A 484364-nucleotide genomic window follows, 5' to 3' on the forward strand; every position below is an offset into this window, starting at 1 on the left:
AAGTCATAAGAGAAAGTCACCACTGTCCCTCTGGTAGAAATGGTAAGAAACAATAGAGCTGTGGTGCCTAGAATTTACACAGAGGTGGTGATTTAGGAATCATCAGCAGAGAAACAAAACTGGAATTTTAGAGTAGGTAAGTTCTCCAAGGGTGAGAGCAGAGAAAAAAGTGTGTCCTGATTGTTAGTTTATGTTCTTGCCCCTGTGCCACTGCAAGCCCCTTGCTATGGAGGACTTTGCTGCTTGAGGTCCCAGCTGATGGAGATGAGAACCAAGGCTACTTGGCTGAAATGAAGGGGGTTAGAAATGAATTTGGGTTATGGAGAAATGCAAATAGGGCCTGAAGGGGCAAAGTGCTATGTTGGCAGAGAATAGGTAGATTCTTCAGATACTTGAGGGCAAAGAGGATATGGCAGTGAGACTTGAGAAGGATATGTGGTTTGTATCCCGCTTAACTATTCATAGAAGACTAAATTTGGTGCATTTGAAGATAGTCTGGGAAAAAGAGTGTGAGAGAGAACTAGTGAGGAACTGGAGTTATTAGGTTTATTTAGCTTGGAGAAAAGGAGAGTTTGAAGGCCTGGTTCATAATGAGAGATCCTAGAAGATTTGGTGGGCTTAAAATAAAGCAGTGCTGATTCAGGTTAGACCTGCAGCAACTGATAAGCAGTTTATCACAGGAAAGGAAGGACTGGCTTCCTTCCCCCTTGATGGTCTTTCAAGAGTGTACAGTATGCTCCTCCTTAGGTGTTTGATTAGGAACTCTTCTGTTAAGAAGCACATGGCTGAATCAAGTGATCTCGTATAGACTGCAAAAAGCTCCTGGTGAAGAAATGATAAGGGACCTCAATACCTCTGAGTCCCAACATAGGTTTGCACAGTTAACTGTGAATCAGAGAGGAATGTGGGAATGAATTTGGGTTCCTGGTGCACCACCAGGCCTTTTCCCTTACCTACGTCCTCTGTTCCCCTATCTGGTCTCCCTACTCCTTTACTGGCCTAATGTGGTCTGAGGCTTCCTGGAGCCTTGGCCTAATTTTCCCATTGCTTCCACTGGTCACCAAACATCCCTTTTCTGATGAAAAGGGCATTCTGTCAGGGTAGGCAGAGCACCAACTGTGGAGAATGTTCAGGGCCTTGGAGTCTCGTGTTACCTCTTTACTTATCTCATTTGGTGACCCTGGGCAGGTTACTTTCTTCCTCTGAACCCAACATTCCCCTGTTTGTTAGGGAATGCAGCAGGATTAGCTAGTTTAGAGCTATAGTCCTACTCAAAGGTCTTTAACTTCTCCTGAAGCCTTTGCTCTGGTCTGTGCTTTCATTTCATTTCCCCTCAATCCAAACATCTGTATCTGGGCCCAGTCTCTCTCTGTCTTTTGTGATTAATTATTGTAAGTAGTTTGTGATCTGGGGCTAGAAATTTGTCTTTCTCTGGATCCTGTTTTTCCTTCCTCGACCCTCTAAAATAAACACTCCTCCTTTGACATTCCTTTGAAACTTTGACCTCTAATATAGACCATAACTGTTAGCATTTTTCTTTGAGTACCCCCTAGCAAGCCAGGATTCTGCCCTCCCAAGTCAGCAGGAGTCAGGCTATCTTGCTTTATCATTCTAAGGAAGGCCTTTGCAAGTCAAAAGTTAGGTTTCTACATTCTGGAGAAGGGCTGAGAAATTTAATTCTCCTACTTGCAGAAGAGGGAAGAAGAGGACACCTTTCACTGCATATGAATGGTAGTCATTCTACAAAGCTGTCAAAACAGTTAAGAATGTCACCAGAGATCCCTGGGCTTCCAGAGCCTAAGTGGTGTAAAGAAAGTGTATGGGTTTGGTTTGTGTGATAGTGGCGTGAATTCAAAATCACCCCCCTGTGTTTAATTTTAGGTTAGGTGCTTAACCTCTCTGAACCAGTTTCCTCAGTAATAAGAAGGGAATAATTGTAACTCTCTAATTGGATTGTTCCCAGGATTGAAGGATATAATAGATACTAAGTACTTGACACTTAGTGGGTCAGGTACTTTCTTTTTACCATACTGTTACAAGGAAGCCCTAGCAAGCCCTGAGGAGATTGGCAGGGGACCCTAGGAGACTCTAGGAACAAGCCTCATGGTTTTCTTAGAAGCCCCTGATTCTACCCATGGCAAAGGTCAGATAGGAAGGAGAACTAGGACAAGGATGAGGACCAGGAGGAGGAGAGGAGAAAGGAGGTGAGAGGGAGAGGAGCAGAGATGAGGTGAGAGGGGCTTGGCAAACATAAGCATATTTTCCTTTAATCCAGACTGAGAAAATACAGGCTTCTATTCTCCAGGCCATGTGAAGCAGTGCCTGGATCTGAAATATGCAAATAGGCTCATGGACAGGATTCCCTTATTGAGTTGATTCCTTTTTCAATAGGTTTTCAAGACCTACCATAGACTGTGGCCAATCTCCCTGTCTTGAGCCCTGAACCTATTGAACATAGGAATTTTACTGTTTTGTCACCTTAATGATAGCCAGTTTGTTAAGGACAAGCCAAAAGGGAAGGAGTGTAGGGTTGTAACTAGTGAATCTGAATAACACTGTAATGCCTTGGAATGAATCCCTGACAGGAAGGTGATGGATGTAGAGAACCTAAATTCCTTTAGTTCCTGGCTCAGGGTCTATGTGGGAAGATTGGTTGATGTGATTGATTGCCATGAAAGTAAGATGAATGAGGATGGAAGAGACTTGGAAGGAGCGAGACTATGAGCTTTTTGGGGAAGTAGGAATTCTCAGTTGTTCTGTGAAAACCTCAGATATAAAGCCACAGAAAACACAAGGCATGCTCCTCTTGAATGATCATGTTTGTACAGGGCAGCGGGAATTGTTTTGTTTTTGAATCCACCCCCCCCCCCCCACTTCAGGATTATTTGGGAACCTCGGGGAGGTCTTGGGGGGAAAATGTCAAAGCATCAGGTAGGTACCTGGGTCCTTTGGATGGAGATTCAGTTAGGAATGAAGGGAGAATATCTAGTTTGTTCATTTCCCTAGCACAGTGTCACAACTCAGGTTTCATAATGGACACTTTGGCATCTATGTGTATTAAAGGATTGACATCAAGGCCAGATCGTTTTATAATTTTTTTTTCCCCTGAGCCCCAGGGTAATATTGTTTTGGTTACCTATTTCTTCACCATAATTTTTGTGCTTAGTGTCTTGCTCCCCTTTCCACTACCAACACACACACATTTCCTGTGTCACTAACTGTACTGTCTTTCTGTAAACTTCCTTAAGACAGAGGTAAAGGAAATCTTCCCTTTCCTTGACATAGGCTGCACTTTATGGATTTCTCCTTGTCTCTGGCATCTATGGTAGTTGTAAACGCACCAAAAGGAATATTTCACCTTCCTTTTTTACTGAAAGAAAGAAAGAAAGAAACAAAGAAACAAAGAAACAAAGAAAGAAAGAAAAAGAAAGAAAAGGTGGGTTATTTCTTGTTGGCATTTAAAAAAATTAGTAATTTAAAATTTTTTTCTAATGTTTATTTTTGAGAGAGAGAGAGAGAGACAGAGTGTGAGCAGGTGGGGATGGGGGGCAGAAAGAGAAGGAGACACCATATCTGAAGCAGGCTCCAGCCTCCTAGCTGTCAGCGCGGAGCCCAATGTGGGGCTCGAACTCACAAACTGTGAGATCATGACCAGAACCAAAGTCAGACGCTTAACCAACTAAGCCATCCAGACACCTCTCATTCTTTTTTGTTTTGTTTTTAAAGTTTATTTATTTTTGAGACAGAGAGAGACAGAGCATGAACGGGGGAGGGGCAGAGAGAGAGGGAGACACAGAATCGGAAGCAGGCTCCAGGCTCTGAGCCATCAGCCCAGAGCCTGATGCGGGGCTCGAACTCATGAACCGCGAGATCGTGACCTGAGCTGAGGTCGGACGCTTAACCGACTGAGCCACCCAGGCGCCCCTCATTCTTTTTTTAAAAAAGTATTTTATGGCAAGTATTTTTTAAGTACTTATTTTTTTAAGGGAGCACTAACTCATAATCCTGACATCAAGAGTTGCATGTTCTACCAACTGAGCCAGCCAGGTGCCCCAATAACTCATTATTTTTTGATAAGAAAAATATTTGGTTTTTTGTAGACAAGTGTAAAAATACAGAAAAACCCAAAAAGGAAAACAAATCACTCTATGTTGGTATTATATGATAGCAAATATTTTCACATTTTTAAACATAAGTTCTATGCCCAGTGTGGGGCTTGAACTCCCAACCCCAAGATCAGGAGTCATGTGCTCTGCCACCTGAGCCAGCCAGGTGCCCGAGTATTTTCATATTTTTGAAAACAAAATTGGGTTGTCCTCAACATGCTGTTTTATGATTAATTTTATTCATTTAATATATCATGTGTGTTTCTCATGTTACTAAGTATTTCTCGAGAATATTATTTTAATGGTTGATAATTTCATTGTGGGGCCATGATTTAACTAGTTTGCCCTACTGTTGAACATTTAAATTGTTTTCTAATTTATTTTTTTGATGTTTATTTATTTTTGAGAGAGAAAGAACAGAGGAGGGGCAGAGAGAGGGGAGGAGACAGGATCTGAAGCAGGCTCTGTGCTGATAGCAGAGAGCCTGACGCAGGACTTGAACTCAGGATCCTAGCCATGAGATCATGACCTGACTTTGGTGAAGCTTAACTGATTGAGCCACCCAGGCGCCCCAATTGTTTTCTGATTTAAAACATTAAGCCGAGAATGTTTTTCCATTCTTGGTGATCGTTCATTTTACTTGTTTATTCAACATATCTGAAATACCTCCTCCCTGCAGGGTGGTTGGCCTTTGCACAGAGGGGAGACTCCTAAAGCTGAGATGCTCAGGTTTAGGAGATCAGTTGTTGAGCCTTCAGGAGCTCCTTCTCCAAAGTTTGCCACTGGAAGATGTAGAAGTGCAAATGAAGAAGATAGAATCCATAACTTTCCTAGTCTCTTGCCCACGTTCTCCCTGAGGCATACAGATACCCCAGGAAGCCCAAGTTTAAAAGCACAAACACACTTTGAGTATGGTTCAAGTTGAAAGGGCTTCCTTGTTCCTCAAGTTTCTTAGATTGTATTAAGGGTAATACTTTCTAAATCTAGGAGTCTGGATTATTTTCTTATTGGCCAGTTCCTGGTCCTCAATTTTATTCTCTCTCAAACACTTATATCAAGGGGGTTGGATATTTCCATTTTCCCCTTAGCCTTGTGTATAATTGGAATATAGAAGCAGGGTTTCCCATTCCCTTTCTTATCCTAAGGTTTCCAAAGAGAGAAATAAAAGGTCTCAGATTGATATATATTCTAGCATTTATTGCAAAATGAAGTTGAATTCCCAATCTGGGAAAATAACAAAACAGTCATTTTACAGCTCTTTGGGGGGAAAAAATCCCTCTTTGGGTGCATGATTGGGGCAGGAGGAGACTTGTCTAGGTAACTTTGGAGTCACCTGTCCACTTACTGTGACCATCCTTTTTCTATGGCTAGAGAGATGGTTTCTGAGCTGGAAAAGTCCTCAGCTTATGTTGGGGTCCTGGTTTCCCCAGGGTTTTATGAGAAGAATTTTTTTTTTTTTTAAGTAAGCTCTACATGCAATGTGGGGCTTGAACTCAAAACTCCAAGATCAACAGTCACATGCTCTATTGACTGAGCCAGTCAAGCCCCCTGAGAACTTTATAAAAGTGCATACTCAGATGAAAAACTCAACACCCTAAAAACCTCCCACTGGGCAGATATAAGGTCTCTGCCCCACTTATCTGTCTTTATGAACATATAGTTGGTCTTCCTGGAGCCAGAAAGCACAGGGGAAGGTTGCTCCTTCAGGAGTCTTGTCAGAACTCTTTGATTCCCTCTGATTCTCAGCAGCACAGCTGGGTTGGATGTGATTTGAAACTTACAGCAACAAGTACTTTGAGGGTCCTTCTGGATATGACCCCCAAACCAAACTCCCCTTTAACAAGCTGCAAAAGTACAGGCACAAAGGCCAGGAAATAACTTACAAGAAAGATGAAATGGGGTCTGCCCAAGTTAGAATCCCCAGGTTCCAATTTCAACTCTGTGGAGAATATGCTGTATAACCTTGGGCCTCCATTCCCCCCATGAATAGTAGATATGAAGACGACTACAGGCCAACCCTGTGATGTTCCAGTTGTTTTCGAATTCACTTTCTCTGTGAAAGAAGCTGTGTCCGCTTCCATTGTCATGCAACTGAGCAAGTGAATTTGAGTGGGGTGCTATCAAGCACTGCCTGGGGAAGTTGTGCAGTAGTACTTGTTTACCACATGCCTACACTGGTCACACCTGACTGTGCAACACCACTGGAATTTGCAGTTGCAGCTGCTGATAGCCTCAGTTCTTCTCTCCTCCACCTGCAGGCCACACTCGGTGCACAAGCGCCCACAGCTGCGTTGCTCCCACCTGGATGTGTTGTGGCTATTCTGCAGACACTCCCGACCTTCTGTGCCATAGATGCCCAGGCTGGAATTGCGGGTACAGTAATCTGGTGATTCCTCCAAAAAGATCAGCTCAGCCTCTGCACTAGGAAGGAATCCCTCAGTGGGTGCCCAGTGGCCCTCAGCACTGTTCCCAGCCCTTAACTGCCGCTTATCCATCTCGATTTTCAGGGCCCGTTCGTACTTGGCCTTCAGGTAGTCTCCCATCTCCCGGAAGTCAGCCAGCTGCAGCCAGCATGTCTGGATACTGCAGCTTCCAGAGATGCCATGACATTTGCAGGTCCTTTTCATAATGGCTCTCACTGCCTTCAGAGAGAGAAAGAGAACGAAAAAGAATGACTCTGGGTAGGGAAGACCAAAGGCTAGTAATTAAATGGAATATTTTAGAGTTGAGCTTCTTAACTTTGGAGGGCATCAGAATTACTGGAGAGGCCTGTGAAAAACACTTATTCTTGGGCCCCACCTCAGATCTTCTCAATTGGAATGTTCAGGGGTATAAAGGCCTCAGTGTGGGTAATTTTATTTTATTTATTTATTTTTTTAAAAGTAGTTGATTTAAAAAATTTTTTTAAAAACGTTTTATTTATTTTTGAGACAGGGAGAGATAGAGCATGAACAGGGGAGGGTCAGAGAGAGGGAGACACAGGATCTGAAACAGGCTCCAGGCTCTGAGCTGTCAGCACAGAGCCCGAACCGGAGCTTGAACTCACGGACCGTGAGATCACGACCTGACCCGAAGTCGGCCGCTTAACCGACTGAGCCACCCAGGTGCCCCCAGTGTGGGTAATTTTAAAGCTCCCTTGGGTATTCTTCGGGAAAGTCAGGCAAGTGTTGAGGTTACTGGAATCAGAAACCTTGGGCTCTAGGCCCAACTCCATCACTTGTTGAGCCTGTTTCTCTCCTCATTGGAATAAGAGTGATCAAGAAAGTACTGTGTAAAGGGGAAAATATGATCATTGGCACTGTTATTGTCTTGAAAGTGGGACCTGGAGTATTTGTAAGGGTTTTGATTTGTCCTCTCCCAGAGGGAGGGAAGCTCCTGCAGTCTGAATACTTACCCTTGAGGCAATTACCCATGAGTGTAATTAATTGCCTTGAAAACCTCTTACCCTTGCCCTGGGCAACTAGGTCATCCAGATGTAGGTTCAAAGGGAAATTTTTCTGCTTTTAGCACTAAATCCAACTTGTTTCCAGATTTGAGTTCAGAATAATCGAAGTTTTGGGGTAGAATAGACCCTCCACAGAAGCCCAGATCAGTCCCAATCCCTCGAAGCCCAGACATATTTTAGGACACAGGTTGGATGAAAACCCCCATCAATTTCCTAGAACATGCAGTTGAAATGGGTAAAATTTTAAGTCATAGAAGCAAGGCTTTGGTACTATATTGTTCTGTGTTCTCAGAAACCTGCCTGTGGAAGGGGCTAGACCGTAATGTTTAGGGATAAGACTAAAGTAGAAGATCTGAGTTTATTGCCTGGTTCTGACGCTTATTAGTTAGTTGTATTGCCTTGGCCAAGCCACTTGGCTCAGCCTGAACTGGTGTTGTCATTCAGAGACTGGGGGTAGCCCTCCCAGTCCTGATAACTGCTGTATGGATGACATATGGGTATGAGACAGCTCTTGGTAAGCTGTACAGATGTGAGGCTATTGCCAGTACTGAAACTGAGAGTTCACTGGTGGACTCCTATACCTACCAGCCTGCCTGCCCTATTGTTGTGAAGATTCATCAGGGCTCTGGCATCCTTTCCCTTTTCCAGGCTGTCCACAAAGAGTTTGGAGATCCTTTCCCCAAATTCCACATTGTCGCTGCAGCCACCCCAGATCCAGCCATGACCTCCTATACATAAGGAAAGAGTAAGTTCTGCACACATATTCCTGGTCAATTTCAGAAGAGTCAAGGTAACTTTGGCTAACCATCCCCCAAGAGCCCTAGAAGAGTGTAAAGCTATAGCTGCAGGTGAAACAGGGATGGGGAGGTGCTCAGGGTGGGTGGGTGAGGTCCTGTTCCCAAAGCCAAGTGCTCACCCTCAGGTACTTTCTATCTCTAGGCAGTTAGTTTCTATACCCACAGTAAAGGAGGCATACTGAGCCTGACCTAGATGATCTCAGAGGTTCATTGCAGCTCAAACATTCTGGAATTCTGTACCATTATCTTACAGTAGTCTTGTTAGAGCCATCTCCTCCCTCATTAATGACAAATCTGATTCTCTTAGATGGTGTACAAGTAACTGAGTAGCTCTGGATTATGGCCAAACTGTTCTCAGACTGAAATATGAGGGTTGGCTTTAAACTCTCTTTGGCCTTCTAATTCCTAAATGCCTTGTTAGTTCTAGAGTTCAATGCTACTTGGTGATCCTGTAATCAGGGACCCAGGCTCAACTCTTGGGAGACTATAGGTTCAGGACCTCCCACCAAGAAGTTGCTGCTAGTATCTAGGGATTTGAGGGAAATGTGTCCACCTTTTCCTGGAAGACCTTAGCCTGAATGTAGCTCTGCATCCCTCATTTCTATCCACCCACATCAGAGAGCACAACTTACCTGTTTTTCCTTTTTTTGACTCATCACAGCCACAGTTTTCAAAGTCACCCATGCTACAGTTCTTGGTAATGGTGTACATGACTCCAGCAGAGCTGATTGCATGAATGAAGGAAGTCTCCCTGGTGGCTTTGGAGAGAGAGAGGGGACTGGAAACTTGGGCTCTGATGACCCAAAAAAGCAGAGGCTTTGGAAAAGCAATGCTCTTTCTCTCCCCTGTCCCCTGCCCCCTTTGGGTTGAAGAGGATACTCTTTCTTCTACTTGAGAGAACAGTGCGTGTCTTTCCAGCATCCTTACTGTCATTCACACAGACATGAGCATCCCCATGTACAGATGGGGAAAGTAAAGCCCAGAGAGACAGTGATGAGATCAAAGCCACTCTCCTTACCCCTTGTACTGGGACCAAGACCCTGCTCTCTTGAAAACCAGCCTGGGCTTCTGTTCATTAGCCACTGCTTCTAGTCCTCAGGCAGTGAGGATTCAGTGAGGTGAATACAAAAATATCTCTTTTTGTTTTGTTGTTAAGTTTGTTTGTTTGTTTATTTATGTATTTTGAGAGGGGGGGGAGAGAGAGAGAGAGAGAGAGAGAGAGACAGAGACAGAGAGAGAGACAGAATCCCACGCAGGATCTGCATCATTAGCACCGAGCCCGATAAAGGGCTTGAACTCACAAACCATGAGATCATGACCTGAGCCGAGATCAAGAGTCAGATGCTTGGGGTGCCTGAGTGACTCAGCTGGTGTCTGACTCTTGGTTTCGTCTCAGGTCATGATCTCATGGTTCTTGGGTTTGAGGCCCATATCAGGCTCCATGCTAGCAGTGTGAAGCCTGCCTGGGATTCTCTATCACTCCTTCTCTCTCTGCCCCTCCCTGGCTCACTCGCTCTCTCAAAATGAATAAACTTAAAAAAAATTATAGGGGTGCCTGGGTGGCTCAGTCAGGTAAGCATCTGACTTTGGCTTAGGTCATGATCTGGTGGTTCATGGGTTTTCATGGGTTTGAGCCCTGTGTTAGGCTCTGTGCTGACAGCTCAGAGCCTGGAGCCTGCTTCAGATTCTGTGTCTCCCTCTCTCTCTGCCCCACCCCCATTAGTGCTCTGTCTCTCTCTCAAAAATAAACAGTGAAAAAGAATTTTTTTAATTTTAAAATTACCCTTAAAAAAAATAAGTCGGATGTTTAACTGACTGAGCCACCAGGTGCCCCCAAAAGTATTTCTATAAAATGTAATAATCTCTATGTTTAAAATGCATGCCCATATTTGTGTGTTTGTATACACTTACCTTGCACTGAGTTACATGAATTAAAAATAGGGAAAGGACTCTGTGTTTGCAGCCTTGGAGGAGTTTCCCATCTGCCCAGCTGTCATAAAATCCCAACAACAGAGATGCTGAAAGATCACACTGAGCTGTGTTTCATGTGGAGGTGTGTGTGTGTGTGTATGCACCAGTGCAGCTGTTTTTAACTGTGTGTAGTAGTTTGCATAAAAGTTGTTTATATAGAAACAATAAAGAGGTGCCTGAGAAGAGGTGGGGAGTAGTAAAGAAGATGATAGTGATGAAGAGAAATATCTTCCCATGGAGTAGACACTCAGAATGGGGAGTGTGTGGAAATGAAATGGGACAATGATTTTTTAAAGAGTTTAATAAGATACCAGCTCAATAAATTGTAGCCACGATCATTATGATTATTACATGGCTCCCACTTCATGTCAGAAGGAAGTAAAAGTCCTTTTCTCTTTCCTAAGCCAGCTTTGTAGCCCTCATTACTCCTGGTGACCTAAATAGAGCTGGCCTTATTGACCAAATGACAAAACTGGGGTAAGAGAGGGGAAGTAACTCATTTCAAGCTTTCACAGCAAGGAAATGGCAGATCAGCCTTTCACTGATAACTTTTTCATTTCACTGTGCATATATATGTTATACATACAACGTATACACATACTGCAAACCCACCTCCATGCACATATACCCCCTTGTGCAGGTGCACAAACTTACCACTTCTCAACCTGTTGTGAGTGGACAGCTGGAGAGCATTTTCCGGGCAGTTCCAGCGTTCCCAAGCAAATTGGAACTTACACTCCTCAATGCCACTCTGGGCACCCAGGGCCACACTAGTAGTGTAGGTCAGATAGGCCTGGCAAAGGGAAAAGGGCTATGAAGTTCAGCTCTGGCTCAGGTCAGGTTGTCTGGGGGGAGCAGGGAAGCAGGCAGGACTCAAATGGGTTAGCTCTCCATTAAGGAAAACTTATGGGTTCCCCCATCTGTCTCCCCTCCCCTCTTTTCTTTCCCCAAAAGAGTTCCCTTAGGAACCCAGATGGGTAAAAACAGAAGCCAGAGACCATCCTACCTTAGGGCCTGTTATCAGGAAATTATTCACTGACCTATCAAAAAGAGAAAAAGTGAGGCAAATGGTGAATGGGGATGATATAATGGGGGTTTCCTTGGTGGGGAGTGGTGGTGGGGGGGCAAGGACTTACCAGGCAGAGGCACTGAAGGTGGCATAACATATGCCAACAGCCACCCTGAGCATAAACAGGTCTCCCATGGCCCTGCTCACCCCCAGGGGACCAGGTCCAGCCCAGGGCCAACTCCAGAGAAGTGAGGAGAGGGCAGGGTCTTTCTCAGTATTTACGTGGGGAAATTCTGAATGGCCAAGGGGGAAAAATCAACAGCTCTTCTCATTTGTCCCTCACTGGCAGGACTGCAGGAGCCACTGACCCAATGGGGGACCAGGAAGGAAGGACTCAGCCCAAAACCTCCAAGGAAAGCCCCGCCCCACCCCGCCCTGCCAGCCCTTCTTCCCTCTCAGGCTGACAGAAGGGCTGAAGCCTTTCCTTACCCTTGAGGTTTCTTTCCTCTATAAATCAGATTTGTCTCTTCCTACTGGATGGCTCGTTTCTCAGAGTCTTGTAGGCTGGAGCAGATGAGGTTCCTAACCCTCAAGGTAGGTCACCAGTTCCTCAGAGCTACAGTGTCCTCATCTGTCAGTGAGACCTCATTCTTTGTCCTGCCTTCTTCCCCAGTATTAATAATTATAGAGGAACCCTACTGAGGACCCTCTACTACTCATTTTCCCAAAGTAAGTGAATGCACCTTTCCTACCTCCTTCCTTGGTGACTGTACATGGGACCATGAAACAGATCACTTCAGAGGGTATCTCTGTAATAGGCCCTTCTATTACATTCCACCAAAGTAAGTTCTGGTAAATTTCCTTCATTCCTAGAAGGTCTTTCATTTTATATGTGAGAATCAATCTTCGGGCCACCCAGGGCTGTTATTTGAAAAGATTGATGACTTTCTTTCTTTGTTTTTGAGATAGAGAGCGAGAGAGACAGAAAGAGACCACGAGTTGGCAGGGGACAGAGAGAGAGAGGGAGAGACAGAATCTGAAGCAGACTCGGAGCTGTCAGCACAGAGCCTGACGCAGGGCTTGAACTCACAAACCACAAGATCATAACCTGAGCCAAAGTCAGACGCTTAACTGACTGGGCCATCCAGGCACCCCAGGACTGATGCCCTTCTGACACCAGTCTGTTGCTAGGACATCAGCTCCTTAGGCAAGAATATTTTATTTTATTTTTTAATTTAATTTAATTTAATTTAATTTAATTTTGTTTTATTTTATTTTTTGTTATTTTGTTTTTTAAGTAATCTCTATGTCCAACATGGGGCTTGAACCCATGACCCTGAGATCAAGAGTTACATGTTCTACTGACTGAGCCAGCCAGGCACCCCAGGAATCTCTCTTCTAGATTGACTTTAGTGCTTGAGATGATGCCTGGATGAGTGAACAGATGAATGAATGAACAAATGAATGAAAGAAATTGTGGCCCCTAGTAGGGACCTGAGGCACCATTTAGGTAGGTTTGGGTACATAGTGAAGGGGTGGAGCTCCTACTTGGTTGGTGAAACTCTTTTCTAGGGCTGAGGAGGCACCATCCTGACTCAGCACCCTGTGACCCTGAATATCTAGATCACATCCCAGCCCTCTGGTGCCTGATTTGGGTGAGAAAGGGAGCTCAAGCACTCCCCCCCACCAAAGGAGCTCCAGGGGCCAAGGAGTGATCAGGCTTTTTTGTTAGGGCAGTGCACTCAAAGTATGGGCTAGGATTGGTGTTAGTGTGTGAACTGTTACCTGTTACCTAAGTACAGAAATGAAAGTGTTTAGAAATTTTTACAGCATTTTGATGTAATAATTCTAGATATGCTGAATCTAATGATAAAAAATTTGGGCTCCTAATTTGTATATATATTTTTTTCTGTTTCATTTTTCTAAGAGGATAGGTGCGAATGTCACAAATGCAAAGTGTCCTTAATGAACTAAAGCTCTGTCTCTTGGCCCAGCAACTAACTGTCTTCCTCTGCTTGCTTGTGGGCTTCTCTCCTTGGGGAAAAGAGGTATCTGAGACTTGAGTCACTTGGAAAAAGCCCACTGAGTTTGCCTCCTACTTTCCCCAGTCAAGAATCTAATGCCTGGGGTGCCTGGGTGGCTTAGTCGGTTAAGCGTCCAGCTTCAGCTCAGGTCATGATCTCATGGTTCATGAGTTCAAGCCCCACATTGGCTCTGTGCCAACAGCTCAGAGCCTGGAACCTGCTTCGGGTTCTGTGTCTTCCTCTCTCTCTGCCACTGTCCTGCTTGCTCTCTGTTTCTCTCCCTCTCAAAAATAAATAAGCATTTTAAAAAATTAAAAAAAAAAGAATCTAATGTTTAACTTTACCTTCTTAAGACAGCAGCGTTGATTTCCGTGCCACTCACTGTTGGGTAAGAGCACCGTTAGCCCTGAGGTAGTCCCCGCCATGCTCCTTGAAAGAGTTTTAGGAACGACTCCACATTTACTTCCTGTGTGTGAGCACCTGGGTCTTATTTTTCTGTATCCCCTATAGGAAACAGGAGAAGGTAGTGAGCTTTTTGTGTGCAAACATTGTGTATATTTCCGCTCAGATTCTCCAAAGCTCACATAATTTCTCCAATGGGAATTTAGGATGTTAAGAAAGGACTTTACTCCCAGGTCTTAGGAGCCTTCTGCTTTGGCCACTAATTTGTGGTATAACCTTGGGTAAACTATTTATTACCACGTGGACTCAGTTTTTTCATCGTAAAATGAGGGAATGCAGAAAATGTTGAACAATGAATGACTTCTATAGACTTCCCCAGCTTTCTACATGTTGTAATCCTACTTTTAAGGTTTACAAAATTTATTAGTCCCCAAGGTAATTATAGGCCAGAAATGGGGAAGTCTTGTCTTCCCTAGCTCTTCATATGGATTCATCTTATTTATCTTTGAATCCTTTAGTTGGCCATCAGGACAGATCTGTAAGACAGATACCTAGAGAACAACCAATGCTTTCTTCAGAGTGCTTTGGGTCTATGTCTACATAAGATCCCTGTGCTGGACTGATGGAAGTCCTTCATGTGGACACAGAGATGAACCAGAGATAGACACTCCACACTGGAGTCTACCAATCATTTATAGTCATTGTGAATCCATTTCCTTAACCCCAACTCTATTGTCTCATTAATTGTTTGCTTGACTGTTTAAGTAGTCTCCCATCAAAGGTTGAGAGGGGCGCCTGGGTGGCGCAGTCGGTTAAGCGTCCGACTTCAGCCAGGTCACGATCTCGCGGTCCGTGAGTTCGAGCCCCGCGTCAGGCTCTGGGCTGATGGCTCGGAGCCTGGAGCCTGTTTCCGATTCTGTGTCTCCCTCTCTCTCTGCCCCTCCCCCGTTCATGCTCTGTCTCTCTCTGTCCCAAAAATAAATAAAAAACGTTGAAAAAAAAAATTTTTAAAAAAGGTTGAGAGTCCCATGCTCTACCAACTAAGCCAGCCATCCTATCTCATTAGTTGTTTTGTTTGTTTGTTTAAAGTTTATTTTGAGAGAGACAAACTGTGAGAGAGCTGGGGAGGAACAGAGAGAGAGGGAGAGAGAGAATCCCAAGCAGGCTCTGCCACTGTCAGCACAGAGCCTGATGTGGGGTTCAGACTCACGAACCCTGAGATCGTGATCTGAGCTGAAACCAAGAGCTGGCTGTTTAACCGACTGAGCTGCCCAGGTGCCCCTTTATCTCATTAGTTTTCTTTCTTTTTTTCTTTTTTAATGTTTATTTATTTTTGAGAGAGAGAGAGAACAGGGGAGGGACAGATAGAGAGGGAGACACAGAATCTGAAGCAGGCTCCAGGCTCTGAGCTGTCAGCACAGAGACTGACACAGGGCTTGAACTCACGGACTACAAGATCATGACCTGAGTCCAAGTTGGATACTTAACTGACTAAGCCACTCAGGTGTCCCTCTCTCATTAGTTTTTAAGTGATGACCCAACTCTTGGTTTTTCTTTTCCAGGAAGGGAAATCTGGATCTGAAGACCACAGGAGATGATGACAGGGAGGTAGAGTGGGCCTGTCACAAGACAAGAGTGTCTCTGAACCAATGGCATGCTGGTAAGTAGTGCTTAACAACCAGCTGTGGTGTGACAGGAGCCATGATTGGTAGTGTTTGTTGATTTCCATGGTGTAAATACTCCCACCATGGCCTATTTCAAACTACCATCATGGACTTAGGAAGAAATGAACAGTATCACATCATTATATAGTATTCTATCATATAGGTGTAATAGACATATAAATAACCTTAAGAGTATAGATAATAGTAAAATGTCGAAAATAATTCGGAAAAGATTAATTTTGAGTACTTGTCATCTTTGTTTTCAATATAATTTGTTCATGTAATTTAATTTTTTAAAGATTTTATTTTATTAAAAAAACTTATTTTAATGTTTATTTATTGAGAGAGAGAGAGAGAGAGAGAGAGAGAGAGAGACAGAGGGTGAGTGGGGAAGGGACAGAGAGAGAGAGAGGAAGACACAGAATGTGGAGCAGGTTCCAGGCTCTGAGCTGTCAGCACAGAGCCCGACGTGGGGCTCGAACTCATAAACTGCAAGATCATGACCTGAGCCAAAGTTGGATACTTAACCAAATGAGCCACTCAGGCACCCTTTAAGATTTTATTTTGAAGTAATCTCTACACCCATCCTGGGACTTGAACTCACAACCCCTAGATCAAGAGTTGCATGCTCTACTCTCGATAAAATCTACTCAATTTTTAATAATCACTGTGTTTAGCAACCAGTTTGCAAAATTTCTGAGGATTTACCAGTCAGCTTTCTGAGCTGGGACAAACTGTGCTCCCAGCACACTAATGGAGACTGTGTTCTCCCTCTACATTATTTGGGGATACAGTGCAAAATATTTTTTTTTTATGTTTTATTTATTTTTGAGATAGAGAGAGAGCGAGAGAGCAGGGAAGAGGCAGAGACAAGGGAGGACAGAAGATTTGAAGTGAGCAGTGAGTCCAATGTGGGGCTTGAACTCACAAACCATTGAGATCATGACCTGAGCTGAAGTTGAACACTCAGCTGATTGATCCACCAGGTGTCCCAGTGCAAAAGATTTCTATGTGGAATTTAACACCAAATATTTGTCTATTCCATTTATGCACAAGGTTTTAACTCTTGCTGAGCTATAAGTCTTGCTACCTGCCCTCAAAGAGCTTAGTGTCTTGTAAACAGAGGCTAAAGTGAATAACTATAATGTAGGGCAGAGAGTAGAATCCAATGAATAAATGCATGCACCTCTGGAAATATGTTCATAGAACTAGAAAGGAGGCCAGATCAGATAATTCTGAAGGCCTCTTCTGCCTCTAATTTTATAGGATGTTGAGGTTCCAAGAATCCTATGGGAGGTGCTGAAGGCTATAATAAATGAGGAATAGGCCAGAGTCACCCTTGTTGTACCCAGCTTCAAAAAATCTAGAAGACTCGGGGTACCTGGGTGGCTCAGTCGGTTAAGCTAAGTGTCTGACTCTTGATCTCAGTTCAGGTCTTGATCTCAGGGTTGTGAATTCAAGCCCCTCACTGGGCTATAGACTGGGCATGGAGCCTACTTAAAAAAAAAAAAAAAAAAATTCTAGAGACAATTCATAGAACAGTGTCTGATATAGAGGGTCCCATTTTATGAGGTAACTGAGGCCCAGAGAGAGGGGAATTACTCAGGGTCACACATTGAGTTGAGGCCAAGAAAACCTGGATCCTATCCAGGTTTGCCCAGGATTGAGGGATTTCCCATGGAGTGGGACTTCCAGTGCTTAAACCTGGACGGTGTTGGGCACACCAGGTGGTTGGTTACCCTACCATGATGATGGTGTGAATTCTAGTCCTTCTTTCCATTGTGTACTCCCACTAAACTCCCAAATCCCTGTTCCCCCACATTTCTTTTCCAGGCTCCCTCCAGGGCTCTGACCTATAAGCACTGCTTAGATTGTGGAGCAAATTGGGTTGGGGGCAGTGGAGTGAGAGGGTGGAGAGAGGGTGGAGGTGGCTGAAGAATGCCAGAGTAGAGAAAGAGGTAGGATTTCTGACTTTTTACACTCTTCTGCTAATTAGATAAGCAGGGGGAGAAGGGCGAAGCAGGGGGGAGAATGAACCTCTATGCATATTCTTCTAAACTGTGACACTGAGCAGAGCTCAAGGATTTTCAATCTCTGGTCTCCACCCCTTCTCCTTGGAAACTTGTCTCTTCCCACCCCCTGGGGATCCTTGACTTCCAGTCCAAATGCCACAGCTGCTTGAGCTCCTGACCCTCCCTTTGCCCCCCAAATTTACCCTCAGTGACTAGCTTCAATGAATAAGTTCCTCAACAGTATGTCCAAGGAAGGAAGAGGAGAATGCTTGAAGTTCTCTATCCCTTTCAGATCCAGAGTTCCTGGTGTAGGGAGGAAAATAAGAGGACCTCCTGTGTGGAAAGTGGGAGCAGTTGGTGGTCTGTTGAATACATGGGCCTGTGAGGGCTGAGGTACATTAGAAGGAATGAATCTGCAAGCCATGACTAGATCTATTTCAAGTTTGAAGATGTTGCTCTCTTCATTCTGGAAGCTCCTTAGGGCTAGGCCTTGTCAATCCCAACCACAGGGGGATCTTTTCTAGGATAGCAGCATATTTCTCCCACTGGATTGAGGTGCCCAGATGACAGAAGCTTCATCTTCACTATTAGCCACAGGAGGTTTGCAGTTGGACGGGTTCCTGTAAGGAGAGATTCAGGTGGCTAACCCCCTTTATTCTGTTTTTTACTCTCTCACCATTCTGAACTCCCATCTTTGGGCACTGGATAGGACACAGAAATCCCTAATTAATGTTTCTTGATTGATTTTTGAGGAAGAAAGTATGGAGATGATTGTGGGATTCTATTAGTTTTCAGAGAAATATCTGTCCATCTATCCATCCATTTATTCATTCTGAAAAATATTTATCTACTGAGTTCAGACCAGTACTCAACACCTATGGGTCTAATTTGAATTATCCTTAGTCGATGTTTTTATCCTGGGAAAGCTTTCAGTCTGCTCTGAAAAAGAAGTTTAAACAATTTATAATAATACAGTGAGGTAAATAAAGTACTCTGTTGGAGCCAGGAATGAATAAAGAGGAAATTCCAGACAATGGGACTTCTGATAGAGACCTGCCACCTGGTGGCAATGAGTGGTACAACAGGTTCCTTGTTGCTCAGTTGGAAGCTTCTCTACTGCAGTGTTAGCCTTTATAAGCCACCTGCCTAGTGGGTAGCCAGGCCAGTGTGTGACACTGGTGAGTATACAGTAAAGCTGCTAAAATGATCTCTTTGTGAAAAACTTGCAATATGCATGTGACTATAAGGCATAATTAAAGAAGTTATAATCCAAACAAATATTTGATGTGTGTGTATGAATAAATGAGCTCTAAAAAAGTATATGTGATTCATGCTCGTTACAAAAAATAAAAATAAAATGGAAATACATAATGTAAAATTTGATTCTCTCCCATCTACTCCTTGTAGGCAACCATTATGAACAGTTTAGTGTGGATTCTTTTTTCTGCATATACAAATGTTCATATATACATAATGTAATTTTATTTATTTTTATTTTTTAATTTTTTAAATATTTATTTTTGAGAGAGAGAGAGAGAGAGAGAGAGACAGAGTGAAAGCTGGGGAGAAGCAGAGAGAGGGGGAGACACAGAATCCAAAGCAGTCTCCAGGCTCTGAGCTGTCAGCACAGAGCCTGACATGAGGCTTGAATCCACAAACCGTGAGATCATGACCTGAGCCAAAATTGGTTGCTTATCCGACTGAGCCACCCAGGTGCCCCAATATATACGTAATATGACTTTAAAAACAGAACTGTGTTATTATTCCTTAACATAGTTTTTAAATTTTTATCTCAGGGACCTCTTCCTATAACACTACATAGCAATCTACCTTGTTTTTTTTTAATTTTTATATTCAATCAAAAACATTCTCCTAAAAGTTAATAGTTCTACAGGATCTGTTAAGAAAAGCCACAGCCTTCTTCAACTATACCCCCTTTTTCCTCTCAAGAAACAACAACTTTCACTTTTTTTATTTGATGCTGTTAGTATTACTTCCATATTTCTTATTTATTTTATTTTATTTTATTTTATTTTATTTTGATTTAGTTATTTTATTTTAGAGAGAGAGCACAAGCAGGGGAGAGGGGCAAAGGAAGAGGAGGGGAGAGAATCTTAAGCAGGCTCCATGCTCAGCTCAAAGCCCAACTTGGGGCTCAGTACCATGATCCTGGTATCATGGCCTGAGCCAAAATCAAGAGTCAGACACTCAACAGACTGAGCCACCCAGGTGCCCCCAAAATTTATTTTTAAGTAATCTCTACTTCCATTGTGGGGCTTGAACTCACAACTCTGAGATCACGAATCACATGCTCTGCCAACTGAGCCAGCCAGGCACCTCCTACTTCCATATTTGTAAAAAGACCTATTTGAATCCTATTTATTGACTTTTCAATTTTAGATATTATCTGTTGACTTCTGACCATGGAGGACGAGGATTTGCCTTTTTTTCTCTCCCTACCTGCCAAATACAAATCCATCTTTCTCATCTTCCCACCTCCTATTTAGAGGAGTCTAAACTAGGCTTACTTTTATTTCCAAACAAGTCTTTTTGTTTTCCCTAGAATGAATAATTTTTTATTCTTTTATTGTTTGCTTGTTTTCTGCATAGCTATCACCATTCCAAGCCCAGAATAGGCCACTTATCTAAAACACCTCTCAAGACATTTAGCTCTCAGACCTGCTGTAGTCATTTTAGTATCTTCTTTCACTCTCAGGATAGGGGTTCACTTTGCTTCTGCACTTTGTTGTACATCTGTTTCTTTTTTTTTTTTTTTTTTTAACGTTTATTTATTTTTGAGACAGAGAGAGACAGAGCATGAACGGGGGAGGGTCAGAGAGAGAGGGAGACACAGAATCTGAAACAGGCTCCAGGCTCTGAGCAGTCAACACAGAGCCCGACGCGGGGCTCGAACTCACGGACCGCGAGATCGTGACCTGAGCCGAAGTCGGATGCTTAACCGACTGAGCCACCCAGGCGCCCCTCTGTTTCTTCAGTATTGTGGTTTCTTTTTTTTTAATCCCTGTTTACTTCCTTATTTTGGTGGGTAACATATTTTAGTAGTGTCCTGAGAATGTCCTGACAGAGGTCAAGAGGATAACCATGTTTTCCAAATGAGACTGCTCCTGTGCCTGCCTCAAAGCTTTCTCCTGCTGAGGTCAGCAGAGAGCCCCTGTGCTTGGGAAATGACTATTCCTCCACACGACTGTCTGCCTCCATCAGTAGGAGTCAAGTGATAGCCCTAGAACTTCTAGCAGGACCTCACATCACTCTCTTCCACTGATACAACCTCATTGCAAAGATTTGCCTTGGTACTACCAAGAATAATTTCATTTTGCTCTTTATCCTTGCCTTGTCAATTGCTACAGGAAGAACAAGAAGGCCCTTATCCTCAGACTGTGCTCCCCCCTCTGCTCTGTATATCTTCCCTTCTGGCTCCAACTCCTTCCCCTTCTTATCTCCTAAAACCACTTCACTGAATCCTCTAGATTTTGCAGTCAGTCACCAGCATCTTTCCCCTTATCCTCAGCTTCTTCTAATGTTCCTTTCTCTTTCTTGCTTTAACTGAATCCTCGCTCGACGAAGGACATTGTTCTTTCCAGCCCTCCCAAGGAATGACTCTTTTTCTCGTACACTTGTGCCACTCAAGTCTTCCTCACTACTCATTGACACTCCTGGACTATTCTTCCTCTCTTCTCCATAAAGACACCCAGCTTGGTATCACGTGTTGCTCATCCTTCCTACTCATTTCTCTTCTTTGTCGTGGCTAATACTTTGTGCTCTTCCATCTCTAGTCTCTTCAAGATTTTAGGTCCTGGATCACTGTCAGTCTGTATTAGTTATCTGTTTTGGTGTCACAAATTACCCTCAAAACTACTGGCTTAAAACAACAAATACTTATCATCTCATAGTATATGTGGGTCAAGATTCTGGTTGCTGCTTAGCTGGGTGCTTCCTGTGTAAGCCCTCTTAGAACTGCTTGATAATGTGGCAGCTGGCTTCCCCCTGGGTGAAGGACCAAATGAAGGTGAGAGCAAGAGCAATTGTGACAAAGACCACAGTCTTATTGTAACTAATCCCTGAAGTAACATCCCATCATTTTTCCTGTGTTTTATATGTTGGAAGTGAGCCCACAAGTCCAGCTCACATTCAGTGAAAGGGATTATACAAGAGTGTGAATACCAGGAGGCAGGGATCATTGGGGACCATTTGCGGGCCTGCCTACTTACTATATTTGACTTTCTGGCTCGCTGATGATTCACATCCCTGCAACATGCAAAATACACTTTCCTCCCAACAGATCTGTGAGGCACACCCTTAATCTGATTAAAGAGCCTATGGATGATTTAGTAGTTAGTATTCTGAGGCCTCTCCCTTAACCTTTCTGAGGTTTTAACAAAAGGGTTTTCAGTCCTCAGCTTCATCTTTAAACCATATTTTTCTCAGTGTCCTGGATTTAATCTCTGCTCAAAAGCCAATTTTTAATTTTTTTTCCATTTAAAATAAATTTTAAGTAAGCTCTAGTCCCAAAATAGGGCTTGAACTCACAACCCCAGATCAAGAGTCACATGCTTGGGGTGCCTGGGTAGCTCATTCAGTTGAGCATCCGACTTGGGCTCAGGTCATGATCTCATGGTTCATGGGTTTGGGCCCTGTGTTGGGCTCTGTGCTGACAGCTCAGAGCCTGGAGCCTGCTTCAGATTCTGTGCCTCCCTCTCTCTTCCCCTCCCCTGCTTGCACTCTATCTCTGTCTCTCAAAAGTGAACATTAAAAAAAAAGAAAAAAGTTGCATGCCCCACCAACTGAGGCAGCCAGGGCCCCCACCAGTTCTTCGTTTTAGCATCATTGGTGTCTAGAGAAGGTAGAGATCTTAGAAACTATCAAGCCCTTGCTCCTTTTTGTTTAACAATCCTTTCTTCAATTTATCTATCTGCTCTCACATTTACTCTGATCAGTAACAATAAACCAGCTGGCATCTTCAACAATTTGCTTTGGTAATCTCCTTAGCTAAATCACTCTGTTCATTAGGCCATATTTTCTATCTACCTCATAAATGAAAATGAAAGTGTTACTAAAATTTCTGTCTTTACATAACAATTACTCCTTTTCCTCCACTTTCCAAAATGATTTTTCTTACTTTCCTGTAAGCCCTCACCAGTGGCCTCCTCCGAGTTCAAAATTCCACAAAAAGTGCCTTCAAGTCTCTTTAAACTTTCACCAAAACTCTCCTCAAAGCCACTGACCTCTTCTAAAGCCCAACATTTTTAGTGTTTTTTTTTCTTTTTTAACTGTACCCTACTTCCAGGTTCCAAAATCTGTATTGGTTTTCTATTGCCTCATGGCAAATTACCCAGATACTTAGTGGCTTAAAACAACAAATATTTGTCATGTCACTGTTTCTGTGAGTAAGTAATCTGGGCATGGCTTAGTTATGTACTTCTGTCTCAGGGTCTCTTAGGAGGTTGTAGCCAGGCTTTGGCTGAGGCTGGGGTTTTATCTGTAGATTTGACTGGGGTGAGAATGAGGGAATCCACTTCCCAGCTTACTCACCTGGTTGTTGGCAGTCTCAGTTCTCACCAAATGGGGTCTCCACAGGGTTGCCTCATGACATGGCAGCTGGCTTTCCCCAGGGTAAGTGACCCAAGAGAGAATGAGAGGGAATGTCTATGAGAGAAACTATAGTCTTCTTATAACTTTATATGAAAATGATATCCCATCACTTCTGCCATATTCACCCAGCTTGATATCACGTGTTGCTCGTGATACCAACGAGCAACATGTTTATAAATGAGTTATAAATTTGTTATAAATGAGTCAGTGGTTCAGCCCCTCCCTACTCAGGAAGAAGGGATTACACAGGGCATGAATACTGGGAAGTGAGAACCACCTGGGTCATTTTAGAGACTGTCAACAGCACACTTTCCTTCCATTTTCTTGGTTATTTCAGTATTTATATAGAGGATCCTTTCAAGTCCCTGGCCTCTCAGTTCCTTGTTCTCATCTCTTTGGGTGACCTTTTCTACCATTCTTTCTTAGCTACTCCCTTCCCAAGATGATACCTTATGAAATGATTTCAATTTTATATATTTTACTCTCCATCTATCTCCTCACTTTCTAACTTGCTTCCTTTGATATCCCAACTCCATCTATCCTTCTGTGCCATGGGACCTACAGTTAATCAATCTCCTGTCCTTTACCCCCCTCATGTCCTCATGTCCCTCCTTACTCAGCTGGAATCCCATTGTCAATCCTATTGACTACTTGTATCCATCCTCAACTTCCTTGCCTGGATTCAGTTCATCCTTGTCTCGACTTAATTCTCTGTAGTGGTGTGGCCAAGTAAAACCCAATCAAATTGTCATCAAATCCATTTCTTTGCTTAATCACTCCTGTACTTGCATAACTGAATGCAGCTAGAGAAACACATAAGCATGCTGCCTGGTTTCACTTAGTCCTGACCACTTACACAAAGAGGTCTCTTAACACTTCCCAGCAATCCTACTTGATTTTCTTGTCCATTTACCCTTCCATTTTCTAGATGACTATTTCATAGTTTCTCTCTCCTCAGTTCTCTATTTTTTCTCTCTTCTTCACACTGTCAATTGACTCACTTCCTGTTTTACTGGGAAAACAGAAATAATCAGAAGAGAGCTTGTGTCAGCTTCCATTGCCACCTATATCCACTTGCCTGCATCTGTGCTCTCGACCTTCTCTCCTGAGGCACTGAATGAAGGGTTGTGCTTCTGTCTAAGTTAGTCAATCCCATGTATGTCAGCTCTCATCCCTGAATTCTCTTGTCTCTATGGGATTTTCCATCAGCATATAAAAAAAATTTCCCCATTAAAAAAATCATATTTTGGGGTGCCTCTGTGACTCAGTTTGTTGAGCCTCCAACTCTTGATGTTGGCTCAGGTCATGATCTCAGGGTCGTGGGATCTAGCCCCACATTTGGCTCCACGCTGAGTGTGGAGCCTACTTGGGATTCTCTCTCTCCTTCTGCCCCTCCCCTTCTCTTTCTCTCTCTCTCAAATAATTTTTTATTTTTTATTATTTTTTTAAAATTAAAAAAATTTTTTTGATTTTTAAAAATTTATTTTTGAGACAGAGAGAGAGACACCATGAGCAGAAGAGGGGCAGAGAGAGAGGGAGACACATAATCTGAAGCAGGCTCCAGGCTCTGAGCTGTCAGCACAGAGCCCAACACAGGGCTCAAACTCACAGACTGTGAGATCATGACCTGAGCTGAAGTCAGATGCTTAACCGACTGAGCCACCCAGGCGCCCCTCAAATAATTTTTTAAAAATTATCTCTTGACCCTACTACTCTCCATCATTCCATTTTGCTTGTTCTTTTTATGGCAAAGCTCTTTGAAGCAGTTCTCCCTACTCACAGTCTCTAATTTCTGTTTCCATTGTCTCTTAAATCTAGTTCAGTTAGTCCTTCATGCTCACCATTCCATTCAAACTATTCCAGATTACCATCAGTCTCCACATCACTGAATCTGGGGTTCATTGTCAGTCTTCATTTTATGTGATCCTGTGTCAGCACTTGACATAGATGATCCATGCTCCAACTAGTAACCGTTGCTTCTTTTAGCTTCTAGGACTCCAGGGAGTCCTGGTTTTACTTCTGTGTCTTTGGTCACCCTCTCTCAGTCTGCTGGTTCCCTTTCATTTCTCTGAGCTATTAATAATGAGGTGCCCTGAGGCTTATTCCTCAGACATTTTCTATTTTCTATCTATATTTGCTCCCATTTGGTTACTACACTGGAATTATATTTTTCATTAGACTTCACCTGAAGTCCAGACTTGTATATCCAACTGCCTACTTGACATTCTCAAGTGGGGCCTAATTGGTTATCCAGCAGACATTTCAAATGTAGCATGTCCAAAACAGAGCTTCCCATTCTCTTCCTCCTCAGCTCCCAGTTTGATCCTCTAGTCTTCCCATCTCAGTAAACGGTAACTCTATCCTTCAGCTGCTCGGAGCAAAAATCATGAAGGAAGTCTAGACTCCTCTTCCTCAACCCCACATCTACTCTGATAGCAAATCTTATCAACACTAACACTTTAGATATTTTACATACTAGTTTTATTTGTCTGTTTCCTTCACAAGAATGTAAACTCCATGAGAATGGAGTTGTGTCTGTTTTTTAATTAATTAATTAGCTAATTAATTATTTTACATTTATTTGTTTTTGAGAGACAGAGACAGAGCACAAATTGGGGAGGGGCAGAGAGAGAGGAGACACAGAATCCAAAGCAGGCTCCAGGCTCTGAGCTGTCAGCACAGAGCTCGACGTGGGGCTCGAACTCACCGACCATGAGATCATGACCTGAGCCGAAGTTGGACACTTAACTGACTGAGCCAGCCAGGTGCCCTGGGAGAACGTACGTTTTTAACTCCTTTGGGTAAATATGAAGGACAATTGCTAGGTTGCATGGTAAGAGGATGATTTGTTTTGTAAGACGCTGCTAAACTATCTTCCAAAATGGCTGTACTATTTTGCATCCCCACCAGCAGTGTATTAGCATTCCTGCTGTTCCACATCTTTGCCAGCACGTGGTGGTGTTAGTGCTCTGAATTTGGAGGATTCTAGTAGGTGTGTAATGGTATCTCTTTATTGTTTTAATTTGCACTTCTTTGATGACATATGCTGTGGGGCATCTTTTCATGCACTTGTCATTGTATATCTTCTTTTTAAAAAATTTTTTTTTTTACATTTTATTTATTTTTGAGAGAGAAAGACAGAACACAAGTGGGGGAGAAGCAGAGAGAGAGAGGGAGACACAGAATGTGAAGCAGGCTCCAGGCTCTAGGCTGTCATCACAGAGCCCGTTGCAAGACTTGAACTAGGCGACAGCGAGATCATGACCTCAGCCGAAGTCGGATGCTTAACTGTCAAAGCCACCCAGGCGCCCCTCAAAAACAATTATTTATTTGTTTGTTTGTTTGTTTGTTTGTTTATTTTAAACAGTTTTTTAAATTAAGCTCTACACCCATTGTGGACCCCAATGTAGGGCTTGAACTCATGACCCTGAAATCAAGACCTGAGCTAAGATTAAGAGTCAGATGCTTAACCCAACTGAGCCACCCGGGTGCCCCATCAAAAACAATTGATTATACCATAAGTAAAATCAAAAGACAAATAAGTCTGGGGAAAAGATTTACAATTCATACTGCGGACTAAATTTAATCTACCTAATTTAATCTAGTGTGAGCCTAGAAACTGAGAAAAGATAGCAGCTTACTAGAAAAATTGACAAAGAACATGGATAGTCCATAGTCAAAGAAAAAAAAACTTCATCATATGAAGAGATGCTCAAACTCAGTCAAAATGAGAGCAATAGAATCAGCAACTACACTGAGGTACCATTGCTCTCCTTGTAGATGAGAAAGCACAAGTCCAAGAGTTCGTTAGCACAGCTATAGAGAAATAGTCACTCATTCCCATTGCTGAAGGGAATGCAAAATCCCATAGCCCTGAGAACCGGAATCTGGAGCTATCTATGAAAATTATAGATGCATTTACCTTTTAATCTGGAATCCACTGTTTGGAATCTATCTGCAGGTACAACCTCACAAATGTGAAATGATATGTACAGGATTATTCATTAGAGCATTGTTTATAATAGCAAAGATAGAAACAGCCCATCATCAGGGAATAGGTAAAATAAACTAACCACACAGTGGTATTCCCTGTAGCCTGGAAAAAGTGATCGGGAATATCTCCTCTCTATGTACTGTTATAAAGAGATCTCCAAGATATGCTGCTAAGTGCAAAGAGAAAGGTACAGAACAGCGTGAAGAATGTGCCCCTTTTGTATACATAGGGGGAGTAAGAAAAATACATATTAACATTTATTCACATTAGCATAAGGAAACATAGGAATAATCGGGGTGTCTGGGTGGCTCAGTTGGTTAAGCATCCAGTTTCAGCTCCGGTCATGATCTCGTGGTTCGTGAGTTTGAGCCCTGCATTGGGCTCTGTGCTGACAGTGCAGAGCCTGGAGCCTGCCTTGGATTCTGTGTCTCCTTCTCTCTCTGCCCCTAACCCACTCGCATTCTGTCTCTGTCTCTCTCATAAATAAATAAACATTAAAAAAAATTTTAAAGAAAGAAACATAGGAATAATATATAAGAAACTAATAAAAGTGGTTTCTTGTAGGCTCAGAGATGAGGTAGATAGGATATGGATAGATGTGGACAAGATGGGAACAAGGCTTTTCCATTGTTTTATATTGCTTTGATTTTCAAATGTGAATTAATTTTAAGAGAAGTTTAAGTGAAGTTATTATTTTAAGAGATATACCCGTTAGCTATTTAAAATGTCTTTTAAAGGACTGTACAGGGGCACCTGGGTGGCTCAGTTGGTTAAGCGCCTGACTTCGGCTCAGATCATGATGTCACCATTCGTGAGCTGGAGCCCTGCTCCAGGCTCTTCACTCTCTCTCCCTTTCTCTCTCCTTCTCCCTCTGCATCTCCTGGGATTCTCTCTCTTTCTCAGTAGAGAGAGAATCCCTCTCTCTGCCCCTCTCTCACATGTGTTCTCTCTCTCTCAAAAATAAGTTAATTAAAAAAAAGAATTTCCACTTTAAAAAGGAAATAAAGGGCTGTACAGATGTTAAGCTAGGTGTAGTGGACTTGATACAATTCAGAATATAAAGACTGTCCTTGCTCTCAGAAGAAATTTTATATCTGAAAAATAAAACAATATACATACATACTTAAAAACTGACAACACTGAAACAAGGAGAGGGTCTAATAAGTACTGAATGATAGTTCTGATCCTAAGTTCTATGAGATTCATGGCGGGGGATGATTTCAGCTGTGTCAGTCTCAAGGAGGAGACAATATTGGCTGGACTTTACTTATTTGTTTAGTTTTGAATATTTTAATGTTTATTTATTTATTTTTGAGAGAGAGGAAGAGAGAGGGGTGAGGGGAAGAGAGAAAGGGAGACAGAGCATCCCAAGCAGGCTTTGCACTGTCAGGCAGAGTCCGACGTGGGCTCAAACCCACGAACTGTGAGATCATGACCTGAGTCAAAGTGTTAACCAAGTGAGCCACCCAGGTGCCCCTTGGCTGGACTATCAAGGAGAAACAGGAATTGTGTTATTAGAGAGGAGGACATAGGTCACTTCAGGTACAAACTCAAGTATAACCAAAATATGGGAGATCATAAGTAACCCTTCTGATATTTCTCAAAATACTTAGGGTTGGGTTCAAGGTGAAGATGGTTTTTAAAAATGCTAGCCATGCAAACAGTCAGGGACAAGGTTCCCTAACAGGGGAACCCCAAAGGTAAATGCTCAGAGATCTTGTTGGAGTCCAGGAGAGAGAAAGCTGAGAAAGATAAAGGGAGCAACACGTGCCAGACCATGTGGGTCCTTCATTCTATGTGCAATAGGAAGTCATTGCACAATTTTACTTTTATGTATGGGGAGTGAAGGGAATCTGACTCACATTTTGCTTTTAATTTCTTTATTTGTTTTTAAGTAAACTCCATACCCAAAGTGAGACTTGAGCTCATGACCCCGAGATCAAGAGTCACATGCTCTACTGACTGAGTCACCCCAGTACCCTGACTAATTCACACTTTCGTTTAAATTTTTTAAAGTTTATTTATTTTGAGAGACAGAGAGAGAACAGTCACGCACACAAGCGTGCGTGCATGAGGAGGGGAGGAGCAGAGAGAGAGGGAGAGAGAGAATCCCAAGCAGACTCTGTGCTGACAGCACGATGCAGGGCTCAGTCTCATAAACCATGAGATCGTGACCTGAGCTGAAACCCAGCTTCAGACGTTTAAAGCTACTGAGCCATGCAGGCATCATGACCAACTCACATTTAAAAAAAAAAAAATTTTTTTTAACGTTTAGTTATTTTTGAGACAGAGAGAGACAGAGCATGAATGGGGGAGGGTCAGAGAGAGGGAGACACAGAATCCGAAACAGGCTCCAGGCTCTGAGCTGTCAGCACAGAGCTCGACGTGGGGCTCGAACTCACCGACCGTGAGATCATGACCTGAGCCGAAGTCGGCCGCTTACCCGACTGAGCCACCCAGGCACCCCAACCAACTCATATTTTTAAAAGATCACTCTGACTGCCATGTGAGCTATGAACTGGTGGTGGTGGTGGTGCTGATGAAATATTGACATATCTCTCTCAAGAAGAACTGTTATGTCTTGGTACTTAATTTGCCTGTCTCCCTCATCCCTGATCCCTACCTCAGTCTTAGTATTTTCCAGCCTGTGTGACTGGAGGGAAGGAAGGTAATGGTATCACCTGACAAGTCAGGGCTTCATTTGGTGAGGAAGGTAATGGCAGCAAAGTCCAATCGAAATGTTTGGTTGGTAGTTGGAAATTTGGCTCAGGCACTGGGAAGAAAGGATAGAATTTTGAAGGTCTAGATTATGAATCCACAATGGAGAGGGAATAGTTGAAGCTGTGAGACTGTGTCAGGCATCTGAGAGAGGGAGCTGGAAAAAAGACAGATCTTCAGGGAGGCAACACAGGCAAAGGAACCCAGGGGATGAATAGTGTAAGGTTGCAGCCCCAGGGCAGTGCAGAAACCCAGGACAATTTAAGCTGGAGAGCCAGCTAGCACAGCAGTTATATGGCAAAGGAGGAGTCATGGCAGGTTGGAGTGCTCAGGAAGCCTTGTGGCAAAAGCAGGACTTGAATGGACCTTGAAGGGTGGGTAGACTAGGTTGGTGGAAATGAAAAGCAGGGAGTTCCAGAGTAAAAAGCTCAAGAATCTAGGTACAGCCGATAAATTCTGACCGTTGAGTGCATGTGCAAGGTCAGGGTGTTATTGGGAGTTTGTGAGAGGAGGCTTTAGTCAGGAAGTCTTGGGTGATAAATGTGTGCAGAAAGAGCTGAATCAGTGGATCAACATGCATATTTTTAGATTTTTTTTTCAATGTTTATTTTTGAGAGAGACAGTGTGAGTGGGGAAGGGCAGAGAGAGGGAGACACAGGATCCAAAGCAGGCTCCAAGCTCTGAGCTATCAGCACAGAGCCCATTGCAGGGTTCAAACCCACCAATGGTGAGATCATGACCTCAGCTGAAGTTGGATGCTTAAGTGACAGCCACCCAGGGGTCCCGACATGTATATTTTTTGAGCAGTTCTGCATACTGTGCACCAGGTTAGGTTCTGGAAGTATATGGCAAATGTATTCTATAGAATATATAGAGAGACCAAGGCCTTATACTTGAAAGCTTACCTGTTAGCAAATCAAACAGGTCTTCACAAGCAAGGAGAGGAGTTTAGACTTTATTCTATGAGACACTTGTCTCATGTGACCCTATAATGGGATCTGGATGGAGGGATATCCCCAGCGAGTGAAGGGGCATGGAAAGGAGCATAGGCAGAGGAAATGCAGACTGGCAAAGAGCCTGCATGAGCGTGTGAGCCTGAATCTTGTACACACAGACAAGGACCGGTGCACTGGAAAGGCCAGGAAGTAGTTGGAGCTTCTGAGCTCTGAGTCTTTTATTTGGAGAGACTGATGGCTGATTCATAACCTTTGCAAAGGGAATTTGCATTAATAAGAATAAAGCCTTTGTGGGGCTTCTGGGTGGCTCACTTGGATAAGCTTCTGACTCTTGATTTTGGCTCAGGTCATTATCTCAGGGTCCTGGGACAGAGCCCTGTGTTGGGCTCCATGCTGAGCATGGAGCCTGCTTAAGTTTCTGTCTGTCTGTCTGTCTGTCTCTCTCTGTCCCTCTGCCTCCCTCTCCCACTTGCATGCACACACACACACTCTCTCTAAATTAAAATAAAAGAAAATAAGTTAGAAAAAGGAGTAAAGCTTTTTTTTGGCTTAAGCTGCAGTAATTAAACTCTGATGATGGAATTACTGACTTGAGTCAGGAGGAAGAAGAGGTATTTGTTGGATAGAGGGCAGTCAGAACCATACCTCAACCATCCGTTAAGCATCTGACTTCGGTTCAGGTCATGATCTTGAAGTCTGCTGTCCATGGGTTCCACTCCATGTTGGGCTCTGTGCTGACAGCTCAGAGCCTGGAACCTGCTTTATATTCTGTGTGTCCCTCTCTCTGCCCCTCTCCCCCTCACGCTTTCTCTCTCTCTCTCTCTCAAAATAATTACTAAACTTAAAATTTTTTTTTTTTAACCTGTGATTCTTTAAAAAGTAATAATAAAAGTAAAAAGCACTGGACTACTAGAACCAAGAGGCAGAGTGACCAACTCATTCTGTTGTTCCCTGGACTTCCCTAAGTTTAAGGCCAGAAGTTCCACATGGGAAAACAGGGACAGTTGATCATGCCATTGATCATGCCAGATAGAGCCTGGGCTCTATCTCTGCATCTGCCATTGCCTTCTTTCCCCTTGAACCCGAGTTTACTCTTCACTCGGTAAGTTGAGGTACCTGGACAAGATGACATCAAAGAGCCCTTCCAGCACTAATGGAACAATCTGGAAATTTGCCCATGCTTCTCAGACAACCACTTTCTTTTGGAGCTTGCCCTGAGCTTGGGCACGACCATTGTCACCACCAGAGGGTGCACCCAAGAGCTCAAGAACCAGCAAGTTCTTCAACAGACCCTCCTTTGTTATAGAGAGCCTTCTGTGAGTGACATTAGTCAATAGCCACAAACAGTGTATTATAATTATTAGTTGTCACCTACAAAATGAAGTGAAGATGATTATTTCTAGTTGTCAGATTATTTCAAGGAATATATAAACCAGAAAGAAATTTAGTAAGAAAAATAAATTTCTCAAAGCTCCCAGCTGGCACTATATTCATTTAAATTATAGCTATACAACTGTATTGGAGTGACGTGTGGTTATCATTCCTATTTGGAATTTTACTTGGCTAGTAAAAGAATGACTTCTGTCTCTCAATTTCTATTAACATCAAATATACATTTTTTCTTTCAGTTGTAAAACTTTTAAGTATGGACTGTATCAAAAGTGGCCTTCTATGCCAGGTTTACAAGGCCATTATCTTTTGGCAAGAATTTGAAAAACAATATATTTTTAAAGTAGTGCCATTGGACTTTCCCAGAGTTAGTAGTGACATAAAAGCCTACACTCTGAAGCCAGCCTGCCTGGCTCCTGCTTCACCTCTCAGCTCCATAACTGATTAGTGTAACTTGATGTTTCTGTACTTTCATTTTTATCTATAAAATGGGGATGATGTTAATAGTACCTACTTCATAGAGACGTCATGATGATTAAACAAGTTGTCACGTCTAAAGTGCTCAGACCTCTGCTTGGCACAGGGTGAGCACTATGTGAGTGTTCCAGTGCAATGGGAGCAACTGCAGCACAGGGTTTTCCAATGTTTTGTTGACTTACACATCTCCAGTGCCTAGAACTTTCCCTAGCTCCTACGGGGATTCAGTAAGTATTTGCTGAATGAAGGTCTAAGATTTGGTAATAGGTGTTCAATGCAGTATGTGGTTATTCATGAAATTTTTTAAACCCACGGGATTTATTCATTTTAACCTTTTGATTTTATTTATTTATTTATTTTAAATGTTTTTAAATGTTTATTTATCTATTTTGAGAGAGAGAAAGACACAGAGTGCAAGTGGGAGAGGGAGGCATAGAATCCGAAGCGGGCTCCAGGCTCTGAGCTGTCATCACAGAGCCTGACACGAGGCTCGAACTCACAAACGGTGAGATCAGACCTGAGCCCAAGTCAGACGCTTAACCAACTGAGCTACCCAGGTGCCCCAATTTTATTTATTTTTTTAAGTAAGCTGCATGCCCAACGCGGGGCTTGAACTCATGACTCCAAGATCAAGAGTCACATGCTCTACCAACTGAGCCAGTCAGTTTTACCCCAACCATTTAATTTTTACAAAAGAGCAACTGAGGTGAAGAAAGAAAGAATCTCTCCGATATCACATGAGCTTTGCCGGAAATAAAATTAAATATCAAATCTTTGTCCGAAGAGAAAAGCACTAGATGGAATCTCTGTTTCCCCAACTTTATTTTGTTTCTTTTCACCAGTCCACTGTTTATCAGAACCTCTCACCTAGAAACATTCAGCTTTTATCTGAGTGGTTGCCATGGTATCTGACAGCACATCAGCCATTGCAGCAGGCACAGTCAGTTTTCTCCCACAGGAACAAAACGCCTTGCACTGAGAAAAGATGGGTAACTGTGCTCATGCTGTGTCCTGGACTCCTGTGTTTCCACTCATGCAGATGCCTGCTCCTCTTTCCTTCCTCAGAAAGCCGGAGACCCTGTGTGTGTATCAAAAACTCCCATAGCCGCTCCAGAAATGAACACTGCACTGATTTTGCACTGAGGCAGACCTAGTTTCAGATCCCATTTCTGCTGCTTACTACCTGTGTGGCCTTGTTGTTCTGTTTTTTGTTTTTCATTTTTTGTTTTGTTTTGTTGCTTCCACAGCCAGAGTTTGTGCATCTATAAAATGGGCATAATGCCATCGTATTCACAATACAGGTAGACATTAGCAATAATATGGGGCCAACAGATTGTTGGACATGTTGAATGCAAAGCATGTTGTAGTTTCAAGGTGGCTTCTCTGGGAAGCCAATTCAGAGATGGAAAGTAGCAGGCAGGGCACTTATGAGAGGGTGTACTTGGGGTCAATAGTTGTGGAAGGAAGGAGAAGGAAACAAGACTGGGCAGAGGAAGAAATGGGTTGTGGTGCAGGCCCAGGGAAGATCTCAGCTGAGCTCCACAGGGAGCTCTAGAGCTGGGATGAGTCTTCACAGCTGTTGCCAACTGAGGTGAGGGAGCTGAGCTGTTCACACTCCCATGTTCTCAGCTATGCAGTACAGGCCACGCTGGAGGTTTTCTTCAGCCAAAGCATTCTGCGGAGAGGGCTGACAGCTGCGGGTCATGGCAGCATTCCCAGAAGCTGGGGGAGTAAGTCCTGCATTCCTTAAGGGGAATCTGGGTTGTGCAGCACAGCAGCCATCACTCCCAAACCCTGGAACCTGCGTAAAGAAAAGATCCCAGGGGCGCCTGGCTAGCTTAGTTGGAAGAGCATGCGACTCTTGATCTCAGGGTCGGGAGTTTGAGCCCCATGTTGGATGTGGAGATTACCAAAAATAAATAAATAAATAAATAAATAAATAAATAAATAAATAAATAAAAAGAGAAGATCCCAGAAGCTTCCAGAGGGGAAACACAGGGTGTCCACAAAGGGACAGAAATAAGAATGATCATATTTCTCAAAAATGCCATTAGAAGCTAAAAGGCAATGGAGAAATGCCTTTAAATGTCCCATGGAAATTGATTTCTAGCTTAAAATCCAATTCTGAGTCAAACTATCAATCAAATTTGAAGATACAATTAAGACATTTTAGATATGCAGTGTGTTTTGTTTTGTTTTGCTTTGAGACAGAGAGTGCAAGTGAGCAAGGGGCAGAGAGAGGGAGAAAGAGAGAATCCCATGAGGTGCAGAGAGAGAAGGAGAGAGAGTGAGGAGCCCCCAGTGGGGCTTGAGCTCACACAATGCAGGGCTCAAACTCACAAACCTTGAGATCATGACCTGAGCTGAAGTCAGATGCTTAACCAACTGAGCCACCCAGGCATCCCTAGATATGCAGTTTTTAAAAAAATGTTTATTTATTTATTTTGAGTGAGAGAGAGTGTGCACGGGTATGTGGGCACACATGAGTGGGGGAGGAGAAGAGAGAGAGGGAGAGAGAGAATCCCAAGCAGGCTCAGTGCTATCACCGAAGAGCCTGTTGTGGGGTTGAATCCCATGAACCCTGAGATCATGACCTGAGGCAAAATTAAGAGTCAGACACCCAACCAGCTAAGCCATCCAGGTCCCCCTAGATAGGTAATTTTAACTTTTTTCTTTTTACTTCCCATGCACGGTTTCTCAAGAAGCCACTGGATGAAGAATCCACATAGTAGCCTGGGCTTCACCTCTGTCTTTAAAGCAGGTGCGTGCCTTGGTCAAATCATTGCACTTCTCAGTCATTAGTTTTCTGAGTGCTGGGACTATGTTACCCCTGATATCCCTTCCAGATCTGAGAGTCTTTGATTCTAATATCCTGCAGAGCCGATGAGACGTATCATGGTTAACAGGAAGAGCATGTGGATGTTGAGTCTGGTAGACCTAGCTTTAGTTCCCAGAGCCACCACTTACTAGCTACGTGAGCTTTGTAAATTACTTAACTGTCCTCAGCCTCATTTCCCAGATCTGTACATTTGTAGTTGTACCTACAACGCAGGTCTGTTTTGAGGCTGAAGTGGAAGAGTGCACGTCCATGGTTCCCAAACTGTGTTGGGGCACCCTAAGGCTCTGCAGTGAACTCACATGGGACCACCGTGGGATTTGCAAACTTCTGAGGGAACACAATGACTTATGTTGGGTACCAGAGGCAGTTGGTAATTTCAACATTAGATTGTGCTACGTTCCTTGAGGCCTGTGTTGTGGTATCTTCACAGAGTGGGGGTTTCAGTGAGATAAAAGGCAAATACCATATGAAAATCAACGTGGAACACAGAATGAGGGTGGTGGTATCTGATCCGATTAAGAAGTTGAGCAGTGTGCAGTAGGTGCCTGAATCCCATTAATAAATAATTGTGGTTATTTAAGAATAAAATAAGGGGGCACTGGATGGCTCAGTTGGTTAGGCCTCCAGCTTTTGATCTCAGCTCTGGTGATCATCTCATGGTTCATGAGATTGACCCCCATGTTGGCCTCTGTGCTGACAGCGTGGAGTCTGCTTGGGATTCTTCCTCTCTTCTCTCTCTGCCCCACCCCTGCTCATGGTCTCTCTGTCTTTCCAAATAAATAAATAAACTTTAAAAAGGACTTTAAAAAAGAATAAAATAAAAATATTTTTCTTTCAATTTACATGCATTATTTTTTCCAAATAACTACTAGGTTGTGAATATGTAAATGCTTTTTAATTTGTTTGGATCTAATTATTTAGTATTTTAATTAAATTAAATTAATTAATTATTTTTTTTAGAGAGAGAGGGCATGAGTGGGGGAGAGGGGCAGAGGGAGAGAGAGAGAGAGAAAACCTTAAGCAGGCTTCATGTTTAGCATGTAGCCCAATGCAGGCCTTGATCCAGTGACCTCGGGATCATGACCCAAAATGAAAATCAAGAGTTGGACGCTCATCCAACTGACCCCCCAGGCTTCGCGAAGATCTAATTGTTTAATAAATGGAGCTGTTAGATATTTCTTTTGGCCCAAGGGAATGGTGGACAACTTACTGAGAGAAAGTTTGGAAACCTCTGATGGAAAGTACTTGGCACATAGTAGGTGCTCAACAAATAGTAAAATTTATTAAGGAAGCTTACAAAAGGGAATAGACTTATCACTTATAGGTTATTTCTGGTAGTGGTGGGAGCTAAGCATAAATCAAGAGGAGTTTGACACATCTTTAGAATAATACTACCAGGCACATAGAAGTGCTGCATAAAGGTCACCTGAATGAGTGAAGGTGTCACAGATAAAAGGTTTTACAAGGCACCTGGGACATGACCACTAGGTGAATAATGTCTCTTCCTCACAGCCTGTACCTTGCACGATATGTTTCCCAAGGACATCCCCAAATAAGAATCCATTCTCTCCAGAGGATTTTGGTCTTTAGTCTTGTTTCACTGTGGTAAAATTTATCTTTTGTAGAATTCCAGTTTGAAGAGTTTGCCACAGGTTCCGACATGTTTCGAACTCTTAATAGGCCTGGCTACAAAGTAGGAGTCTGGTGTGGGAGTTACACTGTATCGAAAGTGAACCAGTCATTGGTTTAGCCTACTTCTCTAGAGAATAGCTGTATTTAAGCCCTTAGGAAAACAACAACATGCAACAATCCAGCATATTACATTCTGTCAATTTTAAGTTTAAAACAATTTAGAAGAAAATATATAATTATGTTCCCAAGCAGCCTCTGCCTATAGTATGGAAACAGGGTTCCCTGCTCAAATATTCAGTCCTCACATGCCTTGTTTGCAAATCAGCTCTTAAGTGAGAACAACTTCTACTTGATGGAATCAAGGCTGTTTTAGTAGTTGTACCTTCCTTTCCCTTGACTTTAGTCACTAAATGCAGAAGTTTTTGATGCATACGTGAAAGAATCTTTTGTTCTTGGTTATGTCAAATAATGGGGTGTTGATAGCAGGAAGGCAGGTTTACTGAGAACTTTATTCCTTACAGGATTTAAGTCCAAGAGAACGTGAGTCTGCTGATATTTACTTAAAAAAAAAAAAGAACACAAAACAAAACAGGACACCTTTTGGCAGTTTTCACTAAAAATGGAGATTGTAGCTATGGAGATAACTTTAAAAAATAACTTTCAGGGAGCCTGTCTGGCTCAGTTGGTAGAACATGCAACATCTGATGTTGGGGTTGTGAGTTCCAGCCCCACATTGGCAGATTTTACTTAAAAAAAAAAAAAAAAAAAAAAGTTGCAGAAACAAGATCAGTTTCTTATCAGTCTGCCCCAAGGCATTTTGATTTTTATTATTCTTTTTGGTCTTTGTCCCTCTAACCATTCCACTGCAGGTTTAGAACGATACTGATCATTCACTCTGTCTCCTCCTCTCCAACTTTCCATTATCAATCTGTTGCAGGTGACTCCTTTTTTATCCAAAACACACTGAAAAATACATTCTAGGGAGAGGATATCTAAATCTTCTCATAACCACTGTTTATGTATGCTTTAAGAAAAGTGTTAGGGACAGGTCTATTTTTTCCCCATAATCCCCTTTTCTTAATTTGAAAATAAGGAGCAATAGGGGAGGAGAGGGGTCCCTCATGGGGTCTGTGTTCCTGACAAGGGTTAATATACTATGTGAAAGTCTTGCCCAGAGTAATTTCAGCCAATGGGAGCTCACCCTGATGAGGTCATACTTTCAGCCCACGCTTCATTGGTTGCCCTTCTCCTTACTTGGTGTTCTTGCAGATGCTGGGAAGTTTTAGGGATAATAGGAGCTTTTTTCCTCTGGCCACTCATGCATGCAGTCTCTACTGAATCTCTGTAGCATGGCTTGTGCAGGAGTTGCTGAAAATAGGTGGTGCTTAGAGCCACTGGAGAAAATCTGGTTCCCATTCTTGAGCAATTTGATGTCCTCAACTTGAGCCAGCTCTTGTACCTGGGGCTGTAGGGGTGTCTTCTAGTCTGGCCCTTTATCTTTATCTTTGTGTCAGTAACAAGGATTCTCAGCAATGAGAACACGAATGAGATGAGGCTGATGCTAAACTCTGAGGAGGCAAGAAAGGAACAGCTAGTCCTGGGACGAATATATCCCATAATGCTTGTCATCCAGCAACCTTGGGGCCCAGCACTGTTTCACTTCTTAACTCTCTGTGATCTGGGAGCAGTAGCGCTGGCTGTGAGTCAGGCTGATTGTCCTTATGGTCTCCCAACACAGCTGGAGGGGTGATGATTAGGGGAACTGGGGCTTTTTATCAGCCATCTCACCTCTGTCCATCATCTTTTACCTTGTCTACTTCTGTTGTGGGAAATTGTGTTGTCTGCACCATAGTGGTTGGTGTAGATCTTTCGATAAGGAAACAATTGTTGAGCTGTGACTTGGAAAGAACTTGGAGAGCTCTTGGCCCTGCTTTTACATCAAAATCTATCTAAACTTCTAGGAAGGAGTGGGGAAGCACCCAATTCTAGGTTGCAAATAGGGAAACGTGAGACAGGAAGAATGAAGTAATTGTGGATGAGATGGGAACAATAAGGGAGTGCTTATCTCTGACAATCAGGCTAGTCTATGTGCATAAACTCATGCTCTTCTTCACACACTTAAGAACTAGAGAACCAAGGAGCAAGATGGCACAAGCCACTATGGCTGAGCTCTCTGAAGAAAATTTTCATGACTAACTGGTTTAGAAGTGAACATTTTTACACAGTAAAGGATCCTATAAACACATGGGAGAAAATTGGTAGGCAGAAAATTCTAAAAGAAATTGCAGCACGAAACATATTCTTATGGTCTCTGAAAGCTGAGAGGGTGACAACATTCTCAAGGTGAATGGGTTACTTGGGCAGCTCTGTGGAGTAGGTGATCAAGCTGATGAGAAACATAATTTACTTGTAAAGCATAAATTCTCTGCCCTTCATGGTTGGGCTTCATCAAGAGAGACTCTGTGAGACTAAGTTAAGGAAATTTTACTCCATTTTGCTATCTAATCTTGGGAAAGTGGCTCTTTTTTTGTGACCTGGTTTAACTGTCTTGAAACAGGAGAACCACCTTGAATTCAAAGAAAGATTTTGTGAGTGAAAGACTCACTCTTAAGTATTTAAAAGGGTGGAGATGCCATTTAAGATTCTGATAATTCTGTCTGAAGCATCCTGAAACGAACTCCTCCCAGGGCCCCACTCATAGAATAAAGAAAAATCTCCCCATCCTGGTTCAGCCCACCCCTCCAACCTGAAACCACAATCCAGTTGGTTAGAGATCTGTCCCTCCCTAGACTGGATTTATCACAGAAAATGAAGAAAGACCAGGAAAAAAGGAAAGAAAAGATACTAGGTGGCTTCCAAGTTGAATTTGCAATTGTAATATGTGCTTATGGGATGAATCAGATAATAAATTTGAAAGTGTTTTGTAATGTGTAACATGTTAACGTGATAACAGGAGAGATTATTGCTTCAAAAGAACAGGAACTATGTTCTGTCACTGAACCTTCAGTGTCCAATCTGTTGTCTGCACATAGGCCTTTTTTTTTTTTTTTTTTTTTTTTTTTTTTTTTACCTTTTTATCATTGGAAAGTTTTAATCATACAAAGGTAGAAAAAATAGTTTATTGAACTTCCATGAACCCAGCTTCAAACTGTTATCAACTCATTTTACAGGCATTTAATTGGTGCTTTTGGAAGGAAAGGAGTTTAGGTGTCTTAGAAATAATTTACCTCCATCCCCATTTTCTTTAGGAGATTATGATCAATATGAACAATAATATCAGAAAATCACATTTCCTATATTTCTCATTGGGTTAATCACATTTGAGAAAAAAGAAATGGAATTCTTGGAATTCTGGGTTATTAAATAAAAGAACTGTAAAATAAACATCCTGATTTTATAAAGAGCAGAACTCAAACTATTTGCTACTTATGCTTGTGATTAATAGTTCATTCAGCTTCAGAGTTTTAAAAAACTTTTGTAGTTTGGCAGGTGGGTGTTGGGAAGTGACAAAGCCATTTTCACTAGGGCTTACTTGTAGGGCTATAAGCCCTCTTCTTTGACTGTTATATGGATGGAATGGGGCCAAGGTCTCCATGTTTCTTGGTGTTTCTATTTTATCTTTGACCCTTGTACCTTGGGTTGGTTCTTTATTTCTAAGGACACAGATAATAGGCAGGCAAATCTGAAATGTTTGCCTGAACAGCCTTTTGGCATTTTTCAACATTGTTTTCTGGGAAGACCAGGGTGGTGAAAAGCCTACGAGTGGTCTACACTGAGATGGGCAACTAGCTATGGAGCTGTGAGTGCTTGAGTGAGTCACTTCCCTTTGGGGTTTCCATATTTGGGTAAAATGAGGCTTTTTTTTTTTAAGTGGGCTCCACACCCAATGTAGGGCTTGAACATCCAATTCCAAGATCAAGAGTCACATGCATTACCAACTGAGCTAGCCATGTGCCCCTAACATGAGGCTTTTTGATAAAGTGACATAGCGGAGAAAGTGCAGCCTCAAGAGTAAAAAGGGGGTTTTACGAGGGTTTGAATTTCATCTCTATATATTTTCCATATTTCTCATCTGCAAAATGGGTTGTTTCAGGAAAAACTTTATTTTTTTTTTTTTTAAATTTTTTTTCAACGTTTTTTATTTATTTTTGGACAGAGAGAGACAGAGCATGAACGGGAGAGGGGCAGAGAGAGAGGGAGACACAGAATCGGAAACAGGCTCCAGGCTCCGAGCCACCAGCCCAGAGCCTGACACCGGGCTCGAACTCACGGACCGCGAGATCGTGACCTGGCTGAAGTCGGACGCTTAACCGACTGCGCCACCCAGGCGCCCCAGGAAAAACTTTATTTTTGGGGCACCTGGGTGGCTCAGTTGGTTGAGTGTCTGACTCTTGATTTCGGCTCAGGTCATGATCTCACGGTTCCTGAGATTGAGCTCAGAGCCTTCTTGAGATTCTCTCTTTCCCTCTCTCTGACCCTCCCTTGCTCTTGCTTGCATGTGCTCTCTCCCTCTCTCTCAAAAAGAAATAAATAAACTTTAAAATAAACAACTTTATTTTCAAGCATCTATAGGATATGGAGTTGGATGGGTAATTCACCTAAGTAATACAACCAGCCAAGAAGCTGGTTATGGGATGAATCTCCCTCCCTCCCTCCCTCCCTCCCTCTCTCTCTCTTTCTCTCTCTATTACTCTACTTGTAATTAGGAAGATGCAAGTGAAATAATGGGTACCATTGTTTTTTTCATCATATTGACAAAAAATAAAAATATACAGAATATCCATTGTTGGTGAAATTTTAAGCAAAAAGCCATTCTCCTATAAAGCCTCTTCTGAGGTAGGTTTGGTAGTTAGCTACCAAATGTATTTTTTTATTATTATTCTTTTTAAAGTTATTTTTTTTTTATTTTTTTTTAACGTTTATTTACTTTTGAGACAGAGAGAGACAGAGCATGAACAGGGGAGGGGCAGAGAGAGAGGGAGACACAGAATCTGAAACAGGCTCCGGGCTCTGAGCTGTCAGCACACAGCCCGACGCGGGGCTCGAACCCACGGACCGTGAGATCATGACCTGAGCCGAAGTCGGACGCTTAACCGACCGAGCCACCCAGGCGCCCCTTTAATGTTATTTTTGAGAGAGAGAGTATGAACAGGGGAGGGGCAGAGAGAGAGGGAGACAGAGAATCTGAAGGAGGCTCTGAGCTGACTAGTGCAGAGCCCTACATGGGGCTAGAAACCATGAATGGTGAGATCGTGACCTGAGCTGAAGTTGAATGCTCAACCAACTGAGCCACCTAGGGGCCCTAGTATCTACCAAACTTAAATGTGTTACTCTTCAACTCGGCAATTTGGTTTCTAGAAATCTGTTATACACCAATATATACATGAGTATACAAACATTTATTTCATTATATATAGATATATGTATTAGTAAAAAAGAATGTTATTGTGTGGTTTATGTGGGTTTTTACATTATACTTTTTTTTTTTTTTTTTTTTTTTTTTTTTGTAAAAGAAGTTTTCCACTACTCTTTTTAATAAAGAAAACTGGAAACAACCTAAGATTTACTTACGGACAAATTTCTATGGAACATTATGTGTAAAAAACATGCTATAGAACATTATAGTATGTTCCTACTTATGTCAAGAAAAGGAATTGTGTGACTGTGTGCATTATATAAATGTAGGGAAAGGGGTGCCTTGGTGGCTCAGTCAGTTAAGCATCTGAATTTGGCTCAGGTCATGTTCTTATGGTTTGTGGGTTTGAGCCCCTCATTAGGCTCTGTGCTGATAGCTCAGAGCCTGGAGCCTGCTTCGGATTCTGTGTCTTCCTCTCTCTGCCCCTCTCCCACTCACATTCTGTCTCTCAAATATAAATAAACATTGAAAAAAAATCTAAATGTAGGAAAAGAGATCTGGGAAGATATACTTCATAAGATTTACTTTTAGAGGGGGATTAAGATTAGAGGGTAAAGAGAGAATTTTACTTTTTATTCTTTTTTTTTTTTAAACTTTTATTCATTTTTGAGAGACAGAGAAAGAGCATGAGTGAGGGAGGGGCAGAGAGAGAGGGAGACACAGAATCTGAAGCAGGCTCCAGGCTCTGAGCTGTCAGCACAGAGTCCTATGAGGGGCTCAAACTTACTGACCAGGCTGCGAGGTCATGACCTGAGCTGAAGTCAGATGCTTAACTGACTGAGCCACCCAGGCGCCCCTATTCTTTATTCTGCTAAATGTTACGAATATTCCCAATATTACATATTATTTTTACATTTGAAAACAATTAAAAAAAAAGGGTGCTGGTGTGAATCTCTCAGCCACTCTGTGAGTTGGTTACTTGTCTAGATCCAATATCAGAGTTAAGAAGAGCCAAGCATGTCTTAGGTCTAGATGGGCAGGAGAAACTTGCATTTAAGTAGCAAAACTTCTTCATGGTTTGAGGCTTGAACTGATAGACCAGTGGATCCAAGTAACCCCTTCTGAAGATAGCACGACTACATGGGAATGAGGGAGGGGTGTTTCCATAGTCTTCTCTGCTTTCCAAGGTGCTCTGTTAAGAAAGGAAAAGAAAATAAAAGGAGAAAGAAAGAGAAGAAAAGGTCCTAGACTTCTTTGGAAGAGTCAAGGCGATCTCATAGTTGCAGTATCTAGAATCCAAGACTCCTAGGCTGGCACAGAACCTTCCAAGTTCATCTGTCTGTTTGCTTTCTCTGATGTCAGCATGTCAGATTTTATCAGACATACTAGATACCTAGTAATGAAATTTCTCTTTGGGTCTCAGGGAGCTTTCTTTCTTTTTTTTTATTTTTTTAATTTTTTGAATGTTTATTTTGAGAGAGAATGTGCGTGCACGTGCACACAGAAGGGGCAGAAAGAGATTCCCAAGCAGAGCCCGATGAGGTGCTCCAACAACAGGATCATGACCTGAGTCAAAGTCAACAGTGGGATGCTTAACCAATGGAGGTGCCCCTGAGGGAGCTTTCTTGGATTATAGGTGCCCCCTAACTTCTCTGTGGTTTGCACATTTAGCTCCTACCACTGTGTACAATAACTGGGTGAGAACACAGACAAAACCTCATTTAAGATAGGGCTAAGAAAGAAAGGGGGAATCCTGAAAGAAGGGGAATCCTATTTTCTTGCTTGAGGATAACTTGCCCCAACTCTGAAAAGAGCTAGCATGGAGTTAAGAAAAGCATCACTCCAGGGGTGCTTGGCTGCCTTAGCCAGTAGAGCACATGGCTCTTGATCTTAGGGTTGTGAGTTCAAGCCCCATGTTGGATGTAGAGATAACTTAAAAAAAAAAAAAAAAACGCCTGGAAAATTCAAAAAAATATATTAAAAACAAAGCATCATTCTTTTTTAAAAATTTTAATGTTTATTTTGAGAGAGAGAGAGAGACAGATAGAGTACAAGTGGAGGAGGGGCAGAGAGAGGGAGACACAGACTCTGAAGCAGGCTCCAGGATCCAAGCTGTCAGCACAGAGCCTATGTGGGACTCGAACACAAACTATGAGATCATGACCTAGGCCGAAGTCAGACACTCAACCATCTGAGCCACCCACGTGCCCCCAAAACAAAGCATCATTCTAATATCCTTCAGAACTCCCTGATTTTTAGATTGTACACAGGGTGAGAATGGTGCTCAAGTACTGGCAAAGCTCTGCACAGAGTGGAAGGGTACTACACTTCATCATATAGCTGAATATTTTACCATTTAAAAAACTGTGAATAATACTTATAGAAGAGTATATAATGTATATGTGTATATATGGTTTGAAAGATAATTATAAAAAATAAGCCCCATGTACTGTCCAACCAGCTTGAAAAGTAGAATATTGCAGAACCTCTGAAGTCCCTTGGTGGGGTTGCTAGCACTGTGGTACAAGATGGGCACTCACAAAGGTCCTACCAAGGGGAAGGAAATCTGCTCCAGGAGGATGGGGCCTTTTCCTCAGGTACAAAGGCTCCACCTGCAGCTAGGCTGTGGATCTCTGGGCTGTTGTTGGCCACATAGAGGCTAGTGCAGCCCTGTTCTTGGGTGGTTGCATATATATGCTCCATACCCTCCACTAGAGGTAACAATTATACTGAATTTTCGGTTAAATATTCTCTCATTTTTCTTGAGCATTGTTAAAAAGAAACAACAGGCCTGTGGAGTCACCTGTGCTTAGTCCTGCCAAGACTTAATACCTAACCTAACTGCAATTTCAGCCTCTCCCAGGAGTCACATTTTAAAACAGCCGGTCTGGAATTTCCTGGTCCATGCTAGTGAGGTAATCTGCTTGATAAAACCCCAGCTATTCTCAAAGGGATGGTAACTTGGCCTGAAATAATCCACTCTTTGAACTTCCTTGTCCCATCCTGCTTCTGCATATAACAATCTTCCATTTTGAACTCAGAGCTCCCTTCTAATTGGTAGATGGGATGCTGCCCAATTCATGAATTATTTAATAAAGCCAATTTTATTTACCATATATATATATATATGTATATATATGTATTATATGTATGTATATATGTATTATATGGTACATCATCTTTTTTTCCTCCTCAGAACATCATTTGCCTTTGTATTTGTTTTTTACTGTTGTTTTAACGAACTACCACAAACTTAGTGGCTTAAAAAATACAAATTCCCATATTGGGGGCAGAGATTATCTGTGAAGTCTCTACCTTCTCAATTTTGCTGTGAACCTAAAGCTGCTCTAACGTCTTTTTTTTTTTTTTTTTTTGGCATTAGGTACTAGGTTTAAGCTAGCTGGGAACTCTCTGTGTTATCTTTGCAACTTTTCTATAAACCTAAAATTATTCCAAGATATAAGGTCGTTTTTCTTAAAAAAAAAAAAAAAACCAAAACACAAATTTATTATCTTACAGTTCTATATGTCAAAAGTCTCAATTGTGTCTCACTAGTCTAAAATCAAGGCTCTGGGGGGCCTCTGGAGAGAATCTGTTTCCTTGTCTTTTTTAGCTTTTAGTAGCTGTCCACATTACCATGGCTCCTGCACCTCCCTCTACGCCCACCCCCTTGCTTTTCCAGGACAGCAATGTGGTCTGAGTCAATCTCACATCTAATCACTCCAAAACAAACACAAGATTGTCCGGCCCCCACCCCCAACCTTCAGATACCAATTGCAGGTAGTGGGTCCCTGGGTTACCCCCACTCCTGTCTGACTTGGCTATAAATCAGGGGTGTTCCCATGATCCTCTCCTCAAGTTCAGTAATTTGCTATAATGCTATAATGGCTTACAGAACCCAGGGAAACACTTCACTTTCTATTACTCGTTTATTATAAAGGATATTATAATGGTTACAAATGAATAACCAGATGAAGAGGTATGTAGGGCCAGGTGCAGCAGGTTCCTAAGCTTAAGAGCTTCTGTCCCTGAGGAATTTGGGATATACTACTGTCAGAGCCCATGGATGCATTCACCAACCCAGAAGCTCATTAAATCTTATTGTTCAAGTTTTTATAGATCTTAATCTCCAGCTTCCTTCCCTTCCCAGGAGGTCAGAGGTGGGGCTGCAAGTTCTAACCCCTCTAATCTTTTGGTCTTTCTGGCATTAGCCCCATCCTGAGGTTATCTAGGGGCCCTCTTTAAGTCAACTGATTAGCATGAACTCAGGTGTGATGGAAAAAGGGGCTTGTTATGAATAAGAAAATATACTCCTTTTACCCCTATAACTCAGAAAATTACAAGGGTTTTAGGAGCTCTGTGCCAAGAACCAGGAAAGAGACCAAACATGTATTTCTTATTATATCACAATGTCACACATATACATTATTTATATTCCATATTTGATAACTAGAATACTTGCAGTCATTGCTGATATTATTCTGAAGTTCATTATTTCCTTGTGTTTTTTTTGTGATATTTTATTATGAGGTCATATTTCTTGGAACCTTACCGATAGGATTTCCAGAGGATTCACTTTTGCTTATGCAAGGTACAGGATGGAGGGGGGCGGGCACTAACATGATCACCTTTATAGTTTTCAGCTCAGGATTTTCTGGTTCACACCAGTAGTGTGAAATTCTGGGTCCCTCAATATGCTAGTAAACTTGTTTAGAGATTCTTAGAGATGAGTTTTCTTTTTATCTACTCCATCCTCAATTAAGTTGGAGACAGTCAGATTTCCTTACCCTTTCCTTTGGTAGGTCAAGTTCTTTTTTCTTGTTCTCCAGTTGAAGATGTGGCCCTTCAGGGATCTTAGTTTGGGGAATTCTCCAATGTGAATTATGGACAAGATACCAGAGGCCCAGAGAATATGGATGCCTTATCCAACTAGATGAGATCATAGAGGCTGCCCAGATAAGGTGATACTTAGGACACTTGAACTGGAGTTAGGCTTATTGACATAATTACACTGTGTTCCCCAAAAGGCAGGAATCATGTCTAGTGTGTTCACTGCTGTGTCTCCAGAATGTGGCACAGTACCTGGCACATACTAGGTGCTCAATAAATATTTTCAAGTGTGTGAATGAGTATGTACTATCCAGGTATTACAGGTGGAGGGAAACAATACACATAAGACAAACAAGAAGAAACAAATAGCAAAATTTGTTGTTAAAAGGCAACAAATTTGGTTACACTAAGGGCCATTTCATTTTTCCACAAGTGTTTTTGTGGTACTTGTTTTTGGTAAGACACTCATTTAGGATGCAGGTAGTATCCTACTCTAAAAGGGAAGTAACACACTTGCATAATAACTATAATACTTCTCCCTCATGTACAGTTTGGTTTCTCTCTTACTATGAAAGACTGAAATAAGAATGTGAGCCCTCATACTTCAGAGTTTCTCTTCTGATGAGCTGGGAGACTGGAAAAACACTGGATGCTTCTGTAAATCATTATACCTTTGTCTTTAGTGGAAAAGAGCAGTCAGGTGTAAATATTTGGCAAAAATATGGTTGTATATAGAGTGTAATCTGCAAGTATTTGGGCTGTTAGTTTGCCAGAGAAGGCGTGGCCCTAATGAAAGGAATTTGAGGAGGCTGGCTGGTCAAATGGTAGGAGGACCCAAAAACCTCAGGCCTATAAGGGAGAGGAAAGGTATGCAGAATGGCAAGATCCTCTTACCTGGATTTCTGGCCAAAGGGGTAGCAGAAGGCCCATGCTTTTGTGAAGGTCAAAATCTCTTTGAACCTCTGAGCACTTTTTATTTTTTATTTTATTATTATTTTTTAATGTTTATTTATTTTTGAGAGCAGGGGCGGGGGAGGGGCAGAGAGAGAGGGAGACACAAATCTGAAAGCAGGCTCCAGGCTCCAAGCTGTCAGCACAAAGCCCAATGGGGGGCTCAAACCCATGAACTGTGAGATCATGACCTGAACTGAAGTTGGATGCTTAACTGAGTCACCCAGGCACTCCTCTGAGGACTTTTTAAGTTTCCTTTACATGGAGGGGTGCCTGGCTGGCTCAGTCGGTGGAGTGTACGACTCTCAATCTTGGGGTCATGAGTTCAAGCCCCATGTTGGGCACAGAGTCTACATAAAATAAAATAGAATCGGGGCACTTGGGTGGCTCAGTTGGTTAAGCATCTGACTTCATCTCAGGTCATGATCTCACAGTTCGTGGGTTCCAGCCCAGCATTGGGTGAGCCCCACTTCTCTCTTCCTTTCTCTCCCTCCCTCTTTCTGCCACTCGCTCAATTGCAACCTCCCTCTCAAAACAAACAAAATACTAGAATAAAATAAAAACCTTATTCCCTACCCTTAGCTAAGCTATTTTCTTCTTACAAAAATTTTTTTTCCCTCTTACACAGGTATAGGAAGAGGGGAGAAGAAAAACAAATATCTTTTTTTTCTTTTTAAGTAAGCTCTACCCGCAACACGAGGCTGTAATGCATGACCCCAAGATCAAGAATCACATGCTCTACTGAAAGAGCCAGTCAGGTGCCATCCCCCTTTTTTAAACAATAAAAGTTCTGATTGTGGAAAAAATACCTAGTTGACTATAGGAATTTAATCAAGAAGCCAAAAGAAGTTAGCCTTATAGCTGATGATTTCATTGGCTTATATTATTGACATACACTGAATTCCAAGTGATCAGGCCAAAAATGTGTACTTGGCAGAGATGAGAGTTACTGTCAATTGTTCTAGCTTCCCAAACTGGATGGCACCAGTAGCTGTGTGAGTGAATATGGAAGCTGAAATAAACATTATGTTAACTTTGGTTCTATTCCAAAAACATTCTATTCCAGAGATATGTAAGATGAAGCTTTTTTAGGGCAGAGATCATGATTATATCCCTTAATACAGTACCAGGGCCATAATAGTTGCTCAAGAAATATGTGTTGAATAAATAAATGGCTCAAAGGTTACTTTGGGTTGCTAAGATCAGAACAGTATTTGCCATTATTTTGGATGTTGGCGTGGGATTTGTACACCCTGGAACACTTTCTTCTCTTTGCAGCTAGTAATTTTTTTTGTTTGTTTGTTTATGAAGAACATGCATTCTTGTACACTGGCACAATGGTCCTGGGGAAAGTGGCCCAGATAGGTTCCACTGCATTCCTTAGAAGAGCCAACAATACCACTCTCTAATGGTGAGTTGCTTCTTTATGAGAAAATTTTAATTTTGTTGAGTTTTTAGTCCTTTCTTTTCCCCCAATATACAGGAATACTTCCAGAAAAAGAAAACTAGCTGAGTTTGATTGAATTCGGTAGCATTTTGCTACTTTGTGGGAATCCAGGTAGTTACAACATCATCTTCTAGGCAGTCGATTTTCCTGCACATAAAACTGCATCTATATCCCATCCTTATCGATACATATGTCTTATTCTATAAGTGGGAAGTGTAAATATACTTCCTTATTAGAGAGGAGGTATGCTTATATGTGTTACAATTCACAAGGTTCAGATATCTTAAAAACAACGGTGCCTGGGTGGCTCAGTCAGTTGAACATCTGACTTTTGATTTTGGTTTGGGTCATGATCCCAGAGTCATGGGATTGAGCCCTGAGTTGGGCTCTGTGCTGAGCATGGAGCCTGCTTGGGATTTTCTATCTCTCTCTGTCTCTCTCTCTCTCCCTCTCCCCATCTGCCCCTCTCTCCCGCTTGTATACTCTTTCTCAAAAAACAAAAACAAAAACAAAAACAAAAAACTTAAATAGCCCCAAGAGTTTGGAGGCTCTAAGTGGTTGTTGGTTTTCATTTAAAAATAGATTTATGGGGCGCCTGGGTGGCGCAGTCGGTTAAGCGGCCGACTTCAGCCAGGTCACGATCTCGCGGTCCGGGAGTTCGAGCCCCGCGTCGGGCTTTGTGCTGACAGCTTGGAGCCTGGAGCCTGTTTCCGATTCTGTGTCTCCCTCTCTCTCTGCCCCTCCCCCGTTCATGCTCTGTCTCTCTCTGTCCCAAAAATAAATTAAAAACGTTGAAAAAAAAATTTTTTTTTTAAAAATAAAATAAAAATAGATTTACAAGTATTTAGCAACTTCTGCCAAAAAAGACTTCCACATGGGGCTCATCACTAGTAATAAAAACCCAGATGGTGGCAAAACATCTCCAGAGACTTCTTTAGGTCTCTGAAAGCAGCATAGGAGAGAAGAGTGAAAAATTGGAGTACAGAGCTTATAAAATACTTTTATGTATACCAATTCATTCAGTATTACTTTTCCTATTTTACTAATGGGGACTCTAATGTGCATTTAGGTTAGGTACCTTGCCCAGAGTCACATGGCTACTAAGTGAAAGGGCTAGAACTCAAATACAGGTTTTCTTATTGTAAGTTCAATGTTCTCTAAAAAAATTTTTTTAATGTTTATTTTTGAGAGAGATAAAGAGACACAGTGTGAGCAAGGGAGGGGCAGAGAGAGGGAGACACAGAATCTGAAGCAAACTCCAGGCTCTGAGCTGTCAGCACAGAGCCTGATGAGGGGCTTGAACTCACCAATGGTGAGATCATGACCTGAGTCGAAGTCGGACGCTTAACCGACTGAGCCACCCAGGTGCCCCATAGGTTCTATGTTCTTATTCCAAGTCTGACATTCATAAGTATTCAATGTTTGTTGTGTTTATTTTACTTTTTAAGTGATAAAGTTAGTGGGGATGGGATATGTCTTTTTGGCTTTGGCTGACTACTATGGCTCCAGTTTCTTATGAGCATGCTATTAAAAAAGATAATAGCAGCCTTGATTGAACAAAAGTTCATCTATATGCTATTCCTCAAATAGCCTTGGTCTGATATGAGATCAGTAAGGGTGAAGAGGATACTTAAATAATGAAAGTTTCCTTATTGAAGGCACAAGAGAAGGGCTCAACATCCTGCTACAACTAGAAGAGGGAATTCAGACTATTCCATAGTGGGGTTGCACAGAAATTCATTTGCTTTCTCTTTGAATAATAAGGGTGTCGGTTGTGAAGTGACTACGGAGATCTATTCCTTCACTTCAGTATCATCCCAGTGACACTGGTCACCCTGGGGAGTCAGACATGCTGAAGTCCTCCCTGGCATCTAGAATGTGTTCTGGGGTTGCAGGAAGTGTGTATTTCTTCCATAGTGATTTGACATATGACTTGACTTCTGAGGGAGATAAAGTCTCTGCTCAGAGCAGGTGGGTAAGGTGTTTGTTTTCCTGGGCTATAAAAGTCATCTCACAAAGAAATAACTACAAAGTTTCACCTGAAGTGATAACTTTCCTGGCAGGGTTTACCTCCAGCGCAAGTCTTAGCAACACACCAATCACTTCTCATCGGGTCCAAAGAGCTATCTGAAATGCTGTTTTGACACTAATTATATATTCAAATGTAACCTCTACATCTATAGGTAAAGCATTTGGAGGGAAAAGGAAGAAAATAAGTGATGTAATTTTGAGGTGTTTTCTTACTTATAGTGACTACCAAATGAAGACATTCTATTTATTGCAAGATGTTACATTTCAGTCAGATAATTCTTTGTTGTGGGGAGGGCTATCCTATGCATTGTAGGATGTTTAGCAGTGTCCTTGACCTCTACCTGCTAGATGCCAATAGCACCGAGAGCTCATAGAAATGCCTCTAGACATGGCCATAAAAATTATCCCTGGTTGAGAAATATTGTTTTAACTAAAGCATCAGGATATTATGAAAAAAATCCAACAACTCCCCCTACCCTCCAAAAAGCTCACTGAAGTGAGTTCTGAAATGGACTCCCCCTAGAAATAAGGGTTTAGACAGAATCAGGTAGATAACTCTAAATACAACAAATTATAAAAAGTCAAGTGAGAAAATTTTTTGGAGACGGTTGCTGGTATGCTGTGATTCTTACCAGATGCCTACCTTCCTTTTACCTCAAGCTGAGGGAGAGGAACCTTCAGTGGAACTACTCAGACTACATGAGATGTGCCTTTGTAGTTAGAGAGGCACAGTGGACCTGTGTCTGATTCCTGCCTGGAAAATAGAGAGGAGCTGAGAGGGGCTGGCAGCTGTTTTGGTGGAAGAGCAGAGGAACGCCCAAACTGTACTGGGTTTGGACTGTCCTCCCCAGTTTGTTTGGGCAAGGAGTACGTGAGAGATTCATGCAGACCAAGTGTGGACCATACAGAGCCACTGCTAGCCTAAATGGCACCGTGAGAAGGAAGTTTTCTTTCATCCAGACACTTCATACCTTCTACTGAAAAATAGTCCCACTAATTTAGTTTGGACAAAACACTTTATTGCCACCTGCTGGAAAACTGTCAAAATCAATAGACAAATCTCTGCAAGGATGGTGGGAATGGTACTCCCTAGGGTATGCAGTGCACCACCACGCATAACTATATGGGGTGGCCCTGGGGCCACTTGCAAATGGGCCAGTGTGAGAGCCATCTTAGATCCTAACAGACAGAGTTCTTACAGAGCATAACAAGTTTCAACAGACAAGAAATTGGAAGTGGGCCTCCAGAATGCTAGGGCCTGAAAGAGGAAGTAAAAGAACTGTCAGAACAGAGTGCTTTTCCTGGGTGGATAACCACCAGAGGATGGGGATGCGGGTGGTTTCTAAAGTAACTGTACAAGTATCCATCAGGAAAAAAAAGGTGGCTTTAAACATCCACTATGCCCAAGTGTTAAACCATCACATGGAAGTAAAAGTTAAGAACTTTCCCACTCCCCTTACTTTTCCTCTCTCCGCCTCCCTTTGCCTCTGGTTGGTAAGCTGAGGTAATACAAAAAAGACCAGGCATGACGCCTCTCTCGGGCAAACATTGAGAGAGAAATCCCCAGCTGGAAAAAAGGAAAAAGTGTCATTTTTTGTGACTCAAACACCTTAGGACTTTTTTTTTTTTTTAAAGTAAGCTCTATTCCCACATGGCACTTAAAATCACGACCCCAAGATCAAGAGTCATATAGTCTGTAGATTGAGCTAGGCAGGAACCCCTCAAACACCCTAGGAATTTTCTATTCCTAAGAGGGACCATGGAACCCAAGGAACCCGCCTGAACCAAGTGTATAATAAATGGACTTCGACTGCCCAGGTTTAAAGGGATGGTGAAAGATGGAAATAAAGGTGTTTTGTTTCATTTCTTAAATTTTTGTTTTAAAAAAATTTTAATGTGTATTTTTGAGAAAGACACTGTGAGCGGGGAAGGGGCAGAGAGAGAAGGAGACACAGAATCTGAAGCAGGCTCCGGGCTCCAAGCTGTCAGCACAGAGCCTAACCCGGGGCTTGAACCCACAAACCACGAGATCATGACCTGAGCCCAAGTCAGATGCTTAACTGACTGAGCCAGTCAGGTGCCACTTGTTTGTTTTTGTGTGTGTGTGTGTGTGGGTGTGTGTTTTATGTTTATTTATTTTTGACAGAGAGAGACAGAGTGTGAGCAGGGGAGGGGCAGAGAGAAAGGGAGACACAGAATCCGAAGCAGGCTCCAGGCTCTGAGCTGTCAGCACAGAGCCCGACTTGGGGCTCGAACTCACAAACTGTGAGATCAGGACCTTTGCCAAAGTTGATGCTTAACCAACTGAGTCACCCAGGCACCCCTTGTTTTGTTTTGTTTTTTAAATGATACTCCTGATCTTGCATAGATTCATACTGGTCACATATAACACTGGTTACATGTTATAAAGTAGGATCTGGAAAAGATATCTTCCAAAGACATGTTTTTGAGTTTTACAGGGGAAAATGGTCATCAAATTAATTTGTGTTTTTGGGAGCCCATACTTTGGGAGTGGATTCAAGGCAATCTCTGTCCTCTGGGAGCCTACAGTCTTGGGTTTCATACTGAAGAGCAATGTCCCTATTACAGTCAGTTATGTCAACAAGAGCCTGTGTTGCATAGGCAGGACAGGTACAAGAAGGTTTTTACTCTAATGATTTACTCTATTTTACTTGCTTACGATTAAGCTTTAGAAGCAATCATGTTGCCCCTGTTCTTCAAGGATGTAACCACAGGTAAAGCTTCCATTTAAGATGTTCAAAGAAAGATGCAAGGCTGAATGCATAGGCTGCATCTTTTTTTTTTTTTTTTTTAAATGTTTATTTATTTTTGAGAGAGATGGAGGGCGGACAGAGAACCTGAAGCAGGCTCCAGCTCTGAGCTGTCAGCACAGAGCCTGATGCAGGGCTCAAATCCGAGGACTGTAAGATCATGACCTGAGCCCATGCTGGCCGCTTAACTGACTGAGCTACCCAGTCACCCCATGAATGTATAGGCTGCATCTTGATTGGGCTGCTGTGGAACTGGGGCCTATCTGGTCCTCAGTTTGGCAAGATTCAGAAACTTACATTTCACTTCATTTAAGCCTAATTAGGCTCTGCGAAATTAATTCAGATAAAACAACTTTATAACTCAACCCAGTGAACAGAAGCTGATTTACAACCCTCAGGTGAATTTACTAATTGAGAAAGAGTATATACAACTAGTTTAACTAGTACCAGTCATGTCCATTGTCTTGGACAATTGTTTCTCAGCGGGTTTATTTACTTAAGACCCCTTAAGTGATGGGAAGACTAATTCAGAGTATGGGTCTTTGCATGTTCTTAAGGGATATCCAGAATTTAACTTTGCTAGTATATAAACTCTAATAAAGGCAGAGATCTTATTTGCTATAAGTAAAGACTAGAACACAGTAAGCATTCAGTGGGTATTTACTGAGTGAGGGATTGAATTTGAATTAAATTTTTACCTGTCCTGATAATAGGTATTGATCCTGGTCATTAGAATCAGTAGCCTCTCTCCTGGACAGAGTGGAAGCCCACAATACATTCTTATTCAGATTCTGCTGGTTCTAGATTCTTTATGGACCCCACCCTTCCTTTATGACAGCATCAACTAGGCATGTGACACTGAAGGTACAGATGACTTATTTCACTGATGAAATCTGGGAGCTACTCTGGCCTCTGTAACACATTTACAGATCATCTCACACGGTGACTTTTTTTTCTTTTTTAAAAAAAAATTTGTTGCAAGTTCTATGAGGCTTCTTGTTTTACATTTTCTGGGTTACTAACTTGCACCTCAGGCAAGCAGGAGACAACCTAATTGTGGTCATTTGTATTTTTACAGACAACCAGACTTCTTTTTGCAGGTGTGGCTTTACCCGCCATCCAGGGGTACAAAAGCAGAACATTGCGTTTTACTCAATGGAAGATGCCAAAGCCTTTATTTAACACACTAAAGCAAAGAAGAGATTGGCTGAATATTCACACCTTTGTGAGCTCGGGGGAGCTGCAGGGTCGGTCTGGGTGGCTATGCAAGAAGTACCGACTCCCTAGACTCAGAGGGCGCCTCATTCTTTATGCCTCCTTGCAGCTCTGCCTTTGAAACTGGTTTAGTGTAGCAAGCTCTCTGTGAACATGTAGCCTATTAACTTTCATATTCCCTGATGGTTTAGCACCAGAGGCATATATGTTCTCTCTGGAGTCTAGGGCATGTCCTTAAGTGAAGAGGAAGGGTGGAGGGCGGGCAGGGTTCCGGATCTGACCCCCAAAGCTGGGAATGGGAACGTTGAGTCACTGCTTCGGCCTGCTTGGCGGTTTTCTGTTAAGGTCTCCGTGCTCCTCACCTGGATAAGGGCACCTGGGTTTTTCTAGTCTTCTGCAGGAAGGCACGGCCCCCTCAGCAGAGGCCAGGAGAAACGTCGGTCTTCCAGTTTTTTCTATCTTCTTTCCAACCTCCCCAAACTGAGGACCCCAAATACCTCCCTCAGGCCCGCGCCCGGCTTCTCGTACCCTAACTCAGGGGCCCAAGTTTGGGGCGGGAGAAGGTTAACTCCAGAGCACGCAGACTCCCGGGCTGAGGCCAGGAGCTTTGGGGAACCCCCAATCGAGGCGCGCTCGCCCGGCCTCTGTAAGCGGGCCCGCCCCGCCCCCTCCCACGCACGTCACGTCCGGTCCGTCCCCCGCCCGCCCTCCGCCCTCCGCTCTCCTCCCGCTCGCCGTTAGGGAGGGTCTGCGCCTCAGCCACTGCTTCAGTCACCGCTCCTGCCCCCTCTTCCACGTCTTCGCCGCCGCCACCGCCGGGGGCATCCGGGGGTCGCTTACCGGGCTGGCCCCGCGCCACAGCCGTCGCTTCAGCGTCCCGCCAGCGGCCGCCACAGGAGGAGGCTCGCCGGCCGCGGAGCCACCCGGGGACTCAGTTCTCGCTCTATTGCCGTCGCCGCAGGTCCTGGAGAAGCGGCCGCGGCCGGGGAACGGGGCGTCGCGGTTCCAACGGTAGGTGAACGGACGGGTACCATTATCTGCGCATGCGCGGGTCGCCCAGGGCCGCGGCCCTCCCCCCCCTCTGCGCCCCCCAGCGCATAGTACCACCCGCGCAGTGCTCAAGGGCGTTGCTTGTTGGGGTGCCCAGGCTGGGAGAGGTGCCCTGAAGATGGGCTAGTACGTAGAGCGGGCCCCCTTTCTGCTCGAGCTTGAAGAGATGAAGCCTTGCCCGGGCTGCTTGCGGGGGGGGGGGGGGGTGTGTGTGGCAGTCTTCGATTTTTCAGTCGCTGCAATGCGCGTGAGCGGGTGTGCCTTCCTACCTCCTAGCTCCCCCAAACTCCAAGGCACAGCAACCTACGCGTTTGCTAGCCTCCCCTGTGCACCAGACTGCGCCACTTCCCTGCCACTTCCTTGATGCTGTTCTGTGAAGTCAGTGCAAAGAAAAAAAAAAAGTGTGGTTTAATCTGGGCTAAACTACCCCCCCCCCCACCTTTTTTTAAGATCACGTGAGATGAGTGGTTGCTGACTTCCTTAAATCGCTCAGAGAATATAGCCAAAATTGGGCTGTTGGTACACTGGGGACTTGTCTAGAATGCACTCTGAATGTGCAGACCAGAGGGGGTACAGCGTTAAGTTTCATATGGGGCGACTGGTTTCCGAGATAAGGTTATATGGGAAATTGAATCTATTGGCACACTTGAGAAATTTGTAAACTTTTATTTGTAATCAATTAAAAATCAAACTGACTTTTAGAACGGCCGTTGCAGAATTTCATTAGGTTCCGCATTGTGCCTTCTAATCATTGAGAGTAGTACCTCAAGTTGGGCGTTTACCTTCCTTTCAAGGAGCTGATAATCTAAAAATGATAACCCGATCCACAATAATGTACACTGTGGACATTAAATGACTGAAATGCACTTACCTTTAAAGGCAGACATTAAATGGTAGTTTGAATTAATGACTTTCTGGGTTAATGTAAGGCTAGGTCTTCAATTTTGCTTTTTGCAAGTATAGTAGCGGTACTTGTTGGCCTGGGTTTCTCACAGGTACTGTGCATTTATTAATTACTTGTTGATGAAATTGAATGGTCACTATTTGTATGTCCATTACGAGCCCCTTCTTTATTAATCTGTGCTGCCTTTAAAATTAGGGCAGTGTTTTCTCCAGTTGTGTCACCAGGTAGGGATTTTTGACACAGTGTGCTTAAATCCTTAGGTGTAGAAAGGCATATCACAGTGTCACAAAATTCTTCACTAAGTAAATTTTATAGTGTGTTTTTTATTAGAATGTGATTGTTTTTAGGACAGAAAATGACTGAAATGAATGCATTATGACTTGTCAATTTTCCCTCACCAGTACAATGACAGCTTCTTTTATTATCACTTATGGATAACCTCCATCTGCATGGCTTCCTCTTCATTTTACACTAACTTTAATATTGGGGAATATAATAGTATAAATTACTGTAGCTATACTTGGGGGAAAAATTGTAAATATACATAACAATTTATGATTTTAATGATTTTTTAAGTGTACAACTTATGGCATTAAGTATATTTACAATGTTGTGCCACCATTACCGCTATGTATTTTGAGAACTTTTTTTTATTATCCCCAATAGCAACTCTGTAGACAGTAATTCCCCATTTTCTCCCCTGCCCAGCCCTTGGTAACCTTTATTCTATATTCTGTTTCTGTAAGTTTGCCTGTTCTAGGTAGCTCATGTAGGTGAAATCACATAGCATTTGTCCTTTTGTGTTTGGCTTATTTTATGTAGCATGTTTTCAAGTTTCATCTGTGTTATAGCTTGTATCAGAATTTACTTCCTTTTTAAGGCTGAATTCCATTGTATGTGTATAGAACATTTTATTTATTTGTCGATGGACATTTGGATTGTTTCTACCTGTTAAAAAAAAAAACAAAATTCAATTGAGTAAATTTTAACAGTCTTATGGGTTTTATTCAACTATTCATGAATCAGGCAGCATCCCATCTAGCAGACTGAAAGGAGCTCTGAGGAGCTGTGCAAAATGGAAGGCTTTTAAAGCCAAAGGAGGCAGGACAAGGAAGTTCTAGCAGAGTGGGTTGTTTCAGGCAGTTCACCATACTTTGGTAGGCAGCCTGAGTCTATCAGGCACATTACCTCACTAACGCTGACCAGGAAATTCCAGACCGACTAGTTAAGATTACATTCTTGGGGAAGCAGGTAGGTAGGTAGGTAGATACTATCTCTTGGTTTGGTGATGTAGGCTTAGCCCAGGTGACTCAATTTTGGACCTGTTATCTTTTTTTTTTTTTTTTTTTTTTTTTACGTAGGCTCCATGCCCAATGTGAGGCTTGAACTCATGATCTCAAGATCAAGAGTCCTATGTTCTACTGACTGAGCTAGCCAGGCACCCCCTGTTGTCTCTTTTTTAATACTTGTATTAACTTTTGTGAATAATGCTACTGTGAATATTGGTGTACAAGTGTTTGTTTGAGTCCTTGCTTTTGATTCTTTTGGGTAGGTACCTAGCAGTGGACTTGCTGGGTTATGTGGTAATTCTATGTTTAACTTTTTGGAGAAGCATACAAACTGTTTTCCAGGGCTGCTGCACCATTTTTCATTCCTATTAGCCATGTACAATGGTTAAGTTTTCTCCACATCCTCTCCAGTAGTTGTTACTTTCCTGTTTGTTTGTTTGTTTGATAATTGCCCTCTTAATAGGAGTGAGCTGATATTTCACTGTGTTTTTGAGCTGTGTTTTTGTGTTTTGTGTTGTGAGCTGTGTTTTTGATTTTTATTTTCTTAGGAGATAAAGATGTTAAGCATCTTTTCATTTATATATCTTCTTTAGATAAATGTCTTCACATCCTGTGGTCATTTTTGGATTTTTTTGTTTTATTTGTTTTTACTTTTATTTTTTATTTATTTTTCTTTTGGGACAGCGTGAGCAGGGGAGGGGAAGAGGGAGAGAGAGAATCCCAAGCAGGCTCCACACTGTTAACACAGAGCCTGACACTGAACGGTGAGGTCATGACCTGAGCCAAAATCCAGATGCTTAACTGACTGATCCACTCAGGTGCCCTGAAAAAAAAAAAAAATATATGTATATATTTTAATTTGAGAGAGAGAGAGAGTGTGCCATCTCCAGGAAGAGGCAGAAGGAGAGAGAAAATCTTAAGCAGGCTCCATGCTCAGTGTGGAACCCGACACGGTTCGGTCCCACAACCCTGGGATCATGACCTGAGCTGAAATCAAGAGTCGGACATTCGACTGACTGAGCCACCTAGGCACCCCGGAAATTTCTGTTTTATACATGGATAAACAGCAGAGGGACTGATTATATCTGAAAAATATTTTCATTTATATGTTAGATCACTATATTTTTTATTTTCAAATTTTTATTTAAATATTAGGTAGTTAATGTATAGTGTGATTTTGGTTTCTGGAGTAGAATTTAGTGATTCATCACTTACATAAAGCAACCAGTGCTCATCATAAGAAGTGCTCTCCATAGTAGCCATCCTCCATTTAGCCCATCCCCCAACCCCTCCATCAATCCTGTTTGTTCTCTCTCTTTTTTCCCCTTCCCATAAGTTTATTTGTTTTGTTTCTTTAAATTCCATATATGAGTGAAATCATGGTATTTGTCGTTCTTTGATTTATTTTGCTTAGCATAATACACTCTAGCTCCATCAACGTCATTGCAAATGGCAAGATTTCATTTTTTTTTTTTTTTTTAACGTTTATTTATTTTTGAGACAGAGAGAGACAAAGCACGAACGGGGGAGGGTCAGAGAGAGGGAGACACAGAATCGGAAACAGGCTCCAGGCTCCGAGCCGTCAGCACAGGCCTGACGCGGGGCTCGAACTCACGGACCGCAAGATCATGACCCGAGCCGAAGTCGGCCGCCCAACCGACTGAGCCACCCAGGCGCCCCAAGATTTCATTCTTTTTGATGACTGAGTAGTATTCCATCGTATGTGTATGCCACATCTTCTTTACCATTCATCAGTTGATGGACATTAGGGTTCTTGCCATAGTTGAGCTATTGTTGGTAATGCTGCTGTAAACATTGAGGTGCATGTACCCCTTTGATCTATTTTATTTTTGATGTTTATTTTAGAGAGCACATGTAAGCAAGTAGGGGAGGGGCAGAGAGAGGAGACCAAGGATCCAAAGCAGGCTGTGCACTGACAGTAGAGAGCCTGATGTGGGGCTCCAGCTCATGAACTGTGACATCATGACCTGAGGTGAAGTCAGATGCTTAACCTACTGAGCCACCCAGGCTCCCCTTGAATCTGTCTTTTTGTATTCTTTGTAGGGTAATTGCTGGATCATAGGGTAGTTCTATTTTTAATTTTTGGGGAACCTCCATACCATTTATCAAGGTGGCTGCACCTGTTTGCATTTCCATTAACAGTGTAAGAGGGTTCCCCTTTCTCCCCATCCTTGCCAAGATCTCTTGTTTCCTATGTTACTTTTTGCCATTCTGACAAGTTTGAGGTGGTATCTCATTGTAGTTTTGTTATCTATTTCCCTGATGGTGAGTGATGTTGAGCATTTTTTCATGTGTCCATCAGCCATCTGAATCTGAATGTCTTCTTTGGAAAAATGTCTGTTCTTGTCTGTTCATGTTTCTTAACTGCGTTATTTGTTTTTTGGGTGTTGAGTTTTGATAAGTTCTTATAGATTTTGGGTATTAACCCTTTATCAGCTATGTCATTTGCAAATATCTTTTTCCGGTCCATAGGCTGCCCTTTAGTTTTGTTGATTGTTTTCTTCCCTGTGCAGAAGCTTTTTATCTTGAAGTCCCAATAGTTCAGTTTTGCTTTTGTTTCCCTTGCCTCTGGCTACATGTCTAGTAAGATATATTTAGAACTCAACCAGTTGTATGTCAGTACCAAGAACTTTTTCCCATCACTTTGATATTACAAAAGTATATCCATTAAATAAATGCTGTCTTCCCCACTGAGTAAGATTACTTCTCCTAAACTTCCCTTTATTTTGTTAAGTGTTTTATTAAAATGGCTAGGGGCAGAGGAGGGTATTAGTTGACAGGGAAAAGGAATTGTAGTATGTACACATAAACTTGACCTGTATAAGTCACTGTTCCCCAAGTCAGACAGTAGGCTAATAGGTGAGTAGGTTCAGTTTGAGAGCCTTATAGAAGACATGACTAAAGGATATTTGAAATGAAATGTAAAAAGGTAAATTTAGCACCAAATCATGTGGTACTGTTGAATACATACTAGTAGTAATGGGATTACAAGAGTAACTCATTATCAGATTGATTTATTCTTTCACAGATATTTATCTTCTTCTAAATGCCAGAGTTAATGAGCAATCACTTGGTGATGGTTGCATAACTTGGTAAATTTATTAGATAGACATCATTGTATACTTGAAAAGAGTGAATTCTATGGTATGTAAATTATACCTTAATAAAGCTGTTTTTTATTTTTTATTTTTATTTTTATTTTTTTTTCAACATTTTTTTATTTATTTTTGGGACAGAGAGAGACAGAGCATGAACGGGGGAGGGGCAGAGAGAGAGGGAGACACAGAATCGGAAACAGGCTCCAGGCTCCGAGCCATCAGCCCAGAGCCTGACGCAGGGCTCGAACTCACGGACCGCGAGATCGTGACCTGGCTGAAGTCGGACGCTTAACCGACGGCGCCACCCAGGCGCCCCATAAAGCTGTTTTTAAAAAAAAAAAAAAAAAAAAAACAACCTACCAGCAGGCTTGAAGGAGCTTATACTCTCCTTGAAGGAGCTTATACTCTCTTGGGAGAAATAGACATTAAACACAGAAAGGAGTGTATAATAAAACTTGTGATGAATGCTTTGGAGCCAAGGAATGATATGTCTTGAGACAATTTCACAGGGAGAGATCATTAGATGAGTGGGTTGGAGAAAGCCCCTCCAAGAATGGGAGTTGAGTGAGAGCTGAAGATGAGTAGGATGAAGGGGGGGAGAATATTTTAAGTGGATGAACCAGAATGTGTAAAAAGTCTTAGCTTGAGGAAAATGCACTGCGTTGATTAGATAACTTAATGAAATTTACTGGATTATGCTAGAGGGAAATACTTCAGTCTTTTCTGTCAGGTTATTAGCTAGCTCTAGTATGTTTTCTTTTCCTAATGTATATGATGTATGATAATTCTTATGTCTTTGATTTTTAAACAATTTTCAGAGAGATGTCTGTTGAGTTTATTATTGCCCTTTTTAGGAATAGAAAAACAGAAAATGTTGAGCTTTTTACTTGTTCTTAAAGTATTTATTTTTGCTTTTGTTTATCAAGCTGCTGTTCCATACATTTGGAGAAAAAAGTAAAAACTGAAAACAACTAAAAAAAATTGTTTTTAGTGTTGTAGTTGATATTTAATATTATGTTAATTTCAGGTGTATATCACAGTGACTCAGCAATTCTATACATTATTCAGTGCTCACCACCTTGTGTGGTCACCATTTGTCACAGTGTTATTACAATATCATTGATATATTTTCTGTGCTTTATTTTTCATCTCTGTGACTTATTTTATAATTAGAAGTTTATACCTCTTAATCCCCTTCACCTATATTGCCCATCCCTGGCAGAGTTGCCCCTTACAGCCGCCAGTTCTCTGTAATTATGAGTCTGTTATTGTTTATTTTAGAACTATATGAATGTAAGTTAAGTCATATGGTATTTGTCTTTCTCTGACTTATTTTTTTTTAGCATAATATCCTGTGGGTCCATCCATGTTGTGGCAAATGGCAAGATCATGTTCTTTTTTTTTTATGGCTGAGTAAATTTTTTTTTTTAAATGTCTAAGCAATACTCCATTGTGTGTGTATGTGTGTGTTTATACCACATCTTTATCCATTCCTGGGATACTTGAGTTGTTTTCATATCTGTTCAGATATGTTCAGGATCCTGTTCAGATCCTGTTTCATATCTGTCCTGTTTCAGGTCTGTCCTGTTGTAAATAATGTGGCACTAAACATAGGGGTGCACATATATTTTTGAATTAGTGTTTTCATTTTCTTTGGTTCAGTGTCCAGTAGTGTGAAAACCACTCATTGTTTTACATAGTAGCTGCTTAATTGTTGGGGGAGGAAGTGGGGGATGGAGGTTGGTGGGACAGGAACTTTGTGGTCCGCATTTGGAAAAAAACCACTAGTCACAGTGAATTTAAAATTTGGAAAGGCAGGGGCTTGTGGCTGACTCAGTAGAGCATGTGACTCTTCATCTTGGGACTGTAAGTTTGAACCCCATGTTGGGTGTAGAGATGACTTTAAAAAAATAATTTATTATTTTATTTTTTTAAAGCTTATTTATTTTTGAGAGAGAGAGAGAGAGCAAGCGAGTAGGGGAGGGGCAGAGAGAGGGAGGAGAGAGATAATCTCAAGCGGGCTCTGTGCCCTTAGCTTGGAGCCTTGTCACAGGGCTTGAACTCACTAATTGTGAGATCACGACCTGAGCAGAAACTAGAAGTCAGACGCTCAATTGACTGAGCCACCCAGTCACCCCAAAAGTAAAATCTTAAAAAAAAAAAAAACTTGGAAAGGGAAAGAAACTAAAATTTATTATTTATTTACTTTTTTTAAATTTTTAAATTTATTTTAGAGAGAGAGAGAGAGAGAGCACATGCGCACATGTTCGAGTGGGGAAGGGGCAGAGGGAGAGAGAGGGAATTCCAAGGAAGCTCCGTGTTCAGCATGGAGCCCACTCGGGGCTCTATCCCATGACTCTGGGATCATGATGTGAGCTGTAATCAAGAGTCAGACACTCAACTGACAAAGCCACTAGGGACGCTGCAAGAAACTCAAAATTTCAAATCAGATAAGATGAGAGAATTTTTGTATGAAAAGCAGGTACAAAGTACTCAAGTTTTTTGTAAATTACTTTCTGTATGTCTTCATACATTTCGGTGAAATTTTAAACAAAATTTTCAGTGATGATTGTGGTCATTGTTTCCTGAAAGCATCCACTTAAAAGGTAGCAGTCTTAAGGGGCACCTGGGTTAACTCAGTCGTTTATTAAGTGTCCGACCTGGGCTCAGGTCATGATGTCACAGCTCGTGGGTTTGAGCCTGATGTCAGGCTCTGTGCTGACAACTCAGAGCCTGGAGCCTGCTTTGGATTCTGTGTGTGTGTCTGTCTCTCCCTCTCTCTTCTCTCTCTGCCCCTCCCCTGCTTGTGCTCTCTCAAAAATAAACACACAAAAAAAAGCAGTCTTAGGTTTCTAGTCATTAGTTCAGTGACTTTGAACCAGTTTCTTCAGCTTTCTGAGATTTTTTGTTTGTTTCTTCTGAGAGAGGGAATGATGATCTGTCTGCTTTTCTCAAGATTTTGAATTTGAGGATTCATTTGGATAGTGAACTGGAAAGTACACCAGAAATGATAGCATCAGTTCAGATATTGGAGTTCTGCTTTTGTTCGGTGTTTACAACTGGGAAAACAAAGGTGAAGTCATATCTTTTGCTCTCAAATTTTACAATCTAGTGAGGAAGACACATAAAAAATAAGTTTATTAAGTGTTTTTTTTTGTTCATGTGGTAGTTTTATTCCCCCCCCCCCACCCCCCAGAGCAGTTTTTACACAAGTTTGTGCAAAAAAAGAAATGTTCTGATTTCAAGGGACCCATTTTGTTAAAACACGTTGTGGAATTGCCTATAATACCCCATACATGAAAAAAAATGAAGCGTTATAGTTTTGTGTTAATGTGCAATAAGAAACGATAAGCTAGTCTTCTTTAAACCCTGCTCATTAGTTTGGTAGGTGCTACGTGTGCATGTTTTCAGTAGAAAAGAGGTTAAAGGTTACTAGAAGGGAGGAGTCTTGAGTCAAAAGTTATCAAAATTGAGATTATGTGCACATATTTAACTGGCTAGAATATGTGGTTGCTGTTATGCGTGTATGCTTTCTCAGATATTTTGTGTCACCTTTTATTTTTTAATATGTATTTTTGAGGGGGGGAGGGGCAGAGAGAGAGGGAGACACAATGTGAAGCAGGCTCCTGGCTCTGAGCTGTCAGCACAGAACCCGACTTGGGGCTTAAACTTGTGAACTGTGAGATCTTGCCCTGAGCCAGCATTGGACGCTTATCCAACTGAGCCACCCAGGCGCCCGATCACCTTTTAAATTGTAGTGCTGTTTTAAAAAAAGGGCCACTCTTTGTGCTGATACTTAGTGTGAAGAGTTAATTTAACTGTTAGGCACTTTGATTTAGTGGAAAATCATGCTACATTAGTGGACCAGGGAAACTGGAATGCATGTAGGAAAAGGGAACCCATTGGGAGCCATCTTCTAGTACATTACAGGCTTACCTTTTAATCAGACAAGCATTTCAAGTGCCACCTTTCCTCATACTTTCATAAGCAGGATTAGGCATCCCTGTACCACACTTTGCTGTTTCTCATGCATTGATGTTGAACAATGTAGAACTCTAGTTCTCACTTACAGATAGCTCAAGAGGTTATCCTTTGGGGAAGTTTTTTCACCTAATCTTTGAGACTAACTCCAGGTACCTTGTGGTCTCCTTGGCTTTTTGAATCAGAATTGTGGTGGCTTTCCAAGTAAATGTGAAAGTAGTCTTTTGCCTTTTTAATAGTGCGTGTTTTATTTTTATTTAAAATAAATTATTTATGAGACTGTGTTCATGCACAAGCAGGGAAGGGACAGAAGGAGACAGAAAATCCCAAGTAGCCTTTGTGCTGTCACTGCAGAGCCTGACCCTGGGCTTGAACTGACAAACTGTGAGATCATGACCTGAGTGGAAATCAAGAGTTGGACGCTTGGGGCGCCTGGGTGGCGCAGTCGGTTAAGCGTCCGACTTCAGCCAGGTCACGATCTCGCGGTCCGTGAGTTCGAGCCCCGCGTCAGGCTCTGGGCCGATGGCTCGGAGCCTGGAGCCTGTTTCCAATTCTGTGTCTCCCTCTCTCTCTGCCCCTCCCCCGTTCATGCTCTGTCTCTCTCTGTCCCAAAAATAAATAAAAAACGTTGAAAAAAAAATTAAAAAAAAAAAAAAAAAGAGTTGGACGCTTAACTGACTGAGCCACCCAGGTGCCCCTATTTTTTAATCTTATTTTATTTTTAAAGTAATCTCTGCTCCCAGTGTGGGGCTCGAACTTGCAACCCCGAGATCAGGAGTCACATGCTCTACTGACTGAGCCAGCCAGGCACCCCCATTAGTGCTCATTTTAATGTTCTGGTTTGTTAAGACTTAAGTAACTTTCATTAGAAAGTGCAGTTAGATCCAGCAGCGTATTTTAGCATTATGATTTACAAATTTTGAAGTTAGTAGCTGAGTGACTTGAGGCTCACAGTGCTTTCAACTTTTATATATGTAAAAGGGTAATAGTGTCTGCTTCATAGCATTATTCTAGGTATGAGAAATAACTTGTAAAGTGCTTTAGATACTCCATAAGTAATAGTTGGTTTCCCTTCTTGATTTGGTTATCTTTGGTTGTTGTTATTGTGGAAAATAGATATGACAGCATTTTTGATGTTTTCTTAGTTTTTAATCACTTAAGGAGATGTTCCTTCTTGTTAATTTTGAATAGACAGTATTGTTTATGTCTTTATGCAACATATATTTGAAAAACTACATTCTGTGTCAGTCTTTGGGTGAGGCCTTTAGTGTTACAAAGATGAAATGACAGGCTTCCTACCTTCATTCATCCTCTCTATTGAAGAGATATACTTTTAAATTCTATGGGACAGTTGCTAAAAAGGGTGCACTAGGAGCAAAGGAGAACTATCTGCTTCAGAAAATCAGGCAGGGTTTGAGAGGAAATGGGAGTTGGATTCAAAGAACAGAAGTTTGGTGAACAAGGTGGTAGTTGGTTATGGTATTGTTAGGACTCTAAGCACAGAAAATGATATGTGCAACACCTGAGAGGTATGGACTATGAACTTCAAGTAAATTTAAGTATTGCTGGATAGTAGAGTGAGGTGGAAGAGTGGCAGGAAGGGAGATTTTACTGGTAGTTGAAGTACTTGTATGTAGGTTATGCAGTGGAGTTTAGGGTTTAACTTGTATGCTAGAAGTTCTTAAATCTTTCCATGCGTTATAATCACCGGAAGAGTTTATTAAACATACAGAGGCCCAGACCATGCTCTCAAGGATGCTGGATTGGGGTTGTGGCTTTGCGCTATGTATATTGAGCGAGCCACTCCCTCTCTGAGATGATGTTAGAGAAACAGTGCTATAGGTCACTTGGTCTCAGAAGTGAGGTACTGGCGCTTTTTTTTTTTTTTTTTTTAATGTAAGTATGGCTGACATATAATCCTGTATTAGTTCCAGGTGTTCAATATAGTGATTTGACATTTATATACATTATGAACTGCTCGCAGCAGTAAGTATAGTTACCCTCTGTCACCAAAAAGTTATTACATTATTATTGATTGTATTCCCTGTTGTGTACTTGTCATCTCTGACTTTATAACTGGAATTTTGTGCCTCTTAATTCCATTAAACGATTTTGCTCATCTCCCCACCTTACTACCCTCTGGCAACTACTAGTTTATTCTATGTATTTATGAGCCTGTTTCTGGCTTTTGTTTGTTTGCTTGTTTTTAGATTCCACATGCAAGTGAAATTGTGTGGTACTTAAAAAAAAATTTTTTTGTAATGTTTATTTTTGAGAGGAAGAAAGACAGAGTGTGAATGGGGGAGGGGCAGAGAGAGAGAGGGAGACACAGAATCTGAAGCAGGCTCCAGGTTCTGAGCTGTCAGCACAGAGCCCAACGCGGCAGGGCCTGAACTCACAAACGGGAGATCATGGCCTGAGCTGAAGTCAGACGCTCAACTGACTGAGCCACCCAGGTGCCGCGAATTGTGTGGTACTTGTCTTTTTCTCTGACTTAAATCACTTAGTTTAATATCTTCTAGGTTCATCCGTGTTGTTGCAAATGGCAATATCATCTTTTTCATGGCTGAGTAATATTTCATTATATATACCGCATATTTTTATCCATCCATTCATAAATGTGCAGTTAGGTTGCTTCCATATCTTGGTACTGTGTATAGTGCTGCAGTAAGCATTGGAGTACATGCATTTTTTGGGAATAATGTTTTCATTTTCTCATAAGTGAGATTACTGGATTGTATGGTATTTCTGTTTTTAATTTTTTGAGGAACCTCCGTGCTGTTTTCCATATTGATTGTGCCACTTTACTTTCCTACCCGCAGTGCAAGAGGGTTCCCTTTTCTCTAAACACTTGACAACACTTGTTACTTCTTTTTGATAACTTACCATTTTGACAAGTGTGAGATGATATCTCATTGTGGTTTTTATTTACATTTCACTGATTAGAGCGATGCTACCTGACATCTTTTCATGTCTGTTGGCCATCAATATGCCTTCTTTAGAAAAATGGCTATTCAGGTCTTCTGCCCATTTTTTAATCGGTTTGATTTTTGGTTGAGTTATGAGATCCTTGCACTTTGGATGGGCAAGATGACCTATTAAAGTTGTGTGTGTGTGTGTGTGTGTGGCAGTAGTAGTAAAATTTATGTTTTTGTATATTTTTTAATCTTAAAAGTTATTTTTCTATATGAGGATTATGCATATAACATACTTGTATATTTTTTACTACTCTAGTAATATGCATACAATATAAAAATGAGGAGTGGATCCATAATTTTTTTCCTGATCAAAAAATTTGGAGTCCAGGGGCACCTGGATGGTTCATTCGGTTAAGTGTCTGACTCTTGATGTTGGCTCAGGTCACAGTCTCACTTTTTTGTCGGTTCAAGCCCCGAATTGGGCTCTGTGTTGACAGTGTGGAGCCTGCTTAGGATACTCTCTCTCCCTCTCTTTCTCTCAAAAATAAGTAAACATTTAAAAAATTTGGAGGCCAGGATTTCAGGTAGTTGAAGACAATTGAGGAATTTTGTGCAGGGTGTGGGGGATTTGGGTTAGATTTTAGTTTTGAGGAGATTAGTGAGGGCAGTAGGTGAGGGGACTTAGTCACAGGGGATTTCATCTCCCTCTTGCTTTATTACTTTGATTTGAATAGCTTGAAATCATGGTTGGAGGTGATAAAATAATTGACTTTGGCCATGAAACCCTTTTGAGAGTTTCTCACAATGATCCAGGATATTTACCAATAGCTTATCTCTAAAGCAGTTTTTGCCTAAATGAGAGAGGAATAATGAGCTGTTTCAAGGAAAAATAGTTTACATTTAGTGGGTCTTAGTCTTTGAAATACATGCGCTATATCTAGTATCACAATTTGGCAACTGTAGTCTTACAAAATGACTTGATTCCATTGTTCATTGTAGTTTTGTAGAATCACCAGGGAGGATTGTACCCTCAAGTAGTATGTTAAAGTGCACTCAGATGAGCAAGTCCTCAGGCATAGGAATAAAAATTGTCACAAGAAGTACTTCATGCTCTTTTTTTCTTTTTTTTTTTTTTTTTAAGTTTATTTATTTATTTTGAGAGACAGCACAAGATTGGGGAGGAACAGAGAGAGAGGGAGAAAGAGAATCCCAAGTAGGCTGTGCATTGTTAGTGCAGAGCCTGAGGTGCAGAAAACTGTGACCCGAGCTGAAATCAAGAGTTGGATGCTTAACTGACTGAGCCACCCAGGCGCCCCTTTTTCTGTTTTCTAGGGTAAAGAAGTTGCTAAACTTTTGGGTATTACAGCTCTCTTTCTCTCTTTTTTTTTGTTTATTTATTTATTTTGAGAGAGAAAACTGAGAAGGGGCAGAGAGAGAGAGAGAGAGAGAGAGAGAGAATCAGAAGCAGGCTCCTTACTACCAGTGCAGGGCCCTTGTGGGACTTGAACTCATGAACTGTGACATCATTACCTGAGCCGAAATCCAGAGTCAGACGCTTAACCAGCTGAGCCACCCAGGCACCCAGTATAATAGCTCTCTAATTAAAAAAAAATTTCTAGTCTTGAATTCTGTTTTATTTTATTTTATTTTTTATTTTTTTTTCTTTTTAATCTTTGATATAACAATTTTATTTCCAGGAATTTGGTTTGAGGAAATAAGGATAAGTACAAAGATTTGGCTAGAATTATGTTCATCATAGTGTTGTTTAATTTAAAATAGTAAAAGATGATAACCTATATATAATAGTGATTGGGTTACATAAACCACTGTTCATACATAAGATCAATTGCTACATGGTCACTAAAATGTTCCATGAAACCAATACCACCAGGTACTGACAAGGATGTAAAACCAGAGGAACACTTACGTGCAGATGGTGAGACTACAAATTGGCAAAACCACTTTGGAAAAAAAATATGGAACGCTTCCCGAATTTGCGTGTCATCCTTGCACAGGGGCCATGCTAATAATCTTCTCTGTATCATTCCAATTTTAGTATATGTGCTGCCGAAGTGAGCACTTGAATTCTGTTTTATACTATAATATATTACTTATGGCATGGTCAGTGAATTTAGTAACAGATTTAATTGAGTTGATGTTTTTCCTCATCAAAATAGCATCTATGAACATATGACTGATAGCTTTATGTGCTTTTGAGACATGAGGCTTTTCGGCCTTTCTGTTTGTTCGGTGTACTGTTAAGGATTTTAGGCATATTAATACCTTGCTAGTTTTCAGACCAGGAAGGAACCACTGATTTAGCATATTGGGAACCTGCATAGTACCATCTTTGTTCAGTTTGAATGAAAGAGGTGCCTTTTCCTTTGCTTCGTGAACTGTTTAGAGCTTGCTAATGTGAAAAGCTGAATGTATGGAGCAGGGGTACATTTATTTGGTTCATTGACTTGGACTCTGTAATTGTCTACAGACTCAAATCTCTGTTCCCCAAGTTTACTATCTTTATTGAGGTCCAGTTCCCTGTTGGCTTTTTTCTCTTTGTAAACTAGTGATAGGGATTTTTTTTTCTTTTTGGCATTAGCAATTATTGAGGTAGCTCTTTCAAATTTTTCTGTGTGAATTGTATCCGGTTTTGTCAAAACCATTTGGGGCAAAAGTGGGGTTTTTAGTTCCTTTCTATTCATTTTTTTTCCTTTCTATTCATTTTGAAGGTAGAAGTTTTTCCACATGAAAATGACAGTTTATCTTGGCGGATGCCACTTTTGACCACAGGTTGCTTATTTGCAAAATGATAAAACTTTATTATTAGTATTACAGTGTTTTTTAAAATTGTTTGCTTTGACAAGACTTAATCTTCAGTCGAGGTTTAATTTTTTTTATGCTATACAGAAAAATTAGTAATTTCTGAATGTGCTGGATAGCATACCTGGGGCTAAGTAGGGTAGGTTCTTGAAATGTGGCTAAAAGAGATATTTTCTTTTTCTTTTTTTTTGTATGGAGAAGTATATTTTAAAAATGTCACACTCTATAATGAAAATAGTTTGGTATTAGTTAACTTATTAAAGTGCTTTTATGTCTTTGTATGGTTTCTTTTTTAATTTTTTTGTTTTCATTGAAGTATAATTTTATGTGATAACATTTTATATACAATAGCATTCACTCAATTTAAATGTCCAGTTCAGTAAGTTTGACATGTGTATTAAGCATGTAACTACCACTACCACAGTCATGACTTAGAACATTTACATTACCCCAGAAAGTTCTCAGTGTATTTTGGTTTTCTCATCACTGAAATGGATATAATGAAAGTATCTGCATCCATAGGATTGTTGTAAGGATAAATGAATTAATACATTTAAAGCCCTTAAAATAGTTCCTGAGTTATTATAAGAGCTCAGTTAATACTCTCTGTTGTTATTTGTCCATAGTATTTTTTTTTCAGGAGTAGAATGTAGTGATTCATCACTTACATATAACACCCACTGCTCATTCCAGTAAGTGCCATTCTTAATGCCCATGACCCATTTAGCCTATCCCCCCACCCAACACCCCTCCAGCAACCCTCAGTTTGTTCTCTGTATTTTAGAGTCTCTTAAGGTTTGCCTCCTTCTGTTTTTATCTTATTTTTCCTTCCCTTCCCCTATGTTCATCTGTTTTGTTTCCTTTTTTTAAATTTTTTTTAATGTTTATTATTTTTGAGAGAGAGAGAGAGAGACAGACAGTGCGAGTGGGGCAGGGCAGAGAGAGAGGGAGACACAGAATCTGAAGTAGGCTCCAGGCTCTGAGCTGTCAGCACAGAACAGAGCCTGATGAGGGTCCCAAACTTGGGAACTACGAGATCAGAACCTGATCCCAAGTTGGACTCTTAACCAACTGAGCCACCCAGGCACACCCCATCATCTGTTTTGTTTCTTAAATTCCGCATATGGGTGAAATCATTTATTTATTTTTCTCTGACTGACTTAATTTCACTTAGCAGAATACATTGTAGTTCCATCCACGTTGTTGCAATATCTGTAGTGTTGATGTTGGTATCCTACCTTTTTTATTTTATTTTATTTTTTAATGTTTATTTATTTTTGAGAGAGAGAGAGACAGAGACAGAGTGTGAGTGGGGGAGCGGCAGAGAGAGAGGGAGACACAGAATCCGAAGCAGGCTTCAGGCTCTGGGCTGTCAGCACAGAGCTTGATGTGGGGCTTGAACCGACAAACTGTGAGATCATGACTTGAGCCGAAATTGGACGCTTAAGTGACTGAGCCACTCAGGAGCTCTGGTGTTCTTTTTTAATTTTTTTTTTTTAAACACTTATTTATTTTTGAGACAGAGAGAGAGCATGAACAGGGGAGGAGCAGAGAGAGAGGGAGACACAGAATCCAAAACAGGCTCCAGGATCTGAGCTGTCAGCACAGAGCCCGATGCGGGGCTCGAACTCACGGACCGTGAGATCATGACCTGAGCTGAAGTCGGACGCTTAACCGACCAAGCCACCCAGGTGCCCCTCTGGTGTTCTTTTTAAAAAGCCCCTCCTTACTAATTTTATTAGGTATTTAAAACTTAAGAGATTCTTTGCTGTCTGTTCCTATTATGTATATGTATATGTAAATGGACCTGAATGGAATGCAGAAATAGCTTGAGTAGCAGAACTCAAGTTGATAGCTGCTCTATGAAGGTACATGTTCCTGAATGTACCTATCACCCACTTTTATTGAAAATTGGTATTGTGTTATTTTTATAACTGTGTCTCATGATACAGAATTCAAAATGATTTCTTATTTGTTGTCAGTATCACTATTCTAGGCAACTGTCATTTGTATTTAAAATGATTTTGCTGTTTTAGGTATGCTGGCTGGCTAAGTCCATAGAGCATGTGACTCTTGATTGAGTTCCAGTCCCACATTCAGGAGTATATTGTACTTAAAAAAAAAATCTTAAAATGAAAAAGATTCTTAAAATGTTTTTGCTGATTTGATTTATAATAAAATTATACTTCTGGAAATCTTTGGTTATTTTGAAAGTCTACACATTGTATTCCCTTGTGTCAAGCCTTTTATTGATTAAATGCTTTTGTATTTTATGGATTCTGTCTGCTAAGACATTTCATCAGATCTCTTTGGGACATTTTTCTATGGTGTCTGATGCTATTTTCTTTGAGAATTGGAATTTGTAGTTTAAATTTAAAAATTTAATGTTTATTTATTTTAGAGAGAGTAAGAGACTGAGTGCAGGGTGCAGGCTGGGGAGGGGCAGAGTGAGAGGGAGACACAGAATCTGAAGCAGGCTCCAGGCTCCAAGCTATCAGCACAGAGCCCAACATGTGGGGCTCGAACTCTTGAACTGCGAGACCATGACCTGAGCCAAAGTCAGACCCACAACTGACTGAGCCACCCAGGCTCCCCTGGAATTTGTAGTTTAGATATCGCATCAATTTTCTGGAGGTTCTGTGACAAATTACTATAAACAGGATAACTCTAAAACAACAAATTTTTTTTTTCTCCCAGATCTGGAGGCCAAAAGGCTAAAATGAGGGTGTAGGTAGGCCCTCTGAAGGTTCTAGGGAGGAATCATCCATTGTCTCTTCTAGCTTTTGATGACTCCTGGTGTTTCTTGTCTTGTGACAGCAGAACTCCCAATTTCTTCCTGTTTCTTCACACAGCCTTCTTCCCCTCACTGTGTGTCTATCTGTCCTGTCTTCTGCTTATAAAGACACCAATCATTGGATTTAGGACTCACCCTAAATCCAGGGTAATTTCATTTTGAGATCCTCAACTAATTACATACACGAAGACCCTATTTCCAAATAAGTTCACATTCTGAGGTTCTGGGTAGACATGAGATTTTTGGGGAACGCTGTTGAACCCACTACAGATAGGAAGGGAATATTCACATGATTTAAACTCTGAGAAGTGGTGGGGAACAGGATTAAATAATGTCAAAAACTACTTCACAGTTTGCAGAAATGTTATTTTGGGCTACTCTCCACTCTAAATGCTTTTGCAGTGTGTTGGTTCCTGGTTTCATTAAGAAGACACAGAAACACTGAGTACCCACCTTAGTGATAACATAGAACTTGCTTCTGACAAGACTCTTCTAATGAGTGTTTTATTGTACCTCAGGCAAATCCTGTTTTTCTTTATGACTTGAAGGTATTAACCTGAAACCTGACTTTTAATGTGAGTTTATTAAACATTTTATTCCTGAAGTTAACCTCTCTAAAAGGTCTTCTGTAACTTAACTTTGAAGTTGTTTTTCAGATGAATACGCTACATGTTTTAGCAGGCATTGCAGGATGTTTGGGAAGTAATCATCTACTAAAGATTTGTTGTGGGAATGTGGTTTTCCTTCCCCTCCATTTTTAATGTTCCTCTTGGAGGTATATGTTACTAATAAGACATTTTTGAAAATCACAGTGAATGATAATACTGTTCTGCTGACCTGAGTGCTCTCTCTTTTTTTAAAATTTTATTTATTTATTAAGTAGGGTCTATGCCCACCCAATGTGGGGATCAAACTCACGACCCTGAAAGTAAGAGTTGCATGCTCCACGGACTGAGCCAGCCAGGTGGCCCTGACTTGGACTCTTTTGAGCAGAGTGCTGCAGTGTAGTTTGCTGCTGAACTTACTAATTTTTAAATAGATTGTTAGAATTCCCAGAGGGTGATGAAACAATTGATAAATGAGACCAAATATTAAATGCATTGCCAAACAGATTTCCTCTCTCCAGCGTGTTTGCTGGTTTTTTTAACATTTAATGTGAAGAAGAGAGAAAACTGGTTATCTCTCTGCTACCTGCATGTATTATCTCAGTTAAACTTAACAGCTATGTAGGTATTACTTTTACATAAGGAAATCTAAGATTAGAGACATGGAGACATGGAAGTTTTTCAGGGTCATGGTGGAGTTAATATTTTGAATGTCAGCCTTTCTGGTTCTGTTAACTGCTCTTTTCCAACATATGCTGTTATCTCTCCAAACCAGAAAGGTCAGACAACTACATTCTTGCTAACAAAATATTTGCTGTGTACAAAAAAAAAAAAAAAAAAGAATAAAGTACATGAGTGCTGTTCTGAGCTTAGAATCTTGTCTTCAGTTCTTTGAGCTAAAAATGCTTCTGTGTTTTATTCTGAGTATAAGGGGACACAATGGACGTGGGTGGGGTGTGTGTATATGTGCTCAAATGCAAGATCCATTGAGGAAAATGGATTATTTGAATGGTGTAATCTCTGAAGATCTGTACTGTTAAAGATTCTCCTTTGCAGTTTTCTTTTGTTTTTAGCAAAAAGATTCTTGTCCAGGTTAGCCATCATAATTTGAAACCTTGTGCAAGATTTTTGCCTCTAACTAGGTCACAGGCAAATTTTCAGGCAGAAGAATGGTTTTAAGTGTAGGAATCCTCCTAAAAGGACTTCAGTGTTTATTCTAGTCACTTCTCACAGTTAAAGTTGGTTTGGGAAATAAAAAGAATTTTTTTTTTCTTCTAGATTAACTGCTGAAGTACTGATCGAGTTCTGCGTTTCTTCAATGAGGAACTACAGGCTGATCTTCTGCCATAATCTCAAACAGCCATAAATGACAAAAGAATGCTTGCTCAGTGAGGGTAGCTGGTACAGAAGCCATTTTTTAAACTTAGGTGTTTAAGTACTCAAAGGTAAGTTTTCAAAATGGTATTCCCATGCTGTATAAATACAAAGAAATTTGGGGGTTTATCTCCTGTTGCTGCTATTTGGTTATTAACTTGAGGTTTGGTAGTTATTAGCTGGCACCAGATATGTTGAAGAATGGATCTTCTTTGTCTAAAGTTGTATACATTTATGGCATTTTGTGGCGCCTAAGTTAACCTCTATTGTTTCTGTAAGTTGAATGGATTGTGTCCCAGTCACATTGTGATACTCTCTTGATCTACTGGGTACAGCTATTATGTAATGTGTATAGAAGTTGTTTTTGCAGACTTTAGAATATTGAGTAGTTTTATTTATTTTTTTGCTCTCTTGTGTGAGAAAGGAATTGTTTCTTTGGGGTTATGAAAAAAACACACAGTTGGTGTCATTTTGTTCATTATCAACTTTTGAAAAAAGTTTTTCTTTCTTTTGAAAATACTTACTGCCCACATAAAGTAATGAATGTTTTAGTTTAGAAAACAATTTTTCTTGGGATTACTTGTTCTCTGATGCTTCATCTATTAGAAACATTGTTTTCTCTCACTGCTTTACTGATCACAGTTACTGCAAAGTTAAGACAAATAACTTATTTCTTCTGAACTAGACTGGCTGTGGAAATTTTTCTTTGAAATAATTAATGAAACAGCAAGTTTGATGAAAGAACATTCTCGTTTGAAAGTTGATGTCTAGAACTGAAAATTTTTCTTCATTTATAAAAAAAACATTATGGCTGCTCTGTCATGTAGAAATAAAAACTGGTTAATCTTGTTCTTACTAGCCTATCATTTATAAAAAGTTATTTTTAAACCATCAATTTATAAAAAGTCATTCTCTCCTGTTTTGGATGCTAACAAATTAAGGGATTAGACGGGGTTCATGTAGCACAATCCAGAAATGATTGGGTTTGGTTTTTCACCTGTGTCAATAAGCCTGCTCAGTAAAGGCCCTGTTGGAGCCATGTTTGCTCCTTAATTTGTCTTTGGAACATTAATGTCCTTTGCTAAGTTTAATGACAAATTTGCCATTATTTGATAAATACACGAACACTAAAGGCAGTATTCAAAACTAACTATATTTAATGGAGAAAATGTTGGGATGATTATATTGAACTTTATTTGTAGAATGTTCTGTGGGCCTGAAAGCTGGAACATATGTAATGATGAAAACACATTCTGGTATAAAGCATTTTTCTGTAATTATTTTAGTCATATTGTCACCTGTTGATTGTTAGTCTTTTTATTTATTTATTTATTTATTTATTTATTTATTTATTTATTTTTAATCTTTCATTTGGCAGAAAAGACAGCTTTGATTTCTGGCTGCAAAAAAGATATGAGGAAGAGCTCCTCCCCTTCCTTGAGTAACTGCAACTCTGTTCTTGCTAACAAAATATTTGGAATTCCACTTGATGAGCTGCAGCAGGGAGGACATCCAGACAATGAGGTTCCGTTCATAGTCCGCCACGTTGTGGACTATATCGAGGAACATGGTATACATTTCCTTACCTTTAGGGCTAGCCTTTGTTTTAATAAACTCAACTTACACCTTTTGACCTTGGATGGATTGATTTCTTTCTCCTTCCTTCCTTCCTTCCTTCCTTCCTTCCTTCCTTCCTTCCTTCCTTCCTTCCTTCCCCAGTATGAAAAGTCCAAAATTTAGTAAGGAAAAATGTTAATTTCTTATTTAAAGCCATACACTTAGAAATGCCCAGCATAGAGCATTTTTTAGTGGGGTGGTGATAGTAATATTTTTAATGGGCCGGGGGTGGATAAAATAGATTATCCCTTAGGACAGAGATAGTATGTTTCTAGATGTGTTATTTGAAGGTGTTCAGCCCAACCGGAGAGCCAAGAAGGGCTTTGAGAAGTATGAATATTTTAAATTGATTGGAAAATGAATATATATGGCCAAGTACTTGAAGTTGAATCTTATTTAATTTTTGCCTTGAACTAATGTAGGAGGTCTGGAGCAGCAAGGACTTTTTCAAGTCAATGGAAATGCTGAGACAGTGGAGTGGCTTCGACAGAGATACGACAGCGGAGAAGAGGTGGATTTGGTTAAGGAAGCAGATGTTCCCTCAGCTATTAGTCTTCTTAGATTTTTCCTTCAAGAACTTCCTGAACCTGTTATTCCTGGCAGTTTGCATATTCACTTGATGCAGCTTTCTCAAGGTAGTATAATTTGATTCTTACCAATCAATCATTTGCCATTAATTTCAGGATATTTTTACCTTATAGAAATCTTGACATGTAGACAGTAATTATAGTAGTTATGAGATTAATTTCTTATGTTCCCATTTGGGAACATACATTCTTTGGATCTATATGGTCTAGTCAAGGGAATGGCAACTTTTTAGATTACGTGTAGTACTATTTACTTTTTATGATTAGTCTTAGGAAGCTTAAGATACAGGGTGAGAAGGAGGAGGAGGAAGGGCAGGAGAAAAGAACAAGGAATAAGAGGGTTGGGAAAGAAGAAGAATATATATGAAGTGATATTGTGTGGCATAACATCCACTAATAGTGCCATTCCTTAGTGGTGATGTTAATATTGGATGTTTGTCCCTGGTTTGATAGAACTTGCTAGCAAAAACCAGAAGACAACTTTGATTCCAGGTTTGGAATATACTTAAAGCTTGTTCTTGGACTTCTGCCTGGAGGAAATAAAATACCAAATTGAATATCAGGATTCCAAGCCAAATAAAAAAGCGTTGATTTATATTTGTTGGGTTAGGTTTTTATGGTGACTAATAGTAGGGCTTAGCTGGAATGGAATAAGAAGGAAAAATAGACATAGAGGTAGGCAGAAAGGTAAGAAGAACCAAGCAGTGAGGAAATAATTCTGTTCCTAGAGCCAAATGGTATTCAGTGTACGTAATGGAGTGACGTGTTTCACTATATGGGAAAGTTTATAAAGTTGGTGTATAATATTATACATTTCTTGAAATTTAAAATTATGTTTTGGCTTTTCTTTGTATTGTGGAATCTCTTAAATTTTTTGAATTGGGTCTTCTAGAGAAATTCATTGGTGTTAAGACATAACTGTTTAATGCCTATCGCTGTCATAGCTGGATATTTTATAATGTGTTTGTATTCTTAAGCCATATGTAGTCAGAGAAGGAAGATTTTCTTTTGAGTGTTTTTATCCATCTTTCAAAAATTGTTTAAACACCTTTGAGCCTAAATTAGTGAGTACCTCTGATTTATGTCTGAAGGTCACTACTTTAATTCTGTTATTTTAATGTGCCACCTGGATCAAAAAACAGATTTCAAAATACATTGTCCTTAATGTCCCATTTTTTCAAAGGGTAACTTTATTCCCCCCCAAATACTACTGTTTTGTTTTGAATTTCTGAATCCATTTCTTTGATTTTTTTTTTTGTAGGAATATTTTCAAATATTTATATTGAGTCACCTAATCGGCATTTTGCATCCATTAAATACGTAATGAAACTGATGTGTTAAAAGAGTTTTGTTTTGAGTCCTTTTTATGACTCTAGAGCCATTTTTTTTGTTTTTAAAGTAACAGGGTTCTCTGTTTAGTGTATTAGTTGAATTGCAGACAAGTCTTTATTTTTTAATAAGTTTATTTATTTTGAGAGCGAGAGAGAGAGCATGAGTAGGGGAGGGGCAGAGAGAGAGGAGGAGAGAGAATCCCAAGCAGGCTCCACACTGCTAGCCTAGAACTTGATGTGGGCCTTCAACCCATGAACTGTGAAATCATGAGCTGAGCTGAAGCCAAGAGTTGGAGGCTTAACCGACTGAGCCATGCAGGCACCTCGCAGACACATCTCTTAAAGATGGAACCTTAAGTTCCAGCTATCAGATAATCTTTCACTCTTAGAATGAAAATTTATAAATGAGTAACTGGAATAAGATTTAATGGTAATAAAGTCATTGACTTTCACTGAGACTGTCAGAAGCTATTTTATCACTAGGATTATCATTTTGATTAAGAGTCGTTTAAAATGATGACAGCATTGTGCACTATGTTATTCACAGGTTTACAGTATGCATCTTACTAATTACTGCATTGACATTTGCTTGTGAATGAATTTAAAGTATACAAATTTGCTGTGGCCCATATGTTTTTAATTGTTCTAAAATGAGAAATCCATCATGCTCCATTCTCCACTTATGTAACCATTAGCATGTGTATTTATGCATACACATACCCACATATATACCCCTTTTCTTAAGAGCTATGCAGAAAAGGTGTGGCAGTACTTAACTTGAGGTGCTGTTTCTGTTTGTTTTGTAATATAATCTGTTTAATTTTGTTTATTCTCCTTTAGTAATTTTTTGAGAAAGATGTCTAGTAGGTCACTGGATAAAGATTGCTTTCTCCACTTCTTGTAGAAGAGTATTGTGTTGGTATTTTAATTGACATTCAAAATACCTGAGAAAATTATTACTTTTTTTTTAATGTTTATTTATTTTTGAGAGAGAGCATGTGTGTGTGCAAGAGTGGGGGAGGGGAAGAGAGAGAAGGGGACAGAGGATCAGAAGCAGGCTCTGTGCTGACAGCAGAGAGCCCGAGGTGGGGGGATTGAATCCACTATCCGTGAGATATGACCTGAGCTGCAGTCGGATGCCTAACCAACTGAGCCACCCAGGTGCCCTGAGGAGATTGTTGCTTTTAGGAACATGGAAGGAGCATTGTTGCAATTACATTTGTGTTTTTAAAAAAGTCATTTTCGTTTTCTGTGGTAGCAAGAAAGACACTGCAGTGTGGCATTTCTGGTGTGGTTAGACTTTTTGTTTAGACCAGAGTTTCAAAACCTTGGTACTGTTGATATTTTAGGCTGGATAATTCTTTATGATAAGGGACCGTCTTGTGAATTTTAGGATGTTTAACAAGATCCCTCGCCTCACCCACTGTCATCCCTTTCCCCCAGGTCATGACTACCATTCCATTCATTGTCAAATGTTGACAGTCATTGTTTTAGACCATGATTTGTCCAGCTACTTATATGTTACGTTTTGTTAGAAAACAAGGCTTTTAGTTTTGTAAATTTGTTGTAACATTTTCAAGAAATGCTTAGGTGCTTGAAAGAATTGCTAGTTAGGATAAACTTCTTTGATACATCTATTTTTTCTGTATATAATTTAATTCCGAAGTAGGTTCAAGAGGAAAGAAATTCAAGCAGGTGTGTATTTTACAGCTGTATATATTTTGAAATGCTTCTCTGCCTTATTTGAAGACTTTAGAAGAAGCAGCCTGGGGGCACTTGGGTGGCTCAGTCGGTTAAGCATCCGACTTCGGCTCAGGTCATGATCTCACAGTTTGGTTTGTGAGTTTGAGCCCCAAGTGGGGCTCTGCACTAACAATGAGGAGCCTGCTTGGAATTCTCTCTCCCTCTCACTCTCTCCCTCTGGCAGTTGCCCCCTCTCTCTCAAGATAGATAAATAATCATTTAAAAAAATAGAAGAAGCAGCCTGGCAGTTATAAATATTTTTGTATAGTGGAAATGTGTACAATCAAAAGTAGAGCAACATGGACAGTATTTCAAGTAAAAAACAGCATTACCACTCCATCAAAGCCAATGTTTTATCAGTTCAGCTTTTTGCCCCATTATTGTGTATTCATTTAGTTTATCCAACTAATATTTGTTTAATACCTGCTATATGCTAGGCAGTCTTCCTGACTCTGGGAGTGCATCAGTGAACAAAACTGGATAAAAACCTCTGCCATCACAGAGCTAAACTTCTAAAGGACTTAGCAGAGACAGAGGAAAAATAGATGATAAATAAACTAAATATATGCGTGTGTCAGGTGATAAGTGCCGCAAAGCTAGGGAGGGTGTTATGTAGAATTTGTTAGTGTTATTGTTGCAGTCAGTATATTGATAATATTAATTGTTTGCATATATTTTTTGAGTTGATGACCATGATTTTTAAAAATAACCCTTTGCTGCTAAATGCTTAGGTTGTTAACATTTCCATCAACTGTAGCCATGGTGGTTTAAAAAAACATTCTAGGGACTCTTTCATTCAGTTAAGAAATCAAAGTATTGTACTTGAATGGACCGTTGGTAATATTATCAATATAGAAGAATTGGTATTGGTTGTATTTTAAATTTTAAATAAAACTCATGTGACTATAACCTTTCCTGATAAGCTTAGGCTTAAGTGTATTTTGCAGAGTTGGCCAATATCTTGACCATAACCTTTTTACCTATAATTTTTCTGTAAATTAATTTTAAAAATCTGAAGAAAAATATGTAGTGAAACATAATTGGGTTAATTTTCACTATTGAAGCATTAAATTACTTCATTTAGAGGGTATATGTGAGAAATTCTCTCTCCTAAGTGAGACCCTCACCAATCACGGGATCCTATAGGCCTAAGTTTCTATTAGTGAAAATTCAGTGACATGATTAACACAGGGCCTAGCTTCTGTCACTCGAAAATTAACTTCATAAACAGAAAGCAACATCAATTTAGAGAAAAACAGTTAAGAAGTGAAATTCTTCTTTATTTAGTCCTACTGATATTGCTGAAGTTAATTGTTCTTTTCAGGATGTTAGGGGAGGAAGAAAGTTACTTACACCCTGTTCCTTCCTCTTTGCCCATTCATCCAAAGTGGAAAAGTGTTACTGATTCTATTTGTTGGTTAAATCTTTGTTCATTCATAGTTGGTGTTGACTAGCATTAGCCAGTGCATTTTGACTTCTTAGAGTTGGCACTGATTTGGAAACACAGGTACTGTCATGCAAAAAACAGTATGATGAGAATTGAAAAAAAATAAATTAGAGAATTTGTGCTGATGAGTAATAGATGAGGAAAACATCCTTCAGCAATTGAAGGGTTGAGTTCCTTCTCTCTAACTCTTCTCTTCCCCTTAATAAGTGAAATGCAAAGCCCTAAGGCATTTGGCTCCTGGTAGAGGAAGTGAAGAGGTTTTGAATTGTTATAGTAAAAAAGGTGATGTGGGTGGAGTAATGTGAACCTGGCAAAATATCTGAGCTTTGCTTTTACTTCATTAAAAAAACCTGTCATTATGTTTTATAGATTATAATAATGAAGATGAATTTGGAAGAAAGTTGAGGTTCCTTTTACAACAGCTTCCACCTGTTAATTACAGTTTGTTAAAGTTTCTGTGTAGATTTTTAGCCAATGTAGCATCACATCATGAAGAAATTTGGTCTGCAAACTCTCTGGCTGCTGTCTTTGGTCCAGATGTCTTCCAGTAAGTTTTTCCCCCAATTTTTGTGTAATCAAAAAATACTGAATTTGTGAAATAGAGTCATTATACTATCCCCCAAGGATCATAGGTTGCTGGGTGAACCATTATTTTTTATAGTAGATCTGATTAATCCTCCCAGCATTTCTGTGAAGAGGGTACAAATTAGGTAGGCTTTACAGATGGGAAAACTGAGGCACAGAATGATGACATAAATTGCTCAGGTTTATAAAGTGACTCATTGGTTGTCTTCTAATTTTACCTGTATTTGATTTAAGGACTCTCAGTTCAATTTGGACTTTTATTCTTAGCATTTACACAGATGTGGAAGATCTGAAAGAGCAAGAAATAGTGAGCAGGATAATGGCTGGACTTCTGGAAAATTACTATGAGTTTTTTGAGAATGAAGAGGAAGATTTCTCATCTAATGATTTGAGTTCAATTACTGAACAGGTGAGAATATTTTAGATACTTGAAGAATTTTTAAAGAATATACTCTTTAGGGCTTGGCACAAACTCAGGTGGAATTTTTAAGTACTAAACAAAGCAGTTGTCTTGGTTATTATATGTAATCATAGGTAACACATCCATGTAATATATGAATGTGATTATTTTTCTTAAGTTCTTGTTTTCAATTTGAGTAATATGGAAAAGGCATTGAAACCAGACTGTGACTATATATTAGGTATTTTTGAGGTTTGTATGTTTTTATTCTAACTTAAGCATTGTTTATTTTGTAAGAATAGGGTGGTTTTTTGCTTTTGCAAAGAAACTTAGCATAGAGGAATGCAGACAAAAGGTGAGAAATAGAAGGTAGAGGGAGAGATTCAATACAAAGTTCACACATACTTTCAAAAATAGAAAGTTTTTCTTAATGGAAGTAGCATCAATAGAACAGTGCAATCATTGTCATTAATGGGAAGCATCAAGAGTAAAAGTTGAGGTTGCAGGTAGTTTTTTAACTCTTGTGACTCTGGAAAATTAACATCCATGTTTCCAACTACATTATATTTTGTTGTTGGTTGAGATTGTACAGGACCTAGTTACTGTCTCCTTCCTGAAATGAGAATATTGATGCAGAGTGACTAATTTATTGTAAAACCACATTAATCCAGACTTTTCACGCTTAGAATTTGTGATTTAGGTCTATGTGGAGGTTTTTATTTTGTTCGTAAGTGAAATGATTTGTCAAACTTTTATTAGGTTAAAACCCATGAAGTTACTTATATTGTGGTCATGGGGTGGGGCTGCTACTTTTTTATTTTTTATTTATTTATTTATTTATTTATTAAAAAAATTTTTTTTTTTCAACGTTTTTTATTTATTTTTGGGACAGAGAGAGACAGAGCATGAATGGGGGAGGGGCAGAGAGAGAGAGGGAGACACAGAATCGGAAACAGGCTCCAGGCTCTGAGCCATCAGCCCAGAGCCTGACGCGGGGCTCGAACTCCCGGACCGCGAGATCGTGACCTGGCTGAAGTCGGACGCTTAACCGACTGCGCCACCCAGGCGCCCCGGGCTGCTACTTTTTTTAATGAGTAATTCACCTGGTTAAAAAAAAATATTTAGTAAAATTTCTTGGCTTTTACTCATACCCACTCCCCCCTCACTCACGTTGGTTTTTTATGTGTTTTTCCAGAGTTTCTTTATGCAAATGTAAGCAAATATTGCCTCACAGTTTTTTGTTTTTGTTTTTGTTTTTTTAATGTTTACTTATTTTTGAGAGAGACAGAATGCAGTCTGGAGAAGGGCAGAGATAGAGGGAGGCACAGAATCCAAAGTAGGTTCTAGGCCCTGAGCTGTCAGCACAGAGCGTGACACAGGACTTGAACTCCCAGACTGTGAGATGATGATCTGAGCTGAAGTCCGAAGCTTAATAGACTGAGCCACCCAGATGTCCCTCCTCACAGTTTTTTAAGAGGAAGGTAGCATATCACACACAGTTCTGCACCATCATTTTGTGGTTGTTGTTTTTATTTAAAGTTTTTTTTTTTAATGTTTATTTTTGAGAGGGGGGAGAGAGAGAGGGGGGGGGGAGGGAGGGGGGGGGAGGGAGAGTGAGGGAGGGAAAGGGAGTGTGAGAGTGTGAGAGTGGGGAAGGAGAGAGAGGGAGACTCAGAATCCGAAGCAGGCTCCAGACTCTGAGCCTTCAGCACAGAGCCCTACATGGGGCTCAAACCCATGGACCATGAGATCATGACTTGAGCCGAAGTCAGACGCTTAACTGACTGAGCCACCTGGGCACCCCCTGCTTTTTTTTAATCTGTTAACAGTTTATCTTGGAACTCTTTTCTTATTGGAATATAGAGACAGTACTCTTGTGTTTTTATGTCTGCAAAGTTCCCTATTGTATGGATGCACCATTATAATTTATTTGATGTATAGTACTGATCTCCGCTTGAAAAGGTGATAGTACACCCCATTTTCTTAGAAGAGTCCTGGTTTATTTTTTTTTAATTTTTTTTTTTTCAACGTTTTTTATTTATTTTTGGGACAGAGAGAGACAGAGCATGAACGGGGGAGGGGCAGAGAGAGAGGGAGACACAGAATCGGAAACAGGCTCCAGGCTCCGAGCCATCAGCCCAGAGCCTGACGTGGGGCTCGAACTCACGGACCGCGAGATCGTGACCTGGCTGAAGTCGGACGCTTAACCGACTGCGCCACCCAGGCGCCCCAGAAGAGTCCTGGTTTATATCTGCTTCTCGTGTAATTATTAGTAGCTCGCCTTTTCACTCTTACATATATCCAGGTTCTGATGATTAATTATATGGTCACTATTGATGCACATTGGGTGGCTTCTTTTAATTTGCTATTAGATTATGAAATAGCATCTTTTGAAAGGTAGTTTATCATACAGATTTTTATGAATTCTTACTGACTTTGGTTCTGATAATGTGAATTAGGAGTTTTCCCACATAGCCTATCTTTTTTTTTTTTTTTTTTATAAAGAGTTTCATTACTGTTGTGTACTTTTATGAACAAGATTTTTTAATATTTGGAGTTGAGATATTCCTTATTTTTTAATGTTTTCTTCACATAAGCATTTATACCTTTGATTTTCCTTCCCTCTTTCTATATCCCTTTTCCTTCCTTCCTCTCTCACTCTCTCCTGTTTCTTTTCAAGTATCATGTACTTTAAGGAAACAGTAACAAGCCAAATTACAGTTTGTAATGTGTAAACTGGGGATGAAAACTGCATATGTATACCATTGTGAAGTAAGTCAAGTGGGTAGAATTTGTAGCCAGAATAGTGATCCTTGGAACTTTTGGCATATTTTTGAACTTCCCAACTATTATATGCTGTTGCTAATTTAAAATTTTGGTTAGAATAAAGAACTGACACATCTCTTCAGAATTATTCTTGGCTTTAAAGAAAATGACAAGAGAAGAGGACGAGAGAGCTATGCCTTAAAACTTTAATGTCTTATTTCATTATTTTTTGATTTTTTAATGTCTATTTATTTTTGAGAGAGAGAGAGTGAGAGAGGGAGGGGCAGAAAGAGAGGGAGACACAGAATCTGAAGCAGGCTCCAGGCTCTGAGCTGTCGGCACAGAGCCTGATGTGGGGCTCGAACTCGTGAACCGTAAGACCATGACCTTAGCTGAAGTTGGACACTTAAATGACTGAGCCACTCAGGTGCCCCAGTTTTGTTTGTTTGTTTGTTTTTAATTTTAGAGAGAGAGTGCAAGCAGGGGAGAGGAACAGAGAGGGGGAGAGAGAGAGAATCCCACAACCCTGGGATCATGACCTGAGCCAAAATCTAGAGTCAGACACTCAACCGACTTAGCCACCCAGGTGCACCAAATCTGTAATGTCTTTGATGCCTGTAAGAAATCCCATTTTTGGGAATTCTGTGTGCCACTTTTCTTTTCCTTAAATTGTTTTAGTTTAGTGGTGCCTGGCTGGCTCAGTAGGTAGAGTGTATGACTGTTGATTTCAAGGTTGTAAGTTTGAGCCCTATGTTGGGTGTAGAGATTACTTAAAAAAGATAAAATCTTGATTTAATTTTAGTTTTTTTGTTTTTTAGAGTTTATTTTGAGAGAGAGTGCATGTACACATATGCATGCACATGAGAGAGTGGGGAAGAGGCAGAGAAAGAGGGAGAGAGACTCTCCCAAGTAGGCTCCATGCTGTCAGCGCAGAGCCCAATGTGGGGCTCGATTCCATGAACCCGGAGATCATGACCTGAGCTGAGATTGAGAGTTGTATGCTTAACTGACCGAGTCGCCTAGGCACCCCAAAAATGATAAAATCTTTAAAGAAATTTGGGGTACCTGGGTGGTTCAGTGGGTTAAGCATCCAAGTTCAGCTCAGGTCATGATTTCATAGTTCGTGGGTTCAAGCCCCATGTCAGGCTCTGTGCCGACAGTACAGAGCTTGGAGCCTGCCTCGGATTCTGTGTCTCTCTCTGCTCTTCGCCTGCTGGCGTTCTGTCTCTCTCTCTCAAAAATAAACATTAAAAAAAATTTAAAAAATTAATAATGTTTTAGTAATTTATTTAGATAAAACTAATGGCTGCTCAAAGTGAAATAATATGAATATGTTTGTGTTACTCATCTTTTACATTTCTTGAGAAGATTTGAATTCTAAGAAACTGATGATGCCAGTTTGTCCTAATATTTATATCTAGACAGCTCTAAAGTCTTCAGGGTATATCTTGGCTGTTTTATGTCGTGGTGTAATTCTCTGATATTTCTGGTATCCTCTGTCTTCTTTATGTACACTGAAATAACTCTCCATGTAATTCACTTGTATTTAAAAAATTTTTTTTAATGTGTATTAATTTTTGAGAAAGACAGAGTGTGAGCAGGGGAGGGGCAGAGGGAGAGGGAGACACAGAATCTGAAGTAGGCTCCAGGCTTTGAGCTGTGTCAGCAGAGTCTGATGTGGCGCTTGAACCCATGAACTGTGAGATCATGACCTGCGCTGTAGTTGGATGCTCAACCAGCTGAGCCACCTAGGCACCCAAATGCATATATTTCTTTAAGCACTAGCAGAATTGACTTAAAATATGTTGTGCTTGACATTAGATAGAATGGTAGTTAGTTAACACCAGCACATAATGGTGAATTCTGTAGGTTTGCCCATGGATAGAAAAGAAGATGTTAGCATATTGAATAGAATATGATCAATAATGGATTAGTGCTGTGAGTCCTAAGAGAGAGTGATGTATATTTAATTATTTTGTTTCATATTACTGATTACCAGAATTTGTTTTCTTAACTATTTCTATGATATTTCTATATTATAAACAGGTTACAATAGTAGGACAGATACCTGAAAATTTATTTTCTTTAAAGCAGATTTGGTAACTTCAGTTTGACTTGTGAGGCTGAATTGATAATGTATTGAGTGAAAGTAAAATTTCTTCCAACTTAGCACAATTTGGTTGTATGTATATTTTTTAAGTTTATTTTTGAGAGAAAGAGACAACGTGAAGTGGGGAGGGGTAGAGAGAGAGGGAGACACAGAATCTGAAGCAGGCTCTAGGCTCGGAGCTATCAGCACAGAACCCAACATGGGGCTCGAACCTGTGAGCTGTGAGATCGTGACCTGAACTGAAGTTGGACGCCTGAGTGAGCCACCCAGGCACCCCTATTTTGGTTATATTTTTAAGTTGACCTAACTTAAATGTGCTAATTTCTTATCCCCATATTTAAAGATGTGGGCATACTTGGCCTATCCTTGCAGTGCTTTGATTATTTTTCTTCTGATTTTGATATTTGAAAGAAGCAAAGTTAACTAGTGCTCTTTTCCTTTGGAGTTTCATCCCATTTAATGCAAGTATTTGGCTGTCAGAACCTTTTCAAGATGGTAGATATTTCTATTAATAGTATGAGAGAGATGACTGACATGATGACTAGGGAGTGTTTGAGAAATGACCCAGAGTCGGTGGACAGGTTCTTTGTATGGGATCCTTACGTGAATGCAAATTCAGTAGAGTGGTTTGAAGATGTAGGTGATAATTATGTTTCTTTATACATTTGAGAAGGCAGGTAGCAGCGTTCTCCACAAGCTGGAGTCTGGAGAGCAGGCATTTCACGAGGCCCTAGAGAAGGGAATTACAGCAGTCAAAGAAAGAAGAGATGTAAGTATGGATGAGGGGTTTCCATTAAGTGGAGTAAGTCGTTTTCCATTAAGTGGAGTTGAGGCAGCTGCGTATATAGGACAGGTTCTTAATAACTTAGGAATAGATAGACACATTAATAAGCAGAATGTTGAGGTGACAAGGAGAGGATCAAGAACTTTTGAAGTGTGGGATGACAGGGGACATTTTTAAGTTTTTAATGCTTATTACCCAAACCAAGTTAGTCAGTTATTACTGTAGGAAGTTACATTGGGAGGCCTGGGAGATGGGAGGGGGCAAAAGAAAATCCCATTAGGTTACTGTTCGTGTCATATCTTATTGGATGATTATTGTTGAAACTACTGAACAGTGTCACTTAGTTTACACAAAGCTTATTGAATTGAATATAATATATTCAATATAAATGAGTGGTAAGGTATTTGTAGTTCCCAAGAGCTATTGACTGTAGGCACAAACTTATTTTTAAAAACATATACTGTAACATATTAAAATAGCAATACCTCTGTACCAAAAATTGTGGACTGAATAAATGTTTTCAGTTTAAATAGTCATCTTAAATTTTTTTTTTCCATACTCTACTGTGGTGGCCAAGCCTATATTGATCAACCACAGTAATTCCCATTTAATACTTCTGAAAACAGTATTTTCTTGCTGTTTAATATTTTTTTCTTCAGTTACCAGGAAGATATTAAGTATGCTCTTCAATTTCATTAATGTATTAAATACATACGTGGAAAATGAGGATACTTCTCCATTTGATTCAGTTTAAAAACTCCTCTATCGTGAAATTTTCACCTTTGTGTATAAATCTTACCTCAGTTCATAATCAGTTACTTACTGATTTTTAGTTTTTTTCACCACTCTTCTACTTGATTGGAAATAGATGAGGGCTGGCATTTACAGGCACAGCAATTTCAGCAGAATCTGCTGTATATGCTTTATTTATAAAGTCAGTAGTTCACAAATTGCAGTCATTAAGTATTGTTAATAATGAATTTTTAGAGACCTAGCTGACCAGTGACCTTAATACACTAATGTTTGAGAGCTCCTGCTTTAGGTGGTTTGGATGGCATATACGGTTTTTCTTTCTAATAAAAAGCGATATTACATGTAGAAATAAGGCTCTGTGCTCTATAGAAATAACACTTCCGGTTATAATGATAGCTATTATTTTTTTTTTTTTTTTTTTTAATTTATTTTTGGGACAGAGAGAGACAGAGCATGAACGGGGGAGGGGCAGAGACAGAGGGAGACACAGAAGCGGAAACAGGCTCCAGGCTCTGAGCCATCAGCCCAGAGCCTGACGCGGGGCTCGAACTCACAGACCGCGAGATCGTGACCTGGCTGAAGTCGGACGCTTAACCGACTGCGCCACCCAGGCGCCCCATGATAGCTATTATTTACTGCTTTTTATGTATAGACACTGTAGGAGAGTTTAGCGTATAGTATTTAATCCTTTCAACTAGCCTTATGAGGGAGGTAGTATATATAGCATCTTCATTTTGTTCCTAGGCCTAGAGAATTTAGTAAGTTGAGAGATAGTTAAGGGCACAGTAGGGATGTGAACATATATTTTTCTGCCTTCAAAGCTGGCTTTTGAGTACTTACTGTATTATGCTTGAAAGCGGGCAGTCTGCACTGGTTGATTAGGAGTGTTGTAGAATATCACAGGAAAATTGCCTTTCTTCTGGTTAAAGTCTGCTTTCTGAAGATATTTTATCAACTATGTTTGCCTGGGAAGAACACCACTGTTACACGTAGTGGTAAATTTATCCCAGGTGTTTCCAGTGTATTTGGCTGGAATGGATAAAGGTATGCTTTTACTGCTCAAGTGTTTTTAATGACTAGTATTAAATTATAAAAGGTGTTAAAGCAGTTTATGGCTAATGTCTTCTTTGAGATAGCTTTAAAATTTATTTCTTATATGGGAAAAAAAATACTTCTTGAAGTTTGTTTACTTATTTTGGGAGAGAGAGTGGGCGAGGGCGCACGTGAGCTGGGAAGGAGCAGAAAGAGGGAGAGGGAGAATCCCAAGCAGGTGTCCCTCATTTGAAAATATTTTGTTGTGGGGGAGCCTGCATGGCTCAGTTGGTTAAAGCTTCTGACTCTTGATTTCGGCTCAGGTCATGATTTCACGATTCGTGGGATCAAGCTCCACATGGGACTCCTTGATCACAGTGCAGAGCCTGCTTGGGATTCCCTCCTTTTCTCTGTGCACCTCCCCTGCTCTTGCATGCATGCATTCTCTCTCTCTCTCTCTCTCTCCCTCTCTCTCCCTCTCTCCCTCCCTCCCTCCCTCTCCCTCTCTCTGTCTCTGTCTCTCTCTCAAAATAAATAACTAATTAAATAAATAAATGAACATTTAAAGAAAAGAATATTTTGTTGGTTTTCCTTCTCTAATATTATTCACGGTCTTTTATTAGCGTGATTGTTTACTTATGTAGCCAGTTTGATAATGGAAGACATTTTATAGCCCCTGCCAGAAACAGAATTATAACCTTTGAGTTGTGCTTAATGACCAAATTAGTGAGTTCCCTTTTGTAAGGTCCAATCTCCTCTTGAAAAATTCTATCTGAATCGTTGAGAAGTTAGTTGACAGTTTCTAAAACATATTTAACACCTTAAGGCAAAATTACTCTGCCCTTTTCCAACATTTACTCTGTGTTAACATCACTTGTTAAATGTATCTGGAAATTGGAGAGGTCAGTTAGAAATCTTTGTAACTATTCAGTTTATACAACTGATTGGTTAGGAAATGAAGCTTTCTTAATGTTAACTAACTACAGTGTGCAGGCTTTCCATGGTGTGTGGTCTTACTCATCTTCCTAGTGATATGCTAACGCAATCATTACTTCGTGTTTTAAAATGTTACATTTGGCTTGAAGTTTTCTTCAAATATGGAAAAGTTGGCAATTACTTATTCCTTTGGAAAAATTGGTCCTAGGAAATGAAGTAAAAAATGAGTTGTCTGTGTCTTAAATTTTCTTAGAATAGTATATCTTATATAATGTCAGTTAAAAGTTTCATTAAATTTTAATTGTCAATTTTGTCTTGTTTATGTAGGTTAATGAGCTTTCTGAGGAAGAAGAGGAAGATGAAAAGCTGGAACATATAGAAGAACTTCCAGAAGAGGGTGCAGAAAAATCAAGTGATATGGCAGAGGTGGTACAGTTAAGGATGACTGAAAACATCCTGGAACCAAATAGTGTTACAGCATCAACAAGGTATTATTTCAGTTGAAAGAACCTTAGCTTTTAAGAGTTTTATTTTAGGTGTAGATTCACTGAAGCAGTAAATCACACAAATTGTAACAATATGTAAAAGATTGGTTTACGTATGGAAAAGAGCAACAAGAAAATTTTAAGCAAACTTGATAAGGAAATTTCAAGTATTAGCATTTACACTTTTCTTTCGAAATAGAACTTTTAGATTTCTTCTTAAAGTTTGTTTTTGTATTAGTGTGTTAGTTGGGTTGGGTAAATTTTCAGAACCTTTGGAAGTGGTTGAATTGACTTGTATTTCCAAGTTCTAGGCTACAAGTAGGCTGTAAAGAGAGAACTCTGTGATGCATTACGATAGTGCTTTCCAGTCTTATTTCAGGTATGAAGTGATACTGTTTACATGGCATACTATGTAAACTTGGTAGATGTGGTAGGATACAGTCACTGTCTTAATGCATAGCTTGGGCCACTGGTCACACTGTTTAGAAAGCTTTAGAGAATTCAAGAACTCTGCAGCTTTAGGTATTGCTCAATTCTGTGCTGTTCTCTGTAAAGTTCCATGGTTTACTAACCCTTACTAACCCCCTTTTCTAATTAGGGGAACAGCAATATATTGAGATCACTAGAATTTGTTGTTGTCTTTTTTTTTTTTTTTTTTTTTTTGATGACTAGATATTTTTCATTAAATCTGTGTTCAATAAAATGATAGTTAAAAAGCAGAGGAAATGATTTAAAAGCATTAGAAGGCAAAATGTCATTTAAACTACCTAATACCAAAGGGATAAACTATCCAGTGTCATTTAGAAAAATTATAAAGTGATTTAAGATACATACTGTCAAATACAACTCTTAAATTTCTTAGTGAGCTTCTAGATCCTTGTATATTATGTATAATTTCTTCAAACATGATTGCAATTATGGTATATTAACTTGTTCACTCTTTTGCCCTTGATTTAACATTGTTTGTGCTATTCTATGTTTATAAGCCCTTTTAATTTATTTGGGGTTAGGGCTCTTAACTCTAATTATATTAAGATATTTATAAACAGTATGCCAAACTATTTACCTATATCTCAATTATATATTTACTGTCCTTTTTTCTGGAAATTTTGAATTATTTTAGCTAGATTGTCTGTATTAAATTGCTACTGATCAACTTTTTAGGTTCTTAGGCCCCTTCTTCCTTCTTCTGAACTATTTGCATACATTTATTTGGCTCAACTAGTGAACTTTTCTTTGGCTTTTATAAGTATTTCCAGAGTGCTTAAAATATACAGCCTGATTTATATTGCCATTAGCAGTATTTTCTCCAGGACCTAAAGACAGGAGACAGATGGGAGTTCTTGGGGCACCTGGGTGGCTCAGTCGCTTAAGTGTCCGACTTCAGGTCCTGTCATGATCTTGTGGTTTGTGAGGTCAAGCTCCACATCGGGCTTTCCGCTCTCACTGTAGAGACTGCTTCAGATCCTCTGTTCCCCCCCGCCCTCCCCCCCCCCCAAAATAAATAAACATTAAAAAAAATAAAATAAATGGATGTTCTTTATTTTAAGTTAGAGTTATGCTTTCCAGTACAGTGGCCACTAGCTACATGTGGCTATTTAAATTTTAAACTTGAACCAGTAAAAATTAAATAAAGTTAAAAAATCACTTTCACAGTTGTATTAGCCAGAGTTCAAGTGCTCGATGGCCATGTGAGTGGCCACTGTATTGGACGGTACGGTTACAGAACATGTCTGTCGTTGCAGAAATTTCTTGGGGATAGCACTGATTTAGTGATGTAAATTTGTTAAGTCTATTTATTTATTTAATTATTAGCAAAGTTAATATTCAAATACATAGCACTACTAGTTTCTTCTTTTTGATCATCTTTCCAGTTTTGTAGACAGTCCTCCTTTCTTCCACCCAGGTAATTTTCAGATAGACTGGTAGGTAGGTGGTCAGGATTCCTTAAAGGCAAGTCACAGAAGTGGACCTTGTTAAAGGAAAGAAAAAAGACAGTTTATTAGCAGAATGCCAGATAGGTCTCAGAGTCAGAAGGAAAAGCAGAGATAACATTTGGAAACTGTGGAGAATTTAGTGGCAGGGTTATGGAAGAATCTCTAGCATGTGGCTATTTGAGAATTTCAGTTGTCTTTCTATCTGTCATTATACTCAAGGTCAAATTCCTCTGGAGTAGCAGGGGAGAGGGTGTGGCCTAAATTGCATCCACTGTTCAATCACCTGGCCAGGGTAGAACTGGTCATTGTAATTTATGTATCTACCAATACCATTGGATAGGAAGAGGAACTAGTTTGCCACAGAAGAATGCGGCTATTTACCAAAAGAAAGGGATAGGGCTGTCAGACAGCAAGATAGGTGTCCCTACCAGAGTCATCTTTGAGATTTAGTGATGATCAAAATTTCAGCTAATATTTGCATATTAGCCTTTTTTTGTAGTTTTGGGTGAATGATTGCATGAAGATAAAAAATATATTCTTTGGTTATCCACCATGGATGAAAGAAAAAGAGGGGAGAGATATCCCTAGAGTACACAGCCCTAGAATATAGGGAGCATTAATAAATTTGTTTTAGGGAATTAGTGGATACTGTACTTCATGAAACTGGAGATTGAACTTTTGGTAACTTAACGTGCCATCTTGTTGAATTTTTCTGTGAGGTAGTTCATAAACATTTACTGCAGTGTTAGGTAGCTACTCTTTTTCTCTTCAGAAGTAGCTGTGGGAAAATATGTTAGAAACCTAAGGGAAATAAACATTTAAAAAAATTATTTAATGTTTATTTAAATAAAAAAAAGTGTATTTATTTTTGAGGGAGAGGCAGAGACGAAGACAGAGCATGAGTAAGGGAGGGACAGAAAGAGGGAGACACAGAATCTGAAGTAGGTTCCAGGCTCTGAGCTCTCAGCACAGAGTCCGACGTGGGGCTTGAACTCACAAACCGTGAGATTTATGACCTGAGCTGAAGTTGGCCGCTTAACCAACTGAGCCACCTAGTCGCCCCAATGTTTATTTATTTATTTTTGAGAGGGAGACAGAGCGCAAGCAGGGGAGGGCAGAGAGAGAGGGAGGCACAGAGTCTGAAGCAGGTTTTAGGCTCTCAGCTGTCAGCACAGAGCCCCCCATGGGGTTCAAATTCACAGGCTATAAGCTCATGACCTGAGCCCAAGTCGGTTGGTTAACCAGGTGAGCCACCCAGGTAAATAAACATTTAATGATGGTTTAAAAAAGCAGTTACCAAATTTTTTGTTTTCACATGTTAAATTCTTAAAAATTATTGATGACTACAAGACCTTTGTTAATGTGGACTATACCTGTAGGCATTTACCATGTTACAAATTAAAACAGCAAATTTAAGCCACTGGAAGTGTGGCTTTGTTGGGTTGCAGTTTGGAAGATGCTTGTATTTGCAGCTGTACTACAGCTGTTTTTATGTAACACAGCTGTTATGTTTTTCTATTGATAAATTCCACCTCCTTTATTAGTTTTCAGTCAGCAGTTTTCAGTTTTTTTTACACTTTAGATTTATTTAGAACCCAAAGAACTTTTGTTTCTGGGGTTATGGCTATTGGTATTTACATTATTGGGAATTAAAATTGAGAATTTTTTTTTTATTGTTTATGTATTTATTCTGAGAGAGAGACAGAACAGAGGAGGGGCAGAGAAAGATGGAGAAAGAGAATCCCAAGCAGGCTCTGCACTTTTAGTGCAGAACCCGACACAGGGCTCGATCTCATGAACCGTGAAATCATGATCTGAACTGAAATTTAGTCAGACCCTTAACTGATTAGGCCACCCAGGTGCCTCAAAACTGAAATTTATATATTTTTTAAAGTAGCAATAAACCCATTAAATGTTAATGTAATGAATTTTTTTAATTCTTAGAGCAAGAGCATGCACACGAGTAGGGGAAAAGGACAGAGGGAGAAAGAATTTTTTTTTTTTAATGTATATTTTTAAGAGAGTCAGCATAACTGGGGGAGGGGCAGATAGGGGAGGACAGAGGATCTGAAGCAAGCTCTTTGTTGTCAGTGAACCTGATGCTGGGCTCAGATTCACAAACCGTGAGATCGTGACCTGAGCCAGAGTCTGATGCTCAACTGACTGAGCCACCCAGGCACCCCAAGAGAGAATCTTAAGCAGGCTCCATGCTCAGAGTGGGGCCCCAATGCAGGGCTTGATCCCACGACTCTGGGATCGTGACCTGAGCTGAATTCAAGAGTCGGATGCCCAACTGATTGAACCACTCAGGCACCCCGAATTCACACTCTTTAATATCACCACTGATTGTATCAAAAACATCTTTAAGTACTGGGACATTATTGAATTTATGAAGATAGGGGTTTTCCAAAATTCAAATGTTTGCTTGAAAACTCAGATTTTAACAGTATTGTCACTCGTTTTTCTTAAAGTTGCAGTCTTGCTCATTTTTGAGAAAATGTCTGCCAGATATTCAGGTTGGAATAACCATAATTTGTCAGCTGATCTTTCCAATGAAAATGGTGTTCCATGATAAAAGTTCAGCTGTCAAGTCAAACAAGACAAACATTGTACTACGCTATGCCTCAGAAGTGTTTTATGTGTACTTCCCATTTTTGTCATACCACGTACTAAAATGAAGTATACTCAGAGCTGAGATAAAATTAATAATTTTTCTGCTGCTTCATCAAGGATTGGTCTCCTTTTTAAAAAATCACAAGTGAGGGGTGGTGAAGAATGCAATGGCCATGGTATGGTTTGGTACCACTTGCCTGGATTTGTGCTAAGACCCCAAGCATTTTTTTCTACCATTGATTTTGCTTCCTTATGCAAATGTCACCACAGTGGAAAAAGGCAAATGTTATGAAAATAGTTTTGGTCTTTTTGTTCACAGACCACCCTTTGAGAACCAGTGGTTTAAATATTTGTGTAGGAGTTGTACTGATCAGTCTGTTTATGCATCCATTATTTCTGTATATTTCTGTATATCATTTGCAATTTTGTGATGATTTGAACTGACTTCAGAGTGGAAAAAATGCTGGGGGTTAGGTATAGGTAGCTTAGGATATGTAAAAACCAGGTTGCTTCTGAAGCTTCATCTTATCCATGAGGTCCATGAAAATCTCAAGATCCTTTCCAAAGTGACTGTATCTGTAGATAAAGAATTAATGCTCTCTCTGCACATACTTATCTGTTATTTACCTTTGTTGTTTAAATGTACAAATTTTAGGGGAATCTACCTTGAAAAAATTTACAGAGGTAGGAGAGTTCTGAACAAGTTTTTAACTTTTTTTTTTTTTTTTAAATTTGTGCCTCATATATTTTACCTAGGCTTCAGGTTTAGGTAAATTTTATTTTTTTATTAAAAAAATTTTTTTTAATGCTTATTTATTTTTGAGAGAGAGAACATGAGCAAGGAAGGGGCACAGAGAGACAGGGAGACACAGAATCTGAAGGCGGCTCTAGGCTCTGAGCTGTCAGCACAGAGGGGGGGAGACAAAGAATCTGAAGCAGGCTCAAGCCTCCCAGCTGTCAATGTGGAGCCCTACACTGGGCTTGAACCCACAAACCGTAAGATCATGACCTGAGCTGAAGTTGGATGCTTAACTGATTAAGCCACCCTGGTGCCCCTAGGTAAATTTTAATGTATACTCATGTTTGCAGAACTATACATCAAAAGGTTAATTGGCAGGGGCATCTGGGTGGCTCAATTGGTTTAGTCTCCGACTATTGTTTTAGGCTCAGGTCATAATCTCACAGTTGTGAGATGTATCCCACATCAAACTGTGCTCTGGGTGTGGAGCTTACTTGAAATTCTCTCTCTCCTCCCCTCTACCCCTCCCCGACTTGCACTTGCTCTTTCTCACTCTCTTTCTCTCTCTCTCAAAAAAAAGTTAATTGGCATTCTTACATTCTTAAAAAGTTCATTGATAATTGTGCTTTCCCTTCGTAAACCTTGGAATTCAGAAATGAAAATTTCAGTATCTTTTTATGGGCTGTTGATGCTACGGCTTTATTTTTGTGAGTTCATTGGTTTCTCATGGTTTGTTCTTTTTGGGTGTAGTGCAGGATAAAAGGTGTAGTGTTTGAGGAAGAGCTCTGAGTTTAGGGTTTTGAGATTAGTCTCTACAACTTCATTCTGTGGATGCCTTATTGTTGAGGAAATGGGCCCTCAGCTGACTGACTACAGGTGGTTCAGAAAGGTACTCATAACATTTCCCTTCTTTCATCCATTGAATCCAGTAATTTGCAAAATATTTGTTTGGCAGTCCATTACGTTTTCACTAGCTAGGTTCCACTAAAGAGGAAGAAAATGTGGGGTGCCAGAGTGGCTCAGTTGGTTAACTGTCTGACACTTGATTTCAGCTCAGGAAAAATGTACGTTGTGGAAGTGTCAGAATTGTTGGGCAGGGAAAAGTAGAATTTATGCTTTGGGTCATAAGAAAGTTCTATTAAAGTAAAAATTGTTTTAAAGTACCAGAGCACAATAGATATTGACAAGTTCTCTTTCTTTTCCCTCCCCTTGCCCTATAAATGATGCATTTAATGTTTTAAAGACTTGTAGTTATTATTACTTACTGACTTTCTAGTTGTAAAGAATCTTTCACTTTATTCTTATCATAGTTATAGGGTATTCCCAAGTTAATAGGAAGAGTGAAGAAAGGCTTTTGCTTTTGGCTTGAAAGGGATGTATGATTTTTCTTCTTTTTTAATATATATTTACTTTTTGAGATGATTGTTTTTAAAATTATAGTTTTGGAATATAGAAATTATCATAATTTTAGATTTGAAAAATTAACCACTAATGGTTTTATGAATATGGGTAATAAATGAACAGTAGTAGTATTGTACTTTTTGTGTACTGTTTTATCAATTTCATATTAGTCATAACATATCTCCAGATAGGGTAGTATGACTAATGCAAACAGATTGGTTTTTCTGCTTTATGTTGGAGTAGGCTTAAATATTTCTACAGGAGTGCTACCTGGATTCAAAATTTTGTCCCCTTTTCCCTCTGTCCTGCAAAATTGCACAGACTTGGGAAGAAATTTGTGGACTCTTGATTAGGTCTCTCCTTGTCAGTCGTGACCTCATGTTGCAGCCTGCTTCCGTTTAGACTGCAGGTCTGATAATTGCTCAGCAGTTTTTATAAGCCCATCACCATCCTTTATGGTGTTTGAAGTCTCTTTACCTGATGTTTTTGTTGGGAGATGCCATGGGTTCAGAATGGCTTGCAGAACTCTGTTGCACAGGTAAAGTGATCCTTATCAGATTTAATTGAAGCAGAGCTGCAGTACTTTTATGAAGTGTTATTTATAACATTAAATATTTGTAATTGAGAAATTAAAATAATAGTAGTTCCCTATGATCACTGTATTTGAATTACAAAATACTTATAATTGGAATAAATGGCTGCAAGATTGATTTTATGTAATACTCTCAAGAAGATTACATGCTTGTGGGCAGATTTAAAAATAGAGTTAACAGAAGGGAGAAAAAGGTCAGAGAATGACTGTATTCTTTTTTTTTTTTTTTTGTAATCTTTTAATATTATACTTGACTAAGGACTTTAAAATATGTATGACCCTTGTAATTTATTGTTGCTTCTGTTAGTCTGGTCTTCTTTGGGGGTTTAGTGAAAATCCCCATCAGGTGGGTTTTGTGGCATCTGTCCATATAGTACCTAAATAATTGACTTTAAATCTGTAAGCAGTTATTTTTCTTTTGTCTTTATCAGAACTCACATCCTCTTGATTCCTATGCTATTTTGTTGCTGTTACAGATGGCATAATTGTATTGATAAATCGTTTTTACAACCATAGATGTGTGTTAGCCATGGTTTGTGCATAAGTGCTTTCTACCCAAAGAAATTGGCTAAGTCTGAAAATAATAAATTCTTTGAAGTCTGAAAACTAAATCATTCCTTTGTCCTTTACAAGGTCAGAGAACGAATTTGTACAGTCAACTTCTGTAGCATCGTGAGTGACAATCTGACTTATAAAGTATAAAATCTATTTGATTTATTTACTAAGGCTTTTTGGGGTAGGGAGAGGGTCTGTTGAAAGCAGTTGTTTGATTGTCCCTCCATATCTTTAGGGCTAAAGAACCTTTACTCTTACACTAATAATCTAGCTCATTGATTACTACATATAGATATATACAAATACATATATACATATATTTGTAATTTATTTATTTATTTATTTATTTATTTATTTATTTTTTAATGTTTATTTATTTTTGAGACAGAGAGAGACAGAGCATGAGCAGAGGAGGGGCAGAGAGAGAGGGAGACACAGAATCTGAAACAGGCTCCAGGCTCTGAGCTGTCAGCACAGAGCCCAACGCGGAGCTCGAACTCACGAACTGTGAGATCATGACCTGAGCCGAAGTCAGACGCTTAACCGACTGAGCCACCCAGGCGCCCCCATGTATTTGTAATTTAATCCCAGTATCATTTAAAAGGGATAGGAAACAAAAGATCAACTCTGTCGATCTATCCAATATAAGACCATTAGAATTCTTGCTTTTTTTTTTTTGCTCTTTTGGATAACTGGAAGATTATATTAAAGTTCAGTCATTTCGGAAGCTAGAAATAAATCTAGCAACTTTAACTTCTAGCATGGATAAGAATTGTCAGTGGTATTTATAAAAAAAATGTAGACTTTTGGGGAGTGCTTGGGTGGCTCAGTCGGTTAAATGTCCGACTTCATCTCAGGTCATGATCTCATGGTTTGTGGGTTCGAGCCCCATATCAGGCTCTGTGCTGACAGCCCAGACAGAGCATGGAGCCTGTTTCGGATTCTGTGTCTCCTTTTGTTTCTGCCCCTCTCCTGCTTGTGCTGTCTCTCTCTCTCTCAAAAATAAATATTAAAAAAAAGTAGACTTTTGGACCCTACCTCCTCTGGGAGGGCCTCAGAAATCTGTTTTTTAAAAGCTTTAAAAAAAATTGGGAAATAAATCATGCACACAGAAATAGGCATCAACGTATATAGCAAAGCAAGTTAGTCAAAGCACATATCTTTGTAACCACCATCCGCATCTAGAATAAACCCTGATAGCACCCCAGTAGGTCTCACAGTCCTGATCTCTTCTCTCCCCTCTAATGGTAACCACTATGCTAACTTTTTGACACTAGTTTTTAGCTTTATGAAAATTAAATGTCACTGTGTATATATTTTTGATCCAGCTGCTTTCACTAAACATTGTATGTGAGATTTGTCCATGTCTTAGGTCTTTGTGGTTCATTTTATTGCTGTAAAGTATTCCATCCTAAGATTACACATCAGTGATCCAATTTAATATTGGCAGACCTTTGGATTATTTTTACTTGTTGATTATTTATTTTTGTTGTGTACATTTTTTTTTTTAAGTTTATTTTCTGAGAGAGAGAAAAAGCGCAAGTGAGGGAGGGGCAGAAAGGGGGACAGAAGATCCAGAGCGGGCTCTGCGATGACAGCTCATGGACCATGAGATCACGAACCGAGCCAAAGTCGACGCTTAACCAACTGAGCCACCCACGTGCCCCTGTCGTGTACATCCTTATATACATCTTCTGGTGCACGTATGCATGTACATGAAGACATAAATTTGACTTTTAACTTTTGTAAATATTACCAAATTGTTTCCCAAAGTGCTTGCCCCAATTTACACTAACAGTGCATGAGCATTCCCAGTGCTTCGCATCTTTGCCAACACTTGGTATTAACAGTTTTGGAGGATATATAATATTATTTCCTTGTCATTTTAATAGGTTCATCCCCTTTTCATGTGTGTATTATCAGTTAATTCTTTTGTGAAATAGCTGTTCTGTTTCTTGATTTTCTACTGTTTTTTTTTCCTTGTTGAATTGTAGGAGCCCTTTAAAAGTATGCATTGGAAATATCTTTTCATTTTATGTTGTGCCTTTTCCTTCTCATATTGTGTCTTCTGAAGAATGATTCTTAATTTCATTCAGGTTTACTGTTCTTTTCCCTTTGTGGTTAATGCTTTTGGGGTTCTGTTTAAGAAATCTTTTTCTAGGGGCGCCTGGGTGGCGCAGTCGGTTAAGCGTCCGACTTCAGCCAGGTCACAATCTCACGGTCCGTGAGTTCGAGCCCCGCATCAGGCTCTGGGCTGATGGCTCGGAGCCTGGAGCCTGTTTCTGATTCTGTGTCTCCCTCTCTCTCTGCCCCTCCCCCGTTCATGCTCTGTCTCTCTCTGTCCCAAAAATAAATAAAAAACGTTGAAAAAAAAAATTAAAAAAAAAGAAATCTTTTTCTAAATGTATTTCTTTATTATCTTTTTTTTTACCATAAAAATAAATTTTATTTGTTTTATTTTTTTATTACGTTTAAAATTTCAATTTCAGTTTAGTTAACATTCCTATATTACCTTCTAAGAACTGTATCATTTCACATTTCTTGTTTAGGTGTATAATCTACATTATATTATATTGTCCTTGTGTGTGAGATGGTGCCAACTTATTTTTTTCAATATGAGTTAACAGATTGTCCGAGTACTCATTTTTGGAAAGACTGCCCTTTTCCCTGCTTTCTGTAGTACCAGCTTTGTTCCTTATCAAGTGTGTATTCATGGGTACATTTCTGTTCTGTTTTTCTTTTTTTTTTTTTTTTTAAACAATTTTTTTTAACGTTTATTTGTTTTTGAGACAGAGAGAGACAGAGCATGAACACGGGAGGGTCAGAGAGAGGGAGACACAGAATCTGAAACAGGCTCCAGGCTCTGAGCTGTCAGCACAGAGCCTGACGCGGGGCTCGAACTCACAGACCGCGAGATCATGACCTGAGCTGAAGTCGGCCGCTTAACCGACTGAGCCACCCAGGCGCCCCATGTTTGTTTTTTCTTGTGCCAGTGCTGTGTTATTTATTTTTGCTTTATTGTTTTTGGGGTCTGGGGTGGGGTATAGATCTCCAATAAAATAGCACTGTCACCCCAGGACAGTGTGATATAGGTGGTCCATGGATCAAATCCTTGTTTTAGGGGTTGTAAGAAAGCCTCCACATTCTGGCTTGATCTTTACTAGCCTGTATGTGTATAGCCTGTGTGTGTATAATTATAAAAACATGCTATTTTAAAAATTATTTATATATAATTATTTATATATATTTTATCTTAATCTTTAGATTTGCATTTCTAGTAAGTTTTCTTATATCCATGTATCTATTAGCATTTTAATAATCTAATCTGATGGGAAAAGGTGAGAAAATTCTTCTGAGAAGTTAAATAAGTAGTTGCCTAACAATGGCAGATTTGAAAAATAACAGAGGATATATACTCCCACAAAAGTTAAAACATGATATTAGGCTTTAGTAACAGACTGATGGACTAAGTAGTTGAGAATTAGAACTTGTTGAGATTTTGGTGTACAGTACAGGAAAAGCTCACCAGAAGCCACAAATTAAATGGGGAAGGGAAGGATGTTGGATTTATACGTTTTCTTCACACCATTTGATATACTACACTGTCAGGTATTAAAAACAAAATACTTCTAATCATGTAAGTATGTAATGTATGTAAGCTTAGAAATTGCAAGTATTACTGAGGAAAATATAACTAATCAGACCATGTAAAGATATATCTTCAATAATTAAATAGGCAACCCGTAAAGGAAATGAAAAATATAAACAACAAATCATTGTAGCAAAATATCAGAAAAGGACTTAATCTTAGTTGACATTTAAGCACTCTGGAGGAAGACCTTCATTTATCTTTTCTTGTTTTGTTTCGTTTTGTTTGCGGAAGTCACTAAGTGTTAACTTTCAGCTCATTTGAAACTACTAGAAATGGACCCATGGCTAAACTCTTTTTGTGCACGTATATGTGATTTTTCTCCCCAGTGTTTCCTTCAGAAATGAACTTCCCAAAAACATCATTAAAATTTGAAAAATATTTAAGTATTTCCCTTGAGGGTATCAGCATGAAAGCATTTAGAACTAAGAATAATCTGTTCATGAAAACTAGCATAATACTGGCTGTTAAAATTTTTTTTTATAAAGCTGAGAGACGTTATGTGTGCCAAACCAGAGTGGCTTACTGTTGTCTGATAAAGCAATTGTGCAATTTGCTACTCATATGTTTACTGTAAGGGAGACCTGAAGATTACTGCATGAATGGTAAATGATGTTACTTGGTTTCCTGCAGAGAATCCTGAGAATATTAATCTGATAGACTTTGTTTCTTATGTTGGTTAGAGTTTGTGTTGGCACATTTACAGGGGATCTTTCATAAAACTGATTTAAATTTACTTTTTAAAAGTGACTCTTCATTGAGTCACAGACATACAGAAAAGTTCACAAATCATAAGGTTATTGAATTCTCAAAAACTCAACTAGTATAACCATCACCTGGGTTACTTGTTCCTTCTCAAATTCTTCCATCTCCCTTTTTGCCAAAAGTAGCTGCTCTGTGGCTTTTGTTGCTATAGATTACTTTTTTCTGTTAACTGTTTTTTTCTTTAAAAATCAACTTTGAGCAGCATCTGGGTGGCTCAGTCAGTTAAACATCCTAACTCTTGATTTTGACTCAGGTCATGATCTCACTCTTCGTGGGATTGAGCCCCACATTGGGCTCTGTACCGATGTTGTGGAGCCTGCTTGGGATTCTCTCTCTCCCTCTCTTTTTCTCTCTCTCTGCCCCTCCCCTGCTCTCTTTCTCTCTCAAAATAAATAAACATTTTTAAAAAATCAACTTTGAGGCTGTAATTTTCACTCAGTAAAATGCACTTTATAAACGTACACATTTGCATGTATGTGTTTACAACCACCACTGTCAAGACACAGACTGTTTACCATCACCCAACAGTCTGGCTCCATGTCACGACTGATATCCTTTCTGTCACTGTATTGATTAGTTATTAAAAAAATTTTTTTTAATGTTTATTTTTGAGAGAGAGTGAGTGCAGGAGAGTCAGAGATAGAGGGAGACACAGAATCTGAAGCAGGTTCCAGGCTCTGAGCTATCAGCACAGAACCTGATGGGGGCTGAAACCCACAAGCTGAGAGATCATGACCTGAGCTGAAGTTGGACATTTAACCGACTGAGCCACTCAGGCGCCCCGCTGTATAGATTAGTTTTGCCTGTTTTAGAATTTCATGTAAATGGAATCCCCTCTAGTAGGTACTCTTTTGTGTCTGGCATCTTTGCTTGGCATAATGTTGAGATTCATGTTCTTGGCATTTTTCAGTTGTTTCTGCCTTTTATTTAAAAAAAATGCTGAGTGTATTCCGTCGTAGGATGTCCTACAATTTGTTTCTGTATTCACCTGTTTGCGTTGATACCTTTGGCTATTACAAATAAAGCTGCTATGCTTGTGCAAGGATTCCTATGGAATTATACTTTCACTTCTCTTGATTAAGTACCCAGGAGTTACAATTGTGGGCTCATTTGGGAAGTTTTTTTTTTTTTTTTTTTTTAAGATTTTATTTTTAAATAATCTCCACATGCAACATAGGGCTCAAACTCATGTCCCCGAAATCAAGAGTTGCTGGCTCTGCCAACTAAGCCAGCCAGGTGTGCCCCCGCCTGTTTTTCCCCCATTTGGTAAGTTTTATAAGAAAGTGCCAAACTGGGTGCCTGGGTGGCCCAGTTGATTAAGCGTCTGACTTGAACATGAGTTCGAGCCCCGCGTTGGTCTCTGTGCTGACAGCTCGGAGCCTGGAACGTGCTTCGGATTCTGTGTCTCCCTCTCTGATCCCTCCCTGACACTCTCTCTCTCTCTCTCTCTCTCTCTCAAAAATAAACAAACATTTTTTTAAAAAGTGCCAAACTGGCTTCCAAAGTAGTTGGAACATTGTACATTTCCACCAGCAGTATATAAAGTTCTAGTTGCTTCACATCCTCACCAACACTTTATTTTAAACGTTTTAGTGGTGTCCACATTTCATTGTGGGTGTCAGTTGAACTTTTAACTATGGTAAAAATGGGATTATTTTGTCTATTTTTATAAGTATCAGTAGATACTGTGGTGCAGAATTGGCTGAGGAAGGTCTGCTACTGGCACAGTGAATGAAATAGTCTGATTTTAGTATCCATTTTGCCTTTTTTTGTGACTTGAATAGTAGCACATGCTGTTACTGTTGGCAGGGAGTACGGAATGAGCACTGATGCCTTCATACTATCCTAGATGAGGTGCTTTTGTTGGGCTAGTAGTCCACTTTTTTCCCCTTCAGCCTTGGAATAGGTCAGTGTTTCTTCACTTGAGCACCAAATGAAGTAGTTGCCTATACACATGGGTATGTATAGTTTTTGTATGAAAAATAAATTCTTTAGAAAATTAGCATCACATTGTGCCAGAGATGAACATGTAACTTAGTGCATGCTCTCCTGGTTGTGTCAAGGTCATGCAAATGTGGCAGTTTTCAACACTTCATGAAGTTAATATTGAAAAGTTTTAATAGCTTTTTTCTTTCTTTGATTACAGTGCCCATTTATCTCCCATCAGCATCTTACCAGCCTCTGCAGAGTAAGTAGTATACTTAGAGAAGACAAATCTGTTTTTAATATAAAAATATTACTAAACTGTGGAAATTAAAATCATGGTATATATTATGCTTACTTTAGAGGAAGGACTGTACATAAGTTAGTGAAACCTAGTTAATATTTTATATACTGCAGTAGGAACAAATACATATGTATATGTCTCTTTAAGAAGTAGACTTCATGTAAAAAATATGGACAGGGTCCTTACAGTTTTCTTTGATTTAGCTAAGTATTGACAAATTGTTTTGCGTTATAAATGTAGCTTTGCAAAGTCTATTTAAATGGTTTTCTGTATAGTTGCGAGGAATGAATACTGGGACAGCTGATCCTTCCCACCTTGGTAGTAATAGTGATAGTATGGTTGATTTGTCTATTAATTTGGGCAAATTTCTTTTAAAAATTTAACCTAGTATCATGTATTCCTTTTGTATGTTTCTTTTTGTATGCTAGCTTATACATTTCAGTACCCTGATAATTTGTTTTACTAGTCATTGGTTTTAATGTTTATGTGGCCAAATGCCCAGTTAGGGTGACTGCTTCTTACTAAAATGTGTTCTGTTTTGTAGCATTTTGGAAAGAACAATTAGAGCAGCTGTGGAACAGCATCTTTTTGATCTGCAGAGCAGTATAGATCATGATTTTAAGAATTTACAGCAGCAAAGTCTGGTGTGTAATAATGAAGCAGAAAGTATTAATTGTGATGGGGAAGGATCTAATAACCAGTAAGAAATTTTTACAACATTTTACTGTTATTTATTGTTATAAAATGTTTGATTATCTTCTAAAAACCATAGTTTACTTAAAATGGGATCTTGGGGATTTCTGAAAGTGTGTGTGGAAAGTGACTGTATAAATTTGTATGTAAATTGTATATAGTTAATACTGAAAATCTAAATTTTCCATTAAGATGGTAGACATTAAGTCCAATACTGCCAGGTTTTCCTCCCTGAGCACCAGATGAAGTAGTGAGCTTAGCTTTAGGGACTATGTTGTATGAAAAATAACTTAAAAAACCTTAAAGACCCATACTGTGTGCAACACATGGTCTCACCATGAGAGACATGAAGTGATCTAGACAGCAAGGTACGGGGACACCAGATTGACTTTGCTTGTATTGCATAGTCATTAAGTGAAATAGTGAGCAGAATCATCCTTTGCTTTTTAAATTTTATCCCCTGTCACAAGCTACTACCCTGCTGGCCTCCCTGCATACTTTTTTTTAGGTTAGTTGTTAATAGTTGAATTTTGTATAAGTTAAAAGTATGTCTGTGCTGTGTGATGTTATTCAACTTTTCATTGCACTTGTTACTTTTAAATGGATAAAAAGCCTCATCTCCTTTCCTGTTACCTCAGCCCTGCACTTGAGGGATAAATACGTGCCTTTCTCTGAGACCATAATGCAGTGATTTCATAGTTTTTATTTACCAGTTTTTATTTGGAGGACAGATGAGAAAGATGTATGCAAATTTGGAGGGTTCATAGGAGGTAAAAAAAAAAAAAAAGATTGGGTAGAGTGTTTCTTTTTTTCTTTTTTTTTTAAATTAGATTTTTAAAAGGCCAAGTGTGTATAGTGCATTAGAATAGCTATTAAATATGAATTGAAACCAAAAAAAATTAATGGATATGAAAACCAAGAGTTGCAATACGTTTGTTTATTTTAGGAATGCCATATTGTACAACTTGCAGGTGTGCTCTGTAGTCTCAAGAGATGGCATCACCAGCCTGTGGAGCTTTGTGGCCCTGATTTGTGTTGCTTTGAAGGCATGATTGGAACTGATAAAACTGGATTGCTTAAAAGCATTGCTTTTAAGAGTATTGGGCCAAATATGAAGGAAAACAGTATCTGAAAATAGCAGTAATTAAAAGTTGGAAATAGTAGGAAAGTAGTCCAAAGGTTATAATTCATATAAGTAGATTCCTTGGCGTTAGTCTTTAGTTTAGCTAGAGATCCTGAAAATCTATGCCCATGCTTACACAATAACCTTATTTTTATCTCTGAGGAAATAACTCATGTTCTATCATTGATGGTGGTATTGTCTTTGTAAATGAAAGCCTACTGCAGTATTTTGCATATTCTGAATAAATTATGTAACATGCAAAATTTGTAGTAGGAAACTACTGTTGTACTTGATAAAGTGTTGGACACTGTGGTGTTTAGTGTTTAGTGCTAGACTTGTATTTTAATTGAAACAGATGATTATAATTGAGAGTATGCATTTGTAAGGGAAATTATTTTGGCACATAAATTATTCTTTCAGCTGTTCATTTGTTTATGAAAATTTTCAAAGGGAATAACAAACAAGGTGGTTTTCTCGAAGCATTTCCTGGAGAGACAAAAATAAACTTAGTGTGTTTAATAATCTAATTGACAAAATGAATAAAGTGTGGAGTTTTATGAAAAGGACTCGTTATCTTAACAAGTGGAAGTTTCAGATCATTATTGATATTTATTTATTTTAAAAGCATTACATATTCAACATTTGGCCTGATCTGATTTTTTATCTTCATTACTAGGGTTGATATTGCTGATGATATTATTAATGCCAGTGACAGTAACAGTAACAGAGACTGTTCAGAACCTGTGGCTAGCACTAATTTAGACAGTGAAGTTATGCAGCAAGATTTTGTATTTGAGGATGAAGAAAATAACCAGGTAAGACATGGAAAGAATAAAAGATCTTTGGGTTAGGTGTGCTAGACCTGCAACTCTGATTGCTTTGTGTATTCCTTTCATACCAGAAGTCATAGTTCATTATTGTTGACACACACATTTTTTTTGATTATGAGTCCCAAGAACATACACTCTATCAGTAAAGATCAGGAACCATCATTGGGTAGAGAAGTAGATATAAAATATTTAAAAATATTTTCCTGAAAGGAAACAAATGACATTGTTAGCTGAGGTGGTTGGTGGTATTATGGTTGTATTTTGTTCTTTTTAAAAGCTTTTTTTTTGTAATTCCCAATTTTTTCCTGAAGAACGCGGGATCTTTTCATAGAGAAAACCCATGAACATCATTTTGAAAGTAGATTGTGGGGCGCCTGGGTGGCTCAGTCAGTTAAGCATCTGACTTCACCTCAGGTCCTGATATCGTGGTCTGCAGTCCATGGGTTTGAGCCCCACATGAGGTTTTGTGCTGACAGCTTGGAGCCTGGAGCCTGCTTCGGATTCTGTGTCTCCCTCTCTCTGCCCCTTACCCACTACTCACTCTCTCTCTCTCTCTCTCTCTCTCTCTCTCTCAAAATAATAAATAAACATTAAAAATTTTTTTAAAAAGTAACTAAATTGTTTTCGCTGTCATAAATTGTCCATGGTTGCATTGCTTTTAAAGTAACGTCAATAAATATACAAATTGGGGTGTCTGGTAGTTCAGTCTGTTAAGTGTCTGACACTTGATCTCAACTCAGGTCTTGATCTCAAAGAGTCGTGAGTTCAAGCCCAGCTTTGGGCTCTGTGCTGGGCATGAAAAATAAATAAAAAATAAATAAACACACTCACACACATGTATATACATATACGTACACAAAGCAGTATCTTTTTTTTTTAATTATATCTTTTATTTTTTAAAATTTGCATCCAAATTAGTTAGCATATAGTGCAACAATGATTTCAGGAGTAGATTCCTTAGTGACCCTTACCTATTTAGCCTATCCCCTCTCCCACAACCCCTCCTGTAACCCTCAGTTTGTTCTCCATATTGAAGAGTCTCCTATGTTTTGTCCCCCCTCCCTGTTTTTACATTATTTTTGTTTCCCTTCCCTTATGTTCATCTGTTTTGTCTCTTAAAGTCCTCATATGAGTGAAGTCATATGATTTTTGTCTTTCTCTGACTAATTTCACTTAGCATAATACCTCCAGCTCCATCTACATAGTTGTAAATGGCAAGATTTCATTCTTTTTGATTGCCAAGCAATCCTCCATTGTATATATATATACACCACATCTTCTTTATCCATTCATCCATGCAGTATCTTTGTACATGTTTCACAGTTTAGTTTTGATAACTTTTTAAAATAAGATTCTTAATGGATAAGGAAGTTTTTATTCAGCATGTTTTCATTCTAAGTCATGAACTAAAGTGTAGGTATAATAAAGAACTTAGGGTCTGTCGACTGAGATTTGTATTCTGGCTTTGCCTTTTAATAGCAGTGTGACTTTGGCCAAGTTACCTAACTTTCCTTATCTGCTCCTTGATTTTCTTTAGACAGGTAGGGAGTAATACTTCTGTTAGAGGATTATTGTAAGTATCCAGAGAAGTAGAAGTATAAAATTATTTTATAAACTAGGAAACGTTCACTGAAGTTAAGTTGCTCCTGTTATTTTTACTCCACTTGTATATTACTTATATATTAATGCTTTTACTTATGCTGGTATATTAGATAAATCCCTTTTCATGTAGTAGTCTCCTTGCCCTTTTCTGGATTTTCAATTTCTGCCTGTCTACTGGATCATTCCCATCAGTGTAAAATGTTATTTTCCCATGTGTAGGAAATAATTCTCTCTTGACTCTTCACCCCCCTGTATGTAGATAATCCCCTATTTTTTGCTTCCCCCTCTAATAAAATTACTTGAATTGTCTCTTTTCTTTAATTCTTCTCTTTCCACTCTCTCTTAAACCTACTTCTGGTAACCTTTTGCCCCATCATTCCTCTGAAACTGCCTTTGCAAGGTACCAATGATGTCTCTTGCACATTTTACTTGACCTAAGAGTACAGTTTGATTTAATTAATTACTCCCACTACCTTGATAAGGTTCTTTTGTTTTATTTATTTATTTATTTATTCATTCATTCATTCATTCATTCATTTTGTTTTGTTTTTTCCCCCTTGGCTTTCAGAATATCTCATTCTTCTCTGTTGTTTTCTACTTGACTGACTGCCCTGTTTCTTTGTTGATTGCTTTTCGTGTTCTGAACCTTTGAAATTTGGAACAGCCCAGTGCCCATTTCTCAGATTGTTTATTTTCATTCACTCATTTGGTAATATCATTTCGTCTAATGGTTTTGAAATACTGTCTACCTGTAAAGATTTCCAAATTTATATCTCTAGTTGAGGCCTTTCTCTTGAATTTGATTCCTATATTGAGTTGTTATACTTAACATCTCCAACTGAATATCTTGTAAGCATTTTAAGCTTTACAGGCGCCAAACTGAATTTATAATCTTGTCCACATGGCTGTTCTTCTTTTTGTCTTTAAAATCTCAGTAAAGGGCAATTTCTCCTTCCATATGCATAGACCAAAAGCCTTGGGTCATCCTTGATTTCTTTCGCTGCACATCCCATTCTTTACAGAGTCCTGTTGGCAATACCTTCAAAGTTTATCTGGCGTCTGACCACTTTTTACCATTTTCGTTGCCACCCTGTAGGTCCATATCAATATCATTTCTCCTAGATTAATAGATTAATATAGTCTTGGTAACTGATATCATCTTTGCCTTCCTGTGGTCTGTTCTTAGCACAGCAGCCAGAGTGATTGTTTTAAAAGGAAAATTAGAGAATTTTCCTTTCCTTTCTCTTCTCAGAACCTTCCATTGCCATCTAGGTATAAAAATAGAGGAATAGGTACTGCAGAAACACTGAATGATAGCTTAGTCTTTTTCTTTTTCTTTTAGTTTTTTAATGTTTGTTTATTTTTGAGAGAGAGAGAGGCAGAGTGCTAACTGGGGAGGGGCAGAGAGAGAGGGAGACACAAAATCTGAAGTAGGCTCAGCACAGAGCCTGACGTGGGGCTTGAACTCATGAACCGTGAGATCATGACCTGAGCCGAAGTTGGTTGCTTAACCACCTGAGCCACCCAGGCCCCCTGACAGCTCAGTCTTAAGGTTAGCTGTCTGGATTGCTGTTTTCCCAGGTGTCCTGTGGTTTGCTTCTTCCTCTCACCTTGTAGATGTTTGCTCAGTTTTACCTTTTCTGTAAGGCCAAATCTCCTCATCACTCTGTATTAGTATTAGCAGGTCTTCCCATTGACCCACCCCCATCTAGTCCCTGAAGTTTCGGTCCTTTTCCCCCTTGCCCTTGATAGTGTTATCGCTATTGCACATATCTTTTAAATTGGTAGTTTACTGTCTGTGTCCCACCAGGGACTATAATCCCTCAACCCTTCATGAGGATTGAGATTTTTATTTGTTCATTATTGCATCCCATTATCTAGAACACATAGGTATTCATTAAGTATTTGTGGAATATGTGACGAATAAATGAGTAACATCTGGCACATAGTAGGCAACTAAATAAAAAATATATATTTTTAAGTAGGCTCCACACCCTGTGTGGGGCTTGAATTTAAAACCCTGAGATCCAAGAGTCATGTGCTTTACTGACTGAGCTAGCCAGGTGCCCCTAAGTAAATGTGTTGAATGAAATTGGTGTATCATTTACTTTGTTAACAATGCAAGAATTATTTTTCCCCCAAACCTTTTTTTGTTGTTTTTTTAAGAGCAGTTTTAGGTTTACAACAAAATGGAGAGGGAGGTATGGTAATTTCCCCTATGCTCCCTGCCCCAACACAGGCACACTCCCACATTATCACCGTCACTCACCTGAATGGTACGTATTTTATCAAGGACGAACCTGCCTTGACACATCATAATCATTCACAGTCTAGTTTACCTTAATGTTCATTCCTAGTGTTGTGCATTTCATAGGTTTGGACAGATGTAAAATGACATGTAGTCGTTATGATATTCATACTGTGGTTTTTAAACTGTCCTAAACATCCTCTGTGCTCTGTTTATTTCTCCCACCACCCCTGCAACCACAGATCTTTATTGTCTGCATAGTTTTGCCTTTTCCAGAATCGTATAGTTGGAATTGTACAGTATGTAGCCTTTTCATAGTGGCTTCTTAGTAGTATGCATTTAAGTTACTTTCACATTTGCTTCATGGCTTGATAGCTCATTTTTTAGCGCTTAGTCATTGCCATTGCTGCAGTGTACCACAATTTACTTATCCATTCATCTACTGAAGGACATCTTGGTTGCTTGCAAGTTTTGGCAGTTATCAATAACACTGGTACTAATATCTGTGTAGACATAAGTTCTTCGCACCTTTGGGTAAATAATAAGCAGTATAATTGATAGGTCAAATGGTACACTTTTTATAAGAAACCTCCAACTGTCTTCCAAAATGGCTGTACCATTTTGCTTTCCTACCAGTAATGTTTAAGTTTTCCTCTTGCTCCACTACTTCACCAGTATTTGTTGTTGTCAGTGTTCCAGATTTTTGCAGTTCTAATATGTGTATAGTGATATTTCATTATTGTTTTTAATTTGCAGTTTTCTTAATGTCATCATGATGTTGAGTATCTTTTCATATGCTTATTTGTCATCTGTATCTTTAATGAGTTCAGGCTTTCTGCCCATTGTTTTCCTCATGAACCCGAAGCCCATTTTTTAATTGGGTTGTTTTCTGTTGAGTTTTAGGAGTTCTTCGTTTATTTTGAGTAACAGTCTTTTATCAGATCAGTCTTTAGCAAATTAATGGTTTTTTTAAATGTGCTACTAGATTTGTAGTAAATATTTAGAATTTTTGTACTGATAGGAGAGTGATCTGTAAATGGTACAATAGTTTGTACAGGAATTTGGACTATTTTTGAGGGGTTGAAAGTGATCAGTAGCCTGATTAGAGATTATATCAAAATACTTGTTCTTATCAATAACTTTATCATAAATCAATCCATTTCAAGATTAGCAAGCTTTTATTGTTGATACCTAACAAACTTACATTTATTTATATCTTCCAAACAATGAGCGATTACTGAGATGTAATCTCCTTCAAGTGGAGTCCAGATGTATTTGGGAAGCTCTTGCAGAGCTAGATGATAGAGCACAAGAGATAGATGATTGTCACTTCAGTGTGTACTATTATGAGATCTCCTCAGATTGTTTTTGTTTTTTCTTAACAGTTACGAAAATACTTAAAACCTCTGCCAGGAAACAGTCATTCAGTAACATGTTTGTTATGTTGTTTTTAAATCCCAGTCTCTCTTTATTTTTAAAAATGGCGATATAATTGGGCACCTGGGTGGCTCAGTCAGTTAAGCGTCTGACTTTGGCTCAGGTCATGATCTTACAGTTCATGAGTTCAAGCCCCGCAGTGGGGTCTCTGCTGATAGGTCAGTGCCTGGAGTATGTTTAGATTCTGTGTTTCCCTCTCTCTTTGCCCCTCCCCTGCTTGCTCATGCGTACGCTCTGTCTCTCTCCCAAAAATAAATAAACATAAAAACATTTTTAAAAATTGCGATATAATTGACATATTATATTAGTTTCAAGTATGCAACATGATACTGTATATATTATGAAGTGATCACAGCCTGTCTAGTTAACATCCATCACCACACAGTTAAAAAACTTTATTTCTTGTGATGAGACTTGTAAGATCTCCTCTTAGCAACATTCAAATATACTATACAGAATTATTAAATATAGTCACTATGCTTTACATTATATCCCTGTATCTTATTTATTTTCTAATTGGAAGTTTGTACCTTTTTACTGCTTTCACGCATTTTGCCCACCCCTGAGCCTCTACCTCTGGCAATGACAGATCTGTTCTCTGTATCTATGAAGTTGTTTTTGTTTCGTTTTTTAGATGTCACATATAAATGACATCATATGGCATATGTCTTTGTCTGACTTATTTCACTTAGCATAATGCACTCATGGTCCATCCATGTTGTGACAAATGGCAGGATTTCCTTCTTTTTTATGGAAAAATAATACTCCAAATATATAAGTATATACACCGCATTTTCTTTATTCATTCATCCCTTGATAGACACTTAGGTTGTTTCCATGTTTTGGCTATTGTAAATAATGCTACAGTGAACATGGCGCTGCAGTTATCTTTTTGAATTAGTGTTTTGTTTCCTTTGGATAAATATCCAAAAGTGGAATTGCTGATAATCATATGTTCTAATTTTAATTTTTTGAGGTACGTCCACACGGCTTTCCATAGTGGCTGGGTCACTTTACATTTTCACAACAGTGCACTATGGTTCCCTTTTCTCCACATCTTTGTGCCAATGTTTGCTCTCCCTCCCTCTTTCTCTCTTTTCCTTTCTTTCTTGAGTGCAAGGGGAAGAGGGGCAGAGGGAGAGAGAGAATCTTAAGCAGACTCCCTGCTCAGAGCGGAGCCTGAAGTGGGGCACAATCCCGTGTCCCTGGGATCATGACCTGAGCCTAAATCAATAGTCCTATGTTCAGGGTGCCTAGGTGGCTCAGTTGGTTAAGTGGCTGACTCTTGATTTCAGTTCAAGTCATGATCTCGCAGTTTGTGAGATGAAGTCTCTCATTGGGTTCTGTGTTGACATTGTAGAGCCTGCTTGGGATTCTTTCTCTCCCCTTCTCTCTGCACCCCGCTCAAAATACATAAATAAACTTAAAAGAAGAGCTAGATGTTCAGCCAACTTGAGCCACCCATGCTCCCCAACACTTGTGATTTCTAGTCTTTTTGATAGTAGCCATTCTGCTAAGTGTGAGATGCTATCTTACTGTGGTTTTGATTCGTATTTCTCTGATGATTAGTGATGTTGAATACCTTTTCATGTACCTGTTAACCATCTGTATGTCTTCTTTGACAAATGTGTATTCAGATCCTCTGCCCATTTTTAAATTGCATTGTTTGGGTCTTTTTCCTGTTGAGTTGTATGAGTTCTTTATACATTTTGGATATTGACCTATTGTCAGATATATTGCTTGCCATTATTTTCTCCCATTCACTAGATTGCCTTTTCATTCTAATGATGGTTTTCTTTGCTGTGGAGACTTACCAGTTTTGACCACATTAATCAATGGAAGAAATTGGCTTATAATGAAGTATATTTAACATACTGTTTAGTGAGAGTTTACTAAGCAGATGAAATGTGAGAGTGGAATGAGAATATTTAGCTTACTTAAAAGAAGTAACTATTAGCATGCTTGAGTACTAGGTAAGTGGAGATGGGAAGATGCGGAACTAAACAATGTGGAAGCTTCAATAATGGATGCATAAGGAATGGGTGGAGGCCAGAGAAATTACTGGAAATGCCCATCAGGCTTTAATTAGTTCCTGGCAGTAAGCTGTGACAGCCCCCAAAACATCAGCGCTGGGGCGCCTGGGTGGCGCAGTCGGTTGGGCGTCCGACTTCAGCCAGGTCACGATCTCGCGGTCTGTGAGTTCGAGCCCCGCGTCAGGCTCTGGGCCGATGGCTCGGAGCCTGGAGCCTGTTTCCGATTCTGTGTCTCCCTCTCTCTCTGCCCCTCCCCCGTTCATGCTCTGTCTCTCTCTGTCCCAAAAATAAATTAAAAACGTTGAAAAAAAATTTTTTTAAAAAAAACATCAGCGTTATGATTATGTTGCAGCTGCTCCTCCCACTAGTACTGCCGCCGCCACCACTACCACCAGAGCTCTCTGGCTTACCTTAATTGAGACCACAGTGCCTGGACCTCCTTTTGAGGACGCTGATGTTTGTGGGGAAGGGATGGGGTCGGGGGGGAGAGTATGGGCTGTTTTGCCTGCTGATAGTTTAGAATAAAAAAGCTTTTTCTACCCATGTACAAAGGAATGAATATTTTATGTGGAGTGAATTCTGAGGAAGTACAATTTGTTCACATGATAAAACATACTTTAGTTTCTCAAGAAAGAATTGTATATTTCTGTGTCTTTTAAGTTGAAGTCTGGTCATACTTTAACCTGACTCTAACAGCTTTTATTTTTTTGTCCTGGGGCATATTTTAGAGCATAACCCTATATTCTTACTCTGAATTTCACTGCTGGGCTATCAGCATTCGTCTTCTGTCACTGCATCTTTCTTTTATGTTCCCTCCACTTGCCGTGTTTTTTGTTGTTGTTGTTGTTTGTTTGTTTGTTTGTTTTACTACTTTCCAGTATTTGTTTAAGAATATGTTGGCTACATCTGGCTAGAAAATATGTAGCCCTTACACTTGTTTCAGTTATTTCATAGTATAAGGAATTATAGATTAAATTAGAGTTGATGATGTAATAGTGTACTTTTATAATAGAGCTTTATTAGTTTTTCTTGTAAGCTATTTTTTTTTATTCTCTCCAGTAACTGTAAGATAGGCAATTAAATGATCGTAACTCTCATTTGTGATGAGACTTGAATTTGGTTCTTTGAGTAAAACACCAAGTCTTATTTTTTTTAATTTTTGTAAATGTTTATTTTATTTATTTATTTTTCTTTTTTTTCTTTCAATATATGAAATTTATTGTCAAATTGGTTTCCATACAACACCCAGTGCTCATCCCAAAAGGTGCCCTCCTCATTAAATGTTTATTTTAGAGAGAGAGGGAGACAGAATCCCAAGCAGGCTCTGGAGTGCGATGTGGAACTTGAACCCATGAACTGTGAGATCATGACCTGATCTGAAATCACGTGTCGGACACTTAACTGACTGAGCCACCCAGGTGCCCCACCAAGGCTCATTTTAAATCTTGGGTCTAGGTAATGATTATTTCCCGAGCCCAGATGCCTTCATATTTAAGAATGTAAAGCTGTATTCCAGAGCAGAGAGGTTGCTGAAGTCTGATCAGTGGTTCTCACGGTTTGAGTCTCAGGATCTCTTGATATTTTTCAGAGTTATTGAACATACTAGAAGGATTTTGTTTACATAGGTATATTGATTATTATTTACCACATTAAAAATTAAAATTGAAAAATTAAAAAATGTTTATTAAACTCACTCAAGTTACTATAAATAAGGTTGCTTTTAATAAAAAGCTTAATAAAAAGCTACATAGGGGCGCCTGGGTGGCTCAGTCGGTTGAGTGTCTGACTTCAGCTCAGGTCATCTCACGGTTCGTGGGTTCAAGCCCCGTGTTGGGCTCTGTGCTGACACCTCAGAGCCTGGAGCCTGCTTCGGATTCTGTGTCTCCGTCTCTCTCTGCCCCTCCCCTGTTCATGCTGTGTCTGTCTCTGTCTCTCAACAATAAATAAATGTTAAAAAAAAAAAAAAGGCTACATAAAACATTTTTTAGAGGAATGGTATTATTTTACATATTTACAAATATCATTAATGCTTGTTTGACTTAATAAAAGTCAAGTTGGATTCTCATATCTGCTTCTGCATTCAGTCTGTTGCTATAGGTTCTTTTGTTTGAAGTGCATGAAGACAATTCAACCTCAAAGAGATATTTAGTTGGAAAATGGAAAAGTAATTTAATAGCTTTTTCCAGATAATTATGAACTGTCTTTCATACTAAAACTGGACAAATAGTTTGTTAAGAATTGAACTGTTGATTGGAAGTGATTCTCAAAAACACTGAAGAGTTTACATAATTTGTAGTAATGCACAGGATTTTTTTATTAGGCTCATTAAGTATCTGGGGAAGGAACAAGGAATAGGATGGTGTCCTTAGACTCATTAGAAAATAGGGGGAGTGTTCTCATGTGTTTCTGAGGTTTATAGTTGTTATTTCAAATGTATATGATAAGGGGATGTGGTGAACCAAATGATTTCTGTGTTACCTGCTAGGAAGTTACCAACTTAACATGTTTGTGACTGGGAAGAAAGAGAAGCAGCAGTTGGCAGGTAGGACAATAAAGCTATCCTTTTTGGAGGAAAGAGTTCTGAGGAAGGAAAAGGAATGTGATAGTAACTGTAGTACCTCTTAATAGTGTAGTGAGAATACAGGGTCTCCGTTTTACACACACATCCACACACATGCACACAGGCCTCAAGTTTTGAGAAAGATAAATTATTCTCTGCTAAAAGGGATGCCAATACTTAAAGACGATTACAAAGAATTAAAAGGGGGCATTTGACTGACTTGTAATCTAATAGAATTTAGTTTGGAAATTTCCTTTCATATATGAGTGTTGGGAGCTCCATTAATACAGCAGTGGTATTCTTTTTGTCAGTCTGTAGGTATACTGTTAGAGCCATGCAGTGACCACGGTGACAGTGAAGATGGCTGTCTTGAGGGGTAAGCATTTCCTCTCATTACTAATTAATTGGTCATTTTGAGAATTGGAGCCCTTTACACATTTGGGGGTGAAATTTTTACATGAATCTATTAACATTTTTGATAATCTAAAAAACCAACTTCTTATTTTAATGGTATGCATGAAGAATATTCATAAATATTCAGTGGGGCTACAGGTTCAGACAGACATTAGTTATAACTTGGAAGATATTCAGAGGGAAGAACAGAGCTTTCTTGGAGACACTTAAAAACTTTCAATTGGTTTGTAGAACAATTGGAAATTTATGGATATTCTGAATACACTTTTCAGTAAGTTGATTCATAGGCATAGAACTGTGGATAACTAACTGAAAGATTATAGTATATTTACTTTAACACATTTGTACAGGATGGTTTTTTCCCCTTCCAGCTCCTCCTTGGTGTGTCCCAGGGTAATGCACTCTTATGCAGTTTGTGCTTGTTTCCTCATTGGCCAGCAAAAATGGGAGGGAGATACCTGAGGCAATGAGTAGTTCAGCCATATGTGGTCTCCATAGTTACTTGATAGAGTCCTTTTGAGCAGAAGCTTTCTAGAATATTTTAAGTCACTGAGTAGGTTTTGGTCTTGTTACCCTTTTTCTGATTCCCTGAGACATTGCCAAGAAATGTATTATAACTTTCTTAGGAAAGATGATTTGGTATTTAGAAAACACATCAGTAATGAACACAGACTAGATTGTAAATACTGAGGATTCTGAAACAACATTACTGATTTGGTGATAGCGTGTTGGTAAGGGTAACCTTGTGTTAATGCCATTGTCTTTCTTAATTGCGAATAGGAAACCTGTACTCTGAGGGTAAGTAAATTCTTTGGAGCCATGTCTCTGGAGTGTCTCCATACTCTGAAGGTCCACAGATTTCCTGCTTACAGCAGTTCCTTGTGCTTCCTTTCAGGAGGCAGGAATGATCCTCTTCCAGCCCAGGGAGTATTGGAGCTATGGGCTGAAGATATAAGATTAACAGCATTAACAGGCATCCCCAGAATGATGACATCTGGATTTGGTAGAACAATAAGGATCCATTTAGTGAGGACTCAATCTTTTTGGAAAAGATCTTTCCTCTTCAACTTGTGTATAGGTTAGCAAACTTGTTTTTAGATCCAAAGAATTCCTTGGTTAGATGGATTACATTTTGCATGTTTAACACTCATGTTTCTCAAATTAAGGTGATTGGGTCTTTTGTAGTCTCAAGGTAGAAGACTTGAGTTCCGCCATTTGCTCCCACTCTAATCAAAGGAAGCTTGCCTCTGAGCTTGCCAGGGAATTTAGGTCATTTCTCATGCTCAGGAAGAATAAGGTAATTACATATATGAGGAGATGACTTGGAATAGCTAGATCAAGACCTGTCTTCTAGGTACACACTGTTGTGGCAGGATAGAAGCAGCTTCTGTGTGTATCATTGTAAATTATAACCATATCTTTGGGGAAAACTTTTAACCCGTTATGAGATTAGATGCTCTGTTGACTGGTCAGATAGTTAGAGATCATTCGTGACAGCTTGCTCTAATACTTGTTCTAAATAGGGGTTCATTTTTATGGGGGAATAAGAGGTGAGTTGAAATTTTAAATTTCCTTTTTACATGTTACCATTATGTTTTGAGGAAGGAGAGGTCTAGAAGTAGTTGTCTTGTTTTGATTGTGATAGAACACAATCAGATTTAAAATACAGGACCATAAAAAAAAAAATAGGACTATAACTATACCTTTAAAAAAATCTTCAAAAGGAAAAACAAAAAGTCTCAGAGTTGGGGATAATAAAGCTATTCAATTAAAACTAATATTTACTTTACAAAATCTTTTCCATTTGACATTCAACCCTTTTGTTTTCTATTTATTGTGGATTTAAATTTCCTTTTTAGATGTTTTTCTTTTGAGGGGTGGTTGTGTGGGAGGATGGCAGATGTTAATTTTTCTAAACCTGAAGTAATTCTGTGGATCTTTTCAGTAGTGTGTGATTTTCAGATATAGGGCTCCAAAGAATGGGCATATGTCCAGTTGTCACTTTCTCTCACATTGTAAATGCTAAGTATATGGGGAAGAGAGGAATCTAGATAAAAAAAAAATGCAATGGTAGTAATCTATTTATTCTTAAAAGACTAATAACTGTACTTGTATTTTTAGGAAAGAATATGTGTCATTTGACAGTGATACATTGTCACACCTGATTCTGGTAAGTTATTTTTTCTTATGGTTCTTAAAAATTTGACTAAGTTTAATCTACCAATTATTATATCTGGCCTTTAATTCTTAGATTGAAAGGTTTATAAGAGACTTAAATCTAGATTCTCTTTACCATATATTTTACAGTTAAGTAGCGACTTTTAGTCGTAAGAAACTTGTTTATGAAAACACTTCCTAAATTTGGGATTCAGACTTTGTCTTCCACCAGTACATATTATCAAACTGCAGGTGTGTATTTGCAAATAGTTCGGAGGGTGGAAGTGGGACAGCTGAGTATATGGGCACAGTAGACTGAAGGAGACCATCCAAGGATGTATGCTGCTTGTTTTTAAGCTGAGTGAGAAAAGCTTTGTGGTTGTGAAATGTATTTTTTATTTTAAAATACAGGATTCTAGTAGCAAGATATGTGATTTGAATGCCAACACTGAATCAGAAGTGCCAGGAGGTCAAAGTGTTGGTGTTCAAGGGGAAGCAGCATGTGGAACCCAAATTCCACATTTAGATCTGAAGAATGTTTCTGATGGTGATAAATGGGAAGGTAATTTTAGCCACACATTATTTTCCTGATATTTTTGTTTGTAACTGAAATTATTTAAAGCAATAATGAGATTACTGTTCTTTTTTGGACAACCTGATTCATTTCGACTTTCTGTTTTCTCTTTCATGTAAGAGGAGCGAGTGAGTGTTGTTACTTGACTGCACTAATGAGATTGTAGGGTGACTATCTCATAGGAACTAGAAATTCTTATCTGATCCATGAGCTTTGAAGAGGAAGTTAGAACTGATTAAAAAAGTAAAATCCCCCAGTATAGGCTTTCGTTAACTGTTAAACCAGGTTCTGCCTCCCGGTCTTTGGAAATCTTGTATGTTAGGGCTTGGGGATCTCACCATTTTGTAAACAGAAGCCTTATAGGTAGCTACCTTTTCTCTATGATCATCAGGAATACTTTTTTGCAAAATGATCTTCAAAGGCGTTCCTAAGCAAATATTGTCCCATAACCCTGCGTCTGTATATTAGGTTATGAAAGTATGAGAACAGAGTCCTATCAGTTTTTACAGAGGAGGAAAGTTTAAATTTAAAAAGCAAGCCACATGTGTATATTTATTTGTTAGAACTCAGCAAATGTACACTTAAGACGTGGATTTCACTGGATATGTTTTTTTTTTTTAATCAAAAGATGCAAAACCTAAATAAATATTGAACTCCAGTGAATGATTTGCATGCTAAAGTGTTTATGGGGAAGTATATCATTCCCTGCAGTTTACTTTGAAATTCATGAAAAAAATAAGATAGTTAATGGGATGGATAAATGTTTATAAAGCAAATATAGTAAAATGTTAATGGTAGAATCTAGGTGATTGGTGTATGGATGTTCACTGTAAAATTTTTTCAACTTTGCTGTCTGTTTATAAACTTTCAAATAAAATGTTGAGGGTGGGGGAATGGAAGCCAGCAACAAATTTGGATCTAGGGGTATGGGATCATATAACTTTCTAAGTAAAAGAGACATTGAGACAACTGAGGAATCTTCAAGTTACTTATTTGTTTGCTTGGATGAAGATCCCTTGGTTATCTCACCTTCGGCAAGTTAGCTGATGACATACAGTGGCAATAACAAGAATTGCAGTGCTGATACCACAGGTTCCTTTTGTCACCTCAAGTCTGTTCATTTGATCACAATTGGAGTTTATTTTTAAGGTATAGCTATTTTTTTTAAAAGCCCCAGCCAAGTCATTGTCTGTGCCAATCTTTACTGCTGTCTCTCCACCCCCCTCCTTTTTTTTTTTGTTTTTTTTTGTTTTATTTATTTATTTTTTTGTTCTAGATGTTTGGCATGCCCAGTGGCATATTATGTGTCTTAACTTAGACTAAATCAGGAAGTTGTCTTTCATTTGCTTTGTTCCGGGTTATTAGGATGTTTGGAATTTATGAAGATGCTCCCCAGAATTCTGGAATATGTTAACATCTAAAGGCAGTAAAGATTACACGTCCCTTTTCATTTATATATCCTGGCATAGTCACTGAAAAGAAGTGGTGTTAACAGAGGATCCCTGGAGCCATAATAGGAAAGGAGTCCCTGAAAGATGAGGCTGGGATTCTGACAGAGGCCTGATGCTTCTCCCTTTTGGAGAATGCAGATAAATAGCTCTTTATAATCTTTGGCCTGGGGGTCCTGATCTTGTTTTATAAGCATAGAAGAGCAGTTGTTTTCCAGTGTGTGAGGAGACAGAATTTTCTGTGTTCAGCGTCAGCTTTCTGGAGGCTTACCTAAAGACAACTTAATGCTGGGCTCGTAGTTTCCCTGTCAGAATCTACTCCTTACAACTTGTGGTAGGGAAAGAAAGTAACTATAGACCTCTAATTTTCAGTGCCTCAGCTGCCCTGTTATAAACCTGGCTCAACCACTGTTAAAAATCCACATAGGCCTCCTGCTGGCTTTCATAGTAATAGGGTGACTTTCAGAGAGCCAGTGGTAGTAGCCCTTTGAGTGAACCCAGCCATGAACCCTGCATGTGCTTGAAAAAGTGGCTGTTAGCAGACCTTGTTTTTGCTTCCAACTTTGCCACCAATACAAAGATTAATTTTGTATATCTAGGAATTAGGGTATTCTAAGGAAAGACTTCCTTAAGAGACCAAATTACTTTAGACTCTAGATACCTTAGAATCAGAGACCTACCTTGTTTGATACGACTCTTCATAGAGAATTGGGGTCACTCCAAATAGAAGCCCACCTCACTCTTCCTTAGTGTGTGGGTTTTGTTTTTTGTATTGTTTGAAGGATTGTCAACAGAATGCAGTTGGCAAGCAGGTAGCACATGTCTACTGCCAGTATGAATTTGTAGCAGCCGTTTAGAAGTTTTTGGCTTTCAATGAAAGTGGACAATATCTTTCCTTCAGATTCTCTCCTGCTAACTCTTGAATGAAAGACAAATAAGATCTTTTTAAAGAGCAAACTAAGGGAGGTATTTTTCTGTCAAATCAATTATACTGAAAAGCTTCAAACAGTACTTGGTTAAGAGTTTCCATTTCTTCAGTTTTATGTTTGAGTTTTAATAAAACAGCACTACTTTGATTTTTTTGCCTTGCTTGCTGAAATGGAAATGTATGTTTGTGTTTGTTTTTAAAGTTTGGTTAGTAGTAATTTCTTTGAATAAAGTTTTTGAGCAGAATGCCTAACTGGTTTTAGGGAAATGTTTTTGGTATCTTTGGCTTTGTGTTAGTTATGTGTATGGTTTGTTCTGACTGTGCTGTGTGTTCACTTTAGTATTTTTTGCCATTTTTTCCATTTTATTAGCGTCATGCCCTATCACTTTTCCCCTCATTGATTTCAAAACAATGCATCTGCAGAGAGATGGGGAGGGTAAGTATGGTTCACCATAGTTTAGTTTTTTGCCTTTTTATGGTTCACTTTGTTTGCCTTTTTATGAGCCCTTCTCCTGCTGTCCCCATATATTAGGAAAAGTGTTCTGGGTTAAAAATGATACCCAGAAAAATTTGTTTTTATTATTTCTCTCTTTTCTTAAAACAGGAGATTTCTCATAAAATGTTTATTACCAGTTACTTGCTGGGGAGCAGGTACAAGGGTTGCTTTGAAAATCACTTTATTGCTGGGTTTGTTGTGGGATTGCACGCTTTGTACCCAATTTTTAGTTATCAGATTGATCTGGGCTTTAAAAACAAACTATATTATGTTCTTATTACCCTGGAAAAAAATGTAATGCTTTAAATTGCTAACATATAAAGTTAAATTAAATTACTAAAGTAATTTTATTCACTTGTGTGAAGAAAAAGAAAAGAACAGCATTGATTTTTGACACTGTCAAGCCATCTTTGCATCCAAAAATACTTAAAAACTCATTTTTGCTATTGTTAATGGCTATACATCAGGATTTTAAATTGTAGTTCTAAATAAAATTAATGTGTAGATGGAAAAGTTTTTCTCCCTTCTGGACTTCAGTGACACTTATATTTTTGTATTTGGAGTATATTTGTGGATTGTATGTTTATCTGTACGTGTTCTGTATGTAATCAAACCTTATGTGTGCACAGACATCAAATATATCAATGTGGTTTCATTTGATGACAGACGGGATAACTCCACTAAGATAAATGTGCTTAAGGATTAATGCTGATAAATTTTGTCAGTAATACTGTTGGGTTTTAATTATTAGGATACATATTAAACATAGGAATCCTGTAATAGAAAATAACCACAATTTAATGCCAGTGGCCAGGTGCTGTCAGGTTAGTTAGCTCCTCATTTGGAAATGTTAAGAATTCTTTTGGGGTCAGAGAGCTCCGTTTGATGAGTGTTGTAAATAGTATGGGGAATGGCTTCTACTTTTAACATAGCCACTTGACAGTGAGGCATAGTTTATTCACCTGGCAGCTATTATTGAGGGCTATTGAGTGTTTACTGTTTGTAAAACAGCACTTGAAAAATAATAACTAATATAACTTTAAAGAGCTTGACAGTGTTTTTTCTTGCTTTGTGACTGGGTTCAGAAATTTAAGGTGTAATTCCTTCTATGAAAATAGAACTCTTGAGCTAAACAAGAAAAATGAAGCTTAGAAAATTATACACTATAAGAGGCTTTATGAAGATCCTGTATCCCTTGTTTTTTAAAAAAAGTATACAATAAATATTATACGAACCACTGCATAATATGATTTAAAGACAACATAGTTGATAATTGTGTGACTTTTTTCCATGTGGAGCCAAGAGACCCATGGTACTATTCTTTGTGTTTGTTTTACAGAGCCATTTCCTGCTTTTAAGTCTTGGCAGGAAGACTCTGACTCTGGAGAAGCTCAGCTCTCTCCACAAGCTGGAAGAATGAATCATCACCCCCTGGAAGAGGACTGTCCCCCAATATTATCGCACCGTAGTTTAGATTTTGGGCAAAGCCAGCGTTTCCTTCATGACCCAGAAACACTGGATTCCTCATCTAAGGCACTTTCTTTTACTAGGTGCATTATTTTTATGTACTTAAGAGAGGTCATTCCTTTTATGTCACCAGGTCCTTTGAGAGATTTGATCCTCTAGACTTAGCTGTTCACAGCCTTTCCCCCTGTATCATGAAAAACACTTTTGTAATTTTTGGGAAGGGCCCCTTCCCCTAAATTCTGAGTTCATTGAGGGTTCGCTCTCTAATAGACATCTCCTCACAGTGTACATACTCATTTATTCACTTATGACTGAAATAAAAAACTCTGGAAGGGAAGCAGCAAGTGGAGCTCATCAGTCCCTAATGTTTTTATTGTCAAAACTAAATTGATTCTGAATGTCAAAACCTTTCCTTTGCAGTTTGAACACAAAAATAACTCTGAGCTGCTAGGCACCTTTGCTTCTTTTCGGCCTTTTGAGTGATTACAAATTGTTTTCAACACTGCTTCCATTACCTGCTGTTGTGGTCTGTAACACTATTGTGAAAGGTGTTTTTTTTTTTACTACCTGTTCTTTAAAGTTACTTTAAAGATTTGCTTCTTGGAAATGGCATTATGTTATATCAGAAAAGTAAGAGATACAGTGTTGGTAACAATTTTCAACTGGGTAGCTTCTTTATTTTTGTTTTAATATTCTTTTTTTATTTTTTAAATTTAGTCATTTATTTTGACAGAGAGTGAGTGAGCGTGAGCGGGGGAGGGGCAGAGAGAGAGAGAGGAGGAAAGAGAATCCCTGTTAGTGTAGAGCCCAGTGTGTGGCTCGATCTCATGAACCATGAGATCGTGACCTGAGCCGAAATCAAGAGTCAGATGCTTAACTGACTGAGCCATCCAGGCTCCCCTCTTTATTTTTTATTGACATAAAATTGACATACAGTATTAATATTCTCTTAGTTTCAGGGGTACCTAGCTGGCTCAGTCAGTAGAGCATGCTTGATCTCAGGGTTGTAGGTTTGAGCCCCACATTGGGTATAGAAATTACTTAAAAATAAAATGAAAAAAAATCTCTTAGTTTCAGGTGTACATCTCATAGTAATTTGATATTTTTGTACATTGACATGAACCCCACGAGAACCCTAGCTACCGTCTATAATAACTTGAACTAACAGTATCTGCCTCTTGTTTTAATTCAGGATTCGAAGATCATCCTTCAGTTCAAAAGATGAAAAAAGAGAAGATAGAACACCATATCAATTGGTCAAGAAACTTCAGAAAAAAATTAGACAATTTGAGGAACAGTTTGAAAGGGAAAGAAATAACAAGGTAAATTTGTAGCATTGTTCAGGGTTTGGTAGAACTATTGGAACTGGGAGGAAGTTCTTTGGCGAGCATTAGTCCATCTCTTTCCTTAGATAGTGAAGTTGAGATGTACAGAGAAATACTGATCATGTAGAACTGAGATTATATAGATCCTTAGCCACCTCATTTCCAGGCCAGTATTCTTACCATTGTATTTTTAGATTTCCATTGGTGAAAAAGATTGTATAATTTTTTTAATGGAAAATTACTTTATTAAAAACATTTTTTTTAAGTTTTTTAAATTTATTTTGAGAGAGAGAGCACAAGCTGGGGAGGGGCAGAGAGAAGGAGAGACAGAATCCCAAGCAGACTCTGCACCATCGCGCAGAGGCTGATACAAGGCTCGAACTCACAAACTGTGAGACCATGACCTGAGCCGAGATCAAGAGTTGTACGCTTAACCAATTTTGCCACCTAGGCGCCCCAAGCTTGTATAATTTTTAAAGGAAATACTTTACATTAACAAACCACATTAATGCTATTTCTGCTTCCTCAAAACCCACAAGTAGCAAGGGGAGCAGGGGGAAAGTTCGGGAGTGAGAGGGATAGGGGAGAGATATTTAATTAGAGCGTGTGAAGTGAAAAGAATCCTATACTTGGAGTCAGAAGACATTTTCAAATGTGGCTTTTGTCAGTTGCTACACCCTGCTGTGAGAGAGCTTTACTTGATATCCCATTCTGTCTACATTAAATAAGGTAAGATGAAGCAAGGACTGGGCGAAATCTCTGCTGTAGGAACTGTAAAATATTATTTGGGCATAAGTGAACAATTATTGCTTACCACAGAGGGGTCAGTGTTCCTTAATTTTTCAGCCCTCCTACAGTGATATTGCGGCCAATCCAAAGGTATTAAAATGGATGACAGAGCTTACTAAACTGCGGAAGCAAATTAAAGGTAGAAAACACATCATTTTTACAATATATTTGCATTTAAGTAGTATGTTTTATTCTCACTATTTTAGTATTCTCATTACATGAAAATTACATGAACTAATAATTCTATGGCATGAATTAATGAGAGTTATATTCTATGAGAATTATGGTTATAATTTTTGATAATTTAAAATCTGAGACACTGGCAAAAATAAAAGCTTCATTTTGTTCTTCTCTTAGTTATGGTCAAAGTTGTAGTTCTGTATTCTTCCAGATGTCTTTCTTGTGTTTCTGTTAGTAATAGTGTTTTGAAAGGGGCTGTAGAGTATATGTTCATAGGTGATGTTATGAAATTTATCTGAAATACATTTCAAATATTAAGCAGTTTTGGATTTGGTAGGTATTTCATTAAGAATTGTTGGTGGTTATTTAATCAAAGACTATCATAATGAACTGTTTATACTACAGAGACTAAAAATTGTCTTTAATTTAAAACTAAGTCTTTGTTCGTGGGTTGGTTTGGCCCAGTACAGTAGTTGCTAAGTTGTATTTACTTTGTGGGTGCTTAGTCAGCATGCTTTTTGGTAATTGTTAATCCTTAAAAAATTATCTGTACCAAGTATGGGTTTATAATCTGGAGCATTACATTTTGGTGTATTCATTTGAATTTATTCAACAGAATTTTTATTATCTTTAAGTACCAAATCTTGTAGACATCTGAGCCTATAGTAGTGGATAAGACAGTGTCCCTGTGGTCATTGAGTTTACATCCCTGTGGTTAAAATAAGTTCTCTTACCTCTTTAGAATTTTCCCGTACAATTCTATTAAGTATTTCCTTGTTTAATGCTAGTTTCCAACCACCAGTGAAAATCATTACCTTGAGTGTGTTACTGATAAGTGTATTAAATGGACCAGCATTAGTCTCTTAACTAATTTTCCAATTTTCTTCAACTTATGTTGTCTTACGGTTCATTCTCTGCATAGCAGCCAGAATTATCTTTTAAAACTGTTACTTATCTTCAGAGGCCTCAGTGGGGCTTCCCTCTTCAATTAGAATAAACCCTTTACCATGGCTTTCAAGACCTTGCCTATTGTGCCCTTAGGCCATTTTATCATATTCTACTCTCATTTTCTGTTCCTTAAACATGCCATGCTTCAGGGCCTGTGCATTGGCTGTTGCCTCAGTTGGGGAGGAATGCTCTTCCCCCAAATCTTCTATGCTAGGTTAGCTGCTGCTTCTTCCATGTTCATTTAGGATGTCACCATCTCAGAAAGTCCTTTTTTGTCAGTCCATTCAATGTAGTAGCTCTTCCCCCAAACCACGTTCCTTTTGGCACTGTGATGTCATCCCCTGTTCTCTTCTTTTTTTTTTTTTTTTAATTTATTTTTTTAAATGTACATCTAAGTTAGTTAGCATATAGTGCAACAATGATTTCAGGAGTAGATTCCTTAATGCCCCTTACCCATTTAGCCCATCCCCTGTCCCACAACCCCTCCAGTAACACTCTGTTTGTTCTCCATATTTAAGAGTCTCTTATGCTTTGTCCCCCTCCCTGTTTTTGTATTATTTTTGCTTCCCTTCCCTTATGTTCATCTGTTTTGTATTTTAAAGTCCTCATGAATGAAGTCGTATATTTGTCTTTCTCTGACTAATTTCACTTAGCATAATACCCTTCAGTTCCATCCATGTAGTTGCAAATGGCAGTCCCCTGTTCTCTTTATAGCACTTAGCACTCTTTGAAATTATTTTATGAATCTGATTACTTGTTTTTTGTTTTTACTTCCTTGAATATATGCTCCATGAAAACAGGGACCATGTCTCTTTGTTTATTACTGTATCACCAGTGCTTATTAGAGAATCTTTCTTTATGGTAGGTTTTCTATGAATAATGGCTGAAAGAATGAATGGTATAGCTTGCTATCTGTAGAATTTAAATATTTCATTTAACCTTGAAATATCTGAGCCTGTGTGCTGTTAATGTCTACTCTCCTGTTGTATATCATGCTTATTCTTTTGCATCTTTAACAAAGTCAATATTACTAACCTGTGGTCTTGGTTCTGAAATGTAGATGCAAAACACAAAAGTTCTGATGGAGAATTTGTACCTCAGACACGCCCACGTAGTAACACTCTTCCAAAAAGCTTTGGCTCTTCTCTAGACCATGAAGATGAAGAGAATGAAGATGAATCCAGGGTTATTCAGAAGGAGAAGAAGCCATCTAAGGAAGCAACACTTGAACTTATTCTGAAAAGACTGAAAGAAAAACGTGTTGAGAGGTGTCTTCCAGAAGATATCAAAGTAATCTTGACCTATGCTTTTTGCCCAGACTAGCCTTTAGAGTCCCTGAAACAAAATAATTACCCCAGTGGCATAGAATTGTGTAGGTGGTCTTACTGGTTTGAGGATGCTCCCCAAGTTTGCAGATAAACATGTTTTTATCTCCACACCCTAAGTGTCCAGTCATTCTGGGACTGAGTCACAGTAGTAAAACTAAGGGGCACTTGGCTGGCTTGGTTGGTAAAGCATGCAACTCTGTCAGGGGCTTGGTAGTGAGTTTGAGCCCTACATTGGGTGAAGACTACTCGGGAATAAGAGCTTAAAAAAAAAAAAAAAGTAAAACTAAAGAAACGAGAATGCTGATCTGTTTATTTATATTGGAGACACTTGGCAAGATGAGTGTATAAAGAGTGTAAACATAACTGAGCTTGAGTCTTAGCCTTGTGTCTTAATAGTTACTTGTATTGAGTTCTTAGCTTTTGCAGGCCCTGACTCATTGTGTTATTTCCATTTTGCCCCTGTGTCCTTTCAACAGTCCTATGACTCACATGGATATGATTATGTCCTTTAAAGTGCTAACACAATATGGTTGTGAGGATTAAATAAAAGAGTTTTTTTGAAGAACTGTAACTCAATAAAGCCCATTCCTAGGACAGTCCTGGTCAGAGCATTTGGCAACCCAAATTATTTATCAGATGAGATTTGCTGAGAGAATACAGAGTTGGTCTCAGGTGAACTTTTGTGTAGGCAGTGATGAGCCCTGATCCTGATGCTCATCCCTAGCTTGACAACAGAGTACACCTTTCTCAAAATCGAAATATTGGAAGTGTTTGTCTCCCTTGAACAGGGCTAGATTAGAATTTTTAATCACTTCCCTCCCTCCACTTTTCGTATTTTTCAGTTTTGTGTTAGATCAACCAACCTCCTGTCCCCTCTCTCCACCCAGTTTTCTAGAGATGATTTTTTTTTTTTAATATATGAAATTTATGGTCAAATTGGTTTCCATACAACACCCAGTGCTCATCCCAAAAGATGCCCTCTTCAGTACCCATCACCTACCCTCCTCTCCCTCCAACCCCCCATCAACCCTCAGTTTGTTCTCAGTTTTTAAGAGTCTCTAGAGATGATTTTGATTGGATCATCGTAATTTGAATTGTCTTAGGTTTAAGGTGCTGGCTTGAGGTTGAAATCACAGTGTTTTATAGGCTATCCATAGCTGTCCTCTACTGGATGTATATAATCTAATGTAGTAGTTATAGGAAGATATTATCCAGTGAACTTTTTTTTTTTTTTTTTTAATTTTACCTCTCTTCCACTCTGGTGAGAAACATAGATTGTCTCACCCTGGGAGTAAGTAGAGAGTCTATTTGGTCTGGTGTTCAAAAGGCTGTTCAGTGGAACATCGGTTTGTTGGGATGTTAAAAGGTGGTCCTGTGGAACAAAGTGGGAAGGTTCTATGGGCAAATAAATTTGGGATGTCTTTCCTTCGTTACAGTTTAGAGTACTGAAAGATAGGAGATGAGTATTGCATGTAAAGAAAACGTTATATAGGAAGGGAAACTGAGCTTATATAGTAGAAGTCTAGGTCACAAATTGGCAGTGTTTCACTTTTTCAAGATTAATCTATACTGCTGCCAGATTTTCTTAATAGTTTAGTAGAAATGCTAGATTATTAGATCTGTGCTATTGTGTGTGTGTGTTTTATGTGTATATATGAAATTATAGTTATAATGCTAATAGAAGACTGCAAAATTAAACAATAGGCATTTGTGTGTGCCTGTTGTGTGGTAGGTAGGCACTATTATAAATGCCTTTGTAACATATTAACTCATTTAGTCCTCAGTAAAGCCCTATGAGGTAGGGTCTAGTATCCCTACTTTATAGATTAGAATATTGGACAAAAAGAATTTAACTTACCCAAGGTCACTAAGCCAGTATTCATAATTTATTTAGGTAAAATATAAATAAGCCACCAAAGAGGGTTGGTACCTCCTTATTAGAAGACCACATTCGAAAAATGTTTGCAAATCTGTAAGGAAAGGCTGCATTCTTTTAAAAAAAAATTTTTTTTAAGTAATCTTTATATCCATCATGGGGCTCAGACTGACAACCCCAAGATCAGGAGTTGCATACTAACAGACTGAACCAGCCAGGTGCCCCAGGAAAGACTGTATTATTCTAGGCTGGAGTGGTGATTGGCTGCCCTTTTACCCTAGTTATTTACGTTGTGGGGATGATGAAAATCATGATGATGCCAGTGAGAGTGTTTTTTTTGTTTTTTTTTTTTCTTTTAAATTGTAGAAAATGACAAAAGATCACTTGATAGAAGAGAAAACTTCTCTCCAGAAAAGTCTTCTTTACTATGAAAGTCAACATGGAAGGCCGGTAAGTGTCTCTTGCTAAAAACATTTGATTTTCCATCTTAAAAAAGATCCCGAATCTCCTTTGTGGCCCACATCTGCAGAGCTGTTTCATAGAGCACTGTTTCCTGCATTCATGAGATTGCCTATTTATTTAAAATAACTTCTTAAAAATTGGGTGAAAGTCATATTGCTTAATGCTTTGGACTTCAAATTTTCTGATGACTAGGTAATTGCCATTTTCCTTGCTTTAGGTGACCAGGGAAGAAAGACACATTGTGAAACCTCTCTATGAGAGATACAGACTTGTAAAACAGATGCTGACAAGAGCTAGCATCACTCCTGTCCTTGTGAGTAAAACACACAAAGCTTTATCTAGTTCATTTTACCAAGGCCTACCCTTTAAAAAATACTTTTATGGTGGTATATTGGAGAAATACACAGCTAAAGTAGCAAGAATTGTATATGTAAGGTGAGGTTACTGTTTTTAGAAGATAGGAAATTAACAATCAGTGTGTACCTCCCATCTCCCAGGCACTTGTAAAAGCACTCTATGTATATCATAAAAGAAGATGTTATTAAATCTTGACAAGTCAGAACAGGTAGCACATAATAGCCTCCTTTTCACACATGATGAAACTGGGGCTAAGGAGTGATACACCCAGGGTCAGCTACGTTGTGGAATTAAAAAAAAACGATTCCTTCCTTCCTTCCTTCCTTCCTTCCTTCCTTCCTTCCTTCCTTCCTTCCTTCCTTCCTCTCTCTCTCTTCCTTTCTTTCCCTCCCTCCCTCTCTTTTCTCTTCCCTTCTCTTTCTCTCTCTCTCCCTCCCTCCCTCTCTCTCCCCCTCTCTTCCTCGCTCCCTTCCCCTTCCCAGTACAAGTGGGGAGGGGCAAAGGGAGAGGAAGAAAGATTCTTAAGCAGGTCCATGCCCAGCACACAGCCTGATGCAACATGGGGCTCACATGGGACTCGATCTCACAACCATGACCTGAGGTGAAATCAAGAGTTGAATGCTTAACCAAATGAGCCAGCAGGTGTCCCCCCACAAAAAACAAATTTCAGACGCTGGCCTAGTTTCTTTCAGTTTAAATGTGCGTGTGTGCGTGTGCATGCACGTGTGTGTGTGTTTTAATATGAAATTTATTGTCAAATTGGTTTTCTTACAATACCCCTTACTCATCCCAACAGGTGCCCTCCTCAATGCCCATCACACACTTTCCCCTCCCTCCCATCCCCCATCAACCCTCAGTTTATTCTCAGTTTTTAAGAGTCTCTTGTGGTTTGCTTCCCTCACTCTCTTTTTTTCCCCTTCCCCTCCCCCTCTTCTGTTAAGTTTCTCAGGATCCACATAAAAGTGAAAACATATGGTATCTATTTTTCTCTGTATGACTTATTTCACTTAGCATAACACTCTCCAGTTCCATCCACGTTGCTACAAAAGGCCATATTTCATTCTTTCTCATTGCCAAGTAGTATTCCATTGTATGTATAAACCACAACTTCTTTATCCATTCATCAGTTGATGGACATTTAGGCTCTTTCCATAATTTGACTATTGTTGAAAGTGCTGCTATAAACATTGGGGTACAAGTGCCCCTCTGCATCAGCACTCTTGTTTCCCTTGGGTAAATTCCTAGCAGTGCTATTGCTGGGTCATAGGGTAGATGTATTTTTAATTTTTTGAGGAACCTCCACATTGTTTTCCAGAGTGGCTGCACCAATTTGCATTCCCACCAACAGTGCAAGAGGGTTCCCGTTTCTCCACATCCTCTCCAGCATCTATAGTCTCCTGATTTGCTCATTTTAGCCACTCTGACTGGCGTGAGGTGATATTTGAGTGTGGTTTTGATTTGTATTTCCCTGATGAGGGTGATGTTGAGCATCTTTTCATGTCCCTGTTGGCCATATGGATGTCTTTTTTAGAGAAGTGTCTGTTCATGTTTTCTGCCCATTTCTTCACTGGATTATTTGTTTTTCGGGTGTGGAGTTTGGTGAGCTCTTCATAGATTTTGGATACTAGCCCTTTATCCGATATGTCATTTGCAAATATCCTTTCCCATTCCATCGGTTGCCTTTTAGTTTTGTTGATTGTTTCCTTTGCTGTGCAGAAGCTTTTTATCTTCATGAGGTCCCAGTAGTTCATTTTTGCTTTTAATTCCCTTGCCTTTGGAGATGTGTCAAGTAAGAAATTGCTGTGGCTGAGGTCAGAGAGGTTTTTTCCTGCTTCTCCTCTAGGGTTTTGATGGTTTCCTGTATCACATTCAGGTCTTTCATCCACTTTGAGTTTATTTTTGTGAATGGTGTAAGAAAGTGGTCTAGTTTCATTCTTCTGCATGTTGCTGTCCAGTTCTCCCAGCACCATGTGTTAAAGAGACTGTCTTTTTTCCATTGGATATTCTTTCCTGCTTTGTCAAAGATGAGTTGGCCATACTTTTGTGGGTTCAATTCTGGAGTCTCTATTCTATTCTATTGGTGTATGTGTCTGTTTTTGTGCCAATACCATGCTGTCTTGATGCTTACAGCTTTGTAGTAGAGGGTAAAGTCTGGGATTGTGATGCCTCCCGCTTTGGTCTTCTTCAATATTACTTTGGCTATTCTGGGTCTTTTGTGGTTCCATACAAATTTTAGGATTGCTTGTTCTAGCTTCGAGAAGAATGCTGATGCAATTTTAATTGGTATTGCTTTGAATGTGTAGATTGCTTTCAGTAGTATTGACATCTTAACAATATTTACTTTTCCAATCCATGAGCATGGATTGTTTTTTCCATTTCTTGGTATCTTCTTCAATTTCCTTCATAAGCTTTTTCAGCATACAGATCTTTTACATGTTTGGTTAGGTTTATTCCTAGGTATTGTAGGATTCTTGGTACAGTTGTGAATGGGATCATTTTCTTTATTTGTCTTTCTGTTGCTTCATTATTAGTGTATAAGAATGCAATTGATTTCTGTACATTAATTTTGTATCCTGCGGCTTTGCTGATAAATTTATGTGTTTGAAACACATTAGTTTTGCAGTGTGGAGGTTCCTCAGAAAATTAAAAATAGACCTATCCTATGACCCAGCAATAGCACTGCTACGAATTTGCGCAAGGGATACAGGAGTACTGATGCATAGGGGCACTTGTACCCCAATGTTTATAGCAGCACTCTAAACAATAGCCAAATTATGGAAAGAGCCTAAATGTCCATCAACTGATGAATGGATAAAGAAATTGTGGTTTATATACACAATGGAGTACTACATGGCAATGAGAAAGAACGAAATATGGCCCTTTGTAGCAACGTGGATGGAACTGGAGAGTGTGATGCTAAGTGAAATAAGCCATACAGAGAAAGACAGATACCATATGTTTTCACTCTTAGGTGGATCCTGAGAAACTTAACAGAAACCCATGGAAGAGGGGAAGGAAAAAAAAAAAAAAAAGAGGTTAGAGTGGGAGAGAGCCAAAGCATAAGAGACTCTTAAAAACTGAGAACAAACTGAGGGTTGATGGGGTGTGGGAGGGAGGGGAGGGTGGGTGATGGGTATTGAAGAGGCATTTTTTGGGATGAGCACTGGATGTGGTATGGAAACCAATTTGACAAGAAATTTCATTAAAAAAACACAAAAGTGGGGCGCCTGGGTGGCGCAGTCGGTTAAGCGTCCGACTTCAGCCAGGTCACGATCTCGCGGTCCGTGAGTTCGAGCCCCGCGTCAGGCTCTGGGCTGATGGCTCGGAGCCTGGAGCCTGTTTCCGATTCTGTGTCTCCCTCTCTCTCTGCCCCTCCCCCGTTCATGCTCTGTCTCTCTCTGTCCCAAAAATAAATAAAAAAAAACAAAAACAAAAAACAAAAAAAAAAAAAACGTTGAAAAAAACACAAAAGTTAAGCCAAGACAATTTGATAGGAAAGAATAATTTTTTTCAGCAAATGTTCCTGAGACCATTGAGTATTCACATGCAAAAAAAAAAAAAAAGCATGAATGTAGACCCTTATCTCACACAAAATTTAACTCAGAATGGTTCACTGACCTAATTGTAAGAGCTAAAACTATAAAAGTCATAGGAAATAGAAGAATAAATCTTTGCAATCTTGAATTAGGCCGGTTTTCTTGGATATGACAGCAAAAACACTGTCAAAAAAAAAAAAAGTAAAATAAATTGGACCTCATCAAAATTAAAAAGAAAATCGTGCATGAAAGGACATTTTGAATTGAAAAGACAACCAACAGAATGGGATAAAACGTTTGTAAATCATGTATCTGATAAGGGACTGGTACCAGAATATATAAAGAACTCTTAGAGTTTAATAATAAAAAGTTAAATAACCCAATTAAAAAGTGGACAAAGGATTTGAATAAACATTTCTTCAGCGATCTATAAGTGGCCATTAAGCACTTGACAAGATGTTCAGCATCATTAGTTATTAGGAAATGCAATAAACCACATTCATATACCACTTTATACCCACTAGTATGGCTTTAATGAGAAAAGATAACCGTGTGGACAAGGATGTGGAGAAATTGGAATGCTTACACACTGCTGATAGAATGTTAAATGGTGCAGCTACTTTTATAACTAGTTTGGCAGTTCCTCAAAAGGTTAAACATAGAGTTGCCATCTGACCTAGCAATTCTCCTTCTAGGTATATGCCTCAGAGAATTGAAAATATGTCTGTACAAAAACTTGTACACAATTGTTCATACAGCATCATTCCTAATGGCTAAAATATAGGAAAAAATCCACATGTCCAGCAACTGATAGATAAACAAATTGTGCTTTACCCAAATAATGGAATATCAGTTAGCCATAAAAAAGGAAAATGAAAGCTATTGACAGCTATTGTTAAAAAGGCAGATGGTCCAAATAAAATTGCATGTAATACTTTTTTTAAAAAAAAATATTTATTGGGGCGCCTGGGTGGCGCAGTCGGTTAAGCATCCGACTTCAGCCAGGTCACGATCTCGCGGTCCGTGAGTTCGAGCCCCGCGTCAGGCTCTGGGCTGATGGCTCGGAGCCTGGAGCCTGTTTCCGATTCTGTGTCTCCCTCTCTCTCTGCCCCTCCCCCGTTCATGCTCTGTCTCTCTCTGTCCCAAAAATAAATAAAAAATGTTGAAAAAAATTTAAAAAAAAAAAAAAAAAGAAAAAAAATATTTATTGAATGAGTGCTTTTAGAGTATCCAGACATAAATGAACATTTAGCACTCTTGTGCATACGTAATAAGAAAACATAAACAAAAATAGATTTACTAAGGAATCCTAAAAATTTTATTTCATGTGGTTAAGATTTTGAAAATAAAAGTTTTATATCTGTTCATAGTGAATGAAGCTTCCTTGAATGCTTTAAATATTTAAAGTGTAAACCATTTGTATGTTACAGGGATCTCCATCTACCAAGCGAAGGGGTCAGATGTTACAACCAATCATAGAAGGAGAAACTGCCCATTTTTTTGAAGAAATCAAGGTAATCCTTAAGAGAATTCATTCTCTGATGTCTTTCTTAAGGAAAAAGTTGAGTCATGGCTTGTTTATCTGTTCAATAACTTTTTAGGAAGAAGAAGAAGATGGTGTTACTCTGTCCTCTGAGCTAACTGATATCTTGAAAACTGCTGTGCAGGCACAGTCTTCATTGGAAAACTCTGAATCTGATGTTGAAGAAAATCAGGAAAAACTGGCTCTGGATCTCCGATTGTCAAGTACTCGAGCAGCTTCTATGTATGTTTGCTGTTTGTGATTTTAACCTATTTGTATAATAAAATTCACATGCCGGTGTAAATGTTAAGTAAACAAGCACTTGGAGGGAATTAATGTAGTGCTTCAGAGATGGACCCTTTTTAGAGTGTGATTTATAAATCACTTACTGTGTTTTAAAAATTAAAGAAACTAAAATTCTGCATTTGCTTCATAACGGAGTACAGGAATCAGCTGAGTTAGGTTTGTTCTCTCTCAGCTTCTTTCCCTGATATGGTGTGTAACTGGTTTTCAGCCCTGGCTTCACTTTTTTTTTTTTTTTTTTAATTGAGGTATAACCAACATGCTCTATTAGTTTCAGGTTGGTGTACACCATATTGATTTGACAATTCTATATATTACTCAGTGCTCACCACAGCAAGTGTGGTCACCATACAATGATATTGTAGTATTATTGACTACATTCCCTGGGCTGTACTTTCCATCTTTGTGACTTACTTATTTTATAAGTGGAAGTTTGTGCCTCATTCAGATCCCGTTCACCTATTGTATCTATCTCCTCACCTGTCTACCTCCCTCACAGCCACCCAGTTTGTTCTCTGTATTAATGAGACCGCTATTATTTGTTCATTTTGTTTTTTAGATTCCACATATAAGTAAAATCATAGGGTATTTGTCTTTATCTCTCTGACTTAATTCATTTAGCATTATATACCCATTAGTTTCATCCATGTTGTTGCAAATGGCAAGATCTCCTTCTTTTTTATGGCCAAGTAATATTTGTGTGTGTGTGTGTGTGTGTGTGTGTGTGTGTGTGTGTGTGTACACCACATCTTCTTTATCCATTACTCTACTGATGGACACTTGGATTGCTTCCATATCTTGGCTATTGTAAATAATGGTGCAATAAACATAAGGGTGCCTATCTCTTTTCAAATTAGGGTTTTTGTTTTCTTTTGGTAAATACTCAGGAGTGGAATTACTGGATCATATGGTAACTTCTGTTTTTAATTTTTTGAGCAGGCTCCATACTGTTTTCCACAGTAGCGCTGGTTTCTCTTTAAGATTACCTAGGGAAAAAGTTTTTTTAAATACTGCTGTAGAGGTGCTTTAGTTTGCAGCCAGTGTTTGAACCCCTGGTAGGAGTCAAAATGTTCTTTCAATAATGTTTTCTTTCCATTTAAATTTCAGGCCTGAATTACTGGAACAACTTTGGAAAGCTAGAGCTGAAAAGAAGAAGCTACGTAAAACGTTACGGGAATTTGAAGAAGCATTTTATCAACAGAATGGAAGGTTTGTTGAACATCACAAAATTGAGTCTTCCTTCTTCCTTTTTTTTTTTTTAGTTATTTTACAATGTTTATTTATTTTTGAGAGAGAGAGAGACAGAGCACTAGCGGGGGAGGGGCAGAGAGAGAGGGAGACACAGAATCACAGAATCTGAAGCAGGCTCCAAGCTCTGAGCTCAACACAGAGACCCATGTGGGGCTCGAACTCACGAACCATGAGATCATGAGCTAAGCCAAAGTCAGACGCTTAACCGACTGAGCCACCCAGGTGCCCCGAGTCTTCCTTCTTCTTAAACTTAAGTGCTTATATGGTAAATTAAAGGAATATATAGGAATAGAAATAAATTGTGCACATAAGCATGTTATCATTGAAAAAAAAAAAGTAGAAAACATTCCTTTTTTACTTGGAAGTCCTGCTATTAATGGCAAGAAAAAGAGCTAGGGGAACAATACCTGATAAAATATTTCAGAGTTGTTCTAGAGGGGCTTGGTTGAGTGGCAGTTATGTTGTGTTTTTTTTTCTCCAACGTTTTTGTTTTTTTTTTTTTTTTTTTTTTTTTTTTTTGGGACAGAGAGAGACAGAGCATGAATGGGGGAGGGGCAGAGAGAGAGGGAGACACAGAATCGGAAACAGGCTCCAGGCTCCGAGCCATCAGCCCAGAGCCTGACGCGGGGCTCGAACTCACGGACCGTGAGATCGTGACCTGGCTGAAGTCGGACGCCCAACCGACTGCGCCACCCAGGCGCCCCTATGTTGTGTTTTTTAATTCTACATCCTCACCCTTTTGGCAGTGTTTGTGAAACAAAAGGTTTTTCCTTTTGTAAAGGGTCCTGTGACAGCTAGTGTGGATCCTTACACTAAGACTGTGGCTACTTAGGCTGCATGTTGGGCCATTCCAGGCTTCGCATTTTCAGGGTGTGCAACAGGGTGCCAGTCAGTAGTGTGGCTCCTAGAATACAGTATGGCATGTGTTTTTATATAACTGGGGCACAGTTGACTCAGTGGAACTCTTTAAGAAAAATACATTCTAGTTCAGATGATGGACAGAAATGAATGTTATCTCAGACCTCAGAAAAGTTTCTCCATGTATGTAACTGGGTGGTCTTAAGCCAGTAGCTATATTACAAATTCCAAACTGTGTTTACTTTGAGAATTTTCTATATAGTGGGCAAAAATGGTTAAAAAACACCAGTGTAAGAATGCATTTTTTCAAGTACCTTCTTATTCTTTGCCTTAATGGAAGAAAACTTTTTTGTAATTATACTTCGGATGATTTGATGCTTTACCTAGAGATTAAACTGAATTGGATTGGGTCATTAATATAAAGTGAGAAAACTGCTTTTTTCTGTGGGTAAGATCTTTTACTTCTCAATTCACTGAAGCCATAGTACAGTAAATGTATGAAATCACTGACTGTAATCCTCTAGCACTTGATATACACTTCCAGACCTGACAGAGTCTAGCAGTGTGTGTGTTACTAAAGTATTTGGCTTCTGCCTGGTTCTCTGCAATGAACATTGATAAGTATAGCATTATTGAATCTGTCAGTAGAGAAATTCATCAAAAAAAGTATTTTAGGATTGTTCCTTGGGGATGGGGTGCGGGGAATTAGTGCAGTAATCTATCTTCTTGTAGAACAGTTTTTTTTATTTGAATTTACATTTGGTAACATTGTGTCTCACATCAGGACAAGTTCTGGGACTTTATTTTTCAATGATCTCCAGAATATTACAGATTTTATTTTCTTCCCTAGGAATGCCCAGAAGGAGGATCGTGTTCCAGTGCTTGAGGAGTACAGGGAGTACAAGAAAATTAAAGCCAAACTTAGGCTTCTTGAAGTTCTTATCAGCAAACAAGATTCTTCAAAATCCATATAAAATATACTCCTTGAAAACATCATAAAAATCAGTTGTATTCCCTGAAGCAATCATCGTGTGTACTTGGCTGGTACTTGAGTTCATTTTGTCAGGCACTCAGAAAGTATCACTTTGTACTTGGTTGTGGTGCCACTAGAGAATGATGGGAGGGTAAGTAGACCCTCTCTAGGGAGCGTGGTGTTCCATATTAACCACAGACTGTCCTCTTCACCTTTAGCAAACATCAGTTTTCTTCATTGTTTTGTACTACAGATACATCCTGTTAGCAAAAGACTAGTACTTTATTCTTTCAACTTCAAGAACTTTGGCGATACAAGCTTTTTGTTGTTACCAACTTTGCTTTTATTATTATTTTTTTAATTACTGAAGAAAATTGAGAGGAACATCTTCACATTGAATTCTTCGGTTGCCTTTTTCTTACAGAATGACTGAAAATTTGAAAGAAAAGCCTATAAATGTGCACATATGCAACTATGTCTTATGTTTTCTTAGAAAACCAAACTCAAACTGAAATTTCAAGTCCTACTGTGGAACACATTTCTGTTTAATTTCCAAAGTGAAAGTTTCTCACAGGTAATATGTTAGCAAAATTTTGCAATTCAGTGGTCACACAGCTCCTGGATGAAGATAACAGAGGGCACACCAAAAAGTGACCTTGTTTATTAGTATAGTGAACAGACACACCACACATCACACACAGAACTGAATCATTTCACATGCTGCCTATGGGACATAAGTTACTGTTTGTTTCCTCAGTTATTCTTTTTCAGCTGGTGATGATGTGATTTGTCTGCATCAGATCCTGTACTTTTTCCTCCCACCCACCTCCAGATAATGTGAGAAAATAGCCATGTCTGTGTAGGAACACTGATGGTGCTCAGATTTGTGTGTTCAATCAGATGGGCCTAAGTTGGCAAAAGAGTCATTATGCGTGAATCAAATCTGTTCTTAACAAGGGCTATACCACTGCATTTTTTACATGTACCTTCCGGGGGTCACATCATTTTTTTTTTCTCTTTTAATTGGCCAAATCCATGAAGAAAACATCCTCTAACAGGACCACTTTGGCTCAGCACATGCTATTTAAAGCAGCTGTGTAGTGGTGTTCAAAGATGTCTAGTGGTATGCCCCTTGTCATATACTCTAAGCTGATTTTTTGTTCTTTGGCTTTGCATGGCTTTCCTTCAAGTACTCTTCTGGTATCATTCTGCTCATCATTTTCACAGAATGGTGACTTTATTTGGGCTAACAGTAGTAATAGCGTATTCTGGTCAGGCTTAATCTAAGTGTTAATTCTTTTCTTGGTGCTTTTTTGGATTGATGAGTGTCTCACTTTGTGCCCATGGTTTGCATGCATTGACTCATGCGTGATTTTCTTAACTAGCTAATATTAACAGTTCCATGTAAAAATGGACCTCTGCAACATTCTTTAATAAAAGTGAGGGAAGCACGAACCTCAGACTTGCAGCACTATTACATAGTAAGCACATGAAGTAGCTTGATAATAAGTAGTGTTTCTAGTGTTTCACATTTCACCTATGTGTGCACTGCCTTTTTCGGGGGGAGGGAATGTTCATTGGTGGTGAACATGTAGTTTTACTGGGGAATAAAGCACTAAATCCAGCCCTTTTTGTGTGGTTTCCTTTTGGTATGCCTAGGTTGTTCATAACGTATACCTAGAAAAATGAAATTGAAAATGCCAAAACAAGTATCATATCACTTTGATTTGAATCCAGCATGCAGTGTGCATTTATTTCTTTCAGTCTCCAGACAGGAGTGTATCCAAACATCTAATTTAATGTGCACTGTGTATTGTTTTATATGAATGTTTATATATACCACATGCAAAAATGTCCATATGCACTATTTAAATGTTTTAAATAATATATTCCTTCTTTATAATGCTAAATCTATATGAGTACCATATTTTTATAAGTCAGTGGCCTGACTGGTTTCATTTTAGAATTAACAGCTGCTTCATGGTGTTGATTATTCACTGTTAATGTTTGGCTGCGAGTAGAATAGATAAAAGTAGCATGGCAGCACTTACGCTATGTGACAGTACTTGTGTGTCATAGTTGAGCAGTAGGTGGTAGAACTAGGCAGTTTGTGATGAGTTTTACTTTGGTACAAGTAAAAACAGTATATCTATATATACAAATAATATATAGATATATATGACCACCAATATAATCGCATTGCTGTGTCTGGCACTTCATTGTATAGACTTTTGTAATAAAAGAACTTGAATGTTCTAAGTCATTGTAAATGTTTTTTGTTTTCACTAGATGTTAAAAAACAAAAAATCGAGACCTCAAGTGTTTCTTTGCCTTAATGTTCTTGGGCTTTGTTGGAATTACCTCATTCAGGGACCACGGGGGGACAACATGGTTACTAAGCCGCTTGGCTGGCTACAGCTCTGGGGAGTGGTAAGACTAGGGAAGGCCATGTTGTTAAATGTGTTGTGGAAGTCTAGAAGATGCAGAGAGAACAGTCAGCATTTCTTGTTGGAATGAATTATTCTATTAAGCATACTTGAGGTACAGTTTCTAAGAAAAGAGCGTGCATGGCTGGCTTGAGGAAGGTGGGTAGATTTAAAATCTATTGAGCACCAATGTGGAAATTGAGTATGATGGTGAGATGATGTTGTTTGGGCCAAGAGAACATATGGCTCTTCCAGGAGGACTTATGTAACACGCTAAAAATATAGAAGAGTTACCTCACACAACTTTACAACCACTCAGACGGGTTTTGCGGCACCCTCATATTTCTCATATATTAAGTTGACTTCTCATAACTCTGATACTCCTACCTTGCTCTTTGTTTTTACAGTATATTTTGCTTTTAGAGTAGTTGAGGAAATGCTTAGGAAACTTTAAATGTGTTACTTTAGAAACTTTTTGGATGAATTTCCAGTTTGAAAATATTAGTGAAAATTCTGTAGATGATTGGTAAGTTTGTTCTTGTACACTTTAGCTTTTTCTAGATGACCTCAAACTGGGAGGAATGGAGGTGAGATTACTTTATTTGGGGTCTTATATAATGGTTTTCCAGAATCATAGGTATTTATTAATTTATTTATGGCCAGGACAAGTTATAACATGGTACATGATGAAAACACCTAACGGTTCCTATACTCTAGGTAACATTGAGAAAACTGCTTATGACCTATTAGAGACCTGCCCCATGAATTATATGCAGCATTTGATACTTTAACTCCACATTCCTAGAATTTAATAATAAATCTCATTATAAAATCATTTACGTGTACCGGTGTGTATACTCTGGAAGTGTGCTGTTTGGATTGCACAGTGGGGCCCATTCAGGGGTACTTAATTTCTGGAAATCTTTTGGTGAAATCATTTTGGTAATTATACTCTGATGACAGCTTGATGATAGGTGGTACAGTGTTTTTAAAGTGTACCTGAAATGGGTACATGTTTAGGAAATAATTCAGTACAGGGATAAATCTTTGTTACAAATGCTCAATGATCGTATCACAGATTCTCACCTGCACTTGTCTTAATTTTGTAGAGCTGAAATCCTTCTCATCACTCGGTTTAGTTTTAAACTGACGTAGTGTAATTCTTTCTCCAGCTCCACGGCATACAAAAAGAGTCTGCAGGATAATTTAGAAGGAAGCAGAGAATGGGTCAGTAACATGCCTTCGTGCATAGAGAGACAGCAGGTTATTAGTGCCTTTTGTGAAGTACTTGGGGTGGGAAGATAATACTTTAAGCTTCTAAAACATGCCTAATAGGGCCAATTATGGATCTTATATTCTAAAATAGTGGAGAACAGGGTCTCCTGTGCATATTAAATATAAATGGCAGTTCCCGTTAAAAAACTTAAAAGGGGGAGCACCTGGGTGGCTCAGTCATCCAACTTCAACTCAGGTCATGATCTCAGGTTCGTGAGTTCAAGCCCCGTGTAGGGCTCTGTGCAGGCTTGGAGCCCAGAACCTGCTTCGGGTTCTTTGTCTCCCTCTCTCTCTGCCCCACCCCTGCTTGCATTCTGTCTCTATCTCTCAAAAATGAATAAACGTGAAAAAAAAGTTTTTTTAAATATAAATGGCAGTTCCTATTTGGAGATGTAAGAGTAAAAGCAGTTGGTTTCACTCTCACCTTACATTTAAACAAATGGAGTATTGTGCTTTCTGGTTAATTTCAAAGTTGAGTAAAAAGATGAAAAAAAAGGGGGTGGCATCTCAGAATAAGGTTCTGATTTCAGGAAAATAATGTAATTCATGTCCCCAGTCACCATATCATGATATCCCAGAGTGCCCTGGTTAGAACAAATACTTACTCTCGAAATTCTTGTTGAGTGACAGGCTGGTAGTCATCTTGAATTTCTGAAGAATAATACTTTTTCTCAAGCCTCTCTTTCCACTTTTTCATCTGCTCTGCACTTTGAATCTCCTGTCAAGTCAGAGGACAAGCATAGGCTGCACCTTTAAATTTTTCTCTATCTTAAGTCTTTGGTCCCCAAGCATCACAGCATTGAGAATCTTTTTATTTTTTAATCTAAATGGCTTTATTTTTTTTTTCTTGTCTTATTGCACTGGTTAAACCTCCAGTACAAGATAGAATAGAGATAGTGAGAATGGACGTCCTTGCTTTGATGCTGATCTTAGGGAGAAAGCATTCAGTCTGTCATCAGTATGTAGGCTTATAGCTGACAGGTTTTGGGGGTTTTTTTTGTTTTGTTTTTGTTTTTTTGTAGATACTCCTTATGAAGTCTTGTAAAATCTCTTTTCTACAGTTTGCTGAGAGTTTCTGTTATGGCTGAATGTTGACTTAGGTGAAATGCTTTTTTTAATGTACATAAATTATTATTTGTTCTTTTCCTTTTTATTCTATTGGTATGGTAAGTTGCCTTAATTGATTTTCAACATTCCCTTCCTGAGAGACACCCCACTGGTCACAGTGCTTTATTGTTAAATTCAATTTGTCAATGTTTTGTTGAGGATTTTTGCATCTGCATTTATGAAATATGTTGGTCTGTACATTTTTTTTCTTTTAGTGTCTTTCTCTGTTTTCTTTATAAGGGTAACTTTATTTTTTTACTTTTTTTTGAGTTGATTTTTTTTTTAATTTTAATTTTTTAAAATTTGCATCCAAATTAGTTAGCATATAGTGCAACAATGATTTCAGGAGTAGATTCCTTAGTGCCTCTTATCCATTTACCCATCTCCCCTCCCACAACCCCTCCTGTAACCCTCAGTTTGTTCTCCATATTTATGAGTCTCTTCTGTTTTGTCCCCTTCCCTGTTTTTATATTATTTTTGTTTCCCTTCCCTTATGTTCATATGTTTTGTCTTTTAAAGTCCTCATATGAGTGAAGTCATATGATTTTTGTCTTTATCTCACTAATTTCACTTAGCATAATACCCTCCATTTCCATCCACATAGTTGCAAATGGCAAGATTTCATTCTTTTTGATTGCTGAGTAATATTCCAATATATATATATATATATATATATATATATATATATATATATATGCCACATCTTTATCCATTCATCCATCACTGGACATTTGGGCTCTTTCCATACTTTGAGTATTGTGGATAGTGCTGCTATAAACATGGGGGTGCATGTGTCCCTTTGAAACAGCACACCTGTATTCCGTGGATAAATGCCTCATAGTGCAATTGCTGGGTGGTAGGGTAGTTCTATTTTTAGTTTTTTGAGGAACCTCCATATTGTTTTCCAGAGTGGCTGCACCAGTTTGCATTCCCACAGCATTGAGAATCTTAAACTGTGTAGTTTACTCTCCAGAGCTGTGATGTTGAGCCCTACTGGACTTTTGCCCTTCCTGGTTTTTTCAGTCTGTGCATCAGCAGATTCACTTGAGAGGGCTTGGTATTAGTACTGTTCACTCTTGTTTGGGTGGGTTTTTCGTGTGTGTGTGTGTGTGTTTGTGTGTGTGTGTGTGTGTGTGTGTGTGTGTGTGTGTGTGTGTGTGTGTTTTAATTAAAATCCTCAGTTTGTTCTTCACTGCCTCTTCCCCTGTGCCTCTCCAGCTGAGTTTTTCTGGTTTTCTGTTCTTCACTTGGCCAAAGCTGAGCTGTTCTTTTCTGTACTTCTGTTGTTTAATGAAGCAAATGTATTTCAGAGTACATCTGTGGGTATATGTTCTCCCAGCTGCTTCGCAGCCAGACCCCTGCAGTCTTACCCAACAGTCCCTAGTCCCTTTTTCAGGATTACTGCATCAATATATGCACTCCAGTCTGTCCACAGACCCCAAAATAAGCTCCTCATACCAGCGAATTCTTGTTGCATTTTTCTCTGCTTCTGAAGAGTCCTTCCTGTGTTTTGTTCTCACTACCACCCACTTACTTTTTAGCATCCAAATAACATTTTCCCAACTTTAGGGGAAAAAAAAGTTATGTTGTGGAAAATAGGGGCAGCACTAAAAAAAGGGAAAGAAGAGACATTGCACCCAGATATGATCCAGAGACTTCCCAGTATCTGATACCATCCTGCTCCAGCAATAATGTGAAGTAACTAAGTTGATCCCTTTATAAGCGTTCTGATTACTTTCCTCAGAGCGGATGGTGATGCCCTTGTCCATACGAGCATAAATGTATGCTATTCTGGTCAAAGAAACTATTCTATCAGACAGTGTCTATCGTTAAACAAAGGATGGCTTTCAATCTTGCTACTTTTATTTTGGCCACATTATAGCATTTATGTTTTTACACAGTCACCGATAATTTTAATGTGGTAAATCGGTAGAGGCCCTGCAACTATTTCTAAATGACCAGGCCTAATTAAAATGTAGATATGTAAGTAGTCTGGGTTAAACAGACTGCCTAGTAAACTTGACTCATCCTTCAGAAAACCCATCTCAACTATCACTATGTCTGTGAAGCCTGCCTTGACATTCACAGGAAAGTGATGCTTTTCCTCACAAGCAGAGCACCAACTCTTCAAGGGCATTTTCTCCAAGTTCCAAGGTCCTTACACCCTCACCTCTTCTGTAGATGGTAGCTGTCTCTTGCTGTTGTCTCTGGATTAATTTAGTGTTAAACACTGGCTCTTCTAGTCCTCTACTACCTCAGAAAGGAATTCCCTGTGGTAAATACCCTCTTTTTGGACTACCTAGTGTAGTCCACTGGACCCTAACTAATGAGTACTTGGTAGCAGGGGAACTCCAAAGAAACAGACCCTCAGAGATAGCGTATTTCCAGCAAGGGACATAACAGACTTTTAAGAATATGAGACGAACACCCGGCCCTTTGGGATTCCTCAGGCTACAGAACCAGCAGGGAAAGAAGCGGTTACTCAACTAACTGAGGTAACTGATCCCAATTGCCAAGGAAAAATTGACTGCTGCTACAGAATGGGTTCAGAGAGGGCTGTATTTGGAACCCAGGGAATTCTCTGGGGGATGCCTCCTGATATTCTTATGAACAAAAATAGACTGTGTAGTTGAGGGGCGCCTGGCTGTCTCAGCAGAGCATGCAGCTCTTGATTTCAGGGTTGTGAGTTTGGGCCCCTATATTCGGGTAGAGTTTACTTAATATAAATAAATCCATAAATAGTAGTTTGAACATTAAGTTCTTTTTTTTTTTTTTTCAACGTTTTTTATTTATTTTTGGGACAGAGAGAGACAGAGCATGAACGGGGGAGGGGCAGAGAGAGAGGGAGACACAGAATCGGAAACAGGCTCCAGGCTCCGAGCCATCAGCCCAGAGCCTGACGCAGGGCTCGAACTCACGGACCGCGAGATCGTGACCTGGCTGAAGTCGGACGCTTAACCGACTGCGCCACCCAGGCGCCCCGAACATTAAGTTCTTAAGGAATTGTGATATCAGTAGAATAGGTCTTAATATCACTCAGAGAGAGATACAGTTGCTGTTGGGACTGTGCTTTTCCCTTTTGGGGGAGAGGAGAAAAGTGCCTTCATTTGTTTATAAAGGATAATTCCAACTTATTCAATGGAACCTTGAAAAATAGTTATCGTTTTATAGAAGTTCACACATGTGTACTAAAAGCCGAAAGGATGAGCTGGACTATTTGATCTCTCTCAACTCAAAATTTGCCGCCTTTTTTTTTTTTTTTTAATATTTTTATTTATTTTTGAGAGCGTGCGTGCATGAGTGGGGGAGGGGCAGAAAGAGAGAGGGAGACACAGAATCTGAAACAGGCTCCGGGCTCAGAGCTGTGAGCACAGAGCCTGACGCAGGGCCCGAACTCGGAAACGGCGAGATCATGACCTGAGCCAAAGTGGAATGCTTAACCGACTGCGCCACCCAGGCACCCCTCAAAACACCTTCTTAAACTCTGATGCTGGGTCTCAGGTTTTACTAACCTCATTCCTCAGGCTTTTGCTACACTGGATTGTTAGATTCTGCCTTCGTGGAGGATGGAGGGGTGCAGGCGAGTCTGGGTTTTTATCTATCACCATTGTTTCTGCAAATAGTAGTTGTCTCCAGCAGCAGTGGTTGGCTCCAGGCTGCAGCATTCTTGATGTCTTTTGGCATAACCAGAACCAGGCCCATCACACTCCTCAGAAACAGCAGTGGCAGGGGTGGGATGGCCATTACCCTCAGAGGTCTCACTAGACAGCTCTGGAGGCTGAGTCTCTAAGATAAGGTTCAGATAACTTCACCTTTTGTAACCTCAGCCTTGGGAGTGGTAGCATCCTCCTACAGTATGAGTTGCATCAGGGTTTTTACTTTTTCTGCCTTCCATTCCCCATGTAATCATTTCCCTGTAGTTAATTTCTTGTTTGAAATATATAATGTGGTTTCCATTTTCCTAAGTCCTAACTCACAGTGTATATTCTTATTTCATCAAGTATATTTTTGTGTCTTTAAGGAATGTTTAAAATTTTTCCATTTCTTGGTTTTAAACACTTTTTATGAATTCCTGGGCATTTTCTTTGTTGCTATTATATAGTCTTCCATAATTTTTAATGAACTGGTTGGTGTTTGCATAATTGCATTGACTTAGATTATTTTTTTCCTAATGCTGTATTGAATTCTGGTACTTGCATACCTAGGAAACTTGAATACCTAGTTGGTAGACCTAGGAAACTTTAAGAGAATTGTAAGTCAAATAGAAGTAGTTTATTTATATCTCTTCCCTTTCAATTCTTAACATTTCTAATTTATTTCTCTTAATTGTTTTGGCTGATCCCTCCAGTACATCCTTTCTTGTCCCTTGTCCCTGACATGTCATTGTTTCTCTGTTAAGTAAGGTACTAGCTTAGGAGTGAGATAGATATGTTTTTTGGTGGGGGGGAGGGTGAGATAAATGTTTTTATCATATCAAGGAAGTGTTCATTGATTCCTGTTTTGTTTTGTTGTCCTAAGATTAGATATTGAATCTTCCCAAATATCTAGCATCTGTGGAAAATGATCATGTAACTTTCCTTTTGGATCTGTTAATAGAATGAGTTATGTTAATTGGTTGATTACCCAATTTTAAACCATCTTTCCATTCTTAGAGTAAGCCCTACTGAATCATGTTATATTATTGTGTTCTGTTTGATTCTGTTGCTATTATTTTATTTAGGATTTTTACTTCAAAATTTATAACTGGTATGTGTGTGTGTGTGTGTGTGTGTGTATACAGTCATTTTACATAATGACTATATAGGCATTTTATAAAAATAATTTGATAGTTGTCCATTTTCTTTTTTCTCTGGAACAGCTTGAATAGTTTGAAACTATTTGTTCCTTACAAATATGATACGATTTATTTGTGGGGCCTCATTTATTTTTCAGGTAGCTCTTTCATGACCTTGTTTCTTCTACAGAGTGGATTTGTTTAGGTTTTTAAAAATCTTTTCTGGGATCAGTTTTGATAAATTTATTTTCAGAGAAAAATTACCCACTGCTTTCAGTTTTTCAAACATTATTTGCATAAAGTTATACAAAAAAATCTCTTAGTGATTTTTTTCAGGTGTACAACATAATTTCATATATGTATATTTTGTGAAATGATCACTATAGTAAGTGTAATTATTAGTCAACCTTCATCACTACACAGTTAATAGATTTTTTTTCTTATGAGAACTTTTAAGATCTACTCTCTTAGCAACTTTCAAATATACAATACAGTATTGTTAACTGTAGTCATCATCTATACATTACATCCCCAGAACTTACTTATTTTATAATTAGAAGTTTGTACCTTTTGATCACCTTGACCCATTTTACTTGCCCCTACTCCGTTTCTTGGCAACTACCAATCTGTTCTGTTTATGAGTTCATTTTTTGTTTTTGTTGTTTTTAGATTCCACATATAAGTGAGATAATACACTATTTGTCTTTCTCTAACTTATTTCACTTAACATAATGCTATCAAGATCTATCCATATTGTTGCACATGTCAGGATTTTCTTTTTTAATAATTTTTAAAATGCTTATTTATTTTCGAGAGAGAGAGGGACAGAGCACAAGCAGGGGAGGGGCAGATAAAGAGGGAGACACAGAATCTTAAGCAGGCACCAGGCTCTGAGCTGTCAGCCCAGAGCCTGATGCAGGGCTTGAATTCATGAATCATGAGATGACCTGAGCTGAAGCTGGACGCTTAACTGACTGAGCCACTCAGGCACCTCAGGATTTCCTTTAATGGCTGAGTTTACACACACACACACACACACACACACACACACACACACTCACACACACACACACACACACACACACACACACAATTTCTTTATCCATTGATGGACACTTGGGTTATTTCCATGTCTTGGCTATTCTAAACAATGCTGCAGTGAAAATGGGGGTGTGGATATGTTTTTGAATTAAGAGTTTTTGTTCCCTTCAAAACAAAAGTGGAATTACTGGTAATCATATGTTAGTTGTAATTTACATTTTTTTGAGGTCCCTCCACACTGTTTTCCACAGTGGCTGCACCAGTTTTCATTCCCACCAACAGTACAAAAGGGTTCCCTTTTCTCCACACCCTTGCCAACCCTTGTTATTGTTTGTCTTTTTGATGACAGCCATTTTAACAGGTGTGATGTAATATCTCGTGGTTTTGACTGGCATTTCCCTGATGAGTGATGCTGAGCACCTTTTCATGTACCTGTTGACCATCTGTATGTCTTTGGACAATGTCAATTCAGATCCTCTGCTCACTTTTTATGGTATTGTTTGGTTTTTTTGTTTGTTTTGTTAATTGAGTTGTAGGAGTTCTTTATGTATTTTGGATATTAACTCCTTATCAGATATATAATTTGTAAATATTTTCTTCTATTCACTATGTTGCCTTTTCATTTTGTTGGTTGTTTACTTTGCTGTACAGAAGCTTTTTAGCTTTATGTATTCCAATTTGTTGTATTTTTGCTTTTGCGGCCTTTGGTTTTGGTGTCAGATCCAAAAAATCATTGCTGAGACTGAGGACAAGGAACATACTGCCTAAGTTTTCTTTTAAGTGTTTTATCATTTTGGGTGTTCATGTTCAAGTATTTAATCCATTTTGTGTTAATTTTGTGTAAATTATATGGAAGATACTGGTCCAGCTTTGCTCTTTTGCATGTGGCTCTCTAGTTTCCCCAGCAGCATTTATTGCAGAGACTATCCCTTTCCCACTGTATGTTCTTGGCTCTTTTGTCATAAATTAATTGGCCATATGTGGGAAGGTTTATTTCCAGGCTATTTTATTCCATTGGTTTCTGTGTCTCTTTTTATGCTAATACCATATTATTTGGATTGCTATAGTTTTGTAATATAGTTTGAAATCAGGGTGTGTTATGCCTCCAAGTTTCTTCTTTCTTCAGTTATTCTTTCCCAAGGCTGCTTTGGCCATTTGGGGTCTTTTGCGGTTCCATACATATTTTAGGACTTTTTGTTTTATTTCTGTGCAAAATGCCATTGGAGTTTTGTGAGGCATTGCATTGAATCTGTACATTGGCTCTGGGTAGTATGAACATTTTAACAATACTAATTCTGCTAATCCATGAGCCTGGAATACCTTTCCATTTGTTTGTGTCTTCTTCAATTTCTTTCAGTGATATTTTAAAAATTAATTTTAAGAGAAAGTGAGAGAGAGTGTGTGAGTGGGAGAGGGGCAGAGAGAGGGAGAGGGAGACTCCCAAGCAGGCTCCGTGCTGTCAGTGCAGAGCCCGATGTGGGGTTTGAACCCCTAAAGATCACGACCTGAGCTGAAGTCAAGAGTCAGATACTCAACCAACTGAGTCACTCAGGTGCCCCTCATTGATATTTTTTTAGATTCCTTATTTCTTCATTATTTCTCCCATTGTAACTTCTTACTTTGTATGTTTATACTTTCTCTCTTTTATTCCATTTGTTGGCTAATGGTTTCTTTCCACTGATTTATTTTTTTCCCCCTACGGATCTTTTCAAGGAACCAGCCTTTTTATTTATTTATACAGCTTTGTGTTTGCCACTCACTAATTCTGTTTTCATCTTTATTTCTTATTTGTTGTTTTCCTATTTATTGTTCTTTTCCAACTTTTTGAGTTACATGCTAAAATCAATTTCTTTTCAGTCTTGGTTTTTGTTGATAAATTTAAGGCTACTGATTTTCCTCTGGCATTTGACTTTAATCTCATAGATTCTCCTATATACTGTTTTTATTGTTTTTATAAGAATTCTACGGTTTCATTTTGTAGTTCCCATTTGATTCAAGAATTAATAGTTTAAAATCTTGGTTAAGTAATGTTTTTATTTTCTGATTTCCTTAGAACATTTTTATTATGTTGCTTTCAGATAATTTTTTCTGTATTAACCAGTTTTTGGAATTTATTGAGGCTGTTTGTGCTCCAGTATGTGATCATTTTTCATGAATGGGTTTTTAAAAAGCAGATGTATATTCTTACAGAGTTAAATATATATAACTGTAAGATCACCTTATTCATTTTGTTTGAGTTTTATCCTCTTATTTTTCCTTATTTATCCCTTTATTTAAAAAATAATTCTTTTTTTAAGAGAATTTTTAAGAAAGAGTGTGTTGAGTAGGGGGAGGGGCAGGGAGAGAGAGAATCCCATGCAGCCTCTTTGCTGCCCGTGTAGAGCCCTACATAGGTAGGCTCAGTTTCACGAATGATGAGATCATGACCTCAGCCGATACCAGGAGTCAAATGCTCAACCAACTGAGCCACCCAGATACCCCTGTTTCTCCTTTTGTAAGTTTAGTAGTCCATACCTTATGGAAGTTGATGTTATATTATTTGGTGCATGGATAACCATAACTATTAAAATTGATGTTATCATTATAAAGTGGCCTTCATCTCATTTACAGCTTTATGTCTAGGATTCTACATTGACTTATATTCAGTTGTGTCCTCTGATATCTTTTGCTTGTCTATTAAAAATTTTTTTTAATGTTTATTTTTGAGAGACATAGCATGGGCGGGGGAGGGGTAGAGAGACAGAGGGAGACACAGAATCCAAAGCAGGCTCCAGGCTCTGAGCTGTTAGTACAGAGCCCAACACAGGGCTTGAACTTACAAACTCTGAGATCATGACCTGAGCCACAGCTGGATGCTTAACTGACTGAGCCACCCAGGCGTACCCCATCTTTTGCTTGCCTATTTAGACCTTTGCCTATGGTTTTATATTGAATTTCTCTGAGTCACTTTGTTTTATGTATATATTTTAGGATATAGCATAGAACTGGGTGTTGCTTTGTGATTCAATCTGAAAATGTTTTTCTTTTTAAGTACATTAAACTTAGTTGCTTTTACTGATATGTCAGACATACCTGGTCACAGTTACATCATACCGTTTTATGTTACATTTTATTTTATTTTATTTTTTATTTATTTACTTATTTTTTTAAATTTTCATTTATTTTTGAGACAGAGACAGAGCATGAAAGGGGGGAGGGTCAGAGAGAGAGGGAGACACAGAATCCAAGCAGGCTCCAGGCTCCAGGCTCCGAGCTGTCAGCAGAGCCCGACGCGGGGCTCGAACTCACAAACTGTGAGATCATGACCTGAGCCAAAGTCAGATGCTTAACCGACTAAGCCACCCAGGTGCCCCTATGTTACATTTTAAATTTTTTACCATGTGTTATATTTTATTTTCATTTTTGTTTTGATTATTCTGCTCTTAGGAATGTACATATTTTTATTTTCATGGTTTGTTTTTATTCTTTCTTTCTTTCTTTTTTTTTTTAATACTACCCGAGTCCTCTTTTTCCTGCTTTGGTTCCCTCAACTAGAAATCAAATTCAACAAGAAAATTAGCTTGTAGTTCCAACTATATTTAAATCTTATTACCACATTTCGTTGTATCTGAGAGATGGAGTCTACTGTTAGACACACCATTATTTATGTACCACTTAGGAAAGAAAGGCTGCCAATTACAATGTGATACACTATCAACCATAAGACATATCTTGATTTTAGAGATGTTAAAATGTGAAAAGAAAATATGTTTTAAAGTCCATGAAATAGTATCTTATTGTTTATTACAGTATTTTTAAATATGCTAAAATTTATTCTTATTGGTTATTAACTCTAAATGATAATTCTCTTTTTAAAAATTTTGTTTATTTATTTTGAGATAGAGAAAGAGTGTGAGCAAGGGCAGGGCAGAGAGAGAGAGGGAGATGGAGAATCTCAAGTAGGCTCCACGCTCACTGGGGAGCCCGATGTGGGTCTCCATCTCATGACCATGAGATCATGACCTGAGCTGAAATCAAGAGTCAGACGCTTAACTGATGGAGCCACCCAGGCGTTCCTACATGAATTCTTTAACTTTGAGCTATTGTATATGAACCACTCCATCAGTGTTTTCTACTTTATACCTTCTCTCTCCCTTCTTCCTTTTTGCAAAATTTCTCCGATCATCTTTTGGTTGGCTGAAACTGATATTCTTATAGAACCCTCAGGAATACAACATTATTCTGAGTTGTTGCACGTTGAAAACTCTTTGAGCCTGTACGTTGGAAACACAGTTGTGCTCCAAATAAATATGCTTGGCTTACATTTTCTTTCCTTGCATGTATTGTGGGTACTGTTCTGTCGACGTATGGTGTTGAATGTTGTCATGCTAACCTGGTTTTCCTTTTCTTGGAAGTCCAGATTTTTTTTTTTAACGTGTATTTATTTTTGAGACAGAGAGAGACAGAGCATGAATGGGGGAGGGGCAGAGAGAGAGGGAGACACAGAATCGGAAACAGGCTCCAGGCTCTGAGCGGTCAGCCCAGAGTCCAACGCGAGGCTCAAACTCACGGATCGCGAGATCGTGACCTGAGCTGAAGTCGGACGCTTAACCGACTGAGCCACCCAGGCGCCCCTTGGAAGTCCAGGTTTTACCTGGATGAGTCTCATGTTCATTCGAGGTGATTTCCCACAGGTACACAGTATGTCTTTCAATTTACATCATCTTTTATTTCAGAAATGGTTTACTGAATTATAATTTTGTTTTTAAAAGAATCTCACAATTAGGGGAAAGTTACAAAAACTTTTTCTTTCCTTTGAAGTATTTGAAGTTGCCAACATGAATGCCCCAGTGTCCCTGATCACATCAATCTGTATTTCCTGCTTACAAGGACGTTTTCCTTTATAATCGCAGCACAACCATCAGAGTCAGAAGATTGATACTGATAGATGATTATCTTGTAGTGCTGAGTCCCCCCATTCAAATTTGCCACTTGTCCAGGATTAGGCACTGTATTTACTTGTCTGTCTTTTAATCTCATTCATTCTGGTATCGTTCCTCTGCTTTCCCATGGCTTGTCATGTTGACCATGACACTTTTAAAGAATACAGGCCAGTTATCTTGCAGAACGTCCCTCAGTTTCGTGTGATACTTTGTCATGTTCTACATTTTTGGCAGAAATGGTACAGAAGTGATGCTGTTGTCTCTTAGCATCTTATTGGCTGGTGTATGGTTTCAGTTTTTCCCCATACTGATTAAGGCAGTATCTGCCAGATTCCTTCACCCTGACATATTCTTTTTCTTTTGGTAAGTAATATGTATTTTGTGGAGAGGTATGGAAAAATTCCATTCTCCCTCTGATTTTTATCCATGTATATGTTTAGATGAGTATGAACTCATGGAATCCTTTGTTATTCAATGGGCTATACATTATTATTCATTATAGCGCTTAAATATTTCCAGATTTGGCCAGTGGGAGCCCCTCAAACCTGACTCTTGTGTTCTTTGAACAGATCTTCATTATTCTTACAGCACTTTCACTTTCTGGCTCAACAAGATATTCTAGATTCATGTTGTATCTTCCAACCCTAGAATTAACCGTATCTCCAAGGGGCCCTCATTCCTTTTAGAAGAGAATGGTATTTGGAAACCAAGATCTAGATTTACTTCTAGATTTCTCAGTGGACAGATAGAGCTATAGAACACACACACACACACAGAGACACACACAGACACACACACCTGTAATTCTAATCCAACACCACAAGGTTCATTTTAACCCTCAACCTTTCCCTTTTGTAACTCTCTTATCTCACAATGAGAAACCTCACTCCAGTGTATGTACAGCTGACAGCTGCACAATGCAGGGGTCAGGGGTGCTGACCCCAGTGCAGGTGAAAATGCATGTGTAACTTTCAACTCCCTAAAAACTTAACAACTAATAGCCTACCATTGATTGAAGTCTTAACTGATCCCATAAACAGTCGATTAAAACATATTCTGTATATATATTATATACTATGTTGTTACAGTAGAGTAAGCTAGAGAAAACAAAATGTTACTGAGAAAAATCATAAGGCAGAGAAAATACACTCACAGGAAGTACTGTACCATATTTATGGAAAAAAAACCTCACATATAACTGGACTTGTGAAGTTCAAACCTGTGTTGTTCAAAAACATGGTCCTTGAGTAACACAAGTTTGAACTGTGTGGGCCTACTTATACATGGATTTTTTTCCTGTACTGTAAACATAACCCCTGCATTGTTCAAGGTTCAACTGTATAAAACATGAATGATGATTACAAGAGAAAAATTATCATCTCAAAAGAGTATACTCACTAAACCCTGCGTGATAATCCCACAGTGACTGTACAGCTGTAGGACCAAAGTATCTGTCTGAGAGCACCAATAAAAGAAGTAGCACATAGGGGTGCCTGGGTGGCTCAGTCGGTTAAGTGGCCAACTTTGGGTCAGGCATGATCTTGTGGTTCATGAGTTCAAGCCCTGCGTTGGGCTCTGTGCTGATAACTCAGAGCCTGGAGCCTGCTTCGGATTCTGTGTCTCCTTCCCGCCCCCACCCCACCCCGCCCCTACCTCATCTCTCTCTCTCTCTCAAAAATAAATAAACATTTAAAAAAAAGAGGTAGCATGTAGAATTGAAATAATTTGTTATAAACAACAACAGCTAGATTTGGGGAGAAATTTTCGGAGTTGGCAATTAGTGCTGTAAAGAAAGCAAATAATTTCAATACTTAATCAGAACTTTTTTTTTTTGTAAGCACATTTCTAATAAAGCTATCTTTACGAGAAAGTTAAAATCTTACATTTTCATCAAAGTCTTCTCTTCTGGCTTGCTCAGCCAAATCGCCTTTCATACTAAGAATATAAAATAAAATAAAGATCAGAGACCTATGACAGTAGAAAGGGAAAATAAAGTATGATCAGCTCTATAGTAAGGATCTGAATTGCATTTCTGGTCTTTCTGATAACACTCATTATTTGGAAAGTGTCATTAATAGAAATTCTCCAGAGTGTCACATCTCTAGCTATAAAATAATGTTTGTAGTCTGTGCCACTGCCAGAGGTCTGGGTTTGGGAAGCATTTGGACACCAAAGTGATTGAATAAATAAATGTAAGTGTATCCTTAAATATTTTGTGTAAAAATGTTTTTATTTTCATAGCTAAGTGAATGCACTTAATGTAGACTAACAGTTTTTCTTCCCTTCTCAGGGGGACTTTATTCTCCTGTTCAGCTTTCTGTTAAAGTTCTTTCTGAGTGGCACAGCACGCTTTATATTAATTTTTCATTAGCTGAGCTTGGAGCCTCCTGGCGCTCTCAGAATTAGGAGGCCCTAGTGGATGATGTATTGACAACATATTTAGAATAAGCACTTGGGGTGGTGGCTGTTTTACAATCAAAACCTTACTCTCATTGCAAGTTTCTCATATAATGTACAGTTTTAAATGGCAAATTAAAATTTTAAGCCATCTTACCCTTTATCGTCTTCATCCTTTTGAGGTTTCTTTAGTCTAAGTTTTTCAAGAGCATTGTTGTAACTCTGGACATAATTAAAAATAGTTTAAAAGTTCATCAAAAATACATCCTGTATTAATTAAAAAATTTTTTTAAATGTTTATTTATTTTTGAGAGAGACAGAGACAGAATGTGAGTGGGTTAGGGGCAGAGAGAGGGGGAGAGACAGAATTCGAAGCAGGCTCTAGGCTCTGAGTTGTTAGCATAGAGCCCGACGTGGGGCTCGAACTCACGAGCTGTGAGATCATGACCTGAGCCGAAGTCGGACGCTCAACTGACTGAGCCACCCAGGCACCCCTATGTGCTACTTCCTGTCTCTTGATTTCAGCTCAGGTCATGATCTCATGGTTGGTGAGTTTGAAACCCCATGCTGGGCTCTGCGCTGACAGCACAGAGCCAGCTTGGGATTCTCTGTCCCCTCCCTCTCTGTCCCTCCCCCACTCATGCGTGCGCACTCTATCTCTCTCAAAATAAATAAACTTTAAAAGAAATACGGAGGGAATGCTATGATTTCTTTCACTTTGTCACCACTTATGTTTTCTGCCTACTGGTGAAAAAGAGAAAGGGGTTCTCTTGTGGGCATCACACTTGAACTTGAAAAAAAAATCTTTAAAAAGTTTTATTAACATGTATTGCATTTAATGATGTAAACACTTTAATGCACATAACCAACATCATAGTGAAGAGATAAAAGATGAAAAAACCTACAATTAAGCTCACTGGGGGACATATTAATGGTTTCCTTTTACAGATACGTTGTTGGACCGAGTTTTGAAACTCCACTAGCCTCATGGCCATTAGGACTTTTTCTGTGTGAAGTGATGTGGTTAGAGCCATGGATGTGCAGAGATGAGCAAGATTGTACACCTGTGACTACTAACCATGCAAGTGAGGTAGGTGTTGAGAGGACAGGGGCGATACCACTGTCAGGGAGAATAGTATGTCAGGGAGGGATTGGAGGGGGGCGGCAGGTGACCTGAGCAGAGGCCCAGAGGGGAGAGCCAGTGATGGTAAACAACACTGTGTGGGGTGCGTGGGTGGCTCAGTCAGTTAAGGGTCGGACCTCGGCTCAGGTCAGGATCTCATGGTTCGTGAGTTTGAGCCCTGCATTGGGCTCTCTGCTGACAGCTCAGAGCCTAGAGCCTGCTTTGGATTCTGTGTATCCCTCTCTCTCTGCCCCACCCCTGCTTGCACTCTGTCTCTGTCTCTCAAAAATGAATAAACGTGGGGCGCCTGGGTGGCGCAGTCGGTTAACCGTCCGACTTCAGCCAGGTCACGATCTTGCGGTCCGTGAGTTCGAGCCCCGCGTCAGGCTCTGGGCTGATGGCTCGGAGCCTGGAGCCTGTTTCCGATTCTGTGTCTCCCTCTCTCTCTGCCCCTCCCCCGTTCATGCTCTGTCTCTCTCTGTCCCAAAAATAAAAAAAATTAAAAAAAAATGAATAAACGTTAAAAAAAAATTTAAACAGCACAGTGCTCAAAACACTAGCTGGGACACAGTGCTATTGAGTAGAGGCATCCACCCAATTCTTTGGCTAAATAATTTGGACTTATTTTGACAGGCCCAGAGAGACTGAAGAATTTTGAGTAGAGAAGTGATATCAGAGCTGGATAGGCACAGGAGAGGGGCCATAAGATGTTGCTATAGAAGATGTTCCTACACAGGAGGCTCGGTGAAAAGTACTGAGGGGCCCCACTCCGGTGGTGGCAGTTAGAATTCAACATGGCCTGGATTTCACAAATGTGAACAAAAACTGCAGAGATGAACTTTACACACAGGCCGTGGCAACCAACCATATGAGGCAAAGGGAGTAAAAAAATTCAAGGCTTTTAAGCCTGGAGCGACTGTTCCTGTTGCCATTAACAGAAACAGGAAAATGAGGAAGATAAGGCACATGGAGTTCTGAGTTTAGATTGTCTATAGAAATTTACTAGCATCTAAATTGAAATTTTTGGAGGGAAGAGATAGTTTTATTATAAAACCCAACAGAGCTTTGCGTTTAGTAAACAGCTCAGTTGCTATTTGATATACTGAAATAATTTTGGCCACCTTTTTAAAGCAGAAGGAAATCTCACTTCTCTGGTAGTGACATAATACAGATATGAGCAAGACTGGACCAAAACAGAAAACAAAACAAACCCACCCCCAACCCAAAAACCCACCACTGCTTGGGGTTTAAAGTACAGGAGTAAAAAGTGAACAAGATTTGTCTTAGAATTCTAAATAGGAAAAGAAGTAGACATACCTTTTTAATCATTTCACCAAGTTCAAAATCTGGCCTTCTGCCTATTGAATAATCAGCTTTCACTTCAGAATAGGTATCGTTAATAATTGCCAAGAACATGTTCTGGGAAGAAATAGTCACAAAAATAATTATTTCCATAAAGATTTAATGTAAATGTTACTGACTCTGATGACTGCTGGGATTTGTAAAATTAGATTTAAAATTTTTAAAGTAGTTCATATGCTCAGTAATAGAGAAATGCCTATGCAGACTGTAACACAGCAGAATGGGAAATGTATAATGTGTGGATATAGGCAAATAAGTTTATGGCAAATGAGAAAAACAATGTATAATAATGCATATGAACTGGATACTAATGCATATATATATATGTAGATATATATATGTAGATAGATATATATGTAGATAAATATATTAACTGATCAACATTGAATATCAGACAAAAACAGAATAATGTAATTATATGTTCATTAGAGTGGTTTTTGTTTTTTGTTTTTACTTGCTCCCATATTTAAAGTTAGTTTTTATTAAACATAAGAGTATCACATTCGTACATATGCTGTTCTCTCTGGCACCACTGCCAGAGGAAGACAGCAGTCTTTACAACCATTGTCAGAGTCAGGAAGCAGGGTGGTAGAGACAGCTGTTAACTTAAAACCTCTCACAGCTCAGACAGATTCTACTTCCCTCTATATGGCCACAACTATCCAGTCTTTGCTGCTATAAGGGACCCACTGTAGCCCTTCTTGATTCCATCAAAAGAAAGGCTTTTACCGGAGGCAGGTGGCCTGGTGGTATGGGAAAGCTAAATCTTAGTGCTGAGGAAACAGGAACCTCTCCTCCACTTACTGGCCTTAGTGTAGGAGGAGAATGGGAAAATCCTCAGGCCGGGAAGCTTAATTTTTTTTTTTTTCAGACTATAGGGTCACTTTTGATTGAGGCAAAGGAGCCCTATAAGAGTGGTTTTTTAAAGTTCTCTAAAGCTATTTAGATGCACAGTCTTACTAAGGCTCTTAGGAATACTCTGTCCAAATAATACAAACAATTGTGGAGAGGGTATTCTTACCCCCAGCCCACCTCTCCACTTTTCACTGAGGCCCAACTCTGTCACTCTGAGGACTTTTGGCCACCACCAGGGGATAACTGCTGTGTGTGACAAAAATGTTGTCAAAGAGGGAAAGCAAATTTCCTTGATTAGGAAGGCCAAATAAATTCGTCTTGAGCAGATGTGAAAGACCCATCCTGGGGACTCTTAAAAACCACAAAGATACGTGGTTTTAGCCTTAAGGGCCAGAAGCCATTTGCAATATGGGCAGAATACATTCATCCCTTCTGGTATGCCATGTCCCAGGTTGGAGGGACCCGGGATATCCAAGTTATAGATGTAGAAGATTTAGCACATTCCTGGCACACACCTGACATCAAAATGGTAACTTTTATGATCACATTCTCCTTTGGACAACTTGGAAACATTCAGACACTGGAGTTATAGCCTAGATTACTAGGAATCCACACAGTTCCTAATAAATGTAAAAAGCTCTAACAGCTAAGCAGTTATACTATAATTTCTTCTAAATTAATCATTTCATTTTTTCTTCCAAAAAATAGAAGTGAAAAAGGGGACATACATGCTCGTACTTACCAGCAGGACAAAGAACACAAAAAAGATGAAAGTGATGAAGTAAATGGGCCCCAAGATACGATTGGCTTGCTGAATACCAGCAAAATTAAAATCTCCAAGAACAATTCGGAATTGTGCAAATCTTTGATGGGAAGAAAGAAAAACATTATATCCCTTCATAAATACATCACAATTGATGGAGGTTACCCATGTGTCCAGGAAAGTATCTAGCTGCATATTGCACAGGCTCTCTGGCTCTAGTTAACAGAGTTCTATAAAACTAAGTACGGAAATTCCCCTGAGGACAAGACAAGGTACTTCAGTAGCTGAACAGTGATTCAGGAAATGATGGGCTTCCACTTAATGAATGTTCACCTACAAGATTGGAACTGTGAGATCCTTGCTTACCAGCTGGTCTTGGCAATGGCCTTCTTAGCCTGTCCTGTGTCCTTCTAAAACTGGGACTACCTGACCTTGTCCAATAAGCGATTTTCAACTTGTACCTACACCTAAGAACCCTAAAATTTCTAATATCAACAGTATGTTTAATTTGTACACCTCTTCTGCCAAAATAAGATGCCAACAATTTGTTACTTGTTGAATCTCAAACACTCCTGGTGATGATCCTCAAACATGACACTGAGGTTTATTTTCTTCAATAACTATAAATCTTGGATTTGATGTAAGGTAACATCTAAAATATTACAGATCTTCATTTTATTAATTTTAAAGTTGGAAAATTAAGGTATTGAGCACAGTAGTAACCGAGGTAGAATTAGGATTCTTCAACCTGATGTCCTATTTTCTCATCACTAATTTGCAATAGCATTGCCAGACACATAAGGGATATACGTTAATAAGTTATGCAGATGTGTTATTTTTTTTAAGTTGAGAACTCTTTAATTTCATCTGTACTCCTACGTTAAGCAATTAATTTAAAAGTATTTGAATCTTTACAAGTTAAAATTGTTCTCTTGGGAATAATGATCTTTCTAGCTATAATACAAACACTAAGCAATCTGTAGAAGCAAGTTAGAATTTTTCATAAATGGTGATAAATGTAGTTAAGGATTGTTGCCTGAGTTCTGCATTATTCTGGTCAATTAAATTTAAGCATTACTTCTAATTAATTAACATTAATATATCCATCTGTACCAGAAATATCAGATTTAACCTAAATTCCAAAGTAGGTCAGTGGGTCAGTAGATTATTAGGTTAGAAAAAAGATTTACTGTAGTTTCCATTTCTTAAATTCAGGTTCCTGAGTTGATCATCTTAAATTAATAATTTAAAGATTATTAATAATTAGATGAAATTAAAAATTTTTCTTTGATTTATGTGAACAGTACATAGGAAAATGGTCTCTGTTACTCCTGTTTTTTAACAGTAGCATGTTATTTTATTACTCATATTTTGTTTTCTGGAATGGATAACATGTATTTTATATTCCTTATGTAAAGCCAGGGCTCTAACATTGGACAGTTAAAAAGAAAAAGGCAGTGTGCCAATTTTTCTGATTATAGTAATAATGCATGTTCATGGGAGAAATTTTAGCAAGTATTAAAGAAAAAGTTTTTAAAATTCATAAGCTGGTTAGGAATAATGGCAGTTGATACTTTGGGCTTATTTGGATTTATGGTTGATGTATTTTGATGCCACTGTTACTGCTCTTGGATGCTTAAAATGAGTTATTTATTTTAAGGGGAAGCCTGGATGGAATTTTTAATAGTATGTAGGTACTTTGCATGATTGGTTAGTCAGTCAAAAGGAAGAAGGCTTCTTGCTTCTGGTTGTTGCTGCCAAGCATGTAAAGGGAGCATACAGTTATATACAATGAAGGAAGAAAATGTATTCAAAGAAATAGGCTACTTGGAGTCCCAGGACTCAAGAGTTGCCTGGAATTTCATCCCCCGTACCTAAGACATGATTAAATCATAATTAAAGTATTTATTCAGCTTTTAATACTGGTTTATAATGCTCTTCTACACAAACTAGAAAAAGAAAAGCTGAATTGGAAGGAGGCCAAAGTTCTGTTTTAGTGTTTCAAACTTGATCTTTTATCCTTGAGTTGGATTTATAGGAGTAAAGATAAGCTAAGGGCACTGTAATGCCTGAAGTTCCAAAACCTCCCACAAAAGACCACCAGAGTCGTAAGTCAAAGCCAAGCGGCAAGGGTCGTTTATTGCAGGTTCGAACCTGGTCCTCTGCGCACTCATCACCGGTGACACAAGAGGCCACGATTAGGGTTGGTATAGCGTTTTTATAGACAGAGACAAATAGCACAGGGGAGGTTTTTACTTGTGGCGGGAGGAAGAAAGGGGGAAGGGGGTAGGTGAGGTATGTGCTAAGCAAGCAGGTTTACAGAAGCGAGAAATGCCGGTTAGTTTGTATACAATCACTCATTCCATTACATATCAGACTACATTTAGGAAGTTTTACAGCCCATTCTACAGCGGGTTACAATCAGGAAAGGTCTCACAATGCTCATAGCAAACAGCAAGCAAAACAGACTTCTCAGCAATTGTATTTCTTATCAAAGATCCATAATAAGCAGAAAAGAGAACCTAGCTTTAAACTAAGGCAGGGCTGTCATTTGGATTCAAAGCTGTTCCTTTCAGGCACCATTTCTCCTTTTCAGAAATTATCTCGTTAACTAAAGCTTCCATTCAGCCTTTCTCTGTCAGGAAAGTGACAGAGTATTCTGTAAATACAGGGTACCTGTGCTCTGTAAATAATGTGAATAACAAAACCCTAACCAATTTGCTGAATGGTTATAATCACAAAGGAACTGGAGACTTCAAATACAATGTCATTGTAATTTCCCCCTCTCAATTGGAGTTTAGTTTGTATCTTTCAGTCCCCGCAAGCTAAAAGGAACACCATGACTGCTTAGTATACAAGGTTGTATCAAATGAAAATACTGTTTTGTAGCTTCCTGATACCCCTGGTAACTTTCTAGATTTCTCTCTTATAAATTAAAATAGCTAACAGACTCTTCCATAGTAAGATAATATTGTGGTTAATATGACTTCCCAGTCTCTCACTTGGAGAGATTGCATATTTAGCTATTCCTCAGCATTTTCCAAATATTGCCTCTAGTCAACGGTCTGTCTTCTGTAACTCAGGTTAAACATATTGGGCCTTCTCATTCTAGCTTTCATATCTCATACCTTCTCCACCCACTTTTTGTATCTCTAGGCCTCATTTGCAGTAATTTTTGCTGGCCTGTTTTTCACTTTACTCCTCCTTTCTTCATCTCTTGTTTGCTGTCAAACCTGTCAACTAGGTTTTTAATCTCAGTTACTATAATTTGCAGTTGTAGAATTCTATTTTTGATACTCTTTCAAATATGTCACTTTTTATACTGTTCTGTTCTCTAAAGATATTTTCTGGCTTGTGTTTTATTTCTCTAAATATAAGAAGTATTGAGTGATTATTCCATTATCTGAAGTCTATTGTCTGTTGTATCTGTTGGTTCTGGCTTCTGACTTTTCCTGCATCTGTACCAGGTTACTTTTCACTATGGGCAGTAAGTTATGTTTGAAAAATTGCTTGTAGAAGTAATTTGAGGCTTAGAATGAATATACCTTTCTCCAGGGTGGTTTTTTGTTTGTGGGTGCCCATACACACAGGCATTCTAGCCCGGGGCCATCTTAATCCAAGTTCAACACATAAAGTTCCCAGAATATCTAGGTGATCATGACAGATTGATTCACCTTTAACGTGAGGCTCCCTGCCTGATGTGCAGAGAGGTTACCAGACAATCCCTGGCTACCCGATCCTGCCCCTGCACCCTCATACAAGCCCCAGACTTTGCCTTCTGTCTCCTTCTCCCTGAGAGGTGGCCAGAAACACAGTTCATTAACTATTTCTTCTGGATTATCAAAATGCCTTGATGATGGAGGGTTTGGAGAAGGGTTGGCGAAGATGATACAATAACTGAAAAACACTGAAGAAGAAAAAAAACCAACTACTAGGAATATGTCTCCCCACCTAGACAACAATCACATAGGCAGAATTTGTCTGATGTAACTACTTTGGAACTCTGGGTCTATTTATGGCTTACAACTTCCAGGGGAAGGCTTAGCCAACTTTGGTCAATTTCAGCTTTTGGTTTGTCAGAAGCTACCCACCTCCCACCCCCCACCCCTGACCCCCCCAGCCAACGGCAGGCAGCCATGCTTTTCTGGACCAGCTTGTATGCAACCTGTGGGAGCCAGGGTAGGCAATCAGGACCCTCAGGGATCTGTGTTTAGATTGCTGATTGCTCCTTCTGATCACACGGGTGCAGACAGAGATGCGCATGTTCCCCGTCTGTTTCAAGTCCCTCTGTCTCTTGCTGAAGCAGTATCCTTGGGATTACAGGGCTAGTGCCCTCCCTTCCCCCTTCAATTTCTCTTTTTCCCCTTTTGGGAGCCAGACATTAAAGACATTCAAAAGCAACAGCATATACAGAGGAAATTAGAAAGTCACCACGTTTGCCCATGGAAAGGTGCAGGCTCAGTAAAGACCTGAGAAGACCTTTGCACCTCAGGATAGTTCTCAGCACAGAAACAGTATACAATAAACAACAACAACAACAAAAACCCCAAACAGGAAACCCTGGTGAAGAGCAAGAATCTCATTTCCAGGGTTATCACATTATTACATTCAAATATTCATTTTTCTTTTTTTTTTTTTTTTTAATTTTTTTTTCAACGTTTTTTATTTATTTTTGGGACAGAGAGAGACAGAGCATGAACGGGGGAGGGGCAGAGAGAGAGGGAGACACAGAATCGGAAACAGGCTCCAGGCTCCGAGCCATCAGCCCAGAGCCTGACGCGGGGCTCAAACTCACGGACCGCGAGATCGTGACCTGGCTGAAGTCAGACGCTTAACTGACTGTGCCACCCAGGCGCCCCAAATATTCATTTTTCAACAAAAACAAGAAAAGACGGGACATAAAAGAAGCAGGGAAGTGTGACCCAATCAAAGGAAGAAAATTCACCAACAGAAACTATTACTGAGAAAGACCAGATGGCAGACCTACTAGACAAAGACTTTAAAACAAACCATTTTAAAGATGCTCAAAGAAGTAAAAGACATGGAGAAAGTCAAGAAAATAATTTATGAACAAAATGGAAGTACCTATAAAGATATAGAACACCTCAAAGAAACCAAGAAGAAATTATAGAGCTGAAAAATACAATAACTGAAATGAAAATTCACTGGAAGGATTAAGAGGCAGATTTGAGCATGCAGAAGAAAAAAAAAATCAGTGAACCTAAAATAAGATGATTGAAATGACCAAGTCTGAGGAACAGAAAGGAAAAAGATTGAAGAAAAGTGAACAGAGCCTGTGGAACACCATCAAGAGACCAACATAAGAACATGAAAAGATTCTCCATATCGCTAACCATTAGGGAAATGCAAATCACAACCACAATGAGATGTCATGTCACACCCATTAGGATGGCTACCATTAAAAAAAGAAGAAGAAAAGAAAGGAAAGAAAAGCAGTCCAGAAAATAACAAGTGTTGACAAGGATGTGGGGGAATACACCCTTGTGCACTGTTGGTGGGAATGTAAATGGCGCAGCCACTGTAGAAAGCAGCATGGCTGTTCCTCACAAAAATTCAGAATAGAATCACCATATGATCCAGCAATTCCACCTCTGGGTGTATACCAAAAAGAACTGAAAGCAGTCTTGGGGCACCTGAGTGGCTCAGTTTGTTAAGCGTTTGGCTTCGGCTCAGGTCATGATCTCATGGTTTGTGAGTTTGAGCCTGGCATCGGGCTCAGTGCTAACAGCTCAGAGCCTGGAGCCTGCTTCGGATTCTGTGTCTCCCTCTCTCTCTGCCCTTCCCTGCTCATGCTCTGTCTCTGTCTGTCTCTCCCTCAGAAATAAAATAAACATTCAAAAAAAATTTTTTTAAAGCAGTCTTTTTTTTTTTTAATTTTTTTTAACGTTTATTTATTTTTGAGACAGGGAGAGACAGCATGAATGGGGGAGGTCAAAGAGAGAGGGAGACACAGAATCCAAAACAGGCTCCAGGCTCTGAGCTGTCAGCACAGAGCCCGACGCGGGGCTCAAACTCACGGACCGCAAGATCATGACCTGAGCCGAAGTCGGACGCTTAACCGACTGAGCCACCCAGGCGCCCCAAAAGAAAGCAGTCTTGATGAGAGATTTATACACCCATGTTCATAGCAGGATGATTTACATTATCTAAGACTTAGAAGAAGTCCAGATGTCCATCAGGAGATTAATGGATAATCAAAATGTGGTTTAGGGGAGGCTGGGTGGCTCAGTCTGTTAAGTGTCTGACTTCACATTGGGTCATGGTGTCACAGTTTGTGAGTTTGATCCAGCATCAGGCTCTGTGCTGAAAACTCAGGGCCTGGGGCCTGCTTGGGATTCTGTGTCTCCCTCTCTTTCTGCCCTTCCGCTGCTCATGCTCTATCTCTCTGTAAAATAAACATTAAATTTTTTTTAAATGTGGTTTATACATAGAATGGAATATTATTCAGTCTTAAAAAGGGAGGAAATTCTGACATACTGCACAACATTGATGAATCTTGAAGACATGCTAAGCAAAATCTGTCACAAAAAGGTAAATACTGTGTGATACACTAAGTACCTAGAGTTATCAAAATCATAGAGACAAAAAGTAGAATGGTGGTTGCCAGGGGCCGGAGGAGGGGAGAAGTGGAGAATTCTTGATTAATGAGCATAGTTTCAGTTTTAGAAGATGAAAAGAGTTCTGGAGATGGATGGTGCTGATAGTTGCACAATATCAATGTATTTAATCTCATTGAATTGTACACTTACAAATGGTTAAGATGGGAAATTTTAGGTATGTATTACCACAATAAAAAAAAAAATTCCTTATCAGCTTAACAGAACAGGAGGGCAAAAGAAGCCTTGGATGCTGAGCTTACTTCTCTGGGTTCTTGCCTTTTGATTTTGGTCCACTTTTTACTCTCTTTTTTTGTTAGTTCTTTAGTGCTATCTATATTTCATCTATCTTTTTAAATTGTCCTGAAGAGGAGGTTGATCTCAATAACCTAGCACTTCATTACCAAAAGCAGAAGTGTCTTCATTAATGCATTCCAAAGTTGTCTACCTGTTTATGCTGTGCCTTATACTTCTTTTCTTTCCCACTCTCTAGGGTAAGAACAATTTCCAAGTTCTGTAAATTACTACATTTATAATCGATGTCCAGTACCACTAAGTTTTATTATTAGGTAACACTTGAATTAAAATCCTAGGAAAGGACCAAGAAGTTGTTGGAACTGCAAACCTAATTCACTCAAGAGAAAGCTAATTAGACTTCTCAAATTATAGGCTGTTTGACATTGGAAGGGATCATTGGGAGTAGTAACTTAATCCAGTTCCTTCATTTGCAGATAAAGAAATAAAGGTCTAGAAAAGTTGAAGAGGTAAGTGGCAGAATTCAAAAGTAGAATTATATCCTCTGGGTTCCTAGTTCATTCTTCTTTTCGCTACTGATAAATGAAATTTCATATAAATGCCACTTTAAATATTTCCATGTGTATGGTAAAAAGAGGGCAATCTAGAACATTTCTTTACACCAAAGTTTCCCCAAAATCAAATAAAAGGGCATGAACAAATAAGTTTGGAGAATTCATAACTAAAGTTAAGAAAGTTATTACAGTTTTTCTTAAAGCCATCTGTTAATATGCACTACAAATTTCCAACAGAGTGATGCAAAATTTCCCAAACTTACTTAAATATGAAGCCATTTCCCCCCATTCTTGGTCTAAATTACACAGAACATATTTTGAGAACTGATATTTTAGACTATCATAATTTTCTTACACACCCAGAACTTGTTTTACATACCCAGAAAGGAGAGTAAATTTATTTAAATTATTCAGTTAAAAAGAAAAAAAAGCCTGAAAACTTTGCTAAGGATTCTAACCGATCAGTTCTATAAGTTTGTTGTCTAATTGCTTTATTTGTCTAAAAATATTTTTAAAACACAGCTTTGCCAGATCAGCAAAGGATAATCAGATCAGTATCAATAAAAGGATTCTAAAGATGGAGCTCTTAAAGGAAAACATTTAAGCTTGCTTTTCCCCAGAGAATAAATTATTACAGAGACACAGAAGCCAATTTCTGTTATATTTAACACTCCCAATGAAAGTGAAAAATTATCTTTCTAATTTGACCTTGTAATATTTAAAAAATGGACTGCACCATCCATTTGGATCTTCTAATGCTAAACACTACTTTGAGTGTGACAGGTTTTTTGCCATCATTGAAAATATAAAACCAAGTTTAAATTTGTTAAAATGTATGTTACTACTTATCATAGGCCTTTCTTATAAACTAGTAAATATAACTATATTTGTGCTAACAGCTTACATGGCATTTTGAAAAGTGGAAAAGTCGTCAACTTGTGATCCAAAAACAAGAAATCCTAACTGAGCATAAGCAAAGAATATTATAAAAAACATGATGGCAAATCCTACTATGTCTTTGAGACAGCGGGACAAGGTTGTTGACAGCTGAGACATTGTCTTATTAAAGCTTATGAATTTGAATATCTGAAAAAGAACAAAGTTAATTGAAATAGAAGAATATTCAGTATCACAATTACTTAGAGTAAGTTAAATTAATTTCACAAAAAAATTGCTTCAAATTAAAGGAAGTGCTTAATGATAGGAGTGTTTGAGGATTAGCCCACGATCATTCCAAGACAAAACTACTTTTATAATTACTTTATAGTTAAGAAAATCCTTTTGCTTTTTCATAACTTTGCAGCTTCAGTTCCCATTTTGCTAATAAAAGATATGTCTAATCTGCTGTATTTAATATAATAAAATATAAATACCTTTATCCATGCAAAAAAGATGGTAATAGCAATTATATTGTTGTAATAAATGTACCAGTATGCAAGAAAATAGAAGTCTGAATATTTTTCAGTGTTTTTTAACAGGTCTTCAAGTAAGAGAAAAATTTGTATATTACAGTATATGTTGAAGGAAACGGCCACAAAACACAACTAAATGGAAAAATAAGAAAGGTTAAATTAGGGACGGTTTCCACCTCTAAATCTGCAGCCTATGAGCAGACAAAGGAGCAAGTTCATCAAAAGTTTAATAAAAATGGAGGGAGGGGCGCCTGGGTGGCGCAGTCGGTTAAGCGTCCGACTTCAGCCAGGTCACGATCTCGCGGTCCGTGAGTTCGAGCCCCGCGTCAGGCTCTGGGCTGATGGCTCGGAGCCTGGAGCCTGTTTCCGATTCTGTGTCTCCCTCTCTCTCTGCCCCTCCCCCGTTCATGCTCTATCTCTCTCTGTCCCAAAAATAAAAAAAATTAAAAATTAAAAAAAAAAAAAAATGGAGGGAGAAATAAGACGTAGGCTTTTACATGAATGAAAGTAAGCCTCAACTTACAGAAGTTTAAAATAGCATAATGATCACAAAAGTAGAAAAATACTTATCACCTGACCATCCTAAACTATCTGCTTGTTTCTTTGAGTTATAAAGCACAAATGTATAAAATGATTATATTATTCTGACTAGGCTGTGTTTGTGCTCCATGTAACTACGTGATACCAAGAAGTTGATATTTTATTTATTTATTTATTTATTCATTTATTTATTTATTTATTTATTTATTATTTATAATTCCAGGGTAGTTAACACACATTGTTATGTTAGTTTCAGGTGTACAGTGTAGTAGCTCAACACTTCCATACACATGATACGTAAAAGTTTAATATTTTCTACCACATAATACTAGAAGAAATATTTTGCAGTAACACAAAAATAAGCCTTTTGAGAGCCTCTGACAACTCTTCCAGAAGAGGATTTCAGAACCAGGTTACCTCAAGTATCACAGCTTTAGAACAGTCATGAAAATCTTCCTTTGAACCTTTGCCTGAAATGCTCAGATAGTTAATCATTCAATGTTGCGCTGTATGTTAAATTTTATCGGGGATAGCAGAGAAGCAGGTGGCTCATTTTCTGACTCTGAGACACTTTTAATCTGGTGTTGGGAAAAAAGGCTTATATTCTGGATTGGCTATAACTAAGGGTCAATAAGGGTGAAAGGTCACGTTGTGTAAGCTAGAAATATTTGTTCACTGTTCCTAACACCAATTGCTTACCATCTGTCCCACCCCGCCTACATATCTATGTTTATTTTAATATGTTCCAGTGGTGAGAACGGACAGTTTTTGGAATTCCTTTCAGAGATTATCTCCCCCTTCCTGGTGTTCTCTGTGCTCACAAGCTACCCTCTGGCTGCTTACTCCCTTCTTCCCCCTCTTCCAGGATCTGCCTAGGCTTGATTTTGCATACTTTTTCAAAATTGTGAGGAGGAAAGCAGATTGAGGCAACATAGGAGAGTACATGTACAAAAATAACCATGATTTTCAACATGGGGCCCTATAAGAAACATATGTTTGAGTGGGGGAGGGAGACCTCTTGTGCACTTTAAATCATAATACCTGTAGAATCACCTATTCTAAGTTTATGCTGGTCCTCTCAAGGACTAAATCAGGAAAGTAAGAGACTTCATCTTTTTGGTGGCACACCATTAGTATGCACTATGACAGTTCCTTTTATGACTGATACTTGCAGCTTTTGAAGGAAGTTCCAGATGAGTAGAAAACCTCCTTACTTGGTAGATTCAGATGTGATTCCCTTGAACGATACATATGAATATACACTTACCACCAAAAGTAGTAATTCTAGCCAGTTCCAAACACTTTTGAAATAGGCAGACTTAAATTCTCTTATTTTTTGGGCTTCTTGTGTTGTGAAGACAATAAGAAAAATACAAAATGTGATTTCACAGGAAGCAATAATATAATCATAGTGGCTAACATATCTGAGGAGCTTCACAGAGTAAAACTGCCATGAAGTAATCATTCCTCCAGTTGCAGGGAATTCTGCCACCAATCTGTAAAATTAGGTTAGCGGAAGTCACTGTGTATTTATTTCAAGCATTTGTTTTTCAGTACCTAACTCATTGTGAAGTTTCTAATTAGTGATGATGTGTACTTTAAGAATCAGTTATTTTGTACAAAATATGTTTTCTTAGACTCGTGTTCAACTTAAACTCTAGTGGATTTGCCTATTTTTTTTTAATGTTTATTTATTTTTGAGAGAGAGTGTGAGCAGGGGAGGGGCAGAGACGGGGTGACATAGGATCCAAAATGGGCTCTGTGCTGACAGCAGACAGCCTGATGTGGGGCTTGAATTCATGAACCAGGAGATGATGACCTGAGCCGAAGTCAGATGCTTAACTGACTGAGCCACCCAGGTGCCCCAGATTTACTTATTTTTTAATGGCTCCACTTTTTTGTATTCTGAATATTCACAGTGGTCAGAGACCAACACAGTAGAGAAAGTAAGATGTGATTATAGGCAGACATTCTTCCTATTTTGTGCTCAGATTGTTTGGTTATAACTGGGAATACTATTTTATCTCCACAGGACAATGAGATGATGTTCAAGAAAATAGTACATGGTTAGTTACTGTTATTAGGACTCCCACCAAAATGCATAATTCTTGATTATTTCAGAGAAGGAAAATACACTCTCCCCCTTTAGATTAGCAGAGACACTTCTTGCTTCTAAATGTTAAGCTTATATATTCTACTTAAAACAAATGTTTTCTGTTTGCTTTAGACACAGGATGTTGGATACAGGGATCTATATGCAAACAGAAGTATAAAAATTAATTCCTCCACTAAATAAAAATATTTGAGGTTGTTCACAGTATTTCTAGTGTTCTCTACAACTTTAGATAGCTAAGAATTGGCAGTAATTTAAAGAACGAGTATCTCTATCATGATGTAATTTTCCCACTTAGAAATATTAGCAAATATTATTGGGAATGGAATAAGGTGCTGCGAAAAAATATGTAAATAAATAAAACCAGTTAAATAGAAGACAGAACTGTTTAAAACTGTTTCACCTTGCACATAGTAGGTGCACAGCATCGAATAAGTGAGTGAAGTGAAACAAACCCAATATTTTGATCTGATGCGTACACTAATAAGGGAAAAAAGGAACTGTATTCTGTTTAGTTTGCCAGATATGTTTGCAAAAAGGAAAGCAAATGAATAAGGTCTTGACTTAAGTAATGTGCTCTCCTACAACTACTGATTAGATATATTACCAGTTTAAAGTTTCAAAATCTGCTGGTTTTAAAAAGTAACATTTTATTTTATTTTATTTTTAATGTTTATTTATTTTTGAGAGAGAGCACTAGCTGGAGAGGGGCAGAGAGAGAGAGAGAGACAGAGACAGAGACAGAGGATCCAAAGTAGGCTCTGTGCTGATAGCAGAGAGCCCTAGGTGGGGCTCAGACTCACAAACCACGAGATCATGACCTGAGCCGAAGTCTGATGCTTAACTAACTGGGCCAACCATTTTAAAAGGTAACACAGAATAAGCATAAAACCCACAGACAGGAAATCTGGACTTAGTCTAGGGTAACAAGGAGTTCTTTGTATGATTTTAGGCCAGTTATCCCAATGTTTCTCCTCTTATTTAAGGCATACAAATGACTTGTCCTCTTTATCCTGATCAGGACTATTGGAAAGAGTGATTAATGTTGGTAAAAGCTCTGATTTTCTGAAAAAAAGAGAAAAAAACTATAAAATAAGTGGTGTAATATCCATTGGCTACTTAAGAGAATTCATTTATTTTATTCATTTTGTATAGGGTTTATTCCATTTTACTTTCTTATTATTTTTTTAAAGTTTATTTTTATTTCTGAGAGAGATTGAGAGCAAGAGAGAGTGGGGAAGCGGCAGAGAGAGAGGGAGAGAGAGAATCCCAAGCAGGCTCTGTGTTATCAGCCTGAACCCAACACGCTATCAGTGCAGAGCCTGATGCAGGGTCCAATCTCCCGAACCGTGAGATCATGACCTGAGTCAAGATCAAGAATCAGATGCTTAACCAACTGAGCCACCCAGGAGCCCCTATTTTGTACAGATTTTAAAGTCCAAGGCTGTGTTTCACTGTCACTGTTGCACAAGGGCAAAATCCTCTAATCAGAGTAGACACCAAGTCCATATTTCATTCAGAGTAAAAATGTAAAACTCATGAGAGAGAAGTGGCTCACTGAGATTTTAGTGGACACTACTTTTTGCTTTTCGAGCAGTCATTATCCCAGTCCTCCTTTCTACAGAACCCCTACTGTATTAGGCATCCACCATTCCCAGATCACTCAGAGAAAGTGGATTCAATCCCCAGGCAGATCCAATCATGGCAATCCTATTTCCTTTGCCAGTGTTTGGTTCTAGAACACAGGCCTAAAGCCAATTAGCATGGTCCAGGTTAGGCAAATGACCTAAGGTCATCAGACTGATGGAGATAATTTTTTCTCTTTAGATAGTTTTGTCTCTTCCCACTATCTCTTCCTTCTCTTTCTCTTCCTCCTCTTCCTCCTATGGGAATGTCTCTCATCATCCTCCTGGGTCTAAGTTAGCCCAGGTATGTATGTCCGTATCGTGCAATGGACAGAAATGGAAGAGAGTAAGTTTTAATGTGCAAACTCATTTCAAACTTCTGCTTGTATCCTATCTGCTCCCATGCCACGTCACAAAGATGAGCCCAGGTTAGGAGCCAGGGAAGTGCACCCTTCCCTGAGTGGCAGGGCACCACGAGGTTATATGGCAGAGATGTGAAGAACTGGGGCCATTTTTGCAAGGTCACCACAGGTTCTAGTCATTTCTAGGATGCTGGGTACTGGTATATACTGTTTGAAATTTAAATTGTTCATTCTTGAGACAAGAATTCAAACCTTACTAAAGAAGCTCATTCTGAAAGCAAATCAACGGATCTGAATGATCTGATTTAGAGGAAGAAATCAAGACTAAATGTTAGATCTGTGCAGCTGCAGAATGACAAGAAATAAGACTATGTGTTCTTAGTATAAAACTGACATATTGTATGTAATTCTTCATGTTCTTGAATATCTTCCAAAACAATGAAACAATGAATATGATGCTGCTTTACCACATTTTTCATTATTGGCATAAGTTCATTGTATTTATTTTGATGCCTATGATTTTAATCTCAGCAAACACACAAACTGGAAACCCTAACAAGGGCTCTGGATGCTATTAATTAATTCATTTATTAATTATTTAAAATGTTTTTAATGTTTATTTATTTTTGAGAGACAGAGAAACATACAGAGTGCCAGTGGAGGAGGGACAGAGAGAGAGAGAGGGAGACACAGAATGTGAAGCAGGCTCCAGGCTCTGAGCTGTCAGCACAGAGCCTGTTGAAGGGCCTGAACTCACAAATCCTGGGATCATGACCTGAGCTGAAGTCGGATGCTTAAACTGACTGAGCCACCCAGGTACTCCTTCATTTATTTTTTAAGGAGGCTCCATGTCCTGAACTCCATGGGTCCTGAACTCAAGACCCTGAGAAAAAGAGTCTCATGCTCCACTGACTGAGCCAGCCAGGCACCCCTCTGGAGGCTTTAAAAAAAAAAAGTTACAGACGGGGAGGGAGCCAAACCATAAGAGACTCTTAAGGACTGAGAACAAACTGCGGGTTGATGGGGGGTGAGGGAGGGGGAAATTGGGTGATGGGCATGGAGGAGGGCACTTGTTGGGATGAGCACTGGGTGTTGTATGGAAACCAATTTGCCAATAAATTATATTTTAAAAAACTCAATATACTACGGTTTTGAGTCACTTACCTGATGATGCAAAACAGGTTTACGTTAGCATTGTATAACGAAAAATCAATGAAAATAACTCTGGTCCCTCTTGTGATCCAGCTGTTGAGTCGAAGGTTAATGAACTTGTTTTTTGTGTCAGATTTTGATTTTGATAAAGTGAAAATAAATCCCCCATTTCGGTAAACACCAACAAATCCCCAGTGCCAAGGGGAGCTACTATTAGGAGTAGAGTATTTCCATCTATTAGGTATAAAAAGAATAATGGAGAGATGAGAAAGCCTGACTGAAGTATATGCAAAGAATTTAAGCTAACCTTAAAAAAAAAAAAAGCAGTATTAAGTATCACAGTAATTTTGAAGCAAGACAATGAGTTAAGGATTAAGATTTAATATAGTTTTTAAACTTTATTTTTCTAGAGAGAGAGAGTGAGGGAGGGGTAGAGAGAGGCAGAGAGAGAATCTCAAGTAGGCTCTGTGCTGCCAACGTGGACCCTGACACGGGGCTCAAACCGACAAATGGTGAGATCATGACTTGACCTGAAGTTGGATGCTTAACCTACTGAACCACCCAGGTGCCCGAAGATTTAATATGTTTTCACTTTTTGGTGTGTATTGTGGGCAACACACTGGATTAGATGCTGTGAGAAAAGTTTTTTTAAAAAAATCCGTCTGTTGCCTCAGGGAACTTAAAATCAAGAGAGCAATGATTTTTTTTCTTTCATACATGTCTCTGTTGTCTTATGAGATCTTTAGGCTTTTTGTAGGACAGGAATATCAAGGGCTGTGATTTGGAAATATCTATTTCAGTATGGTAAAAGTGGGGCTTCATAGTCTGTCTTCTACAGGTCATGTACCATTTGTAAATATCAATAAAGAAGAGCTTTGTTACAATGTCTATATTGTTATAATGAAAGTTCATAAATCAGAGTAAAATGAGCATACATAAATTGTTTCCATCCTTCCTACTTTTAACTTAATTATGAGATTTCAAAACATAAAGCCTTAACTCCTCATTTCAGTCCCTGTTCAGTTTCCTCAAACAGATTTGAAGGATTATCTGAAGATGCACTGCTTCAACTCGTTTTTCTATCAATAATACTATGTTTGTTTCCAGGAGGAGGGATAAGTGGTAACACTAAGAAAAAATACTCAGATTTAATGACAATTTCATTGTTGTATTTTCCAGTGTTTTCCACATGGTTGTTAAAATGAAACAAGAACATTTATTATACCAACCTTCTCCTACTTCCAATTTTTATGATGTTTTTAATTAGTGAATGTTTCATTTTAGATGGACAAACAAGCACACATTGATTATTAATTTGGTTATTAGGGAATGATAAGTATTATGATTCCAAATCTGTAGTGTTAATTTTGGTATTTAAATTACTTGTAGTTGTTATGAGAATTTGGAATATTAGAATACCTAACAGATTAGTTTTCAGATTCCAGTTTAAAATGTGCAATTGAGTAATTGATTTATTTTGTAATTTTTCATTGAAAGAGAAGTAGTATATAGTACTGTAATATTTAAGGCGATGTGTCAGCATACTTATGCGTTTATTAGATTTATGAGAATTATACATTGCTATCCTATAGTATAGCCAAAAACTTAAACAAAGGAAAAACAAATCAACAAAAACCACAATGCAATGATTAATCTTGGGGCTATAGGAGAGGTTGTTGAACAAAAGAAATTTTAATCACTGTTCATATTTATAATATGAATCATTAATGGACTTGTTATCAACTTGTTAATTGAATTGTTAATCGACTCATGATTAACAAAAATTATGATTTAACTACAGGCTAAGAAAAGTGTGTGTTGAGGGAGAGACACATGACAGACGACTTTCATGACAGAGATGGTAGGTACATAAAACTATAAAATCAAGTAATAGCAGTATAAAGCGCATTATTTAGAAATAGGATGTACAGGGGTGCCAGGGTGGCTCAGTTGGTCAAGCATCAGGCTCTTGATTTTGGCTCAGGTTACGATCTCATGGCTCGTGAGTTCAAGTCACATATTGGGCTCGGCACTGATAGCGTGGAGCCTATTTGGGATTCTGTCTGCCTCTCTCTCTGTCCCTCCCCCACTTGTGCTCTCTCTCTCTCTCAAAAGAAATAAATAAACTTAAAAGAAATAGGAAGTATATACCAAAAGAAACAACTAAAAGAGCTAAAAGGGGCTGCTTCTGAAGAACTGTGAGTAGGAAAGGGTGGATATTTGTATTTGTAATATTTTGATAAGTATTAAATTAAAAAACTTGTTCTCTGCCCCCTATGATTTTCATAGGATCCTAAAAGCAATGATACCAGCAGTTTCTGTATTGAGGGGAGGAAATGTCAGTGGCTTTGGGTTTCATGTTTTCAGTACAGACAGAATTAGCCTCAGCCAATTTGGAGAACCCTGCTAGAATAGCTTTGGGAAGGCGTCATCAGATGCGGTGCCTCCACGGCATAACTGCTCCTTTTCAGCGTTGGCAATAACGGAAGATATTGCTGAAGTCAGCCAGAGTGAGAAAGGAGGGAAGCGGCGGAGCACACTTAAGACACTCCCTGGGGTCCCAGGAAGCATTTGGCATGGGTCTGAGGGAGTCTGGTCAGAGACTGAAAAGCTGAGTATTGTAAAAGCGTAGACAGATTCCTTACCCTGTGTCCGGAACGACTTAGCACTTCATATACCTGAGTTAGAAAAAAAGAATACCGCGGGATAGAAGGAACATACTTAAAGATCATAAAAGCCATTTATGAAAAGCCCACAGCTAACATCATCCTCAATGGGGAAAAACTGAGAGCTTTTTCCCTGAGATCAGGAACACGACAGGGATGCCCACTCTCACCGCTGTTGTTTAACATAGTGCTGGAAGTTCTAGCATCAGCAATCAGACAACAAAAGGAAATCAAAGGCATCCAAATTGGCAAAGATGAAGTCAAGCTTTCGCTTTTTGCAGATGACATGATATTATACATGGAAAATCCGATAGACTCCACCAAAAGTCTGCTAGAACTGATACATGAATTCAGCAAAGTTGCCGGATACAAAATCAATGTACAGAAATCAGTTGCATTCTTATACACTAACAATGAAGCAACAGAAAGACAAATAAAGAAACTGATCCCATTCACAATTGCACCAAGAAGCATAAAATACCTAGGAATAAATCTAACCAAAGATGTAAAAGATCTGTATGCTGAAAACTATAGAAAGCTTATGCAGGTAATTGAAGAAGATATAAAGAAATGGAAAGACATTCCCTGCTCATGGATTGGAAGAATAAATATTGTCAAAATGTCAATACTACCCAAAGCTATCTACACATTCAATGCAATCCCAATCAAAATTGCACCAGCATTCTTCTCGAAACTAGAACAAGCAATCCTAAAATTCATATGGAACCACAAAAGGCCCCGAATAGCCAAAGTAATTTTGAAGAAGAAGACCAAAGTGGGAGGCATCACAATCCCAGACTTTAGCCTCTACTACAAAGCTGTCATCATCAAGACAGCATGGTATTGGCATAAAAACAGACACATAGACCAATGGAATCGAATAGAAACCCCAGAACTAGACCCACAAACGTATGGCCAACTCATTTTTGACAAAGCAGGAAAGAACATCCAATGGAAAAAAGACAGTCTTTTTAACAAATGGTGCTGGGAGAACTGGACAGCAACATGCAGAAGGTTGAAACTAGACCACTTTCTCACACCATTCACAAAAATAAACTCAAAATGGATAAAGGACCTGAATGTGAGACAGGAAACCATCAAAACCTTAGAGGAGAAAGCAGGAAAAGACCTCTCTGACCTCAGCCGTAGCAATCTCTTACTCGGCACATCCCCAAAGGCAAGGGAATTAAAAGCAAAAGTGAATTACTGGGACCTTATGAAGATAAAAAGCTTCTGCACAGCAAAGGAAACAACCAACAAAACTAAAAGGCAACCAACGGAATGGGAAAAGGTATTTGCAAATGACACATCGGACAAAGGGCTAGTATCCAAAATCTATAAAGAGCTCATCAAACTCCACACCCGAAAAACAAATAACCCAGTGAAGAAATGGGCAGAAAACATGAATAGACACTTCTCTAAAGAAGACATCCGGATGGCCAACAGGCACATGAAAAGATGTTCAACGTCGCTCCTCATCAGGGAAATACAAATCAAAACCACACTCAGATACCACCTCACGCCAGTCAGAGTGGCCAAAATGAAGAAATCAGGAGACTATAGATGCTGGAGAGGATGTGGAGAGACGGGAACCCTCTTGCACTGTTGGTGGGAATGCAAATTGGTGCAGCCGCTCTGGAAAGCAGTGTGGAGGTTCCTCAGAAAATTAAAAATAGACCTACCCTATGACCCAGCAATAGCACTGCTAGGAATTTATCCAAGGGATACAGGAGTACTGATGCATAGGGGCACTTGTACCCCAATGTTTATAGCAGCACTCTCAACAATCGCCAAATTATGGAAAGAGCCTAAATGTCCATCAACTGATGAATGGATAAAGAAATTGTGGTTTATATACACAATGGAATACTACGTGGCAATGAGAAAGAATGAAATATGGCCTTTTGTAGCAACGTGGATGGAACTGGAGAGTGTGATGCTAAGTGAAATAAGCCATACAGAGAAAGACAGATACCATATGGTTTCACTCTTATGTGGATCCTGAGAAACGTAACAGAAACCCATGGGGGAGGGGAAGGGAAAAAAAAAAAAAAGAGGTTAGAGTGGGAGAGAGCCAAAGCATAAGAGACTGTTAAAAACTGAGAACAAACTGAGGGTTGATGGGGGGTGGGAGGGAGGGCAGGGTGGGTGATGGGTATTGAGGAGGGCACCTTTTGGGATGAGCACTGGGTGTTGTATGGAAACCAATTTGACAGTAAATTTCATATATTAAAAAATAAATAAATAAATTAAAAAATAAATAAAAAAAAAAAAAAAGAAAAAAAGAATACTCTCTTATATCCTTTGGTAAACAAAATAACAGGTTCACTCTTACGTTTCTTTTTTTATTAATTTTTTTTAAAGTTCATTTATTTATTTTAAGAGAGAGAGAGAGCAAGTAGGGGAGGGGCAGAGAGAATCCTAAGCAGGCTCCTCACTGTCAGCACAGAGCCCGATGCAGGGTTCGAACTCATTAACTATGAGATCTCGACCTGAACTGAACCCAGGAGTTGGGCGTTTAACCAATTGAGCCACTCAGGCACCCCCAATCTTATATTTCTAAACACTGCTCCTCTGAGTCTTCCTCTGGTACGATTATTGAAATAGTCTCCTTACCTGCCAGACCTTTGTTGGTTTATTTGTAAAATATACCTACTTTCTCAGTTTTTAAAAGGTACAAAGGCAAGAGGCTAGAAAAAGTTACATGTAACTACTTACTCAGTTTCCTGCTTAAGGCCAAAATCAGACGTGTCTTCATTGCTAGAAGTGTATTTGTCATAACATTCACTCATCAAAGACTGAAAGGATGAGTAGACCTTGCACGTGTTGTTGCGGACTTTTAGTTGACGGACTCTGGGCACTCCTAAAAGTATGTTCTCATAGTAGATGCGACTGCTGTTCTTTAAATTATACAAAGTCTTGTTCGTGTACCATGTGTCCCAGTACAGACCTTCCAAAAGGGGTCCTTCCATAAACTTCATATAGAAAGATAAATGTTATGGGAAAAGTATTTTCATGTCATTTGTATAACAGAATCTACATTTAACATTACCTTAAAAGCATGAGTCAGTGAGTGTATGAGTATGGAAATTATTGACCAAGCCACCATTAACATGAATGGAAATGATGATGTCGAGGAGGATAAGGAAGATGGTTAATATTTACTGAGCTCTTAGGTAGTAGGCAATGCTCTAGTTCTTTAGAAATACTAACTCCTTTAATTCCACAACATTTTACCCTTTCTTATATGAGGGGTACACCAACAATTGTCCCCTAAGAGTATCAATGCCCATAGCCATGTATTCATGGCTGTCATGGCCCTAATTCAGGACTTGCCCTCAGAGTTGTCTGTGTTCCCCTTCCCCACTAACTCCAGTGGTGGCAACTGCTACTCTTGGCTCTGCCCTTCTAAGAGATCCCAAACCCAGGGTTCAGTTTTTTTCTTTTCTGCCTTTGTTTTCTTTGCCACTGGCCATGCATACTTCAAGACAGTACAATAAAAAAGAAGCAGGGTGATCTCCACTTCTAGTCTCGGGGGAAATTCCCTCTTTCTTTCATATTTCACCTGGTCTATACTAATGACCTCTAATCATCTGCCCTCATCTCACACTTCCCCTCTCCCTCTCAGGAAGTGACCTTGTCTCTTTCATAGGTTTTAGATTCCTAGCATGACATTCATGATTTGACCTCTTGTTCAGTTTATAGTTTGCCCTTTCCACCTCATCTTCTACATGCCTATAATGCCAAACAAAGTGTCATATGTAGAATTACTTACAGCACATACTGTTTATTCTTCCTAGAATGCCCTGTTACTCATCCTTTAAAACTCAACTGAATTGTTATCACCTCTAGAAAACATTCCTGTCTCTTCTTTATGTGCCCCAATGTTTGCGACTTGGGATACCTGAAACTTCTGTTCTCTTAATGTGAGAGCATCTTGCTAAGTTAAATGTAATGTAAAAAACAAGTCTGTTCCAATGTTGATGGAATGATTCTCTCACATAGTTAAAAACACTATAAAGTTATATTTTACATATGTACTATTTATTTGATTATATACTGTACATTACTGTAATACACACAGTATAGGGCTGCATACCAAAATTATATATATCTCACTTTACAGGCCATGAAAGGATTTTTTTTAAAGTTTATTTTTTTCAGTAATCTCTACACCCAAAGTGGGGCTCGAGCCTATAACTCCAAGGTCAAGAGACACTTGCTCTTCTGACTGAGCCAGCCAGGCGCCCCCATTTAAGGATTTTTTAAGAATAATTTTCACTATACACAACTACAGTTTGATGCGGATCCTAACCCCACATAATGTTTTTCCAAATGCAAAGATAGTGTTAAAAAAAGTATAACTTTTTAAAAATTTATAAAAACTCTATTACACTGAGAGCATAGGTTCTCAATATACACTTATTAATTGGTTGATTCTAAAAGTTTAAATAAATGATATTCATTTTTACTCATTCCTTCAACAAATATGTCTCCAGTGCCTATTACTTGTGCCAAGAGTTTGTTTATGCAATACCATAAGCTACTTCATTCTCAGTCACATGATACCTTACCTTCCAAAAATCAGTTATGCTGCGAATAGACTTAAAGTTGGTTCTTTCATCACCAGGCACAGAAGTGTCCAAAAATAGAGATGACATAACTTTGTTTAAGTAATACATATGTGGGTTTACCATGCCAAAAGTCACTAAGAAGAAGAATTTTTGTTTAAAAATTTGTCTTTAAAAAGTCACTTTATCAGGATTAAAAGTTAGTTAGATTTTGTTCCCAATCTTGTTTTGAAAATCCAAATTTTTTCTTGACTAATTATAAAAGTAATTTAAAAAATGAAAATAGAAATATACAAAACAGGAAGAAGTTTTGTGTCATCTCACTGCTAGAGTTAGGTTTAGCACATATTCTTGAGATTTTTCTGTATGCCTACACATTTATAAAGAAAATAAGTTTATTTTTACAAAAATGAGATTGCATTATGCATATTCTTCTGCCAGTTAGCTTTTTCTCTATTTTTACAGTAAGCAATATAATGGTAAATAGTTAAAGCTATGGACTTTGAAATCAAACAGATGATTTGAGTCCCATCATAAGGATAATACCTGATAGTTTTGTTATGAGAAGTGAGATAATGCATGTGGAGCACTTAAACCATGTTTTGGCACAAGATAAGAATTTTTAAAACTATTAACTAATATACATTCTCTCTCTAGGAGTAGGTGGGTAGGTTTTAGAGAAGGGTATAGACTATGTCTTTTTTTTTTTTTTTTTTTTTTTGCTAGAAACCTTTTAGTTTTTACAAGTATCTATCTTCAACATTACTTCGTGGCACATGAGTTTATGCCATGCTTTAATGTTCCATATTATTTCACTGTATATACCAAAATGTTAAACAAATCCTGTTGATGAAGATTTAAGTTGCTTTCAATTCTTCCTAATTATAAAAAGGTTTTTTTTATATCTGTGAATAATGGAATTATGATCTTTTATATTTTTCTGTTCCCCAAATGTTGTAATAAGCATTTAAAAACCAGTCTAAGCTGGAGTTGTCTTTTCAATCAAGATTTGACCCAAATTCACTCCAACTATACCAAGGAGTTAACGGATATATAATTGCCAATGTGTAGGCCATGTCAACTTGTGATACGTCTGGCCATTGAGCTTACACCTACTATTTGTTGGGCACTCAAAGGATAAAATACTCCTTAATACTGATTCAGTCAATGCTCTTGACCCACAGACAGGTGAAATGCAGGTTGATATGTTTTCCTAGTCTCCTTATTAAAGATTTGCATTGTTCAATACCTTCTGTGATTGGGCACCAGCATAATTTACTATTGTGCAATTTTACTATCACACAGCTGTGCAATAGGCCAGGGAAAAGAGCAAAGCAGACAAGACTAACTTCTTTGGCTTCATTTGTAGTTTGACCTATGAAACTGAGATAATGTATCAACATGGTTCTAAAAGACATCATGTGACAATTGCCAACTCAAGGGAATAACTGTACTCAAGAAAGAACTGACAACTAAAAGTAATAACTCAATCAATGCCAACGATGAAAGCTTTTCATTATGTCTGCGACTTAAAGCTTTGCCCTTTAAGAGATGGAAATAGTGTACATCTAAAGGAATTTAAGATAGGTCTAAAATATGTCAATACTTTTTTTAGAAGTCTTAATCTGAAAGTCTATAGTTTATAAAGTACATATGTTTTACTTTTCACCTCCACATAACTTCTTAGTTCAGTGTCTTCATCTACATCTGTACTTACATATACATAGGTTTATTAAAAAAATAAAGTAGAGTGACAACTCCTGAAGTGTGGTTCTAATTTCTACTTCCTTTCTGTAATGCAGCTTAGGTTTCGGAGCCCCTGTGAGACATAAAACAAATTTTTTCTTTACATTATTATGTAATTTATAATGTATATAAATAACCATGATGGAACTGTGTTTTCCACTTTTATTCTGATACACTGTGTGAAGGCAAGCTCCAATTGCTTCTGGTTATTTTTTTTATTCTCACTTTCATGAAGGAGGAATAATTACAACATTCCCATGGGGGTGAGCGGGCAGTCACTTTATGACTGTACACTAATGAATTTTATAACATGGACGTTTTTTCAATAGTCCCGTCTGAAAGTGAAAAAGCAAAATACAAATAAATAAATAAATAATAAAGAAAGAAAGAAAAAAATAAAAAGAAAAAAATTCCTCATCTTCACAATCGTTTTCTCTACCATCTATATTGCTTCCTGGGAAGGATGGATTCCGCTGGAGGGGTAAAGGACTTGGCCTGGGGTTCTACCGAGGTCACGACTCCCCAGACCAATAAAGGACTTTGGAGAAGGGCCTAGCGACGGTATTTGTACAGCAAGTAACAGCTCCCAGCTTGAGCCTCGGGCAAAGGGCGGGTACCACCTCCCCTCAAGGTTTCAGTTTCCGTCTGTGAAATGGGACCCCTGTACACCCCGTCTCAAGGGGAGGCTGTGAGGGCTACACGTGCTGGAAGTCCTATCTCTGACATGAATAGATATGGCGCTACACAGTTACTATCAGGGTGTGTGTAATTGCCACATCGGCCCTGCTCCACTACTTCCTAGGATCACCCCTCACCGCCTCGGTGCCACCGTGACGCCTCAGCCATGGCCGACCTGGAAAACGACACCCGTTTGACCTCCCAGGTCTGCCGCGCCTGCGCGTAACTTTTCGACACGGGCCACCTAGCTCCTGCGCCTGCGCAAACCCTCCCGCTTCTCCACCTGCGCAAGCCTTTCTACGAGTGACAAGCGCGCGTGCGCACCGAGGACGCTCTGGAAAGCGGCAGGCTGAGGCGGGGTTAGGAATTGCGGCGCTTTATCTCTGGCGGAGGGGCCGACTTCTAGGGCAAATCTGGCTTCGGGCCTGGGGTTGGTGGTAAAAGTCGTAGTAATTAATTGTAACGGGCTACTGTTTCTTGAACACCTTTTACATTTATTGGCTTGTTTAGTCTTCACATCCCCCCTTCCTGAAAGGTAGGTGTTTTATCCTCATTTTAGGTCTGGAAAAGCAGAGGCGCTGAGAGGGTCAGTGACTTACCGAAGTCCACAGGTGGCGGGGTCAGGTGTGCAGGACGCCAGAGCCCGAGTGCCTGACCAGGTGCCCACGCTGCCCCTGCTGCCTGTAGACACCGGTTCTCATGAACCGAGAGCTGCAGGTAGAAGTAGCTCCCACCCTTCTTCCCACCCAATATAGCTAAAGAAAATGATAAAATAGATTTAAACAAAATCCAGCTCTGAAGTGATGAGGGAGAGTAGGCCTAACAGGAGTCCTCGGGAGCCCAGACTCACATCTGGCACTGAAGCTTTGCAAAGATGGGAAGGTTTGTAAACCAGCTATAGAAAAGACCAAAGAAATTTGGCTGTAAATTAAGGCATCCGAAAACCCGCCAGGATATGAGACAAGAGGGAGTCTCATGTTGGAAAAGAGGAAAATAGATTCAGTAGAAAGGCCCTAGGGCAGCCAGCAAAGAAAACCATCAAGCTGCTTTTGGAAATAAAAAATAAAGCTTCTTTTGTTATTTCTCTGAAAGAGATGTAGAGTGATGTTGATAAATGCTATTTTGTGTGCAGAAGAAAAGCAAAACGAGGCCACACAGCAACAAGGGTCAAAGACTACCAATAATAGACAGGAGAGGCCTAGCAAAAGGCCATGGCCAGTGGATAGGAGGCCTGAGAAGAAAGGGCTAGTGTCCTAGCTCAAGGACAGTATAATAAAAGGATTTTCCCATTCCTGTACTTTGAGATGCTCACAAAATTATGTTTTCTAATGTACTAGCTTATCTGAAGTTTAAATGTAGGAGGAACCCCCCCCCCCCCAATACAGGTATTGAAATTTACATGAAGTAAAAGAATTAAGCAGTTGAATCTGCAGACTATTCTTGTTCCATTGAACTCGGTAGACTCAGAGGTCTTGAAGATTTAACGGATTTATTTGGTTAAAGCAAAATAACAATTTCAGGAGCGAGTCTGTCAGGATTTAAGTTACTGTGGTTGTTTCCTTATGAAATGGCAAACCATGGAATGCCTAGCTGAATTTCAGGAGGAATTGGCTGAGCCTTAAATGAGCTTCATTAAGATACAGTTATAGAACATACTATTGTTGCTTTTCTGGAAATTGTTATTCTTAGGTTTTACTTGATGTTGTATAATATATAAACACCAAAAGTTACAAAGATCTAGACTTTTGTGAAGAGAAGACAAGTCTATTTTGAATATTTGAAATTTTATTCTCTTTTGACATTAAGCTTTGGAACACTCAGATAATCTATACCATGTTAGTATTCCTCTAAGAGAAAACGGGTAAAACAGTATTTAGAAAGCAGAACCAGTAAACCTTATTACAAGCATTAGATGTGCTTAAAAAGTTGATATTAATTCATAATCTGTAATTGTTAAATGTATATGACTTAAATGTTAAAATCTCACATTTTAAGATAGTCTTCTACAATTACAAACCCATATGCCCAGATTTTCCTTAGGCTTCGCAAACCAGAGAAGATAGAATGTGTAAGAGTCAAAGGATAAATATTATAAATATATATTAGTTATATTACCTAATTAAAGCCATAACCTGTTAATACAGCTATGGATTTATTTTAAATTTTAATTGAATATATTACTAATAGTGTAGTTGTTGTGTTTTCAAATGTTGGTAACCTCATTAAAGTTCTTCACTTTCATAGAGTCCAGATTGAGCTGCCAGACGCTGAAATTCTCCTTCAGGGTTAAAAGCTTGTTTCACATCCAAACCTTTACCGTTAAGTGCTAAATATTTGCTGAAAGTTGGTCGAACACGTAACTGCTTAGGAGCCGGAAGAGTTTGCCTTTGACGGACTGAAATAGATCAAAATAGAAGTTGATTCAGAAAACATGTTCTAAACAAATGGGTTGCTCTAGGTATTTAATATCAGACAGGACAAGAAAAAAAAAATCAGAACTGTTGGGGGAAAATCTCTCGTATTTTATACCATACGTTTTTATATTATGCTGAGATTGTGTTTCTTACTAAATCTTTCTGATTAACTCCTTTATAACACTTGGGTTGATAGGGTGACATACCTGTAACATCTAATCTTGTGTTACATGTGGTCACTCCAGCTTCATTAACTGCAGACACAGTATACCACCCAGCATCTTTCTTGTTTACGTCTTTTATCAGTAAAGTGACTCTACCAGAGTTATCATGATATAAACTGGAAAGAAACAATAATAAAAAATTAAAGCGTAAGAATTAATTTTCCTGTGAAAGTTTATTTATGATGTCTGTGACCTAGAGTGCCAGACTGTAAGAAAATGAAGTATTTGGAAATTCTGAGCTGTACCTAGTCAGTGCCATGTAGCATTGGTTTTATTGAATTTAACCTCCCCCCACTTAATTTTGTTTGTGTCATCATTTCCTTGAGCCATCTTTCTTTATTGTTAGTAAAAAGGTAAGTCCTGGCCTACTTTATGCCTTATGTTTTTGATTAGTGGAATCTGGTGTAATGAGGTTTATTACATTTCTCTGCATGTTTTAAAAACCAGACAAAGTGAGATTACAAATGCATGCCATTTATAATGCATTTCAAGTACAACTGGATTCATCCCAATAAACTAGAGTTATGTCTAAAAATACTTATCCTACCTTATTCGATCAGTGTTGAATTGTACCATTTCATTATTTCTTTTCCAGAAAATCTTTGGTGGAGGTACAGCTGAGATTTGGCATTCTAGCTTCACTGAGTCTCCCTCAAAAACTTTTTTGCTTTGTGGTTTGTAGATAAACATTGGTGCTCTTCTATGTTCTTTTGCTACATATTAATAAAAAATTCAGGTATTTGAAATATTATAAAAAGAAAATAAGCCAAGCCAAGGTATTATGAAATTTGTATGTTGATACAAAAGTTTTAAAAAACACAAGATTGGAAGCTTATGTTTTAGCATTATTTTAAACAACATAGAGTACTATTTTGCATTATTATACCATTTAGACTTCTAAAATAGTAATGTTGCATTGAATTTACAATCATGTTTCATCAAAGAATTTAAGTTATATTCTCATTTATGTCTCTTCTATAAGGAGGCAGCATGAATGGTGGCAAGACTAGACAGCCTACGTTCAAATTCTCTATTTGCCCCACCAGCCATGCCAAATGGAAAAGATTTGTTTAGTTTCTCTGAGGCTCAGTTTTATCTATTGTAAAATAATTACAGGTATAGTGACTGCTCTGCCTACCACACAAAATTACTGTGAGGATCAGCTGAGATAATGAATGAAGCAGCATTTTGTAAACTGTAAAATAGTATATAAATGTCAGTAATTATTACATCATTTCTTTAATTACCTGAAGGAAAAGAGGAAATGGTATCAGAATACTGTAACCCTAGCTTTTCTGAAGGAGAAATGAAATTGGACAGATGCTTGCCAAGGCCTCTTTCAACTCTAATAATATTTCTGGAGCTATTTGCACAAAAAGGATTTGCTCAAAGCTTAATCACTTGAATTGGATTTTTTTTTTTGATTCCCTGATCACTCGGTTTTCCCTTAGACTGAGGCCCATTATTATATCATAGAATAATCTTAAAGGGTTTTTCACTGATTTGAATAGAATACAAAATCAAGGATATTGTTCATCCTTTAACTTGATCAAGATTTTATGTAATCAGCAGTAAATTATGTCAAAGTATCTTTTCTGCAGTATGCCATGGCTTAAACCATTACAAATGTAATATATATTTAAACCACTTAAATTGTAATATTTTTAAGTAGTATATGAGTTTTATAAGAAACTGCCTTACTGAAGACAAATTTGAGACAGTTTAGCCATACCTATTTTCGAAAGCAAGTAGGTGTGTTTTTGTTATAAATAGAGACTAGTTTTCTATTAAACAACATCATCTGAGGCTAAAAGTTAACATTTATATCTCAGTTTTAAGTAATGTGTGGTCATGGCAATGCTGGAAAAATAACAATCAGATTAATTTAGACGATAGATCAGAGAAGTGATTAGACTGAAGTTTTTCACTATAATATCCTTTAGTTACATCTAGAAATGGTTACATCTAGAAATGCTTATATAGTTGACTCTTGAACAGTGCAGGGCATTGGGGCACCCCTCCACCCCGCCGCCATGTAGTTGAAAGTCTGCACATAACTTTTGACTCCTGAAAAACTTAACTCCTAATAGCCTACTCTTAACTGGAAGCTTTACTGATAATATGAACAGTCGATTAACACATATTTTCTGTGTTATATGTATTATATACTGTATTCTTATGATGAAGTAAATTAGAGAAAAGAAAATGTTATTTAAAAAATCATAAGCAGGTGACAATACTGTGTTATATAAAATCTGCATGTAAATGGACATGCACTGCTCAAACCTATGTTGAATTGAGAGTCAACTGTACTGCCTCATTTGGTTTGTCTAAAATTGCACCATTTCTTTATTTCCTTTTGTGAAAAGCTTTGGTTATAGGTCTCTTGTTGAAGTTTCTCTGAGTTTCTCTCAAAAATGCTGTCTGCCCCCTCTCCCACCCTGTGACTTTTAGATAAAAATTGGCATTCTCCTGGGTTGTGTAGACATTGACCTTAAATATGAAGTCCTGTGGGATTTTCCTTTTTAACACTTGCTTTTTTTTTTTTTTTTTTTAATACTGCTGGATTTTAAGGAACTCTTGAAGATCCCTCTGAAGGCTTACCCAGGACATCCAGCTGCACAGTAAAGGTGGCTTCTCCTGCTCTGTTCTTGGCAACACATGCATAGGCTCCTGCATCTGAAGCTCTGACCACTTCAAAGATGAGTGAATGAAAACCCTTTTCAGACACTATCATTTTGTGCAAGTCATCTGATTGAACTGGTCTTCCATTCAGATACCATGACACATCAGGAGCTGGCAGTCCGCTGACCTGGAAAGGAAGACACAAGAAGGAGATGACAGAATTTTAAATTATATCATCACTGGTACCTATTTGTCCATTTACAACTTTTAACAATTCTAGTATCTGAGTGGGTTTGTGATTGACGCAAAGCAAGAGCTTAAAAAGGTGTTTGCTTTCAACAATGTTTAACAAAACAGTAGAAATTAAACTCTCGAAATCAATGTAGTATTTTCAGACTACATCAAACCACATCTAGCTCTTTCGTATGCACCATGAGGCCCTGTAAGATGCCTCAGTTACTATATTTAGAACATTAACTTACGTTATATAGGTCTCCCCAAGAAATATGAAGTGATACGGGTTTTTTTTTGATAATGTGACTGCAGTTGAAGTCTCAGAGGGACATATGTGTGATGCTTGCTGATCTAATGGATGACTTTACCAAAGTAGAATGCTCTTGAACTGTAATTCTGGTGTTTAAATTCCAGTTTAAGTGTTTTCTTATAAACCTTAACAATTAAATCCATACATGGACTTTCATTCACAAGGAATCCAGAAAAACATTTTATAAGAAAAAGGTCTCCAAAATGAGAACAATAAAAATGTAGGTCTTTCTAAAGATCACTTCTAGCATGAAGATCTCTTCTACGCCAGGTGAGCAGGTTGGCTTGAATTTCTTAATGGAGAATACTGCTTTAGAAATCTTACTGGTTTGATAGCTTCACTTATGTATTTATTAGGGGGTAGGTACTATTGTGAGTACATTATGTCTATTTACTCAGTTAATTCTCATAACAGCCTTATGAGGTACATTTGTTACTCTGCCATACAGATGAGACAAAAGCACAGGAAGGTTCAGTGACTTAGGTTACGTAGCTGGAAAGTGGCAAAGCCAGGATTCAAACCCAGGTAAGCTTGGTTCCAGAATTTTTGTTCTTATCCACTATAAGTGCTGCTTGTTACAGTGTGTAACAGATTATGAAGAGGAAGAGGACACTTTTCAAAACAGTATCTTGTTGCTATTTTTCCTCCAATATTTTTGAACTCTTACTTTGAAGTCCATTCTGCAGAATCTTCCTTCTTCAATTGACATGTTCTCTGGCACTTGAATGAAACGAGGTGGGTAAAATTTCTCCTGGATTGCATCCTGATCATTCACATCTCCCCTTGAGGATGATCTGCTTCTACAAAAATATTTTAATAATCACTATACAGGAAAGTTGTCATTGTTCTTCCTTTTGCACAAATATAGTTTAGCCATCATATTGGAACCCTCAGAGTCTATGCTATTTAATGTGTCAGTGTAATAACAATAGAGAGAGGCATATTTGAAGACTGTTAGAAATGGTAGCAATTTAGGAAGATCTGGTAGAAAATATACATCTTTACTTCTTTTATACATTGCTACAAATTGATGAAGAAACTGATCTATTAAAATGGAGAGTACCCCATGGACAATTCTTATCATATGCAATGATTTGGTAATTAGAATTGGGTTTTGTTTGTCATGAGATATTTGCTTAACGTGGACATGTGGTCCTGGCTTATTTGACCAAAACATATTAAAAACTTCTTCTGAGATAGTACTGACAATTAACAGATAAAAGAAATTTTTTTACGTTTATTTTGAGAGACAGAGACTGCGTGAGTGGGGGTGGGGTAGACATGGAGAGAGAGAATCCTAAGCAGGCTCAGTGCTGCCAGTGCAGAGCCCAACGCAAGGGTCGAACTTATGAAACTGTGGGATCATGACCTTAACCGTTTGAGCCACCCAGGCACCCCAACAGATAAAAATTTTGATCATCCTCTCGGACATTAGAAAAGTCACAATTGCTTTTTATAAAAGTTATGTAGGAGGCCTGAAGTCTTTATAAATAATACAGTTTTAAGCTGAATATATTTTTGGTAGTAAAATAGATAGTTCTTCAAAAATAAAAAAAAATTTTGTACCTTACTTGTGATGTAGGAACTTGCAGTCGTGCGTGTTCTGAGTTGTGCTGTTTGAAATTAAAACAAGGTGAGAATGTTAATATGTGGTTACTACCTTGAAATGAAGCAGAATTAAGTAGTCATAGCTGAAATGAACATTTCTTTGTTGGCTGTATTTGTGCCTTCATGGTTAATTCCATGTACAGTTGATCCTTGAAATACACAGGTTTGAACTGCACAGGTTCACTTATATGTGGGTTTAAAAAAATTTTTTTTTAAGTTTATTCATTTTTGAGAGAGAGAGACAGAGCATGAGCAGGGGAGGGGCAGAGAGAAAGAGGGAGACACAGAATCCAAAGCAGGCTTCAGGCTCCAAGCTGTCAGCACAGAGCCCGAAGCAGGGCTAGAACTCCCGAACCATGAGATCATGACCCCAGCCGAAGTCAGATGCTTAACTGACTGAGCCACCCAGGAGCCCCTGTATATGGGGTTTTTTTTTAAGATAAAACATACTACAGTACTTTAAATGTATTTTGTCAGCATTTTTTTTCTAGCTTATTTTATTGTAAGAGTGTAGTATATAATACATATAGTGTACAAAATCTATGTTAATCTACTTATCAGTAAGGCTTCTGGTCAAAAGTAAGTTTTTAGTAGTTAAATTGTTGGAGAGTTAGAAGGTACAAGTGGATTTGAACTGTGTGGGGGGGTCGGCACCCCTAACTCCTGCATTTTTCAAGGGTTAACTGTATTAAGTACTTACCGTATAGTGCACTAACTTTCTAATACTCTAGCAAGTAATCCCCTGAATTAATAGGACTATTTAACAGGTATGGTACATGAAAATTAGCTAGACGTTGAACTCATGGTAGTTCATTTTTCATATGACTACTTTACAACAAAGGGAGATGTGTTCCCCTGGTGTATTTGAAATGGGAACACATGGTACAGATTGTCCTTTAGTAAAACAGGAATAGACATGAAGTCACTTGTGTTGGCAGTAGATACAAGGTATTATGCCCACTGCTCAAAAGTGCACCAACAGCAGTAAACACATATTAGACTGGAAAATGCTTCTCTTTTTAGCCATGGCACAAAATCATGATGGACACCATGGAAGCTACGTGTAGAGCTCTGAGAAGGTTTGAAAAACAACATTAATTACTTCCTGGTTAATAAAAGTTTATTTAATTTAAGCAAACATCTTTTAGGATTTATATCTGAGTACCAGAAAATTATTTCCATTTGAGAATAAAATTAGAGATTGATGGAAATCCTAATTAATTGATCAAATACTTAAAACTTATTTTGTGTATTTCACTGTGCTTGGCACAGCAGGGGAGACAAGTGAAAAATCTCTCCCTATCCAAATATCTGAAAAACACCTATAATCTGAGTATACATTACTTATTTTGTGATGAATATGTTTAATGTATTTGGTCATTTTAAAATAAAATTCTTACAACTCTAACTTTTTTTGCCTAGTCTTAAAGTTCTCTACACAGAATGTCAAAAGAACAATTCACTTCTCAGATCAACTAGTTTTTTTGGTAAAAAGTGAAAATAATTTAATTAAACCCAAAATATCCAAATTAAATTGTTTGCTTTTTCATATAGTAATGCTTTGAATATGTATATATTCATATTAAGAGGTGTAATATTTCAGTTTTATATAATTTGATAACATTTTTTATTGGAATGTTTGAAGTATACACAAAAATCTAAGATTTATCTTTTCAGATTTCATAATATGTTTTGCTGCTATCTATTTTCTTGGTACTGTTACCTTCATTTTAATGTTTTTAAAGAATGAATGAGAAAAATAATACATTCTTGCCCTTGAAATCATACACTGAATTTATAAGGTAAGCCATCAATATAACATTGTTTTGAGTAATTTCTACTAATAGAGGTAGGTTTGCATCCTATTCTTGCTGTAATCTGTACCAGTCCAGAGTAGGTGCTCCATGTAAATTAATTGAATGAATGAATGTATGAACTGTTCATTAGCCAAAAAGAGGTTTAAGTTCTATTTTCAGTTTCTAGTTACTTGCACTGTTAGATCCTGCTCCATCCTTTTTAGTAGGTCTTGTTGCATTTAACAGAAACAAAAATCCTATTTTCAGTTTCCTGTACTTAGGATAGTAAGTCCTAAGGAGTCCTTAGGAGTCTTGGGTACCCTGTTTCGTCCCTTTGGTATCTAGTTTCTTGTGAACTTTTTGGGAAGAGATGAGAGGTAACTACAGAAGGAAGACAGGAGTAACCGTTCTGTCTCTCCAACTGAATATTTCTCTTTAGGGTTACATTTACGTGTTAGAATGAAGTTGATAAGCGTATGGGATATTCACTTTATGCCCTCTATAAAGTTTATACGTTCGTGGAAAGGATCCTTTTGTTAATATCTGAGCCGTTACTCCAGGCTTTTTGTTGTTGTTGTTGTTTGTTTTGTTTTTAATAAGCATTTTTGAATACAGAAACAAAGGGAATTGGATATTTCATTAGTTCCACAATTGTATTTTAAAACATTGAAATGATTAGGAGCTTATTATGAGAAAAGGTTATAATTACTTTGGTTTAGAGTTTTAACTTCTGTTAAAGATTTATAACTCATAAATTATCCATGTGGACATTGGAAAAAGAATTCTAGGTGTAATGGACCCCTAAATGTCCACATGCAGAGTGACAGTGTTAGCCTTCTGGTGTTTTGACTTTGTGACATTTCATATGCAGATATTAGAACACCAGAAAGTGGAGTAAAATTTTAAATTTCTCTCTATACATTTTGGCCCATCGTGGCCTCTCCTTTTTATATCTAATGGAGCATGGAAGTGATTGACTTTTGCTTCAAATGATACTTATTAGCATTTGGAAAAACATTTAAAAATCACTCAAAAGAAAAATACTCCAGTTAGGTAAAGATTATTTTAATTTACCTGTGGTGAATCTTGTGCCTCACTGTCATTTTGAGCTTGAAACACAGCAGCTGCATTCTGTGGTCCTAGCAATCTGCGAGCCATCTTCTCCTCATATGTTAGCCGCTTTGAAGAAATCAGTCATTAAGGAGAAAGTAACGAGATTTAATAAAAGTTGTTTGTGCACCTTTACCTTAAAACCACCAAGAATGCTACCAAAGAAGTATAGTTCTGTCTAGTGAATTAGAGATAAATACTATGTTTTAAAAGTTTTTTTCATTCAAAACATTTCCCTTCTGTTCTAGTGTCACTTTCACATCTGTAATATTCACTTCTGTTTTCCTCTTGCTCCTAGGAAAGGCAGGCATAATCCCCCTTAAGTAAGGCTCTCCCAAGTGAAGGGAAATTCTTCATGTTTTTTGTTTTGCATGTTTCCATTGACTCCATCTTTGAATATAGCACTGTATATCCTCACATTGAGAAATAACTTTTATTAAATGAACACTGAATATTTTGTTTAATTTCTGGTTTGAAAGCAGTCCATCTGATATGTTATATGTGTTTGGATTGAAGACATACAGTACTGTTTCAAAGATAAGTGACTAATACAGTGGGTACAGTAAGAGTTCTCTCATAAATATCATGGCTATTTGTCCAGTCATATACACCAAGGTACGTGAAGAAATCAAGGTGACTGACAGTATCTCCTATTGTTTATTTGGTCATCAGACATATTTTATGTGAGAGTAATGCTTAAAGTGGAAAATCTTCAAATTTTTTTTTGCTTCATTCTTTTGTTTTTATATTGTTTTACATTCTTCTTTTGCATCCTTCTTTTACTACTGAAAACCAAGAGGTGATTTCATGCAGAATGTTTGGTATTGTATCCAAATATTCTCTTTTTAGATAATCCTATCCCTTGTGGATTATATGGACAAAGATTTGTGAGACAGAAAGGCAGAAATATTTTATAGTTTAATTGGCTTTTTATAGAAAATAGACATTTTGCTTACTTGATTTCCATTATGAAGAAGGCTGTCCTTGCATTTTAGCTTTCTCTCCAAATCTTGAATCAGAGCTTCTTTTGATCCTTGTATTTCATGGTCAGGAGTCCTTGGTGTGGGTTTATTAGCATTTGCATTTTGGGATGGTGTAGCACTTAGAGGTTGGCCAACTGAGGGTTGTTGATAGCTTTAAAAAGAGAAAAGTTTTTATTGAAGTTTTTATTTATTTAGGTAACCTCTATACCCAATGTGGGGCTCGAACTTAGGATCAAGAATTTATATACACAATGGAATACTACTTGGCAATGAGAAAGAATAAAATACGACCTTTTGTAGCAATGTGGATGGAACTGGAGAGTGTTATGCTAAGTGAAATAAGTCATACAGAGAAAGACACATACCGTATGTTTTCACTCTTATGTGGATCCTGAAAAACTTAATAGAAGACCATGGGGGAGGGGAAGGGGAAATAAAAAGTTAGAGAGGGAGGGAGGCAAACCATAAGAGACTCTTAAAAACTGAGAATAAGCTGAGGGTTGATGGGAGGGGTGGGAGGGAGGGGAAAGTGTGTGATGGGCATTGAGGAGGGCACCTATTGGTATGAGCATTGGGTGTTGTATGGAAACCAATTTGACAATAAATTTCATATTAAAAAAAAAAAAAGAGTCATACGCTCTTCTGACTCCTGACTGAGCCAGCCAGGCACCCCAGAAAAAAAGATTTTTAAAACAGATCTTCAAAGTACAATGTGGTACTAAAATAGACTTGACCTCATTTTGTTAGTCACTTTTAGATAGTTGAATCTACCACCACTTAGTACTGGTAGTATTAGAGTTATTAAAAATACCAATTTCCTAATAATAGTCAAGAAGGATTTAATAAGAATGGTCACCAGCTTTTTTTTTTTTTTTTTAAGTCTTGCCAAATTAAAATTTAGTGACAGGAGGAACAAATTAGATTAGGTGTAAGAGGGATGTTTTTCCTTAAAGATCTGCCGTAAAGAATTGAGAGTAAGTCTAGTTACTGGCAGCTTGTGAGCCCTTCCGGTCTTGTAATTGAATTTGGTAAATTTGATTTGTGGGTAGATACTGTACTCAGTTCCCTGTGATCTCATGTTGATAGTTTGAAATTGATGGTGTTCGGAGTATCTACACCAGGGAAGTAGGTAAATACCACAAATCATGGCTCCTTTCTCCAGAGCTGTTAAACATTCTCTGGTATAATCACTGGCACTTAGCAAATATTCTTTTGCTTTGAATGGAGTGTACAGTTGTCATAGTCTCTGGCTTTCCTATTAATTTCCAGTTCCTTTTAATTTCCTATTTTACAAAATTCAAGTGTGGTACTATATAACAAATAGCTTTTACAGTAGCCGTGGCTTCTTCAACATTGCTAAAGTGATTTTTAGAGAAAGAAAGGAACGATTAGAGGAGGAAGGAGAAAGAAATGTAACCTGAATGAGAAGAGGGGTTTGGGGAAAAAGAAAGCAAATTTGAGTAGCAGTTGAAGAGTTTGGTTTACATCTGTATTTGAAGTTCTAATCTAAATTATCTGGAAAGATGTTCTTCCTTCTCTCTGAGTTCTCCTGTTGATTCTGATAGAGTATAGGAGTAGTACTTAGGAACTCCTGTATTAAATTTGTAAGGTAGCTTGCACTTTCACAGTTGTTTGTTCAGATTTCACCTAGTTTATTCATTTTGTGCCCTGCAAGTGTGCGTTTATATCTGTTTAATGTGGGAAAACTGGCCACTGTTTTCAGTGAGTATTTTAGTATTATCATAATAAACGTTCTCCAGTTATCAAGATGAGGCACCCTGGGTCTGTTCTCTGACCTGTTCCTGTTCAGATGTCCTCAAGGATCATTAACAAGAGCTTATAAGCTAAGTGGAAATGTATCTCTTCCAAGAGGAGCCAGAGTTTTAATTCTTGCAGGCTTTGGGGACTTGGTTAGTAATCTCTAGATTATAAACATACTCAAGTAAAAAAAGATGACTTATTACTCACCATTGTAATGTTTATTTTCACTAACACAGAGGCTGGGTATAGGGGATTCTTTATCACTTGAATGAGTGAATGTTTTTTTTGTTTTTTTGTTTTTTTGTTTTTTAAACGTTTATTTTATTTTTGAGACAGAGAGAGACAGAGCATGAACAGGGGAGGGTCAGAGAGAGAGGGAGACACAGAATCCGAAACAGGCTCCAGGCTCTGAGCAGTCAACACAGAGCCCGACGCGGGGCTCGAACTCACATACCGCGAGATCGTGACCTGAGCCGAAGTCGGCCGCTCAACCGACAGAGCCACCCAGGCGCCCCTGAGTGAATGTTTTTAATTTGATTCTGGATGCTCTGTATTGAAAGTGGTGGTGCACATTTCTCCTCCTTACATTACAGATATTCGGGGTTGTTTATATTAATCCTAAACTAAAAGTCTGATTTGTTCAGTTAAGTAAATAGCCAAATGAAATGTTTCAATAAATAGTTGTGTTTGTGTTTTCAAATTTTATTTTATTTTAGTTTATTTTTTTTTTAAGTAGGCTTCATGTCCAGCATGGAGCCCAGCACTGGGCTTGAACTCAACAACCCTGAGATCAAGACCTGAGCTGAGGGGCGCCTGGGTGGCGCAGTCGGTTAAGTGTCCGACTTCAGCCAGGTCACGATCTCGCGGTCCGTGAGTTCGAGTCCCGCGTCAGGCTCTGGGCTGATGGCTCGGAGCCTGGAGCCTGTTTCTGATTCTGTGTCTCCCTCTCTCTCTGCCCCTCCCCCGTTCATGCTCTGTCTCTCTCTGTCCCAAAAATAAATAAAAAATGTTGAAAAAAAAAAAATTAAAATTAAAAAAAAAAAAAAAAAAAAAGACCTGAGCTGAGACCCAGAGTTGGATGCTTAACTGACAGAGCCACCCAGGCACCCTGTTTTTTTTTTCCCTTAAGATTGAATTTTCATGTCAAAGTGGTAAAATTCCTTTGTCTTAAAAATCTCCTATTTTTCCAACTATATGGAGCTATAATAGCCTATTTTTTTAATGTTAGTCTACATCTTTATAAAAGTCACATGCTTGTTAAAGTGAATTAGAATTAAATAAGTTTGTTTTTTGACTGTTATAATGCAGTATATCTGAGAAATCCTGAAGGATTATCAAAATTGAGCCTGAGAATCACTGATGTGTATTTGACCCAGTCACTTTATTCAGTGAATACCCTTATCAGTTTACATAGCCTAAATGTAAGATGAGATATCTGCTCATATTTATAAACTCATATTCTTGCATTCTGCTTTATAGGTCTTTTTTTTTTCTGTCATTACACTTGATCTTAGCCAAAAGGCCAAGAAGCGAATTTTTTTTTTTCTATCATTTATCACCGAAATCCTTAATTTTGTTGTAGGTCATAAAACTGAATCACCAGGCAGGTAAGGCACACTTGCTGAATGTCACACAGCAAGCTTTTTGAATGGACTAATTAGAATTGGAGTTCTCCTCAAAGTCCAGTCTGTGGTTTGATTGACTGAATAAAATGTTTGCTTAAGGGTTTCCTACTGATGAAAAGCTAAATAAAGCTTTCAAAGCAATCTAGGTCAGAATCCAAGGGATTATTTTCGAAGGCAGGGCAAACTTAAGCCCACCATAACAATGAGGGAGTTGTGCACAAATGTTCAAAGGGCCAGAGCTTTCCACCCCGTGCAGCTGGACTCTGAATGGGTATCAAGTGGCTGTGGGAAGATTAAAAGAGTTATCTATGGTTGCTGCAAATGGAACAGCTAAAGCTGTATCTTTGATCTCTGGTTTGGGGATCTCCTATGCTTTATTTCTTATCCTCCATTTTTGCCTTTCTCTCTTAGTTCTGTGTACAGAGCTAGGAACATGGTTGAGGGTCACTAATACTTATTTGATGGCTCTCTTTTCTTAGCAGATATTTGGAATAGGATTGAAAGACTTTACTAAGAAAAATAGTAGAGTCAGAAAACGTTATTTTAGATTTAAAAATGCTCACGTAGGAAATTCGAAAAATAATGGAAAGCTAGATGGAAAATGATCATTTGGCTAGATTGTAACCAAGAAAAATCTACATTGTGTGTTAATGAGTGTAATGGGAATTTTGGAGGGAAGAGAAAGAGAGGGCTTAAAGTCTTCTTTAAAAACATATTAGGTCAAACCTATGAGGATGCCATTTTTGTAGGTGAAAAATAGTTGACTATCAGCCATTTCAAATGGTTCGTCCTAGTATCTGTAGGATTCTAACAAATGTTCTTGACTTTCCTCATTTTTGTTTTTTAAAATGTTGAAAATAATTCTTTGCAGGTTGAATTGCTGTAGTCCATTGAACTTAATTTCCAGAGTTTTCACCAATAATAGAAATCTCTACAAAAATTAGCTTCTGGGGAATAGTGAGAGAAATTATCAAGAATCTAAGCAAATCTTTTGATAAGCCTGCAACAAAACATATTCCATCAGGCAGTTTTTCATTTGCCTCAGATTTAATTATCTGATGTTTTAGCCAGGCAAGGGACAGGAAAACTGATAGCTCTCGGTTTGCATAAGCACAAAGTATTCAGTTCATGTTTTAAAAAAAGCACAACCACTGTGTCCTTATTCATATCAGGTTCTCCTAGGATAGTTTTAGGCTTTGGAAGTAGTACATGCTTGCATAAGGCTCCAGGTATTCTTCTCTTTATTTAGACAGGACAATCAGCTCAACTCATTTGAACAGTTTTTTTTAATTACCAAAGGAAACGCTAAGGTCATTTATCTATTCAAGCCTTTCTTATCATAGCAAGGAAAATTCATATACTTCACTATTTGAGTCCCAGATTTTCATTAATTTTTTTTTTTTTTTTTTAAGCCAAGTGGATGCTCAGGATCAGAAGGGAAAATGGATAGGAAGAAAAGACTAAGACTGAGAAGAAATTTAATAGTCTCTGCTTATGTGAGAGGAAATCCTAGCTGAGGAAGAGCAGACAGGTGTTCTTCATCTCAGCTGAGCCCAGAACGCGAGCAATTAAATTTATAGCATGATGATCTTAACTTAGAACTGGGAGAATAGTTCACTGTTCTTGAGTATATTAGAAATCTTCTTTTTTTGAAGATAGAAAATTATAAGTAATGTATGGGGTAATAGGTGATTTGGGTTTAGGATAGTCTGGACACTAGAGAATGGGTCAGATGACCTCTTACTGCCAGCCCCCTGGTTCAAGGTGTTTTAGGAGAATTATGAAAGAGACCTTGAGGTTTCATTGCCTTTCAAAATACTAAATAGTGAACTAGGGCATACTCCCCCACACTCCTTAGATACAAACTCAGTGTATATGCAGTATCTATTCATATATAAAAAAATATACTTACTTGGTGTCCACATTGGAAGGAATTTTACTGCTACTATAATCAGACTGTGATGGTAATATGGAGCTGAGGAAGCTGGCTGGTGACTGGTTATAGGTGGCTGTAACCCTTTGGCCTGGGTTGGAGGCAGCATGCTGCTGGGGAGAAGCAGGGAAAGCAGAGGAAGACATGGTGATGTGAGAGCTCACTGTTGAGGAGGCAGAAAATCTTTGCTCTGTGCATTGGCGGGGCTGGATGGTAATGGAAGACTGTTTGGTCTGACTAGAGTAGCTGGAGGTTTCCGGTCCAGGAGGTTGCAGTCTGGAGCCACATGGGTTTTGGGTTTGAATGAAGTGTTTTGGACGTTCGTAGTTAAACATGCTTAGCTGGTATATGGAAGATGAAGGCAATTTATTACTACAATGATTTGTTCCTCGAAGGGTGGGGTCCTGAATTTGGGGTGGCAATTCTGGAATCACAGAAGATCTCAAGGAATCTGAAGCAACCGTGGTCTGCCCCTCCTTGTTGTGATCCTGGGAATACTGTGCTCCTGTCTTTGATGGAGTGGCCTCTTGAAGAATATTGTTCCTTCAAAAGGAGAAAATGATTCAATTACAGTATTTGCATAAAAAACAGTACTGTTTAACATCTTTAGGAGCATATGTGCTGTTTTGGGGGGAGGCTTAAATGCTTTCAAGGTCACCTCAAGGTGGACCTTTCCTGGCTTCTAGACTTCTTTTCTTTATCTCTGTCTTTGTACAAATGACTTTTCTCCTGAGAACAACAGCAACAAAAAAAGTATTCATTAATGTTGGTTTGCCTCTGGGTGATTCTTGAAGCATGCCCAGGGGCTTCAAGATACAGGAACACAAAGTTTGAGTTTGCTAAGTGACTATGAAAAGAAATACTGTGATGCTGCTCAATGTGATAATTTTATGGCCTTACGATTAGCCTTTGCCTAGGGGGTATAGTTCATTAACCACAGAGATTAATTATATTAATAATATTATATTAATAATTTAATTATTTAAATTATTAGCAGTTAAATACCTAACTTGTCTGCTCCTTTTCAGTCTGAATTCTTCCCATTGCTCATGAAAACCAATGAGCAGCTCTTCTGATACACCACTTAATGAATGTCCTGGTGATCTGTGATGAATGATGTCTCATTAGATCAAGGGGAACAATATGCTTTTTTTTATAAGGAACAGTGAATGTCCATATTTACTCCTTCACTCTTTGGCAATTTCATAAAGTAGAGGGAACATGTATAATTCACTATTGTCAACTTTGAGTGTATTTTTTGTGGCTCGCTCTCAGGGTGCTGCCTCTTTTTCTCCCTTTGATTCCAAAATGACCATAGTACCAAACTAGAAGATAATTAAGGAGTATGTGTGTCTTTCTGTGTGTATATATCTTACTGACTATTCCAGAGCCATATATAAATTTTTTTATTATTTTTAGATTATACAATCTAGTTATTGGTGTTGATACTCTTAATTATTTAGATTTTTACTTTTTACTATTTTTACCTATTTCATATGTATTTTAGACTAATTTTGAAATTATTTTAGCTTCTCTCTTTTTCTTTTGAAATGGAAGATGCTAATGTACAGAAGGAAGTAAGGCAATATGAAACTAGTGTATACCTCATCAAAAAAGAGGGATGCCATTTCTCTTACTTAGCTCTGCATTGATTCTTCTAACTTCCTGTAATGGACCCCATTTTTCCTTAGATGAATCATTTGCCCCTAAAATCAACCATGAAGGGTCATATTTGCCTCTGGTTTCTTCCATTAGTATGGTAAATCTAATAAGCAGAACTATATACAGACATTACACACAGACTAGTTCAAAATACATTTAATTTTACATAGTATAAGGCAACTCTAAGATAATGATAAATCAAACTATAACTGATACCAAGCTGTCATCATTGAAATGAAATCTTAAAATTGTTTAATTTCCTAGCTTGAAGAATGTATCATTTTTAATGAAAAATTTCAGACCAAATAACTTCATCCCAAGGCTGTACATATAGTTTAGAATTAAATTAAAACTAGCAGTTTTAGGGGTGCTTGGGTGGCTCAGTTGGTTGTGTCCAACTCTTGATTTCAGGTCAGGTCATTATCTCATGGTTTATGGGTTTGAGCCCCACTTCAGGCTCTGTACTCATAGTGCGGGGCCTGCCTGCTTGGGATTCTCTCTCTCTCCTCTCTACCCCTGTCCTGCTTGTCTGCATGCATGTGCATGTGTGCATGCATGCTCTCAGAGTAAAAAAATTTAAAAAAACCCCAAACAAACAAACAAACCTAAAGGTTTTAGGAAAGAACAAATACAACTCAACAGCCAAGAGAACGATTCTGTTGAGAAAGAACACTTAAAAAGCCATATATTCCTTAATTTCAAGTTTATGAACACAAACATGTTCAACTAGAGTGCATTTTAGTAATTAACTGTATTAGGCCTTTACACTGTTGGAAGAAAACATCTAAAAGGAAGCTTTAATTAGATCTTCTCAAGGACTCTATTTGAAGGCAAGTAATTTTGTAGTTATGGGCTTATTCATTACATTGCAGAATTGAATCCAAATTTAGTTCTAAAATTCCTTTTTAGGAAGGCAAATTATTCAGATTCATTTCAAATGGCAAGTGATAAACTGTGTAACAAATAGCCAGTAGATATTTTCCAGAAAGTTCCCTGTTTTTCCTTACATATATTTTTAAAATGTCACCAATCTTGTACATTTTGGTATCGGTCTTCATAGTTAACAATTACTGTTACTTTTCAAAGCTCAGTTAAGAATATATTCTTTCAAAAGTTCCATTTTACTCATGTCTCAACAAAATTTTATAGAGATGTTCAAATAGATAACTCTGAAAAGTTTTTCTTTATGTTTGTAGTTACTGTTCAACAGTTTAATTTTATAAGAGGTTCTCTTACTTGGCAGTATCATTTTATTCCAAGTAATGTTAAATAAATTTCAAAGATTTTATAAGTAAAATACTATGCAGCTCCTATTTAAAAAATCCTAACTTTTTTTTTCTCTCTCTGATATAGTACAGACAGACTTGCACAAACAACTGATTGAGGATATTTTAAAGCTCTAGAACATCACCACAGTTATAATCACGCCAAGTATCCCTTTTCAAGGAAAAATGATGATCTAAAAATATTAACACACAACTATCTTGCCTTGTACCCTTTCTATAATACCTTCCAGTTTCAGTGGAATGAATAGGTTACTTCCTTATTAAATATTTGTATAATAACATTATAATGTTACTTGCACACTTTTTATGTGAAGATGATTTTTGTACACATTCCTCTGATTTGGACAAAAAACCAAAACCCAAAACTGTAGCAGAAATAAAGGTGGGACTTACCCGTCGTTCCAGAGGGTGCCAGCTGGGTTTAACCCACTATTGAAGGGAAGGAAGAGGCATCCCCTTCCCTCACAGACTAATCTAGTGGCTCTGTGCTTAGTATTATAGCACCACTGACTTTTATCAGCTGCCAAACAGTGACATCTGATGTGCTTGCCTGTCCATCTACCTATGCTGGCATGTCAAAGTAAGAGTCCACAATCTAAACAATATCTCAGATGTCTTAGTGATATTTAAGGAGTGGGATTACATGAGCTTCTCTTGGAGGCATCTTTATTTTAGATGTGAATTTTGACTGTGAGCTTTAGCAAGCTCATGCAGGAGGAAGAGCAATGAATTGGGAAATGGAAAAAAGTGTAAAGCAAACTCAATTTCTTTATTGTGGTGGGGGCTTTGAATGTTCCCTGTTTGAGAAAGAAGGACTGAAAGGGAAACCATATCCTAAGACTGACATTCCATCCAGTAAAAATTCTCCAGAAGTAAGATTAGTGATGGATGGTGTCCAAACTGATTTGTATTGGATAGTTGTTCATCTGAAGCCCCCCCCCCCCTTTTTCCCCCTCTTGCCAAATAGAAGCAGGGGTGGAGCTGAGTTCAAGCAGTTTGTTTCAAGAGACAGGGTGTGGTCTGGGTAAAGGCGAGAGAGCAGGTGATGATGACGTGTTTCTGGGAAGGTGGGGAGGTGGAAAAAGATGATTTGGTTTCTTAGCAAGTTTTCTGACTCTGTACGGCATATGCCTCATTGACCTTGTTCTTTTATTCTTAAAGAGTTGGAAACACTTAAGAAATTACCAAAGAAACAGTCTGTACTTTTAGGGCTTTATGCCGTCAACTCTCATTTCTTCATCTCCCTTAACTCCTAACAGTTATGCAGTTTCCTTTGTCTTTTCACTAAGAAAACTATCTTGGTATTTAGGTTTCCATTTTTGTGCAGGGAAGTAAATAATTATAGAGGAAGAAGCCTTCAAATCAACAACAGAACTGGTAAAAAGGAGTAGGTGACATGAGGATCAGGTCCGTTGAGTGGAATTATCCCCATTTAGTTGGTTTCCATTATGGTATGTTTCTGTTGGCCTAAAGCATGTCTATTCATTACCCTCCCTCATGGATCCTCTAATCTTGATTTAATTACCATGTACATTAAGGTCCAACCAGTAGATGTTTGAATGCATATGAGCCATGTAAAATTCTTCACAGCTGATCATGTAGGTGTATGATTGCTTCCTGGGCACACAGCCATTACATAGTGGAAAAGGCATACTAAACTGGATGAGTAGGTGTTTGCCTACCAACTCTTATTTCAGGAATTTCCCAAAATATTTCTCTACATCTGCTCACTGATATTTCAGATTCCATTAATAGGGACAAAGCCTTTTAATCCCAATTAGGGAGACTTAAAATATAAATGTAAGTGACAATAAAAGTAGCAAGAATAACCAACGAGTATGGCATTTACTATGAGTAGGTGCTGTTCTAAACAGTTTAAATGTAGTATATATGACTGTTACTTGGTTTTTCTAGATAACAGGATTTAATTAGGGCAAGGGAGAGGAGATGCTAGATTTTTTTAAGGTATTAGGTATCTTAATACCTAAAAGGTTAAGATGTATCCAACAGCCAAGTAGGTAACATGCCCAGGACAAACTATAGAGTCCCTGATATTGCCTAAGGCAGATGCTGAACCATATCGAATAGGAAGAATTTTAGTCCCATTTGCTTTTTTATCCTTTAAACTTTATCTCTTTTTTTCCTCCTAGGCCTTTTTAAGATGTTATTTTGTTATAGTGTAATAGCACCATGGTATATCTGGGCTAAGTTTTTCCCTACAGTCAGGGGCTCACAGGCTGATTTATAGAAGTTAAAGGTCTGTATTTAATAATCTGTTAAGAATCTGTTTTTCTATTTTTTAATGTTTGGTTTGCCTTTTTGGAAGGGTGTTTTACTTTTCCTCACAAATAAGGTTATTTGAATGGTTTAGTTGCTTATTTGAGAAAAATTGTCCTAAAACCAGAAGAATCAGTAAGATGTCAGGTGAGTGAACTATATTCCAACCAGTCCCCAAAGACAACTTTTTCCATTTCTTTCTCTAATTTATCAGCAACGACTTTGGTGGATCATTCCAGTGCCTCACAATATGTAGGCAACTTTCCACTGTCTCACCGAACCATTAAGGGAATTCTTTATTTCCCATCATCAGTGGAAGGGTGGCTTGGCTGTTTAGCTGTCACTCATTCATCCCTTCTTTGTGTACAGCCCTTGTTTTTTGTTTTTTGTTTTTTAATGTAAAATATACTATTGTACAATGGTGCTGTGAGCTTTGTCTAAAGTCAGAGGTCAGATGTATGTGATGAAGCTAATTTATGCTATATCAACTAAGAAGGCAAATACCACATTGAGTATGAGAGGACTGAAAAGTGAAGAACGCTTCCTTTATTTTCAGGTTATGTGTAGTTCACTATGATTACTGAAGCTCCATCCCACTGTAGCACTTAAAATTTGAAATCTCTCCTTTTGAGTACTTGATTCTGTCTTGTATTCTTTTCAAGTAAGAAATAATAATAGACATTCCACTAGGTTTGGTGTCAAGCAGTAAAAATTATGACATTTATTTGGTTAATGTTCTACAACTTTGTAGACACATTAACCTTCTTATTATCTATTTTGAAGACCTGAGTGTGAGGGCCCACTCTACCAAATACTGGCTGTGTAACCTTAGACAAGTGGCTTAAACTCTCTGAGCTTTAATAATTAACTGAAAAGCAAGATAGTATCTGTTTTACTAACCTAATCAGAGGGTTGCTGAGAGACTCAGATGAAACAGGAAATCATAATGGACTATTACATGGTATAATAGATCTCCTCAACCAAGTTAAATGTTTACTGAGGGAGGGACTGTTGATAACATTTTTATCTTGCTTGGGACAATGTAGCTCATAGTTGACTTTTAGTAAAAACTTAACTTTTATGGAACTTTTGTTGAATAATTTTTCCCACAGATGGTTTTATTAATGAAAAAGGTAGAAATAGAAAAGTACTTTGTTATAAGCTCAATGTCTTTTTAAGTCGTAAAGGTTCACTGCTAAACACATGAACTCCTGGAGAAAAGTTTTAGATATCTGTATTGGCTGTCTTCTGAGGGAAGTCTCACATAGAAACTGACAAACACATAAGATGTGCTTAATAAATGTTTGTTGAATAAATTGCAGTGTTTAGTCCCACACACCCATTCTTCTTTGACCTCATGAGAAATCTTTATTTGTAAGGGTAGCTACTCTCCAGGCAACTAGAAACCCCAGAAGCTAAAGGGGTTCCAGGAGACCAACTGAAAAATCACAGTGATAGGCAATTATTGCAGTTACATTGATCCTAAGAAAAAACTATGCAGTGAAGTAATAGCTACTATTTAATGAATTCTACTATGTGCCTCACGTACATTGTTGCAGGTCTGTTAATCTCCAAGTTCAGATTCTTTCCTTCCCTGGCTTCATTTTAAGAACTACTTGGGGAGTACCTATTCCAGGTTCATAAAAGCATGAGGAAGCAGCCCTCAGCAAAATCAGCCAGTCATCTACAATTGTAGTCCTTTGTAGAATGGGGTACTTCATGTATTTGACCTCTGATTCCTTTCATCTCTGACATGATAAATTTTCCACCTAAAAACCCAAATACTACTCAAGAAATATCTTAAATACTCAAGAATATCTTAAAAGATATTCCAGTATCTTTTATTTTGTAATTAATAGATGCTATGTTTAGTTATACTGGAAAATAGTCAAGAGTGTTCATTTTTTAAGTTTTATTTAAGGTGTTTAGCCTAAATTTAATCTAAATGTAACTTTAGGTTGGTAAAATATTTAGTGGACTGTGTTAGATATTGGTAAAACAGAAAATTTTAAATGACTTAAGTATCAATTTTTAGGGTGTTTTTTTTTTGTTTTTTGTTTTTAGTCACTGTTCTGGTTTGAGGTTTGTGTTTGGGTATTGGAGATGGTAGTGGATTGTGTTTTAAACATAGCCTGGTTGGCAAATTCACCTACTGAGTTAGCTTCCCATTTATACAATTGCCTTTTATTATTTTTTTATTTTTTATTTATTTATTTTTTGAAATTGTGTCCTAAGTTTTTTTATTATTATTTTTTTTAGTATATGAAATTTATTGTCAAATTGGTTTCCATACAACACCCAGTGCTTATTCCAAAAGATGCCCTCTTCAATGCCCATCACCTACCCTCCCCTCCCTTCCACCCCCCTTCAACCCTCAGTTTGTTCTCAGTTTTTGAGTCTCTTATGCTTTGGCTCTCTCCCACTCTAACCTCTTTTTTTTTTTTTCCTTCCCCTCCCCCATGGGTTTTACAGTTGCCTTTTAAATGCAGGGACAATTTTGTCTGTATTCTAAGACAACAGGAAGAAACTTATATCACAAAGTGTTTTATGTATTTATATTTAGATAGGACCCCGAATTCTTTTGGAGAAAAGATTGTACTTTTTCAAATTCTTGTGGCATTTCAACATTAATTTTTTTTTTTTAAAGAAGTCTCTGTAATAAAACCTTAAATGTAGATCTAAGCACATGATTTGCTGTTTCAGCCCTTGTGAAGTATACGATGAAGGGCAAGGAAATGACAGTTACATGATTCACTGCAAATGCACGCTCCCTCAGGGCAGGAACTTTGCCATGTTCAATGTTATACTGTAAGACCAAGAACATTTGTTGAGTGAGTGAGTGTTAGGTCTGTCTGCCCTTACCATTGTGGTTGTAGCTCAGTAGAATTTTCATTGCAGAAATCCTCCTTTGGAACCTGGATCTCCTGTTCATTGTGACTGGCTGGTTGAGGAATAGTTGAAATAGTGTTCATTGGGGTATCATCTACATTTTTGTCCTTTGTGTAGCTATCACTGTTCCAAGGAAAGGAGGCTAGTTCTGAAGAAAGTTTCTTCATGAGTAACTTTGGAGAACTCTCTGGTTTCTCCACTTTTCTTTCTGAAAAATATAATTATTCACCAACTCAGATAGAAACAGAAACTTTGTCCTGGCTCATGGCTGAATTGGAGCAGGGCGATCCTAAAGAACAATTACCTGGAGAAACAAAGAGTCTTGCTTTAGAGACTGCAGTCCCAGCCTCATTTTGTGCAATGCACTTGAATTCTCCAGAGTCTTCAGGAAATGCTTCTGTGATAATCAAGGTGCAGACTTCCTCTGGAAAGGCAAGAGATTCAATTTGACCAGAGTTTTTGGAGACCCCAAATTAATAAACAAATAGGGAGGATGTCAGGGAGAGTAGGTATTAGGAATAAATAGAGTATTCCTGGGTTTTTAAAAAATCCATCTGATTAGACTTTTTGTCTTTGACTGGGCTCCTGATGATAAATCTTAAAAACACAACCTAGAATAATCCCAGCACCGTCTCCATCACCTGTCCTGTCTTTCTGACACATCTTTTTACTATACTGTGAGTTCCTTGAAAGCAAGCATCACACTTTATTCCCTGACTTATAGATTTCTGTAGCTTTAGTGTTTAGCATGAAGGTCCTGTAGAAAGATTTTCTGAACTGACCTAAAAATTATTGCCAGAATTGTTCAGCCTACTGTTAGTACAGTGAAGACCACTGTGTGATGGGCTCTACCCTACTTCTTGGACAGTCAACAGCTTGGGTGTTTGATGGCAGGACACCTCCTCAGTGCCCAGAATGGAACCTGGCCATCATCTGTACTATATTAAGTGAATGAATAGATGAATAAATACACTGATAAATCTCAGTTATCTTGCTGTTTTTGTTGTGTCAACTCAAAAGGTGGTATAGGCTAGCCTCAAAACTGCTCATGTAGGCAAAATTGATCTAGGAGACAAAGTCTTCTGATGGAAATTTTGATTTAATCATTTATTATCAAGATGTTGAAAAATTGTGCTTACCAGGAATAGACGATAAACAAGCTTCTGAAAGATAAAACACGAGAGTAAAGAGAATTTACATGATGGTTAATTTAGTTGGGAGAAGGGGCCATGTTATATGAGAAATAACTTGAATAAAGCAAATGGAAGGTTGACTGTAATGTGGAGTCACAGACTATAAATTCTGTAGAAACCCAGAAAAGGTACATATTGGAATGAATACTTGGCAGGGTAGTAGAAGAACTGTGTTTTTGTCCTGTTCTACCATTGAATTGCTTTGTGATTAGGTGAAAATTACTTCTCTGGGCCTTAATTCTTCGTTTCTATCCCATTCTCTGATTGGGAACCATTACTGAACCATTAATCCTCTGGTAGTCTCTTTTTCTCAAGAAAACTTCTTTCTTTTAATCTCGTTAATTAAAATGCATATTCCATTATAAACATACTGTAGTAGTATTGTAGAAAAATAACAAAGATTAATAGTTTTCTCTGGGTGATGAGAATATGGGTAATTAAAATTTTTTTCTTTATGCTAGTATCAAATTGTATAATTTGAGATTGTATAATTTGAGATTTTCCTTCCTGAATGTGATGTACAAATGTTCAGTTCTGAATTAATATTTAAATGAATATATTTTCTTCACTTGGTGCAAGAACTGTTTTGGGCTTGAACCCTGGCTTGCAGCATTGATTAGCTTTGTAACCTTGGGCAAGGCTAACAAAATGCTCAGCCTTGGTTGAGGTTTTGAGGCTCATTTAGTGTTTCTGAATTTCACTTTTCTTATAAAATGTAGGTAATGCATCCTTCAAAATCTTGATGTGAGGATTAAATGAAAGATTGCTTATAAAGTATAAACTCAGTATTTAGCATGAGATAGATCATCATACTTGTTACTCTTCCCTAAATTAATTATTTGGTAAGAAACTTAAAAAAAAACATGCTGAGGAAGCTATGCATCATTATTAATTTGTTTTACTCTTAAAAAATATGTTTATTCTCACATTTTTTTGCTATTTGTCAAGAACTAATAGTTAATTTATGAAAATAAACCAATCTTTTCACAGCCATTAAAACTATTGTGTCACACACACACATAAAACAAACAAACAACAAAAAACCCTGCTATCTTTTCTTTTTTGGTTGTTTTGTTGAAGAATCACTTGGATTTGAAATAATAATTGTTTAACAATAGAAATTTCTGAGCCTGTAACACATCAGCTATTAAACTTTACAACATGAATTAGATTTCAAGGTTAATTGAAATAAAAAGCAAATCAAAAAGCTTGTGACAATACTTCTCCTCAGAATCTGGAAGTCCTCAGAGTCTGCTATCTCCTTTTTCTCTCTGTGCCAGTGAATTTGAACTGTGGTTATTGCCTGGACGTGGCATTCAAATGTGACAGACTGACCACTGGTTGTAGAGATGTCTTGAAGATGCTGAAGAAGAAACAGAATTCACAGAATGGAAGAAACTCTTTCACCATATGCAATGATTTAGGATGCCTACCGTGGTAAGTATGCTTTTTGTCATAGTTATTGACATCTGACTGTCCTTTAAGCAAAACAAGGAGTTGCTGGGATGCTTTGTGCTTTATAGTGTGCTTGACAGTCACATAGAAGTTATTTTTACCTTAATATCATAGAGAAAGTTGTTTTTCACTTCCCCAAGATCTATTTTTCAAAATAGGGAACCAATTAGTTGGAAACTCTTACCTTTGTTGTATCATTTTGTTGAGTTCATATATAGTCATAGATTTAATCTTTATTACCGTTCGCGTAGCGTGGGCAGTATTTGTAATTTGTTAAGGATTCTGAATCATGAGTTAGAGGACTTGGACCAAAATCTCAACTCTTCCACTAGGTGGTTGATGCTGATCGTAGGAACTTGGAAACTTTTTTTTTTAAGATTTTATTTTTAAGTAATCTCTTTACTCAACATGGGGTTCAAATTAATAACTGCGAGACCAAGAGTTGCGTGCTCTGACAGAGCCAGCCAGGTACCCTTGAAAAACTTGGGAGCTATTTAAAACAAAAATTTTTTAAATGTTTGTTTATTTTTAGAGAAAGAAAAACAGAGACTGGGTGGGGGAGGGGCAGAGAGAGAGACACAGAATCCAAAGCAGGCTTCAGGCTCTGAGCTCTCAGGACAGAACCCAGCGTCGGGATTGAACCCATGAACTGTGAGATCATGACTTGAGCCTAGGTTAGACGCTTAAAATGACTGAGCCACCCAGGAGCCCCAGAAGTTGGAAACTCTTAATCTCTGTGGAATTTAGCTTCTTTATCTGTGAAATAAGGCTAGCAAAATGCTCAGCCTTGGTTGAGGTTTTGAGGCTCATTTAAGGTAAATAATCTGAAAACTTTCTTTAAAGAGTGAAGAGTTATACTGTTATATAAAAAGTATATAAAAATAGGTGGTTTGATCTCACAGTGCATACATGAATGGGTGGCATTTGTGTAAATATCCACCTTAAATCCCGATTCTCTTCCTCTCCTGTTTTCAGCTCCAGAATCCCTCTAGAATCTAGAATTACATTTCAGATTATAATTCCAGAGAGGGAGTATCTGAAGTCCTATCAGGTGAGACACACTGACCACGAGCACAGCCCTTGAGGCCTGATGACCAGGGCTGCATTATCACAGGGAAGGAATGTAGTAGGAAACTTGTAGAAATAATAAACACATATTGTGGACAGCCTCTGCTGCAAGCAAGCAGCAAGATTACTCCAGAATCTAGAGTAATGCTCCTTCTTCTTTTTTTAAAAAAATTTATTTATTTATTTTGAGAGAAAGAGAGAGAGACAGAGTCAGAGAGCACACAAATGCCTATGAGCAAGGGAGGGGCAGAGAGAGAGAGAGGGGGATAGAGATCCCAGTCTCCACCTTGCCCATCTCATGATTGTGAGATCATGACCTGAGCTGAAATTAAGAGTCAGATATTTAACTCCCTGAGCCACCCAGGCATCCCGCTCCTTATTCTTAATGACAATGTTTCCTATGGCTACCTTCCTGTATTTGGTACACGTTAAGTCTGCCCTGCTTATCGTTTCAGCCAGCAAGAAGCAGTGGTTCCATTTCTGTCAGTTTTGGAAACTGGGGCACAGTGAGCCCAGAGGTTTCAACCTTACTTTGGGTTGGCCTCGTTGATTGAATCCTGCTTTTTCCATAGATGATACAAGAGCCTTCTTAATCCTGATCTCTCACTGTTCGCCAAGCAGGAAATAGACATTACTTTGCTTATTGACTTCTTCAAAATGGCATCTTATTGCTGGTTCAGAGAATCGGATAAACCATGAGGTCAGGTAGAGAATAGTCTACTTGGAGAGTGGAATCCAAGAATTGCCCTCCAGAGCTGGAGATTGACCTAGACCAAAAGTCTAAAGAGTATGGGATAAACCCTGAGTTTATCCCTGAGTAATGCCCTGTGACATTGAACAGTAATTTCTCCCCTTCTGGTACTCACTTTTAGCATCATAAAACAATTATTTCTGAGGTTCTTCTTAGTTTTCCCTTTTCCTTCTTCTTACCGCTTTGATAACATCTACAATTTATCTATAAAATCTTAACTTCATGCAGTATGGATAGGTTACCTTGGTGAACACAGGGGCTACAACACAGGTGGATCTGGACAGGTTGCTGCAGGGACTCAGCATCTGGTTTAAGAAATAGAAGAGACACTATCATCCATACTGTCAAGGTCCTGAAACCTAGGTACATGGTGGCCATGGACTGACTGAATCAATTTTAGCTGCTACCACCACACCCCAGATTTCCTCTTTGAAAAGGGTAAAGCTTCTAATTTAAATGTTATTTGGGATATCTGTTCCTGTGCTACCTTTTTTTCCCTTTCCTGCAGCTTTCCATCAGCTGAGATGGTGAAATGTAACACTAGGCAATTACATTTGGGAAATGAGTTTTGGCAATTATGTAGAGACTGTATATAAAAGGCATAAATAACTTGTAAGTTTTACTGACTAGCTTTTTTTTCCTCCTCTATACAGTTGTTCTTGTCTTCTTTTTTAGGCCTTTGTAAAAGCATCTCCCTGCCCCCCTCCCCTCTTCTTTTAATTAAAAGGGAATTCATTCCATGGATAGTTGGAATACTCTTTTATGGGACTGAGCTCCTAGAAACCAACTGTCTCTTATGATCTGGCACATAAACAAATGGCTGACCCACAGAACTACCATGGAGTTATTTCTGAGATCTGTGGATTTCTTTCTTGTTCTTTTTTGAGGTCATGCAGCTGAAGGTTCCCCTCATGTATACTTTTTAGGAAAGTTGCATTAATTCCTTTTTCTCTGGGCCTGTGTCTCCATTACTGGGACCCCTCAGAAGGCTTTTAAAACTGAACATACCCTTTGGGGGTCAATATACAGTGGTTGAACTAAGGTAGAATAACTTGATCTGATGTTGGAGGTTTCATTAACCAGGGAACTGATGGTCAAAGAAACTCTAGTGGTTTTCTTCTTTATCCTGTTGTAGAAACAAAACCAAACACAGTCCAGTGAAAGAAATATTAGAGGCAGCTTTGATAGAAATGCTTCACTGTATTCATTTGAATGTATCACATTTTCACTTATAATCCTTTTGTTTTTGATTTGCATTATAATTTTAGCTTTTTTCTTTTTGATCCATTAGTAGATTATGGCTCTTAATAGTTCTGCTTTAAATTTCCTTTGTCTTAGTCTGATAATCAGTGAGCTGTTACTGAACACTTAAATTATGTGGAAGATATAATTTATAAAGCAAGCAATCACATTAAAGTTTGGGAAAGTTTAGGAGTTTTTTTGGTGTGTTCATTTATTTTTAAAATTTTTAAAAAATGGTTTATTTATTTTTGATAGAGAGAGAGAGACAAAGCTTAAGTGGGGGAGTGACAGAGAGAGAGAGAGGGAGACACAGAATCTGAAACAGGCTCCAGGCTCTGGGCTGTCAGCACAAAGTCTGCTTCAGGGCTCAAACCCATGAACTGGGAGCTCATGACCTGATGTGAAGTCAGATGCTTAACCAACTGAGCCACCCAGGTGACCCTGGTGTATTTTTTTAAAGTAGAATTTCCTTTATATTCTTATTGCAACAAATGCACATTCACATTCTTTACTTACTCTGACATTTCTGTAGCATATTCCATGCACAATCACAGAGAGAAACGTTTTCTTTGCTCTTCCCTTGTAAGAAAGAGAAAAAAGAAATTCTGTCTGGATCTCACTGGAATTTAATAAAATTTAATTCAACTATATTGTATTCATGCCAGAACCAGCAAATTAGTTACAGGCAGTAGGTCAATCCAGAACATCTGAATTCTTGACTAAGGATGGAACTACTTTAATATTTTCAGTTTAAAAAATCCAGACATTTACCTTTACAGAGCTATAGCAGTTGGCATCCAGAAAAGGTACTGAGTCACTTCCCAAAACAACATTTCAGAGGGCAGATGTTGGTGTCTGTGAATTTGTGTTTTGGTCGAAAGTCTTCAGCATATTTATTATAATAAGAAATCCATTGAAGCACATTGCTGTGTTGAAGGATGTTGTCAATGTTCATATTATCTCTATGAGTAAGTACTTAATAGAGAAATTTATCTCGGTTCTTAGTATTAAGAACAATCAGGCTTCTGCGCTAGTACTTTGGTTTTCCTCACAGGTACTGCAACTCTTAGTATTGATTATATTTCCTCTGTGTTAGCTATTTGAAAGTCTAGTGGTCATTTCATAGGCAGTAATTCAATAGACATTAGAGTCAGGATCTCTTAAATTTGTAACCTGATATTTTTTTCCCCTGCTATGTCTATGATGATTTATTTATCCAAACCAACATGTAGATCACATGATCCCACAAAGAACTTTTATTTTATTTTCAGATAGAAGAGATGGAAGAGATATACAGACTAGCCTGAATAACAAAATAATACGATTTTCAGAAATCCATTCGCTTATGGAAGTAGAATATTTGAAATTGTAACTATTCCAGAAAACCCAGGCTCTAAGGTCACTTTATACTTCAGTGCTTTTTTAAAAAAATTTTTAATGTTTATTTAGAGACAGAGTGTGAGCGGGGGAGGGGCAGAGAGAGAGGGAGACAGAATCTGAAGCAGGCTGTAGGCTCTGAGCTGTCAGCACAGAGCCTGACTCAGGGCTCAAACTCACGAGCTGTGAGATTATGACCTGAGCTGAAGTTGGACACTTAACTGACTGAGCCTCCCAGGCACCCGTATACTATAGAACTTTAATGAAAAAAAAAATTAGTTCACACTTAAAAAAAAATCTAGGGGTGCCTGGGTGGCCCCTGCCCCTCCCCCGTTCATGCTCTGTCTCTCTCTGTCCCAAAAATAAATAAAAAACGTTGAAAAAAAAAAATCTTCTACATATAGTGTTTGATGCCATCCATTAGAATAAGATTAATCTCCTTTTAACCTTAATACATAATCTCATAATTCTTAGTGGCTTTTTCAGTCTTTAAAAATTCCCTTATCATCTTGAAGTTTTATAACTAAAATTTTGGTGATGTAAAATATTTACTAGGGGCGCCTAGGTGACTCAGTTAAGTGACTGACTTACATTATTTTATAAAGTAAAAGATTAAAAAAAATCTTTGAACTGGAGTTGCCTTTTTTTTTTTTTTTTAGGATTGTTGGTTTTTTCTTTTATTTTTTAAATGTTTATTTATTTCTGAAAGAGAGCAGAGGAGGGGCAGAGTGGGGGGTGGGGTTGGAGAGTGGCGGGTAGGGAGGGGAGAGAGAATCCCAAGCAGGATCAGCCCTGTCAACGCAGAGTCTGATGCAGGGCTCGAACTCACTAACTGTGAATTCATGACCTGAGCCAAAATCAAGAGTCAGATGCTTAACCGACTGAGCCACCCAGGTGCCCCAGTTTTTTTTTTTTATTTTGAAAGAACAGGTAGAATTATAATTTAGTAGTTCAGAAGAAGATAGGTTCAGTTCTGTGAGAGTACATGTGCTAAAGGAATTGCAAACGTGTAGATTACCTTTATGTCCAAAATTGGTCACAGAGTCTGTACCTGAAGACTCTCTAAACAGGGTAGATTCAAACCTCGAAGTGTTGCCTGTATTTATTTGACTTGGATCATTTTTCTAATGAATGAAAACTTCACAAACACGTCAGCTTTTTGTTTTTTTGACTGGGAACCACATTGTGCTGAGTCTTTATTTTCTTTAGTAACATTGAACACTGAAGAAAGGGAACTGAGACTCCCGACCCCCTTCCTGTTAGTCATGCCAGAGTTGTGTTTGTTGACTGGCCTTCTGTCATTCTGGTGGGTGACTTGCCAGAATGCCCAGGCTTGGGCCTGCTTGCCCTTTGGCTGTGTTGAGAATTCTGTGCAGTCTGGGGCGGGGCCACTTGAAACACCTCAGCTTTTGAACTTTTGAATACTTTCTGATGTCTTCTATGCTAAGACCCCAGGAACAACACAAAGGAATTTAGAGTTAGCTGTCACAATGAAACTGTATGAAAAGATCAGTCATGCAGAAGATGTATAATAATGATATAGAAACTACCTTAACAGTGCTGTAAGACATCAAAAGTGTTAATGTCATAGACATTAAATACTGCCAGTGACTTCGCAGAATAGCACAGAACCAGTCATCCAGTAGGCTGTTAGAAATATGTACTATGACCAAGCTTGACTGTTGTGAGAAAACTTCATTCCCAGAGTCGACCTTCAACAGAACTTAGAAGGATGTTAAAATTGGAAAATATGAAGTGTGTAGGTATGTGAGTTGGGATGGGAATGTGTAGTGGTGGGGTAAATACTTGTGGGGGGTGGGTAGAAAAAGAAAACAAATAATATAGGGAACATTAAGCTGCCAGATACTGTGCTTATCTCTTTATGTCACTTGTGGAGAAAGCATTCCATAGCCATTCAATGGTGAGGAACACTATGGGATCACATTGCCTGGATTTACTATTTATCAAGTATATTAGGCTTCTCTCTAAGCCTCATGTTTCCCATTCTGTAAAATAGGCACAAAAATAGCATTTATTTCTGGGGTTGTTTTGAGGATTAAATGAGATAGCCCACAGAAGTACTTAATGCATACATGTACCACATATCAAGCACTCAATAAATGTTAGCTGCCATTATTGTTGTGATAGTGGTTGTTATGCATAGATACAGGTAAAGTTCCACCTTTCCTCAGGGGTTTCTAATTTAGCTCTCTTTGATTTCCTTCTCTTGTGAACTTAAAAACCTCTTTCATACACTTTTGTTTTGAGTTATTTACTATTGCGTACTTTCATTTGGAAGCTCCTTAACATTAAAGATATTTTCAAATGTCTCCCATCCTCAAAGTATCTATCCCAGTGTTGAACAGAGAGTAGGTGTGGCACTGATTGATTTCATAGGTTAATGAATAGGGAGATGCTATTAATTATCTTAGAAGGTGTGTAGTGTTTTGCGCTTTTGCCTTCAACCCCATCCTACAAATAAGAACGACTGAAGTAGATTCCTTCTCTTCTGATGTTGGCAGTAAATCTTCATACCATACCAGCCATCCTAGGTGGAGTTAACCCATCACCAGTCATTGAAGATCAAGAAAGACATGGGAAATCTTGCCTATCATCTTCAAAAAATAAAATTAAGGGCCAGAGAGGTTACATTATTTGCTCAAGGTCATGCAATTTGTTGGTACAGGAGTCAGGATTAGAATACAAATCTCCTGTCTTCTAGTGCAATCCATATACACCCCTAGCAAATAGATTCTGTATTACCAGATAAATGTAAAACTGTGGATATTCCTCTCAGTAGTTGAGACTGTAGTGATTGTTTTTCTTTTATCAGGATCCATTGTATTTATGGTTCTGAATTCACTGGGTAATGAAACAGCCTTTTTACTTTGTATGTAAGCTCCATGAAGTCATGGAGCTGTTCACTCTGGTGAACACTAGGCACCCTAGTGCCTAGAATAGTGCAGTTGGCTGATACTTCAGCTGAGAATGTGTGGCTTCTAGAGACTCTAACCTTTGAGTGTTAGACCCTGGAGAGAGATTGTGTATACATCAGGGACACTGTGGCTGTGGCAGGAAGATAAAAATGAAATGCTTCCCCTCATGGGAAGGGAAGGATCAAGTGAGAGAGTGTGTATGAAACTTTTGGAACTTCTTGGAAGAAACATGCCTTATAAATAAATATAAGGTCAGTTGGTTCAAGAGGCTAGAGTTTCCTCTAAGCCCCTTGGCATGTCTCATAGGAGAAGCTAGAAGACATAAACAGAATAGTCTTGGTGGTGGATGAGATTTAGGTTTTTGCCCAGCTTGAAATTGTCTGATGTCCCTAGGCAAATGAGAACAAAAAATAGAAAATCCAGTCCTTATAAAGGGAAGGTGATACTGTGCCTCCTAACATTCCAGATACTTCCTGTTCTAAGCAGGAACAATCAGACTTCCTGGGCAAGGCACCAGACAGCCCATGCTGTCACTTAATCCATGGAGTGAGGAGGCCTGGCAGGACTTTCTCTCCTGTCTCTGATCTTCCAGCCAATGAAAGGAGATGGTGATAACTAATGGAACCAAGAAGTACCCTGCATCTTACTTTGAGTTAGCATGAATTAAACAATCTGTGTCTGAAGATCGTATCGAAAAGGATGAAAATATAGAGAGACCAGGTAATTTGGGAGAGAGAGTGCTAATTCAGGATTGAGAAGATCTAGATTTTGATTCTAGATCAGTCAATTAGTTATATGACCTTGGGCAAGACCCTTTGGGGTCTCAGTTTTCTCATATCTAATGAGAAGTGAGAAGTGAGATGGTCCCTGAAATTTCTTCTAGGTCTCTTAGCTCTTTTTAAGTATTTTTAAATTCTCAGGGCCTGATTATGCTTTAAAATGTCTGATTTCTGTAATTACCTGAGCAGATGAAATTCTGTCAGAGGATAAAAGAAAGAAAGATGCACATTGGACCTAAAAGCAGAAGTGGTGGCACTTAGGCTACTCCAGAACCCAGAGGTCTGAAAGATGAGCTGAGTTTTAGAAATTACTTAAATGGTTAAAAGTGTCACTTATTTATGAAAGCAAACCTTTCAGAACTCATTTGGTTAAGTGATGAAACAAAACTGAATGTGAGAACACTACCTCTCCTCTATTTCTAGAAAAGGAAGAATTTTTAAATGAAAGCTCATTTTAAAATATTGAGTTCTGTTGCTAAAGCTACTGTAGTCTTTGAATTCAATTCTCATGTATTTTCCTCTAGGGATTAGAAAAGGAGGTTTTCAAAGGGAAAAAAAGCAACCCTTTGCTTGACTGCTCTGAAATAATGCCACACTCCAGAGTATCAAAGTGAAAATGTGGATTCTAAATATGTGTGGGCCCTACACACAACTTGTCCTGAAGAGTTCCTTCTTGATTTTAGGTAGCACTCGGGATGTCCTTGAGAGAAAAAATAACTAGGGATTTTACTTTCATGATGAGTTATGCTAGCAGGCTTCATGGCTCACGTAAATGGTAACCTTTGCTGAGTGTAACCCTACCTCTTTGTAGAGAGAACAGAATTAGACTCCACCAAATGAAGAGTCCAAGACTTGGCAGTCTTACCCTGGAAAGATGACAAGATACATAGAGATCATACAAATGAACAATGCTGATGCCCTTATAACATTGCATGAATAGCTAGGATGTCTGCAGAGTTATACTAGCTTCATGGATATAATGTAGGTGCAGTGGTCTGAAAAATAGACCATTTGAGCTATTTAAAAGTGAACAACTGAAGAATCTGATAGTAGCTACATTAGGCAAAAATTGGGGAAAGAGAAGTGATATAAGACAGATTAGCAACATATATTTCAGTGTCTTAAAATGTCACATTGTAGTGAGAAAACAGTGAAAATTCACATAGTAAGCTAAAGTTGGTGCATTCTTCTTAAGTGTTACTTATTTGACTTGATGGAGAAGTTTATTGTGCTGTTTCAATGTTTTTTGCCTATTTTATGATTTAGTGTTTCTCTTAAATGTTTATCTCTTGCTTGATAACAAGTCCCATACTAAGTAACGCATATTTACAGAAAGCTCATTAATTTGCATTGTCCACAAAGCACCCGATTCCGCGAAGACACTGTTTGTTTTCACATTATACCTAACAGAGCAAGAGGAGGAAGAAGTAGTAGTTGAGGAAAGAAGTACCTGAGTTTAGTTAGAAAAGGAGTTGTGAGTTGTGTCTATGTGTGATGATTTCTGTCACTTTTTCAGGAAGTTTATTTATTTAATTTGAGAGAGACAGAGCAGGGGAGGGGCAGAGAGAGAGGGAGAATCCCAAGCAGGCTTCTTGAGGTTGGCACAGAGCCCAATGTGGGGCTCAAACCTGTGAAATCATGATCTGAGTCAAAACCAAGAATTGGATGCTTAACTGACTGAGCCACCCAGGTGCCACTGATTTCTACCAGTTTTTGAGCAATGGCAGAGTTCCTCTTGTCTGTGGCCCATGGGTGCCCTGCAGAAATGAATAGATTTGGCCTGTGAACAGACTCAGGTTTTAAGAAAAGATGGTGTTTGACACTGAGTATTTTGATGATGGTTTTGGAAAGTTCTTAAGAAAGTTGTAGTACATAGGGAGTTGTACCAACGGACCTCATTTCTTCCCGTTTATCTAGACCATTTTCTAGCAATAGTGCGTTTTTATTTTTCCAGATGTCTTTATGCTTTACCATACTACCTTCATGCTTGGTTCTGTCTCTCCATTTTTTGTTCTTTCTGTCTTGCTTTTCAGAAAGAAAAAAAAAGAAATTACCTGTTTTTATTTTTATTTTTTTAAAATTTTTTATATTTTTTAATATTTGTTTTTGAGACAGGGAGAGACAGCATGAACGGGGGAGGGTCAGAGAGAGAGGGAGACACAGAATCTGAAACAGGCTCTAGGCTCTGAGCTGTCAGCACAGAGCCTGACACGGGGCTTGAACTCACGGACTGTGAGATCATAACCTGAGCCGAAGTCGGATGCCTAACTGACTGAGCCACCCAGGCACCCCACCTGTTTTTATTTTTAAACTAATGTGAAACATGGGCTGTTGTTTTCTAGACAACTAGAGATTTTACCTGATCATACTTAATGTTTTGCTCTTCCCTTAAGTTTGTCAAAATTCTTGGTTTTACACAGTGCCAAGTAGATCTATACTAAGGAGATTAGCAGTCATGTCTCTCCGTGTTAGTATAAAATATTCACTGTCCGAGTTCTTATGGTTTTCTGCAGTAACTAAATGGTGTTTTGATGTAAAACTACTAAGTCAATGCAGCTCTTTAATTTGATTTTTATTTTTTGTTAATTTTTTATTTGAGTATAGTTGACACAAGTTATGTTGTTTCAGGTGTACAACATAGTGATTCATCTATTTAACATCTTTTTATGTTATACTATTCTCTTCACAAGTATAGCTGCCGTCTGTCACCATATGATGCTTTTACAATATCATTGCTCTATTTCTTATGATGTGCCTTTTATTCCTATGACTTATTTAATATATTACTGAAAGCCCATATCTCCCACTCCCCTGCATCCATTTTGCGCGTGTCCTCACCCACCCCCTCCTCTCTGGCAGCTTCCAGTTATCTATATTTTTAGGTCTGATTCTGCTTTTTGTTTGTTTGTATTCATTTGTTTTGTTTTTTAGATTACACATGAGTGAAATAATATGGTATTTGTTGTTCTCAGTTTGACTTATTTCACTCAGCAAAATACCCTCTAGGTTTATCTATGTTGTTGCAAATGGCAAGATCTCATCCTTTTTTATGGCTGTGCAATATTCCAGTGTGTGTGTGTGTGTGTGTGTGTGTGTGTGTGTGTGTGTATACACTACATCTTTTTTATGCATTCGTCTTTCTACAAAGCTATTTTATTTAAAAAATTTTTATCATTATTATTTTTACTGTTTATTTATTTTTGAGAGATAGAGACAGAGTGCAAGTGGGGGAAGTGCAGAGAGAGACAGAGACACAGAATCTGAAGCAGGCTCCAGGCTCCGAGCTGTCAGCACAGAGCCTGATACGGGGCTCCAATTCATGAACCGTGAGATCATGACCTGAGCCGAAGTCGAAGGCTTAACTGACTGAGCCACTCAGGTGCCCCTCTACAAAACTGTTTTAAAAGATAACTACTAGATTCTAAGTAGCATACAGAGTTCTGTTTGGCTCTCTATGTGTCTCAACCTTTACTGTTCTGGTTTTCCTATTATCAGGGTCCACATTGTGCATGGCCTTTCTCAGAATGCTTCTCCAACATGATGCCTGGTCATGAGCAGGAATGTCACTACTTCCTCTCTCTGGTGCTGAGATCTGAGTGGGCTTGGAAAAAACTGTGACATACCTTGAAACTCTTGCTGACTAAGGGGCTCTTTTGAGGTGTATGGTCTTTGCTTTTGTGACTTGTTTTAGGTCAGGAATTGGAGAAGCATTAGCTGAGTAGTTCATTTCTGATCCACATGTTGTCAGTTGGGGCAGCTAGGCCTAAAAAATGCATTTTTCCAGGATATTTTCCTTACTAACATGTCTGGCACCTTGGTGCTGCTTAGTGTCTGTCTTTGTGTTTGTCTTTCTTTTTTTCTCTTCACATGGAATCTCTTCCTCCAGGGCTTCTTCCTGTGGCTTGGATTTTTCACATGATGGTGGCCCCAGGGTAGTTGAATTTCTCTTGAATTTCTCACCTGGCATAGGGCTCTAAGAGCAAGTGTTGCAATAATTTATTTATTTATTTTCTTTCTTTCTTTCTTTCTTTCTTTCTTTCTTTCTCTCTAGCTCTATCTTTTTTTTTTTTTTTTTTTTTTTTGAGAGAGAGGGTGGCAGACAGAGAGCATGCATGAGCATGAGCAGGGGGAGGGGCAGAGGAAGAGTGAGAGAATCTTAAGCAGGCTCCATGCCCAGTGCAAGGAGCCCAACTCGAAGCTCGATTTCAAGACTGTGAGGTCATGACCTGAGCCAAAATGAGAAGTTGGATGCTTAGTCAACTGAGCCACCCAGATGCCACTATTCTTTGTCTTTTGAAGGGAAACTTCTCTCAGTTTGTTTTGTTGTGATTTCTTGGACCCTCAGTTATGGCAGTATGGGAACTAGTTGTCAAAAACTCAATTTATAGAATTCTTGTTATAAAAAATTCTGGTCTTATGACTCAAATACTAAGACAAACAGATGTTTGGTTTGAATTATGTGGCAAGCTACTTTTTACTTAGTATTGTTAGAGTTTTTGAATTTAGCTCATGGTTGGGTTTGGTAGATTCTTTTTTATTACTTGAGCATAAAATATTGAAACGGAACCAGCCCTGGGGCAAAGGAGCCGTGGTGGCAGAGGCCTAGACTCTAGGAGAATAATCTGCATTATCTTATGGTCTCATTCTCCAGCACTGGCAGTGACTGTGCTGATGAGGGATGTCAGGAGAAGACTTGCTTAGAGTTAACTGTCTTGGAAGCAGTCAGCCACCTTCAGTCCAACTTTTGGCAGACCTACCAAATTGATGAAAGTTTATATTTTGTAAGCTCTCTCCACCTCTGTCATCACTGACTCTCCAGAACCCTTTCCCGTAGTTAGAGTTTTCTTCCTTTAGATTGGGCCCTCCAAAGCTATCACTTCCTCAAGCCCACATCAAAACGTACCTGTTTTATATATATATTAATACTCTGATAGAATGGTGCATACAAAGATACCAATTTCTCCAGCCTTTCTCTTGTTTTTAAAAAAGAAGTTAGAGTGGGAGAGAGCCAAAGCATAAGAGACTCTTATGCTGAGAACAAACTGCGGGTTGATGCGGGGTGGGAGGGAGAGGAGGGTAGGTGATGGGCATTGAAGAGGACATCTTTTGGGATGAGCACTGGGTGTTGTATGGAAACCAATTTGACAATAAATTTCATATATTAAAAAAAATAATTAAAATAAAATAAAATAAAATAAACAATAAAAAAAATAGTAAGAGCCATTATTTTAGCCCAAATATTACCCTCTCTGGTGGTTGCACTCTGAAGTAGATAAGCCAGTTGGGAAGTCATCTTGGAGGTGGGGGAGATTAGATTCCTCCTAATGTCTTTCCCATCCTGCTAAGTTCAGAAGAGACTAATATTTAACCTTAAAACTTTTATTTCCTTTTATATTTCACCTAACATAGAGGATATTTGTCCTTTTCGATGCCACTCCTTGAGTATGTAAGTTTTTATGTTATAAAATCATGCCTGAGGGGCGCCTGGGTGGCGCAGTCGGTTAAGCGTCCGACTTCAGCCAGGTCACGATCTCGCGGTCCGTGAGTTCGAGCCCCGCGTCAGGCTCTGGGCTGATGGCTCGGAGCCTGGAGCCTGTTTCCGATTCTGTGTCTCCCTCTCTCTCTGCCCCTCCCCCGTTCATGCTCTGTCTCTCTCTGTCCCAAAAATAAATAAAAAACGTTGAAAAAAAAAATTTAAATAAAATCATGCCTGACTTTTAAAAGAGGCCTTTCCATTTCTGTTTGCCCTACACACACATGGAGTTATTGCCAAGAGGAATACTGTGTGCACAGGACAGCTAAGACCACATACTGTCCTTAGATGGGAGTCAGGTTACCCACCACATGGATAGCGGCATGTGCTAGAGCTATGTGTAACTAGAAGAGTTCCAGAGAGAGGAATCTGTAGCCTTAAGCAGGCTTTGCAAATTAAAAAAAAAAAAAAGACCATGTACAATCCATTCTGAGTTATGATTTTTAACAATTATAAAATAAGATTAATACCCAGGCACTGTATTAACCACTTTATATGCTTTTCATTATTCATTCTTCACAAACCCCAAGATGTACAATTACTATTATTCTCATTTTATAAGTGAGGAAGAATCAGCTTATACAGGTTATACAGATTGCCCAAAGTCACATAGCTAGTGAGTGGTGAAGCCAGCAATAAAATCCACATAGTCCATCTCTAGTTCAGAGAGCTCTTAACCTCTATTATGAGAAATATACTTCCCTGACCTGTATATTTCTTGGGAAATCAGAGGAAGGGGTACCTAGGTTCTGAGGGAAAGCCCGAAGTTCAACTTTGTAACTAGCCTTTGAGTTCAGGAGGGACCTTATAAGGATGAGCAGAATTGTCCACGAATAATCTCATACACAGGACACTGGGTTAAAAACTTAACTCTGACAGTATTCTGTTTACTGCTTAGGTGTGTAAGAAAATATGATGTGTTGATATAAATTGAACTGGACAGTGTGCAAAAAGCTATTTGCAAAATGTGGGAGAGATGTGTGGTAACTGTAATGATTCCATTTTTGAGATGTGAAATAGCTTTGGGTCAAAGCCCCAAAGACCCATATCAGAGGCCCTTGGCAGAGATAAAATTGAAACTATGTTCATTGAATAAAAATATTTAAGAGGTCCAAAGGGCAGATTCTCCCTTTGTCCTGCCCCTTCACTACAGAGTATGATTTAATGATACCTCACCTCACTTTTCTCCAGAAAGTTCTTAAAGATTTACACACAGGAAGGAGACTCTTGCTGATTAGGACAGGTTAGGAGGACATATTTCTCTCCTAACTTTCTTCTTTTAGCACAGATTAATTTAGCTCATTGTCACCTTGGCAGTGCTGAACTGTGTGAAAGACTGAGAAGCTAAGTACAGACTAGGGGAGAGAAGTGTGACAGTGACAGCTCATGGAGGCAAAGGGAAGTTTGAAGTGCCAGGAGATGGGGGTGGGGTGGGGCATGGGTCATAATAGCAGACACATGTGCAGAGCAGGAGCTTTTCAGGGAGGGTACAGAGAAGCTGGGGTTTAGAGAGAACTAAGAGAGGAAGTCAGGCTTTGCAGCTTCAGACTTAATCTCAGGGCTCTCCCTGATTTGTCCAGTCACTTCTGGGACAGTGCAGAAGTGATGTTCCCTAGAATCATAGACTCCTTAAATATTAGAGTCCAAAATGACCTTAGAGCCCATCAAGTAAGTGTGGGTCCTCAGTTCTAGTTTAAAGGAACTTAGAGTGATTGTCTAGTTGACCCAAAAACAGTTTGGATGTTTATGTCAGGCTTTAGCATCACTTTCTTTTACAGTTTTATTTCCTGTTAAGAATTCTATCCCTAAAAGACTGTGTGTGTATTGTGAGTATGATGTCTGTGTTTATTCTGATTTGTCAGACCATAGAGTGAAGGATGGTGATTTTAGTTATCTTTTTAGCTGCATTACTGAAACCAAATTAGTCAATCTGTAGAACTTTGTTGAGTATTCACTTAGTGCATTCCTTAATTTCTGAGGGCTGAACAGCATATCTTAGGTACATAATTTGGATAGCGCTTTGCTTTCTAGGTGCTCATGTGTTCTGCAGGGAGATAATAACAATTTCAAGCACCATGGAAGAACATTTTATAGTTTTACAGTTGTTCTCAAAATTTAACATGCATTTGCATCACCTGAGAATCTTATTAAAATGCAGATTCTGATTTAGTAGGTCTGGGTTGGGGCCTGAGATCCTTCATTTCTTACAAACTCCCGGATAAAACTGATGCTGCTGGTCTACAGACTACACTTTGATCAGTAGCATGAGCAGAATCTTAACATTGGTTAAAATGGGAGGCATGCATAGGGAATAACAAGTAGGTCAGTTTAACAGGATAGAGAAGGTTGGAAAGATTGGTTAGGATCAGATCTCAAAGGGCTTTGAGTACCAGGGTAGGGATTTAGGAGATATGTCTCTTAAGGAATCATTGTGGGTTTCTGTACTAGTATAGAATAACATGACAGGGCCTGCACTTAAGGGAGATTTATTTGTCATCATGTATAGGACAGAGCGGATGGAAGTTTCATATTAACTATCAAGTATCAGAGACTCAACTTCTGGCCCTTAATGCCAGTTGAGAAAAAGTTGCAGAAAGGAGAGAGAGGAGAGGGCTGGCAACCAGGAAGCTACCTGTTTGACAGAGTGGCCCTGGGTGGGGTGCTGGGGAGTTGTTTGGTTCATAAATCTCTTTAGTCTGCCCAAATTCTGAGAGATCACCACCAATCCCTTGTTTATTTAAGGATGCAGTCATAAACTATGTACTTGGTAAATTTTTTTTGATAGATCCAATTCAACCAGAATGTATTGAGTGTCAGGTATGGTGCTTGCTTTGGTATCTCAGGTATCTGTGTATTTCCCAAAGGGTCTAATGCCCTTCATCAAAATCATTGTAATATTCATAGATGAAGGTAGGAATTCATCTTGTTTAATTCTCACATTTTACCATAAGGTAGTTAAAATAGTATACACAAAATAAAGGATTGTTGGTTACAATTGAGGGAAGGAGGGTGGGGGTTAGCTTTAGGGGAGAAGCACATAGATAATGTCGGTTATTGGTATTGTTCCCGTTCTTGGGTTGAATAAGGGGTTCACAAGATTCATTTTATTATTTCCTATAAATAAGGAAATAAAGAAGGGTCAGGCATGTTAATCTATAATTTATAATATAAATTATTATATGTGTTAGGCACCTTAGGTCCCTTTAAAAAAAACCACATGCACACATTTATGATACTGCAAAGTAACATCATGGAGAATCTATCATATCTAATGGGTCTGCCGAAAGGAAGAGAAGGAAATTAAAGTTGCCATCTCAGCCTACATCTGTGGAAGGCTTTTCTGTGCAGTATGTCAAAATGCAGATAAACTGAATAGTTTTCCTATGTCCAGCCTGAGATGTGTAAAATCAGGTAAGGTAATAGCCCCAACAAATACACTAATATACTGCTAATCTAAATTTCTCTTCTACTTAGTAATTTACAGAGTACTTTCCCACATCAGAAGAACATACTTGCTTGCCGTTTGCTCAGTGTTATGTCCTTGGATTCTTGCACCTGAGGTCAGAGGTCACTTATTTAAGTATAGTTGACATACAACGTTACACAAGTGTCAGGTGTACAACTTAATGATTTGACAAGTTTATACATTATGTTATGTTCACTGCAAGTGTAGCTACCATCTGTCCCATTATATCCATTTTACAGTATCATTGACTGTAGAGGGGCCTGGTGCCTCAGTTGGTTAAGCATCCAACTGTCACTTTTGGCTCAGGTCACGATCTCATGGTCCTGAGATCGAGTCCTGTGTGGTGCTCCACACTGGGCGTGAAGCCTGCTTAAGATTCTGTCTCTCCCACTTCCTTTGTGCCTCCCCCTCTCTTGCTCTCTCTCAAAACAAAAACAAACAAAAAACAATATCATTGACTGTATTCCTTTTACTCTGCCTTTTATTCCTGTGATTTACTCATTCCGTAACTCGAGGCCTGTATCTCCCTTCTTCCTTCACCCATTTTGCCGAGTCCCTCGCCTCCCTTACCTTTGGCAACCATAACCTCATACCTCTTAGAATGGCTCAAATCCAAAAGACAAGAAACAACAAATGTTGGCAAAGATGTGGAGAAAAAGGAAGCCTTGTGCACTCTTGGTGGGAATATAAATTAGTATAGCCACTATGGAAAACATTGTGGAGGTTCCTCAAAAAATTAAAAATGGAAATACCATATGATTCAATGATTCTGCTACTGGATATTTACCCAGAGAAAGTGAAAACACTAACTATAAGAGATATATGTACCCCAATGTTTATTACAGCATTATTTATAATAGCTAAGACATGGAAGCAAACTAAATATGTATCAGTAGATGAATAGGTAAGGAAAATGCAGTATATATGTATCACACACAGTGGAATGAATATTCCACACCTATAAAAAAGGATGAGATTGGGCAATTTGAGAAAACATGGATGGACCTAGAGGGTACTATGCTAAATGAAGGAAGTCAGGCCGAGAAAGACAAATGATTCCTCTCATGAATGAATCAAAAATAAATAAATAAATAAATAAATAAATAAATAAATAAATAAATAAAAAGTGGAATCAGACCTATAAATACAGAGAACAAACTGATGGTTGCCACAGAGGTCCTTTTTATGAATGTCTTGAAGGAATTTAATATTCTTAGAGTATTGTCAGACCTAATATTCTCCTGACATTAGATCATATAACATTAAATATTTTTAAATCATTGAAATGACAACATGATATGAAGAAATATATTCTGGAAGGTCAATTCCCTTTTAAAAATAACAGTGATGGGGGCACCTGGGTGGCTCAGTCAGTTGAGCGTCTGACTTCGGCTCAGGTCACGATCTCGCGGTCCGTGAGTTCGAGCCCCGCGTCGGGCTCTGTGCTGACAGCTCAGAGCCTGGAGCCTGTTTCGGATTCTGTGTCTCCCTCTCTCTCTGCCCCTCCCCCATTCATGCTCTGTCTCTTTCTGTCTCAAAAATAAATAAACATTAAAAAAAATAAAATAAAAAAATAAAAATAACAGTGATGTATGAAAATGGTATCCTTTTTGTTATCTGTCATAGTAAATGAGTGGAATTCTGGCCAATTCTACCAAATTTCAGGAATTTTCAGAGAACCAGAATACAATAAAATATAGGCAACACTACAAACTACTCTGAGTATAATTTAATTCTTTTGATTCATAAATAATTTTTAAGGACTTGGGATGTTTCATGCAAATGAATTTTCCAGAAAATTGAAACAGACCTATGAATGCCAAAGGATTTTTTTGCCAGAACATTTTTAAAAATAAAAGTAGCAGATGTTTAAGGCAAAAATTCTAAAAATTTAGAGCATACAGAAAGTATAAAGTGAAAAGTAGAAGTTGACCCTTTCCAGTCTCCAATTTCTATTACTAAGTTTCTTAGTATCCTTCCAGGTATATAATTATACACATATACCTTTTTGTGTATAATTTTATTATTTCATAAATGCAGTCATACTGTATATATTATACCTTGCTTTTCTACTTAATATATTTGGGTTATCATTTGATAGCAGCACATAAAAATCTATTGTTTAAATTCCTACATAGAATTTTTTATATGATTTATAATATTTATCAGTTCACTGTTGAAGAATATTGGAGTTGTTAAAACCATATTTAAGTGAACATCTTTTTTTTTTTTAATTTTTATTTTAAGTAGACTCCACACCCATTGTGGGGTTTGAACTCACGACCTTGAGATCAGGAGTCACATGCTTTTCCAAAAAAGCCAATCAGGCACCCCTTAAGTGAGCATCTTTATAAACACACCTTTGCATACTTTTCTAGGTATATCTGTAGTAGTGGAGTTACAAGGGGGAGTAAAGCACATACATTTCACATTTTAATAGTTATGCCTCATTGTCCTGTGTGAAATAGTATATCCTTAATAGTTACTTGAGAATAACTCCCTTATAATCCTCATATGTGGTATCTCATTTTTTCATAGACTTGTATTTATTTATTTTTGTTTGTTTATTTGAGAGAGAGAGAGAGAGAGAGAGCGGGGAAGGGGCAGAGAGAGAGGGAGACAGAATCCTAAGCAGGCTTTACACTGTCAGTGCAGAGCCTGATGCGGGGCCCGAACTCATGAGCTATGAGATCACGACCTGAGCTCAAGTCAGACGCTTAACCAACTGAGCAACCCAGGTGTCCCTAGACTTGTATTTCTTTAATCATAAATGAAGTGGTACATGTTTTGTGTGTTTTTTGATCACTTTTGCTTTTTCCTCTTGTAAAATGCCTGTTGAGAAATACAGTCTTCCAATCTGACCATAGAATATTAGCAATGTATTTTTACATTGCTTTTACAATTAGACTTTTACAATTAGATTTCAGTCAACTTGAATGTTTAACAGATAATTTTTTAGAATCTTGAGATTATTCTCCCTTATTTTTTTATCAAATACATTGTCATAGTACATATCTAACACTGAGATGATGACATTTGGTCTTTACTGTTTGATTTAATGTACAGTTGCACCTTATCCAGACGTAAGCCTAATTTGAGCCTCATGCAAGTTTGGAAAATTCCTATAGAGGGAAGTTCCAGAATAAAAGGATGGTAGCGTTGGAGTTGTGATAGTTGACTTCGCTTACTCCCTACTCTGTCAAAACAGTACATACTTTCCACCCATTTTGGTGAGAAATAATCTTGGAAATAAGTTTGTACCCATGGGTATAATTCTGTATGTTTAGGGTATATGCCTTTTTTTTCTTTTCTTTTTTTTGGTGATACTTGCAGTTTCTACCACACTGTGGCTGCTAAGGAATTGTTCAAGAAAAACAACAATAATGCTGGTATTTGGTTTGTCATTTGTGGCTCAGGGCATCAGTGGGACATAGAGCAGAATTCTTGCTGAGAAATATGACCCTAACTTGATGCTAATTTTATCTTTGTGGTGCAGCTTTTAAATATGAGGACAGCTGGTGTTGGATAAATCTGTCCTCACAAGCTGTATGAGATGGAAATAAAATTAAATATTTGGGGTTAAATCCAAATGCAAAAATGTGGAAATGACTGATGAATATTTTGATATTTCACTTTCTGCATATCAATAAGAAAGATACTCTCTATTCGTTGTGAATTCCTACCAACAGTCCTATTTGAAGCTTAAAATAAGCAGAATGTGAGCATTAAGGTCTACATTTCATGAAAGGAAAAGCTTAATTCTTGTTTTTTACCCTATTCTCCACCCTGCTGATAAAAATGATAGACTCTACATACCTATTTTTGTTAGCAACCTCTCTTTGTCTTTCTCCCTTGCGTAAAAGATTGCTACCAATGAAACAGGCCCCAACTTCCACTTGGGTTGGGATAGTAATTCTCTGTGGTCTCTGAAAGTTTGCAAATGATGGAACCCCAAACTCCTAGTAGATTCTCCTCCAGATGACTAAATGTCTTGCTGATTGCTAAGGGATAAATAAGGGTGGTGAGCTCAGAAAACAGTCAGGTTGCTGGCTTTTCTTCAGCTGACTGGATTACTAAGGTAGAAAAGCACTAAAAATAAATCAGGGCACAAATTCTCCTGCCAGGGGTTGAGTATTGAGATAACTGGTCTTGACTGGTGTTGACATCATCTCTTCTTCTAATGTACTGTGCAAATAAGAACCAGAGTGAGAAACAGATTTGGCCACGGACTAGTGTCGGCACAAGTTTATAGCCTTGTCCTTATACACTTTCTGTTACTTCTTGTCTGGCTCAGTTAATTAGTTCTTCCAGCTCCTCTAGGAGATAGCTAAATACATCAAGGTGAGAACTTGAAACCAAACTTGGGGCCAATCTCGGGAAGTCACTTGATCTCTTCTAGTTTCAGATATATCTATGCTAGGTCTCTTACACATCAGTTGGGTTTCAGGGTTTCCCCCAGGAGGTCAGATTCTACCAGAATTGGAAAGGTAGGATGATCTCTCAGGAACTCAGTTCTAGGACCTGCAGATTTCACAACAATACAAGTTACCTGACACGGAGTAAAGATTATTCTTACTGCTGAATTTCTGTTTCTCTTGTTGCTTCAGATGTCCTGAGCAGAGCTTTGCTAGTCAGAATTAATCTGTGAATCTCCTTTGAACTTAAACGGAGGGGAAATCCATTTAAATCCCTACCTTCTTTATATCTATCCCTACCCTTAAAATATTTTTTTTAATGTTTTATTTATTTTTGAGAGAGAGAGACAGACAGACAGACAGACACAGTATGTGTTGGGGAGGGGCAGAGAGAGAGGGAGACATAGAATCCAAAGCAGGCTCTAGACTCTGAGCTGTCAGCACAGAGCCTGACACGGGGCTAGAACTCACTAACCGTGAGATGATGACCTGAGTCAAAGTCAGATGCTTAACTGACTGAGTCACCCAGGCGCCCCAATATATCTATCCCTACTCTTTTTTAGTTTTATAGAAAGTTGCGTTATTGGTGCAGCCACTCTGGAAAACAGTGTGGAGGTTCCTCAGAAAATTAAAAATAGACCTACCCTATGACCCAGCAATAGCACTGCTAGGAATTTATCCAAGGGATACAGGAGTACTGATGCATAGGGGCACTTGTACCCCAATGTTTATAGCAGCACTCTCAACAATCGCCAAATTATGGAAAGAGCCTAAATGTCCATCAACTGATGAATGGATAAAGAAATTGTGGTTTATATACACAATGGAGTACTACATTGCAATGAGAAAGAACGAAATATGGCCCTTGGTAGCAACGTGGATGGAACTGGAGAGTGTGATGCTAAGTGAAATAAGCCATACAGAGAAAGACAGATACCATATGTTTTCACTCTTATGTGGATCCTGAGAAACTTAATAGAAACCCATGGGGGAGGGGAAGGAAAAAAAAAAAAAAAGAGGTTAGAGTGGGAGAGAGCCAAAGCATAAGAGACTCTTAAAAACTGAGAACAAACTGAGGGTTGATGGGGGTGGGAGGGAGGGGAGGGTGGATGATGGGTATTGAGGAGGGCATCTTTTGGGATGAGCACTGTGTGTTGTATGGAAACCAATTTGACAATAAATTTCATATATTGAAGAAAAAAAGAATCAAATCAGATATATTAAAAAAAAAGTTGCCTTTAATGGGAGTAATACTATCTCCCACTGATTAAGTAGTTGATACTCAAAAAACACTTCCACACTTTTATCTTGTGACCTTCAGAACAAGTCTGTAAGGTAGGCAGATGTTATTATACCCTTGTTAACTGCTGGATTCAGTAAAGCTAACAGATTCAGACCTTGGCAGAGGTTGGTATTAAGCCCTGGGAGCTCTGGGATTTCTTAGTCCACTCAGCAAGGTCTAGTCTGACCCAGGACCCTCTCTCCAAGTCTGGAGGTTTGTTCTATTTTTTAAAAAATAGTTTATTTAAATATGTCCATAAAAGGGTATTCTCATTAAAGAAGAGTTGAAAATATGGCAGAGAAGTCCGAGAGAAAAATCAACTACATACCTAGTACTCAGAAACACATTCCTTGGGTTTACTTAGGTTTTTGACTGTATCTATGGGATGGAAAGAGAGATCAAATAGATATTCAGTAATGCTTATTCTGTTTCCACCTGTTTCCCTGCATGGAGCATAATGTATGTCATAGACATTTTAGTCCAGCCTCCTCCAGGGGTACCTCACAGGTAGGTAGGTATTGACTCTAGACCTTCCAGGCTGAGCTCTAAATGCTGAATCAACATCTCACTGCCATCCTGGTAGATATCAGCTATTCACTGTTCTCCTTTTGTTACTCTTCTCTTTTTTTCTACTAAGCTTATTTCCTTTCCCTCTGGCTATATCAGTATAGTTTGTCTTGCTTGCTCCCTACAGTATATCATTTCCAGCCCTAAAATCACCAGTAGCAGTGGGGGCAGATCTTTCTTCAAATTCTGCCTGGCTTCCCCTGGGCAGAGTTAGGGGCCCAGGTAGCATTGAAGAGAATGAGAGCGTTGTTCTTTCTCTGGTCTCCCATGTACCCAGCTTGGCACTCAGAAGGTACATCTGACCAAAGAGGAGTGCTGGGACCTGTAGGCACGTTAACTCCAGATGTTTGGACCCAAGAAATAGTAAATTGCAGTGTAGCTTTCAGTCCCCTCCTGCATTTTTTTTAGTACTTTAATAATAGACACTAGTTAAGTGTTTACTGACAAGTGTGTGAGTGAGTGAGTGAGCGAGTGAATGAGTGTATTTGGTCCTGAGAGTAGAGGTGGGAAGCCCCTGAGCTTACTTCCTATAAATTGAAAGTACCAGGAATGCATTCTCTGTCCTACACCCAAAGAACTTTAGTTTTCCTCATCTGTAGCATCAGTATGATATGAGAAAACCCAGCCAACCAGCAGCCTTGGTGTCAGAGGTACTCACAGCTTCCACGTTGTCTGCTTTGCAGGTCCTGGTGTCCCCATAAAAAACACCCCTTGAGGCTGGATTTGTTTGAGGTAGATCCCTGCTCTCTGGCAAGGAGGGGCATAAACTGGAATGACAGCTGTGTGCGAAGAGGCTAGGGGATCAACTGGAAGGGATGGGGAAGGGTCTCCCTATTCTGCTCTATTTGGTGCAGCCCCGGCTTTCAACTAACCATACTTGGGGAGTGTGCATGCTTGTGTGTGTCCTCCCAACAAAGGGACCAAAAATATGTGACCCTGAGTTAACCACTAATAATTATACATTGAATCTAAATGAAAATGAGAAAAAGGCAGGGCAGAAGCCAAAGTCTCATGGTAAGTAAAGCATTTTTAGCTGGAATGTAAAGAATTTTGGTATTGGCATTTCAGGGAAATTCAAGCTGCCTTTTCCCTCAATCCAAAAGACAGGAGGTAGCTCACAGTTGCTTGAATATGGATTACAATTTTACTGATTTCAGAAATCTAATAATAATCTTAGCATTGGCTTTGATGGAAGATCTGTGCAGGATTGTAGATCTTTATGGAAAATTATTTTTTTATTGAAAAAAACCATTTTTTTCTTGGAAGCGAGACTTCTGTGTTTTTTTTTTTTTTTTTAATGTTTATTTATTTTTGAGACAGAGACAGAGCGTGAGCAGGGGAGGGGCATAGAGGGGGGAGACACAGAATTTGAAACAGGCTCCAGGCTCAGAGCTGTCATCAAAGAGTCCAACATGGGGCTTGATCCCATGGCTGATGAGATCATGACCTGAGCCGAAGTTGGACGCTTAACTGACTGAGCCACCCAGGCACCCCTGAACACTTCTGTTTTACACACTTGTGGTGGATGTGCTTTTGTTTGTGTGTTGCATTGATCAATACCCTTAAATACAATAAAAATAACTTAGGCCCAATAAGTAGAGGAACTTGATGTTATCATGAGTAAGCAGAATACTTCCTGACAAGTATAGACTTCATTGTCTGTAATAAATTATATGATTAAATATAATTTAATCAAAGCAACCTTTGATTGAGGACCTACTGTGTGCTCAGTACTGGGGAGCTAGAGAATCCTGTAGAAGAGCTAGCATGAGGAAGAAGCATGAATTTCATACTGCATTTACAGTAAACTAAGTGTATCCTGAATGCAATGCTTAGTAATTCTCAGTTACACTGAGTAAGTGACCCTTAAATAAATAATACAGGGTTGCTGCAATACAGTAAACTAAGTGCAATTGGTCACAGACCCTCTTCCCCGCCAATGATACAAGAATTTTAAAAGCCATTCAACTCAACCAGTGTTTTTTTTTTTTTTCAACGTTTTTTTATTTATTTTTGGGACAGAGAGAGACAGAGCATGAACGGGGAAGGGGCAGAGAGAGAGGGAGACACAGAATCAGAAACAGGCTCCAGGCTCTGAGCCATCAGCCCAGAGCCTGACGCGGGACTCGAACTCACGGACCGCGAGATGGTGACCTGGCTGAAGTCGGACGCTTAACCGACTACGCCACCCAGGCGCCCCTCAACCAGTGTTTTTTGAACATCTCATGGAAGGCAACTATTTTGTTTTGTTTCATAGTTGCAGACTACTTCTCCCTCTGGTTCCAGTCAGTTTAAAAATGAAATGATGCTTGTTGGTCATGACAGAACGGGAGGGGAAGTCATATTTCTGGTAATAGTGCAAAAAGGCAAATTATCCTGGAGTGGTTAATTAGAAGTACGGTCTTCTTCATCAAGAAAGGCATGTCCCAGAAGAGAAGTAATTTATGTGATGTGATCATGAGTGCTGATGGCTTGAAGGGCTCTGTTACCTGTAGGAATCTCTAACTCAGCATCTGGCCGTTGGAAACTGGTTGTTGTCAAGCTGTCAAAGATCAAGACAGGCTTGGGGCACCTGGATGGCTCAGTTGGTTAAGCATCTAACTCTGGCTCAGGTCATGATCTCACGGTTTGTGAGTTTGAACCTCACAATGGGCTTGCAGAGCCCACTTTGGATCCTTTGTCCCCTTCTCCCTCTGCCCCCTCTTCCACTTGTTCTCTCTCTCTTTCTCAAAAACAAATAAACATTAAAAAAAAAAAATCCAGACAGGCTTTAAGTCTTCTAAGCCAATTGCTCTTTAAAAAAAGTTGTTGTGGTTGTTTTTTTAAATAAACAAGGACCTGAAGTCCAAGAAAGAGAAGCCATTTGATAAGGTAGTAAATTACCTTGAATGCCAGAAGAATGTCAGGAAAAAATTTGAAATCTGGGGGAAAAAAAATCACTGAGTATTTTTTAGAATGCTAGGCATTGACTAGTGCATCCTTCCAAATTATCCAGTTTATCTTTCATTGTCTTTGAGCTGTTGAAGCTCCCTAAATTTGCAGAAAACGGAGGATAATGCCTACTGTTGTCTATATAAAAACAATCAAATTTTGTCTTGTGGGGATGCAGTTGATTACCGCCCCCTGCCACTGCTTTCCCCAAGAAGCTAGTTTTGTGTCTCTTAACAAATTCATTTCATTGTTTCTGACTACCTCTTAAACCAGTTTTTAATGTTTTACTGGTTATCTTTAATGGGTGAAATAAACCTTTGTCATGTGTTCATTTTCTGTTTGTATGACAGTCATACTTTTACCTTAAAAAATTATCCTCTAGAAGGAAGAAACTAGGATTTTAGAAAGAACATTCTGTTCTTTCCTTCACTGTGAATAGAGGCCTTGTTTGCATGGGGTATCTGAGACAGCTAGACAATTGCTTGTAATTTTTTTCTTATGCTTTTATATATGTTTATAGGACATGTGGACAATATCTTTTTTAAAAAAGTTACTGAGACCAGTTTTATGTAATCTAAAATGAATCTTTTATATTTTTAGAACATTGGTTATAAAACTATTTTAAAGGGGACAAATCAGTGACATTTAGCACATTCACAACTATATCTCTCTCTAGTTCCAAACTCCAAAGTAAAACACTTTATTAAGCAGTTTCTCCCTATTCCTGTTTCTTTATAGCCTTTGGCATCCTCTAATCCGCATTCTGTGTCTATGCATTTATCTCTTCTAGATATTTCATATAAATGTACTCTTTCAACCTTTTGTATCTGTCTTCTTAGTGTAATATACTGGATCCATGTGGTAGCAAACATCAGTAATCCACTTCTGGATTGAATAATGTTGGATTGTATGTATATACTACACTTTGTTTATCCATTCATCCGTTAATGGATATTGGGGTTGTTTCTACCTCTTGGCTGTTGTGAATAGTGTTGCTGTCAACATACATGTACATCTCACTTGTACCTGTTTTCAGTTCTTTTTGGTATATATCTAGAAGTGGAATTATGGCATCATATGGTAGGTAGTTGTTAACTTTTGCAGCATCATATAGTAGATATATTTAACTTTTGAAGAACTACCAAATTGTTTTCCACAGAGACTACTGTACCTGCCCACCAGCAATGTATGAGGGTTCCAGTTTGTCCACATCCTCTCCAGCTGTTGTTCTTTTCCATGTAAAAAGTGAATAGCCACCCTAGTAGGTGTGAAGTGAACCTCATTTTGGTTTTGATTTGCATTTCACTAAAAACTAAGGATGTTGAATATGCTTGTCAGTCATGTGGAATTAAAAAAAATTTTTTTTAAGTTTTTTTAAAATTTATTTTTGACAAAAAGAGAGACAGAGTGTGAGCAGGGGAGGGACGGAGAAAGAGAGACAGGCACACAGAATCTGAAGCAGACTCCAGGCTCTGAGCTGTCAACACAGAGCCCAACGTGGGGCTCGAACCTGTAAACCACAAGATCATGACCCGAGCTGAAGTTGGCTGTTGAACTGACTCAGCCACCCAGGCACCCCTCGTGTGGAATTTTTTTAAACAGTACATCATTATTTGTTTTTAATTAAAATGTTCTTATTTATTTTTGAGGGAGGAGGGAGGGGCAGAGAGAGAGGGAGGCAGAGGATCTGAAGTGGGCTGTATGCTGACAGCAGAGAGAATGCTGGGCTCACACTCATGAACCGCAAGATTATGACCTGAGCCAAAGTCAGATGCTTAACCACCCAGGTGCCCCAGTGCATCATTTTTTGAATATGCTAGGAAATGTGGCTATTGAAAAGAAATTTTTGATAACTCCCATTGTAATACAAGTAATTATCCCCCAGTTTATGTTTCTTAATTTAAGATTGTGTACATTAAATTTTATCAGATGATTCTACAGAGAACGTTACGTTTTTTGAACATAAATTGGAGAGGATTTTCTTCACCCCTTATATGATGCTATTTACAAGGTTTTTTCACAGATCATGCTTGAACCTTCCACAGCATCAAGCAAGTGCTATTAAGGAACTCAGAGAAATATTGCCATGGTGATAATGTCTGTCCTTGTGAAACACTACTGTGTGAGCTGTTTTATACTCTAAAATCTTGCTTGGAGCTTTTAGTTTGTAAGATTTATTTGCTGATAGGCTTTTTAAACGTGGATATACAGTGTATTTTTAATAATAATGATTACAACAAGTAACATTTATTGAACATTTCTTAGGGACCATACTCCGTACTAGGCATTTTATTTGGATATATCCTTTAATCCTAGTAGAATTTTAGCTTTGCAGGGTATGATCTTTTATTTCTTGTCCATTGCTGTATCCCAGGCATCTATCATAGTACCTGCTTAAGAGTAAGTGTTCAACAAATGTTATTGAATGAATAAACACCCTTTGAGGTAGTTTCTGTGATTATCTTCCTTTTTCAAATGAGAAAGCTGAGGCTAAGAAATGTAAAGCAGTTTTTCCTAAGATCATACAGATGGCCAGTGGCAGAGCCCAAATCAGAGCCCAAGCAGCCTACTCTAGAGTCTAGACTAAACTAACTACCTTTTAAACCACAGCATTCAGAACAGCACTTTCACCCTTTTGTTCCACATTCTATAGGGTGGCCAGGTATTTTTGTCAAACAAAGAAGCAGCAATTAAATTCATTTCATTTCAAGAAAATATTTGTTAATGGCCATCTGTGTGCCTAGACATTGTTGAATGTAATATTGAGAACTGGGAGATAAGAAAAGGAGATTCTTTTATGGGATCTGACACTAGCTGCGTGACCTTGAACAAATAACATACTCTGTCTAGACTTTCAGCTCCTTATGTGTAAAATGGAAAAGATGGACTAGATGATCTAAGCAATAAAATATAACTTTAAGAAATAGCATGGACAAGGCTACATTGAACTTGCTTGCTGGGGATGGGATCGTGGGTGGTGGGAGATGTCATTGGTTTATATATCTTAATCTTTAATCTAGAAGGAATGAAAAAGAGGAAAGGCAACAAAATGGTAAATATATGATGGCAGTGCTAGAGTGTATCATGTAGAAGAGAAAATAAAAACAATTATCCAAGTAACAAGGAAGTGTCAGCTCACCTTTAATTTTGAGAAATGAAATTTACTTCTATCCTGGCCCTTACCTTTGAGAAGTATAGTAGCCTGAAGTTATTTAATATTTTATACTTTTCGACACTTCGTGCCCTGTAAATCTGCTGAGAAGTAGTTTGGGGATATTTGGAAAAATCAAGGGCTTGGCCAAGATTATACAGTTGTTTAGTGATTCTTGATTATTTATTTATAAAAAGTTAAATTTTTAAAAATGTATTTATTGTGAGAGAGAAAGAGAGAGAATGAGAATATGTGCAAGCTGGGGAGGGGCAGAGAGAAGGAGAGAGAAGATTATAAGCAGGCTCTGTGCCATCAACATAGGGGCCAAAGCGAGGCTTAAACTCACAAACCATGAGATTTTGACCTGAGGTGAAATCAAGAGTTAGTTGCTTAACTGAGTGAGCCACCCAGGTGCCTCATCACTTTTAAATACCCTAGTCTGTCTTACCATGAAATTTGAAGGAAATGTCCAATTACTATTTTTTAATATTGTAAAATTTTCTCTTTAATTTGCTTAATTAAAAAGTCTATATGCCTCATTATAGTTTTTCCTTGGCTTTCTAGGAGTGGAGGATATTGTCTAATAAAACAGATAATAGTAGGATAGCAGAACTTGAAAAACAATGTGTTAATTTTTTAAGGAAAAAAATCTTACAGATAAAACACACTTTTAAAGGCTCACTTGTTTTATATTTTAAATTTGGTTGAATGATTATGCTTTTTATTCTGCAAAGTTTAGCCAGTAAATACACTAAACACCATTAGATGCCTGATGTGTACAAAGCACTACCCTAGATGCCAAAGAAATTTAAATATGATCCTTGTCCTCAATCTTATAAACATTATGAAACCTCTACAACCAACCACATCATGTGATAGAATATTATGAATACCTTGAGCGAAATCTAAAGTGTTAAGTCAAGAAGATGCCCCTTAAAGGGGCACCTGGATGGCTCAGTCAGTTGAGCATTCGACTCTGATTTTGACTCAGATTATGATCTCATGATTCATGAGATCAACCCCACATCACACTCTGCACTGATAGTGCTTAGCCTGCTTGGGATTCTCTCTCCCTGTCTCTCTGCCCCTCCCCCACTTGTGAGCATGTTCTCTCTCTCCCTCTCTCTCTCAAAATAAGTAAACTTAAAAAAAAAAAAAAGATACCCCATTCAGCTACAGTGGTTAAAAAAAGCTTCACGAGGGGTGCCTGGGTGGCTCAGTTGGTTAAGCGTCTCACTTCTCAGGTCATGATCTCTTGGTTTATGAGTTTGAGCCTGTGTTGGGCTCTGTGCTGACAGCTCAGAGCCTGGAGTCTGCTTCAGATTTTGTGTCTCTCTCTCTGCTTCTCCCCTGCTCACATTCTGTCTCTCTCTCTCTCAAAAGTAAAACATTAGAAAAGAAAAAAAAAGCTTCATGGAAGAGGAGATACTGAAACCAAGTGTTGAAGGATGTATATATTAAGTCTGAAGGTGAGGTAGTTGGGGGAGGGATATTAATAGGTAGAGAGAATAGTTCGAACACAGGCTCAGAAGGAAATTTAGGATGCATTTGGGGAACTGTAAGTATTTCATGGGAATAGAAGTGAATTGGAAGTTGTAAATAAGTTTGTACTCCCTGATAAAAAACTGTTAGAAAGATTCATCCAACATTGGTTTCCTGCATGTCTATCAATGTTTCTTTCCCATTCCTGCCCCACTCCAAATAAAACAAAATAATAGACAGTTAATTTCTTCATGTAACAAATATTAAGTACCTGCTCTATCCCAGATGCTTTGCTAGGAGCATAAGCTCTAAAGATAAACTAGACACAGCCCTTGTCCTCAAGTAGGCCACAGACCAGGAGGGAAGACCAACTCTTAGTTAGAAAAGGGATACATATAAAGTGCCCATTTTATCTGAAATGGGGCCACCTTGAAAAAGAATGATCTTGGCTGAGCTGGGCTGATGGCTTGAGCTCTGTTTTTAGCCCTTGGGAGCAACCTCAGGATGTGTGGCATACCAGAAGAACAGCTGCATACTATATTCTGACAATGATGAAAGTGGCACCTCCGTTTTTCCAGAGCCACAGCAATGACTGTCCCTGGAAAGGAGAGCCAAGCTCTTTCTCTCCTGGCTTATGCTGTTGGGCACATTGTTCCATAGAATTTCAGAGGGGAAGTTTCAGAAAGGATATGGAAAGGAAAGGGATAAGAAAATAAACTATAGAGTACTTTGATTTAAAATTATATACAGAATTCAACCATTAGTGTCTCTTAGATGCATCAAGATATAATAATAATAATGATAGATGATAATTACTTTGTGCTAGGCACTATGATAAGGGCTTAACATATATTACCTAATTTAACCCATATAGTAGTCCTAAAAATTTGCTATTACATTCATCACTTTTTAAACTGAGGCTTAAAAGATGAAGTAACTTCCCTACATCACATAGCTCATAAGTGGACATAATGGAAAGTATATTGGGATAAGTTTTATATTTCATATTTTATAGAGAGAGATGAAGCAGAATGATGTCAAGCCAAATTTAGAATCCATATCTCAATTTTATAACTCTTGAACAATTTTTAAGTTATTTTGTAGTAGAAACTTTCAAACATATGTATCAGTTAGCTTCTATGATTACCTATTTGTGGCCAGTCTTATTTTATCTGTACCCACTTGTTCCCTATTATATTCATATGAAGCAAATATTAAACATCATATGATTTCACTTGTAAATATGCCAGAATGTTTCTCTAAAAGATGACTTAAAAATAATCCTAATACCATTACTACACCTAAAATTAATAATGATTCCTTAATACCATCAACTAGTTTGTCTAGTTTGAATGTAAATTTCCAATTGTTTTGTAAGTGTCCTAATTTTTTCTCACCGTTTATTTGCTTGAGTAAGGATCCAGGTAGGGTCCACACATGATAATACATTGATAAATGTATGTATGTATGTATGTGTGTGTGTATGTGTGTGTGTGTATATATATATATATATATATATATATATATATATATATATATATATAAATATATATACATACATATATACATACATATGTATATACATACATATATATATAAATATATATACATACATATATTTATATATATATGTATGTATTTTTTTGGAGAGAGAGAGAGAGCACAAGTGAGCAAGGGGCAGAGAGACTCCCAGGAGGGGCAGAGGGAGGGAGGGAGAGAGAGAGAGAGAGAGAGAGAGAGAGAAGCAGGGCTCGCCCAAAGTGGGGCTCATGTTTTACCCAAAGTGGGGAACGTGCTTGCCTGAAGTAGGACATGAGCTCACCAGATGTGGGACTTGAATTCAGGAGCCATGAGATCATGAACTGAGCTGATGTCAGATGCTTAACAACTGAGCCAGCCAGGTGCCCAATACATTTTTATATCTGAAGTCTCTTTTCATCTATAGCTTGCTTTCCACCTTTTAAATTTTCTTGTAATTTAAATTGTCAAAAAAGCTAGTTGTTTGTCCTACAGAGTTTTCTGAAATTTTGATTTTATTGATTGTATCTCTGTGGTATAGTTTAAGATATTCCTCTGTTTTATGTATTTCCTAAAAATTGGTAGTTATATCTAGAGTTTTGATCAGATTCAAATTTGATGTATACTTTTTTGCAGGACTACATCGTAAATGATGATGTGTCGCCAGGAGGCACATAATTTCTGATTATGTCTTTCATTGTGATGTAAGCAATCATTGATGCTTAGTGAATTAATTTATTTAGGATTGCAAGGCCTTCCATTTCCAGCCATGATAGAGTATAAGGACCTTCAACAAGTAAAAAACCCAGCAAGATACATAGAACAGTATTTTAGGCATTGGACAGCAGGTATCACATGATTGTAATCTTTAAAGGAAGGCAAATGACATAATTGGATTCTTATGAAAAATTACAGGACATGCAAAGAAGCAGGATCATACAGTCATAACATGGATAAAATTCAATTAATAGAAACAAAATATAGAAACGAGAGCATAGAGTGAGTAGACAAAGATATTAAAACCGCTATTATAAATATGCTTTACTTGTTAAAGTGATAGAAGAAAACATGAGTATAACAAGGAGAGAAAATGGAAGATACAAAACAAAAGATCCAAATCTAGAAATTAAAAATATTTGTGATGAGAAGTACTTTGGATGGGATTAATAGATTAGACATAGTAGAAGAAAAGATTAGACACTTGAAGGCATAACAATAGAAACTATCCAAAATAAAGCACAGAGAAAAAAGACTGAAGCAAAGCAAAGAAAACAATGAATAGAGCATCAGTATGCTGTGGGACAATATCATATAATTGGAGCTGGAGAAGGGCAGTGACACCAGAAAAATATTTAAGGAAATAATGGCACATAAAAAGGATCTGGAGAACTCTTTCTCTGTTGTGATGACAGATAAGGTTGCTTCTCAGCAGGTAAAGAATGGTTTCATTATGAACAGTCAGAAAGCTCTAATCTACACACTGACCCTTTTAGAGGTCTTCTATTTTCTCTCCTTGTTATACTTATGTTTTCTTCTATCACTTTAACAAGTAAAGCATATTTATAATAGCTGTTTGAATATCTTTGTCTACTCTATGCTGTCATTTCTGTATTCTATTTCTGTAATTGAATTTTATCCATGTTATGAATGTATGATCCTGTTTATTTGCATCCCCTGTAATTTTTCATAAGTATCCAGAAATTATGTCATTTCCCTTCCTTTAGATGACCTTATACATGATAGGTACATGTACAAGGCACTGCCTTCCTCTTAGGACCTTAATGGAAAAATTGTGATGTTTGTTTTTTATCTTCCTCTTTTTCCATCCTTGAATCTCTCTTACCCACTCTTTTTTTGGTTGGGGGGGGGGATGTTCTGGGTACTTTATTGATGGTATGTGAGAAGGTAGGCCTTCCTAGGCCCCTCATCTTCTTCAGGGGGTCTGGGATGGAAACTCTAGAATTTGGGAGATTCTTAGTTTGTTGGGGGAATGAATTGGAGCAAGGACTCTCCAGCAGCTTAGGGCCTCTTTCTTCCTCTTGCTTTCTCTGGGACTGGTGGTGTAGGGAACTCTTACTCCTTGAAGGCCGTGTGGACCATAACGTTCACCATCTGGTTGCTGTAGCCAAATTCGTTGTCATACCAGGAAATGAGCTTGACAAAATGGTCACTGAGAGCAGTGCCACCCCCAGCATTAAAGTGGAAGAGTGGGTGTCACTGTTAAAGTTGCAGGAAACAACCTGGTCCTCAGTTTAACTCAGGATGCCCTTGCAGGGGACCTCCAATGCCTGCTTCATCACCTTGTTTTTGGCAGCTTTGTCCAGGTGGCAGGTCAGATCCAAGACTGACATGGTGAGGGTGGCTACACAGAAGGCCATGCCAATGAGCTTCCCATTAAGTTCAGGCAACACCAGTAGAAGCAGGAATGATGTTCTGGGCAGCCCCTTGGATATCACACCACAGCTTCCCAGAGCTGTCGTCCATGGTCTTCTGAGTAGCAGTGATAGCATGGACTATGGTCATGAGTCCCTCCATGAGGCCAAAGTTGTCATGGATGATCTTGATCAGACGGGCCAAGCAGTTGATGGTGCAGGACGCATTGCTGACAATCTTGGGGGAGTTATCATTCTTCTCATGGTTCATGCCTGTCACAGACTTGGAGGCATTAGTAGAAGGGGCAGAGATGATGACCTTCTTGGCCCCACCCTTTACCCTTCTACATGGTGGTGAAGACCCCATGGACTCCACAATATTCTCAGCACCAGCATTACCCTATTTGATGTTGACGGGATCTCTCTTCTGGAAGATGGAGATGGGCTCTCCATTGATGACAAGTTTCCTGTTCTCAGCCTTGACTTCTGTTGAATTTGCTGTAGGTGGATTCTTTCTGGAACATACAAACCATGTAGTTGAGGTCAATGAAGGGGTAATTGGTGGTGACAGTATTCAGTTTGCCTGAGTTCAAAGCAGCCCTGGTGACCTCGGGCCCAGTACAATTGAGTCTGTTTACTCTGACTTCCACCAGTGTGTCTCAGGGATGCAGCTGGCACTGTGCCAGAAGATGCAGCTGTCTAACAGGGAGGAACAGAGAGCCTACTTTAGTCATAAAGTGATTCCTTTCCCATCCTCATTGAATACCCCTACCCACGGAGGGCCTGCACCCATTTTCTGAGCCACCACCTGGGATCCAGGATCCTTCCAATCCTTCCATTTATCCATGCATCCACCTCCAACCTCCCCTAATGAAATTTTGACCCACTTTGGTGCTGTCAGTTTATATTAAAGGTTAATCCTTGGTAATCAGTTCTAGTGGGTTTCAATGATTTCATGTACAGCATTAATAAGTTAGTATTCACATTCAAAAGACCATCCAAAGATATGCTTTAATTCCTATTTATTTATTTATTTATTTATTTAAGGTTCAGCTGAGACATAATTTTTATTCAACAATAATTTTTCTAGTAGTACCATGAGTCATATACTGTGCTAGGTGCTAGGGCAGAATGGGGAAGACCTAGCTAGCTTCTGCCCTCCGGAGCCTCACATATCTGAAAGACATACAACAAATACAAATTGGTATCCCATAAATACAGTAAAGATGATGTGAACCAAGGTTCTGAGCACTCATTGGGAAACAGCTGGCAAAGCATAAGGCACTCAAGAAAAAAGACTTTTGTGATGGTTCTAAAGGAGAAATACGGATAAAACAATTTGAGAAGGTAAAGGGAATCTCAGGCAAAGGAAACATGATCAAAGGCAGAGAGATAATGAACCATATCGTTTACTATTTATTAAGTCTTTACTACATGTCAGGCACAAATCTAGGTGCTTTGCATACATGTATATCACTTGACTCTCACAAAAACCTTTGAAAATGAGTCTTACTATACTCTCCAGTTTACAGATCAGGAAACTGAGGCTTCGAGAAATTGCATCACTTGCCCAACGTTGTTTAATGTGTCAGAGCTGGGATTAGAGTCCAGATCTGTCTGATTAAGAGTTAAGCCTAACTCTTAATCCTTAAAGTACTGAAGAAAACTTGGGTTCAGAATATGGTAGGGTGAGAGCAAAGTAGTAGCAGAAGAGAAGGCAGGGAGGGTTTGTAAAGGCCAGACTGTGAAGGGTTTTATGTGTTAAATATCCACGAATTAGTTCTTTATCCACTTCTTATCCCTAGTCTTCTAACCCCAAGCGAGAAAAACTCTTATTTTTCTCTTAACCCTCAAACACTTAATACTTGCATCTCACATAATTATAATTATGTTCTTTACCTATTTCCCTCTCTTCACCATTAGGCAACAAAGTCCTTATCAAAGGGCTTATCGCAGTACCCTTCTCATTTAGTGAAATGTGCACTATTCACTTAGGGAATGAATGAATGAGTGAAACTAAAGGGATACTTATGGGTGGTGGAAAGTATAGGCACTGGACTTTGCAATTCTGTGTCAAATAAGTTATGGTTGCCTTGGAGCAATTGGAAACTGTCAGATTAATTTCAGATCATACTCATATGCCCGTTGAAAAATCATACAACCACAGCATTGCCCCTCAGGTTTCAGTGAGCATGACATCATTATGGGGCAAGCCAACTGGGCTTCCCTCTAAAACTTGTAAGAAAATTTGGACGGAGTCTCAAATACAATGAACTGTAACCCTGGGACAGAACAGCACTCCCAGTAGTTCTTGCTGATTTCTGGGTGTTGTGGCTTCCTTGCCTAGGATCCATTTGGTATTCAGCATTTAGCTGTAAATAAGTCGTGAGCTCCATGGGTAGTCTGGGCTGGGGAGCTGAGGGAGGCAGAGCAGCTGGAGAGGCTTAGAGATGTTAACCAAGAATCTGCAAACTTAGGAAGGAAGGCAGGAATTCAGGCTTATTTGGATGCTTTTTTTCTGTAGCCATGCAGTCTAATTAGGGATTTTGGCCAGTTTCATCTGTAGAAGAAATTAAGCTTTCCTCTTTGTAAGGCTCCCTCTCTCAAATTCCTAGTCCTAGAGCATATCTAAACCTGTTTCATCCTCAACGAATCGCCTGATTTAGAGTCAGGAGGTGTGAGTGCCCATCCTGATTGCCAGTTACTAACTGTGACTTTAGGCAAGTGTCGTAGTTGGTCTCAGCTTCGGTTTCTTCCATTGTAAAATGGAGCTTAACTTCCCTTCTGCTACTCTACATAGTTGTTGTGAGAATGAGATGAGATAATAGGGTTGAAAAGTGTTTCTGTGAGTCTTCAAGCTCTGTGTAATTATAAGGGAGGTTTCCTGAGGGAAACCTGGGGAAATCTGGGGAACTCAGATTAAGTAAATCCTTCTTTCTAAACTGCCCAGTGTGCCACAAGGTGGCAGCAGGATCCTATCTTTGCTCCTGTCTTTAGCATAGGGAAAACAAGTAGGAAAGGGATTTGGATGCTGCTTTGCTCTGCTTTGCAAAGGTGAAGAGGATTTATTCCTTTACCACTGCCTACGTCTCTCACTCCACAAAATCCTTCAACTCCACATGAAATAATTTCTCACAGGACTCACATTCTTAAATTAAAATCCCAGGGCACTTCCCCTGCTGTAGAAGTTAATCCAGCCCTGGCAGGTTTTGGTTAATGGTTGCAAATCTTTCTGAGCTTTGGGCTTTCATACAACTCTTGCCCTCCTGGGATTTCAGTGCTATAGACTCCAAGCTCACTTTCCTCTCATTCCTTGAATCAGAGCTCTAGTACCTCTGGAAAGCCAGCTAATCCAGCTTCTCTTTACAGAAGAGGATATTGAGGCACAGAGAAGGGAAATAATTTGTCCATGATTAAACAATCAGTGTATTCAAGCTTAGGACTTCAATCCAGGTTTCTTCCTGTGGGTTCAGTCCCTTTGAAAATGTGAGTTTTTTCAAGGTGTTTTGGGAGGCTTCATACAAATTTGTTTCTCCCACTGATAAGAATTTTGAGGGCATTCTGAGGCACTGGGAAGCGGGAGACTTCTCTAGCATATGTTCAAACCATCCTTTGAAGAAGTTTTGCCAAAAGCACCTCATTAGGAATTGCCAAGTATCCTAAAGGTAGGCATTAGAAACTCTCAGGGATGCATGCTAGGGCAGCAGAGAATGCCTCAGGAGAGAGAGAATCCATTTAAGGGGCACACTTCATTATATGGGCTTTTGTGTTAGGCTTGCCTTCCCAATTATATTCTTCTTAGAGACACATGTTCAAATGACACCACTAGTTTACCACTGCTTATGGCAAAAGAAGGCAGGAATGAGGGAAGCCAACTTTGAACATTTGCTGTCTTGTGCAGGGCATTCTCTGTATAAGTGCATCCATTCAAGGTTGTCCGACTTCAGCTCAGGTTATGATCTTATGGTTCATGAGTTCAAGCCCTGTGTTGGGCTCTGTGCTGACAGTTCAGAGCCTTGAGCCTGCTTCAGATTCTCTGTCTCCCTCTCTCTCTGCTCCCTCTCTCTCTTTCTCTCTCTCTCTCAAAAATAAACATTAAAAAAACAAAACAAAGGTGACAGAGTTGTAGAATAAAAGACTGTGACTTGATAGTCTGACAGATAATGGTTCAAAGCCTGTCCTAGTTACCTACCTTTACAAGTAATTATCCCAAGTCTTAGTTTTCTTATCTACAGGATGGGCATAATGACATCTACCTTATTGGCTCTGTATTGTTGGACAGGTTATTTAACCTCTGTGTAACTTGATTGAATTGTCTGTAAAATGAGGGTAATAGGAAAATGAAAAGCTCTATTTCATAGGTTTTATATAATGATTAATAAGTTATTACCTAGAACCATGAATGACACATAATAAACAGTTGGAAAGTATTAGCTGCTGTTATTATTATTAGTACCACCATACAGCATTATTGTGAGTCTTAAATGAGACTGTGTATGTAAAGGTTTTAAAGAGAATAAGCACTTGTTAAGGTAGCATGTATGTACGTATGTATGTATGCATGTATGTTTATATGTATGTTTCATGCCCATTGCAGAGCCAAACATGGGGCTTGAACTCATAACCCTGAGATCAAGACCTGAGCTGAGATCAAGAGTTGGACACTTAACTGATTGAGCCATCCAGGAACCCCAGAATTATATTTATTTTTATTCATGTGTAATAACCACAGTAGTATGAACAGTATTCACAGTAAATGAACCTGCTTATTTATAATATAGGTACAAGAGTATTATATTGTCATTTGTTTTTTTGTTTATTCTTACTGTTATTTGAAGATAATTCTTGGCTTTTTCAATTACAAATTCATCTCTTTTTTAGTAATCTAATGGCAACAATGATTAACATTTTTGAGCCCTTACTATGTCCAGACCCAGTGCTGTATGTATGTTGTCTCAGAAGGATTTGGTAATTTGTTTATGTGTACATATCTAGCAAGTGATAGAACTGGAATTTGAACTCAGGCAGTTCTATTCCAGAATATGCTTTCTTGACTATTTCTTACTATTCTGTACTATTACTGTCTGCCTTAAAAAATGTTTACCATGAGAGGATTCCATTTCTTAGCTGTTGAATTCTAATATCCTAGAGCCAAAAGACATTGAAGAATTCATCATGGATTTATAATATATATCAGGCATAGTAAATAAAAATGTTTATAACTTTTGACCTGACATCCACTTTTAGGAATCTGTCATAAAGAAATAATCCAAAATACAGTAAAAGTTCATCATAGTGTCGTTTATAATATGGAAAACTTTAAGGTAATCTCAACACTTAACTACAGAAATGACTAGTAAAAATATTATATATGCAGTTGATGAATTATTACACAGTTTTTAGTAAATGTAAATAATGATGCTGTTTAGATTTTAAAAGATTTTTAAAATTAATTAATTAATTTTTTAATTTATATCCAAGTTAGGTAGCATATAGTGCAACAATGATTTCAGGAGTAGATTCCTTAATGCCCGTTACTCATTTAGCCCATCCCCCCTCCCTCAACCCTTCCAGCAACCCTCTGTTCTCTATATTTTATTTAAGAGTCTCTTATGTTTTGTCCCCCTCCCCATCTTTATATTATTTTTCTTTCCTTTCCTTATGTTCATCTGTTTTGTATCTTAAATTCCTCATATGAGTGAAGTCATATATTTGTCTTTCTCTAATTTCGTTTACCATTGTATGTATATATACATACATATATCAGTAATAGTGCTGCTTTAAACATTGGGGTGCATGTGCCCCTTCGAAACAGCACACCTATTTCCCTTGGATAAATTCCTACTAGTGCAATTGCTGGGTTGTAGGGTAGTTCTATTTTTAATTTTTTGAGGAAACTCCTTACTGTTTTCTAGAGTGGCTGCACCAGTTTGCATTCCCACCAGCAGTGCAAAAGAGATCCTCTTTCTCCTCACCCTCACCAACATCTGTTGTTTCTTGAGTTGTTAATATTAGCCGTTCTGACAGGTGCAAGGTGGTATCTCATGGTTTTGATTTGTATTTCCCTGATGATGAGTGATGTTGAGTGTTTTTTCATGTGTCTGTCAGCCATCTGGAGGTCTTCATTGGAGAAGTGTCCAGTCATGTCTTCTGCCCATTTCTTTACTGGACTGTTTGTTTTTTAGGTGTTGAGTTTGAGAAGTTGTTTATAGATTTTGGATACTAATCCTTTATCTGATATGTCGTTTGCAAATATCTTCTCCCATTCCGTCGGTTGCCTTTTAGTTTTGCTGATAGTTTCCTTCACTGTGCAGAAGCGTTTTTATTTATTTATTTATTTATTTATTTATTTATTTATTTATTTATTTAACGTTTATTTATTATTGAGAGAGAGAGACAGAACATGAGCAGAGGAGGGGCAGAGAGAGAGGGAGACACAGAATCCGAAGCAGGCTCCAGGCTATGAGCTGTCAGTACAGAGCCCTATGCGGGGCTTGAACCCACAAACTGTGAGATCATGACCTGAGCCGAAGTTGGACGCTTAACCAACTGAGCCACCCAGGTGCCCCAGAAGCTTTTTATTTTGCTGAGGTCCCAATAGTTCATTTTTGTTTTTGTTTCCCTTGTCTCCGGAGACGTGTTGAGTAAGAAGTTGCTGCAGCCAAGGTCAAAGAGGTTTTTGCCTGCTTTCTCCTTGAGGATTTTGATGGCTTCCTGTCTTACGTTTAGGTCTTTCATCCATTTTGAGTTTATTTATTTATTTTTTTAATTTTTTTTTCCAACATTTTTTATTTATTTTTGGGACAGAGAGAGACAGAGCATGAACGGGGGAGGGGCAGAGAGAGAGAGAGAGCCACAGAATCAGAAACAGGCTCCAGGCTCCGAGCTATCAGCCCAGAGCCTGTCGCGGGGCTCGAACTCACGGACCGCGAGATCGTGACCTGGCTGAAGTCGGACGCTTAACCGACTGCGCCACCCAGGCGCCCCATTTTGAGTTTATTTTTGTATATAGTGTAAGAAAGTGGTCCAGGTTCATTTTTCTGCATGTCGCTGTCCAGTTTTACCATCACCATTTGCTGAAGAGATTGTCTTTATTCTGTTGCATATTCTTTCCTGCTTTGTCAAAGATTAGTTGGCCATATGTTTGTGGGTCCGTTTCTGGGTTCTCTTTTCGTTTCCTTTGATCTGAGTGTCTGTTTTTGTGCCAGTACCATACTGTCTTGATGGTGACAGCTTTGCAATACATCTTGAAGTCTAGGATTGTGATGCCTCTGGCCTTGGTTTTCTTTTTCAAGATTGCTTTGGCTATTTGGGATCTTTTCTGGTTCCATACAAATTTTAGGATTGTTTGTTCTAGCTCTGTGAAGAACACTGGTGTTATTTTGATAGGGATTGCTGGATTTTTTAAAATTTATTTTTATTTTTATTTTTGGTGAGAAGACATTCAGATTATTTTTCTGAATAAAGAAAAATAAAAGGGTCTTCTTTTCTTTTCTTTTGTTTTTTCCTTCCAAGATTTTATTTAAGTTCTAGTTAGTTAACATATATTGTAGTATTGATTTCAGGAGTAGAATTTAGTGATTCATTGCTTACATATAACACCCAGTGCCCATTCCAATAAGTACCCTCCTTAATGCTCATCACCTTTTTAGCGCATCCCCCACCCACCTCCCCTGCAGCAGCTCTCAGTTTGTTCTCTGTAATTCAGAGTCTTTTATGGTTTGCGTCCTATTTTAATCTTACTTTATTTTTCCTTCCCTTCTATTATGTTCAACTGTTTTGTTTTAGATTCCACATATGAGTGAAATCATAGGGTATTTGTCTTTTTCTGACTGACTTATTTCACTTAGACTAATACACTGTAGTTCCATCCATGTCATTGTAAATGGCAAGATTTCATTCTTTTTGATGGCTGAGTAATATCATCATATACATATATACACACATATATATGTGTGTGTATATATATATATACATATATATACATACATACACACGCACACACACACACACACACACATAGACATACACACACTACAGCTTCTTTATCCATTCATCAGTTGATGTACACTTGGGCTCTTTCCATAGTTTGGCTATTATTGTGATAATGCTGCTGTAAACATTGTGGTGCATGTACCCCTTCCAATCTGTATTTTTGTATCCATTGGATAAATACCTAGTACTGCAGTTGCTAGGTTGTAGGATAATTCTATTTTTAATTTTGTGATGAACCTCCATACTGTTTCCAGAATGGCTGCACCAGTTTGCATTCCCAGCAATAGCACAAGAGGGTTCCCTTTCTCCGCATCCTTGCCAACATCTGTTGTTTTCTGAGTTGTTAATTTTAGCCATTCTGACAGGTTTGAGGTGGTATGTCATGGTTTTGATTTGTGTTTCCCTGATGATGAGTGATGTTGAGTTTTTTTTTTTTTTTCTTCTTATGTCTGTTACGCCATTTGTATATCTTCTTTGGAGAAATGTCTTTTCATGTCTTCTGCTCATTTCTTAACTGGATTATTTATTTTTTGGGTGTTAAATTTGACAAGTTCTTTATAAATTTTGTGTCCTAACCCATTATCTTTGCAAATATCTTCTCCCATTCCATAGGCTGCCTTTTAGTAGTTCATTTTTGCTTTTATGTCTCTTGTCCCCAGAGATGGGTCTAGTAAGAAGTTGCTATGGCCAAAGTTATAGAGGTTGCTGCCTGTTTTCTATTCTAGGATTTTGATGGTTTCCTGTCTCACCTTTAGGTATTTCATCCATTTTTAGTTTATTTTTGTGTACAGTGTAAGAAAGTGGTCAAGTTTCATTCTTCTGCAGTTTTCCCAGGACAATTTGCTGAAGACACTGTATTTTTTCCATTGGATACTCTTTCCTTCTTTATCAAAGATTAGTTAGCCATATATTTGTGGGTCTGTTTCTGGGTTCTCTATTCTGTTCTCTTGATCTTTGAGTCTGTTTTTGTGCCAGTACCATACTATCTTGATGATTATAGCTTTGTAATACAGCTTGAAGTCTGAAATTGTGATGACTCCCACTTTCCTTTTGTTTTTAAACTTACTTTGGCTATTCAGGGTCTTTTCTGATTCCGTACACATTTTAGATTTGTTTGTTCTAGCTTTGTGGTGAATTCTGGTGTTATTTTGATATGGATTACATTGAATGTGTAGATGCTTTGGATAGTATAGACATTTCAACAGTATTTGTTTTTCCAATCCATGAGCATTGCATGTTTTTCCGTTTCATTCTGTCTTCTTCAATTTCTTTCATAAGTGTTCTATAAGTTTTAGAGTACAGATCTTTTACCTCTTTGGTTAGGTTTATTCCTACATGTCTTATTGGTTTTGGTGCAGTAGTAAATGGCATAAATTCCTTGATTTCCTTTTTTGCTGCTTCATTATTGGTGTATAGAAATGCCACAGATTTCTGTAGTTGCTTTTATATCCTGTGACTTTGCTGAATTCATATATCACTTCTAGCAGTTTTTTGGTGGAGTCTTTTGGGTTTTCCACATAGAGTATCATGTCATCTGTGAAGAGTGAAAAGTTTGACTTCTTCTTTGCCAGTTTGGATGCCCTTGATATCTTTTTGTTGTCTGATTGCTGAGGCTAGGGCTTCCGCTACTATGTTGAACAATAGTGGTGAGAGTAGACATCCCTGTTTTGGAAAACTGAGAGTTTTTCCCCATTGAGGATAATACTAGCTGTGGGTCTTTCGTATATGACCTTTATGAAGTTTAGGTAAGTTCCTTCTATCTCTACATTCTTGAGGGTTTAAAAAAAAATTCTTTTTAATGTTTACTTATTTCTGAGACAAAGAGAGACAGAGCATGAGTCGGGGAGGGGCAGAGAGAGAGGGAGACACAGAATCAGAGGCAGGCTCCAGGCTCTGAGCTGTCAGCACAGAGCCTGACACAGGCTTGAACTCATAAACCGTGAGATCATGACCTGAGGTGAAGTCAGTCACTCAACTGACTGAGCCACCCAGGCACGCTGCTTAGGGTTTTTTAAAAAGAAAGTTGCTGTATTTTGTCAAATGTTTTTTTCTGCATCTACTGAGAGAATCATATGGTTCCTATCCTTTTTATTAATGTGGTGTAGTATGTTGATTGATTTGTAGGTAGTGAACCACCCCTGCAGCCCAAGGAGCAAATCAAATCCTACTTGATTCTGGTGAATAATTCTTTTAAACTGTTGGATTCAATTTGCTAGTGTCTTGTTGAGAATTTTTGCATCCATGTTAATCAGGGATGTTGGTCTGTAATTCTCTTTTTTAGTGAAATCTTTGTCTGGTTTTGCAATCAAGGTAATTCTGGCTTTATAGAATGAATTTGGAAGTTTTACTGCCATATCTGTTTTTTTTTTAATAGTCTTAATTTTTAAATTTAAGTTTATTTTAGGAGACAGAGACAGCGTGAGTGGGGGAGGGGTAGAGAGCAGAAGAGAGAGAGAATCCCAACCAGGCTCCATACTGTCAGCATAGAGCCCAGTGCAGGTCTTGAACCACAAACCGTGAGATCATTACCCAAGCTGAAATAAAGATTTTGACACTTAACTGACTGAGACACTGAGGCACCCCTGTTTTTTAGAATATATTTAGAAGAATAGGTATTAATTCCTTTTTAAATGTTTGGTCGAAATTTCTTGGGAAGCCATCTAGCCCTGGACTCTTGTTTGTTGGGATATTTTTGATTATTGATTCAATTTCTTTGCTGGTTATGCATCTGTTCAAATTTTCTGTTCCTTCCTGTTTCAGTTTTGGTAGTTTATATGTTTCGAGCAGTTTGTCCATTTCTTCCAGATTGCCCCATTTGTTGGCATATAATTGCTCATAATATTCTTTTATAATTGTTTGTATTTCTGTGTTGGTTGTGATCTTCCCTCTTTCATTTATGATTTTATTTATTTGGGTTCTTTCTCTTTTCTTTTTGAACACTCTTTTCTTTTTGATAAGGCTAGAGGTTTATGAATTTTGTTAATTCTTTCAATGTACCAGCTCCTAGCTTCATTGATCTGTTCTATTTGTTGGGGGTGGGGGGGCTTCTATATCATTGATTTCTGCTTTAATCTTTATTATTTCCCTTCTTTTGATGGTTTTGGGTTTCATTTGCTGTTCTTTTTCCAGCTCCTTTAGCTGTAAGGTTGGATTGTATATTTGAGACTTTTCTTGCTTCTTGAAGAGAACCTGTTTTGCTCTATACTTCCCCCTTAGGACCACCTTTGCTGTATTCCAAAGGTTTTGGATTATGGTGTTTTCATTTTCATTTGCTTCCATGTATTTTTAAATTTCTTCTTTAATATCCCGGTTAGCCCATTTGTTCTTTAGTAGGATGTTCTTTAACCTCCATGTATTTATGGTCTTCCCAATTTTTTTGTTTGTTTGTTTGTTTTTGTGATTGACTTCAAGTTTCATATTATTGTGGTTTGAAAATATGCATGGTATGATCTCAGTCTTCTTGTACTGGTTGGAGCCTGATTTGTGATCCAGTATGTGTTTTGATCAGGATAAAGTTCCATGTGCATTAGAAAAGAATGTGTATCCTGCTGCTTTAGGATGAAATGCTCTCAATATATGTATTAAGTCCATCTGGTCCAGTGTGTCATTCAAAGCCATTGTTTCCTTGTTGATCTTTTGCTCAGATGATCTGTTCATTTCTATAAGTGGGGTGTTAAAGTCTCCTGCTATTACTGTATTATTATCAGTATTATTACTGTATTATTACTGTTTCTTTAAGTTTGTTATTTGATTTACATATTTGGCTGTTTCAGGTTTGGGGCATAAATATTTACAGTTGTTAGATCTTGTTGGATAGACCCCTTTATTATGATATAGTGCCCTTTTTCATCTCTTATTACAGTCTTTGGTTTAAAATCTAGTTTTTCTGATACAAGTATGGCTATTCCAGCTTTCTTTTGATGTCCATTAGCATAATTAATTGTTTTCCACCCCATCACTTTCAATCTGGAGGTGTTTCTGGGTCTAAATGACTCTATTGTAAGCAGTATATTGATGGGTCTTTTTTATCCATTCTGATGCCCTATGTCTTTTGTTTAGAGCATTTAGTCCATTAACACTCAGAGTAATTATTGATAGATATGTATTTAGTGGCATTGTATTACCTGTAAAGTCACTCTTTCTGTCTGTTCCTTTCTAGTCTTTGTTACTTTTGGTCTTTCTTTCCCACTCAAAGAGTCCTCTTTAATAATTCTTGCAGAGCTGCTTTAGTGTTCATGAAATCCTTTAGTTTTTGCTTTGTCTTGGAAACTTTATCTCTCCTTCTGTTCTGAATGACAGCCTTGCAGGATAAAGTATTCTTGACTGCATATTTTTCCCAGTTAGCACATTGAATATATCATGCCACTCCCTTCTGGCCTGCCATGTTTCTGTAGACATGTCTGCTGCTAACCTTATGTGTTTTCCTGTGTAGGTTAAGGACCTTTCACCCCTAACTGCTTTCACAATTCTTTCTTTGTCTTTGTACTTTGCAAGTTTTACTATGATACGTTTTAGTGTTGACCTGTTCTTGTTGATTTTGAGGATAGTTCTCTGTGCCTCTTGGACTTGAATGCCTGTTCCTTCCTCAGATTAGAAGTTCTCAGCCATGGGACACCTGGGTGGCTCAGTCAGGTAAGCGTCTACCTTCAGCTCAGGTCATGTTCTCATGGTTTGTGAGTTTGAGCCCCATGTTGGGCTCAATGTTGACAGCTCACAGTCTGGAACCTGCTTTGGATTCTGTGTCTCCCTCTCTCTCTTTCCCTCCCTTGCTTGTGCTCTGTCTCTCAAAAATAAATAAATGTTAAAAAATTTTTTTTAAAAGTTCTCAACTATAATTGGTTCAAATAAACCTGCCCCTTTTTATTTTTATTTATTTATTTATTTATTTAATTTTATTTTTTTTTCAATATATGAAGTTTATTGTCAAATTGGTTTCCATACAACACCCAGTGCTCATCCCAAAAGGTGCCTTCCTCAATACCCATCATCCACCCTCCCCACCCTCCCACCCCCCATCAACCCTCAGTTTGTTCTCAGTTTTTAAGAGTGTCTTATGCTTTGGCTCTCTTCCACTCTAACCTCTTTTTTTTTTTTTCCTTCCCCTCCCCCATGGGTTTCTGTTAAGTTTCTCAGGATCCACATAAGAGTGAAAACATATGGTATCTGTCATTCTCTGTATGGCTTATTTCACTTAGCATCACACTCTCCAGTTCCATCCATGTTGCTACAAAGGGCCATATTTCATTCTTTCTCATTGCCACGTAGTACTCCATTGTGTATATAAACCACAGTTTCTTTATCCATTCATCAGTTGTTGGACATTTAGGCTCTTTCCATAATTTGACTATTGTTGAGAGTGCTGCTATAAACATTGGGGTACAAGTGCCCCTATGCATCAGTACTCCTATATCCCTTGGGTAAATTCTTAGCTGTGCTATTGCTGGGTCATAGGGTAGGTCTATTTTTAATTTTTTGAGGAACCTCCACATTGTTTTCCAGAGTGGCTAAACCTGCCCCTTTTTAATGCTTTTCTTCTTCTGGGACTCCTATGATAGGGATATTATTTCACTTTATAGAATTGCTTAGTTCCCTATGTCTGTATTCATGATTTAATAGTTTTCTTTCCCTCTTCTTTTCACCTTCATTATTTTCCATAATTTTATCTTCTCTATCACCTAATTAGCTCCTCTGGTACTTGCATCGTTGTTGTGATGTCATCCATTCAGTTTTGCGTCTTTGTTATAGCATTTTTAAATTTCAGCCTCACTAGTTTCTAGGTCTTTTATCTCTGCAGCAAGGATTTCTCTGTTGTCTTCTGTGCTTTTCTTAATCCCAGCTATTATTCTTATGATTATTGTTCTAAATTCTTGTTCAGATATATTGCTTATATCTGTTTTGAGCAAATCCCTGGCTATGTTTTCTTCTTAATCTTTCTTTGAGGGAGAATTCCTCCTCTTATCGTTTTGTCTTGGCTTCCGTCTTTTGCATGTTATGAAAGCTTGTTATGTTTCCTGCTCCTAAGAGTACTGCTATATTAAGAAGGAGTCACACACTATCCAGGGCTTGGTGCTTCAGAAAGTGTTTTTGGTATATGCTGTGTACATTATCCTATTGTTATTTGACTGTTGTTTCCCCCAGCTCAGTTCTCTGCAGAGTTCTTCCTTGTTTGCAGTGTGGAATATTTGAACCTTTAACTAGGTATGCTTTTATTTGTTTAAATAAGCCTGATTAAGAAAAAAAAAGCCTGGAGCACCTGGGTGGCTTGGTTGATTAAGTGCCCAGCTTCAGCTCAAGTCATGATCTCACCACTCATGAGTTCAAGCCCCACATCAGGCTCTCTGCTGTCAGTGCAGAGCCTGCTTTGGATTCTCTGTCCCCCTCCCCTGCTCATTCTCTCTATCAAAATAAATAAATAAATAAAAGCCTGATGCAAAAAGGAGAAAAGGAAAAGGTACAAAAAACCAAATAGACAAACAAAAAATTATAAGCCTGTTTACAAAGAAAAAGAAAGAAAGAAAGAAAGAAAAGCCTGATCAAAAAATGAAAAAAGGAAACAAACAATAAAAAAACTATAAGCCTGATTCCAAAGAAAAGAAAAGAAGGCATTAAAATTTAAAAAATCCTAGTCCTATTTCTACTAGAGCTGAAGCTGATGCTTTGGAGCACTCTGTGGTCAGTAGACTTGGTTAATGTGGGGTGCCTGTGTTGGTCCTCTGGAGGCAAGGTCTGCTGCACTGGCTCACAGACCTGCCCTAGCAAAGATGACCCTGCAGGACACATGTGGGGGTGAGGTATGGTGTAAGGACCCCAGCCTCCAATGGGGGGGTGCCATGTTGCTCACTGAAGTCCAACCATGCTGGTGGGCAGGGGAAGATGGCATCACCCTGCTCTCTTGTCCTGGAGTGGGGAGCTTGCACTCTCCACTGTTAAGGAAACCCTCACACATAAGTAAACAGTCTCTTCTCCTGTGTCCCAGGCTTTTGTCAGATCCCTGCCCTCAACCCGTCTGTGCCCGCGCCATCAACATTCCCGGAGCCACAGCTCTCGTGTGTTTTGTCTTTGATGTGCAGCTGGGATTCAAAACTGCAAATCTTTTTTTAAAATTAATTAATTTATCTGAGAAAGAGAAAGAGGGAGAGAGAGAGAGAGGGAATATCCCAAACAGGCTCTACACTGTCAGCGTGGAGCCTGAAGCAGGCAGGGCTTGATCCCACGAATCATCATGACCTGAGCTGAAATCAAGAGTTGGATGTTTAGCTGACTGAACCACCAAAAAGTTTTGGGAGGCACCCCCAAAACTCCAAATCTTAAAGGACCTGTCAAGGCTCAGACCCACTCCCCGCTCTCGAGGAGAACCTTACAATGCTGCACCTGGTGCCATTCTGTCCCAGAAAAGCAGTCCCTTGGCTGCACAGTTGCCTGGAGTTTATGGTGAAGCCCAGTAAAAAGTTGCAGATCAGGTTATCCGCACTCTGCACATGCCTCTGTCCCCTGCTGTTGAACGGCTGCTCAAAGAGGCCAGCTGGGTCTTTTGTCCTTGGAGAGGTAATCTAACTTCTTCCAACTGCGTTCCAGGAAGTGGAATGTTCTCTCCTGGGGTGACCCAGGGAATTCCCACACTATGCTGTCTGCTACCACTCCTGGGCCTCTGCCCTCTTCCCCAGGAGCATCACCACCTGCCCAGATCAACTCCAATGAATGGCACAGACTTCAAAACCTTCAGAATTTGAACTCCAGTGTTTGCAAAAACTTGCAGTAGTATGTTCCTCCTGATTCCCCAGTCATTGGTTTTGGGGGAGTGCTTTTCTTGCAAAAACCAGATGCAGTGCTCTGTCTCCCACTCTCTCCTCCTTTCTGTGAGAAGGGCTCCCTACCTTCTGTGGCAGCAAGGCTTTTCTCTCTTCCAGTTCACCTGACAGGTTCTGTCTCTCTAATTATGCAGATTGTTCTCTTGATCCTCAGGATTAATCCTTAATTTCCAAGATGTTCAAAATTATTTCATGTCGACTTAGCTATGTTCAAGGAACGAGGCAAGCCCAGGGTCCCCTGACTACTCTGCCATCTTAACTCCTCTTGTTCTTTCTCTCTCTTTTTAAGATTTTATTTTTAAGTAATCTCTACACCCAATTTGGGGCTCAACCTCACAACCCTGAGATCAAGAGTCACATGCTTTACTGACTGAGCCAGCCAGGTACCACCAGGGCCTTCCTTTCTACCTGGCATGGTTTTCCTTGGTCCAATAAAATATGTGACTTTCTTGTGTGCATCTTCTAGATGCGCTTTCAAGGAAGTTTTCCAACACTCAAAGGCCCACACTCTATTTTGTTCTCGATTCTGAAGTAGGTGGACCACCACTTTCTGTGAGATCAGTGTGGGTTCTGGTCACACTTGGGTTCCATTGTCATGGAGCTAGACTTGTTGAAGGCCATTGACCATGGTCAATCCCTTCCTCTTGGTATACAGAGGTTGGGGGGTGTGACACGCAGGGTGGGATGTCTCGTCCCGGCTGATAAGAAAGTAGAGAGCTGGTGTCCACCTTGGTGGGCAGCCTCAGACCATAAATCCTCACCTCCTCCTCAGACTACTGGCAAGCCTGGGTGGGACAGGAGGACACTCCTCTTCTGCTCCTGTCATGTTAACATTGACTGTCAGCTGGGATTTAGCTAAAGCTAGAAGGCTTCCATGTGGCTTCTCCATGTGGCTTAAGCTTCCTCACAACTGAGTGGATGGATTTCAAGGACAAATGTCCTATACTCTTCAAGGAGCGGGGACTCCCTACGTGGTGCCATTCCAAAGGCATCTGGCTAGCTCACCTGAAGTCCCTCAGGATATATCTGGAAGGCTTTGGGAAGGCCTTCTATTCAGGCTGAAAATAATCTGTCTCCTCCTTTCTCTGCTATGCAAGGTTTTCTGGAAGTCTTTTCCCAAGTGTGGACTGCATAGGATGCTGCTGCTCTCAGCTGTCCTTATATCCAGGAGACGGTCTTATATCAGGGCCCTGTTTCATTTCATCAGAGAAGATCTGCAGCATGTGAGAGTATAGCTCTCATTTTGTTCATTGGGAAACTGAGTCAGAAGGGCCCTATCATATATTCCATGATGGTCCAATCATGCACTCTACTCCTGGGTATGGAGCAGAGAGGTTCTTTACAGCATTGTTATGTTGGTTATTTGAGATATTGCACTTAAAACAATTCACACAATGTCTGGCTTGGTGCGGTAGTTAACAATGTCAGTTTCAGTAGGTACGTAGGCCTTCTTGTGTTGATGTGAGACCATAAGATGCCTGTGTGATCCTCTTTTGCAAATTTGTAAGAAAACAGATGTTGTATCTGAACTCATGAGAAGATAAATAATGAATATTTTCTTCTTTTCTTTTTGTATACTAATCTTTAATTTCTTCACTCTGGCAAGATTAATTGGACAAATGGATTTTTAGTCCTGCTATATGTTATGATTTGAAGAATTTGGGTAATTTCTGAAGGTTGATTTTCTCTAGCTAATAGAAAGTTTCTAAGTAGTCTTTTTTTCACTCATCAAATAGATCTGACTCCATGCTAATCATTCAATGAGAGTCAAGATATATAAAGGCCTGAATCTGTGGGTGAGATGCTCACAGTTTTGTTAGGGACAGGCTGGCAGGCTGGAAGCACAGTACTATGTGTAGAAATGGGGAAGGGGTGGGCAGTAGGAAGAGATGACTTTGGGTATGTGTGCTGAGTAGGCCCAAGGATTGGAGACACAGTGTGAGTCAGGGTTGCTGAGGAAAGGCTCCCTAGGGAAGGTGAGTCTTGGACTAGACCTTAAAGGAAATTATGGATCAAAACTGATTGCTTTCCAGACCAGAGGAAGAGACAGTGGACAGAGGCCCAGAGACTGCACTGACCATATGGTGTGGATAAAATAAATGAGTGTCTTAATTAGAGTGCAAGGGCCACTTTGGGAAAGTCAAGGGGCGAGCTGTGTTTTTTTTTAATTAATTTTTTAAATGTTTGTGTTTGAGAGAGAGAGAGACAGAGTGTGAGCTGGGGAAGGGGCAGAGAGAGGGAGACATAGAATCTGAAGCTGGCTCCAGGCCCTGAGCTGTCAGCACAGAGCCTGATGCTGGGCTTGAACCCACGAGCCATGAGATCATGACCTGAGCGTAAGTCAGACACTTAACCAATTGAGCCACCCAGGCACCCAATTTTTAAAAAATCTGTTTTAATACAAGATCATTAAAACACACATAGTATAGATCTTTAAAAACACATAGTGGGATCCTGGGAAGATGGCGGCGTAGGAGGATGCTGGGCTTACCGCGCGTCCTGCTGATCACTTAGATTCCACCTACACCTGCCTAAATAACCCAGAAAACCGCCGTAAGACTAGCAGAACGGAGTCTCCGGAGCCAAGCGCAGACGAGAGGCCCACGGAAAAGGGTAGGAAGTGCAGCAAGGTGGTGCACACTACACAGACTGGCGGGAGGGAGCCGGGGCGGAGGGGCGGCCCGCCGGCCGAGCAGAGCCCCTGAGTCTGGCTTGCAAAAGCGGAGGGGCCGGACGGAGTGTGTTCCAACAGCAAGTGGGACTTGACATCTGGAAGGTTATAAGCTAACAGCTCTGCTCAGAGAATGGGAGAGCTGCAGGACAATAGGAGGGACAGTTGTTGAGCCCCGGACGACAGAGCTCAGCTTGGCGGGGAACAAAGGCTCTGCCAGCGCCATCTCCCTGGCCCATCCCCCAGCCAAAATCCCAAAGGGAACTGGTTCCTGCCAGGGAACTTGCTTGCACCGGGCAAATACCCAACACTGTGCTTCTTCAGATCCATCCCTCCGGCGGCTCTGACTCCCTCCCGGTGCCGCAGGGCCCCTCCCGAAGCAGATCTCCGAAGGAAAAGCAAAAGCGAGCTGAGCCTGCCCCTCCCGCCCCTGTGCACCTTGCCGATCCACCCCAGCTAATAAGCCAGATCACCAGCACCACAAGCCTGGCAGTGTGCAAGTAGCCCAGACGGGCCACGCCACCCCACAGTGAATCCCGGCCCTAGGAGAGGGGAAGAGAAGGCACTCACCAGTCCGACTGTGGCCTCAGCTGGGGGCCCTGGGCTGGGGGCAGACATCAGGTCTTACTGCGGCCCCGCCCACCAACGCAAGTTATTCAAGACAGCACAGGGGAAGTGCCTGCAGTCCCGCACCACTCCAGGGACTATCCAAAATGACGAAATGGAAGAATTCCCCTCAGAAAAACGTCCAGGAAATAACAACAGCTAACTGATCAAAAATGATTTAAACAATATAACAGAAAGTGAATTTAGAATAGTACTCATAAAATTAATCGCTGGGCTTGAAAACAGTATAAAGGACAGCCGAGAATTTCTTGCTACAGAGATCAAGGGACTAAGGAACAGCCAGGAGGAGCTAAAAAATGCTATCAATGAACTGCAAAATAAAATGGAGACAACTACGGCTCGGATTGAAGAGGCAGAGGAGAGAATAGGTGAACTAGAAGACAAAATTATGGAAAAAGAAGAAGCTGAGAAAAAGATAAAAAAATCCAGGAGTATGAGGGGAAAATTAGAGAACTAAGTGATGCACTAAAGAGAAATAATCTACGCATAATTGGTATTCGAGAGGAGGAAGAGAGAGGGAAAGGTGCTGAAGGTGTACTTGAAGAAATAATAGCTGAGAACTTCCCGGATCTGGGGAAGGAAGAAGGCATTGAAATCCAAGAGGCACAGAGAACTCCCTTCAGACGTAACTTGAATCGATCTTCTGCATGACATATCATAGTGAAACTGGCAAAATACAAGGATAAAGAGAAAATTCTGAAAGCAGCTAGAGATAAACGTGCTCTAACATATAAAGGGAGACCTATAAGACTCGTGACTGATCTCTCTACTGAAACTTTGGCAGGCCAGAAAGGAATGGCAGGAGATCTTCAATGTGATGAACAGAAAAAAATTATGCAGCCAAGAATCCTTTATCCAGCAAGTCTGTCATTTAGAATAGAAGGAGAGGTAAAGGTCTTCCCAAACAAACAAAAACTGAAGGAATTTGTCGCCACTAAGCTAGCCCTACAAGAGATCCTAAGGGGGATCCTGTGAGACAAAATGCCAGAGACATCGCTACAAGCATGAAACGTATGGACATCACAATGACTCTAAACCCATATATTTCTATAATAACACTGAATGTAAATGGACCAAATTCGCCAACCAAAAGACATAGGGTATCAGAATGGATAAAAAACAAGACCCATCTATTTGCTGTCTACAAGAGACTCATTTTGGACCTGAGACACCTTCAGATTGAGAGAGGGGATGGAAAACTATCATGCCACTGGAAGTCAAAAGAAAGCTGGAGTAGCCATACTTATATCAGACAAACTAGACTTTAAAGGCTGTAACAAGAGATGAAGAAGGGCATTACATAATAATCACAGGGTCTATCCATCAGGAAGAGCTAACAATTATAAATGTCTATGCACCGAATTCAGGAGCCCCCAAATATATAAAACAATTACTCACAAACATAAGCAACCTTATTGATAAGAATGTGGTCATTGCAGGGGACTTTAACACTCCACTTACAGAAATGGATAGATCATCTAGACACACGGTCAATAAAGAAACAAGGACCCTGGATGATACATTGGATCAGATGGACTTGACAGATATATTTAGAACTCTGCATCCCAAAGCAACAGAATATACTTTCTTCTCGAGTGCACATGGAACATTCTCCAAGATAGATCACATACTGGGTCACAAAACAGCCCTTCGTAAGTATACAAGAATTGAGATGATACCATGCATGCTTTCAGACCACAATGCTATGAAGCTTGAAATCAACCACAGGAAAAAGTCTGGAAAACCTCCAAAAGCATGGAGGTTAAAGAACACCCTACTAAAGAATGAATGGGTCAACCAGGCAATTAGAGAAGAAATTAAAAAATATATGGAAACAAGAGAAAATGAAAATACAACAATCCAAACGCTTTGGGATGCAGCGAAGGCAGTCCTGAGAGGAAAATACAATGCAATCCAGGCGTATCTCAAGAAACAAGAAAAATCCCCAATACAGGGGCGCCTGGGTGGCTCAGTCGGTTAAGCGGCCGACTTCGGCTCAGGTCATGATCTCGTGGTCCGTGAGTTCGAGCCCTGCGTTGGGCTCTGTGCTGACAGCTCAGAGCCTGGAGCGTGTTTCAGATTCTGTGTCTCCCTCTCTCTCTGATCCTCCCCCGTTCATGCTCTGTCTCTCTCTGTCTCAAAAATAAATAAACGTTAAAAAAAATTTTTTTTTAAAAAGAAAAATCCCCAATACAAAATCTAACAGCACATCTAAAGGAACTAGAAGCAGAACAGCAAAGACAGCCTAAGTCCAGCAGAAGAAGAGAAATAATAAAGATCAGAGCAGAAATAAACAATATAGAGTCTAAAAAAATTGTAGAGCAGATCAACGAAACCAAGAGTTTTTTTTTTTTTTTTTTGAAAAAATAAACAAAATTGATAAACCTTTAGCCAGGCTTCTCAAAAAGAAAAGGGAGATGACCCAAATCGATAAAATCATGAACGAAAATGGAATTATTACAACCAATCCCTCAGAAATACAAGCAATTATCAGGGAATACCATGAAAAATTATCTGCCAACAAACTGGACAACCTGGATGAAATGGACAAATTCCTAAACACCCACACGCTTCCAAAACTCAATCAGGAGGAAATAGAAAGCTTGAACAGACGCATAACCAGCGAAGAAATTGAATCAGTCATCAAAAGTCTCCCAAAAAATAAGAGTCCAGGACTACATGGCTTCCCAGGGGAGTTCTACCAGAAATTTAAAGCAGAGATAATACCTATCCTTCTCAAGCTATTCCAAAAAATAGAAAGGGAAGGAAAACTTCCAGACTCATTCTATGAAGCCAGTATTACTTTGATTCCTAAACCAGACAGAGACCCAGTAAAAAAAGAGAACTATAGGCCAATATCCCTGATGAATATGGATGCAAAAATTCTCAATAAGATACTAGCAAATCGAATTCAACAGCATATAAAAAGAATTATTCACCATGATCAAGTGGGATTCATTCCTGGGCTGCAGGACTGGTTCAACATTCACAAATCAATCAACGTGATACATCACATTAATAAAAGCAAAGATAAGAACCATATGATTCTGTCAATCGATGCAGAAAAGGCCTTTGACAAAATTCAGCACCCTTTCTTAATAAAAACCCTCGAGAAAGTCGGGATAGAAGGAACATACTTAAAGATCATAAAAGCCATTTATGAAAAGCCCACAGCTAACATCATCCTCAATGGGGAAAAACTGAGAGCTTTTACCCTGAGATCAGGAACACGACAGGGATGCCCACTCTCACCGCTGTTGTTTAACATAGTGTTGGAAGTTTTAGCATCAGCAATCAGACAACAAAAGGAAATCAAAGGCATCAAAATTGGCAAAGATGAAGTTAAGATTTCACTTTTTGCAGATGACATATATTATACATGGAAAATCCGATAGACTCCACCAGAAGTCTGCTAGAACTGATACATGAATTCAGCAAAGTTGCAGGATACAAAATCAATGTACAGAAATCAGTTGCATTCTTATACACTAATAATGAAGCAACAGAAAGACAAATAAAGAAACTGATCCCATTCACAATTGCACCAAGAAGCACAAAATACCTAGGAATAAATCTAACCAAAGATGTAAAAGATCTGTATGCTGAAAACTATAGAAAGCTTATGAAGGAAATTTAAGAAGATATAAAGAAATGGAAAAACATTCCGTGCTCATGGATTGGAAGAATAAATATTGTCAAAATGTCAATACTACCCAAAGCTATCTACACATTCAATGCAATCCCAATCAAAATTGCACCAGCATTCTTCTCGAAGCTAGAACAAGCAGTCCTAAAATTCATATGGAACCACAAAAGGCCCTGAATAGCCAAAGTAATTTTGAAGAAGAAGACCAAAGCAGGAGGCATCACAATCCCAGACTTTAGCCTCTACTACAAAGCTGTCATCATCAAGACAGCATGGTATTGGCACAAAAACAGACACATAGACCAATGGAATAGAATAGAAACCCCAGAACTAGACCCACAAACGTATGGCCAACTAATCTTTGACAAAGCAGGAAAGAATATCCAATGGAAAAAAGATAGTCTCTTTAACAAATGGTGCTTGGAGAACTGGACAGCAACATGCAGAAGATTGAAACTAAACCACTTTCTCACACCATTCACAAAAATCAGCTCAAAATGGATAAAGGACCTGAGTGTGAGACAGGAAACCATCAAAACCCTAGAGGAGAAAGCAGGAAAAGACCTCTCTGACCTCAGCCATAGCAATTTCTTACTTGACACATCCCCAAAGGCAAGGGAATTAAAAGCAAAAATGAACTACTGGGACCTTATGAAGATAAAAATCTTCTGCACAGCAAAGGAAACAATCAACAAAACTAAAAGGCAACCAACGGAATGGGAAAAGATATTTGCAAATGACATATCGGACAAAGGGCTAGTATCCAAAATCTATAAAGAGCTCACCAAACTCCACACATGAAGAACAAATAACCCAGTGAAGAAATGGGCAGAAAACATGAACAGACACTTCTCTAAAGAAGACATCTGGATGGCCAAGAGGCACAGGAAAAGATGCTCAACGTTGCTCCTCATCAGGGAAATACAAATCAAAACCACACTGAGATATTACCTCACGCCAGTCAGAGTGGCCAAAATGAACAAATCAGGAGACTATAGATGCTGGAGAGGATGTGGAGAAACGGGAACCCTCTTGCACTGTTGGTGGGAATGCAAATTGGTGCAGCCGCTCTGGAAAACAGTGTGGAGGTTCCTCAAAAAATTAAAAATACATCTACCCTATGACCCAGCAATAGCACAGCTAAGAATTTACCCAAGGGATATAGGAGTACTGATGCATAGGGGCACTTGTACCCCAATGTTTATAGCAGCACTCTCAACAATAGCCAAATTATGGAAAGAGCCTAAATGTCCATCAACTGATGAATGGATAAAGAAATTGTGGTTTATATACTCAATGGAGTACTATGTGGCAATGAGAAAGAATGAAATATGGCCCTTTGTAGCAACATGGATGGAATTGGAGAGTGTGATGCTAAATGAAATAAGCCATACAGAGAAAGACAGATACCATATGTTTTCACTCTTATGTGGATCCTGAGAAACTTAACAGAAACCCATGGGGGAGGGGAAGGAAAAAAAAAAGAGGTTAGAGTGGGAGAGAGCCAAAGCATAAGAGACTCTTAAAAACTGAGAACAAACTGAGGGTTGATGGGGGGTGGGAGGGTGGGGAGGGTTGGTGACAGGTATTGAGGAGGGCACCTTTTGGGATGAGCACTGGGTGTTGTATGGAAAGCAATTTGACAATAAACTTCATATATTGAAAAAAAAATAAAATAAAAAATAAAAACACATAGTGACTGGGGCGCCTGGGTGGGTCAGTTGGTTAAGCACCTGACTCTTGATTTTCACTTACGTCATGATCTCACAGTTCATGGGACCGAGTCCCGCGTTATACTCTGTGCTGATGGCGAGGAGCCTGCTTGGGATTCTCTCTTTCCCTCTCTATCTGTCCCTACCTCTACCCCCCAAAATAAATAAAATTAAAAAAAAGATTCTCTCTCAAAAACAAAACAAAATAAAACACATAGTGGCTGATCATCTTGTTCTGGCTTTCAGTCCCAGACTCAGATAGTGAATTTTATTTTTAGATACCTTTTTTTTTTTTGACCATTTTTAGGAGTCTGTGATTGAGATGGTGCTGTGCCAAGAAGGTAAGAGTCAGGATAAAAAAAGTAACTTAGGATAGAAAGAAGCCTTTTCATTATGTTAGGAAGAAGCTTTATAAAGGGGAATGCTTTTCTGTCAATTAGTGCTTCTTTGAGCACTGAAGTGGGAGTCACCTGGAACAAACATATTCATTAGAAGAGTCAAGGCTTAAGGACCAACTAGCAAACCTGTCATCCCTAGAATTTTAGAAAGTGAAAAATGATAGAATGATAGATAACGGTAGAGTGATAATCATTTTCACTTAGAAAATGAAGGATGATAATCAGGAGATGTTGTAGAACCCTTTGAGTTCCCTTGTAAAGGCTCTGGCCTGACCTGTGTGAATAAAGATAGCAATAACTTCAGATCCTTTGTGGTAAAGACTTCTGGCGTTCACCCACATCTGGTTCTCTTCTTCTTTTTTTTAAATCATTAACAAATTAAAAAAATTTTTTAAATTCTTTATTTATTTTTGAGAGAGAGACAGCATGTGAGCAGGGGAAGAGAAGAGAGAGAGGGAGACATAGAATCCAAAGCAGCCTTCAGGCTCTGTGCTGACAGTTCAGTTTGAGCCTGACATGGGGCTCGAACTCACGAACTGTGAGATCATGATCTGAGCCGAAGTCGGATGCTTAACCAACTGAGCCACCTAGGTGCCCCTAAAAATTTTTTTTTAAGTTTATTTATTTTGATAGAAAGAGAGAGAGTGAGTGAGTGAGTGAAAGAGCAGGGGAGGGGCATCTGTACTGTCAGCACAGAGTTGGATGCAGGGCTAGAACTCACTAACTATGAGATCATGACTTGAGCTGAAGCCAAGAGTTGGACCCTTAACCAACTGAGCCACTCAGGTGCCCCTGGTTCTTTTCTTCTAGGCGCACTGCAGGGTTATAGTTTCCCATCCCTTGCATTTAGGTAGCAACATATGAATATTTCTGGCCAATGTGTTGTGAGTGGAAGTGGTGCTTATGTTGCTTTTAGGCCAAAGTATTTAATCGCTGGTATGAGACTCTTCAGCTCCTCAAATCCTTGCCTTAGTTACTGAGAAGGTTGTGTATTCCAGATGGAATTCCTACAAGATGGTGGTACCTCACTGTCTTGGGTCCCTGATCATTACATATAGCATAACCCTGCCCACCCCCTTCAATCTGAGGCCTGGCCCTGAGAGATTGGGTGTTATGACCGTAGCATATACTAACCTATCCTGACAGTATAACCATTCCTGCTCATTTCTCTCCTTATTCTTCTCTCCTTTCTTGGGACTTAAGAGAAACATTTATTTGCTCCTAGGGAATGGGTTGAATGTTAGAGAGGTATATTTGGGAGAGAGGGGAGAAGAAGACGGTGGATTTAGCTGGCAATAGTGATTATAGAATTGCTTCTGGTATATGTCATAAAGGCAGGAGGAAGAAGGAGGGATAAACTGAGAGATCTGTAATTTGTTCACCATCTCTGTGGGTATTATGGTCTGTTTTGGGGGGATTGTGAGCCGTAAATGCTGCTGTCTGCACAGATTTGCCCATGTTTACCCCTTAGCCTACCTGTAGAAGCCTTCCTCCTGAGAATGCTTTGAGTGGTGACCAAGCAGAAAGAAAACTGTTCTGGAAAGCTTGACAGTTAAATCCGTGATCACCTTTCAAGGCTGAAGTTTCAGGGACTCTGACTTGGATTGTTCATACAGTTTCTTTGAAGACTCACTATGTAGGAAGAAGTCAGCTCTTCCAGCTTCTTTTCGTATGAAGTCTCTGTGTGAATTTGAGAATCCTCAACTATTAATCACTGTCAGTTCAGTTAAAGAATACATATTGTTTTAATGTAACTTACTCCAAGAATGCTTCTCACCAGCCTTCTCTTTTAATTCTCCCACTGATCTGCTCTGTGGCTGATAGCAAGTCACTTTCCCCTCTGGGCTTCAGTTCTCTCTGTAAACTGTTCCAGCCCTGACATTCTAAAGTTATGAGAGGGGAGAATAAGAATGTTCCCAATTTGTGGGTTGAAGATTCTAGAACAAGAGAGGGAAGAGTTAACTCTGATCCATGTTTAACACTTTCAGAGGCTATTCTTGTTCCCTCACCCATAGGAGGGTGATAATGCAGTGTGTATGTGAAATTGCTTTATTTATTTATTTATTTAAAAAAATTTTTTTAATATGAAATTTGACAAATTGGTTTCCATACAACACCCAGTGCTCATCCCAACAGGTGCCCTCCTCAATACCTAACACCCACCCTCCTCTCCCTCCCACCCCCCCATCAACCCTCAGTTTATTTTCAGTTTTTAGGAGTCTCTTATGGTTTGGCTCCCTCCGTCTCTAACTTTTTTTTTTTTCTTTCCCATCCCCCCCATGGTCTTCTGTTAAGTTTCTCAGGATCCACATATGGATGGAAAGTGAAAACATATGGTATCTGTCTTTCTCTGTATGACTTATTTCACTTAGCATAACACTCTTCAATTCCATTCACGTTGCTACAAAAAGGCCATATTTCATTCTTTCTCATTGCCAAGTAGTTTTCCACTGTGTATGTAAACCACAATTTCTTTATCCATTCATCAGTTGATGGACATTTGGGCTCTTTCCATAATTTGGCTATTATTGAAAGTGCTGCTATAAACATTGGGGTACAAGTGCCCCTATGTATCAGCACTCCTGTATCCCTTGGGTAAATTCTTAGCTGTGCTATTGCTGGGTCATAGGGTAGATGTATTTTTAATTTTTTGAGGAACCTCCACACTTTTCCAGAGTGGCTGCATCAGTTTGCATTCCCACCACCAGTGCAAGAGGGTTCCCATTTCTCCACATCCTCTCCAGCATCTATAGAATCCTGATTTGTTCATTTTAGCCACTCTGACTGGCGTGAGGTGATATCTCAGTGTGGTTTTGATTTGTATTTCCCTGATGAGGAGTGATGTTGAGCACCTTTTCATGTCCCTGTTGGCCATCTGGATGTCTTCTTTAGAGAAGTGTCTATTCATGTTTTCTGCCCATTTCTTCACTGGATTATTTGTTTTTTGGATGTGGAGTTTGGTGAGTTCTTTATAGATTTTGGATACTAGCCCTTTATCTGATATGTCACTTACAGCAATGGATAGATCATCTAGACACAGGATCAAAAAAGAAACAAGGGCTCTGAATGATACATTGGATCAGATGGACTTGACAGATATATTTAGAACTCTGCATCCCAAAGCAACAGAAGATACTTTCTTCTCGAGTGCACGTGGAACATTCTCCAAGATAGATCACATACTGGGTCACAAAACAGCCCTTCATACGTATAAAAGAACTGAGATCATACCATGCATGCTTTCAGACCACAATGCTATGAAACTTGAAATCAACCACAGGAAAAAGTCTGGAAAACCTCCAAAAGCATGGAGATTGAAGAACGCCCTACTAAAGAATGAATGGGTCAACCAGGCAATTAGAGAAGAAATTAAAAAATATATGGAAACAAGAGAAAATGAAAATACAACAATCCAAATGCTTTGGGATGCAGCAAAGGCAGTCCTGAGAGGAAAATACATTGCAATCCAGGCGTATCTCAAGAAACAAAAATCCCCAATACAAAATCTAACAGCACACCTAAAGGAAATAGAAGCAAAACAGTAAAGACACCCCAAACCCAGCAGAAGAAGAGAAACAATAAAGATCAGAGAAGAAATAAACAATGTAGAAACTAAAAAAACAGTAGAACAGATCGATGAAACCCAAGAGTTGGTTTTTTGAAAAAATAAACAAAATTGATAAACCTCTAGCCGGGCTTCTCAAAAAGAAAAGGGAGAGGACCCAAAGAGATAAAATCATGAATGAAAATGGAATTATTACAACCAATCCCTCAGAAACACAAGCAATTATCAGGGAATACCATGAAAAATTATCTGCCAACAAACTGGACAATCTGGAAGAAATGTGAAATTGCTTTAAAGCTTCCTGCCTGGAGGCTGTAAGTAGCTTGAGGTCATTAACCTGGTTTCATTTGCTTCTGTTTCTCTTGTATATGACATAGCTCTTGGTACAGGGTAGGTGCTTAGTGAAGTTTGCTGACTTGAATTGGAGTAAATACTCTGTGTTCCTTACAAACATTTTTTTTTACAGCTTTATTGCAATAGATCAATATATGATAAACTGCACATTTTAAAGTGTATAATTTGATAAGTTTTGACATTTGTGTACACTTGTGAAGCCATTACCACAATCAAGATAATTAACATATCTGTTACTCCCAAAAGTTTTCTCATGTCTCCATTGTAATAACTCTTTTATACTTTTCTGCCCCTGTCTTCAGACAACCACTGATTTGCTGTCACTGTAGATTAATTTGTATTCTCTAGAATTCTGTATAAATGATATATGCAGTATGTATTTTATTTTCTTGGTGGGGAGGTATCTGCCTTTTTTCACTCAGTGTAATAATAATTATTGTCATTATTTTTGTATTTTATTTATTGTTAAAGTTTTTTTTTTGAGACAGAGAGAGAGAGAGAGAGAGAGAATGGGGGAGGGGAAAAAGAGGGGGACATAGGATCCAAAGTTGGCTCCATGCTGACAGCAGAGAGCCTGATGTGGGGATCGAACGCATGAACCACAAGATCATGACCTGAGCTGAAGTTGGATGCTTAACTGACTGAGTCACCTTGGCACTCCACTCAGCATAATTATTTTGAGATTCATCCATATTGTAGTCTGTATCAATAGCTCATTCCTTTTCATTCCTGAGTAGTATTCCATTATAAAAATATACCATGGTTTATTGGTTCATCTGTTGTTGGACCTTAGATTGCTCTGGTTTTTGGCTATTACACATAAAGCTATTATGAACATTCATGTATAAGTCTTCATATGGGTAATATGCTTTTATTTCTAGTAGGTGAACACCTAGGAGTACAATATTGGATCAAATGGTAGGTGTCTTTTTAACTTCTAAGAACATGTCAAATTGTTTTGTAAAGTAGTTGTTATCATTTCAGATCCCACCAGCGCTTATGAAGTTTCACTTCCTCTACATCCTCATCCTCACCAACTCTTGGTATATGTCAGTCTTTTATTTTGACAGAGACAATTTTATCAGTTTGTTCTTTAATGTTCATTTATTTTTGAGACAGAGAGAGACAGAGCATGAATGGGGGAGGGGCAGAGAGAGAGGGAGACACAGAATCGGAAGCAGGCTCCAGGCTCTGAGCCATCAGCCCAGAGCCGGATGCGGGGCTCGAACTCACGAACCGTGAGATCGTGACCTGAGCTGAAGTCGGACGCTCAACCGACTGAGCCACCCAGGCGCCCCTCAGTTTGTTCTTTAAAGGACAGTACCTTTGGTGTTGTATTTGAGAAATCTTTGGGTAGCTCAAGGTTGCAATGTTTTTTACCCTATGTTTGCTTTTGTAACTTTATAAGTTTAAATTTTACATATAGGTTTGTGATTCATTTGAGTTTTTATGTTGTATGAGATATGAAAAAAAATCACCTTTTTTGGCATATGAATATTCAGTAGTTCTAGCCATTTGTTGAAGAATACTTTGTATATAATTTTCAGATGAAAAACATCTCTATTAGCTCAGATCATTCCATTTTGCCAATAAGAAAACTGGCTTGGAGAAGTGAAGTGACTTGCTCAAGGGCCACATAGCTCATTTGTGTAGATCCAGGCCTCAAACTCATGTCTTCCAATTACCATTCCATTCGTTTGTTCACTAAGTTTTCTTTTTGTTTAACCCTTTCAAGTACCTTGTTCTTGAGTATTATCATTCTGCCTAATCTTTTAAATATTTTATTTATTTATTTATTTTGAGAGAGAGAGTGTGTGAAAGCAGAGAAGGAACACAGAGGGAGAGGGAGAGAGAGAATCCCAAGCAGTCTTCATGCTGAGTGGAGCTGCTTAACTGACTTAGCCACGTAGCTGCTCCTGCCTAGTTTTTAGAAGGGAGAACTGAGGCCTAAAACAGGACCATCACTTTAGAGACCATATTGTGAAGGTTCTTACCTCTTGAACCTCATCCTTTATTATTCTCCCCTCACTCCTGCTGCTTCAGTCTCCCCACTCTTCCTTGAATCCACCAGGAGCACTCCTGCCTCAGGGCCCTTGAACTTGCTGTACCCTCTCCCTAGACTCTCTTCTCTTAGCTATCCTCATGTCTTGTTTCCTTATCTCCTTCAAGTCTTGGCTCAAATGTCACCTCAGGAAAACCTACCTGAACCACACATTTAAAATTGCAAGCCCTTGGGGTGCCTGGGTGGCTCAGTCATTTGAGTGTCCAGTTTCAGCTCAGGTCATGATCTCATGGTTCACGTGTTGGAGCCCCACATTGGGCTTGCTGCTGTCGGTGCAGAGCCCGCTTCAGATCCTCTGCCCCTGCCCTGCTTGCACTCTCTCAAAAAATAAATAAGCACTAAATAAAATTGCAGCCTCCCCCAAGCACCCACATCCCTTTTCCCCACAGTATTGTCTAGTCAGGTTGTGAAGTCACGTTGTGAAGTCAGGGGTGACAGGAGATTTCTTGTCAGAATGACACCAAGGCTGTGGCTGAGTGAAGGTGGAGAGTATTTTTCTACCTGATGAGGATTGAGGAAGGATGCTGAAAGCAGTTTGAAATCATCTGATTTTTTGTTTTTGAGCTATCATCTTTAAGAACTTAGAGTTTTCCATAGATTTTTAGCCTAACTCTGAGATCTGTGGGCTGGATCTGACACATGTAAATTTATAAAAGAGCAATCTCCTCAGGGCTTATACTGGTGTCAGAGATTTTAATATTGCCACTATTTCTGTAGTCCCTTCTTTGGCCAGGCACTGTACATACATTATCTTCAGTTCTTACAACAGTCCTGCAAGGCAGGGATTACTCCCTGTCTTATGTATGTAACTTTTTAGGGCCAGAGATGTTAACGAAGCTTGCCTCAATTCACAAAGCTAGTATCTGGTAGGGCCAAGATTCAAGCTCAAGCCTGGGTAGCTTAAAACCTGAGCTTTTCCCGCTATGCTTGGATAATGTGTTTCCCTTTCCTGTCCTTTTCTCCCCATGTACAAGCAATATCATCAAGTAACTACTCGAACATGGGGGTGAATAAGGAAGGCTACTCCAGTGTCCTCTCCACAGTTCTTCCAGGAAGGAGGACAGCAGCAATCCCTTTCTGTAGATGGCAGAACTGAGGTGCAGAGGGCTTAAGCGACATGTTTAGGGCTACAAAATAAGTCTGTGGAAGAATTGAGATCAAAGTCTCAGGACTCCTGGCTCCCAGGTACATTGTTTTGCAATCCTGTCCCACCAACACCAAAGGCAATTTTATTGTTGATCGCAGTGTATGAGCAAATGGATGCTACTTGGGGCCTCTTAGAGGGGTGAGTAAACATCTGAGATCTGTGAGCTCTTTCCCCTCAGTTACTCTGTGAAGGAATTGAGTTCCTCTACACAATACTGTAGGCCTAGTGTCCACTGAACTATTGACTTGGAAGATACATCTCACACTCATTCTAGCAAGCTAGATGCCTAGTGTTTTTGTGAGGCTCCCAAATTAGAAATAGTATCTGTTTCTGAGAGCTCCTGGTTGAAGCTCTTCCAGGAGCAACTCTGAAATCTTGGATTTGTACCTCTTTTCTCAGTTCCCTGAAATCAGAGAGGAGGGGTTTTCTTCAGAAGACTTATGGGTAAGGAAGCTTTGTCTGAAAATTGTCATGAAGTGTTCCACCATCATAGCAGGCATTCTTTAGCTTATACCTGCCTTTCTGTAGGAGCCAGTGATGCCACTGCCAGTGTTCTTCATCATTTTGGGGTGCCTGGGAGCATGCTTATTGTGCATAGTAAGATGAATGGATACCATTTGGACACTCATTTCCCCTGGAAGATTTTCACCTGAATAGAGTGTCATGGCCTAATGGTATAGCAGACAGAGCTGTTGGTCGGTGCCAGTCAGGGATGCTAGGCTTCAGCTACAGCTTTGAAAATTTCCCCATTTGTATAGTCTTTGTCATTGATCACGTACCTCCAGATTTCCTAGGAGACCTAGGGAACTAGGTTGTGATGAAAAGACATAGTCACACTCTGCTTCTTTCTAAACACTCCACGATGTTGTAATTGTCTGGCTACTTAAAGTTCCCCCTCAGACAGTGCATTCCTCAAGAGCAAGGATATAGTTTTACTGATCTCTTCATCTCCAGTGTCTAGCAGAGAGCTTGACAGGTACTTAGTAAGTGATAATTGAATGATGAATGAAGGAGGATGGGATTTTAGATAGATGAGGATTTACCCCTCTCTAACTTCAGGCAACTTGCTCAACTAATACTTCATTTGTAAACTGAAGTAAAATTATCTACCTACAAGAATGTTTTTAGGATTAAGTGAGTTAATGAGTAGAGGGACAAAATGAGTGACAGATGACCCTTTGGACTCTGTGATTCAGTAACACAGCTTAGAACACAGAATCACAGAATTACAAAGCAGTTACAGGCATAACCAGCCTCATCTTTGCCTGGCTAAATCCCAGTCATCCTTTGGCTCTCAGTTTCTTTCAGGAAGATTCTTTTATCTTCTTTCTGTCCCCATTCTCCCCAGTTTCTTCTACTCATTGCTTTCATAATATTGTATCTTCTTCTGTTATAGTACTTGTCAAAATTTACTTTAAAAATTTTTTTTTTACATTTTTATTTATTTTTGATAGAGACCATGAGTGGGGGAGAGGCAGGGAGAGAGGGAGACCCAGAATCCAAAGCAGGCTTCAGGCTCTGAGCTGTCAGCGCAGAGCCTGACATGGGGCTTGAACCCACAAACCACGAGATCATGACCTGAGCTGAAGTCGGATGCCCAACCGACTGAGCCACCCAGGCACTCTCAAAATTGACTTTTTTAAGAAGTATCATCTCTGAGAGACTGCCGTGAAGGCAGGGAATTAGGTCAATCTTGCTCACGATTATATTTATTCACATAGTAGATGCTTGTTAAATATTTATTGAATGAATGATGTGTTTTGCAGATGAAGAATCTGAAGCTTAGGAAGGGTAAGTGATTTTTCCAAACATTAAAAAAATTTTTTAATGTTTACTTTTGAGAGAGAGAGAAAGAGAGAGCACACATGAATGGGGGAGGGGCAGAGAGAGAGAGAGAGAGAGAGAGAGAGAATATGAAGCAGGCTTTGTGCTATCAGCGCAAACCCCGACATGAGGCTTGAATCAATGAACAATGAGATCATGACCTGAGCCAAAGTCACTCAACCAACTGAGGCAGCCAGGTGCCCCTGATTTACCCAAACGTTAAGCTAGACCCTTGTCTCTTGATTTCTTGTACCACAGCTGCCTCATGGCCAGGCACTTTGGATTCTTACGTTTTTTTGTTTTGTGTTTATTGATTTTTTTCAGTTTTAATCTTTTTCTCTCCCATTTTAAAAATTATACAAATAACACATGTTTCTAGTAGAATATTTAGAAAACATAGATATCAAATAGAGAGGAAGGGAGATTAGAACGCAAGATGAAATAAGGGAAAAAGAAGTAGAGATAGGTCACCAAAAAAATCCTGTCACCTGGGCATAAACACTATTAACATTTTGGAATATTTCCTTTCAGACATTTTTTTAGGTGCTACACACAAACGTGTGCACATGTGTGCACACACACACCTTTGTATTTGTTTTTGAATTGAGAAACTTCACAGGAAGTAGAAAGGTGTAAAGCTTGAATTACCAGGAGACAGCTGTCTTGTAACAGTGTCCAGGAGTCAAGGACTCCTGCTGTAGAAAACCAAAAGGCATCTTCTGGGATCCCAAGATGAGGAAGATCGCTGCCAAATCAATAACTCAATAACTTTTGTTTCTGGTTTTATGTTCTCTTAATGGAGAGGAAGAATTTGGCTCCCTGAAAAAGATGAAGTTCTGTCCTGCCTTTTATAGAGAGTCTGATTTTTCTTCTGATAGGGTCATAATGGGCCCCGTTCTTCTGCAACTGGTTGCTCTGGAAGCCTGGCTTTGGATTTCTTAAAGCTTTTTGCTCCAAGAACCTGTCAACTTAGTTAATTGGAAATTAATAGAGAAATTTCTTTCAATCCTAGGATCTGCCCAGTTAGCTGACTCTTACTGGCATAACTGTTACTGGCAAATAATGTTTGAGCCACAAATAAGTACACTTTGCCCTTGAGCCTCACCTACAACCAAGGTGCGTTTGCTTTTGTCCTCTTGCCATTGCAGGTTTCCTGAGCACTGGCTATTATATTTCAGATGGAATTTTGGCTTTCTGCTTCTTCAATTACTGAGTCCAGGAAGTACAGGTCCCATATGCTATTCAGATCCACAACCCACTTCCAAGCAAAGATTTGTTATCCTCAGATTTATTCTGCATCTCCAGCCTGCAAATATTAATTTATTCTCTACTTTGTGGAGATATTGTAGTTGGAGATGCTGTAGCCAGATGCTGTAGTTGACACTGGAGCTAGTTGGGTGAATAACACCCAGTCCTCCTTGCCTTCAGGGAGCTCATGTCTTGTAGAGCGGGCACACACGTAAACAGACCTTCAGGGTTCTACATGGTAGGTATACATGGGGTGCTATAAGAGCAGTGACTAGGGGATCCTAACAGCCCTGGGGGATCAGAGGAGGTTGTTAAGAAACATTTAAATGGAGTCCCAAAGGACTCAGGATTTTCTGGTTTATTGATGGTCCCATAATCTCTGTGTAATTAGGATTATATCTTTCTACTCTCATTGGACAATTAATAAAACATAGGCTTGAAAAACATTCAGGTATTCATTAAGTAAGTAATTACTGTCTAGCCGTTTTTTTAAGGAAATAATAACTTTTAGAATCTGTATGTATTAAATGCTTTTCCCTTGCCTTGTCCTGTCCTAAATACTGAGGACGGTACTGGACTGATGGAATAGAAGGAATAATGGATGTAGGTCAAGGTCTCTGAAAGTTCTCAGTCCAGTTAGAAGAACAGATTTAAAATAGAGAATCATAGGCAACAGTCGACAACCAGATATAAGATGGATGCGTTCCTGTCGCCAGCACCACACATCTTGTTGCTTCTCCAGCAGGGGAGGCACCAGCCCAGCTTCCAGGAGTTTGGTAATAGAAATAGGGGAAAGAGACCTGCCTTGCCTTCCCTGGTCCCCCTAGGAATATATGTCAGTTTTCATTCTCCAATTTATTGCATGAGCACATTTACTGCATAGATGACTTCAGGGTATAGAAGTAAATTGAGAATTCCATTGTCACTGAGTCTGCCTTCACTTACTTTTATTTAAAAATTTTTTAATGTTTATTTATTTCTGAGACAGAGAGTGACAGAGCATGTGTGGGGGAGGAACAGAGAGAGAGAGAGAGAGAGAGGGAGACACAGAATCTGAAGCAGGCTCCGGGCTTTGAGTTGTCAGCACAGAGCCCGATGCGGGGGTTGAACTCACAAACCGTGAGATCATGACCTGAACCGAAGTTGGTCGCTCAGCTGACTGAGCCACCGAGGCACCCCTGCCTTCACTTAGTTTTAAATTTTTTTAAAGATTTATTTTTGAGAGAGAGAGAGAGAGCAAGCGAGCATGAACAGGGGAGGGACAGAGAGAGAGGGAGACACAGAATCTGAAGCAGGACCCAGGTTCTGAGCTGTCAACACAGAGCCTGATGCAGGGCTCAAACTCATGAACTATGAGATCATGGCTTGAGCCCAAGTCAGATGCTTAACTGACTGAGCCACTCAGGCGCCCCAGCCTTCAATTACTCTTAGCTTTCCTTTAGCCAGCTTTCAACTTAGCCAGAAGGAAAGCCTTCAGAACCAAGACAGTGAAAGTATATACTAAGGACTTTATATATACATAACTTTATATATACATATACATATATGTATATATGTCTATATGTTTACATATAAAAATATTTATTATTCTACAGAATACAAAGTTTATGGGATTAAAGATCGACTCTTTTCCCTGGGCTGACAAACTATGCTGTTCCTCCTCAGTATCAAGTGGGAGACTGCTTCTTTGAGTTGAAGCCTCATGCATGTTACTCTGTCAAGTTATTTATGCCTTTTTCAGAATGTTTTATTTTCCATTGCAGGGAAGTATACACTATATGCATTTAAACCACATTTGGGTATTCTTTATTTTGAATCATTTATATTGTTAATTTTTCTCTGTTAGAAATTGTTTGGGTATTATTCCTAAGGGAATCTTTAGAAATAGGCAGAGAGAACACGTAGAGGACTTGTTGTCATTGTTTTAGCATTTTTAAATTTAGCTCTGGTGCATTGGACAGATACATTCAGAATAGTTAATTTAGTAATTTTTTGAGAGCATAAATATTTACTCATCTCACTAATAGTCACCTTTTCTGGAAACTATTAAGGATATGAACTACTACTCTTCAGTCCAAATTGATTTGAGGTCAGGAGATAGTGGAGTAGAATTTTTGGAGCATTGGCCACAGGACATGGTGTTTCCAAGGCTATCTGGCAAACATCATGAAGTTCTAGATTGATAACTAGTTTCTAGTCTCAAAAGAGACTCTAGTCTGTTAGAGAGGAGAATACAGGGCCATTAGGCAGGTGAGAAAATAAGGCCTTATTTCATTCACCAAGTGGCTCAACAGTAGACCACATTTGGGTGGACCAAACAGACCCACAAATACTACAAAACGGAAAGTTGACTTTCCTGAAATTTTCACTTGTTTCCTCTAAGAAACGATTTTTACCTCTGCTACTGGGCCCCACAACACTTGGTTTATATTTCTATCATACTTTCTTTTCTTTTCATTTTTTCTTGTTTATTTACTATTTTTTCATTAACATAATTTGGACATTTTACTTTCTTAAATGTATTTTTTATTGAAATATAATTAATATACAGTGTTCTATTAGTTTCAGGTGTATAACAATTCAACCATTCTATAGATTACTTACCTAGTGCTTATCATGATAAGCATATATATTTTTAAATAGTATATAGAAATCAGAAGTAAATTTATTGGAGGGTGAAATATTTGCTTTTATGTAATTGTTGGAATTGTCTAAATCATTTACATATATATGTATTTCTAAAATTTTATTTTTTTTAAATTCCACTATAATTAACATATAGTGTTCCATTAGTTTCAGATATACAGTATAATGATTCAACAATTCTGTACATTACTTGGTGCTCATTATGATAAGTATACTTTTAATACCCTTTATTTATTTTACCCACATCCCCATTCCCCACCTCCCCTCTGGCAACCAATTGTTTGTTCTCTGTATCTAAGAGTTTGTTTTATTTGTTTGTCTCTTTTATTATTAAATTCCACATGTGAATGAAATCATATGGTATTTGTCTTTTCTCTGTCTGACTTATGTCACTTAGCATTATACAGAATTTCTAGGTCTGTTCATATTGCAAATGGCAAGATGTCATTCTTTTTTATGGCTGAATAATAATCCATTGTACAGGGGTGTCTGGATGGTGCAGTTGACTGAGCATTCTACTCTTGATTTCAGTTTAGATCATAATCACAGGGTCGTGGGATTGAGCCCTGCATCTGGCTCCATGCTGAGCCTGCTTAAGATTCTATCTCTCTCCCTTGCCCCTCTCTATAGCTCACACATGCTCTCTCTCTCTCTCTCAAATAAAAGAATTACAATTAAAAAATATTCCATTGTACATTTATACCCCATCTTTTAAAAAAATTTTTTATTTTAAGTAGGCTCCACGCCCAATGTGGGGCTCGAACTCATGACCCTGGGATCAAGAGTCATGTGCTCTACTGACTGAGTCAGCCAGGCACCCCCTATTTATATTACATCTTTATTCATTCATCTATAGACAGACACTTGGGTTACTCCCATATCTTGGCTATTGCCAATAATGCTTGGTTAATGACAGTAACATAGGGGTGCACATATCTTTTTGAATTAGTGTTTTTGTTTTCTTTGGGTAAATACCCAGTAGTGGAATTACTGGGTCATATGGTAATTCTCTTTTTAATTTTTGTAGGAATTTCTGTACTGTTTTACACAGTATCTACGCCAAGTTGCATTTCCACCGACACTGCATGAGGCTTCCTATTTCTCTAGATCCTTGACAACACTTGATATTTCTTGTCTTTTTGATCCTAGCCATTTTGTTAGGTATGTAGTGATATCTTAATGTGGTTTTGATTTGCATTTCCCTGTCCATCATACTTTTTAAGTAGCTGCTTCTAGACCTTTGCTCTCCTACCTGTCAGAATATAAGCCCCTTAAGGGTGAAAGCATGCATCAAAAAATTTATTTCACTACTTTTTTGAGGTGAAAATAACCAGAAGAAAGACTACTGTTGATAGTTACACATTAGTGACTTTCATTTCATTAAAGCTTAAGACAGGTTTAGAAGAAAGACATAACAGTTTATAGGAGGAACTAGCTCTTAGCCTGGAGCCAGAAATAACACCATAATATTTAATCATAGATTGGAAATATCTTTTGAATGATCAGGGTGGAGATCAAGGTTAGAGGTGCATGTGTGTGGATGAGGGGTGGGGGTCATGTACGAAGTTGATAAAAACCTTTTCTTTTAGTGTCTTGGTTAGAATCATTTTAGTAATGGAAACTGTCTTTACCCAGCAGGTAAAACATCATATTACATCTTAATTATAAGACTGACCACTGTCTGTCAGAAGAGACAGAAAAAGGTTATCTAGGGAGAATTGACTGTTTCCTGGGCTGAGGGGCTACCGTCTTGTACCTTCAAAATTCTAAGCTGCACCATTTGAAACTGGTGTTTAGATAATAGTTTTTATTTGCAACTAATACTGTGAGACTTACATTTTATTTCATTTGGGTGCCCTGCAGTGCTTTTGTTGTTCATTTTTTCCAGTGATAGAGTAGAAATGCTGAAGGGAAGAGATAGGGAGAAGGAAGGAGGTGGAAGGAGAGGTAGAGAGAAGGAAGAAATGTTTCAGGAGGGAAATCATGAAGGCTGATGTGAAAGGAAAAAAAAACACAGTGGAAAAACCACAGATAATCAAAGATACCTCTTATTCAAAAGAAAGAAGGTATAGTTACATTTTTGACAGACCAATAAGCTGCAGCTCAAATGTAATAGTATAAGGGTGATTTATCCAAGGAAGAGATAAAGCTGGCCATGATTCAGTAGAAATCCCTGAGCTAATGGCTATTGAATGATAGTAGCTTATTATTATTATTATTATTATTTTGAAAACAGTCTAGGGGCAGCTGGGTGGCTCAGTCGGTTAAGTGTCAAACCTCAGCCCAGGTCATGGTCTCATGGTTCACAGGTTCAAGCCGTATGTCCGGCTCTCTGGTGTCAGAGCACCAGAGTGCTCTGGCTCTTTTGTCTTCCTCTCTCTCTGCCCCTCCCCTGCTTGCGTTCTCTTTCTCAAAAATAAACATTAAAATGGGGCACCTGGGTGGCTCTGTTGGTTAAGTGTCCCACTTCGGCTCAGGTCATGACCTCGTGGTTTGTGGGTTTGCGCCTCACGTCAGGCTCTTTGCTGACACCTCAGAGCCTGGAGCCTGCTTTGGATTCTGTCTCCCTCTCTTTCTGCCCTTCCACTTCTCATGCCCTCTCTCTCTCTCAAAAATAAATAAACATTAAAAAAAATTATTTTTAAAAATAAACATTAAAAAGAAAGAAAAGAAAACAGTCTAGCTGATTCTCCTATGTGATACTGTGGGGATAAGGGATATTTAAAAAAAATTTTTTTTAAATGTTTATTTACTTTTGAGAGGGGGCGGGGAGGCACAGAGAGAGGGAGACACAGAATCTGAAGCAGGCTCCAGGCTCTGAGCTGTCAGCACAGAGTTCGATGTGGGGCTAAACTCTCAAACCGGGAGATCATGACCTGACCTGAAGTCAGAAGTTTAACCAACTGAGCCACCCAGGTGCCTCTAAAGTTTAATTCATGAGATTTATGAGAAGTTTAAAAAAATCTGGAGCTAATTATAAAAGTGCTACTGATGAAGTCCCTTAAACCCAGTAATAGATGCATCATAACTCCTGTTTAACATACATAAAGAATTAGGGATAAAAAGCCATTTGATAATTAAAATTCTATATACATTAGCCATTGATAGTTAGGGTGATCTCTAGCATAACTGGAGTGCTGACGAGTTTGTGGTCTGTTCTAATGGTGCTTAATAGCGTTGTTAGTGAAGAAAATGTACTGTTAGCATAAACTAGAGAATCTGATTCAGGCATGGGAAATAATTACAATACTTAGTTTCAGTGTCATTCAACTTGCAATCAAACTTACTTTGTTGACGAATTAATAGGTTATGATGGGGGCTTTCTGACTTGGCTAATTAATTGAATGGTTACATGGTTGAAAGTTAGAGTTCCCAAATATGAAAGTGAAATGTCTTGAACACTGAGAGGTATAGCAGTGCTTTTACTAGGCTTATAACTAGTAATGCCTTTTGTGGGCATGCCATTGAGTAACAGCTTCTGGAAACTTGTTCCCTGGCCAGCAGTGCTGCTTGCCTCAGTTGCTTTCTCATTGTAATTCTTTGCCCTAAATGATAACAGCTAGTTTGAGTTACTTAGCATTGTTCTCCTCAGAAAAAAGGGATGGCGTGTGTGTGTGTTTTGGGCAGATATATGGCACGCACAGGTCTGGCCTAAAGCAAAACTCTGTAGTGTCAAGTTGCTCTCTCTCGCTCTCGCTCTCTCTCTCTCTCTGTCTCTCTTTTGGTTCTAGCTTCTTTTTATGCATCTTTATGCCATTATCTCTCCATCTTTCATTCAAGAACATCTTTAGCATTGTTAATAATTTTTATATACCTGTTGATGCAAGAGCCAATCTTAATGATGCCTTGGATTCATTGATGTGCATAGTGGAGATGGCAGTATTTTCATATCTTTCCCGAGGTGCAAAGCACCAGCAATGGTGAATAAGCACTCCCAGATCCTTCTGGAAAGCTTTGTTGAGAAATCCAGAAAATAGAGGATTTATGCATGTGGAAACCATAGCAATCAAGTGGCAGACAGACGGCAAATACTAGGTCCTGGTGACAGCTCATCAGCACCTTGTGATACCAGTCAAAAATAACATTGAAGATGTTCACGGGCAACCAGCAGGCCCCAAAGGTCACCTCAGTGGAGATCAATATCGTGTTGATTCTTTTGTTTTCATTGAGCTGACTGTCGCTTTCCCTCTTTTCTGTCTTCCTTCTCATTTCTCCTGTGGAGGCAAGTAACAATCTTCAAGTAGTAGATGAGGATGAAGCTCAGAGGGATGTGATACTGGACCATAAACATTAAAGTGGTGAAGAGGAGCTGGTTTATTTTGGAGGGCCAGTTCTCTATACAGGCTGCACCATGGATGTACAGGTCAGTGGGGAGAGAGACTCTTAAAAGGCTCATCTGGGAGGTGATAGTTCAGGAAGAGGAGAAAATAGCCAAATCACTGTGATATCCCAGTAGACATGAGATACACTGGGTTTCTAGTCATAGGGGTTTACAATCAGCTGCTACCTTTCAACAGTAATTAACACCTGTGAGAATATGGACACAGAGATGGAGACACCCTGCACATAAGAGCTGAGCTTGCACATGGCATCCCCAAATATCCAGTAGTCCATCAGAGTGTACATGGCAGTAAAAGGGATGCACATGACACATACCAAGATGCCAGAGAAGGACAGATTGGCAGTCAGTATACTGATGACGTTTTGAGCTTTTCTCTGCTTCTTAACGATGATAGTGATGAGAGAAAAGTTTGCAAAAAGGCCCACTATTAAGACAACAGTATAGGCTATGAGGAATAGGAGCAAGGCTAGAGAAGGAAGCCGAGAGGCCTCAAAGTAGAAAAAATGCAGAGTTGTTGCTTTCTGCATTGGTTTTATTAGATGCTGGATAGTTTAGAAAAAGTTCCATTATGTTAGGGTTGTAAGAAGACCTTTTGTTAGCTTATTTTGACCATGATTTCTTGGGAAGTACTTGGCTCTGAGTCTTCCAGTGAGTAATTAGTAGGGTTTAATCTTCCTTGATTTTTACATGTGCTCCATGAAAATGCACCAATGACTTGAATATCCTCCTTAGATCTAAAAAATGAAACAGAACCCAGAATATTAGTACAAGTTCTTAACAACCTGAGACGACATAGAGAGATGGGTCTGACCTCTCAGTCCTTGCCCTTCTTCTCATCTCAGGGTGCTTGATTTGTTCCATCAGTATAGTATTGTTTTTTTAATTTCTTTTTTTACATTTATTTATTTTTGAGAGGCAGAGAGAGACAGAGCACAAGTGGGGGAGGGGCAGAGAGAAAAAGAGACACAGAATCTGAAGCAGGCTCCAGGCTCTGAGCTGTCAGCACAGAGCCCAATGTGGGGCTTGAACCCACAAACCATAAGATCATGACCTGAGCTGAAGTCGGACGCCCAACCGACTGAGCCGCCCAGGTGCCCCTAGTATTTTTTTTAAATTTAAGTTTATTTATTCTGAGAGAGAGAGAAAGAGGGAGAGAATGAACATGCAAGCAGGGGAGGGACAGAGCGACAGAGAGAAAAATCCCAAGCAGGCTCCATAGTGACAGTATGTAGGCAGACATAGGGCATGAACTCACGAACTGTGCCATCGTGACCTGAGCTGAGATCAAGAGTTGGATGCTTAACTGACTAAGCCACCCAGTTGTCCCACCCATCAATATAGTCTTTAGAGCTAATAAGGAAGAAAATGTGATAGCATTCTATTAGCTATGTAAGATAGATAGCATTTTATTAACTAGGTAAGGGAGCCCAAATGTGTTTCCATTCCTGGTACTCCAGTGTTGTGTGTGTGTGTGTGTGTGTTTGTGCATGTGCTGTGGAGGTCACAGTACCATGTTTGGGTTGAATTTCAATTGTAACATCACCATTTGGTGTCCATATGACTTTGACACAATTAGTTACCCTTCATGCTGAGTTTTCTTATCTGTAAAATGGGAATAAACAGTGTGAGTTGTTATGAGGATTGAATGAGATCAACTGAATTTATCTCTCAGCCTCAACATATAATAGTGTTCAGTATGTGTATACTGAATAAAATTTGTCAGCTCCACTGCCCAGAGTTAGTCCACTGCCCTTTAGTCTGGAGGCTAGAATCATAGATCATGCCTGCTATGGAATAGCATATGCTGTCTCCTTTTTGTACTACTTACATTCTCTGGGGCTGAAGCCATGCTCTGCACAGGCAGTTCCTGGGTATGATGTTCAGATTCTGGCAAGGTATCCATTGCCTAGTGAGCTCCTCCATAGAGTTACTTTATTTAGAAAGCATTTGTCCAGTTATCCGTTCCTCTGGATCCCTTCTTCTGACTTCGAGAGGAAAGCGGGGCCCTGATTCAGTGGTTCAGCATGGCTTAGGGTGGTTGTATTCTGTGGAATTATTCAGACCAGAATATACAACAGGCATGATGTACTCCCTACCTTTTTAAGTGCTGCGATTTCTAACTCAAAGAGGACACATTAAAGGAGGGCAAAGGGAAAAAAATACCCCTCATCTTGGTTTATTCTTCAGGAATTTGAGGAAAAAACATAAATAACATTGATAAAGGAAGCTGAGCAATAGGAATAAAAGAGAACAGATGTTTGTTTGCTGTTTGAAATTACCCTGGCCTGCTCTCACATCCTCTCTGAGTTCAAAGCCTTGACGGATTCTTATTGGAAAGAAACAACCTTAAGAATACTTGTTATGTCTGTAATGGTTTCAACAGTAGATAGTACAATAAGGAACACCATAAAAATACCACAGATGAATACAAACTGTTGATAAAAATAATATAGTTTGTAAAGCAAGACCCAAGGAACTAATGATTTGTGGCTCAGATGTGATGTGGTAATGAGTAGAGATAGCAAAAATTATAAATAGTGGTATTCAAAATGGTTTAGGGGTTAGCTGATTGAGGCATTCAGCAGACCTAGATTCACAGATATTGGCTAACGAGGAATGTCAAAGCAGATTTAAGTTCTTTGTGACAGTGAATTAGAACCATAAATGAGAAATAGAACATTTTGATTAAGAGAACTCCTACTAAGCAAGCTTTACTTGGAGGAGGAAAGGAATGAAAAAGAAGTAGGCAATAACTTCATATATAGGTAGGTATGCTAGAGTGAGCACCAGACTTTCTATCAGGAGGCACGTTCTACTGCTAACCATCTCTTTGATCTTGAGCATGTCACTCTCCTCTTCTGGGCTTCAATTTCTTTATCTGCTAGATGAAACTTAAAAAATGGCCTCCCTATTTCACACACCTTGGTTTAAGGGCCAATGAGATCATATATTTAAAATGTCCTATAAACTGTTAAACACTGTGCAAATTCATATGCTCATTATTGTTATCACTATTATACTTGTTGAATGTTTCACACTGAATTGATCTAACCCCCATCCTCCAGAAAGCTGTAAGTGTTTTTCTTTCTGCTGCACTATTTATTTCTCCAATAACACGTTTGCTGGAAAGAGGTCAGATTGTTATATTTCCATTTCAGAGACAGAAATCAAACTATAGAAAGGTCTAAGAGCTTAGCTAAAGCCACACAAAACCAGCAAAATCTTGTGCTTGTTTTCTTCCCAGTTCTTACTGTCTACAAGAAAGAACAGCTTCCTATGACTCCTTCAGAGATAGGTCTGAATAATAGTTTCCTCTACAGATGTGAAAATGTGCACAATTTTTTAGAGTTCTAGCATATTGGTGACAGAGAAGGGAATTTACATAGGGAACCCTTGTGTTTCCTATGTTCTAGTTGATCTGGGTTGTCTGGGCTGAGTGAATGGGGATTACTCACCACCTTGCAACAGCTGGTCTGAAGCTTTGTAGAGACCCCTCTACTCTCCTCTGTGTTGACTAGTAGCAAAGTACAAATCAACTCCCCAGTCTATAAATTCCTATAGAGGCTTGAAGCTCAAAAAAGCCAGAAGGTCAGATGGGCCTCATGTGGGAGGAATTCAAAGGGGAGTGCTGGAGTTACATTATCCAGTGCTCTCTACAATAGACAGAGAAGATTAACAGGAAAATCCTCAGTGTGAATGTTAAATGGCCATGTGGGGTTTGTACTTTGCATAATTGGTAACTCTTAGGTTGAAGTATTTAAATCCTACATATCTGGAAGCAAAATAATGCTAAGCTCTGATTCATAAAAAAATTCTTGAGATACATTTCTATTTTAGGGAAGTTCATCTTTGGCTTGTTTAGTTGGAAATGACCTGGAGATGTGAGATCTGAAATTACCAAGTCACATGTTGCCCCAAAATATGAGGAAGATATAGCAGAGGTAGGTAATCTTCAACCTCCAACATAACTGTGCTTAACTCATGAAGCATATGCCTTGAACTGGCTCCCTGTATGCCTTTTAATGCAAAAGTACAATGTTACACATTTTGGATAGTTTTTTGTTTAAAGGTTATTCTCCACAGTCTCTGCACATTTATTTCTGTATTTAAATGGTTTTTTTATTTTTATGTTTTATTAGTGTGTCTTTCTCTGTTCATACAACTCTTTTTTTGGTGGGGGTTTGAGGGTAGAATTTGTGTGTGTGTGTGTGTGTGTGTGTGTGTGTGTGTGTGTGCACGCGTGTGCATGCACACCCCTTTTCTCCTTACATTTCATTGTTTTCCTCTTTCTCCCTACTGCATTGTCTTCTCTGTTTCCCCTTTCCTTTACTGGTCGATAACACAGAAAAGTTAAAGCATAGTTTAGGTTATCTGTTATATTTCATTTGGTGCTGTGGTGTCTTGGCCTGAAAGAGACTCTACAGGCGTTCTAATATACCCCTCTCATTTGACCCATGTTGCACCTTTGCAGTTAATTACTGGTAAAACAGGGACCAGAACCCGTCTTCTGGCTCTCAGATTTCCATGCTCTTTCCACTGTTTTCTGCTGCCTCCTGTTTTATTTCTTGAATAGATTTTTATTTTTCTTGTTGTTAATTTTAAAAGCAAATGAGTAGAACATTTTCTGTTTCTTTTACATTAAAACATTTTCCTTAATGTATCTTCAGGGAGTCTGTGGCCTTAGTCAAAGTGTTTATGTGAAGGTCCGGGATAGGTCAGGGCCACACTGCAAGCATCCCCCCCCCCCCATTAGAACTCTTTCTCCTTTTCCTTAAACCTTTAGGAATACAGATTCTGCAGCTATATTGATGTAAATAATGTCTCACACTTGTTTAGGGCTTGATGATTTTAAAGTACTACCCCATTCATTAATTTATTCAAGAATTTAAGTGTTGACAAAGTGGGCTGTCTTACTTGATCTCTATAGGAGTTCTGTACTCTAGATAGGAATGATACTTTAATTCTGATGTAAAATCATCGCAGTTGAGGGGCACCTGAGTGGCTCAGTCAGTTAAGCATCTGACTGGCTCAGGTCATGATCTCTCTGGCGGTTCATGGGTTCGAGCCCCTCATTGGGTTCTGTTCTCACAGCTCCGGGCCTGGAACCTGCTTAATATTCTCTCTCTCTCTCTCTCTCTCTCTCTCTCTCTCTCTCTCTCTCTCTCTGCCCTTCCCCCACTTGCACTATCTCTCTCAAAAATAAACATTAAAAAAAAATCATGGCAACTGAGACCCAGTGACTTGTGTGTGGTTGCATAGTAAGTAGCAAAGCTCGGAGGAAGATTTTTACTTTCTAAACCATACCCAAAGCAATATTTTTTGGTTTACTGGTCATTTCATTTAAAAGAAAATCAATCAAATTAATCATTTGTGTTCCATGAAAACAAATAGAACTAGAGGCTGTGTAAAGATGCATCTTAGAGCTCTCCCTAAAGAACAAAGTAGTATATTAACCACAAGAAGCATCAAGAAACAAATGCTAACTCTTTCCAGACTTTTTAAAAAGTGTAATTGGCCTGGTTATTTTATATCATGCAGACTTCTATTCACCTATTCACCCATCCCAAAAAAATAAAATTTCATGGCTGTTGGAGAAGTGTTTGTTGTCTTTTAAGATTGGGGATAACATTTGACTTATCCATTCTTTCATTATATATATTTTTATTTTCTCTGCTGGAAATGGTTTAGCTGTTTTTCCTTGAGTTTGACAATTGCCTGAGATCATATGAAGTGTTAGTGGAAAATGTATACATTTAATTTCCCAGTGCCTAATAGTTACTTTTAAAATCAAGCCAACACAGATTGTCTGAATTGGTTTTAATTTTCTGTGAAGGTTAATGGCTGAGTTTGTCATTATAGGGGTGTTGAGGTTTTTAATTCTTTAAAATAACAATATATTAAATGTATCGAGAAAAGAGAGCTAAACTCTGCCAATAAAAGTATATATATCAGGTTTTAAAGTTTATTTACAAACAGAAACAAAAGTAATCGAAACCATATTGTGCCAATACTAGCATTTGGTGATTTCTTTTGATAATTTTCTTACAGTGGTGCATTCTAAAGCCATGGGGTTGTTTTTAAGATCACATAAGCAAGAAGACATCTGGTATAATTAGGCCTGAAAGCATGACAGTTCTAATTTTTAATGATCTTCACATTTTAAAATTGGATTATTTTAACACGAAAAGAACATTTGCAAAAACACATTTACAAGATTTTTCTTTAGCATTTTAGAGGTTTGCTTCCCAGTTTCTTACCTGTTAGAAATTTCTAGCTCTTTTGCTGTTCTTTTCATATTGTACACATTTTCCTTCATTTCCATGATTATTTTTCTAAGTTTACTTCTTTGTCAAAAGATGCCATGTGACCCACCTCTTCAAGTCAGACACCCCCCTCTCCCTTCTTGGCTTATTTATCCACCAAACTATGAATAGCTTCATTTCAGAAGCTGCTCTTAGAGTTAAAATCTTTGCACAGAGGATCAAGCCTGGAATCCAATAGGATATGAAGGCCACTAAAGAGTCAGAAGGGAGGAGTCAGAAATCTCAGCAGCAGCAGTGATATTAGATGGAGTTGTTCAAAAGATGTATTCAAAATATCACTTTTAGTCCTCTTGTAGAGGTAACAAGAGTGTGTCTTGAAAAGCTGTGGCATTTTCTGGCATATATATTTTGATACTTAAAAAAAACTAGCTTTGCCAAAATCAGAAATTTGATTTAAATATTTTAAAAAAATGTTTATTTTGAGAGAAAAAAAGAGAGCATGCCATGTGTGTATGTGTGCACAGGGAAAGAACAGAGAGAGAGGGAAAGAGAGAATCCCAAGCAGGTTCTGCTGTGTCAGTGCAGAGCCCAAAGTGAGGTTTGAACTCATGAACCATGAGATCATGGCCTGAGCTGAAATCGAGTCGGAAGCTGAACAGACTGAACCATGCAGGCTGTATGTAGGATTTTCATAAACCGCTTTGAAACTGACAGCACATAAGCTGCTGAAATAAAAATTTTTAAAAAGCCCTCTTAGGGAGCCAAAGCATAAAAGACTCTTAAAAACTAAGAACAAACTGAGGGTTGATGGGGGGGGGGGAGGGTGGGAGGGAGGGGAGGGTGGGTGATGGGTATTGAGGAGGGCACCTTTTGGCATGAGCACTGGGTGTTGTATGGAAACCAATTTGACAATAAATTTCATATTAAAAAAAAGCCAGTGAATTAAATCATCTATATCTAAAGTGGAAAAAAAAGCCCTCTTCTCTATTTGAAAAGTTATTGATGGAAGAAGGCTATTCCTCATTGTTACAAAAGACTGAAAAGTGAGATTTAGAATAAATTAAAATATTTCCTTATAGTGAGAGTGTTTGAAGGCTTTGAGAAAATAGATTAAAAAATTTTTTTTAAATGTTTATTTATTTTTGAGACAGAGAGAGACAGAACATGAATGGGGGAGGGGCAGAGAGAGACGGAGACACAGAATCCGAAGCAGGCTCCAGGCTCTGAGCTGTCAGCACAGAACCTGACGCTGAGCTCGAACTCATGGACCATGAGATCATGACCTGAGCTGAAGTCTGACGCTTAACTGACTGAGCCATCCAGGAGCCACTGAGAAAATAGATTTTAGAATATTAAGCATGGTTGAAGATATTTCTGGCATGCCATAATGGATAGACTAGAGACATTTTGAATTATTTTGTAACTCAGACATTCAGTGATGGAGCCCCAGATTTAATTTAATTTATTTTTATTTTTAAGTTTTTAATTCTTGTTAGTTCACATAGTGTTATATTAATTTCAGGTGTATAATATAGTGATTCAACAGTTCCATACATCATGTGGTGCTCATCATGACGAATGCACTCCTTAATCCCTATCACCTATTTTGCCCATTCCCTTACTCCCCTCTCCTTAGCAACCATCAATTTGTTCTCTATAATTAAGAGTCTGTTTCTTGATTTCTCTCTCTCTCTTTTTACCCCCTTTGCACATTTGTTTTCTTAAATTTCACATATGACCGAAATCACATGGTATTTGTCTCTCTGATGGACTTATTTTACTTAGTGTTCTTATACTCTCTTGCTCCATCTATGTTGTTGTAAAAGGAAAGATTTCATTCTTTTTTAGGGCTGAGTAATAGCCCATTGTATATATGTACCTCATCCTCTTCATCTATTCATCAGTCATTGGACACTTGGGGTGGTTCCATAATTTGACTATTATAAATAATGCTGCAATCAATGGAGGGGTGCATGTATCTCCTTGAATTAGTGTTTTTGTGTTCTTTGGGTAAATACACAGTAGATTGCAGGATCGTAGGGTAGTTAGTTCTCTTTTTAACTTTTTGAGGCACTTCCATACTGTTTTCCACAGTGGCTTCACCAGTTTGCATTCCTACCAATAGTGCGTGAGTATTCTTTTTTTCTCCACATTCTTGTCAGTACCGTTGTTTCTTGTATTGTTGATTTTAGCCATTTTGACAGGTATGAAGTGATATCTTGTTGTAGTTTTGATTTGCATTTTTCTGATGGTAAGTGTTGATAAATGTCTTTTCGTGTGTTTGTTGGCTATCTGTATGTCTTCTTTGGAGAAATGTTCATGTCTTCTGCCCATTTTTTTCTTCTGCCTGTTTTTTTTTTTTTTAGTGGATTATTTGTTTTCTGGGTATTGAATTTTATAAGTTCTTTTTTAATTTTTTAACATTTTATATGAAATTTATTGTCAAATTGGTTTCCATACAACACCCAGTGCTCATCCCAACAGGTGCCCTCCTCAATGTCCATCACCCACTTTCCCCTCCACCCCACCTCCCATCAGCCCTCAGTTTGTTCTCGGTATTTAAGAGTCTCTTATGGTTTGCCTCCTTTTAAATGATCCTCACGTCACCTGAAGATAGGGTAAAGATACTCATTAACTTTGGTTTTGATAAACTAAATTTGCATAAAGTCATTTCTGGGATAACTACCAAAAGAGCAAAACCTGTGGGTTGTTTCCAAAATCCTTCAGTAGATGAATAAAAAGGAATGATGAAATACTCATTCTCTGCAAGTGAAGGGTTATTGAAGCAACAGGGATGACCTGTGGGTTTCTGAATTTGGCAACCAGGTCAATGATAATATTCTTAGCTGAAGTAGGCGGCAGGAGGAAGAGAAAGTTTGGAAGGAAGATGGTGAGTTCCCCGTGTGGGACAAGTTGAATTTGAGGTGTTCGAGGGACAGCTGAGTGGAGATGACGTGGAGACAGCCTTTGAGTTTCCTCAAGGAGACGCAGGGCTAAGGCAGTGGGTTTTATTTTGTTTGGTTTTGAGAGCTTCTTTTTAAGCTAAAGTGATTCTTTGTTTTTTTATTTTCCCTGAACTTAAGAATGTGTCTAACTATTTTGAGTTAATCTTGGCTATATTATCCTGATACACATTTTTAACAGACTTTTCCAGTATCACTTGGGTGAAAGTTGTGAAATTGTTGTCTCTGGAAGCCTTTGAAAAAGTAAGGTGCTATTCTACTTTAAGATGTTTGAATTTACCCCCCATCTAGAGCGCTGGATTTCTCCTAGTATAAGCAAAATTGTTTTTTGGTTTGTTGTTTTTGTTGTTGTTGTTGTTATTGCTGTTGTTGTATGTAGGAATTTATTCTCTACTCTTCTCTGCCATCTAGTGGCTTGTGAATGGAACATTGCATTTGGAAGGAAGACAAGGAATTTGAGGTATTTTGGGATATATAACTTACTAAAGAGAAGAAATATATGGTTGTGTGTGTTTAACGTTGAAACCACCAAATCACAGCAATAGTTTTAGGGCACAGAAATTTGCCTGTGGTATTTTTTGGATTTGCTACCCTCTCTTCTCTTACCTCCCTTGCTTTGCTTCACAACATCTGGAATTTTCAACCCCATATGTAGTGCTAAGTAAACTGAGTAATCAAAGTTAAATTTCCTTCTGCACTTAATTAAATTATTGTTGGCCTTGTGACCTGTATGAATGTATGGTCTCCTTTAGTGCCCACCTGGAGGCATCCTTCTCCTCTTCTATCTCTGTAGCCTTGTGGTAGATGGAGTAACACCCTCCACAAATATGTCCGTGTCTTAATCCCCAGCCCTGTGAATGTGGTACATTCCGAGGCAGAAAGTGCTTTTAGATACGATTAAGGCCAAGGACCTTGAGGTAGGGAGACTATTTTGGATTGTCCGGGTGCGCACAGTCTAATCATATGAGCCCCTCTCCTGGTTGCAGTCGGACAGTGAGAGAAAGAGGAGTGGGGAGAAAGGTAGATGGGACAGTGAAAAAAGTGCGAAAGGAACTAGACTCACTGTTGCTGGCTTTGTGGATTGAGGGAGGGGGTCATGAGCCAAGGAATGTGAGTGGCCTCTAGAAAGAAATGGTTTGTCCTCTCTAGCCTCCAGAAAAGAGTGCAGGCCTATTAACAACTTAATTTTAGCCTAGTGAAACTGGCATCAGACTTCTTATACACAAGAATGTAATTTGGTAGAATTGGAGTTGGAAGTCTGGATTTGGAGGAGTGTGGAGCTAGCCTGAATCTGATCTAGTGGCAAACCTAGAGACCTGGGGGCCAGTTGATAATAAACTAATTTCTTTGGCAAGTTTATTGATGCTCCTCTCTTTCCAGGTTATACTGTGACCCTGTAAGCACCCATCTACCCTATTATTTTCACGCTTCTGTTTTTCTAGGTTTTGTTGCAGCTTTCTTTTCCACCTTTTCCCTCCTTTTTTTAAATGTTTATTTATTTTTGAGAGAGAGAGAGACAGACAGACAGACCATGAACGGGGGAGGGGCAGAGAGAGGGATACACAGAATCCCAAGCAGACACCAGGCTCTGAGCTGTGGGCACAGAGCCCCACGCAGGGCTCATGAACTGCGAGATCATGACCTGAGCTGGAGTTGAACGCTTAACCGACTGAGCCACTCGGGCCTCCCTTCCCTCCTCTTTTTTTTGACTAAAGGCAGTAGTTTGAAGCAGATTTAGTTCTTTTATAAATATTCTTTGAATTCCTGTCATGTGAGGGACAGTTCACATTCCTTGACACTGCAAATCTCATAATTTAGTGGGGGAAACAGCAAATAAATACTGCAAATCTGTCTGATAAAAGCAGTAATAGGAGTGAGCATGTGATAGATGCATGTAACCTAGCCAACAAATTTAGGGGGCTGACTGATCCCTTTAATTCATTATCACAGATCATAACTGGGAACTCCAAACTTCCTGGAAATCCTACTAAATTTTCCAGAAATCTTATATTGATCCCACCACTCTCAGAAATGGCTGTTTCTCATCTTTTCTTTTCATAAGCCTTCTTAATTTCTTCCTTATGGTGGTTTAAAATATGTCCACAAATTCTTTAATAATCTTCCTTTTAAGAGATGGAAACAAAATCCTTTCCCCTTTGAATATGGGCTGGATCTAGTGATTCATTTCAAACAAAGTAATATGGAAGAAGCGACACTGTGTGTGTGTGTGTGTGTGTGTGTGTGTGTGTGTGCATGTGTGTATAAAATTGTCACATTGTACACTTTAAACATATTACCATTTTATTTGTCAGTTATACCTTCAAAACAGTTGGAAAAAAAAGTGATTATGAAGGGCTTCTGAGACAAGGTCACAAAAAGTAGTGTGGATTCTCATGCTTGCTCTCCCTACTTTGGATCATTCACCCTGGAGGAAGCCAACTGCCACGCAAAAAGCATCTCTTTGGAGAGGGCCATGTAGCAAGGATGAGGCCAACGACCTAAAGCCTTGTGGATGAGTGGTCTTGGAAGTAGATCCTCCAGCCCTGGCTGATATCTTGGTGACAAACTTTAGCAAACCCTGAACCATAGTCACCAGGTAAGCCAGCTGCAAATTCTTGAGTCACAGAAACTGTGAGATAATTAATATTTGTTGTTTTAAGCTGCTGAGTTTGGGACTAATTTGCCATGGGAAACTACTACAGATCTTAGTCACTGAAAGTGGATTTCTTCCATAACAAAGACGTAAAAATGCGCTTGGAGGGACTTTGGGGGAAAATGTTAAAGAAAAATTGAAGCATGTTGAGGAGTCTGTTTGAAGAAGCCTCATGGATTTTCAGGAGACTGTGGGTAAAGGCTTGAAGAAAAGTAACAAAAATATTACTGGAAATGGAAAGAAAGGGGATCCTTTTTATATAGAAGTGGAAAGTTTAGCAACATTGTCTGTCAGCTGTGTTAATATGGAAAGTAGCAAATGTACGCAAAGAGCTGTGGTTTAATTAAGGAAATTGCCAGGCTGAATGTTGAAGATGCTGCCTGGTTCCTTCTTAGAGTTTCTGCTTGTGGTAAAATGTTGAGAGAAGAGAAGTATGGTAAAGGAAAGATGGTTAAACATGAAGGAAGCAGGACTTAGTAGTCTCAAAATGTTTCACCATCTTCACAAAGTAGATGATGCTAAATTTAAGAATTGGCTTCTGGGCAAAGATCAAAATCCAGGAAACTGTGAGGAAAATGAGCTAATGAGCTGCTGAGTTTTGGCAGGGATAATTTTATTTTATAGCAGTGTAATCGTTCTACTTCATCGTCCTTACTCTAAGTTGATCACCTTGCCTCAGACTCCATGGAGAAGATCGCAGCTCTTTCTCATCTGCCTAACACCGTGTGCAGTTTGCTGACATATGTGCCTAGGCTCTCTGCCTCCTCCTCATTGAAATGAATGCACACCAGCCTCTCCATCAGTGCTTTTTAATCCATTCCCATTTCAAGGACCTTAATTCAACAACAGACATTTTCTGTCTTTCATTATCAGTTTCTCCCTCTGTATTGATTCATTCTCATCAACAAACATGCTCTGTTGTCTGTCATCTTATGAAAACAAACCCTCTTTTTATCCATATCTCTCAGTAGCCATTAATTACCCCATCTCTGCAGTGGTTTACAGTAAAACTTCTTGGATGCTACTTCATTTCTCATTCCCTTTCAGTCCACCCCATTTGCCTTCTGTCTCCATTATTCCTCTAAACGTTGGTCCACATCACAAATCACCTTCATCCTACCCAACCCAGTGGGTTCTATTCTAATCTCAGTTAATCTCTCAGCAGTATTTGCTTTAGGTTACACCTCTCTTTTTAAAAAAATGTTTTATTTTGAGAGAAAGAGAAAGTGTTTGTGCAAGTGGGGGAGTGGCATAGAGAGAGGGGGAGAGATACAATCTCAAGCAGGTTTCATGTTCAGCACGGAGCTCGACGCGGGGCTCCATCTCACAACTGTGAGATCATGACCTGAACTGAAATAAAGAGTTGGACGCATAACTGAGCCACCCAGGCACCCCTCCCTTATTCTTTTAAACAGATTTATTGAAATATAACTTACATACCATATGATTCATGTATTTAAATTATACAATACAGTGTTTTTAGTACATTCATAGGATTGTGCAGCCATCACCACAATCTAATGCTAGAACATTTTTGTCCCCTCAGAAGAAACCTTGTACTTATTAGCAATCACTCCTCATTTCCCCCTCTTCTGTCCCAGCGCTAAGCAACTACTAACCTACTTTCTGTTTCTGTAGGTTTGCCTTTTCTGGACATTTCATATAAATGGATTCTTATAATATATGGTCTTTTGTGTCTGACTTATTTCACTCACAAAAGCGTTTTCAAGTTTATCCATGTCATACCACGTATGTCAGTCCTTCATTCCTTTTTATTGCCAAATAATATCTCATTGTGTGGATATGCCACATTTTACTTAGCCATTCATCAGTTAATAGACATTTAGGTTGTTTCCCCTTTGGGATTCTTTTGATAATAATGCTGTTCTAAACATTTGTGTTTAGCTTTTTGCATGGACATATGTTTTCATTTCTCTTGGAAAAATACCTAGGAGTGGGATTGCTGGGTCATATGGTAACTATGCTTAGCCTTTTAAAGAAACACCACACTAAAATTTTCTAAAGTGGTGTACCATTCTACATTCCCACCAGCAATGTATGCAAGTTCTAATTTTTCCACACCTTTACCAACATTTGGTTATCTTTTATATTATAACAATCTCCTATAGACTGAATGTCTGTATCCTCCCTCAAATTCATATATCCCTCATTTCCAGTGTGATGGTATTTGGAGATGGGGCCCTTGTAGGTAGTTAGGATTCATATAGGTCATGAGGGTGGAGCCCCATCACGATACTGATTCCCTTGTAAGAGAATGAAGAGATCAGGACTCTCTCTGTCTCAGCCATATGAGGATACCGGCAAAAGGCTGTGCACCAGGAAGAGGGCCCTCACCAAGCCACCAGTCTATGGTATTCTGTTACAGCAATCTTCATTCATTTTTTTTTTTATATTTAAATTCAAGTTAGTTAACATCCAGTGTAGTCTTGGCTTCAGGAGTATAAACCAGTGATTCATCTCTTATTTATGATACCCAGTGCTCATCCCCAAAAGTGCCCTCCTTAATGCCCATGACCCATCTAGCCCAACCCCCCATCCACCTCCCCTCCAGCAACCCTCATTTTGTTCTCTGTATTTACAAGTCTCTTGTGCTTTGCCTCCCTCTCTGCTTTTATCTTTTTTTACTTCCCTTGCCCTATGCTCATCTGTTGTGTTTCTAAAATTCCACATCTGAATGAAATTATATGATACCTGTCTTTCTCTGATTTACTTTGCTTAGCATAATACCCTCTAGTTCCATCCACATTGTTGCAAATGGCAAGATGTCAGTACTTTTTATTGCCAAGTAGTATTCCATTGTGTATATATACCACATCCTCTTTATCCATTCATCAGTCAATGGACATTTGGGCTTTTTCCATAATTTGGCTGTTGTTGATAGTAAGAAGCCCTCATTCTTGAAACACTTCCCTGTTTTAGCTTTGAAGGCATCACACCTTCCTATTTTTTTCTCCTATCTCAGTTGCTGCTCTTTCTCAATCTCTCTTGTGTGTTTACTTTATCTTCCTCCTCTTCATTAAATGTTGGGATGTCACAGGGCTCTTTCTTTTTTTTTTTTTTTTTTTTAAATTTTTTTTTTCAACATTTTTTATTTATTTTTGGGACAGAGAGAGACAGAGCATGAACGGGGGAGGGGCAGAGAGAGAGGGAGACACAGAATCGGAAACAGGCTCCAGGCTCCGAGCCATCAGCCCAGAGCCTGACGCGTGGCTCGAACTCACGGACCGCGAGATCGTGACCTGGCTGAAGTCGGACGCTTAACCGACTGCGCCACCCAGGCGCCCCCACAGGGCTCTTTCTTGAGATATCTTTTCTATACACTCTTACTATGTCATCTTATGTTTTTAAATACTATGTGTAAATTGCTTCCAAATTTTTATCTTTAGCTCTGACACTTCCCTTATCTCCATACCCCTATGTCCAATTGTTTACTTAATGACTCTTCCTAGATATATAATAGGGATTTCAACTTTAATATGTCTAAAACAAAACTCATGGTTTTCACCCAAAGACCTGCCTCCTCTCCCAGTCTTACAAATTTTATTTTATTTTATTTTATTTATTTATTTTTTTTAATTTTTTTTTCAACGTTTTTTATTTATTTTTGGGACAGAGAGAGACAGAGCATGAACGGGGGAGGGGCAGAGAGAGAGGGAGACACAGAATCGGAAACAGGCTCCAGGCTCCGAGCCATCAGCCCAGAGCCTGACGCGGGGCTCGAACTCACGGACCGCGAGATCGTGACCTGGCTGAAGTCGGACGCTTAACCGACTGCGCCACCCAGGCGCCCCTACAAATTTTATTAAATGGAATTGTTGTCCACCTTGTTGCACAAGTCAGAAGCCTAAGGGCCATTCTTGATTACTCTTGTTCTCCTATACCCTATATCAAGTGTATTCGCAAGTTACACTACCACCCTAGTGTATTTGAATTTATCCTTTCTTTTGTATATACCAGCTTGGTTGTAAACATTAGTACCTGTTCCCTGGATGGCTACAGTAGATCTCTACTTGTTTCCTTGCCTCTATTCTACATTCTGTGATTCATATAGCAACCAGTCATCTTTTAAATATTTAAGATAGCACATCATGTTACTTCCTTGTTTAAAATCCTCCATTGGTTTCTATTGATCTTAAAATCTAAATTTGTTTGCCTGACCTATGAGGCCCTCTGTGATTTGGCCCTTGCCAGATCTCTGCCCTCATTACCTACCACTCTTCTCTGTCAGTAGTATCCATCCCAGTGGCTTTCTTTCTTCCATGGGGCTTTTACACTAGTTATATCCTCTGCTTGGAAAGTTCTTCCCCTAGATCTTCACATGGCTGACTTGTTGTCATTTATGTTTCAGTACCTGTCATTCCTAATGTTTGGTTGTGTTTGTTTTTTGGCTGCTCTTCCAACACCCCCTCCACTAATTGTAAAACCCTTGGGCTTTGTCTGACTCATTCAGGGATGCATTCCCAGAACTTAACAGGATGTCTGGTAGACTCTCTTTAAATATCTATTTAAAAATATATTATTATTTTTTGAGATTTGCCATATAACATTATATTAGTTTTAGGTGTACAACATAGTAATTTGACTAGGTTTATATTATGAAATGATTACAATAAGATTAGTTAACATACATCACTATACATAGTATTTTTTTTCCTGTGATTAGAACTTTTAAGATAACTCTCTTAGCAGCTTTAAAATATACAGTACAGAGTCTATTTCTGAGGGGCGAAGATGGCAGAGCAGCATGGAAGTTCTCTGCCTCTCTTATCCATGAAATGCAATAGATCAACATCAAACCATTTTCACACCCAGAAAATTGATCCGAGGATTAACACAATAATCTGCATAACTTGAGCCACAGAACTCAGCAGTTATGTGGCACAGAGAGGTGAACTGGGAAAGAAAGAAGCTGCAGAGTGTAGGGAGCAGTATTTGCAGAGAGAGGACAGAGAAAGGGGGGAGAGTACAGGAAAAGCAGTCCCCCTGAAGGTAGCTGGAGAGAAAGAGAAAGGGCAGAAGCACCCATATTCACCTGAACAAGAAAAGGAGAAAGGAGAGGGTTTTCAATATCATTAGGACTCTATAAACAGGGCAGAGCAGCATTGGAAATTCCTCAGCCCAATACCCAGCAGTGCTGTGTTGTGAAGGGTGAATCCCAGGAGCTGGCGGCGAGGTCCGAGCAGTCCTCAGGCCTCACAGGGAGAAATGGTTCCCCTGCTACCCTGCTAGGAGGGCATTTAGTAGAGGCTGAATGGCCTCCTCACAGGCAAAGATCCCAGCAGACCCCAAAGAACACGATTAGTTGTATTGGAAAACACCAGGGTGTGGTGAAACCTGATGCAGGTTTTGTGTTGTGATTTACAATAATCCCTGAAATGCTGCCACTAGGAGATCCCGCGAACTTATTCTGGGGTAAGCTGGCATCCAGTCACAACCTCTGAACCTCTACAGCAGCGTGATCACAGGAACATTCCCGGGGGCAAGCTGGCATCCGACCATTGCTCAGAGAGAACCTCCCCCAGAGGGTCAGAGTGGGTTCAATCCGCAGGGCCCTCAGAAGTAAGGGGTTTGGAACACAACCCCATCTGAGGTGCCACCTGGCAGACTGATGGTTTGGATGCAGACAGTATAGAAGCGAGGAGTGGAAGGAAGCTGGAGACAGAGGATGGGCGCTTTATTGCTGGTGGGTAGAGCACAGAGTTCTGTTGCTAGAGACTGGGAAGCGGGGTGATGCCATTTTCACCTCTCCCATGCATGTACACACACGTGCACATGTACCACACAAATCCACCCCTTTACACTCAGCAGTGCCACCTAGTGGAGAACGGAGCCTATACCAAGCACCGTCAAACTGCACCAACCAAGCCCTGGAGGACCACCACAAGTCTCTCCTCCTGCTTAGTGTAGGGACTCTAAAGTACTTCATAGATTGACTTTTAGGGGAAGCTAGATATAATTTCATTCTGTTTCCTGGTCCATCTATTCATTTTTTGTTTTGTGTTTTCTTTTTTTTTCTTTTTCTTATTCTTGGATCCAGAAAGAAAAAAAAAACATTATTTTTCCATTTTTATATAAAGTTAAAAAATTTTTTACTATTCTTTTTGGAAATTTATTTTTTTATTCTATTTTATCTTCTCCAATTCATTTTATTCTGTTTTATTGTATACATTTTCTTACTTGTTAAACATTTCCTTTTTCTTTTCTTTCCTTTCCCTTCTTTTCATTCAAACTTCTTTCAACAACCAGACCGAAACATACCTAGGATCTAGCTTCCTTTATTTAATTTTTTGTGTTGTTTTTAATCTTTTTAATTTTAATTTTTTATTTTATTCTTTTTCTTCCTCTAAAATGACAAAATGAAGGAATTCACCCCAAAAGAAAGAGCAGGAAGAAACGACAGCTAGGGACTTAACCAACACAGATACAAGCAAGATGTCTGAACCACAATTTAGAATCATGATAATAAGAATACTAGCTGGAGTTGAAAATAGATTAGAATCTCATTCTGCAGAGATAAAAGAAGCAAAATCTAGTCAGGATGAAATTAGAAACTCTATGAATGAGATGCAATCTTGGATCAATGCGACAGCAACAAGGATGGATGAAGCAGAGCAGTGAATCAGCGATGTAGAAGACAAAATCATGGAGAATAATGAAGCAGAAAAAAAGGGAAACTAAGGCAAAAGAGTATGATATAAGAATTAGAGAAATCAGTGTTTCACTAAAAAGGAATAATAGCTGAATCATAGGAGTCTCAGAAGACAAAGAGAGAAAAAGGGGTAGAAGGTTTATGCGAGCAAATTATAGCAGAAAACTTTCCTAACCTGGGGAAAGACATGGACATCAAAATCCAAGAAGCACAGAGAACTCCCATTAGACTCAACAAAAACTGACCAAAATACACAGACAAGGAAAGAATTATGAAAGCAAGGGTAAAAAAGTCCGTAACCTATACGTGTAGATCAGGTTTGCAGCAGACCTCTCCACACAAACTTGGCAGGCCAGAAAGGGTGGCAGGATGTATTCAACGTGCTGAATTGGAAAGATAGACAGCCAAGAATTCTTTATCCAGCAAGACTGTCATTCAAAATAGAAGGAGAAACAAAAAATTTCCCAGGCAAACAAAAACTAAAGGAATCTGTGACCACTAAACCAGCCCTGAAAGGAATTCTAAGGAGGACTCTCTGAGAGGAGAAAAGACAAAACAAAACAAAAAAGACCAAAAGGAACAAACACTAGAAAGGACTGGAGAAGACCACCAGAAACTCTGCAGGCAACACAATGGCAATAAATTTGTATCTTTCAATACTCATTCTAAATGTCTAAATTCTAATGGATTAAATGCTCAAATCAAAAGACATAGGGTAGCAGAATGGATAAGAAAACAAGACCCATCAATATGCTGTTTACAAGAGACCCATTTTAGACGTAAAGACACGTTCAGATTGAAAGTAAGGGGATGGAGAACATCTATCATGCTAGTGGTTGCCAAAAGAAAGCTGCAGTAGCCACACTTATATCGGACAACCTGGTTTTAAAATAAGGACTGTAACAAGAGATGGAGAAGGGCATTATATCATAATTAAGGGGTCTCTCCACCAAGAAGATCTAACAACTGTAAACATTTATGCCCCATCATGAAAGCACCCAAATATATAAATCAATTGATCAAAACATACAGAAACTCATTGATAATACCATAATAGTAGGGGACTTCAACACCCCACTTACAGCAATGGACAGATCATCTAAATAGAAAATCAACAAGGAAACAATGCCTTCAAATGACACACTGGACCAGATGGACTTAACAGATATATTCAGAACATTTCATCCTAAACAGAAGAATACACATTCTTCTTGAGTGCACATGGGACATTCTTCAGAATATATCACAAACTGGGTTCCAAATCAGCTCTTAACAACTTCCAAAAGATCAAGATCATACCGTGCATATCTTCGGACCACAATGCTATGAAACTTGAAATCAACCATGAGAAAAATTTGGAAAGACAAGAAATACTTGGAGATTAAAGAACATCTTACTAAAGAATGAATGGTTTAACCAAGAAATTAAAGAGGAAATTAAAAAGTACATGGAAGCCAGTGAAAAGGGTAACACAACAGTCCACAACCTCTGGGATGCAGCAAAGGTGGCCATAAGAGGGAAGTATACAGCAATACAAGCCTTCCTTAAGAAGGAAGAAAGTTCTCAGATATACAACCTAACCCTACACCTTAAAGAGCTGGAAAAAGAACAGCAAATAAAACCCAAAACAAGCAGAAGACAGGAAATAAAGATTAGAGCAGAAATTAATGCTATTGAAATAATAATTAAAAAAGACAACAACAGAACAGATTGATGAAACCAGGAAATGGCTGTTTGAAAGAACTAACAAGATTGATAAACCCCTAGACAGTATGATCAAAAAGAAAAAGGAAAGGGCCCAAATAAATAAAATTGTGAATGAAAGAGGAGAGATCATAGCCAACACTGCAGAAATACAAACAATAATAAGATGATATTAGGAGCAATTATATGCCAATATTGGGCAATCTGGAAGAAATGGACAAATTCCTAGAAACATATAAACTACCAAAACTGAAACAGAAAGAAATAGAGAATTTGAACAGACTGATAGCCAGTAAAGTAGTTGAATTAGTAATCAAAAACCTCGCAAAAAACAAGAGTCCAGGGCTGGATGGCTTTCCAGGGGAATCCTACCAAACATTTAAAGAAGAGTTAACTGCGCTTCTTTGAAGCTGTTCCAAAAAATAGAAATGGAAGGAAAACTTCCAGACTCATTCTTTAAGGCCAGCCTTACCTTGATCCCAAAACCAAAAACCCCACTAAAAAGGAGACATATAGACCAATTTACTAAAAAGGAGACATACAGACCAATTTACCTGATGAACATAGATGCAAAAATTATTAACAAGATAGTAGCCAACTGGATCCAACAATGCATTAAAAGAATTATTTACCATGATCGAGTGGGATTTATACCTGGGATGCAAGGCTGGTTCAATATCCACAAAGCAATCAATGTGATAGTTCACATTACTAAAAGAAAGGACAGGAACTACATGATCCTCTCAATAGATGCAGAGAAAGTATTTGATAAAATACAGCATCCTTTCTTGATAAAACCCTCAAGAAAGTAGGGATAGAAGGATCATACGTCAAGGTTATAAAAGCCATTTATACATACATCCATTGCTAATATCATCCTCAGTGGCGAAAAACTGAGAGCTTTCTCCTTAAGGTCAGGAACATGTCAGGAATGTCCACTTTCATCACTGTTAGTCAACATAGTACTGGAAGTCTTAGCCTCAGCAATCAGACAACGCAAAGAAATAAAAGGCATCCAAATCGGCAAGGTGGAAGTCAAACTTCCACTCTTTGCAGACAACATGGTATTCTATATGGAAAACTCAAAGATTCCACCAGCAAACTGCTAGAACTGATTCATGAATTCAGCAAAGTCACAGGATATAAAATCAATGCACAGAAATCAGTTGCATTTCTATACACCAATAGCGAAGCAGCAGAAAGGGAAATGAAGGAATTGATCCCATTTATAATTGCACCAAAACCCATAAAATACCTAGGATACACCTAACCAAAGAGCTAAAGTATACAGTACAGTATTGTTAACTATAGTCATCATGTTGTACTTTACATCCACAGCACTTATTTATCTTAAAACTAGAAATTTGTACCTTTCACCCACCTTAATCTGTTTTATCCCTCCTCCCCCCACTTCCTTTGTCTAGCAACAACCAGTCTGTTCTCTGTATCTTTGAGGTTATTTTCCTAAGATTCCACATATGAGATTATACAGTATTGTTGTTTTGTGTTTTTGTTTTGTTTTGTTTTTGGTCTGACTTAGTTCAGTTAGCATATTGCCCTCAAGTCCATTCATGTTATTTCAACATAATATCCTTCTTTTTATGGCTGAAAAATATTCCACCGTATATATATACCACATTTAAAAAAATCCATTCAAAAATCAGTGGACATTTAGTTTATTTCCATGTCTTGGTTATTATAAATAATGCTACAAGGAATGTTAGGGTACAGATACCTTTTAGAGAGTGATTTCATTGCCTTCAGATAAATACCCAGAAGTAGAATTGCTAGATCATATGGGTAGTTCTTTTGTTAATTTTTTAAGGAACCTCTATGCTGTTTTCTATTGTGGCTGTACCAAAACAGTGCTCAAGAGTTCCTTTTGCTCCACATTGTTGGCAACACTTGTTATTTCTTGTCTTTTTGATATTAGCCATTCTAACAGGAGAGGGGTGATAGCTCCCTTTGGTTTTGATTTGCATTTTCATGATCATTAGTAATGTTGAGCACTTTTTCATTTGCTGTTCATGTGTTGAACAAACACCTGTTGGCTATTTGTATGTGATCTTTAACAAAATTTTTATTTAGATTCTTTGCCCATTTTTATTATTTTTAAAAAATTTTTTTTAAATTAAAAAAATTAAAATTAAAATTTATTTTTGAGAGAGAGTGTACATGCACATGTGGCATGAGTGGGGGGAGGGCCAGAGGGAGAGGGAGAGAGGGAGTCTTAAGCAGGCTCCACACCCAGTGAGGGCTGACACAGGGCTCAGTCCCACAACCCTGAGATCATGACCTGAGTCAAAATCAAGAGTTGGGTGTTTAACCGACTGAGCCACCCAGACTCCCTTCTTTGCCCATTTTTAAATTGGGTTTTTTCTATTGAGTTGTATGAGTTCTTTATGTATTTTGTATAACCCTTATCAGATATATGATTTGTGAATATTTTCTCCCATTCCATAGGTTGCCTTTTCATTTTTTGATGAAATCAACAGAAACTTTTTTGTTTGATGTACTCCCACTTGTTCATTTTTGCTTTTGGTGTCAAATCCCAAAAATTATTGTCAACACGGATGTTACGGAGCTTACCTTCTGTGTTTTTTTCTAGGAGTTTTATGGTTTCAGGTCTTACATTCAATCTTTAATCCATTTTGAGATTATCTTTATGTATGGTTTAGGGCACTGGTCCAGTTTCATTCTTTTGCCTGTGGCTGTCCAGTTTTCTCAACACCATTTATTAAAGAGATTATCCTTTCCCCATTGTATAATCTTGGCTCTTTTGTCATAAATTAATTGATCATATATGCATGGGTTTATTTTTGGGCTCTCTGTTTTATTCCATTGATCTTTGTGTCTGTTTTCATACCAGTAGCATACTGTTTTGATTACTGTAGCTTTGGAACAGAGTTTGAAACCAGGAATTATGCTGCTTCTAGCTTGTTCTTTCCCAAGACTGCTTTGGCAATTCACAGTTTTCTGTGGTTTCGTACAAATTTGGGGATTGTTTATTCTATTTCTGTGAAAAATATCTTTGCAATTTTGTTTGGGATTATGTTGAATCTGTAGATTCCTTTGGGTAGTATGGACATTTAACAATCCATGGTCATGGAATATCTTTGCATTTTATTTGTGTGATCTTCAGTTTTTGTCATCAGTAGCTTATGATTTTCAATGTACAGGTCTTTTACTTCTTTGGTTAAGCTTAGTCCTAGGTATTTTATTCTTTTTGATGCAATTATAAATAGGACTGTTCACTTTAGAATGTTTATAACAAATTTAAAATTTTTCATGTACCTACCCACAAATAAAGTTTCTTGTGGATGGCGAATGTCAAAAATTGAAGAGATTATCATTAAAAATTCTTTAGCAATAATTTCACGTGGCCATTTCAACTATAACCTGTTTACATTCCTTCCTTTCTTCATTTTTAAATAATTTAATTTAAAAAATTAAGTAGGGGGGCGCCTGGGTGGCGCAGTCGGTTAAGCGTCCGACTTCAGCCAGGTCACGATCTCGCGGTCCGTGAGTTCGAGCCCCGCGTCAGGCTCTGGGCTGATGGCTCGGAGCCTGGAGCCTGTTTCCGATTCTGTGTCTCCCTCTCTCTCTGCCCCTCCCCCGTTCATGCTCTGTCTCTCTCTGTCCCAAAAATAAAATAAAAAACGTTGAAAAAATAAATAAATAAAAAATAAAAAATAAATAAATAAATAAAAAATTAAGTAGGGCTAAGCAAACTAGGCATTTGCATCAGAGTTGGGTGGGAGGGGGAAGGGGCTATCTGACATGGGGTATCAGAACATGAGTGGAGTGAGGAGGGAGTCTATGAGGGGGTAGAAGAGAGCAGCCTATTTGGTTGTTGGAAGCTCGAGAGAGGTGAAGAGGTTACTGGCACAGGGTGATGGTGACAGCAGTGATCTTGCCTAAGAATTTGGAGCTTGAGTGAGAAAAATAAGGTATTTAGTTTGGGAGGTGGTAGCTCACTAATAAACATTGGCTGCCTAAGTGGGGTGAGAAGAGTGACTGCTGGCCTGGCACCATCTGTCAGAGCTTGATTGGGGTGGGGGAGAGAATGTGTGCAGAAGGCTGGAGTCGCCTGGCACAGGGTATTGAAGCCCACTAGGATTAGGGGGGCATCCATATGAGAGGGGCATGTGGCAGAAGTGATGGGCCAATAATGTATCAGAATCTGAACAGGGTAAGGAGGACTTCTTTGTGAGATGATGGTGACAGGGTGGGAAGTTGATTACACAAAGGCAGGATTGAGTCAATAACTAAATATATTGAGGATAACAGCAGCCAAGTTTTTCACTGTTAGAGGAGAGAGTTCTAAATATGAAATAGGAAAAAAAACTTCAATAATTCTGTGTTACTGGATTGGAATTGGAGGTAGTGATGTGAACTCAGGGTTTGATAGATACATAGATAAATGTAGAGATGTTGATGTAAATGCATGAATTATGTACATGTGATATATGTGTATAAATAATATGCTCTGTGTATACATACATCCATATATTTCCCATCTCTGGGACCAGCAATACCCCTAATAGCAGTGAACCCATCTAGTGCCATATTTTGATTTCTAAGCACAATTCTCCACTAAAGGGAACCAAGACTACCTGGAGAAATAGCTGATTTTAGCGTCAGGCAGGGAAAGTCCAGGATGAGCCAGAAATATCTTGTTAAGCAAGAAAGTAAAAAGTGCTTAAAGAATTATGGGAACAAGTCAGAGGGATGCAGATGTCAGTTTGAATGAGTTTCTAGTCGCCAAATCTGGATACTTTGAGCATCAAAATAAATAATAACATCAGTTCATAATCCATTGAATAAATAGGAACCCATGAGTCCATACTGATATAAACAAATGAATACATAATTGAGGTGAGAGAATTAACAAGTGTGGAGTGAATGATTGAGTTGGAAAGCTACCATTTTAAAATCATCATCGTAATAATTGAGCCAAGAAGCATCAATGAATATTAAAAACTAGTGGATGAAAGTTGGGTGAAAGAAGGGGATATTATGTATTCTCAAAATACCTTCCTGAAAAATACTTAGTAGTTACAAAAGACTAAAAAGCAACTTTATGGTGGATAAATCTGGCAGATACTACCTTAATTGAGTGATCAAAGTTAATATCACCTGTAATGACACAAATAGAAATCATATGCCACCTGATAGGTGCACATGTCACCTCAGTGATACTCCTGCCCCAAATAAATAATGTAATGATGAGGAAATATCCGACAAATCCAAATTGAGGGACATTATACAAAATAACTGGGCTCCTAATCAAAGTCAAGGAAAGATTGTATACTGTTATAGATTGAAAGGGACTTAAATAGACATGAAAACTAAATACAACACGTGTTCCTGGACTAGAACCTTCACAGTATTGGGATGATTATTGAAACAGGGCTTGTGGATTAGTTGATAATGATAGGTCAGCATTAGTCCTGATTGTATTTGTTGTCTTGTAGTTATGGAGGAGAATGTTCTTTTTTTTTTTTTTTAAGTTTATTTATTTCGAGAAAGAGAGAAAGGAAAGCGAGAATCCCAGGCAGTCTCCGTGCTGTCAGCGCAGAGCCCACACGGGGCTTGATCCCACGAACTGTGTGATCATGACCTGAGCCGAAACCAAGAGTCAGACGCTTACCCGACTGAGCCTCTCAGGTGCTTGAGAATGTTATTCATAGCAATTATAAAGTTTTAGCATGGGCACTGGGGCATCATATTGGCAATTTATTGTTTCAGGATAAAAATTATTTGTACTATTATTGTTGCAACTTTTGAAAACATTTGGAATTATTTTAAAATACAAAGAACTGTTATGTATAAATGAGCAAGCTAAAGCTTCTCATGAAAAAGCTTTGATATCTTATTGAATATCTTCCCTACTGAACTTTTTTCAACAAGGCCTATATAGATAATCCAAATTATTCCCAGTTTATCACTGAGGTTGTACAAATATTATCCTTCTGTATATTTGCACTATACTGTGAAAAAGCCTGTTCAGCATTATTTAGACAGAGGGTGTCACATATGCAAAGGCCTGGAGCTCAGAGAGTATGACTTTTAGGAGAATTGAGAGCAATTCACTGTATCTGGAAAGTGTGGAATTGGTGGTGGTCTAGCTGTCAAGAGAAAAGACATCTAGTAACCTCAGCTGGATGGTGGTGTCATTCACTGACATGGGGGACATGTGATAGTTCACTTTTATGTCCCTAAAACTGATAATCAAGAGCACAACATTAATGAGGATGTCTAGAAACTGCCCCGGGATGCTTCTTGACCTCAGAGTTTAGTCACAGAGTAAGTAAACTTACGCCTGCAGAAGGCACACCTCAGAAATGTGAAGAGGGTTGGAGAAGGTGGCCTCTTTTGTATCTGCTCTCAAATAATTTAGCAAAAAGGACACGTGATAGGATAATTTATTGAGATATTAATTTGCCTTTTGTTCTGTTTTCCTGCCCTATTCCAAGAATGCTTTTCTGCTTTCTTTCTTTGAGCTTTTGTTCAGTAGGACCAAAGCAGTACAGTTGCCTTCTGTTTTTTAAAGGTAGAGTCTTTGAAGGGCTTATGCTACGTAGTCTCAAGATGGGAGAGAAGCAGGAATCCAAGAGGAGAATCTACTTTGGAAACTCAAAGAGAGATTTATTTGGGGAGGGAGAACTCCACAGAGTAGTGGCAACCAGGATCCAGTCCCTCTGTGCTGCTCCATTGTAACCTCTTGGGAATGTGACTTGTCTTTACTGTGGAATGACTTTGTGGTAAAGTGGGTACCTCAACATTTGTGTTGGGGCTCCTGCCCTTGGTAAGGAGTTCCAGCTGCAGTTGAGAGGTAAGTTTCAGGAAGCAGCAGAACCACCTTCCCGTCAGTGATCCTGTGGTCTTAGACAAAGAACCTGTCAGCAGTGACCAAAGGTCAGAGGATTATCTGTGAGTATTCTGTACTGTGTAAAATCTGACGTTTTTGTTTTGGGGACAGGACGTGGCCCCAGTATTGACTGAAGTTAAATTTCCATCAACCTAAGGAGTGATGGCTTGGGATGAGATTTAATTTGATAATAGAAAAAGAATATGGTTTTTCTTTCACCTAGAAGTATGAAGTGACTTTCATTCTTACCCATACATGTTTATAGCTCTTAAGATCTTGGAAAAATTACTTACACATGAAAAGACATTTTTTTTTCCGAGAAAAATTCAGCCTAAGTCTTTAATTGTACCCTTTCTGTAAAAGAAGTGGGATATTGTTGTGTGATACATGCCTCTAGAAATTAATGCCGGATGAACTCAGGATGTCTCAACAAACTTGGTTTTCCGTTACTCTTTCTAACCCAAAAGCTAAAATATAGTGGAGAGGAAGGAACAAGTTAGTCTGACATTTGGTAGATGAAGGTGCCTTTCTGCTTGCTCCCCTTTCCTACTGCTTCCTAAGCTGAGTGAGGGCAGGAGCAGGTCTAGAGTAAATACCAGTTTAGTTTCAGTTTTCTTGCAGCTTTATCTTCTAGATGCAAAATCTCATTCAAATACCCAAACCTCATATTTCTTTTAATTTGAGTCAGGAGAAATTGAGCCCTGAGACTTACCTGTGACAAGCTGTCAGTAGATTTCAGATAAATGATAACCGAAAATACAGAATGACGATCCATCTTCTGCTTTAACAATGTTTTTATTTTCTAAATAAGGAAAGCGACACAGAAACTGTACCAGCAAGAGTGTTATGGGATTAGCATGTGTGAAAAAGTTGTTGACTGCAGATTAGAAGTTGTAACTCTGCCACTACCTATTTGTGTGGCTCTAGACATACCATTTCAGCTTTCTGGGCCACATGTGTGAGATGAAAGTTTTGACCATTAATGCATGTAATCCATGCTTTATTATTCTTAAGATTCTAGGGTGTAGAATAAGAAGTTGCTTTGAAAATTGAAATTCAGGTTGATGAGGAGACTTATCAACAGTAAATGCTTAGATGGCGCTATTGACAGTATCCAAAGTATGTAAAGAGCCCAAATGTCCATCAACTGATGAATGGGTAAAGAAGGTGTGGGATATATGTGTATACAATGGAGTATTACTCAGCAATCAAGAAGAGTGAAATCTTGCCATTTGCAACAACATGGATGGAACTAGAGTGTATTATGCTAAGCGAAAGCAGAGAAAGACAAATATCATATGACTTCACTCATATGTAGAATTTAAGATACAAAACAGATGAACATAAGGGAAGAGAAGCAAAAATAATATAAAAACGGGGAGGGGGACAAATCATAAGAGACTATTAAATGCGGAGAACAAAGTGAGGGTTGCTGGAGGGGTTGTGGGTAGGGGAAAGGGCTAAATTGGCGAGGGGCATTAAGAAGGTCACTTGTTGGGATGAGCACTGGGTATTGTATGTAGGTGATGAATCACTCGATTCTACTCCTGAAATCGTTATTGCACTATAATGTTAACTAACTTGGATATAAATTTTAAAAAAGTAATAAATAAAAAAAATGAAAATAAAGATCTAGATCATCCAAGAAAAAACAAACAACATGTGCTCGCTTCGGCAGCACATATACTAAAAAAACAAACAACAGTAAATGCTTAGATATAATGTGACTTAGGATTTCTAGTAGAATTTTTGAATGTGCCAATAAGAGTAATGCAGTGTTTGTATAAAACCATACTCAAACTTGTGATGAAACTTAGAAAATGTATTGCTGATTTTGCTTGGATGCTATAGATAATCATATGAGAGCCAGGTTAAAAATAAATCTCCTAAACCCAGTGAAAATTACATGGGAATTAGAAAATTATTAGAATTTTAACAGATTATGTGCAGTTTTAATCCTTGAAAGAAACTCCTTTAATTGATACTGATGAATGAAAAGTGCTTTTGTGCTTTATATATTTATTTCAGAGCTGGAAAATAGACCATATTCAGAAGCCTGGGCAACAAAGTAAAATAGATTTCACATAAGTTAGGTCATGTACATGGCCAGTCCCAAACAAACAAATCACTGCTGTATATACTGAGAGGTTTCAACCAGTGAGTATCATATGAATTAAGTTCCTCAAGGAGCATGCAATTCTTGATTTTATAGCTCTAATCATCATTACACTGTTGCTCATATAAGTGTTGGCTATTTTTATTTTTTCCACTGTTCTTCTGCTAGTTTTATTTGAAAAAATATTTTCTCTGTTAATGTGCTGGTATTATGATAATAAATAACATTTAACTAAAAATGTTGTTTAGATCCTTAATTATTCACAGAAGCTTTAGAAGCTTTATATGTAATCTGAATTCACTAAACAATTGCAATTAAATACCACTCTTGTAGTTTACTGAGTAGACTAACCTATTCTTTGCTCTATTCAGTATGAATTTAGAAGTGAGGAGGGACCAGATACCTGAAGACTCAAAATGTATATCGTGTATGAATGTTACTTCTTTCATAGGTCTTAGTATAGAACACTTTACAAATGAAATCTCACTCAGTATTGTCACTCTTTAGGTTGATGGAAATTTGATCTCATTGCACAAGTTTTCTGTATAAGTGAGGAAGAGAAGATTTATAAGTTGCCCACATACCCAACTCTACTACAGGCTGAAACTAGAAGGGGAAGATGGATTTAACAGGTAAAATTAGAAACTTGATTTCCATATTGATCTGATACATGCCTCATGGAGAGTAAAATATCCAGTATAAATTTGCTGAAGGAAATATTCAAAAAAATTGAAATTCTTACTGGACTAAGTAAAAATAGTACATTGAAAAATGTGAGCTTTAGAGTGCCTGGATGGCTCAGTTCATTAAGTATCTGACTCTTGATCTCAGCTCAGGACTTGATCTCAGGGTTGGGAGTTCAAGCCCCATGTTAGGCTCCACACTGGGTGTGAAGCCTACTTTAAAAAAAGAAAAAAGAAAAAAATGTAAGGTTTTAGGGTAATATAAATAGAAGTCAAAATTCAGGGGCGCCTGGGTGGCTCAGTCAGTTAAGCATCTGACTTCAGCTCAGGTCATGATCTCACGGCTTATGAGTTTGGGCCCCACGTTGGGCTTTGTGCTGACAGCTCAGAGCCTGGAGCCTGCTTCAGATTCTGTGTCTCCATCTCTCTCTGCCCCTTTCCTGCTTATCCTCTGTCTCTCTCTGTCTCTGTGTCTCTCTCTCAAATAAACATTAAAAAAAAATACAAAGCCAAAAGTTAAGTAATTTATGTAATGTTAAAGATATATAATTCTGTGACCCTCTTATGGAATTCATAGGTAAATTACTAAATCTGGTATTATTTTGCCTAGAGAAATGCAGGCAAGATATGTACAGGCAGCTTTGAAGATACAAATGAGTGAGGTCTGATACACCTGCACCCAAACACTTATCTTCTAGGTAGCTGTATAACACACTACCATAGACTAGCTGGCTTAAATGACAAAATTTTATTTTCTCGTAACTCTGGAGGCTAGAAGTCAGAGATCAATGTACTACGTGAGAGTTGGTTTCTGGTGAGACCTCTTCTTTTGGTTTGCAGACAGCACTTTCATCCTCTGTTCAAACATGATCTCTGCTGTGTACCCATGGAGAAAGGGAGGGCTCTTGTGTCTCTCTGTTTATAAGGACACCACTTGTATTGGATCAGGGCCCAACTCTTATGACCTCATTTAACTTTAATTACCTCCCTAAAGGCCCTCTTTCCAAATACAGTCACATTAGGGGTTTGAGGATTCAAGACATGATTGTGGGGAGGTACTAAATCCCTAACAAAGGTTTATGTCCTTTAATTTCTTTTTTTTTAACTTTCATTTAATGGATTTTTAGGAGGAAGCTATGGAAAATGTGTTTAGTTTGTCATGTTTTAGTTTGCATATTCATGAAATCCTTCTAACTGTAGTTCCTGAATCACTTGGAGATAAAGAATAAAAGGTCTAAAGAAGAAGGAGAAGGAGAAGGAGAAGGAGAAGGAGAAGAAGAAGAAGAAGAAGAAGAAGAAGAAGAAGAAGAAGAAGGGAAGAAAAGTTCTAGAATAAAAGTTCTAAGGCTCTCTTCATTAGATTTTATCTTCTTCAGGGTGGGGCTTATCTTATCCTTTTTCCTTCTGACTTTGCCTTTTGGCCTTCCATTTTTTGGTTTTTCCTTTGTGGCTCTTCACACTGAAAGATTCAAATTTTGGTTCAACAGTGTTCTCTGCTTAAATTGTCATTTGCAACTATGACAATACATGCCCAGGTGAAGTTAAGTAAGCACATTACTGATGTAAAACTGGTAATATCTTGAAATTTTAAAGAATTTTTAATTTTGAAGTTGAGAAAGATAAAGAAGTTCAGAAGGATATGAATATTTCTTCTCCTCCTTATTCTTTAAAAAATTTTTTATTTGTTTATTGTTTTGATAAAGAGAGTGTGAACGTGAGTGGGGGAGTGGCAGAGAGAAAGGGAGAGAGAGAATCCCAAGCTGGCTTCACATTGTCAGTGCAGAGCCTGATGTGGGGCTTGAAATTATGAACTGTGAGAGATATGAGCTGAAACCAAGAATTGGAAGCTTAACCAACTGAGCCACCCAGGCACCCCTCCTTCTCCTTATTCTTATACCTTATTATTTCTGTTTCCAGTCCATTGCATTTATATTACCTGACATTTTGGGCACAAACTTTTTGTGTGGGATAGTATATAGTAGGCAGACAGTGGGCACTGTGATATCATAAAGTCTCAGTTTTTTCAACTGAAAGATTGGCATAATAATAAAATACACCTCTCAAGATCCGTGTGAGGACTCAGTAAGGTAATGTAAACAAATAGCATCCGGCATTGAATAACATTGATGGTCCACTGGTAATTATAAGACAAAAGTAGAGATCATGGAATCCTTTTATGAGTTAGAATTAGTTTATGTAAGAGAGGCTTAAAAAGATAGATATTTAGGGGCACCTGAGTGGCTCAGTTGGTTAAGCATACAACATTGGCCTAGGTCATGATCTCACCATTCCCTAGTTCGAGCCCTACATCTGACTCTGTGCTGACAGCTCAGAGCCTGGAGCCTGTTTCAGATTCTGTGTCTCCCTTTCTTTCTCTGCCCCTCCCCCACTCACGCTCTGTCTCTCTCTCTCAAAAATAAATAAACATTAAAAAAAAAAGAAGATATTTCTCTGTGACCTAAAAGCCTAATGACAGGCAATCTATGGTTGATAAAGCAGCAGCAGCAGCAGCCTCAACAACTCTAAAACAATTCTCTGACCTGTCTCCTTTTTAAAATTCACTAGTTTGGTGAATGAAACCATGATCTATCTTATCACAAAATAAGAAACTTAACCCACTAAAATCAGTTGATAACCACATCAAATCAATTCCAACTCTTAAATATCTCTCAAATAATTCATCATTCCCACCTCTGCCTTACTTCTGGCCCTGGAGATGCTAACCAATATTATGCACTGCAGGGTATTCTAAATGGGCTCATTTCTCAAGTCATACCCTACTCTAATCTTTCTTCCACACGTAGTCTCTTTCTAAATGCAAATCTCTGTATTCCTTTTCCTTAAAACTCATCAGTGGCATCATGTTATTTATAGAATTAAAGACAGGAGATTTTTCAAAAGACATACATAGTACTTCTGGTCCAGACCCTGCTTACCTTTCTAGACTTCTTTTTTATTCCCATCTGTGGTAGGCAGAATAATGGTTACCTCAAAGATGTCCGCATCTTAATCCCTGCAATGTATGTCTATATTATGTTGCATGACAAGGGGAAATTAAGGTTGCAGATGGAAGTAAGGTTGCTAATCAGTTGACTTTAAAATAAAAGGATTTTTGAGGCACCTGGGTGGCTCATTAGATGAATGTCTGATTCTTGATATCAGCTTAGATCATGATCCCAAGGTTGTTGGATTGAGCCCTGCGTTGGGCTCCATGCTGAGCATGGAGCCTGCTTAAGGTTCTCTCTCTCTCTCTCTCTCTCTCTCTCTCTCTCTCTCTCTCTCTCTCTCTCTCTCTCTCTCTGTCTCCCTCTCCCATTCTCTCCCTTTCTCTCTGCTCCTCTCCCCTGTTCACACGCTGTCTCTAAAATAAAATAAAATAAAATAAAATAAAATAAAATAAAATAAAATAAAATAAAATAAAATAATTTTCGTGAATTATCTGAGAGAGAGAAGAGTCCGTGTCAGAATGATTCAGTGTGAGACTCAACTGGCTGTTGATGGCTTTGAAGATGGAAGGGGGTCAAAAGCTAAGAAATATGGGTTGCCTATAGAGGCTGGAAAAAACAAGTAATCATATTCTACCCTGTAACTTGTGGAAAGGTACACAGTCCTGCCAACACCTTGATTTTGGCCTACTGAGAGCTGTGTTTGATTTGTGACCTGCATACTATAAGATAATGCATTTGTTTTTCAATTTTTTAATTTATTTTAATTTTTTAAAAAAGGTTTATTTATTTATTTTTGAAACAGAGAGAGAGAGGCAGAAAGAGAGGGAGAGAGAGAACCCCAAGCAGGCTCCATGCTCTCAGCACAGAGCTTGATGCAAGGCTCATCTCACAAACTGAGACCATGACCTGAGCTGAAATCAAGAGTTGATGCTTAACTGACTGAGTCACCCAGGTACCCCTGAATTTGTGTTTTTAAGCCACTAAATTTGTGGTAATTGGTTGCAGCAACAATAGGAAGCTAATACATCATCACAATTTTGATGATTTACTTGTGCAACTCCACAGTATATATACATACTATTTCCTGTACTTGGCATGCCATTACCTTTTTGGAGGCCTGTCTTTTACACCTACTTCTGAACTTACCTTCTTTCAGAAGAATTTACAGACTGGATTTCTGCCCATTTCTGTTCTAGCACACTGTATTTGCAACCTCTCTTGTACTACTTCTTCTCCCAAGACTGTTGAGCTCATGGAGGCCAGGGACTTTTATCCCCAGTACCCAGCCCTTGAATGAATTAAGTGAAATGGTGAGTAAATAAAAATGGAATGTTCTAAATGTTTTTATTTTAGAAGGCTCATATTCTGGTGTGAGTCTGTGCATGTGTTTGTATTTGGGTATGTGTATTTTAGGGCAGAGATATTCTGAGAAATGTGAAATTGTTAAGTCTTCTGAACTAGTCCATTTAGGCTGTTATAACAACAATGCAGAGACTGGGTGGCTTTTAAACAACAGAAATTTCTTTCTCACAGTTCTAGAGGCTGGGAAGTGTAAGATGAAGGTGTTTGCAGATTTGGTATCTGATAAATGCCTGGTTCCTCCTTTGTAGTTGGCCATCTCCTCATTGTGTTTTCATAGGATAGAAGACTAGAAAGCTCTCTGGGGTCTCTTTTATAAGGGTACAAATCCCATTCATGAGAAATCCACTCTCATGTCCTAATTACCTTCCAAAGTACCACCCCCTCAAAATACCAGCACAGTGAGGATTAGGCTTCAACATATGAATTTTGGGGGACACAAAACATTAAGTTTGTAACATCTTCTGCCTCTGATAATCCACCACAACCTCCTACACATCTGGCTGGAAATTTAGTATCTATTGTTACTGGAGTTTTACATATAAGAATTCCAGGTTTATTTGGGGTCAGGAACATGGATTTGGTCCCACGACCAAGGCAGTTTACCTTGCTTTCAAAATAATTCATGACCAGCCTGCATTGGTGTGTGTGTGTGTGTGCGCGCGCACACACGCGCGCAGGGTGGGGTGGATTGGTGGGGCTATATACTTGTTGGGCCACCATTTCCTCCAGTGGATAAAAAGCCAGAAGCTTCTGGTTACTTCTTTTAAAAAAAACTTTTAATTTTAAAAATAGAGATATCATGGACCTATAATATTGTATTATTTTTAGATATACAACATAATGACCTGATATATGTATATATTATAAAATGCTTACAGTTGAGTTAGCATTCATCACCATACATAATTACATTTTTTTTTCTTGTGATGAGGACTTTTAAGATCTACTATCCTACCAACTTTGAAATATGGAAAACATGATTGCTAACTACAGCCAACATGCAGTACATTACATCCCCAGGACTTACTTACCTTGTAACTGGAAGCTTATACCTTTTGTCTGGTCACTTCTCCTAAACTTGGGAAGCTATTATTTTTTATACCATGCCTTTGGTCTTTGACATCTCCTCCCATGTGAAGGAAATTAATATAATTCCCTTCTAAAAGCCTACATTTTGCATCCAAGGAAAAGGAATACACAAGCAGTGAAACAAGATACAATTAATATCTCCACAGATTAAATAGGTCTGTGTTTTCTCTTGCTTCAGGACAGTCCCTTTTAACTTTTTTTTTTTTTTTTTTAAGTAATCTCTACACCCAGCATGGGGCTTGAACTCACAATCCTGAGATCAAGAGTCATATGCTCTACCAACTGATCCAGCCAGGCACCACAGGACAGTCCCTTTTAACGCCAATTCTTGTGGTGGCTTTTTGATATACTTTTTAAACAAAAAGCATTTATTCAGAGTACTAGTCTTACATTGCCCAAGAGGGGAAGCAGAGAGAGGCAGATGCCTTTGAGTGAAAAACGTGAGAGGAGCCCCAATGATGACATTTTGACATTTTTTTTTAATGTTTAGTTATTTTTGAGAGTCAGAGAGAGAGAGACAGAGCGTGAGCATGGGAGAGGCAGAGAGAGGGAGATACAGAATGAGAAGCAGCCTCCAGACTTCAAGCTGTCAGCACAGAACCCGATGTAGGGCTCAAACTTATGAGCTGTGAGATCATGACCTAAGCTGAAGTTGCATGGTTAACTGACTAAGCCACCCAGGCGCCCTGACATTTTGACATTTTAAAAATGTTTATTCATTTTTGAGAGAGAATGTGAGCTGAGGAGGGGCAGAGAAAGAGGGGGACAGAGGATCCTAAGCCGGCTTTGTGTTGACAGCAGTGAGCCAGATGCGGGGCTTGAACTCATGAACTGTGAGATCATGACCTGAAGTCAGACACTCAACCAACTGAGCCACCCAGGTGCCCTTGACTTTTGACATTTATGCCATTCTGTCAAGTATGGGGTTCAGAATCAGACTTAATTTGGTAAAATAAGTGATGTGATGTTTCACACATCACCATGGTGGTATTAGATTCATATCCAAACACAAGTCATTATTTTTCCTCTATAATATCAATTTAACTGCTTCATAATATTTTTAGCTAGGGAATAATTATTTCCTTATTTTATTAGCTATTTGAGAGAAAGTAGGCAGTTTGCAATTTTTTTCCTACTTTGAGCAATACTGAAATCCTTGTAGCTAAATCTTCACACAGATCCTCAATTATTTCCTTAGCATAAATTTCCAGAGGCATAATTACTGGTTTGAAAGAATGGGTCAAATTTTAAGGCTTTTGATATGAGTTGTGAAAGAGTCCATTAGAAGGACTGAAGCTCATCGTAAATGACGGAAAGCACCCTCTTGGAAGGTACCTCAAGTAAATAAAAATGGAACATGTCTTATTTTGCTAGGGTTTCCATAACAAAATACCACAGAATGGTGGTACCTTAAACAATTAAAATTTCAAATTTAATTGTAACTTAAAAACAAAACAGGTGGGGCGCCTGGGTGGCCCAGTGGGTTAAGCGTCAGACTCTTGATTTCTGTTCCGGGTCATGATCTCATGGTTAGTGAGTTGGAGCCCTGTGTCAGGCTCCATGCTGACAGCGTGGAGCCGGCTTGGGATTCTCTCTCTGCATTCCCCCTCCCACCCTCCCCCCCATCCTTTTTTTTCTAGGTATAATTTAGGTACAGTAAAATATACCTTTTTTAGTGTGTAGTTCTAGGAGTTGTGTAACCACCATGTTCAATTATGTTACTGTAATCAAGCTTACAAGAGTGATGGAAATGTCTAAGTTTCAGCCATATATATATATATATATATATATATATATATATATATATATATAAATTATATATATATAATTTATTTATTTAATGTTTATTTATTTGAGAGTGAGAGAGCAGGAAGAGGGGCACAGAGATAGAGGGAGAGACAGAATCCCACGCTGTCAATGCAGAGCTCGACAAGGGGCTCAAACTCACTAACTGTGAGATTATGACTTGAGTCTAAATCAAGAAGTTGGATGCTTAATTGACTGAGCCACTCAGGTGCCCCTAAACTTCAGTTATATTTTTAATTTTTGTTTTGTTTTTGAAGGCTAAGGCACTGGTAAGCAAGGTAAAGCCAAGAAACAAACTCAGGCAATTACCTGAAAGGTAAAATAAAAAAAAATTTTTTCTTCTTGAATGATCTGAGGGGTAGGAAATTGACTACATCATTTAAGTGTTTGTATAACACTGCTTATTCATCCCCAACTTTACCAATCTACTCTCCAAAAAGAGTGTAACATCCCAATTACCTTGCACTTATCCTGGCTTCATAATGTCTCTCAAACAGGATTGTGTTGCCTCCCATCATCCCGTAAGTCCCTTCTGTGAGTAAGATTTTTAACCAGACAAATGCGTCTCTGAAGCTTTCCTTGTCAAGAGAAATTAACCCCATAATGGATTCTTAATTAGGTGGTTTGGAGGATTATTTTTTAAAACAATGTAGGACAGACCTGTTACTTTGGAATTTACAGTTTAGATGGGAAAATAAGTTATGATCTTACTCTCTTTCCTTCAGAAATTCATCTTTTACTGTTGTAACTTTGTGTATGTGTGTGTCTCTAAAATTTATTTCTAAAGGTCTAATCTTTTATATGAGCTGTAGTCTTGGGCAGCCCAGAAAACAGTGCCCTATAAATATCCCATATCACCTTAAACATTAACAACTCAGTTCATCATCTCCCCTACTCCCTCTAAAACACTTTCCTTTCTTAGTTTGTCAGGCTGCAATTTTAGTTGTTCCAGATTTCAAACACAGGAATGCTTTTGTTTTCCTCATTCTTTATCATCAGTCAGTTAGCAAATCCTGACATAACTGAATTGTTTTTGTGGTTTTGTTTTGTTTTTTTTTTTTTTGTAACAAATATGTAATAGCTTCCTACTGTCCTCCTCTTAATCAGGAGCACACTGATCACCTAACAGGCTATATATCATTCTTTTTTCCTTTAATTTACTTGAGAGAGAGGGAATGAGCATGTACGATTGGGGGAGGGGGAGAGAGAGAAAGAGAGGGAGAGAGAGAATGAATCCCAAGCATGCTCTGCGGGGCTCCAACTTCTGAACCATGAGATGCTGACCTGAAATCAAGAGTCTGAGGCTTTACCGACTACCATTTTTATTGTCTGCTTTTCCCCAGTAGAATGTAAGCTCTGTGAGGGCTCTGTTGATTGCCATCCATATTCCCAGCATCTGGTATATTTGTTAGATAAATTGAGCATTTACTATGTACCAGGCACTGTGAGTTTGCATATGGAATCTCATTTAATTTTTACCACACAGGGGAGTGTTTTATTGTTTTGATTTTCAGATAATAAAACTGGTTACATTTTTAAAAAAGGTCAAGTGACTTGCCCAATATCTAGTGCCAGACTCGTTTTCTTCTCAAGCCTTCAAGCTTATCTGTATGCCTTTGCAATAATATTTAAGCTACTTAATCTAAATTTCAAGGCATTCCATAATATCAAGGACTCTAAACCTATCTTACCAAAGACGGTTTTCTATCAAAAACCTCTTGCTTCAAACTACCTATTGCACCTTGAACCTTATATAGTTTTCCTTTCCTTTTTATTTTGCTCATGTAAAGTCCCTGTAGAAATTTTATCTAGCCTTTGAATCAGAGATTGAGCGCAAGTTCCGCTTTTCACACCATTCAATCCTGAATACTCCAGGATGCAGTGATGAATTCCTTTTCTTCAGGAAGTACCACATGGTTTTGGGGGCTCTTGGTCATGTAATGTCTCATACTATGTCCCATTCCTTGTATCTTGCTTGACACAAAGGTTCGATATATGGAAGCCTTGGTAATTTGCTTGCATTTTCACCTGAGGGTAGGTAAGGTAGTTCCCAGGGTGCGCGATATTTATGTATGATATCCTCCAACACCCGGTTGTAAAATACCTTCAAAAAGCTAACGTTTTGTTGGGAAGGAAGCATCGCATAGGTCACAGAAGCATAAAACGATGTGTTCCTGAAGTAAAATGAAAATGTCAGCCGTGGGAGTACGCTAAGGGAGGCTGAGCAGGGCGTCGGGAAGGGCTTCAAGGCCGGCCGCAGGGTGGCGGGGGGTCTCGCGCCACGCCTCGGTCAGGAATCGCAAGCGCTTCTAGCACGTCGCTGTCCTTCACCTGGCCCCGGGCTCGCTTTTGCGACGGGCCACGTGCCAGTGTTTAACTGCACGTCGGTGCGTCAGTGAACGGTTAATAACCGCCTTTCCCTCCCAGGCCTCTACCCTCCATCTTTGTGCGGACAGGGGGGCGGGGCGGAGAGGATGCCAGGTGTAGCGGCCCGGTCGAAACGCGGCGGGTAAATCCAAGCCCCCAACCCCAACAGTCAAGTTTTCAAAAAGCCCGCGCGTGGCGCCCCAGGACGCATCCGTTGGGAACGACCCGCAGCGCGCCCCTGGTCACCCCCACTCCCAAGCCCAGGGCGGGGGCAAGGCGTCGGGGTGGCAGACGGGTCCCCCACACAGGGGGCGCCGGGGCCAGCGCGCACTGGGGAGCGCGCCCGTCCAGCCGCGGCCGAAAACGGAAGTGGGCGCGAGCGGATCGCGATCATTGGCTGAACTGACATGTCTCTCAAGGGGCTGGCGCGAACGCCACTGCGGAGTTGGGCGAGGGGATACGGCTAGGGGAGGGGGGAAAACACTGGGAACAGCCGCGGGGCTGGGAGGAAATGAATTGAGGAGGTGGGCGGGGAGCCGGGAGAGTCCCCGGCCAGGGCACACGGGGGAGCCAGGGAGTGAGAGCGGGGCTGTGGAGGCGGTGGCGGGAGCAGCGCAGGCCGAGGGCTTGAATCGACCGCGGAGGGCGGGGAGTCCGTGACCGAGAGCGGCGCTGCGGCGCGGTAGGCGGGACTAGAGGGAGCCACGCAGGGATTGGCGGGCAGTGCTAGGCTGCCGTACGTCGGCGGTGACGCACGCCTCGGGGAGGGTGCGCGCGCGTTCAGCGGCCTCTTTGTGTGGTGCTCAGATAGGGGAGCGGAGGTGGCGGTGGCGGTAGCGGTAGCGGCAGCCCTGGTTGTCTTCCAGTCTCCTCGGCTCGCCGTCTAGCCGGCACCTCTCCCCTCCCTCCCCCTTCCTCTTTTCCTCCTTCCCTCCCCTTCCCTTTTTCCCTTCCCCGTCGGTGACCGGCGGTGGCGGCTCCAGCAACAGCTGGGCCCAAGCTGTGAGGAGGCCTTAGCCAACGATAACGGCGACGGCGAAACCTCGGAGCTCGCAGGGCGGGGGGAAGGCCCGGGCCGTGGAGATGGAGAATTCCCAGTTGTGTAAGCTGTTCATCGGCGGCCTCAATGTGCAGACGAGTGAGTCGGGCCTGCGCGGCCACTTTGAGGCCTTTGGGACTCTGACGGACTGCGTGGTGGTGGTGAACCCCCAGACCAAGCGCTCCCGTTGCTTCGGCTTCGTGACCTACTCCAATGTGGAGGAGGCCGATGCCGCCATGGCCGCCTCGCCCCATGCCGTGGACGGCAACACGGTGGAGCTGAAGCGGGCGGTGTCCCGGGAGGATTCGGCGCGGCCCGGTGCCCACGCCAAGGTTAAGAAGCTCTTTGTCGGGGGCCTTAAGGGAGACGTGGCCGAGGGCGACCTGATCGAGCATTTCTCGCAGTTTGGCACCGTGGAAAAGGCCGAGATTATTGCCGACAAACAGTCCGGCAAGAAGCGTGGCTTCGGCTTCGTGTATTTTCAGAATCACGACGCGGCAGACAAGGCCGCGGTTGTCAAGTTCCATCCGATCCAGGGCCATCGCGTGGAGGTGAAGAAGGCCGTCCCCAAGGAGGATATCCATTCCGGTGGGGGCGGAGGCGGCTCCCGGTCCTCCCGGGGAGGCCGAGGCGGCCGGGGTCGCGGCGGTGGTCGAGACCAGAACGGCCTGTCTAAGGGCGGCGGCGGCGGTTACAACAGCTACGGTGGTTACGGCGGCGGTGGCGGTGGCGGCGGCTACAACGCGTACGGAGGCGGAGGAGGCGGTTCGTCCTACGGTGGAAGCGACTACGGTAACGGCTTCGGCGGCTTCGGCAGCTACAGCCAGCACCAGTCCTCGTACGGGCCCATGAAGGGCGGCGGCGGCGGCGGCGGTGGCGGTGGCAGCAGCTGGGGAGGTCGCAGTAACAGTGGACCTTACAGAGGCGGCTATGGCGGTGGGGGTGGTTATGGAGGCAGCTCCTTCTAAAAAAAATCTAAAAATGCCTGGGAGTGGCTATAGGGGTAGCTCTTTTCAACAACCCAACTAGGGTCAACTCCTGAGTTCCTTCCTCTCCCACCGCCTTCCCCATTTTGCCCTTGGGGGAGCCGCTTCTATGGCTGCTTATCCTTGGGGGTGTTGCCCTATTTGCCTGCCACCTCTCTTGTCTCTCCCTCTGAAGATGGACTCGGCCCCACATACACATTTTTGTGTTACAGTCATTGATGGACTCTATTTTTTTATTATTACTTGGACCTTGGTCGTTTTTATACTAGCAAAATGTCTTGTTTTAATTTGTGTTTTTTGGGGGGGAGGGAGTGAACTTGCTGATTCTGTAGCAAAACCGGGGCGGGGGTTGGGGTGGGGGGTAGTTTACTTTGTTGTAAGGACTTGATACCTGGCTACAGCGTTTTCTATGAAATCTACTTGGATCCCATGCCTGAAATTTGGAAGCATATGTACAAAAATCATTTTTACGTTTTATTTTTAATAAATCATTGTGTTTGACCGTATATGTCTAACATTTTTTTTCTAGGATCCATTCCGTACCGTTTTAAGGGATATTAAAAATTTTTCGTGTTAACTCTTAATTCTTGATGTGTACTTAGAGAAACTTTTAAAAGGTCCTTTGGTGGGTTGTTTTTTTGTTTGTTTTTGTTTTTGTTTTCTCTGTTGCCCTTCTAGTGACATGTTGAATTTTAAATCTTACAGGCAAAACTTTTGAAGTGGTGGATGTAGCTTTTTAAAATCTTTAAAGTTTCTGTGCATCCATCTCTTGTACTAAACGATTTCCTTATCATCTTGACATGGTTGGTCACTTCTTTCTATGAGAATTTACTTCAAAGTATGTACTGTGTAGCTCGAAAGAAATAGTTTGTGTTAAGCATGTGTTTTCATTCATATAAACTGTTTAAAAATTTTCAGATGGCCTAGTTTCATCCCTCTTACTGGTTTGTCTGTAATGAATGGTTACAAATAAGGGTTATATTTTACCCTTAAACTAAATGCATTTTTGTATTTTCAGAGCAGATTTAAACGTTTTTTCCTATAGCTGAACTGTTGTCCTCTTGGAAATCCTTCCCCCCACCTTTGTAGCACCATCTACTGGCAGAATGGCAGTGTATCTGCAAAACAATTTGTTAAAAAATCTTGTTTAGGATAATTGCATCAGTTTTACAAGTTTTGCCATCAAAAATCTGTTCAGACTTTGGTTACACATTTTCTTGTAACTAAGATGGGCTTTACGGGAATGTAGTTAACAATTCATATCACAATTGCCCTTTCTACATGAGATTTGAAAATGTAAACTGCTATGCATAGCTTGGGCAGTGGCCCCAAATTGCTATGACAACTAATGAACCAGCTACATGTACTGGTGTCTTAGGTGCAAGTTGTAAAGCAAAATATTTGTGTATTCTGCTTGGTTAACAAATGTATATTTGTAGCCCTTTCATGCAATAGAATTCAAGTTGTTGTTTATAAAAAAAACAAAACAAAACAAAACAATGATATAGGAGAAAATTGCTTTCCTGGATAGAAATATAGAATAGCAACGTTTATGGATATCACAAATAAAGAATTCAATTCTTTACATGATTGAGTGAGAGTATGTATAACCTGGTGGGTGGCTTCAGAGTACCTATAATCTAGTACACTTGATTTGATGTTATGGTAAAATTTTTAACTTGAACATTGCAATTCCAAAGCCCAAATGTATATAGTAAGCTTTCTGAGGGGATATTAATGGGCTTTAAAGTAAAAAAGACTATTTTAGCATTGGCATTTTTTTAGTTCTTGTTAACCGTATATTTCTTAATCTCTAATTCTTGTCAATTTTTAAATCTTAATTGCTAGCTAGGGTTTTCCTTTTGAGAGCTAGGAAGAAAGGTCAAGATTGCTAGGCTAGATTATGGCTGCTCAGTAGTTGCTGATGCTTGCTACAAATATTTAAGTATACCTCTGTGACAAATGGGATAGATGTTTTTGCATATTGAATAAATATCGTCAGATCTTTTGCTCTTCAATGGTTCTATGGTTTCCTTAAATTCATTTTTCACTCTTAGTGAAACACTACACATGGGCTTTTTCATTTGGTAGTTGAGTCTTGATTTTTGGGTGCGTCTAAGATACAGAAAATGATACGCTTAAAGTTTTCATTATAATTATTACTCTGCCTTTTATTCAGCTTTAGTGGAAAGATATATTTCTTTTGGGTCATTTGGAACACTCCAACTTTTGGAGGGTTTCCAGAGTCTAATAAGGTTATCATTTTGCCTTCCCTACATAGTGATTTCTAAAAAGTAAAATGAATTATATAAAAGGATTACCTGTTAATTAGACACTTCAAGGTGCTGTTTTGGTATATTAGTAACTCTTTGTCATGTCTTTACCTTTACAGATCCCTTGTCATGTATTTACAGATTCCTGTAATCTGGACTGGTTATTTAGTGAAGGCAAAAGCATAGTGGTATTTAGTTTTTATGGAATTCCTCTTGTCAACTTTTATGCAAGCGGTTTTGATGGTTTTTTTTTTTTTTTCTTTTTTGGGGGTAATGAGTTGTATTAAGTCCTTTCACCTATGAGAGCTATCTGAACATTAAAATTTAAGAAAAAATTTATGGGAAAAGGTGGTACAGAATCTAGTCCGTACTGAATACAGTTTTTTTTGTGCCATGCTTGAGTCTAATTTGAAAGATTATACAAAATGAACTTACTTTTTCTCTCCCTCTTGTGAATAACTTTTGCATTTACAGTATTTTTAGTATAAATTCAGTTGTAATCATTAATTGAATGTTTTCAAAGGTATTTAAAGATTGTTAGTAACTTTAAATTTTAAGCTTGCAGCTGGTTAATGTTCATAGGGATAATTGTAGAATGATAAACTGATTGTTTCCTCCTATAATTTAGCGATTTTGAACATAGATTTCTTATTTAAATCTGCTTCATGATAAATTTTTGTTTTTAAGCAAGGCTAAAGGATTGAGGATACTTGAAAATTAAGTATTTATCATTATTTTCCTCAACCAGAAGTGACAGTGTCAGTTATTTGATAGGCTTCTTTACTTTTTAAGTGTTTGCTTTTCTCCAATCTGAGAATTTGCATTTTATGTTAAATTTTGTGTGCCTGTGTCTTTGCTGACTGAAAGTGGGCTTTTGGATGTTGGATTGATTTGATCAGAATTGCATCTAGTCGGTATATGGATTTTACCCAGAAAGATAACATTTGGGTTAGTCTCTCCCATTTTGATCAACTTACTGAGTGTAAGGTTTTGTTCACTGGGAAATATTCTGTTCTGTTTAAGAAGGCCTGATTTTGTTTGCATCTGAAATAGGGCAACAAAGATTGCCCCTAAACCAGAGTAGGGCAATGCTTTTTTCTTAATGTCTCATTGCAGATTACTTTGATGTGCCTTTGTTTTATGCTTTCTCTTAAAAGTGAAAATACATTAAGGTTTTTTTTTCAATAGAAAGTCCCTTAAAAGGTGAAACCGAAGAAAGCTGCTTTCTACAATTTGTTACTTAAAAAATTGTTATGTTGCATAACACTTGGATTGTAATTCAAGTTACAGAAAATAGCAATATTAGTAGGAAATAGAAAATATGAGGTTTTATTGACTCTTGGGGCTGGTGTATTTTAAAAATAAATTTATTAGGGTTAAACAAATAACTGGTTATAAATCAAACTAAATGAAAAGTATTTTACTAATATGAGCCAGTCCTCAAGGATAATCACTCATAGATGTATATTCAGCTAGCTCTTTTTTGTATGCTCCTCAGGTCAACTGTATAGGGTCAACTGTAAATGTTCCATAGTATGGCTTTTTACAACTTAAAATATTCCTTCTTTTGATGGAATGAGGTTTCTTCTCTTGCTGTTAGCAAGAGCAGCAAAATCAGCTTAAGGGAGGTGGAACTTAAATGATTCTTCTCTTGCTGTTATGAACAATGCAGTGATTTTTATCCTTGCAGATATGTTCTTGCTGGTCAAATGTATACTTAATTGATGAGATGGTTACCTCACAGTTAAACGTGCTAGACTGAGAATGTACCAGTTTTGTGGTGTCTTAAGTATTTGTCAATTCTTAGTATACATACAGAAAGGTACATCTTCCCTTGTGGCTTTTTTAAAGCGTTAGGGTAATTTAGTGAAAACATTTGACTGAAAAATTTCAAAGCTAGATTATACGTGATATAATAGCTAATGACCTATGAGGACCATTATATTGCTATCTTCCCTTTTTGTTTTCTCCATTAGTTTTTACTGCAGAAATGTTTACCAGTTTTTCCATATGATGGCTATATATATTACTTAGGACATTTCATTACTGTCTGAAAAAATAAGAAAGGTACCACTGATTATGTTTGCTATGTGTCTTGTGTTAAGTATTTTATGTGCATGATTTATTTCAGTCCTTAGAATAATTCTTTGATGATATCCTGTTATCTCTGTGTTATGTATTAGCTATGGGCTTACCTAATTTAAGTAATTTGCTTAAGATCATGTAGCTATTGGGAACAAGAAATAGGCATCTTTTCCCTTATTTTTAAAAAGCATATTGTAAAGGGAGAAAAAAAAATTGCTCCTCCCATTTTCTCCTAATGCCGAGATAACCTGTGTTAACAGTCTACTTCTAGATCTTTTCTTTGCATAACTTGCATAGCAAGATGAATAGTTACATATGCATATATCTGAATTTTAACATCAAAGATGGCCTTCCATATTTCTACACGTATCTTATATGACTCTATGGTGTGCTGTAGTAAAAAAACACACCATAATTTATTGATTGGCATGTTTCCAGTTTTTCTTCTCATAATTTAAAACTTTTTGCAAGCCTTGTGTTGCCATTTAAACATTTAAAAGCAGAAAAAACAAGTTTGGGAGCCTGGTTGAAGCTGTTGGTTATACTGGTATCCAGATAGTTCTTTAAGAAATCTGCTAGAGCCTTAAAAGGATTTTTTGGATATTTACAGTCCTAACATTTTCAATTTTACTTCTGTCAACTTTCCGCCCAACTTTGTGTTTCAGTTTTTTTGTGAGAAAGTTGATTAAAAAATACATAATTTATCTCCATTAAAAAAAAAGCGCCTTAGTAGTGCCCTTATATTCTGAAGGGACTGTACGTTAAGGTCTGGGATTTTATAGCAATAAATAGGCAGTTTATTGTTCTTTACTAGTTCATTCTACCTAAAATGTGTAGCATCATATTTTAGTTGTGTGTGAATAGAGATTTTTCACTGCAGAAATCGCTTTTATAAAAGTTGAATTTTAAGTGATTTGCTAAGTACTTCCTCAAGAAACTCTGAGAAAGAATACAAAAGAACAGATGGGAAGTGGTATACTGGGAGAGATTTACTCTGGATCAGAGGTGGGCAATGCCCAAAATCTCAATTTCCAGTTGAAATGTGAATTCAGATCTTACTATTTAACCTTGGTAAGTCCACTTATTTTCTTTTACTATTTAACCTTGGTAAGTCAATTTATTTTCTTTGGACTTCTTTTTCCTGTGATGTGGAGACTAATTGCTTAGATCCTTTCCAACTTCATACTCTTAGTTTTTAGTCTTGTTTGGTAATTATTCAGTAACAGCTTTGAAGAGGAATCTTTGGATGAGTTCCTATAATTCATTAAACAATTTATTGGACATGACTTAGCTAAAAAGTAAGGATGAGCCCTTGCTCACAACATGATACCCACGGTTTAGTTTGGGTGGTGGGAATTTAAACAATTATGATAGAGTGTGAGCATTTTAGTCAGACATATAAGCAGTAGTGGGGACTTCTTTTTGTGGGTCATTTCACTGACCCACAATGTTAAACATGAGAGACATTTGCACTAGTTTTGTCATTTAGGTTGAGTTGGTCAAGGACATTCCACACCTTAGACCAAAATGCAGATCATGATGTATTGGGCTGTTTACATTTTTTCTTGCCATTACTAGACCACAAAGACCTTAAAAGCACATCATCTATTTTTTGAAATTATTTTGCATTATGATTGATGGTTTTTGTGAAGTATTGGTAGCAAAATCAGCTTAAGGGAGGCAGAACTTAAAAGTATTCAATGTTAGAAAACCAAAACGGTTGAAATATTAAGTGGGAAATGATAATCAGTGCATATTAATGAATCTTTCCATAAGGAGTATAATTCATACTTTGAAGACCCCTTTTATTAAGCTAAAGTTAGCAGCATCCTTACCATTCTTGCATTTTCATCTTGTAAATATCTTTCCAATATTTTGACTTATTAGTTGATTTTAAAATAGAATTTTGTTAGAAATAACTTCTACAGTAATTCAGTTTCTTTTTAATTCAGTTTCTTTTCTGTAAGAAAAGTTTCTTATAGAAAAGAAACTGAATTAGCCATAATTGAAAAGTTATGTGTTCTCTAAATTTGATTTTTAAAATGGAGTTAATATTTGTATAATTTGGGGGGAGGCAGTATTTGAGAAATAAGTGGGCATGAATTATTAGCCTCAAATTGAATTTGACTTTAGCACATTGTGAATGTTCTTGATGCTTACATTTAGTCTTTTACTAAATATAACGTGTGGAATTTGTTGGGAAATAGAATTTATTGCTCATTTCAAAGACCTACAACTAACTGGTTTCAGAAAATTAGCCTTTGACTTTGGAACTTGCTTTTGGGTGAACTTCACATTTTCCCTAAATGAGAATTTAAATGCTACTAGATAAAACGTTTATCATAAAAAGGTGATATTTGAAAACTGCTCTTAAAATAGAAATCCCAAAGTAGGAAGGGTAGAAAGGGCGCTTGAGTCTCATGTATTTACTTTTATAGCTCCTTTTTTACTTGCACTTGGAGCTGGATGAGTTGAATATTCAAAGAACAAAAAGATTCAAGAAGCTACCTTGCTAGGCATTCTTATCTGTGCTTCCTTTTCTACCTAGGCAGATTTTCTTAGGCTCCTTTGATTCTTTTATTATTTCGGTTTGCTTGAAACAAACACCACCCACCCCTCCGAAAACCACCCGAAAGAGTTTTGTGACATCCATCTGCTCTAAAATTCTCTGATGTGAACTTTTACCATTTAAACGACATGTGTATTTTCCAGTGTTTACCATCAGTTTTATCAGGTATTGATTACCTTTGTGCAAAAGACATCTAGGCTCTGGAGATACACAGCAGTGAGACATACATGATTTCTGTCTTCAAATAACTTCCATTCTGATTGGAATTCAATTTGTTTTGAAATGGTGGATCCTTTCCTTTTCAGCATCATGCACCGTTTAGGTTGTTTACACCATACAAATTGGAGTTAGTTCCATTGTTATTTAGTATACATTCTTGGATTTTATTAAAGCTTCACTCTTTCTCTGATTACTTATTTGGATACCATATGAAAGGTGCATTTTTTGTTTTCTGATGCTTATGTTGCAAATATAATTGGCCTCAGAGTAAGCATCTGATTTAATATTTCATAGTCCTTAAGGACTTTTTTTTTTTTTTTTTTTTTTTGCATCAAATAGACAAGATGTCTGAAGATGTCACTTTCTAGTTTTGTGACCTTGAACAATTTGGCCTGAACCTCAGTTTCCTTGTCTTCAAAAAGGAGAGACTTTTACCTGATACCTGTCTCACAGGGTTGTTGAACAGATTGAGTGAAAAAATCCATTTAAAGGACTTAAACTATCTTGTCTGGCACATAGTAATGTTAACATTATGACCTCTGATAACAGTTACGACTGCCTAGCAAAAGGTGTACCTTTATTTAACCCCCAACCACACGATATTTGCACAGTTAATGAGGTGAATGAGTAACTGTCTCAAAAAGAGTAGTGACATAGGCATATATAGTCTAGATCATTCTTAATACTGTGATTAAAAATACTGTTTTTAACCCAGCCTTTGCCCTTCACTTGTTGGGTGAGCTTGAATATGGGAGCCCCCTAAACCTCTGCTGTTTTAACTCCAGTAGGAGAGAGATGAACCATGATAGCTACCTGTAAGTGTTTAAGTATTTGTTATTATAAGGAAGGTATAAATTATGTTAATGTTGAGGAGAAGTGACTTCTAGTTAGGAAGAAAGATCAAGAACAGCATTGTGGAGGATAGAGCACTGGCCAATAAAAAATTGGCCAAATGGAGACGATTGGGAAGAAAGAGGTAATTGCAGGTAAAGGGTCAAATAGGCAGTGACCTGGAGCCTGTGTGCTAAGCACTGTACTAATTACATTTACAAATGTTCTGACTGGATCCATTCGCTAATCCTCTCCTTCACAGATTGGTGGCTGAAGCTCACCTCAGAAAGATTCAGTAACTTTTCCAAGGCCACTCACCTGGCAGAAAGGTTGAGTTGGGGTTGAGTCCAAGTCTGATTTCGATGTTCATGCTGTTCCCACTAAACTTCAGATACACGTGGCTAATTTGTACTAAGGGTAAAGGAGATTTGTGGAAAATAAATTGGAAGAAGTTGAAACCACGTTACTCAGGTCTTTTACTCAGTGCTAGGGAGTTTGGACCTTATCTGGCAGGCAGTGGAAGTCACTAGAGGTTACTGAGCAATAATAGTGGTAGTGGGTGCAATTTAGACAGATTAACTCCCTAGCACTGAGTAAAATAGTTGGCATTTCAATGATATTTTGGGTGACAAGGTTGTTAAGACAACTGATGTTAATCAGGTAAGAAAAGAGATCATGAACAAGGGGGGTAGTGCTGGAAATTAACTGAGGGGATTTGTAGGAAGCTGTGAAAGTAAAATTGTCATATGACTGGATATGTAAGGAACAAGGAAGGAAGGAGTAGTTTAATGAGAATTACTGTGTAACTCGGAGGATGGTGATGCCCCTGGGAATGGGAAGAAGAGATTTAGAAGGAAGGTTTGGAACATAGGTGAAGATGCTGGTAAGCACTTTAATGTATTGTGTCTTTTGCACATAGCTTATAGCATTACAAAATGGTTACTATGCTAACCATTACTCTTTGCCTCTCCAGGCCCACTCTCCATCTTTCTCTTAAGGTGTTCTTGGGAACTTGATTCTTAAAGAACTGCATACGCTTTTTTTTTTTTTAATTTGAAACTTATTGTCAAATTGGTTTCCATACAACACCCAGTGCTCATCCCAACGGGTGCCCTCCTCAATGCCCATCACACACTTTCCCCTCCCTCCCACCCTCCATCAACCCTCAGTTTCTTCTCAGTTTTTAAGGGTCTCTTATGGTTTGGCTCCCTCCCTCCCTAACTTTTTTTTTCCTTCCCCTCCCCCGTGGTCTTCTGTTAAGTTTCTCAGGATCCACATAAGAGTGAAAACATACGGTATCTGTCTTTCTCTGTATGACTTATTTCACTTAGCATAACACTCTCCACTTCCATCCATGTTGCTACAAAAGGCCATATTTCATTCTTTCTCATTGCCAAGTAGTATTCCATCGTATATATAAACCACAATTTCTTTATCCATTCATCAGTTGATGGACATTTAGGCTCTTTCCATACTTCGGCTGTTGTTGAAAGTGCTGCTATAAACATTGCAGTACAAGTGCCCCTATACTTGACACGTCATCTCCAAAGGCAAGGGAATTAAAAGCAAAAATGAACTATTGGGACCTCATGAAGTTAAAGAGCTTCTGCACTGCAAAGGAAACAATCAACAAAACTAAAAGGCAACCGATGGAATGGGAAAAGATATTTGCAAATGACGTATCAAAGGGCTAGTATCCAAAATCTATAAAGGACCAAACTCCACACCCAAAAAACAATCCAGTGAAGAAATGGGCAGAAAACATGAATAGACACTTCTCTAAAGAAGACCTCCAGATGGCCAACAGGCCATGAAAAGATACTCAATGTCACTCCTCATCAGGGAACTACAAATCAAAACCACACTGAGATATTACCTCACACCAGTCGGAGTGGCTAAAATGAACCAATCAGGAGACTATAGATGCTGGAGAGGATGTGGAGAAATGGGAACCCTCTTGCACTGTTGATGCATACTGTCTTCTTTGGTTTCTTGGGTTTAGGCACTGGGAGAAACCAGCAGGAGATCTTAAGAGTGAGAGAGAGGTGAGGTCCACATATATGTTCCTCCTGCTCCCCAAATACACATTTGTATTCAGCAGACAGATTTTTATTGGCCACAGCTCTATTCAATAGCTCTCTCACAGCTCTAGGTTCTGGCTCTTGGTGACCCCTCCCTCCTATAGTCACTTCAGATTTGCTGTTGCTAACCCCAAGATGGTTCCCAGACGTTGATATTCCTGTGTCCACAGCCTTGTAAATAATTCCTTTTATTAACACCTGTGTTTTCTTTTATTTTGTTAGTGAAAAATTTTAAATCCCTTCCACCTTTTCTAATGACTTGATCTTCCAGGTACCATCAAACTTGGAGAAGACCTAGCTATTTGCTCTAAGTTACTTTCCTTTCCTGTCATGAGTTTTCTCACATTGTTTGAAATTTAGTGTCCTTATTTCCTACTGTGTTAGGTTAAAGTTATGACTCTTCTGCCTATGATTTAGCTGAAAATACAGCAGTGAACAAGAGACAAAAATCCCTGCCCTCAGTAGGGTTTATATTTTAGTGGAGAGAGACAGACAATGAAATACAATAAATTGCATGGTATGTTAGAAGATGATGAGTGAATGGTATAGAAAAATTAACTTAAGGAATAGGGAGTGCTGTAAGGCAGGATGTTTGTGAAAATGGTGCATTTTAAAATAGGGTGGTATAGACACTTCTCTAAAGAAGTCATCCGGATGGCCAACAGGCACATGAAAAGATGTTCAACGTCGCTCCTTATCAGGGAAATACAAATCAAAACCACACTCAGATATCACCTCACGCCAGTCAGAGTGGCCAAAATGAACAAATCAGGAGACTATAGATGCTGGAGAGGATGTGGAGAAACGGGAACCCTCTTCCACTGTTGATGGGAATGCAAATTGGTGCAGCCGCTCTGGAAAGCAGTGTGGAGGTTCCTCAGAAAATTAAAAATAGACCTACCCTATGACCCAGCAATAGCACTGCTAGGAATTTACCCAAGGGATACAGGAGTACTGATGCATAGGGGCACTTGTACCCCAATGTTTATAGCAGCCCTCTCAACAATAGCCAAATTATGGAAAGAGCCTAAATGTCCATCAACTGATGAATGGATAAAGAAATTGTGGTTTATATACACAATGGAATACTACGTGGCAATGAGAAAGAATGAAATATGGCCTTTTGTAGCAACATGGATGGAACTGGAGAGTGTGATGCTAAGTGAAATAAGCCATACAGAGAAAGACAGATACCATATGGTTTCACTCTTATGTGAATCCTGAGAAACTTAACAGAAACCCATGGGGGAGGGGAAGGAAAAAAAAAAAAAAAGAGGTTAGAGTGGGAGAGAGCCAAAGCATAGGAGACTGTTAAAAACTGAGAACAAACTGAGGGTTGATGGGGGTGGGAGGGAGGGGAGGGTGGGTGATGGGTATTGAGGAGGGCACCTTTTGGGATGAGCACTGGGTGTTGTATGGAAACCAATTTGACAATAAATTTCATATATTGAAAAAAAAATAGGGTGGTATAGATAGGTCTCTCAGAGAAAGTGACAATTGAGGAAACACTTTAAGGAAATGGGGAAGTGAGTAGTGCAGATATATAGGGGAAGAGCATTACAGGTAGAGGATTAGGAAAGCAGAAGCTCTGGGGTAGTATTGTGCCTGACCTTTTTGAGGACGAGCAAGTTGGTGATGGTGGGGGAAGAGGAGCAAAGGAGTGACTGATCAGGTCAGAGAGTGGCCAGACCATGCTGGGACTTGGAAGCTGTTGTAAGGATTTTGGCTTTTGCCACATGAATGGTGCACCATTTCAGAGTTTGAACAGAGGAGTGTAATTATCTGCCTTGATTTTTAATAGTCTCTCTGGCTTTCCATCTGTTAGAACAGAATTCCTATTCCTTTGGTATAGTTGCTTTCAATGAGGGTTAATGAGCAAAGCAACGAGAGCAACTTGGCCTAAGGTGAAAAAACCCACAATCTCTTTAATTCTACATGTGTATGTGTAATATATATGTGTGTGTGTATATATACATATATATATGTGTGTATATATGAGAGAGATTGATTATACTTGGCTGAAATGAATCTTTAATTGGTGCTGTGCTCTCTGTAGAGGGCCTCCTTGCAAGATTGACCCTTGTCAGGGCACTTCGATTGAGGGAATGTTCCTAACTGAGAAGGGTGGTCCACTGTGTCTAGACTGTCTAGGTTCACTTGCAATCTGATCTATGCTAAACACCTTTCCTTCTGGGAGTCTGGAATTTTGATAAGTGCTAGATAGTGAGTGCCTATAAAACCTTGAGTACTGAGTCTTTGGCAGCAACATTACACAGAAGCGTATTCTCTGTGACCCCTCATGGTAGGGAGAGAGCAAAGAGAGGTTTTGTACATGGATTCCTCTAGACTACCTGTGTCTTTTTTCCTTATGATTGGACTGTGTATCCTTAACTATGTGACTATTAAACTTTAGCTGTGAGTACACTTAGTGCTGAGTTCTGTGATTTCTTGTAGCTAGTCTCTCAGTGTTGTGTTGGTCTTGGGAACACCAGACACAGGTGATGTGTGTGTGTGTGTGTGTGTGTGTGTGTGTGTGTGTGTGTGTGTTATCAATTTAAGTGGAAAACATCATGTTGTGCGTAGAAGGTGGAGTTTTCAAAAAACCTGTCACATAGGTCAGCCAGCCCTATGTTGAATGGAGAGCTCTTCTGGGAAGTTTTTACTTTGTTAATTTCTTTAAAAGCTCTAGGTCTTTTCATTTATTATATCTTCGAGCAGTTTTGAGAGGCTTCTGGCAGTTTTGAGCATGGGAAGACTCACTGCCATCATGTACATCCTTTGTAAGCAAGTTTATAAAAAGGACCGCCTTATATCGGTCTTTAAAATGATCTAAGTGAAGGAAATTGTTGACATAGGCACCATAAATGATTCCTTAGGGAGAAAAGAAATATAACTATTAGAAGCAGCAGCATCCCCTAACAGATGTAGTTATGTCAGTATGTTAGAAGGATCACATTTTGTTTGCTTGTAAAGTCTCTGCAATGAAATGTATAGCAAGCTGGTCTGATTTTATGACTTTGTATTACTCCCTTGGGAAGGAAGTTATCCTGTCCTGATCTTTTAATGAGAAGAATTTGATAAAGAGAAGATGAGACTTGGGTCACAGAAGGGAGATTATGGCAAAAATGCCCATTTGACAGATCTCTGTCTTCTCAATTTCTGCTTTCTGACTTCAGAGTCACAGCCAGTTGCCCTCAAATCTCTGGATCCATAAAGCTGTGAGCTTGAAAGCTTTTATTTTCAATTGGTAGAACTATTTGTTTGTTACCTTCCAAATGATTTTAATCACAGTTTTGTACTTTTACAACTGAAATTGCAGACAGTAACTTCTCCATAGGCTGGGAAAGTTGATGAATAAGGAGGGCAAATATGGATGTACTTAGTAAGAACTATGAAATTAATCATATCCTTTGGCTCTAGGACTCCAATACTAGGAGTTTAACCTAAGAAAACAATTCAGTGAAAGGAGAAACAGGCTTTGTGCAGTTATTATAACATTGTCTATAAAAAGAGATTAAAACTATAAATGTTAAACATTGGGGAAATGTTTACTAAATTGTGCTCTGTGTTGTTGTTGTTGTTTGCCGTTAGTTATATGTTTTCATGTGTATAATTTCTCCAACCAGCTTGTAAGCTTTTTGGCATTGTATTCATGTAGGATTTATGTTGTAGCTCCCTGGTACAGCCCATTGCATAGACAGACTGAAATAGTCCATGAGACTGCATTGTAAGAATGTGGTTGTGGAGAGTGACCAGGGAAATGTTTACTGGATTGTGCTCTGTGAAAGGGTGAAGTGTTAGAAACCTGTTGTCCGTCAGTAGGTGAATGGATGAACAAAATGTGGTGTATACATACAATGGAATATTATTCAGTCATAAAAAATGAAATTCTGACACATGCTACAACATGGGTGAACCTTGAAAGCATTATGCTAAATGAAATAAGCCAGATACAAAAGGACAACTGTATGATTGCACTTATATGAGGTGTTTAGAATAGACTAGTTCATAGAAACAGAAAGTAAGAATAGAGATTACCAGGGCCTTGGGGGAGGAGAGAGAATAGAGAGTTAACTGTTTAGTGGAGTTTCTGTGGGAATGATGAAAAAGTTCTGGAGATGAATAGAGGTGATGGTTGTACAACATTGTGAATGTACTTAATGCCACTGAATTGTACACTTAAAAACAGTTAAAATGGTAAGTTATATGTATATTCCACCACAATAAAAAATTACAAAAATATGTAGTAACATGTATTATTTAATGTAGTATATAATATGTAAGTATATTAAAGTAGCAGGATTAAATGAACCTTTTAAATTGTTGTTGTTTAATTTTAAGTGAAGTCATGAGAAATTGTAATTACCTAGTTGCAACTATTTACAATTACGAATATCCTTTTTAAACCTCCACAAAATTACTTACCCAGTGTGCACCTTTATTTCTCTTCCTTTGGCCCTGCTCCCTCCTCCCCCAAATTGAAAGTTGTGTCCTCCTACACTGAGTTCCCAGTCCCTTTCTGCACTTCTCTTGAATCTCTTGTTGTTGTTGTATGTTGTTGTTGTTGTTGTTGTTTCACCATTGTTTATATGTTTCCATGTGTAATTTCCCCAACCTGCTTGTAAGCTCTTTGGCATTTTATTCATGTAGGATTTATGTTGTAGCTCCCTGGTACAGCCCATTGCATAGACAGACTGAAATAGTCCGTGAGACTGTGTTGTAAGAATGCAGCTGTGGTGAGTGACCAGAATGTTTGAACATTCTTGCTCATGGGTTTTACATTATGTTCAAGCATTGTGTCTCTCTCAATTCTCTGTACCTGCTAGATGTGCAGACCTGACCTCATTCGCGTACACATCACGTATTCTTGATTTTGGTGCTATGCCTTATCTGTATTTTACATTTTCATGTAAAACAAAACAAAACAAAACAAAACAAAACAAAACAAAACAAAAACAGTTTTCTTTGTACCCAGAAAGGAAAGAACCAAGGAGGTGAGACAGGAGATAGAGTTCTGCAGGTAGAGAACCAGTGCAGTCAATTTAAAATTAAAACTACCTATGAAAAAGTTGTAAGTAGGAATTAATACTCATTTTTGAACAGAATATTCTGTGAAGGAAGCAGATTGCCTCCCTCTATTTAGGTCATTGGTGTAAGTGATTAGGTCTAGCTTTTATTATGAAGAGATGTACATATTTGCCAGCAGAGGGCACCAGCTGCTGATTCCAGAGAGGAAGGAATTTTTACAAAGGTCCTGAATTTGAGTGTTCACAAAGTACTAACAGTGGTGTGAAGCCCCCTGCTTGCTGGTATAGTTGGTCTGGTTTTTCTTTGACTCAGATGGGGTCCAGCGGTGTGCTCCCAGCTGTCCCCAAGAGCAGTCTTTGGCTAGGTCTGATTGGTAAGCCAAGGGACCAGAGGAGTCTATAGTAAAGGATTTTATAGTAGTAAGTGTTTGGAAGCATTAGATACCAGCCTGTGTTAATATCTTTAAGGAGTTCATTTGCTGTTGTTCTCCTGTTGATAGGTGAGGTGGAAGAGGTGTTAAGCCAGGCTTATGAGGACCTGGTTCTATGTCCCACTTGGTCCCCTAGTCAACTGGGTGATCTTGAGCCAGTTGCTTTCTTTCTCTCAGCCTCAGTTGGCTTATCTCTGAAATGGAAGTAGTAAGAGGGAGAAAATGCCTGCCATGCACAGTAGTTAATACTGGTCTTTGGAGTCAGGCACACCTGGGTTCAAACCTTTGAGGCTGTGGTCAAGCCATTTAACTCTCAGAATCTTAGTTTCCTCACATGTATGATGTATGTTCTGGTGGAACTCATGTTTATTTGATTACTTTTGAAAATAACTTCTTTTTGCCTATAGACCCCCTTCACCCATTTCTCTCTCCCCTCACCCCTGCCTCTGATGATGACTAGTCTCTTCTCTATGAGCTTGCTTGTTTTGTTTTGTCTTTTTTAGATTCTGAGAGAGATCATGCGGTATCTTTCTTTCTCTTTCCAACTCATTTCACTTGTAACGCCAATGGGGTCCACCCATGTTGTCACAAATGGTAAGATTTCTTTTTTATGGTTGAATAATACTCCACTGTACGTGTGTGTGTATACACATACATACATACAACCTTATGGTTGTTTCCATGCCTTGTCTATTGTGAAAAATGTTATAGTGAACGTGGGTGTGCAGATATATAGATATCTTTTTGAGTTAGTGTTTTCATTTTCTTCAGAAGTGGAATTTGCTGGATCAAATGTAGTTTCATTGTCGATTTTTTGAGGAACATCCATACTGTTTTCCATTGTGGCTGTACAATTTACATTCCCACCAACAGTGCACTCTGGCTCCCTTTTCTCCACACTTGTTATTTTTTGTCTTTTTGATACTAGCCATTCTAAGAGGTATGAGGTTTTGATTTGCATTTCCCTGATGATGAGTGATGTTGAGCATCTTTTCATGTACCTGTTGGCCATCTGTATGCCTTCCTTAGAAAGATGTCTATTCAGATCCTCTGCCCATTTTTAAATTGGATTGTTTTTATGCAGTTGAGTTATATGAGTTCTTCATATATTTTGGATATTAGCCCCTTATCAGAGATATGACTTGAAAATATTTTCTCCCATTCAGTAGGTTGCCTTTTTATTTTGTTGATTGTTTGCTGTGAACAAGAGTTTTAGTACGATGTGATCTCATTTATTTTTGCTTTTGGTGTCAGATTAACAAAAAGTCATTGCCAAGACCTTTGTCAAAGAGCTTACTGCTGATGTTTTCTTCTAGGAATTTTATGGTTTCAGGTCTTACATTCAAGTTTTTAATCAGTTTTGCGTTGATTTTTTGTGTATGGTGTCAGGTACTGGTTTAGTTTTACTCTTTCGTGTGTGGCTTTCCAATTTTCCCAACCTCATTTACTAAAGGGACTGTCCTTTCCCCACTGTGTATTTTTTCTTTTTAACATTTATTTTTTTGAGAGACAGAGATAGAGCGTGAGCAGGGGAGGGGCAGAGAAAGAGGGAGTCAACAAATTCTGAAGCAGGCTTTAAGCTTTGAGCTGTCGGCACAGAGCCCAATGCAGGGCTCGAACTCACAAACCACAAGATCATGACCTGAGCTGAAGTCGGATGCTTAACCAAGTGAGCCACCCAGGTGCCCTTCCCCACTTTTTATTCTTGACTCTTTGTCAGAAATTAATCGATCATTTATATATGGGTTTATTTCTAGGTTCTCTGTTCTGTTGGTCTATGTGTCTGCTTTTGTGGTAATACCATATTATTTCGATTACTATAGCTTTGTAATGTAGCTTGAAATCAAGGAGCATGATGCGTCCAGTTTTGTTCTTCTTTCTCAAGATTACTTGGCCTATTTGGGGGTATTTTGTACTTCCATGCAAGATTTAGGAGTATTTGTTCTATATCTTTGAAAAATGCCATTGGAATTTTCATAAGGGTTACACTGAATCTGTAGGTTGCTTCAGGTAGTATGGACATTTTAATGATATTCTAACTGAGCATGGCATATCTTTCCTTTTGGTTGTATCTTTTTAAATTGCTTTTGTTCATGTCTTACAGTTTTCAGTACACAGACCTTTCACCTCCTTGGTTTAATTTCTCCCTAAGTATTTCTTTTTGGATGCAGTTGTAAATGGGATAGTGTTTTTATTTCTCTTTCTGATAGTTCATTATTAGTATATAGAATGCAGTAGATTTTTGTGTATTGATTTTCTATTTTGCAACTTTACTAAATTTGTTTATTAGTTATAACAGAGGAAGGAACTCTTCCAAACTCACTTTATGAGGGCACAATTATCCTAATACTAAAACCAGACAAGGATGCCACAAGAATATTACAGGCCAATATCCCTGATTAACATAGATACAAAAATTCTTAACAAAATATTAGCAAACTGAATTAGTCAACAGTAGATTAAAAGGATCATACATTGTGATCAAGTGGGATTTATTCCAGGGTTGCAAGAATCGTTCAGCATCTGCAAATCAGTCACTGTGATATACCACATCAACAAAATGAAGGATAAAAATTATATGATTCTCAGTAGAAGCAAAAAAAAAAATTGCCAGAATTCATCATCCATTTATAACAAAAACTCTCCACAAATTATATATAGAAGAAATGTACCTCAACATGATAAAGGCCATATATGACAAAACCACAGTCAACATCATACTCAATGGTGAACAGCTGAAATCTTTTCCTCTAAGGTCAGGAACAAGACAAGGATGTCCACTTTCACCAGTTGTATTCAACATAGTATTGGAACTCCTAGCCAGAGCAATTAGGCAAGGAAAAGAAATAAAAAGGATCTAAATTGGAAAGGAAAAGGTAAAACTTGTCACAATTTGCATGGTATCACATGGTATTATATGTAGAAAACTCTACAAAGATCTCCATCAAGAACCTGTTTGAATTAATAAACACATTCAGTAAAGTTGTAGGGTACGAAGTCAGTCTACAAAAATCTGTTGTGTTTGTGTACATCTCACATTTAATACAGGGATAATAGTCCATTCTCACAGGTTTGTTATGATGATTATATGAGAAAGTTACCTGTAAAGCCTTGAGTACAGAGTCTCGTCCAGAGTAAATGGCCAGGGATGGGAGCACCTGTTAATTTCCAGGGAATGTTACCTTAAGTTAAAGGAGATGAGGGACGTGAAGCGCATTGTAAGCTTTAAAGTGTGACACAAGTGCCATGTGTTATGAAATTCTTGAAACCACCCAGCACATGGGTGGGTTCTTTCACCCTCAGGGGAAGAATCCTGAGGGAGGCCAGGTATTACTTGGGATGAGGTGGGCTTCAAGTTCCTTTTCAGTTTCTACCTGATTTCGTGGGCTTCAAGTTCCTTTTCAGTTTCTACCTGATTTCCGGGGGCAGTCAGAGCACCTCTAGGGGAAATCTACCCCTCAGGTGGTCCAGAATCTAAGGGGAAATTCTGGTGATACAGGTGTGGGTGGGCCTTAATTTAGCTCTGATTTTGCTTAGTCCTTGGTGGCCAGTTGGTAGCAGGGATCATGGGAGATGTGGAAGTGGCTCCAGGGGAGGCCTGGGTCTGTGCTTCTGGCACAAGGTAGTTTGGCAGACTTTCTTCTTGACCTCAGAACCGAAGACTGTAGTTTGATAACATTGGCATAGGCAATGAAAATATCTAATGTTTACTGGTGCTTATTGCAGGCAGGGTTGTATGCTAAGTGCTTTATAGACTTTTATATTGAAATCTCACAGTCCTAGGAAGTAGGTACTATTATTATCTCCTTTTTGCAGATGAGAAAATTGAGACATAAAGTAATTTGCCAAGGGTCATGTTTCTGCTAAGTACGTTTGGATCCTGGTCTTTCTCATTCTGATGGTTTGAGCTGTTTGAGCTCTTTTCTTTTGTTCTTAGTGGTCTTTACATTTAGCTATGCATTAGAATCTCCTATGAAGTTCATTGAAATTCCTGCTTCTTGGACCCCAATTCTGTAGGTGTGAGGTCGAGTCTGGCACTGTAGTGTTTTTGCTTTTTTCCCAGATTTATTTAGGTATAACTTACATAAAATAAAATGCACCCATTTTAAGTGTTTAGTTTGATGTAATGTAGTAGTTGTATACAATCATCTCAGTATTACCACAGTCAAGATACAGAACATTTCCATAACCCTAAAAAGTTTCATTGTGCATTTTGACCACCTGATTCGTACAGTTTTAACCAGCTAGGCCAATGGTTCTGACACACAGGTGGCGGACCACTGTACTGTGTTATGGTGTCTGCAGATGTGAGGAACTGAATGCCTAGAGAAGGAAGAAAAAAGTGAAAAAAAGAAAAAAGATACTTGGAAAGAATGGTTGATTTTACTGTTTCCAGATAAGCTATGCTGTACTGGCTCCCTGTGGAGAGATGGAGTGTGGAGAAAAGAACTTTCTAGACCAAAAGCAGTTAAATAAAAACAGTTTCTTTTCCTAACATGGTTTCTTCCTGAGCCACATAAAGCTGAAGAATTCTGTACAAATTTGGTGTGGATGGCTGGGCAGATTGCTTTGGATGGAGAGTTGGGGCCACTAGCTACAATTGGTGAGCTGTGGAGAAGCCTTGGGTGTGGGAAGGTGGGCCTAAGATACTGTTGCTGTGCAGTTCAAGGATGGGACCTCTTCCCCACCAGGCAGACACCAATTTGGTTCCATTTGATTTTCCTCTGCTGCAAGAATCCAATAGCATCTCTTCTTAATCTGAAGTTCAGTCAGGAAAATTAGCCTAAAGCAAATAGTTTCAGACTGTGGCCCAAAGAACATTTGGATAATAAAGTAGAAAATGTAAAATGTAGCTCTGAAATTAGAGAAAGTTAGGGTGGGAACTTTGTGCCAGGAATCTGGAGACCTTGATTCTTGACTCAGCTCTGTTCCTGATTTTGTTAGATGACCTTCTCTGAATGTTCTCTGTACCTCTGTGGATACAGTGAATGGTTAATAAAGTGTGCAGGTAGCAATAATATGGTTTCAGCACATACATTGTAGTGACATTGGTTAGCACAGCAAAAATAGGTTGTGAAGGAAGTGCTGTAAAATTTTTATATTGACTGTGGAATGAAATCTGTATATACTCAGCTGTAAGTATTTCCTTTTCTGACCTTTTTCTTTTCTCTCTGGTTTATTAGATGTGACGTTTCCCCCCTTTCCTGTATGGGAAAATGGTCAATAAGGGTATAAAGGTGTAAAAGAAAGACTTATCTTATTCTTATGCTCCTTTTATGAATCACCCAGTTGTCTTCCTGGTGGATGTCTGCACTCTGGCACGGATTCTGGGATTCAGTTTCCTTGTTTGTGGTGTTCAGCTTCTCCTGGTCCCTGTGATTCACCTCGAGAGGAAATATCTGGAGCCGAGCCACAAGGCTGATTAGAGGAGGAAGGGACAGAGGGAGAAAGATATGAGGGGTGTTATTGTGAAAGGAAAAAGTGGTGATCTAGGGCTGTAGGATGTAAATAAAATAACCCAGACTGCATCTCGTTTGAGAAAGAGTGAGTTGGGGTAGTGGCCTTATCTAAGAGGACACTGAGGTGTCAGTGGGAGATAATCTTTGAGAATAACACCTTACCAGTTTCCATTCAGGGTCTGTAAAAGTTACTTCTAGTTTCTGTTACCTCAATGTGCCTCCCCTTCCCCTGTTCCACTGTTTCAAGGCTTTGTAGCAATGAAGAAATTCAACAGGTCGAAATTTTAACAGTCATAGAATAAACAGTCATCTCTCCTGCTTTCACATACATTATGTTATCCTCCCTGAAGACCTCTACAAAATATTAAGAGTCTAGTAAAAATTTCTTCTTAAACAGTCTTACAGATGAACAAACAAAATGGAACATTTAAGGCATTTTTTGAATCGTGTGATTTTAGAGCTGAAAGGGACCCTGGACTGATCCTGTGTTATAGAGGAGGAGGATCTGAGGTTCAAAGTGGGAAGAAGACTTGGCTGAAAGTCGCTCAGCTAGCTAGTGGTAGCATAGATCCTGAAAAGCCTAGGTTTGACCTGGATGGTTTGCCAATAGAGATGCTCATGTATGATTTAGAATAGAGATGCTCAAGTATGATTTTTCTGAGGCATTAAGGAAGCTTCTGAACCCATTTCTGTGGCTAACCAATCAGTAGTGGCAATTTGCCTCAATTTCCATTAAGCCTCTTGGCTGTGGCTAGGAGACACAGACTGCCCTTCTGCCTTCCCAAGATGATGTTTTAGAGTTACGAAAGTCTAAATTGAAGCTCAGCAGCTGGAGATTACAGGGTACAGGCGATCTTTGGCTGGAGATGGGGGTTCAGTGAGACTGACTAGTTGGAGCCACAGTTTCATTTAAATTTCAGTGCTTTGGGCAGATACTTCAGTGTTGTGCAATGAAATTTGTGGTCATTCAGTACCCTGTAGGGAAATCAACATGTGCAGTGTTCATTTTGATGGCTTCACTGCAGTCATCTTTGGCCCCTGGAGGCAAAATAGGGTTGGTTTCCATTTCACCTATGTCTACTGTTCCCTTTATAAAATTTCTCTCCACATTCTCAGAGCTATCAGACTCTTTCCCCCCTAATTTCTCTCCATCTGTCCGACTGTCAGAGCTACTGTAGATTTTGTGAGGAGGAATCAGAACGTGAGCTGTGACCTATAAGCTGATTTCCCCAGGTGGATATACTCCACTGCAAGCCACAGAGGGGCCTCCTCATTCCAGCAATCCTGCCGGGCTGACGGACTTGTAGACTATGGGGGCAGGGGTGGGGTTGGAGGGCGGGGGCCAGTGTTTCTTGGGCTGGTGAGGAACTGCCTGAACCTTTGCAGCGTAGGCACAGGAGATGGGAGCCCCCGGGGTGAGCTAGTCTCCAGAGCTGGGGATGCCTAGGCAGATGTGGAGGCAGCTGGAAAGGTGGCACCGCACTTGGGCCGCTGGAGCTGCGCTGTTCCTAGGAGACGGAGGAGCAGCAGCGAGCCTGCGGGGGAGGGGGAGCAAATGGGTTGCTGCGTTTAGCAGCTGAAAGGGCTGCAGGGAGCTCTGGGTAAGACATTTTCTGCTGCTGCCGCTTCTGCGGTAGAAGCTGCTGGGAGTAAGTCAGAGGAAGGAGGATCGAGAGGGAGGAGGCTTCATTTGCAGCCATGCTGAATCACTGTTGCTGATCAGATCTCCTGTTGGTTGGCTGGGAGAACCGAGAACAGAGCTACGATCTCCGGGTGCATGCACAGTTCAGCGGCTACCACCCCCGCTGGGCCTCGCACAATGGAGGGTGAAAGGTACGTATGTATTAAGTTGTGTGTGTGTGTGTGTGTGTGTGTGTGTGTGTGTGTGTGTGTGTACACGTATGCTTGTGGTGCAGCTACTAGCTTTTGTATCTGCATTGGCTAGGCTGGGTCGGAAGATCTCCCTGCCGATGGATCCGGGCAGACAGCAGAGTCAGAGCAGGGAAGCCCCCTTTTCCAGAGATCTGGCTTCCGCAAAGGCAGGTCTGGGTTTGCTGGGCAGTGGAGCACCCTGAAAGAAGGGACTTCCTGGTGGTGTTCGGGTATAGTTTCAGCATGGGCTGAATCAGGATTGTCTTTCTCAGGCTCTTTCAAGGAGGCGTTTCCCTTTCTTGACTACTTTCCAGGGGTGGTTTTTCTTTGGTGGGGGGTTTCTGATGTCACAGCAGGGCTGGCCTGGCATGGAGTGCTTACATTTTCACACTGAAGTGCTCAAATCTTTAGCTAGCATACCACGCTCCTGTCTATTCTAAAAGGGTGTGTGTGTGTGTGTGTGTATGTGTGCGCGTGTGTGCCTATATGCACACACAAGTTCAAATAAGAAGGAGAGAAACGCTTCCGATGATACTTGGTCTGAACTGATGTTCATTTTCATTGAAAAGTTTTTGAATGATACTGGAAGGTATGTGCTTTAGAGGAACTCTTGCTCTGTCCATCAGGGGTTCCTTATGAAATAGGAATAAACAGAAGGGAATTTAAGTATCTCTGTTGAGCTGGATGTAACTAGTGAGAGTTTATTTTCTGGCAGGCACGTGCATATATGCATTTTAAACTATTATCTGAGGATCTGATTCTTTTATTTCAGAGGTACTCTATGCAGTGCGGGGGTGGGTCATTCTTCTGTGCTAAAACGTCTCCTCCTGTTGTGTCAGCTTTTTGGTTCTGTGGGTCTGCGGCTGGTAGAGAACAAGGCTTGCCATTTTTCCTGAGATGAGGAGACAGCATGGAGCATTAGGCAGGGAGGGGTGAGGTGTGGCAGTGCACCATTGCGGGAGTGGGGGGAGTGCTGCTTTGAGTTGCAGGTTTGATGCAGATGATAACTGGCTGGTTGAATGGTAACAGGTTCATCTAACTCAGCACTGGTTTGTACCTCAATAAACACTTTCTTTTGCACGTATTGTCTCCACTGGTGCATCTCATGGGGCAGAATGATGCCATTAAACATCTCTAGACCCTGTTAAAATTGGCATGATTGTTGGGTGTCTTCCTGTCTGAAGAGGCCCCAGGGACTGCATTTCTCCATGTGACTCCCGCAGGAAGAGTCTGGGACTTTTTAGTCTGAGTGTGCTGCTGCTGCAGCTTCTCCCTCAGCGGTTTTTGCAACAGGGGCTTAGTGTTGGACTCTGTGTGGCCTGCTGGGCAACAGAGCATCCGGAGGCCTGTTTCCTAGGCTGGGAGCAGAGGTGGGTCGTGTCCTCACCTTCTGTTGGTGTGATAGTTAGTAGAAGGGCAGGGGCGAGGTGAATCGTGGTTTAGAGGTTCTGGATCAGGCTCATTTGCTTGACTGGTGGTGTGTGGGGGCTGAAGGGTCCTTGTGAGACTAGCAGTAGCTGATCAGGGTACTGCTTCCTGAGCATTTTTGGGCATCTTCTGTTTTCAGAAATGTAATGAGTCTTTGCCCTCTAGGAGATCTCTTGTTCTTCGATGCTCTGGTGCCTCTCTGCTGGGAAGGCTGATGTCCTGGGCTTTATAACACCTGCTTTTTGCACATGTTCTTTTGTCTTTCCCCTACTGGAGGCAGAGAGTAGTCAAGAAATACAAATTGAGCAGCTTCCAAGGTTCACCATGTCACCCAGCTCACTACTGTTTGTTTCCACTTCACGTCCAGCTCACCATGTCAGGCATTCAAGTCCTCTGAAATCTGGCTCAGTCTGCATTTGCTCTGCTTACCCATACCCCCACCAAGCAATCTTTTGGTCTGTTTTGTGACCATACATCCTGTATACTGCTCCATCCAGCCCCACATCCTTAGCTCCTGGCGTTCCTTTTGCCTGGAATGCCTTTTCCCATCTTCTTTTCCTAAAGTTATCCATCTAACAAGGCTGTTTTAAATTCCTATTTTGTGTTGGAAACCTCAGCTTTTCTAGTCCCGGGTGATGTTCTTCTGAATTCCAGTACCTCAGGTTTGTGTCCATAGTTGGATACAGAATAATAGGCTCACCCACCAGATCTTTTTGTGCTTTTGTTTCATGTGTCTTACAAGCCCCCAGACTCAGAGACATGTCTTCAGGAGGTAAGGATGGTGCCACTCTGAACACTCCTCACTCATCACTGTGTGGCTGCATGCATAGTAGGTGCTGCCTAATTGTTTGGTGATGAACTGATAACTTTTGTGGGAAGCAGTGATAACTAAGAGGAAACTTGGTGAGAGAAGAGATTGAAACCTTTGGCCAATAGGTTCATCTTTGGCTATCGGCCTTATTATCTCAGCACGGGTCATTGACCCTATGGAATGCTTTTGTAGGCCGAGAACAGGGGAAGTAGCCTGGTTTTACAAGTTCCCTGGGAAAGCCAGGGTTGGAGAAGCTGAGTGACTAGCCTAGGATCACATGTCAAACCTCCAGCAACTGGAGGAATCCTGAATGTGTGCTTGTTCCGCACTTAACCTGCTGAAGCTTAATTGGCTGTTTTTAAGCATTAAGATTTTTTCAGCCAAGAGATTTCTACTGAACAATTTTCTTTCTTTGCCATGAGGGTATGAAAATAACTTCTCCCTTAAAAGGCTATTAATTGAAAGCCTGGGATTTAGAGTAACACAGGCCTTGCAGTGAATCTCCTTTATGAACTGTGTGACCTTGAGTGTGTCACATTTAGTCATAGATAATTTTTCTTTTTGGTATAAAGGGAGTAATAACAGTATCTGTACCTCATAGAGTTTTTGTGAGGATCAAATGAGGTAATATATATATATAAAGCATCTAGTAAAATGTGTGTGGCACAGACTAGGTACTAGGTAAATAGTCGTTTTATCTTTGGTGTTCATCTATTGCCCTGGTGTACCCCATGACTCGTGCTGGGATACTAACCAAAGCTTGTTTTAAGGACTTTCTATGTTTATCATCTAAAGCAGCCTATGTGGGACTTTTCCCATGAGAAAACTGGGGAGAGCTTATCAGGATCCTTCTCTTGCTTCTACCTGAACCATCCATCTCCTCATAGTGAGATACCACACGGGGCTTGGCATTTCCTCTGCTAGTTTTCACCAACACCTACCTTAATCCTCCTTTTTATAGACTTCCTGTGGCATCTGGATGCCTTTAGTGGTTTGGAACTATGAACCAGATACACTTGTGTTCAGTCAAAATCTCAAGAAGAACATATGAGTTTGCACACACCTTTGCTGTATCCCCCAAGCTCTCCAGCTCCCTAAGGGACCTGCTGATGCTGAGATTCCCATCTCCCTTTGTGAAGAATCACTGTTTCTTGATCAGTCACAGGAAGATGACTCTGCATTCTGTTTTATGAAGGGAAAGGGTCTCTGGCTTTCAACTACTACAGTGATAAATTGTGTGTATGTATGGGTATGTGTGCTTGTAGAGCAGATAGACATTGAAAATGGGAGTTGCTCTTGCTCTTAGGATTTTATTTCAGTTCTGGAAATCAGTCTTGTGGGCCGATCAGCCTTGTTATACTCTGGAAACGTATGTGTTGGTGATGGTTGCACAACAACATGAATGTATTAAATTTCACTGACTGTATCCTTAAAAGTGGTTAAAATGGACAATTTCATGTTATGTATATTGCTACAGTTTAAAAAAATTTTTTCCAGGGATGTCTGGCTGGCTCAGTTGATAAAGCATGTAATTCTTGATCTCAGGGTTGTGAGTTCGAGCCCCACGTTGGATGTAGAGATTACTTAAAAATAAAATCTTCAAAAAAATTTTTTTTCCAGGCTCAGTGTCTGATATATCTGCAAGATTTGCAGAGAACAACTTTCGGAAGAGGCATAATACAAAGGGGAAACTAGTTGTCCATTTTTCCTAAAATTGTGGTTTTCTTCATCAGAAGCACTGGTGTGTACCTGCTTGAGAGGGGCACCATGCACCCAGCACTCTGCCATGAATTTGTGGGAGCAGTTCACAGGAGAACGGCTCATCCTTATGAAAGAGAGCCTGCTCCTTCTCAGGGAACTTCAGAACCAGAAGAGATTTTTTTCACCCTTGATCCACAAACAGATCATATTTTTTGAGAAGACATGACTTAGCTGATAATTCTTTAAATGCTGAGACTGGCATTGGCAGGTAAGATACTAGCAAGACCCCCCCCCCCCCCCCCCCAGAGAAGAGGCAAGTATTGAATACCCTTGTCTTTTCTCTCTTCCCACAGCATTCCTTGAGTCCTCTCCCACTACTAGTAGTCATGGATAGAAACTTGTAGAAAATTTTGGGCATCACTGCTGCCTGAAGCAGATGTGCATTTCAACCATGATAATTGAAACCAAATTTTCCATTTTGGAAATATTTGTTGGTGAAGTAAGGTTTTTAACTGTAAAAAACAAAGTCACTGAAGCCACTTGATTTCCCCATACCCAGATTTGGGTTTTCAGGACTTTGCTTGTTAGGTTTTAGAATGTTCAGACACATGTAGACAGGAACATTTTTGGGGTTAGTTTTCTAAAGCAAGTGCTTTATTTGATGAAATTTGCCATTGTAGAAGTGACCTAATTCTTTTCAATTGCTGGATGGACCCTAAAACTAGGTTAGCCTGAAAAGAATATAAATAAACCATAATAAAAAATAACTTGAACATGCTTTATTCTTAGTTTTTTTCCTATTAAATAAGTTCAGTTGTTCTTAAGCTGGAAATTCTGTAACTTTTTAAAATCATTTATAAGGATTTTCAAACTTCCAGCACAACTTTCCTGGACTTTTCTTTTTAACTTAGCAAAGTCTGTTGAAGCTTTTATCAAGACTATACACTTGGAAGAGCTCTGCTCTTCTGTTCAACCCAAATAGAAGCTTGGCTCTCGAAATGCCACATAACAAGGGTTGTGTTTTCTTTTAGCCTCCCTCTCTCCTTGTGTCATTCTGTCTATCTGAACACAAGTGCTTCTCTTGTGTTTTACATTTTTTCACAGCCCACTTAAAAGATTCCCCTGCCCCTCCCCCACTCCAGGTTATGAAGAAAACTGTGAACTGGGCTCTTAGGACTGTGATTAGCAACATACTTGTTCTTGAGCTTGTTGACCAAGGAGCACATCATAGGAATGGCAGAGCTGCTCCCCAGCTTTGACCAATCACAATGGACTTATGTGAAGTCACTACAGTTAATAATAATATCAACTGTAATATATGCTGAAGTTTCCCCACAGTCAGCGGAGTAAGGTAGTGCAATGTCACAGGTCCTAGAGGGTTCAGTCTTTTTCATTTGGCCTGGTTTGGCTGTACAGTGAAAAGCCTCAAGGAGTGAGACAGAAGGATTGAGCTCCCTTGGCCCAGTAGGCTGTGGACATTGTCCCAAGTCATTGAACATTGCTATTAAGAACATAGGCCAGATCAGATCAGATAGACCTGGGTTTGAGTGTCAATTCTCCATTCAGTAGTTACCTGGGACTTCCAGACGAGTTTTATCTCAGTGCTTCTGGGGATAATAGGGAGGTTCTGAAGATAAAATGAGATCATGGAGGCAAAGTGCTTTAACGTACTATCAGCTTTCGGTAAATGCTGTTATTAACTCTTAGCCAGAGCTATAGCTTACTGATGAACATCTTCCATGTGTGCATGTGGGCCGTTGCAAGGGCTCAGCCTAATGCCGTGAACTCAGGTGGCACCACTGAAAAGGTATGAAGAATATGAGCTTTGTGGTAGCCTGTGTGTGGGTGGTGTTTCTTGATGACAGGACTGTACCATCTAGTCCTGAATCCTGCTGCCCAGCCATCTTCAAGTGACAGGTCCTCTGTTAACCCAAAAGTAGAAACTTGAATTTGGTCATTTTGACCTTGAACTTCAGGATTGGGATACACGCTATCTCTGTAGTTTGCTCAGAGTCCTGTAGGTAGAGAAACCCTATTCTGTCACTGTCCCACTGCTGCCCACACTTGGAGAAGCACAGTCATGCTGATGAACTCATGAGAACTGAAAGTACAACAGTCAGAAAGGCACTTTATTAATTTTCAGTGAAGAGTGCTCTGGATGTTCCTGAAGACCTGTTACCACATTCTTGATTCCTGAAGGAGGATCATGGGGGAGGCCACAATTACCAAAGGCTGCATGGTGAGCTAGGGACTGAGTTATGGCATTCAAATATTTATAGGTTTCAAGCTTTACCACAAGGATCTGGCCTGAAGCTGAACCAGGTCAGACCATGATGATTAAGTTATCTCTTTCCTAGATAGTGTGCCCTGAGCTGGACAAGGGGCTGTCTCTGATTCTTGTTTTCCAGTTTCCCTTTCTAAACGACACTTGCTTTGTTGAGGGATTTTAGCATATTCATCGTAGTCTTACTCCGTCTCAGAGTTGTTTTGCCTTCTTGAGGTGACTTTGCTTCTCTTTATTCTCTGTCATCTGTAGCTTGAACATGATGTGCTTGGGCTCTTTGTATGTGGCCCACCATTAGCCCACTCTCCCTGAACTTTATTTGCATCTCTTGAAGGCTTTTAGAGGGGATGGCAGTTCCTAAGCTTCAGCAGCATTTCTTGGTTTTCCTTTCTTCTCCTCCACACTCTCTCATACCCTGGGTGCCCTGGAGCTCCTAACTTGGCAGATCCCCCAAACACTTCTGCATAGTCAACCTGCTCTGAGGCTTTTCCGTCTCCTACCCTGCCCACGTGCTTTCTCTAGAAGTGTTCTCCTTTCCATTCCTTGCATGAAGTTTCCTCAGCAATGGAAAGAGCCTAAGAACTGACACACTAAGTAACATCCCCTCTTGCTTCCTTCCCTCTTCTCTAGTTGATGATGCCTTTCTCTCTCCCTGCATCCTCTTTATTCTGTATGACCAACACAGAGGACTAGACTGGCTAAGAAAGAACCCTCCCTTCTTAGGGAGTACAAGGAGGGGGAGTTGAGACACACAAAGCCATAATTATTTTAATGAGGAGAAGTGAGGAAAGATGGAATAGTTGCTAGTTACACCTTATTTACTTACCTATCTAATCATTTACTCACTGATTATTTATTGAGCACCTGCCATGTACCAGAAGTCCAGAATGCAGAGGGAAATTAGATAGCATCCTGGTTCTCAGGGAGCTTAAAGTCTAAGGTTGGCAGCAATGTGCTGGAGCCAGCACTTACCCATTTGAAAGAGCTGCTTGTTAAATTGTCAGGAATATTGTGAGTCATTCTATTAAATATGCTCTTTGCTAAAAATAAATTATATAACTTAATAATAAATTATAGATAAGAATAATGAATACCCCCAAATCAATGATTTTACTGTGGTCTATGCCTTTTAGATTATGACTCTTGTGTCTTTATAATGGAAATACTGTGTAGGGGTATAATGGTGTGCTGCTGCACATCTTTTTCCAATTCTACATGCTCAGTGACAACATGTTGGTAGCTTGAAATCTGACATGGTGGGAGTATTTACACCATGGAAATTGGCAAATGTTACAAATCAGGGCTCTCTCCCTCGCAACCAACTGTTAAACATTTAACAGCACTCCCCCCCACTGTGGGGGAGACAGAAAAGTAAGAGGTAATTACAATTTATATGGAAGGAAGCACAGAGTACTGTGGGAACACAGAAGAAGGGAAGTTAATCTCGTGGGTAGTGGAAGATGCTAGGGAAGACTTCCAGCATGAAGGCTTGAAGGGCTGGTAGAAATGAGTGGGGTGGGGCAAAAGAGCCTGGTGTATTTAGGTGCAAGTATTTCAGTACTGTAGTAGCAAGAAGTCTTCAGGGCAATGATGGGGTTATAAAGGGCCAGGAGAGGTCTCTGAGATTTATTCTGGACGCAGTGAGGAACCAGTGAGAGGTTTCACATAGAACATCCTTTGCTCTTACTAATATTCTCTAAATGTCACTCTGGAGTCAAGGAGGAGGATATGGTTGTATACAAGGCAGGAAGGGGATTATGACTGTGAGAAGGGAATGGAGTGGAGAGAGATTAAAGGAGCACTTGGGGTTGTATGGGAGGGGGGTGAAAATGGGAAGAGCATATCAAGGATGACATCCCACTTTCTGCTTTGGATAGGTGAGTGGGCAGTTGGTTTTGCCTCTGAGATAGAGGATACAGAAAGAACAGTAGGCTTGAGGAAGAGTAGGGAGGGTGGAGGGCATCAGTATTGCATAGGCTGAGTATGAGTTACTGTGCAAAATGTGAGGGAGTCAAAATAGACTTTGGGTATGTAGAATTTAGAGGACAAGGGAGGGCAGGAGAAACGGCTGTGGGAGGTGGTGTGCTGAGAGGGCTTGTTATTTAAAACTTCTCTATTTTTATTTAGAACTTCTGTAACATTTTGTGTGTATTGATTTGTATTTTAACTCTGAAAACCTATCCCACATTCACTTTTTTAAGTTATTAGGCTGGGGGAAAAAAAGGGGTGGGGAGAGAGCTCTTGCGTGGCTCAGTCGGTTAAACATCTGACTCTTGGTTTTAGCTCAGATCATGATCTTATGGTTCTTGAGTTCAAGCCCCACATCGGGCTCTGCACTGACAGTGTGGAGCCTGCTTGGGATTCTAATAAATAAATAAAAAAACTTAAAAAAATAAATGGTTAGGCTTTGAGTCATTGGTTGAGGCAGACTCTTCCACTCTGCTCTACTGTTTATCAGTTTGTAGGGACAAGTGAAGGGTTTTCAGGTCAGAGTTCATTGATGACAAACATGGGATGGGGGCCTGCTGTGGGTGTGGCCCTATGCTGGGCAGGCTAAGCCATGTAAAGACCCATGTTCCTTGTCCACCAGGTATGTTTCATCTAGTAGGAGAGGAGTGGGTTGTTAGATAGATACCATGAAAACATAATCAAATCTATATGCCAGTTCAGTTATAGGACAGAAATAGTTGAGGAATTTAGGAAGACAGAGATCACTTAGGACTGAAGTATACAGAGGACTTCATAGAAGAGGCAACCTTAATTGGTCCTGAAAGAACAGGTATTTAGATTATGATAGAAGAAAAGGAAGGCAGAATCTGTCTATAGTGAATAATTTCATCTGCTCAGTAGAAAACAGGTTCTCAGTAAATATTTGAGGAAGAGATAGGGCTGGGATTTAGATTCAGTCCAGGTCAAGGAGGACCTTGAATACTAAGCAAGGTACCATGACTTTATCCTATAGTCTGGTAATGTTTCAGGTTTTTAGCTCTATAGTTCTTTGAAAGGAAATTCTACATGGACACACAATACACAGAATAAATGGAAGCAGGTGGCTCTGACTGAGCCTCTAGCCTACAATCCTCATGACCCCTGAAGAAATCTGTGAGCAGTGAGAATCTGAAAGATGTGATCAGAATGACCTTTTAGGGATTAATGTTGCAATAGTGTGCAGGAAGTACTTGGAGGGAGGGCATCCAGAATGGGGGATAGCCACTGTAGTAGGAGACACGGGAGAGGCCACTGTCACAGGCTAGCCCAAGGGAAAAGAGAATGGGAGAACCCAGGAAGGAAGGGACAGCTATGTTCATCCTTCTTAGGGTTATGAGTCTTGACTGTCTCATATGTATGACTTTTTTTTTTTCAAGTTTGCTTCTTTTGAGAGTGAGGGAGAGGTGGGGAGAGGGGTAAAGGGAGAGACAGAATCTTAAGCAGGCTCCACGCTGTTGGGAAGGAGCCGGAAGTGGGGTTCGAATTCACAAACCATGAGATCATGACCTGAACTAAGATCAAGAGTCAGAGATTTAACCAGCTGAACCACTCAGGCACCCCTCATATGTATGACTTCTTAAATGGCATCAGTGAGAATGTGAATTAAGTCTGAGCCATCTTGCAATACTCTCTTTCTCTGGGCTATTTATTGAAGGGGTTGTTGGCCTTTCAACAGCAGCAACATGGAATTACTCACTTCCCTGTGTTCACCATGGCAGCAGTGGTGGTTCATGGAGGTATGTTTACTACTAACAGGACAGTGTGTAAGATTTAATTAAATTTTAAGCCAGATTTGTAGTGACTTGTCTTATTTGACAAAGTTGACTTGTCTTATTCTGCTGCAGCTTAAGTGGAAAATGGCTTTGATGACTATTTCTGTCTAATTCTATAGGAAACAGCAAGGATTCTGCCTGGCCAGTACTTTCTCACCATGTCTACTGTTGTTGATATATTTAAATCTTAGATATGGCTCAACTTGAATGTTATTGAAACTCTGAGCATCTCAGCACAAATGAATGCTCCTTTGTTAAGTAGCCAGAGGTTGAGGTCTGGTGGAAGGGGCATATATAAATTAATATCAACTATGGAGGGAATTTGGTAGGCTTTATGCCTCTTGCCATATCGTGAAACCTGGAAGTCTCACTTACCTCATTTGGACTGGCTGGAAGTTCTTGAAACCTGGTATGGTTTTAATAGAGACTGAAACTTTTTAAAAATATAATTTATTGTCAAATTGGTTTCCATACAGCACCCAGTGCTCATCCCAACAAGTGCACTCCTCAATGCCCATCACCCACTTTCCCCTCTCCCCCACCCCCCTTCAACCCTCAGTTTGTTCTCAGTATTTAAGAGTCAATAGAGGCTTATACAGAGAAAGACAGATACCATATGTTTTCACTCTTATGTGGATCCTGAGAAACTTAACAGAAACCCATGGGGGAGGGGAAGGAAAAAAAAAAGAGGTTAGAGTGGGAGAGAGCCAAAGCATAAGAGACTCTTAAAAACTGAGAACAAACTGAGGGTTGATGGGGGGTGGGAGGGTGGGGAGGGTGGGTGATGGGTATTGAGGAGGGCACCTTTTGGGATGAGCACTGGGTGTTGTATGGAAACCAATTTGACAATAAACTTCATATATTGAAAAAAAAAAGAGTCAATAGAGGCTGAAACTTAAGGGATGGTCAAGTTTGGAGCCATTCTTTGCTCTTGGAAAAATCAAACAGTTTGTGCTTAGAGTAAGGGCATTTGCTAATAAAAACTTCAGGAGAAAACATTTTGTGATTGAATCTGCCTAGAGAAACGTGTGTGTGTGTGTGTGTGTGTGTGTGTGTGTGTGTGTGTGTGTGTAATTTTGGCTGGGTCTGGGTAGAGTGAAAAGTATGATCTTATAGACACTGAACATGGACATGAGAGTGGGAATATACCTCTGTGTGGTCTGTGTTTCACAGGTGGGGAGGGGGATCCACCAGCCGTGTCTAGCATAAAGAACTGAGCACATTGGGGCCTTTAGAGAGTGGGAGTGGGCTGTGTATAGGGACTAACTAATTAAGACTTGGTATGTATGGAGGGAGAAAGATTTGGGGGAGGGAATGGGGATATTTAGTATCTCTGCCTGAGCCATGTGACCCTAGGTTGAGACGTGTGTTTGCACGCTTGTATATATGTATATTCTATCCTGCTGGAGGGTGTAGACTCTGGTGAAAATAGCTTGGGTTGATTCTAGTCAGGGACACCTGAACTCAGCTTCCATCTTTATAACTTATTATCTCTGTGATCTTGTACAAGATTCTTAACTTCGCTGAGCACTCACCTTCTCTCTTTCCTCACTTTCCTGTTCCTTGGAAGGTCACTGAGTTGCCACGAAGCTTGTACCTTCCAGAAAGCAGAGATCTAGACTCTACTTCAGAGTTCCCATGTCATCACAGAGCTGCAGAGCAGGGGAAGAAAGAGACCTTAGGATCTGTCTGATGTCAAGCCTTGCCCCTGTATCAAGGGTGGGAAGGGCTCCAGATATAGTGGGAAGACCAGATGTCCTTTCCCTAACCAGCCCGGTGGGTATCACCAAGTCACTTCTTTCAGGGAGGCTTTGGTATGAATTGCATTTTGTTGAGCTTTAATCCTTTGAATAGGTAATCTATGTTTGAGACCTTTTGGTAAACACAACATTGTATTAACAGGACTGATTCATTGGACCATTTTGACACACTGGAAAGTGCAAAAGCAACACAACAAGGAAGAGCAAGCCTTCCTGTCCATTAGTCACACTGGAGATTATTGTCACTGCTTCCAAAATGGCTGTGTTTATTCTACATCTCCATATATGTGAAATGGAACTGAATCTCTCTGTCCACTGGGCTTTTAGGAGCTCTAATCTTATTAGTTCCCTGTCAGAACCCTTCAGTGGTTCTCTGGTCAATATCATATTATATATTTTTTCCCTTGGCTTTTAAGGCTCTTTATAGTTTGAAGATAGCATTTATGGTGAATACTTATGCAGTCTTTTTTACAGTTTCTAGATTTATCCCAGAAATGCAGATATGGTTTAATTTTAGAAAATATATTAGTATCATTTACCACATTAAAAGGTTAAAGGGAAAAATCCATATGATCACTTCATTAGATTCACAAAAATATTTGATAAATTCAGTATAGTTTTATGATTAAAAAGCAATAAAATGCAAGGGAATTTTCTCAATTTGATTAAGGTTATCTATAAAAATTTTACAACAAACATACACAATAGAGAAACATTAAAAACATCATCTTTAAAATCAGAAAGACAACAAGAATATTTGTTAGCACATTTTCTATTCAACATTGTGTGGCTATCCTAGCCAGTGCAAAATTTCTTTCAAAAAAAAAATTAGACACCTAAGAATTGGAAAGGAGGGGGAGAAAAAACCCTCTGGCATTATATGCAGGTTAATTTGACTGTTTACATAGAACACTTTATCGACTCTTCAAATATAGAAATAATAGGAACATTTGGTAAGGTGGCTGTTTAGTAATTTGCAAAAATCAATTGCATTTTATAAACCATAGCAATCAGAAAATAAAATTCATAAAAGACACCATTGCTATTGTAAAACAGCAACAAAAGCCCTAGAGTACTTAATAAATTTAATCAAATGTATAAAGTCTTCATTAAGAAAAATATAAAAGTTTGACATTAAAGACGATTAAATAAGTGGAGAGAGATATTCCATGTTCATGGATCAGAAAACATAATATCAAAAAGATATCAGTTCTATACTAATTGATCTATAAATCATTACAGTTGCTATCAAAATCTCATAATATGTCATGGAACTTAATAAGCTGATACTAAAATTTGTGTGAAAGAATAAAGAAAGAATAGTCAAGACACATTTGAAGCATAATAGTTGGATTGAAGACTTGCCCTGTCAGATATCAAGCTTTATAATGAAGTTACAAAAATAATGTGGTACTGGCATAGGGACAGGTAAACCAACCAATGGAATAGCTTAGAGAGTCCAGGAATAGATCCCTATATTTGGAACTTTGACATGACTTAAGGTGGCATGACAGGTAAGTGGGAAAAATAAGTATTCAGTAAATGGAACATATGGAAAAAATTAAATCCCTATTTCACACCAGGACATAAAAATCAACATCAGATCAAATAAGGGCCATTAATCAAAAGCAAAAATGTAGGGCACCTGGGCGGGTTAAGGGTCAGACTCTTGATTTCTGCTCACGTCATGATCTCACTGTTCATGAGATCGAGCCCCATGTTGGGCTCCGTGCTGACAGTGAAGAGCCTGCTTGGGATCCTCTGTCTCCCTCTCTCTCTCTGCCCCTCCCCTGCTCACACACTCTGTCTGTCAAATAAATAAACTTAGAAAACAAAAGCAAAAATGTTAAACTTCTAGTAGAAAATAGAAAATAAGATCTTCTGGCTTGGAGTAGGAAAAACATTGACTTTAAAAGAAATAACATTTGTGGGATTTCTCACATGAAGTTTTTCAACTTTCCGGGATGCTCTTTCATGTTGATCTTATCTTCAGTTTTGAGATTTTCTTTTCCTCCTTAAACACATAATTCTATAGGACGCCTGGGTGGCTCGGTTGAGCGTCCGACTTCAGCTCAGGTCATGATCTCGCGGTCCGTGAGTTCCAGCTCCGCGTCGGACTCTCTGCTGACAGCTCAGAGCCTGGAGCCTGTTTCATATTCTGTGTCTCCCTCTCTCTCTGACCCTCCCCCATTCATGCTCTGTCTCTCTTTGTCTCAAAAATAAATAAATGTTAAAAAACAACAACATATAATTCTAATCATCTGCCTTTGTGTATCTCTTGATATTTATATTCCTGTGCCTGATCAATTAACTTCTTTGCCCCCAGAATCCAAATAGTCCCAAAGTTCAGATGACTGTGGCTTATATTTGCATGCTGAACTGAAGGGGGGGAAGGAAGGCCAAAAGAGGAGTCTGTGATGGTCAGACAAACTGTAGGTCTTGCATGGTGGTTGTGATTTGATTGTTCCAGTAGTTACAAATCTCACTGTAAGATCTGTAGAGACTGTCAGGTCTCTGGAACATTCTCTTAACCACAGAAGTCCCTTTCTCAAGCCAGTTTGCAAGTCTAGGTGGTGGCGTGGAAGGAGGCACGCCAGGCAAAGGCAAAGCAAACTGTCTTTAAACTAGAGTTGGAGAGTTGGAGTGAACGGTGAGTCTCCAAATCTACACAAATGGAGAAGGTCCTGTTTTCTTATCAGAACAGAGGTAACTCCAAGGTCCTGGACTTGACCTTGGAGCTGAAAAGTTTCATTAGGTTGGGAAAAGAAGTCCATTTTTGTGTATTCTTTAAAAAAAATTTTTTTTTAGTGTTTATTTATTTTGAGAGAGAGAGAGATATTGTAAGTGGGGGAGGGGTAGAGAGAGATGGAGACGCAGAATCTGGAGCAGGCTCTAGGCTCTGAACTGTCAGCACAGAGCCCCAAGCAGAGATTGAACCCAGGAGCTGGGAGATCGTGACCTAGGCCGAAGTCAGATGTTTAACTGACTGACCATTGACCATTCTTTCGATAATTTTTTTTCCTCCCCACATAAAGCTGAGACATATTGCTTAGGAGTTGTTGGGCACCTACTTGGCATCCATAGGGATATGAGTGTTTGTCTTCTGTATAGAGGACTTTGAGGTTGTGAATGACTTGGAAGTCACCACTTGTGTACTTAGCCCACATGGATAGCTCTTCTTTTCATAATACTGACAGTCCCTTGTCTTACCCTGGGATTGTTTTCCCAAAAGCTTTCATTCCTGTTATATTGTTTTCCATACCACAGGCAATGTGATCTTTGTTAAGGACAGATGTGTTCACCTGTTCCTGTCTACTTCTCTCTCCCTTTAATGGCTTCTCATTGTCTCAGAGTAAAATCCAAGCTCCATGGCTTTGCTAATATGACACTTACAGGACTGCTCGGTCTTCTAGGCTTTGCTTTTGAGACTCTCTTCTAGTTTTACTGAACTCACTTGACTCTTGTACTCCAGGTCTTTGTGTATGTACTCTTTCCTCTGCTGGGATATTCTCCATTTTCCTTTTTACTTTGCTTGCTTTTGCTCTTTCTTGGGATTTCTGCTCTCCCTCAGCTTCTGGAAAGTTTCCCCTCATACTGCCAGCCCCGGAGTAGTTGCCCATCCTCTGCACTTATGTCCAGTCGTGATACATAGGATATGATGTTTAGGTTTTTACTTCGTTTTCTCCTACACCGACCTGTAAGCTTTGTGAGAGCAGTGTCTGTGCCTTGTTTGTTGTGTTTCCCTTAATTTTTTTTTAACATTTATTTTAGAGAGAGAGAGAGAGAGAGAGAGAGGCAGAGCGCAAGTGGGGAAGAGGCAGAGAGAGAGGGAGACACAGAAACGGAAGCAGGCTCCAGACTCTGAGCTGTCAGTACAGAGCCTGATGCGGGGCTCGAACTCACAAACCGTGAGATCATGACCTGAGCCGAAGTCAGACGTTTAACCGTCTGAGCCACCCAGGTGCCCCTCCCTTAAATTTAAATACAGTGCCTGGTACACGGTAGCCTCCATTAAATTTTTGTTGAGTGAACAAATTTCCCTATGAAGTGAGTGGTCACTTTGTCTCCCTCCGGCTCCTCCACCCCTTTAGGGCATGGGGGATGGAGGATAAGGATATCCCACAAAGTCGCACACATGATGGTAGTAGCTGAGCTAGGACCCAGCTTACACCAGAGGAATGTAGTTTGCACTGGAAGATCCTGCAGAAATGGCTGACCCAACGCATTTTCTTTTCCTGCTGGGTCTGTGACAAAGAGAACAAGCTGACAAAGATGCTTCTGGTGGGTGGGCAAATGCACGGAGTTGTAGCAGCTGGGTGACTGGGTTTACCAACATGTGATCCTCTCTTTCCCCTCCCACTCTCTTCCTGTTCACAGCATCAAGCCGAACTCTCAGCCCCCGGTTCAGGCTGGGGATGATGAGAAGAACCAGAGGATCATCACTGTCAACTCTGCCCACATGGGGAAGGCGTTCAAGGTGATGAATGAACTGCGGAGGTACTTTTCCTATTTTGCCTGTGCCCTTTTGGGAAGAGCTTGTTGAGTGAGCATCATCAGAGACTGAGAACAGAAGTCGGAACACCACCACCTAGTGAATTCTGACTCTTCCCCACCTACTCTCAGTCACTTGGCTTCCCCTTTAAACTCCAGTCGAGACAGATTGGCTTTCAGAAAGTACTCTATCTCCTTTGCATTTATTTAACACTTTTCATTGTACTCCTTAATCACAGAGGAATAATTTTTTATGGCTATAGCAGTTCTGTTCATAAACTTGGTTTCCAACCAAACCAGCTGCCTAATGACTAATAATAGACTGATTGCAATACCTACACATAGTTGCAGATTAAAGATTGTGGGTGCTACACATTTTCTGTTGGCCTCCCTCCCTCATTCCTTGGTCTGAACTTAGCTTGTTAAGACAGCTGTGTAAGTGGAAAAATATCTAGCTTCTTCAATGTAGTTTAACTGTGTAAAGGAAGGAATGAAATGCAAATGTGCTCATCCTTTGTAGGCTGGCTAATAGTGTGTGCAGGCTATTTATAAAGCTGATATGTGCATTTGGTGAGTTTGCTGCAAAACAGATTTGGGACGCTGAACATGTTTTTCTCTATAAAGTCTGTACACCCAGTCTCCTCCCTACTAGAGAACTCAGAAGGTTCCTTTGCCCACAGCATTATTTACAGCATAGTTAGCCCTATTGTGAGCTATAATCGCCAGTCTCCTCTTTTCTCTGTTGTTTGTGAGCTCCCTGAGGGCAGGGACAACTTCTGAATCATTTTGATCTCTAGCACCTGGTACTTCATGGGCTCTTCAAGGCATTTACCAAAGATGCCCAGAGGCACTGACTAGGCTCTGCGATGGGTAGCTTAAAAAATGTAAATAGTTAAATGAAAATGACCTTCCCATAATACAAAATAGGTGTTATGAATGAGGAATGCATCAGGCGCCTGTCAGTTGATAGAAGTGCAATAATTATTTGTTTCTGAAAGGGTACTATGAAAGCAAATATGTCATACGCCACCTTTGGAGAACACTTGTTTTTGGAGAACACTTTATAAAGGGATGATGCTTGAGCTAAATTTTGAAAGACAAGTAAGAGTTAAAGAAATGAAAAGTGGCGGGATTAGGGGGAAGTCTTCCAGGTAGAGACAATGGCATAAGTAAAAAGCACATATAGCTAACGATGTGTTTGTTGAGTAGGGGCTTGAACTACTTTTATTAATTTATTTTTTAAAAAGTTTATTTATTTTTTTTGTGAGAGAGAGAGAGAGCACAAGAGCATGGGAGGGGCAGAGAGGGAGGGAGAGAGAGAATCCCAAGCAGGCACTGTGCTGTCAGTGCACAGCCCGACATGACGCCCGTTCCCATGAACAGTGAGATCATGACCTGAACCAAAATCAAGAGTCAGACACCTAACTGACTGAGCCACCCAGACACTCCAGGGGTTGAACTACCTTTTTCTTTCTTTCTTTTTTTTAAAATATACTTTATTGTCAAATTGGCTTCCATACAACACCCAGTGCTCATCCCAACAAGTGCCTTCCTCAGTGCCCATCACCCACTTTCCCCTCTTCCCCACCCCCCCATTAACCCTAGGTTTGTTTTCTGTATTTAAGAGTGTCTTATGGTTTGCCTCTCTCCCTCCCTGTTTGTAACTTTTTTTTTCCCTCCCCCTTCTCCATAGTCTTCTGTTAAGTTTCTCAAGATCCACATAGGAGTGAAAACATATGGTATCTTTCTTTCTCTGACTTATTGCACTTAGCATAATACCCTCCAGTTCCATCCACGTTGCTGCTAATGGCCAGATTTCATTCTTTCTCATTGCCAAGTAGTATTCCATTGTATATATAAACCATATCTTTATCCTCATCAGTTGATGGACATTTAGGCTCTTTCCATAATTTTGCTATTGTTGAAAGTGCTGCTATAAACATTGGGGTACATGTGCCCCTATGCATCAGCACTCCTGTATCCCATGAGTAAATTCCTAGCAGTGCTATTGCTGGGTCATAGGGTAGTTCTGTTTTTAATTTTTTGAGGAACCAGAGCAGCTGCATCAGTTTGCATTCCCACCAACAGTGCAAGAGGGTTCCCATTTCTCCACATCCTTGCCAGCATCTATAGTCTCCTGATTTATTCATTTTAGCCACTCTGACTGGCATGAGGTAGTATCTCAGTGTGGCTTTGATTTGTATTTCTCCAGGGGTTGAACTACTTTAAAAAAAAATTCTGTCTGGTTCTGTATTTGTTTCCTCATTTCCTTTTTCTGTAGGGCCCAGTCTTTGGCGTTAAAAACCAAGTTAAATTAAATTTGTCTTATGCACTATTGCTCAATATTTATTATGCCTCCTGCCAGATTTCCTGGAAGCTCTACCCATAGTTGTTTTAGGCAGTGGTCAGTGTTCATGCCAATGGGTCCAGTTTTCTTGTTCCTGAGGAATTTGTGTTGTTTTCCATAGATACTAGGTAGATAGTAGTGACATTCCTCATTTAGTTCTCTTCAGTATGGCTTGTGTCTTCTGTCTGATTTAAGACTCCAGGCCTCCAAGTAAACAACCTAACTTTACATTTCAAGGAATTAGAAAAAGAAAAACAAACTAAGTGAAGTTATCAGAAGGAACAAAATAAATATTAAAGATTAGAGCAGAGATAAATGAAATGAGACTAAAAAGACAACAGAAGAAAATCATTGAAAGTGATAATTGGCTTTTTGAAAAGGTAAACATAACTTTAGACTAACCAAGGAAAAAAAAGAGAGAAGACTCAAAATTATAAGTGAAAGAGGAGACATTACAACTTGATACCATGGAAATACAAAAGATTTTAAGAGGCTACTATGAACAATTGTATGCCAACAAATTGGATAATCTAGAAGAAATGGACAAAATCCTTGAAAAGTACAACTTACCAAAACTGAATCATTAAGAAATAGAAAATCTGAACAGACCAGTAATGATTAAGGAGATTGAATCAGTAATCAGAAATCTCCCAATAAAAAAAGGCCTATGACCAGATGGCTTCACTGGTGAATTCTACCAAATATTCAAAGAAGAATTAATGCCAGTCCTTCTCAATTCTTCCAAAACATTGATGAGAAGGGATCACTCACAAACTCATTTTAACAAGGCCAGCAATTACCTTGATATCAAAGCCAGATAAGGGCACTATAAGATAAGAAAACTGCAGGCCAGTATTCCTCATGAATATTGATGTAAAAATTCTCAACAAAATACTAGCAAACTGAATTCAACGGTACATTAAAAAGATCATACACATTAAGAGACTGAAGGATAAAAATCATATGATCCTCTTAATAGATGCAGAAAGTGTTTGACAAAATCCAACATCCTTTTATGATAAAAACTCCCAACAAATTGGATATAGAAGGAACATACCTCATCATAATAAAGGCCGTATATGACACATCTACAGCTGCTATCACATTCCATGATAAAAGGTTGAAAGCTTTTCTTCTGAGGTCAGAAACAAGACAAGGGTACTTACTCTCACCATTCCTATTGAACAAAAACTGGAAGTCCTAGACAGAGCAGTTAGTCAAAGTGGTGGGCATCCATATAAGAAAGGAAGAAGTAAAATAGTCTCTGCAGATAACAAGATCCTTTTTATAGAAAAACCTAAAGATGCCCCCAAAAAACTTTAGAACTGATAAACAAATTCGGTAAAGTCACAGGATACAAAATCAACTTATTAAAATCAGTTGCATTTCTATATGCTAACAGTGAACTATCCTTAAAAGAAAGAAAACAGTTCCATTTCCAATAGTGTCAAAAACAGTAAAATATTTAAAAATTTATCCAAGGAAGTGAGAGATCTGTATGCTGAAAACTATTATATGTTATTGAAAGAGATTGAAGAAGACAAAAATAAATGGATAGATATCTGTTTTATGTATTGGAGGAATTAATATTGCTGGTGTCCATAATACCCAAAGCCATCTATACATTCAATGCAACCTGTATCAAAATTCCAATGCCATTTTTTGCAGAAACAGAAAAAAATTCTACAATTTGTAAGGAGCCAAAAACAACCCTGAATAGCCAAAGCAGTCTTGTAAAAGAAGAACAAAGCTGGAGAACACAGTTTCTGATTTCAAATGATATCATAAACACAGACCATGAACAGAATTGAGAGCCCAGAAATAAACCCACATATATGTCAACTAATATTTGACAAAGAAGCCAAGAATACTTAGTGGAGAAGTAGCCTCCTCAGTAAATGGTGTTAAGAAAACCGGACAGCACATGAAAAATAATATAATTGGACCTGAATCTTAATCCTCCTCACGGAAGTTAACTTGAAGTGGATTGAAAGACTTGAAAGTAAGACCTAAAACCATACCACTTCTAGGAGAAAACAGGAAAATCCCATTTTACACATAAAGACATTATTGAGAGGATACCATTTTTAAAGGTCACAGAATCCACAGAAATAATATTTTCCCAGATCTTTGGGCATCCCTTAGCTCAGTTAATTTGACACATAAGATTAACCATTACAATCTTGTTCTTCCATTTTTCTTTTCTTTTCCTTTCTTTGTTTTTCAAATAGAGCACAATCTGTATATGTTTTGTCAGGAAATTTTTAGTGCAGGTTTAGGCATAGATTTCCCTTTTATTTTGCTTTTAATTTAAAAAATTTCCATTTTTCTTTTTCTTTCTTTTCTTTTTTTGAAAAGGAACATAATTATAGATCATTTAGAAAATAAATATGAGCAAAAAATCATCTATAATTTTAATACCCAGTGGTTACCATTGTTAACACTTGGGAGAATATTTTTCTTAAAAATATATCTTAACCAGATTTTTTTTCTCTTACCACTATATTGAACAAGTTTTCTTTTTCTTTTTTTTTTTAATTTGTTTTTTGATTTTAATTAAACTCTCTGTCACACGTGAAGCTCGAACTTATGACCTGGTGATCAAGAGTCACATGCTCTATGGACTGAGCCAGCCAGGTGCCCCTGTATTGAACCAGTTTTTCTGTGTTAGAACTGTTCTACAACATTATTTTAAGTGGATGAATGATTTTCTGTATTTTTGGTTAATTTTTGAAAAACCCATTTCCTGTTGTTAGATGTTTTAAGTATTCAAATCTCTTATGTAAACAGCACCTGCAGTGGTAATGTTTGGAGCAATATGGCAAACTGGGCACAAGCATAGACCATGGAGGCAGGCAACCTGGTTTCAAATCTTGGCTCCAGTAGTACAGTTCTGTGACCCTGTACAAGTTAATTAATGTTCCTGCCCTCACTTTTGTCAAACATAAAATGAGGCTAATAATAGTTCCAGGGTTGCTGGCTTGTTAAGGGGATACTAAGTAAAGTCCTTAGAACAGTGATAGCACATGTATTACTGTTGTTAAACACTTGTGCACATTCACAATTATTTCTATAGAATTAATTCCTTAGAAGTAGAATTACTGATTTCAACAGCATGTAGCATAATAATAATAATAATAATAATAATAATAATACCTCTTCCTTAGATATTGTTTTGAGGCCCTGGCACATAACGAACATTCTGCAGCTCCTAGCTATGATTATGATGATGGTAGTGGTGGTGATTGAGGAGCTCAGTTACAGGGATGTGGCATTAGGTAAGAGAGTCAAACTTTTGTTCTCAATGAAGCTTGCATTCTAGTGGTGTTTAAAGATCATATCAGGGGCGACTGGGTGGCGCAGTCGGTTAAGCATCCGACTTCAGCCAGGTCACGATCTCGCGGTCCGTGAGTTCGAGCCCCGCGTCAGGCTCTGGGCTGATGGCTCAGAGCCTGGAGCCTGTTTCCGATTCTGTGTCTCCCTCTCTCTCTGCCCCTCCCCCGTTCATGCTATGTCTCTCTCTGTCCCAAAAATAAATAAAAAACGTTGAAAAAAAAAAAATTTAATAAAAAAAAAAAATAAAGATCATATCAAATTCTAAGGTATTTAATGGTTTTGAATTTTTTTTAATTTCTGGGGCACCTGAGTGGCTCGGTTGAGTGTCCGACTCTTATCATCGGTTTAGGTTGTAGTCTCACAGTCCTGGGATTGAACCCCACATTGGGATCCGTGCTGAACATGGAGTCTGCTTGGGATTCTCTCTCTCCTTCTGTCTCTGCTCCTCCCCAGTCCCCTCTCAAAATAAATAAGTAAACATTAAAAAAAATTTTTTTTAAATTTCTAAGGTATTAAAGGCATGGCTAATTTTTAAAACTGGAGTGGAATGGGTGAGTGAGGGAGAGAAAGGGAGCCTGAAGAGATGCTTTACTGATCTGGGTGAGTTTAATAGGAACTGGAGGGAGGTGTACTTTGTTTTGATGAAGGCCTGGTAAAGCATCTTGCTTGCCATCCAGGGTCTAAGCTAATGAAATGTTATATAATATTCCAGGGACCTAGGGTTATTTCTTGCGCTGTTTTCACATTTTTCCTCCTTCAATTTTAAGCTATTTTAGTTCACATACACATGTTCTATGCAATTTATGAATCACACAATTCACGAGTTTCCTATTCTTTTTACTTCCATGGTAGAGAATGGGCTGTTGGCATGGTAACTAACTAGCCTTCCTCTTCCTTTTGCCTTTTATCGCTCTGCTCTGAGCCTACCAGCAGCTGCTTCTGGGCAGCAGACTCCTAATGGCTCTTTGGTTCCTGATTTACCATCCGGCCACCAAGTGGGGATATGGTCCCTTTTGAAATAGTACCCCAGATCATTCCTGAAAAGGAGAGATAGTCTCTTCTGTTTTGACAGTTTTAACCTCCCCTTTCACCATCCCTAAACTTTCTCTACCCTCATCCCCCCCTTTTTTTTTAAAAGATGATCTGCCACTATGCCTTTTGTTAATAGTAATGAATCATCTTAGTACATTGCTGTTTTTCTTTTTTTGGTAACAGCTTTATTAAGATATAATTCATGTGATGGGGTACCTGGATAGCTCATTTGGTTGAGTGTCCGGCTCTTGATTTTGGCTCAGGTCATAATTTCGCAGTTCATGAGCTCAAGCCCCATGTCAGGCTCCGTGCTGACAGTGTGGAGCCTGCTTCAGATTCCCTCTCTCTCTCTCTCTCTCTCTCTCACTCTCACTCTTTCTGCCCCTGCCTCATGCACATTCTCTCTCAAAATAAATAAATTTTAAAACCTTAAAGATATAATTCATATGCCATATTTAAAGTGTCAATGGCTTATAGTATAGTCACAGAGTTGTGCAACTACAGCTGATTTTAAAACATTTTCGTCATCCCCTCCAAAAAATTCCTGTGTATGTTAGCAATAATCCCATTGTTTTCCCTACCCCTCACCCTTCAGTAATGTACTTTCTGTCTCTATAGATTTACTTATTTTGGAATTATGTAATAAGCCTTTTGTGACTTCTTTGTCAGCATAATGTTTTCAAGGTTCATCCATGTTGTAGCATGTCTCAGGATTTCATTCCTTTTTATTGCTGAATAATATTGCATTGTGTATACGTACCACATTTGATACCCTTTGGCTGTTATAAATAATGCTGCTATAAACATTCACGTATACATTTTTGTGTGGATGCATGTTTTCATTTCTTTTGGATATATACCTAAGAGTGGGTTGCTAGGTCACATGATAACTACATGTTTAACTTTTGGAGGAACTGCCAGACTGTTTTCCAAAGCACTGCACCATTTGACATTTCTACCAGCAGTGTATGAAGGTTCCAGTTTCTTTATATCCTTGCCAGTGTTTGTTATTATCTGTGTTTTTGATTACAGCCATCCTGGTGTCTGAGGTGATATCTCATTGTGGTTGTGATTTGTATTTCTCCGATCATTAATGATGTTGAGCATCTTTTTATGTGATCATTGACCGTTTCTATATCTTACTTGGAGAAATGTCTATTTAGATCCTTTGTCCATTTTAAAATTGGGTTATATGTCTATTATTGAGTTAAAAGTGTTCAAGTTGTTTATATATTCCAGATACAAGTTTCATATCAGATACATGATTTGCAAAGTTTTTCTTTCCTTGTTCGGGTTGTTTTTTTTCACTTTTTTGATATCCTGATGGTGTCTTTGGAAGTGCAAAAGTTGTAAATTTTGATGTCTGATTTGTTTTTTTCTTTTGTTGTTTGTGTTTTGGTGTCCTGTATAACAAACCATTGCCTAATCTGAAGTCATGAAGATATACCCCTATGTTTTCTTCTTAGAGTTTTATAGTTTTAGCTCTTATATTTATTTTTTTGATCTATTCCAAGTTAATTTTTGTATATTATGTGAAGTAGGGGTCCTTTGTTTTTTTCGTACGTGGATATCCAGTTGTCTGAGCACCATTTGTGGCAAGACAATTTTTCCCCTATTTGAGTATATTGGCACCCTGGTCAAAACTCAGTTGACTGTTTTGTGTCACAAAAGAAATCATCAACAAAACAAAAAGGCACTCTACTGAGTGAGAGAAGATATATGCAAAAGATATATCTGATAAGGGGGTTGTATCCAAAAGATATAAAGAACTTCTACAACTTAAAACCAGGAAACAAACAATCTGATTAAAAAGAGGCACATAATCTGAATATATTTTTCCAAAGAAGACATACACATGGCCAGCAGGTACATGAAAAGATGCTCAACCTCACTAATCTTCAGGGAAATGCAATTCACAACCACAATGAGATATCACCTTATACTAGTCAGAATGACTAGTATCAAAAAGACAAGAAATAAGTATTGGCGAGGATGTAGAGAAAAGGAATCCTCGTGCACTGTTAGTGGGAACAGAAATTGGTGTGACCACTGTGGAAAAGAGTATGGAGGTTTCTCAAAACATTAAAAATAGAAATCCCATGGGGACACCTGGGTGGCTGAGTCAGTTAAGTATTGGACTCTTGGTTTCAGCTCAGGTCATGATCTCATGGCTTTGCAGGCTTGAGTCCCACATTGGGCTCTGTGTTTGCATTGCAGAGCATGCTTGGGATTCTCTCTCTCTCCATCTCTCTCTGCCCCTCCCTGACTTGTGCCTGTCTCTGTCTCTCTCAAAATAAATAAATAAACTAAAAAAAAAAATAGAAATACCATGAAACCCAGTAATTCCACTACTGATATTTACCCAAAGAAAATGGAAACACTAATTGGAAAATATATATGCACCCCTATGTTTATTCTAGCATTATTTACAATAGTCAAGATACAGAAACAACTTAAGTGTCCTTTGATAGATAAATGGATGAAGAAGAAGGTGTGTGTGTGTGTGTGTGTGTGTGTGTGTGTGTGTGTGTGTGTAAAATATGGAATATTAGTCATAAAAAAAGAGATCTTGCCATTTGTGACAACATGGATGGACCTAGAGGGTATTATGCTAAATGAAATAAATCCGACAGAGAAAGAGAAATATCATATAATTTCTCTTATATGTGGAATCTAAAAAAAAAAAAAAAAGAATGAACAAACAAAAAAACAGACACAAACTCGTAAATTCAGAGAACAAACTGGTGGTTGCCAGAGTGGAGAGGAGTGGTGGCAAAATAGAAAAGGGCAAAATAGAAAATGGGCAATAGAAATGGGCAAAATAGAGAAAGGGAATTAAGAGGTACAAACTTCCATTTATAAAATAAATAAGTCATGGAGATGGAAGGTATAGCATAGAGAATAAAGTCAATAATGTGATAGTGTGGTATGGTGCCAGATGGTAGCTACACTTATCATGGTGAGCATTGTGTAATGTGTAGAATTGTCAAACCACTATGTTGTACTCCTGAAGGTAATATAACAGTATATGTCAACTATGCATCAATAAAAAACATTTTAAAAATAAATGATAAAACATTTTTAAAAATGAATTGACTGGGAGGGTATATTTCTGGATTCTCAATTCTATTCTATTGATCTATATATCTATGGTTATATTATTACTCTGCTGTCTTTAGCTTTGTAGTAAGTTCTGAAATTGGGAAGCATGAATCCTTCACCTTATTCTTCTTTTTCAAGATTGTTTGGGCCATTCTAGGTCCCTTGCATTTCTGTATGAATTTTAGGTTTCGCTTGTCAGTTTCTGCAAAGAAGCCAGCTGAGAGTTTGATAGAAATTGGGTTGAAACTGTAGAACAATTTGGGAAGGTATTGCCATCTTTTTTTTTTTTTTTTTAATGTTTATTTATTTTTGAGAGGAGGGGAGGGGAAGAGAGAGGACGGGACAGGGGATCTGAGGCAGGCCCTGCACTGACAGCAGCGAGCCTCATGCGGAGTTCAAACTAACGAACTGTGAAATTGTGAAATCATGACCTGAGCTGAAGTTGCATGCTCAACTCACTGAGCCACCGAGACGCCCCTGGGGGAGTATTGCCATCTTAAAAATATTAAGTTTTTCGGGGCGCCTGGGTGGCGCAGTCGGTTAAGCGTCCGACTTCAGCCAGGTCACGATCTCGCGGTCCGTGAGTTTGAGCCCCGCGTCAGGCTCTGGGCTGATGGCTCGGAGCCTGGAGCCTGTTTCCGATTCTGTGTCTCCCTCTCTTTCTGACCCAACCCCGTTCATGCTCTGTCTCTCTCTGTCCCAAAAATAAATAAAAAATGTTGAAAAAAAATTTTTTTTAAAAAAAAAATTAAGTTTTTCAATTCATGAACAATGGAAGTCTTTCCGTCTATTCAGGTCTTTCTTGATTTTTTTTCAACTGAGTTTTACAGTTTTAGAGGACAGGTTTCATGCTTGTTTTGTTAAATTTATTCTTTAGTGTTTATTTTTGATGCTATTTTAAGTGGAATTTTTCTTAATATCATTTTTTGGTTCATTGCATGTGTATAGAAACACAGTAAATTTTGTATATTGATCTTGTATTCTGCAACATTATTTTTTTATTAGAGAGAGAGAGAGCACAAGCAGGGGAGAAGGGCAGAGGGAGAGAATCTTAAGCAGGCTCTATGCTCAGAGCATAGACAGAGTCAGAGCCTGATGCAAGGCTTGATCCCATGATTCTGGGATCATGACCTGAGTTGAAATCAAGAGTCGGACGCTCAATCAACTGAGCCACCCAGGCACCCTTGCAACCTTCTTAAACTCATATATTTGTTTTAATATTTTTTTAGTGGATTTCTTATAGGATTTTCTATATATAAGATCATGTCATCTGTGAATATTGTTTTATTTCTTCTTTTCCAATTTGCATGTCTTCCATTTTCATGTTCTATTTCTTTTTCATTTTCTATTTCACTTTCTTGCCTACTTGCCCTACCTAGCCTCCCTAATCTTATCTTCCTTATTTGGTATAGTTAGTCATTCCTTACTTTTTGTAGCCCTCTCTTCGCTTGTCTTCTCAGACACCATACGTTTTGGGTTTTCCTCCTATTTCACTAGTTACTTTATTGTTTCTTTAGCTGGCTCTTTCTCTTCCCTCCAACCTCTTAACCATCTCCCACCTTTGAAATTAAGACTTATGAATCCATTTGCCTACTTGATAAACCCAACGTAAATGTCTGATATGCAGCTCAAATTTAGCCTTAGGAAGGTTAACTTAACTGCTAATCCTAAATGAAATGTTTTATGGGAAAAAAAGAGAAAGAAATATTAATGTTCATGGAATGTTTACTATTAGCACTATTCTTTATCTTGTTCACAACATATCTGAATTCTGATACTCAGGGGACATGAACCCTGGTCAGTTTGATTCCAGAGCCTGAGCTCCTTCCGAATAGCTATCACAAAGTGGATAGCCCTGTTTTTCTCTTGTTGAGATTGTTTTTTGGAGTAGTGTGTGACAGCTCAGGAATAAAGAATTCTATAGGATTTCTAGTAAATGGAATTAGAAATGCTTGTCAGCCATGCAGTGCTTTAGAGCTGCTGCTTCTCTCTTCTATATAGAGTGGATACACAGAGATGTCTCAGTGTGCAGACAGGCTTTACCATTCCCAGGGAAAGCCTACATTGAGTTTTGGGTGAGTTTCTGGGCCACTTTCCTAGATTTCTCTAGCCTTGAGATACACTTCTCATCAAAACTATTCTCCTGTATTTGCTTAACTGGATTCTCCACCTTTAAACCTCATTCCCTCTTGTGTCTTTTCCTTTGTTCATGAACTATCAGCTCCTCTGGGTTTGTGCAAGATATCCCATTCTGACATTTGCCTTTTCAGCACCTGGCTCAGCATTTGCTCAGCATTTCTGACTCATCTGTTTTGCTTTCCTTGTTAAAATACTGGTTACAAGAACAACAACAAAATTACACTTTTTTGGTCAGTTCTTTTTAATTGAAGTATATTTGACAAATGACGTGTACTTTTAAAGAGTAGTGATAACTCCATTTTCTCTTTAAAATAGTTAATGAAAGTGAAATGAAAATGTCCAAGATAAGTCTGTTCATGTTGTGACTACATTTTTACAATCCATTTTGTCCAGATTAAAAACTAGCCTGTTCTCAGGTGGCATCTGCAATCTCATTTGGTCCCCACGATGGATGTCCCGAGGCAGCTAAAAAAGATGAGAAAACTGGTGAGATCCTTTGTCCATGTTCTCATAGCCAGTTAGGGGCAGAGCCAGTTCTCTTCCCAGCTGAGCTGGTTTGTTCTGATAAAATTTGTCTTTAGAGTCTGCTGTCCACTGTAGTGTGAGGTCCCATTCCCAGGTTTTGCCTCTTGGCACTCAGAGGTGTCACCCTTCCCTGATGCCCCCTCACAGGGACTTTATTCCATAGGCTAAAACTTTCCTGATCACCTTTCAGTATTGGGGCTAACTTATCTTCCGATTTTGTGTTCCTAAGTATGAGCCAATCGTGGGGCATTATGGCACCAATCCAGAGTGAGAACTAGATTCAAGGCTCTGCCTTCTGTGGCACCTCTCTGAGCTTCATAGACCAGATGAACTCTAAAGGCATTTACAGCTCCAGTCTTGTCTTGCTTTATGATTCTATTTTCTCTGATAAGCAATCCTGCACTAATGTCTGAATAGTTGGCAAAGGTTTAATATGTCACTCCAGGGATGGCAAATAGGTAGCTTATCTCCTATTGATCAATCATGGAAGACTCATTAAAAAAATTTTTTTTTAAATCTTTATTTATTTTGGGGGGGGGGGCAGAGTGTGAGCAGGGGAGGAACAGAGATAGAGGGAGACCCAGAATCTGAAGCAGGCTCCAGGCTCTGAGCTGTTGGCACAGAGCCCGATGGGGGGCTCGAACCCATGAGCGGTGAGATCATGACCTGAGCCGCTCAACTGACTGAGCCACCGGGTGCCCCAATGGCAGACTCATTCTCTTCATCTCAACCCTGTTAAATGGATCCCATCATGATGCAAACTTCTCAATCCAGTATTGTGTGCTAAGTAGCCACTGCCAGTGGATCACAGTTGACATGAGTTTGTCCTGACTTCCCTCCGCATCTAGTGCTTCACTCTGAAGGAGGGATTAGTGGTGACCAGGATACCACAGACTTTAGGAAGATGGGTTCTGCGGTTCGGCTGCCTGCATTCACATCCTTTTTCCACTGCTCCCTTTTTGTGTGACTTTGAGAAAGTTACTTAATTTCTCTGGACCTCACTTTCCTTTTTTGTAATATGCAACATAACAACCATACCTCATGGAGTTTTAGACAGGATTAAATGCAATAATATGTATAAACCAGTGCTTAGAACAGTGCCTAGCATATGTAACTCAATAAATGCTTACTATTGGAAGGCTGGTGGAGGAAAAATCCTTAGACTGACACTTTGTGGTGCCCTTTCTATCCTTCAAAGTGGTCTGATGTTCATTCTGTCTATGAGTGTGGATTGATCCCATTTCAAAGTTTATTTAGTCAGTAAAAATTTAGGGCTTTCTTTAGGCTAGGCTTGCAGCCAGGTGTTTAAGATATAATAAACAAGTTCCTTTCAGAGCTTGCAGTGTAGTGGGGATGACAAGTAGTTTGTTTTGAAGGTAGTTACAGTATCCTTAATAATTGCAGCGATTGGAGCTTGCACAGGGTCTTTAGGGAGCAGCCTTCTTGGTGATAATGTTAAATCTGGGTGGGAAGATTAATACTTGAGTTGTCCCGATCTGGCTGGCCTCTTGCCAGTGTTTCATAGGTATTAGGTCCCTTGGGGAATTGTTAATGCTTGTTTTCGTGGGCAGCACATCTCAGTGGCATGCTCATGCTCCTTGGCATTCACTCAGTCCCTCGACTGACTGCCCCAGGATTTTCCCATTGCTCTCTGAGCTGCTGTCCCTCTGTCTCAGTCAGAGCTGAAGGAGCCGAGGAGCAGAGATGTGAAGATAAATGAAAGAACCCTGAATTTGCAGCGCCAGAGTAGCTAGGTCTCTCTGTGCGCCTTAGGAAAGCATGAATAGCCCAGCTTATCAGAGATTTGGGAGAGTCGATGAGTTCATCCCCTGCCTAACTCAGGATAGGGCAAATGTCTGCGACAGTCTTGTATGGTGGCGGTGTGGAATCTGGGCGGGAGAAAAAATATCCTTGTGTGGCTGGGGGTGGGCATTGGTGCTGTGACCCATGCTGTCCCCTCACTGGTGTTTTACAGTAAACAGCTGTTGTGTGACGTGATGATTGTGGCAGAAGATGTCGAGATAGAAGCCCACCGTGTAGTCCTGGCAGCCTGCAGCCCCTACTTCTGTGCGATGTTCACAGGTATGGCGAGGGGCTAATGATAACCCACGATTATGGGGCTGCAGCCCCAGTGAGAGAATATTTTGGGTGGTGGCCTGAGGGGAGGCAGGAGACAGAATGCTATGACACTCACTGTAAGGAGCTTCGGTGTATCAGATGCTATGTTTTGCACCATGGGGGACTTGGTGGAACCAGCCAGGCTTGCAGCCCCTTGTCTACTATGAGGAAAAAAGAGGTAGAACCATAGAGTTGATTAGTTCTCACACTTCAGCCTGCATCATAATCATGTAGGGGAGCTTTTAGAAGTGTAGGCTCTTGGGCTTATCCCCACACCTCTGTTCTTTCATTTTGCAGATGAGAAACACTGAGGCTGACAAAAAGGGAGGGACTTGCCCAAGATCACATAGGAAATCAGTGGAGCTTGGCTTCTTGATGCCTGGCCCATTGCTGGACCAGCTTGTCCTTCCCTGGCCATTCCTACCAGGCAAGGTCTGCAAACCCTCTTGAGACTTTACAGGAGTGTGGAAGAGATTTGGGAGAAGTGATGGCGGGGCTTGGAGGGGAGAGGAGAGTAAGATAGGAATTTTCACCATCTGGTACCTTTGCAAACTTTCTAGAGGGTCCCTGTTTCCTGTATATGCCCAATAGTCCTGTCCAGCTGTTTCACATGTGAGACTGAATGCCTTGAAACCCACAGAGCTTCCTGTCTGTAGTGCCTCACAGCACCTCCCCTGCTCACTGAAGACCAGTTGTGCCTGCTGAGACCCTCAGGCTGGGTCAGGTGTCCCTTCCCCACGTTCCCCAAGTACCCATTGCTGCTTGTTAGTGTGGTCACTATCACTCTTGTGTTGCTGTCTGTTTTCTGGCATCCTCAGTGCCTGTGCTGTGATATCTTGTGTATCGGCGGCTTCTCATCCTGCAGATTACATGTCATGTGTCTCCCCAGAGGGGCCTCCTCTGACCACCTGTGCCATGGTTCCTCACTAAGTTCCCTTCTGTCCCATAACTTGAATACATAGTTTTTCCTAACGTTTATCCCTACCTGAAAATACTGTTGTTGGTTGTTGATTTTTTTTTTTTTTAATCTGTCTCTCCTCACTAGACTGTAAGCTCCTTAAGGACAGGAGTCTTGTTGGACCTGTTTGCTACCATATCCTAAGCATCTGGTACACGACCAGAGTCAAATGTATTTTAAATGAATGAATGAAATGTCTCCATAGTTGATTATGAGCTTTGGGCACTTGAGGGCCATGTCTTGTCACTGCTGCATCCTCAGAGCCAACCACAGGGCATGGTATTTAGTAGGAGACAGTAAATAAATGAAGCTTAAAAAGAATGAAGGTGGGCTTGCTAAGAATGGGTGAGTGCAGGCACCCTGTTTTTGCTGAGTAGGCTCTTTCCCTTCTCCTAATATAGTATGTGGCCTCTCATGGGCAAGAGTGGTTCTAGTTGGGGGTGACTTAGTGATTGTGTTTTGAGAGTTCCTCACAATGTGGACCCCGCCTTGGCTCATTGTGTGAAGGAGCTGTAACTCAGGTAAGTGGATCAAGCCTCTCTTCCATCATCCTGAACCTTGGGTCAGGAATTAGCAGCCTGGAAAATGTAGTTGTGAAAAACAGTGAATTTCACTACTTGGAAATTTTGAGCTGCATGCTCTTTGAAGTAGTTTCAAACTCTAGTAGCAAGGTTTTTATGTCTTTATTTACCTCTCTCGTTCATCTGTCTATTTAAAAAAAATAATTCATTTTGTTTGCAATAGTTATTTGGTTGCAACTTCACTAAGTAGCTCTGCCATTCATTGTTTTCTTGTGTATGTGGTTTGGAAAGTCCAGTATTGAGAGAAGAAATCTGTTTGGAATTGCGATTAATTGTAGTGTTGCCTCCACTTGTTGCTAATGAACTTGCCTCTGGAGTAGTGCAAGTGGCCAAGCAAGAACAAGATGATTTTAGAAACATAAAGAATCTGAATGCTTCTGGAGCAGATGTTGGATTCTAGTCGTTAAAGGGAGGAAAAAATCAAGAAGAAACAGTCTAATGTGATGCCCAGCTCAAGTCATCTGTTGAATCTGGTTACTGTCCATCCTTTCATCCTTCCATCCAGCCATCCAGCCAGCCATATCTGTCTGTCTTTCTACTCACCCATGTACCTTTTCAAACACTACTCACATATGTTGATTGCAGAAAAGAAATTAGAGAATGTGGACAAACAAAAAAAATGTATGTAATACATCATCTAGATAAGATTATAGTTCATATCCTTTCAGATTTTATATTTATAAATATATACACATACGACATAAAATTTTAATATAGGGGCACCTGGGTGGCTCCGTCAGTTGAGCATCTGACTCTTGATTTTTGGCTCAGGTCATGATCCTGGGGTTGTGGGATCGAGCCCCATGTCTGGCTCTGTGCTGAACATGGTAGCTTGGTAGCTTGAGATTCTCTCTCTCCCTCTGCCCCTCTCCCTTGTTTGTGCTCGCTCGCTCTCTCTAAAAAAATAAAAAATACCTAAAAAAATAAAAAATTTAAAAACCCACCAAAATAAAATTTTAATATAAATGAGCCATTTTGTATATACATAGTTGATGTAATGTGTATACTTAAAAAAAATTACTGTTCATCTTCCTGGGATGTTCTTCCCCCTGCATCTTTGCCTGTCTAACTCCTATTCATCTCTCATTACTGCTTAAGCAACACTTCCTCAGGTAGACTTTCCCATGATCCCCTTGGATTAGGTTAAATTCTTTTGTTATTTACTCTTGTGATACCATACGTTATGCTTGTCTTTAGTATCACTGCTTATTTCATTACTTCCTCAATATCTGATTGCTCTGGTCAGTCAGTTAAGAACTCTACCTTAATTCACTGCTATCTCCCCACTTCCTACCTGGATCTTCCATGTAGTAGGTGCTCAGTGAAAATTTGCTTAATCAAACCATTGGTCTATGGTCAGTATATTTTCACATCAGTGAAATCACATCTACGTCATAATTTCAATGGCTTTGTAAGATTCCATCATATATGTCCAAGTCAAAAATTGATTTCCATTTTGGTTAGAAATTCTAATTCTTTCTAATATTGTGCTATTATAAGTAATACTGTCATGGGTATCTTTGCTTCTTAATATTTATTTATGTTATAATTATTTCCTTAGAATAGACCCCTAGAATAGGGGTATGCACATGTTGAAGATTTGAGACACATGCCACAAATTCACATTTCCTAGAACAGTTGGACCAGCTTATGCTTCCATCGGCATTTTGTGAGATTTGTGTGTTTTTTGAGGCCCCTTGATTTGGCTTAAACCTTGGTAAGCAGGTTTAAAGAGTAACATTGTAAAATTTTGTTCAAATTATCAGATTCAGCTTCAGAATTCATTAAACTTAATCATGAAAAGGCCCAGCTGACTCTTTTTTCTTTCAAAAATTTAGATAATTTATTTTATTTTGTTTTTAATTTTAAATCCAAGTTAGTTAATGTATAGTGTAGTAATGATTTCAGAAGTAGAATTTAGTGATTCATCACTTACATATATCACCCAGTGCTCATCCCAACTGGTGTCCTCCTTAATACTCATCACCCCTTTAGCCCTTCTCCCGACCCTCCTCCCTCCATCAACTCTGTTTGTTCTCTGTATTTAAGAGTCTCATATGGTTTGCCTCCCTGTTATCTTATTTTGCCTTCCTTTCCCATATGTTCATCTGTTTTGTTTCTTAAATTCTGCATATGAGTGAAATCATATAATATTTGTCTTTTTCTGACTTATTTTGCTCAGCATAATACATTCTAGTTCCATCCATGTTATTGTAAATGGCAAGCTTTCATTCTTTCTTATTACCAAGTAATATTCCATCATATATATATGCCACATCTTCTTTATCCATTCATCAATCGATGAACATTTGGGCTCTTCCATTACTTTGGCTATTGTCGATAGTGCTGCTATAAACATTGGGGCGCATGTGCCCCTATGAATCAGCACACTATGTGTGCATGTGCCCCATGTATCCTTTGAATAAATACCTAGTAGTGCAATTGCTGGGTCATAAGGTAGTTCTATGTTTAATTTTTTGAGGGACCTCCATACTGTTTTCCAGAGTGGCTGCACCAGTTTGCATTCCTACCAGCAGTGCAAAAGTGTTCCCCTTTCTCCACATCCTCACCAACATCTTTTGTTGTCTGAGTTGTTCATTTTATCAGCTGACTCTTGTTAAGTCCGTTTCTATCAGCATGTTTAAGGCCAAAATGAAAAAGAAATACTCATGACGTTCTTCTGACTTGAGGGGTGTGATTACGATCTTTTTATTCGGGCTTAAAGTGTTTTTACTTTTTTTTTTTTTTTTTTTCAACGTTTTTTTTATTTATTTTTGGGACAGAGAGAGACAGAGCATGAACGGGGGAGGAGCAGAGAGAGAGGGAGACACAGAATCGGAAACAGGCTCCAGGCTCCGAGCCATCAGCCCAGAGCCTGACGCGGGGCTCGAACTCACGGACCGCGAGATCGTGACCTGGCTGAAGTCGGACGCTTAACCGACTGCGCCACCCAGGCGCCCCGTGTTTTTACTTTTTTGTCCTCTGAGTTCATATTGCCCAAATGTCCCAGATATCAACCCTGCTCCTTGACCATGTTCTGCACAGAATAACTTGGGATAAATGTGACAGTGAGGTCTGAGTGCCCAGAGGAGAGTGTTGAGAGGCAGCTAGCTTGCAAGAAGATCCAGGATGGGCTGTCACTCAAACTGCTCAGCACTCCTTTAGCACAGGGATTAGAGAGGCCAGCAGTGCTATGTTCTGCCCATCTTCGTCCTGTGAATAGGGAATACTTTAGATTGCCCTGCTTCCTCCCCATCTAGCTCCTCCATCCCTAGGGAAGCACATTTTACCAAAATAGCCTGGTCAGTTTTTTTCTCTCTCTTTTTTTTTGTCCTTTACTATGGGTTCTGTGTACTAGAGTATTTCCACTCCATATGGGTCCCTACGAGTCATCTGAGTACATTAAAAACAGCCCCATCTTATGGTGTTAAAGGAACTGGGTTTTAAAGAATATGTGGGCTCAGGGTATTAATGCCCCATCATCACTTGATAGAGATGTGGGGTTGCTTGCTTTCCTGGGCTCTCTGTGGTTCTTGGGGATGTCTAGGTACAAGGTCTTAAGGTATGGCCTGAGGATTTAAAGAAATTTAAGCTCTATTCTTTTAGTCCAGGTCACTCTCATCTTTCACCTAATTTCCTGCAGCAGCTTTGATACTAGTCAACCTGCCTCCTATTTTGTTCCTTCAACCCCAGCCTGTTCTCTACACTGTAGCTATAGTGACTTTCCAAAAAATCAGTCTGATGCATTCCTCACCTGCTTAAAATCTGTCAGGGCCTTTTGAAGGGGCACATGCACCACAATGTTTATAGCAGCACTATCAACAATAGCCAAATTATGGAAAGAGCCCAAATGCCCATTAACTGACAATGGATAACAAAGATATGGTAATATGCACGGTGGGATATTGATCAGCCATCAAAAAGAATGAAATCTTGTCATTTACAATAACATGGATGGAACTAAAGTATATGATGCTAAGTGAAATAAGTCAGAGAAAGGTAAATAACACATGATTTCACTCATATGTGGAGTTTAAGAAACAAAACAGGTGAACATAGGGGAAGGGAAGGAAAAGTAAGATAAAAATAGAGAGGGAGGCAAACCATAAGAGACTCTTAAATACAGAGAACAAACTGAGGGTTGCTGGAGGGGTGTTGGGTTGGGGGATGGGCTAAATGGGTGATGGGCACTAAGGAGGACACTTGTGGGGATGAGCACTGAAACCATTATTACACTATATGTTAACTAACTTGGATTTAAGTAAAACTAAAAAAAGACATGTGTCATGAAAGCCATGTTTAAATGCACATCATTTTCAGAAATGATCGTAGTTAAATTAAGATTTATTTAATACTAAAAACTAAAAGAAAGTAATTGGCTTAATCATTCCGCCATTTGAACCAGCATAGAGTGTCCTTTGAATCAATATTTTGATCCTGGTCTGATCCCTTGTTAACATAACCTGATAGCTGAAAGAAAAAAAAATCTGTCAGAGGCTTTCCATTGCTTTCAGGATGCAGTCTGAACTCCTTGGCATGGCCCACAAGGCCTTCCATTTGCCTAGATTCTGCTTCTGTCTCCAGCCTGGACTCCCCATTGTTCTCTCTCTCTCTCTCTCTCTCTCTCTCTCTCTCTCTCTCTGTCTCTCTTCTTCCCCCCCCCCCCCCCCCCCGCCATTCCTCTCTTTGCTTTGCTTCTGCCACATTTAGCTTCTTGTGGGCCCAGAACAGGTCCTGTTCTTTCTTGCCTCCAGACCTTTACATACACTACTACTGTCTTTGCCTGGAATATTGATTCTTCCCTCATACTCCCTTCTCTCCTAACTAACGATGACTCCTTCTCCAGATCTCACTTTAGATCTGTGGTTCTTAATCATGATGAATCAATCTGATGAAAACAATGGATTCTCTTCTCCCCAGTGGCAAATACGGGTTCCTGTGTACTATTCATTTTGCATACAGGTCAGGGTGCAGGAATCCCTGTTTAACAACTCTTTAAGCTAAGCCCTCTTTTCTAGTATTTAACACATTTCGTAATTGTTGGTTTACTTGTGTCTCTCCCCACTGGACTGAGCTCCATGAGGGAAGGGCCATAACTTATTCATGGTTGTGTCCTCTGGTCCAGCACAGTGCTTGGCACATAGGGACTGCTTGATATGTGTTTGTTGAATGAATGAATGAATGAATGAACAAATATCTGCCCTTGAATGGATCATGTTCTTTTTGGAGGAATAGGACATGCATGGTAACAGATGACAGGCAGAAGTGGAAGAGGCTAGAAAGATGTGCGACTAACACATTTTCTGAAAATGAATAAATCAGGAGACTATAGATGCTGGAGAGGATGTGGAGAAATGGGAACCCTCTTGCACTGTTGGTGGGAATGCAAACTGGTGCAGCCACTCTGGAAAACAGTGTGGAGTTCCTCAAAAAATTAAAAATACATCTACCCTATGACCCAGCAATAGCACTGCTAGGAATTTACCCAAGGGATACAGGAGTGCTGATGCATAGGAGCACTTGTACCCCAATGTTTACAGCAGTGCTTTCAACAATAACCAAATTATGGAAAGAGCCTACATGTCCATCAACTGATGAGTAGATAAAGAAATTGTGGTTTATATACACAGTGGAATACTACTTGGCAATGAGAAAGAATGAAATATGGGCTTTTGTAGCAACATGGATGGAACTGGAGAGTGTTATGCTAAGTGAAATAAGCCATACAGAGAAAGACAGATACCATATGTTTTCACTCTTACGTGGATCCTGAGAAACTTAAGACCATGGGGGAGGGGAAGGAAAAAAGAGTTAGGGAGGGAAGCAAACCATAAGAGACTCTTAAAAACTGAGAATAAACTGAGGGTTGATGGGGGGTGGGAGGGAGGGGAAAATGGGTGATGGGCATTGAGGAGGACACCTGTTGGGATGAGTATTGGGTGTTGTATGGAAACCAATTTGATGATAAATTTCATATTAAAAAAAAAGAAAATTCAAATCTGAGGTGGCTGGGCTGGGCCTCTTGGCAAAAGCAGAGGAGGAGGGCTCTTGGGTTGACCTTGAAGATGGAAGTACATATAGAGCTCATGTTTTGTTTTATTTTGTCAGAGTAGTCGAGGTAAGGAAAGGAGCAAGAATGACCAAGCCTTTGTTGGTTTCTGCTCCTCAGGAATTACTGGAATCCATGGAATTATGAGATATCAAAGGAAAGCCCCTTTTTTTCATTTTTTTCTTTTTCCTCCAACAAGTATTTTTTAAGTGCTTGTTATATGCCAAGCACTTTGTTAGGTGTTGAGGATATCTTGGCAAATGAGCTTCACAAGATCTTCTCCCTCTTGGTTCTTGTTTGCTAGGTCTTACATACTAAGTTGTCCTTAGAATTTGGACCAAGGCCTTGTTTGGGAATACTTTTATCAAGGTCATTAGTTAGGGTTAGGTTTAAATTGTACAGGGATTTGTGAGAAATGACATGCTGTCTAGAGTTAGGCCAAGATTCAAATCCCAGCCCTGCCTCTCACAGCCATATGCAAATACCTTTTGAAATGCCAGTTCTATAGTTTGTAAAATGGAAATAATATCTACCTCCTGTGGTTGTTACAAGGATTGAGTGAAATAACGTGTATAAACCCTCGGCAGAGGTTCTGGCACACAGTAGCAGCTATTACTGCTACCACTTTCAGAGTCTGTTTAAGCTGAAGGCTTAGTTTGGTGCAGTAATTTCTGTTGGTTTATAAGAAATAATGTTGGATTTTACAAGTCTGTGTGATTTATACAGGTTTCTAATATCCTATAAAGGAACTTTCTTAAAATAGATTTTGGTTTTTGAGGCCATAGTTTTTCCTTCACGTGGTTTTCCCGTTTGCTTATTGAAGTTTAAGTATTTAATATAGAAAATTAGAAATTTTGGAGCCATGTAAAGAAGCAGGAAAAAAATCTCCCAAAGTTCCACCATCTGTGTCTGAATGTTTGCTATACATTTGACTAAGAATGATCTTGCATCCCCCAGAAAAATAAAACTTTTGCCCATATATACTGGTAACTTCATGTAATTTCAGGAGTTTCTACTTGTTTACCCCGAAGTTACAAAACTGATTGATCTTATTCTCAAGTACAACTTCCACAGAGAGAAAACAATCAAGCCAGGCTCTGATTTCACACTCACATAAGGGCTTCTGAATCCCTTGGTTCTTGCAGTCAGGTGTTTCTTTTTTTTCAGTCTTTTTTCTAAGGCCCAAGTTCTTAAACTAAGAATTGGCTGTCTGTAATTATCGTTTGCATTATAATTATCAGCTGGACTCTTACTGATGAATTTCTTAATAGCTGTTTAGAAAGATAAGTTGAACTTTTGGTTTTCTTGGGTGTGGATTTTATTTTATGTGTCTTGGAGTAAATTCAAGAGAGATTGTGAGAGCCTGTCTAATGGGTGCAGTAGAAATCCCCTATCTTTTCCTCTTTCCCCTTTGCCACTTTGCCCTGCCTCAAGGCTCTTTGTGCTGAGGCCTTTTCACTGACTTCTACCGGTAATCAGAGAGAAGACAGAACAGGGTGGAGGGTCTCTGGTCTACCTGGTCTGATGGTGGAAGGAGTGGGCAGAATTTGGAATGATTTTCCTCCCTCTTCCAGACTCATTCAAATCTCTAACTGTGTTGGGCTGGGAACTGTAGATTGGTGGAGGAATCATGTGCTGCCCATGCAGCTTGGAGGTGGGCGTCTGCAGCCCACACGCTGTACTGTACTTTATTTTCTTGGCTCCAGCACACAAATTCCACAGAAAGAAAACAACTACCCGGGCTCTGTTTTCATACTCACATAAGGACTTCTGAATCCCTGTTTCTTGCAGTCAAGTTGCCCTTTATTTCAGTCTACAAAGACACATGTCTAGCCTGTCTTTTCCTACTGGAATCAGCAGCCCTTGTTGGATGAGTTTGGCTGTAGACAAACCCATGTGCTGTGTAAGAGGGCAGGCTGGGGAAAGGGGCCTCATTTCTGTGCACATGTGGTACTGCTGCTGCCCTAGTTCACAGGCTCTGTCCTTTTCTTTGTTGGATTATTATCAGGGCCTCCCAACTGTTTTCCCTGCCTCTGATCCAGCTTCCACCGTGCATCCAAACTTTCATTCAGAAATACCCATCTGTTGATGTCATTCCCCTGTTTAAAACCTTCCAGTGGTGCTACTCCTAGGATCAAGTCCAAACTCATTTGCGTGGCTTACAGGGCTCTGCAAGCCCCGGCTGCTGCCTCCTTCTCCAGCTTCTTCTCACTGGCACCCCATACCAGCCTCTCACTCTTCTCCAGATTTATCCTTTTGGCACTTTCCTGCCTTTACAACTTACGGCTCCTGCATCCGGCTCATCCTTCCTCACCTTTGCTGCCTGTGGAAATACCCAGCTTAAGTGTGACCTCCTACTAGGATGGCTTCTCAGGGCTTGTTTGCTCCATCTTTTGCATTCTTGGGATTTAGTAGAGGATCGTGAGTAGAGTGTGGGCTCTGGAGTCACACTCACTGGTTTCAGTCCCAGCCTGGCCCCTTCCTAGATGTGTAACTGTGGGCAAAATGAATACCCACCCTCCTGTGCCTCAGTTTCTTCATCTGTGAACTGGGGATAGTATTAATGAAACTCCTAGGTTATTGTGAAGATTGAAAGAGGTGCCACTTTAAAGTGCTTAGCCCATTGCTTAGCCGTAGTTAGCACTTAATAAATGTTACTTGGTATTGTTGTTGTTATACTGGCATGTTATTTATATCTCCATTAAGCTTCTATCGCCTCATATATTTTTATATATCTGCCCTGCTAAACCGTGTGCTCCTTGAGGGCAGGTGCATATCTTGTTCACTTTTCTGGGCCCTGTGTGTACAGGTTTATAGTAAGTGTTGGTTGAATGAGTTACTACTGCATACAGATTTGCCTTCAAAATGGGAATGGGCAACAGACAGAGTGAGGAATGCATAGAGTTGGGTTTGCAGATGATCACAGACCCAAAGTTGATGTGCCCTTGAGGTCAGCTGTTTTATCCTCCTCCATGCCTGAATCCCTTCTGCCACCTCCCAGTGCTTTTATGCTGCCAACACAGGGCAGGAGGCTATGTGAAAGTTAAGCACCAAGTTCATGTCCGTTTTGGTTTTGTTTTGAATTGTAGGTGACATGTCTGAGAGTAAAGCCAAGAAGATAGAAATCAAGGATGTGGATGGGAGGACGCTGAATAAGCTGATTGACTATATCTATACTGCAGAAATCGAGGTGACCGAAGAGAACGTCCAGGTAAACTCAACCCCAGCTAATCGCTCACCATGCACTATTATTGCATCATTTCATTGAACCCTCGCGACAACTCATTGGGTAGCTGGAGAGGAAGCTAAAGCTCCAAAAAGGTTAGGTGACTTGCCTTGCATCACATGGCCTTTAGTTGGGTGAAAGACCCTCACACCCATGCCTGTCTGATCATGGCACCCATACTCTTAACCACTAAGCCGTCATGCCTCTAAATGAGCTTGGGCACCAGAGCAAAGTCTGTAACTCATGTTGGTTCAAACTCTGGGTGAAGGGTGACCCCACTTCTCCCCAGTCATCATCTCATCTCAGGGATTTTCACTGTGGATTGTGAGGCTGTTAAAAATTTTTCCTGTTTCAACATTAGTCACCTGAGTTTCTTTGAGCACTCATGCTCAGAGATGGAGATGCCAAGCACCAGGCCTGAGTCTCAGCAGGGGTGTGCGGCCGCGAAATGTGTGCCTTTTCCTCCTTTTGCTGCCCCGCCCTCATCCTCAGCCATCTGGAGCCTTGAAAAGAGGAGCCAGCGAAGACACTGCTTCACCCAAAGGTGTGCGTCTTAATGGTTGGGGACATGAGGCAGCACCGGCATGCTGCACAAGGAGAGATGGTTGAGGGTGTGTGGCCCATTCTGGAACCTACAAACCCCTGGGCCAAACACAGACACAGGACATACTATTTCTTGTCATTAAGGGCCTTACTATTTCAGTAAAATGCTGGAAGGTACATGTGATATGAAGGATTTTCCTTTTTTCTTTTCCTTAAACCACAGTTCCACCTTCTTTATTGTGAGGCAGATACCTCTCCAGTGACCAAAATACCTATTTCCCTTTTCCAGAACACCACCTCCTTTATCAGGATCACAGTATTTGGAAGGCTGAGTTGGTAATCATTTTTTCATTCAATTCAACCCAGATGTTTGAGTGCCTCTTATATGCTGGGCACTTCGTTGGGCTACGTGGTTGTGATGATAAAAGGGGTGATTCCATTGCCTGCTGTCACGCAGTTTGTGGTCTGGGGGTGAAGACAGATGCTCATCAAATCAGCACACAAGTAATGTCTGTGCACAGATTGTGATAAGTCCTTTGAGGTACGGAACGTGGTATATAATTAGAGAGTATCAAGGAGACGCAGTTTAGATAGGTGAGGGGATCTGGGAAGGGCTCTTTTGGGAGATAAAATTTAAGCTGAGGCTTGCTATGGTGAAGGGTACTTGTGAGGGTAAAGGGTAAAGGCAAGCTGAGGGTCTGAGGCACCCTGCCTTCAGGCCTCCGGAGCCTGCCTCTCAGTAGAGCCTGCCTTCGTCTCTGGCCTCTGGATAGACTTTCAGGTTGTACAGTGATCTAGTCTAATCCCCTTCCCCTTTTAAACTGAGGTATATACCCCATAAAACACACAGCCTTTGCAATTCATTTCTGGTCTTTTTCATCCAGAATGAAATCGGCAAGGGAGTGCTCACATCTTAGGTCTAGCAACAGAAACTAAATAGCTGAATGACTTTTGGGCAGTAACAGTAAGTGCAGAATAATTCGATATAAAGTGAGTACAGTGTATGTGTTGAAAAAACATATGAAAAGGTTGATATCAAACCACCCATCACATTTATATTCACTTGGATACTTTGAAAAGTGATGTAAATATTGATATTTACAGAACGAAAGGAATTATATCTTTTGCAACTCTAATGACCAATGCTAGATATCGACTGAAAAATGTACAGTGGGTTAATAATTTTTTGAAAAACCTTGCATTAGGGTATATCAGTAACTATTAATCATATAGTATAGCAGACAGAGTAATGACCCTCTCCCAAGATGTCCATGTCCTGATTCCTTGAGCCTATGAATATGTTAGGTTCTGTCAAAGAGCAGTTCACTGTACAGATGGAATTAATGTTGTAGATCAGTGGACAAGCAAAGGGGAGATGACCATGCATTATTCCGGTGGGTCCAGTAGAATCAGAGGGGCTCTTTGAAGTGGAATATGGAGGTAGAATACAGAAAATCAGAGAGATATGACCCAACACAAACTCAACTTGATGTTTCCATCTTTAAAGATGGGGGCCATGAACCAAGGAATGCGAGTAGCCTCTAGAAGCAGGAAAGGCAAAGAAACATATTTTCCCTTAGAGCCTTCAGAAGGAATGCAGCCCTGTTGACACCTTTATTTTAATCCATAGAGATGCTTTTGGGATTTCTGACTTCCAGAAGTGTAAGAAAATAAATTTGTGTTGTCTTGAGCTACTAAGACAAAACCAAACACTTCCCCACCACCCTCTCCCCCCCCAAAAAACCGCACCCAACAACAAAAAAACCAAACCAACAAATACAACACTGTAGGTGAGGTTGTAGACTGTATGAATGGAACCAGCTTTTTCTAACCTTTTTACCATGTATTTGTTGAATAACTTTCTTTCTCCCCCATCAAGTCCAAAGTATTTACAAACTTGGATAAGTAGAAGATGTTCCACTCTGGATCCTTATCGCCTGGCCGGGTATTTGTCTTTGTTGCTTTGGTCTAACCCAGTGGTAGTGTGTAAACACCATTATATGAAGGCAGGTAGCAGCAGATAAACTCATCAGAGCCCTCTATAGAAAGTGGCTTCACCACTGTTTGTTGTAAAACTACGTTATAGGGGTAGGGCAGGGGCCAGATCGAAGATGTGCAGGTTCAGAGAAAGAAGTAGAGATGAGGCAGGAGTCAAGTCTGAAGGGAGGCCTGTGTCTGAGCCGTAGCTTCACCCCTGATCAAGAGTGAGTGCGCTTGTTCTAGCTCTGTCCCCGGCATGGTGTCTGTTTTCCCATCTGTAAAGTGAGGGCATGGGATTCAGTGAGCTCGGGCCAGAGAAGACACTTACTCTGTCAACCCATGATTTGTGTTCCCTCCCTTCTACTAGAGCCTCTCTGACGCCCTCACTGACACCCTGCCTTAAGGATCCGTTTTCATATAGTAGCCGTTTTATTGAGTGGTCAGACTGTCAGCCTTCAAATCCTGGCTCCACCATTTTCTAGATGTGAGATATGAGGCAGCTTACTTAATCTTTCTGTGCCTCAGTGTCTTCATCTGTAATATGGGCATAATAGCAGTACTTAATTTCATAGAGTTAGTATGAGGATTAAATGAATTAATATAGATAAAGCCTTAGAACATTGCTACCCTGTGCCAGGCAGATAGTATGGGCTCTGTGAGCGCTATGAGCACAGAGACCCTGTCACTGAGGAGCACATGGTCTGAGAGTAGAGATGCATGGCTAGGCAAATAGGTAGTCAGCAGTGTGGAGGATGGGGATGGTCATGGGGGCAGCATCACTGAGGAGGTGTTGTGTGGGCCCCATCGTGAAGGAGTACTGGGTGGTCATGCCTTCCTCCTCTGCCTGCATGCCTGTGTCCCCATTGGTACATGAGCCCCTAAAGGGGCCTGCTGTGTTCATTTGTGTGTGTGTGGTGAGGAGTGGGGCACGTGCAGGGGCTCCAGTGGAAGGCACAGTGTGGAACCTTTAGGGAACTGCGTGTTGCTTGGAATCCATGGGATATACTAACTCTGTTTACATTTTTCCTCCTCACTTTACAATGTGGTTTGATTGGGGTGACCTCCAGGAAAACAAAACAAAAAAGGTTGAGAAGAGAAAGTTTAGATCAAAACATGGCTGCTTCTTCATGCTGTGACGTATCTGCTGAGGCAGTTGCTCACAAGCTGTGAAGACAACCTTTGTTGAGGATTTGGTGCACTGAGGAGGTGAGCCTGGAGGCCCTGGGGCTCCCCTGAAAGCCTGGGAAACAAGGATCAGAGTCTGGGGCTTGGTTAAATGGCTCCCAGCGCTCCACTCTTAACCACTTCCCAGGCACACAGACACTGGAGAGACTGAATTGCCTTTCCCTGGTGGAGGTAACAGCCATCATAGCTGACACTTACTAATACTCATTGAAAGCCAAGCATGTGGCAGTCACTTCACATGCATTATTTCACTTAATTACCTCACCACCAAATGCAAGTATTCTAGTATGATCCCTCTTTCACAGTGGAAGAAGCTAATGATCCGAGTGGTTGAATAAGCGGTAGTGTTAAGATTTGAACCCAGCTCTCTCCGTCTCACTGTGCTCTGTTGACATGGGGAATTTGAGTTGCTTGTTAAATGAATGATCAGAATCTTGACTTCCGCTCCTAATTTTAATAGTAATAAAAAGCAGTTTAACTGAGCACTCCCTATGCACCAGGCTCTCTGTTGACTGCTTTAAGTGTATTACTGCATTGGATTCTCACAACAAGCCTCGAAGGCAGTGCCATTATCATCTTTACTGTTGAGGAGGCAGAGCACAGATAGGTTCAGTAATTTGCCTTAGTCATATGGCTGGTAAATTGAGAAGTCAAAATTCCAAGTGACACTTTTAATCATAGTGCCATTTTGCTAGTGCTTCTGCTCATCTACATACCGCTTTCCCTCTCCTTCCTGTCCTCCCTCCCTCCTTCTCTCATTCTCTCTCTCTTTCCCTCCCCCACTTTCTTTTTTTTCAACACATTTTTATTTAACAGTGTTTCTAAATTTATTTTTGAGAGAGAGTATGAGTGGGTAAGGGGCTGAAAGAGGGCAGGGACAGAAGATCCAAAGCCAGCTCTGTCTCACAGCAGAGAGCCTGATGTGGATGGAGCTTGAACTCATGAACTATGAGACCGTGACCTGAGCCGAAGTTGGACGCTTAACCAACTGAGCCACCCAGGCACTCCTAACCACGTTTCTATGCCAGTCCTCTTGTTTGGTGTTGGCAGAGACAGACCCACTGTGTGGCTGGGGCCTAGGCCTGTCACCTGGCCCCTCTGGTTTCTGCTCCCCCTCCCTCTGTGCATGGCCCTGCCGCCCTGAAATTCCAGGAGTAGGTGCTTTCTGAGGCAGGGCATTTCCTTTTGTTTTTGTTAGAGGAAACAAACTCAGTGACGGGATATCCTCTGCTGTGTTTTCATGTTATCCAAGGGAGAGAAAAAACAAAACGGGGCCTGCTCGTGAAAAATGGAGGGGAGGCCATTTGCAAGCTAGGAGGAAACCTGTAAACTCTACTGAGGGTCATCCGAGGGCCCGTTTTCCCAGAACCTTTAACACTGGGGTGACAAGAAGCAAACCAAAAGCTTTTTGACCTGGAGTCATCTTACATCCCTGTGGTGGTTCCAGCCAGCAGCTCCTACATGCTCAGCCTCCTCCTTCCAGGAGCCAAGCAGTGCTGCCCTTGTGATTCCACCAAGCCAAGAATCCGAGCTTGGTCTCTTGTTCACAACCTGTTACTGCTGCCCCTCAAGGGAGTCAGGGAATTGCGTTGCACACAAGATAAGAGAAGAGGAAATCCTCAGAAAGCCCTTGTTGATGTGGGAGAGGGAAATGAGGATAGCCACCTTAGGGATGTTTTGCTCTCTTTTCTTTCACAGCCTTTGAGGATTTTTGTCTGTTCCCATCATGTGCAGCCCCCAGAATCCCCATGGATGGTGCCCCAGTTTATCCTTGAGACTCAGAGTTTGAGCAGTGATTTATCTTCTGGTCTCCAAACCTTGCCCTCAGTGTTCTGACTTCCTTTACTTTTCTTCACGCCTTCCTGTATGAAGCAAGTGGTGGAAGAAAAGGCCTTTTGACTCATAGCTAATCACAGTGTAAGATCAAAGAGAGGGAAGGAGCAATTAGAGAAACCACAAGCCCCCGTTCACTTTGGGAAGTCATCTTGGGAATGCTTTTGGGCAGGAGTGGATCCAAACAGGATGGGGGGGTGGTGTATAGAGAGGTGGAAAGCCTTAGAATTTTTGCCTGCTAAGTGTGTTTTGTGAACAGTAGGGAAAAGCTATGTAGGGAGCTAGCTGTATCCAGGGAGGTTTTAAAAACTGAAAGTATAACCTAAGGAATATGTTCAGGGAGTATTTATTATTTTAATTTCTTTGGCTGGTTGTCATAAGCTTGAGAATTTAAGCACCACACCGTGCCACTGCCTTTATGGTAAAAAAAGAGGGCAAGGGGGAAGGAGGTGTGTGTCTCTCGCATGCTGTCATCTTGGTTTGACTGGCAGTGCAATTTGGGGGCGGACCAGACTCTCAGAAATCCTCCTCTGTGGGGCTTAAAAGGCTGCTGTCCCTTTCTTGCCTCTTCTTAGCCTGACCCTTTTGGGGCCTGCCCCACCACTGAGTACAGTATGTTCTGGACAGTGTTTGATTATTCCTCTCCAGCAGGGATTCTTAGGATAACTGATTAGAAGTTCCTGGTTCCTAGTATGATCAGCTGTCCCAGCATGCTCAGGACTGAGGGGTCTCCTGGGTCATAGGACTTTCAGTGCTAAAATGGGCGAAGTCTCAGCAAACCAGAATGACCTGTCGATCTATGGCCCTAACTGTAGATTGTAGCTAGTGCTGGGTCAAGGGGGTATCACAGAGGTCATTTGGGGATTTGAAACACAGCTTGCCTTTCCTGCTATGTATTCAGCAAGAATGGTTAATGGTTTTCTACTTAACTAGCAGGCAAAGACTAATCTGGTCCTAGAATCTGGTTGGCTGGACTGAACAAGCTCACAGGTTAATTGAGGTTCCCAGTTTATGGGTGCTTAGTGGGGCTACCCACTAGGTGGCTGCTTAGTGGGGATGGAGCTCAGATGGTCACATTTGGAGCTACATTATAGTCTAAAACTCCCAAGAGTGGGTGAATTTACCTTTTTCCTTCTCTGGAATGAATCAGTGGTTCGAAAATTACTAAGGACATGATGTTAATTTACCGTTGGGGACATAGCATAGTGGAAGAAAGAAGGGAGAGGAGCATGCTTTCTAGAACTTTCTGGAACTCAGCTGTGTGAGGGAAGAAGTTAAGCTCATAAAGAGGAAGAGCTTGCCTTGTGGAGAGTAGGCTCTTAGCTCACTAGTAGGAGCATTGGTGGTGGAGGATGACTTTGGTGGTTTCTGCCTATAGCAGGGATGAGGAAAGGCTGCCTCAGTTTTAGCACTGAAAGTCCTGTGTCCTGGGAAACGCTTCATTTCTAAGCAAACTTAGCTGTTTACCCTCGTAGCGGGACAAGGCCCAAGAATGGGCAGGGGGACAGGCTTTTTGGCCTTATTGCATGGAGTGTTCAGACATGTTTGGGGAGAAGGTCAGGGTCTAGAATTTAAATCTTGTAAAAAAAAAAAAAAAAAAGACTTTTGTAGTGCCCTAAATCAGAAAAACAAAACAAATACATCTGTAGCCTAAGTCTTCCTGGGCAAGCTCTTGTGGATGAGAACAGCTGGAGTCTGGCCCAGACACTCTCCCTAAGAGTCAGGGGAGCAGCTAAGAGCAAAGGCTTGGGACGCATGGGTGTTGTTTGGGGGTGAAATGGATGCTGGGGACCCCGAGCTAAGCAGCCTCAATGAAACTATAATGCTCTGTGATTGTTTTTTTCAAGTTTCTTTTCTGGAAAGTCATTCTCAGACTGGGTACCTTTTCCCCGAGAGTGGGGGTGGAGGGGAGCAGAGCTGGGGTCTAATAGGACTGTGCCATCTCTTCTGGGTATTTGATCCAGAGGGCAGGCTTTGGCAGCTGTGGGCAAGTCCTAGGGAAACTAGACTGGGATTGGCACCCCTCTGGCCTGCTGAAGCCAGTCTTCTCTGGCTTTTAGGAAAAACACATGCACACACACCTGAGCAGGAACTATTTCTGTCTTCCAGGATACAGCATAAATACTCATGTGTTCTGTGACCTTTTAAAAGGAAATGCCTCTCTCGTTTCTCTGAGAATGTACCTAAAGATGTTCTTTGCCATTTTTCTTTTGGATGGCAGAATATGGTGTGATTGCCTGAATCTCAAGGGGTTTGAGGGTCACTCTTTTATTCCAGTATATTGCAAGCTCCTTAAGAACAGGGATATGGTTTACTGTGCTTACCACTAAACCCCAGAACCTAGACCAGTACCTGGCATACAGATGCTTAAGTAGCGAACGCACTAGTTAACAATTTAGTCAGTGCCTTTCTGAGTGAAAATGATATGTTTAAAGCTGTAGAGAAGTGCTTTCTGAAACTTGGCTGTATGTTAAAATGCTTGGGGAGCTTTAGAAACATCTCACTGGACAGGTCACATCTCATACCTATTAAGTTAAAATCTTTGGGGGTGAGACATAGGCATCAGTATTTAAAAAATTCTCCAGGTGACTCAGTATGTAGCCAAGTAGGAGAACCAATCTATCTTGGTCTGCTTGGGCTGCCATAACAGAATACCACACAATGGGTGGCTTAAACAACAGAAATTTGCTTTCTCCTAGTTTTGGAAATTACAAGTCCAGGGTCAGATTTCCAGCTGATTGGGTTGCTGATGAGACTCTTCCTGGCTTTTCATAAGGTCGCTTTCTTCCTGTGTCCTCACACTATAGAGAGAGTGAGAGCTGTGGTGTCTCTCTGTCTTCTTGTAAGGGCCCCATCTTTATGGTTTCATTTAACCATTATCACTTATTCGTGGGCCCCGGTCTCCAAATACAGCCCTGTTGGGGTTAGGCTTTCACATTACAAATCTGGGGGAGGAGGGCACAAACATTCAGTCCATATGGTGGTTCCAGCAGCTGCACGCATCACCTGGATGTTCATTAGAAATGCAGGCTCTCAGGCCCCACCCTAGACCTATTGAATTGGAGCTTTAATAAGATCCCCAGAGATTTCATATATTCGTGATTGGTAGGCACTGGTGTGGAATGTAGGGATACAGAGCATCTGCTGATGCTGAGGATCTACCAAGCGGAGAGTAGTGGGAAATGGGGCTGAGGCTGCCCTGAAGGAAGTTTGGACTTAGTTGAACAGGCAGGGGAGAGCCATGCAAGACCTCGCGAGCATGGGAGTGGTATGATTGGGATGGTGCTTTAGCGAGATGATGCCCTGCCAGAAGTGTCTAGTGTCTCAGAATGTCACCTTCTTCTCCAGGTGCTGCTCCCAGCAGCCAGCTTGCTGCAGCTCATGGATGTTCGGCAGAACTGCTGTGACTTCCTGCAGTCTCAATTGCATCCCACCAATTGCTTGGGCATCCGCGCATTTGCCGATGTGCACACCTGCACTGACCTTTTGCAGCAGGCCAACGCATATGCAGGTAACGGGGAGCTGGGGTGCTGCACCTGTCCCGAGCTTGTGGGTTTAATAACCTGCTCCTCAGAGACGGTGAGAAGAGTGCTGTGCTGGGAAGCAGTTGTGATGTAGTCGGGGAGACAAGACAGGTGGAGGGATCCTTAACAGTGAGAGTTCCACCAATCACCAAGTGGAATAGGATTAATTGCCAGACAGTTATTTTCACAAGAGAATAGGAAGGAGATCTGAGACTTTGTGGAAGGAGGAATCATTTGAGTTAGGTCTTGAAATCAGTCTTTTTTGTTGTTAAGAAAATTTCCCTTTTTTTTTTTTTTTAAGTTTTATTCATTTTGAGAGAGAGAGCATGAGCAGGGGAGGGCAGAGAGAGAGGGAGAGAAGGAGAATCTCAAGCAAGTTTTGCACTGTCAGCACGGAGCCCGGTGTGGGGCTCAGACTCACAAATCTTGAGATCATGACCTGAGCCAAAGTCAAGAGTCAGACGCTTAACCAGCTGAGCTACCCAGGCGCCCTGAAAATTTCTGTCTTGATCAAAGTGTTCTATGAGTATGGTTCTAGAAGCCAAATACTACTGCAGAGCCTGTAATGATAAGCCAGAGTCCCCTGCTCTGCTTTCCCACACCAGGTCCATTCTCTATGTCCACTCAACCTTCAATTCTGACAGAATTAAAGGGCAGGTTCTGATTCTGCTAAAAGGTACAACATCTACTTATTACTTCCATTTATCTAAATAAAATGTGTCACTATTTTGGATTTATTAGTTTGAGATATTATCTGTTGACTTTTCACAGAAGTACAGGACTGAGGTTTCATGGACTTTCCCTCATGTATACACGCTCTTTCTTGCTCTCCCAGTACCATTTCTACAACCAAGTTGAGTTACCAATTATAATTAGGTTTTTATAATCAGAAAGGCAGTTAATAATTGCTTTTTTCAGGCCTGAATTATTTTTTTATTAAAAAAATTTTTTTAATGTTTATTTTTGAAAGAAAGAGAGAAAGAGAGAGTGAGCAGGGGAAGGGCAGAGAGAGAGGGAGATACAGAATCCAAAGCAGATTCCAGGCTGTGAGCTGTCATAGAGCCCGATGTGGGAGTCAAACCCACAAACCGTGAGATCATGACCTGAGCCTAAGGTAGACACTCAACTGACTGAGCCACCCAGGCGCCCCAGGCCTGAATTTTATTCACCTTGTAATCTCACAGATGTTAGAAAATATCTAAGAAGTGCTAGTTAATATGGAATTAAGTGTAGTAAAGTCGGTACTAGGCATAGACTGTGACATTATGTTGCATTACTTTGTTGGGGAGTATATTTGTTCACCGATGCTTGAATGCCTATGTTGGACATATTTTACGTGCTGGAGAAGTAGTAGAAAACTAAACAAGTCTCTGCTCTCATGAAAAAAAAATTCCTACCACCAATCCTTGTAAGACAGATTTTTTTTTTTTTAATTTTTTTTTAATTTTATTTTTGGGACAGAGAGAGACAGAGCATGAACGGGGGAGGGGCAGAGAGAGAGGGAGACACAGAATCGGAAACAGGCTCCAGGCTCCGAGCCATCAGCCCAGAGCCCGACGCGGGGCTCGAACTCACGGACCGCTAGATCGTGACCTGGCTGAAGTCGGACGCTTAACTGACTGCGCCACCCAGGCGCCCCAAGACAGATTTTTGTAAGAATTGAACATCAGGGGCACCTGGGTGGCTCAGTCGGTTGAGCGTCCAACTTCGTCTCGGGTCATGATCTCGGGGTTCGTGAGTTTGAGCCCTGCATCGGGCTTTGAATTGACAGCTCAGAGCTTGGAACCTGCTTCAGATTCTGTGTCTCCTTCTCTCTCTGCCCCTCCCCCTCTCGTGCTCTGTCTCTCTCAAAAATAAGTAAACATTTAAATAAATGAATGAATGAATGAATGAATGAATGAATTGAACATCAGATAATGGGCTGATTCCACATCAGATAATGGGCTGATTGCATTCCGTTTCTCTGCCAGAGCTTGTCATGCTCTCATTTTAGTGGGGTTTTGGGAGGGAACAGAGATCGACATGAATGTTCAGTCCACCATGTTTAGCTGGAAAGAAATCTTCACTGATATTTATTTTGACTCGAGGACAAAGAAGGATCATGGGTGGCCCAGGCAATGGGTCTAGTCATTTTAATCAATAGATTCACTCATGGCTCCCTCTTTCCCTTGCACTAAAGTGTCTCATTCTTCCCCCTGCCCAAACAAATACCATCTGTCTTTGTGTCTCCTATTCATCCCGTGTCTGGAAATGAGCCAAGGGCCTGTTGCCTGTCCACCTGCCAGCTCCCTGTGCTGTGTTAGTCATTCAGTCCACAAGGCAGTACGCATGTGCTCTATTTCTTGGAATCCTTGTGTTCTTTTATCAACCTCTCAGACTCTAGGAGCCTACATCGATTCTCATTTCTCTCTGAAGTCTGTTTCAGACACAGTTGGTAAGATGATGATTCTTATGAAGGACATTCCCCAGTGGTCCCAGTTCTGAATTCTGCTGACTCTTCCTGACTCTGAACCTTGAGTCTCCTATTTCTTTGCTCCCACTCCTGTGCCCTCTTTTTGCTTTCTATCTTTCACTTTCTTTCTTCTTTTTTCTCAAGGAGCCCTTTCTCTGCCTAGAGAGGGTTCCCAGCCCGGCCTTCGAAGAGGGTTGTGCTCAGGCTTTGCTTCACCAGGAGCCAAGAGCTTGGCCAAGGCCCAGGTCAACTTGTGAACATCTGCTGGTATAGGGGCAAAGGGAGAGTGCTTACATGCCAGCAATTCTCTTTTTCTTCCTTGTCTCCCCTCCCTAGCCTTCTCCTTCTGCACAACATTTGCAAGTATGTGTAGTTTTGTGTTTTGTAGTCGGCTGACAACAATTTTCTGAAGTTTGGGTTGTGTATTTAACCCTCAACTTTGACAAGTTCCTTGGTTCTTTCCCCCACATTCACAAATTGTGTCTTCCCCCAGTGGTCCTTTCACTGTCTGATGGTGACAGATACTTGTGGGAGGATGGGGAGTATGCTGTTGGAACACAGTGTTGTCTTGATACTCCTTCATCCTGATGCTGTCATGGTGATTGGCTTCTGTCAGCGTTGTGGGTGTTTGTGCACACAGATGTGTATATAGATGTCCTGTTGAATTATTTTTAGTTGGCATTTATTGAGCTGCCACTTTGGGTCACACCCTATGCTAAGTATTTTATGCACATCATCTCATTTAATGCATGAAATAGCTAAGGAAACTAAGGCACAGAGAAGTGAAGAAATTAGTTGGTGTCACACAGCTGGTAGAGACAGAGGCAGGGTTCAAACCCCATAGCATTGACTCAAGAGCCAGTGTTTATAACTACTACATTCCTTGGCTCCAGGCTCCATTTGGACATAGGTGGGCCTGTGGATTGGTAACTGATGAGTGTTGGTACCTAGAGTTGATGTTTTTCATTGGAAATGTGAGCCTGGAAGACTGTGCCATGTAGTCACAGCATCCCAACAACCAGACCATGTAGACAGATGACCAGCTTCTCTGCTAGACTCAGGGTGTTTAGTCATCTTTGGGTGGAGAAGTGAGATGTGTACATCTTCTCTTCGCTGTTAGGCTGCCCCCTCATTGCACATGTGAGTCCTCCTACTTTTCCTGTCACTGTTAGTGTCACTTGAGGCTGAGAGTTTCCTCCCTGTGGAGCCTTGTGTGGAGCCTGTGACCATCTCTTGCTCGTAGTTTTTCTGTAGGCCTCAGCCATGCACAGCAGGGAAGCCATGGTAATGCAGAGGTTGATAAGACCTCAACAGAAAGATTTTAGAAGAAATATGAAGGTAAGATTGTGAAGTGTTTTGAGAAGCGTGTGTGAAATGATGATCCACACTTAATCCCTCATACCTACCCACTGATGTGAGTGTGCTTTGTTTCTTTGTTCTTGTACCCCCTGATTTTAGATGGAACCTGGCATTCTCTGCCATCAATGCCTCTTGAGACAAAGCTGATGTCTTGTCCCCATCCCACTGTAAGTGGGCACCAACCAGGGTCACATACAAGGGGTAGGCAGTATCAGCCCTTGTGGTCACAGGCTTGCCTACCCCATGCCTTTCATTAGGAGGTGTTTTAAACCAAGAAAATACAAGGAGACCATCCAGTTCAAAACTAGGTATCAGACCAGCCATCACTTGGAGCTGAGTGACCCTAGGCCTTTTTTCCCTTTACGTGATGGGGGTAGTACATCCTGCTCTTTTCCAGGATGGCTTTGGGCATGGGAGGACAGGGAGGAGAGCCTCCTGCAGAATTAGGCACCGCCACAGGGGCTGTACTTCAGAGCCTCCCCACCCATCTCGTGATCTATAGTAACAGGGCCTCTCATCCGGGTCCTGGTGGAGAGATGAGTCTCCTCAGATCAGCACCATGGCTGCTACTTGGGAGAGAGGACCACTTCCAGAGCTTCTGATTTTGGTTTCTCTTTATCCAGATACACAGGCAGGTATGTCCTGCTTCCCATGCCCTCCCTAGTCTCTGGCTAGCTGCCCTCTGCCTGCACTTGTTCATGACCCCCAGTTTTACCTCTGAATTCTATTCTTTTCTTTTCTCCAACACAAACTTTCTTTTGCTGTTGTTATTGCTCTTGTTACTGCTGTCTTAGTAGAAAACCACCCCTGATCATTAAAGGAAAATCAGATAGGCAGAAAGAGCAGGCAAAGCACCACAATTCTACCCAGAGAGGACCACAGTCAGCACCTTGACATAGAGCTTTCTCCATCTTTTTCATTGCATATGTATGTTTTCCAGTTTAAAAAACCCCTTTGTAGTATATTCCAAACACCCTTTCATGTTAGCAGGAACATTGCTATACCATTATTATTGAAATGAATTTATTCAATAAAATTCAATTTATATTCATAAAAAAATTCAATCAGTACACAAAGTTACAAAACACAAAGTCCATTTATCTCATGCCCTGTCTGTGAAGGGCACTGATCTCTGACTCTGAAGGGAACGATCTTGGGTAATTGTATGGAATATATATTTGTATGGAATATATATATATATATATATATATATATATATATATATATATATATATATTGCTTTCTAACATACCTAAATAGATGTGTTCTGTACTCATTGTACTTTTTCTTGACTTATACAAAATCTTGGAGTTCTTTCCGGACCCTTGTGCATGGCTACATCTTGTTGCTTTTCTCTGCTGCATCATATGGATGGACTACAACTTATTTAACCAATCCTCAACTGGTGGATATTAATGTTACCTGTTTTTTCTTTCATATACAATGCTTGAGTGAGGATTCTTATACCTGCTATTTTGGAGTACAACTGTTAGTGTGTAAGCAATAGTGAGGTTGTCCCTATAGAGTATCATCTAAGTGCATAAAGTAGCTCAAAGAGAGTGTGCGTTAAAAAAATTGATAGATATTGGCCAATTGCTCTCCAAAAAATGCAAGTATTTTTAAGGGGAGCTCTTGCCTCTGATAAGTCTTGAGCCCTCTGGTGAAGGCACCAAGAGGCAGATACAGTATAGCTCTGAGAGGGGGATCACCTCTCTCCCCCCAGCTGCCTGATTGGCTTCCTGTTTGGAATGGCCCTGTCTCTTCCTGCTGTGGCAGTCCCCCCTGGTTCCTCCAGGTCCGCTTTCCCCCTCCAGGTTATGTCCCCAGATTTTTGCTGTGATATTTGATTCTGGGGTGGGGGAGGGTTGTCCCCCAATTTAGAAGCTGACTGCTTTGACCCTTGCCCCCAGCTGATGGGTAGCTAGCAGCTGAGAAAGGGACCCTGGTGTTTGGTGCAGCCTGTTTCTTAGCCATCATTATTGTTTCCAGGGCTGCTTAATCTTTAACCTCGTCGGCCAGGGCCCTGGTTTATTGGGACTCTGTTGCTTGATAATTGGGCAGCCATGTACTGGGCCATCAGCAGAGCTGGTTGGGAGGGATGTTAATGGGACCCCATTAATGAAATGCCAATTAAAATTCCTTGGACATGTTGTTTACATCAGTCTGCCAAAGCTGAGCTATAGTCCTTCAGCCATGGGATGGAAAAGCCATCAGATTTCACGTGTTCATGGAGAGAAATAGCCTTCTTTTGACTGAGTCACTTGAGATCATGGAACAAAGTGACTAAATTAAGGGCAACCAAAAAAAAAAATTGACAAATCACTTAAAAAACATGAACCTCTGACTCAGCGAGGGTTGTCTTTGGAATTGCTGCCTCCAACTTGGCATCATGAAATGATGACAATGATGGTAACGGTAACCGTAGGAGGTTTTACCATTTTGCTGAACATTTGCTAGGTGCCAGGCATGGTGCTACATGTTTCCCAGGCATGACTTCATTTTGGCCACGTGGCCACGAGAGGTAGTTTCCATTTTTCCAATTTATACATGAAGAAGCTGACACTCCAGAAAGGTTTAGTGATCTTGGCCAAGATCACATTGTAAGTGACAGTGCCAGGATTCATAGTGAGGCTGTCTGATGCGGGAGCATGTGCTCTGAGCCCAAGTTATTTTCACATCCACCCAGTCCAGCCTCGCTGCCCATTATGCTTGTCTCACTCCTGCCTCCCCAATTTTCTGTGCTAACTTGAGTGGGGCAAATGAAGCAGTAGTGTAAGATGCAGGTGGTTTTTGTTGCTAGATGTCTCATTTTGGAGAACAAGTTTCTTTTAGGAAACTCTCCCTATCCTTCTATGCTCTGGGTAACAGGGAATTCTGATGTTGAATCAATAACACTGATAAATGGGCATTTTTCATGTAGCTTCTTGGTGTGTGTGTGTGTGTGTGTGTGTGTGTGTGTGTGCACATGCATATTAGAAAGGGGGAGAGATAACACATGTATCTAGAATGAAGTCAATAGGGAAAGGAGGGGAGAAGTAGTGATATTTAGAGTCTGAGGACTGGTGGTCATGATCCTTGTGGGAGATGGTCAAGGTAGATCTCTCTCTTTTTTCACTATTTAAGGAATTTTTATTAAAGCAAGAATTTGATAATCCAAATTACATTTCCTTGCTCAGTTATCAATTCTGTTATTTAAAACAGAAGTGGCATTCTGAGCTATTCCACAGTAAAGAATTACAAAAATTAAAGAAAGGAATGCTTTAAATTTTTGTACTTTGCTAAAACTGTGGGCCTTGAAAGCCAAATCCTGATTCAGGAAAGCTTACTTCTGCCCTCCAAAAAATAGGGCAGTAGGGGAGAGAGAGATGTAAAGCAGTTCTGTTTTGTTGTTTTACCCTGATAAAATGTTTTGATCCTGTTTGTGTGTTCACCTGTGTCAACCAGTCTTTTCTCAGGGGGTGGGGATGGGAGGGTATGACCAGTGGTTCAGGTCAGAGTTACTCATGCCTGTTCCCTGGGGCTGCTGGGCCTGGAATAATGGGGTTCATTTCATCTCTGCAGGTCAGAGAAGTCGTAGATGGATTTTCAGTTCCATTTGTTCTGGGCTTGTAGTTTAGATGAACCTGATTAAAGGTTTATTTCATCCCATCAAAAGGTTGGAATGGGTTTGGAATTAACTTGGGAGGTTGCGCAAGCCCTAGGCAGTCGATCCTGAAGAATAGGTAGGGAAGCACAATATATGCAGATGTGCTTGACACTGAGAATTCAGTTTCAAACAAGGCAAACTCAAACAAGGTAGAGCCTGCCCTCATGGGATGCACAGTCCCAGTATGAAAGAAAGACCTCAGACGATACAACGGGTCTATTAGGGGTATGATAATTTTTATTTTCTGTTTTGGGGGCTTTGGAAACACAGAAGACTCTCACTTCATCTAGCCTGGTGGTGGGTAGGCAGATTAGGGAAGAATCTCAATTCAAGGGTTAGGTCTGAGATTTGAATCCAGGAATGATGCCAGAATGTTCAGAACACGCCTCTTCTAAGGTTGCTTTTAAAGAAAGGTCTTTAGATTCATATTCTCTTTGTCTTTCTGCGGTAGTAACCCTAAGACAGATTCTTAGGGTGCTCCAACGTCAATATTGAATGTTACTACAGCGGCCTGCTTAGGACAAATTATTACGATCGTGGGGATGAAGAATGTTTGCTGTTGTAATCATACAGCCTTAGTTTCAAAACCTGGCTCTACCACTTACTGCTGCGTGATCGTAAGCACATGACTAAATAACTTCTTGAGTTTCTATCTCTTTATTTGTAAAATGTGAATATTGATACTTTGGCAGGGCTTTTGGGAGAAGTAAGTGCCACAATATATGTAAAATGCCTAGCACAATGTTAGCTACTATTAGGAAATGCCCTCAGCTTTCTCCTGCTTCCTTGAAAAGATCCAACTTTGTGCCCAGAGCAAGTCTTTTCTCATGCTTTCAGCTTTGGGAAGATATGGGTGTGTTGCTTGGTGGGGAAAGGAGTTGAAATTCTCTGGTGTCGGGGCGCCTGGGTGGCTCAGTCGGTTAAGCGGCCGACTTCAGCTCAGGTAACGATCTTGCGGTCCGCGAGTTCGAGCCCCGCGTCGGGCTCTGGGCTGATGGCTCGGAGCCTGGAGCCTGTTTCCGATTCTGTGTCTCCCTCTCTCTCTGCCCCTCCCCTGTTCATGCTCTGTCTCTCTCTGTCTCAAAAATAAATAAACGTTAAAAAAAAATTAAAAAAAAAAAAAGAAATTCTCTGGTGTCCCTTCACTTTTCCATAATTTCTCATCCAAATATACAGAAACAGGCATACTGTGTTTCATTAAATCAAACTTGCAACTTACAGTGTTTGTCACTTATGGTAAAGGCTGGTTAATTAGGAATGTTAACCAAAAGAACTTTTTTTTCCCCCTCTCTGTTTCCATTTCTCTTTAAGGAAGCATAAGCAAAAAGACTAGAAGAGTTAGAGTTGATTATTGGAGAGTTCACCTTCAAGGGGCTAGCCCACACTCCCTGCATACCCCACCTGTCCCCCAAGTTCTAGCCTGACTGCCTCTCTACTGCATCTCCTGGAGTCTGGCACAGTTTTTTATACTTTGTACTTGTTCTGTAAACATGTGTTAGATGAGTGAAGATTTAGCCTCGGCTCTAGCTAGCCTGAGCTATTGCTGTTGTCTACACATGGTCTGAATTTTCCTGCTTCCATGCTGTTATTTGTATTTCGAGTGCTTCTCCCAGTCATGGCCATATGGACTTGGGGTTGGAGTTACTGATGTCTTGTCTTACCCCTCTTAGAAGCCAGTAGGCTCCTTGTAGGCATCGGCTCCGCTTTCTTCATTTTTTTTAAAAAATTTTTTTTTAATGTTTATTTATTTTTGAGACAGAGAGAGACAAAGCATGAATGGGGGAGGGTCAGAGAGAGAGGGAGACACAGAATCTGAAGCAAGCTCCAGGCCCTGAGCTGTCAGCACAGAGCCTGATGTGGGGCTCGAACTCACGGACCGTGAGATCATGACCTGAGCCGAAGTCGGACACTTAACCGACTGAGCCACCCAGGCACCCCCGCTTTCTTCATTTCTGAAGAAACACTGCATCTGGCACATTATACATTAACAGCTATGGAGCACTTGCAAGGATTTCAGTCATTGTGAGTTACCTATATTTGCTTATTTAATGCCCATATACCTTTGTGAGATAGTTAGTATTATTAGCCCCATTTAAAAGATGAGAAAACTGTAGGCTTAAAGAAATTGAATAACATATCAATAGAAAGTTTGTTGAACTTGATGGAATTAAAGTGGGTCTCTAAGGCCTTTGGCGGTTCACAGACAGGACCTGCAGTCCCAAGGGATGTCTCTGATAATGGAGGAAAAGCTTCTCTGTTGGAGAGCAGAGCTGCCCACAGAACTGGACTTTGCGAAGTAGAAATGTGGGCTGATATAATGTTCATCCTTCAGCTCAAAATGGATGGTTAAGAATTATTAACCATATTAATAACCATATTATCGTCTCCTAGCTTCAAAACAACCTTGAGACGTAAGTCAGCTATTATAGTCCCATTTAATGGATGATGAAGCAAAAGCCTAGAAAGAAGTGATAATAAGAGGTGGAGTTAGGACTTATACCCAGGCCTTTTCATTCTTAGCCAAGATTCTTGACTATGTTCTCTTTTAATACAGCAAGGCAAAGCAAACAAAGAATCCACAAACAAACAAGTGTTAAAGGTAGAAGATTCTCATAGGAGGAACCTTCTGGGAGCAGAGGTGTTTCTTTCTGGGAAGCAGCTGGGGAGAAGGCTGATTTGAATACAAAGTCTGCTGGGAGCTTCTGTCTCCCAGGAAGTCAAGTTGGACAGAACACCCTGTTCCTGCTATTCTATCTTATGGTTTCTTGTGTGTTGCTAATAGAAAGGGGGGGGGGGTTTGATCCCCAGGCTCTGGGGACTCAACCCTATCTCCTTAGACAGAAGGGGAAGGGAAGAAGTTTCCCTCTTTGCTTACTTTCTCTGTGTTTTCCTGCTCATGCCCTGCAAGTCTCCTGGGTCCCAGGGTCCCAGCCTTGGGTGGGGAGCTGCTACCCTCTCCCTACCAGCTGCCCACTCCCTACCAGCTGCTGCTTCTGGTGGGAGGATTTCTGGAGGGGTTTCAGTGGGAGGTTCCAGATGGGCCAAGCAGCAGCCCACTTCAGAATGAAGGGACCTAGATTCAAATTCTGCAGTGCCCCAGAGGGTGACAGATGGGAAGTGTGGGGGCTGTTTGCTGCCTTGATTGATCTTTGAGAATTTCTGCATTGTTCACCAAGCCACCTAGAATACACATCGCTGCACTTCATCTTCTTCCTTTTCAAAATGCAGGCCCATCTACTTTTGGCTTTATGAGCTACGAGGAAGTACTTTTCACACCCCAGATTTTAACTTCTTACCTCCTCCTGTTCTCTTTCTTCTTTTCTCTGCTCCAAATGTCAGGGTTTTGGTCAGCCAAAGATAAAGGTAGAAAGGCTGTGTGTGGCTCTGGGCCACAGGGACGTGGTGCTAGTTTGCCTGAACTCTCCTGCTGAGCTCAGCCTTGGCTGGTCCACAGAGTCTAGATGTCCTGCATTTTATTTTAGTGTGGTGACTGCTTTTTCTCTCCACTATTTCTTGCTGTTGCCAACAGATGGAGGTCTCTGGTCCAAAGACTTCTTGGATCAGAAAGGGCCTGTAGGGAGAATCCTGTTGCTTTCTCAGGCCTCAAGGCCAAGAACTAATTCCCACCATCCAAAGGAGATTGTTCACTTGCTTTTATTTAAAAATCTTGAGGAATGAATGCTTTAAAAATAGTGCCATGTAGTCTTAAATATTCCCACAGTTAGGGAAGTCTTTTGAATGTCTAACCTAAAATCTAAGCTTTAACTAAAGGCTGTTTCCTGTTGACATATGGAGAAGGAAGACAAGATTCTTCTCACTTTATGGCATTTGCTTCTCTTCGTAAAGGATCTGCCTTTTAAATTTATTTTGTCATGTCCAAACATTCCTGAGCTTCATGATGGACGAGCTTTAACTATAGGCTCAGTGATACATTAGGCTCGTAGGGAACAAGTGGGGAGCCCCTTTGTCCAGTGAAAGATAGACAAGATGGTTTATAACTGGATGTCTGAGAGTAAAATATGGACATTTGGAGGCTCTGGATGAAGGGTATGTGGGAATTCTTTGGGTCCGAAAGTATTTCAACTTAAAGTTTAAAATGATTTTTGTAAGAAATGATGTAAATCTTCCTTGTTTGGCTTAAAAACATTTTTTTTAAGTTTATTTATTTTGACAGAGAGTGCTCAGGAAGGGGAGAGAGAGAGGGAGAAAGAGAGAGAAAGAGAGAGTCCCAAGAAGGCTCTGCACTGTCAGCATGGAGCCCCATGCAGGGCTCAAGTCCACGAACCTTGAGACTGTGACGTGAGATGAAATCAAGAGTTGATGCTTAACTGACTGCACCACTCAGGTGCCCCTTCTTTGTTTGCTTTTGAGAAGGTGATGAATGTAAGAACAGAGCTTAGCATGCTCTGATTTCCTTTTCATTATATGGCTGCAGCAGGGTTGCTTCCCAGGGATGGAGGGACTCTGAACCTCACTAGAGGGGCTAGCCAAACCAAGAGTGGGTAGCCCTCTATGGGAACAGGGAGGTATGGCCATATAGATTTATCCAAGAAGCTACAAGGCTAGAGAGAGGCCAGCAGAGAAAGAAGAGGGGAGGCCTGGAGCCCAGAGGGCAGGGAGTGCCGATACTCCTTGGGGCAATGGGGTAGAACCCCTAGAGGACTGAGAATGGAGGCCAGCCTGGGGCAATTGCCAAAGGGCCCAATTCCAGAACCTGCTGCACCAGGAATTGTCAGCTCATGGGCCACTTTACCTTGGCAGAGCTTGCAAAAATACTTTGACACTTCCTTTCCCATCACAGCACAGGAGGGAGGCAAAACAAGCTGTCGTATCCCCATTCTACAGAGGGATAGTGAGACCTAGGATGGTGATGCTGTTGGCTCAGGAACACAGTTTGCAAATGGAAAAGTCAGAATTCAAATCTAGGTTCCTTCCTTCTGAAGTGCACACTCTTACGCTGACATTTTACTGTCTCTCTAATAGCAGGATGGTGGCCTGGGCAAATCTCAGGGTAGGAATTGTCCTTGGCATTTTCCCTGCATGGACATCTGGCCTGTGTGTTTTGTCTCATTCTAGCTGTTCCCAAATTCTCCTCTATCTTAATGGTCTCCACTGGCCCACCTGTCACAGACTGTTCCTCCTGGTGGTGGGGGGCAACATGTCAGGACAGATGCTGAGTCAGGCCTCCTTGTGAATCAGAGACTGTAGTGGGCTTGACTTGGGACATGAAGGATGATGCCTTCTGCCAGCCTTGAAATGTTGACTTCGTACCAGAACCTCCAGAGACTTCCAGCCACACAGCAGTTCTGACCCACTTTTGTTTGGCTGAGCTGCAGGGGGCACAGTGTGCAAATCTGCCAGCTTGCGCCTTGAGGGCAAATGAGCTCAATTAAGTAGGCAGGTCCCAGTGAAGCTTTTCTGCAACGCCATTATTAATCTCATGGAGCATGGAAGAAAATATAACCTAACGTCTCTCTGCCCCATTTTCATCTATGGCAATGTTTGGGAGGGAGGATCATACAGAGGGATGTCTTTGCTGCCACATTAAGAGGCTAGTTTCCCTTCAGCCAGGATGTACTGTCTTTCTTTGTGTGTCCTTATTCCTCATGCCCACCCCCAGAGTCCCCAGGACTCCACTCTGAATTTCACAGATTGCCATGGCCGTGGTTCATGGAAGGGCAGGAAGAGTGTTGTAACTTTGTTTTCTGAACTTCTGTTTTTGTTTTTGTTTTTTTTTGTGTGTGTGGTGTGTGTGTTTTGTTTTTTTGTTTTTTGGTTTTTGGTTTTTTTTTTGGAACAGAGCAGCACTTTCCAGAGGTGATGCTGGGGGAAGAATTTCTTAGCCTCAGTCTGGACCAGGTGTGCAGCTTGATATCCAGTGACAAGCTGACCGTTTCTTCAGAGGAGAAGGTATGGCATGGGCCTTTGGTGAAACAGGAGCCTCACGCATGAGGCGGTTGTGGGAGGGAGTTGTGGTTTGGTGAGATATTTTTTTCTTCTTCAGTGGAAAAAAAAGGATCTTATTTTTTGTCCTTTTAAATAATTAGAAAAGGGCCTTCTGGCCCATGACTACTACCTTTGGTGTCTGGACCCTTTGAGAAAGAAATAACAGTGGTGATGATGATGGTGACAAATCTGCCTCCATTAACTTGATGTTTAGAGTTTCCTACGCACTCTGCTAAGTGCCTTATTCTCTGTAGTTCTCTCAGCCTTCACTACAACCTATGAAGCAGGCATTGCTATAGCCCCCACATTACAGATGAGGAAGATTAACTTGGAGGAATTAATTAGCTTGTCTGAGTTCACTCAGCTGGTCACTGCAGAGTTGGGGTCTCCCAGTCACCTGGTCTTAACCACTGTCCCACCTGGCTTCTTGGGAGCACCATTGAGCATTTACGCTAGAGCAGGCCTTTGGGGAACATCTAATGGGGGATTGAAACTTTTACTGATGAGGAAACTGAGGCCCAGAGAGGGAATAGGATCTGCTGGGGGTCATGCAGTCAGTGGCCATTGCAAAACTAGACCCCAAGTCTCTTGATACCTAGTTCCCTAACTCACCGACCATGCACCACTTCCTTTGTGCTGCAGGCTTGACTTCTGCCCACAGATTTAGCTGCACCGTGATTGCGGATCTATTCTACCTCTAGACCTTCTCTCTCACTGACCCTCTGCTTGGACTATTCTCCCCTTCCGTCTTCATCTGGGTGAATTCCAAACCAGTTCCCATTCTATTTCTACCAGGAAGAACTTTACTGCAGGAGATGTAGTCTACTGTACTGAAAATAACGTGAACTTTGGTGTTGGCCAGTAGGGTCCAAATCTCATTGCTAGTATTTACAAACTAGTTGGTGACCTTGGGTGAGATACTTTGCTTCTCCATCTGTTTACTCACATAGAGAGTGAGTGTAGTAATAGAGCATATTCCACAGGGTGATTGTGGGGATTAAATGGGATAGGGTGTGTAAAATGTCTGGTGTCATACCTGGGACCTAGTAGGTGCTCATTCACTGTTAGCTGATTTTATTATGGACCATGCATCTGGAATTAGTTCCTTTCTCTTCTGTGTTCCTGGATAACACTCACCTTGTTCTGCTTTTAATTGTAGTTAGTTCTGAGCCCATCTTACCTCCTTCATTCAACTGTAAGTTTCCAGATGGTAGCAGCCACATCTTGTTCTCCTCTGCATCCTCAGAGATGCTCAGTAAATGTTTCTTGGATTGTCTTAGTCCATTCATAGTATCCAAGCTTGAAATCCTTTTCTGAGGAAAATATTTAAGGAAAAGTTCTTGCAAAAGATTTTACACTGGAGATGAGTATCCAAGGGGCATGTGTCCAGAGAATGGGGTGGAATCATAAGCCCCAGCCTGTTGTCCTGCAAAAGTTAGATCAAGAAGAAAAGCAGTTGTTTACTGAATCCATGGGCTGCCCGAAGACTTCAGAGAGATTTCCAGAAGGCACAACAAGCTGGACTCTCCCTTAGGCTCAGTGAGGCTTCTGTTTCCATTAACTGATGTAAAATATCACCTTCAGCGTAAAGAATGCCTCTGGCCAGCCGGTGAGCACCTTTCGCCCCAGCCTCAGCAGCAAAGACTTCTTGCCAAGCCTGTTTAATGCCTTCTCTGGATTGTACTACTCAATTGGCACAATTTGATGGAATGAACTAGTCAGTTGACTGACCATGTGGTTGTCGGTGCAGTTGGTTAGTTTGGGCTCTGCTTGCGTATATCCTTAGGTATAGTCTGAGAAAATTTAAATAGCCATATAAGCAGCAGGATTTGAATCAACCTGGGAGTATTTGGCTTGAGAGGGGGGGTACCCTGCCACTTTAGCTCCTGCTGGCCCATCCATCCTGCTCTAGATCATAGTAAGCTTTCTTCAGGTGAGAGCTTATCTATCCTTGTTAAGTGCCAGGGTGGTGGTAGAGGTGGGTTGTCAGTGGGGCCAGGCTTTTTAGTGCCCTGGAAACCACTTGGGCTTTGGACTCAGGCATACCTGGTTCCGTGTTCGACTTGATGCTTACTGGCTCTGTGATTTTCAGAAGTCACTGGTCTCTTTGAACTTTAATTTCCTTACATGTAAAATGGGAATAGTAAGAGTACCTCCCTTATAGAGTTATGAGGATCACAGATAAAAAAAAAAAATCAAGCATATTGTTTGACAGGTACATAAATGGTGGCTATCAGTGTAATTAGCATAGTCCTTTGTTTTGAGGACCATTGACAATGGTAATGGTATCAGTTTTGCCACCGATAATGGTAAAATAAGCCATGGAGTTAAATGTATCTTTCCAGAAGCAAAGAAGCATGGCATTAAATCTACATACTTAAAACACTGTCTGCAGTGGCTCTCATTCATTCATATGCTTACATATGATGAGTTGCTTGTTCTGTGTATTAGAGTTTCGAGTATGGCTATTTTTCACATTAATGAAGTTGTGTATTACATTTGGTTCTCAGAAGTTATATGTAACTTCAGAGTTATGTGCTGCTTTTCATAAAGTGGATTGCTGATGATCTTGATCCCTTTGGTACCTTTTATTTTTATTTTTTAAATGTTTGTTTATTTATTTTGAGAGAGAGGGAGAGAGAGAGGTCGCATGCATGAGCAGGGAAGGGGCAGAGAGAGAATCCTAAGCAGGCTCTACACTGTCCCCCCCGATGCTGGGCTTGGACTCATGAACAGTGAAATCATGACCTGAGCCAAAATCAAGAGACGGAAACTTAACTGACTGAGCCACCCAGGTGCCCCCATTTGGTACATTTTAGGCTGGCAGTTTATTTATTTATTTTTTATGTTTTATTTTTAAGTAATCTTTCTACCCAGCATAGGCCTTGAACTCACTACCCCAATGTCAGGAGTTGCACACTCCACCGATTGAGCCAGCCAGGCACTCCCAAGGTTGACAGTATAATTTTGAGGCTTATCATAGAGCAGTGAGATTTGGCCTGAGATTTCTCTTTGGTGAAACCCATAGTTTCATTTTACCTTAATTGATTACATATTGTTAGAAGTTAAATAGCTGGAAGTTTTGACAATTAGATGTTTGTTGTTTGAATGTGAGCTCTTTAGGCTTTGAAAATTCTGTGATCTCCAGGAAATTTGGTGATTTCTACTTCCTTTAGTTACTTTTCATAATATGCAATGTCTTGCATGTGCAATAACTTTTTCTTTCAATATCAAATTATAGTGAACTTATTGGAATATATTTGAAATATTATCAGGGATCTTAATTTAAGCTAAAATTCAACTGTGTTTAATGTTAACACTTGCAGAAAACTGAATTGCACTAGTAACGAAATAACCTGTATTCAGCTGAATCCGTGCTTGAACAGCAAATCAGCTATATTATGACTTCTTTGCCTACAGCCCACAGGGTTCTTTCAGCATATATTAAAAAAGGCAGCCGGATTTCAAATATTAAAATGCAAAAAAGCTATGTATCTTAAAATAGGGTGAATGTGGTGTTTTAATAATGATGATTATAAGGGACTGTGGCTAAATCTGGTCAGTTTGCTTGTCGGGAGTTTGAAAGTACAGGTTTTGCAGTCAGAGTGGCTGGGTTCCAATCCTGCTGCCATGGCTCTAACAAGCTGAGTGACTTCGGGCAAGTTATCTGCCTCCCACCAGGATGTATGTACCATTTACAGGTACGGATTTTCTGTCTTATGGTCACTGCCAGTGTAGTATCAGGTTCACGGTAGACACATAAACAAAAACATTTTGTTGGAGGAATGAGTAAAAGATCTTCTCTATGTCTTAGTCTTCTCACCTATAAGAGGGGGTAATGATAGTATAGTATCTTCTAGAGTTGTTCTGAGAATGAAATCAGATGCCACGTGAAAAGTTCTCAGCCCACAGGAAGTGTTCATTCTTGTAAGATATGATTATTGCTGCTATTATTATTGCCGCTATACTGTTACTCCTGCTACTACTGCTGCTGCTGCTCACTGTGGACTGGGGCCTTTCTCAAGGGGAGGCTCTTCCCAGGACCCATAATGGTCTGGGTGGTTGTGTGATCTGGAGCTTGGTACGTAGCAGGGGCTGAGAATGGAGTTGCCTCTTGCTTCCAGGCATTCCCAGGCCCCTTGGCCCTCTCTGGCCTTCTCCTAGGGCTCACATACCATTCCTCCTCCTACATCACTTGTGCCTGCTCATGCCTTTCTCCTCCTCTAGCTTCAAACTCCTTGAGGGCTGCGGGGCTACCTCAGCCATCTCTGTGTCACAGAGCCACCAGAGGCACTGTGGAGGTGCTAAGCAGACACTCCCTGAGGGAATGAAAAGGCAGACTGGAGCTGGACACTGCCCTGAGCCAGCCAAGGTTATAGGAATAATTTTCATATTTTTCCAGAGAAGAGGGACAAATGTGAGAACGAGAGAGGTCAGAGGATACATGGATCTTTGCCATTTTCTCTCCTGTTCTTCCTTAATGTAGTTTTGGAAATTCCTGTTATTTGAGGGAAGACAAAAGGATCTGGTAGGAGTTACAAAATCACAAGTTCTTTAGGTAGAACCCCTCCCACCTCCCTCCCTCCCCCCGACTCCCCACCAAGATAGTGTGAAGGCACTCAGGAGTATGCCCCGCACAGTCACCTGTTGCTTGGAGGTGTCAGGGGTCAGAGCTAAGCCTGTGAGCAGATAGTCCGTTTATTGTATTCCCCGTTGAGACCCAGAGTTCGGCTGTCACCATGGGCAGCTTCTGTGACCCAGATAAGCAACCTTCCAGGACAGACCCACTCTAAGGAGAAGAGAGATGACTTTCGAGTTCTAGCGCAGTTTTCCACCAAATTGCTGGTTAGTGGACTTTTCTGAATCTTTGCTTTCTTAGCTGGTAAATACATTTCTACTTCTCAAGAATTCCAGTGCCTTCTTAAGGAACACTAGTGGAGTTTTCAGGGAAATGGCCCACAGTTTAGATACAGGTCAGGAAGAAATTGGTTAGGCCTCTTAAAGAATTAGTGTCAAGTGTGTATTATGAGAACTATAGCTTAGGTTCTCTCCATGCGATCACATATTTAATGTGCTGTTGTGTCCTAAAACTGATCAGAAGCCAAATTCTGGTATCTTCTGAAAGTGTTTGGGCCCATGTCTCCCAGGATCATTGCTGTTGCACGTGCTCCTGCCTGAACACCTAGCCTCTCCAGCCAGTGAGGTGGAGGATGCAGGCTGGAGCTCCTTGGCCAGTAAGTTGGACTTGAATGCTTGCTGCCCAGATATTATCCAGTGATTGAGCAGGTGCATCCTGCTGCTGAGCCTGAGCTGTTGGAAGCCCCCCTTGCCCCGCCCCCGCCTTACTATGAGGTCAACAGTTAAGAGTTGCCAGTTTCTCAGCCTGCATGAAACCATCTGGCCTGGTCCTGGCATTACTCCTTTTACTGTTCTCCTTTGGAAAGTGCAATTCAGTGAACACCTATGAGCAGAATACCACAGCACTGTGGTCCCAAATCTACCTTGACTGCCCACTGTTCTCCAGGTGCATTTCACGCATTATTTTTTTTTTCAAAGTGACATTTGTATTGAAGTAAGTTCACAGAGACATGACCAAATAAGAAGCACACAGCTCAACTTTTTACAAAAGTGAAATACCCACCTAACTAGCATGCAGATCAGGAAACACTGCTCCCCACCCCGAGAAACATAACTACTATTTTGACTTCTCATGGATCAGTTTTGCCAGTTTTTGAACTTTATATAACTGGAATGCTGGTGAATGTATGCTTTGCTTGTGACTTCTTTTGCCCGGCATAATGTTCAGCACATCATATCTGCTTCTCCCACTAACTCCCAAGGCAGAGACTATTGTCTCCATTTTGCAGAGGAGGAAACTAAGGCATGTTAACAATAAATAGTCTTGTGATTTGAGAGGTGCCTGGGTGGCTCAGTCAGTTGAGTGTCTGACTCTTGATTTTGGCTCAGATCACGATCTCATGGTTTGTGGGCTTGAGCCCTGCATCAGGCTCTACACTGACAGTGTGGAGCCTGCCTGGGATTCTCTGACTCTCCCTCTCTCTCTGCTTCTTTCTCTCTCTTTCACAATAAATAAATAAACTTTAAAAAAATAGCTTTGTGATTTGAAGCTGACTGTGTCTGCCTCCCATGCTCCTGCTGTTTATTAATGCCTGTCTACCCCGACAGGGAGACAGAGGTGAGTGACACTTAGGACTGTTTAAGAGCTCGCAGTCTGGATACAAAACATGTATCCTTATGTGGCTGAGAGAAGTCGTTGCCTGAAATCAGAGTTCAAGGAAAGCACCCTGGAGTGTTTTATTCCACATTGTTAGGTGTGGAAAACATCATAAAAAAGATAATATTGGAGGTAAAACTCGGAGAATAAGAGTGGGATTTTAGGAAGCCATTCAGATTGAAGGGATTACAGGAATACAGATGTGGAAGTTTGGAATGCTTTGTTCTTCTTGGGGGAAAAGTAACCTGTGTGGTGAGAGTCTAGGGTCTTTGGGGGAGGTAGTGGGAGATGAGGCTGGAAATGGAAAGCTTAGGGGGTAATGACTTTCTTCTCTAGGTTACCACCTACGTGCTGTAAAACGGCAGTGTTGTGAGATGTTTGTAGGTATTTAGGTAAAAAAAAAAAAAGTTCTCAGGTCTGATACATTTAGGAGACAGTGGCAAAACACAGGAACCAGGTTAAGAAAGTGAAGGACCTGTCAGAGCTTTAACATGTTAATGAGCTTTGTAAATCTCTGAAGGAGATTTGTAGGTGTGTATGATGTGTTCTCCAGGCTCATTTGGTCCCAGAACCTCCTTTACTGCAGAATGTCTCCTGCCCCTAGTATTCTGAGGACTGCATTGCATGGTCAGTCTTGAGGCCAGTTTTCTTTGGTTGCCCCATATATCCAATGATTTATTGTATCCGTTGATTTTCCTTTTTGCAGTTCTTCTCGTTAGTGATGTATAATTTTTGATTGTGAGGCCATCTTCAGAGGATGTTTTATCCATGGGAGTCTGGGTGTGAAGATCCCCCTCTAGGGCAAGTTAACTGGTTTGAAAACTCTTTTTTCTTTCTCTTTCTTTTCTTCTTTCTTTCTTCCTTCCTTCCTTTCTTTCTCTCTTTCTTTCTAAAAAATTTTTTTAATGTTTATTTATTTTTGGAAGAGAGATAGAGCATGAGCGGAATAAGGGCAGAGAGAGAGAGGGAGACACAGAATCCAAAGCGGACTGAGTTGTCAGCACAGAGCCCAACACGGGGCTCAAACTCACGAACTGTGAGATCATGACCTGAGCGGAAGTTGGAGGCTTAACTGACTGAGCCACCCAGGTGCTCCTGGAAACTGTTTCTGTATTCCTTTTTGTCTTGAGTATCCCCTGTACCATCTGGATAATGTCACTTTAGACCCCATATCTGTATGCAGTGTGAGCTTGGGGTTCTCATTTCTTGAAGACATGGTTTTTAACTTCCCAGCTGACAGGAGATGGTGAGCTTCCTTCCCCCCTTGCCATAGCAGATGGGTGGAGTTCATCTAGTGCTGGTCCATGGGACTGCGGGTGGGGTGACACTGTCCATAAGGAGCCTGTGGCCTCGGCAGTCTACCTGATAGAAACCAGTTCTGAACCATTCAAGTCCACGTCTGAATCGTCCAGGCCTGTGAGCCATTTTGGCCTCAGCTTCCATTCAGCTGATAGACTTGAATTCTTTCTGATTTAAGGCACTCAGGCATTTCCCTCTTGCTTTTGACTTGCTTTATTATTTTTGTAATATGTCACTTTTGTGTGTTTGGAGCTGTAGGGGAAGATTCCTTCCAACTCTGCTCTATCTACCATATTGACTGCAAGGCATTCTCCATCCCTCTGTCATGCTCCATTCATTTGTAAGATTAATGCCACAAAGTCGTCTTTCAGCTTGCAGGCGTTTCTGTCAAACCATTGTGCTTCAGTCCTTCTCCTTCTCCTGTGCAAAGTCAGACTGCATATCTTTATCCTGGCTGTAGGCAGGAGTGGAAGGCTGAACAACTTCCCAGCAAAAGGTGATATCACTGTTTTAGTTTTACCATCATTTTTTGTTGTTTGTATGAAGTCAGATATTTTGCAGTGTGCTGCTACAGGAAGAGAACCATATACCCAGCCATTCCTACTTTGACTAATTCATTCTCTCAGTAAATATTTATTGAGTGCTTTCTATGTGGCACATAGTGCGTTACTCACACAAGAGACATTGGTGAACAGATGGGCATAAGGTCCCTGCTTTTGTGGAACTTAAAAATCACATGAGGGAGACAGATTTTATAAAAAATGTACAGAAATAGATTTTATCAAATATGTACAGAAATGAATATACAGGTACAAACTATGAAATGTGTTATGGACGAATGTGCTGTCAAAGTGTTGATTGAAAGCCAGTGGTTCTCATTGCTGCCCTATCACCAATTCACTGGGTAATGTTTGGGCAGACCACTTCCCCACTCTCTGCCTCATTTTTCTCTTTTATGAGTGACTGTAGCTGCCTCCCAGGGCCCTTGCGGGTCTGAAATGAAACAACCAGAAGGAGCTGTGAAGTGCCCTATAAAACCTGAAGATGATGGGACTGTCAGAAAGATGAGTGCAACTGAGTAGCTTTTCTAGAGTCTGGGGAGCCTTCCGACCAGGAAATCGCCCAGCCAGTGGTATGCTGGTAAATGTTTTAACAACTCGCTCTCAAAAAAAAAAAAAAAAAAAAAAAAAAAAAAAAAAAAAATCTGAAAGCCCTGATTTGTTTGCTGATCCATTTGCTAATTTCTATGGTGTAAATATTTCCCTCAAGATTGATTTCAGACTACTGGTGTATGTCACTAAACACCAAGATGGGAAGAAACATGCATGGTGAACTCCAGCTCCATTGTACCACTGCTCCTGACTGTCCCTGGTGTGGCATGTGACAGCAAGGCCAGAGTATGGTTCACATTAAGTCCTGTTAAGCTTTAGTTTAAGAACCATCCGAAATCTGACAGAAATCATTCTTGTGTCTAGAAGTGCTGTCTTCTTGATTGAAAATCGTGACAGTGAATTCAGCAAATGCTATTGGCTCTATCTCTGAGAAAGAAAAGAGTATCTAGGGAGGAATGTCCTAGGAGCACGTGGCAGGTGTAATTACGATTATGGGTTGAGGAACATACTTCCCAACTCAGTGGTCTGCCCAGGTTTTCCAACTAATTGTGCCTCTGACATGCAATATTACATAATGTTAGACCTTGGGTTTTTGCATTTGGAGGTGAGTTCACATCCCAGATCCACTACTTCCTGGCACTGTGACCTTGGACACTAACCTTTCTGAGGCTGTTTCCTCATCTGTAAAATGTGAACAGTGATAACCTATTTCACAGGATTTGGGGTGGGTTAAATGAGATCATGCATGCAAAATGCATAGCACTGTGCCTGTTGTTATTAGTTGTTATTAAAATTAGCCTCTCTTAAATCTTAAGTAGCAAATTAAGTCCATGTGAGGAAACCTGTTTTCTTCCCTGATCTTGTCAAAATTGGCTTCTTTTCCTCCATCCTATGCTATGCTGTGAGTCACCCTCAACTGGACCTTTTTACTTGCCAAGTCACTGTCCTACCTATTTTTAACTTGAGTCCCCATTTCTTGACTCTCAGAACACATTTTGAAAATGGCTGTTAAGTGCCCCGGTGCTCCCCACTCACAGCGTGCAGGTCCAGTATGGCATGGCTGCCTGCATCACTGGGGGTGGGGGCAGAGGGTCAGTTTCATCTGGTGTTCCAGCCAAGGCTTGTGCTTACGTTGAAAGTGTGGGGAGCCAAGGACTATGAAATTTGATTTTTTACATCTTTTTTTGACCCAGCAACCTTGTAGCACTCAAGAGATTGGTTTTGGAATATGAAGCAGTGAGGAAATGATGCTCTTTTTGTTTTGTTTTGTTTTTGTTTGTTTAAAAGTAAAACCCTAAGCGTGGCAGCTGATTATTTCATCCTGGGATCCATAGAAAATATTTTCATCTGTGTAGACATCACTCTGTCCTGTGTTTGAAGCCACAGGGTCTCTGCTTAGGTTTCCTAGACCAGGGATTGACACCATTTTCCTATAAAGCACCAGATAGTAAATATTTTAGGCTTTGTGGGCCATAGAGTCTCAACTCTGCTGTTACAGTGTGAAAGCAGCCACAGACAATATGTAAACGAGTGAGTGTGGCTGTGCTCCAGTAAAATTTTATTTATGAAAGCAGGTGGCAGGCTGAATGTGGCCTGTGGGCTGTAGTCTGCCAGCCACTGCAGTAGGCCTGTGAGAGGCAACTGAGAACAGTAAGTAAGAGAACGAGCACTGGCATTGGGTTCGTGTGGACCCCAGCCCTGCTGCTTTGTGGCCCTGGACTTGAGCGAGTCATTTAATAAGGGGTAAGAGTGTCTGCCCATTGGGCTCTCAGAAGAGTCCAGGGTCGCGTTGTCCATGAAGAGTGTGGTACAGAGCCTCGCACATGGTAAATACTGACTCCTGCTGCTGTTTCCTCTTGCCAGTCCCTTGACAGGAGGGCCTGTTGGGAATTATTTTAGGCACATTAAAGACTAAAGCTAATTGGAAGTTGATTTGCTTACTTATTTTCTAAGCATAAAGTCTCTTTGAAAAAAACACGTGGCCTTCTCTAGCCGCCGAGAAGGTCACTGTTGTTGCCCAGTGCTGTGGCTTTCACAGCTGAGTAGGTAAACAGTGCAACGAAGTGGAACCAGTTAGACAAGTCAAGCCAAAAATAAAGATAAGGTTAATATCGACTCCATTAGACTCAGCTTGCTTTTTAGCTTTTATGACAAAGACTAAGGTGGTTGATAGGGAAGGGCATGGTGAGTAAATCCCACTCACTCTAAGACCGGCAGTGCATTCTTCTGCTGAGCTTTGTCAGCTGGCCACCTGCTCTGTGCCTGGCATTGTGCTGGGCAGCAGGAGTTGCAGACTGAGCAGGGAGGGACATGTCTCACCTTGCAAGAGCTCACAGTCTAGTAAAGCGGAGTAGAAGAAAGTTGGATAACCATAACACAAGGCAGAACGGAACTGTGGTTGCCCGCCACCTCATCGGCCAGACTTCTCCAGCTTTTTTTGGTCCCTGGCCTGGCTCTGTCATCCCTGCCCTGATTCCAGTCCCTTCTTACCCAGCCCTGCTCTCTGCTCCAGCCAGGACAATTTCCACTGCCTTCTCACATGCTTATTCTAAACTCATGTGTCCATTCATTCATTAAAAAAATATTTGAGGGGCGCCTGGGTGGCTCAGTCGGTTAAGCGGCCGACTTCGGCTCGGGCCATGATCTCACGGTCCGTGAGTTTGAGCCCTGCGTCGGGCTCTGTGCTGACGGCTCAGAGCCTGGAGCCTGTTTCGGATTCTGTGTCTCCCTCTCTCTGACCCTCCCCTGTTCATGCTCTGTCTCTCCCTGTCTCAAAAATAAATAAAAATGTTAAAAAAAAATTTAAAAAAATATTTGAGTGTGTATTATTTGCCATTGAAAAGACAAGGTCCGTCTTCTCATGGATTTAAAGGCTATTTGGAGTAATACAGAGTGATCTGTTACAAACTGATGCTATCAGGGTGGGGGATAAAGCTCTCTCAGATTTAATTTTAAAAAATGAACCAGACAGGGAGGATTTCCATGGTGTGTGTGTTTATGTTTGTGCACATATAGGTTATATTTTACAGAAATGAGAGCAGACTGTATGCACATACTGTCCTTTTCTTTCTGTTCCATTTTCATTTAGCTTTCCTTCCGTTCCCTTTCTGATCGATTCTTTGCCTATTTTGAGTATACCCACCCTGACTTAAGTATATATTTAGGAAATAGGTTCAAAGCATCATTAACATATTAATACACAGAAATATTGTCAGAGTTAGAAATATTAGAGAATTTTTTTCTGTGAGTTAGTTTCCATTTCAACTTTATGCCACATTGTAAATTTTGTTGTCATATTTTTCCTTTTCCCTTAGAATTTCTTTTCCTTTCCCCTCCACTTTTATTTTGAAAAATTTCAGACCTATATTAAAGTTTGAAAGTGTGTACATTCATATACTCTTTACTTAGATTCACCAGTTAACTTTTTGCTTCATTTGTCTTTTCTCTCTACATATTTAATCTTTTATTCTGCTGAACTATTTGACAATAAATTGCAGACATTGTAGAATTTCCCCTCTGGTATTTGAGTATGCACCTCCTAAGAACAAGGAAATTGTCTTTTTTAGCCATAAAACCATTATCATACCAAAGAAATTCAACACTAATACAATGATGTTAGCTAATACCTAGTCAGCATTCACATTTTCTAGCAGTCTCAAGACAGTCCTTTATAGATTGTTCCTTTTAAATCCATGATCCAATCAAGGATCATGCATTACATTTAGTTTTCAAGACTTTAAATCCACTTAATCTAGAACTATCTCCCTGTCTTTTTTTGTCTTTCATAATATTAATGGTTTTGAAGAATCCAGGCCAGCTGTATTGCAGAATGTTCCAAACATGGAATTATCTGATCTGATTGTTTCCTTGCTATTAAGATTCAGGTTAAACATTTTAGGAAGAGACTACTCTAGGGGATGCTGTATCTGCTGTATCCTTGCCATTAAATCACGATCAAGAATGTGATGTAAGTTAGTCCTGTTATTGTTGGTACTAACTTAGATCACTTATCTGTCAAATTTCCCCATTTGAGGCTGCCCCTACCCCATGTAATGAGTAAGTAATCAGCGAGGTGATACTTTGAAAACTGTGTTGTGTTCCCCAACAGTTTTTTGCACAGTGATTCAAGCATCTACTGATGAGCTTTACTCTATCAGTTATTAATTGGTGGTTGCAAAGTAATGTTTTTGTCATTTCTTCTACCTTTATTAGCTGGCATTTGTCTGTGAAGAAGAGCCCTTCCACATTTTTTAAAGTATCCTTATGGGATTCATGGATTCCTTTTTGTTCATTATGTTATGACCCATTACTGTCTTTCTCTTTAAATTTTTTTTTTTATTTTACATTTATTTATTTTTGAGAGACAGAGAGAGACAGAGCATGAGCAGGGGAGGGACACAGAATCCACAGAGAGAGGAGACACAGAATCCAAAGCAGGTTCCAGGCTCTGAATTGTCAGTACAGAGCCCGACGCGGGGCTCGAACCCACAAACCGTGAGATCATGACCTGAACCGAAGTCAGACACTCAACCAACTGAGCCACCCAGGCGCCCCTGTCTTTTTGTTTTAACTGAGAATATTTTAAATTGAGTTATGACTTACAGTGAAATTTATATATATTAAGTATACAGTTTAATTAGTTTTCACAAATGCATATGTACATGTAACTCCCACCCTATCGAGATACAGAACGTATCCATTACCCTCCCTGCCAAATTTCCTTTGGCACCTTCCCAGGGATTCTCCCACGCCACCTCAGCAAGAAGCATTAATCTGATTTCTTCATTATTCTCTTTGATGTTTATATTATCCCAAATGTTGACAATGAAAGCCTCATCTGTTGGCTTTATGTCCATTTGACATGTCCATCGTAATCTTTGAGCACTTTCTTGGTTTCTGGCGTAAGAAGGTGTTTTGTTTTATTCTTTTTACCAGCTGAAAATATCCGATGGTATGTATACTAGTTAAATAATTTCTCCATTAGTGAGCTTTAGGTTGTTTCCTTTTTTATTTTATTACAGAAATGCCGTGGCAAACATCCTGGAACACATATGCTTGCCCCACTTTTGTGGGTATTTTTGTAGGCTGGATCCCTAGAAGTGTTATTTCTAGGTCAAAGAGTGTGCACATTTAAGTCTTTGAGTGATATTGCCAAATTCTTCCTTCCCCTCTTAAAAAGCTGTGTTAATTAAGTTTCCAGAAATAGTGCCGGTTTCCCCGCAGCCTTATCAACATTGAATTTTATCTGTCTGTGTGTGTATGGTGGTGTAGGATTTGATTTTGGACTTATTTTTGAGGAAGGTGAACATCCAAATAGGAGAGCCTCCTTTTTGGTTCCAAGCCCAATTTTCATTTATATAAAAATGAAATCTCTCCTTAAGGGAGAGGTTAAACCAAGGAGAAATTTTTGACAGAAATTCTCTGTCATTCACTGTCATCCTCACCATTACAGCCAACTTTTGGCAAATGTATTCTTACTGTTTCTAGTCTGCATTAACTGAATATGGGAGATAAAGGAAGATAGGGTGTGAGGGGCATGATGGCATTGCCCCCAAGGCTTCTGGTTTTCTTAAGCAGTCTTTATAAAATTTGGTCCAGAGTTACTATGGATTTCTATCTTTAAATAGCCATTGGTACTGGATTTTTATTTTGCAACGAACCTTGATGATTCTGTATTTGGGATAGCAGGTTTATTATAATGTGTATGTGTGTGATATCACTTTGATGCCAGCTAGTAAACAAAATCTTTCCATTTTTGTTTTATTTTAAATAGTGAACCTTAGGTTAACCACTTTGTAGATGATTTGGACTTTTTTTTTTTCAAGTTGAAGAAATTGTTTGAGAGCTGTTGTCTCTGCTACAGTTACTTGTGTTGATTATCTTCATAGGTATTTGAAGCAGTGATTTCATGGATCAATTATGAGAAGGAAACCCGTTTAGAGCACATGGCAAAACTGATGGAACATGTCCGTCTCCCTCTCTTACCTAGGGATTACCTGGTCCAGGTGAGTGATGTGTGAAGCACCACATGCTTTCCTTCAGTGGGCAACCCTGGATGTATGGGGTGGTTGGAGAGTTTATGGGTATTTTACACAGGCTGAAGGCACCAACCCACTGGCTTAAGTGTGAGACATGGTAATGTAAAGGTTTTTTTTGTTTTTAATTTTTATTATTGAGGTATATAGTTGACATACAGTGTTATATTAGATGGTAGTGTCAGGTCTAAAAGCGTAAGTTTGAGAATAAGACACTTAGGTTTTAGTTCTTGCTCTACTAGTTGTTAGCTTTGTGTTTTTATTTTACCTCTTCAAGTCATAGTTTCTTCTTTGCTGGAAGGGATATTATGGTAGAGCCCAGCAGGATTATTGTGAGGACCAAAGGAGTTGTAAATATGTAAGTCAGGTGTTTAGCATGGAGCTGGTCCTAAAAAATGTTCACTAGAAGTTAGTTGCTTTTATTGTAGAGGACCTAAGCAAGAAGGGTCATTTCCACAATGTTTCTGTATTCTCTTTGCCTTCATGTTAGGCAAGTTGGAGCCCAATTCAGGACTGTAAAAACCGACCTTTCACAGGTACCTAGGATACGTGTTGCTTTGACTTCCTCTAAGATGAAAGAAAAATTAAGAATGATGGGGTGCCCCTACGGTGCCACATATTTTCTTATTTAATCCTTATAACAACCCTGTGAGGCAAAGATAGATAACCCTCTTTTTACAATTTTGGGCCTTGAGGTTTATAGAGGTTTAGATTTATTGGGGAATAGGTGGCAGGGTCAGGATTCAAATCCAAGTCAGTCGGCCCCGAAGCACCTGCCTTCCACTATGCAGGCTGCCCCCTTTAATACTCTCTGTTCTTGGGGCGCCTGGGTGGCTTGGTCGGTTAAGCGTCCGACTTCGGCTCAGGTCACGATCTCGTGGTCCGTGAGTTCGAGCCCCGCGTCGGGCTCTGTGCGGACAGCTCAGAGCCTGGAGCCTGTTTCAGATTCTGTGTCTCCCTCTCTCTGTGACCCTCCCCCGTTCATGCTCTGTCTCTCTCTGTCTCAAAAATAAATAAACGTTAAAAAAAAATTTTTAATACTCTCTGTTCTGTTTATCCATTGGCATTAGATACACTTATAAGTGGGCAAAGAGTAAAACTTAAATATATGAGCAAAACAAAACACCGAGGCAGTAGGCCAGCCCTCATCTCTTTCCAGAAGTTTCTGGAGGGAATGGAAGGTGTGAAGCAAGGATAAGAGAGGAGGCTCAGCATCCCAGCAGCCTAGCTCTGTCACTTCCCAGCCATCTAACAGTAGGCAAGTACTCAACCTTTTTTTTTCTTTAAGTTTAGTTATCTATTTTTTGAGAGAGCACAAGTAAGGGAGAGGCAGAAAGAAGGAGAGACAGAATCCAAAGCTGGCTCTGCATCATCAGCCCAGAGCCCAGTGCTGCACTCGAACTTAGGAACTGTGAGATCATGACCTCAGTTGAGACCAAGAGTCAGATGCTTAACTTACTGAGCCAGCGCAGAGCCCCACGCAGGGCTCCAACTTACAAAACCATGAGTTCACGACCTGAGCTGAAACCAGGAGTCAGACACTTACCCGACTTGAGCCACCGAGGTGCCCCAGTACTCAACCTTTCTAAACCTCAGTCTTCCCATCTGATAAAAATAGCACCTGTCCTTATAGGATTGTTTGGGGGTATAATGAGATAATCCATATAAAGGCTGCATCTCTATGTGAGCGAATGCTAGCTGGTGCTACAGCTGTTTTGACGGTCATGGATGCTCTTGGGAATAGCGGGAGAAGTTTCTATCCTCAAAAGCCCTTGTAAAGTCCTCAGCTCGTGACCCTGTTGACCACAGGTCGAAGGGGTCAGTGAAATGTTCTGTGAATCTCTGAACCTCAGTCCTTCTCAGGTGCTGAGGCATATACTTGCCAGCCCTTATGTGTGCCCTGCATTTTATACTTTGGATGGTACTACTGCCCCTTGGTGGCAGCATATCCTTCTTGAAAAAAAGGTTCCCCTAAGCAGAGGGACTGAAGGGGCCTGAGATCCCAGTCTCAGAATCCAACCTCCTACTGTACTGTGGGAAACTGACCAAAGGTAGACATGGACATCTGGCCTCCAGCACAGGCTCACTTCCACAAGAAGGGCTATCTGTGGACCTGGGTTCCAGGGAAAATTAAAGAGGCCTTTGAGACCCCTGGTCACAACCTCAATCCGGTGTCCACAACTCAAACTTAAAGATGTTAGAAAATAGTTCTTGGGTCATTATGGCAAAGTAGGGATTAGATCTGGAGAGGAAGGGGGTCAGAGGCAATGGGCATGAGCACTGTTGTGTGAGAATCCCCCTGCTGCTTTTAAAGGACTGTCTTTAGAACACCTCTGGAAGAGGTTGTCTCAGTAAACCTCAGTTGACCTTGAAACTTTGAAATAGTATAACCCTCTGGGGTTGGCTGATCTTGGTGGGGGAGGACATAGGAAAGTCTTGGGCAGACCTGCACCAACAGTGACTTCTGGGGAAGGTGGTTTTGTTTGTTTGTTTTTGATAGCTAACATTTATTAGTCTTTATTAAATACTTTGAAATATTGTAGAGTGTAATGTTATATCTTAAAACTTTTTAGTTGTGATTATATATGTGTGTGTGTGTGTGTGTGTGTGTGTGTGTGTGTGTAAAACATAAACTTCATCATTTTGACCAGTTGTAAGTGTACACTTCAGTGTGTTAATTGTATTCACCATGCTGTACAACCATCACATACCCATCCTTAAAACTTTCATATCACCCCATATTGAAACTCTGTATGGTGAAGCATTAAATCTCTGGGAGAACTTCTCATTCAAGCTGAATGCACCTTTGGGAGAAGTAGCTGTTTATGCATTTCACCTTCCTTCTGAGATTTGTAAGAGATCTTCTCTCTTACTTTTTAATTTTTTTAACCGATCCTAAAAGCTTATGACTTGTCCCAACTTGGGTCAGTCCCTTAGTGTGGGTGGGGGGGATTAGGGAAACCTTCCCCCAAAATGGAGTGTTCCTGGGGATCACTTCTGGGGAAGGAGGTGCCCATTGGTGAGAGAGGCCCTGTCATACCAGTCCTTCTTTTCCTGCCAGCTCCAATGCTACCCATTAGGTGATGGCCTGGTCACATTTCCATTGATAGCTACAGGTGAGACTCAGTCAGCCCTTGTGCATGACCAGCTTGAGGGCTGAGATAATTGAGAGGGGGAGGCCATTCTCTTTCTTTGACTGGACTTGAGTGCCTCAGGGTCAGAACCCATTTCTTGTTCATCTTTTTCTTCCTGGAGTCCAGCACTGGGCTATCCGACAATGAGACGTTCCATCATTGTTAGCTATTGAATCGAATTGATCTCTCCTGATACCACCTAAATACTCCAGCAAAGAAAACACGAAGTGGCCTCTGAAGACCATACTACCCCTTACAGATAAGCCACAAGCAATTGAGCCAGGCCACAGGACAGAGATTTGAGAATTGAGCACTTGCATGGTTTCACCCTTGGTGTTGCTCACGAAATATTTAGGCTTATACTTGCTGAGCATCTGCTTTGGGACATCGCTTTGGAGTATGTGCAGAAGCCATAGTTCCAGCTTGGATAGGGTCCAAGATGAGGTCTGTAGGTGGGACTTTGGTGCAGGACATTCTTTGTCCTCTAATATCACCATTCTTTATAGAGCACCTCACTGGCCAGTTTTGTCCCTGCAGCTTTCACTGTAAGAAAATGAATAGGAGTTTTTCTTGACTGTCACTTTGTCATACTCCATGCTGCCAAACGTTGACCAATGGATTCTGCTCTCTTCCTTATTCCCTCTCTCTCCTCTCAAATGTCTGACCATTTGCCCTAAACATTATAAAGCATTCATATTAGGAGGAATGTGGGATGAAGCCTTCAGCACAGCTAATTGTCTTTGTTTTGCATAATTCCATTTAAGCCTGCAAACTAACATAACAAACACAACCACTGAGGTTGTATGTCTTTCTGTTTGATGCCAGAACTTAATAACTTCACCCCACTGTGTTCTTGAAATGCAGGAGGTGGGCACTAAGTTGTAAGTATGTGGTCTTTCTCTTGGGGCTGAGATGATGTGGTGGGTGAATAAAAGAGTGTGGGAATACAAGAATGACTCAGGAGACAGTGTGGGAAATGCAGCTGAAGTCTGCTCTTGGATCACCTGTGGGTTATTACCTCCAGACGGTTGAAGAAGAAGCTTTGATAAAGAATAACAACACCTGTAAGGACTTCCTCATCGAGGCCATGAAATACCACCTGCTCCCTCTGGATCAGAGGCTCTTGATTAAGAACCCAAGGACCAAGCCCAGGACTCCAGTCAGCCTGCCCAAGGTAAGCCCCAGCCCAGTCGGTGCCAGCTGTCAGGGCTGTGTTCTGGGAAAGTGGCCTTCCATTGCTGGCTCCAAGTCTTTCCTCACCTGTGGCTGCCTTGCTTCTTGGTTGCATTTACCAGCTAAGAGATGGAGTCTCCTGGTTCATTTTGAATCTGCTGGTACCTCTCTCTTGCAGGGTCTTCCTGTCCTAAGAATTTCAAGGTAACCTCCAGAGGCACCAGAGAGTTTTGAGAATAACTCCTTCGTCCCCTCTCCTTATTTGGTCTGGGTTCTATTTGTGTTGGAAGCAGAGGAATGGCTTTGTGTTTCTTGACTTAGTGATTTCTAGGCCATTATTTGAATTTGAATGGTCCTAGTCTGGCTCTTTTCTCTCACCACAGAGCCCTACAGAACAGTTAGGGCTGCCAGACCGGGTATTGGCTGCTTTGGTTCCTTGCAAGGCCCTGCCTCTCTGGTCCTCAGGTCTTTCATCTACAGAATGAAAGGTCCTGCACTGGCTGGTGTCTAAAGTCCATTCCAGGTTGGCCTTCCAGTAGGCCGTCTAGGATCCTAATATGCTGACGTCTCAGGAAAGGTCCCAGCCAACCCAGGAGGAAAGGTGAGCAGAGAGGAGTGAGTTGTGTTGACTCAGCTACCGCACAGCCGGCAGCCCCAGGGCATTGTGTAGACCTTTGCTTTGTCCTCCTCCTCCTCCTCTTTCTGTCTGGCTGCTCTACTCCTTGTCTGCTGCTTCCAGGAAGGGTTTCAGAGTGCTGGAGAAGCATGTTGTCCAAGACCAGATGTTGAGATTCTCCAGGGTCTGTGCTTCCTCTCCACTCTGTGTTGTGACCCTGGGTGATGGAGAGTTTAGTGGGTGCAGTGTGGATGAAGGTTATAAATCTCCCAGATAATAATATGACTCACTGGCATTTGCTGAGTGCTGCTTCAGGGGCAAACAGTAAGCTTAAAGGTATCACAGCAGAGCTTTCTTAATCCCCTCAATAGCCCTGTACGGTAGAGGCAGGTATCCTAGCTGTACACAGAGGAAACGGAAGGTCAGAGAGATTAAGTGACTTGCCCAAGGTCAACACAGCCAGTGTAGTAGAGCCAGTGTTTGAATGGTGTCTTTCTCACCCTCCAAACCTGTTCTGTGAACCCACACCATCCTGCACCTGGCTTCATCTTTGTAAACCTGAGTGTATGTACCTACTTGTCAGCTTCCTATTGCCCAGTGCATGTTAGAAGGTGCAGCCACCAGGCAAGGGCCTTGGTCTGGCTGGCCATTTGTCTTCCTGCGTGTTGATGCTTTGGTTTCATTTTATTGAAATATTGCACTGAAATGACTTCATATTTTTCAAAATGAAAATAACTTTGCTTTCTTCAATTATAGAAATATATGGTCATTGCAGACTGTTAAAAGGCTACTACATTTTTGAAATAAAGTAAAAATCACCTGAAATTCCTCCACCCAGGGGCAGTCACTGCTGTTACCTTGGTGAATTTTCTCCCAGACATATCTCTGTGCACCTAGTCACAAATAGATAAAAAATGTATACTTTCAGATAAATGGAATCTTGTTCCACAGATTATCATTTTTTTTTTTTCAACGTTTTTTTAATTTATTTTTGGGACAGAGAGAGACAAAGCATGAACGGGGCAGGGGCAGAGAGAGAGGGAGACACAGAATCGGAAACAGGCTCCAGGCTCCGAGCCATCAGCCCAGAGCCTGACGCGGGGCTCGAACTCACGGACCGCGAGATCGTGACCTGGCTGAAGTCGGACACTTAACCGACTGCGCCACCCAGGCGCCCCCACAGATTATCATTTTTATCTCCCTACTCAACAGACTACTTTCATCATTATCAGTATAGGTGAAACCAGCATTAAATTATAATAGGTACATGGAATTTAATTATGTTTATGTACCATTACTTATTTAACTGTCCTCTATTGATGGACCTTTTTATCATCTCCATTTTTTTTTTATATTACAAACATTTCTATGTAATTTATGACCTCTTGTTTTAGTTTGCATTTCTTGTAAGTGAGACTCTAATGTTGGTTTCATACGATTATGGCTTTTGTATTTCTTTTTTAGGGGAATTTTCTGTTCATGTACTTTGCCCATTTTTCTATTGGACTGTATGTTTTTAATTAATGGTGTTTTTTTTTAATGTTAATTTATTTTGAAAGGGAGACAGAGAGTGCAATGAGCAGAGGAGGCAGAGAGAGAGAGAGAGAGAGAGAGAGAGAGAGAGAGAGAGAGAAAGTCCCAAGCAGGCTCTGTGCTATCAGCACAGAGCCCAGCGTGGGGCTTGATCTCAGGAACCATGAAATCATGACCTGAACCAAAACCAAGAGTTGGACACTTAACTGAATGAGCCACCCAAGGGCTCCTATTAATGGTTTTTAAGGGCTGTTTTTAATTTAAAGGGATTAGGCTTTCATGTGTATTTCACATATTTTTTTCTTAGTTTGCAGTTTGCCTTTAAACTTAATTATAGCATTTTTTTGAATCCCCCAAAACAGTTTTAAGTAGTTAAATTGTTATGTCTTTTGCTTTATAGCTTAGGTTTTACATCCTGCTTAGAAATGTTTTCTATACTCTCAGATTAAAGAAAAAAAGGCTCTCATGTTTTCTCAAGTACTTTAACGATTTCTGTTTTACATTTGAATCTTTGATGCACTTAGAATTTATTTTAGTATAAGGAGAGAGGGTAGGAATCCAGCTTTATTCCTATTGCAAATGATGAGCCAGTTGTGCCAAAGTTGTTTTATTGAATAATCTCCCTTTCCCCCCATCAATCTGAATACCACCTTCATTATGATCTAAATTTACATAAGCTTGTCTATTGAGGTCTTGAGGTTATTGATTCTAAGATGGACTATTGTTTTACATGGAGGAGGCTTTCTGCATCCTGGGTTCCCAGCTGGCATTGTTGCATGTCTTTGTGGCTTTTCTCCTTGGAAAAGGAGGTTCTTATCCTATATGTTAACAAGTTACCAACATCTTTTGCTGGGGAGTGTGTTCTGGAACTAAGGCAATGGTGCAGAACTGGCCCAGTTTCTTTGTGTGGAAACCATACGTAGTTACCTTTCCTTTTCTAGACTCCACATCGAGTTTTTACCACACACACCCACAAGAAGACAGTTTTAAAAATCAAAGCCAAGTTTGTGTCTGAGTCCAAACTCCGCCTGCTGAGACCACCCCTCCCTTTTGACATAACGAATCTGTAATTGGTAACAGTCCACCCCTTTTTAATGAGACCACGGTTGTCCCACTGTCCTCTCTACTCCTTAGGAAACACTCTTTTCAGAATGAAAATGTTTAGATTCTTGAGCACATAGAGTTCTGTGGGGAGCTAGAATCAAGACTTCTTGTGAATCTGTTGAAGGAATTTTAAAAAAGACATTGCTGCTCTTAGCTTCATTGTTCCCCTAACTTTAATCCTTGAATGATTTAAGGTTACATTGTCCAACCTGCTTCTCAAACTCTACTCTGTCACCATTGTTTGGACACTTAAATTAGTGAGGGGAACCCCACTGTAAGTTTGAGGAGTGGGGTATGCTGAGGGAAACTATCACTTTGAGGATTATCAGAGGTAATTATCTCATTAAATCATCACAATATTAGGGCTGCACTATTGATATCCCTCCTTTACTGAGTTTACTCAGAGAGGTTAAGTAACTTGCCCAGTTACACAGCTAGTAAGTGCAGAGCTGGGGTTTGAACCAAGGTCTGTTCCACTCCAAAGTCTATGCTTGTTCTTTTATACTAGATTGCCTCCCAGAGACAGGTTTTCAGCTTTTGGTGACAAATGAAATTTTGTCTTGTCTTTTCTTTTCTTTCTTTATTATGTTTTTAGAATACCAAATCTCCTTTAATTAAAGTCTTATACCATCCCACTCATCTTATTAAGAGATGCATTTCCAATACATTTACTACTTTTTATTTTCAAATTAAGACTTTATATTTTTAGAGCTATTTTAGGTTCACAACAAAATTGAGGGTAAGGTACAGCAATTTTCCATATACCTTCTGCCCCTACACATGCATAGTTTCCTCCATCATCAACATCCCAGATTGTTTTCTTTTAAATTCAGTTTTACAGAGGTATTACAAATTATACACAATAAAATTCACTAGGGAGACAATTTGATGAATTTTGAGAAATGCATGTAGTCATTCACTAACATCCTAATCAAAATATGGAATATTTTAAGCACTCCACAAAGTTTCTTTCTGCTGCTCTCTAGTCAAGTCCCTTCTTGTACCCCCCCCCCCCCCAGGCCTTGGCAACTAATGATGTGATTTCTGTCCCTCTAGCTTTGTCTTTTCTAGAATGTTATATAAATGACATCATGACATATGTAGCCTTTTGAGCTTTCCTTCTTTATCTTAGCATAATGCTTTTAAGATTTATCCACACTGTCGCATGTATAAAGAGTTTGTTCCTTTTTATTGCTGAGTAATATTCTATCACATGGACGTCCTATAATTTGTTTATCCATTCACCATTTGATGGACATTTGGATGTCTACTTTTGGCTTTTACAAATAAAGCTATTTGAACATTCACTTACAGATCCTTGTTTGGACTTACATTTTAATTTCTCTTGGGTAAATACCTAGGAATAGGATTGCTGGTAAGTATATGTTTAAATTGATAAGAAATTGCTTATATTTAAATTTACAAGAAACTGTTTCTCAAGACATTCAAGACAACTGTTTTTCAAGCTGTACCATTATGCATTCCCATCTGCAAGGTACGAGAGTTCCAGTTACTCCACAGTACTTAATGCTACTTATTATCTGTTTTAAACCATTTTAGCCACTGTAGTAGGTATGTGTGGTTTTAATTTGAATTTCTCTGAGGACTACTGATGTTGAGCATCTTTTCATGTGTTTATTTGCCGTCTATATATCTTCACTGGTGAAGTCTATTCAAATTTTTTCCCCTTTAAAAGAATTGGGTTATTTTATTCTTATTGAGTTGTAAGAATCCTGTATATATTGTGGATATGTCTTTTATCAAATCTATATTTTGCAAGTATTTTCTCCCAAACTATGCTTTGTCTTTTTTATTTTCTTAGCAGTATCTTTGGGAGAGTAGAAGTTTTAAATTTTGTGAAATTTTTTTCTGTTAAGATTCATGTATTTTGTTTTATCTAAAAAAAAATCTTTGCATAATCTATAATCACAAAGATTTTCTCCTATGATTTTTTTCCTAGAAATTTTAATGTTTTAGGTTTTACATTTAGGTCTACGATCTATTTTGAGATTGCTTTTTAATATGGTGTGTGAGATAAGGGTCAAGGTTCATTTATTTGTACATGAATATCCACAGCATTTATTGGAAATATTCTCTTTTATCCATTGAGTAGGTTTGACATCTCTGTTGTAAATAATTGGCTATTTGTGTGTTGGTGTATATCTGGACCCTATTCTGTTCCTGTTATCTGTTTATCTGTTTTTACACCGATACCATGTTGCCTTGACCACTAACTTAGTAGTAAGTCTTGGAATCAGGTAGTGTGAGTCCTCCAGTTTTGTTTTTCAAAGTTGTGTTGTCTATTCTAGGTCCTTTGCATGTTCATTTATCATTTAGAATCAGCTTGACTGTTTCTACAAAAAAGACTTTGATAAAGATTGTGCTAAATTTTTAGAATCAATTAGGGGGAATTCACATATTAACAATAAAGTAGTTCTCTCTTATCCCTGGGGGATACATTCCAAGTCCCTCCATGCATGGCTGAATCTGCAGATCAGATTATACCGAACCCTATATATACTATTTTCTTCCTATAGATACACACTTGCAATAAAGTTTAATTTACAAATTAGGCACAGTAAGAGATTAACAGCAATAACTAGTGGTAAAATAGAAAAATGGTAACAATATCCTGTAATAAAAGTTATATAAATGTGGTTTCTTTGTCTCTCAAAATATCTTAATGTACTGACTCACCCTTCCTCTTGTGATGATGAGGGATGATAAAATGCCTACAAGATGAGATGAAGGGAGGGGAGTGATGTAGGCTACTATTGACCTTCTGACTATACATCTGAAGGAGGATCGTCTGCTTCTGGACCAAGGTTGATCATAGGTAACAAACTGCAGAAAGCAAAACTGTAGATGGTGGGAGAAGACTACTGTACTAAATCTTCTGACCCATGAACACAGTATATATCTCCACTTATTTTTGTCTTCTTAAACGTTAAAAAATTTTTTTTTATTTATTTTTGAGAGACAGAGAGAGACAGAACATGAGCATGGGAGGGGCAGAGAGAGGGGGAGACACAGAATCTGAAGCAGGCTCCAGGCTCTGAGCTGTTAGCATAGAGCCCGACATGGGGCTGGAACCCACAAAATGCAAGATCATGACCCAAGCTGAAGTTGGACGCCCAACCTCCTGAGCCACCCAAGTGCCCCTACTTTTGTCTTCTTTAATTTCTCTTAGCAACATTTTGTAGTTCTCAATGTATGATTCTTACAGATCTTTTGTCAGATTTATTCCTAGATATTTCATAGTTTTTGATGCTCTTATAAATGTTTTTTTAAGTCTAATTTCTAACAGTTTATTGCTACTATATAGAAATACAATTGATGAGAAAGGTTATTTAATGGAGGAGAGGTCCTTCATTGGCTTCTGAAAAACAGGGGCAGTAATTCCAGAAGAAAACCATGTTCCCTGGGTTCACACTTTAGGGAGGTATTCAGGGTTCTCTTTAAGAGTGTTACTACTTCATGAAACTATAGGTACCATGATAGCCTGTGTTATTTATCTCTGTTCTTGGCACATAGCCTGGAGTCTAACAAAGGGTGGACAATAGTAAAACGTTTCATGAATGAAAGATACATATGTGTGTGTGTGTGTGTGTGTGTATACATATATATAAAAGATTGTATTTTTAATTTTTTGAAGTTTATTTATTTTGAGAGAGAGAGAGAACAGAAAAGTAAGTGCATGTGAGTGGGGAAGGGGCAAAGAGAGACAGAGAGGGAGAATCCCAAGTAGGCTCCACACTCAGTGCAGAGCCAAGTGTGGGGCCCAATCCCATGACCGTGAAATCACGACCTAAGCCAGTATCAAGAGTCAGATGCATGGGATGTCTGGATGGTTCAGTTGGTTAAGTGTTTGACCTTGGCTGAGGTCATGATCTCTCAATCCATGAGTTCGAGCCCTGCATCAGGCTGTCTGCTGACAGCTTAGGATTCTGTGTCTCTCTCTCTTTCTGTTCCTCCTCTGCTCACATGGTCTTTCTCTCTCTCTCAAAAATAAATAAACATTAAAAAAAAAAAGAGTCAGATGCTTAACTGATTGAGCCACCCCAGTGTCCCAGGTTTTATTTTAGAGTAATCCCTACACCCAGCTTGGGGCTCGAACTTACAACCCTGAGATCAAGAGTTGCACACTCTACTGATTAAGCCAGAAAGGCACCCTGAAGGAGGTATATTTTTTAAAGAAATAACCTCATGGAGATTTAGTATTGACCATTTCTATCAACCCTAGTTGTTTTCCAATACTGTCCACATCCATACATGTGTTTTTGCATGAATGCAGTGAGGATTTATCCCCTGCTTCATATTCTCCTTTGATCACTAATGAGATTGACTCTAGGACATGTGGTTCAGCCCACAGGTCCAGTATTGAATGAATCTGGTTGTTGTTCTGGGGGTTTAGATAGGTTTTGAAGTATTGAGATAAAAAATAGCACCAGTAATAAACTAATAAACCATCATGCATGCATTAACTCATTAATTTATTAATTCACTCATTCAACACACTTGCATTGAGAAGTCACTAACTGCCAGGCACAGGGCTTGGTGCTAGAGCCACAAAGCCTCAGATGAATTGGTCCCTTCCTCATAGTGCTCCATATTCAGGGGAAGGGAGACAGATGTAAAAAGACAATTACAATGGACCATGTAAGTGCCACACTGGAGGTATGGGTAGGACAGTCTGGGAGCATGGAGAGGGGTGAGGGATTAGGGAAAACTTTCTTCAGGAGCTGACCCCTGAGCTGACCCCAAGTCAAATGGATATCGTCTGTGAGAGGGAACATCCAGAAATTGGTTTAAATAACTGCAGGAGAAGACTGGCCCCCAGCCTCCGATGTGTTTTGTCCTTCCCTGGGTCATTGTCCTTATCACCAAAGGCATTCATGATGACACAAGAATGATTGTATACATACACTTTCCTTATGTTTCAGGCAAAGCACTTTATGTACAGTATATTATCCTCATAACAACCCTGGAAGTTCTAATGTTGGAGAAGACTCCATGTTGGAGATTCAGTGAGATTGAATGACCCCAGGGTTTCACAGCCAAGTGGCAGCATGAAGGTTTGGATCTGGGTCTGGCCGACTCAAAACCTGTACTTTTTGACCAGTGTACAATACTAACTCCACAGTGATGATAATAGGAGATAATGATAACTTCCCTAATGTGAGCACTCAGAATGTGCCAATCACTGGGCTAAGTGATGTACATTTATTGTCTCCTAGGATTTACATCTTAATTATCCCCATTTTACACATGAGAAATTAGATTTTGGGTTATGTCACCTACTCATTATGTACTAAGTTATCCATTTCTGTGTTACAAATTACCTAATCTTGGTGGCTTAACACAATAAAGGTTTATTATCTTAATGTTTCCGTGAGCAGGAGTTCCAGAGTGTCTCTGCTGGGTCATCCTGGCCCAGGGCCTCTTGTAAATTTGTAGTTGAGCTCTCAGTTAGGGCTGCAGCCATCTCCAGGCTTATTTGGCAGGGGGAAGGTTGCAGTGTGGGGGGATCTGATTCTAAGCTCACTGTCATGGTGAGTTTCTTTCATCAGGCAAGAAGCTTCTACAAGTTTCTACAAGCTTCCTTACCCTCTCAGCCTCTCCCTAAGTTGCCCAAGTGTCCTCATGATATGGCAACTAGTTTCCCCCAGGGTGAGTGATTCTACAGCAAGACAATGAGAGAACATGCTCAAGACAGAAACTCTAGTCTTTTTATAACCTGTTCTCCAAATGATATCCCATCACTTTGGCTGTATTTTATCTGCTGGGTGCAGGTCAGTAAGTCCAGCCCACACTCAAGGGAAGGGGAATCAAATACCATCTCTTGAATGAAGGACTATTAAATAATGTGTTACACACCTTTAAATCCCAGCTAGCAAATAGTAGACCTGAGATTCAAACGCAGGATGATTGGTACTAGACCCTGTGCTTTTAACTGTTCTATTATATGGCTTCCATATTTCATAAAAGCATTTTTGCTGGGTACTGTGTGGAAAGAAACTCGAGATAGAAATATGTAAGTGGCCAAATAAGTGGAGGAAGAAAAATAAGGAGATAATTGGACTACAGGAACAGCTGCAGGAATTGCAAGGGCAGGCTGGTCTGGGCTTTCATGAATTCAGTCCAGATAGGCTTCCTGACAGAGCAGTCTTTGAGAAACAAGGTGGTAGAGAGAGATTTGCCCTGTTTTCATCAGTTCTCAACAGCAAACCTGTTTGCCAGTCAAGCTCCCTCCCTGAAAGAAATAGGGCTCTGCCTTGAGATAGCTGTAGAGGCGAATGAGGGTGTTTTTTTCCTGGGCCACATATGCACAAATCATACTGACACATTCAAGCTGGAACAGCTAATAGCATCATCTGGGCTCCCACACATGCACCGCCCAGTCCTTCCCCAAGGCTGGGTTGCCATGGACAACCAGAGGCTGTCTCCCAGTTGCTCAAAACACTCCTACGTTACCCTGTTCCACAGATGGCAGCAGAGAAATGAGGTCCCAGCAAGATGTAAATGAGCCTTTGGAGATGTACTGAGCCTGGCACTTTGCACTGTCATTTCAGTTCAAGTGACATCTCTATTCAGCAATTTTAAAATGACACCGAAAAGCCATTTGGGCCAGAAGTAGGCAGCTTCCTCCCTAGTTGGGCTGTCCGGTAGATGGTGTTGGAGACAAGGCTATTGGCAGGGTGGGTAGGATGACTTCTCACCTGGGCCAGGCTCCTGGATCGGCACTGCTCCTTTTCCATCTTGATCCTTCAGATGGACCCAGGCCACACCTAGAAAACACCCTGGGGCCCTCAAAAAGTCCCACCATCACCCTGGAATTAGTGGTGTTCACTCTTCTCTTTACAGATCATGTAAGTGTCCTTTTCTACCATTTATTGGGAGTCTGTTTTTTAACAACTGTTTTAAACAATAGTAATGATGCTGGTGTTGATCAAATACTAGAAGCTAACATTTAGTATATACGATTTACCAAGCTGTGTGCTAAGTGCTTTATGACATTTAAGGCTCCTGGCCTCCACGAGAGAAACATCCTATTATGTTGATGTTACAGGTAATGGCAGTGAGGTTTGGCAAGGTTAAATGTTTTGCCCACGGTCACACAGCTATTTAGTGACTGACTGGGCTGCTATTTGAGCCCAGATGTGCCTGACTCCAAAGTCCATATTCTCACTCCTGTCTTCCCTGGGTCTTGCTGTCACATTCCTGGTTCTCCAACTCCCATTGTCTCTGCGCTTTGGCTGTCGGTCCTTGCCTAGAGCATCTGTTGCTCAGGAACCTGCGGGGACAAGTCTTCTGCCTCGACCTCAACATGCTCCTCGGAAGAATTGGTGTTAGCCCTGCGGCCCCACGCACCAGGGTAAGAGAGAGTCTCGCTTCCTGCCCTGGCCCGAGGGACCGACTGGCTGGGCCTACCTTCTGCCCAGCTCACCGGTCATGGAAGAGAGTTTGGACACACACTCCACTCTTGCCTGATGACAACAGTGTACAGAGCCCACGTTGTTCCTATCACCCTACTGGAGAGTCTGATGACTTAGAGGTTAGGATCCTGACTCACAAGTGAGCCAGAAGTCTCTGCTCTGTTCACCTGCTGTACCTCTCCCTGGCTAGTCTTGGGTACCTCCTGGTTCTCACACAGAGTGGTTGTCATACTCTGTGAGGAGTGACTAACATGTCTTCGCTGCTCTAGTCATGCTGCTAGAGTCAGAATCCTCCGTGGGAGGAGATAGTCTTACATATTTATTTAAAAACCATCTCGCTAGGCTGGGAGTGAACTTTCTTTCCTAAGGAATCATCAGGTAGTCTTTCCATGGTCTCACTAAGCTCCCTAAAATAAATGGCCATTTGGACTTTCCACAATGACAGTGTTTTCCTTGGGAGTTATCCAACAGCCATGCCGTCCATGGTTGAGTCTGGCTTACCTGTATTCTGTCAACCAGAACTCTCCATCCACCAGAACTTCTGTAGCCTTCACAACGGTGGCAGATGAGACTTGGGGTTAGGACCCTGCAGTGCCCTGCAAGACTCCCGAGTACACTGCTGTCCTTCAACATGATTACATTTTATGTGGTCTAGCATAATTGTTAGCCTGGAACCAGTTCTTTATTGTGATTCCCATATGATCCCTGGTAGATCTTCCTCAGGGTTACCTTAAAAGATACATGTTAAAAATAGCAATTGTTAAATAAGCCGATTTGCTTCAGTAATTTCTATTATAGGCCTTACAAATCTTTTGGACTTAGAGGTGTTGGAGAAAGAAAGAAATATGCCCGTTGAGCATTGTGGGGCTGAGTTTTTCTGGAAATGTAAAATAAGGGCTTGTAGGAGAGAATCGTTTAAATGTCTTCATGCCCTGACATCTTATGATCTTCCTAAGTAGCTAGAGGTTTATAATTTTAGAGATGTAATGCATGTAGACTTGGGGAATAGTCATTTTTGTCTAATTGGTTGCTAGGATCAGGTATCTATGGAAACGACCATCCATTAGTATTCAAGATAGGAAATTTATTTCTTTTACTCAGCATGATCACACAACAAGTATAGTGTTCCTTGTATGGTGGCCTCTTGCAAAGCCTGCCATAGAAATTGGCTTTCTTAGGCCTGTGAAAGAAGCCGAAAGTGCACCTCCTCCTGCCTTGAGCCATCTCTGCATTTTCAGAAACCAGTGGTCCTGTTCCACACAAGCTCATAATTACTCTTCCCAAATTATTGTATGAGGTTTAATGTTCACAGTCGTCCCTCAACAATGGCTTTATGAGCTCAAAGGGAAGTTCGTTTTGAAAACCTTGTCCTGTATTCCTGTTGTTTTTCTACTCAGGTTTTACCTTAGCATTGGAATTTTTGCGTTTGTATAGTAATGCTTCTGTGTAACTACGCCAATTCTCAAGAGACAAGTGCTCGTTTTTTCTCCAATATGAATGTACCTCCCTTCTCCTGGTGTAAGATTGTTTCTGGGGCATGGTGAGGTTCCTCGAAAGCTTTGGCTTTCTTTTTTTTTCTTTTTTTAAACAGAGAAAGCCTGATAACTTGTACAAAGAATAAACTCTCTTTCTTCTGGTGGTTGAGTGAAAAGATGGAAAAAGCTCTCTTTTTCTCTCTTTATTTATTTTTTTCTTCTCAAATTGTAATCTGGTGGCCAACATGTATTAACTCCAGCAAGTGACATTCTGGATTGTGTATTTTCTTTGATTTAACTGTGTATTTTTTTAAAATTTGGTTTCTTACGTATGCTCCTTGCCATTCATTCATTTCTTATCCCAAATAAATATCTGAGTCCTACTTTTACCTGACACCAGAAGGCCCCGAGGTTATCTTGGTGACTGAGGCAGATAGATTTTTTTCCCCGCCAAGGCTCACCATCCAGGCAGGGAGACGAGGTCACTAGGAGGTTAGAACACAGTGTGGGCCAGTTTTAATGAGAGAACACAGGGCATGTGTGATCTCAGAGAAGGGACATTAACTCATATTTGAGATCAGAGAGGTCCTTTTGAAGGAGGTGACATGTAAACTGAGACCTGAAAAATAAGCATGTGTTAGAGCAGAGGGATCAGGAATGGGGGAGAATGTTTCAAGGAGAGGGAATGGAAGGTGTTGAGGTCACTGTAAAAAGGAAATTAAAACCTGGTTTTATTCTCACCCAGTCCCCAGAACCAGATTTCATGGAAAATCGTTGCAGTATTGTGCCTTCATTTTAGCTTTACCAACTCAAAACTGGAAGGATGGTACAAGTCCTAGGCATGTTTAAGAATGCACGGCGAGTCACTGGGCCCTGGAGGAGTAAGGTGGACATTGTCTGAAGCTTGCCAAAAGGCTGTGTTCCTTAACTCCCCCTTAAACTCGTCATGGATGCCTATCTAAGCAAAGAATTACAGATGGGAAGTAATGTCAAATTCAGGTTTTCTCTGAAGAGGGCTGCTCTTGATATAGAGCAGTGGACCCTTTGAGCTGTGTCATGGAGAGTCAAATGTAGAATGTTTATTTCCAGAAGCAGTAGCAGCAACTCTAATTTTGCACTGGGTGTCTTGGGTTCCTTTGGAATGTTCCAGAAGTCAGAACTGAGTTCTGAGTTTTTGAACATTGGTTACCCACATTTGACCACAGACAGCTGTGACCACCAACATGGGCAGTGGGTGGCCTGGATGTGGAATCTTGGGACATAAATGATTGATGAGCAATAGTAGTCAGCGCTGGTTCTGCCTCCTCGTATGATAGATGCTTTGGAACAGAAGCACCAGCATCAACCAGGAACTTGTTATGCACAGTCTCTGTCCTACTCCAGACCTGCTGAATCAGCAATTCTGGCAGGGTTGAGGAGGGGGGCCTAGCATTTTGTGTTTTAACAACCCTCAAGGTGATTGAAGTTTGAGAACCACTGGAGTACATAATACAAGCTACAGGTAATGAGAATGTCCTGTGATTCCTACTGATGGGCTGCCTGTGACTCCCACACCTTCCTTGTCATGTAAGAAGGCCTCTTACAATAGCCGTGAGAGTGATGTTGTTATGGAGACAACCATGAATTTGTACCAGTTTATTAAAACATATATACGATTGTTAACTTTGCTACTTTATTTTTTAGTTATTACTAACATGTGACCAAAGTCACAATAGGGATACCACAATTAAATGCTCCAGTTCTGGGGCGCCTGGGTGGCGCAGTCGGTTAAGCGTCCGACTTCAGCCAGGTCACGATCTCATCTCGCGGTCCGTGAGTTCGAGCCCCGCGTCAGGCTCTGGGCTGATGGCTCGGAGCCTGGAGCCTGTTTCCGATTCTGTGTCTCCCTCTCTCTCTGCCCCTCCCCCGTTCATGCTCTGTCTCTCTCTGTCCCAAAAAATAAATTAAAAACGTTGAAAAAAAAATTTTTTTTTAAAAATAAATGCTCCAGTTCTAATACTATAGCTGGAGCAGTGGCTTTTTTTTTTTTTTTTTTTTTTTTTTCTTTCCTGACTATACCCCACACTAACAAATCTGTTTAAATTGTGATCCGGGAGACACATACACATGTGTATAAGCATACCAACTGTTTCATGAAATAACACCCTTCCTATATTTTCTGTGCTGCTCTATTAAAAGTATGTTGGTTGCACTCCATAAAATTCATCTCCTGACTCACCAATGAAATGTGACCTGCAGATGTAGTGAGCTGTCTTTGCGTGGACCCTGTGTCTGGAGCAGGAGAGGGGTGGGACTGCCTTCACCTCTCCATCAGGTAGACTTGGTTTTCGGTCTGTTCTTCCGCTTGCAGCTGTGTGACCTTGGGCAATTTGTTTATGTTCTCTGAGCTTTAATTTCCTTATTTGCCAATACAGAAAACATCTACTTCACAGAGTTAACATGATGAGTAAATGACCAGGCATTTCACACAGTGACCAGCAGTGGTAGCTACTACCTTACTTGTGGAGATGGTATTGTTAGCACGATTTTTCAGAACATCATCAGTTAAATACATTTCTCTGGGAACTACCTCAAAGCAGCCTTTCACAGTTTTGTCGCAGACTACAATGAATAAGTGCCCCCCTGTAGTCTGTGTATTCAGAAATATTTTTGAAGTAATTTTACCTTAAACATGCATCCAAGTTCTGCCCTCTATTCCAAAAATATATTCAAGTTTATATATGTATTTTGGAATATTTTGTTTTGATAAAAGTATTGAGTCCCCTGGCTCAAATCCTTGAGGGCATTGAGATTGTAGATGTCCTGAGTGGCTACATGTACCACCAACGTAGCCCTGAGCACAAGTCTTTGGGAAGGGTAGACCTTACAATTGTGTTTGTTAGGACTGACTGTGCAAGAAAAGTCTATCTGTTGGTGATTCTGGGTAGCATCTTCATGTATGTAACTCTGTCATCAACGGGCATGGCAGATCATTCGTGAACCCTGGGCAGTTGGCATGTGGAAGTGCCAGGGATTGATCATTCATGAATCCACATGTTGTGGAGACCCAGCCAATGTCTGTTTGTCTTTCTGGAGGTCATGATTGTGGTTGGTGGCCAGGCACCCAAGGCAATCCGCAGTGTGGAATGCTACGATTTTGAAGAGGACCGGTGGGACCAGATAGCTGAGCTTCCCTCCAGGAGATGCAGAGCAGGTAAGCAGCCTGCCTTTCCCCAGTCTGTCTCTGCTTACTGCTGGCAATCCTGAATTGCTCCTTGTTTCCACAAATGTGTGCATTACAAACTCTCTTCCTTTCCATTCCCCACTTGCCCAATATCTGGCTACCCCTTCTGGGGTAGTTGCTATGTGCTTAGGGACTTGAAGCTAGTACCAGTATTTGCTTGAATCAAACACCCTTGGAAAAGCATATATGAATAGAAATCCAGTGAGTCCCTCAATGACTTCCTATTCTGTAAAGTTGGAGATCACTTTCTGTGGAGAATTATTCATGTGACTGCCTCGCCCCCGCACTGTCACTCATCAGCACGAGTGATCAGCTGCCTGAGATGACCTCGATGCCTTGGTTTCCTGTGCCTCAGGTGTGGTGTTCATGGCTGGTCACGTGTATGCTGTGGGTGGATTTAACGGCTCACTGCGCGTGCGGACGGTGGATGTGTATGATGGTGTGAAGGACCAGTGGACGTCCATCGCCAGCATGCAGGAGCGCCGGAGCACTCTGGGTGCAGCCGTGCTCAATGACCTGCTCTACGCCGTGGGGGGCTTTGATGGAAGCACTGGTAGGTCCGGGATGTGGTCCCCACTCCTCCTAGACTGGGACATGCCCTCAGTGCAACCCTGGTTTGCTCAGCCAGTTCTTGGGTCAGCCTTCTGTTCATCCGCAGCTACCTCAACAGCACACTCCTCCTTCATCTCCTACCTTGTTTGCCAGAGCCAGGCCTTTCTACACATGGAATATGTAACTGTCGAGATGGGTGGTATCATTTCCAGGATTCTAGGAAGGCTCCTGCACTCAAATGAGTCCCTTTTCTCCTTTCTGTTGTTTGGGAACCCATTTTTGTAAAAAGATGAGACTTAGAAAGAGAGCATTGCTCAGCTGGAGGGCATCTCAGGACTGTCAGAGCCCTCTTCTGGATGGACACGGAAGCCGTGGAAGAGACCTGGCTCAGGCCGTGCAGTCTTTATACATTGTCCTTTCTACTGCCCCACGAAGCTTTGTCAGACTGTGCCACCACAGGTGCGTTCCATTGCTCCTGGCTTCTGTGTCGCTTCAGAGCTCAAATCAGAAACTACTAGTAGACATGAACTTGGAGAGATTATCTCACCTTTCCTGTACCTCCAGGTGGATGTCTCTATAGACAGTAACTCTGTTAACACTGAAATGCCCCCAGGGATGTGAAAAACAATATTTTTTACTTCTCTGAATTTTCATTTGTGTCCTTACCAATTGGTAACCTTTCCAATTCTTCTTTTTGCCTCTCTCATAATATTTTAGGGTCTATAGCCCCTTGAGAGGCTGCCTCTAGTGGGTAGGATCTGAGAATAAAGACAAAAAAAGAGAGTGGGGCATTGTTTCTTCTAGAAATTGCTTTTGGCTGTGAGTAGAAAAACCTCGCTAAACTGTGGCTTAAACAAATGAGAGATCTTGTTTTACCCATGAAGGAAGACATCCCGGAGTTGGCAGTTGCTAACTTCATCTACTTGCTCAAGAATATTGGGGCCAAGTTCTTTAAACATCTCTTGGCTGTACCCTCCTGATCATAAGATGGCTGTGACAGCTCCAGCCGGCACATTTGTGTTCCAGGTAGCATCAAGCAGGTTGGTGTAGAAAAACAAAGGCTATTTCAGAAATGCCCATCAGACTTCTTCTTAGGCCTTCTTGACTGAGTCACCCCTAATGGTTGTGGGACGCTAAGTTCTCAGCTTTCTAGCTTCTTAGGTAGAGGAAGAAAAGAGAAAAGAACATGTTCAAGTGAGGCAACCTCAGGTTTTTTACTCCATTCAGTAGGTGTAATGATTTACATTTGCAGGGCAGTTCTGTTGTATCCCCATGTCCGCTTGTGACCCACCATGAGTCAGGCCTTTGTGGTCCTCTCAGGTAGACACACTGAGGACATGCATCAGGGAGGCGCCCCAGTCTGCATGGCAAGGTAGAGGTGGTACTCAGCCATATCCCCAGGTTTCTGACCCTTCCCCCGCCTCACACCAGATGACGCCTCACCTCTCCTCATGAGTAAAAATCTTACAAGTTTCTGGTCTCCCAGGCCTAGCATCGGTGGAAGCCTATAGCTACAAGACCAACGAGTGGTTCTTCGTGGCCCCAATGAACACACGGCGGAGCAGCGTGGGTGTGGGTGTCGTGGAGGGTAAGGAATACCAGTGGGCGGCGGCCTGTCCCTGCCCCAGCCCACAGGTCTTGTCCCAGCACCCTGGCTCTATTCCTCCCATCACTGCTCTGAGTCAGGTTCAGGGATCCTGATGGAACAGATGAAGAAAGTTAAGGCGCAGATGGGTGCAGCTATTGGCTCATGCTAGCAGGTGGCCAGGTATATTGGGGGGAGTAAGTGGAGCCTAAGGGGAGACACCAGCCTGTTGCTTTGGCTACTTATCAACAGTTGTGTTATAGGTTGAGGAATCTAGAGTCAACATAGAATGTAGGAGTATAATGTGGTGGGGTGAGGGTTCATTTTATTTAATTAGTTTGGTCCTCCTATTTATATGTTGAATATTAACACATTAACAGAGCCTCAAGTGAGGTGGGCATGTTTTCCCAGGTCTGATTACTGTCACTGCAGGACAGGTTGGTGGCAGAGTCCTGCTCAAGTCAGGAAAGGTGTGTGGGGTAAGGCAGGTGAGAGTAGTGAGATATGGGGCCCAGTTAGGGCTCTGTAGTTTATAAATGGCTCTTTTATATATAAATTTTGTTCCCAAAATCCTTTTGGAGGAGATAGACAGAGCTTAGATTTTCTCCATTCTCCACATGGGGAAATGAGGGGCAAGTGATATGCCCAACGTTAGTAAATAGCACAGCTGGTCCTTGAGCTTGGGTCCTCTGACTCCTAACTCCGTGCTCTTTCCATTGTGCTACACTCTTTCAGACCATTAGCAAACGCTGATAGGGATTTTATAAATATGTGTGAATTCAATGTATTAAAGCATAGAGTATTATTTGGAAAAAAAATGGTATACTTTATAGGATGACACTGATTCATTAATCTCTCCTGAAGTGGGAATATAGCTGGAATATCTATGCATTTAGACATGTACGCAGGCATTCTCTCTCTCTCTCTCCCTCTCTCTCTCTCTCTGTCTCTCCCCGCCGCCCCGCCCCCCCCCAATCTCCTATGCATCCACAAGAACACACTTACTTGCTTTAGGGAGAGTGTAATGTGCAGTGATTAGACAGACATTAGTAGAAATATTCTCTCTCACTGCATTTCTTGGTTTGTACCAGTATTGCATAAATTTTCATTTAGAAGTATATTATTCTAACGTACTAAATAAGTCATTTTGGTGAGTGCAAGGATTTTGTCCTCCTCTAAGATAAATTGTTTCTTGCAATCTCATCCTCCTGGTGGAAACAGAAATTGATTTGTCTGCCAAATATAAGTGCTTTGTCTAGCCACCTTCCCATTTCCTCCCTTGTTCCTCAGCCAGGAATACTAAACAATAGTGTAGGGGTTAAAAATAGCAAGTCCCTGTTAATAGACTCAAGGAGAAACCTTGAGTCGGTATTTTTTCAGCTGATGCAAGGTTAGGATGGTTGATGGCAGGTTAGAGAAGTTGCCTTCATGGTCGTGATTTGAAATAACTCCCCTTGACAAGGGCTTGTGTGAGCATGTTCTGTGTGTGGAGGAAGTGCTGTCTTGTAGCGTGCCTGTTGAGACAGGGGACAGCCTGGGAATTTGTTGATCTTGTTCATTCTGAATTTGAAGCTCTTTGGCTGTGGGTCACCTTGGGGCTGCAGTGTGTCCTCCTCATAGCTTTGGTGAGAATGTTTCAGGAGGATCTTAAGGGGCCTCTGCTTCACCGTGGCCTTGGAGATAGGGCTCTCCACATGGTCACAGTCCTCCCTGCCCTCTCTCTGTCCTCTGTCATGGCTGTCTGGTCTGAATGACACTGGGGTTGTTCTCGGGAGCTCCGCATCTCCTCCACACCTGAATGACTTAGGTTTCGGCGAGCAGAGGGCAGCTGGTGGGCAGGTTGTTGCATCTTGGCCAGCCTATGTCATGGGAGCAGCCTGGACCCTGGAAGAGTTGTTGGGTCAAGAATCTGTGTTCTGGCTTACGTAAGGGCAGAACTGGGGAGGACGTGTCCCTTTTTTCTTAGAAGGGTCCCTGGAAAGGACTCGGGCAGAAAACAAAACCAGCCTCAATGATAGAAGAATAAATAATTAAAAACATTTTTGTAAATGTTTATTTATTTTTGAGAGAGAGACAGAGTGTGAGCAGTGGAGGAACAGAGAGAGAGGGGGACACAGAATCTGAAGCAGGCTTCAGGCTCCGAGCTGTTAGCGCAGAGCCCCATGTGGGGCTCAAACTCACAAACCGTGAGATCATGACCTGAGCTGAAGTCACACGCTTAACCGACTGAGCCAACCAGGCGCCCCAGTAATTTTATATTTGATATGACAGCAGTTTGAGCTTCTTTCTAATTTAAAAAAATGGCACACTTCCAAATAGTAGTTTTATTTTTGGTATTTCTCCCTCAGGAAAGCACATAATGACAAAAAAAAAAAAGCACCTCATTTGGTTAGTAACTCTATTAAGTGGATTTGCATTTGGCAGTGTTTACTTAGTCTACAGTTAGTGTTTGAGATCCTTATTATAACTCCGTTACTCCCCATAGGTCTGAGGCCTAGGCCTAGGTGAGGTAGGACTGCCCCTACCACACACACACACACACACACACACACACACACACACACGGGGGCGGGGGGGGGGGGAGAGAGAGAGAGAGAGAGAGAAGGGAGGGAGGGAGGAAGAGAAAGAAGAGACCCTTCCTGTTTGAATCTCTGCTCTAGGAGAGCTGAAATGCTGATTTCCTGCCCCTCGTCCAACCTCATATGTCCATCCCCAGGCAGAAATGATGCCTTTAGATAACAACTTACGGTATTTTTATTTATGCGTAATGGTGTTTCAGGGATCTTGCGCATGGCCTATCAATGAATTCCAGCCACCCCAGCCCAGAGTGCACACACCGTGCTGCGTCCACATGTTCCATTTGCTGGAATTGTGGATGGAGCACACGAAGTATGGTAAAGTCACAGTTTGGGTTCTCACTGAAGAATATCTTCTCATATTTGTTTTGTCTGTTGTTGTAAGCCATTAGCCAAAAGTCAATCTGCCTGCCTGTAGCTGGGCCCCACTAGCTTTTTATTTCTTGGGTGCCTTATTCTGGAGAAGATCTAATATAGTTCACTAGCAAGAATATGCTGAGCCACAGTGGTGCCAGGCCATAGCTTTGCATTGGGTATTTAGGGTGCTTATTTAGAAAGATGCTCTGAACTGCATTAAGGAGCCTCATGGCTTAAGAGGAAGTAGAAGGCATAATTGTGAAGAATGCATAGTCTGGTTTGTGGTCCCTCTGGAGGAAAGGGGCCCTGAACTCTCATGGCGATGAAGGTGCCCCAGTGGGTTAACGATGGAGTTTCAGCCAAGCTCCAGTTCTGTGCCACTGTCCCTGCCACCACCCTCAACCACTTTGTCTGTTCCAGGGAAGCTGTATGCTGTCGGAGGTTATGATGGGGCTTCCCGCCAGTGCCTGAGTACTGTGGAGCAGTACAACCCAGCAACCAATGAATGGACCTATGTGGCAGACATGAGCACCCGCCGCAGTGGCGCAGGTACGAGGAGCCTCAGGGCGCAGGCTATGTCTGATCCACTCCCAGGTGGGTCCGGAGACCAACAGTTGAACATTCTTCCTTACTTCACCTTCCCATTCTTTGCTTTTAATGTCTGTATTCCCACTGGCACCTTTCCAGCTCGACACAAGCACTTACATGTTAACCTCTCGCAGGGAATATTCTCTTCAGCATCATCCCTTCCATCTCTGTGGAAGTAACTGCATCCCTGAAAAGTGAAGGCTTGCTGCATGCCAGGTGCTGTCCTAATAAGCACCTTCAATTTATTTAGTCCTCACCACTGCCCCTAAAAGGTAGACACAACATAAATTCCACTTAACAGAAAGTAAGTTGACCGGGGGTGAGTAATTTGCTCAAGGTTGTATAACTGGTAGAGTCAGGATTTCTACTCCTTTCACCCGTTTGGCCCTCCCCCTGGCAACTATCAATCTGTTCTCTGTATTGTGGGCTTTGATTTTTTTTTTTTTACATTTTTTTTTAACGTTTATTTATTTTTGGGACAGAGAGAGACAGAGCATGAACAGGGGAGGGGCAGAGAGAGAGGGAGACACAGAATCTGAAACAGGCTCCAGGCTCTGAGCCATCAGCCCAGAGCCCAACGCGGGGCTCGAACTCACAGACTGCGAGATCGTGACCTGAGCTGTAGTCGGACGCTTAACCGACTGAGCCACCCAGGCGCCCCTGATTTTTTTTTTTAAGACTCTACATATAAGTGGACATCATATGTTATTTGTGTTTCTCTGTCTTCTTTTACTTAGCATAATGTCCTCAAGGTCTTTTTTGTGTGTGCATTTTTTTTCTTTATTGTATTTTTAAGACTGAATTGTGTTCTCACTTTACAGTTCCAAACACATGACTACTTGCTCAGCATTCCTTAATGCTATTTTAATATTATTCAAAAACTTTTGTGTGCTCACTAGTTACAAAACAAAAAGGCGTATGGTCCCATTTAAGAAGCATTTGTATGTGGAATACTACTTTTAGTGAGATTGTGTTTGCTGATTCTGACCAGTTGGCCCTCCTTGAACATGGAGCAAATGCCTGGAAGTCAGGAGGCCTATGCTTTAGTGTTGAGTCTGCTAGAACTTGCCCCTTCTGGCTTCTGATTCCTCAGATGTGAAATGAGTGGGCTGCAGTAGATGTTCCCCAGGGGCCAGTTCAATGCACACATCTCATGGTTCCTCTCCCTTCCTAGAGCTCTTTTAGTAATTTTGGTTTAGAGAGTCTTGGTAGAGTCTTGTTTGTACTTCCTAGGAATCTTCTGTGACTTTAAGCGTGAGAGCAAGTTCAAAGCTCAAGGATGTAGGGACAGCTGAGGAGGAGTGGAACAGCACTGAGACATGGGGCTGCTTCTAGGAGCATCTCAAGTAGCAAGTGTGGAGGGGCAGCCCCGTGTGGAGCCCCTAGCACAGACTGGCCCCATCTGCCATAGATCTGCCTCTGGAGGCGAACTGCTCTGTCTGTGCCAGGCTGCCCAGGCCTTGTTACTGTGTGGAGTTCACTGGGGCTGCTCTGGCCCTCGATGGTGGCAACTCTACTGCCTGTGGCACTGAGTGACCTCAGTTTAGGGAATGCTCCCTCTCCCAGAGGTGGACTCTTGACTCAAGTTACTGTCAGAGCCCTGGCCTCAGGTTCCCAGGTCAGCTTTTGTTATATGCTTCACATCCCTAAGATTAGGGGAAGCCTCACCTCTGGAGTTGAGAACCTGCATGGTGGGTGTTCTTTGGTGGCTGAAGAACCAGACTCTGGCCTCTGGCTACTTCTGGCCCTTTGAAGTGCTGGGAGCCATGGTGGCTGTAGGTCCAGGAGACATCAGTGTGAACATTTGTGGAAGAGGCTGCAGAAGGGCAGGGGAGACCCTGAGGACCTGGAATGCCGCTTTCTTTTTCAATAGTGTGTGAGCAGTGCTCGCAGATGGTGGGAGGAGGGTAAAGAGGCCATGACTGGAACCCAGGCTCTACTAGTTCTGGGAGAGGGGCAGATGAGGCTGCTTTGGAACACACTGAATTTCATTATACCCAAGTCCGTTGGATAGCCATTGTTGATACAACACCACCATCTGCTGTTAGTTTAGGGCAACTGTGAGGAACCACCAGCACAACCAGCATAATTGCTAGATGGGATTTTACATATTTTGGCATTCAAACAAGGACCTAGTACCATCAGGCACAGGGAAATAGTCTGAATAGTATAGAGTCCTTGTCCATGTGAAGTTTATATCCTAGAAATTGAGTCTTTGGGTCTGACACGTGGCTGCACATCCCAATCACCTGAGGTACCTTTTCTGAGTCCCAGCCAGTGTCTCTGGGAGGGAGGCCCTGGGAATCTATTATTTTCAAAATCTCTCCACCTGATTGTGATGCAGCCTGTCGTGGGGCGAGGTAGCCCGTGTGCCATGTTGCTTTGCAAATGGGAGAACTGAGGCCTGGAAAGGGGAAGTTTCACCCGGCAGCAAGTTAGAGACACACGTCCAGACCTATGTGTCCCGGACACCAGGTCTGTTGCTGTTTCCACTCCCCTTCCCTCTGTGACCTGCACTGAAGGATTTTAAAAGATGACACTGAATCCTGTACACGATGCCATGCTAGAAGCAAGCTCGGGCCTATCAACATCGGGAGTGATGTAATGTCCCTCTACAAGCTAAGAGGAGAATGTATGGCAGAAAGGATGGGTTCTGCTTTGGGGCATGCAGGGAGGTCTGCGCAGTAATGATGGCAGTGCACCTGCTACGCGGCTAGTTGCCAGGTTTAACTCCTCTTACTCAACTCGTATAATTGAAGGCTGAGGAATAAGAGTAGGAAGACTTGGCAACACAGACAGGCCAACGGGAGGACAAATGTAATTTTACCGTCTGGAGATAACTTCTTCTAATGTTTTGGAGGATTTCTTTCAGTCTTTTTTTTTTTTTTTTTACTTTATTTCTTTGCATAGGAACCCTCTCTCCCCATTTTATACATACATGGTCACATACATGTTACATATGTATATTTACGTTTCTCTAAATAGATACAGGGTCATTTTTGCTTTGTATTTAGGGAATTCTCAGATTGACAGTTGTAGGAGGCAGGCAGGGTGTCATATTTGTTCTATGGATGAGGACACTGAGGTCAAGGGGAACAGAGCAGGACTCCTCATGTCACCCTGCTGGTGACGGTTGCCCAGGACTGGACGCCAGGCCTCCTGGTTTCTGGTCGCGGTAGCCAGCTTGAGGCTGGGACACTGTACTCTGCCTTTCAGGGGTCGGGGTCCTCAGTGGACAGCTGTATGCCACAGGCGGGCATGACGGGCCCCTGGTGAGGAAAAGTGTTGAAGTTTACGATCCTGGAACAAACACCTGGAAGCAGGTGGCGGACATGAACATGTGCAGGCGCAACGCAGGTAATATGACCGCTCTTTCCTTCTGTCCTTGCGGGGTTTGGGAGTGAACACTAACTCCAAAAGAAAAGCAGAAGGGAGAGACTCCCAGAACCTGGGCCCAAGCTTGTACCTCACACAGGAGTATCCCTTTGCCAGCTAGGCTCTGGGCTGGGAGAGGGGAGAGCCAGGGACCACAAAAGCTAGCCGCAGGGTCCCCTATGTAGACGCAGGGGGTTCTTTCTCTTCCAACAAAGGGTGATGACTTTGTGCACACATGGACACAGACCCAGAAAAGCCCTCCGATTACCGTCAAAGCCCCCTGTCCAATGGCTCTGTTGGGTAGCTAAGCACAAGGCTGTGTGGACATGGTCAGGCAATGATGCTTGCTTCTGTCTTTTCTTTGCCACTACCTGGTTCTGAGAACCCCTCACTTCCCACCTGAAACCCATCTCCTTCCTTTTAGGGGTAACCAGTCCCCTTATTCATTCTTTGGTGGGAACACTTCCCATTTTTCTTGCTTTGTGCTTCTGTCTCTCTGTCCCTTCCCCTTTTCTTTCCTGTGGGAATGATTTATCTTAGAGGGTTTAGATTTTTATTCCGGGAGCCTGACATCCCTATTAAACTATTTCCTTTGACAACTTTGTCTTCTGGCTTGGGTCCTTTGTTATTATATCTTACTTTATCCTCTTTACTCTATGAAAGTGTTGACTTAGCTGAGCTTCCCAGGCTGGAAAGACAACTAGGTGACTTTCTGGCAGATTTATTTCCTTTATATCAAGTTACCAGTTTGCTAAATTCATTTGTAGCTCACATGTTGAAAATGTAAACAGAGGAGAGTTATTAATTTGCCCATTGCCTAAGCCCGCCATGATGTAACTTGGCACTTGGCCTTAAACCACATGAGCGAGAGATTATAGACACTCGAGGGATTACCTAACACAGCTAGTGTGTCTTGAGTCCAAAAATAGATGTGTGTATATGTACACATTTACATACAGACATTTCTGTTTTTTAATAGCAAAAGTGGAATCACACTGTGATGCTATTTTATAACCTCCTTTTCCAATCCACTTTAAAATCTTCCATGAATAACTTATTATAACATGAAATATATTTACATGATATTTTAAATGGCTATATCATAATTTGAATAACTAATCTACTGTTGGACATTTATTTCCATCTTTTCTATCAGTAACACTTTGTTATTACAAATGGTCCTTTGGCTAATCAGTGCACACATCTAAAATTATTTCTTTAGAATAAAAGTCTAGAAGTAAAATTTTTGAGCCTGAGTGAGCATACGTGCTTTCACCACCATCCGGGAAAGTGGTACATTTTATCTTCTCACCAGTGTTTGAGATATATCTTCATCAATACTTATAATTACAACTTTTTGAACATCACCAACCCCTTAGTCTCATTTTGAAAAAAGACATGTATGTTGGACTATGGCCTCTTAATTAAAAAAAATTTTTTTAAATATTTATTTTTGAGAGAGAGAGATACAGAGCATGAGCAGGGGAGGGGCAGAGAGAGAGGGAGACAAAAAGAATCCGAAGCAGGCTCCAGGTTCCAAGCTTTCAGCGTAGAGTCTGACAATGGGCTCGAACTCCCAAACTGTGAGATTATGACCTGGGCCGAAGTTGGACACTTAACTGACTGAGCTCTTGGTGAGCAAAATAACAGTTTCCTACCCTTGAGTCCCTGCTGCATGAGACCTTGCCCTCAAACCAGCCCTCGGTGAGATCAGAGCAGGAGGGATGCCTGGTCCCTGGGAGCTTTGTGTGGATTTAGACTTAAGTAGTGCAAAGGCATCACAGATGTAACCATAGCCACACAAGAGGGATCTAACAGCATTTATCAGGGAAAACTTAGAAGCAGAGCAGTAGTACTGTGGGTGAGGTTCCCTTAGTCTGGGCATGAGAGGTCTGCATGCACCAGTAGGCAATGCTCCAATAGAGAGGGGCCCATCCTGGTAAGCTCTAAGTACTGATAGGGTCAGGGGCCAGGAACTGTCCATGGGACATATAGCAGTGATTCCCCCTTTTTAGAAAGGGGGATCCTCGGAGCCCAGTGGCTGTTGTCAGCATGTCCTTCAGTTGAGCACAATGAGACCGAAGAACTAGCTCCTGGAGCTACCTTGAAGGGGAGGAGGAGCACCTCCAGGGCCATCCAGATCTGTCTCCCATCCATTCCCATCACTGGTGACTCCTGCCATAATGTCTCCTCTGGCCTCTGGTTCACAGGGGTGTGTGCAGTGAATGGGCTCCTGTATGTGGTTGGAGGGGATGATGGATCCTGCAATTTGGCTTCGGTGGAGTACTACAACCCTGTCACCGACAAATGGACGCTGCTGCCAACCAACATGAGCACAGGGCGGAGCTACGCAGGTCAGTGCACTTCACTCCGACTCCACCCTCACCTCACCCCACCCCTGCGCAGAGAGTGTGGGGTAGGGGTGGAGGTGATTTGCTGAACTTGGGACTAAGCGCCTTCTCCAGAGAGGGCAGATAATTGTCACATGTCACCTACCACTCTTCCATTCTGTGCCCATGACACATACCCATAATTAGCACTGTTTTCCCCCAGCGAACCTGAAGGTAGCCCCAGAATTCTCTTTGACACCTGTGTTCCAGGGAGCCGCTTCCAACTACTCTGATTTGTCATAAGAGGTTTTAGAATTTCATTGCCATTTCTGGGCTCCTAGATAGAGTAAGATACAGTTCTTGCCTTACACAAGTTTAATTGGAAAGATAAGGTCTGTCTACATGAAATAGGACATACAAGGTGATGTCCACATAACTTCTAAATGGAATGTGCTCTGCTGTACATATTTTAGGACACGACAGGTGACAACTTCCTGGAGGAAATGGGGCATGATTAAACTTTGGGGGGGGGCTCCCATCATACAGCTCGCTGCCCTTTGCCAGGTGCTCCCTCCCTGTGCCACAGGGCAATGTGTTTGGTACAGCGTGTATATTTGCTGTCATCTTTTCAAGAACCTTCTGGATGAATGGGACTGTATCTTTCCATTTTATAGATGATGAAATTGAGGTTTGGAGAGTCTTAAGGAACCTGCCCAAGACCACATGGTTTTAAAAAAAAATGCGAGGTCAGAATTCAGACTCCAGTCTGACTCCTGAGCCCGTGTCCTTTGTACTACCCCAGCTGAGGGGGAGAAACTATTCTGGGCATGAGGCTGGATGGAGGAATAGGAATGAAGCCAATGTAGAGGCTCATTCCTGGGGAGTGTCTGATGGGTTTGGTGAGGCCTGGGAGGTCGGACCACAGTGGGTGCTGCTGATGGCAGGGGCATGTAGCCCTGCTCCTTGTATCTCGTCTTCCAGGAAGTGGAATAGTTAGGGCTAACAGTTATTTACTGAGCACAGACAAACATGCCAGGCATTACCCTACGTATTCTACAACCACTATCTCCTTTAGTCTACCCCACGACTCCAACAGCATTCTTATTCCCTTTTTATATTAGAAGGTCAATCACTCCGTCTTGTTTGGATTTCTGTGCAGAGGAAGATTGTATCATGCAGGCTTAAAGGGGCTCCTATCACATTTTGTCAAGACAGGTCCTCAACTGCAGCAAAGTTAATTTATTTTTTTTCCTCGTGTAGGATTTTTCTCAACTAAATATAAAAGATGCTAGAGGTATTTTGGTCTTAGAGTGAGTGATTCTTTTCTCAAGATTAATTATTAAAACCAGTACTTTCATTTTCTTTTCAAAGCTGTAGTGGCAAGACCAGGGCATTTTCTTTTTTTTAAATTTTTTTTTTCAACGTTTTTAATTTATTTTTGGGACAGAGAGAGACAGAGCATGAACGGGGGAGGGGCAGAGAGAGAGGGAGACACAGAATCGGAAACAGGCTCCAGGCTCCGAGCCATCAGCCCAGAGCCTGACGCGGGGCTCGAACTCACGGACCGCGAGATCGTGACCTGGCTGAAGTCGGACGCTTAACCGACTGTGCCACCCAGGTGCCCCAAGACCAGGGCATTTTCGAGTACGAGGCAGCGAGGCCAGTGAGGGACCCTCCCTTGGCTCTTATTGGGCCTTAATGAGAGGGGAAGGTTTAGGTATAAGTGTTTAGAATTTCATATATGTGCTGAATATTTCATGTCCACTCCTTTATTGTCTGTCCACTCTAGAAGCAGGTGAGAAGGATACAAGCAAACATGCAATTTGTGTTAAAGTCCATTGACTGAGTGAATCCATTTTTTTTAAGAATCTAAAGAAATGGTCTGAAATGCAGAGATTTATGGATAGTTATTGTTTGGAGTATTATTTATGATAGCAGAGGGCAGAGAGCTACTTAGTGTCTGCCATCAGGGAAGTAGTTAAACTGTGGAATATTTTTACAGTGGAAGTGTTCTTAATGTCATAAGAACATGTTTGTGACAGGCTGTTAGGTTAAAAAGGGAGAATGCACAAGGTATGTACCACTTGAGCTCACTCAGGTAGTTCTGGGGTCATGGACGTTTGAAGAGCTACCACCTAAAAAAAATGGATATTGGAATCAGATCTGAATTTGAGTTCCAGTTCTGCTACTTGCCCTGGAGACTCTGGGGTGGGTAATCGGTCTGAGTGAACCTCTTGTATTCTCATTTGTAAAATGAGAATAAAATCGTACCACATCTCTTACAACTTGTGTGTGGTAATACATGGAACACTTAGTACTGTGCCTTCCCTGGCACGTAGCATCCCCTTGGTAAATGATCAGGATTATTTTTAGAAGCCAGGAAATAGTCCAAAAAACATAAAGAAAATTTTTTAAATAGTGATTCTCTTTGTATGAAGGGATTAGAAAATTTCTTTTCCTTGTGTTCTGCATTTTCCAAATTTCCCATAATGAGAATATTTTACTTTTATAATCAAAAGAAGTTTATATAAAAAAGCAATATAGGAAACTACTTTTTTTAAAAAAAAACGCTGCCTTATGAAAGAGATTCCTGAGGTGCATGCGAGATGTTCTCAGGGTCAGGCAGCCCATCTGGGTCTGGAGACTCTGCTGTTGCCCACCTCAGAGCTTTTCTGCCTGCACCTTTATCCAGAATTCATATGCAATGGATATCTTAGCACAATCTCACCACATGGGTATCCTGGCATTTCTTTTAGCATTGTTCTCTCAATCTCATCTGCAACCAGATTTTATAGCCATGGGAATATGTTAAAGTGAGGCTCTAGTTACACTGTACCAGTAGACCTTACCTGTAAATTAGGATTTTGTTCAGTTGCAGATACCAGAAAAACTGACAGGTTCTTGCTTAAATAAGGAAGGTGTGTTATTTGTCTTAGGCAGAAAGAAGAAGTCTAGGGCTGGCCAAGGGGCTCAGACTGTCATTGGAGAACCAGGTTTCTCCTCCCTTTTCTCTTTTGCCAGCTATACCAGTAGTTGCCGCTGCTGCCTTGGGCCCTATGTAAGCATTCTCTGAGGTGGGACAAGGGACACAGGCACAGCTGAGCACTGGCAGATGTGCATTGACAATGGTCTTGGCCGGGACTGGGTCACATGGCACTTCCTGCTGCAAGGGAGTCTGGGAAGCTGAGTGCATACGGTGCTATTCTCTGCAATAGAGGACAGCATGGAGAAGGGAAGTTGGATGAATCAAGCGACGGTATCTGCCACGTTACAGAGATTCTAGGGTCATCTGTGGATTCACAAAGTTAGCTGTGGAGGATGGTTCAACTTGGCTGAAACCATTAACACACACAGACATGTCTGTGTTTTTTTTTTTTAAGTTTATTTATTTATTTTGAGAGAGATCACGTGTGAGAGTGGGGGACGGGCAGAGAGAGAGAATCCCACGCAGGCTCTAAGCTGTCAGCAACAGAACCCGATGTGACACTTGATCCCAAGAACTGTGAGATCATGACCTGAGCCGAAATCAAGAGTTGGAAGCTTAACCGACTGAGCCCTGCTTTGAGGCGCCCCTGGAGTGTTTTTCCAAGTAGAATTTAGCCTTAGAGGGGTCTTTCAGTTGGGTGACCTTAAATAGTATGGGAGCTGAGCCTAAAGAGGTAAATGGACTTGCCTGAGGCCGGAGTGCAGCTTGAGTGGTGGCAGAGCTACAAGTGGAATTCGGTTTGTCTTACTTCCATGAAGTCAGTCCAGTGTTCTTTTCACTTCATATTCAGTGTCTCCTAAAAGTAGACACGAATCACTGTCACTTCTCTTAAAGTGATACAGATGTAGATCTGTGGAGCCGCCTCTGGGGGTCTGGTGAAGGTGCTGAGTGTTGGTCAGCTGAGTCCTGGGATCGGGAAAGGAGTTGTTATCATAGAAACTGTGTACATGTGATGATGCAGGGGCTGGGGGTGGGAGACCACTAACCTGTGGTGTTGAAGGACTGTGCTTGTGGGTTCAAGTATCTTGCTGGGAGTTGGCCATGAGAGTGGGAAAGTGCCAGCCACTGGCCGGCAGCCTGAGTCCACAGGCCCTTCCGTGTTTGGATACAAACATGCCCCTTTCCCTTGCCTGGGGCCCTTGGGATGGCTTGGACTCATGAACTCCTTGGGACTCTGAATAACTTTGGAGAAGCTAAGTTGCTAACTCTCTCTCCTCTTCATCTTAGGTGTTGCTGTGATTCACAAACCCTTGTGACCCCAACTCCCACTGCCAGGAGGTGTGGGAGGGGAGGGGTGCTGCTTGTGACTGACAACGGCAGCACCATGATGCTGGGGGGCCACTTGCTGCGAGAGTCTGCGGTGGAGCCTGAAGTGCCCTCCTCCCATGTGGCGATGTGGCAAAGTGCGTCCAGCGTGAAGGCTGGTGACCTGCCTCCTCCCTGAGCAGTGGGTTCCTGACAGCTCCAGCACCTTTGGGCTTTTTATGTGTGTTTCTATGGGAATACCTGAGAACCTGAAGTGTGTGTATATGTGCGTGTGTGTGTATGTGTGTAGACCATGGTGTTTCACTAAGTTGGGGGATGTGTGACAATCTACTGGATTTCTTTACTACTGATCCTTCTATGCTAAAAATCAAATCACAGAAACCTCTCTTCTGGATTTGCCCCATGGGAACCCTGAGATGACTAAAGCTGCTGTCTTCTGGAGGCCAGAAATGTCCAGAAGCAACTGGTGAGAGGGGCATTGCCCTGACCATGCCCACATACTGGCCTTGACTACTGGCACTGTCTGCAAAAGAGCTGGGCATTCTTGAATCTGTACCATGCCCTCTTTGTGCTAGAACTGGGAACAGATGGGTTCCCCAGCTCCTCCCTGGGCTCTGCTCCAGGAAGCAGATGACAACTGCCTAATCCTTGGGCCACTGGTCTTTGATGTGTGGATTCAGGTTAAGGAGAGTTTGTGTCTCTTCAGCTGGGAAAACTAGCTCTTTGGAGAAGCCCTGAGTGACACTGGAGAAAAAAAAAAATCTATATATATATGAAAAACAAAAACAAAACAACAAACCAAAGTGGTAAGGTAGTTCCTGCCCAAAATGGTCTGAGTGGATCCTATTGCTGAGTTTTCCTGTGATAGGACAGACCCCCATGTATACTGGTTATCTAGACTTAATTATTCACAGCATCCCATTTTACTCTCAAAAGTGTTCTGGTTTGGAGGATAAATAAAGAGTCATCCTACCTCCAAACCCAAAGATAGTTTTGCCCCTGCTTTGGGTGGGGTCATGTGTGATTTAGGTGGACACGGATGACTTCAAAGGAGTATATATCAGCTGAGGCTGGCCCTCAGCACTTGATGGCAGTGGTCAATTGGCCAAGTCTGTCCAATGTCCTCATCTTCCTTTTCTTGTGCTCTCCCCCTGTTCCAGGGCCTGTACCCTTTCTCCATCCTTCGGAATCCTCCCCTCCTTGTTTTTCCTGAGAGGGAGGAGTTGGTGGTAAATGCCCTGGATGAGTGATCTCTCTCAGGGATATTTACATTTTAAAAGAGGAGCTTGATAAGAGCTTTGATAATTCACAGGTAAAAATTAATGGCAGGACTTCAAGCATCTGGAGGGGGCAGATATTTAAGGGCATATGGAATGATTTTCATTGAAAGAAAGAAAAAGAAAAGAAAAAGAAAGGAAGGAAGGAAAGAAAAGAAAAGAAAGAAAGAAAAAGAAAGAGAAAGAAAGAAAGAAAGAAAGGAAGAAAGAAAGAAAGAAAGAAAGAAAGAAAGAAAGAAAGAAAGAAAGAAAGAAAGAAAGAAAAAGAAAGAAAGAAAAGAAAGCCTTTCCTAAAGGAGCAAGTCGTTTATGTTGGAATTTGTGGCATCAGGAGGGAAGGCCTTGTGTCTGGAGAGTTGTGTCACACCGTGGGGGCTGGAGTTTAACCCTCCCTGATTTGGGGCCCACTTACAGGAGCCAAAGGGCTTTCTGAAACCTGATGTTAGACTTCTGATATACCTGGGCTACTTCCAAGCAGATACTGCAGGAGACTGGCTTCCCCCCAGCTCACCCCTGCAGTTAGAAAGCCACTAGCCTCCCTAGCTGGTTGGCTGCCTTGTGTATTTACTGTATATTTTTTGTGCACTAAACTTCCCTGAAGAAGAAATGTCTTCCGATGTTGAGCGGATGTTATTTCAGTGAGACATTTGGAGAGCAGCACCAAGGCATCCAGAATTTTTAGCGGCTTTGGGAAGAGGCTAAACTACCAGTAGCTTTGTTGGGCCTGGAGGAAATGTCTCTAAAGGAATCAAAGCATGCCTTCAGTTGGGTGCTGTATTCTCAGCTGGCCCTGGAGATGGCTGGTTTCAGAGCCCTGCCTGGCTCTGGCTTGGAAGCTGATGGAATGAGCGCTTGTTGCAATTGTTCTTCCTCTCTGTCAGAGGAAGGTTTGGGACTTTGTTTTGGTGTGCGGTGGGAATGAGGTTGGGGGTTGGGGTCCGACATGTGCTATTCATACAGCTCCCGACTTCAGATTAAAGGTGCACTTCCCACCCATTTCCCAACACCCAGGAGCTGGACTTCCATGCTTTTGTGGGGGACATTATGTTTTTCATCTTCCCTGAGAGCTAGCCAGCCCTGTTTTTTGCTTTCGGAGTTTTGCTATTGGTTCCACCTCCCATCTCCCTTTCCGGAAGCACTGCCCCCTGCTGGTAATACCGCTGAGGCCATGTTCATTTCATCCTCGCGTGTCCTTTCTCACGGGGACTAGAACACTGGTATGTCACCACCAAAAAGCCAGTCTGCTCTGGCTGCCCACAGATGCCATTTAAAACCTGCTGTCTCTTTATCACCAGGTACGATTCTTTCTCTAGTGGACACAACAAACTTGTTTTCAAGTCTGTGCTGGCCATGTGGTAGGCGAACCCTTCACCCCCGCATCGGGGTAGCTGCCAACTGCTTGTGAATGCAACTTTGCCGCTGGTAAATCTGAAAGCTGATCACAGTAATGAAATGGAATTGCAGCCCAAGGTTAGAAGCAGCTTAGATGCCACTTGGATACTGATTTGGACAACACGGAAGTCAGACTCTGAATTCCAAAGTTCTTTCTCCTAAGTACCTAATGGCATCTTTCTTTCTAAAAAGTTGCAGTATTATGCAAATGACAGTGACCTCATTTTCTGCTATGCAATAAGAATACTTAATTCTCTTTCATGACAAACCAGTTGCAATATCCCCCAGCATGCTTTTTGAGCTCTCTTACTTTGATATCTGTTGTGTAATGTTTGTATATTCCTGAGCCAGATCCTTTCAAAGATTGCCTTTTTATAAAATTGAAGCTAAAGCTTTCAGGCTAAAATTTTAATGTAGATATTTTTATAAGATAATTTTTTAGGATATTTGAATTGATTTTTATTATCCATGATGATGAAATGTTCTGTTCCATTAGTCATTCACTATCATAGTTCATGGCTGTAGCTATTTTCCCTTTGTTTCCCACTCTCCAAAAACTGATTTTTCAGTAGTTCTCCAGAGACGAGTCTCTTTGACTTTGAGTCCTCTTTCTCAGACCATATTCAAGGGAGAGTGCCAGAAAACTCAGTCACTAGTGTTTCTTGAATTGCTTAGGGACTAGTTTAGCCTGACTTGGCAATTAGCCATCTAGATTGCCTGTCCACTTTTTTGGAGTCGGCTCTCTCTGCAGGGGTGAGGCTGGTTGGCCCATCTCCTGGTGGCTGTCACTGCCTGGCACTAAGCTGGGCGCACTGTGGCATGGAGAAGCTCCAGAGAAAGCTCTGCCCTCCAGTACATACTCCCAAGGGCTTCCTAGGTCCAGCAATCCAGTCCTCATTCTTTTCGATCTCCTCGTTCTTCTGAAGCTTCTACCAGCTAAAGGCCTTTGTTGCTGGATGATGTCCCTTTTGGAAGTACCTTGTCTGTGAACTTTAAATGAGGGGTCACTCTTCATGATCTTTAAGAATGTGTTTAGCATATGCTTTACAGATGCTCACACTACACCTAAAACTTGTTTCTTGAGCTGTGTCTGTACTCCCAGGCTCTACTTTGTGTATTTATCTGCCATTAGCCTCATTAAAAAAATCTTTATTTTTATTATTATCGGGACAGGTGCCATTTGAATTGCCTCCATGCTCCCCATTTGCACCTTGTTGGATCAGGTTGGGAGGTTGAGCAAACTCGTATTCTAAGCTAGAGTTTTTAAGGCTTTGTTTGCCTGGAGAAGCAAGGAGGTTGGAATGTATTATTTTTTTTTTTAAGTGTTTGCACTATTTAGAGTCCTAAGCCCCTCATGTTTAGCTGTGCTGTGTGTGCTGTGTGACCAAGCAGGTGAGCCAGCAGCACTTTGGACATTTGGGAATGGAAGAGACTTCTTCCATAGTGGATAATCACAACCTCGTAGCCCCTGCACAGCCTTTGTCATGGGGCTGAGTGACGTGTGGGTGTGGCATCAACCCAGGCAGGAATGCATGTGACTGTGGCATTTGAAGAAACAAATTGCCCTAGTACTATGTTCTTGCCTCTGCTTGAGATTGAAAATTATTTCCCCCCCTTTATGGTGGCAATAAAGGACCCTTGTTGGACTTCTTGTTTAATTTGTATATGACGTAGGAAATACTTCGAAAGAAGACTCAAGACAATGAATGTGTATGTCTGTGTGGGTGCTCTGTCCATGTGGTTGTCCATAGGCAGGCAGACTTGATGACTGACAGCCTGTTAACACATTGCATCCGTAAGGTCCTTGCTTTGGTATTCTCTGCTAGGATGTTAGAGACCATATACCTTGTAAAAGAACGCTCATCATGTGCTCCATCAGTTACAGTGATAGCTGAAGAAACTGTTACTCAAATGTATTATTTTAACAGGAATCAAGTTCTAGTTTCCCATACTCTATGTGACTTTAATTTTAATAAAATCTGAACTGTGAAAACTTTTCTCAGTATTTAATTTCTATAGTCCGGGCTGTCCACTGTATCTCAGACATGAAAAGGACAGACTTATTCCCATGTATCTTCAGATGAAGCCCTTCTTCAGTGAGGCCCAGAGAGGCCGCTCCCTTCAGTAGGTGTTGGGTGGTGTGGGCAACTGTCCAGTGATATGTCATGTGGGTGGGCTGGTCTCAGGCACAGGAAAGAGGAAACAGAGATTTGGCTACAAATAAACATCGATTTTTTAAAGTTTGTTATAAGACCTGGAGATTTTACAGGTGTTATGTTTTGATTATCAAGTATACGAATGTTAGTTATATTTTATTAAATGTGTACAACTTTTGAATGTTTATAAAATATCAACATATATGAAATAACAAAATTTATTTATTATTTGTTATGTGGCAGGCACTTTTCTTAGTGCTTGGCTTCTCTCAATGCATTTAATCCTCCTCATGGTCTTCTGAGTTACTATTATTGTCTTCATTTCACCAATGAAAATATGAAATGCAGAGTGGTTAGGTAACTTGCATGAGGTAGCAGTGGTACAGAGGGATGGAGCAAGGATACTGGTTGCTGTCTGAGGTCGTGTCCTTAGTCCTCTGTTGCTACAGCCTTGAGGAGGTAATGAGGGGAAGAGGAGGTGCTAAGGAGCACCTAGGTGTCCTTGTGAAGTGCAAACATGGCTCTAGAAGAATACCAAAGCCCAACTTTTCTGGCCAGTTGGACCAACGATGTCCCCGTTTTCTATTAATGGTAAATAATCATATTTGTTAGTGTGATGATAGTAGCAGTAGCCACATTTGATGATGTACTTATTTTACACCAGACACTCTGCTAAACGCTTTAGAACTTGATCTTTAATCCCCGTGACAACCTCTGAGGGAGGTGGCGTTGCCTTTTGGAGGCTGGACATTTTCTGTCGGCTGCTCTGCCTTGCCCCTTTTCCAGCTCCTCCTCTTAACTGTGGTCACCAGGAGTCCAATCTGGAGTAAAAAAACCAGCTGAGCTGGGCTTCACCGTATGGGAGGTGAGCCTGTTAGTAAGTGGGCCTAGAGGCTTGCCTTGGCTGCAGTTCTTAAATCCACCTCCTCAGGGACCTGGGCTCCCCTCTGGTTAACAAACTGTACAGTTGCAGGATCCTTCAGCATGTGAGTGGTTCTGCCCAGTTCCAGGTGACTGATGGACAGCTCAGAGGGGTCAGGCTCATCTCGAAGCTAGAGAGACCCAAGGGACAAGTGGCGGCCTCTTGGCCAGATCCCTCCCCAAATTTGGAGAAGTGGATTTTTAGCCCCCAGAGGACACGGCGGGCTAGATTTTGTCTGCATCTCCAGTGCCTGTCTCAGCACTCGGGAAATCGTCACAGGAGAAGAAGAAAGGCATGTGAGGAGTACTCAAATGGTGGCAAACAGCAGGTAGAGTATGGGGTGCCAATGGGAGCTGGGGTGGGGGAAGAGAGAGAAACATGGGCACCCAGAGAGAACGGGGGACAGACTCATAGACACTTGGGAAAGGGGTGTGAGATTCCCACCGAGCAAGAAGAGAATGAGACACACAAAGAGACAGGGAGAGAAACATCATGAGAAAGATGCCTGTATGTACCCATGCACACGCACACATGCACGCACACAGCCAGAGATGCCACTCATACCGAAATCCAGACACAGAGACCCAGAGGGAGATGGAGTGAGAGGGAACCATTTCTTAAATCGGCAGAAGACAAGTCAGCCTAGTGGTTCAGACCAGAAGCGTTAGAGGAGACACGGATTCACATGCAGCCTCCGGAAAGGTGATGCTGTGGCCTTGAGCCAGTGTCTACCTCTCAGCATCAGTGCCTCCAACGGTAAAATACGGATGCTGACATCACTTTTGTGAGCTTGTGGAGAAGATTACTTGGCAAAGCCCAAAAACATGGAAGGCAGACACTCGAGGCCCCAGGGAGCCTGCGCCTAGCAGAACAGCTTCTTGAATAAGAGACCCCGTCTCCTGCAGTGACTGCACTGAGGACATCCTGACAGCACGCAGGTTACTACGAGCTAGGAGTGCAAGTGGAGGGAGGAAAGACACAAGAAGAGAGCTGGGCTCTCTGTCCCTGGGTCTTGTCTGGTCTGGGGGTATCCCTGGGGTTCACCTTCTGAAGGAGGCCCGTATGCAAACCAGCGCAGAAGGGGCTTGGTCTACCTGCAGCTCCTTGGCTGCTTTCTATTTGGCACAACTGTGTTTAAGTCCCTTTTGTTTCCTCCCTCCTCCCTCCCCCTGCGTGGGGTTGAGGGCATGTGTCCCCAGTTTACTTCCGGCTCTAGGAGTACATAATCTTCCTGGCTTTGATCCCACTGACTCCACAGAATGTGGGATTTAGTAGCACATGTGTAACTGTTTATGTTCCTAAGGAATTTCAAGGAATTTTTGATTCTCAAAAAAGCCCAGTGAGGTGGCCAAGGCAGGCACTGTTTTTTGTACAGTAGGTTTCTACCTATTGTATACAATGGGCCCTTTCTCAGTGCAATGGCTGGTGCATGTGTAACATGCAGAGTGGGTAATTTATTAATGGTAGTGATAATTCCTCTTAACATTCCCATTCTACAGACAGAGAAAGAGGCTAGAAAGAGATTCAGATTCCCAGAATCAGAGCTTGGACTCTATCACTTAAGATTGTGTTTTGCTCCACACGACCCCAGTGGCTTAACCAAAGGGTGGCTTATTTTGCTCACATAACCATGAGTCCAGAGGTAAGCGATCCAGGCCTGGCACAGCAGTTCCATGATTCTGTCGGGATCCTAGGTCTTTCTGTCTTTTTGCTCTTCCACCCTTAACATGTTGCAAGATGGATGCTCCACAGGTATTACCACTTCTGCAAAAAGGCTTGAGAAGAAAAAGAAGAAGGCAAAAGGGGTGGTGCCTGTCACAGGAAAGAAAGAGCTTTCCAGAAATCCCTAGTAGAGTACCACTTAGATTCCTTTCAGTGCCCTCAGCTGCAAGGGAGTCAGAGGAGGTGAATGCTTTTAACTGGGCACATTGCTGTTCCAAAAAACTCGAGAGTTGCACCTGGGAGAAAGAAGGGGAGCAGGGATATTGGGTAGGCAATGAGCAGTGTTGGCTACAAAGCTCTTATTAGCTTTCTGTTTCAAATGCCATGTGGTTCCCTCTCCTCCAGTCCCTCTCCTCCAGCGTGTCCATCCTCTTGCTTCTGCCCTTGAAATTACCTTAGCTGAGCACTAACCATATGCAAGGCTCCTTATCATCAAGGGCTGATGGTGCTCCCTGTGCACTTGGCACTGCTGAGGGGATAGGGAGTGGGCACCCTGGGACAGGACCGGGCAGGGAAGGCTCCTTCTGGAGCCTCACTCTGCTGTCTTCTTTGCAATATTGGCATTAGGGGTGGCAATATCTCCTATGGGATGAATGAGAAATCCTAAGCAATGCGAGACCTTTAGGAGCCTGTCACTGAGGCTTTAGAGACAGCTCATTTATCAGCTGTGGAAGTTTTCCTGAAGCGCTGATTGAGGAGGCCTGTCAGCTGCAAGATCTATAACCTTGATCTCAAGAGTGACCCATGTATGCAGCACCATAAATCTTTCTGAGCCACCAACTGGAAGGCAGAGGCAGGTGAGATTCAACGTTGGTCTCTTAGAGGTAATTTTCCCAACTCACTTGTCCTCCTGTCCTCCAGGATGTCCTCACATTTGATGGTGGCCCACTGGGTGGTGTTCAGAGCTGTGCTGAGCTGCAGGAGGTCATGAAAATGTTGTGCACAGTCGGGCTGCCAAGCAGCTGTCCTAGGTCTGTTCTTGCTGGGTGTGGCTTCCACCCAAGCTCTGGCTGCAGAGCAGTAGGAGGAAATATCTGAGCTGCAGAGGCCTCCACCTTCTCTGTACCTGGTGAAGAGGGTATGTGGCAGCGTGGAGAGGGTGGAGGGAGAACCCGGAGACCGGGTCTCAAAGTGTCATTTAACAACACAGCGTGATGGTTAAGAGCTTTGAATCTGAGTTAGCGTACATTTAACCCCCTATCCACAAGTACCTCAGTACAAGCACAAGTACCTCAGGTCCTCTTCCAGACCCTCTGAGGACAGACAGGTCAACATAGGCATCATACTCCAGGTATGAGGGAGCCCACACTCTCGGGGAGCTAACAGCCCCCTCAAGTGCCTTCCTCTGGATCTGAACCTCGCTTCTACCTTTAAGCAGCAGTCTGGATCTGAGGTGAAGGGATTGAGGGGAGAAAGTTTGGGACCATAGAGGGCATCCAAATGTATTTTTCTGCCCCAGATCCATCATTTTAATGTAACCTGACCTCCTATTTGAATGATTAACTAAGAAAGTGTCTGTCTTGGCACCTGCGGTTTCTGCACAGCCCTGATAAGGAAGCCCATAAAATCATCTTCAGGCTCCCAGAGGAGATTTTATGTATGTCCCAGAAAAGGTGGTTTGATTTCTAGCAGCTTCTAGCAGGAACTTTCTGCCTGAATCTGGGAGGCTGCTAGGTACCAGGATCCTGTGAAGGCAGGAAGGCTGACCCCAGGTGGACTCAGGAAGGCCCAAGTGGACACAGGTGAGATGAGTAACAGAGCTGGTCATGCTGACTGCATGACCCAGAGGTGCCCTCTCACTGGGCTCTTGTGTACCCCTTCCTGAGTCAGTCTCTAGTTAGTCACTGCCTTCCCTGGCTGCTTCTGTACTTTGTGTGTATTCAATATATATTAACTCGTTCAATACATATTTATCCAGCTCTCCCTGGAGGTCAAGCTCTGAGCCAGCTCCATAGGTGTGGTGCAAATGAGAGGGTCCCTATCCTGGTAAGGTTCCTATAGAGTTGTGCAGCCAAAGTAATAAAGAGGGAATCACAGTACATTATGGTAAGCATAAGGGTAAGTAAAGGGGCCTGTGAACACATACAGAAGGGTCAGGAAACATGTCCCAGTGGAAGTGGTGGTAAGCTAAGACCTTACTTTGAATGGATGATGGGTGTTGGCCTGTAAAACGGATAGGTGGAGGCGCTGGGGAGAGACAAAGAAGGAATATAACAAGTGCAGAGTCCCAGAAGCTAGAGAAGTGGCCTTGTTGAGAAAGCACAAGTACCTCAGTGTGGCTGGATCATAGAGTGTAAGGGGAAAGTACAAAGAGATTCTGGGGAGTGGGGCAGGAGCCTTGTCACAAAAGGACTTGAAACCTTGGTGAGTGCCGCTAGCAGTAACACCTGTGAGGGGGTGAGGGCAGCAGGATGAAGCAGGGGGAAGAAGTTAAACCACAATGCAGTTGCAACCGAGGCCTCACCCAGTCCCCTGGGAGCTCTGGAGCTAGGATGGCCTTTCATTGCTGTCCTGAGTTCACACAAGGGGGATGAACTTTTATATCTCTGCAAAAATCAGTCACTGACCAAAAAAGAGATAAATTGGACTTCATCACAATTAAAAACCTCTGCACTTCAAATGATACTCTGAAGAAAGTAAAAAGACAATCCACAGATGAAAGAGAATATTTGCAAATCATATCTGGTAAGATTCTAGTATCCAGAATATATAAAGAATTCTTACAACTCAACAATAAGAAGATAACCCAGTTAAAAAATGGGCCAAGGATTTGAATAGTTCTCCCAAAAGATTTACAAATGGCCAGTAAGCACATGAGAAGATGTTCAACATCATTAGCCATCAGGGAAAAGTAAATCAAAACCACAATGAGATACCATTTCATGTTCACTAGGATGGACGCAATCAAAAAGACAATAACAAGTATTATTCAAGAAGTGGAGAAATTGGAACTCTCATACCTTGCTGTGGGGAATGGAAAATGGTGCAGCCTCTTTGGGAAACAGTCTGGCAGTTTCTCAAGAAGTTAAACACAGGTTTAGCATATGACCTAGGTAACTCCCCTTCTTGACACATATCCAAGAGAAGTGAAAACACATATCCACACAAAAACCTGTACATGAACATTCATAGTAACACTATTCTTAAGAGCCAAAAGGTGGAAACTCGTCATCAGCTGATGAATGAAATAAAAAGGAGTGAATTACTGATGTATGTTTCAACATGGATAAACCTTGAAGACATTATGCTAAGTGAAAGAAGCCAGAGACAGAAGGCTACCTATTGTATGGTTCCATTTATATGAAATATGCAGAGTAGGCAGATTTGTAGAGACAGAACACTGATTAGCGGTTGCAAAGGCCTGAGGGGAGGGAGAAAAGAGAGTGACTAGCACAGGGTATCTGAGGTATTTGGGGGGGGGTGATGAGATATTCTGATATTAGATAGTGACTGTGGTTTTATAATTTTGTGACTATACTAAGCTCCACTGAATTGCACTTTAAAAGGATGAGTTTTGGGGCGCCTGGGTGGCGCAGTCGGTTAAGCGTCTGACTTCAGCCAGGTCACGATCTCGCGGTCCGTGAGTTCGAGCCCCGCGTCAGGCTCTGGGCTGATGGCTCGGAGCCTGGAGCCTGTTTCTGATTCTGTGTCTCCCTCTCTCTCTCTGCCCCTCCCCCGTTCATGCTGTGTCCCTCTCTGTCCCAAAAATAAATAAAAAACGTTGAAAAAAAATTAAAAAAAATAAAAAAATAAAAAAATAAAAGGATGAGTTTTTAGGGTATGTGAGTTATAACTCTATAAAAAAGGTCATTTTATATGCATACCCCCCAACTCCCACACATCATATAACCTTGAGTGACACAGCTCCCTTAGGCAGAGAGCACTGTCCGTGGCAGGGCTCAGCTGTGAGCCATTAGCAGACCACACTCTAAGGGTCTGGGGAATGAGTGCCTCCTGGGGGATCTGAGTTACATACCACAGCATCCCCTGCGGAAAGCTTCCAGGGTGGAAGTGGCGCTGCTAGAGTTTTCCTTTAAATTTTTTTTAATGTTTATTTATTTTTGAGAGAGACAGAGACAGAATGCGAGTGGGTTGGGGCAGAGAGAGAGGGAGACACAAAATCTGAAGCAGGCTCCAGGCTCCGAGCTGTCAGCACAGAGCCTGACGCAGGGCTCCAACTCACAAGCTGCAAGATCATGACCTGAGCCGAAGTCGGAAGCTCAACTGACTGAGCCACCCAGGCGCCCCGCTAGAGTTTTCCTTTAGCATGTAACCTTCATGACAACTCTTAAAAGGTAGGCATTATCATCCCCTTTTGAGATGAATGGTCTGAAGGTCAGAGAGGTTAAGCAACTTGCACAGTCTCCATAGCTAGTGGAAATTTGAACAGGAGTGTGAACTCATGTCTACCCATAGCTGAAAGTCAGCTTCTTCACTGTGATTCTGTGCTATTTTGTGCTCAGTCATTCATAGGTTTGTTGTCCCTGAAAAATTAATTGGTTTGAAATCA

At 40.1% G+C, this 484364-nt stretch overlaps 7 protein-coding genes, 2 long non-coding RNA genes, 2 other non-coding genes and 2 pseudogenes across 37 annotated transcripts; 5 read left to right on the top strand and 8 right to left on the bottom strand.

Annotated features, from left to right (window-relative positions):
- Positions 1-5760: 5760 nt before the first annotated feature.
- On the bottom strand, positions 5761-13850 carry WNT8A (Wnt family member 8A). Of its 2 annotated transcripts, XM_058732598.1 has the most exons (6): positions 11456-11523; positions 11326-11359; positions 10974-11112; positions 8981-9106; positions 8137-8279; positions 5761-6748 (listed from the first exon to the last, which is right to left on the bottom strand). In XM_058732598.1, the coding sequence occupies exons 1-6, from the start codon at positions 11521-11523 to the stop codon at positions 6227-6229; spliced, it is 1032 nt and encodes a 343-aa protein (XP_058588581.1). In that variant the 3' UTR covers positions 5761-6226. The 2 variants fall into 2 exon arrangements, 1 of the variants encoding a protein (XP_058588581.1); XR_009262609.1 differs by lacking the exons at positions 5761-6748; positions 8137-8279; positions 8981-9106; positions 11456-11523 and adding an exon at positions 13697-13850 and having other exon boundaries at positions 11050-11112.
- A 29397-nt stretch (positions 13851-43247) lies between these two features.
- Positions 43248-56600, bottom strand: LOC131515167 (uncharacterized). The gene is made up of 3 exons (XR_009263488.1): positions 56487-56600; positions 55130-56008; positions 43248-43593 (listed from the first exon to the last, which is right to left on the bottom strand). It is a non-coding gene; the product is annotated as an uncharacterized LOC131515167 (long non-coding RNA).
- TRNAE-CUC (transfer RNA glutamic acid (anticodon CUC)) lies at positions 48454-48526 on the top strand. The gene has a single exon. It is a non-coding gene; the product is annotated as a tRNA-Glu (tRNA).
- Positions 56518-145531, top strand: FAM13B (family with sequence similarity 13 member B). Of its 13 annotated transcripts, none has more exons than XM_058735603.1 (25): positions 56518-56657; positions 76405-76571; positions 77879-78070; positions 78540-78752; positions 83595-83772; positions 84078-84219; positions 89760-89855; positions 92919-93079; positions 107474-107515; positions 108099-108254; positions 110047-110185; positions 120392-120456; positions 122616-122664; positions 123063-123213; positions 125972-126037; positions 127437-127647; positions 128757-128886; positions 129718-129817; positions 131867-132096; positions 134377-134460; positions 134690-134785; positions 139796-139879; positions 139967-140130; positions 141298-141399; positions 143150-145531. In XM_058735603.1, the coding sequence occupies exons 3-25, from the start codon at positions 77914-77916 to the stop codon at positions 143271-143273; spliced, it is 2940 nt and encodes a 979-aa protein (XP_058591586.1). In that variant the 5' UTR covers positions 56518-56657; positions 76405-76571; positions 77879-77913; the 3' UTR covers positions 143274-145531. The 13 variants fall into 13 exon arrangements, with proteins under 13 accessions (XP_058591586.1, XP_058591609.1, XP_058591628.1 ...); XM_058735626.1 differs by having other exon boundaries at positions 140033-140130; XM_058735645.1 differs by having other exon boundaries at positions 131957-132096.
- Positions 70878-70987, bottom strand: LOC131489385 (U6 spliceosomal RNA). Its single transcript, XR_009250524.1, has one exon. It is a non-coding gene; the product is annotated as a U6 spliceosomal RNA (small nuclear RNA).
- Positions 143592-189812, bottom strand: PKD2L2 (polycystin 2 like 2, transient receptor potential cation channel). Of its 3 annotated transcripts, XM_058735727.1 has the most exons (15): positions 189746-189812; positions 188902-189003; positions 187188-187321; positions 185332-185588; positions 179960-180181; positions 175963-176191; positions 174117-174287; positions 173648-173829; positions 165297-165417; positions 163655-163756; positions 161372-161436; positions 160701-160752; positions 147579-147691; positions 146785-146892; positions 143592-143701 (listed from the first exon to the last, which is right to left on the bottom strand). In XM_058735727.1, exons 1-14 carry the CDS (start codon positions 189774-189776, stop codon positions 146796-146798), a joined length of 1878 nt encoding a protein of 625 aa, XP_058591710.1. In that variant the 5' UTR covers positions 189777-189812; the 3' UTR covers positions 143592-143701; positions 146785-146795. The 3 variants fall into 3 exon arrangements, with proteins under 3 accessions (XP_058591710.1, XP_058591700.1, XP_058591721.1); XM_058735717.1 differs by having other exon boundaries at positions 188902-189794; XM_058735738.1 differs by lacking the exons at positions 173648-173829; positions 174117-174287; positions 175963-176191.
- Positions 149922-162637, top strand: LOC131515173 (uncharacterized). Its single transcript, XR_009263494.1, has 2 exons — positions 149922-150821; positions 151056-162637. It is a non-coding gene; the product is annotated as an uncharacterized LOC131515173 (long non-coding RNA).
- A 1563-nt stretch (positions 189813-191375) lies between the features above and the next one.
- Positions 191376-209702, bottom strand: MYOT (myotilin). Of its 2 annotated transcripts, XM_058735814.1 has the most exons (10): positions 209573-209702; positions 206211-206774; positions 200886-201063; positions 199894-199998; positions 196982-197028; positions 196083-196215; positions 194851-195058; positions 192794-192959; positions 192229-192362; positions 191376-192003 (listed from the first exon to the last, which is right to left on the bottom strand). In XM_058735814.1, exons 2-10 carry the CDS (start codon positions 206564-206566, stop codon positions 191831-191833), a joined length of 1500 nt encoding a protein of 499 aa, XP_058591797.1. In that variant the 5' UTR covers positions 206567-206774; positions 209573-209702; the 3' UTR covers positions 191376-191830. The 2 variants fall into 2 exon arrangements, with proteins under 2 accessions (XP_058591797.1, XP_058591806.1); XM_058735823.1 differs by lacking the exon at positions 206211-206774 and having other exon boundaries at positions 209573-209670.
- KLHL3 (kelch like family member 3) lies at positions 194989-473365 on the top strand. Of its 11 annotated transcripts, XM_058735748.1 has the most exons (19): positions 194989-195113; positions 216819-216975; positions 323659-323783; positions 327979-328092; positions 358130-358239; positions 374401-374520; positions 388971-389077; positions 399791-399912; positions 408817-408979; positions 422250-422359; positions 436930-437046; positions 441235-441384; positions 456623-456740; positions 457126-457323; positions 458809-458910; positions 462261-462389; positions 465645-465785; positions 468014-468157; positions 472347-473365. In XM_058735748.1, exons 4-19 carry the CDS (start codon positions 328090-328092, stop codon positions 472373-472375), a joined length of 1863 nt encoding a protein of 620 aa, XP_058591731.1. In that variant the 5' UTR covers positions 194989-195113; positions 216819-216975; positions 323659-323783; positions 327979-328089; the 3' UTR covers positions 472376-473365. The 11 variants fall into 11 exon arrangements, with proteins under 11 accessions (XP_058591731.1, XP_058591745.1, XP_058591768.1 ...); XM_058735762.1 differs by lacking the exon at positions 458809-458910; XM_058735785.1 differs by lacking the exon at positions 358130-358239.
- Positions 216424-220636, bottom strand: LOC131515163 (palladin-like). Its single transcript, XM_058735869.1, has 4 exons — positions 220571-220636; positions 219821-219938; positions 219055-219117; positions 216424-216901 (listed from the first exon to the last, which is right to left on the bottom strand). The coding sequence occupies exons 1-4, from the start codon at positions 220594-220596 to the stop codon at positions 216686-216688; spliced, it is 423 nt and encodes a 140-aa protein (XP_058591852.1). The 5' UTR covers positions 220597-220636; the 3' UTR covers positions 216424-216685.
- On the bottom strand, positions 251216-278574 carry LOC131515157 (glyceraldehyde-3-phosphate dehydrogenase-like; annotated as a pseudogene).
- LOC131515146 (neuropeptide Y receptor type 6-like) lies at positions 292896-294475 on the bottom strand (annotated as a pseudogene).
- Positions 334348-335937, top strand: HNRNPA0 (heterogeneous nuclear ribonucleoprotein A0). The gene has a single exon (XM_058735848.1). It carries the CDS (start codon positions 334490-334492, stop codon positions 335411-335413), a length of 924 nt encoding a protein of 307 aa, XP_058591831.1. The 5' UTR covers positions 334348-334489; the 3' UTR covers positions 335414-335937.
- Positions 473366-484364: the final 10999 nt, after the last annotated feature.

The sequence above is a fragment of the Neofelis nebulosa genome, chromosome 1 (genome assembly GCF_028018385.1).
Source record: "Neofelis nebulosa isolate mNeoNeb1 chromosome 1, mNeoNeb1.pri, whole genome shotgun sequence".
Lineage (NCBI taxonomy): Eukaryota > Metazoa > Chordata > Mammalia > Carnivora > Felidae > Neofelis > Neofelis nebulosa.

Coding starts and splice junctions, on each gene's coding strand:
- WNT8A (XM_058732598.1), bottom strand. CDS start 11,523: ATGGGAGACCTGTTTATGCTCAGGGTGGCTGTTGGCATATGTTATGCC. Junction 11,360..11,455: donor ACCTTCAGTGCCTCTGCCTG/GTAAGTCCTTGC, acceptor TCTTTTTGATAG/GTCAGTGAATAATTTCCTGA. Junction 8,280..8,980: donor GTCAAAAAAAGGAAAAACAG/GTAAGTTGTGCT, acceptor CCTTATGTATAG/GAGGTCATGGCTGGATCTGG.
- KLHL3 (XM_058735748.1), top strand. Junction 422,360..436,929: donor CCGTTTCTTCAGAGGAGAAG/GTATGGCATGGG, acceptor TTATCTTCATAG/GTATTTGAAGCAGTGATTTC. Junction 437,047..441,234: donor CTAGGGATTACCTGGTCCAG/GTGAGTGATGTG, acceptor TATTACCTCCAG/ACGGTTGAAGAAGAAGCTTT.
- MYOT (XM_058735814.1), bottom strand. CDS start 206,566: ATGTTTAACTACGAACGTCCAAAACACTTCATTCAAACCCAAAACCCA. Junction 197,029..199,893: donor AGGCACAAGATTCACCACAG/GTAAATTAAAAT, acceptor AATTTCAAACAG/CACAACTCAGAACACGCACG. Junction 192,004..192,228: donor CACAAGATTAGATGTTACAG/GTATGTCACCCT, acceptor GATCTATTTCAG/TCCGTCAAAGGCAAACTCTT.
- PKD2L2 (XM_058735717.1), bottom strand. CDS start 189,070: ATGGTTATTTATATACATTATAAATTACATAATAATGTAAAGAAAAAA. Junction 187,322..188,901: donor TTTAATAAACCTATGTATAT/GTAAGTACAGAT, acceptor TCTTCTTCTTAG/TGACTTTTGGCATGGTAAAC. Junction 173,830..174,116: donor TCTTTTTTGCATGGATAAAG/GTATTTATATTT, acceptor GTTCTTTTTCAG/ATATTCAAATTCATAAGCTT.
- FAM13B (XM_058735603.1), top strand. CDS start 77,914: ATGAGGAAGAGCTCCTCCCCTTCCTTGAGTAACTGCAACTCTGTTCTT. Junction 84,220..89,759: donor TGAGTTCAATTACTGAACAG/GTGAGAATATTT, acceptor ACATTTGAGAAG/GCAGGTAGCAGCGTTCTCCA. Junction 107,516..108,098: donor ATCTTACCAGCCTCTGCAGA/GTAAGTAGTATA, acceptor TCTGTTTTGTAG/CATTTTGGAAAGAACAATTA.
- HNRNPA0 (XM_058735848.1), top strand. CDS start 334,490: ATGGAGAATTCCCAGTTGTGTAAGCTGTTCATCGGCGGCCTCAATGTG.
- LOC131515163 (XM_058735869.1), bottom strand. CDS start 220,596: ATGGAATATGCTACAGAAATGTCAGA. Junction 219,939..220,570: donor TATGCTACAGAAATGTCAGA/GTAAGTAAAGAA, acceptor TTTCTACAACAG/GATAAAGAAGAAAACCACTA. Junction 216,902..219,054: donor TAGCCCCTGTGTTCACCAAG/GTAACCTATCCA, acceptor TTTCTTCTTCAG/CATCTTCAAGACATCTCTAC.